The 492,972-nt window shown below is 44.8% G+C and overlaps 1 protein-coding gene across 1 annotated transcript; it reads right to left on the bottom strand.

The window, feature by feature from the left end:
• Positions 1–182,430: 182,430 nt before the first annotated feature.
• LOC144791172 (cytochrome P450 2J2-like) lies at positions 182,431–491,522 on the bottom strand. The gene is made up of 8 exons (XM_078665822.1): positions 491,406–491,522; positions 402,109–402,258; positions 345,567–345,727; positions 320,555–320,728; positions 280,178–280,319; positions 274,506–274,693; positions 221,571–221,712; positions 182,431–182,978 (listed from the first exon to the last, which is right to left on the bottom strand). The coding sequence occupies exons 1-8, from the start codon at positions 491,479–491,481 to the stop codon at positions 182,767–182,769; spliced, it is 1,245 nt and encodes a 414-aa protein (XP_078521948.1). The 5' UTR covers positions 491,482–491,522; the 3' UTR covers positions 182,431–182,766.
• Positions 491,523–492,972: the final 1,450 nt, after the last annotated feature.

Genomic DNA, 492,972 nt, shown 5'->3' with positions numbered 1-492,972 from the left:
AGGAGAATTAGAAGGGAACAGCAAATCACTCTCTTTCAATATCAAGAATGGGTCAAGAAAGAGGCTCTGTACGCCGATGACCTCATGATATTTACACACGACCCTGTAGGCTCTTATCTCATTATTATGGATATGCTAACAGACTTTGGAAAAGTGTCTGTATATTTAATTAATGAGGATAAATCTGAGATAATGGCATGGAACATCCCGTTAGACACAACATTGACAAAGCTAGAGAAGACTGAAATTAGGTCCTTAGGTATACCAATCACGAAAGATATAGATATTATGGCAAAGACTACCTGGACAAAAATCGCTACAGAAACTAGCAAACTCCTAAAACTCTGGACCCTTCTTCCTCTCTCGATTATAGGTAGAACTAACTTGATAAAAATTAATCTGCTTCCAAAATTCACTTTTCTGTTTAACATGCTCCCCCTATATTTTGAGTCCAAATGGATGAGGAATGTACAGGGCAAAATAAGTAGCTTTATCTGGAATAATAAAGCTATTAGAATGTCCTGGAAAAAATTGTGGAAAAAGAAATTCGATGGAGGACTGAATTTGCCAGACCTTCAGATATATTGTTGGGCCTTCAACCTAAAACATTTTAAAGCATTATTATCAGACACCTATCATCCAAGGAGGTCCTGCTACGGAGCTCTAACTGGGGGCTTGGCAGACCAGAGCTCTGGTTTTCTTTTCGAGTTTGGCAATCCCAAATATTTTAAAAAGGTGCGCCTCGGGGTCTTGATCACAGCATGCAGACTATGGTCACAGGTCAGAAGACTTCTTGGAGTTCCCTATTATTGTCAGCTGGCCCCAATCTGGAATTCCCCGGGAACCCCAGCATGCCTTCTAGACTCATTGTCATCACCTCCTATACAAGCTGGGAAAGAGAAATGGGGGCAACTCTTGGGGGAAAAGAACATTATCTCTTGGGACTACCTTGCTCGGGAAACAAACAACACGCTATCAAGGTTCAAATATGTACAACTAACAAGTTTGGCCCGTGATCAACCACACGCAGGACAGGCCATGGATTGGGTCAAAAAAATCTGTGATACCAACACACAAAAGGAAGAGATCTCAACCTGGTATTGGATGCTGATACAGGCAGAAGACGGCCCCAACACTCTACCAGAGGAAATATGGAAAAGACTACTCCCTACTGCCGATATAACATCTCTGTGGCAAGTATCAATGGCTACTTTATGGTTCTTTGTCAGGTACACTCCATTAAGAAAGAACCATCTGTTTACCTCCTACAGGGTATGCTGGTCTCCTCTGAAATTGTCTAAAATAGGAGAAGGGAATACGCTTTGTCCAAAGTGCAACAATGACAAGGCTGATGATATTCACATGTTTTGGAAATGTCCGGGAGTTCTACTCTTTTGGCAAGAAATGGGTAAGATACTGTCCGCGCTATTGAAAAGAAGAATTGAGGTAAGCCTACAACTTATTGTTTGTAGGGCTCTAGAAGATAATGACCCTGTGGGGAGAGCCAGGAAATTCCAAGAGCAACTGTTACTTACTCTAATAATTATAGCACGCAGGGAAATCTGTATTAAGTGGGTGTCAAAACTGCCTCCGACCTGTGCTGAATGGTTAGCACCCGCAGAATGCATAAGTAACTTTGATCGGCTTAGTGGCTCATCAAATAGAATAAAAACCTGGGAGCCGTTAGTTACATATAAAAGGGGACTAGCACACATATAGTCATGGCAAGATTGGGGTCCTAGGATTAAGACACTCGCCTTCAGAGAGATCTTAGGTGGGTGACCCTTATATCTCTCGCAATGGAGCAGAAGGTACATCAGGAGCAAATCTGTCCTACAGGATGCGGGCATGGGGCGTTGGTACCACTTAACACCTGATCACATATCTTGCAAGATATCGCATATGAGGAAAACATAAAAAACAACTTTCAGGAGATTTTACATAGGGCATGATTTAGATCTTGGCGGACAAGTTACTCGTCACAACGGTGATGGATATCCCATCCGCCGAAATATGAATTCCATGGGACCTGACTGGCTGTGACCTTTTATTTACTTACTATAATATAATTGCAAAATATTTATAAATAACATTTAGGCCATACTTTTAAAAAAAAGAGTTTGAACACTAATTTTTCTGGTGCTCAGATCTTTCCCAACTCTGGTTTGTATTGAAAGCAGTACTGAATGAATAGGACAGTGCTTTATCCACAGATTAGCTCAAAAGATTTGCCTTTGTAAATAGTGGAATTGGAGTTTGTGTTACATGCTCCAAAGGAAAGGCCATCAAGCCCCTGTATCAGTTGGGCTACATTTGATGTTAAAGCTCGCTTCATTATCTTTTGCTGGACAGTGTTAGTTGCATCTTAAGCCAAATTAATGTTTGGGATGCCTCATTTCGGTTCGGGCCACAGCTTGATTTGTTTTTTATAAAGATCACTTGCATAAAAATGTCAGTCTGCAACTAATATCAATAAATTACATTTGGAGATGTTATCCTATTTTTCATGATTGCTCACCAGAATTCAACTGCTTGCTCATTTTCAGGTGTCTCTAGGCAGCAATTTGTAGCTTATTGCTTGATTTATGTATTGACCTCAGTTGTTAGTTGTTTTTCTTGCAGAACACTGTCTTTTGAACTAATTTGTCCTCGTCAATGTTTGACACAGGTCAGCGCGAGACATCAAATCAATTCAAGCCAGGCTATTTCCTAGACAAGGAAGACAAATTGATGACAAATGAGGCCTTCTTACCCTTCTCTGCTGGTAAGGCTTGTTTGTTTCTGTCATTATGACATATTTGTATAAATATTAGAAGTAGGGAATGCACACCTATTTGTGCTGTAATCACATGTTCGTCCAATGATTCTAATGATCCGTGCTCCTTGGAAAAGCACCTTGCCCAGGTGGCACTTGATAACGCTATCCTATTATGACATATTAGCCATTACTACCCCGAGAGTAACAGCCTTTAAAACAAGGTTTTTACGACGTTGTGCCTTTAACATTCACTTTTTACCACGCATGTTTTTACCATGTATATGCCTTTACAAAGCATGCGTTTACCATGCACTTATGGTAAGTTAGAGGGTGTAGGGTTCTCCCAGAACAAATACATTGTTTTTACATATATAAGCAATGTGTGGTAATGGCATGCGCTGTAAAAGCATATGTTTTCTAAACAAATGGTGTTAAAAAATGCGTTGTAAAGTAATTCAAAGTATTTCCCTGCCTTCATACTACCCTACCCAGATGCATTCCTAATGGGTCCTACTTACTGGATCAATACCATCCCTCTATCTATCCATCCCTTTTTGGTTGTCCCAGCCAGTCTACCAAAGTGAGAGAATAATGACCAGAAGTGGGTTCTGAGCTTTCTGTTTCCAGAGACTCACCTCTTTGAGGGGGGGTCAATAAAACCAAAATGTATGTGAGGTTAATAGCCTTGAAATGTGGATGGGGCATCTATGTTATGCTGGGGTCACATCTGATTTTCATATTGTTGCTTCCCTACTACAATGACACAGACAAAATAAAAGAGAGTGGAATTGAATTTTATGGAAATGTCACAATGACTAGGAGGTATCTACTCTAGTATTTCCATCCATTGCATTTAAGTTTTCTCATTGGAATGGCAATGTACCACCTCAAAATATACAAAGAGATGATTGACCATTTTCTCTCCATGGACAGAACAATTTTTTCAATGGTAATTATGCATCCCAGAGGTACGAATTTATCTATTATAGATTAGGCTTTTTCATTAATTTGGAAGTGACATTCAACTTTAAATATCTTTCATAGCTAACAGTGTCAATATTTTTAAAACTCCTAAATATCTATAGTAGGATATTAAAATATTTTAAATAAAGCTTTAAAATAAAATGTGCCACGCAAACAAGTGATGGATGGAATTCTGAATAAATCATACATTGCTCACCATGCAATTCCAGCTTAGAACCAGCCATATGCAAATTAGTCTTGACCCTGTGCCTCTTGGGAACAGTCCAGACCGAACTGCCAAGCCAGGTCCTCCCTGGACCATAAACTAGCAACCTGGGACCGGTTTCTGGGTATTACCCTTCATCAGGCAGGCTAGTTTGAATCCAGTGGCACACTGAGCAAGGGACCACGTCTGGGCACACCCATACCCATTTTTATGATGTTGTGCCTTTACCACTCACTTTTTACCACGCATGTTTTTGCCATGTATATGCCTTACAGAGCATGCGTTTACCATTCATTTAAGGTAAGTTGGAGGGTGTGGGGTTCTCCCAGAACAAATACATTGTTTTTATATATATAAACAATGTGGTAATGGTATGCATTGTAAAAGCATACGGGTTCTAAAAAAATGTGTTGTACAGGCATGCAACGTATTTCCCTGCCTTGTTCCTTCATACTACCCTACCAGGATGCATTCCTAATGGTTACTAGTTACTCGACCAATAACATCCATTGATCTATGTATCCCTTTTTGGTTGTCCTAGCCAGTCACCCCAAGTGAGAGGATAATGACCAGAAGTGGGTTCTGAGCTTTCTGTGTCCAGAGACTCACCTCCTTGAGGGGGGTCAATAAATCCAAAATGTTTGAGGTTGATGGTCTGGAAATGTGGATGGGGCATCTATTTTATGCTCAGGTCATGTCTGATTTTCATATTGTTGCTTCCCTTCTTCATTTACATAGACAAAATAAAAGATAGTTGAATGGAATTTTATGGAAATTATGTCACAATGATTAGGAGGTATGTACTCTAGTATTTCCATCCATCACATTTGAGTTATCTGTTGGAATGGCAATATCCCTCCTCAAAATATACAAAGTCCCTGTTGACCATTTTATTTCCTTGGATAGAACAATTTATTCAAAGGAAAGTGTGCGTCCCAGGAGAATGATTTTAGCTAATATAGGTTAGGCCTTTTCATTAATTTGGAAGTGACATTCAACTTTAAGTATCTTTCATAGCAAACAGTGTCAATATTTTAAAAACTCCTAATTATCTATTGTAAGATTTCAAAATATTTTAAATACAGCTTTTAATAAAATGTGGGCATGCTTGACAAAATGTAGCAACAGATATTTAAATCTCTATAAAACAGAGGCCTACCTATTGATGGAGCAAGGAATCGTGAAAAAGAGACTTGCTTGGAAGCAATCTTCTCATGTAACCACTAACCCCATACTAAACTTGTATTGTGGAAATAACATGCATTACACAAACACTTATGAATTAGAACGAAGCTTGCCTATGTGTATTATTAACCAGTAACTCGAGGATGATTCTAAAATGGCCGCTAACCAAAAATCTTTAGTGCGCATGCGTCTACTGCATCTACGTAGTATGACGTATCTTTCACTTGGTGGGAACTTTCTGCACTTGCGCAGTGGCTAACAACATGGCAGCTTGAAACTCACATGCTTGACACCTGCTTGCTGAAAAACGAATCCCAGCTGTTTTACTAATGCTAATGTGGCTAGAATAATAATATGTAAATGGGATTAGAGTAGAGATAGGTGGTATACAGTGAAACCATTTATTTTTTATGTTAACATTTGGCTTTTTGACTCTTTCAATAGTGCTTATTATGGGCCTCGAGATACGAACCAGAGTCTATTCCCTCTCGTTCTACCGCACATGCGTAGTTCAAGTGAGCTAGAAGACGCAATGTCAACTTGAACATCGGCCAAGGCTGCAAATGGATACTTTCATGAGAACCGGAATGACAGTCCACTGAAATGCATGGGAACCTGCAGATTTTTTACAAAATATGACAATTACAAGAATACGGTTAGGAATAAAGATTTATGCATGAAAATTAAGGGGTGGGATTTAAAACAGAGAACTGAAAGAAAATAATTGGAAATAAGCATGGTGTGAGGATCACCTCCCCTTGCCTGTCCAATCAGAGTTAGTAATTTCATAAGTTACAAGCATACAGAAAGGTATAATTGAGGTAGTTCTTAGTTGGAGATGCTGAAGCATGAGACCCGGATGCTGCCGGAGTGACGAGCGATGCTGAAGAAGAATCAAATTATTGAGCCAATTAACTTAAGCAAATTCATTTAGAAGAAAATCGTGGAAGAATCTCGAGGAGGAAGAGAGTGTCAGAGAGGGGTGCTACGCAAGAGTTGGCGATAGAGAGGTCGTCTGTCCTGTCCTCATTCCTGTCCTGAAGTCTTTGTTCGCCGGACCTTTCCTGGGGGACCCTTACCAATTCCTAGGCCTGGGAGTTGGTTTTCACACCATTGTGGGTAAATATAAATATATCTGTGTATGCGCTTATGTGCTTTTCACTCTAGCCTCTCCCTTTCATGCAGGGTCATTGCGAAGTATAAATGAATGCATTTTGATTGTTTATTTGAATCTTCCGTCCTGTGAGAGACGGAGTTTGTTCTGTACTGTGTAAATGGTTCACATGAATTTAATCTGAGATAAAATTTAAAATACATCCAGACTCTGTGATCATTCCCAATGTATAAGTATATTGACATTTTATGTCATTTCACCATCAACTAGTTCAACTAATGGTCCATTGACCAGAGGAAAGAACTTTTAGATCAGTGAAAGATTAGTTAGGGACTAGAAATAACTAATCTAGAGTATTACAAAAACATGACCCCAGCTTTTATTGCCAGTGTGTTGTGAATGAATTTATGGTCCCAAGTGAGTATGTGGTATTAGATTACCTGTTGCTGGTAACCCGTGGGATCACTATTTACAAGATTTTTGTGTGTATAGTTTAGATTATGGGGATTATTTACTAAATTAAAGTGAATAATCTTTAATGTTCTACATAATATAAGCTATTTAGGGTTTTAGCAATGTTACAACTGCCTCAAACCTAAGCTACAAATACTTTGTTTTTAATTTATAAATGTTTCCATTACTTACTTTTGAATTCATAGATAACCTTATTGAAACGTTTAGCTTATTTAGATCATTGTTAAATAGGATATACACAATTTATAATTGTTGACCGGTTCCAAATGCCCTTTTTAACTTTGAAAAATGTAATGCTGTTTATTACACCAATTCCTATTTTTTTTATTGCAATATTTATTGTCTAGTATTAAAAACCTTGCAAGTATTTTCTTCGAGGTTTGGGAATTTGACGTATGTGGTAACACTGCTCTTTATTGTAGCGGCAAGATCAGTAGTTTTTGTTACCCTCTATCGTACAATTTTGGTAAACCATCTAATGATGATTGGGGAGGATAGTGCTGGAATTGTGTTCACGTTTTTAGCATCTCCTAAGACCCCAGTCTCAGGAGATGGCGACCGTGTAGGACGGTCGGGAAGCAGCTCGAGTGAGGAGATGCGGTCTGGAAATCTGTAGGATCCAGAAGAACCCGAACCACGCACCCGCAGTGCCGATGTGTAAATACTTGACTTGATACACGAGGATATGCATCCCCACACAGATAATGCGCGTTTAAAAAGATCCAGCCACCCGATTTGAGCGCAAGAAAGACAAGGGGGAAGGAAAAAAAAAAACGCGATCAACACTGAAGAAGATACCGCCGCATGAAACTTACTTGCGGTTGGCCGCTTCAGCGGCTTCTGTTGGAGCTGTTACGGGCTGGGAGGAGGCGGAGAGCCCTATTGGTTGTCGGTTTGCGTGCAGAGGCTGCGGTGTCTGCGGAGTCGGCGTCCAGCAGGCAAGCTCGGCGGGGTTCGCTGGCTGAGGCAGCGGCAGCGGAGGTTGCGGAGTCAGCATCCAGTAGACTTGCACGGCGGAGTCTGCAGGTGAGGCAGCGGAGGCAGTGCAGGAGGAGGGGACAGATCGAGGCTCTGGAGATTCGATTGAGCCAGCGACTGTACTCCCCCTGTAGTGATGGGAAAAACGCCCTGAGAGCTCTGGAGGCTTTGGAGGCTCTGGCGGACTGCAGCCCCGAGGGGTCAATTCGGGAGTGTAACAGCACGAGGGGTGAGGCGCAGTTTGGGCTCCTAGAAAGGAGGAGAGAAATTATGGCCCCCAAAAATACCGCAGGAGCCAAGGCAGCTGCTGCTAGAAGAAAGGCTGCAGCAGAACTAGCAGGCTTAACTACAGAGAAAGAGTCGGAGGGTAAAAAGACCAGGAGACAAGATACCCCAAATAAAAAAATGGCACTACAGGGTAATGGTAAACTCAATCTAGATTCTCAGGGTACCACCCCGATATCGAATATTTTCCAAAAACTGGCTAAAATGAAAGGCTCTGATGATACTGCTGATTGTATCGCCACCAGTAACGAGGTTGACCAGGCTACGACTAGACCTAAGGATGGGGGGGGGTTCCCTATGATGCAGAGGTTGTACCTGCAAATGAAACAGATATAGACTTGCCTGTGCTCCAGGATCAAAACGAAGACACACTGGGGTCTAAGAAAGTGGATCTAGGTACAGGAGAAGCGGAGGGCATTGTGCCCGAACTCAATCTGCTAGAAAGAACATCAGAGGAGGAAACCGGGGGCGATGGAAGCGACAAAAAAGAGGTCCCCAGCGAAGCGTTCTTTTCGGTGTCAGAGGGTGGGGAATGGTCGGAGGAAGGGGATGACAGTTTGGATCAAGAAATTAGTGGGTCTGATGCAGACACTGACAGCGACCTGGAACAGGATGATCATAACCCCCCAACAACCGCGGTGAAAGTTGTGACAGGCCCAAAAATCCAACATAAAAAAGAGCAACTGACTTCTAAGTTTGCTAATACGGTTCAAGATAGTTCAGGGGGGGAGACGGCACAGATGTCTCTCCTAGAGGTTATCCATCAGGAGATAATCTCCCACAGGGAAGAAGTACGTCAGGAAAGCCGTAAATCTCAGGCAGCAGCTAGAAAAATCCAAGGGGCAGTCAGGAAATTAACAAAAGTCTGCATGAATCTAGGTGAACGTGTTAATAATCTGGAGGAACGAGTGGTCTCAGTAGAAGCTGAGACGGCAGCAGCTTCTAGCAGCATGGACTTACAAGGAACTCAAATTACTGATATACAGTGGAAATTGGAGGCGCTGGAGAATAGATCAAGACAGAATAACCTGCGCATCTTGGGAATCCCCGAAGGTTCAGAGGATTCAGACACAAAAGCATTCGTGGTGAAGTTATTTGAACAGGCCTTTACAGATCTGAAAGATTGGAATTGGTCAAGGGAGGTTCAGAGGGCACATCGTATACCTTTTAAGATTCACAAAAATGCAAAAGAGGGGGATAAACCAAGGGCCATTCTGATCTTCTTGGGCAATTTCAACTTGAGGCAAGCAATCTCAGAGAGAGCAAGACCTGATAAAAAAAAGACTGTGGACGGTTACTCCTTTTTTGTGCGCCCTGATTTCTGTCATGTCACGGTGGAGAGACGCTGGAGACTACGTCAGATGATTAAACCGTTTCAAGATAAGGGCATGCAGGCATATTTGATTAATCCGGCTCAATTGAAGATAGTCAAAGATGGTCGAACATTATATTTTTCTTCTGAGATAAAGGCCAAAGAATTTCTGCAGCTGTAGGACATGTAGCAATGAGTAGTAATGTATAGTAGGGTATAACAGTATTTAGAATATTTCTATTTTTGCCTGGTAGAGTAAATTTTGTTTTGCATGAGGGCAGTATTTTGTGAAAACAGGGATCTTTATTTGGATTAATAACCATCATGACAGGTACACGAAGTGGTGGTGATGGGTGGTGTGGGGTGTAGTAGACATGGTGGTGGGTGATAGGGTACGGGTATTCAAGGATGGGTCATATGTTCTAAAATCTCCTTAACTCGGGCAGCGAACCATCACGTGCACAGACCTTCAGTCTGAGCGCCTCTAAGGAAGGGGGGGGAGCCCTGGCAGGGGAGGGGAGCAGCAGGGCAGGGAGGGGGAGGGTGGGAAAGAATGGGGGGAAAAAAAAGAAAATTTTTGAGATGGAAAGGAGTAAGACTAGCACTATGAGCAGAATGATATACATGGATAATAGTCATCATAGGGAGAAGAAATACAGCAATAATGTCAGACATTAGGATTTGTACCATAAATGCAGGGGGGTTAAATGATTGGAAAAAAAGACAAAGGATATCACACTGGGTAAGATCTAATAATATAGACATACTCTGTATTCAAGAAACCCATATACCCTGGGATAAAAGGAAGCTGCTGGATATCTATGGGTATACGCTGATAGGGTGTTCATCACAAACATCGATGATAAGAGGTGTGGCTATTTTAGCTAAATGCAATCTGGGGGGAGCGAAACGTAGCAAAACGGATGGGTCTGGTAGATGGGCCATAGTGGAACTGCAGATGGGGGTTACGCTGTGTGTAATTTATGGCCCAAATGAAGATGAGCCAATGGTTTTTGATAAGCTGGAGGAAGAACTGGCTAATTGGGCAACCCCGATGATAGTATGTGGGGATATGAACATCACAGCTGACTGGAAACAGGGAAGCAGATACACAGGGCGTAAACGGAAGGTAAAGAGGGCTCTCGACTCTCTAATAGAGTCACATGGCCTGGGGGATGTTTGGGGACTTAATATGCCCGGGGATCCAGGGTATACATATTTCTCACATCCCGCACAGAAATATTCTAAATTAGATTACTTTTTTGTGACAAAAGGAGAAATCTGTAAGGTTAAAATTACTAAAACCCCAAGAATTATTTCGGATCACAATCCTCTGATACTAACATATAAAATTCCTAGTACTCAAAGGAAATTCTCAAAGTGGACGTTTGAAAGGAAACTCCTAAATGACGAAAGGTTTGTCAAACACATTAAACAATGGGCGAAAGAATTTTTTGAAATGAATAGATATAGTGCATCTAGAAATGGTGTATGGGAATCCTTTAAAGCTTCATTAAGAGGGGAGACAATCAGTTGTGCTGTGGAAAAGTAAATTTTGCCATGTTCTGTGTCCCTACGCCTCATCCATCATATGTTATGTGTGCATGACCAATATGCATATGTTATTCCCCATGTCCGATTAATGACGCAATTACAGTTGTGTCCACCTCTAGTATGCCAGTTTCCAGTCCTCGTGAATACTACGAATATCAGGCCTATGTAAAGTTACGTTGCCACGTTTCTCAGTGTGCACGTTATTCCATTATAAAGTCCCCGTTTCCAGGCCTCAAAAGGGCCCGGACATCAGATTCAGCTCCTGTCTCCTAAAAGCCTCGCTGAGGAGCGATACAGCCCCCACCTGTATCCTCGACCCTTCACTTACTTCCTGCCTCGCAGTGCCCGGTGCAGCCTGGCTCTGCCTCTGAGTCTGCCAAAAGTATGTTATAGTTCCAGCTATCAGTTCAGTCCTCCTTCTCTGCATTCCTAAGCTACTGAACTGCATCAATAGTTTCCGTCATTGTCTAGCCTATTCGGCTCCACGTTAGAGAAATACTGTATTAATGGTCATTTAATATTCTTCATCACGCACTACATGTAGAATAATGCATGGTCCAGTCTTAGAATCAAGTTAGCTTTTCCCCTCATGACTTCCAGTTTATATCAACATGTTCCCTAAACATCAGATACCAGATAGGGTTTAGGTACATGTCGCTCCGACCCTCCAGACTTTAGTCACTGCTCCTAACACAGAGTTCATAGCCCCCAGCTTCTCCTAGTAACACGTCATTGCCAGTTTTCGCGCACCATTAGGTTAGAGGTCCCGGCTCCTTAGGTACCCCCCTCCTATGTTTCCGCCCATTCATGACATATTCTGTTACGTTTGCACCACATGTCTATGTATACTCCCAGTTACACCTCTTTTTACTGTTATCTTTCGCGACTGCTATGCGTCACGCCTTCTGCTCCACCCACTGTTACGCCTACTGCAATGTAATGCTATGTGTTTGCGCTATGTATATAAGTCCATGTATTGTTATTAAAAGTTAGCGCGCTCATCCCAGATCAAGCCCCGGCAGCTGCTGGGCCCCAGTTGTCCTGCTGGGCCCTGTCACCTCTGTTCCTATGCAGGTTGTCCTGATCCTGTCCTTATGCTGTAATAAACCTGCAGAAACTCCTACTACCTCGAATCTTGACTCTTATTTATTGAGCTATCTGTTATGATTTATGCCTAGTCAAAAAATAGGGTATTATTTATTTATTTACCACATAATGGCGCCCGAATAGGGACTTGCCCTTTCCCCACGCGTCGGTGAAGCCACGCCGACCCCCTGACCCTCTGCAGTCGTGACGGAACTCTTCTGCGCAGTGGCAGATATTTCTGCTCAAGTATCCCTCAGGCCCACGGAGGAGACGGAGGAGGCGGTCCAGCATCCGAACGAGACGGTGGAGGAACGCGGCGAGTCCCGACCAGAGCCCAAGCCAAGAGTTCAAGGTCCGAGGTATCCGGAGGCCCACCCGTAACTGAAGTCCGAAGTTCGTCGTCCGTCCAGTCCAGTCCGAGGCCTTCCGTTCTTGCTGCCCGGTGAGTACCGTTACTGGGGTGGTATCTAGACAGGGTCACTTTAATTGACTCTGGTCTGTGGGTTGGTGGTACACAGTCCCACAAACGAAGTGTCCACTTCGGTGGATGCGGGTCCTGACGTGTCTCTTTATGAGACCGGTAAATGTCGTACTGTTACAGCAGTGCATCCAGTAATTCTAGTCTGTTCCGTTCTCGAGAAAATCTGTTCTGTTTCTGTTCCCAGTATTTTCAGGTAATATTCTGTTCGAACTGTTATTTATAATGTTTTTCATGTATTTTAATGTCGTGGTATGAATGAGAAATAAGTATTGTGTTCATTGTGTATTGTATTGTGTCTAGATTACAGTTCAGTCATGCCTATATTTTCCAAGTTACGTCAGTTAAAAACTAGAAAGGGTTTATTAGAAGAAGCAGTTCCTGTCCCGCCCAGGGACAGTCCAGGTCATTTTATGTATCAGAAGCATGGCATAAGCGCCATATTATATCTAGATTTATGGGTAGAGTATACCAAACAGTTAGAAGAAAAGTATAGATGGCCCGTATCGGGTACATGGGATGCCGAATGTATCATGCGAGTAGAAGAAGCATTATGGAAAAAGAAAGCCAGACAGTCACAGAAAGATGCCATCGAGTTATGGCGTAAAGAAGCGCATAGAAGAACGGAAAAGGAAGTCAGAAAGTCAGAGTTAAGTAGAGAATCCCAAGAACGAGCCCAAGAAAGAGAATTAATCGAGATAGGTGAACAAGTCAAAGCCGAACAGTCAGACAGACAGAGGCATGCCCTCATTAAGGGTATGTATCCTCTTCTTGCCGAAGGTTTGCCAAAAGCGACCCCAGAGGCATCTAGTAATTTCCCGCCACCATTAGTTCCGACCAAGCTACGTCACAAACCGACCGCAGCTGATATTTTTATTTCGTCCTATCTGGACGACACAGTCCCCGAATATGCAAATCCTGTTCGCGCTCCGCCAGTCCCTGTAAATCAGGTAATTCATGCTCCTCCAGACACCGGGGTGCCCTTAACAGCCCCCCCGGGTCAGCCCGCCATACAAGTCCAGCCCACGTTACAATTACCGACCCTGCCAGCACGAAAGGCATCAGTCGACGATTCTAGTCTAGGGGCCGCAGGAGGAGGTCTTCCTCAAACCCCGCCGCCACACAAGCGTTTAACATTACTCGAATTACATGCTCAAGCGTTACAGCGCACGCCTAAACATCAGTCTGTTACAGAAATCAGGCAAACCCTTACCGAATGTGTCTATGATCCAGTTCCAGGCGAATATAATATGGTTTTATATTCCTTACGTGTAAGGAGAGTGACCGAGTATCTAGTCACCTTACCGAATATGAAAGAAGATCTAGACAGAATATATCGTTTCATCCGTACAGGGGATGATCCAGAAAGTATTGGCGAGATTATGTCTCAAAGGAAAGCCGAGATCCAGCTCATGATATTAAAGTTCCTGATCAATTGTCTAATAAGAGAACAAGACTACCCGTCTAAAGATTCCGCCGAAATGAGAATCCTGACAAGGTGGAGTGATAATATAGCCGAGGGTAAGCACAAGACCGTCGGTGCTATGGAGAGTATGTACAAGAAAATCCGTAAAGAGATAATAAAGATACACGAACAGCGTAAAGCAGCACAAGTAAGCGAGAAAGAAAGTACCTCTGAACCTGAAGAGGAAGACGAGAATTCCGCCAGAATAGCGTATGTAGGAAAATCTAGATTTCCAGATCGCCATTTACGTCTAGAACACAAGTCTATTTTTCATCATCCAGCACCAGAACAAGGTTCTCTAGAACAAGTATTTCAAGCTACCGATCACATTCTGAAATCACGAATCGGTTATAGTGAGTTAAGTACCATGCATGAACAAGAACTAGCCCGATCAGCAGTCCGATGGACTACTGATTCTACCACTTTTCCAGACGAAATAGTGGCACAAATGTTTCTGAAATTGCCCCCAGCCGAGCAGCGACTGGTGGGTATGTATATGATCCAGCACCTCATTACATTGTATGAGGGTCAACATTCTGATCCAGGTCCGTTACACGATGTCCTGAACGAGTTACTCCAGTATAGATGGAGAGGTCTAGGTACCGATTTAATTAGTGTCATTTTAGAACAGCGCCACAAATATAGAACGTTTCTGAACCCGCATTTTGTTCATGTCTCACCCCCAGAAAGTAAATCATTCTACATAGACAGACAAAATCCGTTACGAGAGGTCCACCCAGTCCAAGGGGCGGGTGGCGAAATGCAACGAGTGTTTGTATACACTCCGATTTCAAAGATGGAACTTCTCGAGATGAAGAAATTAATTCCCTGTCATGACAAAGATCCAGCAGGGTTCCATAGAGAATTAAAAGACATGCTCCGTATGGAAGAATACACTTACCCAGATATCATTAAAATGTTAAAGGTCCTGTTACCCGCAGGGGTGTATGAAAAGTTAAAGGAAAAGGAATGGGAGGTGGGAGAGAAAAAGATCGATTGGGCAGCTCTAGAAGCTGAAGACAAGGCACGAGTACCAGGTACCGGTCTTGGAGATAAATGTAAAGATTTACCAGAATTATTGATTCAAGTCTTACCCAGATTATTGACAACGAGAAAAGAAGACTGGGATGCAATCTCAGCCTGTAAACAGAAACAAGATGAAGATATTAGTGATTTTTATTCTAGATTTGAAAAATGTTTTAGTATTAACAGTGGTCTCAAGACAAGTAGTGAGTCATACCCTCATCTTTTTGTTACCAAATTAGTCGAGAATTCAAGTCCACAAATTAAGAATCGAGTTTTGAAAGTCGAAAGCACCTGGCAAGCGAATACTCCGTCCCAGATGCTCCAGATGCTCCAGTACCACCAGAATAGAATCAGGGAAGAGCAAGAACACGAGAGAAAACGTATGAAAGACACGAAAATGAAAGTGCTAGTTGCACAATCTGTTCCTCAAGACAGTCAGAAGAGGGGTCCAAATCAAGCCAGTCATTCTGCAGCTCCCGTTAAAGGGAATTGCAATTATTGTAAACAGCCAGGTCATTTTATAAACGAGTGTGCAGTCCTGAAACACAACATAGCTACTGGTAAGACTAAAGAAAGACCACGTCCGTCTAGACAAGAACAAGTTTCACAGATTCCTCAGTCACAGAATGCACAACAGACAGTTACAGCACCACAGCCTATAGCTGCAACACAGCATGTTACATCGCAGATGTACCAGTATGCACAGTCTGAGTATCCAGAGTATCAGCCATATTCATGAAACAGCCTAGAGAGGGAGGTAGGCTTGCCTCTCATCGAGATACCTGTAGATCAAGAAGGTCCCTATGTTCACAGTCAAGTATTAGGGAAAGACAGAAAGTTTCTGATCGATACAGGGGCAAGTAGGACCACAATTAGTCATGCCGAAGTTCCAGGGGCTCCGCTCTCAGGCTCAAGAAATGTTTCCCTTGGATTTTCAGGAAAGCCAATAGTTAACGAGATATCTAAGCCAGTTACTCTAGAAGTAGGCCCATTGTCCCGCACTACTGATCTGTTACTTACTAAGTCATGTCCAGAAAATCTGTTAGGCATTAAGACACTGAAAGAGTTAGGTGCAGTTATTTGCTGTTCCCCAGAGGGAATACGTCTGTTCCTACGTGACTTTAAGGGTCACTATGTATTACGAGATTTTGATTCCAGATTGTCTAATGTTCCGCAGCATTTATGGGCGCAAGGTCCAACTGATGTAGGTTATATGCAAATCACACCCTATCGTGTGACTCTCAAGCCAGGTGTAGTGTTACCCCGAATCAGACAGTACAGATTGCCACCTGAGGCTGTAGCAGCCTTATCCAAAATTATTGACGAGCTCATGGCTCAAGGAGTAGTTGTAGAAACTGACTCCAATGTATGTAATTCTCCGATCATTCCAGTCATGAAACGTACTGATCCAAATGCACCTCCAGTATATCGATTAGTGATTGATTTACGAGAACTTAATAAATGTATTATTCCTCAGTACCCAGTTGTCCCAGATATCTCTTCCCTGTTAACTGCTATTGATTCCGAAGCCATGTTTTTCACTGTCATAGACCTTAAGAATGCATTTTTTAGTGTTCCTATTCATCCAGACAGCCAGTTTCTTTTCGGATTTTGTTTAAATGGAAGGAGCTATATGTTCACACGCGCTCCTCAAGGTTTCACAGAAAGCCCTAGTATTTACAGTCAAGCACTTAAGAGACAACTAGACAACATTCACATGCCAACTGACACTGCCCTGCTCCAGTATGTCGACGATCTACTGATCACAGCCCGTTCTGAACGTGACTGCGAGCGAGCATCCCTGACAGTTCTGTATTTCCTAGCCGAGATGGGGCACAAGGTGTCCCCTTCGAAGCTTCAATTCTGTGTCCAGCAAGTGGTATACTTAGGACACTTACTGTCCAAGAGGGGTAGGCAGTTGACACCCGACCGTATCCAGTTAATAGCGAGTCTTCCCCAGCCCAGAACCCAGAAGGAGGTACGTGCCTTTATCGGCCTTACTTCTTATTGTAGACAATGGATTCCACAGTATGCATTTCTAGCCAAGCCACTGATACAGTTAACGACACAGGAGGCAGCCGTATCGACTGTCCTCCCTTGGACATCTGAACATACACTTAGTTTCAACGAGTTAAAGAAAGCCCTATGCCAAGCTCCAGTTCTAGCTACACCGAACTACAGTAAGCCTTTTACACTTTTCGTTACTGAACGTGAAGGTACAGCATTATCTGTTCTCACACAAGATCAAGCAGGACAATACAAGCCCTGTGCTTATTTTTCGAGCACATTAGATCCAGTCGCCCAGGCGTTGCCTGCGTGCCTCAAGTCAGTTGCAGCCACAGCACTAGCTATCAGACAAAGTGATTCCATAGTTTTAGGACATTCCCTGACAGTACAAGTTCCACATTCCGTGGAAGTTCTTTTAAACCGAACACAGACTCAGCATTTGACAATTGCACGTTTAACAGGTTATGAATTGACACTGTTCCAGCCACACATAGAAATTAGACGCTGCAACGTTTTAAATCCTGCTACACTGTTACCATCAGTTAGTTCAAATTCTGACCCACATGACTGTGTGGAAGTAGTTAACATTACGACAAAGCCAAGACAAGACCTGACAGATATTCCATTACCAGATCCTGACCTGACACTTTATGTGGATGGTTCATGTATGAGAACTAGTACAGGAGAACTAGTCGCCGCGTATGCCGTGACTACTGACACCGAAGTTATTGAAACACACCGTATTGATACCCTGTCCGCTCAAGCAGCAGAGCTAGTCGCTCTGACACAAGCCTGTATACATGCCAAGAACCTGAAAGTTAATGTTTACACAGATTCACGTTACGCATTCGGAGTTGTACACGACTTCGGAGTGCTCTGGCAGGAGAGAGGTTTCATGACTTCTCATGGAACCAAGATTCAGCATGGTCTCCTTATTCAAGCTCTGTTAGATGCCATACATTTACCGACATCCGTTGCTATCATGAAATGCAAAGCACATACGAAAGTCACTGACATTATTTCCCAGGGTAATGATCTAGCCGATCGCACAGCCAAGCTTACAGCACAGACTCCAGACATTCCAGTTAACATGACACATACTCCAGATCCGACTACATGCATGACAGTTAAGGACCCTACACAAGATGTCATAGATATCCAGTTACATGCTACTTCCGAAGAAATCAAGAAATGGTCTGAACAAGGAGGGGTCCAGACAGATCAAGGATGGTTAACGAAGGGTAGAGCCACATGGTTTCTCCCCGACTCTATGGTTCAAGTCATTATCAATACCGCACATAGTCCAGCACATTTAGGAGAAAAAGCTATGTTAGACAGTATCCAGAACATTTGGTTCAATAAGCATTTACGAGCTGCAGCCAAGCAGAAAGTCCGTACCTGTATGATATGTTGTCAGTTTAATCCAGGTAAAAGTGTCCCGGTGGAACAAGGTGGTTTCCAGCCCCCTGACCACCCTTTTGAGGTCCTCCAGATGGATTATATTCAGATGGAGCGATGTCGAGGTTTCAAGTATGTCCTTGTAGTTGTATGCGCTTTGTCCAGATGGACAGAAGCATATCCAGTTCCAGATTACACAGCCGCGACCACTGCCAAGCAGTTGGTTCGTGAGTTTTTCCCTAGATACGGACTCCCTAGAGTCGTATATTCTGATAACGGTCAGCCATTCTCCTCAGAGTTAATGAAGCACGTTTCCCTGTTGTTAGGGTACCAGTGGAAGTTCCATTGTGTACGCCATCCTGAAGCAGCCGGTCTAGTCGAGAGACATAATCAGACCCTGAAAATCCGCATTGCAAAAGTCTGTAAAGAAAAAGGTGTGGACTGGCTAGTAGCTCTGCCAGTTGCTTTGTTTTATATGCGCATGGTTGCACATTCCAGATCAGGTCTGTCCCCGTATGAGGTCGTATTCGGCCGCCCCCCTAACATGTGGGGTACTCCTAGACCCCGAAGTATTACCGATGTTTCATGTAATATGCTGACAGATTACCTAGCTTCCTTGATGTCTGCCCTCAACTCATGTCGTTCACAGGTTGCCGCCGCATTTCCAGACAATACCGAGGTGGCACCGCATGAAATCGTTCCAGGTTCCCTTGTAATGGTCCGAAATTTTGACAGATCAAGTCCGCTGGAGCCTCGTTGGAAAGAGCCACGTCAGGTCCTCCTCACCACCCGTACTGCCGTCAAGTTGGAAGGCAGAAAAGGATGGGTCCACCTTTCTCATGTAAAACTTTTCAATGGATTGAAACCGGTTTCTAAAACCATTTCCAAGGATTCCCAGGATTTTAAAGACTGCCAAGACATTGTTTTAAAGGACTGTCCCGCAAAAGACATTGTTACAACCCCTTCCCTGTTAGAGAAAACTCCGCAGCAGGAGTATAAGTTAAAGCTCAGGTCTAGTAAAATAAGTCAGTCAGTTTGATTGTATAAGTCCTCCCCTAGGTGAAACGGTTAGATTGTTTCTGACATGTATAAAATAGACCCCCATAGTGAGAGAGTTAGTCGAAGTTCAATTCAATGTATCGTTTTTCTGAGTTTCGTATTATTCATCAGCATTTTGATTTCCTGCACCAGCTATGCGTTCTATCTGTATTCTCCAGTTCCTCATGTAAATATGTCTGCTAATGCTACAGTAGAGCACACGTTTAGTGATCTGCCTCCTCACGAATATTCATACCGCCTCGCTATGCGCAACAATTCTTTCATCCGTATGTTACATTATTCACACCAGACCAGCAATGCCACTAATTGTTGGGTGTGTGGTCGACTCCCCCCTTTCCAGACACCGAAGGGAGTTCTGCCACTCTTTCCTTATCCATTCTCACACAATGGTTCGTGTGGAGCATGGTCCACGTTAACGTCATCCGCAACAGATATGTCTTTTCTTAACAGTACATGTTTTCCAGACAAGCAAGGTTTCCCCCACAGAACAGGTTTAGATCTAGAAAATGAAGTATATAATTTAGGTAATTATTCGTCAAATTTCATGGTCCTGAATGTTCAGTCTGATACTACTCCAGACTTACCTGCTATTTCAGTACTACCAGTCAAAGGCGAATTATGTGTCCGTAATTATGGTTCTGTACACGTAGGACATAGTGAATGTACTACTGTTATCAAGTATAGTGACAGTGGGAAATCTATTTTTAAAGCCTCACGTCATTCCTATTTTATTTGTGGTCAAACTGCATATGTCCGTCTGCCCCTCGATTGGGAGGGAACCTGTTACATTGCCTTCCTACTGCCACCTGTTTTCCTAGCCCCATCTGATTATCACAGAAACACACATCTAGTACACATTAGACATAGAAGGGAGTCCCCAATTGTCGATTATACTGAAACTACTCTAGAACAGTATACAGATTTCAATAAAGGTTTCTTCTTCTTTGTAGGACCTGTCCAGAATAGTAAACTGATCCGTAGGTTAACAAGAACCCTTGAAGCTGTAGTAAATGAGACTGCCTCTGCTCTAGGTAACTTAACCGAAGAACAATCTGCTATGAGATTTGTCGTTTTGCAAAATCGTCTCGTCCTTGACGTCATACTGGCCGATAGGGGCGGGGCCTGTAGAGTCATCGGATCTAGTTGCTGCATTTTCATTCCAAATAACGCGCCGTCTGTTTATTCAGCTATAACCAGACTTCATAAAATTGCCCATCTGTTACATCAAGATCCAGGCACCTGGACATGGTCCGGTTGGTTCTGGAATATAATTTCCGCATGGGGATGGAAAGTCCTGTCCTTTCTAAGTATAGCAGTAGCGATCATATTTAGCTGCTGCCTCTGTATACAATGTGGCCCTGCGATTTGCAGCATGTGTGCTACCTCTTGTATTCCTAGTCCTAAGCCCCGTTCTAAATCCCGTTCCAAGATAATTCGAGACGAGCAAATGGTACTGTATGAAATGATAGACGGTATCATGAATATTGATGTTTCCTGATGGAAACGTAGTGACAAGGAGGGAATGTGGAAAAGTAAATTTTGCCATGTTCTGTGTCCCTACGCCTCATCCATCATATGTTATGTGTGCATGACCAATATGCATATGTTATTCCCCATGTCCGATTAATGACGCAATTACAGTTGTGTCCACCTCTAGTATGCCAGTTTCCAGTCCTCGTGAATACTACGAATATCAGGCCTATGTAAAGTTACGTTGCCACGTTTCTCAGTGTGCACGTTATTCCATTATAAAGTCCCCGTTTCCAGGCCTCAAAAGGGCCCGGACATCAGATTCAGCTCCTGTCTCCTAAAAGCCTCGCTGAGGAGCGATACAGCCCCCACCTGTATCCTCGACCCTTCACTTACTTCCTGCCTCGCAGTGCCCGGTGCAGCCTGGCTCTGCCTCTGAGTCTGCCAAAAGTATGTTATAGTTCCAGCTATCAGTTCAGTCCTCCTTCTCTGCATTCCTAAGCTACTGAACTGCATCAATAGTTTCCGTCATTGTCTAGCCTATTCGGCTCCACGTTAGAGAAATACTGTATTAATGGTCATTTAATATTCTTCATCACGCACTACATGTAGAATAATGCATGGTCCAGTCTTAGAATCAAGTTAGCTTTTCCCCTCATGACTTCCAGTTTATATCAACATGTTCCCTAAACATCAGATACCAGATAGGGTTTAGGTACATGTCGCTCCGACCCTCCAGACTTTAGTCACTGCTCCTAACACAGAGTTCATAGCCCCCAGCTTCTCCTAGTAACACGTCATTGCCAGTTTTCGCGCACCATTAGGTTAGAGGTCCCGGCTCCTTAGGTACCCCCCTCCTATGTTTCCGCCCATTCATGACATATTCTGTTACGTTTGCACCACATGTCTATGTATACTCCCAGTTACACCTCTTTTTACTGTTATCTTTCGCGACTGCTATGCGTCACGCCTTCTGCTCCACCCACTGTTACGCCTACTGCAATGTAATGCTATGTGTTTGCGCTATGTATATAAGTCCATGTATTGTTATTAAAAGTTAGCGCGCTCATCCCAGATCAAGCCCCGGCAGCTGCTGGGCCCCAGTTGTCCTGCTGGGCCCTGTCACCTCTGTTCCTATGCAGGTTGTCCTGATCCTGTCCTTATGCTGTAATAAACCTGCAGAAACTCCTACTACCTCGAATCTTGACTCTTATTTATTGAGCTATCTGTTATGATTTATGCCTAGTCAAAAAATAGGGTATTATTTATTTATTTACCACAGTGCAGCCAAATTAAGGAAAGAGGATAGAAGTATCTTGGAGAAACGTACATCAGAGTTAGCAGAAGCTGAGAAACGCCACATAATGGAAATAGCTTCAGGTCAGGATAGTTCGGAAACGACTAGAACTATGGCTTTGATCAAGGGGGAGATCCTAAAAATAATTACGCAGAAGGAGATCGGTAATTATCAGACACACAGAGCAAGGAGATATGAGACAGGCGAGCAAGCTGGAAGAGTCCTAGCCCTCCGTATTAGGCAAGAAACAAATAAAAATAAAATTGCGAAGATCAAATATAATGGTGTTGAGCATACAGACCCTAAAGCTATAATGGGGGTATTCCAGAATTTTTATCAAAAATTATATGATCAAGAGACTGGGTTGGTACCAATTTTGCATGACTATGGGCCATCATGCCCATCGCTGGGGGAGGAGGAGAAGACGCGACTGGACTTAGACATAACATCAGAAGAGATCAAGACTGCTTTATATGAACTAGCAGCGGGTAAGGCAGTAGGTCCTGATGGGTTACCATTAGAAGTTTATAGGGCTCTGGAAGATGAAATCCTTCCTATGTTGGTAGACCTTTTTAATGGAATAATCTGCACTGGAATGATCCCCGATACATGGAAACAAACCAACATCGTTATATTTCATAAGAAGGGAAAACCGGCGGAAAATCCTGGCTCGTATCGGCCAATATCATTGATAAATTCGGATGCAAAACTTTATTCGAAAGTATGGGCCAAAAGACTAGGGAGGGTAATTGGCCAACTTGTCTCACCTTGGCAGCATGGGTTTGTCCCGGGTAGGGGGACAACGGAACACATTGCGCGAGCAATCTCGCTGTTTGACTCGAATGCTGCTACGGGAGGAGATATGGCCATGATCCTTTTAGATGCGGAAAAGGCCTTTGACCGTGTTGTATGGGATTTTATGTGGGAGGTTTTAGCTAGAAGGGGTTTTGGAGAAAAATGTAGAAATGCAATTAAAGCTATGTATAGAGATCCGGTAGCCAGAATTAACGCAATGGGTCTGCAGTCGGAAGAAGTGGTGATTAGGAGAGGAACTCGACAGGGGTGTCCCTGTTCCCCGATCCTTTTTTCTCTCTTCATCGACCCTTTTATCAGGAAAATCCTCGCCTCTGATAACATATCCCCAGTTATAACCAATGGTCATAGCACTAAATTATTGGCATATGCGGATGACCTGGCAATCACCACTAAGGATCCACAAATGGCAATGATTGAATTAACTCATCTTGCGCATGAGTTTGGATTATGTTCTGGCTATAGGCTTAATACCGAAAAAACAATAATAATTGGGACTAGAAATATCTATAAAAGAGATCCAAGATATGTGGATTCTGCAGTTTATCTTGGGGTAAGGATCAATGCTAATGTTGGGAAAATTATCGAGGAAAATTATCTGCCTCTACTTACCTCAATAGATAGAGAACTCAGAAGATTAGATGTTTTACATTTATCTTTGATTGGGAGGGTGAATGTACTGAAAATGTCAATGTTTCCGAAATTGTTGTATTTATTCCGAGCCATACCCTTACTAGTAGAAGAGGGTTTGCTTAAAAAAATGGAAGCAGTTTTTGTAAAATTCGTGTGGCAGTATGGGAAAGTCCGGAGATCATTAGCTCGACTTTCTACACCATTAGAGGAAGGAGGGCTATCTGCACCCAATTTGAGGCTGTACCATTGGGTTTGTTTACTGCTGCAAATGAATTATTTGTTGAGAAATGATGTTTTAGAAACTCCACCTGGCTTTTATAGAATTCCGTCAATTTATGAAGTATTACTAGGAGAAAGGGCTCGGGGGCTCCTAACACGAGAAATTAATGTTTCATACTTTAAAAGGAGTAAAAGTAAAGTAATGCTAAGTGTATGGGGTACTTGGAAGGCGATACTGAAATTCCTGAAAATCCCGAAGATCAATGGTATGATTGACCTTTGGAGCTCAAGACCTTTTTCTCATCTTGGAGAGAATAGAAACAGCAGCTCATGGAAGGCACTGGGTATTAGATATCTGGGGGATGTCATGTGTGGGGATGATTTACTGGAGTTTGATATATTACAACAGAAATTTGGTATTCCGGCTACCCACTGGCTCCTGTATAATCAAGTCAAGCAGACGATTAAATCACTCAGACCGAGATTAGCATTACAGGAGATAAATCCTCTTATAAAGTATGTAATAAATGGCGGCAAGAAGATCAAAGTAGGGTATAGTTATCTCTTGAAGGCGCTGGGTAATGATATTACACAGATAGAGTCTGCTTGGGCTCAAAGGATAGGGGATCCAAATGTAGACATAGATTATGTGCTCGTATTGAACAAAAAGGTATTAAGAGCAACTAATTTAAAAGCACAGCACTACAAGATGGTTTTCAATTTGTATTATACCCCTGCAAAGTTGCTTCAATGGGGGCTAAGAGATAACGATAAATGTCCAAGGTGTAATCAAGGCCCGGCGGATCTTCTGCATATTTTTTATTCTTGTCAGAATCTCACACTTATTTTAACAGAAATGGAAAAATTTTTATCGGGGCTGCTAGAGTCTCAAATATCTCTATCCCCAATTATGGTTTTACTTGGTAGGGATGAAAACCTAGCAATCGGACATGAAGCTGAAGCATTTATTTTTCTATCCGTAGCTGTTTTTAGAATCTTAATTGCAGCAGCTTGGAAAGACCCGATTGCGCCCTCTTTTCAGATGTGGCTAACCAGGCTGCTGGGGATTCATAATATAGAGGAATGCCTATATAACTTTAAGGGTAAAAGGACGAAAGAATATGGTAAAAGGATTTGGGCTCCTCTTAGAAAGTGGAGAGAACTAAGATGAATAGACAGTGAGTTGATGTAAGAATGATCCCCTTGTATTATTTGGACTGTAACATTCTTGTGTACTTTTGCTGCCCTTCTGCCGTTTGCCGAGATGTTTTACATATTAATTGTCTGATTTTATCATATGCAATATAGTTTATATCCATATGTGTAAATGTCTGATGGGATTCAGTTGGTATTTGTAAATTGTGTTTTATTCCGATCCATCTCAATAAAAAAAAAAAAAAAAAAAAAAAAAGACCCCAGTCTCAATGCCTCCATTCCAATCGGAATCATGTGATAAGTGCCATCCTTCAGGTCTCTGGGTTGTTCCCAAGATTGTATTTGCCCACACCAGACTATGCATTATGCCAAGTGAAAGTGCTAACATCTCAAAATTCATACCCACACATTTTGAGGTGGTATTGTTCAGGTCTTTCTCTAGTCCACATGCTTGGGTCCTTGTTTCATATTTAGAAGTTCCTCATCATATCACTACTTCAAAAGCCTTGTACCTATTGTGCATCATCCAGAGAGAACACAATCAGCACAACTGCTGGCATGTGTGACTGCAATCATATTTGGCCAACCCTTTGTACCTTACATGAGATTCTTTTAAAAAAATATATATATATTTGCATTTTTTCATATGGCAGCATAACATTCATGTCACAACAGGTCAACATATCCCGCCCTCCAACCCTCCACCCCCCCAGCGTTATCAGTACCAACATTATTGCAGTGATCATCCCCCTCCATTTCTCTAACATTGTCTGTGTCCAGATCTGCCAGACCTCACCAGAATGCCCTCGGCTCCCCCCGAACTGCACATGGACCTCGCTCTCGCAATCCTCCTCACAGACCCCCATCAAGGCCCCGATATTTCCTCCATTTACCACAAACTCTCCCAATTTTTTTTGGGCAGCCCCGCGCCTTGTACGTAACCCTTTCAGCAGCCATATAAAGGTCTAGGCCTCTCCTCCATTCCTCTAACTGTGGTGTCGTAGGTGCCCCCCAATACTTTGCTACATCTCTTTTCGCTACCACCAAGGCCAGGACCAAAAAGATCAGCAGTGGGCGGGCAAGATCTACGTCGTTGGTAATACCTAGTAGGACCATTTTTGAATCCGCTGGCAGGGGAGCTTCCTGTACCTCACCCAATTCTCTCAGGATCTCCCCCCAATATACCTGAATCTGTGGACATGCCCATAGTGTGTGGAAGAAGTCCCCTCCTTCTCTGCCGCATCGTAACGAGTTTGTATCTCCTATCTTTCCCATTTTATGCAAGCATTCCCTATCAAAGTAGGTTCTGTGGAGGACATTAAATAGTATGAGCCTCAACCTGGATTTAATTGCTACTTCTCGTGGATGCATGAGTACAGTGTCCCAATCTACTTCCTCCATTTCGCCCACATCATTCTCCCATTTACGTCTAAGGTCCCCTAGGTCATCTGGCATGTTATTCATAAGAGTCCTATATGTGAGAGACACCGCTCTCTCAGGTATGTTTTCTTGCAATAGGCGGCCCTCCAAAGGTGCATACTCCGGGAGCGCCTCCTCGAGTCATCCCTCGTTACTGCATGTCGGGCCAAAAAAATATAATCTAATCTAGAGTAAACCTTATGTGCACTGGAGAAGAAGGAATATGCCCTTCCCTCCGGGTGGAACCACCTTCAGATATCCGTTAGTCCTATAGTATTTATCATGTTAGAGAGTGCGGTCGGGGTCTGGTCTTTGACCCTGTCTCCTGTTCTATCAAGGGTCGGGACCATTACATCATAAAAATCCCCCCCCAGCACCTGTATAGTATCCGGTGTATGAAGTAAGACTTCCGCTACTCCTTTCAGTGTGGCTGTCTGTAGTTTCGGCGGTGCGTAGGCCGACACTATCGTGTAGTCTTTCCTCTTCCATGTGCCCCTAACCCCTACATATGTCCCCTGAGGGTCTGCCCAGGTCTGTGCTACCCGGAACGGTTGGTTCTTCCTTATTAGTATAGCCACCCCTCTCGAGCCTTTGGTGAATCCTGCGTGGGCTAGGACTTTGTATTGCCAATATTGCTAGGAAACCGCAATTGCTACCCATAAGGTGCGTTTCCTGTAGGAAAACGATATCCGGACCAACCCTTTTGATGTATGCGTTCACCAGGCCTCGTTTGATCCTACTGCCTAGCCCATTTACATTCCAAGTTAGTATCGTGAGCCCCTCTAGGTCCTGTCTCTGCTCCACGAGTCTACCCTGCATGTGAGTGTTGTACTGGCTGTTTGCTAGTGGAGTGTACTGTAGCTCGGCATATGTGACCTCTGCTCTACGGAATGTAGGATGCTCCTCCAGCCATTGCCATGCATCTTCCGGACGATTGAAAAAGTGCGTTCTGTCTTCACAAATCACCTTCAATTTCGCCGGGAAGAGCCACATATATGTCATATGCAGGTTCCTCAGTTTCGCTTTTACCGCGTCAAAGGAGCGCCGTTGTTTTTGTACCTCTTGGCTGTAGTCTGGGAATATCATAATGTTCATATTTTCTAGTCGGATCTCTCCCATCTTTCTGGCCTCACGCAGTATCAAGTCTTGGTCCGCAAAATTGAGGAAACGTGCGATGACTGGTCTTGGCCTCGCGCCCTCCAGTGGCTTTACTAACAGTGCCCTGTGCGCTCGTTCGATAACAAAGCAATTCGAGAACTGCATCTTCGGGAAGGTTTTCTTCAGCCAGGTATGCAAGTAGGTCACCATGTCTGTCCCTTCGATGCCTTCTCTAAAGCCTAGAAAGGCAGGTTGTTGCGTCTCGTCCTGTTTTCTGCCTCGTCCACCTTTCAGAGGAGTTGGCGATGGGAGGCCTGGAGTTCCGCCATGTCCTTCCAAAGGGTAGTGAGCGAGTCCTCCGCTTCGATTATCCGCGCCTCCGCCGTCGTCACCCTCTCGGTTAGGTTTCGGAAGTCCTGTCTCAATAGTGTCACTTCCGAGCCCACCTCGCCGATCTTGACCTCGAGGGCTGCCCGGGACTCTTGAATGTCGGTCCTGGATGCTTGAATTGCTCCCAGTAATAACTTGGTGTCCGAGCGCGGGCCCAAGGCGGAAGGTGCGGCCTCTGTCGGCGGCCGGGTCGTGGCGTAGTTGCCCATGGTTCCCTGCCTAGAGGTTTTAGCGGCAACGTCCTTTTTCCCCATGTCCAGCACCTCGGTGGGATCACCCGCACGGAGGTCTCACTCCCGCACCCCTCGGCGCCTCCTCTGCTGGCAGTGGGGGAGGTTCGCTCTCCTTGTACCCCTCTCTTTGAGGCGCCACTCGACTACGTCTCTCCTCGGTTTCCGTAGGTCACTGGTATCCCACCGGCCTCAACCACCATCCGTCCCTTGTCTGCTGTGATCTGCGATACTCCCCTGGCTCTTCCCCGACTTCCCGGAAGCCAATGGCCTGTGGGGTCCAAAGCGTGGGCAGCAGGTTTCTCGCAGCTATGCCGCTCCCCGGCGTGACGGTCCCTCCGTCTGTAGTGGTGAGGCCGCCCCTGGACTAAGGCAGTGCTGACCCGCCAGGTTCTTCAGGGCCCCGGGTGTCCCTCACTCTATCTCCGGGCCAATCTCTGGCCCGTACTGCAGGCCTCTATGTTGTCTCGGCCCCGTAGTGGCGGCGGGTTCACAGGGTCTGTCTCCGGGGCCCAGCACTACGTGGTTCTCCGCCCCAATTAGGCAGCGCTGGGAGGCAGGGCCCGATCGGCGATTCTGTCTCTGGTCCGGTCTGTGCTGCGGGGCCTACTGCCATTGCCAAGGGCCATGCTGTCTTCCTGGATCCATTGCCCCGGCACTCTAGCCTGTGTGCATCAAATCGGGGGGACCCCCCCCCCGTGTCCCCAGGTAGGCGAGACTTTTGTAGCTGTGATCGGGGGGGGGGATGTGAGGCCCTCCGTCCGCCGCTGCCCCACCTATCCGGCGCTGAGGGCTCCTGGTCCGTGATTCCCGATCTCCGGCCGCACTTCTTCGCGGCCCCCTTAGGCTCCTCCCACACTCAGCGATGTCTCGTAGCAGGCCCTGCTGGGCGCCGCGGGCCTCCGACAGCGCTGGCGGGTTCGGCCTTGGTGCGTCTTCTCCCCACAGCTTCCGGGGCCCGGGGTGTGCCACCAGTCCCTGGGCCGTGTGTTACTCCGCTATCGCAGAAACAGACCTACTCGGTCTGAAGCCTTCTGGGCCGCTCTATTGCCGCTAGCCTCCGTCTGCCGTGAACCTCCAGGGACACTTGTGCGTGGCTCGTCTTGATGCTCGGCCCACTGCCGTCTCTCAGGGTCCGTCCGCCATCTTGTGTCTCGTCCTCGGACTTGCGGCCGATTCAGGGTCCGATTTCCGGCGGCTCCCAGCTCTCGATTTTGACCCCGGGGCACGTCTGGACTGATGCGGTCCCTCCTATACCAAAACGGGGCTTCAGGACAGCGTGTGTTCGTCGGATTCGGAGCAGCTCATCCGGAGCTGCGGTAGAGCACGTCTTAACCTGACATGCTGTTGGCCACGCCCCCCCTTACATGAGATTCTTGGCTGCCAGGTTACCCGATTGTTATTAAAAAATATATCTATTTATGAAAACTGTACTTAGGAAATTGAATTATCATTTGGGGTTGGTAACTACCCACCTTTTGTTGTCCTACAGCCACTATAAGACCAAACCTTGTCTACCTGTAATCCAGGTGCCCAGACAATTTCAGGGACGTCCTTATTCTGGACCAAACATGTACACGACTTTTAGGTGCTGGTTTTGGAGTCCCATGATTTAAGAAAACATAATCATTTCCTCTTCTATCACACAGCATGCCCTGCCCTGCACCATCAGAGAACCTATTACATGGGGATACCATCTTCAAACATCACCCCTACTGGATCCCATTCTAATAGGCTGCCATTTCTACTTAAGCTCTGTGACCAGGGAACTACATCTCCCATGATCACAAGAGACACGGCCCAACAAGTAACGTCAAACGCGTCCATTTCAATATATGCCATCCCGTCAGCTCACTCTTCCTCTCACTGGGACACCCACACCTTGTAAGAAACTGACTATGACGGAGGTGAGTTTGGCTACGTGGCTGCTCTAGACCATGCTGATATATGAACCTTGTCTGCATGACCCACACAGCACGATAGATGGTCCATCCCACATAGCGCCAGCCTTCGTCCCTCAGTACCGCTATCTGGTTCTTACCTGTAATATATATAACTCTGTACCGCATGCCTCTTAACTAAGGCATGTACCACACGAAGAGGCCCGCATTCTTCCTCTATCGATTACAGTTTACTACTTAACACTCAGAGCATCATTTAGAACCAGGGGAATAGTTCTCCGCACGAACCTCAAGCCCCAGCACAGTTTTTGATGTATAGTCCAGAACATATTTGAGAAGTACTGTTTATTCATTTTCAATCCTGTATCCTTTTCCTTTCAATAATTTATGCCATACCCTATTTGATGTAGTTGTGAAAAGTGTTATTTTCTGTCCTTTTTTACTCTTCCTGGCTGTGTATATGGTATGGGTCACCTAGAAGGCTGACGAGAGGTGTTTTCCATCACCTAATAGGTAAGACTACACAGTTTTAAACCTTTTGAACTCGCTCCTGCTCTGCAATTTGCTTTGTTTTGATATGGAGACCCAGTTCTATGTAACTAATAGGACACATCGTTACATATTTTTTGGCTTTCTTGCTTTTTGATTATGTATTTCAGACAAACGGTATACCCAAACCCTCTTGCAAATTGGGGCCATCTCTATGAACCAACAGGCTACCGATTCCTGCTGATCAGTATACTTACTCATTTATATATTATTTTCTATGCAGAGTGACTAACCAATTGGTCCTGAACAATGCCCCTGATCCTCCAACGGGGCCCCCAAGGGCAGAAACATGTTGACCTGCTGTAGGGGTATATTTCCTGATAACCCCTAGTCCTCTTTTCTTTTTAATCTTGTTGCAGGAAACGGCAAAATAAAGGTTATTTAGCCTCCTGTACTCAGTTTTAACCTTTTTTTCCCCCTGCACTCTGCCCATTACCACAGTTACTTCCGGTCCCTTCAAAGATTGGAGAGTTGTAGCCCACGCAAGTGACCTTGCGGCCCTGGTGTGAGGAGGAAACCCGGTGATGAAGCATATCACCATCGGTTGAGTGAGGGTTCCTGTCCTAAAAGAGACCTCCTCCCTTTGACGGGCAGCACACTTTGCCCATCATCGTTACCACACCTTACTCGGGGATCCCCTTTTTTCGCCCTTCATTCTTCATTTCGAGACATACTTATAAAGAGCTTACATTTAGGCAGGGAGTAGTATGGTCTCCCATTCAGGGCCTCTCCCCTACATTCACAGTGTGTTATTGACATTAAAAAACCCTTGTCAGGTTGAACCCTCATAGTCACTAAATGAACCTGAGCTCAACCCCGGACAGCTATGGCAAAGAACAGACAGGCTTAACTTAGGGTACTATGTAAAGGATTTTTGCAGCAATAAAACAGTAATAAATCAAAATTCAGAACAACAACATTTCCAAAACTAGTAGAAGGAATTAAAGTTATAAAGAAAGAAAATCTAAGAAATGAAGAGAGGGCGGTAGGGAGAGTGGGGAAAGAAATAGAGGAAGGGATTGAGAATTATAAGGATCCGGAAAGAACAGAAGGGAGGGAGAAAGGAAGAAAGAGGGAAACAAACAAACAAAGATAGATAGAATGAAAGAAGGGGAGGGAGGTGGGGAGGGAGAAAGAAAGAAAGGAAGGGAAAAGGGAGGTAGGGAGATGAGAAGTCATGAAAGATCGGAAGAAAAAAAGAGGGAGGATGGATGATAAAGAAAGAAATGAAGAAATACAAAATTGGAAACCAGCACAAAAGAAAGGAGGGAAAGAAAGGAGGAAAGCAAAATGAAAATGTAAAGTGAGAAAAAAGGCAACAAGGAGAGAAAATGGAAATAAGAGGAGATAAAGTAGTGAGAAAATGAAATGAGGAAGAAAAAAAAGAAATGAAGGCAAAGAAACAAAGAGGAAGGAGGAGAGAAATGTTTTGAAAGAATAAGAGGAAGCATAAAGAATAAAAGAACTTAAGCTTTTGTGCAATTTACAAAACGTACTTTGTGATATTAGAAGCTCCTGAATATGGTATGTTTTTCACTGGGAAAGTTTTCAAACAGCAGTGCTCAATTTGAGCCGGTTTTTTGTGGTGCTCGGTGCCTGCACATAATTGTGAACACTGATACTTATGGCAGTCTACCACATGGTGGTGCTATCTATCTATTTTAAAGATGAACAGTTGTTTTTATAAATCTAATATAAATTACAAATTACTATAATCTGCCGCTAAACCCATTCTTATAGCATTGGGAACCTTGCATAGTCTGAATTGTCACACTGTAGAAGTTCTTTTTACATTTCCAAGTGGTTACCTGGTACATGTGGTTAGGCCAATAGACTACTCCAGAGTGTTTTCAGGATGTAGGGCAAATGTGAAGTGTACTGCATGACTATAGGAAAAGAGGAGGCACCAGCAAAACGGAATATGTTACGTTGAAAAATGCTGCTACAGCTATGCACTAGTAGGTTCAGCGATCCGCCAGCTAAGGTGTGCCATTACCTCCTGACAAAATGTAGTTGTCATACTTTGAGAAGAGAGGGAGACAGTGTAATATCTGGTTTCATGTTTTTTCATCTCCCTCTGTGTGTTGCAGAAGACTCTAGCAGAGGACACAACAGAGGACCAATAGATGGAGTGGGCGGGCTGAAAGCCCATATAAGTTTATTATTCAAATATAATTTTACTAAAATCAAACGGTCTTGACTAGCACCAGACCTAGAAAAGGTGTCACTACAGAAAGACCAATTGGCTATCAGTCAATGTCTCGGTTACCACTTCTGTGTAAGTTGTGGAAAGACCAGTTTTTATTTAGTTTACCAAGTTTATAGAGTCTAATCACTGTTTACATCCTACCCAGGTGGGTTTACACCCTGAGCACTGCACTAAACTCTTCTGTCAGCCTTGTATGACTTTTGCTATTACATCTATTCAAACATTTCAGAGGCTTTAGTTTTATTTGACCATTTGGCGCAGTTTGATCGTATCTGCCGTTAGACCCTTTTATCTAGATTTGGGGGTGAAAGATGTAGCATTGTTATTGTTTACTAACCAACTGCGGCCCATGCAGGTAAGAGCTGTGGGGCTGATGGGGGACAGGGTGGGACTGGGAACAGAAATCGACCCTGGAAAACTGCTCGGCCGGCCCCCCTGAGGCGGGGGGTAGTGCGGCTGAGCTGTTTACTAGGGCTGGTTTTGGCAATTTTGTTACAGGGAGCCAATATTCCCAGCCCCGGTAACAAAAGTAGCCCCTCATGGGCCCAAAACCGTCCCCACCATGGCAGCCCACAGAAGACAGACTATGACGAGGGAAAATTAAATAAATAATTATTTTACCTCGTCATAGTCCCCCCCCATTTCCCCCCCCAACCGGCCTCACCACCCCACCAATCTTACCTGCACGGTCCGCAGCTGTTACTAACTTCATTCGCTAGGCTATGATTGTATGGCGTTCCTGATGCAGCACGCACAGAAAGAGGCAAAAACATGGTTGAAAAAGTATTTCACCTCGTTGCCCAGGGTAGGCGGAGGATTGTGACGCATTCCCAGCTTTACAAAACGTTGCAAATCTGGGAATGTGTCGGGTTCCATGGATGTTGCATTGGAAAACCCATGGAACGCTCCTTTCACACAGAGTAATGCGTGAAAGAGGCCGATATTTACAAGGCCATGAAAAGTCACACCGGGTGACTTTACGTGGCCTTGTAAAAATGGGCAGACCCATTGCGCAGCTAGTGTGTCAAAAAAACTGATGCACTGGTGGCGCAATGGGATTGTAAATGAGGCCTGAGGACTTTATGCCTTTCAGTCCCTGTATTCTCCCTCACACTTTTCTCCAGTCCTTCGTTTGCAATGCACCACAAACTGGAACATGGGCATAACGGAGGCCCCTGCAGAGCGGGCCCCCATGGTTTCTTGTTTTGGAGGGGCCCCATCACCCACAAAGCCATGCAATAGCATGACTTGCCGAATGCGTGCAATGGCTTGGAGTAAGAAATAGTTCAACCGTGAGGAAAGCCACCCTGCCTTACTGAGCAGGTCTCTGCAGTGTGTGTGTTGGGGGGGGGTAGCTGTTCAGGTGGACCCAATTGAGCCTAAGACCAATGAATATTGGTGCGATCTGGGAGACGCCGGGATCCCTCATCACATTCTGCAGCAGGCCCCATCATTCTTTGTTACTCCACTGGGCTGGCAGTCATGCTTCCAAGACAGCAATCTTGGGTGTTCAGCTTATCTCTCCAGTGGTGCCCAGCAAAATCTGTTTTCTGGCTGCCTCCTGTCCTTAATTACTTTATCCAGGTCCCTTGCAGAATTTGCAATGCGCTTGAAGGCAGTGGATTTCACAAAGCAATACTTGAGCATCCACATTTTTCAAATTGATCATAGGTTAGCTGAAGGATACCCAAACATGCCACAATGTCAAATAACATGGATTTGCCCTTAATGCGTTTTCTCATGGCAAAACTCAAAACCACAGAACACAAAATAATGTAGTGACTTTTCTTTGGGTGGTACATTTTTATTCAGCCTTTTTAGAGCTGTTGGCCAACCAAATTTGGATCAAAGACAGAGGATTGGGACCCCTCTAATAATCTAATGATTAAATCCTAGATCAATTTCTAACACAAAATAAACGCCCCTGGGACTTCCTTAAGAATGACTTCTCTGAAGACCACATCTTTCTTCAACCTCTGGATAAAATCAAAAAGTGTTTTGTCACTGCCTCTGACCGCTTTCAGTCACCCGAACCCCCAATATTCCTTAATGACATCACATGCACTCTGGCTCACTCTAGAATGGTCATTTGAGGGAAAGCAAGAGCCCTGTTTTCTCTCCCTCTCTCTCACACACACACAGACACACTTTACGCCATTGTACAGGTTGTGCATCAGTGTCACTGTAGTACATTTACGCATTCGTCCAGGAGCATATGTACGGTTGTGCATCAGTGTCACTGTAGTACATTTACGCATTCGTCCAGGAGCATGTGTACAGTGGTGCATCAGTGTCACTGTTGTACATTTACGCATTCATCCAGGAGCATGTATACGGTGGTGCATCAGTGTCACTGTTGTACATTTACACATTCGTCCAGGAGCATGTGTACGGTTGTGCATCAGTGTCACTGTTGTACATTTACGCATTCGTCCAGGAGCATATGTACGGTTGTGCATCAGTGTCACTGTAGTACATTTACGCATTCGTCCAGGAGCATGTGTACAGTGGTGCATCAGTGTCACTGTTGTACATTTATGCATTCATCCAGGAGCATGTATACGGTGGTGCATCAGTGTCACTGTTGTACATTTACGCATTCGCCCAGGAGCATGTGTACGGTTGTGCATCAGTGTCACTGTTGTACATTTACGCCATTGTCCAGGAGCTTGTGCGGGTTGTGCATCATTGTCACTGTAGTACATTTACGCATTCGTCCAGGAGCATGTGTACGGGTGTGCATCAGTGTCACTGTTGTACATTTGCGCATTCGTCCAAGAGCATGTGTACAGTTGTGCATCAGTGTCACTGTTGTACATTTGCGCATTCGTCCAGGAGCATGTGTACGGTTGTGCATCAGTGTCACTGTTGTACATTTACGCATTCGTCCAGGAGCATGTGTACGATTTTGCGTCAGTGTCACAGTATGCTTTTTATGTGAATAAGACCTGAATTTGTTCATTTACATTGAACATCGAATACAATTACTTATTTGTCTTCACCTGAGCACTTTGATAATCAGTGATTATATACACCTTTGGTGACTTAATTGCTTTAATAATCAAGCACATTACCTTATGTATTCTCCGTGTCTGATCCTAAAATAGCAGTTGTTAGCAATAGAGATGTTGAAATTAGATAGGTGTGGTCCAAAAATAATTAATATTTTATACAATTGCTGAAGGCAAAAAGCTTAATGTATGTGCACCCATGTGAGCAAGAACAGGATATTTAATGCATTAGTCCCTGGGAACGGAAGAGAACTCCGCAGAGACAATAAAATCAACACTACCAACCCCCAGAATTCAGACGTTACCTAAGAAACCTCAGACTGTCAGGTGCACGGCAATGGCGGCACGTGGAGCTTTAATGATTCTCGTGTGGGTCATCCATCTTGTGCAGTTTCTAAAACTAATGTGGATCTCCAGACGGCTTCCTCTAGGGCCAAAGTCAATGCCGATCATTGACCACCTCTGTACCTTGAGCTTTACTTGTCACTGTAGCCTGCTCCCTCCTGGCATCAGGTAGCTAACAGGGCCCGGTACCAGACATAAACTGATAGGCCCACACACTGGTTCTCTGGAGCAGGAGAAGAGCAGAAGACCTTGTGCAGTCCCCGGCCATTTCATGTATATCCTCTGTCTGCGCCTGGCCAGAGGGTGATGTGCATCTATATCTGGGGCTCAGGTCAGCCCTGCTAGTGGCCAGGTAGCTCACTACATCCCTTCCCCACAGGGTTGGATTGGGATTGAAAATCGGCCCGTGCATAATCACTCCTCAAATCACTGCTTTGGTGTAATCTGATAAAAAAACTTGGGAGGGGTAAAAAATGCACTTTACACTGGTGAAACAAGTGAGGCCACTTCTACTCAGGCCCGCTGCCCCCGCTCAGTATGTGCACACATTAATGGGCCGGCCAGCGAGACAAAAGGAGTGATACCGCTGCATGTTGCTAAACGGAGGTAATGAGCGCCCATCTGCCTCTAGAAAGGCCACTCAGACACACACTGGGCCATGGATGTATTCGAACAATAGAGACAGCGCCCAAATGGCACCCCAGACTGCTCAAAAAAGCAACCCACAGCAGATCTTGGACACCGGCCCCTCGAGCAGTGCCCAAATGCCCGCGTTACCAATCCACTTTACGTTGAATTCACCCACCTCGATGTTACAGACAAAGTCTCTGATTCGGCTTCGGTGGAGGTCATAGATCATATTGATCCCAGGACCTGTTTGAACCTTCTTCTTGTGACTCTGTCATGCACGCATCAAATATGTCCTGTTCATTGGACACTTCACCTCTCTGTTGTTGCGGGGTCCCCGCTGTCACAGTTAGTTCTCCTGTGTGCAGAACTTCTACCTTCGACTTTTCCCTTTGCTCGAAGGTGTTGACCTTCTTGACCCACTAGATATTCTGAGTTGGCGTCGTTTTCCCTTTTCAAGCTCTCACCATTGTACCTTTCATTGCAACCACTTCCCATACTTCTGGTTCAAACGGCATTCTGAATTTTCATCTAGTCCTGCGATCCTGCAGGAGCACCTGATCTTTAAGCTCGAGTTGGTGATGGGCCGCTGTAAAGTATCCAGGACACAGAAAGTAAAGGAAAACTACTTTATTTCCAGGAAATACACCACCCACAAACAGAACAACCTTCCACTAGAAAATCGGGCAGCAACTGTCAAGGACAGGCTTGCATTCCAAAAGGGAATGTAGAATGAGCGCCGGGATGCCCCTGGGTAACTGCGCGCGTTACAAATTTTATATAATAATAATAATAATAATGCACACATGACAGCTGCCACGAGAAAAAGAATACAGAACCCCCAACACTACAGACCTTCCCCCAAAATACAAAAGAAAATATTCAAGAAATATAATCAGATATCCAAGAAGGTTTCTTAATGATATTTTCTCCAAAGCAGAAGGTACATTATGCAAAACCTCATTAGAAACAACCTTGGATGATAAGACTTCCACTGGAGGAGAATCGGACACGGAATTTCCATCAGCAATGACCAATCTCCACAAGAAGACTCTACATCATCCAAACAGTTGCTCTGTACACAAGAGGTAGAATCAAAATAAACATATTTGTTACCTTTGAGGATAGCAATGCATTTGAGATTCCAAACATTACCATCATTTAAAATGGCTGCATTTTACAAAACTTTTAGTGACCTCAAATGGACCAAGAAACTGGCAAGTACCATTCTTTTCTTGGCCTTGACAAGTGTGCCAATTTCAATGTTGGTATTAACCTTGGAACCTTTTCTATGGTCATAAGATCTTTTGTACAAATCATGAGTGTTTCTGATGGTTTCTTTAACCACCTCCACATCTAAATTAGAGACAATGCTAGGAAACAACCATGCAGGGTTAACTTTAGCCCAAAAAACCCTGCCTCTCAAAATTTCGAAAGGGGTACATCCATTCATTTCATTAAAAGTTGTGCGATAACTCCAGACAGTTTTAAAAATGTGTTACTCCTAACCCTGGGCATAGTTTGCGTAGTAGCGTTACGCATAGCTTCGCAAAGTGCATTTCGCACTGCGCACGCATCGCGTAGCTGCGTGTAGCTACGCAAACTGCATAGTGCGATAGGGAAAATGCTTTTCGCACTGATTGCACAGAGCCGGATGCTTGTACGCACTGTGCAATCATTGCAAACTGCATCTTGCACAGTGCAAGCAGTCGTTTTCTGCCGTTTGAGTAGATTTGTACTCGAGCGCCAGCTTTCTCAACGTGGACTGGTAGTTCCTCATTGCCAGCCGTCACGAGCATATGTGACCACACGCAATGAAATACCTGACCTCCCCGCGTTGAGAATCTCTCCGGGAGTTTTTTTTCAACGCTCACGATCGGCAACTTGATGTTGCTGATCACGGAGGAGGAAAAAGTCTCGCCGGGATGTTGATTTTGCTCGCTCCCGATCGCCAGGACTGCGAGCAAGCAAAAAATGCCTGCTACGCTATGTATTTTTGCACTGTGCTGCGTGCAATTCGCTTAGTGTAAAGTAGTGCAAACTATGCACGCTCTGCGAGCGTAGCGTAGTCCTATGCCCAGGGTTACTTACTCGCACTATTATCCGCAGTGCCAACAGATTGGATAGCACCTTTGAACAGCCTATTGAAGCGCTCAATCATACCATTCCTGCTGGGGTTGTACAAAGAAGTGGTACGATGCTTGATACCTAATTTTTCAAACAAAATTGAGCTTTGTGGGAAACGAACTGTACACCAATGTCAGAGATGATTCGATAGGGACGACCCTCCACAGTGAAAATGGTGTCCAAGAAGGATAAAACAGCATCGGTATCGACCTTGTTAACAATCTAGACAATGGGCCACCACGAAAATCCATCAATAGCAGAAATGATATACTTAGATTCATCACCGATGGGACCCATAATATCGACAGCAATGGTTTCCCAAGCACCATCAGGAATGCAAGAAAAACTCCTATTTCGGTGCAACGTTTTGAGAGATTTATCAGCATTGGCACAAATCACACAATTCCTGACAATGCGTTCCACAAAAGGTCTAAATCTGGCCACCAGAAACCATTCTTGACATCTTGTTTAGTCTTCACAATGCCACAATGACCTTCATTATATAACTTAACAATAGCGTCTCTAAGCTTAAAAGGAGGAACAGCTTCATCTCCTCTCCAACGAATGCCTTCTGCAGAGGAAAGTTCATTCAGCACTTTCCAAAAACACTCTAAATTAGGACTTAAAAGGCTTTTACAAGACCAAACATTATTGATAAAAGACAATACACTTTGCACAACAGAATCTTCAGAATAAGATTCCAGCCAAAATTGCTTATGAATAAAAGGAATGCCTTCCTCATGAACAAAAGAAAATGGAAATCATCCCAGGAATTGGAAATGCATTCCCTAATTTTTAATGGCATCCTGGATAAAAAATCAGCAGAAACATTGTCTTAGCCCGGAACTTAGAAAATCTTGTATATAAAATCCTGAAGTGTCATAGACATCCTAGCAATGCATGCAGAAACCTTGAGCATGCCATTCATAGTAAGAAGGTTGACTAAAGATTTGTGGTCACTTCTAATGTGACATTGGTTACCCTATATAAAAGCCCTAGAATGTTCCAAAGCCTAAACAACAGCTAAAGTTTCCCTTTCAATTCCTGAAAACTTCCCCTCGTCAGAAGTAAGGGATCTAGAAGCATAGGCAATGATGGCCTCACTGCCATCTACTTGTTTCTGGGATAAGGTAGTGGCCTCAGCAATGGCAGATTTAACATCCTTGAATTCTCTCTCACTATCAGAACACCACAAAAATTTAGATTTATTTTTCAGAAGTTGTCTGATTTGGTACACTCTGCATGACATTTTTTTTAATATACTTAGCATAGAATTCAGTGAGGCCAAGAAAAGATCAAACAACATCTCAGCTTTTCAGAGCAGGTGCAGAGAGAATTGCTTCCACTAATTCAGGTTTAGGTCTAACACCATCAGAGCACAAAACATGACCTAAGTAAGTAACAGAGGTTTTCGCAAACTCACACTTGGAAAATTTCACAGAAAGACCTCTGGAATCTAATATCTTCAAAACCTTGTTGAGTTTGGAATTGTGTTCAGTTTTGTCTTTACCCTACAAAAGGATGTCATCTTGGAAACATTGGACATTATCCAGTTGGCCAAATAAAGAATGCATAAGACGCTGAAAAACTGCAGTAGCAGACGCAAGTCCAAAAGGCATCCTCTTGTTCTGATAACAGCCTACAGGAGTGATAAAGGCAGTTAACATTTTGCAGTCATTATGTAAAACAATTTGGTAGTACGCGTCAGAAAGATCAATGGACGAAAAAGATTTGGCGTCGTTAATGGAAAAAAGCATCTCAGAAATACGAGGTAATGGAAACTGGTCAACAAGGATATTGTTATTAAGATACCTTAAGTCAATGCATATACAAATATTGCCATTGGAACATCTGGCAATAACAACAGGAGATACCCCCTCAGAAGATTCAGTTTTTTCAATAATCTCTTCAGCAACTAAGTGATTCAGTTCTTTTTCCACCTCCCTCCTAACAGTAATGGGAATGTTTCTTGCCTTGAAAATTTTAGGACATGCATTCTTTTTGAGAATAATGTTATCCTCAAAGTCTGTTAATTTATCAATTTTTTCACTAAAAACATTTGGAAACCTTTTGAGCATGTCTTTACCGGTAAGCCCACTATCCGCTAGGACCATTACTGGTTCAGGGCTGTTGGGATCTAATAAAATACCAAGTTCACCATGGTCAAACCAACCTAAAACGGAAGGCCTTTTTTTAGATACATACAATTTACCAAGACTTTCACAGTTCTTGAACCTAAAAACTAAATTTCGAAAACTTAATAAATCAATTATTTCCCCAGAATACAGTTCCGGACAAATATCACGTTCTTCAAGATCAGCAACTAATTTGGAAATAAATAAAGAATTCCACACATTTTCATTAACAATAGAATATGGAGAACCAGAATCGGCACAAATTTGAATGTCAACTCCACCAATAGTCATATCACACAGGGTTTTTTTCTTTTTAGAAAAATTGCAAACTTTCTCAATACTTTTATCCTTGATAATAAGAACACATTTCTCATTAGCAAAGGATGATGACTTGGCATTATCATCACTATAATCACAGTCTTCAACTCATTTAACTTTTTGTCTAGTTTTCCTTTTACAGACCTTTGCAAAATGGCCAATTAAACCACAAGTGAACACTTTTGTTTCGGCGCAGGGCAAAACTTATTGTTGGCAAGATGAGAATGGCTGTCACACCTGAAACATTTAAATATTTCCTTCGAACAAGACTTAGATGTATCTCTGTTTTGACAGATTGGTAGTGATCCATTTTACCATAACTCTTAAAAGAGCGAGAATTAGGATTAAAGTTACTCACAATTTCCACTTGTTTGGGAACAGAATCAGCCTCAATAACTTTAGCATTTCTATTAGACACTTCAGCTTTCCTAACTAAGGCTAAAATATGTTGCAAACTAGAGTCACCATTAACCCATAATCTGTCTTGATCAGAGGAATCATTTACGTGCATGATAATCTGGTCTCTAATAAAATCAATCAAGAGATAATGTTCTAAGGGCGGCCACATAATCATCAACACTCTCATTAGCTTCTTGTTTTCTATGAATGAACTTGTACTTGACAATACCGATACAGACTTTAGGAGAAAAGTGGCTAACAAAATCGGCAATGGCACAATCAAAAACACTAGAGTCACCATCACCATCAATAGCTGTGGACATTTGGTTAAACGCGTTTAAACCTTCAAGGCCAATACAATGTAAAAAGATGCACTTTTTTTGTTCAGGAGATATTTTCCTTGGTCGTTTAATGTCTCAATGTAGTTGAAAAAAATAGTTTCCATTCCATCCACTTCATACAGGGAACTCCACCAGCAGGCCAGAATGATTGAGGATTAAGTGCGTGATTCTGTGCACACATGTTGTAAAGATGAAAGAATAGATAATAAGGAAAAAAACACAGTACACAGAACTTGTAGTGTCCTTTTTCCTCCCTCAGATGAAAATGCGTTGAGTCAAATGTTTTGTTCACTACTTATAAAAGAAAACATGGGCAAGTAAGGTGTGAGGCTAAAATCATAAAATCAGTAGTAGCGTCTTAACGTAGGTTGCAGAGAGAGAGAAAAAAAATATATATACAGAGTTGTGCAAGCAGAATTTACCCCAATTGAAAGAGAAAACGAGGTGTCAAACCTTGAAAACAATATAAATTGCATCTGCAAACTTCCCCAGAATGAATGGGAAGCAGAATGCTTGATGAAGGTCGATCTCTGAGTGAATGCCTCAAAGACATACTGAACAAGAGAAAACAAAAACAAAATGGAGTCACGTAGCGTGACACGTCACTGCAATGCTGTAAGGCTCACTATGAGATGAAAATTGAGCAACGTCGGTCGTAAACAGGGTTACGACGTAAGACAAATAACGCCACAGGTGATGGTAACTAGGTTACTATGTTACCAAATTCGCTGTCTGATGTTCAACACAGCTACAAATGAAGAAGCAGTGCGCACGGGTGACGTCAAAGAACAATGGCGAAGGCAACAGCCATCTCTTAGAGCCAAAAAATCACAGAAATTCACAATCCAATGATGCAGAGTGCCAGGACGATGCGGAGATCACCATAGTAAACAGCATTGAAGAGGCAGGATCCAGATTCTGAAATGAAAGCAGAATGAAGGTGATCCAGTGAAAAGGTGGTCACCAGGAATGCGAGGTCCGTTAGGGTGGTGTGTCAACTCGTCGCCAACATTGTAAAGTATCCAGAACACTGTAAGTAAAGGAAAAGTACTTTATTTCCAGGAAATACACCACCCACGAACAGAAAAACCTTCCAGTAGAAAATCTGGCAGCAACTGTCAAGGACAGGCTAGCATTCCAAATGGGAATTTAGAATGCGCACATGACAGCTGCCACATGAAAAAGAATACAGAACTCCCAACACTACTGCCACTCTCCTCCGGACACTGCCTCTTGTGTTGTTTCGCATTGAGAGAGCGCAAACTGATCTAAATGTATGAGTGCATCACACTTATCTGTAGTAAGCACAAATCATGAGGAGAAATGCCATGAGTGCTAGTAGTATCTGCAATTATATTCTGAATGTATAGCTAATGTAGAGATTTAAGTAGAAGTGGAACTAATACAGAAATGTGTGGCACTATATGATTTTATTAGATGTGATTATTCCTGAATTCATGTCGTGTAGCTGCTAAAATGTAAGATGGCATGTGGTTAAACGCAGAATGTGGTAGGCCTCAGGGCCAAAGCTAGAAGGTGTTTCTTTTCACGACATAGATTGCAATAATGTTTTGGCCATTGCATTTATGGGCCATGATTTATAGATGTGTTTACTGAATAATAGAATAAGAGTATTAACATGCTTTAATTAATGAAGAAGTTGAATGCTATAATCATTATGAGAAATGTTGTAGGCCTGAAATGTTTTAACATTGATTTACACGTACATGTCTGGGCTGAGAAATGTTGCAAACCTTTTTGGAAGTCTATGAGAGTTGGGTTCTTGGCTGCAGATGTCTGTCTGCAAGAGAAAGGGAGGATCCGATTATAAATAATATGAATAGAGGTCTGTTCAGTAGACGGCCCAGACATGGAGGAGGGTTCTGGAATGTTTAAGGGGTATCAGCGGGCCGGAGAAGAGTCTGAGAAGCAAGGTCAACTCCAACGTATGAGGCCCAATACAAAGCAGCATGGAAAAAGCCAGAAGCTACACCACGTGAGAGGCGTCTCATGGGGGGCGTCTCAAATGTTGTTGACTGTTTTGTATTAGGGACAGCACCCCTGGGTGGAGTTAGAGCAGATTCCTGAGGACCCTTTAGAGAGCGGATGGGTAGGCAGAGAGGGGTCATGACTGGAGAACTATAGGTTTTCACCAAGAGACTTAGAGTGAGTGACTTCCCTTGGGGGTCATTCACTGCTGACACCTTTGTTAGGTTGGGATTTGGTTAAGTAGGGATACCATCTAGAGCAGGGTAGGGACAGCCTAACCTGTGTGTTTTCCTCCAACTTAAATGAAGGAGAGATATGCGTCAATGCTGATAGCTTTATTATTCTTAGAACTTGTGTTAGTAATTTCCGTTGCTCGTCTGAGGGCTTTCAGAGAGCACATGTATGTAGTTGGACCTGTGTATCTCGTGAATCTCATTCTGAGATGCCTGTATTTGCAGCTTATCATATCTTTACAATAAACTTTTGAAAGCTAGAAGTTGTTTGTGATCTTTTGGAGCGGGGTCCTTTATTGGGTGAACTAACTTGGGGAGAAAGGCACTTTCTTCCTCAAAGACAGGCAACAAAGGTTCAGTCGACCAGATCGGGGTTTGGATCAATAGTGATAAGGTATCGATCAAAATCTCGCCCTTCCAGTTGGTAGCTATAGAGGATGGTTGCCTTCTTGAGGACGGTGACCTAGGCCAGGTTAGCTTACCCCAAGGCCCCTAGAAATCGATGATCGGAAGAACCGCCCGCTGAAGAAGATCCGGATGACGTGAGACAGAAAAAGCAGCAGTATCGGTCGAGAGTGAGTATAAAGGGTCATGCGTGTTAGATTGCGGTGTTTTTGTATTGTATCTATGTTGTAATGTCTGGCGGAGTTGAATGTCTGTAGAGTGACTGTGGAACAGGTTGTGAGCGCGCGCAACCGGTGGAAATCTTAAGTTCAAGGAGAGCTTAAGTGGTTCGGGTGTATCGGACACCCAGAGTAATTGTCAAACAGTGTGAAGGGGGTCATGAGGTACCATTGATCACCCGAAAGACCGAGATAGGGGGAACGTAAGAGTGAGTGCGTGAGTAACGGACGCTGGTCGGAAGTTACTGTGTGTGTAAGCAACCTATCAGAGAGACGATAGACATTTCGTCAGTTGTGTTGACAATTACATATAGACTGTGGACGTACAGTCGAGGGAAGTGACCGCTTGGTCGGAAGTAGTCATTTTTCGGTGTATGAATGGGACGCATGCATGACCGGGAGACGAGTTGAGAAAGGAGGTGTGCTGCTGCGAAGCGGAGAAAAGTGACGTCAAGAAGTGTCGCGCTGTGATTGGCCGACCGGAGAAAGACCGCGCTGTGATAGGCCAGCTAGCAAAGACGTCAGAAGGTGTCGCGACGTGATTGGCCGACCGGAGAAAGACCGCGCTGCGATAGGCCAAGTTAGCAAAACCGCGACAGGATTGGTGGATTGTCATCAGGAAGTAAACAGAGTAGCGAGACTGGATATTGTGCGTATAATTATGAAGTGTTTTAAATGGCTGAGAGCGGTGTTTAAAAAAGAGAAGCGGGGATCGTATGAAGGGGAAGAAGCCCCGCCGGAGGGTACGCCAGCTCGTTACATGGCAGTAAATGTTGGGTTGCATACGATCCTTTGGATATCAGAGTGGAGTAAGATTACTGAAAGAAATGAGGAACTGACGTTCCCGAAGTACGGGACGTTCAGATTAGAGGTGTTACATCGATTAAAATCAGTCATGACCTCAATGAGACCCTTGCCTAGACCGACCCAGTTTGAAGCCCTTGATGCATGGATTAGGGCAGCGCATGAAAAGAATATGAACAGACGACAAGAAAGGGTGAAACGATCGGTAAGGGCAGTGCAGGATGCCAGGTGGGATGCGGATGCTAAAAGATGGAGAGTGCATAACATGGAAGTAAATAAACTATACCCGGTGTTAGAGGTGCCCGTAAATAAAAGCCCCCTAGAAGAAGATGATGAGAGCGAAACAGAGGACAGCCTGATAAACAGATTATTGACAGACAGGCCACCCCCGTATAATAGAGCAGGGGGAGAGGTCGAGCATAGTGAAGGAGAAAAGGGGGGCAATGCAGGAGAGCATAGACCGCTTCCCAGTTCAGAGTGGGATCCTGAGGCAAAGAAAGAGCTGTCCCAGCCTAGTCAGGTGCAACAGGTAGTCGGGAGGTTTGTGGTACAAAGAGCGCCGGAAACGGAGTGCGCCACATCCTACGGATTACCAGCTGCACTACAGGTACCTGTTACCATAGGTCCTATAGTATCGATATATGACCCAGAGAGAGCAAGAGGGGAAGAACGGGTACGAAAGGACAGAGAAAGAGCAGGGACGGCAAGGAGGAACGATACGATCAATTCCCCAAGTCAGATGCCGATACCCAGAGAGTGGAGCACCCCGATGCACACAGCAGGGGACCCAGGAGGGGATCCTGGGGGCCCTAGATGGCCAGCGGATCTGAGGGGATCTGGACGAAAATCCTTTCAAGAGCTAAATGAGTACATGAAGAAGTGGGATGAGGCAGTGGAGGCTCACAAGAGCATCATAGCTGCAGAAGCTGAAAGGGAAAGTCAGGACAGCAGAGCTCGGACTCACTGCGGGGCTGGGGAGAGCAGCCCGGAGTGGGACTGTAGAGAGAGAGATAGTAGGGGAGTCACCCATTGGGCCCGGAGTGGGAATAGAACAGATCTGGAAAACGGGGGCCCCGGGAGTGGAGGGGTGGCGTGCCCAATACTCAGTGAAGGGGAGAGGAGAGCGCAAGAGTACAGAAACAGCTTTAAGTGTCCACACTGTGTGCCCGGCACCAGAGAACAGAATGGGAGTTGTGAGAGGTCGCACCATAGTCCCTGTGATGACGGAAATGAGCGCAGCCCAGGGAATATGGGGAACCAGGAAGGATCGTATCGGATACTGAGCGATATTAGGCAAAGGGAGAGTAGCGACCAGAGGGAAAATAACAGAGAGGCGTACGGTGAAAGGAGAGAAGAAGAAGAGAGTGGGCAGAGAAAGAGTGGGGGTAACAGGCCCGTGTTCCATCACCTTCCAAGATCGGATGGCAGAGCATGGGACCTGGAGAGATGGGAGCAAGGGAGAGCACTCATTAACTCTCCCGAGCCCAAACGTAGAGCTCGGAGTTGGGATGGTAGGGAGACCAGTGAGCCCCCTTCGAAAGACATATTGCGAGCTGAGATAAAAGCTAAGAGACTCGATGTCGCCAGCTTAAGGTCAGACCTGGATGACATGATAGATGGTACCCTGCCTTTAGAAAGAATGGAAATGTATGAGCAGGATGAAATACTGTATATGGCAAAGGATATCACTCGAAAGGCGAGAGCAATCCATGAGAAGTTAGTCGAACTAGCAGGCAAATATATGGTGGACCTGTCAAGAACCAAAGCATTACAGGGTAACCACAGGCTACATTACACAGATCGAGACCTAGATGAGAGGAGAACGATTGGGCTGAAAACGCACATAAGGGAACTGATCACTGGAATAAGGACATGGAGGGCACTAGATAAGTGGGAAGAGAGGTGGTCCAAGAAAGGGACCGGCAGGAGAAGCACGCTTGGTATGACACCAGGAAGGCTGCAGGGAATAGAAGCATACCCTTTGCGTGAAGTCGCCAATGGGAACTATGTGCATGTCCCTTGGAGTAGGGGAGATTTAGCTGCTTTTACCACCTCCTTCCCCAAATTGCGGGAAAACCCAGTGGAGTGGTACAAGCAAGTCGAGAGATTTGTAAAAATCTCAAAGGTCCTATGGATAGATCTGAACACGCTGTTCGACATTGTAGTACCAGGAGATCTGTGGACAGCATGCAAGGTTAGCGCTGAGTGGCCCACAACGGAGCCGGAGAGAGATGCTAAGACTAATGGGCCGTCCGAGATTGTGATGGCAAAATTCGAGAGAGTGATGACTTGGCTGAAAGAGAAAGTGCCAATGCAAGACATAGATTGGGTCAGAATAGACCGAACCAGACAGGAACCCAAAGAGACAGTCCACGAATATTACGAGAGATTGCTGAAGGCGTTTAAACAGTATAGCGGCCTGGATGTAATGGATCCAAAAGACATAGGGCAATTCGTGTCCAAGTTCGTCCTGGGACTGAGACCGGATATTAGTTTAATGATTCAGCAACACTCGATTTGTTGGCAAAGTAAACCCCTAGACGAAATACTGAGGTATGCCAGGTACTGCTGTGATGAGATAGACTCCAAGGCTAAGAAACTAAAAGAAAAGTTGATGGTGGTACAGATGCAGGCAGCAGGGAAGGGGGGACAGCAGCAACAGCAGCAAGGAACAGGTACAGGAGGAAAGAAGCAGTACAGTCAGAACAAGGGCAATGAGGAGAGTTCCACCTTTAGACCCAGAATAGACATAGCTGCCTTGAAGAAAACGACTAGGTGCCACCAGTGTAACGAGGTGGGGCATTGGAAACGCGAGTGTCCCTACAATGTAGAGATAGGAGAGCAAGAGATAGAGGAGGAAGAGGTCCAGAGCGCGCCTACAAGAGGGGTGACGCCATACCAGGGAAAGGTGCTCAAAGGGGGGGGGGCTCCTCCCCGAGCCCAGTTCCCGCAACCTCCTCGAGTAGGGACTATGGGTAAGACCTATAGACAGATGCCCCTGTTTGTAGAAGGAGAAGAGTGCTATTATGTGGACCCATTAACCGGACAGAGAGTGGAAAGAGAAGACTGCACCCTCGGGGCAGCCTTGGAGGTGGACCAGAGGGGACCCTATGTTGAAGCAGAAGTAGCAGGGTGCCCCACGACATTTCTGGTGGACACAGGAGCCACTAGATCCACGATCAGATCAGCTGCAGTTCCAGACCTGCCCATGTCTGGAGAGACCATACAAGTGGTAGGGGTCGCAAACAGGAGAATAACCAGCCAATTGACAGAACCGGTACAGGTGAAAATAGGGAAGTACAGCGATGAGCACCAGTTTGTGGTTTGCGATTCAAGTCCTGTGTGTCTGCTAGGAAGAGACCTGTTGTGTAAATTGAATTGTACTATATACTGTACACCTCAGGGAGTGGAGGTATTGACCAATGATGATGATGCAGACTTCAAAGTTGCAAACTCAAGAATATGCGTGGAGCTGTACCCTACTTTAACAGTAGATGAGCTCCCCTGGGACTTGAGAGAGACAGTGGCACCAGAAGTATGGGATTTCACTGGGGAAGAGATAGGATTGGTCAAAGGGGTGGACCCAGTGAAAATTGTAGTGAAACCGCATGCTGAGTTCCCAAGAACACCCCAATATAAATTGACTCCAGAAACGATTGCAGGCATAAAGCCCGTGATCGAGTCCATGATTAAACAGGGAATACTGAAAGAAATCGTGGGTAGTCCATGCAACTCCCCGATTATGGGTCTGCAGAAACCAAATGGGAAATTTCGGATAGTACAGGACCTTCGAAAGATTAATAACATAGTCGTTTCGTGTTGTCCAGTGGTACCGAATCCATCAGTGATACTGTTTCAGATTCCATTCCAAGCTGAGTGGTTCACTGTGATTGATCTTTGTCAGGCTTTCTTTTCGATCCCTTTGGACGAAGAAAGCCATTTTCTTTTCGCATTTAAGCTGGAAAATCGCGTCCTAACATGGTGTCGTATCCCTCAGGGGTATACAGAGAGCCCATCGATCTTTAACCAGCTTTTGAAGAAAAATCTTGAAAGTCTAGTGCTGCCCCAGAAGTCAGTTCTGGTCCAGTACATAGACGACCTCCTTGTGGCGTCAGAAACAGAAGAAGCTTGCAGGGAGGACTCTATTGCTTTGTTAAATCACCTAGCTGCCAATGGGCACAAGGTGTCCCCGGGAAAGTTGCAGTACTGCCTGACAGAAGTGCAGTACTTAGGACACCGAATAGAGAAAGGCAAACGAAAGGTGTCACCAGACAGGATAGAGGCGATCATGAAAATGAATGCGCCTAAGACACAGAGAGAGGTCAGGATGTTCCTAGGGATGGTGGGTTATTGCCGACAGTGGATCGCGAACTTTTCACTGAAAGCAAAGCCCTTGCAAAAACTGACGCACAAGGAGGTGAGCGATCCGGTACCATGGGACAAAGACTGTTTGATGGCATTCCTACAGCTGCGAGAGGACCTGTGTCGTGCTCCGGCATTGGGAATGCCTGATTACAATAAACCATTTTTTCTTTACTGTTGTGAGAGAGAAGGTTGCGCGTTGTCTGTGTTAGTCCAAATCCATGGGAATGCCCGTAGACCAGTTGCTTATTTCTCGGCTACTTTAGACCCAGTAGCCGCAGCGTTGCCCGGATGTCTCAAATCCGTTGCTGCAACGGGTGTCAGCATTGAGAGATGTGAAAATATCGTCATGGGGCACCCGTTAGAGGTGTGCGTGCCCCATTCTGTTGAACTGTTGATGACCAGGACCAAAACACAGCATCTGACCAACAGCAGGCTCACGCGCTATGAGCAAGTTATTCTTGCTGCAGAGAATGTGACCCTCAAGAGATGCTCTGTTTTGAACCCTGCCACCTTGATGCCACTCCCAAATGATATCGAGGATGATGATGAATGTACAGACCATGACTGCCTCGATGTGACTGAACTATGCACCAAACCCAGACCCGACATCGTAGATGAGCCACTGACTGACCCAGATGAAATTTTCTTTGTCGATGGCTCATGTGTAAGAGACGAAGTTGGGCAGTTGAGAGCAGCTTATGCTGTTTGTACAATTACTGGAGTTGTGGAAGCTGGGTGCCTGGAAGGAGTACACTCCGCTCAGGTAGCCGAGATTATTGCCTTGACACGTGCTTGCTTGGCAAGCAATCAAATTCGAGTCACCATATACACCGACAGCCAATATGGTTATGGGGTGGTTCATGATTACGGGCAGTTATGGTCTCAAAGAGGGTTCATGACCTCTTCAGGCTCTCCCATTCGCAATGGAGAGTTTGTGCGCCTGTTGTTAGAGGCGTTGCAATGCCCAGCAGGTATCGCAGTTGTAAAGTGCACCGCACATACCAGAAATGAGGACTTCGTTTCGAAAGGCAATAGATATGCTGATGAAGTTGCGCGGTATTGCGCAGAACAAGGGTACTCTTTCACAGAGGTGGAAGTGGGTGGAATAAATGTAAGAACTGAATTAGCCATGATATTGGAAACTGTTGATACTTGGGATGAACTGTCAAACATGCAAGAAAATGCTCCTGATTTTGAAAAAGAAACATGGGAAAAGGCAGGATGTGTAATGGGTGAGTCCCATTTTTGGGTCTCAGCAGATGGCAGAGCAGTGTTGCCCAATGAGATGGTGAGTCCAATGGCCAGACTCATACATGGTCCCGTACACCTAGGGAGAGACGCTATGCTGAGAGTGTTTAGACAGACTTGGTACAATCCTAAGTTTAGAATAGCAGCAGAAGCAGTGTGCCAGCGTTGTGTGACCTGTCAGCAGCTGAACGTAGGGAAAAGAACACCAGTTGCACTGAGTCACATAGGAAGGTCTGGAGGTCCATTCAATCGAATGCAGATAGATTTCATTGAAATGCCGAGATGCAACCGCCTCCGCTATGTCCTGGTGGTTGTTTGTGTGTTCTCCAGATGGGTTGAGGCATACCCTACACGTAGGTGCGACACCCTCACAGTGGCCAAGTTACTGCTTAGGGAACTCATTCCGCGCTTCGGGGTGCCGGCCTCTTTGGAATCAGATAGGGGAACACATTTCAACAGCGAGCTTGTGAAGATGATTTGTGCAGCTCTAAATATCGATCAAAAGTTGCATTGTAGTTACCGACCAGAAGCCTCAGGAATTGTGGAGCAGATCAATGGCACGATCAAAGCCCGAATTGCCAAGGTGTGCTCCTCAACGACCCTGAGTTGGCCTGACGCCCTGCCATTGGTTCTCATGAGCCTTCGTAGTACCCCAGACAGAAGAACGGGGTTGTCACCCCATGAGGTGTTAATGGGGAGAGCAATGAGGCTGCCATCTGTCCCAACTACTGCACTGTTAAATATCACAGATGATATGATCCTGGACTATTGTAAGGGGCTGTCTGACGCCATTCGTTCTGTGTCCCTTCAGGTGCAGGCTGCCGAGGTTCCATCGTGCCAGGGCCCGTGCCATGACCTGTATCCTGGGGACTGGGTCCTGGTGAAAAAACATGTGAGAAGAAGCTGCTTGGATGTTCGTTGGCGTGGGCCCTTCCAGATCATCTTGATTGCGAATACGGCTGTGAAGGTGGGAGGCCTGCCCAATTGGATCCACGCGTCACATACGCGAAGGGTTCCAGCACCTCGGGAAGAAATAGCTCCTCTCTCGGATAGACGTCCAGCAGAGGACCGAGAAGCCATAGAGGGGGCTAGCCAAGCTGAAGAGGTGCCAGCGGAAGCAGGGAACGAGTCTGACCAAGCTGAGGACGGTCAGTACAACAGCGAAACAGACGACGCTACAGAAGGAGAAAGTAGCTGGGAGTACGAGTCAGACACTGACAGGTCTGACAGAGAGCGAGAACAGACAAGAAGGAGAAGGAGTAGAAGGGCACGTGGAGAAGCTAATTGGCCGCAAAGAAGGAGTTCTAGCCTGAGGTCAACTCCAGAGGTAACCCTTCCTCCGATATCAGAAGACTCAGACCCGGAAGAAGGTGCTCAGGGCGCTGAAGCACCGGACCGAAGAAGGTCAAGAAGAGTGCGTGTGCCTAACAGAAGATACTCCACACCTGAGTGGACATATCTGGCGACAAATGTCTTTGAAACAGGAGACAGGGAGGATTCGAGCGGTGGTGGTGTCCAGTTCTGAGCCCATCGTCACCGTGGAAATACGACTGTTGGTACCCGGAGTCGAACAAGAAGGGTCACTAACATTCATGCTCCCCAGACCTCCCCGCCTCAGCAAGTTAAAACACATGTTTCTTTCAGAATTGCAATTCCCCGACTTTGGTACAACGATAACAGCACATGAAGAGCACAATCTTCGTTTGGAAATACTGAACTTTGCTATCGAAGCTGCAGGTACAAACTTGATAGTAGATTGTTAAAGGACTTTGTAAATAAAGCGAGCAGAAACAAAGAAGATTACCTAGCGCCCAGGAAGCAGAGAATATTAGGGAACTTCCCTTGAGTTGATGGAGAAGGGCTAGGGTTGTCTTTATTGAACTGTTAAAGGACTTTTGCGAAAAAGGTTGTCAGCTTCCAGTTGTGTGGATTCTAAAGACAAAAGGATTAAAAAGAGACTGTAAAGGAACGAGAGGAAAAGAACTTTTTGCTAAGATAAGAGAGAGCCATATTGTCTGACGAAATGGAAGCCGGCACCCAGAACCGCAGAGCTAAATGTATAATAGGTACACTAATAGTAGGAGTGATAATATTAATAGCTTTAGTGGTAACAATTTCTTATGTAAAGGGACATGAGGAAGAGGCGAAGGTAACTGATGTGAAATCTGTAGAAACGCTTACACCCACTGTTGCTGGTGAGAAAAGGGAAAACACTCAAAAGAAAGCGTTATTAGCTGCAGAAGCCCGCAGGTTACACGTAGATGAGTCCCAAGGAGACTTTAGGTCAAATGCTTATGCTAAACTCTTATATGAATACGTGGATGCCATGGAGGTTAAGGACTGTTACGTCTGCATGCAGTTGCCGGCGTCTGTAGATGAAGGCATTAGATATCATCACCTCCCGCTGACATATGGCATTACATGTAGCTTATTGCTTAGTATATTTTATGAGAGAGATAGTTTTGAATACTATTTCTCCAATTATGATTCAGTGTTGCCAGAAGTCCCAAATTATAAGCAGATGAACAAATGGGACTACTGGAAGAGTGAAGACAGATTGGCCAAATTCTTCATTCCTTGGATTACCTTAGATACTTCACATGCCCGTAGAAATAACCTGACATGCAAGGTGTCAGAAGTCGAGAAGAAGTTCATAGGGCAGGTGGATGATCGTTACAGGAGACAAAAGATTTTGAAAAAATCAGGACAATGGAAAACAGATTGGACCGAGGAAGAGAAGGCACACAAGAGAAAGGGTAGTAGTGGTCCAATAGCTTTAGATAAGACGCAGAGAGGAAAGCTATGTCTTCACCGAGCCAAAACGTATTATGAAAATGTATACGTGGGAGAAGTCGACTGTGAACATGCTTTCAATATAGAGTACTATACTAAGGATTTCCTGAAGGGAATGCAAGTGATTCCAAATGTGTATTTTGTATGTGGAAGAAATGCTTACGTGAGACTACCTGACAACTGGTATGGATCATGTTACCTAGCAATTGTCTTCCCCAAAATATATCATGCACAAGACTTAGTGATCATCGAGGGCAAGACATCATCGAGGGGAAGGAGAGATATAGGAGATGCAGAAATGGTTGGAGATGTCTTTGGAGCTATGTTCCCTCTTTTGGGAGTAATCCTTAATGATGTTAAAATTAGACGACTGGCAACAGTCGTCGACAGGTTGTCTGCCAGCACTGCTCAGTCCTTAATGCTGGTAGAAGGAGAGATGCAATCGATAAGGGCTATGGTTCTTCAGAACCGTCTTGCGTTAGATGTCCTACTAGCAAAAGAGGGCGGAGTCTGTAAGGCTTTGAAGGTCCAGGAATGTTGTACTTACATTCCAGACAATTCAAAGCCCCTTGAGAAAGTTATTAGGAACATAACTAATATTCACAAGGAGATCGAAGACTTGAGTAGAGAAAATGTCTGGGAAAAGGTGGGCCACGGAATGAGTGAAGTTGGAGGGTGGATCTCCACCTTAGGCAAAAGCTTTGTGTGGTATATACTAAAACCTATCATCATAATATTGATCTGTGGGATTATATTGTGGGGATTGGTGAGGGTATTCAAATGGTACAGAGCAAGAAGGTCAGAAAGAGCCCAAAGAGCGCAGCTGCAGAGATTGGCTGCCATACAAGATAATCAGTACAGGAGTCTGAGGGCTCTGGAAGCGCAGAGACAAATTATGCCAGCAATAACTGCAGTTTAAATGTTAGTGATGACCCCGAGAGGTCATCAAAGGGGGGAACTGAGAGAGCGCAAACTGATCTAAATGTATGAGTGCATCACACTTATCTGTAGTAAGCACAAATCATGAGGAGAAATGCCATGAGTGCTAGTAGTATCTGCAATTATATTCTGAATGTATAGCTAATGTAGAGATTTAAGTAGAAGTGGAACTAATACAGAAATGTGTGGCACTATATGATTTTATTAGATGTGATTATTCCTGAATTCATGTCGTGTAGCTGCTAAAATGTAAGATGGCATGTGGTTAAACGCAGAATGTGGTAGGCCTCAGGGCCAAAGCTAGAAGGTGTTTCTTTTCACGACATAGATTGCAATAATGTTTTGGCCATTGCATTTATGGGCCATGATTTATAGATGTGTTTACTGAATAATAGAATAAGAGTATTAACATGCTTTAATTAATGAAGAAGTTGAATGCTATAATCATTATGAGAAATGTTGTAGGCCTGAAATGTTTTAACATTGATTTACACGTACATGTCTGGGCTGAGAAATGTTGCAAACCTTTTTGGAAGTCTATGAGAGTTGGGTTCTTGGCTGCAGATGTCTGTCTGCAAGAGAAAGGGAGGATCCGATTATAAATAATATGAATAGAGGTCTGTTCAGTAGACGGCCCAGACATGGAGGAGGGTTCTGGAATGTTTAAGGGGTATCAGCGGGCCGGAGAAGAGTCTGAGAAGCAAGGTCAACTCCAACGTATGAGGCCCAATACAAAGCAGCATGGAAAAAGCCAGAAGCTACACCACGTGAGAGGCGTCTCATGGGGGGCGTCTCAAATGTTGTTGACTGTTTTGTATTAGGGACAGCACCCCTGGGTGGAGTTAGAGCAGATTCCTGAGGACCCTTTAGAGAGCGGATGGGTAGGCAGAGAGGGGTCATGACTGGAGAACTATAGGTTTTCACCAAGAGACTTAGAGTGAGTGACTTCCCTTGGGGGTCATTCACTGCTGACACCTTTGTTAGGTTGGGATTTGGTTAAGTAGGGATACCATCTAGAGCAGGGTAGGGACAGCCTAACCTGTGTGTTTTCCTCCAACTTAAATGAAGGAGAGATATGCGTCAATGCTGATAGCTTTATTATTCTTAGAACTTGTGTTAGTAATTTCCGTTGCTCGTCTGAGGGCTTTCAGAGAGCACATGTATGTAGTTGGACCTGTGTATCTCGTGAATCTCATTCTGAGATGCCTGTATTTGCAGCTTATCATATCTTTACAATAAACTTTTGAAAGCTAGAAGTTGTTTGTGATCTTTTGGAGCGGGGTCCTTTATTGGGTGAACTAACTTGGGGAGAAAGGCACTTTCTTCCTCAAAGACAGGCAACAAAGGTTCAGTCGACCAGATCGGGGTTTGGATCAATAGTGATAAGGTATCGATCAAAATCTCGCCCTTCCAGCATCCTCCTGTATGAGGGCTCTGTGGATCATACTCAGGTGGAACCCTGTCCGGGTGTACTCAAATCACGTCATGCCTGCTAACCCCATGGCATGAGGGTCCATGGGCAGCACTGAGTGGTGCAGTGTGGCGTGCTTCAATATTCCCGCAGAAATCGCTGTAGGCTGAGTTCCGCATCTGTCCCCTCAAGTGTGGTAATTTGCACGGTATAATTTAGCATCTGCATGAATTGCTCCAACTCACTTTTCGCTTGTGCCCCCGTGGTGTAATCTGTCGATGTCGTATGAGCAACTGGCGTAGCAAGACTCGTAACTCACTCCCCTGAAATGCTGGCCCATTGTCTGTCTTGATTTCTTCTGGAATGCCAAACGAGGTAGCACTTTCTACAGTGTGGGTGCTACTTTTGTGAGTGCCGTCGATTTAATGTGCTCCACGATTGGATACTTTGAGTGGCTATCCACAAGGACCATGGTCATCCATTCATCTGGAAAACTGCCATAGTTCAAGCTACCTTTTGCCTATGGAGTGCTGCACGGCTCCTCCGTAAAGTCTTATACAGGCACCTCAGGCGGCTGGCTACTTGACTAGGCCCGGGAGATAAACTCCTCTCGACTAGCGGAGTTTGCGCGATTCGGGCACTCCGAAGATGAACATGGAGTTCCTGAATTCTGCCTTTCGGGTGTGAAACCGTATTTTTTCCATTTGGGCTCAAGATTTGTTTTGGCACTCAATCGCGAGCACCACAATACTTGTAGGCTGCTAGCGAGATTGCTCAGTTTCTGGCTGCAACCGAGCCAATGTAGTGCTTATTCTGGCCGTGAGCGCATCTCTCTAGTGGCTTTTGTGCTCCATAAGCAACTAGAGAGGCTTTTCGAGTGGATTTTCTTCTCCAACGAATTAGTTTTTTTTGTGAGAAGCCTTTAAAAAAAAAAAGAAATTCCCAACAGGAAGGAAGTGTACCAGAGACTCTAACTTCCTGTTCTTGTCCATCAGTCTCCTCCCAGTGCTTTGTCCATCTCCTGGTCACTTTTCATTTGGATTTGATGCTGGAAGGATCACTCTCCTTGCTTCATATATACCATTGGATTTAAGGACTTTGTATTTGAGATTTCAAAAGTAAGTTCAAAAACTCTTGTATAATGGCGTTGTTTGTTTGATACAGGGCATGCACCAGTATTTATTTGTACTTTTGTTCGACTTTTCAAAGTTATCATTGAGGGTGGCCTACATTTTTCCTGTAGGGGCCTAGTTATATTTTTGCATAACATTTTTCTTTTTTTGTAAAGGAACTATTTTGCACAGTTCAGTACATTTCTTCATGTTTGTTAAATTTGCAATATTTATTTTACTATGTGGCCTAGTTTGCCAAGGGGCCATAAAGTAAGCCCAGGCCAGTGCTAGTCATGGGTACATGAAACAACTGTTTTCTGTAGTACACGTTGTTTTAAAACATTATTTAGGGCTGGGATGGCATTAGATTAAATAAAAATGGTGTTTTTTTTATTTCACATTTTTTTGTGTATACAAAAAGCGTGTATGTGGGGTAATATTTGATGCCTTGTGGAAATGTGTGTTATTGTAAACGTTTTATAGCTCAGCTAATTTTCGTTTTTGGCATTGCTGAAATGATAGTGTTTTCTTAAGAGTTACCATGCCTCCTTTGTCCTTCCAGTGTGTGTGTGTTTGTCATAGACCACCATTTATTTGTCTTTGTTCTGCATGCCATGTGACCGGGGGCCATCTTGTGGAGTCTGTGTGTCCATAGGTCTGAATGTGTTCTCTTTCTTCCCCATGCCTCCTGCTTGCTGATATTGTTTGGCCATGCGCCTGGCAGTCACTTTGTGCATCCAGCCAGTGTGCCTTTGCATAGTCTTACATGTATTCTTTGTTCCCCATGCCTCCTTGCTTGCTGCTGTTGTTTACAAATAACGCTCCTCTTCCTTCAAAGAATGACGGTTGAAGTGCGCTGCACCACAGGTGCAAGCGCTCAATATACTTAACGCTGTACTGACAGCTCAAAACACTACAACGCTAACCTGAATTTCGAGGGCGGCTGCCATCTTGGAATTCTGTCGAATAAATTGGCAAAATCTAAATAACCTTTCTTGACTGGATTCATCTGGCAACAATTGGCTCCAATTAGGCAGCGATTTCCTGCATAGTGTCCTCTGTCTAACGCTGGAACTGGTGAGTGAACAGCTTAACATTGGATTGGATCGCCCAGTCCTGACACGCAAGGCCATGCAAAAGGCTTCAGTTTTCTTTAGGTATAGTTCAATTTCCTCCTAAACATCCTGGCTGCGGTGTAACACAGACACATCATCATCATCCATTTTTTTAAATGTTTGTTTAATTACCCCCTGGACCACATTGCCTGCTATAGGTGGATACTAACCTTCATGTTTTTAAAACATTATTATTCCATTTACCCATGCTGTTCAGTTAGTACCACAGGTTTCTCCTTCAGAATATATGGAGATAAAGTAAATAGGTCTATCTGCACATTGTGTGTTGTCCTGATGGTGAATGGTGGTGTGGTTTGACTTTAAAGTGGTTATTACCTAAGTAACCAACCACACCAATATTGCCTTTGTCTGTCCCAAAATTGCAACAATGCCACATTTCACTAAATGGTTTTCTTGCTTATTTGCTTTTAGTTGCACAAGAGACATCACCCGTAGTACTGCCAAACAGAAGGCCTGTCCAGTGACTTCACACATCAGTCCTCTAATCTCTCCTGCTTGTGCAGCTTAGTGCCACTGACTACTGAGAGCTTTAAGATGGCCCCAAAGAAAGCTGCTGCCAAGAAAATGGTCAGTGTGAAAAAGAAACTTTCCACCTGCGGTGTGTCTGTCAACCTTTTTCGGACAACGTCGTTTGCCTGCCGCACTGGCCTGCCAGAGAGAAAGCTGGGAGCAGCATTACCGCATCAACAGCACCACCCTTACCTACGCCCAAGCCCATATCTGTCAGTGAGACAGCCACTGCATTCATGGTGTTGCCGACGAGCAATGGCGTTGAGTTTGATTTGTTTCTTTCACAAAGTAGTGCCCAAACTTTTCAGAAAGCAGAGCAAAGTGGACAGCAGCCACAGCCAGCAATAGTACATATTCTTGATGTTGGGGCAGAATTGGAGGTCCAGCATCCTGCCGAGCTAGAACTTCCTCATTTAGAATCATTGGATCCCAGACCTCCAGGAAGGAAAAGGAAGGGTACTACTCCACCATCCTCTTCAAGCACTTCTGATGATGCTGATCGGGATGTGGCGTGGACCCGCCAGAGTCCTGTAGACACCAGAAGAGACAAGCTAAAAGAAAAGTTCCTGAAAGCCTTAGAATTATGAAAGGGGATGATGAGGATGGCAACGACGAGCTAGTCATTGTGGAAGGTAACACAGAGGAGTCTTACATTGCTATTCATCCTGCTCAGATGGGTGTGGCACAGGTAGCACTGCTAGGTCCCATATTTGCAAAGCCCCAGTGGAGACCTGCAGTAACCACTGCCTCTATAGAAGTATGTACTGCAGAGAGGCATTCGACGACACGTCCACCTACCTCACACCCACCTACCTCCAGTACTCCTTCAGGCTTTGGCAGTGGCACCGTAGATAAGTACTCCTCCCCAATTTGGGAATTTTTTACAGTTAGCACACAGGGGGAGCTCATTGTAGTATGTAACATTTGCAAAACCTATGTTAGTCGAGGGAAGCCTGGTTTACATTATGGTACTGGAGGCCAAATGGCCCATATGAGAAAACACCATACAATCCGGTGGGAGGAGCACCTTAAAATAATTGCTGAAGGTGGTTGTGGTGGTGAATGTGAGGTGAGTCGGGGAACATCAGGTACAAGTCCAATCATGGTGGGAGGTGATGATGCGGAAGAAGAGGGTAGCATCCTCATGCAATGCAGTCCTGTCCTCTGTAGTGCACCAGCAGAATCGCCCACCTCAGCAAACTCACAATGGCACAAGAGGACTCAGAGTGAGATGTAAATACCACAGCATACATTGACTGCCCCACCACGACGCACATTGAGTCTACCACCACCTACTTCTCTCAAGTCACCTATGTCAGCAGCCCCAGAAAAGAAGTAAATCCAGGCTACTTTTACCGGCATGCTTAGGCAGGGCCCCTGCGAACACAACCACCCAACTGCATGTTTGTACAACGGGTAGCTGGCAATAATGTTAGTGCTGGACCGCCTTCCTTTTTTGTGTGGAAGGAGTGGGATTCTTAGAATTTGTGACAGCCATCTGCCTGAAATAGAAGGTTCTAATTTGGACCTTTTTTGCCAAAGTTGCTGTTCCAGTGCTGCATCACCATGGGCTGCAATTGGTTATTATTATTATTATTAATATTGAATTTCTTGAGCGCACAGCTACCCGTAGGTTTCCCGGCGCTATAGGTGTGAAACAATATTAAAGATGAGAAGGGAAAGAGATCAGTGAACTTACAAATTAAAAAGCCAGGTTTTGATTCCCTTACGGAAGGTAAGGAGGCACATTTCAGAACGTAAAGAGGGGGGTAGAGAATTCCAAAGAGAGGGCGCCAGCAGAGCAAAAGAGCGACCACCCATTTTTGCTCTCTTGATGCGTGGGATCCTGAGCTTATTCTGGGTGGAGGACCTAAGTGTACGAGGTGGAAGATATTGCTGCACCAAAACAGATAGATAGGGCGGGGCTTTTCCTGTCAGGATTTTATGTATAAAACATAACGCCTTGAATTTAACCCTGCTCTCAATCCGTAGCCAATGTAGATTACGCAGGTGGGAAGAGGCTGAGGATCTGGCGGGTAGATTGCAAATCAGGCGGACCGCCATATTTTGTACTACCTGGTACTTCTTAGTGACCTCCTTACAGGCACCTAGAAGTAAGATGTTGCCGTAGTCCAGGCGTGAGATGACAAGAGCCTGGACTACAGATTTCAAGGTGTCAGCCGGCAGCATCCATGAGATTTTCCTAAGCCACCTGATGATGGTAGTACAGGTGGCAGAGACTTTCACGACATGCTGCCTGAAAGACAATTGATTGTCCAGGAGGACCCCGAGGTTACGGGCAGACGAAGTTGGAATTGGAGGCGGGCCCATCTCCGGTGGCCAATGATGTGGGCCCCAGAGCGAGGTGTCGGAGCCAAACAGGAGCAGCTCTGTTTTCTCCCCGTTTAGTTTTAATTTATGCTCCAACATCCATGCCGCAATCTGCTTTAGTCCAGTTTGGAGAGAAGAGAAAGGGAGATGTTTATTGGTGGAGAGAGAATAGATGACTTGAGTGTCATCAGCGTAAGAGTAAATAGAGAGACCTGCCTGTTCCGCCAAAAAAGCAAGGGGTCTCACATATAAATTGAAAAAGAGAGGGCTAAGAATAGATCCCTGAGGGACACCGTGCTTAGAGGGAAAGATAGAAGAGATGGAAGTAGAAGAAAAGACTTGAAACGTTTTGCAGCAAAGTGTTGTTCACACTATCCACCTGAAGACAGGCATGTGGACCAGTTGTCAGGTGACAGGTTACATGTTCATCACTGCACATCGGATCTCTTTTGCAGGGGTAAAGCAAAAAATATCTACAGGTCTTGGCCCTGAAGAAAATATTAAGAGCATTCGGTGGCATGCAACAGTGGCCATATTTGCCATTGAGAAATCACATATAGCAGTCCATATTTATCAGCAAGATGTCTGAATGGTTGTGCCCCAGAGGTCTCAGGATTGGATTTGTTGCCACGGACAATGACAGTAACATAGTCAAGGCCATGGCAGATGGTGGCTATTTCAGGGTCCTGTGTTTGGCCTATTGCATCAACCTGGTGGTGCAAGACTTTAAAAAAAAAAGCCGTAGTCAGCAACATACTGACCATTTGCAAAAGAATCTGCACTCATTTCAGCCATTCTTTTGAAGCCCGGAAGCAGTTGCAGATTAACCAGCGTGCTAATAGAGTACCAATTAAAGCCCTGATACAAGAGGTGCCAACACGTTGGAACACAACATATTACATGTTACAATATCGGTTTGAGCAGCGCAATCAGATCAATGACTATGTCATTCAAAGAGGATGGGATGCACTAGGGAAAGCTATGATCATGTATTCAGAGAAATGGGGCCTAGTCAAATGCATGACACAAATGCTCCTCTCTTTTGAGGCTTTTTTCACAGGAAGTTAGTAAGGAGGTCATTATATTCAGTTGCATCTGCTACAGGACCACCTAAAGAAGGCGTCTGAAAAGTTTGCCCTTGCAGTTTTTAATGAAAACACAGAAGCACATGCCTTGTTTGAGAGCATCCGCTTTCGATTGGCTTCTAAATGTAAGGCTGCAAGAGAACATCATCTTATCCACACAGTACATCTGTACCACACTACTTGATCCACTGTGGGGGTGATTTTCGCCAGCATTGAACCGGACCAGTCAAGGGAGCCCTTACCTGCTGGACGCCACTTCGCCACTTCGCTCCTGGGGCCCTGACGCTGTGGTCTCGCCGCTGCCGCTCTACACCATCGCGGCTGGCGGCGGCTGGAGACTACAGCTCCCAGAGGGCTTAGCGGCCACTTCCGGCCACTTCCTGCCGCTGCGCGCCCGGAGGCGCTATTAAACCAGGGCACTCCCTCGGTGGAGCGGGGGGTGATTTTCGCCAGCATTGAACCGGACCAGTCAAGGGAGCCCTTACCTGCTGGACGCCACTTCGCCACTTCGCTCCTGGGGCCCTGACGCTGTGGTCTCGCCGCTGCCGCTCTACACCATCGCGGCTGGCGGCGGCTGGAGACTACAGCTCCCTGGGGGCTTAGCGGCCACTTCCGGCCACTTCCTGCCGCTGCGCGCCCGGAGGCGCTATTAAACCAGGGCGCTCCCTCAGTGGAGCGGGGGGTGATTTTCGCCAGCATTGAACCGGACCAGTCAAGGGAGCCCTTACCTGCTGGACGCCACTTCGCCACTTCGCTCCTGGGGCCCTGATGCTGTGGTCTCGCCGCTGCCGCTCTACACCATCGCGGCTGGCGGCGGCTGGAGACTACAGCTCCCAGAGGGCTTAGCGGCCACTTCCGGCCACTTCCTGCCGCTGCGCACCCGGAGGCGCTATTAAACCAGGGCGCTCCCTCGGTGGAGCGGGGGGTGATTTTCGACAGCATTGAACCGGACCAGTCAAAGGAGCCCTTACCTGCTGGACGCCACTTTGCCACTTCGCTCCTGGGGCCTGACGCTGTGGTCTCGCCGCTGCCGCTCTACACCATCGCGGCTGGCGGCGGCTGGAGACTACAGCTCCCAGAGGGCTTAGCGGCCACTTCCGGCCACTTCCTGCCGCTGCGCGCCCGGAGGCGCTATTAAACCAGGGCGCTCCCTCGGTGGAGCGGGGGGTGATTTTCGCCAGCATTGAACCGGACCAGTCAAGGGAGCCCTTACCTGCTGGACGCCACTTCGCCACTTCGCTCCTGGGGCCCTGACGCTGTGGTCTCGCCACTGCCGCTCTACACCATCGCGGCTGGCGGCGGCTGGAGACTACAGCTCCCAGAGGGCTTAGCGGCCACTTCCGGCCACTTCCTGCCGCTGCGCGCCCGGAGGCGCTATTAAACCAGGGCACTCCCTCGGTGGAGCGGGGGGTGATTTTCGCCAGCATTGAACCGGACCAGTCAAGGGAGCCCTTACCTGCTGGACGCCACTTCGCCACTTCGCTCCTGGGGCCCTGACGCTGTGGTCTCGCCGCTGCCGCTCTACACCATCGCGGCTGGCGGCGGCTGGAGACTACAGCTCCCTGGGGGCTTAGCGGCCACTTCCGGCCACTTCCTGCCGCTGCGCACCCGGAGGCGCTATTAAACCAGGGCGCTCCCTCAGTGGAGCGGGGGGTGATTTTCGCCAGCATTGAACCGGACCAGTCAAGGGAGCCCTTACCTGCTGGACGCCACTTCGCCACTTCGCTCCTGGGGCCCTGATGCTGTGGTCTCGCCGCTGCCGCTCTACACCATCGCGGCTGGCGGCGGCTGGAGACTACAGCTCCCAGAGGGCTTAGCGGCCACTTCCGGCCACTTCCTGCCGCTGCGCACCCGGAGGCGCTATTAAACCAGGGCGCTCCCTCGGTGGAGCGGGGGGTGATTTTCGACAGCATTGAACCGGACCAGTCAAAGGAGCCCTTACCTGCTGGACGCCACTTTGCCACTTCGCTCCTGGGGCCCTGACGCTGTGGTCTCGCCGCTGCCGCTCTACACCATCGCGGCTGGCGGCGGCTGGAGACTACAGCTCCCAGAGGGCTTAGCGGCCACTTCCGGCCACTTCCTGCCGCTGCGCGCCCGGAGGCGCTATTAAACCAGGGCGCTCCCTCGGTGGAGCGGGGGGTGATTTTCGCCAGCATTGAACCGGACCAGTCAAGGGAGCCCTTACCTGCTGGACGCCACTTCTCTCCTGGGGCCCTGACGCTGTGGTCTCGCCGCTGCCGCTCTACACCATCGCGGCTGGCGGCGGCTGGAGACTACAGCTCCCAGAGGGCTTAGCGGCCACTTCCTGCCGCTGCGCGCCCGGAGGCGCTATTAAACCAGGGCGCTCCCTCGGTGGAGCGGGGGGTGATTTTCGCCATCATTGAACCGGACCAGTCAAGGGAGCCCTTACCTGCTGGACGCCACTTCGCCACTTCGCTCCTGGGGCCCTGACGCTGTGGTCTCGCCGCTGCCGCTCTACACCATCGCGGCTGGCGGCGGCTGGAGACTACAGCTCCCAGAGGGCTTAGCGGCCACTTCCGGCCACTTCCTGCCGCTGCGCGCCCGGAGGCGCTATTAAACCAGGGCGCTCCCTCCGCGTCGAGGGACGCGCGCGGGCGTCGCCGGGCTGAGCCCGGGCAGAGGGTGGGCCGTCTGTGGCCGTCCGGGGACGACCAGGGACGGGTCGGGCCACCCCCCTTGGTACCACGTGTGAGTACGCTCAAACGGTACATTCAGGATTTAACTTCTTTGTTTTTATATTTGTTGATTGTGTCCTCTGAACTACCACCCATCATGTCTATCCAATCCACCTTACCAGATAACTACTTATTGAAAGTAGTTAACAGAATCAATACAGACAGAAGGAAATCGCTAGGGAAAAGTACCATGCAAGATTCCCCTTTGGATGTGCCTTTGGATCCCAATATTGCTGTTATCAATACGTCTAATGACATTGTTGCCACCGTCATAGCAGTTGAGTCTGAGAACACTAGTATTAATACTGACTCTAATGAGGTATCCGAAAATGTGACTGTACTGGAAGATGATCAGAGTGAGACCTATGAAGGAACTCCTAAACAGTCTATCAGGGCCACAAGACTTATGAGAGCGTGTAGGAAAACAGCTCCCAAACGGGGAAATCATCATTCTGGCAGGAAAAATAAAAAGGAGATTACCGACAAAGAGAACATTAAGAACACAGGGGAACTAAAGAAAGAAAGTTGTGTTTCTATTAAGTCAGACCAAATAGACTTATTAGTGTGTAACATCGATGATAGACTTAAAATGATTGTAGAGCCCTTGATAACTAAAATTGAGGGTCTGTGTGCAGAAGTCCGGAGATTGAGGGATGTGGTGGATCAACAGTCTGTCACCTTGGATAAGGCCTTATCAATTATTAAAGATTCAACGCGCCCAATTGTAGTACCAACACAGGAAAGGGTGCAACCACGTAATACTAATAGTTCCCCTGCTACCACTAGTAAACAACCATCCAAAGAGTTACCTGCATCGACATGTCCATTAGTTCAGGACATGGGTCAACCATCTCAGCTGCAGGGAGCGGGGTTACCTAGTGTAGTGAGGGCCACTCCAAACCAGACAGTTGGATCATCTCCCTCTATAAGTAGGGGGAAAACTGCCCGGGGGCCCAGTTCCGTCAGTCATTCCAGCGGCTACTGGGGGGACCAATAGGGCACCAGTGAGGATTAGTAAGCGTCCCGTAGAACTTCCTCCCGAATGTGTACCCTATGTTGTAGTATTAACGAATGTTCCGACTATAACTCAGGCCCCATATACCCTAGAGTCGGCGGATTCCCTAAAAAACAAAGCAATCTCTTGGCTTCACCGACACTGTGGATATCCAGTTGGCTACTCTGATCAAATTATCTCTATCAGAAGAGTCAACTGGATTGGTAACACAAGAAAGACCTGTGGGGGTGACTGCGTGATTATCAATTTTAAATATCCGCAGCACGTTGCAACGGTCCTACTCAGAGCGACCTCAATCACGCAGTCTGAGACAGATGTCGTTGCAAGGCCATTGGGATATTTTTATAATCATCTCAATAGGTTGACATCTGTAAACAGTGGGGAGGGTTTACAGTTTTTTAATAACCACCAACCCACTGTAAATAGACCCGGGCTACCTACCTTTTGTTTTGGTCCCCAGGAGGGCACACCTATCACGCCGATGTATATGCAGAATTCAGTCCCTGGTGGGAATAGATTTGTAACACATGCCCCAAATTTCTCATCTATATGTGAAAGTACCCTGTCACCAGTTAATGGGATGTTTTACCAAGTCCCAATTCAAAATAGATATCAGTCGTTGAGTTGTCTGGATCAAAACGACTGACATAAGATTAACCCAGTACATGTGAGTGGTGATACTGGAGAATTATCTATACCGGCAATTGAATTGGATAATAATGCGACTGAGGATTGTATAACTACAGGGGGAGTGGAGGAGAATCTTAATAACATAGAGCTTTTTAATTCAGATGTTAACATGTCCGTATCTAATGTTGAAATGCCTATAGCTAATCATGATAGGGATAGGGTAACTGTCTATATTGCTAGCTGGAATATTGCAGGGGTGACGGCCAAGGTGGAAATGCTGGGATGGAAGGATTTCATTGATTTATTTGACATCATCTGCTTACAAGAAACTTGGTGTAAAAAATTCAAGGGCAGTGAAGGCTTTGTATCCTACGAGCTCCCTGCCTTGGCTTCACCACATGGCAGATCTAAAGGAGGCCTGCTAGTTCTGATTTCAGTTAAATTACCAGTTTTAGTGAAAAAGTATGTAAAAGTGGGGGTCCACTCACAAATCCTATGGCTATCACAAGAAGCGGGTAGAAATATACTCTTGATTAATTTATACAATAATATATTTGATGGCACTAGGCATTCAGCCATTAATGATCTAGATAAAGCCGTGTGTAATGTTGTGGAAAATTTTAATGGTGTTTTTGAATTTATTTTTGTGGGGGATTTTAATGTTCCAGTTTGCCCCTTATCTTCCCAGAAGCTATGTGGTGTCTATAATCATTCAGGGGAGGCTGAGGTTCACTTCCCTCATCATATGTATGGTGAAACCCTGAATACCTTTCTGATAGATCATGACATGGTAATCATGGAAAACGTTAAGAATGATCTTGGAGAAAGTATACCAACTTTTAAAGGGAGGGGGGCTAATACGGTCATTGATTTTATATGCATGTCTTCCAATCTAATCCCTTTGTGCTCTGAGCCCAAGGTGGTTGATGTAATGCTTAGTGACCACAATTGTTTAATTACTGAAACCAAATTTTGGAAACCTGCCACCACAACCAACATGGGAACTGTTGTTAACATCGAGCCCCACAGGATAAATGGAGTCAGGTTGAGGTGGAAAGGAGAAAAAGCCGCTGTAACATCAGATTCCATCATCAACAGTTGTTTGATGGAAATTTCGGCAATTCTCGAACAAGATGAAATTGTGGTTGCCAGTATTGCCCACTTTGACAGAATTAATTCAATTATCAATAAGAAGTTCACAAAAGAGGCAGGGCACAATAATAATCAAAATTGGGGGTGGTTTGATCATGCTTGTTCTAATGCCCGGAGTAATCTTAAAGAAGCCCTAGCAGTTAAACCAAGAGATAAGAGTCTAGTGATTCAACTTAGGCAGGATTTTAAACATGTCCTTAAATGCAGAAAGGCAGAATTACAGCAGGAAGCATGGGCCAAGTTAAGCCAAGCAGCAGAACTAAGGGACTGCACTTTGTTTTGGTCTACGGTGAATAGCCCATTCCTCAAGGACGAGAAGGTACCAGAGCTCACATCAAATGTGAGTATGGAGTCATGGATTCAACATTTCTCTAATATATTTGACTCCGGTAAAAGATTAGCTCCCGTTGAAGACGGCTGGCCTATCGTTGCCTTAAACATCACTCTAGATGAGGTCACGGTCAGCATAAGAGCCAGTAAGGGAGGGAAGGCCCAAGGACCCGATGGGGTACCCATAGATGTTTATAAGACCGCCCCGGAGATCTGGGGCCCACTGCTGGTTAAGATTTTTAATACAGCTGTTAGTTGCAAAATACCATCTACTTGGGTAGAATCAATAATTATCCCTATCTATAAGAAAGGAGACCGGGGCGATGCAAAAAATTATCGTCCAATATCCCTACTGGACTCATCGGTTAAAGTTATGAGCCGGGTCCTCTTAGTCAGATTAGAGGAATGGGCAGAGACCAATGAGATTTTAACTAACAGTCAGTTTGGGTTCAGAAAAGGACGTGGCACAATTGAACAGTGTTTGAATTTAGAACTCTTAGTCGGGAAATATACCCAGGCTAAGAAAGGGTCTCTATATCTTTGCTTTGCTGATCTAAGCAGTGCTTTCAATATGGTAGACCATGCCATATTGTGGGCTAAACTGATTGAAATGGGAGCTCCCGATGGTATAGATTATTTTTTGGCCCGCCTGTATGAAAAACTTAGTACCAGTGTCCGGTATGGACCTAATGGGGAATGCACGAGTAAATTCTGCATCAAGAGAGGAATCAGGCAGGGGTGCGTTCTAGCACCCCTACTTTTTACACTCTTTATAAATGAGGTGGATTCGGTTCTGAAGACAGTTACGGCTGACGTCCCCAGATTTAACAACTTTAACATCCCTGTGTTACTCTATGCGGACGACGCTGTGCTGCTGTCCAGAACCCCCTTGGGTCTACAACGCTTGATGGATAAGTTTGTGCATTTCATCAAAACCAGGAAGCTGGTGATCAATAGGTCTAAAACCTATGTGATGGAGTGTGGGCCAGGTCGAGCTAAATCAAAAGTTAACTCTCACTATTTTATCGAAGGCGAACAGGTTCTAAAAGTTGACAATTTCTGCTATCTAGGCATTAATTTTTCTAAAAATGGTAGCTGGGATATTGAACATAAAGCAGTAAAAACTAAGATGATTAGGAGTGCAAATGGGGTTTTTGTATTTGCCAAGAAGCTGGGGAATAGACGCATCATGGACATGCTAAAAATCTTTCAATCCAGATGCTTATCTGCTGCCCTGTATGGGGCAGGAGTTTGGGGTGTGACACCGGCCGTGTCCCTCCAGGTGGAGGAGAATAATTTTTTGAAAAGGCTCCTGTGCTTACCCAAATCTACCTCCAACATCTTGGTTCATAAGGAAACAGGGATTAATTTTTTGAATGATTTAACCATGTTAAGACCCCTATTATTGTGGCGCTCTGTTTGGCTGAACGAAGGCACCTCATTGAATAGAGCTATTATTGAGGATTGCCTCTCATTGGACCAGCACCTGATGATCCCTTGGATCAAATACAATATCGATAATTTTCAAAATGTTTTTGGATTTAATGTGATCAATGATCGGTATTGTGCCTCTGTTATCTCCAAGTCAAATCTGAAAACTATGTTTTTGAATTTTTGTGTTGAAAGGCGTGCTTTGGAAGAATTAAATCTATCCACTTGTAAGCTGTACAATAGCATGAATGAGTTTATTGGATTTCATCCATATTTGACACAGGTGACTAGAGTCTCGCACCAGTTTGTACTAACCAGATTGAGGATGGGAACTGTACATCATCTGGTTGCGTGCCCAAATGTAAAATTACGCCCTACTGGTCCCTGTGCTTGCGATAACAATACGGAACAGAGCACTATGCACTTTCTCTTGTCTTGCCAACTGTATAGCGAACTACGGAAACTCTTCCTTAAGCCCATCTTTAAAAAATTTGGAGTAAGAACAATTACTGACTCGATGAAACTGCTTTTTAATCTGCATCATCCGGACATTTGCTTTTTCACGGCAACTTTTCTACTCAAGGCCATAAGTGTTAGGAAAAGCATGTGTTTTTAATTATTTTAATTATTTATTCCATCCCGCACTGGATAATAAATGTATTATGTGTCTTATTATTTTTGTATTAACTATGAAATGTTTGTATATGAAATCGTTTGTGCTTTTATGGACATGTTTTTTATGTTCCGAATAAAGCTTTACGAAAATGAAATGATCCACTGTGCAAAAAATTGTGTCCACTTTCATTCCTTTTTCTGAAGGAGATGTTTCAAAATACAAGAGGTGGATTGTTGAGGAAACCTGAGGTCTCAAAGGACAATGGCTGGAACTTAGAGTCCCACACTGCAGTTCTGGGGTACCACCTTCAACTTCCAGAGAGGGTAGTCTTTTCTCCCAGCAGCCAACAAGTCTATCAACCAGAACAGCGGCTACAACATCGACAGAAGGACCAGATCCGACCTCAGCATTGCATTTGTATCACTCAGCAATGTTTAAGTCCAGTGCAAAGGTGATGACAAAAGCAGTTGAACAAGTCGGAGCACCAATGACTGCCCAGAGGATAATCCAGGAGTATCTGGATGATCCAAAAGAGGTCTATGTGGACCAAAACCATTGATGTATTGGTATGGGAAGATGCACCAATGGCCAGATCTCAGCAAGCTGGCAATAACCTATCTGGCTTGTTCTGTTACTACTGTGTCTGCTGAGTGTCGGTTTAGGGCAGCTGGTACAGTTGCTACATTAAGAAGGACTAGTCTTTCACCTCAAAATGTGGAGCGATTGACTATGATCAAAATGAACCAACATTTCATACCACACAATTACACTGTTCCTGAAACAGCACAAGAGGAGGAAGACTGGTCAGAATCAAGTGTGTTAGCTGACCAACTTCTGGGTGAACCACCTGAGTTTGAGAACAAACTTTACTTCCCAAACTGGGTATGCCAGTGGCACCATAGAACCTTTTAATTATTTCTATTTGAACTTCTTCCTTTGCAAAAAAAAAAGTGGCTCGTGGAACATTATGTTTGTGTAAGATTTATGGTGTCCACTATTTTTTAATCAGATATATTTCTGGATGGCAGTTGGGCCAGTGTGCAGTGAAGAAGCCTTCACAAATCCTTCATGGCATTTGAGACAATGCCTGCCTCCCATGCCTATCATTTTTTGCATCACTTAGCAGGGCTACCCCAGAAGATTGTTGTTTTACAAGAGTACCAATACCAAATTCCAATGTGTTGCCGGCATCATAGATACAATTTTGTACCTACTACCTAATCTACCCGTTCTTGGATTGGAAAAGGTAAGTACAACTTTAGCAAAAGTGAGTGAATGATTGTTAGTGATGATTGCTGATTCATGTGGTGGCAGACAGTGAGGGAGGGTGTTCAACTGTAATTTGTAAACGTGATTGAGATGATTTTCAATGTTTAGGGCCTGCTCGGTGATCCTTTTTCCTGGAGCTGATTGGCCCTTTCACACTTTGCCAAATTTACTTGCAGTGTCCACTCCTTTTTCTGGTTCTTCAGAGAGCTGACCACCACTTAGTTAACAAACAAAAATCTTTGCAAAATATTACAATTCTGTTCCTCTACTTGATCTTCGACAGCAGTGCACTATGCATCTATCTTGCTCGGGCAGGACTGGGATGTAGTTACTCAGAGTCAGGAGGAGGATTGAAGAACTCAGGGTGGGACTATCTCATCAATAACTAGAAGGTAGAAGTTATGTACTTCAACGAGAATCCATCACTCTGAGGCCTAATACTCAGCTACGTGGAATGGAGATAGGAGCTTTGATATGTGAAATGCTCATGAGTGTGTGCTGCACTAATGGCAAAAGTGAAACTCTGAGTCCTCTTGTTTTTTTGCTCTGCCTCTGAGTATTCTCGGTACACTCGTCATAAAACTTACCTTCCTTTTGTCCTTCTCCTTGACTCTACAGTGCAGTTTCCTCAGGCCTTCTCATCTCCTGCACGAATGAAAGGCGAAAGCGGAGCTCAACACTTCTACTTATCTACCAGACCGGTCCAGACAGTCACATAAGAGTGATGGACATTCCCGAGGAGAATGCAGACGCACCACCCAATTTGGCAATGCAGTATCATTTTTCTTTTAACAATCATATTTTTAGAACTAGGTAGGTTCACTCTTCCATAATTTGATTTTTTCAAACCTAGAAGACAGAACATTCAGATATCTGATAACTTTTGTCTCTGGGGTAGAAGGACTGTTTGCAATGCATTTAACTGTACTTTGTCATACAAATTCCTTCATTTCCTTTCACAACAGATTGATGACGATGATGTGCTGCTCATCGCCCATATAAATCATGTCCTTGTGTTGGGTTTGTATTTGTCCCACCTTCCCCCAAATCCACTTTTCCATCCATTCATCAAACCCCTAACCCTCTTTTCCTGGGCTGTGTGATTTATTGAGGTGTGTGACTTAGTTTACACCATAAATGAATCACACTCTTGGTGGGACAGATGTGGTGAAAGCCGCACCAACTTACGGCAGGATCTTCTATTACCTAAGCAATAGCCTACACTGGCCGCATTTACCACCCATACATAAAAGTGATCCATGTTTTATATATAGAAGAACATCAGTTGTCAGCACCATCATTCAGGCTTTGTGTTGCGTAAACACGTAACCTTGTCCACTCCAGACTTTGAGTCCACTTTTCATGACTGGAGCACTTTGTAACTTTAGTTTTAATTAAATACTAGCTCCCCATTGCTCAGAAGAAGTTATTATGGCATGCTATTTTATCACTATCAGATATTCTTTGTTGTGTCATGTAGTAATCCGGTCTCAATTCTTTGTAAAGCTATAATATAATTTATCACCCACGAACTCAGTGTTTTTATGTCCATTTATTTGCCCGCAATGAATAATACTTCTGATTAATCCTACATTGGGAGCCCACCTGGCTGGCAGTGGGACCTCACTTGTGAAGTTGTGATGCAGTCCTTGTTACTGCTTCATCTGTATTCAGGTAAGAGAACTATGGAGTGAGGTGAACTAGTTAAGTTAGTACTAAGTAAGCAAGTAATTGCTACTGCACATCAATAATTGTTTATCTCGGTTGCTGTATGCATTATAGGTCATGGCAGAATCCTTCCTTAATGGTTAAGAGAGTCTCAGAGGTTAATAAGACAACGGTATAACTAACTATTAGTAACCGGTACACACTTTTATAAACAGATTAAAAAATCAGGCTGCACAAAAGGCAGCAGTTCAAGGTAAAAGTAAAACACAAATAAACTACTTCAGGTATAATGTGTAGTAAAATAGATTTCACCTTTATTTTTTTACAAAAATACCCATCCTTTCTACCCCTTTCCCCGAACAAATTGACTCGTCCGCAACCATGTCCAAGCAAAGTCCAAGAAAAAAAACACACAGTCCCAACTCCCTTCCCACCCTCTCCACCCACAAAAACAGTTTTTAATATCCCTAAAAGAGGGCATTGCCCATTTGGGTCAGGGGCTGGTCCAGTCTCCGCTCGATTCTGCCCAGTTCTCTCTCCATTCTCCTCTCCATGTGGTCCAGCTGCTGCAACATGGGCTGCAGCAATGTTCTATCAGTGTCAGATCAGGAGGGGGTGGCAGCAGTTCTAGTCAAAGCCCTTGACAGTTGGTGCCGGTGATGTAATGGCTGAGAGGCCAGGGCTGGCTTGCTGTGCTGGTGCCTGGTCAGAGGCAACTACTTACGCCTCTTCATCCTCTAAGGTCTCCAGCCGCCAGTTTTCAGACTGGATGGTCTCCAGTCTCTGACACCACAGACGGGGCGCTATGTTCTGCCTGGTGGGTGGTGCTGGTGGACCAGCAGGAGTGGCTATCTTATCTTAGGTGCCATTTATAGAGTGCGCTGACGCCGAAGCTTCCTGGCGCTGATAGACAGAGTGGGAGAGGAGGAAGCGCAGGAGGAGGGAACCTAGCTGAGGGGGGGGAAGAGGTGGGTTTTTAATAGTTTTCTGAAGTTGAGGAGGGAGGAGGAGGATTTGATTGAAAGAGGGAGGAGATTCCAGAGCGCAGGAGCTAGGTAGGAGAAGCGGCGACCGCCGAATTTCTTAGTTTTGTTTTTTGGGGTGACTAGCAAATCACGGTGGGCTGATCGGAGGTTGCGTGTAGGGCAGTGAGGACGGATAAGAGATTTGAGGAATGCAGGGCCAGGGCAATGAAGGGCTTTAAAGGTGAGACATGCCACCTTGAAAGCAGCCCTTTGATCTATTGGGAGCCAGTGGAGGCTGTGCAGCAAAGGCTTGGCTGATTGCCATCTGGGGGTTCCATGGATCAAGCGGGCCGCTTCATTCTGGACGATTTGGAGGCGATGAAGCAGAGATTGTGGGAGACCGTGATAGATGGAGTTAGGAAAGCACCAGTGAGATGACAGTTTGAGTGAGTGACGCGGGGGGGAGAAGGTGACGGACTTTGCGGATCCTCCGGAGCTGGTACATGCAAGATGAAACTACCGCTCCAATTTGGGCTTTGAGGGAGAGTTCGGCGTCGATGATTACACCCAAACTCTTTACTGTTTTTGCTGGGATAGGGGGAGAACCAAGCTCCGGAGGCCAGAACTGCGGGCCCCAGTGGACGTGACTGAGTCCAGGGAGGAGGAGCTCAGTTTTACCGGGGTTCAACTTCAACTGGTTCTGGTTCATCCAGTGTTGGATATGAATCATGGCTGCGTGGAACGTATTGATGGCAAGTGGTGAGTTGAGTGAAAAGAGTATTTGCAAGTCGTCAGCGTAATTAAAGACGGTGATGTCCCATTTCAGAAGAGATTGAATCAGTGGCCGGAGGTATAAATTGAATAGGAGCGGGGAGAGGGAGGAGCACTGAGGGACTCCGCAGGACATGAGAGATTTTTTGGCAGTGTAAGGACCCAGGCGGACCGCCTGTGTTCTTCCAGTGAGGAAGGACCTGACCCACTCAAGAGCAGTGCCCTGGATGCCCGCCTGCTCGACACGGTGGAGAAGGATGTTGTGATCCACCGCGTCGAACGCGGCCGACAAGTCCAGGAGGACGAGGGCTTGGGGGAGCCCCGCGTCCGCATTGAGTGTGTCAAGGACTGCCAGACTGACGGCCTCTGTAGAGTGAGCGGGTCTGAAGCCGGCCTGATTAGGCTCGAGATGGCAGGAGGATTCAATAAAGCTTGACAGGCACCGGGTGACATGGGCTTCCATTAATTTTGAGAAGTATGGGAGGAGGGAAATGGGGCGATAGTTCGATGGATCCGCAGGGTCAGCGCCGGGTTTTTTGAGGAGGGGTACTAGGATAGCCTCCTTGAAAGAAGTGGGGAAGATGCCACTACTAAGAGATCTGTTGAGTAAGTGTAGAATACAATCTGGCAGGTTGAGACATATACTCCGCAGGACAGATGGTGGGCAACAGTCGTTCGGGGAGCCAGATTTCACGCGGGTGGCAAGTTCCGATAGGGAGGTAGGATCTAGAGCGGGGAAAGTAGTGACAGTTAAGGAGTTAATAACAGAGATATCCGGTGAGAGTGCCTGGGGAAGGGGGGGAATAGACTTTTTGATTATTGTAATCTTTTCCAAAAAAAAAGAGTTCAGGGTGTCGCAGACCTCCTGAGTGGGGGTCTGGCTCGGGAGGGTTCTGTCATCTGTAGTTAGCTCGTTCAAGACTTTGAACACCTCCTTAGATTTATTGGCTGCCGAGGAGATCCTGTTAGCAAAGTGTTCCATTTTAGCTAAACTGATGGCTGCTTTATAGTCTTTGCGTGCGGCCAGATAGGACTGTCTGGCTGAGTCAGAATAGTCACGTCTCCAGGTACGTTCTGACTGGCGCGTTTTTAATTTCTGAGCCTTGAGGTCGTCAGAAAACCACCTGTGGGAATTTCGATGCCTGGTGCGGGGGAATTTGACTAGGGGAGCGAACAGGTCACTGACCGATACCTTGTTCTAGCTCAACGATGTCGATGGAGGAGTGAAAAGCTGTGCGAGAGTCGGCCAGGGCAGTAAGGAAGCCCTGAGAGTCGTGTGTGCTCCATTTTCGTGAAAGACCACCGGCCATTAGGGGGGCAGAGGTCTGACCGGCGACTGTGATGGAGGTTTCCACCAGGTGATGGTCAGACCAGACACAAGGGAGTATGTCTGGTGGGGACAGGGCCAGATTATAGGTCCAAATCTGGTCCAATGTCCCTTAATGTGGGTGGATTGGGCGATATGTTGAGTATGATTCAAGTTTTTAAAAGTCTCGAAGAGCTCAGTGGCATGGGGGCCTGCATTGATGTCATTAAACCAATAGTTTAGGTCGCCGAAGATAGCGAAGCAAGAGTGCAGCGTTAGCAAGGTGGACAATTGTTCACTCATAGTAGAGGAAAAAGAAGGCATAGAATGGGGAGGCCGATATAAAAGGAGGAAAGTGAGGGGGCCGGTGTCAGTTTGCACACTGATGAGTAAGTTCTCCACCTCCGGGAAGGGAAGAGAGTAAGAGGAGATGGACTTCAGGTGTTTAGATATAATGGCTGCCACCCCACCCCCGGGCCGGTCACCAGGGCGATCGGCGTGGAGAATATAGTAATCAGGCGGGAGGGCAGCCAGGATGTCTGGGAGGGACTCTGATGTTAGCCACGTTTCCGTGAGCAGGAGCATGTCAGGATTAGTGTTAGATAGCAGGATGAAGATGTCCTCAGAGTGTTTAACTAACGAGCGGGTATTCAGATATGATACCCTAATGGACGTGGAGTTCCTGATCGGCGTGGCTGGGGGTGAGCGTCCGCGCAGATGGAGTTGGTATGGGCGCATAAGGCCGACGGAGGATATGCGGCGAATAGCCGTTGGAGATAACATGGTGGCAGTGTATTGTAGATCTCTGAGTGATTGAGATGAATACATAATGAGATGGTCAGCGTGGTGTGCCCTAGGGCCCGTCCTGGCGCGGACGGGTGCAGACGGGCCTGCCTTAGCACAAACGGCGCTCCCGCTGCGCTCGTCAGCTGCGCTTCCTGTGGATGCACATAATTTATGCCGGAAGAAGGAGGTTAGATGGGCGTGGCCTGAAAATGGGCGTGGCCTCTCGTGGCCGGTGCTGGCGTCAGGGGGAGTGTTGTGGGAGGCTACGCGGCAGCGCTAAAATCCGCTGTGCTTGCCTGTCCAATTCGAGCGAGTGCTCTCAAAGTGATCTCACAAGCTGGTAAGTTTTTTAAAATAATACAAGTTATTGGGGACAAACAATTTTTAAAATAGCGTAAATGCGAGTGAATGCTCCCAGCTTCCGCCTCAGGAGAAAGGTTTATCAAGGAAGTCGCTTGTAATCAGCTATATCGAGAAAACTAAAAGAAAAAGGACACATTGTAAACAATGCTCTGTGCAAACACTTGTTTGAAATTAAGTCATGTTTGGCACAGTAGCCGTACATTTCTGGACTCCTAGGGCCATTGGAATTTGATGTGATTATGAATAGGTGAGTCACAGTGGCAATTTTATTTTTTACTCTCACATGACTCACATAAAAAGTCCGGACTGTCTGGCAGAAAATAATTAAGACAGAATAACATCAGCTTAAAAAACAGCTATTTTATCTTTTTCCTTTTAAAAGCTTTTCTAGTAATTAAACAGACACTTTGAGTGGAAAAATAAAAATAAATTACCTCTCACTAATGAGTAGGGCATTATGCACAAGGGTGTAGAAGTTGTGCTAAATTAATGGAGGCATGCTAGCAAGTGCATTGGTTACTTTGTTAAGTTATGTTACTGAAATTTTTAAAGCGCTCTGTTACCCTGGGGTGTCCTGGCACTGTACGCTACCGACCGAAGGAACATCTGTGATTATTGGCTGAGAAGACCATTTAAGTGACTAGCCATGTTTTTAATCCCTTCCTAAAAAGAAGAAGCTCAGTTGAGTTTCTAAGAGGGAAGGGAAAGCTATTCTATGCCTTGGTGGTGCAATGGCGAAAGCTCCTACCATCCCAGCTAGCCTTAATATAGCGGGGGAGGATAACCTGTTTGGCTTGCATGGAGCGGAAGGCTCTTCCCGGAACACACCACTGTATTGAATGTTTCAGGAAGTCAGGGCCAATGCCATTAAGGGCTTTGAAAACTATGCACATGGCCTTAAACTGAATCTGAAGCTCAACAGGGAGCCAGTGAAGAGTTCTGAGTCCCGCCCTCACCGAGATGAACCTGGGTGTGCCTGTGAGCATCCTGGCTGCCGCATTCTGCACGATCTGGAGTCTGACCAATTGTCTCTTCTGGATTATGATATAGAGACTATTGCAGTAATCCAGCCGTGACAGAACGAGCGCTGTGACTGCTGTTTTCAGGCTGTCTTCCGGAAGGAGGAATTTGATTTTTCGCAGAATTCTGAGAATAAAAAAACAGGATGAGACGACCCTGCTGATTTGATGCCAAAAGTTTGGAATCAAGGATCACTCCGAGATTTTTTGCCCTTTCCACCGGGACTGGGGGCACGCCCATTGTGTTCAGCCACCAATCTGGTGTCCAGAGGTTTCCAGTGTATCCGAATAAGATGACCTCGGTTTTTCCTGCATTAAGTTAAAGGCAGTTTGATGCCGTCCAGGCTGAAATCGCCTGCATAGAGTTGTGACATTTTGCGCCAGTCTCAGCCTCTGATCCTTTTTGAATAGACAACGCGATTTGCATGTTGTCGTCAGCGTAAGAGGTTAGCTGGAATCCAAAAGATCTGTTCAAAACTGCCAACGGAGTGACATATACGTTAAATAATGTTGGACTAAGCAAAGACCCTTGTGGCACTCCGCAAGAGAGAGAGAAGGGCTTAGAGCTATCTCTGCCAAAGTCCACAATTTGTGGTCTGCTGGCCAGGAATGATATCAGGAGGTCCCAGGCCTTGCCTTGGACTCCGACCTCCGACTTTGCTACTGTCTGCAGCTGGGGCAGCTGTAGTTGACAATTATCTTTAATTCCAATGGCCCTGCTCTTCTCCAAATGCCTTTCACTTTCTACTCTGACTCCAAAGAGGCAGATGAATAATAAATAAGATACTATGTCACGTGTAATGCGGATATTATTATTATGTCTGCCGTAAGTAGATGGTAGGGAAAACAATGCCCTACACTACAGGGAAAGGAACAGGCTATATTGGTTGTATTTGGCACGGTCGTCACAGAGTATCACTTACTCTGAACTTTAAATCGCCCACCACCTCAAATTATGTCCAAAAAATTAATACGCTGAACGGTAAGTTAAAGGAAACTTGACTTACTCTACTGCAGGGTAAGGTAGAGGGATTGGGGGTAGGTAAAGTGGTAAACGCCCGGAAGTGGTAAACGCTGTTTGTTTGAAGATAGACTGGCTGTAACAGAACTCTCTTACCCGCACTTAAAAAATATATGCTATTTGCACATCACGAAAATCGGCTTTTCCGATTTTAAAGTCTTAACCTTATCTTAATGTTTTACTGTTTCGAACTGTGTATTTTATTCCTATATTGCTGCCTTATTGCTCGCCTTTGACTCTCGCCGCCATTTGCTCTGTAAACGCTGCTTGCAGGGCGGTTTGCAGATCCTCTTCCCCGTTTTGGGCGCCATCTTGGGGGTTAGCGGACTAGTGTTCAGACAAACCTGCCTATTTTTACATGGCTACACAAGCGCGCAGCACACGCGTCGATGGCGCGCCAGAGGCAAGCCCGTCTGCCCCCGTCCGCGCCTGTTTCACGGCCAGCGCTAGCCATGCTGTCGGTTCTGCTTCTACACCGACAATAATATGGTCTAGAGATGAACTCTATGCCCTGTGTCCCCCTACATGTGGGGAGATTCATAAGCTGAACCCGGATAGAACTAGGGAAGGGGAGAGGGTGGGAGAAACATGGGGGGGAGTGCAAACACTGTGATTTTAGCCTAAGTTCTATGCCAGTACAAGAAAATTTTGATATAGACCTAAAGGGTCCCCAATATATTCCAGAACTAGGGGAACGGATCAGGGCTTGTTATGTAAACTGTAGGTCGCTCCCAAGACACTCCGGAGATATCTGGCTCAGTATTCAGAATGAAGGCTGGGATATGGTGTTTCTCACGGAAACCTGGTTATGAGATAACTCCTTGCCGGATATTGCCCTTGCTGTACTGGCGGGATATAGATTAATAGCTGTTAACTGCCCCAATAATAGGCTAGGGGGTGGCCTGGCTATTTTAATTCGTGACAAGTGGGACATTTCCTATAAATAATTGGAGAACTTGGGCCCCATTGAGGCCTTAGCCTTCAACATCTCCTGTATTCATTTCTCCATAATGTCAGGCATACTTATTTATAGACCCCCCTCTACTCCGATTAGATATTTAGCGGAGATTTACGAATATATTAGCAGCTTGATACCCAGATATTCTTCGTTCACTGTCGTGGGGGATTTTAATTTGCATGCGGATGTATTAGACGACCCGTTGGTCATAAAACATATTGACACACTTAAGGGCCTCAATCTCCATCAGAAGATCTTAGCAGCCACATACATAGATGGCCATATGCTAGATCTCGTTTTTTCAAATGATCAGACCTTAAGTATTGACCTTAATCAGCAGGTAACCTGATCCGATCATTTTTTGATTGCTTTTATTATCGGCAGGGGCTCTAAGATAAAGGAGGGATTGCCCGTCACAAAAAAGGCCAGAAATTGGAGAAATATCACCCTTGCCAACTTCGGTAGAGAGTGGGAAAATTCCCCTTTTGTGCCTACCGGAGATTCCCTTCTCGATGTTAATAAATTTGAAGCATCTATAGCGGCCATCTTGGATAAGCTTGCCCCTATTGGAATAAGAACCTCGGTTAGAAAAAAACCCTCTGCCCCTTGGTTCACGGAGGAGCTCCAAAAATTGAAGAGCGTCTGCACAAAATTGGAGAGAGCCTGGCGACGGGGTTATACGCCTGTAGCCAAGATCATCTATAGAAACTCTCTCAGAATGTTTCATCTGAGAAAACCTATTAGTATGAAAGAGTATTATTCCAATCAGATCAAGGCGTCCAATAATTCAGTGAAAGAAATTTTTAGGATAGTGGAAAGTTTCACTAATCCCCAGGCATCAAAGAGCATGATTCCGCCCTCAAAAACCCTGTCTGATAGTCTTGCGACCTTCTTTTACGAATTTTTTTTAGATATTTATGCTGCTTTTCCTCCACCTGAAGATGCTGACTTCCTTTCTCCCACAGTGGGTAGTGCACAAAGATGGTCCTGTTTTAAGCCATTTGATGTACAATGCTCATTTGCTGACCTAACACAGATTAAATCTGGGTCCCCTGCAGATTCCTTGCCGGCAAGGTTCTATAGGACCCTGGCCTCAGTGCTGAATCCAGCTCTTAATTTAATCTGGAACCAGTCACTGGGGTCTGGCATCTACCCTGTTGACTGGTAAAAAGCCTTGGTGAGAACTATTCTAAAAAAAGAAAACGCAGACCCTTTGGTTTTGAAAAATTATCGACCCATCTCGCTCCTCTCGGCCCCTGCGAAAATCTTGGAAAAAGAAGTGCAGCGGCAGCTTGCTGACTTTTTTTTTAATTGAATAATCTGTTACATGACTCGCAGTCAGGTTTCAGAAAGGGTTTCAGTACTGAAACTGCACTGCTGGAAGTTGCAGAGACATTGCGGGATTCTGTGGATCAGGGACACTGTGCTATGCTTGTGTTGTTAGACCTCTACGCAGCATTTGACACAGTGTCCCACAAGATCTTTCTGCACAGGTTAGAAAGTCTAGGGGCCTCTGGCGGGGCGCTCTCAGCAAGTGACTCTCCACCCTTTTACCTCAACAACAAAATGGCTATCGTGTGGAGTCCCCCAGGGTGTGCAGTCTAAATATCGAGTCTTTTTTTTCGAATGGACATAATATCGACTCCAGAATATCGAGCTGGCATTAATATCGAGGTAAGTAATATCGAAGTATTTATTATCGATTTTCATGTATGTTAAAAAATATCGATTAAAAAAATATCGAGTAAGTAATATCGATAGTAAAAAATATCGTATTTTCTAGTATTTTAAAAATATCGAAAGTTGTGTTATCGACAGTCATGATATCGACTGTCATAATATCGACTATTAATATCGATATAAATAATATAGAATAGTTAAATGTACACTGTTTTAATTTTTTATTACTACATTTATTGTTAAAATATATGTTAAATTTGTATTTATTTATATTGAAAAGAATTTTAAAAAAATTAATAATTAAAAAAAATAATTCAAATACTATAATAATTTCTAGGAGCGGGTAGTGGGTTTTTAGGGGAATAGGGTGGGAAGTAATTTAAATATAATTAATTAAATATGTAAATGTATTAATTGGTAGTAATATTTAATTAATTGTTAATTAATTAATTTTTTTAAATAAATTAAATATAATTGGTAATTAATTTAATTTAATAGATTAATTGCTAATTATGCTAATTTAAATAATTTATGTCATGTAGCGGGTTGTGGGTTTATAGGGGAATAGGGTGGGAAGTAATTTAATTATAAATAATTAAATATGTACATTTATTAATTGGTAGTAATATTTAAATATTTGTTAATTAAATATTATATTTTAATTATATAAAATTTAATTGGTAATTAATTAAATTTAATTGAATAATTGCTAATTATGCTAATTTAAATAATTTATGTCATGTAGCGGGTTGTGGGTTTATAGGGGAATAGGGTGGGAAGTAATTTAATTATAATTAATTCAATATGTAAATTTATTAATTGGTAGTAATATTTAAATAATTGTTAATTAAATAATATATTTTAATTATATAAAATGTAATTGGTAATTAATTAAATTTAATTGAATAATTGCTAATTATGCTAATTTAAATAATTTATGTCATGTAGCGGGTTGTGGGTTTATAGGGGAATAGGGTGGGAAGTAATTTAATTATAATTAATTCAATATGTAAATTTATTAATTGGTAGTAATATTTAAATAATTGTTAATTAAATAATATATTTTAATTATATAAAATTTTATTTGTAATTAATTAAATTTAATTGAATAATTGCTAATTATGTAAATTTACATAATTTATGTCATGTAGCGGGTTGTGGGTTTATAGGGGAATAGGGTGGGAAGTAATTTAATTATAATTAATTAAATATGTAAATGTATTAATTGGTAGTAATATTTAAATACTTTTTAATTATATAATATATTTTAATTATATAAAAGTTAATTGTTAAATAATGTAATTTAATTGATTAATTGCTAATTATGTTAATTTAAATAATTTATGTCATGTAGGGGGTTGTGGGTGTATAGGGGAATAGGGTGGGAAGTAATGTAATTATAATTAATTAAATATGTAAATTTAATAATTGGTAGTAATATTTGATTAATTGTTAATTAAAAAATAAATGTTGATTATTTAACATTTAATTGGTAATTAATTTAATGTAATTTATTTATTGCTAATTATGTTACATACAATTTTTTATTTCCTGTAGCGGGTTGTGTGTTTATAGGGGAATAGAGTGGGAAGTAATTTAATAATAAATAATGAAATAATATTATTTAGTTAAGGTATACAAAGTTTAGCACGCAACTTTTACAACGCACTACCTTAACAACGAAACTTTTACAACGCTAATAGCATAACAACGCATGTATTTACAACAAATGTTTTTACTATGCAGGTACTTTTACAACGCATACCATTACAACGTAAGTATTGGTAAGTATGTAATTATATTTAAAATGTTATAGGTTAGGATTTTTGGGTAAAGGGGTATTTTTGGGTTCAGGGTCAGTTTTCAGTGTTTAGGTAAAGGGTTTTTTTTTAGGGTTCAGGGTCGGTTTTCATTTTGTGGGTAAAGGGGTATTTTTAGGGTTCAGGGTCAGTTTTCAGTTTTTGGGTAAAGGGGTATTTTTAGGGTTCAGGGTCAGTTTTCAGTTTTTGGGTAAAGGGGTATTTTTAGGGTTGAGGGTCAGTTTTCAGTTTGTGGGTAAAGGGATATTTTTAGGGTTCAGGGTCAGTTTTCAGTTTGTGGGTAAAGGGGTATTTTGAGGGGTCAGGGTCAGTTTTCAGTTTGTGGGTAAAGGGATATTTTTAGGGTTCAGGGTCAGTTTTCAGTTTGGGGGTAAAGGGGTATTTTTAGGATTCAGGGTCAGTTTTCAGTTTTTGGGTAAAGGGGTATTTTTAGGGTTCAGGGTCAGTTTTCAGTTTTTGGGTAAAGGGTTATTTTTAGGGTTCAGGGTCAGTTTTCAGTTTGTGGGTAAAGGGGTATTTTTAGGGTTCAGGGTCAGTTTTCAGTTTTGGGGTAAAGGGGTATTTTTAGGGTTCAGGGTCAGTTTTCAGTTTTTGGGTAAAGGGGTATTTTTAGGATTCAGGGTCACTTTTCAGTTTGTGGGTAAAGGGGTATTTTTAGGGTTCTGGGTCAGTTTGGGGTTTTTGGGTAGCGGGGTACAGGGTAAAAATAACGTAAATTTAAATTTACATTAAATTACTTAAATTAAAATAAATTTAATTAAATTATTTTCAATTAATTTACATTAATTAAAATATTATATAATTACCAATACTTACGTTGTAATGCTATGTGTTGTAAAGGTATTTGCGTTGTAAAAGCATTCGTTCTAAATACATACGGTGTAATGGTATTTGCGTTGTTAAAGTTTTGTTGTAAAGGTATGCGTTGTAAAAGTATGCGTTGAAACCTCATACATCTTTTATTTAATTGTATTTAATAGAAAATAATTGTAAATTAATTTATAATTATCAAAAAAATTATTGGTAATTAGTTGTAAATTAGTATTAATAGGTAAGTAATAGAAATAATTATAGTTAATTAGTCATTTTAATATATTAATTATTATGTAAAATTAAATAGTTACTCATTTGTAAATACATTTATATTGATATTTTTTTTAATTTATTTATTAATATATGAAGTATTTACTTTCCCTACTGTTGCACCCACTGGAGTGGGAATAGTAATTAGTATGGGTTCAGTGTCCAGCACCTTCCATGAGTTTACAATTGGTGAAGTGGGAATTGTAATTTGTATGGTTTTAATGTGTAGTATGGTTTTGTGAGTTTATAGTTGGTGCAGTGCAAATAAGAAGACATTTTTTATACAAATAATTATTATTGGTAGGATACTATAATAAAGTTTTAAAATTACATTGAAAAATTTTGTATTAATTATAATTATTGTTATTGTAGTAATTAAAAGATAAATACATTTTTAAAATTATTAAAATTTAAAATGCATTTTTAAATAAAATTTGTCATATGTAATTAATATTTATATAGAATAATAAAGAAGGAAACATACACAGGGTTAAATGCAATAAATGAAAAACAGTTTATTAACATATAAAAAATAAATTGTAAGGAGAGATGTATTTTTTATTTCTATTGAAAATTGTAAATAAACATTTTTTATTATCCCAAAAAATATATGAAGTGCATATATATGTTTTTAACAAATAAATTATATTAACATAATTTTATGTTTATTCACATATATTGTAATTTAAATAGTTAAAGAAACAAATTGGTAATATGTACTTTTCATTTAATAACAATTATTTTATTCACATAGACATTGAATATATTGTCATAGATAAATATGTATATTTCTTTTATAACAGTAACATTTTTGTTTCTTACAAAGTAAACATATTTTTTTTTAAATTAATATTATGAATATTGAACATATTTATAATATACATTTTTACATAGATAAACACACAAATACATTTTTATATACAAACATGGGGGTCGATTCCGATCCGGTAAAATCCCCGTCCGTACGAATCGTATCCGGAGCCGTTTCCGTACGACTCGTACGGACGCCGTACGACCGGACGATTCGGATCCCGATCGGCCGACCCGGACGCGATTCGTACGGTACACGTCGATTCGTACGGAAAAGCGCACGATCACCTACACACCGTACGGCGCGTACCCCCCATGATCGCAGGGGTACGCGCCGTACCCCTGTGATCATGCGGGGTACGTGCCGTATACCCAGCGTACATGGGGTACGTGCCGTACACCCACCGTAGATGGGGTACGGTGCGTACCCCATGTACGCTGGGTGTACGGCACGTACCCCGCATGATCACAGGGGTACGGTGCGTTCCCCTGCGATCATGGGGGGTACGTGCCGTACCCGGGGGTGGCGTTCCGTACCTGTTTCGGCGCGAACTCTGCGTTTACGACTGTTTTCGGCTCCCGTAGGAAAAGGGTCGTACGGCGCGTACCCGACACAAATCGTACTTGCTGGGTCGTAAAAACCAGCCGCGAACCATAGTGATGTCGCGTACAGCCGGTTCCGAGTGAAACTCGTTCGGAGATTTGAGTCGTACGGAGTCCTGTACGACTCGTATGGAGTTTGGCACCTGGTATGGATCGTACTTCGTCGTACGTACGGGACGTCTACGGGTACGATTCGTATGGGGAAAAAACTCTCCGTACGACGATTCGGAGCGCATTTTACCGGATCGGAATCGACCCCATAATGTTTAAACTAATATTTGCTATTTTTATAAACTAATTATTTGTAACAAGGTTATATATGCAAATTTGTTTAACATATAGATTATTTTCAAAATGTATATATAAATCATAAAATATTATTTAAAGTAACAGATAACAGTTGAATAATTATTTGAAAGTAAGGAATATTTAAGAAATAATTTTCTACAATTTAAATAATTATTTACACTTAATATAATACTCCGTGTATTTTTTTAAAGTGTTGGAATATAGAAATTAAAGAGGATTTTGCTGTATACAGGGACTTCTTTTTAACCGCGTAATGTTATTTAGGCTTATTTGGTGCTTCAACAGATCGCGGTTGGATGCTGCTTCGCGTTAGAGAGGGTAAGTTTGTTTTAATTGTATTTTAGAAGTTAATGAAGTTATTGTTAGTGTATGTGTGGTGTGTTTAGGTTTATGTAGATAGGGTTATTAAGAGAAGATTGTGTGTTCGGTGTTAGGTAGAGTGTACGATATTTTATTTTTACAGCGTTTTAGTTGTAGGTGTGTGACGTGAGCTAATATGTTTAAATGTTACTAAGATAATATGTTTTACTGTTTTTGAGGAGTTCCTTCTTTTTCGATCAGAGTTGTGTGACGAGTATTATATACTTTTATTTTTGCACACAAATATTTTGGTTTTCAAGTTTTCCAGGAGCGTTTTTTTTTCAACATTACTATTTTCGGGTTTTCTATCGTATATCTTGTCTATTACATTGGAGAGGAGTCGCTATGGATTTGCTTGTATTTTTGCATTTTTTTTGGGCTTCCATGGATTGTATGGGTTTTTGCAATGGTGTCGTATCGATTGCTTGGAATTGGATTACGTTTGAAGCTGCAACAGAAATGTAAGTATTTACAAAACATTTTATGGGTGGGGAAACTGTTTTAATTTTTGCTTTACTTACACTGTATGTAACATTTTGTAAATACATTATCTAAATGCATTTTATATCTGTTAATATTATGTATTTGATAATTTAATTGCAAATTGTTACATGTAAAAATCGAGGAATGTAGAAAAAAAATTCTTAATGTAACGTGTATATTTATGTTATGTTTTAAAGAATAGTTTTTGCAATCATTGATAGATATTCTAGTCCTTTGCTAGTTGGATAGAGGGTAACTTGACTTTGGAGTGTGTTATACATTTTTTTCGTTTCTTTGGTGAGTTTAGGTCCGATCAAAGTTACTGATTGCTCCATTCGGAGCTCCTGGTAACTCTGTTCTTTTTGTAAGGATTGTATTAATTTGTGAAGGGTAGGCGTTCCTCGGCCTGTAGTTGCATGGAAGGCATTGTGCCATCCTTCAACTGCATTGTTTGTTTTTGCTTCCTTATTTAGTGTGCTAAGGTAGACATTCCACCAAGCTATTTGGTATTTGGGTTGTCTTCTATGGCCTGATCTGTGTAGCCTTCCTACCCATGTGTCTTCCAAGTAGTCAAGCATAGGGCTTAGTGTTTCTTCGTTTCTTTTATAGTAGGGGCTGTCTATTAATAAGTTATAGTGCTCAGTTACATCTGTCAGTGGAACATAGGCTAGGGCGATGAGTTTTTTTATTTGATAAGCAAATGTGCTATCAGTGGCGTATTGGATACTCAAGGTAGATTTTTGTAGATGTCGCCAGATACATTGGTTAAAATGGTAGTAGCAACCTTGTATTGCTGTGTGTGGGTATGTTTTAAGGATGCTGTTTATCATTGCTTTCTCAAAGTCAATGATAATTTTTTGTGGAAAATAGTTGTTAGTATGTTGATTGACTTCAGTTAGTATTTCTTGATAGGTAGCTTGCTGTTTGTTTGGTAGAAGGGCATAAAGGAATGGAATATTAGCATTTTGGAAATGACCATGGATAGTGTATAATTGATAAAAAGGTTTGGGGCATACAGAAAAAGTACCGTCCATCATCCAAGTTTGGCATTGGGTAAGTTTAGTCATGTTGTTTGCTGTGGCAAACAGTATAATTCTTTTATCTTTAGATTTGTTGTCATAGAGTATAAAATTATCTTTATTGTGAGTTACAGCGAGTTCAGGGGGAATTTGCACTTCTTCAAAAGTTTTTGGTGTGGGAGGAGTAGTGCATGTTGCTCTTTTTTGTCTAGCTACAGTTCTTTTAAGGGATTCCATAGATGGTAATTGGCTAGAAGCATGTTGGGGAAGTACACTTAAATGGTGTTTCAGAATAGCAGTTGTTGGTTGATCAGTTCTAGTACTAGCTTCTTTAAGGGAATCTAGCATTTGTCTAATCTCTATTTCTGTTACATTGGGTGGGTGATTATGTTCCTTAGTATAAGTAACAGTAGTTTCCTGAGTTATAGCTCTACCATAACATTTGTTGGCATAATATTTCGTACACTTCCAAAACACTTTCAACTCTTTTTGTTTCTCTTGAGTGTAGACATATCCCATGTAACAAAGAAGCATTTTCCCTTTTTGTGAATAAATGAATTTAGCTCCTTCAGTCATGATTGTATTGTAGTGCTAGGAGGTAATTAAAAGAGAATGTCATTACATTTTTTGAAAAAATAATGTTGTATTATAATAATACAATTTAATACATTTCTGATTTACCTGTAAATCTTTTGATGATGTCAAGTAGTTCTTTTCAGATGTTGATGTTCTTCAAACTGTTATTTTCTATGTATATATTTTTGTACCTGTGGAAGTTGAGAAAATGTGTACAAATAATTTATAACTATTTATGATATTTTGGTAGAGGTTTTTAGCTAGTTTCTATTTAGTTACCTATCTATTAAATGTCGAAGTTACATTTCAATTATATACTTACTTATTTATATTTAACTTTTGATGTCCAGGTGTTGTCTAGGTTTTCTGTATTTTCTTTTTGTCTGTAGGATAAATAGTAAAAAAAAACACATATATTTTAGGTATTTGGCTTTTAAACATAGGTGTGAGGTTTGAGAGTTACATTTTCGATGGCAAATAATGTAGTAGTACTTACTTTAGATAGGTGTAGCTGTCTTTATGTTGAAGTCAATACATTTTCTCTCAGAAATCCAGCAGAGTTTCGTCTTCCTTTAGTTAGGAGATTTAGGCTGCATTTTTAGTTTGCTGTAATCTTGTTTATATAGTATTAGTCTAATTGTTTCAGAAATAGGATTGGTTGTTTAAATTGATAGTCTGTTTTTATTTGTGGATTTGAATTTTTTTACCTGTTATGCTAATTGTTTTCCTTATATGGGTGACGCCAATTAACGTTTATTTAATGTTTAAGGCCTTATTTAGTATAGGTAATGTTATCTTTATATTTTTAAAGTGGAGGAATATATATAATTTGCAGTAAGAAATGTTTAGTTGTTCGAAACATTGTTTATGTATTATAAAATGTATGTATGTATTTATTTTGTGTTATAAATGTTAGGAAAATATATAGTATGTTTTATAGTTTTATATAAACAATTTGTGATTAATTATGATTAGTATAACTAAATTTTAAGATAATAAAGTGATTTATTCAAGGATGTAGTAATTTCGATATTTTAAAAAAACGATGAATTTGCTATCTATATTTTTGTATTCGATATTTTGACTGTTTTTCATTTAAAGATGTGATAATCGATGTTTTAGAAATTGATAATGTTGTTAGTCGATATTGTTGTAGTCGTTGTTTTTTGTAGTCGATAATGTGGTTTCGATATTTTTGTGTTTTGTTGTTTAAGTATAGGCAATCGATAATTTTGTAGTCGATAATTTGTCATCGATATTTTGTCCAGTCGATATTCGGTCTGTCTAGGTTATGTCAGTGATCCGTCCCCCAGGGCTCCGCTCTGATCCCAACTCTTTTCAATGTTTATCTTACTCCGTTAGCCTCAATAGTTGAAAAGTGTGGGATGAGATTGGTCAACTATGCTGACGACACCCAACTGCTATTTTCCTTTAAGGAAATTGACGGTGGGGATTTGAGTTGTTTCAAGGAGTGTATGTCAAACATCGTGGCTTGGATGTCAGACAATTGCTTGAGGCTAAATACTGAAAAAACTGAGGTCCTCTTCTTTAACAAAAAATTTCCATTGCACTCGGCTCAGTGGTGTCCTACCGCTCTCAACCCTCCCCCTATACCTGTTAACTCAGTGCACAATTTAGGCTTCAAAATGGACATAGAAATGTCAGGAAAGGACCATGTGGCGCAGTTATCATCAAGCTGTTTCTGGAAACTTAAAACGTTACGTAGATTTCTACACTATCTTCCTATGGACTGCCGTCAAGCGGTGGTACATGCCACCATTACTTCGCGTCTGGATTATGCCAACAGTCTCTTGATTGGTGCTCCCGAGTACCTGATCGCTAGACTTCAGCTTATCCAGAATGCAGCAGCCAGAGTTATCAGAAACATCCCTGTAAGACACAGTATAACTCACCATTTGGAGAGTCTTCACTGGTTGCCGGTGAAGAAAAGAGTGTTGTTTAAATCTATGGTACTGGTACACAGAGCCCTGCATTACACTGGCCCTAAGTATCTCAGAGTCAGGATCCAGAGATACTTGCAGACCAGAACCTTGAGGTCAAATAGTCAAAACCTTCTGAAGGTTCCCAGATTCTTTAAAAGGCGCATGGGTGGCCGGGCCTTTTCGGTACGTGCTCCTGTAATGTGGAATTCTATGCCAGTGGAACTCAGAGGGATGGAAAAGGAACCTCTCTTTAGGAAAGCTTTAAAAACCTGGCTGTTTCGATTGTAGTAACTGTTCTGTTGCTCTGTCTCTTTGCTTTCTGCAGTTTACGTTTTTTCTTCCAGGAAAACGCGCTGGGACACTTCCGTTGGAGGTAGCTGTGCGCTATATAAGTATCCCAATAATAATAATAATAAAGCTTTTGCTATAGAATAGAGGGGTGTCACTGTTGATTTGTTATGTGCACAAGGTTTTGCTTATTCAGTCACCGGCCATAAAAATGTGGCACATACCGAGAATGGATTTTAGATTTTCTGGTAGGCTGAGATAGAAGAATTTTGGAAAGAATAAAAAAGTGAGGTACTAAGATGTGACTGAATGGGCGAAGGGAAACACACCTTGTGTGTTCAGTTTGCAGTGTACTGAAAACTTTGTAAATGCTGCATTAACTGAAGCAGACACACATTGCAGAGCCAACACTGCAGTCATGAATTGAACCATACTGCACTTCGGTCATGAGTTGTAGGAATGCCATGAGAATGGAATGCCATGGGCAGGGAGGGGGTGATGAATGATGATTGATTGGATACATATCTGCCTCGCTTGACGAATGTAGTGAATCAAGAGTTTTAAAATACCCCCTACTTTGAACCACAGCTTTGATAACCATAAAACAAAGTAAGCAAAGTAGGTGAGCAGCATGCCCCAATCCCAAAGAGTTCCCTTGTTTCTTTATCCAAGCAATTATTCAATCATCCTTTCGTTCTTCCTACTATATTTACCCATAGTCACCATGATTTAACCACATCAATGCGGCGGCTTTTCTCGCTGTACACGGCAATTTCAAAATTACCGCGTTACATGACGAGCTCAGCTCGTCATGAGCGCACGGCAGGTTACGCTCATGACGAGCTGAGCTCGTCATCAGCCACGAAGGGGTTAAGCTTTACTTACTCTTATGCAGTTTTGCACTAAAATGTCTGGTCCATTTTCCATCCGTTCAGTATTCACTCTTTTTTTCAATCATCCTTTCACCCATCCATCTATTTACCCATTGCCCACCCACACATCCTTTCACCCACTGATGCATAATTTCCTTTCAATTATATACCATTTTGCCTATCCTTTCTTTTAACCTTCCGTTCTTCCCCATTTCCATCAAGGCATAATTTTTAGCGTACATTATGTGAGCTTTTGCTGAGTTGCAGATAGAAGAGGGCATACGTCAACCACTGGTGTAGCTGGTAAAGCAGGGGGTTCACGATCACAAGTCACGACTTCGCCATTGTAGCTGGTGTGTACAATAGTAATTGTCAATAAGCAAGCCGCCGCTTCTCCCCCTCCAACCAAATTTGCTTCCTTTTCTGCAGCTGCAGTTGAGCCGGCGGCAGTCTGTGTAGCTAGAAAAAAACTGTATACATTTTTAAGATGCCAGATACGCCTCTTCTTTAATCAAAAAAATACAATCGCAATACATCACTACAGTCTGGTTAGCACTGCAGTATCTTCTATCAGAAATATCACTCTGGGCATTTGGTTGGTTCACAATGTTAGAAAAGCCAGGTAGTCAATCCAACCAAAAACGTTTTGTAATGGAGGGGCAGAGGTATGGCATATGATGATGATGATGATGACTCTGAGTCACTGGAGCATAATGAAGGTGTGGAATAATAGTTGTCAATGAAAGACATATGGTGTTGGTTGCCAAATGCAATGGGACCTCATACTTTCCAGGCATGATGAACTGTCGTGGGAACTGCTGGTATACTGTATAAATGAATTACACAGTACAACATTGAGGGTTGGGGGGCTGGTGCCTGACCATGGCCACTCTCTTGTTAACTGTTAGAGCATTAGCAGGAAAAAGAAAGCCTTCTTAATAAATATGCATGGTGAATTTTATTTACAATAATAGCTTACTCGGTCGTGCAGTCCTCACAACAGACAGTAGAGTACCAAATATCTGTACATAGACTTACAATACCACAAGATATATAGGGGAGAGAGGAAGATGAAAAACAAAGCCGAAGAAAACTACAGACTAGTAGAGACCGGGAAAACGTCGGCTACTAAAATGAAAAACCATGAAATAAGGGGGGAAAAAGATAATGCAGGGATACAAGGATTGGCTAGGGGAGTCGGAAATAAAGGAGACAGTATATAAAAAAATAAACAAGGCAAAATTAGTATAATTGTGGGCAGAGGTAAAAGCTAGGGAAGTGATAATAATAAATATTAGGGGCGGTACTGGGCTGAGCAGAGTCCTCATCAGTGGCGCTGGTGGTCGGTGCATCCTCTCCAGCTCTTCCCGGACCTACCAATGATCTTCCCCTCTTCTTGCCCTTGGGTGCTGATGTAAGAAATAAAGAAGGTAAAAACAATAGATTAGTGTTGCAGTTAATCTCCACAAAAGTATTATGACAGGCAAATCGCAGTAACATTGTACTTATCTAAATCAGATCACCTATAGTACTAGTATCGACTATCCTTGAGTTGGTCATACTAATCCTAAAATCCCTATTCCAATTTTCCTGAACAAAAGCTGCATTTGGAACTAATACATTGCAGTGAATGATCTTTGATTCTATTCTCATTTCTCAGCTACCCTTGATGGACCAACTCAGCCTCCTTTTTTTGCAAAGCATAGATGCATACTAGCACTACACATCACTGTGAAATTGCTTGGGACTGTAGGAGCTACATATTGAAATTCACAAAGAATGCCAACTCACTGATATCACTAATTCACTATGGTGCCAGGAGGATAGTATGCAATGGATTCTTAAATAATCAGCCAAGGCAAGCGCCAATGAGTATGAGTAGGTAGCGCTGAGCACCTGTCTTTCTCAAACTGGATCACATAATAATAATCTTCACATAATTTAAACATAACTTACCTCTGAATGTGAGCAGCATTTTATTCTGAAAAAATGTTAGCATTGTAGCACACAATCACAACAAATTATACTCACGAGCCCTGTAATCTTAATGCCTAGCAAGTCTAACGAGTCCTGGTCCCGGCCTAAGATATCACCCAGCTGTGTGTCAGCTGCTGGGTGGTGCACTGCACTTTACTAGTATGCCAAACACACCTGCACACCTTGCCCCAACGCAGCCGACACTCCCACAGGGGGTACTGACTACCGGGCCTGCTGCAGGCATAGAGGGGAGGTGGTGCTGCAGGGGAAAAGCAGTGCTGCAACCTTCACCTCACAAAAGATTGCCCGGCGCTGCCCCCCTTGGTGGCGCCATCATCCGCAAGGTGGGTGGCTGTGGCTCCTGGCTGCTCGAGGTGGGCTGGTGCCCCTGCTTCCCTGGTCCCCTGATCTGCTGGGTGGGGTAAAGAAAAGGAATAAGAAAAAGAAGGAAGGAAGAAAAAAGGAACTAAGGGGAAAAATAAACAAAAATATTAAAAGTCACGAAAAAACAATAACAATATTTAAATAAATATAAAGACACAGACACAAAAACACCTTAATATAATAGACAAAAATGAGGGGTAGATTGATTAGGAGGGCAGAGGATTTAAAAGGTTAAGACGTGATTGAAAAACAGGCCCAGCACTATATACAGAATAAGAAAACAAGATTACCGCCCCCATGCAAACCCTGTGGTGCCGTTCGCGCATGATTTTGAACGTGAGGACATACCTCGCATTGTGTATGATGTAAAACGTGCCAGGAAGCTCCACCCCCCCACAGACCTCAGTGTAGCGAAGCAGAGATTTTTAACTACTTCACGGAGTTTCATGTAGCGCTACTCCATAAACTTCGCCCAGGTCTAGACTTGACATGCTCCACATTGTCATACCAGGTCATCCACCACTGCCTCCAGTCCTGGCAAACAAACTTTCCCCCGTAGGAAAGACTTCATTTTTGCAGTCCCTTCATGTCCACCTTGGCCAACTAAATGTGGCCACTTGCCTTTTTAGGCTCTCCGGAATGGCTAGCCCGTAGCCTGAAGGATGAGGCCCTCTTGCATGGCACTGAGTTCATGTCGTACCCTCCAGACCTGCGTTAGGCGTACTTTGTCCAGACCATTCCAATTGTTTGCATCCTTATGAAATGAGTTGCATGACCCTTGTTGCAGTATCTCCAGAATTGTCTTAAGAGCCATCTCTCCAGCTGTCTCTTCCCGGATGTCCTGGAGATTCCTGGCTCCTGCACAAGCCCCGTGGCTCAACTTTTGGACTTCTCTGTGCACCCGCTTCTTGTTCCATGTCATTGTCTACTTACTGTGGGTGATGTGATAAGAAATCAGCAGGATTCTTGGATCCCTGTCTATATACTACATCCAATTGGTAGTATTGCAGCTGTATTGCCCAGCTGAGGTGGCCGATGAGGCGCAGTGCCCTTTAACAGTTGCATCAGTGACCACAAGAAATGAACACTTGCACAGATACAGATGGAAATGTCCACCGGCCCACTTTGTGGAGAGGGTCCCCCTTTCGTTTTTTTTTTTTAAGTTTAGGAAGCTTTATTAATGTATTGTACATCATACAAGATAGGGCAAAATATAACAATATTAAGAATAACAAACATGCAATAATAAACATGCCATAATATATATCAGAAAGCTATTTTCAATTTTCAGGGTTTACATAAGGAAAGAAAAGGAAGGGGGGTAAAGGGAAAAGGCGAGAAAGCAATATGCTCTATAAATGAAGATAAACTAGCAATATATTTATATTAGAATCGAAAAGTAATCAGTTAATATATTTCCATATACATATTACAATAGGAATTATATTAAGCATGAGAGAAAAAAGCGGATAAATGAAAGAAATACAAGAAGCTCATGGAGGTTGAAAGTTTTCTGACCGCTTACTGGAAATCTGAGAAATAGAAACTTTATTCAAATAAACAGTTAGGGGTAACCAAAAATATCTCTATTTATCTGTGAATTACAATAGGAGGCACAAGCCATGTCCAGTCTATGATAATGGTGTTACTCCCTGGGCACCACACACCTGTATAGACATTGACTACAAACATTAACAAGGTGTGCGTCTCCTATAAGCCAATTTTGGATCTACAGTCTATGATAATGACATAGATTGTTCCAACAAGAATTGACTGAAAGATTATTTGGCCATTTCCAATTGAGTGTAATTTCTTGAAAAGCTAAGGCTAGCATGAGGTCAAACAGCCCACGTTCATGAGATAATATCCCAAGTGTCTCTGATAAACTGTCCAAAAACAGGAGGGTATATGATAAGGGAATGTTTAGAATAAAAATATTCAGAATCTGAGGCCAAATTTGTAACCAAAAAGAAGCTACGGAAGGACATGAAAAAAAGGAGGTGATAGAGGTCAGCCGAGGGATGATCACAAGACCAGCAGGTTTTATTATTAGAGTGTGAAAAATTGGCAATGGAAGAGGGAGTACAATAAAGTCATTGATATACAAAAAACATAGATTGAGGAGTAGATGCAGATCTGGATATTTATAACGATCTGGTCCATATCTTGCTCCAAAATTCATTGCTCCATTCACAGCCAAAGTCTGCTTCCCAAGCAAATTCTATCTTAGTCTTAGATCGCTCCAGAACAGTGGAGTTGAGAAATGTATAAATGACAGATGCCTTTGGGGATATTGACAGGATTCCAAGAATAGGATCCAAGGTGTACAAAGAATCTTTAGAAGGAAGGGAATGAAGGCTTCCAGGAGAGCTTCCATAAGTAATGGAAACTTATTCAAAAAAGAGTGAAGACATTTAAAATTAGTTTGACGTTGGGGAAAAGAACGGGGGGAAATGCCATCAAATATGTTCTGAACCCAGATGATGCCTTTAGATCTCCAGGAGCTCCAGAATAAAGGTATATTATTAATAATGGGAAAACGGTTATGCCAAAGAGGAAAACGCAAGAATACGTTTCTAGACATTCTCTTTGGTTGACTGTAAGGTCTTAACAGTAAGCAAGTGTGTTTAAATAATAGGAAACATGTGCGACTAGTTCTAGCCATGAAGGCCAGAACTTCCAGGAAGCAGAAAGGGGAACACAGATGGCGCTCAATACTTACCCATAAAGGGGTGAAAGGAGAAATATTTGCTTGGAGCCAATTAGAAGCTTGTTTAAGACAAAACTGGTATATCAAACAAGGGACTGTTCCAAAAAAGAAATGAATCACAGAGAAAAGGGGACAAGGGGGACCAAAGTAAGGTGAAAAGGTTGTTATTTGCATATAGAAGCACACATTTACAACTAAAGTGCAGTAACCATAACAACCAATTGTGTACTGGAGGTGTTATAGTGAATAAACGGCGTAGTGACAAAAGTGATTATAAAACAACGTGAGACGGCGCGAAAAAATATATACAGTAGGGGTCAAAAGAAGGTATTTTCAATGCATGGGTACAATTTAATTTGTTTGTAAAGAGATCCTTTGATTGCCGCAAATGGCGTTGTGCAGTCGACAGCGTTTCAACCTATACAACTAAAGGTCATCATCAGGACAAAGGTTACAAGAATCTTGAAGTGTGCTCTGGGGTTGTTAGGCAGAGCGAGTATCCCGGAGGGGCGCTCCTGTTTAAGACAAAAGGCTTTATGATATAATCTAAAATTTGGAACATTTACCCCTCTGGTGGATTTTGGTTCCCTAAGATGAGATAGAGAAATTCTAGATTTTGTATTGTTCCACAAAAATGTGGAAAATAAGGAATCACATTTCTTTAAATAGATAGAAGGAATGTGAACTGGAATCACTGAAAGAATATATAACATAATAGGGGTGATCATCATCTTGATAGAATCAAGGCGACCCCACCAGGAAAGAAAAAGAGGAATCCAGGAAGAAAGTAGGTTGGAAATCCGATCAAAAATTTCTTTCATTTTGATTTTAATCGAGTCCGAGATAGAGTTGGTGGAAACATATCCCTATGTATTTAATTTTAGAACTGTTCCAATGAAACCCACTTGGATCAAAATTATGTTTAGAACAGGATTTGGATATGGGAAGAATCTCTGTTTTAATTTTATAACCCGATACCACCAAAAAATCAGAGATTATTTTTAATAGAGGGAGGATAGAGAGTTCTGGGTTAGATATAAAAAGTAAAATATCATCCGCGTAAGCAGAAAGTTTCAAATGTTGATCCTCGTATAACAAAACTGAAATTAAAGTGTTATTACGGATGCTAGTTAGAAAGGGTTCAAGGGAAAGAATAAAAAGGAGAGGAGATATAGGGCAACTCTGTTGAACGCCATGGTGAAGTGAGAATCGGTTTGAAACAAGACCATTAACTATGGTGGAAGCAGTAGGTGCCATATAAAGTAAAGAAACCAGGAATGAATTTAGACCCAAAACCGTGCCAACTAAATCACTTAAATAAAAAAGGTTGTTCAACTCTATCGAAAGCTTTTTCTGCATCAATAGATATTGCAGCCAGGGAATGAGATAAAGTAGATGCTTTATTTACAACACTGAAAAATAATCGAGAGTTATCAGAAATGAATCTTCCTTTCACAAAAACACATTGTTCTGGGCCAATTAGATGAGGTAGTAGTGATTCAAGAAGTAATGCCAGAAGATGAGCAAAGATTTTATAGTCCACATTTATTAAGGATATAGGGTGATAATTTTTGCAGAGTTGAGGATCTTTATCTTCTTTGTGAATGAGACAAATGGAGGCTTCTAAGAAAGTAACGCTTGCCTTACCATTAGTACAAAAGTATTGAAAAAGTTAAAGAGTTTGGGAAGTAGACAGTTTGAAAAGTGTAAGTAAAATTCTACTGAAAAACCCTCCAGGCCTCCTAGTGAGTTAAGAGAACTAGTAATTTCTTGGAGCGAAATATCCGAGTCTAGGGAATCAAAATCAAGATCAGTGAATGAAGGAGATGAGATATTGCTTAAATAAGAATCAATAAGAGAGTTCGATGCGGGGGCTTCTCGAGTATATACATTATTATAAAATGTAAATTCATCAAGGGTTTCTTGATCTTTGAAGAGATGCTTCCCATCTGCTGATTGAATAAAAGCTATCAACGCATTCTCTTTTCTGGATTTGAGATAATTAGCTAAGACTGACCAACTTTATTGTGACCTCCATAATATCAGGCACTGCTACAAAGTAAAATAGATGAAGCGTTATCGGTGGATATCTTGTTAAACTCCACTTTACCGTGAACAAGCTCCTGCAGGGTAGAATCAGAAGAGGAAGTGTAAAATTGATGCTCTAATCATTTGATGTTGGTTAATAAAGCCTTATGGTGAATGTGAGTATGTTTCTTTTTCTTGGCTACAAAATCAATATTGAAACCACGGATGGGAGCTTTAAAGGTATCCCAAACCAAAGCTGGGGATATAGCTGGACCTTCATACAAAGAGAAAAATTCTCCCGCATAGGAAGTGAAGGAAGATGAAAAAACTGGATCCTGTAAAATAAAGTTATTACATCTCCATCTAGAAGATTTGGGTTGTGAACGGAGCAAATCAAAATCAACAATCACCGGAGCATGTTCTGAAATCAAAATGGGTTCGATCGAAGAAGAAATGATATTTTGAGCTACAGCTTTGGATGGGAAAATGTAAATCCAATCGGGACAGAGAGCCATGTGGTGGGGAGGAAAAAGAAAATTCTGTTTGATCTGGGTTACATAGTCTCCAAGCATCAACTAGATGTGTCTGTGTGATTGGGCTATGAAATTGTTTATGGGTTTTATGAGGGATGAAACATACCTGGGATTTACGATCAATAAAGGGGTCCATAACCTGGTTACAATCGCCTCCAAGGATAACAAATTCATCTTTGTATAGCATGCATTTATTAGTAATAGTAAGCCAGAAAGCATAATCTGGTTGGGTCAGACCATAAATATTAAAGACATTTAAAGAAACATTATTATTAATGATTTTAAAGAAACATTATTATTAATGATTAGTTTAACTAAAATCCATCTACCAGCTTCTGAGAGATGAGATTATTGTAGTAAAACTAAGTCAGGATTATAAGAGGCTAAATGTGTAAGAATTCTCTGCCTTTTTTATAGGATTATTATAACCTTTTACATTCCAAGTAACAACTCTGAATGTAAGAATATAAGCATAGAAGTAGAAACAGTGGAATTAACCGTGGTGAAGGAATATAGGAAGAGCAATAGACCAAGCTAAAGAGTCTAGAAAAGGTATATTAAGAGAGAAAAAGGAAGAGTAGAACAGAAAAATGTAGCATATAGTACAAGATAAAAAAATACCTGCAGAGCAAAAGCAAGAAGGAGAGGAGAAAGGGAGAGGAGGATAGGAAACAAAAAACAGAAAAGGGAGAAAAGAAAAAGGGAGATATGAAAACCAAAAGAGGTGACAGTACATATCCAAAAAGGACGACTGAAAGAACATACCTGTACGGGACAAGAACGAAATAACACTGGGGTAGTGACGACACACGGGTAAATGACACTCGAAACGACGAAGTCTGAGCCACATCAAGGCCAACGAAGAGAACAATGAGGAAAAATGGACCAAACATGTTAACTATTCCGGACGAACCTGCAAATACAAAAAAGAACAACATAAGAGATATCACATATGTTAGACCTGGCATCATTGGCATGAGTCTCTCCTCCATTTTTTCTGTTTGCCTCCTCTGTTTACGATGTTTTTGCTGGTGTATTGCTTTGGGCACTGTGCCACTGCTGATCAGTGCCACAGTGCAAGTGCTCCCTATGTGAAATTGCTGTATTGATTGAATTCCATGTTTGGCTTATTTGGTTTACTGTCAGTCCCTAGTAGAGTGCACCAGGAGTTCCAGGGCTTGTAAATACAAATGCTGCTAGTGGGCCTGCAGCACGTGTTGTGCCACCCACAAGAGCGGCCTAGTAAAAATATGTCTGAAGGTCTACCATTGCTAGACCACGTGCAGTCTGGTACTGTCACGCAGACTGCGCAAGTACACCTACTTGCCAGTCCCTAAACCTTCCCTTAACTTCATGTTAGTCACCCCTATGGTAGGCCCACGGGCAGGGTGCATTGTAAGCATAAGGTAGGACAAGCCTGACAAGGTTGGCATGTCCTAATAGTGAATTACAGCCATATTAGTTTTTCACTATTGTAAGGTAACCTGCTCTCCATAAGTTAGAATGGGCTGCCAGGATTATTAATGCTATAATCCTAGCGGGCTCGGGGAGCATGGTGCAATGTCGAGTTTAGTATCCCTGAACTCAGGGTTTAATAACGCATCCGTTTGGGTGGATGGTTTTTGGCCTCTGTGTTTGAAAATAGCACTTTTAGAAAGTAGCTATTTTCTTGTCTAACTGTCTACCGGTCTCTGCTGGTTCTGGTGTGCGTGTGACAGGAGCTGGGTGGCTCCAGATGTCTGAATGAGTCAGTGTGGGATGAGTGGGGCATTTGCATTGAGAGTAGGGGAAGAGTAGCTCCTGATAGCCTGCCCTGCCTGATACAATGCTGGCTCCGCCCCCCTGCCGGGCGACTGATGACTCTGTGCCTGCCTGGGACTTTCCTGGCCCACCTCCTGCCGGGCAACTGATGGCCCTGCCCCTGCCAGTGACAATGCTGGCTCCGCTCCTGCTGGGCGGCTGAAGACTCTGCCCTGCACAGTGAATAGGCCAGGTGCTTCGGCCTGGCAACACCCACAACAAACCCAAGATGGGGGGAAATTCCCCTGCATGGACAAAGGGATCAAAGCCAAAAAGGGGTATACGAGAAGGACCCCTGAACCAAGAATTTAGATCACTTCTGACAAGGAAACCTGAACCAAGGACAAGAAGCCTGCTGATCTAAGGACTGCCTACCCCTTCTGCCAGAGTGCTGTTTGTTGGGGGAATCCTGCATTGCTTCTTTATTTTTGCCAAGGAACCAGGAGAGAGGAACTGTGTGTGTCCTCTCAATCTTTGCTAAGAAAATCTCCAAGGGCTGGAAGAGTGCCAGTCTCCTGTTGAAGTCACAGGGCTAAAGGACTTCATCTGCTTAAAGTGCTGTTTGCTGGAACTTGTGAATCCAGCACCTCTGAAAGAATCCAGCAATCTCGACGCCGACGGACGCCGCCGAATCCAGCTCGACATCGTGAGTAACGGCTCCAGTGTACCGCTTCCTCGACGCCGGCCGCCGGGCCCGATCGGCACCAGCAACAACGCCAGTGAGTAGTGAGTTCGGCTCCAGCTCCAAGTGACCTCGTGTCGGCACCGCTGCTGATCGCATCGACTTCGAGCCCTCTCGACGCCGTGAGCGCTGCTCACTCTTGCAACATCGACATCGACGACGCCGTATCCTGCTTCATCTCGTGAGCGCTGCTCTTGCCTGACTTCGGTCGACGCCGCTGCAGATCGCCCCGACTCCGAGGCCCGATCAACGCCGAAGACTCGACGCCGCTGATCATCGAGTGCTTCACTTTTCCAAGGTACTGTGTTGTTGGGGGTCTGTGCGACTCCGGGCTCGACGTAGCGCTCCTCGCGGTCGACGCCGAACCTTTGATTTAACTTTGCCTCGACGTCGTGTGACTCCCGTGTGGGTTACATTGTTGCCAAGAACTGTGTTTTAAAGAAGAAGAGTTGCTTTTGATACTAAAGACTTTGTGCTAAGAAGAAACCGTACTGGAACTATTATTTTTCCTTCCAAGAGTATTTATTAAGATTGTGGTATATTTTTGTCGTTAATTGGTCTTGTGCTAAGCCTTATATAAAAATCCTTATTTTTATAATACTACTGTGTCGTGTCCATTTGTAGTGTATTCACTTTATTACTGTATGTGGTCATAAATGCTTAACGCACTGCCTCTGAGATAAGCCTGTCTGCTTTGCCAAGCTACCAAGGGGGTGAGCAGGGGTTATCTAAGTGTGTGATCCCCTTGCCCTGACTAGAAAAGGTGTGTCCCTATTTGTCAGAAGTGTATACCTCTGCCAACTAGAGACGGCCGCTTCTAACATTGGTGGGTCAGCGGTGACGATTTGAACTTTGCATTTATGACCCATGTGCAGTGATTAGTGTGCGCTACATAGTGAAAGCAGACCATAGCGCACCCACAATCTGTTTTGGTAGGATATTCTATTTTTGTTCTCCGCTTTCCTGGAGCTTGATTTTTGAAACTGCCAGTTTTGACCATGAGTGATGCCGGAGTCACTGCCCCTGTTGTTGTGGAGGAATTTGATAGGAGTAAGATCAACGACTATCAGTTAAAGGATCTGAAATCCTTTTGCAAGCAATTTAAAGTTCCTACCACAGGCTGCAAAAACAAACCAGAATATCTCAAAGCATTGCAGGCCTGGGTAGAGGCCAGAGATCCCTCTGATGCGGTGGTGGTACCGCCAGGGGAAGGAGAAGAGGAAGTACCAGTGAATGGTCATGTGTCCTCTCCTGGCAGCAGTGTTTCCTCCAAGGGTCTTTCTCCTGAAGAAAGAGAAGAAAGGGAGAAAGAGCGAGCTTACAACATGGAAATGGCAAAACTTAAGATAAATGGGCAGTTGGAAATAGAGAATGCAAGAGGCAGGAGAGAAGCTGATATGGAGATCAAAAGGTTAGAGTTTGAAAGAGAGAAGTTAGCTTTTGAGCGTGATACCAAGTTGAGGGAGTTGGAGCTTGAAGCTAAAAAGTTAGAATTGAATCCATCTGGTGGCAGCATCCCATCTGTGCCTGCAGAAAGTAGGTTTTATTTTCCCAAAGATGTGATCAAAGATTTTCAGAAGAATGAAGATATTGGTCAATGGTTTAAAGCATATGAGTTAGCATTGTTGGCCCACCGGGTCCCTGAGAAGGATTGGGGAGCGGGGTTGTGGGGTCGCTTTGTGAATGAGGGAAGAGATACCCTGTTAGACATGCCTGTTGAGGACAGGATGTCGTATGCTCATATGAAAGATGCTTTAATGTTAAGGTATGGCCTAACCCCATAAAAGTACAGACAGGCCTTTAGAGAATGTAAGAAGTTGCCTGGTACGACGTGGGTGGAATATGTGTCATATTTTTGCAGAGCCATGGATGGTTGGGTAAAGGGCAGCAAAGTGGAAAGTTATGATGCTCTTTATGATTTGTTTGCTTGGGAGCACTTGTCTAATAACTGTTTTCCAGAGCTGCGCCAGCACCTTATTGATAGCAAGATATCTAACCCTAGAAAACTTGCTGAGGAGGCGGACCGCTGGGTCAGTACCAGGGTCCACAAGGGTCCAGTGGGAGACTCAGCCAAAGGTGGGCAGGGTCCCCAGCAGAAGAGTGGGGGGGGACAAGGGTAAACAGAGGGAGTTCCAGAAAGGGCCCCAAAGTAATCCCCAAGGGAACCAAGGGAAGGGTTCCCAGCCTCCCCCAGAGAAGAAATCAGAGGCCCCGACAGGTAGACCTGTTCGTAGGGGCCCAATGACCTGCTTCGCTTGTAAGCAGGTGGGACACCGGTTTTATGATCCCCAGTGTCCCTTGAAGAACTCTAGTGCACCACCCAGTGCACCACCACGTGCCGCCCCCCGTCAGTTGGCGAGTGTAGCCCTGGGAGGGGAGGAGATGGTTGCCCATGGTGGGGAGGGTCCCGCAGAGATGTCCCTGGTCTCTCTAGGAGACATGGAATTGGTCCCTCCACCCCCTCTGCCTAGTAACACTAAGAAATATAGGCAGTGGGTGACCATTAATGGCCATAGAGTGGAAGCTCTCAGAGACACCGGAGCGAGTGTGACAGCTGTCAAGTGTCACTTGGTGTCCAGAGAGCAGGTTGTTCCCCACGTATTCTACCCTGTGATAGCTGCTGACAACTCCCAGAGAGAGTGTGAGGTAGCTCAAGTTTCCTTTGAATGGGGGGGAGTTTCAGGTACTCTTCAAGTTGCTGTAAGGCCCGCCATGCCTGTTGATTGTCTCCTGGGCAATGATTTGGAAGACTCCCCTTGGGCTAAGGTGGAGAGGGAGACACATTTGAAAATGTTGGGTGTGCCAGAGTGGGTGTGTGCAACCACTCGATCCATGACAGCAAGTAAGGGTGTTGATGGGGTTCTGGAGCCTGAAAGTATGGCCCAGGACCCAGCTGTGAAGAGAAGAGGCAGGGGGCGCGGGAAACCGTCCCCCGTAGTTCCCGTGGTCCAGGAGGAGGCAGACCTTGAGGGGTATGCCCTGGAACCCACAGGTGAACAAGTTGCTGAACTGGGAGACCTGCCCGAGCTGACCCACTGGCAGCAGGATGGTGGTCCCTCCAGGGAGGAATTCTGTGCAGAACAGAAATTGTGCCCTTCTCTTGTGGGTATGAGGCAGCAGGCCTCAGCCCAAACCTCAGGTGATCAGTCAGGGTCACATTTTGTTTACTGGGAGAACGACCTCCTGTATAGCGAGCCTAAGGCTGCTGAGCCTGGGTCAGCCCGTGTGCTGGTGGTACCCCAGCGCTTCAGAGCCTTCCTACTGGGTTTGGCTCATGACGTTCCTTTAGCTGGACATCTGGGGCAGGACAAGACCTATGATAGGCTTGTCACCCATTTTTATTGGCCTCAGATGAGAAGGGATACAGATATCCATTGCAAGACCTGTCAAACTTGCCAGGCAAGTGAGAAAAGCGGGCGGAAGCAGAAGGCTCCCCTCCAACCTTTTCCCGTGGTCAGTACCCCCTTTGACCGGGTGGGGATTGACATTGTTGGGCACCTGGACCCCAAGACAGCCATGGGCAACAGGTTCATCCTGGTCTTGGTACCATGCCACACGGTACCCGGAAGCCATCCCTCTCAGGACAGTGATGGCCCCTGTGGTGGGACGGGCACTGATGGGTGTTTTCTCCCGCATGGGGTTCCCCAGAGAGGTGGTGTCAGACCGGGGCACCAACTTCATTTCCAACTATATGAAGTCTTTGTGGAAGGAGTGTGGGGTAACTTACAAGTTCACCACTCCTTACCACCCTCAAGGTAATGGGTTGGTTGAAAGATTCAACCGTACCCTTAAAGGCATGATTATGGGTCTTGAAGAACCAATGAGGCGTAAATGGGACGTCCTCTTGCCATGCCTGTTGTTTGCTTACCGGGAGGTGCCACAAAAGTCTCTAGGGTTCAGCCCCTTTGAGCTTTTGTATGGTCACCCGGTAAGAGGACCTTTGAGTCTGGTCAAAGAAGGCTGGGAGCAGTCTCCCAGGAAACCTCCCCAGGATGTATACAGTTACATGCTGGCCTTTAGGAACCAGACTAGGCGCTTCAGAGATCTTGCTCAGGCAAATCTGGAGGCCAGCCAGGAGGAGATGAAGCGGTGGTACGACCAGAAGGCCACTCTGGTAGAGCTTCAGCCTGGACAGAAAGTTTGGGTTATGTCCCCCGTGGAACCTTGTGCGCTCAAGGACAGGTGGACTGGACCATTTAAGGTTGTGGAGAAAAAGAGCGATGTCACCTACATGGTGGACTTGGAATCTCCCAGGAACCCCTTGCGGGTCCTGCATGTCAACCGTTTAAAGCCCCACTTAGAAAGGTCCGAAGTGGGCATGCTCCTAGCTACAGATGCTGGAATGGAGGAGGAGAGTGAGCCTCTTCCTGTCCTCCTGTCTGCAAAAGAGCAAGATGGGTCAGTGGATGGTGTTGTCCTCTCTGACACACTGACCCCTGAACAGCAGCAGGATTGTCGCCAATTGTTGGGACAATTCCCTGATCTGTTTTCCTTGATTTCTGGTGTCACTCAGTGGTGTGTCCATGATGTGGACACCGGGGACAGCACTCCTGTGAAGCACAAGGCTTACAGAGTGACTGACAAGGTCAGAGCATACATCAAGGAGGAGGTCTCCAAAATGGTTGCCTTAGGGGTGGTTGAGTCCTCTAGCAGTCCTTGGGCCAGCCCAGTGGTCTTGGTCCCAAAGGCTGCAGCGCCTGGTGCTTCACCGGAACTTCGGTTCTGTGTGGATTACCGAGGACTCAATTCAGTCACCAAGACTGACGCGCACCCCATCCCCAGAGCTGATGAGCTCATAGATCGGTTGGGGGCTGCCCGGTACCTTAGTACGTTTGATCTAACGTCTGGGTACTGGCAGATCGCCTTGACTGATGGGGCAAAAGAGAGGTCAGCATTCTCCACACCAGATGGGCACTACCAGTTCCGGGTTATGCCCTTTGGGATGAAGAATGCCCCTGCCACCTTCCAGAGGTTGGTCAACCAGGTCTTGGCTGGACTGGAGGATTTCAGTGCCGCCTACCTGGACGACATCGCAGTGTTCAGCGCCAGCTGGGAGGAACACTTGCGCCACCTCCAGGAAGTGTTGTTGGCCCTGCGCAGAGCAGGCCTCACAATCAAGTGCCAGATTGGGCAGGGTTCAGTGGTGTACTTGGGGCACCAAGTAGGGAGCGGCAAGGTGGCCCCCCTGCAACCCAAGATTGATCCCATCCTGGCATGGGCACCGCCCAAAACCCAGACTCAGGTGAGAGCCTTCTTGGGTCTCACGGGTTATTACAGGAGGTTCGTCAAGGATTATGGTAACATTGTGCACCCCTTGACTTCGCTGACTTCCAGGAAGCAGCCACGACTTGTGATCTGGACTGACGCCTGTCAGACGGCCTTTGACACCCTGAAAACTGCAATGTGCACAGCACCCATACTCCAGGCACCCGACTTTTCTAAAGAATTTGTTGTCCAGACGGACGCTTCAGACCATGGCGTGGGGGCTGTTCTAGCTCAGGTGAATGAAGAGGGCCGAGACTTACCTGTAGCCTTCATCAGTAGGAGGTTACTTCCCAGGGAACAGAGGTGGCGTGCGATAGAGAGAGAAGCATTTGCTGTGGTCTGGGCGCTGAAGAAGCTAAGACCCTACCTGTTTGGGACTCACTTCCGGGTTCAGACAGACCACAGGCCCCTCAGATGGTTGATGCAGATGAGGGGTGAGAATCCAAAGCTGTTGAGGTGGTCCATTTCCCTACAGGGGATGGACTTCACGGTGGAACACCGCCCTGGCACAGATCACGCCAATGCTGATGGTCTGTCCAGATTTTTCCGCCTTAGTGATGAGGACTCCCTAGGGTAAGGGTAGTTCTCCCCACATTTCAGCTGGAGGGGACACGTGTTAGACCTGGCATCATTGGCATGAGTCTCTCCTCCATTTTTTCTGTTTGCTTCCTCTGTTTACGATGTTTTTGCTGGTGTATTGCTTTGGGCACTGTGCCACTGCTGATCAGTGCCACAGTGCAAGTGCTCCCTATGTGAAATTGCTGTATTGATTGAATTCCATGTTTGGCTTATTTGATTTACTGTCAGTCCCTAGTAGAGTGCACCAGGAGTGCCAGGACTTGTAAATACAAATGCTGCTAGTGGGCCTGCAGCACGTGTTGTGCCACCCACAAGAGCAGCCTAGTAAAAGTATGTCTGAAGGTCTACCATTGCTAGACCACGTGCAGTCTGGTACTGTCACGCAGACTGCGCAAGTACACCTACTTGCCAGTCCCTAAACCTTCCCTTAACTTCATGTTAGTCACCCCTATGGTAGGCCCACGGGCAGGGTGCATTGTAAGCATAAGGTAGGACAAGCCTGACAAGGTTGGCATGTCCTAATAGTGAATTACAGCCATATTCGTTCTTCACTATTGTAAGGTAACCTGCTCTCCATAAGTTAGAATGGGCTGCCAGGATTATTAATGCTATAATCCTAGCGGGCTCGGGGAGCATGGTGCAATGTCGAGTTTGGTATCCCTGAACTCAGGGTTTAATAACGCATCCGTTTGGGTGGATGGTTTTTGGACTCTGTGTTTGAAAATAGCACTTTTAGAAAGTAGCTATTTTCTTGTCTAACTGTCTACCGGTCTCTGCTGGTACTGGTGTGCGTGTGACAGGAGCTGGGTGGCTCCAGAGGTCTGAATGAGTCAGTGTGGGATGAGTGGGGCATTTGCATTGAGAGTAGGGGAAGAGTAGCTCCTGATAGCCTGCCCTGCCTGATACAATGCTGGCTCCGCCCCCCTGCTGGGCGACTGATGACTTTGTGCCTGCCTGGGACTTTCCTGGCCCACATCCTGCCGGGCAACTGATGGCCCTGCCCCTGCCAGTGACAATGCTGGCTCCGCTCCTGCTGGGCGGCTGAAGACTCTGCCCTGCACAGTGAATAGGCCAGGTGCTTTGGCCTGGCAACACCCACAACAAACCCAAGATGGGGGGAAATTCCCCTGCATGGACAAAGGGATCAAAGCCAAAAAGGGGTATAAGAGAAGGACCCCTGAACCAAGAATTTAGATCACTTCTGACAAGGAAACCTGAACCAAGCACAAGAAGCCTGCTGATCTAAGGACTGCCTACCCCTTCTGCCAGAGTGCTGTTTGTTGGGGGAATCCTGCATTGCTTCTTTATTTTTGCCAAGGAACCAGGAGAGAGGAACTGTGTGTGTACTCTCAATCTTTGCTAAGAAAATCTCCAAGGGCTGGAAGAGTGCCAGTCTCCTGTTGAAGTCACAGGGCTAAAGGACTTCATCTGCTTAAAGTGCTGTTTGCTGGAACTTGTGAATCCAGCACCTCTGAAAGAATCCAGCAATCTCGACGCCGACGGACGCCGCCGAATCCAGCTCGACATCGTGAGTAACGGCTCCAGTGTCCCGCTTCCTCGACGCCGGCCGCCGGGCCCGATCGACGCCAGCAACAACGCCAGTGAGTAGTGAGTTCGGCTCCAGCTCCAAGTGACCTCGTGTCGGCACCGCTGCTGATCGCATCGACTTCGAGCCCTCTCGACGCCGTGAGCGCTGCTCACTCTTGCAACATTGACATCGACGACGCCGTATCCTGCTTCATCTCGTGAGCGCTGCTCTTGCCTGACTTCGGTCGACGCCGCTGCAGATCGCCCCGACTCCGAGGCCCGATCGACGCCGAAGATGCGACGCCGGACCTCTCGACGCCGCTGATCATCGAGTGCTTCACTTTTCCAAGGTACTGTGTTGTTGGGGGTCTGTGCGACTCCGGGCTCGACGTAGCGCTCCTCGCGGTAGACGCCGAACCTTTGGATTAACTTTGCCTCGACGTCGTGTGACTCCCGTGTGGGTTACATTGTTGCCAAGAACTGTGTTTTAAAGAAGAAGAGTTGCTTTTGATACTAAAGACTTTGTGCTAAGAAGAAACCGTACTGGAACAATTATTTTTCCTTCCAAGAGTATTTATTAAGATTGTGGTATATTTTTGTCGTTAATTGGTCTTGTGCTAAGCCTTATATAAAAATCCTTATTTTTATAATACTACTGTGTCGTGTCCATTTGTAATGTATTCATTTTATTACTGTATGTGGTCATAAATGCTTAACGCACTGCCTCTGAGATAAGCCTGTCTGCTTTGCCAAGCTACCAAGGGGGTGAGCAGGGGTTATCTAAGTGTGTGATCCCCTTGCCCTGACTAGAAAAGGTGTGTCCCTATTTGTCAGAAGTGTATACCTCTGCCAACTAGAGACGGCCGCTTCTAACAGCATACGATAAAGGATTCAAAAGGTTATCGTCTAACAAACTAAGATATAAAAAAAAATCTCACAATTGGACTACAATTCAATAACATTGAGAAACTAAATAGATAAAGGCAAATATAAAATCAATCAACCATTGGAAGGACCAGCAGTGTCCATGTTGCTTGAAGTGTGAGCATGAATTCATTTCTAAAGTTCCGCAGGATCTTCAAATGACACAGTATTATTTTGGAATATCACCTTGAAAATGCAAGGATAAAAGAGGCCATATCTGGCTCCAGGAGAGCGGAGAGGAGCTTGAAGGTTTAGAAACTCTTTTCTTCTAACAGCAGTGGCATTGGAGACATCCTGAGAGAGGAACACCCTTTGACCAAGCCAAGACACTTGACGTTTTGATGTTTAATCCTAGCTGCAGAAATGACTGACAACAAGCCAGTAAATTTCAAGAAGAGGATGATGACTCCTCTAGGTTTGAACGAAGATGTAGATAACAAAGGATGAGAACCAAGCCTGTGGGCTCTCTGAATATTGAGCGATGGTGAAAAGGGCATGTCTAACAATTTTAGCAGAAAGGAGGAAAAAAAAGAGACAGAATCGTCTCCTTCCAAAACTTTAGACAGACCATACATATGTAGATTGTTCCTCCTGTGTCTGTTTTCCAAATCTTCAGTGTGCTGTTGTAGTCTGTGTACTCTCCTTTTCCAAAGAATTAATTCTATTAATTCTCTGAGTCTTGCCTTGGACAACCAAAAGTTGCTGCTCCATTACAGATATTCTACTTTTAATTGAAGACTACTTTTGGTCTAGAAGTTGCATTTTGCTATTCGTTTTCTCTACAAACCGACGCAGTGTGCAAATCTCCTCCAGCAATGACTCCAAGGAAATAGGAGGTGATGACTTGTCCGGAGGGGGAGGATCATGTTTCAACCGTTTTGACGCTGAAGATGGTGGAGAAGTTTTATTAGCTACAGGATGTGACGAGCAGAAGATACACCAGCCATTTCTGCAGCGACAGGTGATGGTGCTACTACTGATGGATGAGATATATTTCTCGTCAAAGATTGCCCTTCAGAAACAAATACAAAGTGTAGTTTTCGTAATTTACCCATAAAATGGATCCAAACAATTGAATGGAAATGGCAGAGACAAAATACGGAATGAGCACCATGAGAATACGTCATCCATGACTGTAAATCTCTCACAAAGAAGAAATATTATATGGCACTAAGCTGAAACACAACAAAACATCAATGTCAGGATAGTCAGTATGTTGCAGTTACTAGGGCAGAGCCATATAATGTAGAGCATCCACAACCAATAAGGAAATTCCTTTTTAATGGACAGTTGAAGTCAGCTGAATAGAAGGAATTAGTTGAGTCCTGGGTTGAAACAATAATCTCCTCAGATTGTATATGCCATAGAAAGAGCCTTGAGGAAAATACATTCTGGGTAGAGGCATATAGACCCAGTTCCTGATTAAGCCATGCAATAAGGCTGCAGGGGCTCCATATTTCTGCAGGGATTAAAGAGAAGATACCAGGAATGATTTTCCCTGCATGCTGCATGTCAGGCACTTACTTGAATGGGAAGCAAAAATGGCGGCTGTTCTGAGGCGGCCATGACAATGCAAAAATTGAAGAGAAGCACAGCGCGCTTCGTTATAACGAGCAGCTCATCATGCTGCCTCCAGGTTCTACTTCAAGGACAGCTGTTTTCCAGAGACCCAAAGGTGTGAAAGATGCAGCAGCAGACCACAACTCGTCGTCGGTGTGGCGGGGCTCCCCATTCAAGCGGCCATTTTGAGTGGTGCTGAAGCCACGCCCACCAGTGTCCCCCTTTCAATCCGGGCATACCTTGCTTCCGGTGCCCTGCTCGTGAATGCCAGGGGTGCCCACCTGACAGGCTGGATGTCTTGCATGAGTACTCTCCGAGCCCCACTGGGCTTGCATCCACCACCAAGTCCATGCTTTTCTTGGTAACTGCCTTGCTCAGGAGTTCTGACTTCACTTTTTGGAATGCCTCCTCCCCTTTGGGGTCCCAGACCCATCGAGCATCTACCTTTTCTCAGCACACTCATGGGTTCTGCAATGGTCATCAGACTGATAATAAACCGTCCAAAATAACTGGTCATCCCTAAGACAATCCTCTGAGGCATTGCATGGCGCTGCGGCGTGTATGATGGAATGTGACTTCCTTGGATTGACTTGTACTCCAGCCTGTGTGTACACATAGGCGAAGTACTCAAGTTTAACCTGGAAGAAAGAACATTTCTCCCGGTAAAGAGTGATTCCATATTCATATGGACGTTTCAGGGTAGCCCTCAGGCACTGGTGATGTTCCACTGCTATTGCTGAGTATATCAAGATGTCATCACGGACATTCATTATGCCTTGCAATGCTGATAGCACTTCCCTAATTGCATTTTGAAAACCTTTGGCAGCGACAATATGCCAATTCTGAGCCGTTTATAACATCTCAAACCTAGGTGCGTAGAGAAGGTGGTGATGTACCTGCTCCCTTCATCCAGCTCGAGCTAGTGGTTTCCAGCAACAAGGTCTACGTTTAGAACCACAAAGCCCTATTGAGATACCCTATAATATCATCCACTGTGGGGATTATGTGCCTCTCCCTCTTAATAGCCTTTTTTGGAAGGGCTATATTGATGTAGAGGTGTACCTTGTTGAACTGTTTAGGCTTTTATGTGATCACCATGGGTGATACTCACGGCTTGGGCCAGAAACTTTTTTGATCACCCCCAGGCTCACAATTAGTCCAGCTCTTGTTCCATCTGTGGCTGCAGTGAGAAAGGCACTCAGCAATGACGTAGCACCACTGATTTGCCATTCTGTTGAGTAGGCAGGTGAATTTGCGGCACTAAAGACAGCCTAGTACCTTGAACAGTCCCGGGAACTGATCCAGTAGCTTATCCACTTGGCACACATGCACTTTTCGGGCAAATGGCACTAAGCCGCAGTCCTCTGCTGTTTGACACCCCAGCAGGGTATCCACTTCCTTGTCAATGACATAGAATGATGCAGTGATCTACTGGGTGTTTGATTGAACACACCTTCATTAGCCCTTTGAGCGGCAGTGGTACATCCCCACAATAGGTGCAGATATTTGTGTGTGACATTGTCATGGCTAGCTTTGGATGAAGGCATCTGTACTGTTGCACCCCCCCCCTTATATGTACTAAGCCCCAGTGTCTACAAGGGCCTTGAGAGATGAACCTGCTATTTCAACCATGCAGGGAGGTTGTGGCCTCCGGTGTCATTTGATATGTTTTGTGAATAAAATGAGGAAGACCTCCTCCTCATCCTCAAAGGGTGAGTTTTCCTGCTGGCCACCTTCCTATGTGTGCCGCTTTGCTGCTCCTTGGTGTTCTTGGTCATCCAGCAAGAAGTGACGTATGGCTTTCGTTTGGGTTTGCCACCCATTAGCTCCTAGGCTCCTATGTTATCCCCTGCACACTTTGGCAAGTGATTAGGTTTGCTGCAGCTCAAACATGTCCTCCGTTGAGCCTGGTAGTTTTTCAGGGGGTGTTCCTCTTGTTCACAGTTCCTGCATTGCACATCCAATGGTGCCAATACACTCTCTTTGGGTCTGGCTGTCTTTGCCCTTGTGGAGATGGTAGCTGCATGCTCCGCTTTCACACTGTGTACCTTGCTGAGCAGTTGCAACATGGCCATGTCTATCTCCATGGCCCTTGTGGCTGACAGGTCATGCGACCTCATCATGATGAGGATGTCTTCCAAGCTTATGCTGGGTTGGCATAAGGTCAGGCCCCTCCAGATTTAGTTTCTTCACCCTTGGATGATCTGTGCCCTGATCTGCTTGCACTGATTGTCTGCTGTGCACATGCTTGCCAGCTCACGAAGATGGGCATAGAAAGTGTCAATGGATTCTCTTTCCAAAAAGTGAGCCTGGCGGAGTTTAAGGTGTTCGAAACCAGGATCTAACTGTGGGTCAAAATGAACGCCGAGGGCCCTCACCGTTGGTTATTACTATTAATCATGTTCTCTCAGGAAAGATTTCATGCATTACTCAAGTTAGTTTGTGATAAATTAATACCAGGTAGGTGTGATCAGTAGTGGGAGCTATATGGTTTCGGGTGAATGGTTGGGGAGATATGTTGGTGGATTCTAAGGCATATTAGGCTAGGGTTTAAAGAGGAGAGGTTGTGATGTATGAAATTAGGTATTGTCTAATTGCAACATTTTCAATAATAAGGATTGTGGCAGACATGCATGGGGCTTAGAGGAGGCTATTCTTGGAAATCGAAGGTGTGCAGAGGATGGAAGGTAAGTCGAGGGTCGTTATGATGAAATGAGTAAGTCATGGTAAAGTTTCCATGCAGAATTTAGAAGTATAGAGGGAGAAGGCTTTCTGTGTTAACAAGCAATAGGAGGATGTAAACTGTAAAATAAACAAATTTACACATATATGTATCTCAGCAGATATGTTATATGTCTCAATGCAATAACAGAAAGCTAGAGAAGTACGTAAAAATAACAGTTGAGTGGTACGCAATGGGAATTACAAAAATTGTTTACATGTTTAAGCCACATCCTTAATTACATAGACCATGCCCCTTTTAGAGACCCTCCACTGTTTACATTTGATTGAAAGCCCTGCTTGTAATCCATACACTTCAGAGAAATACAACTCTAAGCCAAAATCATGTTAACTCCTAATTATAATATATAACCATGTGTTTATAGCTATATGACATTATAAAATATTCATATTTTTTTACTATCAGGAGTGAGATTCTACAACCACCCAAAGAATGGGCTTATTTACAAGAAAAGAGGACATCACAGTTACCCATCTGAACAGTGTTAGGATTGCATCAGATGAATGCCATTTAAAGCCCAGGTAAACCCACAAAGTTGTTGAGATTTTCCAAAGGATGTTCAACTGCCATCATTCTCTGGTTTTGCTTTTGAGACCTAAGTCTGAACTTGAGTGCAGCCTTTCACCTCGCTTTGGTGCTAGTAGGTGACAAGCTGTAATGCCTAACTCTCTTATATATAGTACACAAAATACTACCACCAAGCTTCATGTTACACTGGGGGAGGTCTGCTGAATGATGCTGCACACAAAACTGGTCTGCCGGCATCCCTGTGGAGCAAACTATGTAAGAAGGCCAGAAGCCAGCATTTCATGTGTTCAACAGCATCATTCCAAGACATTGTGTTTTATGCTGATGAAGATGCCGTGTTGGGAGTAAACATTGGTAGCCAACACCACCATTTGCAAAAACAATTCCCACGGTGTATTTTACAACCCAGGGTGCGGAGGTGAGGACTCTACTTCTTTACTGGTGCACACAGCTGAAATTAATGATCACAAAAAGACCTGCCCATGCTATCTCAAGTAATCTCCCACTGCTCACTTCTACCTTTCTGTAGTAGGAAAAAGGCTCATGACCTGTGTAAATCTCTGCAGGGATTAACGCAAAGGATTATCTTTCTGTTGCAACTTAATTATTGCTTATTAAAATGGATTGGTGTAAAGCATACCAGCTATTACATCTGCTTAAAACTCATTACATTTTAATTTGAAAATTAGCATAACCCTTAGATTTTCTTTTGCAATTCAATGTTTATGGAGGGTAATGTAAAGCATTATGCAAGAAACAGTGATTAGACGCAGCATTATACAAAAAGGCAAGTATTTTATTTATTTTATTTTGAAAGTTTCATAGAGCGCGAACAAGACTCAAGGGGGTATCAGAGCACTGTACAGCTTTGTCGTCAGCAATTATACAGAACATAAAGAGGGTAATACATTAGTATTGTTGTAATTTAGCGCTACGAGTAAAAAACATCTTACAATCAACAGTTGATGCAGTTAAAGGGGTTATCTAGGATTAGAACAAAAAGAAGGGAATAATATGTCACAGAACATCAGTGAGAAATATTTCAATATTTTGGTTATTAAGAGAACACACTCACATGATCAGCTCGCTAACGATGTAAGTGTGTAAGCCTATAGGTATAGTAGTAAAATATATTATTATAAATTGACATTGATATATATTTACTATGCATGAAGTAGTAGAGCAATGGCGTTCAATGTTATATGTTGATAATACCCTGCTATAGCCGAATTTATGCGCAACATTAGAGCTAGAGAACGATTATTTAGTATGGTTAAAGACGTATATCTTGGTGAAAAGTGAATGATGTGTGTGTGCCAGGCTAATAATTTGAAAGACAAATTGCTTATTAGTGATTACTAGTTACCACATTTTTTAACAAGCACATTTGTATAGGAAACAGTGAAACATAAAGAAAAGACAAATATTTTTGTTGCATCATTGCTCCAGCAAATGCAAGCCAATAACACCTTATTTCTTGTCTCGCTTGCAACAAAAGGACTACTTGATGACTCCCAAAACTTAATGGGCCAAAGGATTTATTCATGAAAATCCAAGGCATTTCGGACACTCCATACAAGTGTTGCCAAAACATGAAAAATGAACGAAACCAATGACTGAAAGGTACTGAGCCAAGGTCTATTATCTCTGTTCTTCACAATATAAATTTCCGTAGAATTGATTACATCAGCAAAGGCTGTCTGTAGCCAGACCTAAAATCTCTGGATGTAGACATGGTCTACTTTGACTTTATTACAGCATTTGATATGGTAGTACATATAGTATATGGAAAATTAATAAAGACTTGTGAACCGGCCCCTGGAGAGTGCATATCGTCGTAGGAACTGGTTGAGTTCACCTCCAAGTGTTAGTAAATAACTTTAGATGGGGAAAAGATTACAAGTGATGCACCTTAGGGGTCAGTAATATAGCCAGAATGTTGTCAAACTGATAAATGAAAGTCCATATACTTGTGCTAGAACTGGTTGAGGTTGTTTATTTGTGAAATGGTGAAGATGAAGTTTTGAATTTTGGGCAGATATGCTCCTCATAGATCAATCATAAAAAAAAGAAAGATATATATATATATATATATATATATATATATATGTATATATATATATATATATATATATATATATATATATATATATATATATATATATATATATTTTCCACAAATTGCCCAGAGAGCTCCGGGAAGCACTCAACAGCTCGCCTGCCATCCGGCCTTCACGATCAGCTTGCCCGATAACTACTGCGTTCATTATCCTTGCCTGACGCGTTTCACGGCATGCGCCGCTTCCTCAGAGGCAAATAGCAGTCAGATGACGCGCAGGATGCTTCATTCGTTTAAAATCTGTGGCATGTGTTTTCATTGGATAATTACTCCTCGTGACATTCGCTGAGTGCGTAAAGTTTACACTGCCTTGTGGGACATATAGTCCTCGAAGCCATGCATTCTATACCCTAAGTGGGTTCCATGCGCCATACTGTGTTTTTTTATAAGCTTTTACATTCCTTAGTAGGTGCAGAGGTATCAAGGCAAGACATTTTTCATTTTGGCTCACTGTGCTGATTGGCGTAGATAAAGTTCCCGGCCACAGCCTCTCAACGTGCAGAGATGGTGCATTCCCCACGGTCAGGACGCCGTGTAAGTATTTTCCACAAATTGCCCAGAGAGCTCCGGGAAGCACTCAACAGCTCGCCTGCCATCCGGCCTTCACGATCAGCTTGCGCGATAACTACTGCGTTCATTATCCTTGCCTGACGCATTTCACGGCATGCGCCGCTTCCTCAGAGGCAAATAGCAGTCAGATGACGCGCAGGATGCATCATTCGTTTAAAATCTGTGGCATCTGTTTTCATTGGATAATTACTCCTCGTGACATTCGCTGAGTGCGTAAAGTTTACACTGCCTTGTGGGACATATAGTCCTCGAAGCCATGCATTCCATACCCTAAGTGGGTTCCATGCGCCATACTGTGTTTTTTTTATAAGCTTTTACATTCCTTAGCAGGTGCAGAGGTATCAAGGCAAGACATTTTTCATTTTGGCTCACTGTGCTGATTGGCGTAGATAAAGTTCCCGGCCACAGCCTCTCAACGTGCAGAGATGGTGCATTCCCCACGGTCAGGACGCCGTGTAAGTATTTTCCACAAATTGCCCGGAGAGCTCCGGGAAGCACTCAACAGCTCGCCTGCCATCCGGCCTTCACGATCAGCTTGCCTGATAACTACTGCGTTCAGTATCCTTGCCTGACGCGTTTCACGGCATGCGCCGCTTCCTCAGAGGCAAATAGCAGTCAGATGACGCGCAGAATGCTTCATTCGTTTAAAATCTGTGGCATGTGTTTTCATTGGATAATTACTCCTCGTGACATTCGCTGAGTGCATAAAGTTTACACTGCCTTGTGGTACATATAGTCCTCGAAGCCATGCATTCTCTACCCTAAGTGGGTTCCATGCGCCATACTGTATTTTTTTATAAGCTTTTACATTCCTTAGTAGGTGCAGAGGTATCAAGGCAAGACATTTTTCATTTTGGCTCACTGTGTTGATTGGCGTAGATAAAGTTCCCGGCCACAGCCTCTATACATGCAGAGATGGAGCATTCCCCACGGTCAGGACGCCGTGTAAGTATTTTCCACAAATTGCCCAGAGAGCTCCAGGAAGCACTCAACAGCTCGCCTGCCATCCGGCCTTCACGATCAGCTTGCCCGATAACTACTGCATTCAGTATCCTTGCCTGACGCGTTTCACGGCATGCGCTGCTTCCTCAGAGGCAAATAGCAGTCAGATGACGCGCAGAATGCTTCATTCGTTTAAAATCTGTGGCATGTGTTTTCATTGGATAATTACTCCTCGTGACATTCGCTGAGTACGTAAAGTTTACACTGCCTTGTGGGACATATAGTCCTCGAAGCCATGCATTCTATACCCTAAGTGGGTTCCATGCGCCATACTGTATTTTTTTATAAGCTTTTACATTCCTTAGTAGGTGCAGAGGTATCAAGGCAAGAAATTTTTCATTTTGGCTCACTGTGCTGATTGGCGTAGATAAAGTTCCCGGCCACAGCCTCTCAACGTGCAGAGATGGTGCATTCCCCACGGTCAGGACGCCGTGTAAGTATTTTCCACAAATTGCCCAGAGAGCTCCGGGAAGCACTCAACAGCTCGCCTGCCATCCGGCCTTCACGATCAGCTTGCCCGATAACTACTGCGTTCATTATCCTTGCCTGACGCGTTTCACGGCATGCGCCGCTTCCTCAGAGGCAAATAGCAGTTAGATGACGCGCAGGATGCTTCATTCGTTTAAAATCTGTGGCATGTGTTTTCATTGGATAATTACTCCTCGTGACATTCGCTGAGTACGTAAAGTTTACACTGCCTTGTGGGACATATAGTCCTCGAAGCCATGCATTCTATACCCTAAGTGGGTTCCATGCGCCATACTGTGTTTTTTTATAAGCTTTTACATTCCTTAGTAGGTGCAGAGGTATCAAGGCAAGACATTTTTAATTTTGGCTCACTGTGCTGATTGGCGTAGATAAAGTTCCCGGCCACAGCCTCTCAACGTGCAGAGATGGTGCATTCCCCACGGTCAGCACGCCGTGTAAGTATTTTCCACAAATTGCCCGGAGAGCTCCGGGAAGCACTCAACAGCTCGCCTGCCATCCGGCCATCACGATCAGCTTGCCTGATAACTACTGCGTTCAGTATCCTTGCCTGACGCGTTTCACGGCATGCGCCGCTTCCTCAGAGGCAAATAGCAGTCAGATGACGCGCAGGATGCTTCATTCTTTTAAAATCTGTGGCATGTGTTTTCATTGGATAATTACTCCTCGTGACATTCGCTGAGTGCGTAAAGTTTACGCTGCCTTGTGGGACATATAGTCCTCGAAGCCATGCATTCTATACCCTAAGTGGTTTCCATGCGCCATACTGTGTTTTTTATAAGCTTTTAAATTCCTTAGTAGGTGCAGAGGTATCAAGGCAAGACATTTTTCATTTTGGCTCACTGTGCTGATTGGCGTAGATAAAGTTCCCGGCCACAGCCTCTCAACATGCAGAGATGGTGCATTCCCCATGGTCAGGACGCCGTGTAAGTATTTTCCACAAATTGCCCAGAGAGCTCCGGGAAGCACTCGACAGCTCGCCTGCCATCCGGCCTTCACGATCAGCTTGCCCGATAACTACTGCGTTCATTATCCTTGCCTGACGCATTTCACAGCATGCGCCGCTTCCTCAGAGGCAAATAGCAGTCAGATGCTGCACAGGATGCTTCATTCGTTTAAAATCTGTGGCATGTATTTTCATTGGATAATTACTCCTCGTGACATTCGCTGAGTGCGTAAAGTTTACACTGCCTTGTGGGACATATAGTCCTCGAAGCTATGCATTCTATACCTTAGTGGGTTCCTTGCGCTATACTGTGTTTTTTTATAAGCTTTTACATTCCTTAGTAGGTGCAGAGGTATCAAGGCAAGACATTTTTCATTTTGGCTTACTGTGCTGATTGGCGTAGATAAAGTTCCCGGCCACAGCCTCTCAACGTGCAGAGATGGTGCATTCCCCACGGTCAGGACGCCGTGTAAGTATTTTCCACAAATTGCCCAGAGAGCTCCGGGAAGCACTCAACCGCTCGCCTGCCATTCGGCCTTCACGATCAGCTTGCCCGATAACTACTGCGTTCATTATCCTTGCCTAACGCGTTTCACGGCATGCGCCGCTTCCTCAGAGGCCGGATGGTAGGCGAGCTGTCGAGTGCTTCCCGGAGCTCTCTAGGCAATTTGTGGAAAATACTTACACGGCGTCCTGATTTTTTAACGAATTTAAACGAATTAAGCATCCTGCACGTCATCTGACTGCTATTTGCCTATGAGGAAGCGGCGCATTCTGTGAAACGCGCCAGGCAAGGATAATGAACGCAGTAGTTATCGGGCAAGCTGATCGTGAAGGCCAGATGGCAGGCGAGCTGTCGAGTGCTTCCCGGAGCTCTCTGGGATATTTGTGGAAAATACTTACACGGTGTCCTGACCGTGGGGAATGCACCATCTCTGCACGTTGAGAGGCTGTGGCCGGAAACTTTATCTACGCCAATCAGGGGCGGCCAGGGAAATATTCACGGAGAACAAGCCTCTTTCACATTCAAAAAAGAGGCATCAAGTACGCTGTTTAAACGTGGGGTGGCCAGGGAAATAATCAGGAATAAGTTAACAAGCCTCGCATTTACATTACACAAGGAGGCATGATGGATGGTAATTAACTGTCTTGCAGAGAGAAGCTAAAACACGAGCTCACAGCAGTCCCTGGACACAGCGCTCACAAGACACAGTCAGAGCATTATTGCTGTGTGGACTTGCAGGTTGTGAGAGGGCACAGAACGAGCCACAATAACGCTCTTGCAAGGCCCTGCACAGGGGCCAGCCAGGGCCTCATTGAGGACGCTTTACACAACGTGAATGCATGCTAAGTGAAAAATAAACTCAAAAATACAAATTACAACAGGGCGGACATGCTTGCAGAGGGAAACAAATAGCCCTGCTCTGACCCCTCGCTGTAATTAGCCAAAAAACAACAACACATTTAAAATATGTACAACACATCACAGGTTCAACAAGGGGGCAGGCACTCAACCAAAAACATGAACATTTAAATAACACTCATTAATTTTCACATTACAGGCACACTACATTACACATTAAAACAGGGGCAGGAGAGGAAAACAAAAACAGGAGGAATTCAATAAGCCTCATTTACATTGAGAAAAGAGGCATGATGTATACTAATTGACGCAGATTACATCTACTTTATGGTTGGGGGCTGGCAGAGAAACAAAAAAAGGAAGATTTACATAACACTCCTTACACTTCTAACAAAAAATACCACTACATTACACTTTGCCACAGGGGGCGGACAAGAACACAAAAAACAGGAGGATTTAAATAAGCAGCATTCACATTACAAAAAGAGGCATGAGGTATAGTAATTGACGGCGCTTTACGCTACTTTATGCTGCTTTGCTATATGGAAAATATAACCACACTTACTTGATGCTGCCGCATTTACATTACAAAAAGAGGCATAATGTAAAGTAATTGACGGCGCTTTACGCTACTTGATGCTGCCGTATTTACATTACAAAAAGAGGCATGATGTATAGTAATTGACGGCGCTTTACGCTACTTGATGCTGCTTTGCTATATGGAAAATATAACCACACTTACTTGATGCTGCCGCATTTACATTACAAAAAGAGGCATAATGTATAGTAATTGACGGCGCTTTACGCTACTTGATGCTCTTTGCTTTGTGGAAAATATAACCACACTTACCCATGATCAAAAACATAACTAAGGACATTTAAAAGGACATTATTTCTTTACAACGCTAACACCCCCTAACAACGTTGTTCAGGCACAAAGGTTTGAGCGTTCTCTCTTTATAATAGTAGTATACATATTGCTTTTCAAAAAAACACACCTTTAACATACTCTACTCTACTCAGAACACCCACTGTACTACTTTTTTTTTTTATTTCCACACTCATATATAGCGCAAACTACACCTGAATCGGCTATCAGAGCGCTTTACATAGCACCAGTTACGTTACATGAGGACACACCTTCATTTTATTTAAGGCACAGGGAGATTACGTGATTTGCCCAGAATCAAAGATTATCACGCCTCATTCATTACACTTTCAGAACATATCCAAACCACACATAGCCTACTACAAAAAGGTGCACAACATAAACATTCTAGGACAAATACAATATTGCAGAACACAATACAAATTAGCATAAATATCATTACACTTTTTACAAATATTACAATCACTTTCTTACAATGGTGAACAGGAAGACACAAATTTCAAGGGCAACATATAAAACGCGGGCACAAAAGAAGAAGCGCATATGACTAACACAAGAACAGGATCACAACCACTTAACAAACATCGCTGATCCATACACTTCTCAGCTTTCACAGCCAATTCAGCACAACAGTGACCAGCCATCAACGTCCACTACTATACCTCATACTTCCACTTTACAAACTTCAACAAGAGAAGCTCAAACACAACTTACAGACCAACCTTTACTTATGCTTCCAATAACAGTACATAGCCTCAAATCAGCATTCAACTACAACCCACTTATTGACTACATGAACAATGCAGATGTTATAATTGGAAACATGGACAGTGTCTGTAACAAGTGCTATGCACAGAAATGGAAGGCGGAACCTAAAGGCCTTTGTTGCTTATCAGGAAAGGTCAATATTAATAACATACAAGAACCACCTCCAATCATTAAACAACTACTTGATGGCACTCACCCACTTTTTAATCATTTCTTAACAAACACCCGCCGTTACAATACTCTATTCCAAATGACATCCTTTGGTGCAAATGAAGTCAAAGAAGGCAATTTCATGCCTACTTTTAAAATACATGGACAGTTATACCACTTAATTGGCAGCATGCTTCCACAAGAAGGAAAGTCCCCACAATTTCTACAAATATATTTCCTTTCCGCAATGCAACAAGTTGATGCACGATCACACATGATCCCAAACTTAAACAGACAGCTAATTGAAGAACTACAAACCACATTGCACACTCATAACACGTACATTAGGTCACTTAAATACAACTATGAGATGCATTCAAATGATGAAGATTTTAAAATTATCATCCACGCTGATCAACGCCCTCCAAATACACATCCAGGGAGATATAATGCACCAACAACTGATGAAGTTGCAGTTCTTTTAGTTAATGAAAACAAAGGCCCACGCGACATTGTCTTACATACACGAGAAGGAATATTACGTAAAGTCCCGAATTGCATAGATCATATGACCCCTTACAATATCCCATTCTATTCCCGAGAGGTGAAGATGGTTATTGTCTAAACATACCACTAGCAAACTGCGGTAAGAACAAAAATGTTACATGCATGCAATACTATGCCTATACTCTAATGGTTAGATCCACAACTTTCAATACCTTACATTGGTTTCGAAATCTTTTCAATCAATATATTGTTGATATGATGGCAAAAATGATCACCGAAAGGCTCGACTTTATACGCCGCAATCAAACACAACTACGGGCAGAAAACTACATAAACTTAAAAGATGCACTCAATCAAGATCAGCACCTTCACGCTTCGGATTTTGGACAACACGTCATTTTACCCGCTACCTTCACTGGCTCGCCCAGGTACATGCACGAAAAGACACAAAATGCAATGACATACGTTAGGCACTATGGGAGACCTGATTTGTTCATCACCTTCACATGCAATCCAGAGTGGCCAGAAATTAAAAAAGAATTATTTCCTAAACAAAGATCATGCGATAGACATGACATCATTGCACGTGTATTCAATTTAAAAGTGAAAGCACACATGAAAATATTAACGCAAAAACATATCTTTGGATATGCCAAAGCTAACATATTTACCATTGAATGGCAAAAGAGGGGACTGCCACACGTGCACATCCTATTGTGGCTTGAACCTAAAATACAAGCAGACGAAGTAGATCTCATTATATCAGCTGAGCTGCCAGATCCTGTCAACGATGAACAACTATTTTTGATTGTTAAAAAGAACATGTTACATGGCCCATGTGGTGAACACAACGTTCTATCACCATGTATGAAAAATGGGATTTGTACCAAAAAATACCCACGCCCTCTCACTAATGAAACAGAAACTGGTGTTAATGGTTATCCCATTTACCGTAGAAGGAGCCCACAACATGGCGGACAGACAATCACAATGACTGTTAGAGGCCAAGAAATTACTGTCGATAATCAGTGGGTGGTTCCATATTCACCTGTACTATGTCGCACTTTCAATGCTCACATTAATATTGAATACTGCCAATCAGTGAAAGCTATTAAATATATTTGCAAATATATCAACAAAGCCTCAGATCAAGCAACTGCTACTATTGCAAACAAACATAATGAAATTGAAACATATCTCAATGGCAGGTATATTAGTACTTCAGAGGCTGTTTGGCGCATCCTTCAGTTTAACATTCATGAAAGACATCCGACGGTCACACATCTAGCTGTACATCTGCCAAATGGACAAAGAGTCTATTTTAATGAAAAAACAATGAACCGAGTAGCAGAAAATCCAACACCTACAACACTTACTGCCTTCTTTAAATTGTGTGCCACGGACACTTTTGAAAAAACATTGCTATACCAAGAGGTTCCACAATACTATACCTGGGGAAAACATACTTTTACACGGAGGAAACGTGGAATTGACGTATTAGGTCACCCTGGAGTAAAAAAGGACTCGGCTCTTGGGAGAATGTACACTATTCACCCAAACCAATCTGAGTGCTTCCATTTACGCATTCTTTTACAACATATTCGGGGACCTACAAGCTTTGAAAGTCTTTTAACCGTTCATGGACAATTAATGCCTACCTACCAAGCTGCATGTAAATCACTTGGACTTATTGAAGACGACCAACATTGGAAACATACTTTAAGTGATGCTGCCCTTTCAGATTGCCCAAATCAACTACGCCAATTATTTGTTACTATTCTGATATTCTGTAACCCTTCGGATCCAATGTCTTTATGGGAGGAATACAAAGAACATTTATGTGAAGATATCCTACACAGAAAACAACAAGAAACACATGATGACTCAATACAGTATACAACCTTTACAACGAAACTTTTACAACGAACTACCATTACAACGCAACTTTTACAATGCAAACTATTACAACGCATTGCTCTGGGGGGCGCTCTAGGATAGGGAATAGGTTAATTTACTATCCAATAACCTTCCCTACTATCCACGGGGACTGGAGTTGGAATAGTAAATTAAACTATTCACTATCCAACACCCCAAAGCGCTATGCGTTGTAATGGTATGCGTTGTAATGGTATGCGTTGTAAAGGTAGGCGTTGTAAAAGAATGCGTTGTAACGTCATACAGCCCTCAATACCATTCACTAATGACATCTTTAACCAAGGACTCATAGCAATAGAAGACTCCCTCTATGAACTAAATGAGAAATCTTTAAAAGATTTCAAATTGCCAGAAAGTTATAGAACGATACATAACACTAACAAACACACTCAAATACTACCTTCAAATTATAACATCCATCAATACGTAGAACAACATTTACCAAACTTAGTTCCGGATCAAAATGTTGCATACAACACCATTTTTCAAAGTGTGGAAAGTAAAGAAGGTAAATTATTCTTCTTAGACGCACCAGGAGGATTAAGGAAAACGTACTTAATAAACCTCATACTAGCTAAAATACGCTCTTCAGGACTATTGGCTCTTCTGTAGTATCTTCGGGAATAGCTGCTAGTTTGCTAACTAGTGGGAAAACTGCACATTCAACGTTTAAACTACCTTTAAATGTTTCAGTGGAGAAAGAGTCAACGTGCTCTGTACGCAAAAATGGACCCTTAGGAACACTGCTTCAAAGAGTCTCTCTTATCGTGTGGGACGAATGTACTATGACACACCGCGCACATATAGACGCCGTCAATAGAACTCTACAAGACATTCGAAATGTTAATACCATAATGGGTGGTGTTACTTTTGTGTTTGCTGGAGACTTCAGACAAACTCTTCCTGTTGTTCCAAGAGGAACACGTGCGGACAGACTAAAAGCATGCTTAAAAGCATCACAACTCTGGGACTGTGTTCAAACTCTCACATTACGCACTAACATGAGGACACATTTAGGTGGTGGAGATAGTCACTTTGCTGATCTTCTACTACAACTTGGTAATGGTGAAGTACCTACCAATAACGACAATATTAATATTCACAAATTTGGTACGCCAGTGTCTACCTTACAGGAACTCATACAACATGTATACCCGGACATAGAGCAGATTGCTACAAGAGACTACCGCTGGATTTGTGAAAGAGCTATAGTTGCACCCAGAAACTCAAGTGTCAACCATATCAATGAACACATACTACTTCAAATACCAGGAGAGACAAAAGTCTATAAATCCATTGATACAGTATTAGAAACTGAAGACACCGTGCATTATCCTCAAGAATTACTAAACTCACTTAACCCATCCGGACTTCCACCTCATGTACTACAAATGAAAGTTGGGATTCCTATCATGTTATTACGCAACTTACATCCGCCTGATCTATGCAATGGGACACGACTACAAGTTATAAGTATTTTACCCTATGTCATTAAAGCTACTATTCTCTCTGGCCCTGCCGCGGGACACTTAGCACACATTCCACGCATACCCATGATCCCAAATGATCTAACATTTTCAATTTAAACGCTTGCAATTCCCTATTAACATTGCTTTTGCTTCTACTATTAACAAATCTCAAGGACAAACATACAAAGTTATAGGCATTGACTTACGAGAAGACTGTTTCACTCATGGGAAGTTATATGTTGCTCTTTCAAGGTCTGGAAATTTGAAAAACCAAATTATTCTACGTCCACAATCAGATGAAGCCAAAAATGTTGTGTAACCAAAAATATTAAAAGCTTTATAATACTTTTTCACACATTACTTTTCTCCCCCGGACGACGTCGGGACGGGCTGCTAGTATTTATATATATATATATATATATGAATGAAGCAGAGAACTCTGGGGAGTTCCCAAGTTTAGGTGGAGAGCAGCTCCTGTATAGAGCACCCTACAACCAGCGACACTCTGAACCTGCTCATCTCAAGCTTTGGAACTACCCAGAGAGCTCTGCTTCTATAAAGGGTTTCGTTTTCACACAAACTTGCGCACAGGTACGTTCAAGAGCAATTTATAACATTACTCAAGATAAAGAAGAACAATATCAAAGGGAAAACACCAGGAAGCCTGGTCAGTACAAATGTTGAGAGGTGTAACTAAAACTAGGGCACATGTATTTAACATATATACTCATATTGAGATTAAAAAACTGGATTTAGCTAGGGCACTAACCCAAGCTGGCAGCTAGACAGTGGGTGACTTCCTTTTACTCTGGGCTCTGCCCCAAGTATAACATCTAGCCAGAGCACATGTCTGATGTATCTTGTATGTCTGGTGACTGGGAATGGCAGTGAGCACTGGGGATCTGAGAAAGGCCAGGCATTCTACCCACAAAGAAGGTACAAAATCTTGTGCAGACGAGCTCCATTCCAGGAGCTCCTCCGTAGCCCTTGCTGATGGAGATACAGTGATGGCAGAAACCAAGGTAGGTCAACTGGGGGCCAGGGGAGGCTGAAGATCAAGTTCCAACGAATAAACATATGCAGTACCAGCCCAATCAGCAGAGGTTGATGGCATAGGTGCAGCCTCAGACAAGGAGCCAGACACAAGAAACTCTGAAAGGGAATGCGAGTCGTAATAGGCATCTTGCAGCAATGGGAGCCTCTTAGGACAATACTGTTGGTGCACCCACAAAGGACACACAAACAGATCCATATCCTTAGACTACGACAATTGCATATCAAGGCATAAATCTAGTGAACACTTGAAAGAGCACCATAGATACTTAAACACAAGCTGTGCACTCTGAAATCACATGGTCTAGAAGGACAAAGAGCAGCTTCAGTTCAATTCCAGTAGCAATGACAATCCGAAGTACTGTACTATACGCTTATGACACAGAAGGATGTGTGGCAACTGCATCACCATTTGACCTTGTTGCAGAACATCGATTGCGAACCAACAAAAGTAGGACCCCAACATCAATCAAGAGGAATAATACCAGGAGAATGCCTCTGAAAACACTTGAAAATAAGTAATGCATAAAAGATGGGAGGCACAGTCTGAAATGTAGAAATGAGTCCAGACCCAATCACTGTAAAAAAGTGTGCCACTCGATTGGTGTTAGAAACATTACAAATGCGGTGTACAAGTTCACCAAAATGCTGTGACAAGTTAATGTGCAAAAGAGATTGCACTTCTGAGGAAGATTGGGCAACTTGATTATCAAAATTTTCCTGAGCAGATGTTAATGCCATGTCTTTTTGAAACAAAAGACCTTTCAGTCAGCTTAGCTTTTCAAACTTAACTATAGAACTAGGGACTGATGGAAAACAAGGTAACTACCCTAGCCGTGTATGCAGAAGGATATAGGACATTCATACAGCAAGTCATGACCTTGGAAACAGCAACCTTGATCACTTAGATTCAAGTACCTTCCATTAGAAAGTAACAGAAATACTGACCTAAACAAGACTATGGGAACTCCCTTCAAATAACACACTAAGTTAGCCATGGATGCATTACAAGCTCCATGTCATGTTATCTGTTTACAGATTGAGGAAGGACCCAATGAAATTCAACATTAATTTCTGCTAATAAAAACATATTTATCTGAAAGAAGCAGTTAGTTATAGATTCCTTTCTTTAGAATTCCCCTCAGGTGTCAGACTGGATCCTGAAAGTTTTTTGTCAGCAGTACTTCTGTGCGACGGAAGGTGGCGTAGGTCGACTCTGCGTCCATCATTGGCGTTGTGGTTGCCGGGATGACGTCGCAGAAGCTACATAGACGCCACCATTGCGCGCTGACGTCAGTTCTTCTGCACCTCTCTTGTCTTTGTCTGCACCTCTGTTGCCTCATTCTGCACCTCACTTGCTTCTTTCTGCACCCCCTTGCCTCTTTCTGCACCCCTTTTTGCTCTTTTTGTACCTCTCCGGACAGTTTCTGCACATCTCTTTCCTTTTTCTGTACTTCTTCTGCCTCTTTCTGCACCTCTGTTGCTTATTTCCACACTTCTTTTGCTTCTTTCTGCACCTCTGTTACTCCTTTCTGCACTTCTAATGCTTCTTTCTGCATCCTTCTTGTCTCTTTCTGCACCCCTCTTGCCTCTTTCTGCACCCCTCTTGCCTCTTTCTGTACCCTTCTTCCCTCTTTGTGCACCTGTCTTGCCTCTTTCTGCACCCTGGTGCCTCTTTCTGCACATCTGTTGCTTCTTTATGTACTTCTCTTGATTCTTTCTGCATCTCTGGTGCTTTTTTATGCACCCCTATCACTTCTTTCTGCACCTCTCTTGCCTCTGTCTGCACCCTGTTCCCTCTTTCTGCACCTCTTTTGCCTGTTTCTGTAACTTTTTTGCCTCTTTCTGCAGTTCTCTTGCGTCTTTCAGCACCTCCCTTGCCTCTTTCTGTCTTTCTGAACCCCCTTTACCCCTTTCTGTACCTCTCCTGCCTGTTTCTGACCTCTCTAGCCTCTTTCTGCACTTCTCCTGCCTCTTTCTGCTCCTCTGTATCTTCTTTCTGCACTTCTTTTTCCTCTCTCTGCACCGCTCTTGCCTCTCTGTGCACCTCTGTTGCTTCTTTCTGCACTTCTCTTGTTTTCTTTTTGCACTGTATTGCTTCTTTCTGCACCACCTTGCCTCATTCTGCACCCTTCTTCCCTCTTTGTGTATCTCTTTTGCCTGTTTCCCCACCTTTCATGCCTCTTTCTGCAGTTCTCATGCCTCTTACTGTACCTTTTTTCCTTCTTTCTGCACTTCTCTTGTCTCTTTCTGCACCCCTCTTGCCTCTTTCTGCTCCTCTGTTGGTTCCTTCTGCACTGCTCTTGCTTTTTTCTGCACCACTCTTGCCTCTTTCTGCACCCCTCTTCCATCTTTCTATACCTCTGTTCCCTCTGTCTGCACCCCTGTTCCCTCTTTTTGCACATTTTTTGCCTGTTTCTGCAACTCTATTGCCTCTTTATGCAGTTCTCTCACTTTTTTCTGTAGCTCTTTTGTTTCTTTCTGCAACTCTCCTGTCTTTTTCATCACTTCTCTTGCTTCGTTCTACACCTCTGTTGCTTCTTTCAGCAGTTCTGTTGCCTGTTTCTGCACCCCTCTTGCCTGTTTCTGCACCATCATTGGTTCTTTTTGCACTTCTCTTGCTTTTTTCAGTACTTCTCCTGCTTCTTTTTACACCCCTCTTGCCTCTTCCTCTACCCTTCTTTCCTCTTTCTGCAGTTCTCTTGCCTCCTTCTGCACCTCTGCTGCTTCTTTCTGCATTTCTTTTGCCTCTTTCTGTACCCCTCTTGCCTCTATCTTCAGTGGAGAAGTGTGGCTCACTGGTTAGAAGCGGCAGACCCTGAAGCAGAGGTCAGACCCGGGACCAGGGTTCAATTCCCGCCGCGGCACCGCGGTCTTGAGCCCAAATATCCACGGACTCGATAATTCTCATTTCGGTGCCTACTCGAGTCACAGGTTCACACTCTGCAGCTCTGGGCATTAGCTTGCTTAATCTCCACTGCAGCGGGATGCCTGGCTTTCACCTTGGGGATGCCCAGTACGGGTATCTGACAGGGAAAAACTAGGACGGGTTCCCAAGGCAAGCGCCGAGATGCCTACGGGTAATCGAGCGCTATATAAGAACGCTTAATAATAATAATAATAATAATCTGTACCTCTCTTGTATGCTTCTATACTTCTATTGCCTCTTTCTGCGCCTCTCTTGCCTCTTTCTGTACTTCTCCTGCTTTTTTTGGTACCTCTCTTGTTTCTTTCTGCAACTCTCTTGTCTCTTACATCACTTCTCTTGCTTCTTTCTACTTCATTTCTTTATTTCTATTTGAAAAGTTTTATAAGAGGCAAACAAGACCCTTACAGGTATCAGAGCCCGGTACAGATTTGGCAAAAGCATGAGGAACTTAAACACAACGGTTCAGAGGGTGTAGTTAAGTCAAAAAATGTAAAACAAAGGGGGGGGGGAACTAGACCCGGTCATGGGTTGGGGGGTTGACTCGACCAGAACTGTAACAGAAGTGCCCTAGAGCATGATAACAATTTAACAGACAGGCAAACAATAAATCACACCAACCGAGTACATTATGAATCAGATTTGTAGACTAAGCATGAGCATGAGAACAAGTTGATTCTGTTAAAGTTTGTTCAAGAATAGCCGTTCGTCAAGTTTCTTGAAAGATGCAGTGGAAGGATTGGATCTGATCTCCAGAGGCAGGGCGTTCCAGATTCTTGGAGCAAGACCGGTGAAAGCACGATTGTAAGATTTCTTTTTGAATTTGGGCGGTTTCAAAAGTAGGGTGGACGTACATCTAGTTCATGCTTATTTGCCAGGTAGACAGGGGTGTTGTAATTTATGGCTTTATGCATCAAGCAGGCTATCTTGAAGCGTGTCCTGGCTTCGATAGATAGCCAATTTAGTTGCAAAAGATCGGGGAGATGTGGTCTTGCTTTCTAGAGCCGATTATGAGTCTCACCGATGCGTTTAGGGTAGCTCTGAATGGGGCCAAGTTAGCTTTGGGAAGTCCAGCAAGGGTCACCAGTCCATATTCCAGATTAGAGACAACCATGGATTGAACTGCCGGCCTGATGTCTTCGGGGGGGGGGAAGGTTTGATTTTCTTAAGGGTGTTAAGTTGAAAGTTGGCTCCCCAATAGCTGCACTGATGTGCACTTACATATTTAGGTGTTTGTCCAAGGTGATGCCTAAAGATTTAGCAAAGTCTACCACATGAGGAGTGCAGTTAAGAGCAGTGAGTTGTTTAAGCCAGTCGAGGGTAGGTGCTGAGTGATTGGGGGGTAAAATCAGAAGGAATTCAGTTTTGAGAGTATTTAACAGGAGATGGTTCTGAGCTAACCATTGTTGCGTTTGTGCAAGTGGAGCATTTAGGGGTCCATTACAATGTCGGGCGGATCACCACCACCATGGTGGCGGTGGCAAGCCGCCCGACATAAATGCCCGCCCGCCACCCTTTTCCCCCCGCCACATTATAATGGCGGGGGGACCGCAACGGAGGAAAACACAGCCCACCACTTTTCCGCCCCGGTGTTAGGAAATGGGTCCAGTCCCCTTTCAGTGATCATGGACTGTCATCATATGACCTACCAGGACAGGTATATAGGTCAGTCCTACCTCTCTTTCTTCGCTTGTTATTGCTATTGTGTGGGTTCCTGGTTGCTGATTCCTAGTTCCTGTCTTTTCTGGAGTTATTTTTGAATTCCTCACGGGCTCGTGAGGACTTTCGGAACCCCTTTGGAGTTCTTGTCTTTGGTTCCTGAATTCCTTCCCCCCTCTCTGTTTTTCCCTGGTGTAGTTAGTTAGTTTCCCTTTTTTCCATCCCCCCTTCCGGTGCTTTCCAGTCCCCGTTGTTTGTTGTCTCGGGGAAATATAGGGGCTCCTGTTTTCCCCCCTCATTGTAAGCCTACTAACATTGCTTCGGAGTTGAGTGGTGTGGGAAACGCGGAACCGATCGAAACAACTGTTTTCGTTCCTCGCATTTCCTTTTGTCACCGCTCCATGTCGTTATACGCGGAAATGTCGTTTTAGGTCATTCCGCGACTTGCTTTCGATTCCGAGTGCTGGTATATGCGGCTTGTCTACCGCGGGCCTTCCTGTCCCCTTCCCAGTGCCGTATTTTAAAGCTTGAACTAAAACAAATAGGTTTTTTTTGTCCATGCCGATATTGTGACATGTTTTTTTCCCCTAATGCCCAAATGACACGAGGGACACCTATTGTTCATCAGTAAATTCCTGAATCCAAGAGACGTTATCTTGGATCAGACTTGTCTGCTGTCGAAAGTCTCCAAGAAACAAAGCCTGCATCCTCAACTGGTAAGCAAAACGTGATTGTTTTGGCAGGACATGGTCACTGGATTTTGGGGTATTTGTAAAGGTATACGAAGTGTGAAGTGTATTCCTTTTGTTTGTTCAGGTACAGAAGCGTGGAGGAGGGAGCAGTGAACTCTTCGTTCTACAGGGGTGGAAGGCTTGGTGTCTCCTCATATTCCAACCCCTTTCCGGGTCCATCGGCACGCTCATTGTTACTATCTTGTGAGTGGCATATGGGCAAGGGAAGTAGATTGGTTCATACTTCGTTCCTGCAGTGTGTGGGCTGAGTGGACGGAATCCAACACCCGGTTGCCTTGCGGCCGGGGCGGAAAAGGAATAATATGGTGGCGGTGTCTAATAGACACCGCCAGACATATTCTGATGTGAGGTGTGCAGTGCCTTTCCACGGCGGCGCTGCGGCCACGGAAAGGCATGCGGTCTTCACTCTGGGGGCCCCCTGCGGGCCCCCAGAGTGAAGTACAGGTGGGGGGGTGCACATGGGGGGTACCTGTGGTACCCCCCTTCATTGTCATTTGCAAAGCGGCAGGAACCACGCGGTGCCTGCCACTTTGCAAATGACAATGTGAAAGTGCATTTTCAGCATTGTGGCGGGCGGTGCAGGGAGTACCACCCGCCACAATGGTGAAAATACAGGATGCGCCCGCCACTGTGGCGGGCACATCCTAATGGCACCCCCGGGACCCCCACCCTTATGGCGGGCGGTCCCAATTTACGACTTTGCCCGCCCGTCTTCCTAATGGACCCCTAAGTTTTTATATGTCCTCTTGAGAGGAGATCTTCAAGTACAGCTCAGTGTTATCCACATACATGTGGTACTGAATTTTAGCAAGATTCAGAATGACAGTAAGTGGTTCCAATACAAGGTTGAAGAGTGTGTGCGATTGTGCCGATCCTTGAGGCACTCGGATCATGGCAGGGGTACTGGTTGCAAGGGAATGGTTAACTTTGAACCTTTGTGTGTGGTTATGTAGGAAAGAGGCAAATCAATTTATGACCAGGCCAGAAAGACCAATCCTGTGTTGAAGAAGAACAATCAGGTTTTCATGTTTGATGGTATCAAAAGCTGAGGACAGGTCAAGAAGGATCAGGAGACAAGGGGCATTTTGGTCAAGGGATATCAAGGCGTCATCTACAATGTGAGTTAGTGCCGTTTCAGTTCTGTTCCCTGTTCTGAAACCCAACTGATAGGGGTCAAGGAGTTGATATTTCTCTATATGGTTGCATAGCTGCGAGTGGATGCATTTTTCGAGCAATTTAGCTAGCGTCATGATGCTGGTGATAGGTCAGAAGTTGTTAGGATCCGAAAGATCCGAGTTGGGCTTCTTAGGAATGGGAGTAACTTGCTCCACCTCAAGGCAATCAGGGATCCTTCTCTGTATGAGAGATTCATGAATGATCCTGGACCAAAGTGAAAGAATGGCTGAATTGAGATCTTTAAAAAACATAGCAGGTAGAGGATCACTGAAATCGTTGGAGGGTTTAAGGGACGCCATGTTGTGTTCTACACCTCTTTTGATTCTTTTAGCCCTTCTGTTGTCTCTTTCTGCACTTCTATTGCCTGTTTCTGCACCTCTCTTGCCCCTGTCTGCGCCTCTGTTGCCTCTATCTACACCTCTTTTGCTTCTTTCTGCATTTCTCTTGCCTCTTTCTGCACTCCTCTAGCCTCTTTCTGCACCTCTGTTTGTTCTTTCTGCACTGCTCTTGCTTCTTTCTGCCCCTCTCTTGCAAATGTCTGCATCCCTCTTGCCTCTTTCTGCATCCCTCTTAACTCTTTCTGTACCTCTTTTGCCTCTGTGTGTACCCCTTTTCCCTCTGTCTGCACCTCTTTTGCCTGTTTCTGCAACATTCTTGCCTCTTTCTACACTTCTCTTGACTGCTATACATCTGTTGCTTCTATGTGCATCGTTTGCATCTTTCTGCACATTTGTTACTCTTTCTGCACCTCTCTTGTTTTTTTCTACACTTCTCTTGCTTCTTTCTGTACTCAAATGGGAAGTGTAATCTGTGAAGTTTAAAGGTCTGCGTGCTCTTGTAACTGAGGTATATGTCTACTAGTATATGTATTCCCCCATGTGTTTTGCATCTGAAGATGGTAGTTTAAAAAGTGGGTAGCTTCTCTTATAGGTGGTCAAATGGTCTCAGTTCTGCTCTGTCATTCAGTTGCACAGGCAGACACGTCTTATGTGTATAAGTATTATAGAACACCTCAAATATACTATTGAATACCCATGTTCCCTGTATTATGAGCAGAAAGAAATACATTCACTTTCTTGTAGACAAATTAACAGAGTATGCTGTTTGAAACAAGGGTATTCAAGTATTTGTATGTTTATTTTTATGTAACATGTCACTAGGTGAAAGCACAGACACATGCATGCATACCTTCACAAACTTGGCAAGACTTACAACAGTGATATTGTTAGGATTGCTGTTTTACATTTGGTAGGCCTAACATTCTGAGCAGTTGATGAATAGTGAACCTTCAAGAGAAAAGTGAGGTTTAAGACATCTTGGGAGAAGGATTAGTGATTAGGCTACAGTCAAAGTAGGCCTCTCTGCAACATCTGTTGGTTCTTTGTGCACTTCTCTTGCTTCTTTCTGCACCTTTCTTCCTCTTCCTGGACCTCTGTTGCCTCTTTCTGCATTTCTCCTGCTTCTTTCTGCACATTTCATCCTCTTTCTGTACCTCTCTTGCCTCATTCTGCACTTCTCTCGCTTCTATCTACGCCTTTCTTCCACTTTCTGCACATGTCCTACCTATGTAGGCATAGTTAGAAATTAGCATTAAAAAAACCTTAGAAATTCACTGCAAAGAACAGAGGTTTCAGGGACGTTATAGTTAGGAATTCGCATTTAAAAAACCTTAGAAATTCACTGAACAAAACACATGTTTCAGGGACTTTATAGTTAGGCTGACATTGTACTCATACAAAAACAGAGAAATTCTGCCATTATGGTTAATTGAGCTAACTATAACTCGCCCCTGCAATGCACTGCTGATGACGTCACATATTATACCACTCATGACATGGTCAGTGACATTACTGATGACATCTCAAATGACATCACTGATGACAGCATCCACTTAATATCTGATGCACCTCTTCACACCCTAATATAACCTTTGATACACCCACTCTGACTAAAATATAGACTACCATTCTTGAAACTATAGACATACCAATACCAGTTAGTACAAACCCACTCATTGATTCATAGGTGTACACACATCTACTCACTCACCCATACAGTCACTCATTCATGCAGTCAGTCATCTATACAGCCACTGATATATGTAATCATATACCCATACAATCATAGAGTAACTCACACACCTAGTCAGTCACACAATTAATCAATCACATTGCCATTTACTCACCTATACAGTTATACACACACCACCTCACTTATTCATACAAATACTAACACATACTTACTCTATCATACAACAACTGACATAAGCACACATTCATCCATACAGTCACTCTCACAATACTCACTCTCACATATGGTCACTCATATACTCTAACATTTACATATACAGCCTTTCACACATGTAGTTACTCAAACATATACCACTGAGATATCCATTCACTCACAAACACAGCCATACGCACACTCACTGACCCATACAGGCCCTGGCAATCATGAACCTATATACCCACCGAATCACCCACTCACACATCCATGCAGGGAGTCACACACCTCCCACCTACTCACACAGACACTCAGGCACTCATACAGGTACTCATACAACCAATCATTAACCAATATAGATACTCATGTAGCTACTCACCAACATATGCAGCACTTACACATCAACTGACATACTGGTACAGACATTCACACAGATTAATCATTCACCCATGCATTCACATACAGTCAGCCACATACCCACTAAATCATCCATTCAGACACTTATACACCCACTCATTCTTCAATACAACTTGTCGTATAAATATTACATTCTTAAACTTTTAAAAAACACTGTCACTGGATGATATTTTCAGTGATGTCATTTGAGATGTCATCAGTGATGCCGCTGACCATGTCATGAGTGATGTACTATGTGATGTCATCAGCAGTGCATTGCAGGGGTGTGAGTTATAGTTAGCTCAGCGAAGTATAACGGCTGAATTTCTTTAGTTTTGTACAAGTGAAATGTCAGCCTAACTATAACGTCCCTGAAACCTGTGGTTTCTTCAGTGAATTTCTAAGGTTTTTTTAAATGCTAATTCCTAACTATAACGTCCCTGAAACCTCTGTTTTTTCAGTGAAAAAAATATCTATCTATCTATCTATCTATCTATATATATATATATATATTCACTGAGATGTCATCAGTGATGTTATCAGTGATGTCACTGACCATGTCATGAATGATGTAATATGTGACATCATCAGCAGTGGATTGCGGGTGCGCGATATATAGTTAGTGCAACTAACTATATATGGAATTTCAATGGTTTTGTGTGAGTAAAATAAGGTTTTCTAAATGCTAATTCCTAACTATATATGGTCTATAACCTATGGTTTTTTCAGTGAATTTCATTGGTTTTTTAACAGCTAATATCTGTAGCTGTAAAATGTATTCTTCTTTAAATCCCAAAATATATTTTATATGTTTATTAATACATTTTTTTTTAAATATTTTTTTTTCTTCGTTCCCGCTTCGCGAATCGGGAAACTTCCCGTTAGCTGACCTTGATGCCGCGAAATAGACCGCGAGCCGGTAAACGTTTCTTTACCGCAACTGCCGCGTTAGAAAACAACATCGTGACGCCTCCCGTCCACATGACGTTTCGCGTTGTCGCGTGATACGTCATATGACGTGCTACGTTAGCGAACTGGTACGCGAAGCGAGGCGCAAAGCGCAGGTTTCTGGAAGCAAACCGGGAGGCCCTGCAAAGCGCGTAACGTAAACACAGCAGGTCATGTGACTTGGTAATAACACTTTTCATTGGTTCATTTCACTTTTGGTTTCCTAATGATGTAAGACTAGGTCATATAATCTAAAATGAACACTTTTCATTGGTTGAGAACTATTGTTTTTCCCAAATGATGAAAATCCCTCCTTCTTTCCTCACTCTGACTTTCATCATTGTGAGATAAAGACCCTTTGTTACCAGTGAGCAATGGCTTCTTTAGTAGCTTCAGCTGGTGCTTCCCCACCACCTCCACCACATCCAAGGAAGAGTGGACCACCTGCTCAAGTTATAATTCAGCAAGAAGAGGAAGAAGAGGAACAGGACGAAGAGCACAAAGAGAGGCACTTTTTGCCTGAGGAGCCCAGGACGTCTCACCAGAAAGAAAACTTCATTTGGCAATTTTTTAAAATTCCCAAAGGTCAGAAAAAAGTAAATGCAAGATACGTAACTTGCCTTATATGTCAAGATAGACTGTCCAGAGGGACCGACAAAAAATACAGTTTCGGAAACTACACAATGCATCGCCATATGACTAGGTGGCATCCTAACAACTACAGTGCTGCACAGTTTCGTAACGACCTAGATAATCTCCCTATTATGGCCAGAAGATCTGTTGTACCGGAAGTAACGGGACCAGAGGGCAGGGAGATGGTGCCAAATATACAAACGAGATTTCGTGAAGTAAAACAAGTCTGCGTACATTGCAGTGGATTCATTTGCTACGGAGAAAGTAGCATCACTCTGATCAACAGAGCTATTGACAATCATGCTCATGTTTGTCCGAAACGCCCCAAACAATAAATTCTTTTTTTTTTTTGTTGCTCCTGTTGAGCCCTTTACAATGAATCGTTTTCGTTGCCCCCTCCAAAAAAAACCAAAAAAATATAAAACTGTTCAGAAAAATTCAAAAAAAGTCAAAAAATGTTCAGAAAAATAATTAAAAAAAATATAAAACAACAAAAACAATTAAAAAAAGTTCTTTTCAGAACTACCTCCCCGGTATTAAAAAATTGGTACAATATTTGGAACTGTGCCAACCTCTATTTCTCTTAGTTCGCTTCCCAGTTCGCTCGCCGGTACGCGAACCGGAAGCGAACCAAAAAAACAGTCAGTATAAGGGAAGGAAACAGACAGTTATGTTAAAAGAAAGACAGCTATAGGGGAGTAAACTAGAGATACTATTACCCGTAATCCACTGCTGATGATGTCACATATTACATCATTCATGACATGCTCAGTATGTATGGAAAGGGGCAGATTTATATTAACTAGCACATCCCCAGAGATGCACCAGTTAACGTGCACCGCTGCTCTACCACCCACAGTCTGCCGCATTTACAATCAGATAGGACAAAGCTGCATCAAAACCCTGCGCCTGCTTGAAGCAGGCATAGATCTTGACGCAGGTAGGGTGAAAGCTAAAGCAACAACTAAGTGTCGTGTGCAGAAGTTGCAAAAAAGGAAAAATGGCGTTTAAACCAATAATGAGCCCATGCTAACTTAACACAGTGTAAAGATATCCAGGATCTACATCAGTTTGGGGTTCACGAACCTGGCAGGTAAAAGGCACTGAGGCTTTGCACCGTGCATATCTCATCCCAAATCATATGTTGTTTGTGAATGCAACAATTTCCCAGACCAAATGCTTTGGATTGGCTACTTCTAAAAAATTAAACACCCCTACTATCCCGGAGTTAGAGGAATATGATGGTTGGAGTAATTTTACTCGGTTGTCCATTAAAGATTTACAGGCCCTACTCCATAATTCTTCCTTTAACATTTCCAGTATAAATCCAAAAGGTTGGCTGCTTTGGCAACGTGCCTTATCCACGGTTTAATAACGCTGCCTTTTGCTTTATATAAGTTTTCAAATTGTATGAAATATATACCAATAGGTCGTTATGCACCTTTAGGTAGTGGTTTTCTTCATGAGGTCTGGTCGCTTCCATACACATACAGATGTTTCAAAGATGATCAAGAAGTTTATCTGAATGGAGAGGAATGCACTGAGACGCCAGATCATTCACTAATGTGTAGGCACATACAGTTACACGGTTCATGCAACAAACACCGACCAAATATGGCTTGCGTGTTGCAAGGCACGCCAGTTCCTGCTATCATCCCCACGTTCAAGTTGTTGGAAAATGGTAGTTATTTGATGCTCAATAATGAAGATTGTTCTGGGTTAATTAAAAGTATTCCTTTTATCGTAACAGTAAGTGAACGGGTTATTTGCTGCATAAATGTTCTATTTCCTCCCACACATGAACATAGGGAGTTTTCAATCTGGCCACAAATACCAACCTTGGGAACAGATTTCAACGGCATGGCAAGAATAAGAGCTCTTTTGTCTCAGAGAGAGGTGGCCTTGAGTTCGGCCCGTGAAACTTTCGTGCTTCACATAGCGAACACCCGTACAGAGGTGCAGACCCTTTTAAATACAGATTTGCCTTTCCATTTCAGCAAGATGGTTCGGACTATCTTTAACGCGTCCTCCACAAAGGGCCTGGCGCACTTTTTTAAAGTTGTTACCAGTGGTCTTGTGACTTCATTTGAGAAAATCTTTGGAGTCATCCCTGCTTTCTTTCATTCTATTTTTTCCACTGTGCTTGGTGGATTCCCATTTTTACTTGCATTACCAGCGGACGCTCTTGTGCTTTTTTACATTTTTAAATATGGATGTCCCTCCTGTGCAAGCTCCCGCCCTGCAGCTGCTGACGCTGTTCCGCAATCGCATGCTTGAATATTATGGCACAATGCCGTTGGCGATATTAAGCACGGCATATGGATTATCTTTTCGATTCTCCTACTTCACCTGTGTCCAGCCTGTATTTCACTGCCTGACCTGTGATTTCGATTGGGCCATTGATTTGTGTCTCTGCGGACCGGTTTCTCCTGACGTCGACTTTAATCAGCTGATGACTCCTATCATTACTCACGAGTTGGTTTGTCCTGGCGAAAGGATTATGGCTGTGGCATTGATGCATGGACTAATTGGTCCCTGGAATTTACTGGCGGCAACACAGTCTTTCTTGGAACAGAGCTTTCTTGAAAACCCACCGAGCTGTCCTCTGATGGTGATAGAGGATCCGGTGCTGGGAGAGCACGTATGTTCTTTTCCGCTTTTAAATTGGATGGCTGAACTCTTTTCGGATGAAGACGGTGACTTCCTATTGGAGGCTGTTGCAGCTTATTTTGCATACACAGTTATGTCATAGACCTTTTTCATGTTTGATATGCTGAGTACTAGCATTTCATTGACAATTCATTGACTTATTTGTCAAGTTTTTATTATTTAGCTTGCCTATTGGCTTAAGCCTCGATAAAGTAGTTGGCTGTTTTATTTTTCTTTAGCATTAAATTTTCCTAGTTTTTAATGTTTTACCTTGCGGACCGTCCACATATAAAGTTGCAATCTGCTCTCATGAGATGCCACTTCTATTATCTTATTCAGTTCGTTTCCGGATCATGGGGAAGTGTCATCTAGATCCTGGATATCTTTACACCGTGTTAAGTTAGCATGGGCTCATTACCGGTTTAAACGCCATTTTTCCTTTTTTGCAACTTCTGCACACGACACTTAGTTGTTGCTTTAGCTTTCAACCTAGTAGTTCATCGTGGTTTACATGAGAATAATATGTTATTGCTCTACTATCTGCTTTGCTTGTTAAACTATATCTGTACAGCGACTGCTGAAGTTTCAAGAACAACACGATACAGAATTGGTATGAGGTCTGATCTCCACGACTTCATACTCATAACATAAGTGCAGCTTCTGCCAATTCTGGGCATGAGGCGGGTTTTATATTGCTTTGCCGAACACACATACACAACACTTGATGCGGTTCACATGAAGAGAGAGCTGGTGTATGCTGATGTGATTCCTTCAAATCTAAGACACTAAAGTATGGGCACGCCCTAAACCAACACAAAGAGACCTTCTTAGCAAATAATATAATATGTGTATTAGGGAGGGTCAGATATAAGCAGCCGCGGGCCGTGGAGGGAGTTACGGTGAGGCAGGGAGGCGGGGAGGGGGAGGGGCAGGGTGGAGCCCTCCCCGCCTCCCTGCCCCACCGTAACTCCCTCCACGGCCCGCGGCTGCTTATAAGTGTTGCTAACTCTTATTCATTTACAGCATGTTAACATACTGTCACCATTCGCTTTTTATGTACTAGTAACTATGCTGGTAATTTTGCTACTGATAATATGTGTACTTCTATTATCTAAGATACTACGCCTGAGAAGACGGCATTAGTAAATAAACATTTCAAATACACATGTGTTCTTCTTAACTCCATGTTCTGGTTTCTAAGAAATATATAACGACCGACTGTTCATGAGTTCCACGTATCCTGAGGTACTATAAGTTCATATTCTGGATTGTCTAAACATTGAGAGTTTGTTATATCCAATGTGACACTGTACCTAGCTTGCTAAGGGGTTTTTGATTACTAAGGTGAGTTTTGGGGCACCCTAATTCGCCGAGGTTCCAATCCTCTGTCCACAGTTCTGTGTGAGAACAGAAACCCTGCGACAGGGACACCCCTGAGCCTTGCTGGAGCTTCATCACACTTGCGATACAACTCCAGCAATGCGCCACCTTTACGGCACAGATACGTCACGCATCTGTGCTGTTTTTGCCCCATGATGCGCCGCATTGTAAATGCAGCACACCATAGGTGACGGAACAGCGGCACAGAATGACTAACACATCCCTGGTGATGCGCCAGTCATCATAAATCTATCCCTATGCTTCTTATCTTGTTAGAGATGAACCGCCATATGTATCATCAAAGTTTTTTGCATTTCCTAAATAGCGAACTTTAAGGAATAAATAGCGATTCTTTACCATTCCTAGTTTGCGATGAGCTATTTGCTAATTACAAATTACCCATTCATTTCCATGCAGCAGGAGGCCCATAGGAATGAAGGTGCAATTTGCGATTAGCAATTACCTCATCGCAAATTACGAATTTTTCCGAGGGTGCAGGGGTGTCTCAAGAACACCCTGCTGCACCCCTGAAAAAGAAATTTGGGGGCATATGGCGCACATAAATTTTGAAAACATTCCTTTACCTCAAAAACGATTTTCAACTCATAATTTGAAAACACTGCACATGGGGAAATGACTTAAAATGTCCTTAAGACACATAAAAGCGTTTTTTGATTGCCTTTGCAGCATGTTTCAGTCACCTTTAACATGCCTATGTAACGCAAACATTCAAAATCTAAATTTGCCATGCACAGGTGGGAGCATATTTACAAGCAATTTGCTCCACAGACAAACTTCTTACATTGAAATGGGAAAAATAACATCAGAGACTCTCAATTACCTTATAAAGAAGCAGACACCATTATGTCCTTGTCATCAATATTAAAACCATTGCTTTTTCTCAAAAACGATTTACAAGTCATAATTTGAAAACACTCCACAGCTCCTATGCACATAAAAACCCTGTCAGTACTAATACTTCACATTTTCTCCAATTACAATTTCTCAAAGAAACAAAATCTATTTGTAAAACACTTGAGACAAAGCAACATTTGAAAAACACAACTTTCTTCATAATTTTCTCCTTAAAGCACACTATTTTCTATCTAAATTAAAGAAATCTTTTCTCACCTTAGCAAATACTTTGAGTTTCAAAACAGTCTCAGAAACACACCAATTTGTCTTCAGCAGAGCAAAAGGTATGCACTCCAGAGTCTGCAGCTATCAAAAGCACAGAAATGCTGTAATTCTTCACACATATCTCTCATGTCACCCAATCAAAACTCTTCCCTCACTTTTTTTCAAATGAAAACCCTTCCCCCCTCTGCCATTTCATGCCTTTTCTGCATGGCAACCATGTCTTGGAAGACCTCTGGTGTTTGCAAGTTCACACAACAATGTTGCAATTGAACTCTGAACTCTCAGTGCACCTCATATCCAGTGCATTCTTTCATTTAATGATTTTTTCTTCACCACTCAAAATACATCTTTCAAACAACTCATCCATGCACCCTAACTTTCTGTTTTCAGCAATCAAAATCCACCAATCACTGTTACTGCTTCATTAACACAGAAACTCCACAGTTTTTTTCATTTTAAACTCTTATTTTTTCAACTGCCATTTCATTGCCACACTTCATCTGACTGCAGGAGAACCTTCTCTCACCATGTTTTCTGTCTGGATTGTTGGACATAGTTACATCTATTGGGCTCAGAGGTATGCTGAGAACAGGAATTTACCTAACCTCAATTTACAAGATGTGGAAATTAAGTGGTTTGGCCACAGAGGATTAAAATGTCACCAATTGATACCATTGGTGAAAACCTTTATGCATTTGCCAAAACCTGACCTGTTAATTGTGCACTGTGGAGGTAATGATTTGGGCACTTTGACTGGGGTAGGTCTGGAAATGCTTTTAAAGGACACCTTTGAGCAATTGATGGCACTTTTTCCTCAGACTGCCTTGGTATATTCAAATATATGCCAAAGACAGAAATGGAGGTGGTCAAACCAATTTTGTCCACAAATTGAGAAGTCGAGGAAGCATGTAAACAAATCTGTTTCAGCTTACATGAGAGACCATGGAATGGGCTCCCTGTACAACAATAACTTGCGTTACTACATGCAAGATATCTACAGAGGAGATGGAGTTCACTTCTCAGATGAGGGCAACAGAGTTTTCATTTTGAATTTAAGACTGTGCATTGGTACCTACTTATAAGTACCTAAATGTACCATAAACCCAAAAGCTCTTCTCAGAGCTACCCTACATCTGATCACTCACAATTATTATTTTACTCTAACTTTTTTCACTAATTTTCAAGAAAGTACGCTCCCCAGAACGCTTCCCGGTTCGCGAACCGGGCGCACTCCACGCAAAAAAACTAAAAAAACGATATATTTTTTTTTTGCCCTGCGAGACCCTTTTAAAGCCTCCACATCAAACCTAGGGGGTCAGGGACGACCTACTATGCCCCCTTATGGTCATTTGCCCCTTCGCTTTGGCCTCCTCTTGTCTCTCGATCCTACCGAGAGACAAGATGGCGGCCGCTACGGACTGTTTGGAATGTTTACAGACGCCGAAGAACCAATCAGCTTCGCAAAGCTCCGAAGCGGAGCGCTGTTACAGATATATATCTTTTTTTGAACGTTAATTTCTCAAAATCCACTGGAGCACATATATTGAGACCTAGCAAAGGCACATCGGGCTACCAGTCCCTACAATTTTGCCAAGTTTCGTGCAAATCCATTCAGCCGTTCGATTATTATTATTATTTTTTTTTTTTGCCCCGCGGGGCCCTTTTAAAACCTCCACTTCAAACCTAGGGGGTCAGCGAGAATCTACTATGCCCCCTTATGGTCATTTGCCCCTTCGCTTTGGCCTCCTCTTGTCTCTCGATCCTACCGAGAGACAAGATGGCGGCCGCTACGGACTGTTTGGAATGTTTACAGACGCCGGAGAACCAATCAGCTTCGCTTCACAAAGCTCCGTTGCGCGAAAAGTACGCGAACTGGAGCGCTGCCCGGTCCGCTGTTACAGATATATATCTTTTTTTGAATGTTAATTTCTCAAAATCCACTGAAGCACATATATTGAGACCTACAAAAGGCACATCGGGCTACCAGTCCCTACAATTTTGCCAAGTTTCGTGCAAATCCATTCAGCCCTTCGGGCTAAAAGTGAGGCCAACCGCCCTATGGAAAACTCAATGTTAAAAACACGTTTTGGGACCCCCCTTTTTTCTCGGCCCCCCCTTGACAAACCCCCCCCAAATTTTCAAGGGCTGCTCAGAAACAAAATGTGCCATTTTCCTGAAAATTTCAGCCAATTCCATCCACAAACGCCAAAGTTATTAGACATAGAATTTTCAAAAATCCCATAGAGAAAAAATCCTAACTATATATACCTACTGGCGACCGCCAGTAGGTAATATATATATAGAGAGAGAGAGAGAGAGAGAGAGAGAGAAAGAGAGATTTTGAAGGTACATAGATCCAAATATGAGAAGAGTGAATTGATTTTATTGCTTTACCGCTCAACATTTTGGCATTCAAGTATCTCTTATACGTAACTGCACATTGATGTAACTTGACAATATATATATATTGAAGGTACATAGATGCAATAAATATATATTCAGGCTCCACATTTTGATAACCACAAAGCCTTCAACGGTAACTAGTCACAATATCGGAAAAAAAATATTGACTGGACAGAATATCGAGTTTTTGATATCGAATGGACAGAATATCAAATTGAAAAAATATAGTGGTGCAGAATATCGAAATGCAGGTAAGAAATATCGAGTTTCACAATATCGAAGTTAGTAATATACATTTTTTGTGTGTGTTTTAAGTGTTAGTATATGTGTTAAAAGTATGTATTATTTTTGTAATGTATGTTCGAATTTTGTAAAAGTAATGAGTTTTATGTGAACTCATTTTTGTGAAATTTCATTCCGTACGGGAAGTGGGTTTATAGGGGAATAGGGTGGTAAGTAATTTAATTATAATATATATATTTTAGATATATTTGTTTTAAGTGTTAGTATATGTGTTAAAAGTATGTATTATTTTTGTAATGTATGTTTGAATTTTGTAAAAGTAATGAATTTTATGTTAATTCATTTTTGTGAAATTTAATTCTGTAGCAGGTAGTGGGTTTATAGGGGAATAGGGTGGTAAGTAAAGTAATTATAAAATATATTTTTAGATTTATTGAGAATTAATTAATTATATGTAAATATATGTCAAATAAAATTTGCCTAATTTAATTCTGTAGCTAGTTGTGGGTTTATAGGGGATTAGGGTGGGAAGTAATAATTGAAATACATTAACTATTGTATTACTTATTAATTTGATATTTAATAATTTATATTGTTAATCAGGTTAATGAATGTGTTCTTAATAAATTACTAATTATTTGGTAAATATTGTAATTGTGTAATAATTTTGATTAATTAGTAATTAATTAGATATTAATAAATTTTTAAATATCTTAATTATTTATGTTATTGATAGTACTTAATTAATTAATTGTTAATTAATTATGTTCATTTATTAATATGTTACAATATTGTAGGTGATGCTTATAGGGGAAAATGGTGGGAGGTACAGGTTAATATTAATTGTTAATCAATATTAATTATATTTCAGTAGTGGGTATATTAAATTATTCCCCTAGGGGGAGGATCTTGGCGGGCATCCGAGATGGCCGCGTGAGCACAGCGCTCCCCGGACCCCCGCCACTCCCGGCATGATATCCTGAACTTATCCTGACTTTTTACGAGGATTTGTGTAGAGGACACTGGGCTGATTGCCCTGGACTTTTTGGAATTCGATTTGGACCCGGGGTTCCGGAGTTACGTCTGTTCGAACTTTCGGGCTCCACTCTCGAGGTACGCCCGGGACTGGGTGAGGCTCAGTGGCCGTCTTGAAGTTGAACAACAACGGCAGGGGGATTCGACCTGTGGGTCCCCCTCTTAAGTTTCGGTTTCGTTTCTGCCTCAGACTGAGACATCTGGCAGAGGAGCCTGGCCTGGGCTGCAGTCGGGGCACGGAACGGCTGTTGGGCCTTTGGCTAGCTTATTCTCCTATCTGTTGGCCCTTCTACTAGTGGTGCCCTAGCTGCGGTTCTTTGGTCCCGAGGCCCTACTTTCCTGTGGCCATTCCATCCAGCCTGGTTAATCACCTGGTGACGCAGTTCTGATATGGCGGGCAGAGGGGACCGAGAGACTCGGAAGACCAAGACGCCCCTGCGTGGGGGCCCGGTCCAGTCTAACGTGATGGACCGCTACACCCATTCCAAGGGGTCCCCCGGAGCCGCCCTGCCCGGAGCCAGTCATGCTGATCTCACTGTGGACGCGTCAATGGAGCCTTCTTTGCAGGACATCATGGGCGCCATTTCTGCTATGAAGGAGACGATAGGCCAACAATATGAAGCTTTGGCCCACAAAATCGACACCGTGGCCATTGATGTAAACTTGATTCGTGCTGACCTGTCGAAAACTAATGAGAAGGTGAAGTCACTGGATCTTAAGTCGTCCAGTCTCACGGAGGACGTTTCGGAGATACAGACGGAGGTCGGCAACCTTCGCAGGGTGAACGACCTCATGACCCGGCGCTTGGAGGACTTTGAGAACAGGGCACGTCGCTGTAATGTACGCGTGGTCGGAGTTCCGGAGAATCGAGAACCTCACTCTGTTGATCTCCTTGTTGAGGACTTGATCCAGAACCACCTCTCTCCGTCTGGTCTGACGAAGTTTTTCGCTGTGGAACGTGCCCATCGTGTTCCGGGGGGCAAGGGTAAACCAGGTGCCCCGCCGAGGCCTATTGTTGCGAAACTCTTCCATTATAGGGATCGGGACGCTATCCTGCAAGCATCGCGTGTGAAGGGCCCGGTGGCCTTTGAGAACGCCACGGTGAACTTCTATCCGGACTTTTCTCAACAGGTCCAGAGACAGCGTATGGGCTTCCATGATGTCAAGAAACGTCTCCGAGACATGGGGCTTCGCTACGCCATGCTTTTTCCGACCAGGCTGCGCGTTGAGTACAATGACCGAACCTTCTTCTTTGATCGGCCTGATTCTGTAAATGACTGGATGGACTCTCTGCCTGATCGATCTCCTGAGACTGAGTCCGCCGCCCACCCGGGTGGTGCTGGGGGTGGTGTGGAGAGCTGAACAATCCGCCTACGCCTGGGCCCTCGAATAGAGTAAACTCTTCAGGGATTTAATGCCTCAGTGCCTCTGCTGTTTGTGTATTCTCCTCATTATCTGTCTTACTCGGGGTGGCGGGTGGGTCGGAGCCTTTCCTCCTCCGGGGTTCTTTTTGTAGAATGGGGGTTCTTGGGCGACAGGCACACTGCATGTTGGGGTGGCTATTTAGCATTTTGCAGGGGTGCAGGGTGGGGGGTGTTTTCTTGATTGTTGGGGGGTGGGTGGTTGGGATGTTCGATGTTTTTGTGTTATGTTTTCAAGGCGAATCAATCTGGCTTCTGCTCCTTTTTATGTCATGCTCATTCCGGGGGGGGTTTCGGGGTTGCTGTGTGGGATGGGGGTAGCGGGTTGAGGCTTGTTTCGTGGAATGTTAATGGTCTGGGAGATCGCATTAAGCGGAGTGTGGTGTTAAAATGTCTACGCCGTTTATCTCCCGATATTGTTTTCTTGCAGGAAACTCATTTGGTGGGCAATACTTGTCGTGCGATGAATAGGTGGGGGTATCGCCTTGCTGCACATTCGGGGTTTACCACGGGTTCCAGGGGGGTGGGTATCCTTGTTCGGGCTTCCCTCCCCCTAGCTATTGATGATGTGATCCTTGATGATCGGGGGCGTTATGCTGTCCTCGTGGGTCGCTATGAAGGTCGTACCCTCTCCTTGTTTACTGTTTATGCGCCCCCCGGCCTACAGACTTCTACCTTTGCCGATTTGGGCCGTGTGTTGTTGGACCTTCCTGATAGTACTCTTTTTCTTGCAGGCGATTTTAATTCTGTGATCTCCGGTCTACAAGATCGCTACCCCCCTAGGGATACTCCTTTAGCCCAACAGTGGTTAGGTGGGTTTTTGGACACGTTTGGTTTGGTGGATTGCTGGAGGCTCCTGCATCCTACCCAGCTTCAATACACTTTCCATTCGGGGGCCCACGGGAGTCTGTCTAGACTGGATTATTTCCTGATGCCCGCGGCGCAGATGCCGGCGGTGCGTGAGATCAGACACCTCCCCCGGGGCATCTCCGATCATTCTCCGCTCTGGCTTTGTTTTGAGTTAGGGGTGGAGGCGGTGGGCCGAGTGGCTCCAATTAACCCCTGGTATATTGCCTCCCCTGAGACCCGAAACCTTTTGACTAAGTCTTTAGATGCTTACTTTTTGGACAACGAGAGGTCGGTTTCCTCGGCGGTATCCCTGTGGGAGGCCTTTAAAACAGTGATTCGTGGGCAGGCCCTTTCTCTAATTGCTGAAACCAAGAAGGCTAGGAATCGGGAGGTGGTGGACCTTGAGATAGAGATTGCTGAGAGGGAGGCCGACTTAGAGTCTGAGATCACCTCTGATAAACTCCACGCCCTGGGTCTGAAACAATTTGCTTATAAGTCCTTGGTCACAGATGCGGCTAGACTGATGTTCCGGGAGCAGCAGGGTCGTCTGTATGATGTGGGGGACAAAGCGGGTAAATTGTTGGCATGGTTGGATAAGAAAGAGAGAGCGAATCGTGTGGTGCCTGTGATTCAGTCATCGAATGGTGTCGGAGTGACAGACCCGGTTGGAATAGTTGAATGTTTTGCTGAGTATTTTCGTGTGGTGTATACCCCTGTGTCTGGACGAGATGTGGCTGACTCTCGCCTTTTGTTGCGCGATATAGCTTTGCCCAGTGTTTCCGATCTGGACCGTGCCTCGTTGGAGTCCCCTTTTACTACGGATGAAATAGCGACTGCCATTCGTTCGCTCCGTTCGGGCAAGGCCTTGGGCCCGAATGGGTTGCCAATTGAGCTGTACAAGCTACGCCCTGACAAGGTAGCGCCCTATCTTCGTGCCATGTTTTTGGAGTCCCGGGAACGGGGTATTCTCCCGTATGACCAGCGTCTTGCTACGATAGTCGTAATTCCCAAGGACGGGAAACCGCGGGACCTTTGTTCGTCTTATAGGCCCATTTCCCTGTTAAATGTTGAGCCTAAGGTCCTGGCTAAGCTCCTGGCAACCCGCCTGCTGATGGTCATTAGCGACTTGGTTCATCCGGATCAGTCCGGATTTATCCCGCATCGCAACACGGCTCTTAACCTACGTCGTCTTCACGGCGCTGTTGCGAGGGCGGGGCTTCTGACGGAGCCGGCCATTTTGGCCTCGTTAGACGCCTCGATGGCTTTTGACACGGTTGAGTGGCCCTATCTTTGGGCAGCTCTCGAAAAATTTGGTTTCGGACCTGAATTTATTGGATGGGTGAAGTTGTTGTATGTGGAACCCTTAGCGCAAGTGGTGGTGAACGGTAGAGTTTCTGTCCCCTTTAGCCTTGGTAGAGGGACCCGTCAGGGTTGCCCCCTGTCTCCATTGCTTTTCGCGCTGGCCTTGGAACCGTTAGCTGCGTGGCTTCGATGGGAACCCTCCCTCAAAGGGATCCGTTGGTCACCGGACTTTGAAGACCGCGTCTCTCTTTACGCGGACGACATTCTTCTTTATCTGACATCCCCGCGTAAATCTTTGAACGTCTTATTTGATGTTCTTACTTCGTTCGGTGCCATCTCGGGCCTTGTTATTAATTGGGCTAAGTCCTGTGTGTATGTTCTCTCGGGTGTTTTGCCCTCTTTGCCGGCCAGATTCCCTATCCAGGTGGTCCAGTCTGGCTTCAAGTATTTAGGGATTTTTATTACCCGGGATTCCTCCCTCCGGTTTGAGCGTAATCTCCTTACCCCGCTTCTTAGATTGCGACTGGATGTGGCCCGTTGGCGTAAGCTGCCCCTGTCTCCTCTGGGTAGGGCTGCTCTTTTTAAAATGATGTCTTTGCCGCGGTTCCTCTACGCCCTTCAGAACTCTTTCGACGATGTTCCTGCTACTTATTTCAGAGAAATCGAGAGTCTGCAAAGACAATTGATTTGGGATGGGCGTCCACGTATAGCCCTTGCGAAACTTACTATCCCTTGCTACGACGGGGGCATGGCACTCCCCGATATCAAGAGGTACTACTGGGCAGCCCAGCTATCGGCCATTAACCATGCGATGTACTCGCCGGGTCGCGATCCGGCGTTTGAGATGGATAAGCTCCAGTTGCCGGGAGGGGACTTTAATAGAGTGCTATACTCCAGATCGGCCGGGCGCCATCTTGTGGGCCCGACCAGGGCAGCGGTCAACGTGTGGCGCGCAGCGAATGTGAGTTTGGGATGGGAGAATCGGCTGACGCTGGCGACTCCGCTTTATGCTTCTGAACGTTTGGGATGTCTCTGGTCTTCTAAGGGCTTTGACCGCTGGGATGTGATTGGGATTTGTAAAGTGGGTGACGTTTGTGTGGATGGTCGCGTGAAATCATTCCAGGCCCTTAAGGCAGAATACGACTTGAGTGATAGAAAGTTTTTCCGGTATCTGCAAGTCCGACATGCCTTGGCCTCGGTTCTGACTCCTGATGTGGCCCTGCCCGAGTCTTCCCCCCTTGAAGATCGTATACTAGATGGACACTTGCCCGACAGCACCATCTCTCTCATCTACAAGAAGCTGATTCATAATCGCGCTGATTTGTTGGTCCGACTCCGAGAGATGTGGGTAGGTGATGGATTGGAACTAGATGATGAGGACTGGCAGTCGGCACTCTCCTCCCCGAAAGAAGTCGCCATTCCCGCCCGTCTTCGTTTGGTGCAACTTAAGATCCTCCACCGGGTGTATGTGACTGGTCCGCGTCTGGTCGTGATGGGTTTTTCCCCGGATGGCTTGTGTAAGCGTGGCTGTGGTATGAGCGCTACCTTTATGCACATACTTTGGGAGTAATCCTGTGGTGGCGGCTTATTGGGTGGATGTGCTTGCGTTAATGACTGTAGTGACTGGTGTTGACCTGCGGCCTGAGGCCCGTCGATGTCTGCTGAATGTGTGGGAACCCTCCGATTACTCTGTGGCCCAGACTAGATGGGCGACCCTGGGTTACATGGTCGTGAAGCGTGACATTGCGCAACTCTGGGGCGCTTCCCGACCTCCTGATGTTTCAGTGTGGGAGGACAACATGGACTGGTTCATGTTCCGTGAGAAGACAGTCTATGTGGCTAGGGGCAGGCCGGGGGCGTGGACGAAAATTTGGGGTCAATGGAATGCATACCGTGGAGAAATTTGTACCCCTCCCTTGGTTGCCACCTCTGATGTTACCCTGTCTCCTTAGGCTGACGTTCCCGAAATTTTTCGCTCTGTTCTAGGATTTTCCTGTCCTCCCCCCCCCTCACGGCCTTCCCGACTCTCATTGATGTATTTTTTCTCCTGTTTCGTGATCTCCCCCTCTGCTATTTGGGCTGACTTGATTATTGCACTCGCCTTATGTTTGTGTTGGTTATTTTCATGTTTTATATAGAAAATTGTTGTATCCTGTTCTATGTCTGGAGCAATTTCGTTCTACGATTTGGCCTGACCTAGGAAATGATTGTTTATTTCATGTGTCGTACTATGCGACTTAGCGGCCAGCCCGTGTGGTTGTGGGCCCATCTATGTAATTTTATGTGATTGCTCAATAAAAGTTTTTAACCAAAAAATAAATAAATAAATAAATAAATAAATTATTCCCCTACGCTATCCAACACTTTCCTTACTGTTGCACTCACTAGAGTAGGAATAGTAATTTTTACGCTTCCGCTATCTATTGCTTTCCCTACTGTTGCACTCACTGGAGTGGGAATAGTAATTTTTACTCTCCCGCTATCCAACGCTTTCCCTGCTGTTGCACTCACTTGAGTGGGAATAGTAATTTTTACCCTCTCGATATCCAACGCTTTCCCTACTGTTGCACTCCCTGGAGTGGGAATATTAATTTTTACCCTCCTGCTATCCAATGCTTTCCCTACTGTTGCACTCCCTGGAGTGGGAATAGTAATTTTTACCCTCCCACTATGCAACGCTTGCCCTACTGTTGCACTCACTGGAGTGGGAATTGTAATTTTTACCCTCCCGCTATCCAACGATTTCCCTACTGTTGATATCACTGGAGTGGGAATAGTAATTTTTACCCTCCTGCTATCCAACGCTTTCCCTACTGTTGCACTCACTGAAGTGGGAATAGTAATTTTTACTGTCCCGTTATCCAACACTTTCTCTACTATTGCACTCACTGGAGTGGGAATAGTAAATGTTACCCTCCCGCTTTCCAACACTTTCCCTAATGTTCCACTCGCTGGAGTGGGAATAGTAATTTTTATTTACCTGCTATCCAACATTTCCCTACTGTACCACTTGTTGTAGTGGAAATAGAAGTTTTATTTTTCACGCTATGAAATTTTTTTAGTATTGTTATATTTAATGTAGTGTAAAATATTTATTTTTATAGTCAATTTTAATGTTTTAACTTATTATATATAATTTATTTTTATATTTATATTATAGGTTTATTTATATATATATGTATATTTCCAAAAACACGTAGCTCCTTCCGGAGTGCAGGGACCCAAGAAGGGTGGCGTACATGACGCAGAGCGTACCTACCGGCAGTACTATCCCTAATGCTAAGTCCAATAAAGTACGCTCTCAGGATAAAAAGCAGGACACCAATCTTGTTAGTCCAAGTTTATTCCACAACGTGTTTCGACTGTAAACAGCCTAGATTACGTGAAAAGTGCACATTGATTGTGGTAACTGATAAAGCTTTGAACAAGTACAAAAAGTAGAAATCAAAAGAGGATATGTCCATAGGCAAGCACACGGCGGCCATGATGTAGTGGTTCAATTCATGCTACATTGCATACAATAAATGGTTTGAGAAAGCACTGACCTATGTACAAGGTGCGGTAAAATCCCAAATTGTACACAAGGAAAGTATATTAATGTAGTAACATAATCCAAAAATAGTAATAAGCGCTCAAAATATTAAGCTTGTTTGTACTCAATAACGTACATGTACACAGACCGAAGCCCAACCCCACAGTCTCTCATCCCGTAGAAAAAACCTCTACCACGTCAATATTCAAGGGTGGGCCTGAACCGCTCAACAGTTGTCATCTTATATCCTACATAGTTAACATGTGCAGCCTGCTCACTATGTTATGATCCACAGTAAGAACAAAAACTTGCCAATAGCGCGAGCCGCCGGAATATTTCCCAGGGCAAGTGCCCCAGCATATAGCCGTAGCACTTATGTGGTATTACTAAAGGAAGTAAAGGGTCTAGTTCAATGCCAGCCCTAACGGTGTTGTGCTGCGTAACAGAAGGCAAGTGCCCTAGCATATCGCCGTAGCAAGCCCTCCTGGTGGTAAAGATAATAAACTACGTAGTATCAGGCAAGTGCCCTAGCATGCAACCGCAGCAGTAAACATAAACTTGTGCATTTGACAGTTACCAACTACGGAGTGAGGAGTGAAGTGACAGGGGAGCAACCGGTGAAAAGGGTAGGTTGCCCGTGTGGGTATGTACAAGTGAGTGGGCCCCTTCCTTTTCGCCTGCAAAAGAAACAAAAGAGAAAGAAATAGGTTAAAATCATGTAACCAAATGCTATAGACACAAACATTGTCACAGTCAATTATGAGAAACATTAAAAATGTTGTTCCGATGCAACCCGGACAAGGAGGAAATGGAAAATGGCAAGAAGCCCCTTGCCACAGAAAGCCAATTATAAGCATAATGCAATTCTACATCTCAGCAGACCAGACTAAAGTGAGCACTCAGGAACTCTCTCTTAAATGTATAGATAATTTCTCATCCATATTCAGACCTCCTGAATTCTTAAATTGAAAATCAATGATGTATCTCGATTTGTGTTGCCTGAGTGCAAGCACTCTGTCTCCTCCTCTAGGATTTTTAGGAATTTGCTCGAGAATCTGGTGGCTTAAATCTGCTGTGTTGGAGAAGTGTTTGTCATAAAAATGACATGCCACCGGATATTTGCGGTCATTATTAGTGATAGCCCTGAGGTGCTCGAGGGCCCTTTTCTTTGCTGTGCATGTGGTACTACCAATGTACCATAGCTTGCAGCTACACTCGATGGCATAAATGAGAAAGCTAGTGCTACAGGTAATAAATTGTGTAATCTTTTTGGTGTCACCACCATATTCAAGTACTCCCCTGAATTTGCTGTGTCTACACGCCTTGCAATGGCCACAAGGGGAAGAACCCTATAAGGCTATGGTTGGCGGTAGTGGGGTAGTTGGTAACATCATTCTTAACCACCAGATCACGGATATTTCAATCCCGTCGGTATGTTAAGTTGGGTCTCTCAGTTATGGTTCCACCTATAACCCTATCACTTTTCAAGATATCCCAGTGTTTGGCAAAGATACGTTTGATTTTCTGTGAATCTGAGTTGTAAGTGAGAATCATGCGTGTACTTTCAATCTCTCATTCATCTTCTACCTCTGGTTTATCATGCAGGGTAAGCGTTCTCTCCACACCTGCCACCCTGTCCTTGGCTTTGTTTAAAACCCAATTGGGATAGCCCCTAGTTCTGAACTTACTGATAATGGTCGTACTCTCCTCAGTATAGGCTGCAGCGTTGTTGCAATTCCTTTTAGCCCTCAGCAGCTCTCTGTGTGGTATACTCCATTTGAGTGCCTCTGGATGACTGCTGAGGGCATGCAGGACACTGTTGCCTGCCGTGGCCTTCCGAAACAGAGAAGTAAATACTTTCCCTTCTTTTATCTCAAGGCAAACATCGAGATATTCTGCTTTAGTGGCATCAATGTTACCAGCGAGGAAGATGTTATACTTGTTAGTGTTCAGTTTTTTGATGAATTCTTCAACCTCACCCTTAGAGACCATCCAGATGATGAATAAATCATCAATGTAACGTAGCCACATGATAACTTTCTGGAGGTCCTCGTTAAGGGTGAGGCTGGCAAAGATTTCTTCCTCCCTGTAGCCCATATTTAGATTGGCACAACTGGGAGCAAAACAAGATCCCATCGCCGTGCCAGTGGTCTGCCTGTAGAGGGCGCCGTTAAAAGCAAAAATGTTACTAATGTTATTATTTCATTAATTTTACATTACTTTTAAGAGATTTAAAAAATTCAATATTTTAGCAAACTATATTATTTACAACGATATTTAGGATTCAATATTTTTGTACTTACCTGTTTGTAGATAGGAATTTGATATTCTGGTAGTCGATATTTTGTCAGCGATATTCTGGCACCTCGATATTTTGATCCTCGATATTCTGTCAGTGATCCCCCTTCAACAAGTAATCTTATTTTTTTCATTTGTTGGACACTTTACATAGTAGTTTATACATTATCGAACCACTGGAATTAAAAAAAAAAACGTTTGGATCATCCCTCATTAAAATTATTTTATATTCTTTCAAAATCACTATGAGCAAAGGCTTCCTGACTGATGTCATAACACTATAATATGAATAATGCTCAAAAGGGACTAATCCTTCCAAGAAGACATCCCAGACAGTGATTAACATGATCTATCCCAGAATGAAAAACAGCATAGGGGAGATAGGTAGTAGTATTTGAGCTAACATATAGAAAATGTTATAGAAAATATGTCTATCCTTGATGTTTATCTGCCGTTTTTCTTGCAGACAACCAATGGACTCGATTGATAAATATTTCCTCTTCATTCTTAAAAATTTCTATAGTGTTGCCAAACCACTCACTCCAGCCCAGGCGGTATAAGATAGTTTTAGTGACAGCAACCTATAGATTTTATCTTGAGCTTAAACTTCTTGAAAAAGTCCTAGTCAGTTTAACCACCCATAAAAAGGCTGAATTTCTAACTTGTATTTAAACTAACTGTTTCAAGCTAACTGCCTAAGACAATTTCCTCTGTTGACCTGCCGACACAACCTCTGGGCGATAGCTGCTTTTTCCTTTTGACACCGGACCCCCCCGCCTGCCTCCCGCCGTCCCGCTGGTTTTAAAATCTAACCGGCGCGACCGCCGAGCGGAGGCCGGGCCGGGGACTACAACTACCGGCAACCTCTGCGGCCCCTGCATCACCCGACAGCGCCAGGAGGCGCATAAAAATGGTGTAAGCCCCTGACAAGTGGGGTAACTCTGTTGACCTGCCGACACAACCTCTGGGCGATAGCTGCTTTTTCCTTTTGACACCGGACCCCCCCTGCCTGCCTCCCGTGTCCCGCTGGTTTTAACATCTAACCGGCGCGACCGCCGAGCGGAGGCCGGGCCGGGGACTAAAACTACCGGCAACCTCTGCGGCCCCTGCATCACCCGACAGCGCCAGGAGGCGCATAAAAATGGTGTAAGCCACTGACGAGTGTGGTAACTCTGTTGACCTGGCGACACAACCTCTGGGCGATAGATGCTTTTTCCTTTTGACACCGGACCCCCCGCCTGCCTCCCACCGTCCCGCTGGTTTTAACATCTAACCGGCGCGACCGCCGAGCGGAGGCCGGGCCGGGGACTACAACTACCGGCAACCTCTGCAGCCCCTGCATCACCCGACAGCGCCAGGAGGCGCATACAAATGGTGTAAGCCCCGGCAAAGGGCGGGCCCTCTGTAGCCCTCAGGAGCCGAAGGAGGCCGGGCTGGACCTACTGACTGAAATCCTACCCAAGAACATTCGCACTGTAAGGTATTAAGCTTCTTTTATTTTCTTGTGTGCGAGTACCGGCCTGCTAGCCTGCGAGACTCTTTGGTTGTGCTCCTGTCATCTCGGGGTCATCCCTTAATCTAGGCCTGATCTAGACAATAGCTGCTACGCATCATGACCTCGATTAGCATTAAGGATCTAAGTAGCGCAAATAAAGGAACTTTGGACAATTATGTATTCAGGATTTCCTCTGACAGCGAAAGGGAGAGCACACTTGCAGAACGACGAGCTGAGCGATGTCGCTCAGTCGAACTGATTAAAAACAAACGCTTCTCCCCTGGTCGCTCACAGATAGACAGTCCACCACACATTAGCTGCCCTGTTGATAACGAGGACCCTGATATAACCAACAACAGCATTCCAATCCTCTTACAAGATGTAACTTCTACCCCTGACATAGTCAATGTATCGCATAGACTAGTCTCACCTCCTTTCTGTAAATCACCACCGGAAATAGAAGTTATACCCGATACGCCCTTACCTGTAGCAAAGGCCACACGAAAAAAGCCAAAAAATTCAAACAAACCCAGAGCACAAGGCTCACCGCCAAGGAAAATAAGGAAAAAAGGGAATGAATCACAGAGAAAAAAGATCAGCCACACTGACTTTGGCAAATCCGCTAAAGCCCCCATACCAAACATTACGATGACCCCTGTAGTAGGAACTCCACCACAGCGTCTGACACTTGAAACTACCTGTAAAGACCTAATAGGAATAATGGAACATCTAATCAGAGCCTCAACACTGTCACTAATAGAGAGACTGAAAAGAATAGAAGATCGGCTCAGAACGTTAGAGGAGACATTAGCTACAAACACAGGGTTAATTAATCAAAATGTCAGGCCCATACCAGTAATTTCGCCTATGGCATTACCCTTAAATTCCACTGCCCAAAAAGATTAAAAAACCACTGAGGAAAAAAAAAAACACAACCCTCAAGGCCAGTCACTGATAAACCACTGCATCAGGCCGTACAACACGCAGACAGAGAGACCCTCAGGAGAGAGAAAGTGCTTAATTCAGGAAATCCACAAAGTAAGCCCGCTAGAAAAACCTCAGACAGGATTACAAAGCTTAGGGGGCGTCAAGTGGAATTGCCACCAGAAGCGGTTCCTCTGGTGGTGGTCCTTACAGGAGTCCCAATATTAGAAGATGGTAAGAGGGAAAACCACTCCCAGTTAAAAAACAAGACCACTTATTGGCTCAGGCAGAACCGTCCTCTTCCTCCAAACTTAAACGGCGAGATATTACACGTTCGCCATCTCTCATGGCTTGGTAGCAGAACAAAGGGCAAAATGGGAGACATAATTGTCATTAATTTCAGGGATCATAGAACAGTCAGTCACATTCTAAACTGGTTTCCAGAAAAGGGCAACAACTCCATCATACCCTAGATCTTTAGTGGTTCCCCGATCCAATTTTAGAGCCAACAATTCTAGAGCCGGCAATCACTTCCAGGCCAACCACCTAATACCCCTCCAAAACTGTTATGAGAGTCTTCCTCGCTACTCCATGTTCGAAGGGATGGAAGGAATTGACTGACTGTGTAGTTGGCCTATAAGGGATACTCCAGCTAATCCACCCTGTTGTAACATCAAATGTTCGGGAAAAAATGCTAGGATAGCTAATGATGAGGCAACCTTGTTACCCAGGGAAGGAAGTCTTGGGATAGCACCGATAGCAGATAAGCCCCCTACTAAAGATAAAGGAGAAAAAGCCTTAGATGCAATCATTAACAAGGTAAACCCAAACACAAGAATTATTAGGATGATTTCTTGGAACATAGCAGGGCTTTTAAAAAATATGTCTAAGCCAGTATGGAATGAATTTATAGAGGGATTTGACATCTGTATGTTCCAAGAAACATGGAGTACATCTCCCCAATATAAATGTAGATATACAACTTACTTTATCCCAGCTATTAGTACAGGGCGGGGTCGGCCTTCTGGGGGCCTACATATTTGGATTAAAATAGCGCTCAACTTGGCTATCACCCCTCACCCATCGCTATCACATGATATATTGTATATTTCTGCCAAGGGCTATAAATCTTTTGAGCTGTTTAATGTGTATGCCCGTGGGACTCCGGGAGGCCAAACGTCATCCACCATCGCTCTGCTTGAGGGGGCGTTGGCAGGTATCCACCCACTATCTAGTATTGTCATCGGGGGAGATTTTAATTGTACTTACGAACCTTTGGCCACAGATGACATCATGTGTATGAATGAGGATGACTGTATAAAGTCTATCCCGCCGCTGACCCTAGCACCAATAAAAAAGTGGACCCCGAGAGTGATCCAACTAAATGCCCTAACAGTAGAATATACTCACATGCTCTGAACGGGAGAACATTATCTGACCCAAATGGGGCAATGACTTTAACAAACTCAGTTGTCCCTCCCGTATTGATTATATTTTGCTTGATAATAGTTCCTGGAGTAGATTAGTTGATATGGAAGTTGTACAGGCACAGGACAGCGACCATAATCCACTATGTATGGAAATATAATGGGGGATGGAGAGGGATTTAGCAGAGATACCATTAATGATAACAATAGAACTAATCCCGTCTGATGGTAACCGTAAGCTTAAGTGGAACAAAATATTGGGTCAAGAAGATAGTCTGCTTTCTATTAGTGGATTGGTGGAATCACAAACCAGGGAATTGGTCTCTGAAATTATGGCCCCCTATAATGACAATAATAATTTTAGCCTTGAAGATTCTTATAATACCTTAGTGAGGGAAATTGGATCCTTCTTTGTAGTTAAAGGCAGCGGAGACTTAACAAGAAAACACCTCCCACAACCCACCACCCCCTGGTATACGGCACAATGTAGGGAGAAGAGAAGGGAAATAGGAATTGCGATTAAGGGGAAAGATAGTGCAGCTGTACGGCTGGCTAGAAGGGAATATAATACCTGCATACAAAAGGCCAAGAGAGATTGGGAGGAGGAATACTGGCAGGAAATAAAGGTGGCAGCAAGCTCAAAAAATAAAATACTATTCTGGAACATGATAAATAAGTTAGATAGAAAAGGAGCGGATCCTCTTGCCAATCATATAACTGAACTACAATGGCATACACACTTTTCTAATCTGTATTATTGTGAGGAAGAAGTGGCTCTATCTTGGTGGGGACAAATTTATCCCAGCAACAATGGGACTATATCCACTGAGCCCTTCGCAGCCCAAGAAGTAGCTGTAGCTATAAGGAATATAACGCCTGCAAAAGCGGCTGGCCAGGATGGGATGCCAGGTGATTTGTATTTACATGAACCCAAGCTGTGGTCTAACTTTATTGCCCCATTGAGAAACTTAATCCTTGGTGGTCACCCTGTCCCCGACTCCTGGAAGGGAGCAGAAGTAGTTACAATTTACAAGAAAGGTGATAGGGAGGACCCAGCCAACTACAGGCCGATTAGTTTAATCGATGCTATGCAGAAAGTAGTTGGCTGGGTGATTGTGAATAGAATAGACAGATAGATAGAGGAGGGGAATATACACTCCCACTTTCAGGCAGGATTTCGCAAAAATGTGGGGACAATGGATCAGGTCTTCAGATTCTGGGCAATCTATTGGAAAACAGTCACCGTTATGAAGGGAAAACTCTACCTGGCCTTTGTAGACCTTAAAAGTGCGTTTGACCTAGTTCCCCGCGAAAAACTCTGGAGGGTCTTACTGGACATGGGGTTCCCATGCTATCTTCTGCAATTGATAGTTAAGCTTCACGAGGACAGTTATGCTAGGATTAGGTGGGGGAGCCAGGGGCAGCTAAGAGGGAGGGTGTCCGTGAATACGGGTGTACGGCAGGGCTTTGTGATGGCCCGACACTGTTCTCTCTCTTTGTTAATGGGGTTGTAGACCATTTGAGGGAGGACAGTGCCGATGCCCCGGTCCTGGCCGGGAGAAAACACCTACCCTCCTCTTCGCGGACAATACCCTACTGTTGGCTAAAACTCCAACGGGCCTGCAAAAATTATTGGATAAATTCAGCCTGTTTTGCTATGAACGTGGACTCACCATCAACACGACTAAAACAAAGTTGATGGTGTTACCCCCCCCTAAAAAGGGAAGGAAACCCCAGATTACCCTTAATGGATCTCCACTCGAGGTGGTGGAGGAATTTGACTATCTGGGAATCAGGATTAATAGTAAAATGAGGTGGGATTCCCATATAGCCAAGATGTTGCTAAACCTTAAGAGAGTCTCGGGTGCCATCCTGAGGAGCCAGCGATTATCAGTTAGTAGACCTATCGCCCCGGCTCTTGCTGTGTATGAGGGAAGGGCACTGCCCTCTGCGACATATGGGGCAGAATTATGGGGTGGAGAAAATGTCCAGGTCTTGGCCAGAGCAGAGAATACATTTATAAGGGAATTAGTTGCCTTACCGGCCTCAACCCCGCTGACACCACTGTATCTGGATATGGGCAAACGCTCTATCTCAGATGTAGTTCATTTGCACCCGTTACTGTTCTGGGTGCGTCTAAGGAGGACCCCAGAGATAGCAAACTATGCCCTGGTGTTGGACGAACTGATTACATTGAACACGGGTGGTAAAATACATTGGGTAAACAAACTGAAACAGATGGTTTTGAAGTTGGGTTTGATTGAATCCTGGATTTCCCAGTCCCCACCCCCAAAACAAGTAATAAAGAAAATCTTTTGGGAGTGGGTGGAGGCAGAAGAACAGAGGAACCCAAGCTGGGGTACTATAACCATGCAGTTCATAGAACACAAACCAATTAGGAAGCTGGAACCTTTTTTAGATCTCATCAGAACACCTAGAGACAGAGTGATCTTTCTAAAGATGAGGTATGGAATTTTACCACCTAACTATTTCACTAAAGGTTGGAAAGGCTCAAGGGCCCCTAACGGTGCATGCCCTTGTTGTCCCTGCAAAACAGAATCCCTTCCACACTTCCTGTTTGGTTGTAAAGCTTATAAGAGGGCAAGACATAGATGGCTGAGACCAGTTTGTAGGGAGCTGGGGGTTAGAGATTTCCGGGTTGCCCTCCGCATTATTATAACTAACACGTCTCCCCTCTTTATTGTTTGTGGTGTGGCAAAATACTTATCAAGTGCTTGGCTCATTCGCATGAGGATATGTAATGCTATTAATCCTTAGACCCTCTAGATACGGTTATTAGCTAACAATATTTTTAATATTGATATATTTAGTATTGTCATGTAATCTGGTTATGTTTTATGTTTTTAAATGTATATAGTATTTTTAGCAATTTTTAACATGAAATGTAAATTGTTAGCTTTAATGTTTTATGAACGAATGTACTTTTATGATATGACAATATCGAATAAAGTATCAATCAATCAATCAATCAATCAATTTCCTTTTAGCACCTACTTCTAACATCAGTGTATGTGTTGGGACGAGAATGTCCTCTCCATGGTGCTTCCCTGCCCTCAGTGCACATCTACAAGTGCCTGATAGTGTGTTTTATTTTTATTTTGGTTCTGTCATCACACTAATCTAGTGTGTCTGCAAAAGCCTAGACCTGTCTTGTGACATGAGTCAGGTACTGGACCTTTACTATGACCTAGATGAGCACACCGAGCGTACCCTCATTTAAATGAAAGTAGAGTACTACACATGTTATGGGTTTGGCATATATGGTGCCGGTGGCAGTGTTCTGGGTTTTGTGAATCCAGAGTTGGGGCCATTTTTATTTGCGTCTCTCTGCTACAGCTCCACTGGTCACTTGTGTAATGTTCTAAGCACAGGCCAGATTCTAGTGATAACATCCTGAATGCATTTTGTGCGGGTTTGTGTCTGTAGCATGTGTGCTGCATGCAATGTGAGTATGAGAGTAATGGACGACTGTGGGTTCCATTTTGGACCCACCTGCTGTTTTGCATAAGATGGAGATGCAGTTGTTCTCTTAGACATTAGAAGTGTATTGCTGACATTCTTGAAGCTGGAAGGAAGAGTAGACCTAGACACTTTGGTTGGGACAGAGGAACTTAGACTTCTTTAGGAAGTTAATCAGGCCATTTGCCAAGAGGGACTGCTGACTAGCCTTCCTCTAGCACTGCCATTTGGCAGAAGGTGGGGGTAAAGGATGGGACAGTGTTCTCTGCTGGTAAGGGAAAGGGGACCCCTTTAGGTAAGGACACCTTTTAGTCTCCCTAGTCATCACTGTTAAGTGTGGTTATTGATAGCCTAGAGGAGAACACTCACACCTCTCTTACAGGTACTTCAAGCTGGAGAATACCCTGTCGTGTGAAACATCACTGAAATGAAAGGCAGTATATGGCAAGCAGCCTAGGAAAGACACTTGAAAGAAGAACAACCCCAAAGTGGTTCTGAAAATGCAGATATTGAATCCACATCTCCTGTTTGCTTTCACTGTATAAATGTGGGAGGCACTGATCCACACGTTATTCTAGTTCCAAGTTCTCGTTTACCAAGGAACGGAGTGCGCTGCAGAGTACTGACAGGGTATCCAATTTTAGAGGAAAAGGAGCATGTAAAAGTCCATCCTTGATTTCTCTTTCCAAAATTCAAAGAATAATATTGTTCATTACTTAATTATCATCAGTCCATTAAAAAAAGTATGCACTTGGAAGTCTTTGTTTTTAATTCAATCAATGCTTTTCATCAAAAGCAGTCAACACAGCCCAGCCAACACATTTTGTCCCTAAGGACATCATCAGGGCTCAATATCATGATTCAGGCAGAAGACTCAGTGAATTCCTCTGTAGTGTCTATCAAGGTGCAACACAATTCACATAAATGTTTCATATCCTGATCTCATTGATCTGGTTCTGTCAGTCCCAACAACGTGTTCATGGAGACCTCCTGACTGCTGTTCATCCACTGTATTGATTGACTTTTGATAAAAAGCATTGATTACATTAAACAAATGTTCTTTTTGAGGCTTACAGTCACCCAGTAAAGCCCTAGCAAGGGACCCAGCCTGTTCACTGGAGAGCCTGAGGTACTCCCTGTCTCTGCTGCCAAGGTCAGCATGCCGTACAGTCCTCCGCCTCCACTGCAGCCCCACCTGCAATGCAAAATCCTTTTAGTGTGTCCTTTAGGACCACAGTCAAAAGGTGGGAGGCAGAATCTCCTGATTTTATCCAGGTTGGCAAGAGATTACATCAGACAAGCGGGTTTTGCAAATCATCAGAAAAGGTTATGCACTGCCTATCCTTTCTTCCCCGCCACACTTTCGACCGTCCACCCAACATCAAATGGAGGACCATCTCTCTATTTTGTGGCAGGAAGTGCAAGCTCTTTCTGCCAAAGGGGCTGTTGAAAGGCTGGCAGGGCCAGAAGTGGGGTATAGTTGGTATTCCTGCTATTTTCTGGTCCCTAAGAAGGATGGAGTCCTCCTTCGAATTCTAGACCTGACCTCCTCAATGTCTTCTTCCGGAAGGAGAAATTCAAGATGTTCACCCTAGCCTAAGTCTTGTTGGCCCTCAACCCTTGAGCTGGATGGAAGATTTGGACCTCAGGGACACATATTTCCATGAGCCCGCCCTGACTGCCCATGGGCGCTATGTGGTACTGCAGCAAACAAGGCGGGGTGGGGTCCCGAACCCTTTGCCAGGAGGCCTTGCACTTCTGAACATTGCTGGACCGGGGCATCTTCCTGGTGGTGAACCACCTGGTGGGCTCCCTGAACACCAGGGTGGACAAACTCAGCCTACAGACTCATGGATCACGAGTGTCTGCATCACCTAGAGGTGATGCAAGGTGTCTTCTGTGAATGGGGAGAACAATGGCTCAATCTGTTTACCACTGCCGGGAACGGGCAATGTCAGTACTTTGGTCCATTTGAGTTTCCAAGGCGTCTCTTGGGCAGAGACCCATTTTGCCTAAAGTGAAACTTGGGACTCCAATACGCCTTTCCACTGATACCACTCCTGCTCAGAGTTCTCAAGAAAATCGGGACCGACCAGGCCCAAGTCATCCTAGTGGCTCGGATTTAGCACAGAATGTGCGGTATGTAGAGTTCCTGGGCTTGTGAATCTCCTCTCTGATCAGACTGGCCCTCTGGAAAGATCTACTGTTGCAGCAGAAGCCAGGTCTGGTTCTCCATCCTGAGCTGCACACCCCCCACCTTCATGTATTGAGATTGAGCTTCGGCAACTGAATGCCATTGACCTTCCCCCAAATTTTGTTTTTGTTATTCTGGGAGCAAGATGTCCATCGCCTGTCTTTGGGACAAATTTGTGGTTTGGTTCGATCAGTTGACCCACTTCAGACCATATTGTCTGATGTCCTGATCTTTGTTCTTTCTCGCACCCAACAAGCCTTTTGTTTGGGCACTGTCAAATGTTGCCTTTAAGGCCTGCTGGCTTTTCCTCGGGTATCTGATCAGCCCTCCCTATTTCATTCATCAGTTGTGATGCAGTTTTTGGAAGGACTACAACATCTATTCCACTCTTTGTGATGCCGCCGTTGGATCTGAATTTGTTGTTGACATTTCTGATGTTTGCTCTGGTCAAGCCTCTGCACAGTTGTTCCTTGCAGCTCCTCACTCTAAAAACTGTGTTCCTTGTTTCTATCACCTTGGGACAGAGGGTAAGTGAACTTCAGGTGCGATGTGTCCATTTGCCATACACCACCTTCTTATCAGACAAGCTGATTTGTGTATCAGGGCCTCCTTTCTTCCAAAGTAGTTACGCTGTTCTACATTGGCCAAAGCACCCACCAACTGGTGTTGTATTTTTGCTTCACACCTCCAAGGCTGTTGCGATGCTTCATCACTTAGATCTCAAAAGAGCACCAGGCTTTTACATAGATAGTACCAAAGAACACTAGCTGGACGATCAGCTCTTTGTGGGAATCGCCAGAGCATAGAAGGGCAAGGCTGTGCAAAAGCATACCATCTTGCACTGGATTATGCTCTGCATTAAGATCTGCTGTGCACTGTCAAAGAAGCCGCCCTGAGAGGTACTGCAAGCCCATTCCACCAGGGTCAAGCCTGCTACCACTGCCTTGGCACACAGAGTCCATGTCCTAGACATCTGTCTTGCAGCTACGTGGGCATCCCTCCATATGTTCATGTAGCACTATTGTCTGGACAGGCAAGTCTGCTGAGAGGGACACTTTGCTTGCCCGGTTCCGCAAGACTTTTTGATTTGAGTCCTTCCACACACCTGCCTCCAATAGGTGCTCCTTTGATATTCATTCAAAAGGTAATGAACTGCCAGCTAGAAGTCTATATCAGAAGAACAAATGACTTACCTTTGGTAATGCTCTCTCAGCTAGTGACTCTGTCTAGTTACAAATCCCTCACTGACCCTCCCATCCTCCCTGTTCTGTGATTGGACTTCATCCATTTCTAATAAGATACCAAGTATAGGAATCTGCACATTGGTCTACCAATTTTCTTTTGGGGCCCCATGTCTAACGCTGCAAACTTGTCACGAAAGCAATTGAGGTCAGCATTCATGAGTCGTGCCTATATAGGCTTTCCAAACCACTTCCAAAGCAAACCGGCATCAGTGCAGAGCCGCATGGAGCCACCTTCTGGTGCGCAGAGGTACCGCTGAAAAGTTTCAAAATTCACTCTGATTCCTGGGGAGTATTCAAGGATTCTGCGGCTAGATAGAGTTGCTATCAGAAAGTATGTTACCAAAGGTCGAGCTCTGGGATCTGCTCGACACCTCCGCCCCAGACATGGCCTTCCTGGCCGAGACCTGGTGGAACGACTCCTCAGTACCGGACATCGCCATAACCATCCCGGACGGCTACAAGATCTCCCGCAGAGACCACACCAAAGGACTTGGAGGAGGATTGCCATTATCCAAAAGTCCACCCTCCAGGTCCACACCCTCGCAGATGACTCCCTCAACTCTGCCAAACACCTTCACTTCCGGATCCACACCGACCCCAACACCACCCTCAGAGGAACACTCGTCTACAGACCCCCCGGAGCCCGGGCCTCTTTCAGCGACTCCATCACTGAACTCGCCAGCACCCACACACTTGCCTCCACGGTCTACATCCTCCTCGGGGACCTGAACTTTCACCTCGAGAACAACAACGACACCAACTCCGCCACCATGTTCGCCAACCTCGGCCTCCGACAATTTGCCACCGAACCCACCCACCCCGCCGGCCACACCCTCGACCCCGTCTTCTCCACAAGCAGACACATCCCCTTCAACCACACCACCGAACTCCGCTGGACCGACAACCGCTGCGTCCACTTCACCTTCAAGAAACCAACCACCCAACACCGCACCCAACAGATGCCTCGCCGCTGCTAGAGCAAAGTCACCGAAGACCAGCTGACCTCCACCCTTGCCAGAACACATCCACTGACCCAGACGCCACCGCCCCTAACGTCAGACAGTGGATCGATGACTGCGCCAACACCCTCGCCCCGCTCAAGAAACCCTCCATCTACCACTCCAGCAAGAAAGCCACCTGATTCACCAAAGAACTCCAGACCTCCAAATGTACTTGCCAGAAGCTGGAGAAGAAATGACTCCACTACCACACACCAGACAGCCACGTAGCCCAGAGGGACGCCATCCACAGACATCACCACCTCAGCAGAACAGCCAAGAGATCTTCCTTCAAAACCCGCCTGGACAACAACGCACACGACAGCAGAGAGCTTTTCAACATAGTGAAGGAACTCTCCAACCCCAGAGCCAACACCAACGACATCCCGCCCTCGCAAGATCTGTGTGACTCACTGGCCACCTTCTTCCAAAGCAAGATCACTGAAATCCACGACAGCTTCAACACCCCGTCCACCCCAGCCACAACAGACCCCACCCCGAACGCCACCTGCACCAACCAGCTGACCTCCTGGTCCTACGTCAATGACGACGAGACACGCAAGGTCATGAACTCCATCCACTCAGGATCTCCGTCAGACCCCTGCCCACACCACGGAAGGTCATCAACATCTCCTTCGACACAGCAACATTCCTGGAAAGCTCAAAGCTCGAAGCACGCCAAAATCAGTCAATAAGTCTTTATTTCGACAATAAGTCATAAAAGACAACACAGTAAAACAATAAAAACTCAACATTTCATACTTGTTAGATCCTAATATTCATAGTGACAAGGGAAAGTTCGTTATTTAATCTATCCAATCAATGCTATATACAGGGTGTTCCAAACACAACCATTAAAAAAAAATATATTGTGATCTTAAAATGTTATAAACCATTTTAAAATTTGTTACATAATTAGCAACTCATGCTTCCTACTATAAGGGCCAGGTTAAAACAATGCAGTCTACATTAGTTTCAGTTTATCTCTGCGTATTGACCACATCCATTTTAGAAACTTTGCTAGTGCAATTACCATGCTATCAGTACAATCAGTTTTTAAAATCCTTAGTGCCACAGTGCCACTATGGATGCCTTTCTGTATACAAATTGGTCTTATCCATTTGTGGCGCGGGGCTTTATATGCTGGGCATATAAACAATACATGAGCTATAGGTTCGGATTGGGCTGCACAGAAAGGACACAGATGGTGATCTTTGTTAGTTGACCACTTGCTTGTAAATGTATTGATAGGAAGGGTTCCTACCCTGTATTGATGGAAAAGTTTCCTATCATTGGGGATGGTAATAAGGTCCCAATATCGCTCGTATGCAGGGATATGTTTTTGTTCCATAAAGGCCCTGGTAAGCGATGCGTCAGTGTGCTTCTGAAATTCCCTTTGGGTTATGTTAGCCCAATACAGCTCTTTTAGGGTCGTTCGCGAGGGAAAAATATTTTCTAATGGGTTTTCCCATAGTTCCACCATTCCTAGGGCTTTATATTGCAACTTGACCTGTTTAAACCATGATGTTTTACCCCCTGTGTCCATTTTTCTAGTTTCTAGGAGCGCTGAAGCATAATGAGAAAGTTCAGGCGTAGCCCATAGCCTCCTCCAGTATGCAACTGATCTAAAGCTAGCTATGTCCTGAATTTTCTGACAACCCAAGTCCGTGTACAGCGGTGTCAATGGTGTTGATTTTGGAAGTCTAGTTATACACCGCAAGAATTTATTTTGTGCATTTGTCAGGGCTGATACATCAGAAACTCCCCACAATTCGGCCCCATATAACATTGATGCCCTAACTTTCGTGTCATATATTTTTAAGGCTGGGGCTATTGGTTGAGTAACTGATGATCTTAATTCTCTCAAAAGGACACCTGCTAGCTGTGCATGTTTTGTAGTTAAATAGGTCATGTGTGGCTTCCATTCCAATCTAGACCCCAGTGTAATGCCCAGCTAACTAAAACAATCAGTTTGTTCTAAAAGCTCACCATTCATAAAGACTGTGCCCCTCACTTTCTTGTGTCTGTGCATTACCATGAATTTGGTTTTTGAAACATTGATGATTAAACCATGGTCTTTGCAGAAAGCCTCAAAACAGCCAATTGCTTTTTGAAGCCCTTCTTGCGTTTTAGAAATTAGAAGGGTGTTGTCTGCGAACATTAACAGGGGTATTGGGATGCCATTTTGTTTAGGTGCATCTGTGTGAACCTCCCTGTAATATTCAATAACCCTGTTTATGTATAAAGTAAACAGAGTTGGTGCCAGGACGCACCCTTGTCTAACTCCCCTTTCTGTTTCGAATTTATCAGTAACCTGGACCTGGTTACCCCACCTGACCTGTGCATAATTATTTTCATGAAATTTAATCAAGAAGGTGAGGAGTTCGTGTGGCATACCTTGCTCATGAAGCACTCGCCACAGACTGGTACGCGGGGCAAGATCAAAAGCCAATTTCAAATCGACAAAGGCTGCCCATTTCCAATATATAGTAGAAAATCTGAAAACTTGATCCACAGTGCTCGTAAAAGGGCGAAAGCCTGCCTGTAGTGTGGACATAACCCCAGAATCATCTATCCAGTTCTGAATCCTATGTAATACAAGCCTAGCCACCACCTTCTGAATGCATGCAATTAGGCTGATTGGCCTATAATTCGCTGGATCAGCACGATCCCCTTTTTTAAAAATTGGGATAATTTCGGCTCCCCTCCAGACGTCTGGTATCGGGGAGCCCCTGGAGATAGAGTTCGCCAACAGCTCTAAGTACGGCACCCATACCTCTCTACAATGAAGAAAAAGGTCTGCCGGAATCATATCCGGACCCGGGGCTCTTCCTCTCGGGATTGTATTTAAGGCTTGTTCGATATCACTCCGACTAAACACTAGCGGAGTGGTGGCTGTATAGTTTGTAATAGGATCCAGACTTTCCTCACTTGCCCAGACGGGGTTTGCAAACTGTGATTTGAAATGTGATACCCAGCGTTCGGGTGCAACGGGAATTTTCTGGCTGGGACCTATAAGATCCCTTGCCCCATTTCACTAAATTCCAGAATCCTGTCATATTTCTAGACTTGCTTGCCTCATATAGCTCTTCCCAGTATTTATTATCCCAGGTTTTTTTTGCTTCCTGCTGGGTCATTTTATAGTGACGCCTAGCATCACATATTGAGAGCCTATCCTTTGATCTCACGGCCAGTGCTAGAGATTTATATGCGGTTCTGCAGCTTTTGCCATACCAGGATTCCTGTTTCCTTCTGCTTTTTCGGGGAGGATCGTTTCTTCGCTTTATAAAAAATTTACTAAGATTTAAAAAAAGGGTTGAATCAATTGGAACCACCCTGGTCATAATGTCATCATTGGATGTGCAACACAGTAACTCACTGGTTGCACTTGACACCATTGCTTCCATTTCTGTAATGCATTGGTAATTTGCCATGCATTCCGCCCATTTTAACCTTCTTGTGTCATTTGCAATAACGATGTCATTGGATGTATCTGCATCAACTACTCCCAATTTTGAGAAGAGCTGAATCTCTAAACTAAGAGGATTATGGTCACTCTCAATTCTTTTTATGATATTCATATCCCGGATAGCTGACCAAAATTCCTAGAATATAGTCAATCCTACTTGAGCGTGTACCATTATTAAAGGTTGGACTTCCGTCCTTATCCCCTTTGGTTCTACCATTCACTGCTCTAAGTCCGTACTCGAGACTAAAAGTCTTGAGCTGGAGAGCTGCTTGGGTCCACTTCTTTATAGGTGGTATATTTAGAGGGGGAATTTGCCAGCTATCATCCTCTGCCTCTGTAAGATCGATGTCAAATTGATCCAGAGGCTCAAAAGAGCAATTGAAATCACCACCTATCAATACATTTGCCTTTCCCCTGTGTAATTTTACACACAGTCCCAGTTGTTTAACTGTCTCGGAAGATTTTCCACCCGGATTACCCCTCGCGTATACATTGAATACTATTAGGTCTCCGAACTCAGGGGAGTGAAGCTTTACAATTAGGATGTCCTTGGAATAGGAATCTAAATGCGCAGTAGTGTACCTGGCATCCTGCTTTACCCAGGTTGGTCAGGCGCCCCATTGGCCTTCCCCTCTGCGTATGGGTTGCGGGTATTGAAAAATTTAAATAACCCAGCCGATACTGGGATTCCATTGCCCAAGTTTCCTGAATGATGATTATAGTGTAATTATCAATAAAGTTTAACCAATCATGGGAAACTATCTTGTTCCTAAGACCAGCTACATTCCAGGACACTAAAAGCTGACCTGCCATGTCATTTCTCAATTCTCTGTGGTCCTGGTCAAACTGTGCTTGTGCATCCCGCTGAGAAACTGTAGTTCGGAATATATTACTTAATTTAGTAGACCTATTGCTCTGTGAACTATCATTTGATCTTGTGACAGCTTCTGCTGTTCTGCCTAATGCCCTCCTTTTATATTTGTAGGACATTAACCCAGGTGTTGTACTGTCTTTCACTGATGCCCCACTACTAACTACTTGAGGGTGTATTCTAATCTTATCTTGCAATTCCGCAGAAGTTCCTACCGATGCCATCGCTTTTTGGAGAGTGTGTACATTAGAGGGTGTAACAAGTACTGATTCCCCATCAGTATACCCCTTACCTTGTAATGGGGGTGAACAGATTGGTATTCCCAGAGTGTAGTTAGCTACATTTCTCCCCCCAAAGGCTGGTAACATAGGGTGCAAAATAATTTCTTCTGGAACCCCATAGGCTACACCTTCTGGGCTAATGGTATGGGATTGACCACCCATTCCCCACCTGGACAGTAAACATCCATACCATTAAACACATCGAACCTGTTAACTGTCTCCAGGGGTGTGAAGGGCCTCAAATGGTCCATGCTTCTGTTAAAATTTGTGTTGACTCTAGGAGGTACAGTATTCCACCCGTAGGGATCAGCAACAGGTATTTGGTATTGTGCGTGTGACAAATGCCCTGTGTTATATGGGGTTGGAAAATATGAATAGGTATGCGATTGCCCACTTGTATATTTTGGGGGGGACACTAGGGATCTGGGATAGAAGTAGGTCAAAGCACGGGGGATAATGCTGTTATTACCATTCCCTACGGGCCAATTTAATATATAATTGACCACACGCGAATCTCTAAATTTGACTACGACTACATCTCCCTCAATGTCCTTACTTCTACCACCCAGCCATGGAAGTCGGCGAACATGTACTATTTCGCTGTTGATGTTACTTGTGATTGGTCTGTATACACTAAACCAATGCATAATTTTATTCTTCAGCTGGGCGAACCCTTCCCTCTTGTTGTCTGCCAGAACAGGAACCCCTGTTAAGACAACCACAAAGGGCACAGCTTCCGGGGGAAGTTCTACTAATGGACCCCTATTCGTTGGAACCCCTGTGTGTCTGTTGCCTCTCCACTCCTCCCGTAGTTTCCCCACAGGTACCTTTTCCTGAACCCTCGTGATGTTAATAGCAGGAATTACAGGTGTTTTTTTTGCCTGCTTTGGGGGAGATAACTTTTGTTGGATGGAACTTGCTATTTTGGGGGGTTTTGATGTAATTGTATTGGGTTGGTATGAGACTTTAGGGGCAATGGGCATAGCTGATATAGCCGGGATTGAAGGCGGCACTGCCTCACTCACCGGGACCTCAGATAAACCATCCTTCCTCCTAATACCCAACTCCATGTCCTCAAGACGTTTCTCCACCTTTTTTAACCTTTCTATGATAGGTAGAATGAAAGATCTAATTAAGTGTTCCATGCTGTCCAATGAGACACTAGTTTGTGTTGGTTTCAATATGGATTCGGCAAGGCCATCAACAGGTGCACTGATGCTGGTGTCCATTCCAATATGCGGGGATGTTGGGTGGACTGTCAAGTTTAACAAAATATCTTCTGCAACTGCTGGAGCCTGTTCGGCCGTGAAGACAGGCTTGAGAGACTTGCCAAAGTCTGAGTGACTTATCTTGTATTTTTGCATTACCCCCCCTTGCGTCTTCTTTTACTAGGTGGTGGACCTTGGGTCTTAGGCGGGATTGGCCTTTTACTCTTTCTACGTATGGATTTGCCAGAAGTGAAATTCTTGATAACCGGGTCCAAAGTTTTGCTGATGGGAATGGGAAAGGGAATTGGACTAAAAATCTGTTCAGTAGAGACACACGGTGTAGGAGTGCAGTCTCGTAACAAAAGTGGGACACTCTCTGACAAGGTGAGATCTTCATTACCACTGAGATATCCGCCGCTTGGAAAAAGGGCATCCAACGTAGGATCTATTGCTGTTCTATTTTTCAAACTTTCTACCGAGCGACTACGCTCCGCCCTTCGCTCTGCTAACGTGGTCTCCTTTTGCAGGTCAATGAAAACCTTTGTGAAATAATTGTCTAGAGTACCTTTTGACGCCAAGCCCCCGGCTTATCTACAATGGCTTTATCGGGGCTCAGACCTGAAACAGACATTCCTACGAAGGAGTACAGTTACTAGGAAGCAATCAATAAATGGTGGAAAGATACAAGAAAATGGGATAGGCCCTGCCCGGCCTCACTCGGCCTCTGAGGGCCACAGAGGGCCCGCCCTTTGCCCGGGCTTAGCCCGGCGCTCCCGTGCGCTCCCGCGACGCGGGGGTGACGTTGGTTTTATGGCGCCTCCTGGCGCGTAATCCCCCTTTGCAGGGCCGCGAGGGAGCTTGGGAGATGTAGTTCCCAGCTCCCCTCGGTCCTCCAGACACAGCGGCCGCGCACGAGTGAAGGGGCTGCGGCGGCGTGGAGGGACCGGTGGCGGTGTCGGTGGCCTCTGGCAGCGTTGTGGGCAGTAAGCAGTGAGTCTCCCACCTCCTCAATGGCAATAAGGTCAGCAGCAAAGATTTTTCAAATCCCCCGCTCCACCGGGGGTGACGTTGGTTTTATGGCGCCTCCTGGCGCGTAATCCCCCTTTGCAGGGCCGCGAGGGAGCTTGGGAGATGTAGTTCCCAGCTCCCCTCGGTCCACCAGACACAGCGGCCGCGCACGAGTGAAGGGGCTGCGGCGGCGTGGAGGGACCGGTGGCGGTGTCGGTAGCCTCTGGCAGCATTGTGGGCAGTAAGCAGTGAGTCTCCCACCTCCTCAATGGCAATAAGGTCAGCAGCAAAAAAAATTCAAATCCCCCGCTCCACCGGGTGTGACGTTGGTTTTATGGTGCCTCCTGGCGCGTAATCCCCCTTTGCAGGGCCGCGAGGGAGCTTGGGAGATGTAGTTCCCAGCTCCCCTCGGTCCTCCAGACACAGCGGCCGCGCATGAGTGAAGGGGCTGCGGCGGCGTGGAGGGACCGGTGGCGGTGTCGGTGGCCTCTGGCAGCGTTGTGGGCAGTAAGCAGTGAGTCTCCCACCTCCTCAATGGCAATAAGGTCAGCAGCAAAGATTTTTCAAATCCCCCACTCCACCAGGGGTGACGTTGGTTTTATGGCGCCTCCTGGCGTGTAATCCCCCTTTGCAGGGCCGCGAGGGAGCTTTGGAGATGTAGTTCCCAGCTCCCCTCGGTCCTCCAGACACAGCGGCCGCGCACGAGTGAAGGGGCTGCGGAGGCGTGGAGGGACCGGTGGCGGTGTGGTGGCCTCTGGCAGCGTTGTGGGCAGTAAGCAGTGAGTCTCCCACCTCCTCAATGGCAATAAGGTCAGCAGCAAAGATTTTTCAAATCCCAGCGAACTCAGAAATCCTATGCCAAGATCTAGACTCCACTAAGATATAGTCTAAAAGAGAAGCTTGGCCAATTCTATTGAATGTTGACTTTCCCGGCCTGTCAGAAGTTGTTCGACCATTACATGCTCTCAATGAGTGGTTTAGAAAAATGACATTTAATTGAAGTACCAGGGGGGACCAGGACTTAACCGGTTGGATTTGTGGGTCCGGAATAGCCCACTGAAGGACCTCCTCATTGGTGATCAAATCATGAATGCCAGAAAGGGGCTCGAATTGGCAATTAAAATCGCCCCCAACTATTAGCCTCGTGCTGGGCGGCACGGTGGAAATGAAGGAGTTTAGGTAATCAAGGGTTCTTGATTCCTGGCTCAAACCTACAGGGCGAGAGTAAACGTTAATGATGGCAAACTTCAACTTAGAAGGGAAAGTAAGTGTTACACATTGAATGTCATTGGAGGAGGTGATAAATAACTAGCTGAGCGACCCAAATAGATAGTCCCCCAAATGGTCTGCCCCTCTCTCTGATGACAGATGGAATATTACATGTCACAAATCCCACCCTTGCACTCTCATCTCTTGCCCATGTTTCCTGGAACAAGCAAATGTCAAACTGATCCACGAAAAGTCCCCATTCAGGGCAAGAGAGTTTACCCTTGATGTCAGCCACATTCCAGGAGAGGATCTTCAACTCCCTGCCTGTGCTTGAGAGTCTTCCTGGGAGATCGGTATAGGGAATAACTAGGCTTGGTGGGATTACCCCCTGTGCGATGCTATTAAAAGGGGCAGAAGGACTGGTGGATGTGAACCCCGGTAGAGAACATGGGCCCTCCTGGTCCTTACTCCCCTGCAAGGTAGCTATAACACAAACCCCCGTTTCTGGACCTATCTCCGGTAAGGAGGACTGTTTTGTACTCGTCCTCTCGGGGGCACCGGGATGTTTTTTGAATAGCACAGACCCCCAATCTCTGATGGTCAATCCACATCTTCCAAAGCCCCATAACGTTTATTTACGGGCAAATTAAAAAGCAGAGCTCTAATGGGAGGGTAAGTGTAGCCCAGATTCTGATTTTCAATTAAATGCATTTCATGCCCCAAGGTTACATTTGCCCTACCGGAGTTAGAACAGTGGGAGTAGAAATAATCAATTGAAAGAGCTCTCACCTCTGTACGGGACTCTGCAGGGCTGGCTTTACAATTTAGTAGCATGTGTCCAATTTGGGTGGATCTCCTGCCCTTGGCTCACTAACTTTTCTTGCCTTCTTGTTCGTTACCCTCCCAACTATTTGCTTGCGTTTCCCAGTCTTGCGAGCGCCTACGCCCTTATCTCCCTTGCTAGTCGGGGCATTTGCTTGGAGAGAGAGGGGCGGGGAAGCATTTCCAGTGGGTGGGAGTGCTACAGGAGGAATGTTAGAAATAGGCAGGTCTACTGTTGGAGGAAAAAGTTCAGGAGTGATTGAAACCGCCTTTCGGTACGTTCAATTTCCGTAGTAACAGCACCTATGGCCCTTTGTAGCATTTTATCAATTGAGGTTGGGAGGGGCGGGGATGAAGGGTTGGCTTGGGCCTGGGGCTTTTTGATAGTACAAGTACGTTTCCCCATATTATAATGTAAAAAGGCGCTCCTTGCTAATACCACCCCTTGTACAACTGTGTCAGACAAACGGGGAATACGCAGACACACAAGACTTAAAGCAGTATGCTCGGGGGGATACAAAAAGAGTTCATTATACCCATAAGTGGAAGAGACCGTTAAGCTTTTCCTCTCAAAATCCGCATGAGTCTTAACAGTCAACAGGGAACATGCAGCAATTATAGTTTGTAATGAATCGGGGGGACACCAAAGGCACCCAGTCTAATTGCCACGTGAGGTAATTCCAAATAATGATCAATGGCTTCCTCCAAAGGCCAGATTTTCAGGGTCGACTTTTGTGAAGATGGAATCAAGGGGGGTGGCCCTGCCCTGCCTCTTCCTGTCAATGACGTGCAAGGACAGGCCCGCCCTTGGCCCGGACTTTGCCCGGGCGCGGCCCGCACGCGTCCCACACCGCGGGAAAGGTTGCAGCGCTTTTAAGAGCGTGATGGCTCCTTCTCCACAGCTGTGGTAGATGAAGTTGCTGAGCACCCGAGGACTTGGAATCCCACCAGGGTCTGCGCGGCTCAGTGCAGGATGAAGGTCGATGTTTTGGGGCAGTGCTGCTGGCAGTGTACTACACCCTGGGACGAGGTTCCCACCAGGGTGTTTCAGATACCAGAAACTGACCCCCACAGAAGGCAAAGAACTCGACCATTACCACCTTTACCTCTACTAATGCCTTAACCCTAAACTTACACCTGTACCTACCTCTGTACACCCATAAACCCTAAATTCCTCCTTACTCCCCTCTACTTATCCCCAACACTTAACGCTAAAATCACCCTTACTCCCATTCTCTCTAGCCACCCCTTAACGCTAAAATCACCATTACCTTCATTTACATCTGCCCAGCCCTTAACACTAAAATCACTGTTTCCCATATTACATCTACTCAACCCTTAACCCTAAAATCACCCATACCTCCATTTACCTCTTCCCAACCCTAAAATCACCCCACCTCTAACCACCCATAATCCTAAAACACCCATACCCCATTCTTAACCTCTACCCACCCAGGAACCCAAAAATGACCCCAAGCCCCTTTACATCTACCTGCACCTTTACCCCTTTTGTCTTTAAAATAACATCAAACCATTGGTTGTGTTTTTAGATACTTACAAGCAAAGTAAATTCCACATGTGATTTTTAGTGTGGTGACACCTTGGCAGAGCCAGCAGGCCTGCCTAATTGATTATAGCACCCCTTTTGGTGTTTTATTGTATCTGGTATAGGTGGTGGAATTCATAATTATGTATTCTGTGCTTGCTGGGGTTGTGACCTAGACCAAATATTTCATCTATCTGATTTGTAATTAATGCATAGTATTTAGTAGTGTGTGTAATAAAGAGCTTTGCCTTTTTTATAACAAAGTTGTCGATACCCAGCCCTCACTGCCTCCCCCGAGTAGGCCATGGACTGCCAGCTTCACTACCCTCAGAGAGTCAAGTTCTGCAGTGGGGTACTTGGTTCTCAGTAAAGGAAAATTTGTATCGCTTGCAACGCATGCCATAACTTGCACTACCCACCATGCTCAAAATACCAATTAGGCAAAGGTACAGTACCAAACAAAAGAGTGATCAAAAGAACACCAACAAGTGTTTTTTTAACTGAATTTCATTGTTTTTGTATGATTCGCCCGCTGCAGTGGGGCTAGCATTCAGGCTCTGTTCTTAAAGCACTGTGGCCATCCAAAGCATGCTGCTCAACTCCTATTGTTGTGCACTGCTAGGAATGGCTCCAGGGAAAGGCCCTGCGTCAAGCCCAACCCCCACAGCACACAACCTGCAATGTACCCAATCTGCTTGATGCACAGCCTTTGGCCAGGCCCTTTGTCCAACTGCCTTAAAGGTGTGCTGCAGGGTAAGTTGAAGAGCTTCTCTGGCCTTGTACTGGCTAAGTTTGCAAGCTGCCAAACTTCATGGAGCTTAATTGAATGGCATCCAAGTTGTCAGTGGGGAAACTCTAATTTATCTTTGCCTCACCCTCCTGATGGATCTGCTCAATACTTGACATAACCAACAATAAGCTAAACCCACTAAACTTGTGCCACATTTTGTTTGTACAGATTCTTCAAATAATGTCAGATTTACAATCAGATGAACACTTCTTTAAAAATCCCTCCCCATTAATGGTCCTGATTGAAATCGAGGAAACCCAAAGTAGGCTAAACATGTTATGTTTCTGTCAAATTTTGTATAGATCCATCAGATGGTGTCAAGGTTAGCAGTAAATAAAATAATGCTTTCATCACCTCTATAAATCCTCAGCCCCATTGGATCTGCACACAACCGGAAACGCTTGCAGTTGGTGTAACTCTCTAACTGCCTGCCATAATGGGTGCAGAATAATAACAGTCTTAATGTTATAGGCAATTGAAATTTGTATTGCTACAACTCCCCTTAACGTTGCCCCTTGATGGATTGGCACAAAACCTAACATTGCACTCAAAATCCACAGCTCTTGCTGTGGATTCAGAGACAAATATGAATGTAACTTGTCTGTTTATTTCTTTTTTCATTTTCAGGAAATGCGAAGAATAATGGATTAATTTCAGATTTATGAATATAATAGGTCGTTTCTTTTCGACATGATCTTGGTCGGGGAGATGGGGGGAGGGGTGGGTGGTGATGCATTTATTATGTAAAAAATTGTAAATAAAAAGATTTTAAAAAAATCCACAGCTTTCAGCTTCTGCCAAATTCTATGCAGATTCATCACAGCGTGTCAATGTTATTAGCAAATTTAAAAAACTCGGGTCCCTATGATGGATCTGCATGAGCTTAAAAATACTAATAAAATGTTAAACACAGTAAATCCCTGCTACCTTTTGTGCAGATCCATCAAACAGTGCCAACGGTATTAGCAAATCAAAAATATTCACCGTTTTAGCTTAGCTTCTCTTTGGAAACCTAATGTACCTGCTCTGGGTATCACTTGATAAATTCTTGCCATACTGCACACAGATTGATCAAACAGCGCTAAAGTTGCAAGCAAATGAACGTTTTATTGATCCACCCCCTTATCTATGTCCACAACCATATGGATTAATAATAAATGTACATACCGATTGAAAACGAATCCCTTCTAGCACCTGCCAAGGCTTGTGAGATTTATCACACAGTACCAAGATATTAGGAAATGAAAATTCTCCCGTCCCCTCTAACTGCCCCACCTTAGTGTATATGCAGACATTTGAAATTACTACTAATAATTTGAATATCCTTAGTATCTACCAAATTTTAGGCATATTCTTCAAAGTTGTCAAGGTTATAAGCAAACTCTTGCAAATGCGAGACCAATTGAATTGCAAATATTTAGTAAAAGTACCCCATATGGTGCATTTACTTGAATGTCGGCCATACCCCTTTCTTTAGACGAGCTGCGTCTAAAGTATGGTGCACAGCTGCTATTAAAGTGAAATTGCCGCATGGGGTACTTTTACAAAAAAAGCATTTGTCAACATGACAACGAGATGCTTTTTTTGTAAAAGCGCCCCATGCAGCGCTTTCACTTTAATGGCGGCTTTAGACTTGCCTCGTCTAAAGAAAGGGGCGTGGCCGACATTAACATGAAAGCACCGCATAGGGCACTTTCCAAAAATTGCATTTGCAATGTGTTAAGTCTTGCTTTTGCGAAAGTTTAAGCTATTGGCATTGTCATTTACAGTGCCAATAGCTCAAACTCTTGTAAATGTGAGACCTATTGCATTGGACATGCTTGTTGTTCTGAGGCAATCAAGTTAGATGGAAGTGACCCTCAGCTAAGGCTCTTCTGCAGGGTGATGACTTGGAGCCCATCTTGGTAGAGCGCAGATTTGATAAGGCAGTGGTTGCAACGTGCTTCCCATGATGAAGCCGAGGTTAACTGTCTTCACCCCCTCCGGCAGGTGGAACGTAAAGTGTCGTAGAAGATTGGAGAATAAGATGAAGAGCTCAGTCCTCGCCAGCTGTTCCCCCAGGCAGACGCGATGCCCTGCAAAAAGAATGTGATCGGTTGAGATATCTGAGTCCATCCCAAATGACAAGTGAGTGACTTTTATTTTGTTATATCATGCTCCGCTCATGCTTTTTTATTTTCAGTTTCATTACCTCAAGATACAAAAATCTCCATGTAATTAAATTGAAATAACAAAGATGTTAAAAGTGAGAAGAAGGAGAAAGGAGCAAAAATAAAACATAGTTTATTTATTTGTTAAGCTTATAAGGCGCGCAGCTACCCAAAAAGGGTTTCCCGGCGCCAAGACGGAGCAAAACAGCAGAGCAGAACCTATCACAGAACCTATCATAGATGTTACTGATCAAATAGCACATAGTTGTTTTCTTTCCGTATGAAGGTGGGAAGTGTATTCCAGATAGATGAACCTTAATAGGAGAAAGATCTCCCACCCACTCTAGAGAGTTTAAACCTCAGCACACAGAAAATTGCCGGGGTTTGAGATCATAGATGACGAGTGGGTACATAAGGATGCACTAGTGCTTGAAGGTATTTAGGAGCAGTACCAGCTTTTATCCTGAACATATAGCTCAGGGCTTTTAATTTAATACGATTCTCCACCTTGAGCCAGTGTAGGTCACGTAGATGGCCAGAAATGCTAGATGTTTTAGAAACCTTGCAGAGCAGCCTGGCCGCAGAGTTTTGTATCAGCTGCAATCTGCGTACCACGGCCTTGTTTGACCCAAGATAGAGGATGTTACCGTAGTCAAATCGTCATGTTATAAGAGCATTGACTGCGGTCTTTTGGGTAGAAACAGGTAGCATCCAAAGAATTTTCCTTAGCCATTTCAGAATGGTGAAACATAGGGCTGCTAGTTTGCCAGTTTATTGGTTCATAGATAAAGTACTGTCCACAATCACACCAAGGTTACGAACATGACTGGTCGGAACTGGGAGATTTCCCATTTGAGTAGGCCAATGGGAGGATTTCCAAAGGTCTTTATGTTGTCCTAAGACAAGAACCTCCGTCTTGTCTCCGTTAAGTTTTAACTGGTTTACAGTCATCCAGTCAAAAATATCGGTAAGACCCAGTTTAAGGTTGGAAGGAGCAGATAAACTGGAATCAGAAAGGGAGAAGATGATTTGAGAATCATCTGCATAGGTCATGAGGGTAAGATCCACTTTGTCAGCTATATCTGCTAAAGGTTTAACATATAGATTAAAAAGCAGAGGGCTAAGAATTGAGCCCTGTGGTACATGTGGTGAAATAAAGCTTTTTGAACAGGCGGATGCTGACATAATTTGAAAAGTGCGATTTTCCAGAAAAGAACAAATCCATTCAAGTGCTGCACCACATACACCAGTGTTTTTCAAGGTGTTAATCAGCCTTTTGTGCGATATGGTATCAAAGGCCGCACTAAGGTCTAATAGGATAAGGGCAACTGTTTGGCCATCATCCAGGAGCTTACGGATCTTTTCAGTAACTCCTAAAAGTGCTGTTTCGGTGGAGTAGCCGGCTCTAAAGCCGGATTGGGAAGAGTGGAGGCAATTATTAGTTTCTGTAAAATGTGTTAGAAACTTTTTGAGAACACTGGTAAGAGAGAGATGGGTCTGTAGTTGGACAGTACCTCGGGATCGGCCATTGTGTTTTTTTAATAAAGGGTTAACCATTGCATGCTTCCAAAGAGTGAGTACAGTAGATTGTAGGAAGGAAGTATTGAGGGCATCGAGGATTACCTCCAGATGGGAAAATTCCAGTTGTTTTAAGATATTGATTGGAACTGATTTAATACTATTGAGAATGACCATAAAGTCATCCATTTTAATAGGAGGCCAAGAATCTAAAGTGCCGATAGGGGCAGGGAAGTTTTCAGTTGGTTCTTGGCTATTGATGACAGGATATGAGCTATTCATTTTCAGAATTAACTTGTCAATTTTCCCTATAAAAAAATTGAGCGAGATTGTCGCACTGTTGCTCATTTAGAGGTCGAGGAGTTGCAAGTGTTTGGGAGCCTGCTAATTCCTTGACCATATTAAACAAGGTTTTTGATCGGTTGGTCGCTTCTGTGATGGTTTTGGAGACATACAAGGCTTGTTTTTATACAAGAAGTGTGATAGATATTTCTTGCTTTAGTATATACTAGCAGCCCGTCCTGACGGTGTCCGGGGAACAAAAGTAAGTTGTGTCTTCCTCTTCCCCATTTTTACAAAGTGCGTGCAAATGATGAGAAATGTGCAATGATAGTGCAGGTAAGTAGATTTTTGTACTGCAGTGGTGTAGTTGTGTTTGAATGTTAATGTTGTGCACCTTTTTTGAATAGGCGATGTTTGATTTGGATATGGTATGAAAGTTGAATGAAAGAGTATAATGTGGCTAATGTAGTACTGTGCCTGTTAGCAGTAGAGTTCAGTATGCTTTATGTGTCTGCGTTCAAAAAGTTAAATTACCTGCAGAAGGCAGAATTCTGAATGTTTATCATACATTTATTGGGTAATGCAAATAGAACTGTGTGAATGACAATGCCCGCTTAATTACTATACTGCACTTGTCAGTGTGAAAGTGAAAGTAGAGATATTGGAATAGGCATGTGCTTTTTGATGAGAGTCCCTTGGCGAAAGTGCTATGTATTTAACAGTGTGAAAGTGTGCTTCAATTCCTGCTGTTATTATTATTAGTGTTGCCCCCTAGGGATGTTTAAAAAATTTGGGGCCAGATGTAGGTAATTCTATTTTACCGATTCATAAATACCGAATTTTACCGATTCGGTATTTATGAATCGGTAAAATAGAAGTACTGAGATGTAGGTAAATTTCTTTTTAAATTTACCGAATCTGTAAGAATCGGTATTTACCAAATCGGTAAATACCGATTCGGTAATGCCCATTGATTCCTATGGGCCTTGAAGCCCATAGGAATCAATGGGCAATATCAAATCGCTATTTACCGATTCGGTAAATACCGAATCCTGCAAGGGTGCAGGGGGTGCCACTTTGACACCCTCTAGCACCCTAAATACAGGTATGTGTGCCATGTGGCATACAGACATGCCCTAAGGGCATGTCTGTCTGTCACATGGCATAGGTGTCCATGCACACATGTGCATGCACACCTGGATTCGGTATTTTACAACCCAATTGGATTGGGTGGTAAAATACCAAATCTGTAAGGCCTGTGGCACTCTCAGGAGTGCCAACTACATTTGGAAATACCGAATCGGTAAAAATACCGATTCGGTATTTTACAGAATCGGTAAATTTACCGATTCTGTAAAATATATGCCCCTACATCTGAAAACCCAAATACCGGCATTTTGGCTCCTACATCTGGCCCTTGAAGCCTAATTAATGTTTGTGAAGCCGTTTACATTACGATGGTAAAGTGCATGTATTGTGGCAACATATCTTTGCGCTTGCCAAAAGGACCATAAATTACCATACAGAAGCTGTTCTTGTTAAAGGGAAAGTTGATTTTTTGAAATAGCGATGTCTCTTTTGATGTTAGCCCCCTTGTGATAAAGTTTGTTTTGGGGCAAAGTGTGAAACTGTTTGTGTTCGTGCTGAAATAGCACTGGCAGAAGGCTTTTGTCTTGATTGCTGAAATAATGTGCACACTTAGTAAAGCAATAATTGTGCTTTTAGAAGCAAGTTTTAAGTTTGTGGCGACAGAACTATGAGATTAGGTAAAGCGGCGTCAAATAGCATACATCACGTTCGTTTTGCCAAGTTAAATGTGACTTATAGAAATCTTCATGAAAGTGTGTCCGCTTTGGCGCTGCAATTCTAGTGAGCCCACCGATAACGCCTTTGTCCCTACGACAGAAATAATGGCCAGTTGTTCGTGCAGCAATGACACTGAGCACTGCTAGAAGGCTTTTCTCCTGGATCTCGAAACAATGGCCGCAGTTAGTTAAGCAATGATTTGGCTTTTAGAAGCAATTTTTGCGCTTGTGGTGACAGAACGGTGCGAATCGGGGAAGCGCCGTCAATTAGCATACATCATGTGTGTTGCGCGAAGTGAAATGAGCCTTATAGAAAGTGGCATTCTTTTTTGTCCATGGCAGCCCCCTGATCGAACGTGTGATGTATTTAAAAGTGTGAAAGTCCTTCCGCTTTGGCGCACCAATTATAGTGACCCCTCCGAGAATGCCTTAGTCTGTAGGACTGAAATAATGTCCAGAGTGTGTAAAGCAATCCTTGTGATACGTGTTATTTAAATTGCTTGAGATAGTAGTGTCCTAATTCCATGTCTCGTTTCCTGTGTGTAGCCCTGTTTTAGTAACGTGCGTGTTGGACCAATCCGTGAACGTTTAGCATATTTCTCGTGGCAAGTAGTGTGACTTTTACTTAATGTAGCGTGATTGGTTTGTTGTGCAAAGCGCCCCTCTGCTGTGCTCTGAGCCGACTGACAATGAAGGCATAGTGAAGTGGGCTGTGACGTATGTTATTGAAAGCTGCGCCCCTTTATTGGCGCAACTTAGTTGCTGTGAATGTGTTTCTCATTGACTTTCAAATAATGATGCAACTATAGTATTGTGAGTTGACTTTCAAATAATGATGTTTGTGGCGAGTGAATATTTTTTGAAATGTACGATGTATTGTTGTGAATTCAGCGCCCTATATCCGCGCCCCTTTCTTGCTTGAAGGCTGGCCGACCCCTGTGATAAGGCGTATTTTCAGCGGAATGTGTTAGCGATCGTCTGGCTGAAGTGAGTACCCAGTTAGAGCCCATGTCACAGAGTGAATTTGTAATGTTTTTTGCGATGCCCCTATGTCAATCTTTCCGCCGACATGTTTACTCACACATTGCCACGCTCCTCAGTAACAGGCGAACAACGCTGTTTATATCACCACCGTCACTATCGCTTACTTGTATAAAGCTTTGAATGTTGCTGTTAGTTTCTGTCTACCTGAACTTGCTGTGTTTTCTGTGTGCCTGAAGCTCGCAGCCCCAAGTGAAGTTGGATGCATTTCAGCCCATGCCCCTCTGCCAATGTTGCCGCCCACAGGTTTACATTGACACGCCCATGCTACTCCCTAACAGCAGAAGAATGCCCACATGGAACTACTTTACCCCTAATGTTGTTTACCCTTTGCAATGTATATGGTGGCCAAATATATAGCCTATGTCCATCTCCTGGAACTCCCCTTTCCAACGCTGTATTGGGTGTTGTGATTGGTGGTGTACTTCTGGAGTTTACCCGCCTCAAAGGTTCCCAGTTCTCTCTTTATAATAGTAGTATAGATAAAAGTGCCTTTACAACTCCACAGAAACACATGCTAACAGCGTATAGTACTGCACCATGTCATTGCTCAATGCCTTTTCATGTATTACTTGTGCTACTGCTAGTATATATTTTTAACAAAAAAAAAAAACATTAACATTCGCAGGGCCAATTGCTCAAACATTCACTAATGCGAGACCTATTGCATTGCAAATGCTTGTTTAACAAGGAGCAATTTACAGGCTAATATTTCTAAGTTCAAGCTTACAGTGAAATCATAGAGGCCCTGTGTCTGCCTCACTCCTGTCATTTGACCAGAGCATGTCTCTGCATCATTTTGTTTACCTCATTTCTTTGTTATCTGCTAATCTGCTTTTTGTTGACATTTTCTGATTTTTACCCACTCCCGCACCTTTGCTTCCTGCCGTTGTTTTATCCTATTCAATTCAACTAACAGACTCTCATGTCCATCGCTCAAAATGAACTTTTATTTCCCTATACTAACCCACCACAAATCCTCTTTGGGATCCGGAGTAGTGTGCTTCTCGCCGAAAAGCGCTTCAACGTCTCATCAGGGCTAGTAAGCGCTATATAAATACAATTGCAATGCAATTCAGTGCATTCTAGTACACACCTTTTTCATTCTCTATCATCCCCTGTAGTTTCAGCCACAGCTTGAAAATCTTCAGGGTGAGGCACACAGTGAGGGCCGTATTGGGACCTAGGTCGGGGGCCACAAAAAAGCGGCCGATATTTGTGGATCATGACCTATTGTGAAACATATCTTGATTAGTGCCAGGGGGCTAAGTTTTGGAGACATTTATGGTAAATTAAGTCTTTTAAAGCTTGTAAGGCCTGTCGCCATCAGATAATGTCTTCCAGGGCAACATTTTAAAAATGGAAGCATTCAGGCAGAAAGCACCACCTGTTTGTACAGAAGAACAGCAAACCCCTTCACACCTACGAATTCTTGTAGAGCAGGTTTGTGCCTTCCCTACTTTCCAAAGAAAAATGAAACTTTACCAAGCTGAGATTCTTTGGAATGAGTTTCAAGTGTTGACTTTTCAGTTTTACATATTATTCTTTTTTTGCACTGGTTCAGTTGTGGGTCCTTCCCTAGAGACAAAGTAGGGTTTCCTGTAAAACACCTTATTATCAACCTGTGTAGGTGTGCTAAATAAAGCTGGTAAATAAGCCATTTATCCTGTTCCTGACCTCCTTCACTACATTCCGGGTGCTTTCCTTCACTGGCCCCACTTATTCTTGCTTCAGTGGTTTGACCTTCCACTGACCTCGCTCCAGTGGTGTGGCCTTCCACTGACTCTTGCTCCAGTGATGTGACCTTTGCTCCAGTGGTGTGGCCTTCTACTAACCTTTGATCCAGTGGTGCGACCTTCCACTGACTCTTGCTTCAGTGGTTTGACCTTTGCTCCAGTTGTATGGCCTTCCACTAACCGTTGCTCCAGTGGTGTGACCTTCCAATGACTATTGCTCCAGTGATGTGACCTTTGCTCCAGTGGTGTGGCCTTCCACTGACTCTTGCTCCAGTGGTGCGACCTTCCACTGACTCTTGCTTCAGTGGTGTGACCTTTGCTCCAATGGTATGGCCTTCCACTGACTCTTGCTCCAGTGGTGTGACCTTCCACTGACTCCTGCTCCAGTAGTGTGACCTTTGCTCCAGTGGTGTTACCTTCCACTGACTCTTGCTCTAGTGATGTAACCTTCCACCGACTCTTGCTCCAGTGGTGTGACCTTCCACTGACTCTTGCTCCAGTGATGTGACCTTCCACTGACTCTTGCTCCAGTGGTGTGGCCTTCCACTGACTCTTGCTCCAGTGGTGGGGCCTTCCACTGACTCTTGCTCCAGTGGTGTGGCCTTCCACTAACTCTTGCTCTAGTGGTGTGACCTTCCACTGACTCTTGTTCCAGTGGTGTGATCTTCCATTGACTCTTGCTCCAGTGGTGGGGCCTTCCACTGACTCTTGCTTCAGTAGTGTGACTTTCCAAAGACTCTTGCTTCAGTAGTGTGACCTTCCGCTGACTGTTGATCTAGTGGTGTGACCTTTGCTCCAGTAGTGTGGCCTTCCACTGACTCTTGCCCTAGTGGTTTGACCTTCAACGGACTCTTTCTTCAGTGGTGTGACCTTTGCTCCAGTGGTATGGCCTTCCACTAACCCTTGCTCCAGTGGTGTCACCTTCCAATGACTCTTGCTCCAGCGACGTGACCTTTGCTCCTGTGGTATGGCCTTCCACTAACTCTTGTTCCAGTGGTGTGAACTTCCACTGACTCTTGCTCCAGTGGTGTGACCTTTGCTCCAGTGGTGTGACCTTCCACTAACTCTTGCCCTAGTTGTCTGACCTTCAACCGACTCTTTCTCCAGTGGTGTGACCTTCCACTGACAGTTGCTCCAGTGGTGTGGCCTTCCACTGACACTTGCTCCAGTGGTATGACCTTCCACTGACACTTGCTCCAGTGGTGTGGCCTTTCATTGACTCTTGCTCCAGTGGTGTGACTTTCCACTGACTCTTGCTTCAGTGTTGTGACTTCCCACTGACTCTTGCTCTAGTGGTGTGACCTTTTACTGACTCTTGCTCCAGTGGTGTAACCTTCCACTGACTCTTGCTCCAGTGGTGTGGCCTTCCTCTGACTTTTGCTCTAGTGGTGTGACCTTCTACTGACTCTTGTTCCAGTGAAGTGACATTCCACTGACTCTTGCTCCAGTGGTGGGGCCTTCCACTGACTCTTTCTCCAGTAGTGTGGCCTTCCACTGACTCTTGCTCCAGTGGTGTGAACTTCCACTGACTCTTGCTCCAGTGGTGTGACCTTTGCTCCAGTGGTGTGACCTTCCACTGACTCTTGCCCTAGTGGTCTGACCTTCAACCGACTTTTGTTCCAGTGAAGTGACCTTCCACTGACTCTTGCTCCAGTGGTGGGGCCTTCCACTGACTCTTTCTCACGTAGTGTGGCCTTCCACTGACTCTTGCTCTAGTGGTGTGACCTTCCACTGACTCTTGCTCTAGTGGTGTGACCTTGCACTGACTCTTGCTCCAGTTGTGTGACCTTCCACTGACTGTTGCTCTAGTGGCGTGACCTTTGCTCCAGTGGTGTGGCCTTCTACTGACTCTTTCTGCAGTGGTGTGACCTTTGCTCCAGTGGTATGGCCTTCCATTAACCCTTGCTCCAGTGGTGTAACCTTCCAATGACTCTTGCTCCAGCGATGTGACCTTTGCTCCAGTGGTGTGGCCTTCCACTGACTCTTGCTCCAGTGGTGCGACCTTCCACTGACTCTTGCTTCAGTGGTGTGACCTTTGCTCCAGTGGTATGGCCTTCCACTAACCCTTGCTCCAGTGGTGTGACCTTCCAATGACTCTTGCTCCTGTAATGTGACATTTGCTCCAGTGGTGTGGCCTTCCACTGACTCTTGCTCCAGTGGTGTGAACTTCCTCTGACTCCTGCTCCAGTAGTGTGACCTTTGCTCCAGTGGTGTTACCTTCCACTGACTCTTGCTCTAGTGATGTAACCTTCCACTGACTCTTGCTCCAGTGGTGTGACCTTCCACTGACTCTTGCTCCAGTGGTGTGACCTTCCACTGACTCTTGCTCTAGTGGTGTGGCCTTGCATTTACTCTTGCTCCAGTGGTGGGGCCTTCCACTGACTCTTGCTCCAGTGGTGTGGCCTTCCACTGACTCTTGCTCTAGTGGTATGACCTTCCACTGACTCTTGCTCCAGTGGTGTGATCTTCCATTGACTCTTGCTCCAGTGGTGGGGCCTTCCACTGACTCTTGCTTCAGTGGTGTGACTTTCCAAAGACTCTTGCTTCAGTAGTGTGACCTTCCGCTGACTGTTGATCTAGTGGTGTGACCTTTGCTCCAGTAGTGTGGCCTTCCACTGACTCTTGCCCTAGTGGTTTGACCTTCCAATGACTCTTGCTCCAGCGATGTGACCTTTGCTCCTGTGGTGTGGCCTTCCACTAACTTTTGTTCCAGTGGTGTGAACTTCCACTGACTCTTGCTCCAGTGGTGTGACCTTTGCTCCAGTGGTGTGACCTTCCACTGACTCTTGCCCTAGTGGTCCGACCTTCAACCGACTCTTGCTCCAGTGGTGTGACCTTCCACTGACTCTTGCTCCAGTGGTGTGGCCTTCCACTGACTCTTGCTCCAGTGGTGTGACCTTCCACTGACTCTTGCTCTAGTGGTGTGTCCTTCCACTGACTCTTGCTCCAGTGGTATGACCTTCCACTGACTCTTGCTCCAGTGGTGTGGCCTTTCATTGACTCTTGCTCCAGTGGTGTGACTTTCCATGGACTCTTGCTTCAGTGGTGTGACCTTCCACTGACTCTTGCTCTAGTGATGTGACCTTCCACTGACTCTTGCTCCAGTGGTGTGACCTTCCACTGACTCTTGCTCCAGTGGTGTGGACTTCCTCTGACTTTTGCTCTAGTGGTGTGACCGTCTACTGACTCTTGTTCCAGTGAAGTGACCTTCCACTGACTCTTGCTCCAGTGGTGGGGCCTTCCACTGACTCTTTTCCAGTAGTGTGGCCTTCCACTGACGCTTGCTCTAGTGGTGTGACCTTCCACTGACTCTTGCTCTAGTGGTGTGACCTTGCACTGACTCTTGCTCCAGTTGTGTGACCTTCCACTGACTGTTGCTCTAGTGGCATGACCTTTGCTCCAGTGGTGTGGCCTTCCACTGACTCTCGCTCCAGTGGTGTGACCTTCCACTGACTCTTTCTGCAGTGGTGTGACCTTTGCTCCAGTGGTATGGCCTTCCATTAACCCTTGCTCCAGTGGTGTGACCTTTGCTCCAATGGTGTGCCTTCCACTGACTCTTGTCCCAGTGGTGTGACCTTCCACTGACTCTTGCTCCAGTAGTGTGACTTTCCACTGACTCTTGCTCCAGTTGTGTGACCTTCCACTGACTCTTGCTCCAGTAGTGTGACTTTCCACTGACTCTTGCTCCAGTTGTGTGACCTTCCACTGACTCTTGCTTCAGTGGTGTGACCTTTGCTCCAGTGGTATGGCCTTCCACTAACCCTTGCTCCAGTGGAGTGACCTTCCAATGACTCTTGCTCCTGTAATGTGACATTTGCTCCAGTGGTGTGGCCTTCCACTGACTCTTGCTCCAGTGGTGTGAACTTTCTCTGACTCCTGCTCCAGTAGTGTGACCTTTGCTCCAGTGGTGTTACCTTTCACTGACTCTTGCTCTAGTGATGTAACCTTCCACTGACTCTTGCTCCAGTGGTGTGACCTTCCACTGACTCTTGCTCCAGTGGTGTGACCTTCCACTGACTCTTGCTCTAGTGGTGTGGCCTTCCATTTACTCTTGCTCCAGTGGTGGGGCCTTCCACTGACTCTTGCTCCAGTGGTGTGGCCTTCCACTGACTCTTGCTCTAGTGGTATGACCTTCCACTGACTCTTGCTCCAGTGGTGTGATCTTCCATTGACTCTTGCTCCAGTGGTGGGGCCTTCCACTGACTCTTGCTTCAGTGGTGTGACTTTCCAAAGACTCTTGCTTCAGTAGTGTGACCTTCCGCTGACTGTTGATCTAGTGGTGTGACCTTTGCTCCAGTAGTGTGGCCTTCCACTGACTCTTGCCCTAGTGGTTTGACCTTCCAATGACTCTTGCTCCAGCGATGTGACCTTTGCTCCTGTGGTGTGGCCTTCCACTAACTTTTGTTCCAGTGGTGTGAACTTCTACTGACTCTTGCTCCAGTGGTGTGACCTTTGCTCCAGTGGTGTGACCTTCCACTGACTCTTGCCCTAGTGGTCTGACCTTCAACCGACTCTTGCTCCAGTGGTGTGACCTTCCACTGACTCTTGCTCCAGTGGTGTGGCCTTCCACTGACTCTTGCTCCAGTGGTGTGACCTTCCACTGACTCTTGCTCTAGTGGTGTGTCCTTCCACTGACTCTTGCTCCAGTGGTATGACCTTCCACTGACTCTTGCTCCAGTGGTGTGGCCTTTCATTGACTCTTGCTCCAGTGGTGTGACTTTCCACGGACTCTTGCTTCAGTGGTGTGACCTTCCACTGACTCTTGCTCTAGTGGTGTGACCTTCCACGGACACTTGCTCCAGTGGTGTGACCTTCCACTGACTCTTGCTCCAGTGGTGTGGACTTCCTCTGACTTTTGCTCTAGTGGTGTGACCGTCTACTGACTCTTGTTCCAGTGAAGTGACCTTCCACTGACTCTTGCTCCAGTGGTGGGGCCTTCCACTGACTCTTTTCCAGTAGTGTGGCCTTCCACTGACGCTTGCTCTAGTGGTGTGACCTTCCACTGACTCTTGCTCTAGTGGTGTGACCTTGCACTGACTCTTGCTCCAGTTGTGTGACCTTCCACTGACTGTTACTCTAGTGGCATGACCTTTGCTCCAGTGGTGTGGCCTTCCACTGACTCTCGCTCCAGTGGTGTGACCTTCCACTGACTCTTTCTGCAGTGGTGTGACCTTTGCTCCAGTGGTATGGCCTTCCATTAACCCTTGCTCCAGTGGTGTGACCTTTGCTCCATTGGTGTGCCTTCCACTGACTCTTGTCCCAGTGGTGTGACCTTCCACTGACTCTTGCTCCAGTAGTGTGACTTTCCACTGACTCTTGCTCCAGTTGTGTGACCTTCCACTGACTCTTGCTCTAGTGGCGTGACCTTTGCTCCAGTGGTGTGGCCTTCCACTCACCCTTGCTCCAGTGGTGTGACCTTCCACTGACTCTTTCGGCAGTGGTGTGTCCTTTGCTCCAGTGGTATGGCCTTCCATTAACCCTTGCTCCAGTTGTGTAACCTTCCAACGACTCTTGCTCCAGCGATGTGACCTTTGCTCCTGTGGTGTGGCCTTCCACTAACTTTTGTTCCAGTGGTGTGAACTTCCACTGACTCTTGCTCCAGTGGTGTGACCTTTGCTCCAGTGGTGTGACCTTCCACTGACTCTTGCCCTAGTGGTCTGACCTTCAACCGACTCTTGCTCCAGTGGTGTGACCTTCCACTGACTCTTGCTCCAGTGGTGTGGCCTTCCACTGACTCTTGCTCCAGTGGTGTGACCTTCCACTGACTCTTGCTCTAGTGGTGTGTCCTTCCACTGACTCTTGCTCCAGTGGTATGACCTTCCACTGACTCTTGCTCCAGTGGTGTGGCCTTTCATTGACTCTTGCTCCAGTGGTGTGACTTTCCACGGACTCTTGCTTCAGTGGTGTGACCTTCCACTGACTCTTGCTCTAGTGGTGTGACCTTCCACTGACTCTTGCTCCAGTGGTGTGACCTTCCACTGACTCTTGCTCCAGTGGTGTGGACTTCCTCTGACTTTTGCTCTAGTGGTGTGACCGTCTTCTGACTCTTGTTCCAGTGAAGTGACCTTCCACTGACTCTTGCTCCAGTTGTGGGGCCTTCCACTGACTCTTTTCCAGTAGTGTGGCCTTCCACTGACGCTTGCTCTAGTGGTGTGACCTTCCACTGACTCTTGCTCTAGTGGTGTGACCTTGCACTGACTCTTGCTCCAGTTGTGTGACCCTCCACTGACTGTTGCTCTAGTGGCGTGACCTTTGCTCCAGTGGTGTGGCCTTCCACTGACTCTCGCTCCAGTGGTGTGACCTTCCACTGACTCTTTCTGCAGTGGTGTGACCTTTGCTCCAGTGGTATGGCCTTCCATTAACCCTTGCTCCAGTGGTGTGACCTTTGCTCCAATGGTGTGCCTTCCACTGACTCTTGTCCCAGTGGTGTGACCTTCCACTGACTCTTGCTCCAGTAAGGTGACTTTCCACTGACTCTTGCTCCAGTTGTGTGACCTTCCACTGACTCTTGCTCTAGTGGCGTGACCTTTGCTCCAGTGGTGTGGCCTTCCACTCACTCTTGCTCCAGTGGTGTGACCTTCCACTGACTCTTTCGGCAGTGGTGTGACCTTTGCTCCAGTGGTATGGCCTTCCATTAACCCTTGCTCCAGTTGTGTAACCTTCCAATGACTCTTGCTCCAGTGATGTGACCTTTGCTCTAGTGGTGTGGCCTTCCACTGACTCTTGTTCCAGTGGTGTGAACTTCCTCTGACTCCTGCTCCAGTAGTGTGACCTTTGCTCTAGTGATGTGACCTTCCACTGACTCTTGCTCCAGTGGTGTAACCTTCCACTGACTCTTGCTCCAGTGGTGTGGCCTTCCTCTGACTTTTGCTCTAGTGGTGTGACCTTCTACTGACTCTTGTTCCAGTGAAGTGACATTCCACTGACTCTTGCTCCAGTGGTGGGGCCTTCCACTGACTCTTTCTCCAGTAGTGTGGACTTCCACTAACTCTTGCTCCAGTGGTGTGAACTTCCACTGACTCTTGCTCCAGTGGTGTGACCTTTGCTCCAGTGGTGTGACCTTCCACTGACTCTTGCTCCAGTGGTGCGACCTTCCACTGACTCTTGCTTCAGTGGTGTGACCTTTGCTCCAGTGGTATGGCCTTCCACTAACCCTTGCTTCAGTGGTGTAACCTTCCAATGACTCTTGCTCCAGCGATGTGACCTTTGCTCCAGTGGTGTGGCCTTCCACTGACTCTAGCTCCAGTGGTGCGACCTTCCACTGACTCTTGCTTCAGTGGTGTGACCTTTGCTCCAGTGGTATGGCCTTCCACTAACCCTTGCTCCAGTGGTGTGACCTTCCAATGACTCTTGCTCCTGTAATGTGACATTTGCTCCAGTGGTGTGGCCTTCCACTGACTCTTGCTCCAGTGGTGTGAACTTCCTCTGACTCCTGCTCCAGTAGTGTGACCTTTGCTCCAGTGGTGTTACCTTCCACTGACTCTTGCTCTAGTGATGTAACCTTCCACTGACTCTTGCTCCAGTGGTGTGACCTTCCACTGACTCTTGCTCCAGTGGTGTGACCTTCCACTGACTCTTGCTCTAGTGGTGTGGCCTTCCATTTACTCTTGCTCCAGTGGTGGGGCCTTCCAATGACTCTTGCTCCAGTGGTGTGGCCTTCCACTGACTCTTGCTCTAGTGGTATGACCTTCCACTGACTCTTGCTCCAGTGGTGTGATCTTCCATTGACTCTTGCTCCAGTGGTGGGGCCTTCCACTGACTCTTGCTTCAGTGGTGTGACTTTCCAAAGACTCTTGCTTCAGTAGTGTGACCTTCCGCTGACTGTTGATCTAGTGGTGTGACCTTGCACTGACTCTTGCTCCAGTTGTGTGACCTTCCACTGACTGTTGCTCTAGTGGCATGACCTTTGCTCCAGTGGTGTGGCCTTCCACTGACTCTCGCTCCAGTGGTGTGACCTTCCACTGACTCTTTCTGCAGTGGTGTGACCTTTTCTCCAGTGGTATGGCCTTCCATTAACCCTTGCTCCAGTGGTGTGACCTTTGCTCCAATGGTGTGCCTTCCACTGACTCTTGTCCCAGTGGTGTGACCTTCCACTGACTCTTGCTCCAGTAGTGTGACTTTCCACTGACTCTTGCTCCAGTTGTGTGACCTTCCACTGACTCTTGCTCTAGTGGCGTGACCTTTGCTCCAGTGGTGTGGCCTTCCACTCACTCTTGCTCCAGTGGTGTGACCTTCCACTGACTCTTTCGGCAGTGGTGTGACCTTTGCTCCAGTGGTATGGCCTTCCATTAACCCTTGCTCCAGTTGTGTAACCTTCCAATGACTCTTGCTCCAGCGATGTGACCTTTGCTCCTGTGGTGTGGCCTTCCACTAACTTTTGTTCCAGTGGTGTGAACTTCCACTGACTCTTGCTCCAGTGGTGTGACCTTTGCTCCAGTGGTGTGACCTTCCACTGACTCTTGCCCTAGTGGTCTGACCTTCAACCGACTCTTGCTCCAGTGGTATGACCTTCCACTGACTCTTGCTCCAGTGGTGTGGCCTTTCATTGACTCTTGCTCCAGTGGTGTGACTTTCCACGGACTCTTGCTTCAGTGGTGTGACCTTCCACTGACTCTTGCTCTAGTGGTGTGACCTTCCACGGACACTTGCTCCAGTGGTGTGACCTTCCACTGACTCTTGCTCCAGTGGTGTGGACTTCCTCTGACTTTTGCTCTAGTGGTGTGACCGTCTACTGACTCTTGTTCCAGTGAAGTGACCTTCCACTGACTCTTGCTCCAGTGGTGGGGCCTTCCACTGACTCTTTTCCAGTAGTGTGGCCTTCCACTGACGCTTGCTCTAGTGGTGTGACCTTCCACTGACTCTTGCTCTAGTGGTGTGACCTTGCACTGACTCTTGCTCCAGTTGTGTGACCTTCCACTGACTGTTGCTCTAGTGGCATGACCTTTGCTCCAGTGGTGTGGCCTTCCACTGACTCTCGCTCCAGTGGTGTGACCTTCCACTGACTCTTTCTGCAGTGGTGTGACCTTTGCTCCAGTGGTATGGCCTTCCATTAACCCTTGCTCCAGTGGTGTGACCTTTGCTCCATTGGTGTGCCTTCCACTGACTCTTGTCCCAGTGGTGTGACCTTCCTCTGACTCTTGCTCCAGTAGTGTGACTTTCCACTGACTCTTGCTCCAGTTGTGTGACCTTCCACTGACTCTTGCTCTAGTGGCGTGACCTTTGCTCCAGTGGTGTGGCCTTCCACTCACTCTTGCTCCAGTGGTGTGACCTTCCACTGACTCTTTCGGCAGTGGTGTGTCCTTTGCTCCAGTGGTATGGCCTTCCATTAACCCTTGCTCCAGTTGTGTAACCTTCCAACGACTCTTGCTCCAGCGATGTGACCTTTGCTCCTGTGGTGTGGCCTTCCACTAACTTTTGTTCCAGTGGTGTGAACTTCCACTGACTCTTGCTCCAGTGGTGTGACCTTTGCTCCAGTGGTGTGACCTTCCACTGACTCTTGCCCTAGTGGTCTGACCTTCAACCGACTCTTGCTCCAGTGGTGTGACCTTCCACTGACTCTTGCTCCAGTGGTGTGGCCTTCCACTGACTCTTGCTCCAGTGGTGTGACCTTCCACTGACTCTTGCTCTAGTGGTGTGTCCTTCCACTGACTCTTGCTCCAGTGGTATGACCTTCCACTGACTCTTGCTCCAGTGGTGTGGCCTTTCATTGACTCTTGCTCCAGTGGTGTGACTTTCCACGGACTCTTGCTTCAGTGGTGTGACCTTCCACTGACTCTTGCTCTAGTGGTGTGACCTTCCACTGACTCTTGCTCCAGTGGTGTGACCTTCCAAAGACTCTTGCTCCAGTGGTGTGGACTTCCTCTGACTTTTGCTCTAGTGGTGTGACCGTCTACTGACTCTTGTTCCAGTGAAGTGACCTTCCACTGACTCTTGCTCCAGTGGTGGGGCCTTCCACTGACTCTTTTCCAGTAGTGTGGCCTTCCACTGACGCTTGCTCTAGTGGTGTGACCTTCCACTGACTCTTGCTCTAGTGGTGTGACCTTGCACTGACTCTTGCTCCAGTTGTGTGACCCTCCACTGACTGTTGCTCTAGTGGCGTGACCTTTGCTCCAGTGGTGTGGCCTTCCACTGACTCTCGCTCCAGTGGTGTGACCTTCCACTGACTCTTTCTGCAGTGGTGTGACCTTTGCTCCAGTGGTATGGCCTTCCATTAACCCTTGCTCCAGTGGTGTGACCTTTGCTCCAATGGTGTGCCTTCCACTGACTCTTGTCCCAGTGGTGTGACCTTCCACTGACTCTTGCTCCAGTAGTGTGACTTTCCACTGACTCTTGCTCCAGTTGTGTGACCTTCCACTGACTCTTGCTCTAGTGGCGTGACCTTTGCTTCAGTGGTGTGGCCTTCCACTCACTCTTGCTCCAGTGGTGTGACCTTCCACTGACTCTTTCGGCAGTGGTGTGACCTTTGCTCCAGTGGTATGGCCTTCCATTAACCCTTGCTCCAGTTGTGTAACCTTCCAATGACTCTTGCTCCAGTGATGTGACCTTTGCTCTAGTGGTGTGGCCTTCCACTGACTCTTGTTCCAGTGGTGTGAACTTCCTCTGACTCCTGCTCCAGTAGTGTGACCTTTGCTCTAGTGGTGTGACCTTCCACTGACTCTTGCTCCAGTGGTGTAACCTTCCACTGACTCTTGCTCCAGTGGTGTGGCCTTCCTCTGACTTTTGCTCTAGTGGTGTGACCTTCTACTGACTCTTGTTCCAGTGAAGTGACATTCCACTGACTCTTGCTCCAGTGGTGGGGCCTTCCACTGACTCTTTCTCCAGTAGTGTGGACTTCCACTAACTCTTGCTCCAGTGGTGTGAACTTCCACTGACTCTTGCTCCAGTGGTGTGACCTTTGCTCCAGTGGTGTGACCTTCCACTGACTCTTGCTCCAGTGGTGCGACCTTCCACTGACTCTTGCTTCAGTGGTGTGACCTTTGCTCCAGTGGTATGGCCTTCCACTAACCCTTGCTTCAGTGGTGTAACCTTCCAATGACTCTTGCTCCAGCGATGTGACCTTTGCTCCAGTGGTGTGGCCTTCCACTGACTCTAGCTCCAGTGGTGCGACCTTCCACTGACTCTTGCTTCAGTGGTGTGACCTTTGCTCCTGTGGTATGGCCTTCCACTAACCCTTGCTCCAGTGGTGTGACCTTCCAATGACTCTTGCTCCTGTAATGTGACATTTGCTCCAGTGGTGTGGCCTTCCACTGACTCTTGCTCCAGTGGTGTGAACTTCCTCTGACTCCTGCTCCAGTAGTGTGACCTTTGCTCCAGTGGTGTTACCTTCCACTGACTCTTGCTCTAGTGATGTAACCTTCCACTGACTCTTGCTCCAGTGGTGTGACCTTCCACTGACTCTTGCTCCAGTGGTGTGACCTTCCACTGACTCTTGCTCTAGTGGTGTGGCCTTCCATTTACTCTTGCTCCAGTGGTGGGGCCTTCCACTGACTCTTGCTCCAGTGGTGTGGCCTTCCACTGACTCTTGCTCTAGTGGTATGACCTTCCACTGACTCTTGCTCCAGTGGTGTGATCTTCCATTGACTCTTGCTCCAGTGGTGGGGCCTTCCACTGACTCTTGCTTCAGTGGTGTGACTTTCCAAAGACTCTTGCTTCAGTAGTGTGACCTTCCGCTGACAGTTGATCTAGTGGTGTGACCTTGCACTGACTCTTGCTCCAGTTGTGTGACCTTCCACTGACTGTTGCTCTAGTGGCATGACCTTTGCTCCAGTGGTGTGGCCTTCCACTGACTCTCGCTCCAGTGGTGTGACCTTCCACTGACTCTTTCTGCAGTGGTGTGACCTTTTCTCCAGTGGTATGGCCTTCCATTAACCCTTGCTCCAGTGGTGTGACCTTTGCTCCAATGGTGTGCCTTCCACTGACTCTTGTCCCAGTGGTGTGACCTTCCACAGACTCTTGCTCCAGTAGTGTGACTTTCCACTGACTCTTGCTCCAGTTGTGTGACCTTCCACTGACTCTTGCTCTAGTGGCGTGACCTTTGCTCCAGTGGTGTGGCCTTCCACTCACTCTTGCTCCAGTGGTGTGACCTTCCACTGACTCTTTCGGCAGTGGTGTGACCTTTGCTCCAGTGGTATGGCCTTCCATTAACCCTTGCTCCAGTTGTGTAACCTTCCAATGACTCTTGCTCCAGCGATGTGACCTTTGCTCCTGTGGTGTGGCCTTCCACTAACTTTTGTTCCAGTGGTGTGAACTTCCACTGACTCTTGCTCCAGTGGTGTGACCTTTGCTCCAGTGGTGTGACCTTCCACTGACTCTTGCCCTAGTGGTCTGACCTTCAACCGACTCTTGCTCCAGTGGTGTGACCTTCCACTGACTCTTGCTCCAGTGGTGTGGCCTTCCACTGACTCTTGCTCCAGTGGTGTGACCTTCCACTGACTCTTGCTCCAGTGGTGTGGACTTCCTCTGACTTTTGCTCTAGTGGTGTGACCGTCTACTGACTCTTGTTCCAGTGAAGTGACCTTCCACTGACTCTTGCTCCAGTGGTGGGGCCTTCCACTGACTCTTTTCCAGTAGTGTGGCCTTCCACTGATGCTTGCTCTAGTGGTGTGACCTTCCACTGACTCTTGCTCCAGTTGTGTGACCTTCCACTGACTGTTGCTCTAGTGGCATGACCTTTGCTCCAGTGGTGTGGCCTTCCACTGACTCTCGCTCCAGTGGTGTGACCTTCCACTGACTCTTTCTGCAGTGGTGTGACCTTTGCTCCAGTGGTATGGCCTTCCACTAACCCTTGCTCCAGTGGTGTCACCTTCCAATGACTCTTGCTCCAGCGATGTGACGTTTGCTCCTGTGGTGTGGCCTTCCACTAACTCTTGTTCCAGTGGTGTGAACTTCCACTGACTCTTGCTCCAGTGGTGGGACATTTGCTCCAGTGGTGTGACCTTCCACTAACTCTTGCCCTAGTTGTCTGACCTTCAACCGACTCTTTCTCCAGTGGTGTGACCTTCCACTGACAGTTGCTCCAGTGGTGTGGCCTTCCACTGACTCTTGCTCCAGTGGTGTGACCTTCCACTGACTCTTGCTCTAGTGGTGTGTCCTTCCACTGACTCTTGCTCCAGTGGTATGACCTTCCACTGACACTTGCTCCAGTGGTGTGGCCTTTCATTGACTCTTGCTCCAGTGGTGTGACTTTCCACTGACTCTTGCTTCAGTGTTGTGACTTCCCACTGACTCTTGCTCTAGTGGTGTGACCTTCCACTGACTCTTGCTCCAGTGGTGTAACCTTCCACTGACTCTTGCTCCAGTGGTGTGGCCTTCCTCTGACTTTTGCTCTAGTGGTGTGACCTTCTACTGACTCTTGTTCCAGTGAAGTGACATTCCACTGACTCTTGCTCCAGTGGTGGGGCCTTCCACTGACTCTTTCTCCAGTAGTGTGGCCTTCCACTGACTCTTGCTCCAGTGGTGTGAACTTCCACTGACTCTTGCTCCAGTGGTGTGACCTTTGCTCCAGTGGTGTGACCTTCCACTGACTCTTGCCCTAGTGGTCTGACCTTCAACCGACTTTTGTTCCAGTGAAGTGACCTTCCACTGACTCTTGCTCCAGTGGTGGGGCCTTCCACTGACTCTTTCTCACATAGTGTGGCCTTCCACTGACTCTTGCTCTAGTGGTGTGACCTTCCACTGACTCTTGCTCTAGTGGTGTGACCTTGCACTGACTCTTGCTCCAGTTGTGTGACCTTCCACTGACTGTTGCTCTAGTGGCGTGACCTTTGCTCCAGTGGTGTGGCCTTCTACTGACTCTTTCTGCAGTGGTGTGACCTTTGCTCCAGTGGTATGGCCTTCCAATAACCCTTGCTCCAGTGGTGTAACCTTCCAATGACTCTTGCTCCAGCGATGTGACCTTTGCTCCAGTGGTGTGGCCTTCCACTGACTCTTGCTCCAGTGGTGCGACCTTCCACTGACTCTTGCTCCATTGGTGTGACCTTTGCTCCAGTGGTATGGCCTTCCACTAACCCTTGCTCCAGTGGTGTGACCTTCCAATGACTCTTGCTCCTGTAATGTGACATTTGCTCCAGTGGTGTGGCCTTCCACTGACTCTTGCTCCAGTGGTGTGAACTTCCTTTGACTCCTGCTCCAGTAGTGTGACCTTTGCTCCAGTGGTGTTACCTTCCACTGACTCTTTCTCTAGTGATGTAACCTTCCACTGACTCTTGCTCCAGTGGTGTGACCTTCCACTGACTCTTGCTCCAGTGGTGTGACCTTCCACTGACTCTTGCTCTAGTGGTGTGGCCTTGCATTTACTCTTGCTCCAGTGGTGGGGCCTTCCACTGACTCTTGCTCCAGTGGTGTGGCCTTCCACTGACTCTTGCTCTAGTGGTATGACCTTCCACTGACTCTTGCTCCAGTGGTGTGATCTTCCATTGACTCTTGCTCCAGTGGTGGGGCCTTCCACTGACTCTTGCTTCAGTGGTGTGACTTTCCAAAGACTCTTGCTTCAGTAGTGTGACCTTCCGCTGACTGTTGATCTAGTGGTGTGACCTTTGCTCCAGTAGTGTGGCCTTCCACTGACTCTTGCCCTAGTGGTTTGACCTTCCAATGACTCTTGCTCCAGCGATGTGACCTTTGCTCCTGTGGTGTGGCCTTCCACTAACTTTTGTTCCAGTGGTGTGAACTTCCACTGACTCTTGCTCCAGTGGTGTGACCTTTGCTCCAGTGGTGTGACCTTCCACTGACTCTTGCCCTAGTGGTCCGACCTTCAACCGACTCTTGCTCCAGTGGTGTGACCTTCCACTGACTCTTGCTCCAGTGGTGTGGCCTTCCACTGACTCTTGCTCCAGTGGTGTGACCTTCCACTGACTCTTGCTCTAGTGGTGTGTCCTTCCACTGACTCTTGCTCCAGTGGTATGACCTTCCACTGACTCTTGCTCCAGTGGTGTGGCCTTTCATTGACTCTTGCTCCAGTGGTGTGACTTTCCACGGACTCTTGCTTCAGTGGTGTGACCTTCCACTGACTCTTGCTCTAGTGATGTGACCTTCCACTGACTCTTGCTCCAGTGGTGTGACCTTCCACTGACTCTTGCTCCAGTGGTGTGGACTTCCTCTGACTTTTGCTCTAGTGGTGTGACCGTCTACTGACTCTTGTTCCAGTGAAGTGACCTTCCACTGACTCTTGCTCCAGTGGTGGGGCCTTCCACTGACTCTTTTCCAGTAGTGTGGCCTTCCACTGACGCTTGCTCTAGTGGTGTGACCTTCCACTGACTCTTGCTCTAGTGGTGTGACCTTGCACTGACTCTTGCTCCAGTTGTGTGACTTTCCACTGACTGTTGCTCTAGTGGCATGACCTTTGCTCCAGCGGTGTGGCCTTCCACTGACTCTCGCTCCAGTGGTGTGACCTTCCACTGACTCTTTCTGCAGTGGTGTAACCTTTGCTCCAGTGGTATGGCCTTCCATTAACCCTTGCTCCAGTGGTGTGACCTTTGCTCCAATGGTGTGCCTTCCACTGACTCTTGTCCCAGTTGTGTGACCTTCCACTGACTCTTGCTCCAGTAGTGTGACTTTCCACTGACTCTTGCTCCAGTTGTGTGACCTTCCACTGACTCTTGCTCCAGTAGTGTGACTTTCCACTGACTCTTGCTCCAGTTGTGTGACCTTCCACTGACTCTTGCTTCAGTGGTGTGACCTTTGCTCCAGTGGTATGGCCTTCCATTAACCCTTGCTCCAGTGGTGTAAACTTCCAATGACTCTTGCTCCAGCGATGTGACCTTTGCTCCAGTGGTGTGGCCTTCCACTGACTCTTGCTCCAGTGGTGCGACCTTCCACTGACTCTTGCTTCAGTGGTGTGACCTTTGCTCCAGTGGTATGGCCTTCCACTAACCCTTGCTCCAGTGGTGTGACCTTCCAATGACTCTTGCTCCTGTAATGTGACATTTGCTCCAGTGGTGTGGCCTTCCACTGACTCTTGCTCCAGTGGTGTGAACTTCCTCTGACTCCTGCTCCAGTAGTGTGACCTTTGCTCCAGTGGTGTTACCTTCCACTGACTCTTGCTCTAGTGATGTAACCTTCCACTGACTCTTGCTCCAGTGGTGTGACCTTCCACTGACTCTTGCTCCAGTGGTGTGACCTTCCACTGACTCTTGCTCTAGTGGTGTGGCCTTCTATTTACTCTTGCTCCAGTGGTGGGGCCTTCCACTGACTCTTGCTCCAGTGGTGTGGCCTTCCACTGACTCTTGCTCTAGTGGTATGACCTTCCACTGACTCTTGCTCCAGTGGTGTGATCTTCCATTGACTCTTGCTCCAGTGGTGGGGCCTTCCACTGACTCTTGCTTCAGTGGTGTGACTTTCCAAAGACTCTTGCTTCAGTAGTGTGACCTTCCGCTGACTGTTGATCTAGTGGTGTGACCTTTGCTCCAGTAGTGTGGCCTTCCACTGACTCTTGCCCTAGTGGTTTGACCTTCCAATGACTCTTGCTCCAGCGATGTGACCTTTGCTCCTGTGGTGTGGCCTTCCACTAACTTTTGTTCCAGTGGTGTGAACTTCCACTGACTCTTGCTCCAGTGGTTTGACCTTTGCTCCAGTGGTGTGACCTTCCACTGACTCTTGCCCTAGTGGTCTGACCTTCAACCAACTCTTGCTCCAGTGGTGTGACCTTCCACTGACTCTTGCTCCAGTGGTGTGGCCTTCCACTGACTCTTGCTCCAGTGGTGTGACCTTCCACTGACTCTTGCTCTAGTGGTGTGTCCTTCCACTGACTCTTGCTCCTTTGGTATGACCTTCCACTGACTCTTGCTCCAGTGGTGTGGCCTTTCATTGACTCTTGCTCCAGTGGTGTGACTTTCCACGGACTCTTGCTTCAGTGGTATGACCTTCCACTGACTCTTGCTCTAGTGGTGTGACCTTCCACGGACTCTTGCTCCAGTGGTGTGACCTTCCACTGACTCTTGCTCCAGTGGTGTGGACTTCCACTGACTCTTGCTCTAGTGGTGTGACCTTCCACGGACTCTTGCTCCAGTGAAGTGACCTTCCACTGACTCTTGCTCCAGTGGTGGGGCCTTCCACTGACTCTTTTCCAGTAGTGTGGCCTTCCACTGACGCTTGCTCTAGTGGTGTGACCTTCCACTGACTCTTGCTCTAGTGGTGTGACCTTGCACTGACTCTTGCTCCAGTTGTGTGACCTTCCACTGACTGTTGCTCTAGTGGCATGACCTTTGCTCCAGTGGTGTGGCCTTCCACTGACTCTCGCTCCAGTGGTGTGACCTTCCACTGACTCTTTCTGCAGTGGTGTGACCTTTGCTCCAGTGGTATGGCCTTCCATTAACCCTTGCTCCAGTGGTGTGACCTTTGCTCCAATGGTGTGCCTTCCACTGACTCTTGTCCCAGTGGTGTGGCCTTCCACTGACTCTTGCTCCAGTAGTGTGACTTTCCACTGACTCTTGCTCCAGTTGTGTGACCTTCCACTGACTCTTGCTCCAGTTGTGTGACCTTCCACTGACTCTTGCTCTAGTGGCGTGACCTTTGCTCCAGTGGTGTGGCCTTCCACTCACTCTTGCTCCAGTGGTGTGACCTTCCACTGACTCTTTCGGCAGTGGTGTGACCTTTGCTCCAGTGGTATGGCCTTCCATTAACCCTTGCTCCAGTTGTGTAACCTTCCAATGACTCTTGCTCCAGCGATGTGACCTTTGCTCCTGTGGTGTGGCCTTCCACTAACTTTTGTTCCAGTGGTGTGAACATCCACTGACTCTTGCTCCAGTGGTGTGACCTTTGCTCCAGTGGTGTGACCTTTCACTGACTCTTGCCCTAGTGGTCTGACCTTCAACCGACTCTTGCTCCAGTGGTGTGACCTTCCACTGACTCTTGCTCCAGTGGTGTGCCCTTCCACTGACTCTGGCTCCAGTGGTGTGACCTTCCACTGACTCTTGCTCCAGTGGTGTGGACTTCCTCTGACTTTTGCTCTAGTGGTGTGACCGTCTACTGACTCTTGTTCCAGTGAAGTGACCTTCCACTGACTCTTGCTCCAGTGGTGGGGCCTTCCACTGACGCTTGCTCTAGTGGTGTGACCTTCCACTGACTCTTGCTCTAGTGGTGTGACCTTGCACTGACTCTTGCTCCAGTTGTGTGACCCTCCACTGACTGTTGCTCTAGTGGTGTGACCTTTGCTCCAGTGGTGTGGCCTTCCACTGACTCTCGCTCCAGTGGTGTGACCTTCCACTGACTCTTTCTGCAGTGGTGTGACCTTTGCTCCATTGGTATGGCCTTCCATTAACCCTTGCTCCAGTGGTGTGACCTTTGCTCCAATGGTGTGCCTTCCACTGACTCTTGTCCCAGTGGTGTGACCTTCCACTGACTCTTGCTCCAGTAGTGTGACTTTCCACTGACTCTTGCTCCAGTTGTGTGACCTTCCACTGACTCTTGCTCTAGTGGCGTGACCTTTGCTCCAGTGGTGTGGCCTTCCACTCACTCTTGCTCCAGTGGTGTGACCTTCCACTGACTCTTTCGGCAGTGGTGTGACCTTTGCTCCAGTGGTATGGCCTTCCATTAACCCTTGCTCCAGTTGTGTAACCTTCCAATGACTCTTGCTCCAGTGATGTGACCTTTGCTCTAGTGGTGTGGCCTTCCACTGACTCTTGTTCCAGTGGTGTGAACTTCCTCTGACTCCTGCTCCAGTAGTGTGACCTTTGCTCTAGTGGTGTGACCTTCCACTGACTCTTGCTCCAGTGGTGTAACCTTCCACTGACTCTTGCTCCAGTGGTGTGGCCTTCCTCTGACTTTTGCTCTAGTGGTGTGACCTTCTACTGACTCTTGTTCCAGTGAAGTGACATTCCACTGACTCTTGCTCCAGTGGTGGGGCCTTCCACTGACTCTTTCTCCAGTAGTGTGGCCTTCCACTGACTCTTGCTCCAGTGGTGTGAACTTCAACTGACTCTTGCTCCAGTGGTGTGACCTTTGCTCCAGTGGTGTGACCTTCCACTGACTCTTGCTCCAGTGGTGCGACCTTCCACTGACTCTTGCTTCAGTGGTGTGACCTTTGCTCCAGTGGTATGGCCTTCCACTAACCCTTGCTCCAGTGGTGTAACCTTCCAATGACTCTTGCTCCAGTGATGTGACCTTTGCTCCAGTGGTGTGGCCTTCCACTGACTCTTGCTCCAGTGGTGCGACCTTCCACTGACTCTTGCTTCAGTGGTGTGACCTTTGCTCTAGTGGTATGGCCTTCCACTAACCCTTGCTCCAGTGGTGTGACCTTCCAATGACTCTTGCTCCTGTAATGTGACATTTGCTCCAGTGGTGTGGCCTTCCACTGACTCTTGCTCCAGTGGTGTGAACTTTCTCTGACTCCTGCTCCAGTAGTGTGACCTTTGCTCCAGTGGTGTTACCTTCCACGGACTCTTGCTCTAGTGATGTAACCTTCCACTGACTCTTGCTCCAGTGGTGTGACCTTCCACTGACTCTTGCTCCAGTAGTGTGACTTTCCACTGACTCTTGCTCCAGTTGTGTGACCTTCTACTGACTCTTGCTCCAGTTGTGTGACCTTCCACTGACTCTTGCTCTAGTGGCGTGACCTTTGCTCCAGTGGTGTGGCCTTCCACTCACTCTTGCTCCAGTGGTGTGACCTTCCACTGACTCTTTCGGCAGTGGTGTGACCTTTGCTCCGGTGGTATGGCCTTCCATTAACCCTTGCTCCAGTTGTGTAACCTTCCAATGACTCTTGCTCCAGCGATGTGACCTTTGCTCCTGTGGTGTGGCCTTCCACTAACTTTTGTTCCAGTGGTGTGAACTTCCACTGACTCTTGCTCCAGTGGTGTGACCTTTGCTCCAGTGGTGTGACCTTTCACTGACTCTTGCCCTAGTGGTCTGACCTTCAACCGACTCTTGCTCCAGTGGTGTGACCTTCCACTGACTCTTGCTCCAGTGGTGTGGCCTTCCACTGACTCTTGCTCCAGTGGTGTGACCTTCCACTGACTCTTGCTCCAGTGGTGTGGACTTCCTCTGACTTTTGCTCTAGTGGTGTGACCGTCTACTGACTCTTGTTCCAGTGAAGTGACCTTCCACTGACTCTTGCTCCAGTGGTGGGGCCTTCCACTGACTCTTTTCCAGTAGTGTGGCCTTCCACTGATGCTTGCTCTAGTGGTGTGACCTTCCACTGACTCTTGCTCTAGTGGTGTGACCTTGCACTGACTCTTGCTCCAGTTGTGTGACCTTCCACTGACTGTTGCTCTAGTGGCATGACCTTTGCTCCAGTGGTGTGGCCTTCCACTGACTCTCGCTCCAGTGGTGTGACCTTCCACTGACTCTTTCTGCAGTGGTGTGACCTTTGCTCCAATGGTATGGCCTTCCATTAACCCTTGCTCCAGTGGTGTGACCTTTGCTCCAATGGTGTGCCTTCCACTGACTCTTGTCCCAGTGGTGTGACCTTCCACTGACTCTTGCTCCAGTAGTGTGACTTTCCACTGACTCTTGCTCCAGTTGTGTGACCTTCCACTGACTCTTGCTCTAGTGGCGTGACCTTTGCTCCAGTGGTGTGGCCTTCCACTCACTCTTGCTCCAGTGGTGTGACCTTCCACTGACTCTTTCGGCAGTGGTGTGTCCTTTGCTCCAGTGGTATGGCCTTCCATTAACCCTTGCTCCAGTTGTGTAACCTTCCAATGACTCTTGCTCCAGCGATGTGACCTTTGCTCCTGTGGTGTGGCCTTCCACTAACTTTTGTTCCAGTGGTGTGAACTTCCACTGACTCTTGCTCCAGTGGTGTGACCTTTGCTCCAGTGGTGTGACCTTCCACTGACTCTTGCCCTAGTGGTCTGACCTTCAACCGACTCTTGCTCCAGTGGTGTGACCTTCCACTGACTCTTGCTCCAGTGGTGTGGCCTTCCACTGACTCTTGCTCCAGTGGTGTGACCTTCCACTGACTCTTGCTCTAGTGGTGTGTCCTTCCACTGACTCTTGCTCCAGTGGTATTACCTTCCACTGACTCTTTCTCCAGTGGTGTGGCCTTTCATTGACTCTTGCTCCAGTGGTGTGACTTTCCACGGACTCTTGCTTCAGTGGTGTGACCTTCCACTGACTCTTGCTCTAGTGGTGTGACCTTCCACTGACTCTTGCTCCAGTGGTGTGACCTTCCACTGACTCTTGCTCCAGTGGTGTGGACTTCCTCTGACTTTTGCTCTAGTGGTGTGACCGTCTACTGACTCTTGTTCCAGTGAAGTGACCTTCCACTGACTCTTGCTCCAGTGGTGGGGCCTTCCACTGACTCTTTTCCAGTAGTGTGGCCTTTCACTGACGCTTGCTCTAGTGGTGTGACCTTCCACTGACTCTTGCTCTAGTGGTGTGACCTTGCACTGACTCTTGCTCCAGTTGTGTGACCCTCCACTGACTGTTGCTCTAGTGGCGTGACCTTTGCTCCAGTGGTGTGGCCTTCCACTGACTCTCGCTCCAGTGGTGTGACCTTCCACTGACTCTTTCTGCAGTGGTGTGACCTTTGCTCCATTGGTATGGCCTTCCATTAACCCTTGCTCCAGTGGTGTGACCTTTGCTCCAATGGTGTGCCTTCCACTGACTCTTGTCCCAGTGGTGTGACCTTCCACTGACTCTTGCTCCAGTAGTGTGACTTTCCACTGACTCTTGCTCCAGTTGTGTGACCTTCCACTGACTCTTGCTCTAGTGGCGTGACCTTTGCTCCAGTGGTGTGGCCTTCCACTCACTCTTGCTCCAGTGGTGTGACCTTCCACTGACTCTTTCGGCAGTGGTGTGACCTTTGCTCCAGTGGTATGGCCTTCCATTAACCCTTGCTCCAGTTGTGTAACCTTCCAATGACTCTTGCTCCAGTGATGTGACCTTTGCTCTAGTGGTGTGGCCTTCCACTGACTCTTGTTCCAGTGGTGTGAACTTCCTCTGACTCCTGCTCCAGTAGTGTGACCTTTGCTCTAGTGGTGTGACCTTCCACTGACTCTTGCTCCAGTGGTGTAGCCTTCCACTGACTCTTGCTCCAGTGGTGTGGCCTTCCTCTGACTTTTGCTCTAGTGGTGTGACCTTCTACTGACTCTTGTTCCAGTGAACTGACATTCCACTGACTCTTGCTCCAGTGGTGGGGCCTTCCACTGACTCTTTCTCCAGTAGTGTGGCCTTCCACTGACTCTTGCTCCAGTGGTGTGAACTTCCACTGACTCTTGCTCCAGTGGTGTGACCTTTGCTCCAGTGGTGTGACCTTCCACTGACTCTTGCTCCAGTGGTGCGACCTTCCACTGACTCTTGCTTCAGTGGTGTGACCTTTGCTCCAGTGGTATGGCCTTCCACTAACCCTTGCTCCAGTGGTGTAACCTTCCAATGACTCTTGCTCCAGTGATGTGACCTTTGCTCCAGTGGTGTGGCCTTCCACTGACTCTTGCTCCAGTGGTGCGACCTTCCACTGACTCTTGCTTCAGTGGTGTAGATGTAGATGTAGATGTAGAGTCCATTTATAACGCGCTAGCAATCGCTCCAAGGAGCATCTCGGCGCCAATATGAGGACAACCAGATGAAAAAGTTGCCTTACTGCTAAGGAGACCATAGCCGGGATCACACTAGCGCTCTGGCCATTGGGTCTGGAAGATTGTAAATCCAGGTTTTCAATTGCTTGCGGAACTCAGACTCCTTGTCCAGTGCTCTTAATAGAGGGGGTAGGGCATTCCATGCTTTGGCCCCCAACACCGCTAGGGATTTGCCCCCGCGGGTTTTGAGTCTGAATCTAGGGATGGTCAAAAGATTGGCATTGGAGGATCTTAGTGCGCGATTTGGACAGTATTTTACAAATTTATTTCTTAGGTAAGTGGGGCCTGAATTATGCACAGCGCGAAAAGTGATAGTTAAAACTTTGTGGAGGACCCTTTTAGTTATAGGCAGCCAGTGTAGTGCATTGAGGGCTTTGGTTGCTGAGGATCTTCTTGGCCATTTCAGAACCAGCCTTGCAGCTGCATGCTGCACCATCTGGAGTTTATGAGTAACCATCTTATTGGTGCCAGCATACAGGCTATTGCAATAGTCAATGCGGGAGGTGACTAATGCAATCGTAACAGTTTTCCTTGCTTCGAGGGGCAGCAAGTCGAAGAACTTTCTAAGCATTTTTATTACCCCGAAACAAGTGCCTGCCACTTTTGACGCTTGATGTTTGAAGGATAGATCGGCGTCAAACTGTACCCCAAGGTTGCGAGCCGAGGGGGTAGTGTGGGGTGGAATTTCTGCCTTCTCAGGCCACCACAGTCTGGGGATGAAATCATTATTTGAGCCTATGGGCATGATCTCGGTCTTTCCTGTGTTACATTTCAGGTGGTTTTTCCGCATCCACTCAAAGGTGGCCGTTAAGCAGCACTTAAGCTTTTCCTCCCAGGCCTGGTTGTCTTTGTCCATGACCAGGATTAGTTGGGTATCGTCCGCATATGCTATTACATCTATGCCGTAGGACGATATCAGCTGAATCAGGGGTGCGGTGTAAACATTAAACAATGTCGGACTCAGACTGGAGCCCTGAGGTACTCCCGTTGACAGTGGCTTCTCGCTGGAACGGAATTCCCCCAGAGTCACCACTTGTCTCCTGTCACTAAGAAAGTTTTTTATCCACTCTAAGGCAATACCTTTAATGCCAGATGTTATTAGTCGGTCTATTAAGATGGCATGTGAGACCGTGTCGAAGGCCGCCGACAGATCTAATAATATCAGGACGGCCTTCTTGCCTTGGTCTAGAGCTGAGCGGATAGTTTCCGTAGTGAACAGGAGAGCCGATTCGGTGGAATGCTGAGTTCTGAAGCCAGCCTGATTGGGGTGCCATACTTCATTATTTTCCAAGAAAAGTGTCAGCTGTTTGTTAACTGTGGACTCAGTGATTTTACACAGAGCTGGAAGTAATGAGATCGGACGTAGATTGGATAGTGTGGAGGGGTCAGGAAGTTGTTTTTTTTGTAAAGGTTTTACAGCTGCCAATTTCCACTCGGGGGGGACATAGGCGGTGGACAGAGAGTTGTTAACGATAACATTTATGTCCGGGTTGACAATATCCGCAATAAGATGTAGGAGTGCTATAGGACATGGATCAAATGGTGATCCTGATTTGGTTGCCAGGATGGCCTTTTTTGTCTCTTCCAGGCTGATTGTGCGGAAAGCTGTAAGCTGGGTGACTTCTAGCCTAGTAGTTTCGTCCTCACATATTTGATCAAAGCTGGGAGCCTCAAAGTCTTTCGTCAGACCCTTAACCTTTTCCTCAAAAAAGTCTGCGATGGAGTTGCAAAGCATTTGAGAGGGGGGGATGTCCTGTGTTAGACATTTGGGTTTACTAAAATCTTTTACAATATTAAAAATCGCCTTCTGTTTACAGTTGGCTGTTGCTATGGCTGACGTGAAATGCTTTGTTTTTGCCTGTTTGATTAAGGCATGATACGCTTTCTTGGTCTTTTTGTATTTGCTGCGTTCTGTGCTGAGGTAGTTCTTACGCCATCTACGTTCAGCCCGTCTTAGTTCCCCCTGTTTATTTTTGAGCTCTAGGTCAAACCAAGGGGCAGATCTCTTCTTATTCCCGGGTTTGAGCTTACGTCTTCCCTGTCCGGTCATATTTTTTAGTTCTGTCATCCATTCCCTAAAGGTATTTAGGTTTGGGGGTCCGGGTAACTTAGTTCTACACTCTCTGGCTATTGGTATTAATTCTGGATGCTTCATGGTGGCCTTCCAATCCTCGTGTCTGGCCTGGTTGCTTTTGCAAGTATTCTTTTTGTTGGCATTAGTCTCTGGTGTAATCGAAAAAGGCATTAATACATGATCAGTCCATATTTGGGGTTTCAGCTGGTCTATTGTTAAGGTGTCTAAGTTGGTAGCAATACAGTGTGACCTTTGCTCCAGTGGTATGGCCTTCCACTAACCCTTGCTCCAGTGGTGTGACCTTCCAATGACTCTTGCTCCTGTAATGTGACATTTGCTCCAGTGGTGTGGCCTTCCACTGACTCTTGCTCCAGTGGTGTGAACTTCCTCTGACTCCTGCTCCAGTAGTGTGACCTTTGCTCCAGTGGTGTTACCTTCCACTGACTCTTGCTCTAGTGATGTAACCTTCCACTGACTCTTGCTCCAGTGGTGTGACCTTCCACTGACTCTTGCTCCAGTGGTGTGACCTTCCACTGACTCTTGCTCTAGTGGTGTGGCCTTCCATTTACTCTTGCTCCAGTGGTGGGGCCTTCCACTGACTCTTGCTCCAGTGGTGTGGCCTTCCACTGACTCTTGCTCTAGTGGTATGACCTTCCACTGACTCTTGCTCCAGTGGTGTGATCTTCCATTGACTCTTGCTCCAGTGGTGGGGCCTTCCACTGACTCTTGCTTCAGTGGTGTGACTTTCCAAAGACTCTTGCTTCAGTAGTGTGACCTTCCGCTGACTGTTGATCTAGTGGTGTGACCTTTGCTCCAGTAGTGTGGCCTTCCACTGACTCTTGCCCTAGTGGTTTGACCTTCCAATGACTCTTGCTCCAGCGATGTGACCTTTGCTCCTGTGGTGTGGCCTTCCACTAACTTTTGTTCCAGTGGTGTGAACTTCCACTGACTCTTGCTCCAGTGGTGTGACCTTTGCTCCAGTGGTGTGACCTCCCACTGACTCTTGCCCTAGTGGTCTGACCTTCAACCGACTCTTGCTCCAGTGGTGTGACCTTCCACTGACTCTTGCTCCACTGGTGTGGCCTTCCACTGACTCTTGCTCCAGTGGTGTGACCTTCCACTGACTCTTGCTCTAGTGGTGTGTCCTTCCACTGACTCTTGCTCCAGTGGTATGACCTTCCACTGACTCTTGCTCCAGTGGTGTGGCCTTTCATTGACTCTTGCTCCAGTGGTGTGACTTTCCACGGACTCTTGCTCCAGTGGTGGGGCCTTCCACTGACTCTTTTCCAGTAGTGTGGCCTTCCACTGACGCTTGCTCTAGTGGTGTGACCTTCCACTGACTCTTGCTCTAGTTGTGTGACCTTGCACTGACTCTTGCTCCAGTTGTGTGACCTTCCACTGACTGTTGCTCTAGTGGCATGACCTTTGCTCCAGAGGTGTGGCCTTCCACTGACTCTCGCTCCAGTGGTGTGACCTTCCACTGACTCTTTCTGCAGTGGTGTGACCTTTGCTCCAGTGGTATGGCCTTCCATTAACCCTTGCTCCAGTGGTGTGACCTTTGCTCCAATGGTGTGCCTTCCACTGACTCTTGTCCCAGTGGTGTGACCTTCCACTGACTCTTGCTCCAGTAGTGTGACTTTCCACTGACTCTTGCTCCAGTTGTGTGACCTTCCACTGACTCTTGCTCTAGTGGCGTGACCTTTGCTCCAGTGGTGTGGCCTTCCACTCACTCTTGCTCCAGTGGTGTGACCTTCCACTGACTCTTTCGGGAGTGGTGTGACCTTTGCTCCAGTGGTATGGCCTTCCATTAACCCTTGCTCCAGTTGTGTAACCTTCCAATGACTCTTGCTCCAGCGATGTGACCTTTGCTCCTGTGGTGTGGCCTTCCACTAACTTTTGTTCCAGTGGTGTGAACTTCCACTGACTCTTGCTCCAGTGGTGTGACCTTTGCTCCAGTGGTGTGACCTTCCACTGACTCTTGCCCTAGTGGTCTGACCTTCAACCGACCCTTGCTCCAGTGGTGTGACCTTCCACTGACTCTTGCTCCAGTGGTGTGGCCTTCCACTGACTCTTGCTCCAGTGGTGTGACCTTCCACTGACTCTTGCTCCAGTGGTGTGGACTTCCTCTGACTTTTGCTCTAGTGGTGTGACCGTCTACTGACTCTTGTTCCAGTGAAGTGACCTTCCACTGACTCTTGCTCCAGTGGTGGGGCCTTCCACTGACTCTTTTCCAGTAGTGTGGCCTTCCACTGATGCTTGCTCTAGTGGTGTGACCTTCCACTGACTCTTGCTCTAGTGGTGTGACCTTGCACTGACTCTTGCTCCAGTTGTGTGACCTTCCACTGACTGTTGCTCTAGTGGCATGACCTTTGCTCCAGTGGTGTGGCCTTCCACTGACTGTTGCTCTAGTGGCATGACCTTTGCTCCAGTGGTGTGGCCTTCCACTGACTCTCGCTCCAGTGGTGTGACCTTCCACTGACTCTTTCTGCAGTGGTGTGACCTTTGCTCCAGTGGTATGGCCTTCCATTAACCCTTGCTCCAGTTGTGTAACCTTCCAATGACTCTTGCTCCAGCGATGTGACCTTTGCTCCTGTGGTGTGGCCTTCCACTAACTTTTGTTCCAGTGGTGTGAACTTCCACTGACTCTTGCTCCAGTGGTGTGACCTTTGCTCCAGTGGTGTGACCTTCCACTGACTCTTGCCCTAGTGGTCTGACCTTCAACCGACTCTTGCTCCAGTGGTGTGACCTTCCACTGACTCTTGCTCCAGTGGTGTGGCCTTCCACTGACTCTTGCTCCAGTGGTGTTACCTTCCACTGACTCTTGCTCTAGTGGTGTGTCCTTCCACTGACTCTTGCTCCAGTGGTATGACCTTCCACTGACTCTTGCTCCAGTGGTGTGGCCTTTCATTGACTCTTGCTCCAGTGGTGTGACTTTCCACGGACTCTTGCTTCAGTGGTGTGACCTTCCACTGACTCTTGCTCTAGTGGTGTGACCTTCCACTGACTCTTGCTCCAGTGGTGTGACCTTCTACTGACTCTTGCTCCAGTGGTGTGGACTTCCTCTGACTTTTGCTCTAGTGGTGTGACCGTCTACTGACTCTTGTTCCAGTGAAGTGACCTTCCACTGACTCTTGCTCCAGTGGTGGGGCCTTCCACTGACTCTTTTCCAGTAGTGTTGCCTTCCACCCGCGCTTGCTCTAGTGGTGTGACCTTCCACTGACTCTTGCTCTAGTGGTGTGACCTTGCACTGACTCTTGCTCCAGTTGTGTGACCTTCCACTGACTGTTGCTCTAGTGGCGTGACCTTTGCTCCAGTGGTGTGGCCTTCCACTGACTCTCGCTCCAGTGGTGTGACCTTCCACTGACTCTTTCTGCAGTGGTGTGACCTTTGCTCCAGTGGTATGGCCTTCCATTAACCCTTGCTCCAGTGGTGTGACCTTTGCTCCAATGGTGTGCCTTCCACTGACTCTTGTCCCAGTGGTGTGACCTTCCACTGACTCTTGCTCCAGTAGTGTGACTTTCCACTGACTCTTGCTCCAGTTGTGTGACCTTCCACTGACTCTTGCTCTAGTGGCGTGACCTTTGCTCCAGTGGTGTGGCCTTCCACTCACTCTTGCTCCAGTGGTGTGACCTTCCACTGACTCTTTCGGCAGTGGTGTGACCTTTGCTCCAGTGGTATAGCCTTCCATTAACCCTTGCTCCAGTTGTGTAACCTTCCAATGACTCTTGCTCCAGTAATGTGACCTTTGCTCTAGTGATGTGGCTTTCCACTGACTCTTGTTCCAGTGGTGTGAACTTCCTCTGACTCCTGCTACAGTAGTGTGACATTTGCTCTAGTGGTGTGACCTTCCACTGACTCTTGCTCCAGTGGTGTAACCTTCCACTGACTCTTGCTCCAGTGGTGTGGCCTTCCTCTGACTTTTGCTCTAGTGGTGTGACCTTCTACTGACTCTTGTTCCAGTGAAGTGACATTCCACTGACTCTTGCTCCAGTGGTGGGGCCTTCCACTGACTCTTTCTCCAGTAGTGTGGCCTTCCACTGACTCTTGCTCCAGTGGTGTGAACTTCCACTGACTCTTGCTCCAGTGGTGTGACCTTTGCTCCAGTGGTGTGACCTTCCTCTGACTCTTGCCCTAGTGGTCTGACCTTCAACCGACTTTTGTTCCAGTGAAGTGACCTTCCACTGACTCTTGCTCCAGTGGTGGGGCCTTCCACTGACTCTTTCTCCAGTAGTGTGGCCTTCCACTGACTCTTGCTGTAGTGGTGTGACCTTCCACTGACTCTTGCTCTAGTGGTGTGACCTTGCACTGACTCTTGCTCCAGTTGTGTGACCTTCCACTGACTGTTGCTCTAGTGGCGTGACCTTTGCTCCAGTGGTGTGGCCTTCTACTGACTCTTTCTGCAGTGGTGTGACCTTTGCTCCAGTGGTATGGCCTTCCATTAACCCTTGCTCCAGTGGTGTAACCTTCCAATGACTCTTGCTCCAGCGATGTGACCTTTGCTCCAGTGGTGTGGCCTTCCACTGACTCTTGCTCCAGTGGTGCGACCTTCCACTGACTCTTGCTTCAGTGGTGTGACCTTTGCTCCAGTGGTATGGCCTTCCACTAACCCTTGCTCCAGTGGTGTGACCTTCCAATGACTCTTGCTCCTGTAATGTGACATTTGCTCCAGTGGTGTGGCCTTCCACTGACTCTTGCTCCAGTGGTGTGAACTTCCTCTGACTCCTGCTCCAGTAGTGTGACCTTTACTCCAGTGGTGTTACCTTCCACTGACTCTTGCTCTAGTGATGTAACCTTCCACTGACTCTTGCTCCAGTGGTGTGACCTTCCACTGACTCTTGCTCCAGTGGTGTGACCTTCCACCAACTCTTGCTCTAGTGGTGTGGCCTTCCATTTACTCTTGCTCCAGTGGTGGGGCCTTCCACTGACTCTTGCTCCAGTGGTGTGGCCTTCCACTGACTCTTGCTCTAGTGGTATGACCTTCCACTGACTCTTGCTCCAGTGGTGTGATCTTCCATTGACTATTGCTCCAGTGGTGGGGCCTTCCACTGACTCTTGCTTCAGTGGTGTGACTTTCCAAAGACTCTTGCTTCAGTAGTGTGACCTTCCGCTGACTGTTGATCTAGTGGTATGACCTTTGCTCCAGTAGTGTGGCCTTCCACTGACTCTTGCCCTAGTGGTTTGACCTTCCAATGACTCTTGCTCTAGTGGTGTGACCTTGCACTGACTCTTGCTCCAGTTGTGTGACCTTCCACTGACTGTTGCTCTAGTGGTGTGACCTTTGCTCCAGTAGTGTGGCCTTCCACTGACTCTTGCCCTAGTGGTTTGACCTTCCAATGACTCTTGCTCCAGCGATGTGACCTTTGCTCCTGTGGTGTGGCCTTCCACTAACTTTTGTTCCAGTGGTGTGAACTTCCACTGACTCTTGCTCCAGTGGTGTGACCTTTGCTCCAGTGGTGTGACCTTCCACTGACTCTTGCCCTAGTGGTCTGACCTTCAACCGACTCTTGCTCCAGTGGTGTGACCTTCCACTGACTCTTGCTCCAGTGGTGTGGCCTTCCACTGACTCTTGCTCCAGTGGTGTGACCTTCCACTGACCCTTGCTCTAGTGGTGTGTCCTTCCACTGACTCTTGCTCCAGTGGTATGACCTTCCACTGACTCTTGCTCCAGTGGTGTGGCCTTTCATTGACTCTTGCTCCAGTGGTGTGACTTTCCACGGACTCTTGCTTCAGTGGTGTGACCTTCCACTGACTCTTGCTCTAGTGGTGTGACCTTCCACTGACTCTTGCTCCAGTGGTGTGACCTTCCACTGACTCTTGCTCCAGTGGTGTGGACTTCCTCTGACTTTTGCTCTAGTGGTGTGACCGTCTACTGACTCTTGTTCCAGTGAAGTGACCTTCCACTGACTCTTGCTCCAGTGGTGGGGCCTTCCCCTGACTCTTTTCCAGTAGTGTGGCCTTCCACTGACGCTTGCTCTAGTGGTGTGACCTTCCACTGACTCTTGCTCTAGTGGTGTGACCTTGCACTGACACTTGCTCCAGTTGTGTGACCTTCCACTGACTGTTGCTCTAGTGGCGTGACCTTTGCTCCAGTGGTGTGGCCTTCCACTGACTCTCGCTCCAGTGGTGTGACCTTCCACTGACTCTTTCTGCAGTGGTGTGACCTTTGCTCCAGTGGTATGGCCTTCCATTAACCCTTGCTACAGTGGTGTGACCTTTGCTCCAATGGTGTGCCTTCCACTGACTCTTGTCCCAGTGGTGTGACCTTCCACTGACTCTTGCTCCATTAGTGTGACTTTCCACTGACTCTTGCTCCAGTTGTGTGACCTTCCACTGACTCTTGCTCTAGTGGCGTGACCTTTGCTCCAGTGGTGTGGCCTTCCACTCACTCTTGCTCCAGTGGTGTGACCTTCCACTGACTCTTTCGGCAGTGGTGTGACCTTTGCTCCAGTGGTATGGCCTTCCATTAACCCTTGCTCCAGTTGTGTAACCTTCCAATGACTCTTGCTCCAGTGATGTGACCTTTGCTCTAGTGGTGTGGCCTTCCACTGACTCTTGTTCCAGTGGTGTGACCTTCCACTGACTTTTGCTCCAGTGGTGTGACTTTTCACTGACTCTTGCTTCAGTGGTGTGGCCTTCCACTGACTGTTGCTCTAGTGGCGTGACCTTTTCTCCAGTGGTGTGTTTTCCATTGACTCTTGCTCCAGTTGTGTGACCTTCCACTGACTCTTTCTGCTGTGGTGTGACCTTTGCTCCAGTGGTATGGCCTTTCATTAACCCTTGCTCCAGTGGTGTAACCTTCCAATGATTCTTGCTCCAGTGATGTGACCTTTGCTCCAGTGGTGTGGCCTTCCACTGACTCTTGTTCCAGTGATGTGACCTTCCACTGACTCTTGCTCCAGTGGTGTGAACTTTGCTCCAGTGGTGCGACCTTCCACTGACTCTTGCTCCAGTGGTGTGACCTTCTACTGACTCTTGCTCCAGTGGTATGGCCTTCCACTGACTCTTGCTCTAGTGGTGTGACCTTGCACTGACTCTTGCTCCAGTTGTGTGACCTTCCACTGACTCTTGCTCCAGTGGTGTGGCCTTCCACTGACTATTGCTCCAGTGGTGTGACATTCCACTGACTCTTGCTTCAGTGATGTGACCTTCCACTGACTCTTGCTCCAGTGGTGTGACCTTTGCTCCAGTGATGTGGCCTTTCACTAACCCTGCTCCAGTGGTGTGACCTTCCACATACTTATAAACTAAGCATCTTTACCTAGAGGAGATAACGATAGTTCTTAGGGCCTAGCTAAATGTCAACATTCCTTAAGACAACCCTGCACTATTGGCAGATGAGTCTTTATTGATACAAATCAGTAGTACTCATAGTATCAACCTCAGAAGGATGAAAGGCTTGAACCTGGGACCATGGGAGTCAAACACCGAATCTCAGCAGCTTGCACTTTAGCTCATAGAGCCATGAGATGCAGGATGGTGCTACTGGCTGTACTGTGATACGTTCATCCTATTTTAAAGAGAACGCTGATGTTTGTCAAGTAAAATTTCATTACCTGCAGAGAAGGGTATGAATGTGTCCTTCTTCACAAAATGTCCTTCTTTGTCTAGAAAGCGACTTGGGTTAAACTCTTCAGGAACCTCCCAAATAGTGCTGTCATGAAGGGCAGAGAAGAGGTTGGAGATAGCAATGGTGCCCTTAAAGAGAAAACAACAGTTTGTTTATTCAAATGAGTTGAAAGGGGTTGGATGAGCTGGGCGAACTGATGCAAAACTTAACCAGTTAGTGAATGGGCAAACAGCTTGGCAAATGGAAATAGGCGAGGATGGACATGCAGACGAGTGCAGTCAAAGGTACGGGAGAACAAACATACAGGCACGCTGTTCAGAAAGCAAATGCTTGGAGTGCAGGATACTGGACAGATGAATGGACACACAGAGGGGCAGCAGTCACAGGTTACATAGACAAGTCAGCAGACAGAGCAATGGAATGAGAGAGACAGAGGAAATGCTAATAATCAATAAGTAGGTGTTAGGAGTGTGGAAATCGAAAATAATTGGCGTTGGCATGAGCTGAAGCCATCTTGGTTGTGGCATCCATTTTGTTGGCTTCGTAATTATCCCATCCTCTGCTGCTCATCTTTTTCCCTGCCTGTACTGTCTATTTTAGTTGACTTCCTGACTCAGCTAAAAGTAATATGCATGTTAAAGAGTTTGTAGCTGCCAGAACACCTGGTTTCAGACTGAACTGTCAATCTCTTAGTGCTGTCATAAGCACTCCTGCTCCCCCTCTCATTTTGCTGACTAAGTGATTTCCCATCTGCCCATGTTTATTGGTAACTATTCCTGTGAATGCTTATACCTTCTATTTGTAACTACATGCTTACCAGTGCAGAAAACTCTGTATATTAACACCATGGTCTGTGTCAAGCCACCACCTCCTGGAACTCATGAGTAAATAAACTTGTTATTTTGAATTCCAGCTTCATTGTCAATCTCTATTTCGTTAGTCTAAGGACCCGTGGACAGAGAAGGATGAACCCTGCACCGGTGTGCCCCTTAAAAAAGCACATTTCCACAGTTTTGCACCTGACGTGGGTCCTCATCGGAGACGCGGCCGCTAAAAGGAGTGATTTTGACAGAAGAATGGAATTCTACTGATGAGACGTCCTGCTTGAGGAGATCCTTGTCTTTGCAGCCGAAGTGATTATTCCGGTTTTCTTGATCTGACCCTCCAGGTGGTGGCAGGTCCCGCCTGAGGTATCCTTTGGCGCAAGTATTTGCAGTGACCATTGGGTCAGCCAAGAGGTTGGCAATTGGAGGTTAGAGAGGCTTGTTTGGTAAGGTCGCTGAAACAGCACTCTTGATTTGCTTGGCCAAGATTCTGGTTTTAATGTATTTTTTGCAAAAAAATAAAGGTAGATAATGTGGAGATTTTTCTCTACTTTTGAATATATTTGATAGGTAATATTTTACACAAAATTGGTAGCATGTCTGTTCCCAGCACACTCTGTAGGCTGTGTTGCTGTCTTGGAGGTAACACAATGGATTTAGAAAGAAGTCAGCCGGCTCCCTCAGAGGGGACACCTAATAGGCATCTGTACAATAAATACAGTATTTCTTCCAGAATGTATAGTTCACTGTGGAACAAATATATGAAAAAGGATCCTGATTTACGATGGCCTGTGAATGGGTCATTTGACTTTAAAAAGATTCAGGGGCAGATTTATGATGACTGGCGCATCCCCAGGGAGGCGCCAGTCATCCTGCACCGCTGCTCCGCCACCCATGGTGCGCCGCATTTACAATGCGGCGCAGCATGGGGCAAAAACGGCACAGATGCGTGACGCAAAGGTGGCGCATTGCTGGAGCTGCGTCGCAAGCGCGACGCAGCTCCAGCAAGGCTCGGGGGTGGACCATCTCCACAATGCTGCGTCAAGACCTACGCCTGCTTCAAGCAGGCGCAGGGTTTTGGCGCAGCATTGTCCTGAATGTGACTGAGTGAAATCTTATAGATTTCACTCAGCCACTTTTAGGAGGCGTTCCTGCGCAGGAACGCCCCCCCTGCGCAGAAACGCCTCCTATGGCGCAGGGCTTTACAACGTGACGCATCTCCTAGATGCGTCACGTTGTAAATAGGGCGCATTGTTTGTGCCGCCGTTGCGTCAAATAAAGTGACGCACCGGCGGCACAAGGCCGTCATAAATCTGCCCCTCAATGTTTAGAGCAGTGTTTGTTTAAATGTAAGAGTCGACAAGATATGTATAATTGTGTATGAATGTTGGAGAAAGAAGTGCAAGAGAGAGTGAAGAAAGAAGAAGCTATAGCAGAAAAAGGGCAGCGTAAAACGATATATCAAAAAGCATTGGAATTGAAAAATAAGGGAATGAAGGAAATAAAAGAAAAGAGGAAAGGGAGCGTTGTTAGAGGTAACTGGCCAGTGCCCTATAAGGCGCCCTATTTATCCCATACTTAATAAACCTCAAGATTATTCCATCTTGTTAGGTAGGCCTCCACCCCCATATAAGTTCCCTAGTGCCCCTGAGAATGAGGTTTCTGACAAGGAGCATTTGTCTTCAGATGAAAAAGATAAAGATAAGCAAGGTGGGCGGCTAACTCGCTCTACTTTGACCAAGGAAGAGAAAGATAAATTATGGGACATTGCCAGAGAGGAAGCGCGTCAGACTACTACAGCGACAGTCCTCACAGTTACAGTTCAGACTTGGGAAAATGTTAAACAGTTATATTTTTTTAGAAAAATTCTCTTGGGAGGTAATATATGGTTGGCGGCATAATTCTAATGAAACAGAGCCAGATGATATAAGTATTGATTATAAACAGTTAGTAGATGGGACTTTCCTTTTTTCAAACTTACCTGGTTAGGCGAGTGGTCAAATTAAGATATGAAACATTGCGGTTTCGAAAAAAGAAAGAGTTAGCTAGAAAAAAACACATTGGAGAAAAAGTTCCATCTCAGACAAAGGAAGTAGATGCTTCAGTAGATGTGAACAAACCTAGTAGTAGTGAAGCTGTTATGAAACCAATGCCTAAAGCACCACCTCTGGAACGAATGAGGATAAAACCTAAGATGATGCATAGGGATATTTTATTTATAATTGGGTCTATACCCCTTGGAGTAGAGCAGATGTTATGGCTCTTAAAGCTGCTTTGCCTGATCCGCCGAAAAATCTGGTAGCTTTTTATGAAGAAGTGGAAGGAGCTATTAGCTCCTGCACTATGACCCTGCCAGATATTGATACATTTTTGGAACTTATTTTGCCCCCTGATATGTGGAGAACAATTCGGAAGGTAGACAATATTGCAGCTTATGGTGATACTTGGGTGCATTTAGAGGAAATAGATGTGGCTAGAGAGCCTACTCGGAAACCGAAACAGATTATATTAGATCGTCCCAGAGCTATTGTAACTAAGTTGAACACTCTTATACCCCCTAAGAAAATAGATTGGGCAACGTTAGCGTCTTGTAAACAGAAAGCAGATGAGTAATTTCTGATTTCTTTACACGATTTGAAGAGACATTCCATGACTTTAGTGGGCAGTCATTGACAGATGACACGGGTAAGCATCTGTTATCCAGTATTAGGGTATCTTTCATAGATTCATATGCCTGAATCATTCCCCGTCGTCGAGATAGGAGTCCCCGGTACATTAGTAAACTAATGTCCTATTAAACATAGAAAGTAATAGGCCTAAGGCCTCACATTAGTAACATATCCAGGTCCTTTTGTGATAAGGACCAAACTCTAGAGAACAACCAATCAGCTGTCACTACCCTCTGGAACCTTCCTGGAAGGAGCTATAGTCTCTCAGATTTTCTACCGCAGGTCATGCTAAGGGAGTCTCCACTGAGCTCTGCTCAGGTTTTCCTTATTTCTCCTTGTATTCAACTATTTCTTGGGTTCAAGGTATTTCTCTTCAAGATTGTTATTGTCTGGGTGAAGTACTCCACTGTCTTCATGTCGGACACACCTAAAAAAGGCCTTTTTAGGCCCTGTGGCACCTGCAGAAAAAAGAGGTTACACGTCGATGACCCCCATAAGGACTGCCTTTACTGTCTTTATTCAAACCACTCACCTAAAGACTGCAAGGTATGTCATACCTTTTCTACAAAGACTTTAAAAGACTGTTAGGGAAGGCTTTTGACTTGGCTGCAGAGGCTTAAGGACAAAGATGACCCCTTGTCCTCTGAGGAGAGTTAAAGCTCATCAAGATCCACCTCTAAAACTCCTAAAAAAAGGCCCAGATATGTCTCTCCAGGTCCTTCTTTGCAGAAACCTCTAAAGAAGACACACAAAAAGTCTTTAGAGGCTTCAAAAATCAAGGATTTGCCTGCCAGGGAGTCTCCTTCCCTTCAAAGCTCACAGAAACCAGCTTCAGACCCTCCTACTCCTCCGCCGAGCAAGAAACAACTTTTAAAAAGCCTTCCTCAGCCCTGTCGACGACTATCTTGTCGACAGTGGCTTCGACGACGACAACATCGCCTCACACAGCATCCGGAGTAACTTCGTCAACGAAGACCCTCTCCACAATTTCAGTCTCATCGGCATATTTTTTGTCGATGACAACGTCTTCGTCGACGGCACAAACACCTTTGTCATTGACTATAAAGATCAGGAAGTCTTCCTCGTCGTCGAAGATATCATCGACGGCTCGCCCGACGATGAGTGTTTAGTCGATGATGATACGCATGTCAACGAAGAGTGTACCTTCGACGACCCTTCCATCGACGCCGGCTTCGTCGTTGATGACTTCGTCGACGAGGGATTCATCATCGGCGGCATGACGAATATGCTGAGGACGACCTTGACGACTATGCCAAAGTCAAAGGAAAACACATATTTTCAACAGAAAATCAGCAAACAAAGGCTGACGCCTTCTCTGACATTACCCAGTAGGGTGCAGCCTTTGCTCCCCTCTCAACCTTTGGACGAAGATGATGATTCTGATAAGGACAGGATGTTTCAGGCTGCAAGAAGTCCTTCTGAACTCAATGTTAAATACCAGGAGGACTCAGAGTATGAGGATCAAGATCTTGATGATCAACCATACTATCGAAACCAAAGTCATCACCAACAACCACAAATGGTTTGTCTTCCTTCAGCCCTGATCCCTGACCTACAATTTATGATTTCAGACTACAAAAAGAGGTTCCCTACCTCTGCTCTGTGTCCGGCTCCAGTTCTCTCTCCACCTCAGATGGTGCAAGTTCCACCTCCCCTACCATTGAAGTGCCTGTGACGCCTCCCCCTCTATGGATGACGAGGATGAGCCACAAGAAGAAGGGGAAATTCAGGATACTCAATCACATCATGATGAATGGGACGACTATGTTATCCATCTTACAGCGTCACCGTCTCCTCCTCAGGTAGACTCACCTCCAGAAGATATCGGAGGATTCCATAATGTCCTGGAATGAGCAGCACACCACTTTCACCTTCCAATGCCTTCTCACCAACAGGACTGTTTCCTTCACGACTTCAAGGAACCCTTCAAAAATCTGTTAGATCTATGCCTATATTAGATTTTATCTGGGACCAAGGCATCAAAATAATGCAAAGCCCTTCTACAGTTCCTCCAGTCTTGCCAAGATTGGATAAAAAATATAGAGCTCCAGACAACGCTCCGCCTGCCTTATAGGCCATCAAGGCCTGATTCAGTCATTACTCAGGCGGCTCAACGCAGATCAAAAAACCCATCTGATCCACTATCGTCACACTCGGATAAAGAGGGCAGGTGGTTGGACGATATTGGAAAGTGTTTTTCCTCCATGTCGGCGTTAACTGTAAGAGCGTCTAACTAATTAATGTTACTGGGACGCTACAACAGGCTGATGTGGTCAGACATTGCGCTTTACCTAGAGACCCTCTCACAAGACACTAAAGAGGAAGCAAAGAAGGTGTTGCTGGAGGGCGAAAGATTGGCTTCTGAAATTATTGACTGCGTGATGGACATCACATCCACTTGGTTCCGCCAAGTGGCTGGGGCAGCAATTCTAAGGTGCCAAGGACGGCTTAAAGCAACAACATTACGTCCTGAGATCAAAACCAAAATCCTTGACATGCCCTGTGATGGACAATATATTTTTGGAATACATATTGATGAAGACCTACAAGGGATCAAAAAAAGATACAATACAGCCAGAACATTATGTTCCATGTACACTGTAACGTAAAGCACTATGACCCAAAAGCAAAACAAAGAATAGTGCTAAAGGTAGAAAAACCTACGACTCTTTCCCATGAGTAGGGAAAACAAAAACAAATGGGTCGTCACCCATATGACCAACCATAAAGGTACGTACAAAAGTACTGTGCACAACTGTAACAGGGAGTGAAACCCACAACCAACCCCGTGTAGGAGTTCACCTAGGTACAAACTTATGGGAACTAACCCATGTCCCAACCCCCGCGTGTAAATTACATACTCCAGAGTAGGAGTAACACATAGTCCCATAAGACTAATAAACCTGGATCTAGAATGGGAACTGACTAAAGATCCAACATGGGAGGTAACCCACGTACCAAACCCCTTGTAGAGGTTAGACACACCTAGGAGAGAGTATCTGACAATATAGATTAAAGAGGTAAATAAACCTACAACCAACCCTCATGTAAGGGAATAGTGAAAACCACCCATAGAAAACTAAGTAAACCCATCCTTAGACAAACTTTAACCTGTGGTATCACGACATCAAATGTACTGTAAAAGAAGATTGCAGTGACTTTCCTAGAAGATAAAAACTCAATAGTTTAAGACGCAACTAGAAACTAGTACGACAACTTGTTGATTGTGAAGCCCCAAAAAGCAAAATCAGCTAAATAAATAACGTAAGGACAATAGAGTAAAAGTTCAAAATGAACCAATAAGCTGTGACATAGAAGAACCATATGTATAACATGGCCTTCTGTATAACATGCATGACTGGTAGCAAATATGAGCACTAAAACATGAAAACACACAAAATATGACTCTTGTGTAAGATTATCCATGGCTCTTCTTGCAGCATGTGACATAACAGGACACATCCAAAGCTGGATTCTGGAAAAATCAAGAGACCAGCCGACAGTCAAAAGAAATGGAACTACCTTTACTTTACGAGAGTGTAGGCTCACATGCTCACCGTCTCGAACACTCTTTCGCTGCAATATACTTTCCACATAAATAGGTTGCCGTATCCGGACAAACGCAGAAAACGTAGTTTGCCACAGTAAGACTGCACACGAACTTGTAACAACAGCTGCAGACAAACTCAAGATGGAGGCACGTTGTCAACGCTGCTGCCGAGTGGCTCTCGGTGCGTCCTAGCACCAAACGTCCACAAGAGCCCGACAGCGAAAATGAGAGAGGCATACACGTCATTCAGAAGAAGCTCGAACACAGGGAACATCGCTGGAGAACTGCACGCGGCACTGTGACTGAACAAGGTAAGCGCGCGTGCGTGGCTTGACCCGTGACAGGACTCGATTTGAAAATGAAGACTGCAGTTGAACTGCTCAATGACAAGCGCCACAGCTGGGAACAATAATGTGTTTCCTTTAAACTGTGACACAAACAAAGCACCACAAAAAGAAATCTAATGAAATTTAAAAAATCAGTTACGACCTTGCCTCAACACTTCGCTCCTCGTGGAGTAGTCTCTCTGCACAGTGTCGAATAGACTCAATCATCCTCCACAAAAATCATAGGGCATACACAATCCGCCTCTGTGACTTCGGAAAAAAACCACAGACAATGAGGTCACACTTAAACAATAGACGTTAGGCAGAGCTACCCGCATGAGATACTTATTTTCCAAAAGCGTAGGCACTCAAAGCAGACAGAGGTGTCTGCTAAACATAGAGACAGCAGGTCTTTGAAAATAAATATCACTGTCACAATGGTTTTGAAGTCTCTTTAGATCGCTGCAACTGTCATTAAACACCATAAAAGCAAACCTTCACTGTGCGGCCGTTACACAAAGTATAATCTTGCTTCTTCAAGACTATAAGTCCCAAATTGTGCCATAGACTTGAAGACACTGTAGACACTGTAGAACGCTGTGGCACCTGTTTGTAGAGACGCTACCGATCCAACTCACAGCCATTTTAGTACATTACCAAGTGGCTGGAACTCCAGATAAGGTTGTAGTAGAACTACTCAACCAACTCACTGTTGACCGCTGAGGCTGGAACACCCAAAATCGTTTGTAATAGTATTGCTCCTCCAACTCACAGTTACTGTTGTATTCCCAGGCTGAAGTGTCAGTTGGTGGTGACACTGCTCGTTGGGGCTGTCCAAAGGAAGGACACTGGTGGGGCTGGCACTGGCTTGCCTAGAAGTACCTTCTTTTTTTTCTTGAAATTGCTTGAAGGATCTTTTGGTTACTCTCTTAGATCTTTAGTTTCTTAGTTACATAGTTGGTTAGCTGTACCAAGAGTCACTGGGGTTCAAGACCATCCTCGTCCCCAAAATTATGTTGTGTCCTAGATGGAAAGACACCAGGAGCCAGGTTGTATATTCAAGACTAGTTTTTTCAGTCTTCAGATCAAGTTACAACAGTGATGACTCCAGCCAGTCTAGTGTGGTACCAGCCCCACCAGGAACAGCCTCCCTAGCTGCTCAGCCCATCTCTAACTGCCACATTCATCCCGCTCAGTCACCCAGGTATTCCACGCATCACAGGCACACCAACATTCTAAGACCAAGTCACACTCTGGCTGAGCAGCTAGAGGCAGCAGGGCTAGAGTACATATTAAACTAATATGTAGAATACAACACCCTCCAATATAAAAGCACCTCTTTTTGTGGCTCATGGGGTAGAGAGCAATCCTCCTACAGAGGAGGATACCAGCAGTATAGGTATCATTCCTATTCCTCCTCTAACCAGCAATACAGACCACAGTTTCAACAGAGGCAACAGACGCAAACTTCCTACAACATGTCTTCCTTTCGTGGAAAGGATGGACGACAAGAGGACTCCACCCAACGCCAATGACTTCTCTCAGCCGCCGGAAAAATATCCCACTACCTTCAAAATTGGACTCAAATCACAACAGATCGTTGGGTTCTCCAACTAGTACAGTTTGGACATTCTCTGGAATTTGTGCAAACTCCTCCACTGACGCCTCCTCAACCTATGGCTCACAAACATTTACCAATATGTACACCATATGTCTTCACATCCCAATCGGTCATTATTTCTGTCAATGCCAACGTCATCCCTGGCTTTGTATTTTGTTATGGGGAGCACCTTCTCAGGTCTCATCTAGTATGCTATTGAAGTCAGCCCTTCAAATGAGTGGGACGTCAATGTACAGGAGCAAAAGATCCATTAAATCATAAATAGAATGTCTTGGTGTCTGTGTCATTCCGCGTAGGATTTCAGGAAAGATATCACCCTAGCATCCAGCAGACCATAAAAGGAACACATATCGGCCCTCCACATATGCATGAACAGAACAGTGCTGACCCTGGGGCCAACCAAACCAGAGCTCCCCTTGCAAAGGAGGAATATGTTAGGAATTCATTTGACCCCTCCATTTTCTATTCAGCTTACAAGCTTCCTCCGCAGTAAGGTATGTCTCTTGCAGCATGGCCATACATACACCATGTCTGTGAAGGAAAGTCTGCACCCTGTAACATTGTGTATGCATTGAGGCCACTGACATTCCAAGTTGCTCCGTGTAGCGTATTTTTGCTTTCATTAGCCATTGCCTGATGATATCCTGTATGCTGTCCATCTCACCTCGCCAATATTAATAGTCGGGGGGGAGTCCAGTTGACCCACATTTAGAATCAATTTACTCCTTAGCTCCCTCAGCTGGGTTCCATTTTGTATGCATGTGTCCCCCTCCCTTTCCCACTTAAAGAAACTGTGAACTGAAGAATTGGTGCTTGCCCATAATATACACAAACATTGGCATACTACAGCAAGTGTATTGTAACTACAATGCAGCCCAACAGCGACCGCCTAACTAACAGACACTCAAGTAGTAGGCAGTCATGTGACAGCAATCACCTGTCTAATGCAGCGGCAAGGCTACACCCACATCCTTACCGACTAGTCCCAGGTCTAGTAAAACCTCTTACTATATGGGTCCACAAGCTTACCACTGTGTGCAGCTCCCACTGGCCCCCCGCTCCTCAGCAGTACATGTTCTCACTTATACACCATTATCGTTTGCCACAGGTCCTCCCAAACAACTGTGTGTAAATAGGAGGCTGCACACAGGGGTGTGTGACACACATGGCTCCTCCCTGTCGAAACTGAGGCGGGGCCTTATAGCTTCCCCTTTGTGAGTATGTGGAAAATTATTTTTTAGATCACTGCCTGCCCTTAAAAAAAAATGAAACAAACAAGTTTCATTTTTCTTTTTTAAATGCATCCTGTTTTCCTTTAAGGAAAACGGGCTGCATTAAAAAAAAAAAACTGCTTCATTGAAAAAGCAGTCACAGACATGCTGGTCTGCTGACCCCAGCAGGCCACCATCCCTGTGAATGCTAGCTATTCCTAAATGGGTCGCATATTGCACCTGCCTCATTAATATTAATGAGGCATGCAATTTGCGACCCCATAAGGAATCTCAAACAGTGTCTGAGACACTGTTGTGCATTCGAATTAGCGAGTCGCAAATTGCGTGTCCAAATGCGACGCAATTTGCGACTTGCTAATTGGCGGGTCGTACATCTGGCCCTAAGTTTCTTATTTCGAACTCCTGTTTTTTTGATTTTGAGTCTTTTGCTTTGTTAGGTAACTGGCTTGCTGTTTTCTTTAGAGACTCTTCATTTGAAGATCAAATTTTCATCAGACATCCACTTTGTGCTTTCAGTTTAGCATCACCTGTCAAGCTATCTAGTGCGAGAGACATATTCCCTTTTCACTAGTCCAGGGTGTTAACTTCTTCCCATCAGCCTCAGTGTATTGAGAGAGAACACTAAATATTTACCTAGGCTATCCAATCTGTGGGTAGGAGTAGCTAACTGGGAATCATCCAGCAGACCGCACTTTCACGTTCATTGAACAGGTTAAAATTGAATTCTTGCGTTATTAAACAGGCACTGGCAAAGTCAATAGACAGGGTACTGGCCGCCAGTCTTTCATTTTTGGAAATTCTTATTTTATTCTGACATAATCTGGCATGCCCTCATCAACCTTAACCAAGCATTTGCAATGCAATTGGTCTCGCCTTTGGGACCCTATATGTATTTAGCTATGCAGCACATTAGCCTGGGTGCTGAAACATCTACTGTTCTTTAACATGGTGAAAAGTAAGCACCAAGCTACATTACACACCAGGTATAGGAACACATGGAGTGAAATATTGCCTTTCAGCAGGAAATGGTATAGTAAAAACCTCTGTTTTTTTATATAAAAATCTGGGCCTTCGGTGGTCATATCACTGAAAATGCAAGATTTGAAAAAAATATAATTGTCTACGGGTGCTCGTGGAAGACAATTTCTATGGACTGGAATCTATAAAAATGCAAATGTGATTCTGGTGTTTTACTGACGTTTACTGGTTGTTTTCTATCAAAAAAGTTAAATGGATGCAGTTGCCAGAAATTTTTTAAAAAGAAAGTCCCTCTGCACAAAGCAATTCTGGTATTTTACTGACCTCTACTGGTCATTTTTTATTAAGACAGTTACATGGAGGGAGTTGAATAGAAAACAAGTCCCTAAGTGGAAACAGACAAGTCCAAGGGAAGATCCCCAGAGCCCACAAAGTACATACACATATAAGTATATACTAATATACAAGTACATACTAAAGTATATACAAGAGGTCTCGAATGCTCGTACTAAAAAGTGAGTATAGGCAAAAATATTTTGGTCTCCAAAAATCACATTGCCATAGTCCCTGGCATCAAAGAGAACTACTTTGTGTGTGGATGTGCTCCTTGTGAAAAGGTAGCATGCCATAACTTACTACGAAGTCAGCCAGGACCTGAAGTTGACTGACCTATTGCCCTATGCTGCATGCTGGATGAAAAATGTGAACGACATAACCACAGACCAATGGACACAACCACAGATTAATGGCTGGGCTGAAAACCTATGTCACTAACTACATTACACACATAAGTTTAGTAAAATGAAAATTGGTCTGGTATAGGCTGCCAGCCTCTTGCCTTTGCTAATTCTCTTTTCTAATGTGTTTGTAACTCTTTATCCCAAATGGCTAAAAAGGATTGAAAAGTTAGATAAATAGAGAAACTTGCAAAGCCAGATAGAGAGGGTTGTATAGATAACCAGTTTTGGAAGGATAGATAGGTAGCTAGCTAGCTAGCTAGATAGATAGATAGATAGATAGATAGATAGATAGATAGATAGATAGATAGACAGAACAGACAAGTAGACAGATAGTCAATTGTAGAGGTAGAGAGACATGTAGAAAGACTGGTAAAGAGACAGATAGGCTGATAGATAAACAGGTAGATAGACAGACATAGAGGAACACATACAGAAAGACGGGTAGATAGGTAGACAGACTCCTAGACAGACAGGTAGGTAGATGGACAGGCAGCCAGCTAAATAGATAGACCAACAGCTAGATACATAAACAAAGTTAGAAAGACAGGTAGATAGGCAGAAAGACAGACACAGTTGGATAGACAGGCAGACAGACAGGTAGTTAGGTAGAGAGACAAGCAGGTAGTTAGGTAGACATACAGATAGATAGTTAGATAGATAGATAGATAGATAGATAGATAGATAGATAGATAGATAGATAGATAGATAGATAGATAGATAGATAGATCAGGAATTTTGAATCAAAGGCACATCTTCAATTAGTAATATAATAGTTAAATGTCTATATGTTCTTGGCAATCAAGAGCACTGACAGCAGAAGAGAAAGCCATTCAGCAGGACAAAATTGGTTTACAAGTATAATTGCAGTGTTCAATTGAAATGCATACCATCATGACCTACAAGAGTGCAGTTATAAATGCACTCCATTGTGTGCGCATTGATAATAGTATATATTTATAAAGAACAGTTTCAAAAGGACATCCTCTGGTATGTTGTGAAATAGTAGCAGTCAGGCAAAAAAAGGCCAATCCAAAGGAATTTACAACAGCATTTACAAGAGACAGGAACTGATAAAGATGGAATGTGCCCTGTGCTCACATCTAGTAGAAAGTGTTCTGCTTCTACATCAGAACACACAGGCAGCCAAAGTGAAAATAAACAAAACACTGGCACTGAATGAAACTATTTTATGGGCGGAAGTGCCCCTTGTGAAAGAGCAAAATGAAGCACCTCAAAATGACGGTAGCCAGTGGCTGAAGTAGGCTGACCCATTTGAAGTCGATTTTTTATGTATAAAATGTAATTAACTATTACCGGTGTCTTCTTTGCCTAGGCCTTGACCACGACGACAAGGCCTGCTCCGACTGTCGAGCCCTGATGTCTAAGGCTAGGCGGGAGCGGTCCCGCAAGCGGCTCGAGCTCCGGCAGTCGGCCCCGGGCCGCTTGAGGTCCCAGTCCGCGAGGAAGTCGAGGGACCGGTCGCGGGGTCGGAGCCATCATGACTCCAGGAGTCATCCAAGGTCTTCGGGCTCGAGGTCCTGAGGTAAGCTCAAGAAGTCGAAGAGACATCATCGCTCTTCCGGCCGGGGGTTCGGGCGACACCGCCCACGTGGCTCCGCCGGAGCCGTGGACGTCGCGGCCTGCTTCATATCCGACGGTCCCTGAGCAGCACGTGACGCCGGAGGAGATCGAGGCCTTCCTCACGGCCATGAGGTCGCTCACTCCTCAGTCGGGCTCCGCGGCGCCTTCGGGCTCTGCGGCACTGACTGGGAGTCTCAGCGGGTCGGGTGCTTCGGCCCCGACACCGTCGGGTGCTTCGGTCCCGACGCCGCCGGTGACTTCGGTCCTGGCGCCACAGGCTCCCGCAGGGTCCGGTTCTGGATCCGGGTCGCCGCTGGTCGACTTCACGACCTCGCCGGCGTCGGCCCCCAGGGTGTCGCCCCCGCCATCCCCGATCCCTCCCTCGATTCGGGTCAGGCGCCGGACCGGCGCCGCTCGGCGCCGTTTCCGACGCCGCTGGCAGATTTCTATTTCTATGACCCGGCTCCATCCTTTGGTTCTGAGTCTCAGGAGATGGCTGGTGAGGGAGATTGGGAGGGGTCTGAAGACCCTCTGGCATGGGAGTGCCAGTCTTATCAGGACTGGACAGGTGAGCTAGGGATGCCAGTGGTCTCGACACCTCGCCAGACACTGGTTTTGTCTCCCCTCCTACCGTGGCTACGGAGGAAGGGGCTGCTTATAGTGTGGTGTTGACGCGGGCAGCGAAGGCCTTGGGCCTGAAGCTCCCCGTCGCGGCCATGAGGACTAACCTCCTCACTGAGGTCCTTAAACCGCAGGCAAGCTCGGCCGAGCCTCTGCTGCCATTTAATGACGCCTTGTCTGATGTTCTTCTGGGCACTTGGTCCAGGCCCGCTACAGGTCAGCCTGTAGATAGGAACGTGGCCAGACGCCACCGTCCGGCCCCGGGCGACCCTGCTTTCCTGTCCTCCCACCCCACCCCGAGAGCCTGGTCATCCAGGCCTCTAACTCCCAGACCGCATTCCCGACGGCTCCCCCAATCGGGAATCCAAGAGGTATGAGCAGTACAGGAATAAAGTATTCTCCTCCCTAAGTTTGGGATTGCGGTCAGTCAACACCACATGCCTCTTGGGCCGCTACACCCACTCTCTGTGGCACACGGTCACGGACGTGCTGCCACAATGTCCGGAGGAGGTCCGGACTAAACTCACCCAAGCCCTTGCGGCGGGTCGAGATGCGGCACGGTACTGGATCCGGTGTGGGCTGGATACCACGGACTCACTGGGCAGAGCGATGGCAACGACGGTGGCGATTCGTCGCCACGCCTGGTTGAGGTCCGCCAACTTCTCGGCTGATGTCCAAAACACTCTTATGGACATGCCGTTTGATGGCCGTCGCCTCTTTGGCGACAAGGCAGACCATGCGCTTGAGCGCTTTAAGGACTCGAGGGCTATGGCCAAGTTCTTGGGCCTCTCAACCCGCGCCAGCCATCGGCTGCCTTTCACTCCTTTCGTGGCCGAGGAAGGGGCGCCCCCACACATGCAGCCAGCCACAGACCGCAGACTACCGTCCAGCACGGTGGCGTACGTGGAAACCGCCGTGGCGGCGGTCTGGGACAACGGCGCAGCCAGTCCACACCTGCCCCTGCAGCATCCGCCTCTAAACCTTCCTAGTCCGAGCTTTCAGGCCCATGTGACGCCAGTGGGGGGGCAGGGTTTGCCATCACCACTTCCACTGGCGCACTGTTACATCAGACAGGTGGGTGCTGCAAATCGTCTGAAGGGGCTACTCCCTCCCCTTCGAGGCGACCCCTCCAGCCATGCCACCGCAGTACTACCGCGTGTCAAGGGATCACTTGGCACTTCTCCGAGAGGAAGTTACGGCCCTCTTGGCAAAGGTGGCCATCGAGCGCGTTCCTGGGCCAGAAGTAGGGTGTGGTTGTTACTCCCACTACTTTCTGGTACCCAAGAAGGGCAAAGGGGGCCTACGCCCTATCTTTGACCTGCGGAACGTCAACGGCTTCCTCCGGCAGGAGAAGTTCAAGATGCGTTCCTGGGCCAGAAGTAGGGTGTGGTTGTTACTCCCACTACTTTCTGGTACCCAAGAAGGGCAAAGGGGGCCTACGCCCTATCTTTGACCTGCGGAACGTCAACGGCTTCCTCCGGCAGGAGAAGTTCAAGATGCTGACACTAGCTCAGATCCTAGCTGCCCTGGACCCAGGAGACTGGATGGTAGGGTTGGACTTGCAGGATGCTTATTTTCATATCCCCATCCTGCCAGTCCACCGGCGTTACCTGCGGTACACGGTAGGCCACGAGCACTTTCAGTTTACCGTGCTCCCCTTCGGCCTTACCAGCGCCCCACGGGTGTTCACGAAAGTGATGGCGGTGGTTGCAGCTCATCTGCGCAGGTTAGGGGTTTCAGTCTTTCCCTACCTCGACGACTGGCTGTTGAAGGCGGGCTCACCCCAGACAGTTGTCAGCCACCTCCAGACTACGGCCGCCCTCCTGCACCTACTGGGGTTCTCCATCAATGTGCCAAAGTCACACCTGTGTCCCTCTCAGAAGTTCCTCTTCATCGGAGCGGTTCTAGCAGTTTCGGGTTTATCCTCCCGAGCAGCGGGTTCGGGATATTCAGGCTCTGATTCTGATCTTTCAGCCGTTATCCCGAGTCTCGGTCAGGTTGACGCTGCGACTTCTGGGGCTGATGGCCTTCTGCATCCTTCTGGTGCATCACACCGAAGTTTCAGTGGGCCCAGCATCAGGGCAACTTGTCCGACCATGTCTTGATCTCGGAGGGTACTGGAAGACAGTTGCAGTGGTGGCTCACGGACCGCGATTGTGTCAACAGCAGATCCCTCTCCCTACCCCAACCGGAGCACGGTGTTTGACGGACGCGTCCCTCCAGGGCTGGGGGGGCCACATAGGAGAGGCCGAGATCAGAGGCCTCTGGTCTCCGGCGGAGTCCCGGCTCCATATCAACCTTGTGGAGCTGCGGGCGATCCGAATTGCACTGAAGGCATTCCTCCCCTCTGTAAGGGGGAGTGTATTGCAGGTGTTCACTGACAACACCACCGCCATGTGGTACTGCAACAAACAGGGCGGGTGGGGTCGTGGACCCTATGCCAGGAGGCTCTGCGCCTCTGGCAGTGGCTGGAACATCAGGGCGTGACCCTTGTGGTTTAACACCTGGCAGGTTCCCTGAACGCCAGGGCGGACAAACTCAGTCGTCGGTGCATAATGGATCACGAATGGCGTCTGAACTTGGACGTGGGGCAAGGCCTCTTTCAGCAGTGGGGAGAGCCTTGGTTAGATCTATTCGCCACCGAAGAGAACGCGCAATGTCATCAGTTCTGCGTGTTGGAATTTCCAAGGCGGCACTCGCTCGGAGACTCTTTTCGTCGCGAGTGGAGCTGCGGTCTGTTGTACGCCTTTCCGCCTATACCACTTCTGCCCAGAGTGCTGAAGAAGATCAGGCGCTACCGGGCCCAAGTTATCCTTGTGGCTCCGGACTGGGCACGAAGATACTGGTATCCCGAGCTACTTAGTATGTCTGTCGATCCCCCGATTCGTCTGCCTCTTCAGGAGGACCTTCTGTCGCAGCAGCAGGGGACGGTCCTCCACCCAAACGTGTCCAGTCTCCACCTCCATGCTTGGAGATTGAGCGGCGACAGTTGAGGCCATTTGACTTGCCTCCTGAAGTTTGTACTGTGATTCTGGCAGCCAGGCGTCCCTCCACAAAGTCGGTATACACCTGCAGGTAGAACAAATTTGTGGCATGGTACACAGCAAAGGCTGTGGATCCTCTCTCTGCACCCCTTTCTGAGGTTCTCCTCTTCCTTCTCTCTCTTGCCCAGCTGGGCTCTGCAATGGGCACTATCAAGGGTTACCTTTCTGTCCTTTCCGCCTTCTTAATGCTACCTGATTAGCCTTCTTTATTCAAGTCCCCGATTGTAAATAGGTTCTTGAAGGGCATCACTCATATGTTCCCCCCTGTTCCTTTCGTGATGCCCCAGTGGGACTTGAACCTGGTTCTAACTTTTCTGATGTGTGCTCCCTTTGAGCCACTTCATAACTGTCCTCTCCGTCTTCTTACGCTTAAGACTACTTTTCTGGTTGCCATCACCTCTGCCAGGAGAGTGAGTGAGCTACAGGCTCTTTCCTCTAAACCTCCCTTCCTTTCTGTCCATCCGGACAAAGTTGTGTTGCGTACGCGACCCTCTTTCCTGCCCAAAGTAGTCACAGCCTTCCAATCAATCAATCAATCAGGTCATTTATAGAGCGCACTACTCACCCGTAGGGTCTCAAGGCGCTGGGGGGGGGGGGGGGGGGCCGCTACTGCTCGAACAGCCAGGTCTTGAGCTTCTTCCTGAAGGAGAGGTGGTCCTGGGTCAGGCGCAGGTTGGTCGGGAGTGAGTTCCAGGTCTTGGCGGCCAGGTAGGAGAAGGATCTTCCTCCTGTTGTCGCTCTTCGGATGCGGGGGACGGCGGCGAGGGCGTGGTTGGTTGATCTGAGGAGGCGCTTGGGAGTGTAGAAGTTGATCCGGTTGTTGAGGTAGCTCGGGCCTTGGTCGTGTAGGGCTTTGTGCGCGTGGGTGAGGAGACGGAAGGTGATTCTCTTGTTGACCGGGAGCCAGTGCAGATCTCTCAGGTGTCCGGAGATGTGGCTGCGTCGGGGGATGTCGAGGATGAGTCTGGCCGAGGCGTTCTGGATCCGCTGGAGTCTCTTCTGGAGCTTGGCGGTGGTTCCGGCGTAGAGGGCGTTGCCGTAGTCCAGACGGCTGGTGACGAGGGCCTGGGTGACCGTCTGCCGCGTCTCGGTGGGGATCCATCGGAAGATCTTGCGTAGCATGCGCAGGATGTTGAAGCAAGATGAGGAGACGGCGTTTACTTGTCTGGTCATGGAGAGGGAGGAGTCCAGGATGAAGCCCAGGTTGCGTGCGTGGTCCGTCGGTTTGGGTGCGGTGCCCAGGGCGGGGGGCCACCAGGAGTCGTCCCAGGCGGAGGGCGAGGAGCCCAGGATGAGGACCTCCGTCTTGTCCGAGTTCAGTTTCAGGCGGCTGGTCGTCATCCATTCGGCTACATCTCTCATCCCTTCGTGCAGGTTGGCTCTGGCGGCGGCGGGGTCGTTGGTCAGGGAGAGGATCAGCTGGGTGTCGTCGGCGTAGGAGATTATGTTGAGGTTGTGTTGGCGTGCGATGGCCGCGAGGGGGCTCATGTAGACGTTGAAGAGGGTGGGGCTCAGTGAGGATCCTTGAGGGACGCCGCAGATGACTTTGGTGGCCTCTGACTTGTACGGTGGTAGGCGGACTCTCTGTGTTCTTCCGTCGAGAAAGGAGGTGATCCATTCCAGAGCCTTGTCCTGGATTCCGATGTTGCCGAGGCGCTGTACTAGGGTGCGGTGGCAGACAGTGTCGAAAGCCGCGGAGAGGTCCAGGAGGATGAGGGCCGCTGTTTCTCCGTTGTCCATCAGAGTTCGAAGGTCATCGGTGGCAGCGATGAGGGCGGTCTCGGTGCTGTGGTTCGCTCGGAAGCCCGACTGTGAGGGGTCGAGGGATCCATTCGTCTCGAGGAAGGCGGCCAGCTGTTTGTTGACGGTCTTCTCGATGACTTTGGCCGGGAACGGGAGGAGCGAGATGGGACGGTAGTTCTTGAGGTCGGTGGGGTCTGCCGTGGGTTTCTTGAGAAGAGCGCTGAGTTCGGCGTGTTTCCAGTTCTCAGGGAAGGTGGCGGTGTCGAAGGAGGTGTTGATGATGTCCCGCAGGTGGGGTGCGATGACAGCGTCGGCCTTGTTGAAGACGTGGTGAGGGCAGGGGTCAGTCGGAGATCCGGAGTGGATGGAGTTCATGGTGCGGATGGTGTCTTCGGTGCTGATCGGGGTCCAGGTGCGGAGGGTCGTGGTGGGTGGCGTTGTTGCGGTTGTGGCTTGCGTAGGTTGGTTGTTGAAGCTGTTGTGAATGTCCGTGATCTTGTTGTGGAAGTAGGCCGCGAGGGAGTTGCAGAGGTTTTGCGACGGGGTGATGTCATTGTTTCCGGCGTTGGGGTTGGAGAGCTCTTTCACGATGTTGAAGAGCTCCTTGCAATTGTGTGCGTTGTTGTCCAGTCGCTCCTTGTATGTATTTTTCTTGGTGGCGCGGATCAGTTGGTGGTGTTTCCGGGTGGCGAGCTTGAGGGTGGTCATGTTGTCCGTGGTTGGTTCCCTTCTCCAGACTTTCTCGAGGACTCGACAGTTCTTCTTGGAGCTCTTGAGTTCGTCGGTGAACCATGGTGTTTTTCTGCTGCAGGGTCTGCTGGGTGGTGTTCTCAGAGGGGCGAGTTTGTCCGCGCATTTGTTGATCCACTTCGTGAGGTTGTCGGCGGCCTGGCTGGGGTTCGCTGAGCTGGCGGGAGGGCGCTGGCTCAGGGAGGCGGTGAGTTGGTCGGCTGTGATCTTGTTCCAGCTTCTTCGGGCAACCCGTTGCTGGTGGTGGTGGATCGTCGTTTTTCGGAAGGTGAAGTGGACGCAGCTGTGGTCCGTCCAGTGGAGTCCTGTTGCGTGGCTGAAGGTGACGTCTTTGCTGGATGAGAAGACGGCGTCGAGTGTGTGTCCGGCGAGGTGGGTGGGGGTGGACACCAGCTGCTTGAGTCCGAGGTTGGCGAGGTTGTCGAGCAGGCTGATGGTGTTGCGGTCGCTGTTGTTCTCCAGGTGGAAGTTGAGGTCCCCCAGGAGGATGTAGTCGGCGGAGGGGAGGGCATGCGGGCTGACGAAGTCGGCGATGTCCTCGCTGAATCATGTGCGTGGTCCCGGGGGTCGGTAGATCAGGGTGCCTCTGAGGGTGGTGTTCGGGTTGGTGTGGATCTGGAAGTGCAGGTGTTCAGCGGTGGTTAGGGTGTCGTCGGTGTTGGTCGTGATGCGGATGGTGTCTCTGTGGATGATGGCGATGCCTCCTCCGGTCTTGTTGGCGGTGCGGTCCCTCCGGGTGATCTTGTAGCCCTCCGGGATGGCGATGGCGATGTCTGGGGCTGAGGAGGCGTTCATCCAGGTCTCGGTGAGGAAGGCTACGTCAGGGGCGGTGGTGTCGAGGAGGTTCCAGAGTTCTACGGCGTGTCTGTGGACGGAGCGGGTGTTGAGCAGGATGCACTTGAGGTGGTTGCTGCTGGTGTTCGGCTTGGCGGGTGCAGGGAAGGTCCGGATGCAGGTGAACTTGCAGGCATGGCAGCTGAAGGGTCCGTGGGTGTGCTTCGGGGCGGCTTGATGACATCCTGGGATGCGGCCGGTGTTGAGTGCGATGAGATCGGCGGCGTTGTAGGTTCGTCGGGTCGGCTTCCGTCGGTGGGGGACAGGGGTCCTGGCGCTGGTCGCGGTCCGGTCGCGGACGGGCGCAGACGGGCTTACCTTTGGCGCGCCTTCGGCGCACAATCGGCGCGCCCGCTGCGCGTTTGCACGGTCGCCATTTAAGGCGAAGTGCGCGGGTGGGCGGGGCAGCTGGGAGGCGGGAGCGGGGAGGGAACAGAAGGAAAGAAGGGGCGGGGTCGGCGGTGGTGGCGGGAAGCGGGGGCGGCGAGGGAGGCGGGAAACAGGACGGGGGACGGCCAGAAACTTAAGGACAAGCACAAATTACCGTCAAAACAACGCTGAACACGGGCACAGACTAAAACAGCAGAGACAAGCACAAATTACAGTCAAAACAACGCTGAACGCGGGCAAAGACTAAAACAGCAGAGACAAGCACAAATTACAGTCAAAACAACGCTGAACACGGGCACAGACTAAAACAGCAGCGACAAGCACAAATTACAGTCAAAACAACGCTGATCACGGGCAAAGACTAAAAACAGCAGAGACAAGCACAAATTACAGTCAAAACAACGCTGAACACGGGCAAAGACTAATAAAGCAGAAACAAGCACAAGTGAATGGAAAACAGCCGGCAGCGAGGCAGGGCACAGCAGAGGGGCACACGCAGCAGCTGGTGGCCGTGCGGCGCGGGGGTGTCCCACAAGTGGGTCACACTTACCTGTGTCGCACGGTCGCCATTTAAGGCCAAGTGCGCGGGTGGGCGGGGCAGCTGGGAGGCGGGAGCGGGGAGGGAACAGAAGGAAAGAAGGGGCGGGGTCGGCGGTGGTGGCGGGAAGCGGGGGCGGCGAGGGAGGCGGGAAACAGGACGGGGGACGGCCAGAAACTTAAGGACAAGCACAAATTACCGTCAAAACAACGCTGAACACGGGCACAGACTAAAACAGCAGAGACAAGCACAAATTACAGTCAAAACAACGCTGAACGCGGGCAAAGACTAAAACAGCAGAGACAAGCACAAATTACAGTCAAAACAACGCTGAACACGGGCACAGACTAAAACAGCAGCGACAAGCACAAATTACAGTCAAAACAACGCTGATCACGGGCAATGACTAAAAACAGCAGAGACAAGCACAAATTACAGTCAAAACAACGCTGAACACGGGCAAAGACTAATAAAGCAGAAACAAGCACAAGTGAATGGAAAACAGCCGGCAGCGAGGCAGGGCACAGCAGAGGGGCACACGCAGCAGCTGGTGGCCGTGCGGCGCGGGGGTGTTCCACATCGGCCAGTCCATCAACTTGCCCACCTTCTTTCCGCCTCCGCATCCCTCGAAAGAGGAAGAGAGGCTCCACCGTCTGGACCCAAAACGCGCTCTCTCCTTCTATCTGAATCGCAGTCGCCAGTTCCGGGTGGATGACCAACTCTTTGTTGGTTACGTGGGCGCTAAGAAAGGTCGGGTGGTGCATAAGCAGAACATTTCTCGGTGGGTCGTCTTGTGCATCAAGGTATGCTACTTCTTGGCTAAGAAGAAGCTTCCTTTTGGGCTGAGGGCCCATTCCACTCGGGCCACAGCAGCTACTACTGCCCTGGGCCGGGGAGTCCCCTTGCAGGACATCTGTCAGGCAGCTACGTGGGCCTCGCTGCACACGTTCGCAAGACACTACTGCCTGGACAACCAGTCCGGAGGGATGGCTTCTTTGGCCGTTCCGTCCTCCAGGACTTTCTGGTGTGAATATTGGTTCGCAGACCCACCACCGGGGTTGGTATTGCTGGGGTATCTATTCTAAGGTAAGGAATCTAATACTAACATGTTTCTTTCAGATGCACAAGTTGCTTACCTTCGGTAACGATATATCTGTAAAAAACAGTAGTTAGTATTAGATTCCTTACCGACCGACGCATCCTCCCCGTTCTGCGAACCGATATCTAGGGTTAAGGTCATCCCCTTTCAGGGCCCTAGTTTCATGGCACCAGTGTTGTTTTTATCATGGCTCTGCGTTTCTGGCGCGGAAAAGCTGTGTATAAGAACTGATGTCAGCGCGCGAGGGCGGCGTCTAAGTACTCCGGCGACGTCATCCCGGCGCCCACGACGCCGACGATGGACGCGGAGCCGCAGACCACGCCTACCGACGCGCAAGGGTACTGCTACGCAAAAGTTTCCGGATCCAGTCTGACGCCTGGGAAAATTCTAAGTTAAGGAACCTAATACTAACTACTGTTTCTTACAGATGTATCGTTACCGAAGGTAAGTAACTTGTGCTTTTGGTCTTTTCTAAATTAACCGTGAGGCTTTTCTTTTTACAGTATTCGTAAAAGGTATCCATTTTTTTTTGTAGGCCTAACTCTGTCATGTCTGTTATCACTAAATCATCTGCGTATAGCAGACATGATATATGGGCTCCCCCCATCTTAGGGCTTTGACCTCCTGCTTTGCTCAGTGTAATTGGCAGCTCAGATAAATACAGAGAAAATAATAAAGGGGCTAAAACACAGTCCTGCCTCAGGCTACTCATTATCTGAATTTTCTTAGTTAATGTTCCAAGATTGCCCAAGATTACCCTAGCCCAATTCTTTGAATGCATTTCCTGAATTAATGAAAGAACTGCCTTTTTGATTCTGAGCTTTACCAGCATACTCCACAGTGTACTACGGTCTACCAAATCAAATGTGGCTCGGAAATAAACAAAACAGCAAAACAAGCTGCTGCGCACTTCTATTGCCTTTTTTGCCAATGCATATAAACTAAGGCAGTGATCAACAGTCGAGTGCCCCTCTTTGAACCCCCCTTGTTCTATTAGTATCAGATTATGCTGTTTTGCCCAGGACTTCACGACCCCTAACAATATTGTAGAAAAGACCTTCTCCCCCACATCAGTAAGTTTATGAGGCGATAATTCTGGGGCAACATAGCATCCTCCTTTTTATAAATTGGCCTAACAATTGCCCCCTTCCGACTTTCTGCGAAAATCCCAGTAACAAGAATGTGTTGCAAGGTTGCTTTTAAGAAGCTTGCCCACCAATCAGTGCTATTTTTTTTAAATAATTGCAGGTAGATTGTCTGGTCCTGCGGCTTTAGTTAGCTTTAAAGATTGAATCGTTTTTTTTTATATTTTGAAGAGAAGTGCGGCTTTAATTGTTCTAACTCCTCGGGTCTTAATTCCAGGGTCTTCTTCAAATCTTTGCCCTTATATAAATTACTCAAATGAGTATTCCAATCATCTTCAGGCACCGCATTTCCCCTTGTACATTTCCCTCTTTTACCAATTACCAGAAGGACCTTATATTATTTGTGTTTATCACTTCCAAGATTATTTGCCAATTTTTGGACTTATATTCTAATTTCCATTCTCTCGTTTTATTTTTGTATCCAGTTTCGCCACTCGGAGGCTCTCCATTGTTCCCTTATCTGGTATTTTCCTTTAATGTCTTTCTCATTTCCGTACCCTTAGTTTCAAATTCCTGCACTCATTGTTAAACTAACCATTTATACTTTCTTTTGTCTTATGGGTGAGCCCTAATTTTACATTTATTTTTAGGCAATTTACCACCAACTCAATCTTCTGCTCATACCATGGTAAAAAAAATTATTTTCGAGGTAAATTACCAACAACTGTATTGACCAATTGGAGGCTTTCCTCGGTTTTACGGGTGGTTATACGTCTAGGCTATTCAATCTGTATGGGGATCACCCTTTCTCTTTACCGGTTCCTGTTCCATCTTACTTAACACTTCTAAAGGCCAACCGTCGCTGCTTTCACTCTGCAATACTTCAAATTGTTCAACATCCTTAAAGTGCCATGCATTTATAAAAGCACTAGCAGCCCGTCCTGACGTCGTCCGGGGGAGAAAAGTAATGTGTGAAAAAGTATTATAAAGCTTTTAATATTTCTCGGTACACAACATTTTTGGCTTCATGTGATTGTGGACGTAGAATAAATTGGTTTTTCAGATTTCCAGACCTTGAAAGAGCAACATATAACTGCCCATGAGTGAAACAGTCTTCTCATAAGTCAATGCCTATAACTTTGTATGTTTGTCCTTGAGATTGGTTAATAGTAGAAGCAAAAGCAATGTTAATAGGGAATTGCAAGCGTTTAAATTGAAATGGTAGATCATTTGGGATCATGGGTATGCGTGGAATGTGTGCTAAGTGTCCCGCGGCAGGGCCAGAGAGAATAGTAGCTTTAATGACATAGGGTAAAAGACTTATAACTTGTAGTCGTGTCCCATTGCATAGATCAGGCGGATGTAGATTGCGTAATAACATGATGGGAATCCCAACTTTCATTTGTAGTACATGAGGTGGAAGTCCGGATGGGTTAAGTGAGTTTTGGAATTCTTGAGGATAATGCACGGCGTCTTCAGTTTCTAATACTGTATCAATGGATTTATAGACTTTTGTCTCTCCTGGTATTTGAAGTAGTATGTGTTCATTCATATGGTTGACACTTGAGTTTCTGGGTGCAACTATAGCTCTTTCACAAATCCAGCGGAAGTCTCTTGTAGCAATCTGCTCTATGTCCGGGTATCCATGTTGTATGAGTTCCTGTAAGGTAGACACTGGCGTACCAAATTTGTGAATATTAATATTGTCGTTATTGGTAGGTACTTTGCCATTACCAAGTTGTAGTAGAAGATCAGCAAAGTGACTATCTCCACCACCTAAATGTGTCCTCATGTTAGTGTGCAATGTGAGAGTTTGAACACAGTCCCAGAGTTGTGATGCTTTTAAGCATGCTTTTAGTATGTCCGCACGTGTTCCTCTTGGAACAACAGGAAGAGTTTGTCTGAAGTCTCCAGCAAACACAAAAGTAACACCACCCATTATGGTATTAACATTTCTATATGTGCGCGGTGTGTCATAGTACATTCGTCCCACACGATAAGAGAGACTCTTTGAAGCAGTGTTCCTAAGGGTCCATTTTTGCGTACAGAGCACGTTGACTCTTTCTCCACTGAAACATTTAAAGGTAGTTTAAACGTTGAATGTGCAGTTTTCCCACCAGTTAGCAAAGTAGCAGCTATTCCCGAAGATGCTACAGCAAGAGCCAATAGTCCTGTAGAGCGTATTTTAGCTAGTATGAGGTTTATTAAGTACGTTTTCCCTGTTCCTCCCGGTGCGTCTAAGAAGAATAATTTACCTTCTTTACTTTCCACACTTTGAACAATGGTGTTGTATGCAACATTTTGATCCGGAACTAAGTTTGGTAAATGTTGTTCTACGTATTGATGGATGTTATAATTTGAAGGTAGTATTTGAGTGTGTTTGTTAGTGTTATGTATCGTTCTATAACTTTCTGGCAATTTGAAATCTTTTAAAGATTTCTCATTTAGTTCATAGAGGGAGTCTTCTATTGCTATGAGTCCTTGGTTAAAGATGTCATTAGTGAATGGTATTGAGTCATCATGTGTTTCTTGTTGTTTTCTGTGTAGGATATCTTCACATAAATGTTCTTTGTATTCCTCCCATTAAGACATTGGATCCGAAGGGTTACAGAATATCAGAATAGTAACAAATAATTGGCGTAGTTGATTTGGGCAATCTGAAAGGGCAGCATCACTTAAAGTATGTTTCCAATGTTGGTCGTCTTCAATGAGTCCAAGTGATTTACATGCAGCTTGGTAGGTAGGCATTAATTGTCCATGAACGGTTAAAAGACTTTCAAAGCTTGTAGGTCCCCGAACATGTTGTAAAAGAATGCGTAAATGGAAGCACTCAGATTGGTTTGGGTGAATAGTGTACATTCTCCCAAGAGCCGAGTCCTTTTTTACTCCAGGGTGACCTAATATGTCAATTCCACGTTTCCTCCGTGTAAAAGTATGTTTTCCCCAGGTATAGTATTGTGGAACCTCTTGGTATAGCAATGGTTTTGCAAAAGTGTCCGTGGCACACAATTTAAAGAAGGCAGTAAGTGTTGTAGGTGTTGGATTTTCTGCTACTCGGTTCATTGTTTTTTCATTAAAATAGACTCTTTGTCCATTTGGCAGATGTACAGCTTGATGTGTGACCGTCGGATGTCTTTCATGAATGTTAAACTGAAGGATGCGCCAAACAGCCTCTGAAGTACTAATATACCTGCCATTGAGATATGTTTCAATTTCATTATGTTTGTTTGCAATAGTAGCAGTTGCTTGATCTGAGCCTTTGTTGATATATTTGCAAATATATTTGATAGCTTTCACTGATTGACAGTATTCAATATTAATGTGAGCATTGAAATTACGACATAGTACAGGTGAATATGGAACCACCCACTGATTATCGACAGTAATTTCTTGGCCTCTAACGGTCATTGTGATTGTCTGTCCGCCATGTTGTGGGCTCCTTCTACGGTAAATGGGATAACCATTAACACCAGTTTCTGTTTCATTAGTGAGAGGGCGTGGGTATTTTTTGGTACAAATCCCATTTTTCATACATGGTGATAGAACGTTGTGTTCACCACATGGGCCATGCAACATGTTCTTTTTAACAATCAAAAATAGTTGCTCATCGTTGACAGGATCTGGCAGCTCAGCGGATATAATGAGATCTACTTCGTCTGCTTGTGTTTTAGGTTCAAGCCACAATAGGATGTGCACGTGTGGCAGTCCCCTCTTTTGCCATTCAATGGTAAATATGTTAGCTTTGGCATATCCAAAGATATGTTTTTGCGTTAATATTTCATGAGTGCTTTCACTTTTAAATTGAATACACGTGCAATGATGTCATGTCTATCGCATGATCTTTGTTTAGGAAATAATTATTTTTTAATTTCTGGCCGCTCTGGATTGCATGTTAAGGTGATGAACAAATCAGGTCTCCCATAGTGCCTAAAGTATGTCATTGCATCTTGTGTCTTTTCGTGCATGTACCTGGGCGAGCCAGTGGGTAAAATGACGTACTGTCCAATATCCAAAGCGTGAAGGTGCTGATCTTAATTGAGTGCATCTTTTAAATGTATGTAGTTTTCTGCCCGTAGTTGTGCTTGATTGCGGCGTATGAAGTCGAGCCTTTCGGTGATCATTTTTGCCATCATATCAACAATATATTGATTACAAAGATTTCGAAACCAATGTAAGGTATTGAAAGTTGTGGATCTAACCATTAGAGTATAGGCATAGTATTGCATGCATGTAACATTTTTGTTCTTACCGCAGTGTGCTAGTGGTATGTTTAGACAATAACCATCTTCACCTCTCGGGAATAGAATGGGATATTGTAAGGGGTCATATGATCTATGCAATTCGGACACTTTACGTAATATTCCTTCTCGTGTATGTAAGACAATGTCGCGTGGGCCTTTGTTTTCATTAACTAAAAGAACTGCAACTTCATCAGTTGTTGGTGCATTATATCTCCCTGGATGTGTATTTGGAGGGCGTTGATCAGCGTGGATGATAATTTTAAAATCTTCATCATGTGAATGCATCTCATAGTTGTATTTAAGTGACCTAATGTACGTGTTATGAGTGTGCAATGTGGTTTGTAGTTCTTCAATTAGCTGTCTGTTTAAGTTTGGGATCATGTGTGATCGTGCATCAACTTGTTGCATTGCGGAAAGGAAATATATTTGTAGAAATTGTGGGGACTTTCCTTCTTGTGGAAGCATGCTGTCAATTAAATGGTATAACTGTCCATGTATTTTAAAAGCAGGCATGAAATTGCCTTCTTTGACTTCTTTTGCACCAAAGGATGTCATTTGGAATAGAGTATTGTTACAGCGTGTGTTTGTTTAGAAATGATTTGAAAGTGGGAGAGTGCCATCAAGTAGTTGTTTAATGATTGGAGGTGGTTCTTGTATGTTATTAATATTGACCTTTCTTGATAAGCAACAAAGGCCTTTAGGTTCCGCCTTCCATTTCTGTGCGTAGCACTTGTTACCGACACTGTCCATGTTTCCAATTATAACATCTGCATTGTTCATGTAGTCAATAAGTGGGTTGTAGTTGAATGCTGATTTGAGGCTATGTACTGTTATTGGAAGCATAAGTAAAGGTTGGTCTGTAAGTTGTGTTTGAGCTTCTCTTGTTGAAGTTTGTAAAGTGGAAGTATGAGGTATAGTAGTGGACGTTGATAGCTGGTCACTGTTGTGCTGAATTGGCTGTGAAAGATGAGAAGTGTATGGATCAGCGATGTTTGTTAAGTGGTTGTGATCCTGTTCTTGGATTAGTCGTATGCGCTTATTCCTTTGTGCCCGTGTTTTATATGTTGCCCTTGAAAGTTGTGTCTTCCTCTTCACCATTGTAAGAAAGTGATTGTAATATTTGTAAAAAGTGTAATGATATTTATGTTAATTTGTATTGTGTTTTGCAATATTGTATTTGTCCTAGAATGTTTATGTTGTGCACCTTTTTGTAGTAGGCTATGTGTGGTTTGGATATGTTCTGAAAGTGTAATGAATGAGGCGTGACAATCTGTGATTCTGGGCAAATCACGTAATCTCCCCGTGCCTTAAAAAAAATGAAGGTGTGTCCTCATGTAACGTAACTGGTGCTATGTAAAGCGCTCTGATAGCGATTCAGGTGTAGTTTGCGCTATATAAGAGTGTGGAAATAAAAAACAAGCATTTACAATGCAACGGTTTCGCCTTTGTAAAAGTTAGAGCTATTGGCATTGTAAATGACAAATTTTTTATTTATGTGTTGGTTTTGAAAACAGATAAATAAATGGCATTGCCTTTACAATGCCAATAGCTTAATCTCTCGCAAATAGTAAAAATGATTAATAACTAACCTTCTTATCAAAGGACCAAAAACCCTGCCTTAAGTTGCAGTCATTAAAGAGCTTGCTGACAATTAGGAGCTCCCTGAGTGATGGTGTGTGTTTTGTAGGTGTGTGTGTGTGTGTGTGCACATGTGTATTGCTGACATGCAATGCTCACATTCAATTAGGAGCTCCCTGAGTGAAGGTGTGTGTTTGTAGGTGTGTGTGCACGTGAGTATGCACATGTGCACGGGTGTGTGTGCATGATCATTGTGTGAATGAACGTTCACGAGTGTGTATGAATGAGCGCATGTGAGTGTGTGTGCATATGCATGAAAATGTATGTGCCACTCTAGTTCGTTGGTCTGCAAGGAGTTTTCATCATGCCCTCTGAGGCAATCATGGACCAGAAACAATGTTTACTGCATGTGTGAGTGAAAGCAAGTGAATGTCAGAATGCATATGTCTGTATCTGTGGCAATGTGTTGAAAGTGGTGCGTGCATGTGTGAGGGTAAGTGTGTGAAAGAGAGAGATAGTGTGCAAAAGGCCTTGAAGGGCTGGTGTCAATATGCAACAAATGTCAGCAACTCATTCTCCTGCTCATCTATGCAATCATAATCCAAAATGTACGTGTGTGTTCGTGCATGTGCACTCATGTAAGAGTGTGTCTGTGCGCATTTGTGGAAGAATGCACAAGTGTATTAGAGTTTGAATGTGTGAATAATGCGTACACCACTGTAGCTAGGTGGTCTGGCATATTCGGCCTCCCATTAACATACTCACTGAAGCAAACATAAACTAAACCAAATCTTGTGTGTGAGCTGTAGGGTCTGTTTCCTTTGCGAAAATAAGAGGTGTGAACCAAATTACCACGTGGGAGTCAACCACGAGCTCCCAAAGTGTCATTGCCTGCAGAGGAATGAAATCAAATCGTGATGCCTATTACCCCTGTCCCTAATCTTAAGGTTCCCAGGTCCACTCCATGAGCAATCCATTGTGTCCTTGTTATCGCGTTTCCTTAACCCCATTGAGATGGACCGAGCAAACCCAATTACACAGATAATGCCTGCGGTAATGTCAGCTCTGGGGTGGTGTCGAGGGGACTGCAGGGCCAGAAACAAGGCCAGCTCTGCTGCCCCTGGGCCGAGGCATACCTCATCCCTGCTCCCGCGTCACTTTCTCTGCCACATACACGCACACACAAACAGGGCCACAGAAGCAAGGCGCTCAAACAGCACAACACCAGCATGAGCACCCAACATTCACGCAAACACGCACACTCAAAGTACACGCACTCAAAAGGACGTGCGAGCCCAAAACACAATTACAGGAATACTTCACCGAAGCACACACATACAGCAATCAAACCATGCACGCCTATAACAATACAAACTCCTGTCAAGGATGGAGTCAATGATGTGGAACAGACACACTGGCACAAACACAAGCACACCCACACATAAACAGAGGAGCACACACACAAGCAGACACAGGGACACACACAAGCGCACACGGATACACATACAAGCACATACACAAACACAGAGGAGCACACACACAAGCAGACACAGGGACACACAAGCACACACGGATACACATACACAAACACAGAGGAGCACACACACAAGCAGACACAGGGACACACAAGCACACACGGATACACATACAAGCACATACACAAACACAGAGGAGCACACACACAAGCAGACACAGGGACACACAAGCACACACGGATACACATACAAGCACATACACAAACACAGAGGAGCACACACACAAGCAGACACAGGGACACAAAAGCACACACGGATACACATACAAGCACATACACAAACACAGGCATACACAAGCGTACGTACAGACTCATACACACAGGCGCACACACACACAGGCAAAGTGGCAGTCTGCAGAGGTAAAGAGCATCAGGGCAGTGAGACGGGTGGGGTGAAGTCGGGTTGTTGGAATTCAACAGACAACGGGATAGGCAATATTTAAATTTTAAAAACACTTAACTTGAGCTCCCCGTATCACCATTAAATTGAAAGGTAAAAAACTTGGTTTCTTGTCCCACGCAGGAAAATTAGTTTCTAAACTGTGCGAGTTGTTTTACAAACACCTTAAGTCTCAGACCGTGCGTACTCAAAGCTTTTCCCGGGTGCTGACAGGTTTGCTTTTGCTGCTATTCAAGGAATAGAATGCAGTTTAAAAAAGCAATTTTAGCTGCGTTATTTCCCTGAAAGCTTTCTTCACAGACTGTGATTCAACTTGCCACATACAGCCAACTTTTAGTTGCTTTCAATAGACATCTTATCTACCATATAACGAGATTGTGGTGAGCGTAGAGCCAACCATCTGTGCACCGTTGGTTGTCGGCTGCCATGTTAAAACATGAAGCTCATTTGGCTCTTTGTTGAAAAACAATATAATAACAGCAGCAGTGAGAAGAGTAGATTAGGGGCAGTTTGTTGCTGGTGATCTAATACCGAGATGGCACAGATGGTCTATCAGTCTGTGGGCAAGCACCCTATGTTCTGAGAAGAGTGAGCTGGTAAACAGTGTGCTGAATATGTTCATTACGACTTTATTTATATAGCGCACTTCCACCACAAAAAGGGTCCTTGCCTCTAGCTGACGAGCTAATGGTTAAGAGCAAGCGTGTTAATGTCGATAGGTGTGTGCGCTGCTGGTGATAGGTGTGTGCGCTGCTGGTGATAGGTGTGTGCGCTGCGCTGCTGGTGATAGGTGTGTGCGCTGCTGGAGATAGGTGTGTGCGCTGCTGGTGATAGGTGTGTGCGCTGCTGGTGATAGGAGTGTGCGCTGCTGGTGATAGGAGTGTGCGCTGCTGCGGATATCTGGCAAAGCAGTTTGTGCACCAGTGATCGGCAGTGAACCTGCTCGTGATCCCTGGTCTATGTGCTGATGCACGTTCATGGCACGTGCTGGCAGATGGATGACTGGGTATACTGTCGTAAGAATATAAATACCGGTGGGAAGCATGGAAGGCCTCAATGTGCCGCCCCTGTTTTGGCACTGTAACCTGAAATGCCGTGGCGCAGACAGTTTGAGAGACTCTGGACAGAGACACCGAAACGGCTGCAACACTCTCCTTTCTCTCACACTGAGGCCTCCTAAGCTAGCGTGGCCCCAATTCGTTCTGTGTGAGTCAATAGGACATGGTCGGGTACTCACAGCGTGCAGCGATCTCTGTGCTCGTTAGCCACAGTCTCGATGCCGCCAGCTCGGGCCACTGCAAGATAGCAGCTCTGGAAGCCCACGTCGATGCCCACCACGGACATGGTGCACGCAGTTCAAGTGCCGCTCTGTCTGTACTCGCGGGTGGCACTGAGCGCAGAACCCGGGCTGCCTCACAGAGAATGGAGGCTATCTCAGGCTCCGCCGGGTACATGAGATTTCCATCACGTGTGTGTTGTTTTTTTTTTTAGGGAGAAAAGGTGTAAAACGCAGCAGAATCGAGTCTGTTTCTGCTCTTTTCTGATTCCTTCTCCCTGGTTCCACCTCCAGCTGCGGGTGACAGCAGAGCCCCGCACCTGTCACCACCCGCAGCCAGGTGCCTGTGAGCGGCCGGACGCCCGGGTTCAGCGCCCACCTGCTCGCGCTTCCCCCTCCAGGCGCTGCTGCCCGGGGCGTATTGAGTGACAGCTCGGGGTCGGTTTCCCTGCTCTTCTTTTATCGGAGAGTTACATTCAAGAGCTCGCCCTTACACCCCTTCGCACACACTTCTCAGAGAGAAAAGTGTTGTGGTGACAAGTTCCTTTCAGGAGTTTTGGCCGCACGTTCAACAATATGCGTTCAAAAGCGGCGCTTTCTCCTAAAATGCCAGATTCCCCGCACCTGGATTTATCTTTGCGAACAGGCAGAGGTGCTCGCAAACAGCGTGCACCAACCTTCTCGAGTATTCGTCTCTAAGTAATAAGGAAAGACCGGTAGCCGAGAGCAAAATCTCGTCCCTCTCACAGTGTGTGGGCGGAGGGAAGGAGCGCGAGCCGCTCGCGAGATCTTTGACGTCACAATCTACATCCGCCTGAAGCTAGGATCCTCCAACGGTATATGCCTTCACATCGTTGACAGCGCAAAATCGGTGTCAGGTCGCTTTGGTATCCATACTGGAGTCATGCAAAATCTGCAGGTCGCTGTGCCTTCTGATCCGCACGCCCACCCATGTGAAGGACAGGCAAGGATAACTAACAAGTCAGGTCCCGGGCCGGCAGCCAATCACAGCGCGGCCCGGGAATGACATCACGGGGGTGTCCCGGGCCGGCAGCCAATCGCAGCGCGGCCCGGGACAAAGGGGCGGGGCTTAAAAAAAGCACCAGAAACGCCCCCGAATCGCGTTTTCGTGAGAAAGCGCGATTGACAGCCTCTGCCTCCCAATGGCTAGCCTCCATTTATGGAGCTAGCCAATTGGAAACAGAGGCTGTCCTAACCTCACTACTAAAAACAACAGATTTCGACTGGGAGTGGCTTCGCCACTCGCCATAAGTCGAAACCTAAAAAGTAGTACAGTGGGTGTTCTGAGTAGAGTAGAGTATGTTAAAGGTGTGTGTTTTTGAAAAGCAATATGTATACTACTATTATAAAGAGAGAACGCTCAAACTTTTGTGCCTGAACAACGTTGTTAGGGGGTGTTAGCGTTGTAAAGAAATAATGTCCTTTTAAATTTGATCATGGGTAAGTGTGGTTATATTTTCCACAAAGCAAAGCAGCATCAAGTAGCGTAAAGCGCTGTCAATTACTATACATTATGCCTCTTTTTGTAATGTAAATGTGGCAGCATCAAGTAAGTGTGGTTATATTTTCCATATAGCAAAGCAGCATCAAGTAGCGTAAAGCGCCATCAATTACTGTACATTATGCCTCTTTTTGTAATGTAAATGGGGCAGCATCAAGTAAGTGTGGTTATATTTTCCATATAGCAAAGCAGCATCAAGTAGCGCAAAGCACCATCAATTACTATACCTCATGCCTCTTTTTGTAATGAAAATGCTGCCTATTTAAATCCTCCTGTTTTTTGTGTTCTTGTCCACCCCCTGTGGCAACGTGTAATGTAGTGTTATTTTTTGTTAGAAGTGTAAGGAGTGTTTTGTAAATCTTCCTTTTTTTGTTTCTCTGCCAGCCCCCAACCATAAAGTAGCTGAAATCTGCATCAATTAGTATACATCATGCCTCTTTTCTCAATGTAAATAAGGGTTATTGAATTCCTCCTGTTTTTGTTTTCCTGTCTTTCCCCTGTCTTAATGTGTAATGTAGTGTGCCTGTAATGTGAAGTTTAATCAGTGTTATTTAAATGTTCAAGTTTTTGGTTGAGTGCCTGCCCCCTTGTTGAACCTGTGATGTGTTGTACATATTGTAAATGTGTTGTTGTTTTTTGGCTAATTGCAGCAAAGGGACAGAGCATGGCTATTTGTTTCCCTCTGCAAGCATGTCCGCCCTGTTGTAATTTGTATTTTTGAGTTTATTTTTCAATTAGCATGCATTCACGTTGTGTAAAGTGTCCTCAATGAGGCCCTGGCTGCCCCCTTTCCAGGGCCTTGCAACAGCGTTATTGTGGCTCGTACTGTGCCCTCTCACAACCTGTAAGTCCACACAGCATTAATGCTCTGACTGTGTATTGTGAGCGCTGTGCCCAGGGTCTGCTGTGAACTCGTGTTTTTGCTTTTCCCTGCAAGAACGTCAGACAGTTAATTACCGTCCATCATGCCTCCTTGTGTAATGTTATTGAGGCTTGTTAAATTGTCCCTGATTATTTCCCTGGCCGCCCCGCGTTTATAGAGCATACATGATGCCTCATTGTAAAATGGGAAAGAGACTTGTTCTCCCTGATTATTTCTCTGGCCGCCCCCTGTGTATCCCCTTTGAATAACAGTGCCCGACTCTGGAATAGTTTTTTGAAGAGCGTACATACAATTTTTTCCGTGGCCTGTGACAATATGTGTTGCTCAGTTGTTTCCCCGTGTTAGTGGCTCTGACAGCAAGAATGCTCCTAGGAATCACGTGCGAGTTGCACCAATGCTGAAGGTTTTTATTCATTTTCTTTACAATTAATGTGCTACTTGTGTGATTGCTTGCGTGATTGGTTATTTGTGTAATGTGTGTGGCGCCATTGGTTGTTTGCTGCAAGGTGTGGTGCTTGCGTGATTGGTTATTAGTGTAATGTGTGTGGGGCGATTGGTTGTTTGCTGGAAGGTGCAGTGGCGCGATTGGCTGGTTGTGCAAGGTTGTGTTGTGGGTGTCACGGCCAAGAGTGTTGCGCGATTGGATGCTTGTGTGGCTTGCCCAACCTTGATTGGCTTTTCATCCTGAAGCCACGCCCTTTGCCTCGGAACCTTGCTGAGGCCGCGCCCCTTTGTTTTTGTTGCCTCCAAACCCTGTGGAGTCAGTGAGTACTAAGCCTATTGCACATGCCGATTTTGCGATTTTGCACATATTTTAAAAATGATCATTCCGAATTTTCGACTTTGCACATATTTTAAAAAGATCATTTCGAAATTGCTATTTTAAAAACGATGTTTATGTCCTGAAGTGGACGTGCATTAAACAGTGTTTTTGCTGAAGTTGCTATGTTGTGTGTGTGCTTGTGTGTGTTTGCAGAATCTGTTGGTTGCTGTGTTTGTAATGTTGCTCCTTTGCCCCCACAACATGCACTGAGACTCTGTAGATGTGTGACTTCTTTATTTGCATCAGTCACCAAGTAATCCGAGCATTAGGGCGCCGAGCGTCTGCACACAATCGCTCCGGTCGCCAACTCCCGTTCTCGCTCTTCGCGCCTTCCACAAACTCCGCCCTGCGCATGCGCAAGCCTCGCGCTCTCGTCTATAGCGTGACGCGTCATCGCGTTCACGCTCATAGACTAGAGCGCACACTACATATCTCCCCTTTTCAACAATAAACAAAACAACCTTTTTCCAACTCTCACTGTGAGTCCATTGCCCCCAATAGTCTCTGGAGGGTGCTCATGCCTGGCATGCCCATGGCTAGTGTCCACTCATTTCAAAGTCTCTATATCGAGAGGGCACAGTGACTGCCCTGCCACTACGGGTGTGTCTTACCGGCATGTTCTCTTCCACTTCTCTTTCTCCTCCTGATCTCGCTCCGTCTCTCTGATCTCCACTCTGTGTTACACCGGCCGGTGCACCATCTCTGGCTGCAAACCCTGTGCTGGGGTTTTCCGTCTCACTGTCCTCTCCTGTTCCCCCGGGCCGGACTTCATCGCTTTCCTCTGGTCGAAGCCTGGTTTCACGGGAGTCCACTTGTGTCTCTATCTCCTCCAGCTTGGGCCACACAACTATCTTGTTTACTCTGGCCATGCGGTCTTGGGACCACACCCTGCCGTCGCTGAGGAGGGCTGCCCTGCCTCGCACCTCCTTGACTTGTAAAGGCTGGCTATACTTGCTTTCACCTTTCTTTTGTAGGGTAGGGAGTTTGACCCTGACCCACTCTCCTTCTTCCAGCTCTGTCCCTTTCACATTGCGACGTTTGTCATAGTTTGCGGCATATATCTTCTGGGCCTTTTCCAAGTTGTGCTGAACCACCGCGGGGGACCACTTGCTAGTGATGGTCTTCTCCCTCCACACTACATTGTCCCGGGTGAACGGATGCCGTCCTCTCAGCACTTGAAATGGACTGTACCCCACAGCCGTGGGGGTGATCCTGTAGGCCCACAGCATGCTCATCACTTCGGTCTCCCAGTCCTTTCCCTGCGTGATGGCCGCCTGTATGGAGCCCATTAGCACGCGGTTGAACCGCTCCACTTGACCATTGCATGCTGGATGATATACTGCCGTGTGTTTAGACTCAATCCCATTCCTCCTCATAAACCTAATCCATTTGTCCGAGACAAACTGCGGGCCATTGTCACTGAGGATATTTTTGGGAATACCTTCTCTTAAGAACACCGCCGTCAGAAATTTCAGAATCGTGTCCGTATCCATGGATTCTTGAATGTCCACTTCAGGCCATTTGGAATACTTGTCTATTACCACACATAAATACTTGTTCACACCTTTGCTGTCCAGGACAGGCCCTAGTATGTCGATGGCCACGTTCTCCCAGGGGCCTTGTGGCGTGTCAAACTTCCCTAAGGCTGGTCGGAGTGGTCTCAGCACTTTGTCCGCTCCTTGGCACTGGCCGCACTCCCTTACTTGCCTTTCTATGTGGACATCCATGCCTGGCCACCAATACATTTGCTTGACACGTGCCTTGGTCTTCACAATACCCAGGTGTCCCTCGTGAAGTAGAGTTAATAATCGGGGTATTAGTGAATCTGGTGGCACGACCCTCTCACCTCTGTAAATGAACACTCCCGAGCCACTCAGGGACAGCTCCTCTCTCATTTCATAGAACCTCCGTACTCCATCGGCGAGCCTCCGTTTGTCAGGCCAGCCCGATGTTAGATGTCTCTTAATCTCTACCTTTTCCACGTCCTGATCATAGGCTGCCGCCCATTCTTGGATACTTATGGACTTTTCATGGTCCTCCATGCTGGCCACCATCTCTTCCTTATCCAGGGCATCCGCCGGCGCCATTTCCATCGCCGCAGCTCTGCTGAGATAATCCGCGACCCTGTTCTGTGTTCCTGGTAGGTACTCCACATCATAGGTGTAATCGAGCAGCTTCAGAGTCATTTTAGCTATTCTCGGGGTCGCTGTCTCGTGACCCGAGGACGTCAAGACTTTGATCAAGGGTTTATGATCGGTTTGAAGCTTGAATCTCGTGCCCCAAACGAACTGCCGGAACTTGCCCAAGGCCCAGGTGACTGCCAGCATCTCTTTTTCAATGACGCTGTACCTTTGCTCCGTCGGGGACAACGCACGTGAAGCAAAGCTGATCGTTTCAGTAGCTCCATCATCCCTCACTTGTGCCAAAACCGCCCCTAAACCCTTATCACTGGCATCTGTAGTCACCACAGTCTTGCCCGTGGGGACGTACCCTTGCAGTGGAACAGCATGGCTGATGCAGTCTTTTATCGTGTCGAATTCCAATTGCGCTTCTGAGTCCCACTCAAACTTAGTCTTGTCTCTGATGAGTTGCCTCATTCTGTATGTCCTGGTGGCGAAGTGCCTCACAAACTTGCTATAATACTCGGCCATTCCAAGGAATGACCGCACTTCCTCCTTGGTGCTGGGAGCCTTGGCGTCCTTTATGGCCTTCACATTTTGTTCCTTGGGTGAAATTCCAAGCGTGCCAATCTCATGACCCAAGTACGTCACCGTGTGGGTCCCAATCTTGCATTTGCTCCATTCCGCTGTTAGCCCCCTGTTTTGCAGTACTCCCAAAACTCTATGCAGTTTGCTGTCGTGATCTCCTTTGGAAGAGCCCATCACCAGGATGTCATCCTGAAAGTACTGTACCCCCGAAATGTCCTTGAACAGCCGATGCATCAGCTTCTGGAATACAGCCGCTGCGGATGCCAGGCCAAAGGGCATTCTCCGAAACTGGTAGCACCCAAATGGTGTAATGAAGGCGGTGTACTTCCTACTCGACGGATGCAGCTCAATCTGATAGTATGCAGACGTGAGATCTATGGTGGAGAAGTGAGTTACACCTTTCGTCTTGGCGAGCATCTCCTCAATTCTGGGCAGGGGGAATCTCTCCACAATGAGATTTTTGTTGAGCTCGCGGAGGTCAACGCAGAGGCGAACCTGTCCATTAGGTTTCTTGACCACCACCAAGGGGGATAGCCACTCCGCACTGTCCACCGGCTCTATGATGCCTTGCTCCTCCAGCCTCAGAAGTTCTTGTTGTACCGCTCCGCTAGTGGATATGGGTATGTTCCTGACTTTGTGCACCACTGGCACTGCACCCTCCTTGAGGACCATTCTGTGGACGAACTTGTCCAGTTTCCCGACTGAGCCATCAAAAACTTTGGGGTATGCTGATTTCCAGTCTTCATCTCTCGTGAGGGGCCACTCGTCCGTCAAGAGAATCTGCTCTTTTCCACCTGGGTTGAGTATGATTCCCAGATCTCCTGCGTCTCTCCACCCCAGCACTGAAGGACCTCTCTCTGCCACATACAGGGTGCACGTGGCTGACCTCCCTCTGAATTCAAATGCGAAGTCTCGGCACCCCACTAGCGGAATGGCATTCTCGGTATACGAGATAGGTTTGATGTCTGGCGGCCATAGGTCTGGCCCCACTACTGGGACGAAGTCTTCTTCCCATATGGATCTTTGCACAATAGTCCAAGGAGATCCTGAATCGACGGCCACATGTACCTTCACTCCCCCAATCAGCATGTCCGTGCGAGGCTTATCTCTTCGCTTCCCCGCCACTTCTAGCACCTGGTCCTCGATGCATAGCACCAAATCTCCGTCTTCCAGGTCGTCCTCCTCACTGACGTCCGCTATGGCCGCCTCGACGCACTTGACGGTGGACTCCTTTCCCTTCTTGCGGCATACCTTTTCAAAATGGCCGACCAGGCCACAAAACGAGCATCTGGCGCGGAACGCGGGACAGCGTTTATCCTGTGCCGAATGTGCCGCGCTGCCGCATCTGTAACATGCAAACTTGTTGTCTGTGCCGGGGCGGGCCGACTGTGTCCCTGTCCATCTCGAATCCTTCCTCTGGTCTCCATACATCCCTCTGGGTTTGCTGGACTGGGGCGCCTCGTCTATCTTGTTAATCATCTGTCTCGGTGCGCCCTCTCGTTTGGCTGCATCAGCGCCGCGTTTTGACATCTCAGCCTTTTTGACCATTGCAACAACTTCTTTAAGTGACGTCTCGCTCTGCGCCCAAAGTTTGTCCTGGACAGCCCTGCAGGTGGTGTGCATGACAATCTGGTCTTTGATATACTCCTCTTGAAGAGCACCGTACTGGCACGTGATGGCCAGGCGCCGGAGTGCTGCCACATAGTCATCAATCGATTCACCAGCCTCCTGCTTCCTCTGTTGGAAATTATACCTGTCTATGGAGACACAAACTGCTGGACGGTAATGGCTGTCCAAGTCATCTAGTGCATTTTTAAAGACATCTGTTTCAGTCGCTCCCCTCTCCTTGGGCACCAGGTTCTTGAACACTCTCACCCCTTCCGGGCCCAGGTTGTGGAGTAACAGTCTCTTCTTCCTTTCCGGGGTAAATGCCCCCTCATTTTCATCTTCAAGCGCCTCAATGTAGTTTTGAAAGTATTCCTTCCAATCTTCCCATTTTAACTGTGGTTCTCCCTGTCTAGGCAGGAATGGGATAGGGGCCATCAGGGCCGACGCTTGATTCGCCATCCTGGCCTCGCCTCTGGGGTCTACCACCTGGGCACTGTGTTGAATGGGTACACCGGATGCTCCTGCACTCCCTGCCGTGTCACCTTGCCCTCTGGGACTACCTGGGGTGTTGTCCCTTATAGCCTGCGTGGGGTTGTCAGTTTGTGCCCCTTCCTCTGTCTTGGGGGTGATGCCTTTGGCTGCCAGGGTGCTAGCTGTGCTCTCCGTTCCCTAGCCCGGCACTGACCTGGTTGTTGGAGCTGTGTTGTACTTATATTCGCTCTGTTTCGCTACTGCCACGCCCTCTGCTCGTCCTTGATGCTATTAGTCCTTCTGGTTGGTGTGGGGCTATTGTAAAGTGCCTGCTCCTGACCACTGTGCTTACTGGTGTTCGTGGTCCCAGCCTCGTCGCCAATGTAAATGTTGCTCCTTTGCCCCCACAACATGCACTGAGACTCTGTAGATGTGTGACTTCTTTATTTGCATCAGTCACCAAGTAATCCGAGCATTAGGGCGCCGAGCGTCTGCACACAATCGCTCCGGTCGCCAACTCCCGTTCTCGCTCTTCGCGCCTTCCACAAACTCCGCCCTGCGCATGCGCAAGCCTCGCGCTCTCGTCTATAGCGTGACGCGTCATTGCGTTCACGCTCATAGACTAGAGCGCACACTACAGTGTTGTGTGTGTGCTTGTCTGTGGTTGCAGAATCTGTTGTTGTGTGTGTGCTTGAGTGCTTGAAACCGAGTGAATGGGACATGCCCTTCTGCCAATGTTACCGCCCACATTTTGAACAACGCCCACAAGGAACTACTTTTTCTGGAATGTTGTTTGCCCTTCGTAATGTATATGTTGTACAAATGTATAGCCTATGTCCATCTCCTGGACCTCCCCTTTCCAACGCTGTATTGGGCGTTGTGATTGATGGTGTACTTCTGGAGTTTACCCGCCTCAAAGGTAACCAGTTCTCGCTTTATAATAGTAGTATAGATAATCAATTGGGCAAATCTGATTCCCTAAATCAAAGGTCTTCTTTGCTGGACAGTCAGAAGTCGCCCGCCCATTGGCACAGAATAATCCTATGGATCCAAGGAACTTTACTACTTATTTCTTGTGCGGCGCTACCTACTCCAACAAAATTTGATTGAGGAATCTGTGAAATGGCTTAAAGCTCCTTAAACTCTAGAGGGCTGAGAGTAGTAGCAGCAACCTGAATTTCCCTTCCGGTGGCGCTGTTGAGCCCTGCTGACCAGTCGAGCACCAGTCAAGCACTAGCGGTAGCGGCCAGCGTATGCTGCAAGCTGCAAGCTGCGAGTGCTGAGGAGCAAAAGACCCGGTGAGGAGCCGGAGAGAAGCCGGAGAGGTGCGGCGTTAGGTGCCTGATCCCGAGCCGGAGCTCGAATCGGAGCTCGAATCGGAGCAGGGGCAGGGTCGGAGCCGAGCCAGCCTTGATCCTCGAGCTTGAGCCAAGTCGGAGACCGGAGACCTGGAGACCCCGTAGCTCGCTCACAGGCAGCACTTACACTCCACTAAGGAGCAGCAGCAGCTTCCAGAGGCATCCAGCACAACTAAAGCGTCTAAGCGGCTAGAGCGGTGAGGAGCGGCCGGGGGGGGCTGAGTGGGCTGTGTGGCCGAGGTGGTGTGCGGCAGAGGCAGCAGCGGCTGTGTGTGGCTGAAGTGGAGTACGGAACAGTCAGAGCGTGTAACAACATAGCAACAACAGAGCTCGCCCGTGTCCGCGGTTACAGCCACAGATAAGACCAGACCCGCCCAGCTCACCACCGCCCCTTTTTTCTTTTCGTTTAACAACCTCCTCTACTGCCACCCTCAATATCTCCCCTGTGCACAGGATTAAGCACATGATTGTAGATTTTATGACGCAGCAGGCCAGGTAGTGAGAGTGATTGCAGCCGCTGTTTCCTGTTTGGCGCTGTTGCTCTTGCTGGTTGTGAAGCCTCCCGTGCAGCACCTTAATATCCCTGCAGCCTGGTGGGGGAGGAACCTGGAACCAGCGTCAAGCGGCTAGCGACAATTGGCTGAGCTGGCAGCTGAAGCCGGTAGCTGAAGCAGCCGTCATAGTGAGGCCAGGGATCTCATGCTCTTTCTTGCCCTTCCTTACCCTCCTTTGCCCTCCTGCTGCGCTCTGCACCAGAATATAGCGCCATCCGTATAGGTGGTCAAGAGGGGGTCGAGGGTGAGAGCATAGTGTTGGTGGAGGCGGATCCAACAAGAAACAAGTAATGAACAACGGACTACAAACTAAGTAACTCGAGGATAACGCGGCTAAACCTCGGGCTAACAACGGAGCAGTGGCCGTCGCTCCTGCTACCGCCGCCCCTTATGAGATCTGTGGCAGTGGAGCGGAGCGTGGAGAAGAGAGCACGCATCCCCCAGACTGCAAAAGCGCTGAAGAGTGATCGACTGAACTCTATTTTTTAGCCCAGTTACCTCACCTTTGAACAACACCAACCAACTTCTTAAGTTTGGGAGCGCGGCCCCAAGCGAGTTAGTGGGATCAAAGCAATTAGGGATGCGTTCTGGGAAGATAAGATCATCAGGCGCCCAGACCAAAAAGACACGCAAAACACAAGCATTCAAGGCGCAAAATATTAAAGCACAGACAAAGGGACTAAACCAAAATCAAACTCTTATCTCACCAATTGCACGGATGTTTGAAAAGTAAAAAAAAATACCACAAAAATTTGAATTCCTGACCGACCCTACTGGGGTATTAATGTCAATGGATTCAGACACATCCAAACATCAATTGCAAACCCCAATTGAACCGACAAGACCCCCTGTGGAAACAGGTATTGATATAAAAGATATAGAAGATATAGAAGCTTCAGTGAATGGAAATACTTTAATCAAAGAAATGGAACCTAAGAGTGGAGAAAGTGAGACATGGAACTTAGGCAAAGAGCTAATATATCATACTACAATGCATGAATCACTGCTAAATGATATAGAGACTCCAGGTATGGCTAAAAGAGAGATTGAAGAGTCAATACTAACTACTTCTATGTGTCAACAACCCATAGATTTGGAAAAGCCAATCCCATTAGAAATTAATGTGAATATTACAACTAAGATGAAATTTCATGAAACAAACAATAAGGTCACCGACAACACAATGGCTCTCGCAGTAGATTCTTCACAATCAAACAAGCTTGAATGGGAGCATAGAAATTCTGTAGGGGAAACGTTATTACAACCACCAGCGGAGGCCGAAGTTGGTAAAACCAAAAAACGGAAAATGTATGAATCAGGAAGCAACGATTTGGATATAGCAAAAAACCACGCGGAAGAATCTACACCGACAAAAAGTCTTGAAAGCAATAATTTATCTCACAGGGAAAGTGAGCAAAACCGTGTAACATTGAAAGATCAGGATGTGTCTTGTCCAATCAAAGATTCTAACCCCTCAAGTGGGATAAAGGATAAAAGAGATTTGGGAACCACTTGGGACATATTCTATCAAACTTCTACACTAATACTAGAAGCACTGACATATCAGTCAAGCAAAATGGATACACAAATTGATATACTCGGAGTAATGGCTAATGCAGTTTCTGGAATAGACAGAAAGTTGTCGGCGTTAAACTGCTTAATAATTAAAGCCCAAGAACATGCAGCAACAATTTACTCGGATTGTCCCTGTGAACCAATCATAAACAAACTTTCAACCATACCCGAGGTAGTAAATACCATATTGGAAGATGTAAAAGATCTAATTCTTATTAAAAACACAGGCAAAATAGTCGGCGTTGGTCAAACCACACAGCCCGCTGAAGATCATAACAATATTCAAACAACAAAAAAAACTAAATCTAAAGAGGTAAATATACCAAAACTTCAAGGAAAAACGGTAGGGCAGAACGTGGATACCGAAACACCACCTGCAGGCACGCAAAAGCTCATTGGACACACAATTACAGAAAAAGATAAAATCAATTGCCAAGGATACAAACTCTCAAAGAGACAAAGGAAAAAAATCCGTAAGGCCAGAAATAAGCTAAGAAATCAAAACACTGTAAATGTATACCCTCCATCAGAAGAATCCCAGGATTCTGATCCGGAAGACTTAATCGAAGAAGTACCACCTCTGATAAATACTGAGAGGGAGGAGATCCAGCATGATACCGTGGGCAAGAGCGTAAAAGGTGGAAAATATTACGATATCTTCAAGAAACAGACCGATAATCAGACTGAAAACAAGCTAAATACCGCCACTGAAATCAAACCGAATGATAATGTGGCCAAAATAATCGGTGGAAATTTACCCCCTGGGAAGAAAATCCAAATACAAAGTAATCGGAACGGATCTCAGGAACCAATGTTAAGTAATACTCATAATGGAAATGGATGTATAGCCTGGAATCATCCATGCAATATTCATAGTGACTCTAATGATACTCAAAAGGTGCCACCTGAAGTTGAGCCTAACACCTCATTAAATGGAAGAAAAACCGCTCAGGCCTAGGGATACGGAGAACAGTTTGTCATGAAAAAACCAACTTCTTGAATGATCCATCCAAAGGGAAGATTACCGACCTGGTATGGGAAATCAACCAGAAGACACTGCAACCGGTACAGAAATAACAAGCAAAAAGAGGTATACTGGAGATTACCACAGTAACCAAGAGGATTTAACAATTACAAAGACTGCAGAAGACAAACAAATTATCATTAAAACTATGCAAAATAAAAGTGAAAACAAGTTGGAATCAATGAATAAAAAGAAACTGGTACAAATAATATTTACACCAGTTTACAACTCAAGAGGTTCTAGAGATATTCTGAATAGAGGGAATATCTTACAACTATTCAAATCGATTCCTGAGTTGGAAAAAATAACATCAAAAGACATTGAATCAGTGGGATTTGCACATGACACGGATGGCTCTCGCCCACACACAGTCCTAACGGTCAATACCCCTCGTTTAGCGGAACACATTATAAAACAGCAAGAAATTTTCGATGGTTGGGGGATCAAAATTGCTCACCCACCGGCCAAACCTTACCCGAGCCCGTTTAAAAAGGATCTCCCAAAAAATGCCCATAAGGAAGAAAGAGACATTCCAGTATACTCAATATTAAGAAACCCACAGGGTAGATAACACCAGAGTATAAAGGAGAACCCGGAAGAAATAAAACTGTCAGAACCTCGGCAATTAAATGAGAGTTGGATACGGAATGCTCTGCATGATCTCTGACCGGATAATAATCCTAACAAACTGAAGGAACGGAGAGACCATGGCCAGCCGCTAACCATATGTTCATGGAACATTAATGGACTGGGGAAAAAAATCCAAAACGCAGAAATAGATTCCCTGTCAAAAATCTACCAAATCATATGTCTGCAAGAGACATGAAACACGGAAGCCTTCTTCTTTCAAGGCTATAAAGGATTCTATGTACCAGCTATCAAATATACCAAGTTTGGACGCCCAAGTGGGGGCCTGGCAATATTTATTGGGAGGGACCTCAAAATCGATCATGAACAGCTGGACACTAACAACGCAAATATACAAGCTGTTAGGATAACAATGGGACATGACAACTTAAAAAACAGAACTAACTTACTGATACTTAATATTTATATTCCACCAAATCAGACATCACGCAAGAAGATAAGTTTTGAACTGGTAACATTCCTGCTGGAACAACTTATGATTGATCCGACTATCAGTATTTTAGCCATAGGAGATTTTAATATTAACTTGTTGATTAAGTTGACACAGAACGATTTGGTTCATTCTCAAAACTATGAATGGTCCATTCCGGAACAATCATCGGATCAGAGTCCAACTCCCAAGGGAAATGTAATAGGAAAAAACATACTGATGGATTTGGAGGCAATGGGATTACGTGTCCTAAATGGAAGGTTCCCAATGGATCAACCGCCCGGCTGGTCATTTCACAACCACGAATCTAAATCAAGAATTGACTTTACATTAATGTCATTAGACATGTATGACAAAATTGGTTCCTATCTACTTAATAAGTGAATCGACAGTGACCATAGCCAGCAAATAGTGGAATTGTGGTTTGATATCTCTAGACATCAAAGTTATTTAACCACACGAGGACAGATCATGTCAATTAATCATAAGAAACTGATCTGGAATCCGGATAAAAAATATGTTGTGGAAAAAAAGGCCCAAAAATTGGCATTTGATTGTTTTGAGAAGCAAACAAAGCAGACAGTAATATTATGTTGGGAACAATTTACTGAAAAGGCAGTAGAGTTGGATAACACAAATATGACTAGTAAGAAATCGAAACTCAGGGGAAAAAAAATAAAAAATGATAACAAAATCAATCTACCCCACACTATTAAAAAAGTGAGGCGGACTCGTAACAAGCTGAGGAAACAACTTACCAGGATGCCGGATAATGAAGACGTCGTTATACAACTCAGAGATACCAATAGTAATTTGAGGAAATTAATATGGTCTGAAAAAAATAAAATCCAACAAGAGCTATGGACAAAAAATTTCCACACCAGTAATCAAACAAATTCTAGAGAATTTTGGAAAATGATTAACGAAATAAACAGACCAAACAAGCATGTAATAGCCTCGCCAATAACAGAAGAGGACTAGGTAAGGTTCCTTAAAAAAACTCTTTTCACCAAAATAGAAGAATGCACCAACGGTAGGGGCTACAAAGAGCCCACTATTAGACCAACTGAGACGGATCTGGTGATAAAATTTACAATCGCGGAGGTAGCTAACATAATTAAGAGACAAAAAAATGGAGCTCCGGGTCCAAACGGTATTCCGTTTGCCCTATATAAAGAGGACCCCCTATTATGGGCTACTTATCTGACAAAGGTTTTCAACGAAATTATCTATACAGGGAAAATAGCACAATCCTGGAGAGGATCACTTATATCGCCTGTGTTCAAAAAGGGTAATTGGCAATTACCGGAGAACTACCGTTTGATCACACCCTGCAAGATACGGACGCCAAGCTTTTCGCATGTCTCTTATTATCAATTCTTTCAGACTGGGTTAAGGAAAAATCAATATTACCCCCTAACCAAACCGGCTTCATTAAGGGCTTAGGCACCACAACCAACCTGTTAATTTTATCAGTTCTAATGGATAAGACTCTTCTTAATAAACAGTCACTTTATTTTTGTTTTGTCGATTTCAGATCGGCCTTTGATTTAGTAAATAGGCCCCTCCTATGGAAAAAACTGGAGGGCTACGGAATCCCAGGCTCACTACTGACTCTCATTAAGTTACTATACTCTGACAATTGGGTGAAGGTTAGGATAGGGGATGGCGGGGCCATGACCCAAAAAATTCCGGTGACTCGTGGCCTTAAGCAGGGATGCGTGCTCGCACTTTTACTTTTCAATCTATTTGTGGCCAACCTTACCAACGCATTAAATGAGGCAAACTCACATCCACCTAGGATAGCCGGAAAACAAATGTCTAACTTGCTATATGCAGACGATATGGTTTTGCTGAGCCACACAAAAGTGAGACTGCAGAGATTGATCGATTGTACACTTAAATATGCAAAGAATAACCAAATGACAATAAATGAGACAAAAACAAAAATAATGGTTGTGACAGGAAAAAAAAGACAAAAGATGAAATGGTTGCTGGGACAAACACATCTAGAGCAAGTGGAGAGTTATCGATATCTCGGTGTCCTTTTCAATGAGACCGGAAGCTTTGTACCACAAAGGGAAGATATTGCAAGGAAGGCTAATAGCTTGATTGCAGCATTTAGAACCCTACAAAAGAATCTATCTGCATTGTCACACGGGCCACTGTTAAAAATTATAACTGCCAAACTACTACCATCCTTAACTTACGGTGGTGAAGTGCTAAATGGGAAGGATGCTGTGCTTATCAACAATGCTGTAGCAAAAACTTATAAAAAATGATTTACCCTACCATGTAATGCCTCACAAGCACAAATAAGGATGGAATTTGGTATGAACAATCAACTATATGCCCGCCAAGGCCAAATATTGAAAGTTTGGAATAGAGTAAAAAATGATCAGGACAATCAATTGTCTATAGCTTAGTGGAGAGAGGTTAAAGATAACCAGAAACTGCAAGCGTGGAAATATCTAAACAACGCAAAAGAAGAATTTGGAATATCAGCAATCTGGGAAAACACTATAACGCAGGATAGCTTTAAAAAAACAATCAATAAGCTGGTAACTCACCTATCGCTGCTTAAAGACAAAGCTTTGTTAGCAAAATGCAAGCATTCATGGCCAATCATTAATGGCTACAAAAAAAACAAGTCCAAGCCTACCTCCATACGGCATGGTCAGCCCAAAGTAAGCAAACATTTATAGGAGCACGCTTTGGTGTATGGCCAGGTTTGTGTCATCTCCCACCCTGGAAACCAAACGAGGGCAATATGCTATGCAGACTTTGCAAGGGGGGAAAAGAAGACATTGTGCACTTGGTATGTTTGTGCCCTGTTATAGCCCCAGAAAGGAGACTAATCCTCAGGAGGTTGCTCAATGCCCGAAACATAAGAACCTGTAGACAAGCAGTAATGGCCTGTCTAAATCCGAATGACCTACCAATGAATGTTGCTTTTGTAAAAATTTTAAATGTGATTGCTAAAGGTCATAAGGACAATGTCATTTAGTTTTACAATTTTTATTTCTTTATTTTAATTATTTTTAAGGTCATTTACTATTTGTATGACGTATAAATGTGTATTGATGCTTATACTTTCTCTAAGGTCATATTTTTGTAAGATTTTAATTAATCAAACAAATAAAAAAATAAACTAAACTAAACTAATCCTTAAACAGTTTATCACTAAGGGACAGATCTAGTTGATGGTTAAAGTCTCCTAAGATCATTATCAAATATGCTGCTTTTGTTGTACAAATAGATTCCAAATCTTTCTCTAACAAGCAGAGTTGTACTTAATAATCTACTATTACTCCTGGCTGAATATAAACGTTGATCACAAAAATGTGGCTGTTGTGAACTCACTGTTTGTCGTGATTATACCTTATTTCCAGTCCTGTGTACGTGTGGCATTTCTATTGATTTAATATTCTTGCCTGCCACTTCACAGGTTTATCAAGAGATAAACCAGAAATTACTTTTTCAAACCATTTAGAAACAGCAAGCATTTCAAACAAATATTTTTATGATACTAGAATAATATTGTGAGAAATCTGGCAGTACTGGAAAGATATGCTGTGTTGTGTTCTAATTAATATAGCTGACAAACTGCACATGTTTTCAGTACACTTTTTCTGTAATGTATTTATGTGTTTTTAACTGTGCCACAAGCTCATTACGTGCTCCAGACTTTCTCTGGAAGGTAGCTGATGATTATCAAACCGTTCTCATTTAATTATTTTAGGTTTTGAGACACATTGAGCAGTTTTATTAATTCATTAAGTACTCTTCCATGGCACACTATAAGTTGAAAAGAGCGCCTTTAGGCTTCGTCTAGGCACTGCACATGGTAAAACCTGGTTAATACCGTGTATTAAACCCAATGCTAAATTATAGTAGGCATATTGACACCACAAAGAAAAAGATAAATTCATCGTACATTTACTTTCACATTTCAAAAAGAAGTTGCAAAATTAATCAAGTGACATGCATGATGTCATTCCCGCCAATAATCAGTGTAGGTTTACTTTCATTGCATCACCGACAGGTGCAGTTAGTGAAGGCATTATTTGAATAGCATTATCTATATTCATCACCTAAATTCCTTTCGGTTGCAGACTTGTCCTATCTAGGCATAATTTGCATTTGTAGTGTTTATTAAATAGCACAAAAGCCCAACCTTGAGTGTGTGTGTGAAGTAACAGTAGATGTTGTAGCACCCAGGATAATGTGCTGCATGGCTACACAGTTACAAGCTCCCAAAGGCGAGACCTATTGACTATGCCAATGTTTGTTATCTTTGAGGGAGATGTTTTCCTAGGGCTTCACTTAGTATGTGTGGTTATCTTTCTGCCTCTGTTAGCTATTCCCTAATGCATAAAATGAGATGGAAATTAATTGGTTTCAGTTATATCTGATGTGTTGGATTTTCTGCATTCTATTACATTGTCATTTGCCCCTTCTGTTTCCAAAGGCCTTAAATTAATGCTGGATTCCTTCCCGTCACAGTTCTCTTTTTGTATTGAGACGTTAGACACTTTCTTTGCCGATGAGTTCAAGTTGAGAGGCACCTGTGACTGGTTTGTGATCTCACTATAGCTGGGATCAGCTGATTTAGCTGTATTTGATACTGCTGTTTTCCCTGTGGGATTGTGATATTATTTGTGGCAACTTTGATATGTTCTGTGTGACTCTTTATTTAAGATGGGGTATGTTTAGTTCGTCTGCTGGGGCACTTAAATTGTTACCTGTTCCCGCATCAGATTGGTGAAATATTTGCAGATTATTTCGAAGTACCTACATAATGAGACGTCACTAATATCTTGTTTATCAAAGTCAGTATGTAATGTTGTACCCTGGGCAGCTGTTTCTTTTACTTCTTATCTCCTGCATGTGGTTCATTATCAGGGACAATATCTGGTTGTGTACAACATCCTCATTATTGTAGCTTATCCTTTGTGCTGATTGTAATTTTCTACATTTTGTTGTGGTTGTCTTCTTCCCGGGCTGAGCATATTCTTAGCTCTATTCTCATTTTCATGTATCGCTTTAAGTCTAGAACGAATTTGCTCACTATCTTTGAGAGGGTTATTAATTTGTCAATGAGTGTGGGACAAGAGCAGTTGGCTATTCTGTCTCTCACCTCTCCTTTTGCCCTCCTTTTTAGTTCGAACCTGGCAGCACACTTGCGCTGTCTTTGAGACATGCAGTATTTACTCTGTGGGCTTTGAACACGCCCAGCGCTTTTCATTCTTGTTTCGTCTGTTTTTCAAAATTCCTTTGCTGTTGTTGGTGAATAGTTTACATTTGTCCCACCTTTTGGCAGTATTGTTCCTGGCTTCGAAATTCCTTTGCTGTCGTTGGTGAATAGTTTACATTTGTGGCAAAATGCAGTTTACTTTTCTGGGGAAAACATCTGAAGGGGCATGAGTGCTCCCTGACACTTCTGCAGGCCTCTGCTTCCAGCCTCCTGCTACCAGCGTCAGCTGCTTCAACTCTTCATCACATCAGTCCTTGCTTAGAGCAGCTGACAATCCTGTAAAACGAAATGTATACTTGCAGCCGCATCAGGTCTGCCCAAAGAAAACTGCAAAATACTGGAACCAGCAGAAGGGACACATAAGCCTCCCTTGTTGGCTACTTTCTACAATGCAAGCCAGACTGACTACATAATAAATGTACTGACATCTCACTTTTTTACCGGAGTCTTGTATAGCACAAACTTGGCCAGAAAGTATCAGAGCACATTACATGAGCACCAGTTGTATTACAGATGGACACATTAATTTTTGTTTTGTTGTTGTTAGGCACAGATAGATTGAGTAATTTGCCCAGAATCACAGGATGTTGAGCTTCCCTTTTTTCCTACTCTTGGAAAGACAAGGGCATAAGGGAAGTAATTTGGTTATGCAGCTGAACCAGTGTACTCCACTGGCCCCAGAATATCAATAGGAAATGCCTTCCAGTGCTGTTGGGGCATGCATCACCTTTTTGGGAATGTCCCTAAGTATAGGAATCCCCTGATGGACCTGATCATCACATGGATGGAAATTTGATGTGGGATGAATCCATTTCTCCTCACTCACAAATCTTTAGTTACTGATGTCTAAGAGGTACATCAGAACTTTTTGACATTTCAGTTCTTTGCTGCAGCAAAAATAGAATAAGCTTACTTTGGACTCACTTTGCTGCTATTGTCATGAGAATGGATCAAATATTTTTGCTCTGTATTCTTAAACTGGAATGATTCAGAGTTGGATAATAGTGGAAAACCCTCCAATATCTGAGGAAGTGGTAGATTCAGGTAAGAATCCACCTGCGGAATTTCCTCCATGCAGTAAAATCCACTGGTGGAGCCTCCTTTAATGCATTTGCCTGAAATCAGAATCAAGCCTTCGATTTAGCAGAACTGGTGTGTCCCTTTCACATTGTGTAAGCAATATTTTGCCATCTGGATTTAGCACTTCTTTAATAAATGTGAATATTTTCCATTACTCCAGCCCCCCCCATGTTTTGAGTGATTAATCTGTCACCAAACTGGGATGTAATAAAATATGCGGTGCAAAACCAAAGACACAGAAGCGAAGGCATAACTGGCTCAAGGATAGCTCGTCTTCCTGACACCTCAAGGACAAATGTTGTTACCTTTTTAAGATGGAAGCCCTGAATAGTGGTGTCCTTCACACAAAGATGTGGTATGCCAAGAGGAGCAATACTGCTGTAGCGCTGTATCTCATGGATCACGGCATTGGTGTATGGCAGCTTCTTCCGGTGTTCATATTGGATGATTTTGTTGGGTTCAAATACATCATCAAGCTCTCTCTGAATTTTCTCTGGGGAGAGATATACAATAGTTACTAGTGGGAGATGCACTATGGACTACCCATTTTCCCCTCTTCTCTTCCATCATGTTGAAAGGATTCAGACTTGTGGCATTCACAAGCTCTGTAACTCCTGAATAGGAGCATATTCGTGTTTCTCTGAGAATTTGACAAATTATAATATTGATAATCTAGACTTTTTGACAGTACTATCTGCAAGTTGGAAGCAGCTGAGGAAACCCAGAGGCCTGAATCATTGTCGCAACCACATAAATCCACATCAACACCAAATGCATCTAATTTCTTTTTCTTAATATATGTTTATTTTATTATAAGAATTCAAACATGATGTAGCATATATCATTTAGCATATTAAGTAATGGAGGATATTACATATGTATGCATAAAGCATGCAATGCCTTATCTAACCCTAACTACCATCAATGCATCTGATTTTCTGATACAAAAGTGAGAGCAGCAGTGAGATATTTGGAATCAATAAATAAGGTATTTTGTGGACCTTGGAGGATAGCCTTGATAAGGATGGACAATCGTCACTGTGACCTAGTGGGCATTTCATGGATGACTGTCCACATCAGAGATTTATGATGGCAGAGACAAGAGTAGCTCTACTACTGTGAACACAATGCTTCACCGAACTCAAATTAGAGGAGAGAAACCATGAGTTTGGTGAGGCTGGATCACAGCTGGTTTGCAGTTGTGGTACCATTCTGCCAAACTCTAAATGAGGCCCTAGGTGTGTTAAGAATGCAGATGCATATTGTGGGATCAGGTAGTGCTCTCAGCCCAACAGGACCGCTTAAGACTGCCACTTTACTATGGTCACTGATCAAATTATAGCATGGAATCTGCTGTCAAAAAGAGGGTAGAATTTAGGTAATCTATGGACAACCACCTCGAACATATGGATTGCATGGCTTGTCCATTGATACAAAAGCTGGGAGGCTTATGGAAGTGAAATGGCAATGACTGTAGGCTTGGAACTAGATCTTGCCTATAAGCAGGTGGCAAGAGCTGCTCAAATTGTGCCCTTGTTATGGGTCTCTGTAGCTTCTAAGCCATTTGTCAGAAATCTTGCTGGCAATGTAGTTTGGTGTAATGTGCTTTGGTTCTGATCTATTTTTATCAAGCCACAACGGTGTATATTAAATTATTAACCCATGTAATGTGGTTTTTCTTTTGAAAAATTGCTATTAAAGCACAAGTTTGTGCTCAACTTTGTACTTGCCACTTGTTTAACAAGTGCAGTTTTGTTTCCTAGATGTGATTTACTAAAGCCTACAGCACTTTGGAATTTGAATTCCGAAGTTTTAGGGGCATATTTCAATGTGGCGGGTTGGACCGCCGACCGCTATTGCGGTAGTCAGGAGATCATCCGAAAAGCAGTCGGCAGTCCGACCGCCGGATTAGGATGCGACCGCCATGCTTGCAGTCATAAAGTGCACTTTAAGACTGCAGCTTGTGCTGTGGTCCAGGAATAGGGCCAACGCGCAAGTTGCACTGTTAAAGGGCAGGAAAAGGGCTGCAGCACAAGCTGCAAAGTTCAAGAGGTCTTCCTGCATATCCATGCACCTTGTGCCAGGCATTATGCAATGACTGGCACACAGTGCATGGATGTGTGTGGGGGCACCCAGGGCCCACGGAGGACAGGGGGCCCTGTTGTCCATTTCCGTCAGGCTTTTAATGGCGGATGGACTGCCATGAAAAGGCTCTCTGAAAGAGACATCGTAATCCTGATGGCAGTGCCTGCCTCAGCACTGCCGTTACTGGAGATTGTGATTCCCACCACCGCCCCATGGGGATCAGTAGATCCTATCGGAGGTGGTGTTCTTCCCTCCATCTGACAAGGGTCCGACTGCCTGCATCTTTATGCGGCAGTCGAACCGAATGGCTGTCTGATGGTGGGACCGTCACTACGGCCTGTTGAGGACAGTCTCACCAACAGCAAAATCAGGCCCTTAGTTTAACAAGCATTGTGGCAAATGTAGAGAAAAGGGTGTGCAACCAATCTAAACTATGTATTAATGCCGTTGTTAAACGGCAGTCATATGTTTATGGACACCTGGCGATGTGTATACGCAAACACCAATATGACTGAACTGTGTATATGTCCTCAAAAAGGTATTGATTTGGGAATGATTTTGTCCATGTTCTGTGCATCCCATATTTATCAAAAGGTACTACACTCAGCATTTGAATGAAACAGCCTTACACAATTGGAAATTGGTTACTAAACCACACTTTCTTCTTTAATGGGGGAATTTGTGTAAAACAAACATTGCGTCAAAGGGCAGCAAGATGCTGTACCTAGCAAACACATAGAAAGCAAACATTGGAGGCTAGAGGGATGGGTAGGCGAGGCAGGCACGTCTCGTGCAGTTAAGAGCGGTGGGCCAGGGGGTGGGGTAGGAGGGATTTGACATACGACGACGAGTGAAATTTAAATTTAAAAAAAGAAAACCATGTCCCTCGTCATCGTATGTCGAATTCCCATCCACCCCACCGCTCTTACCTGCACAGGCTTCACCTGAGGTGAAGGTGAGATAAGGAAAATGTGCAGGCTAGTATTGGAAAGTTACCAGGAGACATATTGAGACTTTTCCTTCTTTACAACTCTTAAGGAAAGGGCTGTGGTGCAAAGGGAGAACATTCATGAGTAATCACAAACACACACACACACACAGGCGCAAAAAGACACACACATACACGCAAAAATAGACCTGTCGGATTATGCATTTTTTTGAGATTCTTGGAAATCCAGCCTGGCAATGGATGTGCCCTTAGTATTGTGGTTGCCACTGGGCACACTGTATTTAAAAGCTAGTGAGGACAATGGAGCAGTGCACTCCCAAGTCGGTATCACGTCAATAAGGAAGCCTGATCAGTGTCTTCGTTGCATCAATCTTTATTATAACAATCCATGTGGTTAAAAACAAAACATCAGCCAATCCGTTTCGGTCAAACAATTGAGTCCAAAATATCTTGTGGACCAAATATTGTGCCAAGAATATCGAGGACAACAATATTATGAAGGTAAGTTTCTATAGGTAAGCAAAGTTTTACCATACCATATTTCAAATATATGTACCTTGACAATATATCGTCACAGTCCGTAGATGTGGAGTTAAGAACAGTGAATCCATACTCACCTGCATGCACTTACCTTCTCAAAATTTTCATCTTTCATATTTCTGACACAATATTCTCTTCACACAATATCTTTGTCCTCGATATTCTGTCATTGATCCACCTTCATCACAACCAACAAAATTAAGTTAAATGTTGCCTTGACCCCGTTAGATGTATATCTGTGCCATCGGCACAGGCGAGAGAGCAAACACGGAAGTCCAGACTTCCTCTTGAACCACCCAAGTTTCAAACCGCTCAATGTAGTACTTTCCAGCAAGACACCCAAGAAACTAGTAACAATATTGTACTGAAAGAGGCAGAGTCAGGCAAAACACTAGAGCCAAACCAGAAACAAATGGGACAAAGACCTAGACATCCTGTTTACAAATGAAATATGGGAAGTTACTACCAAGTAGTAGGCTCAAAGTTATTCACTGTAGACACCTCCACAGAACATACCACACACCTCCATCCATAAATGGTGCCTTACACAAGATTCAAGATGTAATCAATCAATCATAAGATTTGTAAAGCGCACCACTCACCTGTGAGGGTCTCAAGGCGCTGGGGTGGGAAATGCTGCTATTGCTCTAAAAGCCATGTCTTGAGGAGTTTGCTGAAGGTCAGCAGGTCTTGGATCTGCCGTGGGTGGATGGGGAGGGTGTTCCAGGTCTTGGTGGCGAGGTGGGAGAACGATCTTCTGCCGGAGGTCGCTCTTCGGAAGTGGGGGACTGTGGTGAGGGCGAGGTCGGCAGAGCGGAGCTGGCACGTGGGGGTGTAGAAGCTGAGTCGTCCGTTGAGGTACGATGGTCCGGTGTTGTGAAGTGCCTTGTGTGCCTGGGAGAGGAGCTTGAAGGTTATCCTCTTTTTGACCAGGAGCCAGTGCAGGTCTCTCAGGTGGGGTGTGTTGTGGCTGCGGCGAGGGATGTCGAGGATCAGGCATGCAGAGGTGTTGTGGATGCGTTGGAGCCGTCTCAGGAGTTTGGCCGAGGCTACTGCGTAGAGGGCGTTTCTGTAGTCCAACCTGCTGCTGACGAGGGTCTGGGTGACCGCTCTTCTAGTTTCAGTGGGGATCCACTTGTAGATCCTGCGGAGCAAGTGGAGGGTGTTGAAGCAGGAGGAGGAGACGGCGTTGACCTGTTTAGTCATGGAGAGGGTGGAGTCGAGGATGACCCTAGGTTGCGTGCGTGGTCGGTGGGTGTTGGGGCAGTTCCCAGTGTGGTCGGCCAGCAGGAGTCGTCCCAGGCCAAAGGGGTGGATCTGAGGATGAGGACCTCTGTCTTGTCCGAGTTCAGTTTCAGTCGGCTGTTCCTCATCCATTCAGCGACGGCCTTCATTCCTTCATGAAGGTTGGTTTTGGCGGTGTGGGGGTCCTTAGTGAGGGAGAGGATCAGCTGGGTGTCTTCAGCGTAGGAGATGATGTTGAGGTCGTGCCGACAGGCGACGTGGGCGAGCGGTGCCATGTAGATGTGAAACAGATTTGGGCTGAGGGATGAGCCCTGGGGTACGCCGCAGATGATCTCAGTGGTGTCAGAGCTGAAGGGGGGAAGGCGGACGGTCTGTGTTCTGCCACAGAGGAAGGAGGTGGTCCAGTCCGGGGCCTTCTGTTGGATCCCGGCGTTGTGGAGGTGTGTTCGTAGTGTGTGTTGTAGCAAATGCCGAGCAACAGATGCATTTGTGCATCTAGCAGGTGACTATCCCTGAGTGCAGATCAACAGATATCTGGTCACCAAGTCTACAGTACCCATTGCAGTCTGAGGAGGAACTAGCCCATAAGGAGTAATGAGCGATATATGTGTCAGTCATGTGTTCAACCAGAATGTAACACTGTGTACAGGGGTATGATGTGGGGGTCTTTCAGGAAACATCATCTGTTATGCAAATATTTGCTTGTGTTTGTTAATGTAAAAAATAAAAGCATAAATAAAAAATGAATAAATCACCCTGATAGAGTATTCCTTAAAAGGGGCCATTCAGTGAAGTGAAAAGCAGCAATTTACTCTACCCAGTCCAGCATCTCTATCACCAATAATATGTATTCTAGAATGTCGCCTTGCTTGGCAGCACCTGTTGAGTTTTGAAATGTCCTGTGACGTGCTATTTCAAATGCTATAAAGGTTTTATGTTATTGATTTTTCTTGTCAACATGGTTTTAACTACAGTATTTTGTAGGTCAAATATCAATATTCTATTTTTTTATCATGCTGCTACATAATGGGTGGAAGCATCAATAGCTGTTCTCACGTCCACCTGGAATCTGCAATCACAATACTTTTCCTACATGTGATAGAATTTAAAGATTATGCACATTGGTAGACTTGAATTTTCCTTTATTCACCAACTCACCTTGTATATCGGGATATTTTACCACATAAAGCAGGGCCCACAGGAGTGTTGCAGTAATTGTGTCTGAGCCTCCAAAGACTAAGTCCAACACAACTTGAACCAGGTTGGCCTCATCAAATGCAGCTTTTGGATCATTTTTAGTCTGCAGAGGAAAGAGTTTCACTCAATAAGTTGCTAGTACAAATCACATAAAGCACCAGCATTGTCAAACAGCTGTCTTCCTGATTTTGCACCTATTATCCACAATCAGGGCTTCACACTTCATAACACACCGACATCAGACTGGCACACTTACTGTTCTGTTCTTCAGTTTCGACAACTCTACTCTAGCCAAGCAGTACCAGAGGGATCTGCACTGCTGTCAACAGAGATACTCCGTGAGAAAGCAATCTATGTAAGATGCTGCAGCAGTGCATAGATTGAGTGTGCTAGCTGCAACAGTGCATAGAGTTGGTGTGCTAGCTGCAGTAGTGCATGGAGTTCGTGCGCTAGCTGCAGTAGTGCATGGAGTTCGTGCACTAGCTGCAGCAGTGCACAGAGTTGGTGCGCTAGCTGCAGCAGTGCATAGAGTTAGTGCCCTATCTGCTGTAGTGCATGGAGTTAGTGCGCTGGCTGCAGCAGTCCATAGAGTTGGTGTGCTAGCTGTAGCAGTGGACGTAGTTAGTGCACTAGCTGCAGCAGTGCATGGTGTTAGTGCGTTAGCTGCAGCAGTGCACAGAGTTAGTGCGCTAGCCGCAGCAGTTCATAAAGGTATGTGCGTCTCTGCCTAAGATCACACTGATGGGTGAACCAAGCTTCACTCACAGTGTGATCTTAGGCACATGATCAGAATGTTACATATAATGTACTATGTCTGTCTCTGCAAACAGTATGTGTGTCTCTGCCTAAGATCACACTGATGGGTGAATTAAGCTTCATTCACAGTGTGTTCTTAGGCACATGATCAGAATGTTACATATAACGAACCATGTCTGTCTCTACAAACAGTATGTGTGTCCCTGCCTAAGATCACACTGATGGGTGAATCAAGCTTCACTCACAGTGTGATCTTAGGCACATGATCAGAATGTTACATATAATGTACCATGTCTGTCTCTGCAAACAGTATGTGTGTCTCTGCCTAAGATCACACTGATGGGTGAATCAAGCTTCACTCACAGTGTGTTCTTAGGCACATGATCAGAATGTTTCATATAATGAACCATGTATGTGTCTACAAACAGTATGTGTGTCTCTGCCTAAGATCACACTGATGGGTGAATCAAGCTTCACTCACAGTGTGATCTTAGGCACATGATCAGAATGTTACATATAATGTACCATGTCTGTCTCTGCAAACAGTATGTGTGTCCCTGCCTAAGTTCACACTGATGGGTGAATCAAGCTTCACTCACAGTGTGATCTTAGGCACATGATCAGAATATTACATATAATGAGCCATGTCTGTCTCTGTCAACAGTATGTGTGTCTCTGCCTAGGATCACACTGATGGGTGAATCAAGCTTCACTCACAGTGTGATCTTAGGCACATTATCAGAATGTTACATATAATGAACCATGTCTGTCTCTGCAAACAGTATGTGTGTCTCTGCCTAAGATCACACTGATGGGTGAATCAAGCCAGGGCCGGCTCTAGGCTCACGTAGGCCCTAAGCAGGGAGTGTAGGTAGGGGGCCCGAGCCCGCCAAATCCCTGCCAGGGGCCGCCACACAAATATGTATCTAAGGATATATATTGGCGTGGCGGCCCCTGGGGTTTGGCGGCCCTGTGCAGGTGCACAGCTTGCACATGCCTTAGGCCGGCCCTGATCAAGCTTCACTCACAGTGTGATCTTAGGCACATGATCAGAATGTTACATATAATGTACCATGTCTGTCTCTGCAAACAGTATGTGTGTCTCTGCCTAAGATCACACTGATGGGTGAATCAAGCTTCACTCACAGTGTGATCTTAGGCACATGATCAGAATGTTACATATAATATACCATGTCTGTCTCTGCCAACAGTATGTGTGTCTCTGCCTACGATCACACTGATGGGTGAATCAAGCTTTAATCACAGTGTGATCTTAGGCACATGATCAGAATGTTATATATAATGTACCATGTCTGTCTCTGTCAACAGTATGTGTGTCCCTGCCTAAGATCACACTGATGGGTGAACCAAGCTTCACTCACAGTGTGATCTTAGGCACATGATCAGAATGTTACATATAATGTACCATGTCTGTCTCTGCAAACAGTATGTGCGTCTCTGCCTAAGATCACACTGATGGGTGAACCAAGCTTCACTCACAGTGTGATCTTAGGCACATGATCAGAATGTTACATATAATGAACCATGTCTGTCTCTGCAAACAGTATGCGTGTCTCTGCCTAAGATCACACTGATGGGTGAATCAAGCTTGACTCACAGTGTGATCTTAGGCACATGATCAGAATGTTACATATAATGTACCATGTCTGTCTCTGCAAACAGTATGTGTGTCTCTGCCTAAGATCACACTGATGGGTGAACCAAGCTTCACTCACAGTGTGATCTTAGGCATATGATCAGAATGTTACATATAATGTACCATGTCTGTCTCTGCAAACAGTATGTGTGTCTCTGCTTAAGATCACACTGATGGGTGAATCAAGCTTCACTCACAGTGTGATCTTAGGCACATGATCAGAATGTTAGATATAATGTACCATGTATGTCTCTGCAAACAGTATGTGTGTCTCTGCTCATATTATTTCACTGTCTCTACAGACAAAAAAAGGCTACCTATATATTAGCAAGACATAACATTAATTTCTCATTACATCTAACATCCTGGTCATGTGCCTAAGATCACACTTTGAGTGAAGCTTTATTAACTCATTAGTGTGATCTTAGGCACATGACCAGGATGTTACATGTAATCTACCATATCTGCCTCTGCAAACAGTATGTGTGTCTCTGCTCATATCATTTCACTAATCAACTAAGCATATTATTCAGCCAGATCCATCTAAACTCAACATATATAACACACCCTGGATCTTGATTGCACAGTTTTGAGTCTGTTTCAGAAGAAAGAGACATAACAGACATGCTGCCTAAGATTTCCTACTAGTACATGTACTAAGCAAATTATTCATCCAGATCCATTTAAATTCAAGCTTGACTCACAGAGTGATGTTAGGCACATGACACACATGTAATGACAGATATACAAAGAGAGAAATGACACACATAAAAAGAGAGATTATGCACATGCATAGTGACATGAGATACAGACACAGAGTACCTTTTAAGGTAAAAGACACACACTGTTCGAAGGCACAGGTGATATTATTTAAAAATGTGAAAATGTAATTCCTTATTTCACACAGAAACTCAGTGTGATCTTTGACAAACATTTTTTAAAGCCAGACATTTTACCAGAAAACTTTTTACATAGTAAATCATTTTTGACACAAAGCAAAGCACATGTAATGTAAATCAGCTTTTTGTTCTATACTAGTGTTTATAACGTTTACTTATTGTAATTGCTATGTAATATGTTTGTAGTGGTCTATAATATGTTATTTTTTCTTTACCACAGAATATAATCATCTCTACAAAGGAATAATAATATGCCGTCTAAACAAAGACGTGAAAAGAATATAAAAAGGATTTAATGTCTAAGGAAAGAAAAATACAAGACTCATCTAAAACAAAATCTTCAGTGAAAAAAAATAATGCTCCTGGTAAGCAAAGTAAAAAAAAAATTCAGGAACTTATTATAATGTCAAACAAAAATGTGACTTCAAAGAAAAGTAAGACACCTTTAATTACAAAAAAGAAAGTGTGTCTCTCCAAAAATGTTAGATCTCTAGAAGGAGATGATATTGTCTATGACAATAGACGGAGAAATCAATTTATTGAAATTCGTAGACGAATGTTTTATAACATAATTATATCTAATTTATTAAAAAATGTAAAAAGGTATAAAAAAAAACGCTTTTTACAAGAAAAAAAAACATAGTTAAGATTGTGGATGAAGCATTTAAAGTGAAAAATAAATTGTTTAGTTTAGTAATGAATAGAATTCATACACTAGATAAAGTAATCAATGTGTTCAAATCAAAATGTAAGTGGAAGAGAGTAATTAATCGGACTAATTTTTGTGATGTTTTTTCTGGAGAATGGAAGCATAGTTCAAGTTGTGAGCCATTTTTTAATGAAGAAAGTTACTTTCAGGATAATGATTTGGTGCATGCAGTTGACACCAGTGGTCGAGCATATGAGGTGAAGGACGGTTGTCCGGTTGAAAAAGAAAAGATTGTGCCTAGAAATACAGAGGAGGTGTTAGCTGATGAAGTTTTAGGGAGATGTCCTAAGGCTGCAGTGTATACTTGGAATTGTAGTAGTATTTTTAGTGTGCGACAGGATTCAATTGATTTGTTTCGCAGTTTCTTACGGACATATAATAAGAAAAGTCTAAAACAAAAAATTTAAATGTTGCAAGAGTTAGATCCTTGTAGAGTGTGAGAAAAACAGGTTTGCAAGGGCATTCACTGGCTTGTCTTTCAAGAAAAGTATGTCAGAGTGTTTTTCATCATTTTAGGATGTTAGCAGTGCATCATAATAAAGTGAGGAAATTAGTGAGAAGGTTGTATTATGCAAAAAGTCCAGCACTTAAACTAAAACAGTTAAACAGTGCTATTTTGCATGTAACTGAATTAGATGTGAAAAACATTTGTGAAGAAATTGAGTTTTGTTACTTTGGTGAAAAAGAGGTCAGTGCAGAAATTGATACAGTAATAGAAAGTAATGTAGAAGAGAATGTAGAGATTTCAAGTACAGAAAAATTTGAACATGAAATTACAAAGTTTAAGGTCAATTCAAGTGAAAGGCCTAATTTTACTTGTGTGTGTTGTCGACGAACTCATTGAAAGCATCACACTAGATAAGTTGATTTATACGTAAAAAGCGAAAAGTTAAATAATAATGAGTGGAAGGATTTTGCAACTTATTTGTTGGTAGAAAATTGTTTTGATTTGGGTTCTGATCAACGTATTTGTAAATATTGTTATAATAAATTAAATGAAAATAGAATGCCTGGTAGAGCTGTCCATAATAATCTGGAGTTGGTAGACATTCCTACTGAATTGAAGGATTTAAATACCTATGTGTCCATTCTGATTCAATGTGTGCATCCTTTTCAGGCTATTGTTCGCATGGAGCCTAAGACAGGGAAATTGCCTCCTTCAGATTTACAGAGAGGATTAAAGGGAAGAGTTGTTTATTTGCCTCTAGATTTTAAGAAAAATATTGATACAATTGGTGTCGAAAAAGTAGAAGAGGAACCTCTGGTTATTCTAGTTAATGGTGTTCCGACAAAGAGTAAGAAAATCTGTCAAGAATTAGTGGATGTTAGGATAGTCAAGAAGGCAACGTTGTATCTGATAAAAAATAATCAGTACTATAAAAATGTGTATGTGGAAGAAGAGGAAACAACTGTAGAAGACGACACTGAGTTCTCAGCTGGGACATTTATGAACATTATAGTGTTCATCCATTGCATTCCAAAGAAGTAATGGGGAATGCTATTAACTTGTTTCAAATGAAAGAAGCAAAAGGAAGTCCCATTAGTGTATGGGAAGAAAGTTTGGAAGCTCGTTGTTTTCCACAGTAATTCCCAACAGGTGAAGGTGGACGATATGATGACCGACCTGTTCAAATTCCTGCATCTGAATACCGGACTTCAAGATTATATACAAAAGATCCAAGGTTTCGTCAATGCATTCCATCTTTGTTCCATCTACTGTTTGAGAGTGACTTGTCTGGACTTTCTTATGCAGTAAACCATATACTGAAAAGTGGAGCACATCTACAAAATGTTTCGGCAAGGGACTTTATGTATAAAGTGAAACTGCAAGACAGTGTTTTGGAATCTCAGCTAATTAATCTCATGGCATGTCAGCGTGGTACTAACGAGTATTGGTACCGTCGTCATGGGGAATTGAAATGTATGCTAAGAAACTTAGGAACTCCTACATGGTTCATCACTCTTAGCTGTGCTGAGTATGCTTGGGAAGACTTACTTGAATTTCTACAAGAGGCAAATAAAAACATTGAAAATATTGAATACAAGACACCTGGAGAACTGTGCTCTTTGGATCCAGTTAATGTATGCAAGTATTTCAATCATAGGTTTGAAGCTATGATGTCTTTTATTACAAACAGAAAAAATCCTCTTGGAGAGGTGTTGGATTTCTTTTAGAGAAAGGAGTATCAAGCAAGAGGTGCTCCTCACATACATATGCTGCTATGGATTAAAGATACACCAAAATTTGGAACAGATTCAGATGAGAAAGTGATGAATTTCATTGAGCAGTATTCTACATGTGCTGTTCCCAAAGGTACAGAAGAAAACAATTTAAGACATCAAGTTTTACGCTTTCAAACCCATCGTTGTGGGAAATACTGTCGTCGAAAATACAAATCCAAGGACAAGTTCTACACGAAATGTCGTTTTGCATTTCCACGTCCAGTAACATCGAAAGGAAGAGTCAACAATTTTATGTCTTCTCTGCGACATACTGTGACAAGAAAATCACCCAAAAATACATACAACCTAAGAAGAAATGAGGAATCCAAATTCATAAATGACTACAACGCAGTCAATTTGTCCATGTGGAATGCTAATATGGATATTCAATATGTGGCTGACAACTCTATTGCTGTGGCTCGATATGTGACGTCTTATATCACAAAATCAGAAAAGACGGAACTGAAGGAAATGTGGGAGGAAATTTCACATGAAAAGAGTCTAAGCAAGAAATTATACAGTTACAGTTTGAAGATGTTGTCGCATCGAGAAATTGAGGCATATGAATGTTCTGATCGGTTATCATCAGCAAGTCTATATGCCAAATCTAGAACCATCATTTGGGTGAGTCTAGGTCTTGCTGCAACACGAAACCGAGTTTTGAAATATGTACAAGAAATAGAGTATTTGGCGGAGAAAGAACCAGACAGTACAGATATTTTGAAGACAAACATGTTGGATACATACTATCCAAATAGAAGTACTCACCTTGAGAACAGTTGTCTCTATGAAGTTCTGCAAACCTATATTTTTAAAAAGAACGTCACAGAAGACATCAATAAAGGTGTATATGCTGTAATTGGTTGTGAAGGCTGTCTAGTGAAACACAGAAAAGGCCATTTGATTAATCATCGAAAATTGAGTTGTGATTCTCCAGACAAAAGGGAATTTTATTACTTAGCTCTTTTGCAACTCTTTAAGCCTTGGCGTACAGAAGAGGAACTACTTGGAGATGTTCTTACTTATGAACATTTGTTCAATGCAACCAAGGATACAATAGAATGTCCTGTTTTTTCAAATTATCTGCAAATGTTGAACGAGGAAATACAGCAAGAAGCTACAATTGCAGCAGAGATTGCTAGAGACAGTTCTCAAGATAGCCAGAGTTCTGCTTGATTGAGTCAGGATCCACTAGGAGGACCAATTATACAAAATGAAGCTGCTACTGCCATGGATGAAGTTGAAAGAGCCATGGCACAAGCTCAGGAGGATGGAGTTCACTTAGAAGATTTGGAAAAAGAACTAAACGTTGAGCAGAGACAAATATATGACGAAGTCACAGAACACATTGAGCATGGTTTATCTCATGAGAAAAAAGAGTGCTCATGTACATCATTTGTACCTGTCCTACTATATGTGAGTGGAGAAGCAGGAACTGGGAAAAATTTCCTGATTAAAGCGATTGCAACATATTTGCAGAAAACAACGGAGTCATCGCTCTCTTGTGTTGTTACTGCTCCAACTGGGTTGGCAGCACACAACATTAAAGGGATTACTTTACATCGCTTATTGATGCTGCCAGTGGAGCATGATAACAAATTACAATACCACAAGCTATCTGGAGAAGCTTGTTGGGAAGTTTCAAGAGTCCTAAAGAAAATGAAACTTCTTATCATTGATGAAGTAAGCATGGTATCAAACGTAATGCTTGCTTTTGTGCATTTAAGAATGCAAGAAATTCTTAAAACAGACTATGATGTGTTATTTGGAGGCAAACACATCATTCTTTTTGGAGATATACTGCAACTAACCCCAGTGAAAGGACAGCCAGTGTTTAAAATGCTTACACATGAAGATACCAAGAAGTGCTTAGGAAGCATTGGAAATGTTAACATATGGTTACATTTCAAATAGGCAGAACTGCTTCAAAATATGCGACAGGCAAAGGATGAAGATTATAAAAATATTCTACAAGATGTAAGAATTGGAAAACTAACTGAGCATGGCAAAAAAGCTTTACATGGACGATTAATTTAAAATTTGTTTCCAAATGAAAATATTCTCCCAGAGAATATTTTTAAGAAAATTCCTGAAAACAAATCTGTCATATGCTTGATGCCAACTCTGCAAGAATGTTCAATCTTCAACAACAAAATGTTAAAGTTGGAAAACTGGAAGCTATTGATAAAATTGAACATGAAGGAGCAACTATTATTTTGTCAGAAAAGTTGAAATCAAAATTGGATTCTTTAGAGAAGATAATATCTAAAACTGCTGGTATGGAAAAGACTCTGTATGCATCTTTAAATTGTCGTATCATTTTACGACGTAATTTACATGTGGAAAGAGGTTTAGTAAATGGAGCAATGGGTCATGTTGTGGATTTTGTGAATTACCGAAATAGAGATGGAATTGAATTTATAAAAATTAAATTTGATGGTATTGAAGAAGTACAACAAATCAGTCGTTCCTCCCGATTTTTGCTTGTGAAAGATTTCTATGTCCGCAGAAAACAGTTTCCTGTTTCTTTGGCATATGCAGTGACTATTCATAAATCTCAAGGTTTAAGTGTAGATAGTGCTTTGGTGAATATTGGAAATTCTGTGTTCAAGGAGGGTATGGCATATGTTGCTTTATCTCGAGTCAGAACTTTATCAGGATTGTACTTGATTGATTTTGATGAGACAAAGATTAATGCAGACCTAAATTGTGTAAAAGAATATAATAGGTTAAGAAGAGAGTATGCTCCAAATTTACCTCAATATCCTCTATTTGAAAAGCGTGGAGGAGGCCGAAAAAGAAGAAATGAGAAAAATTGTAGTGAAGTTGTAGCAAAAAGAAAAGAGCTAGATGAAACAGTAATTGTAAGCAGAAACAAAAGTGATTCAGTGAAAGATGTTGTTGGATTTCAGTTTGAAAATAGTTCTGGTGTCAACTGCTATGCTAATGTAGTGGTTAATGTTTTTTTTTTCTCCAAACTGTACAAGAACAGATTGCTGAAAATCGTGATCAAACATTTTGTTGTTTATTTAATTCTGTGTTACAGAAATGTAGCAGTAATAGAACAAAATACAAAGTGTTTCTGAAATTTGAAATGTTTTAGACATATGTTCTGGTCTAAATCAATTTTCACAGAATATTCAGCAAGATTGTCTGGAATTTCTAATGTATATGCTTGTTGTTTTGCAAGATGAAGGTGTAGATGTAGAATTTTTTTTTTGGCCTTTCTTATAAATGGCAGCATGACTGCGACAATTGCTCCTTTTCAAGTAGTACTACAATAGACACTGAAAGATTTATATATTTGACTTTACCAGACTGCAAATCAGTGTCATTTACTAATCTAGTTAGACAAGCAAATCAAAGCATGGTCTGTACTCAATGTAAATCAGCAATGTTATCAACTTTATTTTTACAAAGATATGGACAGTATGTTATTTTAATGTTCCAACGATGTAGACCTGATGGAACTAAATTGACAACATTAATTAAAAATGTTGTGGCTTCTCAATCATCAATTTCAGGAAGAACCTTTACAATTGAGGCAATTATTTACCATGATGGTCTTTCAACAACATCAGGACATTACACAGCTTATTTAAAATTTCAAAAAGGATGGAAACACTGTAATGATACTCAATTGACTTTTAAACAACATTTGCCTTCTGACTTACTAAATTCTTACCTAGTGTTCGTACAACCGAAATTTTAGGGAAGGTAATTACCCTATGAAGAATGCAGCAGTTAATATAACTTAGTTTGCTGTTCAAAATTACTTTCTGAATGAGAGTGATGAAGATAATAAAAAACATGTAGTTCTCATAGAGATAGTATATGTATATCATATAGTGTATGCTGTGAGTATTATACAAAATATTTATAAAAGATAAGCTAGAGGTGGAAATAAAACTCTTGTTTCATAATGTAAAAGATGTTGGAGCTTTTCTTTCAGAAAGTCGGGTAAATGAGAAATTAAGAATACTCTGGACTAATTTCCAAAGAAAAGGACTTTCCATATACTATTTGGCCTCGTGGAAAAGTGGATGGATCAAAAGTGAGCTTAGATATGTTTTTTCAAAATTTTACATTATTTAGGAAAAGATTTTATGGGTTTTTTAAACACAATCATTTTGATTGTGTTTTTTTTTGCCCGCTGTTATATGATGAGTACTATTGAAGTCACTGTTTTAAGTGAAATTTAATATATTATGAGAACAGCAAAAATAAACCATATAACATGTTGTTGAAATTATTTTGTATTTTCTATTATTAAATATATATTATTTCCCCATTCTCTTATGCTCACTTACCTATTTCCACCCTCTATCACTCCTCTTAACTCACCCTCACTGGCCTTTTTTCACTCTCCCTCACCTCCCTTCCCTTATTCCACTTTCCTCACTTATTCTCATTAACCACTCCTTCACGGCCCTTTCCCTCTCTCCCATCCACTACTTTCCAGCTGTCAGTCACTCTACTTCACTCCCCTTCCCCTTGTTTCCTTTCTTTGTTCCCTCAATAATTCCCCTTCTCTCACTCACCTTATTACACTTCACTCACTCCTTCTCTCACTTCCTCTGTCCTCTCACATCCTCACTCCCTTTCCCTCACTCCCTGTCTCTTAGCTTCAGTCTCTCGATCCTCTCACTCTCTCACTCCTCTTCCGTCATGCTTACTCCCTAAAACTCACCCACACTCCGTTACTTACCTTTCTTTGCTCTCTTACTCAGTTTCTTTCTGCCACTCTTTCCTTCACTACCTCTATGTTCTCAGTGCTTCACTTCCTTTGTCTCAAGCTCATTTGCTTTTATCCTCTTTTTATTTTCCCTTTTTCATCAACCTCACTCTCCTTCACTCAATCTCCCTCACCCTTGTTCCCTTACTTCAGTTCCTTCAGTTATCCTCATTCATCATCTTTAACTACCCTTCTTCTTTCTTTCGTCACGCACTCACCTTTTCCCAGTCCTTTTTTTCACTTTTCTTCCCTTTCTGCCCTTCCTTTGCTCCCTCAGTCATTCTCCTTCCTTTACTCACCTTACTGCCGTTTAGTCACGCTTTCTCTGACTCACCTCTGTTCTCTCATATTCTCAATTGTCTTCCCTCACTCCTTCTCTGTTACCTTCACTCCCATTGTCTCCTCACTGTCTTACAACCCTACATTCACCCTCACTCACCTTCCATGCCTCATTGTCATTAATCCACCGTTATTCACTCCTGCTTCTCTGTCACTCACTCCCCTTTCTTTACTCCCCTTTCTACCTTTAGTTTTCCTAATGCATATTCCTTTAGGATCTTACTCACCTTCAGTTTATTTGTCTCTCCTGCTCTTGTTCACTGTCACTGAATGTATCCATGTCATTATCCTTTTAGTAATTTGCTCTCTCTCTATTTCTTTTTAACTCTCTCTGACCTTCACCATTCCTTTGTTTTTCTTTCTGAGTCCTTCACTTCTACTTTATCTCTTACTAACCTTTAATGACTTTTAGGGCCAGATGTAGGTAGACCAATACTGGTCGGAAACGGCCGAAAATACCGATTTTCAGCCGTTTCCGACCGGTATTGGGCTATGGAGATGTAGGGGCTCAAAAAACATACAGATTCTGTAATTTTACAGAATCTGTAATTTTACCGAATCGGTAAAATTACCGAATCTGTATTTTCAGATGTAGGTAGCACTTTGAACAGTGTTTCAGGCCTTTCAGGATTCGGTATTTACCATGTAATACAATTGCATGGTAAATACCGAATCCCTGTGTACATGCACATCTGTGCATGTACACCTGTTCCATGTGGCACACAGACATGCCCTAAGGGCATGTCTGTGTGCCACATGGCGCACAAGCCAGTTACAGGGGTGCAACAGGGTGTCAAAGTGACACCCTGTCCCCCTTTGCAATTCGGTATTATTACCGATTCGGTAAATACCGAATCGGTATTTGCTATTGAATCCTATGGGCTTCAAGGCCCATAGGATTCAATAGCAAATACCGATTCGGTATTTACCGAATCGGTAAATACCGAATCTTACCGATTCAGTAAAAAATACCGAATTATTACCTACATCTTATTTACCGATTCATAAATACCGAATCGGTAAAATTCGGTATTTATGAATCGGTAAATGAGATTTACCTACATCTGGGCCTTAATCTCCTACTTTGTCTCTTGTATTGTAAAATATATATTATAAATATTCTAACTTATTTTTTTTTGTCTTTCACAGATATACATTTTAATGAAAATATGTAATTAAGTTTACATTACTTATAAGGTAAGTTTGATGTTCAAAATTTACTTTCCCTATACTCTTTTCCTTAACCTCACTACTCTTCTCTGATACTCCCACACCTCTGTTCCCTTATTGCGCTTGCCTCACTTATTAAGAATCCCCACGTTTACTCCCCTTTTCCTCACTCCTCTCTCACACTCACCTTCTTTCAGACCATCTCCTTTACTTTCTTTCCTCTCTCTTCTCTTACTTCATTCCTTTACTCTTTTCCCTTCCCTTACTCTCCTTACTCCACTTCACTAACTCCTTCTCTTACTCCCTCTGTTCTCTTAGTTCTACACTCCCCTTCCGTCATTCTCTGTCTGTTAGCCTCATTCTCTCCATTCCCTTGGTCTCTCACACCTCTTCTGTCACACTCACTCCCTATAACTCAGCTACAATCCAACACTCACCTTCTTTCAAGCCTTCTCCTTTACTTTCCTTCCTGTCTCTTCCCTTCTTTCGCTCCTTCACACTTTTCCCTTCCCTTACTCTCTTTACTCCACTTCGCTAACTCCTTCTCTTACTCCCTCTGTCCTGTTAGTTCGACACTTTCCTTCCCTCATTCTCTCTCTGTTAGCCTCATTCTCTCCGTCCCTTTAGTCTGTCACTCCTCTTCTATCACGCTCACTCTGTTTAACTCAGCCATACTCCCACACTCACCTTTTTTCAAACCTTCTCCTTTACTTTCCTTCCTGTCTCTTTCCTTCTTTTGCTCTTTCACTCTTTTCTCTTCCCTTCCTCTCCTTACTCCACTTCACTAACTCCTTCTCTTACTTCCTCTGTCCTCTTACTTCTACACCCCCCTTCCCTCATTCTTTCTCTGTTAGCCTCATTCTCTCCGACCACTTAGTCTGTCACTCCTCTTCTATCACGCTCACTCCCTATAACTCAGCCACACTCCCTCACTTATGTTTCTTTCCTCCCTCACTCAGTCCTCTACTCTCACTTTTTCCTTCACTTTCTCTGTCTCTTCACTCCCTTACTCCCCTCACTTGCCTTTATCCAGTCTGTATCACTACTCGTTCCTCAACATCACTGCTCTTTTCTTACCCTTCCACACCCCGTTCCTTTACTACATTTTCTTCACTTATCCTTATTCCCCTTGTTCACTCCCCTTCTCACTCACCTCCCACACTCACCTTCTTTCAGTCCCCCTACTTCACTTCCCTTCCCCTCTCGTCCCTTTCTTTGCTTTCTCACTCATTTTCCTTTCCTTTCTCACTGCACTCCACTTCAGTTACTCCTTTTGAATTTGTTAAGAATACAGCTCTTTTTTGAGAATTGGAGGTAGTTCTAAAAAGAACAGTTTTTTTCTTCTTTTTTAGGTTTTTTTCTGAACAAAAACAAAAACAGGGAATGCAAAACTGCTCAACAGGAGCAAAAAAAGGGCAAAAATTAGTGCTGGGGAGGGCAGCGGTGTTCTTGCCTCCTGCGTGTAATGAGCTTGATGCTCTGCTCACGATAGCAAAGCATTTCATCGCATTGCTTGCACTTTATAGTAATGTCACTAAAACAGGCTGAATGTTTGGAATCATCTCCAATTCCGCTGCACGTCCTCTCCCTGATGTTGTGGCTCCTCCAGTAGATGTAGAGGCACCATCCCTTGGGGGATTGCGTGCCAGGTCTTGGACACTCTCCCGGGCATAGTTCTGTGAGAGCCTCCGTTGGACGTGGCGAATCATTGTGGAGTTGCCAAAACTGTACTTCCTTCTTGGGTCTCCTCGGGAAAGCACAGTTTTGCAGATTTTACATTCCACTTTAGGAGCATTCACCTTTTTTAATCCTGCAGGTATTGAAAAAAACTTCCAAATAAAATGCTCTTTGACCTTGGGCTGAGGAGGCTCTTCCTGAATGAAGTCATCTGACTCCTCACTGCTGCTGGGTGCTCTGGCAGCCATTCTTTACACAAAATGGTACAACAGAAAAGAACAGGTCTTGCTGTCTCCAAAGTGAAAGAAGAAGTGAAGGAAATGGGTGGGGTTTTCATTAGTTGTAAAAAAAACTGTTAACAACCAATGAAAAGAGTTATTTTAGGGTCACATGACTTGACGCACTTACGCTGTGCGCACCAGGAGTGCTTCCGGGGGCACTTATGCGGCGCGAACGTAGGCGCTTCCGGGGGCGCTTACGCGGCGCGCCTGAATGACGTTTTGCTAGCTTTTTTTCACCCTGAGCGCTCCAAGACAAAATGATAAAAAAAAACATGAAAAACAGTTTGTAAAAAAAAAATTGTAAAAAAAAATAATAGTTATAAAAAACAGCTAATAAAAAAAACTGTTTAAAAATCGTAGGTGACAAACTCGATATATAAAGCAATTAGCTTTTAAAAAAACTATTAAATTCACTGAAAAAACCATAGGTTTCACAATCGTTATAGTTAGTAATTCGCATTTAAAAAACCTTTGAAATTCACTAAAAAAAACATAGGTTTCACAATCGTTATAGTTAAGAATTAGCATTAAAAAAACCTTTGAAATTCATTGAAAAAACCATAGGTTTCACACCAGTTATAGTTAGCTGGACATTTTACTCATACAAAACCATTGAAATTCCCACGTTATAGTTAGTTGGACTCACTATAACTTGCGCGCCCGCAATCCACTGCTGATGATGTCACATATTACATCATTCATGACATGGTCAGTGACATCACTGATGACATCACTGATGACATCTCAACGTAATCAAAAGCAGGAAAGTGTTAGATTTGGAAAGGTAAGTGTTGGACTTTGGTATATATAACATTTAGATTTGTAATAATTTTTTTTTAAAAATTAAATACCTACCAACATTTTAAAAAGTAAACATATTTTAAATAAACATAATGCATTAGAGATCAATAATAATAAATCAAGTAGAAAAACATAAACATTTCACTCCCTTCTAGCCACAAAAGAACCGAACAAAGAAAAATAATTAATAAAAATTAATAATTGAACATTACTAATAGTAAACCTATTATACAAAAACAAATATGAATATATAACTATTTTGTATAGTATATGATTAAATAATCGAATCAAGAAATTAACAATAATTAAAGTACAGGAAATAATTGGAATAACAATTAATCTAATAAATAATGTAAATAATTATCAATGTATAACTTAATATATTTTAATTTATAACTAAAATTAATAATAAACATTCTTAAAAAAAACAATAATTTATAATTAAAATAACTTCCTGTGCTCATTCCGTTCAACTCCCTACTAAATTTAAAATTAAAACTATGCATTAAAAATTGCAAACTACACTAAAATATTTTTTAGACAAATACTACCATAGTACTAATACCTAATAATAATGTAATGCCCAATATAAATTAGATTATTTACAAAATAATATTTAATGCCAATTATATTGAAGAAAAAGATATATGCAAGAGTTTTTAAAAAAATGGTCTTGCTGTCTACATTCTGGCCAAATATATTCTTAAGTTGTCAATATTTTTGACACAATATTCTTTTATCACAATATTTTCTCTTTGATATTCTTGCTTAATACCACATAAGATATTAGGGAAAATGACAAGGAAACAATGCAGAGCACATTTAAAATGAACAACAGTGGTTTTCAAACACTTTCAAAATGTATAAACACAATCTTAATCATTATTTAGTTCGCTCTCACCCTTTAAAAAGAAAATGTGAATCTTTTGCAACAACGACATGGCCAGGTTTAGGCAGTAACACAACTGAATTATGCAGAACAAATTCTGAAAATTAATAAAGCGCCATGGAAGTGCATAAACAAATCAGCTGTGTTTCCTCCTGTAATTTTACCTAAAAATAAAATTGATTTCCAAGAAGGATGCATTGTATAATTCTTTGTTATTACAATAGATAGAAAGCACTCTGTTTCCTTTAACAGAAGATCCACATCTTATGTGGCTCATGCATGAAATAATCTCCTTGACAATCACTGCTTTCCATGTTGATAATTATTTATAACACACATCCTTGGTTTAGTGTAACAAAATACACAATGCTTTTCTTCCACGTATCTGGAAATTTCCTTCCAAGTTCAGCTGTTGAAAAAAATTTAATTTAGCAATTTTTAGCTCTTCTGAATGTACCAAACAACTAGGATATTCACTCCTTTGTTATTCTTTCACTTTGCTTTGCGCTTGTAACACTTTGAAGTCTGGCCTTGTTTTTAAACTCGTAGCAGGACCTGTATCATTTATTCCTTCTTATCATACATGCCTAAGAAATTGTTCCTATCTGATTATAACAAACTAATCTTGCAGTGGGTTGAGCGTGGATTGCGTATATATATATTAACTGTTCAGACAACAGTGAAATGTTGTGGTAGAAATTGTTTCAAAGTATTCCTTTGCCAAAAGTCGGCATGATAAATGATGTACTTTGATAAATTAAACAAGTTTGTTCAAGTTCTGAGAAAGTGGTGCTTTTAACCTCTGCAATAGAAACATTTGCCCTTCAAACAGCCCGAACTGTATCTGAAATTCAACAGCTTCTGCGGACTAAGTTCATGACATGGGAGGTCATTACGATGGTGGGCCCGCCTTTATGGCAGCGGTCCCACGCGTAGAATTACAGTGTGACCACCTCAGTGGCGGTCGGATCTTCCATCTTTACCATTGCAGCGGGAGATGCTGGCTGAAGAACCCGCAGCAATGTTAAAAATGTATGTAGTGCTTCTCCCCCACTTTGTGGCAGGTACCACGCGGTCCCTGCCACTTAGTGCAGGAAAATGTAGAGGGGTACCATGAGTACCCCTCAGTGCCAAACTCACAATAGGGAAACCAAATGGTCTAACTAATTATTCTCAAAAATATGTGTGGGGTCAGGGGATGGACAATTCATCTTGTAAAGACGAGAAACCTCACTCCCCCCGAGGGTGACATGCTTCATCATTGGGTACCCTCTTGCACACTGTGCCCGCAAGGTGTACAGTGTGGGCTACAACTCTCTCGCAGGAGAGGAGCGTGAGTGAGGTGTTTTAAGTCATCCAGTGTTGTGGGGAGTGAGGTGGTTAGGGCTAAAAAGGGTATGGATGTTCCCCTTTAAGTTTTGATCAACATGTTTCTGCTTATTGACCATCAGGTTCGTAGCATTCATCAGGACCTATTCAATGTCTCTCTGCACAAAATGTGAAAAATTATAAATTTCAAAAAAAGGCATATTTCAATAAATGGCATTATTCGGTGGTACCAACCACAGTCTGGTCCACCATCAAATTGGTACCTTGTGTGTACCTTGTCCTTTACGAAGTATAGTGACACCAGGTCTCTCTAGAGATCGTAACTTTGTCCCGTGTCAAAATCCCCAGAGCACCACCACCTCCCCTAATACATAGGGGCCCGCAACGGGCCCCCGAAACCACTCATCTGCTATGGAAAGGCTAGCTACATCCAGTATTGTAATTTGGCAGATGGTGCTTGATAGGCACCGCCACCATTTTCAAGATGCTGACCGCTCGGCCAGACAATCGGTACGAATGCCGGTGGCGGAAGCATGGCAGGTGGTCTTTGCAACTGCGGCGGACCTAAAACGGTTCCCCCGCCATCATAATTTGGTGGGGGAAAATTGCTGTCCGATGGTGGAGGGTCCGCCACTGCACGGCAGGTGGTGGCGGACCCTCTGCCATTATAATCACCCCCATAGTTTGTTGATTTATTGCTCACCATCTTCCATGCATCAAACACAACAGGCACAGTCATTATTTTTAAAGTAATTTTCCCTGGCCGATTAGCTGGATTTAAGACACGGATACATATGTGGATGAGAATGAATTCTATACGACTGCACAACAATATTGCGAAGCAATGGCATTCTACTTTGCAGGGGACATGTTGAACATGTTAAGCGAGAACTGGACATTGTTATTTCACATATTTCAAACTACTAAAGTGAGACCTGCTTTCTGGTGCATGATCTGTTTTGAAACAATTCATCTGCACATTCTGATGTAACAACTATCAATAACGTCCTTACAAATTTAGGAAATATTTTGACCAATCATAGTGTATCAAGAGTATTGCATCACAATGCTGACACCCATCATTAACCAAGCTCTACATGACAAACACAAATGCTATCACCTGGTAGACCATGGTAAATACTAGAGCACCAACAGTGTCTTCATTTTCAGATTCAGTTGCCGTTGTTTTGCAGAATGCTTCAGCATCGTCTTCAAAATCGCCAATGACACCATTTTTACCCGTGGTTCAGCATCTCCTTTTTTCAAGAGACTTATAGCTACATCACTATCATCTAGATCTGGAAAAAATTCATGAATTTGCATCGAAGTCTGAAAATGTTTGGTCACTTCCATTTAATTACAGATGAACCATCACTAGTCTCATCCAAGTATTGTTCTCTTTCCAGGGCTGCACGTTTGGAAATATCCATATGCTCTGATAACAAATTGAACTTAAATGAAACAGTCAGAAGCTGCTATCTTTTTGCTTATATAAATAATTTAAACAATTTTACACTATTTTCCTTTTTTTATTCTTTGGATTTGTTTTGTATCCAGTCACAATAATTGAAAAAGAAATAAGATAAAATAGCGTAGTTTTTTCATGTATTAGCACCTTGGCTGCTTGAGATATTCCCCTGCTGTGCTGGACCATAATAGAAATGGGTGTGGTCATGACTAGCTCAGCTTGTCATGAGCACACGAGCACTGTGCCTCATGACGACCCGAAGGGGTTAAGTGTAATATTGAACGTTGAGAAAGCTTCAGCAAAACGAGTCTGTCAGGGGGGTCTGCACTAATAAAGTACCAGTTACTTTAACCAATCTTCCCCCTTGTGTGCTTTTCATTTGGTTTCAAGAGGAAATTTGACGAGAACTGTGGATGCCATATATATATATATATATATATATATATATATATATATATATATATATATATATTCACTGAAAAAACCATAGGTTATAGACCATATATAGTTAGGAATTAGCATTTACAAAACCTTATTTTACTCACACAAAACCATTGAAATTCCATATATAGTTAGTTGCACTAACTATATATCGCGCACCCGCAATCCACTGCTGATGATGTCACATATTACATCATTCATGACATGGTCAGTGACATCACTGATGACATCTCAAATTACATCACTGATGACATCACTGATGACATCACTGATGACAACATCCAGTGACTGTATGTTTCTGTAAAGTTAAAATGTGTCTTACATATTGAAGAATGAGTGGAAGTATAAGTGTCTGGACAAAGGATTTAGTAGGTGCATGACTGAATGTATGAGTGAGTGATTAAATGTGTCTCACTGAGTGCATGGGTTAGTGACTAAACTGTCTTAATTTGTGCATCATTATGTCTGTTGTTCTGTAAACTGCTGCATGTGTTGATCAGTAGCTATATGATTAACTATATGGGTTACTGATTGATTGTCCAAGTATTTGTATGGGAGACTGAGTGTGTGTGTGGCTGGCTGGGAGGTGTGTGACTCTGTGCAGATCAATGTGTACTTGTATCAATGATTGTATAAGAAGGTAAGTATGTGTTAGTATATGTTTGAAAATGTAAGGTGCTCTATGTTTAACTGTATAGACAAGAAAATGGAAGTGTCATTGATTCTTTACAGGACTGACTAGGTGTGTGAGTAACTCCATGGATGAGTGGCAGACTGTGAGTGTCTGTATAGGTGTATGAGTGCATATGATAGTGTTGTAAAGATGAGTGATTGTATGTATGAATGATTGTATGGGTGAATGAGTGAATGTGTGTGTAGACATAGGAATCAGTGAGTGCGTATGTAGTAATTAGTATTGGTGTGTCAATGGTTTCAAAAATTATACTCTGTATTTAACACTGGGTGAAACAGAGGTTATATTAAAATGTGAGGAGATGCATTGTATTGTCACATGAATGATATCATCAGTGATGTGGTCATTGATGTCAAATGAGATGTCATCAGTGATGTCATCAGTGATGTCATTTGAGATGTCATCAGTGATGTCATCAGTGATGTCACTGACCATGTCATGAATGATGTAATATGTGACATCATCAGCAGTGGATTGCGGGTGCGCGATATATAGTTAGTGCAACTAACTATATATGGAATTTCAATGGTTTTGTGTGAGTAAAATAAGGTTTTGTAAATGCTAATTCCTAACTATATATGGTCTATAACCTATGGTTTTTTCAGTGAATTTTCAAGGTTTTGTAAATGCTAATTCCTAACTATATATGGTCTATAACCTATGGTTTTTTCAGTGAATTTCATTGTTTTTTTAACAGCTAATATCTGTAGCTGTAAAATGTATTCTTCTTTAAATCCAAAAATATATTTTATATGTTTATGAATAATTTTTTTTTAAAATATTTTTTTTTCTTCGTTCCCGCTTCGCGAATCGGGAAGCTTCCCGTTAGCTGACCTTGATGCCGCGAAATAGACCGCGAGCCGGTAAACGTTTCTTTACCGCAACTGCCGCGTTAGAAAACAACATCGTGACGCCTCCCGTCCGCATGACGTTTCACGTTGTCGCGTGATACGTCATATGACGTGCTACGTTAGCGAACTGGTACGCGAAGCGAGTCGCAAAGCGCAGGTTTCTGGAAGCAAACCGGGAGGCCCTGCAAAGCGCTTAACGTAAACACAGCAGGTCATGTGACTTGGTAATAACACTTTTCATTGGTTCATTTCACTTTTGGTTTCCTAATGATGTAAGACTAGGTCATATAATCTAAAATGAACACTTTTCATTGGTTGAGAACTCTTGTTTTTCCCAAATGATGAAAATCCCTCCTTCTTTCCTCACTCTGACTTTCATCATTGTGAGAGAAAGACCCTTTGTTACCAGTGAGCAATGGCTTCTTTAGTAGCTTCAGCTGGTGCTTCCCCACCACCTCCACCACATCCAAGGAAGAGTGGACCACCTGCTCAAGTTATAATTCAACAAGAAGAGGAAGAAGAGGAACAGGACGACGAGCACGAAGAGAGGCAGTTTTTGCCTGAGGAGCCCAGGACGTCTCACCGGAAAGAAAACTTCATTTGGCAATTTTTTTAAATTCCCAAAGGTCAGAAAAAAGTAAATGCAAGATACGTAACTTGCCTTATATGTCAAGATAGACTGTCCAGAGGGACCGAGAAAAAATACAGTTTCGGAAACTACACAATGCATCGCCATATGACTAGGTGGCATCCTAACAACTACAGTGCTGCACAGTTTCGGAACGACCTAGATAATCTCCCTATTATGGCCAGAAGATCTGTTGTACCGGAAGTAACGGGACCAGAGGGCAGGGAGATGGTGCCAAATATACAAATGAGATTTGGTGAAGTAAAACACGTCTGCGTACATTGCGATGGATTCATTTGCTACGGAGAAAGAAGCATCACTCTGATCAACAGAGCTATTGACTATCATATGCAAGTTTGTACGAAACGCCCAAAATAATAAATACTTTTTTTTTGTTTTGTTGCTCCTGTTGAGCCCTTTACAATGAATCGTTTTCATTGCCCCCTCCAAGAAAAACCCAAAAAAATATAAAACTGTTCAGAAAAATTCAAAAAAAGTAAACAAATGTTCAGAAAAATAATAAAAAAAATATAAAACAACAAAAACAATAAAAAAAAAGTTCTTTTCAGAACTACCTCCCCGTTATTAAAAAATTGATACAATATTTGGAACTGTGCCAACCTCTATTTCTCGTAGTTCGCTTCCCAGTTCGCTCGCCGGTACGCGAACCGGAAGTGAACCAAAAATTTTTTTTTAAAAAAAGAACAGTAAGTATAAGGGAAGGAAACAGACACTTATGTTAAAAGAAAGACAGCTATAAGGGAGTAAACTAGAGATACTATTACCCGTAATCCACTGCTGATGATGTCACATATTACATCATTCATGACATGCTCAGTGACATCATCAGCAGAGGATTGCGGGTTTTTTGGCAACGTGCCTTATCCACGGTTTAATAACGCTGCCTTTTGCTTTATATAAGTTTTCAAATTGTATGAAATATATACCAATAGGTCGTTATGAACCTTTAGGTAGTGCTTTTCTTCATGAGGTCTGGTCGCTTCCATACACATACAGATGTTTCAAAGATGATCAAGAAGTTTATCTGAATGGAGAGGAATGCACTGAGACGCCACATCATTCACTAATGTGTAGGCACATACAGTTACACGGTTCATGCAACAAACACCGACCAAATATGGCTTGCGTGTTGCAAGGCACGCCAGTTCCTGCTATCATCCCCACGTTCAAGTTGTTGGAAAATGGTAGTTATTTGATGCTCAATAATGAAGATTGTTCTGGGTTAATTAAAAGTATTCCTTTTATCGTAACAGTAAGTGAACGGGTTATTTGCTGCAGAAATGTTCTATTTCCTCCCACACATGAACATAGGGAGTTTTCAATCTCGCCACAAATACCAACCTTGGGAGCAGATTTCAACGGCATGTCAAGAATAAGAGCTCTTTTGTCTCAGAGAGAGGTGGCCTTGAGTTCGGCCCGTGAAACTTTCGTGCTTCACATAGCGAACACCCGTACAGAGGTGCAGACCCTTTTCAATACAGATTTGCCTTTCCATTTCAGCAAGATGGTTCGGACTATCTTTAACGCGTCCTCCACAAAGGCCCTGGCGCACTTTTTTAAAGTTGTTACCAGTGGTCTCGTGACTTCATTTGAGAAAATCTTTAGAGTCATCCCTGCTTTCTTTCATTCTATTTTTTCCACTCTGCTTCGTGGATTCCCATTTTTACTTGCATTACCAGCGGACGCTCTTGTGCTTTTTTACATTTTTAAATATGGATGTCCCTCCTGTGCAAGCTCCCGCCCTGCAGCTGCTGACACTGTTCCGCAATCGCATGCTAGAATATTATGGCACAATGCCGTTGGCGATATTAAGCACGGCATATGGATTATCCTTTCGATTCTCCTACTTCACCTGTGTCCAGCCTGTATTTCACTGCCTGACCTGTGATTTCGATTGGGCCATTGATTTGTGTCTCTGCGGACCGGTTTCTCCTGACGTCGACTTTAATCAGCTGATGACTCCTATCATTACTCACGAGTTGGTTTGTCCTGGCGAAAGGATTATGGCTGTGGCATTGATGCATGGACTAATTGGTCCCTGGAATTTACTGGCGGCAACACAGTCTTTCTTGGAACAGAGCTTTCTTGAAAACCCACCGAGCTGTCCTCTGATGGTGATAGAGGATCCGGTGCTGGGAGAGCACGTATGTTCTTTTCCGCTTTTAAATTGGATGGCTGAACTCTTTTCGGATGAAGACGGTGACTTCCTATTGGAGGCTGTTGCAGCTTATTTTGCATACACAGTTATGTCATAGACCTTTCTCATGTTTGATATGCTGAGTACTAGCATTTCATTGACAATTCATTGACTTATTTGTCAAGTTTTTATTATTTAGCTTGCCTATTGGCTTAAGACTCGATAAAGTACTTGGCTGTTTTATTTTTCTTTAGCATTACATTTTCCTAGTTTTTAATGCTTTACCTTGCGGACCGTCCACATATAACCTTGCAATCTGCTCTCATGAGATGGCACTTCTATTATCTTATTCAGTTCGTTTCCGGATCATGGGGAGGTGTCATCTAGGTCCTGGATATCTTTACACCGTGTTAAGTTAGCATGGGCTCATTACCGGTTTAAACGCCATTTTTCCTTTTTTGCAACTTCTGCACACGACACTTAGTTGTTGCTTTAGCTTTCAACCTAGTAGTTCATCGTGGTTTACATGAGAATAATATGTTATTGCTCTACTATCTGCTTTGCTTGTTAAACTATATCTGTACAGCGAGTGCTGAAGTTTCAAGAACAACACGATACAGAATTGTTATGAGGTCTGATCTCCACGACTTCATACTCATAACATAAGTGCAACTTCTGCCAATTCTGGGCATGAGGCGGGTTTTACATTGCTTTGCCGAACACACATACACAACAGTTGATGCGGTTCACATGAAGAGAGAGCTGGTGTATGCTGATGTGATTCCTTCAAATCTAAGACACTAAAGTATGGGCACGCCCTAAACCAACACAAACAGACCTTCTTAGCAAATAATATAATATGTGTATTAGGGAGGGTGAGATATAAGCAGCCGCGGCCGTGGAGGGAGTTACGGTGGGGCAGGGAGGCGGGGAGGGGGAGGGGCAGGGTGGAGCCCTCTCCACCCTGCCCCTCCCCCTCCCCGCCTCCCTGCCCCACCGTAACTCCCTCCACGGCCCGTGGCTGCTTATAAGTGTTGCTAACTCTTATTCATTTACAGCATGTTAACATACTGTCACCATTCGCTTTTTATGTACTAGTAACTATGCTGGTAATTTTGCTACTGATAATATGTGTACTTGTATTATCTAAGATACTACGCCTGAGAAGACGGCATTAGTAAATAAACATTTCAAATACACATGTGTTCTTCTTAACTCCATGTTCTGGTTTCTAAGAAATATATAACGACCGACTGTTCATGAGTTCCACGTATCCTGAGGTACTATAAGTTCATATTCTGGATTGTCTAAACATTGAGAGTTTGTTATATCCAATGTGACACTGTACCTAGCTTGCTAAGGGGTTTTTGATTACTAAGGTGAGTTTTGGGACACCCTAATTCGCCGAGGTTCCAATCCTCTGTCCACAGTTCTGTGTGAGAACAGAAACCCTGCGACCGGGGCACCCCCGACCCTTGCTGGAGCTTCATCACACTTGCGATACAACTCCAGCAATGCGCCACCTTTACGGCACAGATACATCACGCATCTGTGCTGTTTTTGCCCCATGATGCGCCGCATTGTAAATGCAAACACAACAATGATGGACAGAATGTGGATCAATGTCACACATTCACCCCAGTCCAAAGATCTGGGCCCAAATCCATCGTTTTTCCACTCCACACCACCCTGGGTTAGACAATGGCGATATGCAAATCAGCGCTGACCCTGTGCCCCATGGGAACAGTCCAGTCCGAACTACAAAAGCCATGTCCTTCCCAGAACAGAAACAAGCATCCGAGGACCGGCCCGGTTTCGAGGTAACACCTCTCTTCAGCCCGGCTAGCTTGATTCCAGTGGTGTGGAGTGCCTGGGACTCACGTCTGAGCATCCCCAGTACACTTAGAGCGGTAACTGCAAACACAACAATGATGGACAGAATGTGGATCAATGTCACACATTCACCCCAGTCCAAAGATCTGGGCCCAAATCCATCGTTTTTCCACTCCACACCACCCTGGGTTAGACAATGGCGATATGCAAATCAGCGCTGACCCTGTGCCCCATGGGAACAGTCCAGTCCGAACTACAAAAGCCATGTCCTTCCCAGAACGGAAACAAGCATCCGAGGACCGGCCCGGTTTCGAGGTAACACCTCTCTTCAGCCCGGCTAGCTTGATTCCAGTGGTGTGGAGTGCCTGGGACTCACGTCTGAGCATCCCCAGTACACTTAGAGCGGTAACTGCAAACACAACAATGATGGACAGAATGTGGATCAATGTCACACATTCACCCCAGTCCAAAGATCTGGGCCCAAATCCATCGTTTTTCCACTCCACACCACACCACCCTGGGTTAGACAATGGCGATATGCAAATCAGCGCTGACCCTGTGCCCCATGGGAACAGTCCAGTCCGAACTACAAAAGCCATGTCCTTCCCAGAACGGAAACAAGCATCCGAGGACCGGCCCGGTTTCGAGGTAACACCTCTCTTCAGCCCGGCTAGCTTGATTCCAGTGGTGTGGAGTGCCTGGGACTCACGTCTGAGCATCCCCAGTACACTTAGAGCGGTAACTGCAAACACAACAATGATGGACAGAATGTGGATCAATGTCACACATTCACCCCAGTCCAAAGATCTGGGCCCAAATCCATCGTTTTTCCACTCCACACCACCCTGGGTTAGACAATGGCGATATGCAAATCAGCGCTGACCCTGTGCCCCATGGGAACAGTCCAGTCCGAACTACAAAAGCCATGTCCTTCCCAGAACGGAAACAAGCATCCGAGGACCGGCCCGGTTTCGAGGTAACACCTCTCTTCAGCCCGGCTAGCTTGATTCCAGTGGTGTGGAGTGCCTGGGACTCACGTCTGAGCATCCCCAGTACACTTAGAGCGGTAACTGCAAACACAACAATGATGGACAGAATGTGGATCAATGTCACACATTCACCCCAGTCCAAAGATCTGGGCCCAAATCCATCGTTTTTCCACTCCACACCACCCTGGGTTAGACAATGGCGATATGCAAATCAGCGCTGACACTGTGCCCCATGGGAACAGTCCAGTCCGAACTACAAAAGCCATGTCCTTCCCAGAACGGAAACAAGCATCCGAGGACCGGCCCGGTTTCGAGGTAACACCTCTCTTCAGCCCGGCTAGCTTGATTCCAGTGGTGTGGAGTGCCTGGGACTCACGTCTGAGCATCCCCAGTACACTTAGAGCGGTAACTGCAAACACAACAATGATGGACAGAATGTGGATCAATGTCACACATTCACCCCAGTCCAAAGATCTGGGCCCAAATCCATCGTTTTTCCACTCCACACCACCCTGGGTTAGACAATGGCGATATGCAAATCAGCGCTGACACTGTGCCCCATGGGAACAGTCCAGTCCGAACTACAAAAGCCATGTCCTTCCCAGAACGGAAACAAGCATCCGAGGACCGGCCCGGTTTCGAGGTAACACCTCTCTTCAGCCCGGCTAGCTTGATTCCAGTGGTGTGGAGTGCCTGGGACTCACGTCTGAGCATCCCCAGTACACTTAGAGCGGTAACTGCAAACACAACAATGATGGACAGAATGTGGATCAATGTCACACATTCACCCCAGTCCAAAGATCTGGGCCCAAATCCATCGTTTTTCCACTCCACACCACCCTGGGTTAGACAATGGCGATATGCAAATCAGCGCTGACCCTGTGCCCCATGGGAACAGTCCAGTCCGAACTACAAAAGCCATGTCCTTCCCAGAACGGAAACAAGCATCCGAGGACCGGCCCGGTTTCGAGGTAACACCTCTCTTCATCCCGGCTAGCTTGATTCCAGTGGTGTGGAGTGCCTGGGACTCACGTCTGAGCATCCCCAGTACACTTAGAGCGGTAACTGCAAACACAACAATGATGGACAGAATGTGGATCAATGTCACACATTCACCCCAGTCCAAAGATCTGGGCCCAAATCCATCGTTTTTCCACTCCACACCACCCTGGGTTAGACAATGGCGATATGCAAATCAGCGCTGACCCTGTGCCCCATGGGAACAGTCCAGTCCGAACTACAAAAGCCATGTCCTTCCCAGAACGGAAACAAGCATCCGAGGACCGGCCCGGTTTCGAGGTAACACCTCTCTTCAGCCCGGCTAGCTTGATTCCAGTGGTGTGGAGTGCCTGGGACTCACGTCTGAGCATCCCCAGTACACTTAGAGCGGTAACTGCAAACACAACAATGATGGACAGAATGTGGATCAATGTCACACATTCACCCCAGTCCAAAGATCTGGGCCCAAATCCATCGTTTTTCCACTCCACACCACCCTGGGTTAGACAATGGCGATATGCAAATCAGCACTGACCCTGTGCCCCATGGGAACAGTCCAGTCCGAACTACAAAAGCCATGTCCTTCCCAGAACGGAAACAAGCATCCGAGGACCGGCCCGGTTTCGAGGCAACATCTCTCTTCAGCCCGGCTAGCTTGATTCCAGTGGTGTGGAGTGCCTGGGACTCACGTCTGAGCATCCCCAGTACACTTAGAGCGGTAACTGCAAACACAACAATGATGGACAGAATGTGGATCAATGTCACACATTCACCCCAGTCCAAAGATCTGGGCCCAAATCCATCGTTTTTCCACTCCACACCACCCTGGGTTAGACAATGGCGATATGCAAATCAGCGCTGACCCTGTGCCCCATGGGAACAGTCCAGTCCGAACTACAAAAGCCATGTCCTTCCCAGAACGGAAACAAGCATCCGAGGACCGGCCCGGTTTCGAGGTAACACCTCTCTTCAGCCCGGCTAGCTTGATTCCAGTGGTGTGGAGTGCCTGGGACTCACGTCTGAGCATCCCCAGTACACTTAGAGCGGTAACTGCAAACACAACAATGATGGACAGAATGTGGATCAATGTCACACATTCACCCCAGTCCAAAGATCTGGGCCCAAATCCATCGTTTTTCCACTCCACACCACCCTGGGTTAGACAATGGCGATATGCAAATCAGCGCTGACCCTGTGCCCCATGGGAACAGTCCAGTCCGAACTACAAAAGCCATGTCCTTCCCAGAACGGAAACAAGCATCCGAGGACCGGCCCGGTTTCGAGGTAACACCTCTCTTCAGCCCGGCTAGCTTGATTCCAGTGGTGTGGAGTGCCTGGGACTCACGTCTGAGCATCCCCAGTACACTTAGAGCGGTAACTGCAAACACAACAATGATGGACAGAATGTGGATCAATGTCACACATTCACCCCAGTCCAAAGATCTGGGCCCAAATCCATCGTTTTTCCACTCCACACCACCCTGGGTTAGACAATGGCGATATGCAAATCAGCGCTGACCCTGTGCCCCATGGGAACAGTCCAGTCCGAACTACAAAAGCCATGTCCTTCCCAGAACGGAAACAAGCATCCGAGGACCGGCCCGGTTTTGAGGTAACACCTCTCTTCAGCCCGGCTAGCTTGATTCCAGTGGTGTGGAGTGCCTGGGACTCACGTCTGAGCATCCCCAGTACACTTAGAGCGGTAACTGCAAACACAACAATGATGGACAGAATGTGGATCAATGTCACACATTCACCCCAGTCCAAAGATCTGGGCCCAAATCCATCGTTTTTCCACTCCACACCACCCTGGGTTAGACAATGGCAATATGCAAATCAGCGCTGACCCTGTGCCCCATGGGAACAGTCCAGTCCGAACTACAAAAGCCATGTCCTTCCCAGAACGGAAACAAGCATCCGAGGACCGGCCCGGTTTCGAGGTAACACCTCTCTTCAGCCCGGCTAGCTTGATTCCAGTGGTGTGGAGTGCCTGGGACTCACATCTGAGCATCCCCAGTACACTTAGAGCGGTAACTGCAAACACAACAATGATGGACAGAATGTGGATCAATGTCACACATTCACCCCAGTCCAAAGATCTGGGCCCAAATCCATCGTTTTTCCACTCCACACCACCCTGGGTTAGACAATGGCGATATGCAAATCAGCGCTGACCCTGTGCCCCATGGGAACAGTCCAGTCCGAACTACAAAAGCCATGTCCTTCCCAGAACGGAAACAAGCATCCGAGGACCGGCCCGGTTTCGAGGTAACACCTCTCTTCAGCCCGGCTAGCTTGATTCCAGTGGTGTGGAGTGCCTGGGACTCACGTCTGAGCATCCCCAGTACACTTAGAGCGGTAACTGCAAACACAACAATGATGGACAGAATGTGGATCAATGTCACACATTCACCCCAGTCCAAAGATCTGGGCCCAAATCCATCGTTTTTCCACTCCACACCACCCTGGGTTAGACAATGGCGATATGCAAATCAGCGCTGACCCTCTGCCCCATGGGAACAGTCCAGTCCGAACTACAAAAGCCATGTCCTTCCCAGAACGGAAACAAGCATCCGAGGACCGGCCCGTTTTCGAGGTAACACCTCTCTTCCGCCCGGCTAGCTTGATTCCAGTGGTGTGGAGTGCCTGGGACTCACGTCTGAGCATCCCCAGTACACTTAGAGCGGTAACTGCAAACACAAAAATGATAGACAGAATGTGGATCAATGTCACACATTCACCCCAGTCCAAAGATCTGGGCCCAAATCCATCGTTTTTCCACTCCACACCACCCTGGGTTAGACAATGGCGATATGCAAATCAGCGCTGACCCTGTGCCCCATGGAGTCAAGCTAGCCGGGCTGAAGAGAGGTGTTACCTCGAAACCGGTCCGGTCCTCGGATGCTTGATTCCGTTCTGGGAAGGACATGGCTTTTGTAGTTCGGACTGGACTGTTCCCATGGGGCAACAGGGTCAGAGCTGATTTGCATATCGCCATTGTCTAACCCAGGGTGGTGTGGAGTGCAAAAAAACGATGGATTTGGGCCCAGATCTTTTGACTGGGGGAGTGTGTGACATTGATCCACATTCAGTCCATCACTTGTTGTTTTTGCAATTGCCGCCCTAAGTGCGCTGGGGATGCCCAGACGTGGGTCCCAGGCACTCCACACCACTTGGAGTCAAGCTAGCCGGGCTGAAGAGAGGTGTTACCTCGAAACCGGTCCGGTCCTCGGATGCTTGATTCCGTTCTGGGAAGGACATGGCTTTTGTAGTTCGGACTGGACTGTTCCCATGGGGCAACAGGGTCAGAGCTGATTTGCATATCGCCATTGTCTAACCCAGGGTGGTGTGGAGTGCAAAAAAATGATGGATTTGGGCCCAGATCTTTTGACTGGGGGAGTGTGTGACATTGATCCACATTCAGTCCATCACTTGTTGTTTTTGCAATTGCCGCCCTAAGTGCGCTGGGGATGCCCAGACGTGGGTCCCAGGCACTCCACACCACTTGGAGTCAAGCTAGCCGGGCTGAAGAGAGGTGTTACCTCGAAACCGGTCCGGTCCTCGGATGCTTGATTCCGTTCTGGGAAGGACATGGCTTTTGTAGTTCGGACTGGACTGTTCCCATGGGGCAACAGGGTCAGAGCTGATTTGCATATCGCCATTGTCTAACCCAGGGTGGTGTGGAGTGCAAAAAAATGATGGATTTGGGCCCAGATCTTTTGACTGGGGGAGTGTGTGACATTGATCCACATTCAGTCCATCACTTGTTGTTTTTGCAATTGCCGCCCTAAGTGCGCTGGGGATGCCCAGACGTGGGTCCCCGGCACTCCACACCACTTGGAGTCAAGCTAGCCGGGCTGAAGAGAGGTGTTACCTCGAAACCGGTCCGGTCCTCGGATGCTTGATTCCGTTCTGGGAAGGACATGGCTTTTGTAGTTCGGACTGGACTGTTCCCATGGGGCAACAGGGTCAGAGCTGATTTGCATATCGCCACTGTCTAACCCAGGGTGGTGTGGAGTGCAAAAAAACGATGGATTTGGGCCCAGATCTTTTGACTGGGGGAGTGTGTGACATTGATCCACATTCAGTCCATCACTTGTTGTTTTTGCAATTGCCGCCCTAAGTGCGCTGGGGATGCCCAGACGTGGGTCCCAGGCACTCCACACCACTTGGAGTCAAGCTAGCCGGGCTGAAGAGAGGTGTTACCTCGAAACCGGTCCGGTCCTCGGATGCTTGATTCCGTTCTGGGAAGGACATGGCTTTTGTAGTTCGGACTGGACTGTTCCCATGGGGCAACAGGGTCAGAGCTGATTTGCATATCGCCATTGTCTAACCCAGGGTGGTGTGGAGTGCAAAAAAACGATGGATTTGGGCCCAGATCTTTTGACTGGGGGAGTGTGTGACATTGATCCACATTCAGTCCATCACTTGTTGTTTTTGCAATTGCCGCCCTAAGTGCGCTGGGGATGCCCAGACGTGGGTCCCAGGCACTCCACACCACTTGGAGTCAAGCTAGCCGGGCTGAAGAGAGGTGTTACCTCGAAACCGGTCCGGTCCTCGGATGCTTGATTCCGTTCTGGGAAGGACATGGCTTTTGTAGTTCGGACTGGACTGTTCCCATGGGGCAACAGGGTCAAAGCTGATTTGCATATCGCCATTGTCTAACCCAGGGTGGTGTGGAGTGCAAAAAAACGATGGATTTGGGCCCAGATCTTTTGACTGGGGGAGTGTGTGACATTGATCCACATTCAGTCCATCACTTGTTGTTTTTGCAATTGCCGCCCTAAGTGCGCTGGGGATGCCCAGACGTGGGTCCCAGGCACTCCACACCACTTGGAGTCAAGCTAGCCGGGCTGAAGAGAGGTGTTACCTCGAAACCGGTCCGGTCCTCGGATGCTTGATTCCGTTCTGGGAAGGACATGGCTTTTGTAGTTCGGACTGGACTGTTCCCATGGGGCAACAGGGTCAGAGCTGATTTGCATATCGCCATTGTCTAACCCAGGGTGGTGTGGAGTGCAAAAAAACGATGGATTTGGGCCCAGATCTTTTGACTGGGGGAGTGTGTGACATTGATCCACATTCAGTCCATCACTTGTTGTTTTTGCATTGTAAATGCAGCACACCATAGGTGACGGAACAGCGGCACAGAATGACTAACACATCCCTGGTGATGCGCCAGTCATCATAAATCTATCCCTATGCTTCTTATCTTGTTAGAGATGAACCTCCATATGTATCATCAAAGTTTTTTGCATTTCCTAAATAGCGAACTTTAAGGAATAAATAGCGATTCTTTACCATTCCTAGTTTGCGATGAGCTATTTGCTAATTACAAATTACCCATTCATTTCCTTAATTTCCATAGGGCGGTTGGACTCACTTTTAGCTCGAACGGCTGAATGGATTTCCACGAAACTTGGCAAAATTGTAGGGACTGGTAGCCCGATGTGCCTTTGCTATGTCTCAAGATATATGCTCCAGTGGTTTTTACGAAAATTAACTTTGAAAAATATATATTGGGCTACATTGGCCTATATATATGTTGGAGCCCAAATGTAGCCCAATGTAGCCCAATGAAGCCCAATGAAGCCCAATGTAGCCCAATGTAGCCCAAAGATGGCCGCCAGAGACAAAAAAAACAAATGTAGCCCAAATATCAGCCAGATGTAGCCCAACTATAGCCCAGTGACAGAATGACCAATCAGCTTCCCAAACCTCCGTTACGCGAAGCGGAGCGCTGTTACAGATATATATCTTTTTTTGAACGTTAATTTCTCAAAATCCACTGGAGCATATATATTGAGACCAAGCAAAGGCACATCGGGCTACCTGTCCCTAATATTTTGCCAAGTTTCGTGCAAATCCATTCAGCCGTTCGATTATTATTATTATTTTTTTTTTTTGCCCCGCGGGGCCCTTTTAAAACCTCCACATCAAACGTAGGGGGTCAGCGAGGATCTACTATGCCCCCTTATGGTCATTTGCCCCTTCGCTTTGGCCTCCTCTTGTCTCTCGATCCTACCGAGAGACAAGATGGCGGCCGCTATGGACTGTTTGGAATGTTTACAGACGCCGGAGAACCAATCAGCTTCGCTTCACAAAGCTCCGTTGCACGAAAAGTACGCGTACTGGAGCGCTGCCCGGTCCGCTGTTACAGATATATATCTTTTTTTAAACGTTAATTTCTCAAAATCCACTGGAGCACATATATTGAGACCTACAAAAGGCACATCGGGCTACCAGTCCCTACAATTTTGCCAAGTTTCGTGCAAATCCATTCAGCCGTTCGGGCTAAAAGTGAGGCCAACCGCCCTATGGAAAACTCAATGTTAAAAACACGTTTTGGGACCCCCCTTTTTTCTCGGCCCCCCCTTGACGAACCCCCCCCAAATTTTCAAGGGCTGCTCAGAAACAAAATGTGCCATTTTCCTGAAAATTTCAGCCAATTCCGTCCCCAAACGCCAAAGTTATTAGACATAGAATTTTCAAAAATCCCATAGAGAAAAAAATCCTAACTATATATACCTACTGGCGACCGCCAGTAGGTAATATATATATATATATATTACCTACTGGCGATAGCCAGTAGGTATATATAGTTAGGATTGTTTTCCATAGGGAAATCGCAACATTCTATTGGAAATAACTTTGGCACCGGTTGAGGAATCTTCCTGAAATTTTCCTTAACTTTGCCTCGCGGCGCTCTGCTCCTTCCCTGAAAGTTTGGGGGGAATTCGTCAAGCGGGGGCCGAGATAAAAGGGGGGTCCCAAAACGTGTTTTCCCCATGTTAATTTCCATAGGGCGGTTGGACTCACTTTTAACGGCTGAATGGTTTTCCACCAAACTTGGCAAAATTGTAGGGACTGGTAGCCCGATGTGCCTTTGCTATGTCTCAAGATATGTGCTCCAGTGGTTTTTACGAAAATTAACTTTGAAAAAATATATATTGGGCTACATTGGGCTATATATATGTTAGAGCCCAAATGTAGCCCAATGTAGCCCAATGTAGCCCAAAGATTGCCACCAGAGACAAAAAAACAAATGTAGCCCAAATATCAGCCAGATGTAGCCCAACTATAGCCCAATGACAGAATGTCCCAGAGGGTTCTAAAGAACAACTAGAGCGCTAACAGTCTTACTTATGACAACAGTATGGCGCACCTGAAGTCATCTTGATTGGAATAAAGTGTTAACACTTAAAACATTTAATTTGCAAAGGAACAAAATGAGGGGGTTCATTTTGCCATAGAAATTATGATTAGTGCTGAAGAAAGAAAAATTAGGGCACATTTTGAGTGACTTCTCAAATCCTCTTATATTTCATTAAAAAAATTCTGATATGCAGTCTCCCAAGATGGCCACCAGAGACAAAATGAGGGGTTTCATTTTGCCATAGAAATTTTATATATATATATATATATATATATATATTCACTGAAAAAACCATAGGCTACACACCAGTTATAGTTAGGAATTAGCATTTAAAAAAACCTTTGAAATTCACTGAAAAAACCATAGGTTTCACACCAGTTATAGTTAGCTGGAAATTTTACTCGCATAAAACCATTGAAATTCCCACGTTATAGTTAGTTGGACTCACTATAACTTGCACGTCTGCAATGCACTGCTGATGTCGTCACATATTACATCACTCATGCATATATTTAAATATTTAAACATTACTCGCTAATATATGTATTCACTAAGATACACTTAATAAGCCAGTTAACCAATCAATTTTTTTTTAAAAAAACACTGAAAAAACCATAGGTTTCAGGCCTTATATAGTTAGGAATTAGCATTTAAAAAACCTTTGAAATTCACTGAAAAAACCATAGGTTTCAGACCTTATATAGTTAGGAATCAGCATTTAAAAAACCTTTGAAATTCACTGAAAAAACCATAGGTTTCAGGCCTTATATAGTTAGGAATTAGCATTTAAAAAAACCTTTGAAATTCACTGAAAAAACCATAGGTTTCAGGAGTTATATAGTTAGGAATTAGTTTTTAAAAAACCTTTGAAATTCACTCAAAAAACTATAAGTTTTAGTGGTGTTATAGTTAGCTGGAAATTTTACTCTTACAAAACCAATTAAATTGCTCCTATATAGTTAGTTGTACTAACTATATTTCGCGCACCCGCAATCCACTGCTGATGATGTCACATATTAGATCATTCATGACATGGTCAGTGACATCACTGATGACATCTCAAATGACATCACTGATGACATCACTGATGACATCATCCACGTGACAATCACATACACCTTTTCATACACTATTACAATTTTTCATCACTCTTTGTAAAATACAGAGTATCATATTTAAATCCATTGTCACAGCAATACAAGTATCTAAAAATCCACTCAGTGATTCATAGATGTATACACACATCTAATCACTTACCTATGGATTCACTCATACATGCTGTCAATGAACAATAGAACACTATCAAAAATACTTATACATCTATATCGACATTAAACAACAGCACGCATCCTATTCACATATGAAGTCATCCTACTCACTTATGCAAACAATGGATCATACTTACATATTTACTTAGCAAAACACTTATACAAACACCACTTCTTCTATTCATTTATATAGTAAGTCATACTTAGTGAATTATAAAATCATTATTACAAGTATACAGTTATCCATACAGTCACTCACACAATCATTGTGTCTTATGTATACTTATTTATATACAACAACTGACACATACACTGCCTTTTATTTTTCTAGTTTGTTGGACCAGTACCTTTGAGAAATATATTTGCTCATCACCAGACCCATAAAGAGATTCCCTCACCCAAACTGTTAGAACATGTAGTTTTAACTTCATATATCTACTGAATCAACTATTCACACATCTTTGGACAGTCACACACCCCCCACCGAACCACACACACTTTCACACTCCCATACAAACACTCAGTTAACTAATCAATAACTAATATAGACTTTCACATAGCTAGTAACCAACTGTAGAATCAGTTTACACAACAACTGACAAAGTGATACAGATATTCACACAGTTTTGTCACTATCCACTATATTTAGTGAGACATTATAAATTGGTCAAGTAAACAGTCAATTACACTGCTACTAAATCCTCCCTCCAAATATTTATTTATATATATCCACTCATTCTTCAATGTAAATTGCTATATATATATAATGCATATTTAAATAACGAAGCAAACCACATTCACTGAATGATGTCATCAGTGATGTCATCAGTGATGTCATTTGAGATGTCATCAGTGATGTCACTGACCATGTCATGAATGATCTAATATGTGACATCATCAGCAGTGGATTGCGGGTGCGCGAAAAAAGTTTTTTTTAAATGCTAATTCCTAACTATATAAGGCCTGAAACCTATGGTTTTTTCAGTGAATATATATATATATATATATATATATATATATATATATATATATACTACTATTATAAAGAGAGAACTGTGTCCTTTGAGCCAGGTAAACTCGAAAAGTACACCACCAACCACAACACCCAATACAGCGTTGGAAAGGGGAGGTCCAGGAGATGGACATAGGCTATAGAAAACCACACCATATACATTAGGGGGCGGGGCGGACGTTAGAGGAAAAGTAGTCCGTATGGGTGTATGGATACAGTGATTGCACGCGGCGTTCGGCGTCGTCACAACGCTTGCGAGAGGCGCAATGGCGTGTGGGCGTGACGTCACGTCAACGCGACCTTCGCTGTCTGGACTGGAGCGCAGGAAGGAGCAAGGGAACAAAACACGACATGCGGGGAGGAGCGGTGGCGCGGGACCGACACACAACATTGGAGTGCCCAGCGCGGGGAGGAGCAGCGATGCTGGTGGGAGCGCAGGAAGGAGCAAGGGACACACACCCGACATGCGGGGAGGAGCAGCGGCGCGGGAGCTGGTAAGTACGCTCTGGAGGAGCGGCGATGCTGGTGGGAGCGCAGGAAGGAGCAAGGGACACTCACCCGACATGCGGGAGGAGCGGCGGCGCGGGAGCTGGTAAGTATGCTCTGCTGCTCCCGCTGATGACCGCTCTGCTGCACGTCTCCTGCAGCGGTGCTGACCCCAGCCCCCTTCTGCCCCGGACAACGTCGGGGCGGGCTGCTAGTATATATATATATACATATATGTATATATAAGAAAAGTTCCTGCAAGCAAATGAAGAAAGAGAGGCCACAGCAGTGACACATCCGGTATGGCGAATGCATTTCGGCATCTGTATCGCCTTCATCAGCGACGGGGGTAAGAAACAGGATGTCCATATGGGGTTAAATGCCCAGACGAAAAGCACAGGGTCATGGTTGCACAGTGGTGTAAGGCAGGAATCAGTTATAAGGAACACAGACCCACCTGAGACATTAATTATAAGTAGCAGATACAGAACCATGCTAAACAGCATTTAGCAATAATTAGCATGGACCTACATGAGGCACAATCAACAATAATAGCCACAAGGGAATGCAACTCCCCAATCAGGAGAGAGCCATCTGAGATGGCATTGAGCTGTAAAATAACAGGAATCACTTAATTACCCAAACCTAATTCCCTTCCGGCTGAGGGTGGGGTATTTTATTGAATTGCTTGGGGAGGTTCTGCCAACAGGGAACGGGTTAGTGAAATCACGTATAATTGAGGAAGTAGTAGGTTTGGGTTAATTAAGTGATAGAAGCAGTTAATCATGGGGTTGGTAGTCATCAGGGGTAGGTAGTTTGGTTGTTGCAATTGGTTGATCTTGAGGGTGGAGCAACACCATACGAGTCAAAAGAAGGGAAGGTTAGGAGCGAATAGAACACTGTTTTACAGTAGGAGAAGACTGTGTTGGGAAGAAGTTCACACTGAAAGAGGCCATGAAGCTACAAGAGTACGTTTATGTTGTTTTTTAAACACAGGCATTGTGTAATTTGGAGGAGGTGTGAGCACTAGTTGAGTGGGAATGTCTTGGGGATTTAAAACGTAAACAGGAAGGTAAAACATTACAGGGTGATGGAGTTTGGGAGGCTTGTTCAGGTACATTTTCGTAGCGTGCTGTTACGCTTTTAGTTGCAAAACATGGTATTAGTGGTGTGCACAATGTTACAAGTATTATATTTGCAAGCATAGGGGTCTGAATATTTAATCTAATGACAATGTTTTTTTACTTGTAGTGAACCCCTGAAGAAGGGCTATTAACAGACCGAAATGCATTGGGTATTATAAGGATGATGACTGAGGATGATTTATATTTTCTTGCGTGCTCCAGAAAAAAGGCCTGAATTGGCATATCTGCTGCATGAGAAACGATGGAACACATAAGTGTCACACATGTGATATGAGAAAGGAAACAAGCAAAGGAATTTTTGGATTACATGGAATAAATGTATATTTGTGATAATTATGGAGAATGCTGTGCATCTGGAAAAGAAGTAAAGCCTCGCTTCAGTCCTGATAATTTCATTAGTGTGTGGTGCTGGGGTAGATCACGCTTTCCAGGCTGCAAACAAACAGTTCAAACCATTGAAACGAGTACCTTGAAGTTAAACACATGGAAAAACTGGTGTACCCTACATTGTTTTTCTTTGTAATCATTGAGCTGTAAAAGCCATAGATTTACTTTACACAGCAGTCAGTAATAATGCACAGAGAGCCAATTAGGACACCAAACAGTAGTGGTATTATGTGGCCTGGACATAGGGACAGTAGCCACCCACACTAATAAAAGTGATAAAATGGACATTTGATTTGCAGTCCACTGACACAACGAACAGCTAATGCACTGGGCAGAAATCACATTTTAAACAGCTGAAGATTAAAAAAATTAAGATTCATCATGACATAACACAATATTCCAACATCAACAAAACATGGCACACTGATAAAGAACAGGATCATACATACTGAACATGGCAGTCCCAGGCAGGACAAATATCACTGAAGACTAGCTGGTCAAAAACTAGACTACTGCATACTCTGTAAATCTCAGTGTTCCATTTTGGGACCAGGTCAGGATTTATGTGTGGTCTGTGTTAGTGTATTTAGGGAAATACATCCTCAATGTCAGGATCCTCGCCACATTTGCAGAATAGTCACAAGGGATACAAATCTATGTATTAATTCAGCAAAATGCCACACATAAAAACACAAATTATTCTAACTATGGGGTCGATTAGGATCGCGGACGGACTTGAGTCCGTCCGCGACCCCTGTGTAGGAGGGAACGTCCGCATGGGCTGCGGCGTTCCCTCCTGTGCAATTAGGATGTGACCGCCACCCTGGCAGTCACATCCTCTAGCCCTCCCAAAGAGCAGGTGTATTGGCCAATGTGTGCTTTTGTTGACTACTTAGCAGTGAAAGCCCCAATCGGCTTGTTTCGAAGCCTGAATTTAGTATAAAGAACATCATCTTTCAGGTTTAATCAAATCAAGGTAAGGTTTTTCAACTCAAGGTAAGGACCCACATGGGTTACATTACATTGAATGTAGGTAAACGTAAAGGAACTCAATACTCCTTCCCCGGTAAATTGAGCGTACGTCTGCCCCTTTTAGTGAATTCCTCTCTGCACCATTTGCTCCAAAATTTTCTCCTACTTTATATTCACTAAGGAAATATTCTATTTCTTTGTTTGTTTTGGGGGGGAGTTGGCAACTGTAACTTCTTGTTGGTATTCTTTTAAAAAAACTTTGAAAACTCCTGGGAAATATGAAGCAATTGCATACTTCATCCAAAATATAATTAGTAAGAATGTCCCTAGAAGGTCACAATCTAAATATCCTACATGTAGGACCACTTAGACAACACCCATCTACTCACCTTTTCAATCTGGTCGATGTAGAGGTCAATAAAATCTTGTTGTTCAGCCTTTGGGCTCTCCTGGTGATCCCTTATCTCCTTCTTCACGTAATTACGGCCATACTCCAAGAGTTCAAAGAACTTCTGGTGAGGGCCTGGGAGGAGGCGTATCAGCTGTGGGAACATCTCGTGTAGCTGAAGAAAAATACAATAACTACTATACTAGAAATAACAAACGCATTTAATGCAGTACTGAACAAGTATGCAAATACCCAACAGTCTCTATTGGAAATCACATTGTTTGCTTTCCAAAATGAATCAAACACATTCAAAAGACACAAATTGTGATTTTATGTTCTCTCTGTTTATGCACGTGTATCCCTTCTTTACAGTCTCCATCAATGCTTCACTGTTCAAAGGGTTCACTGAGAAATGCTCTGTGGTCATGATTATGAATCTATATTTTCGATGTTCTAAAACCATGGCAGATTTTGAGCATATGCACAAACCCTTAATCCATGTAAGAAAAGAAGTGGTAAATTTAGGACATACATATGTGGATGAACTACATTTAACATAGGTGTGGTTCAGAAATTTTTATAGTAGTGCATTCACTTTGCAAAATGTGGCATTGGAAAATATGTTTCTACATGATCTGATATATTTCTGATATATTTTAACACTAACCTTGTTTTAAGCAAAAGGTTATGTGTGCAAAATTACACAATGCAGTGGAGAAATATAAGTTTAAAGTATTGTTTTCCAAAGTTCATTAGAGTTGCAGACAACAAATTCATTACTCTATGTGATTAGGTTGCATTGTCTAAGCCCTAAATACAGTCTGCCAGACACCATGCAAGCTCTGTTTTTAGCACTCAAGTCAGAGTTTGAGAAGCAAAGCTGAGAAGGAAGGGTATGATGGGGACAGGAGTAATGGAGCTGACATATCAGAGTTCATATGCAATGTATAGAAAGGGGTTCAGTGTCCTAGAGGTGTCCAATGGGATCTTTTTTGTTTTGAGCCAAAGGTCCAGAAGTGGGAAGCCTCCAACCCATTGGAAGGAAACTGAAAGTAAAATGGGCCGACAAAGGTGGTGCATAGATTAAATGGACAAGCCTCAATTCCCACCAATTAATCCACATTGGTAGTGCGATTAGGCCTAATGTTCCTCTTGAAGATGGCACTAGTGCTTATGTTCACTTGTAACAAGACCATACCAGCACTTTGTACACATGTAATTATTTGGTATTTTGCACAATATAATGTTCCACCTTCTAACACACAGTATGCACCCTTATCTAGTCATGGATAGCATCTTGACCATCCCCATTCCCTACATTAAGTGCAGAATGCATGGGGACCTCAGCACATCACGACTAACATTATATTATTTTTTAAGAGCTTGAACTATATTCGGCCATTTGTATCTTTTTACTTATCTACTGTTTCCTTTCTGTGTACTCTTTGACCATAAGGCTTTTACTATTTGTGGTTCACCAATACCCACAGGATCCTTGACTTGATCAACCATGCTCCATCATTCTGTATGTGCAATTTCATTTTTTTGGGTTGTTTTTAATGTTGATGATCTTGATTAATTTGCATTCATTAACATTGCTGCCCCAGGGTTATTTACTTTATTTCTTACATCTTCGCCTTGTTACCTGGTCTCATTCGAGCAAACTATGGTGTAATCTATTATAATATTAAAACAATTCTGATTATTGCATTTTCTTTTCGGTGCAGTCCATCTGTATATAGATGCTTGATACAATGTGCCTCCTTTCTCTGTATATTGACTTTTAAACTGTATGTACATTTGGTGATTGTGTTTTGATGTTTAAGTGTATGCACTACCTCCAGCCTTGAGAAAGTCCCAAGCCTGCATTCTACAGAGGGCGAAACACATGTTGACTGCACTTTCATTGTGTTGTACTTTGGTATACCTAACCCACTTGGATCAATAAACTGGACTTTGTCCTGCTAAAGACTTGTGCTCTGTTTACATTTGCAATCCATTAGATAAGCAAATTGTCCATTATCTCTATACCTGAGCTTGTGGCAGTTTCTTCTTCAGTACAAGAATAATGTGTGTCTTCACTCAGTTCCGGTTAAAAATTACCATGTATTTATTCCCACTAGGCTTAGAAACCATGAAAAATGACAAGCAGGAGGATCACGTTCAAATGCAAGACCTTTTTCATCTAAATGACAGCCTAAGCGGAAACTTTTTTTTCAATTGAAAAAGAAAAAGGATGGACACAAGAGGTATTGTGTAGGAAGGTAGGATCATTTTAGCATGGTTACCTCCACTTTTTGCTTGGTGTCAGTATGACTGGGATACTGCTGCTAATCAATATATAGTACTAAGGTACCCAGGGCATAGGTACACCAGGGGTCTCCTATTGACTACCGTATGTGTTTTGCCACCAATGAGAGTCCACTTAAACTTTGACTACAGGCCTGTCATTTCAGCCTGTGTGAGTTGGTGCTTGCACCTCTCACAACATATATAAGTTTCCTTATATTTGAGGTCACTGCACTTAAAACCCATTCGACAACCCTCTGGCAGGCTCTTCAGTCCTGAGAGCAGGGTGCTTGGTTATATGGGTGAGGGTGCCCCTGCATGAGCAGGAAACACCTTCAAACCCCGGAGTCATTGCTCCAGGCTTTGTAAGTGTGGTCAGCCATTTTAATACATATAGTGCACATCAGTCATTACAAGAGTCCCTTGCTCACTTTGCCACTGGAGTCAAGCAAGCCCGGCTGAAGACGGCTGGAATGCCAGAAACCGGTCCTGTGAAGCTTGATTCCGGTCCAGGGAAGACGTGGCTTGGCAGTTCGGGCTGGACTGTTCCCATGAGGCACAGGGTCAGACTGATTTGCATATGGCCATGTCTGAACTGGGGTGGCGGAGTGAGCTTAAGAACGGTGATGGATTAAACCCAGATCAGTTGACTGGGTTGAGTGTTTGTATTGTCAACGCTCCGTCCATCATCACCTTTGGTTTTTCTTTGTTCGCCCTAAATTGGCAGGGTATGCTCAGACGTGAGTCCCTTGCTCACTTTGCCACTGGAGTCAAGCAAGCCCGGCTGAAGACAGTTGTAATGCCAGAAACCGGTCCTGGGAAGCTTGATTCCGGTCCAGGGAAGACATGGCTTGGTAGTTCGGGCTGGACCGTTCCCATGAGGCACAGGGTCAGACTGATTTGCATATGGCCATGTCTGAACTGGGGTGGCGTAGTGAGCTAAAGAACGGTGATGGATTAAACCCAGATCAGTTGACTGGGGGTGAGTGTTTGTATTGTCAACGCTCCGTCCATTATCACCTTTGGTTTTTCTTTTAACTGTATAGTGGCTGAACTGAACCTGATCATGTTTGGAATCAATCCTGTTGGAATCATACCCCAACAGAGATTCGAGTGTTGGGGGGGCTCTCTTGGGTACCTCTCTGTACTCCTGGTAACAGCTTTTCATGTTCTTCCAGCAAGCTAGTGCTGCTGCGGACCACAGATGCAATTCTTCCCTCCTGCTGCTGAGCCAAGCTCGAGCAGGGGAAGGTGGAACAATTGGTTTCCTGTCACAGCGAGGTGTGACCACCTCCCAGAGAGGACTTAGTGTATTGGGCTTGTGTGGGGGTGCTTGCTAGCGCCACTAGACTGCTTTGAATGGCACAATTGGGCTCTCCTTGCATACTCCAGTTTGAGCCAGTCCAGAGAGCCCGAGTTTCCCGCTCTGGCACTAAACTTGACAAAGGACATGGGAGTATCTTCCCTTCTGTCCAGTCCCTCCTCTGGGAGGGACCCCTGAGTTGCTCCAACCATTTCCTTAGGGTACTTAAGGGCTTACCTGTGGGTGGTCTCTTAGATTTGTCGTGGGACAAGACTCAAGCCTGAAACTATGTCACTCTTCGACCGTTTGGACACTTGGACTTCATTGGACTTCAACTGGAATTGAGACTGCATCAAGCAAGACTACTGCTGCTCCTGGTCTCACTGTTCTCCAAGTCTTCTTTGTTGTCTGTGCCTGTGCTTCTTCCAGGGTCTTCAACAGATCTGTGGACATCTAGGATACCTGAAGAAATCTCCCTTCGAGTGAAAAAGTCACTCCCCTGCATCTTCAGGCATCGCAAAAAAGCTGACTGGTCGACTGCTCCAAACTACAGACTACCTGAGGCTCAACAACACAGGTGGTGGTTCTGGAACTCTTTTGAGGCCCGATGTGTCCTCTCTGCAACTTTGAGACCAGTAACCCTCGTTGGAACCGCAAGGACCTAACCCCTTTGTACCGCATCCACTTGCCATTGCCAAGGCTTGTTAGCTCTGACCTCCAGCAAACCTTGAGCTACAAGAAGCTCCAACCTCCAGCATCTCTTCCCTCCAAGATCACCAACCTCATTGCATCCTCTGCACCATGGGCCTTCATCTTTTGGAGCTGCTCACGGTCCTCTTGTGACTACTGTGCCTTCGGCCTGTGGGTCCCCCTGAGGGTCTTATGGTGCTTCAGTGGGCTCCCATGCTTGCTCAAAGCCTGCTCTGACTCCACTGCTGTTGGTGAGTCCTTTTGACCTTGCTGGTCCCAACATTGCTTCTTCTTCGTTTTCCACGCCAGTTGCAGCTACCAAGGCTTGTTGGTGCTCCCATCAGACACCGACCACCTGGTCACTGATATCCAACGTGAAACAGCTCATTCACAGCTCCTGGTCTTCCCCAGCTGCGGTGACAAGGTCACCATTGACTCTTCAGAACCTCCCGACATCGGTGGGCATTGTGCCTTCGTGCCCCCTGGTCATTTCCGAGTGGCATAGACTCTGTTCCCTCTGCTTGCCGGTTCTTCACTTCCAGAATCCACCCTTGGATTCCACTGGACTTTTTCACTGTCTTCTCCAGAAGCATTTTCTTCCTAGTCTTCCATTATTGTCTTCGGAGGTTTCCGACGTCTCCTCACCCCTATTCACCTGGCTTCCCTGGTGTATTTAATCAGGTACCCGGGGCATCCAGGGGTGGGGTGACTCCAACCTTCCGCCCTCCAAAGGAATTCTTCAGATTCCTCTGGAAAGGGTCCTTCTTCTGCAAAACTGCAACCGTGACTTCTTCATTGACTCCATTGTTCACGCAGCATCTTCCCACTCTGCACACAGCTTTAGTGGAGTTCCTGGGTACGTACCTTGGGTGGTTCCTTGTATCCTTGCCTCCTCTGGGTCTTCTGGTCCAAATCCCATTCTGCTTTGCAGTTCTCAACTTTATTAGTATATGGGTTGCCCCCCCCTCCCCGGACACCACTGTATTTTTGCTACTTACCTTTTTAGATTTGAAGTATTCTTATCTAATGTGTTGATATCTCTAGTTAGGAGATGTACCAATGAGTTAGTGAGTGTTGTGTAATAAATAGAAGTATTTTTATATAAACACTGTTGTTCTTGTTCATTTAACTCTCACTATGTCGTATGTCACAATATGGATTGGATACTAGCAAACTAAATCAGGCAACATCTGAAACTCCACCTGCTCAACCCATTCTCCCTATAAAGAGAACAATATGCAGGACTTTGAATATAATAGGGTGAGCCTTGACCATACAGACCTCAAAGTTAAAAGCCCACACTGTGGTTATGCAGGCAACTGCATCTAATATTGCTGTCATCTGTACAAGAATGGAATGATGGAGGAGGTAGTGGTAGAATAATTGAAAAACATCCAACCATGCAACTGTTCAGCAATCCTAACTGAGCTAGGAGAAGTCCTGGGGGATGATACAATCCATATTAATTGATTATAAGAGGAATATTGCAGCCAGAGGGGACACGTCAGGTAAATCACTCACTATCTTAGATTGGTAAATTTTAATGGAAAATCACTCTCAATCCAGAATTTATTCTAAATTGAGACCCAGGTCAACTGGGGGTAATATGTGAGAAGGATGGTCACATTGCCAATGCGGAGACAATCACTCGAGCTATTGCAACAAACAGAGCAGACCCCAACAATGAAAGGTACATTGAATAAACACAGCCATATAAAAGATTTAAAAAAAATAATAGGGAACATCAACATATGGGTGCTCTCCCCAAAGAACCAAACAGGGCCATTTATCTCAGCCTGTAGCTGTGCAAGAGGGAAGTACTTAGAAGAATGCTTGAATGTTGACCCAGGAAATAAACTCTTTTCTTTCTGAACATGAACCCTGTGATTATTTTGTGACAAGTCATGTATAAAGTGTACTGGCATCCTGAGAATTTAAACTGCCCTAAGAGATGCACGATCATAGTACCAGTTGCTCTACCTTCAAATCCAGACTATCTTGTTGACCCTACTAATCATACTAATCCCCCTACATTGGAGACCATTCAAGGCCAGGGTAAGGTGCAGGTAGAGGAAGAAAGCACCTGTGGGACTGTCAAAGTCAGATCTGACTGTATTGTTACATCAGATTTCACATCTGGGATCCACCCTGCACCATTGTCAGTCCTCAAAAACGGATATTATGACTTCCTCTACGATATTACCTTCAAACGCAGTGGTAGAACCTCACCATACTAACATGAAACCAATAAAAAACACTCTAACGTGGACTACCTGTTGAAGGCACTTTGTAAGGTTAGCAAAACCTAAGTTGCCTATGAACCCCAGAAAATGAATAATTGTCAGTTACATGAGCGAGTGGAAATCTCCAATAATATAATGACAAAAGATATGCATTCTGACATTTCTCAAGATGTGTGCTTTAGGGCAGTGCTACCAAGCAACCGCACTGGGCACTTACCTGCGGGGGCGGGGGTGGGTGGAATTGACCTCGGGAGTGCGCTGTGTTTAGCAATGACCTACTATTTAAAAGCACCTGCTGCAGTGTTCCTTGTGCGTCCAGCTTTCAGATTGCAAAAATAGTCACAAAAACTCCTGTGATTAATGTTTCTGCTAGAGAGAGAGAGATCTGGGTTTTGTCTAGTAGCAGTTTTGACTCACAGAGGGTAAATATGCCAGTTCCAAAGAATTGATCTGCATTTTATGTGCATAGCTGAGTGGATTAGTAAAGCCAACCTTTACTAGTGCTTCAAAAAAATTAAATGTATTCGAGAGAGGGTCTATGGAGAGATGAATGGCATTTTTGCTGGTTGAGGGAATCTAATAAAGAGGTAATGGGGGTCGCCATAAAAGATTGCTGCACCAGGCGCCACTAGCACTAAAACCGGACCTAGTGTCCAGGGAAGAAGTACTAAAAATGTAAATGCTGGGAAAATAAATTAAGATGTACCAGTTCCTGGAAGTGGAGCCTAATACCATATGTTCTATTCCAAGGTATTGATCTAGGGGCTGCCGTAGCATTGTGACTGGAGGGAATGTTTTAAAGATAGCCAATTCCTAGTAACTATCCCTAAACCGGGCAAACCGCCTGATGAATGTTCCTCTTACCGCCCCATATCCTTGCTAAATGCCAAAGTTACGATTTTGGCTAAACTACTAGCGACTAGACTCCTGCCCCATTTGTCGTCGATTATTCACCCGGATCAATCCGGGTTCATGCCGCACAGGAACACGGCGTTGAACCTGCGGAGGCTGCACGGCGTGCTGGCCAGAGCGGATTCTATCGGAGAAGCAGCGGTGATTTTGACACTTGACGCTAAGATGGCGTTTGACCTCGTAGAATGGGCGTACCTTTTTGAGGCACTGAAGCGCTTGGGTTTCGGGCCCCGCTTTATTGCATGGGTCAAGCTGCTGTACACTGACCCTGCGGTAGCTAATGGACATATCTCGCGCACGTTCCCGCTGGGGAGGGGCACACGACAGGGTTGTCCCTTGTCACCCCTGTTGTTCGCGATCTCCTTGGAACCCCTGGCAACCCTCATACGGACCTCGCCTCTCCTTAAGGGCATATCATGGTGTGGGGGAGGGGAGGACCGACTGTCGTTGTACGCAGACGATATGTTGATTTATCTAACCAACCCCGAACGCGGAGTGCCAGCTTTGTTGCACATTTGTGACTCACACGGCAGAGTTTCCGGCTATATGCTGAATTGGGCCAAGTCGGAAATATATGTTTTGCAGGGGCAGGCTCCGAGCCTTGGCGAGGAGTGCCCTCTGGTGATAGCAGGCTCATCGTTTAAGTACCTGGGCATTCACGTCACTAGGGACCCAACGGAATTCATGAATAAAAATCTGAAGTCCCACCTGGATAGATTTAAACGAGATGTGCAGTTTTGGTCGGGTCTTCCGTTGACGCTCCTGGGCAGAGCCGCACTTTATAAAATGATGGCGTTGCCACGGTTTTTATATGTCCTCGAAAATACACCCTATCCCGTGGCCCCTAGTTTTTTCCAGAAAGTGGCAGCGCTGGTTTCTACCCTTCTTTGGGGGAACCTCCCTGCGCGCATTGCGCAATCCAAGTTGCACAGAGGCTGGTACGACGGTGGTATCGCCCTACCTAACTTAAGACTGTACTACTGGGCAGCACACCTCAAGCCCATCAACCAGTGGATTCACGCGCCTCAAACTGAGCCAGCGTTCCGGGTGGACAGGGAGCAACTGGGCGCAACAAGCCTGCTGGGACCACTGTACGATCACCGCAAAGTCCGTGCCCTACTGGGGCCCACTAGACTGACAGTACAGGTGTGGCATACTGCAACGGCGGCGCTGGGTTGGAGGGGGAAGATTACCGGAATGACCCCGCTGTGGGATTCTCGTATGTTGGGCAATATGAGAAACAGCAAGGGTTTCACACACTGGGACACTATAGGGATCTCCACAGTGGGTGATCTCTGGGAGAGGAACGAGGTGATACCCTTTCCCAGGCTGAAGGAACTCTATGACCTTGGTGACTGGGAACTTTATAGGTACATCCAGATACGACATGCATTGCTCGCAGCCCTTCCCCCCGGCACGACACTGCCTGAGTCCTCGCCATTAGAAGACCGCCTCCTTACTGAGTTTATGATGGAAAAGGCGACGTCACTCACATACCGCAAATTGCTCAATAACTTCCCTGACCCCACACTCCTGTTGAAGGCGAAATGGGAGGGTGACACTGGCGACATGGACGAGCATGAGTGGAATGAGGCGCTTGGATCCCCTAGGGAAGTGGGCATCTCGGCCCGAATGCGGCTCGTGCAACTCAAAATACTGCACAGGGTTTATTACACTAGGACCATGCTACACCGCATCCACAGAATACCTCATCCCTACTGTCTTCGTGGGTGCGGGGAGGAAGGAACATTTTTTCATACCATATGGGAATGCCCCAAGATTCGTGAATACTGGAAACAGATACTTCGTACACTCTCACAAACATTGGACCAGTCGTTGTTACCAGACCCAAGAAGGTGCTTGTTAAATGTATGGGAATCCACTGACCTTTCCAGATACGAACGGCTCTGGGTCACGGTCGGATTAATGGTGGCAAAACGAGACATCGCACAACGCTGGGGGGCGGTGGACGTGTCGACCAAGTCACAGTGGTGTCTAAATATGGACAGTGTGATGATAACAGAAAGGGCAGTTTATTCCAACCGGGCCTGCCCAGCGAAGTGGAACAAAATATGGACAAAGTGGAATGTGTACAGGGGGGACATTTGTGACCCTTTGCAGGAAGATGATTTAGAGGGCTCCGACGAGGATGAGGTATTTATTTATTTTATTTATTTATTTATTTATTTTTTGCATTTATAGTGCGCACAGATACCCACAAAGGGTTTCCCGGCGCCAGGACTAAGAGACCAAACAACACAGAAAGCAACGGAAAACCAAAAGACCATAATTACTTGTTGAAAAGCCAGGTTTTGACGCCTTTCTTAAAGCTGGCAAAATTCTCCTCTTTTCGCAAAACTAGAGGAAGGGAGTTCCAGAGAACTGGACCCAGATGGGAAAATGATTTCCCTCCCACTCTGGCCAGTTTAAATCTGGGGACCACAAAGTTTGCTCCATTTGAAGAGCGAAGATCTCGTACCGGGGAGTAGGGCCTGACTAGGTTTTGCAAATATTTTGGACCGGTTCCTGCCCTGATCTTGAACATATAGGTCAAGGCTTTGAACCGAATCCGGTTCTCAACCCTGAGCCAGTGTAGGTCTTTAAGGTGCTTGGATATCCTTGCTGTCCTAGGGATTTTACACAGCAGCCTGGCTGCGGAATTCTGGACTAACTGAAGCCGCCTGGTCACGGCTAAGTTGGAACCCAGGTATAGGATGTTACCGTAGTCAAGCCTAGATGTAATAAGTGCATTGACTACGGTCTTCTGGGTATCAACAGGCAGCATCCAGATAATCTTCCGCAGCCATTTAAGGATGGTGAAACAGGTGCCAGCCACTTTGTTAACCTGCTGTTTCATTGATAGTGAATCATCAATGCACACTCCAAGGTTTCTGACTTGGGTCGCCGGAATAGGAAAAGTGCCCAAAGAAGGCGGCCAGTGAGTATCCTGCCACAGGTCTCTGTTTTTACCAAGGAGAAGAATCTCTGTCTTCTCCCCGTTGAGCTTCAGCTGGTTAGTTGACATCCAGCTGAAGACTTCGTGAAGACCTAATTTCAGCGCAGAGGGGGATGAAGGCTCTGAGTTGGTAAGAGAAAAAATAATCTGCGAATCATCCGCATAGGTCATAAGTTCTAGACCTACTCGCTCTGCTAGATCAGCGAGGGGGCGAAGATACAAGTTAAAAAATAATGGACTCAAAATTGAGCCCTGAGGCACGCCATGGGGCGAGACAAAAATGTTTGACTGAGCCTGAGAGGACGAGATCTGAAACGTCCGGTTGCACAAGTAGGACTCGATCCAATCCAGCGCTGTACCTCCGACACCATCCTCACTCAGCCTGACAAGCAGTCTGTTATGTGAGATGGTGTCGAAGGCTGCGCTTAAATCGAGCAGGACAAGCGCAACCGTTTGCCCCTCATCCAAGAGCTCCCTGATCCTCTCGGTGACTCCCAGGAGGGCGGACTCGGTAGAATGGCCAGCCCTGAAACCCGACTGGGAGAAATGGAGTAAGTTGTTATTCTCCGTGAATGTAGTTAGTACACCGTGGATGTGCTTCTCCAAAATTTTAGAAAAAGCAGGCAACAGGGAGATGGGGCGATAATTGGCCAGCACCTCAGGATCTGCAGATGGTTTTTTCAACAGAGGGCTGACCATGGCATGCTTCCAGGATGCTGGGACTTTTGCCAGGTGGATAGAAGCATTTAGAGTATCCAAAATGATCCTCAAGGCAGAGTCATCAAGTTGGCTCAGGATGCTAATAGGGAGAGGGTCACTAGGGGAACCTGACTTAATAGAAGTAGCCAAGGATTTCAGAGTGTCTAGGGAGATGAGTGGCCAGGAGTCGAGCCGGTATCCTGTTGATCTAACTAAGGGCGGAATTTCTCTGCCATCACTCACCGGGAGATTGATGTTAGCAATGATCGTCTCAATCTTTCCCACAAAGTAGGTGGCAAGATCTTGACATTTTTGGGCGGTGAGGGGACTTGCGACAGCCATAGAGTTTGCTCCAGCGAGATCCTTGACTGTGTTGAAAAGAGTTCGTGCTTTGTTAGTAGCAGTGTTAATAGTCTCTGCTACATAACAGGCTTTGGCTCTCGTGCAGGCCGAGTGATAAAGATTTCTAGCCTTACGGTATACTTCTTTTTTTAAGGGGTCGTAGTGTTTGCGCCATTTCCGTTCGAGCGCTTTGCACTTAGTCTTTTCAATTTTGAGTTCTTCAGTGTACCAGGGAGCCGGTGGACGGTGAACATTCCCTCTACACCTGGAAATAGGTAAGCAAGTATCAACTGCTCTCTCCAACCAAGTGTGGGTTTCTAGTGCATTTTTATCCATATCACAGCCCAAAACAGGGGGGGATATCTTTAATGCATTCTGTAAATCAGCCAAGTCCAGCCTTTTCCAATTCCTCATACGGATCGGGGGCTGTATAGAGCGTGACTGCTTGCGCTCTCTAAGGGTAATACTGAAGCGCGTTAAAAAATGGTCAGACCAACAGATAGGATCAGTATTTAACCATTTTAACTCCTGAATGTTGGATATGATGGGATCCAACAAGTGTCCAGCTTTATGAGTAGGGCCCTCATTTTGCAGTGTCATGTTCAGGGTAGAAAAATCCTCCAGGAGGTTCATTGCTATACTGTTTGATGTATCCTCCAAATGGAGATTTAAATCACCCAATATAGTCAAGTTTTGGGCATTAAGGAAATAGGGCGAGATGATATTAACCAGATTCGCAGCCCAAACACTGCTGTTTCCAGGAGGGCGGTAAATCAAAAAACCAGAAAACATGAAGTTAGGGTTCAGTGCGATTTAAAAAAATGCTGCTTCGCAGCCAGGGATATCAACCGCATTCAGATCACAGTTAAACTTCCTATTAAAAATCACAGCAATACCCCCTCCAATCTGTCTTTCTCTGTCTACTCTAGCGATAGCGTAGTTGGGGGGCAGTGCGGCAGCTACATCGGGACCTGCACTATCATGCAGCCAGGTCTCCGTTAAAAACAACGCACACGGTTTTTCTTCATCTAGAAGATGGTAAATATCTGCTTTGTGTTGAGGCAGAGATCTACAGTTTACAGTATAAAAAATAAAATCACAGGGAGTTTGCCTAAGCGAATGGGTAGGTAACTTGTGAATTTCTGTAGCCTCTGGATAAGGCTGAACATTAGAAAGGGCAAAGGTACAGTAGGGACATGCTTGTGTGCTGACAGTGTTTTAACCTAAATAGAAGGAATTAGGTTGTGTATTTCTCTGAGGCATACTGCAACAATCTCGCATACCTGCAAACACCAAAGCCACGATAGTTTAAAATCCTACCTAAGCCTGCACGCGCGGCAGCCAATCCCGGTGTGTGGAGGGCGGGGCTGAGGCAGGACATACTGGAAAGCGAGCGGTTAGCGCTCTAGACTCTGACACTTCCTGGGCTATTTAGCCCCTCGTCGGCCCTAGCGCGCAGCGTTGGCGCGCAGCGTGGCGCCTACTCCTGCGCCTAAGACGAGCCGAAGACCAGCCCGTCTGCGCCCGTCCGCGACAGGACGGGGCTAAGGGGCTGGAGATTATGGCGCGACCATCACATGTCCTAGAAACATCCTCTACCACACGAAGATCATATACTTCGCAGGTATTGCTTGCGATTCGTGGTGATATGTCCCATGCCTGTACTTTTTGTATTGATACTTCGGCTGAAGGTCCTTTTTCCTGTTACAGATGCCATAGACAGTTTGATCTTGATATGAACTGGAACAGGCATTCACAGGTAGCTGAGGTCATACCAGCAAGAAAACTAGATTTTGTTCCTATTAATATACAGGCAGATAACTCCATTAGGTGGAGTAAAAATCTACTCTGTAATACTCGATCTTTAGTGAAGCATTCTACACAGATATGGGATCTTGTACTGACTGAGGAGCCAGACCTCTGTTTTTTAACAGAAACCTGGCTTAAGCCCCATTTGGTTCCAGCAATCACACTTAGTGTCCCATTAGGATATAAGATTGCCAGGGTTGACCGCTTAAAGAAAACTGGAGGGGGGGTGGCAATTGTTTATAAAGAGGAATTGAATTTAACTATACTGGAGGAAGTTAGTAATCCTCAAATGGAACTACTCATTTTTAAACTTAGTCCTAATCCCAGAGATCAAAGGAAGGGTGCATTGTTGTATAGACCACCAGGTCCGATTGGGACTTTTCCAGTTGTGCTAATAGAGGCTTTAGCACCATTTGTACAAGATAATCAGGATTTCCTCTTGGTAGGGGATTTTAATGTCCATAGTGAGCTAGAGGACTGTAAGGAGGCAAGAACTCTCCTAATGGACCTAGACTCCCTAGGGCTGAAAAAGATCAATGACGGCCCCACTCATGAGGCAGGCCATACGTTGGACCTGGTAATGTCCAACTCACCTTTAATCAAATGTATGCCTCCTGAACAAGTAGACTGGACAGATCATTTTATTTTAAAGTTCCACACTGCTACTAACAATAAACCTCAAAAGCGGAGTACTCTGGCCACTAAAAGGAGGCCCTGGCATAAACTAACGGTGGAAGCCTTTAGAGATCAGTACAAAGCTCCCCTGTATGGACTCACTACAGGAGATATAACAACAGAGTTGTACAGGTTTGACGAGGCAGTTAAGGATGCAATAAATAATACTATCCCCCAGAAAATCTACAAACCCCGCCCAGCTAAAAAACAAGAAATCTGGTTTTCTGAAGATCTAAGATCTTTGAAACAAAAGACAAGAAAACTGGAAAAATTATGGAGACGGTCTAGAAAGCAGGAGGATAAAACATTCTATAAATCCTCTTCTAAATTGTACCATAAAGCCATCAGGACTGCGCGGAAAAACCATATTGCTGCACAACTTATAGAGGCAGGGAAAGATTCTAGAGTTTTGTATAACATCTTACAAACCTTTACCAGACCAGCAGCCTGTGAGACTGTTGAGGTAGCCACCCAAGAGCTGTGCAATGAGATTTCTACCTTCTTTATGGAGAAGATAGAGGCTATCTATGAGAAGATAATGGCCTCAAAGACGGCTGTGGGAACAAATAATAACAACATATCCCAGTCGAGTGTACTATCAGGACCACCTACTCAATGCCTCTCTAGCTTTCCTCCTATCTTTTTGGAGGAGGTAGTCTCATTGGTTGCACAGATCAAGAGTGGAAGTCCCTATGATAGCATTCCTGCCCGCATCCTGCCTAAGCTGGTAGAAGTTCTTGGACCAGAAATCCAGAACTTGATTAATCTTTCCCTCTGTACAGGGCAGGTTCCTATGGACTGGAAGAGGGCGCTAGTAAGGCCACTGAGGAAGAATACTACCATCCCCTGGACGGAGTTGGCGAATTTAAGGCCCATCTCTCTTCTCCCCTTTTTGGGGAAGATTATAGAGAAATATGTAAATCGCCACCTATCTAGCTACATTGAGCTAGTAGGCGGTCTGGATCCTTCTCAGTCGGGATTTAGACCAAGACACAGCACCGAGACCACCTTGCTGTCAGTCGCAGACTATCTACGCATGTTCCAGGATAAAGGTCATTCTGTTATCCTGGTTCTGCTGGATCTGTCTGCGGCGTTTGACACCGTGTCATACGACATCATGACAGCCAGGCTAGTTAACATCGGCCTGGAAGGCAAGGCGTTGTCATGGCTGAGGAGCTTCCTGACAGGTCGTACCCAAAGGGTCACCCTGGGCGATTATCGGTCAGAGGAGTTGGAGATCTCTAAGGGGGTGCCACAGGGCTCTTGTTTGAGCCCTACTCTTTTTAATATCTATGTGGCCCCCCTAGCTAACATCATGAGATCGTATGGATTTATTCCAGTGTCATATGCAGATGACACCCAACTCCTCTTTCCTTTTAAAACCCTTACGGTGGAGGTCAGGAACTCCTTTGCCCAGGGGATGAAGGCGGTGGCAAACTGGATGGCATCTAACCTCCTGCAGTGTAATGTTGCAAAAACGGAGGTGATGCTGTTCGGTGAGGCCAAACTTCTGTGGACCCCAGACTGGTGGCCTCAAGATCTTGGCCCGGCTCCAGAACCCAAGCAGGTAGTGAAAAACCTTGGCGTCCGACTTGATCAGGAGCTTTCATTAAAACATCATAGCAATCAAGTGGTGGGCTCCTGCTTTCATATCATCGGGATGCTACAAAAGGTTTTCCCTTTACTACCAGACTCTACTAGGAGAACCTTGGTGCAGGCCCTAGTATTGAGTCGCTTGGACTACTGCAATGGGCTGTTGTTGTCAACAAATGAAGCGGTAATCTCTAGACTCCAGGTAGTCCAAAATACTGCTGCCCGTCTGGTCCTGAACAAGCCCTCTCGCACCCCCTCTAAACCCCTTCTGGAGAAGCTGCATTGGTTACCCATCAAACAGAGGGTGAAGTTTAAGATCTGCTGTACAATGCATAAGTGTCTACAGGGAAATGGTCCAGCATATCTGATTAATAAATTCTCCTGGTACACACCGACACGCTCTTTGAGATCCAGTGAGCAGGCATTGTTACAGATTCCAAAATTTAGCAAAGTGAGACAAGGGGGAAGATCTCTTACGGTTGCTGGTCCAACTTTGTGGAACAGCCTCCCACTGTTTTTGAGACAGTGCAAGGACCACCTTCCTTTTAGGAAGCAATTAAAGACATTCCTTTTTCAAAATTGACTTATGTTTATGGTTAGGGTCCGCTAGTTGCTTTTTTGGCTGCCAAAGGCGCGGAGATACTCCTTCGGGAAGTGATCCTAGCGCGGTACAAACACGCAAATAAATAAATAAAGCTGAGTGTGCAAGGCGGGGAGAGGGGAAGCCAGGGTTGTGGTGCATGTTCTCCTATTAGGCTTACTGGGGGGCGGGTGACGGGTGTAGGGTAGGATAGAGGGGGGGCAATTGCACAAAAGGGTGGGGGACTAGTATCGACCTCTCGCGGGAGGAACATGTAACTCGGATTGTGTTGATTCATGCAAGATCGTAATGCTGATTCCTAACGGTTAAAGTTAATTGTTGTTGTTTTACAAAAAAGGAACAAAAATGTACAATCAAAAACCTCATCCAGCGTCGACACAGATATTTGAAAAGCACTTTTCTTTTGCAGCGACTTTACTTAGATCTATATTGAGACTGTTGATTTCACTAACTCTCTGGGATGCTGCATTCTGAACCAAAAACTGTGTTAGCGGCCGGCCCGCAGGGTTGTAGGCAATCCGCTGTGTAATATACAAGTGCAATAAAGGTTTTTCTTTAAAAAAAAAAAAAAAAAAGGTAGCCAATTCCCTACTTGGACTGGATTTTGTATCGTTTTGTGATTTGCTATCTGTGCCCTTCCTTGATTCCCGCTGAAGCGAAGTTAGAAAGCCAACCAAGATGCTGTAGGTATACCAGAATTGGCAGAACATCCCAAACATGGCAGATTAGGCAATTGGGGAATAATAATCCATGCAGGAGGAGATGCCTTCTGTCTAAGGATCCTAGAAGACCAGTGCTTAATTTGCAGTGGTTTCCTGTGCTCAGCACTGGCACTTAATATCAACACCGGTGCTTGTAACAGTCTTATCAAAACTAAACAATTAATCTGGGGGTCTCTTAAGCTGGGCCCTCACTGACTGAAAACCTCTAAACATGTATGCCAGCATGGAGTACTACAGCAAGAAAAGAAGAGTAAGAAGACCGAAAGAGCAGTCGGATTCCCATCACACACCAAAGTGATCAATATCATCATCTGGGTATCCTTCCTACCATCCACTATGCCTCTTTATCATAGAGGGATTTTTTGTGGATAATAAAATGCATGGGTCATGTAGGAGGAGCAATAAAGTGAGATAGAGCAAGCTCTTAGCGCGCCTAGATGTGCAAAAGAATAGTGTGTGGGAATGGTGAGTGCAGTGAAATGTGAAAGTGCAATCTAAAAAAGGAAATATAAGAGAGAAAGACTTTTATTGGGATATCTCTTATAGTCCTTATTAAAAACAGTGCAAGAAGCAGTTTTAAAAAATAACTGCTTATCAAAGAGGCTGACATGTTTCAGCCTTCCGGACTGGTAGTCCCTGGCTTTCTTCAGGACCTGTCTACAATTATTATTGCTACTGCATTAAAAAGGAAGTGACTTAACAGTGAATATGCAATATGAAAAGAAAACTGGAAAGGAGGTTAGAATCAATACAACCTTATATGCCAATAACGAATCCTCAATATTGACGGGATCCAGACGATACCTGTGAAAAAGATGGCATATTCCCCAAATGTTTTCCTTCAGCTAGTATGCTTCAGGACCTTCATTGACTTCCAATTGAGAGTAGTGTTCAATTTAAGGTACTCTGTTATGTTCATAATTGTCTTTTCAACTCAGGCCCCCGCAATCTATTCTCTGATTTCACCATATACACCCAACTGCTCCATATCTTTGTAAATATGGAGCATTTCTGTTCTCTCTCTTTCACATCACAAATCACAGGAATTCTTTTTGCTGCCATGCGTTGCTTGAAAGATTAGTAAACATGTCCCCAGCTATCCAGCCATACTACACTTCCTCAGTTGAATCCAGCCCCGATCCTAGCACAATACTCATCCGTAATATTGTTGATTCAATGTGAACAAAGAAGACAAAGACATGGTTACATTAATAAAAAGCCACAATATATATGGCTTCCAAGAAACCTGGGCACTGGAAGAAGTCATGCTGGATGGATGCACCGCCATAGCACTCTAGCAACCACACAGAGAAAGGAAAGGCCCATAAGTACACAAATGAATAACAGTATGCAACATCTAAGACTAAACATTGACATCTGTCCATTCGACATGTTCAATGTATATATTCCACAAGTGAACAGAAAACTCCAGAATGCCTTTGTTAGTATTGAGTGTATTAAGGCAAGACAGGAACTCACAAGGCACAGGATTAAAAACAGAAGTAGAAATAGAACCAACGTAATATTGGAGTGTGGTGACTTCAACACCAAAACTCACCATGTGATGTGAGATCTATTCAACAAGGAGTCTGTAGGGTGCATCTCCTCTTTCCCAATAAAAGATATTAGGATATTGAAGCTAGACCAAAAACTGAGTAGACCACTGGCAGCTACTGCTCCATGAATAATTCAATGGAGTCTAATTGACTTTGTCACTAAGGGCCAGATGTAGGTAATCCCCGATTACCGATTCTTAAATACCGAATCATACCGATTCGGTATTTAAGAACTGGCAATCGGGATGGAGGTATATTTACCGAATCAATTACCAAATCGGTAAGATTCGGTAATTACCGAATCAGTATTTACCTATTCGGTAATTGCCATTGATTCCTATGGGCCTTGAGGCCCATAGGAATCAATCTCAATTACCGAATCGGTAAATACCGATTCGGTAAAATTACCAAATTCACAAGGGGGACAGGGTGTCACTTTTATACCCTGTTGTACCCCTGATTCTGGCTTGTGTGCAATGTGACACACATACATGCCCTTAGGGCATGTATGTGTGCCACATGGCACAGGTGTACATGCACAGATGTGCATTTACACAGGAATTCGTTATTTACCATGCGATAGTATGTCATGGTAAATAACGAATTCTTAAGGGCCTGTGGCACTATTTTAAGTGCCACCTACATCTGGAATAACCGATTCGGTAAATATACCGAGTTGGTTATTTTACCGAATCTGTAAATTTACCGGTAAAATTCGGGCCCCCTACATCTCAAAAACCAATTACCGGTCGGTAACGGCCGAAATCGGCCGTTACTGACCGAGTATGAGGCCTATAGGCTCTATTAATCTTACATTCATCCACACTATGAATGATGGCGCATTCACCTCACCAGCCCAGCCTTGGGTGAACTTTGCATAGTGGTTTGATGTGGCATGCTGACAACACAAGCAAACCTTAGTGAACCCCTTGAAGACCAGGCCCTTAACCTGGGGGGCAAAGAGCTCTCCATAGCCTAAGACAAGCCTACAAATGTCTAGTTTAACAACAAGGGCAACTTCAAAATATAGCCTTAGGAGTTGCTCTAAACATCAGTTAAACACACAAAAAAGAAATTCTGGAAATTGGTCAAATGGGGTGGTGCTGGCTCTCTAAACAGGCTTAAGCCAGAAGTTAGTTTGGCCGATTGGATCAAACATTTCTCTAGTATGTATCAGAAAGCTTCTATTTTGGACTCCACTGTGGAGGATGCTTCTCCAAGACCATGACACATATAACCATCCCCTGTATTAGTTATGGATCCGATTCCAGCAACTGAGGTCATTTTTGAAACCACATCTGAGTTTGCAGACGTAGAAGTCTACAAAGCTATGTACAGCCAAAAACCACTAAAAGCACCAGGCCTTGACAGGATCCCTTTGGATGTTGCTCTACGTTAACACATTGCTCTGAGCCGCTGACTTGAAGACACCATACAATGCCATTTGTGAGCGTGGAGAAGTCACATCTTCCTGCAGAACAGCAATCATAGTTCCGAAAGGTCCGAAAGGTCTAAGTTATGTTCCCCCAATAGGCGCTCTTTTTCTTTTGCTGGATGTAGCTGGGAAAATCAATGGCAAATTGTTTCTTAACCACATCCAATACTGGGCAGAGGAGAGCAAAATGTTATCCCATCCATCTTCAAGCATTGTTTAGGAAAGGAATGAGGATCAAGGCTGTATTTCATATGCTCTAAATATGTAGTACTAAAATAATAACCATATTGTATATAGTCTTCATAATTCTAAAGACAGTCTCGACTAGGTTGACAGAATGCTTTTTGGATTGAACTCAAGGATCAAGGGCTACCAGAAAATCTCCTCTCAGCTCTACAACAGCTTTATTGAAAAGGTGAGGTACAGACCAAGAGGAATATGCATTCATGAATTTCAGACTGAGACTGGAGTCAGACAGGGCTGTGTACTTGCCCCTATTATATTTAACCTATTCGTAAACAAACACCTTTTGAATCAGCTCCTGAATCAGGACATTCCAGTGCTGGCAAAGATAAAATATTCCTCTTATTATTTGTTGGCACAAACTGAGCTGGCCCCATCTACAGAAAAGGTCTGAAAAATACTGTAGCTCCCAAAATCTCATTATTAACACCCAAAAACTAAATATATGATATTGAATTAAGAAAAATGACAGAAGTCAACATTCCAAATCTATAGAACCGGTCTAGACCACATCATTTGTTTTGATTGCTTAGGTCTACACTTTAATGATAAATTATTCTTGACAGAGCAGGCTGGTAAAAGTGGCCCTGTCTCTCTACTACCTACACTATCTAAAGTTATAGAGAAACACGTCAATAGGCAATTGTCAGATTTCATCAATAAGAATGATCTCCTACACCCCTCCCAATCGGGTTTTAGAATAGGGCACTCCACAGAGTCTACCCTACTTTGCGTGACAGAAATCATCCGCCAAGAACTTGATGGAGGAGGCACGGCAGCACTCATCCTTTTGGATTTGAGTGCCGCCTTCGACACCATTTGCCATGATATCCTAATCAAACGAATAGAAGAGATTGGAATAAAAGGGAAGGCATTGAAATGGCTGGAACAATTTCTCCAGCAACGCACTTATCAAGTCTTCTCCAAAAATAATCGATCTGAGATACACTCATCTCCCTATGGTGTACCTCAGGGCTCCATACTAAGCCCCCTTCTATTCAATATATATGTCACTCCTCTAGCAGAAATTGCGGAAAAAATGGGACTCACCATTTATTCCTACGCTGACGACACGCAACTGGTGTTCTCCCTTTCCACCCCAAACGAAAACACTGTCTCGCCCCTTCGTGCTGGATTACTTAAAATGGCCGACTGGCTCCAGACGAACAAATTAAAAATGAACGGAGACAAAACCGAATTATTAATTTTCGGTAATCAAAAGCATCTCTGGAACCCAACACACTGGCCTGATGAGATGGGCGCCACTCCAATTGCAGTCCAACATGCAAGGAATTTAGGGATAATTATTGATGACAACATGACTATGCAGTTACACATTGCCAAAACGGCCTCCACATGCCTTCAGATCCTCAAATGGCTCAGGAAAATCCTATGGCAATTACCAGAGGGAGCACAAAGGACTGTCATCCAGGCACTAATAATGTCGCGTCTAGACTATGGTAACGTCCTATTTCTTGGAACAACGAATAGAACACTAAACCAATTACAAGTGGTACAAAATTCCGCCGCAAGAATACTCCTGAATCTCCCAGCGAGAACAAGGATGACAGAACATCTCAAAAACTTACACTGGCTGCGGATCTCCAGCAGAGTAAAGTTTAAAGCTCTGTGCTATATGCACAGAATAAATGCAGGAATAGCTCCTAAGTACCTATGTAATATAGTTAGCAATTACATCCCCTCAGGAAATCTACGCTCAGCAGGGCAAGCTAAATTTTCTGTACCCAGGATAAAAAGAGCTCGACTAGGTGGCCGCTCCTTCTCATACCTAGCACCAGTACTATGGAATTCACTCCCTATCCATCTCAGACTGGAACCTTGTTATCTTCGATTCCGCAAAGGAGTGAAAGACTGGTTATTTGATCTATAACGGCCACAAGACGTCTTCTAAAATGCTGATCCAGGGCGCCGGGAAACCCTCAGGGTAGCTGCTGCGCCATAGAAATGCAATAAATAAATAAAATAAATAAAAAATGAAGGTGCTGTCCTATGTTATTCTAGTACATGTGGCAGAATAATGAAAGAGCCTGCCCTTTTCAAATTAAACCACTGGCTGCTGGCACATATGGCACAGAGCAGTGGTGGCTCAGGAAGGCATCAGGACTGCAAAGCATTGATAATTAACTGCTACTGCAATTGTTGTTAGGTACAACAATGGAGGTACCAAGGGCTATGTTGGGCCTACACAGTGCTATGGCCTTGATTTCTAAAACATCTATCTTATACTTGGCTTGGCTGTGGACAAAACCAGAGTTGAAAATGTATTTAAATGAATCCCTTGATGCTTGGACTAACAAAGACCGCAGAAAATTGCTACAACTCTAGAAATAGGATGTGCTGCATACTGCGTTAACCCTGGGCAATGAACAGATTGAGATTTGTACTAGTTAAAAGGTGTTATTGGGAATAGATCCTGGTTAAACAATGCATAGGAGGAGGCAGTCTATTTTAGTTTCTAAGCATTAAGGCTCTGACCTAATATGAAAAGTATATGAAGCTTATATTCCCTGATGCAAAAAGGAGTTTGCACATCAAAGTTAGACTACGAGTACTCCCAATCTTGGACTACACAACAATGTAGACTAACAACAAGAACTGCGTACATCTTTGTAACTGTAGCATAAGGTACCAAGAACTCTGCTGCATTTTATGCTTTTACGTGTTGACTCCTTGATGGTGAGGAGGCAGCTTCTTTGTCCACACCTAAAGAAACATAACATAAGACATTGCAAGGAGGCTATGTTACTACGTTACCCAAAAGACTCAGATGACTTTTTTATGCCCGTAGCCTCTTATATTTTCATGGCCTGGAAGCTTACATGATTCGGTTTTCTTTTAGACCTTAAGCATTACTTTCTTATAATTCTGTTTGTAGTATACACTACTAGCTGGTTAATCAACCAAAAGAGATTCCGTTTTTTATAGCTGGATTAAAGAAATGTGACTATCTATACATAGTTCTAATGTAAATATTTTAGGATATGCTTTATTTGTAAAGTTTGTTTTTAACAGAAACAACTAAACTTTGACATATGAAATAAACAAATGTCATTCATTACAGTCAACCCCCCAAAAAGCTGTTATTAGGTTGAGATGGAAATATTTATGTGAGGCACTATGAAAATATAATTTTTGAGTATGATATGAGGAGTAAATATTCAAATAAAATACAACATAACAAATAGTGGCTTGCCATATAACACAACAAGACTGCCTAGTCTCACCCAGACTATTTGCATTTTAAATTGAGCTACTAGATTATTTATTTGACTATATTTAAATATTCTAAACAGGACAAGAGGTCCACAACTGGAACTATGCAGATGATCTAGCCATTGTTACATCACTTTCAAGGTCTGCAGTGATTTTTATTAAATATTATGGCAAATTCAGAAACATCTCAAAACATACATTCAAACAGAATAAAATAGATTTCTTAGCAATTTACTTTAAATGTCATCCAGGATACCAAAAGGAATCCATAAGGTATTTTGAAATAAACAATTTCAATAATCTATCAAAAATCTATTAGCCTAATCTCTGGTTTTAAAAGACATTTTGAAACAGCGTAATCCAGATGAAAAAATCTATCTAAAATATATAGAATCAACTATATAAAATTACATATTTCTTAAAACTATCGTATATCTTCCAACATGCACCAACTTTACACCCGAGCACTTGTTTCAAAGAATTGCAACAATGTTTCTCAAAATTTAAGTGGATAAATACACAAGTAAGACTTACTGGAAAACTGTAATCCTATTAATCAAGAAAGGAGGATTATAGTGACAGAAACACCTCAAACCACTGGCTCAAATCTCAATGTTTGGAAATCTCATATGTTGAAAATAAGTAAATAGGTTTGAGTATAGAAAGTCAGAGTTTCACCTAGAAAACGTTAACCGACTAACACTCCTGCTGATTTTGTGTCACATTTGGAAGTATTTTTTTCATAAGTGCAATATGCCTCAAATAATATGCAGAACACTGATCCTGACTAATCTAAGGTTCTCACATATATTCAAAATATCATCAATATCTGTACAGAAGTTGATGAATATCAATAGCATTGAAAGCCCTATCAATGCAGCTGACACCTTAAAATCAGTTTGACAATGCCAGAATGTTACTTTCAGTACTTCCAGATCTTTCATTTATTTAAACCATTGAATAAGTAAGACTGGTTGATAGAACGTAGTGCAAAATAATTAATAAAAAAGGAAAAGCAACATTTTATTGAACATGAATGGACAGAGAAGCGGACATAGCTCCCCAGGCAACAGAGAATATCAAATAATAGCAATATTACTGGGGAGGAATGGTATCATGTGTTTGAAATGGCAGTAGAGAGGTCATAGAATGTTTAATGTCAGCATTTATTTAGAACCAGGCAAAAAAGTAATTTTAGTGAAAATAAATATTGTTGTATATGTCAAAAAGATGCACTTGGTCATATTCATATGTACTCATAATGTCTGCCTTTACAACACTTTTAGTAAGAATTTCTTAGAGGTAATCCAGCAGAAAAGGCTGCAGATTGATGCAAAGGGGATTATTAATATTAGGTGTTTGGATGAGAGTGCTACTCTAACAATAAAGACTCAAAATGTGTGTATGTTGCTTTGCTATTGCCCACAATAGCCGGATAGTGCAGTTTGAAGTATGGTTGGAAGAATTTATCAACTATACAGCCGAGGAGAATAATAATGCAAATCGGTAGGTTACAGGAAATCATTACAAACATTGCCACCAGGATATTCTTACTAATTACTATTAACTAATATTTCTTTTTGACCAGCAAAGCAGATATGTACGACTGCCTACTCACATCTTAAATTATCCGGCAATGTATTTGTTGCCTTAAAGTATATGATAAGTATACAATAAATCAGAGCAATAAAATGAAAGAACAGTATCTTACCTGGCCCCAGAAGGAACTCAGAAAAGGTATCACTGCTTTTGTGGCTTCCATGAGGCGGTGCAGAACATCATCCTCCAAGGAAAAACGATGCCCAAACATCACAGCAGAGATGACATTGGTTACACAGCTCCTGATTAGGTGATCAGGATTCAGAGGTCGCCCTGAGAATACAGACAGCAAAAGTCATGTTGGAAAATAAGGGTCTGACTTAGAGTTGGAATGTAAAGGGAAACACACTAATATCTGAAGGAACTGGTAAATTCACAAAGAAATTGTGGACTCTTTTAACTTTAAATGTTATCCATATTCCATGTCTTGTATAGTTTTATTTTCTAATATACAATCAGGCCCCTAGCACTTCACCCCACTTTTCTTTGTTTTTCTTTAGAAAATTTCCTAGAAAGTACAGTGATGGTCAAATTGAATACAGTTGGGAATGGTGAAGGTGTCTGACTGCTTGGGTGGCGTTTATTTTAATATAATAAACTGAATTTCCACAACTTATAGCAGTTTCCACCTACTCTTTGGAGAACACAACATTAGCGATGAGGATGACCAAAACTGTTCAGGTGACAGCGCTGGACGTCATCACCCTTGATTTTTATTCCTGACAGCGTTGAGAGGATCCTTTGCAGCTTTATGACATAATCTGTATCTTTGAGGTCATTGTGTTTATCGCAGGTAATTTGACGTACTGCACTCATACTTCTGCGCACTCTTCTAGAGTGTGTGCTTCAAAATGCATCTCTCAGTCGCTCTCTGTTTGTCCTTGCTGATGCCCTCTCCTTTTTTAGGCAAACCAAGCCGTGAAATGCACTGTCTGAATGAGACTTCATGAACACTGAGGGGTCGATTCCGATTCGGGAAAAAACGATTCGAATAGCCGTTCGGAGCGTTTTTCCTGTACGAATCGTACCCTGCAACATCACCCATACATACGACGAAGTACGATTCGTACTAGGGGCCGTACTCCATACGAGTCGTACAGAGACCGTACGAATCAAATCCCTGTCCGAATCTCCCTCGGAACCCGCTGTACGCGACATCTGTATGGTCCGCGGCTGGTTTTTACGACCCAGCAAGTACGATACGTGTCAGGTACGCACCGTACGACCCTTTTTCTACGGGACCTGAAAACAGCCGTAAAAGCAGAGTTTGCGCAGAAACAGGTACGGAACGGCCCCCCCGGGTACGGTGCGTACCCCCCATGATCGCCAGGCTACGGTGCATGCCCCTGCGATCATGGGATGTACGCACCATACCCCATGTATGATGGGTGTACGCACCGTACCCCATGTACGATGGGTGTACGCACCGTACACCCATCGTACATGGGGTACGGTGCATACACCCATCGTACATGGGGTATGGTGCGTACACCCATCGTAAATGGGGTACGGTGCGTACACCCCTTGATCGCATGGGTACGCACTGTACCCCTGCGATCATGGGGTGTACGGACAGTACGGTGTTTATGTGTTTGTGTGCTTTTCCGTACGACTCGCCCTTACCTGACGTGGACCGTACGAATTGCGTCCTCATACCCCGGTCCGGATCGTACTCATCGGGTAGTACGGCATGTGTATGAGTCGTACGGTTCACGGTTTCAGCCTTGCAATACGTACGGATCGCGATGATTCTGTCTGATTCTCGGAATACGGATCGTACTAGGCGACTCGGACGGACAGGTACGATTCGTACGGAGAGGGCTCCGGATACAAATTGTACGGACGTTTTTTTCCCCGAATCGGAATCGACCCCTGAGTGTTAGTGTCAAACTACCCAGAGTCAGATGTACAAAAGGTATTGCACTGACAAGAATATTATAAATGTGCTAACTCTGCTATCTACGATAGTGTTTCCCAAACTGTGGAAATGTGGAGAGTGAGTAAGTGAATGTGACTACAGCGACAGTGGGTTCCATTTTGTATTGTAGATACATAGCAAATGTACTTTGTTAGATCCGCCACCCTTGGGTGATAATCCCTCAAACCTTTTGCCTTCACTCCTCCCATTTTGTAGAAGTGGTTTTTGTTTTCTTTAGAATTCTGTGCACTTTATCCTTGCTAACCAGTGCTAAAGTGCTTGTGATCTTACCCTAAAACATGGTACAATTGGCTTACGCCTGATTGATGTATTTAATTTACTTGTAAGTTCTTAGTAAAGTGGTACTACGAGTATGTAGGGTCTATAAATTAAATGCTAGTAGTGGAGCTGCAGCACTTATTGTGCCACCCACTACACTGCCTTTTTGAAACATGTCTCGGCCTGCCATTGTAGCCCATGTGCAGTTTGAAACTACCATTTTGACCTGGCAAAACCTTTTGCCAGGTCTAAACTTCCTTTAACTACATATACGTCAACCCTAGGGTAGGCTGAAAATAGATCATAGGGCAAGGTGCATTGTATTTTTAAAGTTTGAACAAGTACTCTTAAGTTTTACCTGTGCTAGTAGTGAATATCTTATAATTCGTTTTTCACTACTGCAAGGCCTGCTAGGAATAACATTTGCTTGTGAGTAGGTGAAATGTCCTATTTGGTCTCTAAAGATTTGTTATTTTAAATCCTCGTTAATGGGTAAGTCGAATTTTAAGTCACAATTCTGAAAAAGACACTTTTAGGAAGTTGACATTTTCTTATCATAACAATTCGGGGCCAGCAGCCGGTGTCTTGGGTCACATGATGAGGTGTAGTTGTCAGTTGGCCTTTGCCTTTTTGTATTCCTCCTAGACAGTATCACAAAAGGAAGTCTGGGTGTTGATAGGATGGGCCATCCTTACCTGATGGGAGGAGGGTGGAGCTATCACCCCTCACACTTGCACGTCAAAGGAGCTGCCTCAGTACAGACACAAATAACTTCATACAAGCCTTTTCTGACTCCAGACATCCTGGGACCAGGTTGAAGATAGAAAGGAAATTCTATATCCAGGTGTGGGGTGAAATGTAGAAGTTTGTACAACTTCAAAGCAGGCATCAGGTATAAATATTGAAGCCTCAGACCAACTCTTCAGATCACTTTTGGATCTGTGGAAGACTCAGAAGTAGAACTGCTCTGCAGCCCTGCTGCTGGAAGGATTGCCCTGCTCCTCGGCTGCAAGAAGGGCTTCCCTGCTGTCTGAGGTATGAAGGCTAGACCTGCTCCTTTACATGAGAACCATCAGAGTGCAGTGGTCGCTCCTCCGCTAAGGCGGAGGAGCATCGCCCCACTGCTCTTTGAGCAGTGAAAAAAGGAAAATTAAAATGAAAACACAATGTTATTATCATTTTATTTTTCAATGCGGCCTCAGAGTCAGGTGAGGGTAGGCGGGCCTGTCAGAGCAGGAGGAGGAGCAAATGTGTGCACCATAAGTGCGTATGTCAGTATGGTCAGCTGTCTTGGGCCGGCCAAACAGAGATGCAAACGTAGCATTTCTCCACCAGGCTGTGTTCCATAGCCAGGTGAAGAACTGTCCCAGACTCCCAGGCAAACAGGCAGCTCAGACCAATTACGACACTTTTGACAGCAGTGGTGTGATTGGCTTTGGGGAGTCTGGGAGCCTGTGTGCTTCTATTCCGTGCTGCCGGGAAGAGAACAGGACGTAGGAGAGGTGGCTGCCATCCACAGTTAAGTATCTCACCACCCCGTCATGCAGCATCCGCCACTGCCAGAGTAACTCTAGGGTCTTTCCTCATGTTGTGAGCTACAGGGACAGAGCACACTCCAGAGACCTGTCCTGCATCTAGCCAGCTGCCCAGACTCACCTGGACCTGTCTGTGCCCTGCTGCTGGAGTGAGTCCTGATCCCCAAGAGTTTGCCCGAGGTTCTGCACCCTTGGCTGGTATCAGAGTGTAATCTTCCTGGCCCATCTGGTGATTCCCTCAGAACCGACACAGCGTGAACCAACTCGACACAGGGTGATGCAGGGCTTTGCATTGCAGCACCTTGCAACTCCTGATCAGAGGCCTGATCAGAACTGAGGCAGCATGGTGCATCTCGGCCTTTGTCTTGATAGGAAGCAGTGACGGATGTATAGGTACCCGCACTTAGACAAAGGACCTATGTAAGGTAGAGGCAGAATTTGTTCTGCTGAGAGAGACTAGACCAGACGGAAGTTGGTCCATATAGAGCCTACATAAGTATGTTTTTTGTTTATCACTAAGTATAGACCCCGGGGAGACATCTGCACTCATCCTTTTGGATTTGAGCACTGCGTTCGATACCGTGTCCCATCCCATCCTCTTGAACTCTCTCCGGTCCCTGGGAGTAGATGGTCCTGCGCTAGCCTGGATTGCCTCCTTTTTAAGCGAGCGCACTTTCCAGGTCTTTTCAATGAAAGCTGTATCTGTCACCTGTTCATCGGCGTATGGCGTTCCCCAGGGGTCTATACTCAGCCCCCTTCTATTTAACATCTATGTTAGACCCCTGGCTACCATCGCAGAGGACGCTGGGCTGACAATATTTTCATACGCCGATGATACCCAGATTGTTTTCTCCCTTTCCAGCAGTGAGTGCAACAGTATATCGGTCTTGAAGGTCGGACTGTCGCGTGTCGCTGAGTGGATGCAGAGGCACTTCCTTAAGTTAAACGGTGACAAGACCGAGATCGTTATCTTGGGGAAGAACAAAGATCTCTGGGGCCTCAGCACTGGCCTAGTGACATGGGACCCTTTCCCCAACCGGTCTCTGTGGTTCGCAACCTCAGATTTCTTATAGATGACAAGCTCTCTATGAGGCAGCAGGCCACTAATGTGGCCTCCGTTTGTTTTGCCACCTTGAGATGGCTTCAGAAAATCCTATGAATGCTGCCTCGTGCCACCCAGAGAACCGTAGTCCAGGCGCTGGTAATTTCCCGCCTGGACTATGGAAATGTCCTCTATCTTGGTGCCGACACTTTAACCATCAACAAACTTCAGGTGGTGCAAAATTCGTCGGCTCGCCTTCTTTGTAATTTACCGAGGAGATCTTCGGCCTCGCAGGCTCTTCGTCACCTACATTGGCTTAGGGTCCCGAGCCGCATCAAATTCAAAGCCCTGTGCTATCTTTTTTAAATTAAGCAGGGCTCGGCCCCAAAATATTTACAGAGTCTTGTCCAAACCTACAAACCCAGTCCCACATTGAGATCTTCTGCAAATGGCGATTTTGTTGTTCCAAGATTTAAACTTGTAAAGATGGGGGGGTCGGTCCTTCTCCCATCTATGCCCCAAATCCTGGAACGCACTACCTATAGCCTTGAAATCAGAGACTGATCTATTTTGCTTTCGGAAAAAACTTAAGACCCTGCTCTTCTAGTGGATCTGCCCTTGCACTAGCTGGCTCATTGCATTGTGTTGTGTTTTCTTTTTCTTCTTTTGTCTATCCCTGGCGCCGGGAAACCCACTGCGGGTAGCTGTTGCGCATTATAAGTTTAAGTAAATAAATAAAAATATAGCAGAGTGACATGGCAGTGGTCCTGATGAATGCCGTAAATTTTATACCTGGCAGAAACATGTTGACCTAGTCAGATAGGGCACATCTATATCCCTATCGTTACACAGTTTTTTATTTTCATCCATTAGGGATACTGATTAATTTTTTTTTCCCTAGATGAGATGATTTTAACTCACTCTATGTTATAATTTTTGCACTCTGCCCCTCACTCTCATATCACATTGGAGAAGACAACACCTCACGCTCCTCTCCTGAGGGAGAGTTGTAGCCCACACAGTGAACCTTGCGGTCACTGTGTGTAAGAGGAAAACCAATGATAAAGCATGTCACCCGCGTGGTGAGTGAGGGTTCTCATCTTTAAAAAGCAAATGCCTTATTTTTTTCAATATACATAACTCTGCACACACAAAGTTTTTTTACCATTTGGTTACCTTGTGTGAGATTATATAACAGCATCTAGATGCAGGACATTGCGTTGCAGCACCTTACAGCTCCTGATCAGTGGCTTCATCAGAACCGACGGAGCGCGATGCATCACGTTTTGGACCTTGCATTGCAACAAATCCCAGCTTTTGAGTGGCAGGCCCAGGACCTCGTATCTCAGTCCAAGTACAACCCAGTATACTTTCCAGTGGCTGAATTCACCCTTTCCTGTCATGGGTTCTATCGCAGTTGGCTTGAACTTGTGACATTGTGCTGCTCCAGTGCAACCTGATAACTCCAGTTTCCGTGTTATGCTTTTTTGTGCTATTTGTACTAAACTGTGAAATTGCATATTTACAGTCCTAATAATTGGATTTTTGTCCTTCTGATATAATTGTATTTATTAAAGATTACTCTATTTTCCTGGATTTGTGTGGGATTTCCCTTGTGATATGTTTTCACTGTCTGAGTACTTTACACATTGCCTATAAGTTTAGTCTGACTGTTTTTGTGCCAAGCACCAGAGGCTCAAACACAGGTTAATTTGCTGGATTTTGTGGTTCACCCTTACAAGGATTGTGGATATTGCTTGAGAAGGGCTCACCCCCTCCTCATGAAACAAACCAATTTCTCACATACATTGTGGGTTTCCCCCAAGAACCTTCCAGTGATCTCTTTCAGTAGGCCTGACAACAGAGAGATTCTGAAATTAGAAAAGGAGCCAGAGGGTGCCTTTGAAGCTAGGGGGTCCACCATGTCCCTTCCTGGCCCACTGTAGATTGAGATTGGCTAAAATAATTCACAGATTACCATTAGTTTAAGTGGGGCCACCTCCCCTGTGCTCTTCTCAAGGATTGATCCTCATTGGGGCTCGCAGCTCCCTTTGCCTTACCGCTCACATTTGTCACAAAGACCATAGCTGGGATCTGTCTGCGTGAATTTACAAAAATTGATCTGGCCACAAATGGAGATAGCACCTTGACTTGGAGGCTCCATGCAGGGACTAGCCCTAGATGGCGGTAGCAGCATCTCATAACAAGTGGGGACCCCCTCAATAGGTCCCCCTACCTTTATTAGAGGTGGGGACTCTTACAATCAACATCGCTGTGGGGGGGCCGGCCCGGGACTCATGGAGCCTGAGCAGAGGAGTGGAGCCTCGGCCTGCAATCACCAAAGAGCCCGACCAGGCCACAGGCCACTGAGCTCTAGCACCCGATTTGCCGATCACCGCTGGTGGCAACCGGCTACTCTTTCGAAGCGGTAGGGGCCTGAGGTACGGCTGCGCTCTCCGCTGCTCCTACCACAGCCAATGCACAAGATGATGTGCTATCTGCTGCTACCAGATGCCGCTCGAGAGTAAACACCTCGCCACCCCCCCTGTACAGGTGACATCTATCTCCCCTAATTAGGCTGTGGGGGCCAACTTCGCAATGCTACGCCCACCCCAACGTACTGGCCGTGCCCACCCCAGGGGCTGTGACCCATGCTTTCAACCAGGGCCTGTTGGACCAAGCTACCCCGCCCACATCTCTGGCACTCCAGGCCTCCAATTGCCTTAAAAATGGAGCGGTGGAACCCTCAATGGTTCTGCATCCCAATCATTCTCCCCACGAACACTGTTCACGGAGCACGGCAATTGGACCCCGCAAAACCACCACCTGGTAATTACTGACACCCACCAGCGTGCCACCTGCCAGTGCTGAGACTCACCTTGGGACAGCACATGGTGTCCTTTACCCATTCAAACAGAATCCTTCTGAGCCCAGCAGTCGACACATGCCCCAGTTGCCTGGCTGAGCCATGTCGCAGCCGGTAGATCGCTCCCGGTTGCCGCATGATGGGGCTTGAGGAGAGTGCCTTCTTTGGTTGCAGCACACAAGATGGGCCTTTTCTGGATGTTGGCATAGTGCCCCCGGCTCCCCTGCTTCTCTGCTATCTGCCTGGCTCAGTGGGATCGATCCATTGCTCCTCTGCGCGGCACTGAGTACACCGGATGGAGGATCAACGAGAGCGGCCATATGCAGCTGGGTCAACCCCCCCCCTTTTTCATCAGGAGCCCTCACTGGTGCTGTCCGAGAACACAGCACTTTCCTCATCCTGTGAGTAGAGATGCCCCCATCCCCTGCATAGCCGGGGGTGCGGCTCTCTGCCACAGGACCCCTACTGCCTACTTGAACAGCCAGAGCACGGTCTCCACTGCAAACTAATAAAATGAATTTCGTTGCTCGCGCTGCATCGCCAAATGTGATGCAGCACGCGCAACAACATTGGTTTTATTTATTTATTTTGGTACTTACCTGAAATTGTCCGTATCCTACATTTTACAACCCCCCCCACCCTGCCCCTCCTGATGTCAGCGCCCGGTGGGACGCCCTACACGGGCCGTGCCTGGTAGGAGGTAGTACAAGGAATACAGAAACCAAGGGTCTTTTATACCCAGCTTGTTGCTGAGTATGCATGGAGACTCAAAATAGAAGGTACAGGCATACACAGGTATAGCTATCGACTAACATGGGCAGACAGATATCACTTGGTCAGCAAAGTGGGAGGGGAGACAGAACTGCTTACATCAGTTGGAATGTCCTGACAGTTACATGCTAAAACAGGTGCATTCTAGCAGCTACAGGCCTTTCTGAGCTCACAAATTGCTCTGGCTTAGAATAGAAGGAGTTAACTAAAGCTGATGACTCAAGCAGAATAGAAAGGTAGGCAACAGTGAAGATGGCAGAATCACATGGCTCAACAAAATGGATGCCACAACTAAAATGGCTTCAGCTTATGCTAATGGCAATTTGTGCGATCTCACAATGACAACCGCGGCTTCTGAGAGGGACTGCACCTTGAGAACTGATGATAGAAGACAGCATATGGATGAGTACCAACTTGTCTTTCGCAGTGTACTTCATTCTTCCAGATGTTACAGTTTTTATGCTTTTTTGTTACTGTCCTCTCTCTGTTCCTTCTGTACATCTGTTTGCTTTGTATAAATAACATGTATTCTACTACGAGGTACTCAGTTTACAACCCCTTCCATCTGAGCACATGGCCTGCACCCACACACCAGCCTCCCACCTGAGGCCGTTCTGAAGAGGCCTCCCCCCCACTTTACTATTCTCATGCCTCTTTCCCTGCAGTTTATACCACATGTGTCTCCTCTCTTGGGCTACCTGCATACAAATGTGCCTGAGCACCCCCCCAATGCGCATGCCTACCAAGGCATTGGCACCCCCAACTTTGCACACCTCCATGGTGGAGACGACCTCCTGCTCCGAACCACACTTCACTGGGGCCCCAATATCATGCCTTCCCTCAGCTATCCCTGCACATCCACACATCTGTATGTGCACATCTGAGCGTTCTTCAACCTACCTGGACTCCGGAAGGGGCCCTCCCTGCGTGCCATTCCCTCAATCCTAGACATGCAGCACAAAGTCCAGAGCCTTGGGTGCTGTGCTCTTTGCTGCTCCTTTTTTTCACGTAGCTTACCCATTAACCCTTCCCTTAGAAGCCCCCTTCCTGTCCCTAACCCCCTGCGCATCCTACCCCCACAAGTCCCCTTTTCACACCCGGTCAGTCTCCCTCGAAGGTACCACCACAGCGTGTCCGGTCTCCCCTACTTATCCATCCACCTTACCTTACCTTCCCTATCTGAGCCCTCCCTGTCCCTACCTCCTGTCCTTTTCTTCTCCCCTTGTCCCACCCCGATCCTTTACCCTCCCCCCGGTGACCCCCTACAGCCTCCTTCTCTTGACTGATGCACCTTCACCCTACCACCCCATTTCTACCCCCTCTTTTGACCCACTGTTGCACGTGGCTCCCCAACACCTGTGCCAACCACACTTCTGGGCATGCATCCTTCCTCCCACTGTCTGCTGCTAGCCCCCCACCATGCCCCATCCTATATTATTGTTCCCACCCCAAAAAGACCTCAAGACATCATTCCTATCCTCTGCACCCCCTATGTGTCCGTTGTTGTCCATCACATTAAAAAGACTAAGGTGCAACATACCTGCAGGCCAAAAGAGCGTATGTGGCCCTCCTACAGAAGACACATCTAGATGACCAAAAAGCGGACAAATTGCACTGTGACTGGGTGGGCAGGGTAAAACACAGCAGTATTTCCCCCTCCCCAACAGGCCTCAAACTTCCAGAAGCGAGCACGCAGAGTAGCGATTCTTATCCGCAAATTCCTACCAGTCATGGTGGTGAATACCTGGTCTGAACCAGACGGCAGGTATGCGTTCGCATAGCTAATGGTGGGGGATAGGTCCCTCTGCATGGGCTCGGTATATGCACCAACGGGGTCTAAACTTGGCTTCCTACTACAGATAAATCACCCGTTAGTGGAGATCAATCCTTCTAGATGCATCATTGGCGTGGACTGGAACCTTGCCTGTGAAGCGGTGTTCGATAGGACAGGCCCTATACACAAAGGAAATGATGCAGACAGAGCCCTGCTGGGAGACATCACATCTGACCATGGTCTTGTGGACCACTGGCACTTTTGTCACCCAATGGATAAGGAATACACCTTCCTGTCCTTGGTGCATGGCACACAATCTAAACTAGACTTTTTCTTCATCTTGCACCCATTAGTGGCACTTTTTAGTGAATCCCGTATCCTAGATGCAGCCTTGTCCGACCACTCCCTGGTCCTACTGTCACTGTATGTGGGCCTGTCGTCCCCAGGTTGCATACCATGGACGCCTGAACATCCAAAGTTATCGCTCCCTCCAAGGCAAGGCTCAATTTCAAGCCCATGTCTCTACCTATATGTCAGATAATAAGCATTCTGTGGACTACCACAGGGTGTTGTGGGTGGCCTTGAAGGCAACCCTCCAGAGCAGGATGATGAGGGATGCCGCCGAGGCCAACAAGGAAGCCTCCTTTCGTAGCGGGGAGCTGTAGACGCAGATCACCAATCTCTATCACCTCTAATCCTTCCACCCCACTAGACAAAACTGCTGCTGCCTAGAACAGCCATGCATGGCCCTCAATAGTCTCTATACTTCTAAGGCTTAGTTTGATCAAATTTATTTTTCTGGACATTTTCAATAATTGAAAACCCTTCCATTTACAAATTCCCCATCGCACCGCTGCCATTGAGTATGAGAATAAAATGATATGGCCCTGAGGAAGGTGGACACAAATCAGTTAAATCCACCGAAACGTACGTTGGCTTGATGTATTCCTGGCTGGCGGCAACACCATGGATAGCTGAAAAGGATTCCTACCGTGTGTACCACTAGCACGTTAATTTAGGCTGGGAAGTTGATGTGGTTTTGAATGTGTGTATGTGTGCTTGCTTCTGGTGAGGATGAGATGGAATGAGAGGTGTGGTATGATGTGTTAAGTTCATTCTTCCTTTTGATGGGGATATGAAAAGTCATCACCATTTTGTTGGAAGCTGATTTGCATGCATTGTACCTCGCAACATAGAAGTATCGCTTCCATGTTTGTTTTGTCTTAATAATATATGTAAAGGCTTTTGACCGCATTGAGTTGAGAAACCTTTTAGCTACCATGAAACGGTTTGGCTTGGGAAATCAGTTTATTTCTAAGATACGGCTACTGTATGGCTGCCCAACAGCCCAGGGAGTGGAGGGTTTGTCTCTGAACATTTCCAAATTAAAAGGGGCACGTGCCAGGGCTGCCCACTATCTCCCCTCCTATTACTATTGGTAATGGAGCCTCTGGCCTCCATTATCAATTACTCCCCGAACATAACCGCCATCCCCATTGTGGATGGCCTCTCTAAGATATATCTTTATGCCGACAACATTCTGCTCACCATACGGACCTTAACGGCTCCTTCCCAGCGCTGCTGGAGATCATTGATAACTTTGTGTCCTTGTCCGGCTACAAAGTGAGCTGGTACACTGTCGTCCTGCATCACGATAGAGGCGATCCACGGTTTCTCGTTTTGTTGCAAATCTTCCCAGCTGAAATATCTGTGTATTCTGGTTTATAGGGGCCTGACGACATGGTTGCAGACAATCTGACCCCTCTTATCTCGTAGATGAAATAGGCCTTTGGAAAATGGGCCCTACTGGGTTTTTCCATCTGGGGTAGGGTGCATGTGGTTTGCATGGTCACACTACTGTGCTTTACCTACACACTCAGCATGCTCCCCATCACTAAGCCACTATGCTTCGTCTTATCAATTCCTGATAAGAGCCTTCATGAGGGATCCATCCAGCCGTGACTAGCCTCAGCCAAACTGATGCAGCACCATTCCTGCGGTGGCCTGGGCTTCCAATGGGTAGAAAACTACTCTCAACTCGCCTACTTATTGACAGGCATCCCAGATCTCCCGCAATGGGTTCATACTGAACGCTCACTTATCTCTCGTGGCGACGGACTCGGCCCACCCCCAACCCTCACATCCTCACACAGTGCTGCAGGCCATGTTGGAAATTTCAACAGTAAAAACATTGTGGTCAAGAATATCGATTTGAAGGCAAGAAATATTGATTTAAAAACATATAAAAGTTAATAATATTGTTTGCGAAAATATATTTGTTTAAAAATATTGATTAGCTGTATGTATTTTAGTATATATTTTAGATGTATGTGATGTATTTTTTTGCATAACTATTGTTTGTTTATTAATATATGTGTTAAAATGTAGTAGTTATCAATTTTATTTTAATACAATTTTGCATTTTTAGTTCCATGGCGGATTGTGCTTTTATAGGGTAATAGGGTGGGAAGTAATTTAAATATAATAAATGGATTATATATTTTTTATTTATTCATATTTATTTAATGGAGATTTTATAGTGTTACTTGTGGGAAGTAATGTATTTGTAATGAATTAATAATGAGTTGTTAATTAATAATATTTCATTAATTGAAAATTAAATATGGTAATTTTGTAATTAATTTTAGGTGTGGGTTGTGGGGTTCATAGGGGTAAAAGGTGGGAAGTTAATTCATTTGTATGTGTTTTAATTGGCTTTTTAATTTTTTATATTTATTTAATTGATAATTAATTATGTTACTTATGGAAGTACATTTTATTTTTAATTTAGAAATGGGTTGTAAATTGTGTGGTGTTATGGGGTCGATTTAAATAAAATAAATGTATGTAAAAATATTTTTGTTTATCAATAATTTCTTTTTTCTTTTTTTCTTTTTTTCTTTTATTTATACCTTCACAGCAGCAAGAATACAGAGAATACAGAGTTTTACCCTCAAAAAATACATTAGTAGCAGAATAGATTCCTTAAATAGATAAACCAATCGATGGATCAGCCTTCAAAGTAATCCAGAAAGGCACCCCAAATACTTAAACCAATCTTGCGTCTCTTTGCTCCTTTAACTGCAAACAGACCCTATTCTAGTTTACAGAAATTATACATTTTCGCACGCCATTATTCAAACACCGGGAGAACTATCTGAAGCCATTCAGCGGCTATACATAAACGTACTACAGTCATGGAGAAAAAAATAAGTTGTCTATGAACATAGAATGGATTTCCCATATTACTTTCCGGCCCCATCCCAATTAGCATCATGGCTGGTGTGATAGTCAGACGTACATTCTTAACCAAAGACAAAAACGTTTCTATATCAGTTATGAATCTAAACAATTTATCACATTTAAAAAAAAATGTACACTGTCCGCGCTGTCCTCCCCACAACGAAAACACTTGCCATCAAACTTAGGCCCCCACTTTGCCATGCGTGCAGGGGTATAATATGAATCAAAAATAGACTTAAAAAACTGGGCCTTCAGATTAGCCAACATTAATGCTTCCCTGGAAGCTCCAATAAGCTTGTCAACCCTAATATCTGCCTCTCCCAGCTCCCTTGACCATTTTATATTGTATTTATTCAAATCATCCAGTCTATCGGCTAATAATAACTGATATATTTCTTAAATTCTAGATTGTCGTCTAACCATTTCTATGAGAGGATGGGATTTCATATTGCAGTTGATCCGATACAAAAAATCCCTAATCTGTAAATATTTAAAGAATTGTGTTCTAGGGATACTATACTGTGAGACCAAATCCTCAAAAGATTTACACACCCCATCAGTAGAGTAAAAATCACCTAAGATTCTGACCCCTTTTTTCATCCAAACTAAGGCAATGTTATCCTGAACAATAGCAGATAAAATCTTCCCTGCTTGCAGAGGTGTGTAGTACTAAATTGTCCTCATTGTTATTGGCATCCGCATTCGTTTCCACACTTTATAGGCACTAATCAGGACCTTAAATCGCGTCCGTTTAAAATAAATCCCATCCTCTTCCCTAAATAAACATGTTTAGCAATGGATCCCATAAGCATTTCAAAGATAGTAGGTGAGTTGGCCCTACTAATGGCACCTTCCCCAGTGAGTACCAAACGCATTTTCAACAAAAAACATGTATAAAAATACAAAGCAAAATCCGGAACCGCTAAACCCCCTCTCTATCGAGAGGTAGCGTCATAAAGCGCATTGCCCATCTAGGCCAACCAGGGTTCCAAATAAATTTCCCACAAATTGATTGAAGGCTTTGTAGTTTTCTATTTGTAACTTCCAGAGGTAACGAGCAAAATAAGTAAAGAATTTTGGGTAAAATCTTAATTTTAACGATGTTACATCGCCCTATTATAGTAAAATTTAGCTGCCCCATCTATCCAAAGAATCTTTAATATTACTAATCAATAAAGTCCAATTTACTTTCATTAGCTCAGACATAGAAGATCGCATTGGTATACCCAGATATGTCACTTCCTTAATTACTCGCTGAAATAATTTCTAATTAAAAATATTTATTATAATATTTGTAGGTCTTTGTGATGTGTATTCAACATTATAATACGTTTTTTCTTTTACATTTATATTATTTAATATATTTGTATTTTAATTTTTAACATATTAATATATTCCAACACTTTCCCTACTGTTGTACCGACTGGAGTCGGAATAGTCATTTTTACCCCTCCGCTATCCAACACTTTCCGTTCTGTTGCACTCATTGGAGTGAGAATAGTAATTTTTACACCCCCGCTATCCAACTCCTTCCCTACTGTTGCACTGACTGGAGTGGAAGTAGTAAGTTTTTCCCCTCCGCTATCCAACACTTTCCCTACAGTTGCACTCATTGGAGTGGGAATAGTAATTTTTACCCCTCCACTATCCAACACTTTCCTTACTGGTACACTCACTGGAGTGGGTAGTGTAATTTTTACATCTCCGCTATCCAACCCTTTCCCTACTGTTGCACTGACTGGCCTGGGGATAGAAATTATTACCCCTTTGCCATCAAATGCTTTTCCACTATTGCATTGACTGGAGTGGGAATAGTGATTTTTACCCCTCTGCTATCCAACACGTTCCCTTCTGTTGCATTGACTGGAGTGGAAAATTTAAGTTTATATATTTTTAAATAGTTTAATGTTTTAATTAATAATGGAATGTTTTTAACCTTAATTTTATGTTATTGGTATATGTATATATACATATATTTATTTGTCACATTTTTATATATTTTTAAAATTATAAAATACATTTTAATTAATGATGTATAATTGTTTTACAGTAAACATATATAATAATTACTATATATGTGTGTTTAACTTTTTTAAGTTACGTTCATTTGTTAATTTCATTAAAATTTATATTAAACCTTTTTTTATTAATTTGATTATTTAATACATTTCATATGTATTATATATATATATAAACAATATTTTTTACATCTTTATTTATGTCATTGATATTTTTTCTCGATATTTTTGTACTTAGCTTTATAAATATAGGTTGTCGATATGTTTTACATCTATAGGTATGACTCGATATTGTGCTATTGGTATGTTTTGGGTGTCTTTGTATTGTCAGTGAACGCTCCACCCTCCCACTTACCAGGATTCCTGACCTTCGCAACTTCTTTCTCAGCCTCCCCACTGACAACCCCTCCCCTCCCCCCTCTTGTCTCCATCTGGCCCCCTGTCTCACCTGCCCTATCTCTCCCCTCCTTGTACCTTTACCCCCAACCTCTTCCCTCCCCTTTTTCCCCCATTCTCCTCCCCCGCCAGGCATGCAGGCTCCTTTACCCCATTCCCCCCTGATGGAGACCCCAAATCCCAGGATATACTGCCAGTTTTTCTCTCTATCCCACTCCCCTCTCCTCTCCTCACCTCCCCAGCCGCGACATAGGTAGCGACCTGCAATCTACCCCACCGCGCTATACAGCCATTGATCCTTTGCATCCCCACCAAGGCCTCTCCCCTCTGCCCACACCTGCACCGCACCCCATGCTGGGCAGTCTACCCCTTTCCCCCCTTCCCCACCCCTGAAATTATATTTCAATAGGGTCTTTGCACCAACAGTGCAGGCTGAGAGTGAATAACCAACCCACGCGGTCAACAATGGAGCCCCGGCACACCATAACGGAGCAAAGGGACTGATGGAGAAAGGATTCGCATGTAAAGCGACTTGCTCGTATTCAAGAACCTCGAATAACAGTATTAATAAGTGACCAACATGTTTGTCCTCCTAAAACTTACATTTTCCCCTACATTCCGGGTGTCCGAGTGAAGCTTGCTTATGTGTTTACTAATACTAATACGCTTGCACCTAAAATGGCTGCTGCTACGCGGGAATTTAGACTGCGCATGCGTCGGTCATATCCATGTGACGTGACGTATTCGTTGTCTTGGTGGGAAATAGTTCGCATCTGCGCACTAAAGCTAAAATGGCTGATTTGTGTTCTCACATGCAAGAAGCTTGCACTGCTGCTTTTGCTAAGCTGTTCGTTTTGCTTAATCCTAATGCTATAGTTTATTATGAAGTAATGGGTATAGAGTAGAGATTCATGGTATACAGTGTATTCATTTATTCTGTGTTCTAAAACTGTTTCTTTTCCATTTTATGTTGCACTTCGAAACATGGCCAATTATCCCCTGCTGCACTCCATCTTGCTTGAAACTGCGTCTGCGCGAGATCCGCGAGTCTCCACAGCAGTGACCTTTGGAATCCAGCCAAGGAACTGACTGACTGAGAAGATGCTCCTGAGAAACTGCCCTAATGAACTCTAAAGAAATACAATGTATTTCTCAATAGACTGTTCATTGTTATATGTAATGTAAATTGATACTTGTATAGCACACTACTCACCCGCAAGGGTCTCAAGGCGCTTGTACGAATACCGCTGTGGAATCCATCCTGGCTTTCCCTTTGAGGTGTCCACTCCTGGGCAGCCCCAAGGTGGAGGCCAGGCATCCTTAGCGTTGTGGGGGCCGTTGTGGAGATTAAGCAAGCTATTTCCCAGAGTTGCAGAGTGGGACTCCATGATTGGAATAGGCACCGAAGCGAGAATTATCAGGTCCGTGGACTTTTTGAGCCCAAGACCCTGGTCCCGGGCTAGACCTCTGCATCAGGGTCTGCCGCTCTAACCATTGAGCCACACTTCTCCACAAAAAATTAAGTGAAGACATCATGAGAACCTGAATTCAATGGGTGGGAACATTAATTTGAATAGGAGACGGCTAAATTCTCAAATATTAGGTGGTGTGATGACCTGTCCTCCTCCTTAGTCCAATCAAAATTGGGGATTCTTACACTTGCAACATTGGGGGGTGGTACACTGACCTGGAAAATCGTATAACTAGCCTAGGTTTAGCTAGAGAAATTGTCCGACTTGTCCGAATAGCTGACCTGTAACTGACCCAACGCACTCAATAGCTGATCGAGAACAGAGGTGCTGCGAAGCACTCTGTCAGAAGACTCGCTGACCCAATCGGGGTTCTGTGACCTGAAGTGCTGGCGAAGCACTTTGCTGGGGAAATCGATAACCCAATCGGGGTTTTGACTGATAGCTGCAGAGGGGGAGTAGCACAGGCGTTGCAACTGAACTGCGGGTGCTGGTCTCAATTTCGGTGGTCCCGTTCTGATCCATATCTGGCTTTCCTGTCCTGATTCTGACCTGCACTTGCTGGCCTACTGGTGTTTGCAACTTTTGGGGTTTCTGTCCTTAACTGACCCGTGGCCAGGGTTGGTCTTCACACCGTTCTAGGTAAATATAAATCTGTGTGGGAAACAAATAGTACAATTGCGACCTTTTTCTTACCCTCCCTGAATCTTGCTAAAAGTCATAATTGCATATGTTCCTTTTCTTTCCCCCTCCTCCTTTGGGATAATTATTAATAATCGTGATCCTTGCTATTTTAGCATGACCCATTTTTCTCCTATCCTTTAGAAGCTATACTACTATTATAAAGAGAGAACTGGGAACCTTTGAGGCGGGTAAACTCCAGAAGTACACCACTAATCACGACACCCAATGTAGCGTTGTAAAGGGGAGTTCCAGGAGATGGACATAGGCTAAACATCTGGCCACCATATACATTACGAAGTGCAAACATCATTATGGGTAAAGTAGTTCCTTGTGGGCGTTGTTCTGCTGTTAGGGAGTAGCATGGGCGTGTCAAAGTAAACATGTGGGCAGCACCAACTTCACTCTGTTACATGGGCTGTGACTTCAGGCAGACAGCGACTTCAGGCACACAGAAAAGATTGCAAAAGCACTCGGCGCTACATTCACAGCTTTCTCCAACTAAGCGCCGGTGCTGACATAAACAGCGTTGTTTTGCTGTTACTGAGTAGCGTGGGCATGTGTAACAAACAATGTGGGTGGAAACATTGTCAGAGGGGCATGGTCAAAAATACAACAAATGGCATGAAACTTACACGGGCAGTGACTTCAGGCAGAAGATCGCTAAAACACTCGCCTATACATTCATGCCTTTTTACAAGTAAGCGTTATCACAGCGGCCATGAATGCCATAAACAAAGGGGTGCAGCGAAGGGCACTGCATTTTTGACAGGGGCGGCAACAAGTAAGAGAGGCGTGGCACCATTGCTCACACACTCACGCTGTCATAAGGGGCGGGCACAAGTAAAAGAGGCGCGGCCTTATGAACAAAAAAAACGATCGCCAAGAACATTTTTTACACTATACTCTCAACACTCACAATACTTTATTTGAATCATCAATTCAAAAATAGGGTAAAAAGTTGCGCAGATAAAGGGCTGCCGCTTTCTATAACGTACGTCACAGACCACGTCACTACGCGTTCGTTGTCAGTGGGGTCAGGGTTAAAAAGGGGCACGGCTTGCAAAACCAACCAATCACGCTACATTTCATGCCAGAAACCGGTCCTCGGAAGCTTGTTTCCAGTCCAGGGAAGGCATGGCTTGGCAGTTCGGGCTGGACTGTTCCCATGAGGCACAGGGTCAGACTGATTTGCATATAGCCATGTCTGAACTGGGGTGGCAGAGTGGGCTAAAGAACGGTGATGGATCAAACCCAGATCTTTTGATTGGGTGTGAGTGTTTGATTGGTTCAGATGCTCCGTCCATCACCACCCCCTTTTGTACCGCTTTGGCCGCCATAAGTGTGGCAGGGTATGCTCAGACGTGAGTCCCTTGCTCACTTTGCCACTGGATTCATGCAAGCCGGGCTGAAGACGGCTGGAATGCCAGAAACCGGTCCTCGGAAGCTTGTTTCCGGTCCAGGGAAGGCATGGCTTGGCAGTTTGGGCTGGACTGTTCCCATGTGGCATAGGGTCAGACTGATTTGCATATAGCCATGTCTGAACTGGGGTGGCAGAGTGGGTTAAAGAACGGTGATGGATCAAACCCAGATCTTTTGACTGGGTGTGAGTGTTTGATTGGTTCAGATGCTCCGTCCATCACCACCCCCTTTTCTACCACATTTCACAAATTTAGCACAGTACTTGCGCTGAAAACTATGCAAACCCTTTGTCAAACAACCACGTTCCAAATAGGGGGCTAGCCGAGGGAAACGCGACACAGGCTTCTAACGCTACAAAGACACTCGCATTCTCATTCACCCCATTTCGCCAACAACACAATAATTACTGAGTGCGGCCATTATTTCGGCATTACGGAGAAAGGCTTTCTCGCAGTGCCACTCTCTACAATTGCTGCGCGATATAAAACAGACTTTCACCCTTTGGAGTACATCAAACCTTCTCACAGGGGGCTGCCATAAAAAAACACATGCTGATTTCACTAACGCAAATTTTACTTTGCCACAGAGAATGCTGTATGCTAATTCACGGCGCTTTCACTGCGCTTTCATCAATCGCACTGTTCTCTCGCCACAATCCACTAACTTTCATCTCCACTATTGCCCATTTTAAATACCATTCATTAGGATCTGCAACTTTTAGTTCTCCCTGGGGGCCAACACTAAAAATAATACCTGCGCTAACTCAAACAGAGTTTTACACTTTGGACTACATCGCAAATGGGGGCTCACTTCATAAAAGCAATGCCAATTTCACTAAGGCTACTTTAACTTTCACACTCAGAGGTGCTGTATACTAATTAAGCAAGCTTTGTCAATCGCACACTTCTCTTGCCTTTATCCACTAACCTATTGCCACATTTAAGTACCATTACCTCTACTGTGCAAATCACACTTCTACATGGTGGCGAACCATCAAAAGGAATAATTAAGGGCCACTACTTTTAAAAAACGTAAGACTTTTGGAAAGGAGACTCTTTCACAATACTGTACTGCTAACAGCCACAGTACTACGTTTGCCACATTCAACACTTTCATTAAACTTTGATACCTTATCCAAAACATACATCGCCTATTCTGAAACGCGGCACAACATAAACATTAAAGGACATAAACACCACTGCAATAAAAAAATCAAGTTAGCTGCACTATCATTACACATTTTTAATCTTTCACAATAACTTAGTAACAACGGTGAAGAGAAAGACAAAACTTTCAACGACAACATATAAAACACGGGCACAAAGGAATAAGCGCATACGACAAACACAGCTACATAATCACGAAAGTTTAACAAACATCTCTGCTCTATCAACCTCCGATGTTTCACAGCCTGTTCATGACACCAGTGCCCAGCCCACAACATCCACTACTATACACAATAACAACATTGTAACACGCATACCTCACATTTACCATCATCCAGCGGTCCAAAACAATGACGACATACCTCATACTTCGACTTTACAAATAACACCAATACCATCTCAAACACAAGTTACACAACTCCCTTTACTACAACAACCACACACTGTACACGGTCTCAGATCTGCATTCAACTACAACCCAATTATTGACTACATCAACAATGCACATGTACAAATTGGCAACATGGACACTGTCAGTGGTAAGTGCTACGCACTAAAATGGAAGGCCGAACCTAAAGGCCTTTGCTGCTCCTCAGGAAAAATCATTATCAAGAACATACAAGAGCCACCTCTACTCATTAAACAACTACTTGATGGCACTCACCCACTTTCTAATAATTTCTTAACAAACACACGCCGTTATAATACTCTATTCCAAATGACATCCTTTGGTGCTAATGAAGTCAAGGAAGGAAATTTCATGCCTACTTTTAAAATACATGGACAGTTATACCACTTAATTGGCAGCCTGCTACCAGAAGAAGGAAAGTCCCCATAGATCTACAAATATATTTCCTTTCTCAAATGCAGCAAGTAGACGCACGCTCACACATGATCCTAAACTTAAACAGAAACCTTATTGAACAACTACAACACACATTGCACACTCATAACACCTACATTCAGTCACTTAAGTACAACTATGAGCTGAATTCACATGATGAAGATTTAAAAATTATCATCCACGCTGATCTACGCCCTCCAAATACACATCCGGGAAGATATAATGCACCAACAACTGATGAGCTTGCTGTTCTTTTAGTAAATGAAAACAAGGTCCCACGCGACATTGTCTTACATACCCGAGACGGACTATTACGTAAAGTCTCAGAATTGCATAGATCATATGTTCCCTTACAATACCCCATTCTATTCCCTAGAGGGGAAGAGGGTTATTGTCTCAACATGCCACAAGCTAACAGCGCTACTAACAAATCTGTTACGTGCATGCAGTACTATGCCTATACTCTAATGTTTAGATCCACAACTTTCAATACCTTACATTGGTTCAGAAATCTATTCAATCAATATATTGTGGATATGATGGCAAAAATGATCACCGAAAGGCTCGACTTCATACGTCGCAATCAAACACAACTACGCGCAGGAAACTACATCAATTTAAAAGATGCACTGAATCAAGATCAGCACGTTCAAGCTTCAGATATTGGACAACACGTAATTTTACCTGCTACCTTCACTGGCTCACCAAGGTACATGTACGAAAAGACACAGGATGCAATGCCATACGCTAGGCAGTATGGGAGACCTGATTTGTTCATCACTTTCACATGCAATCCAGAGAGGCCAGAAATTAAAAGTAAATTGTTTCCAAAACAAAGATCGTGCGATAGACATGACATCGTTGCACGTGTATTCAATTTAAAGGTTAAAGCACTAATGAAAATACTAACACTAAAACATATATTTGGATATGCTAAAGCTTACATTTTTACCATTGAATGGCAAAAGAGAGGACTGCCACACGTCCACATCCTATTGTGGCTTGAACCTAAAATACAAGCAGACGAGGTCGATCTCATTATATCCGCTGAGCTGCCAGATCCTGTCAACGATGAACAACTATTTATGATTGTGAAGAAAAACATGTTGCATGGCCCATGTGGTGAACACAACATTCTTTCACCATGTATGAAAAATGAGATTTGTACTAAGAAATACCCACGCCCTCTCAATAATGAACTGGAAACTGGTTTTAATGGTTATCCCATTTACCGTCGAAGGAGCCCAGAACATGGCGGACATACACTCACAATGACTGTTAGAGGACAGGAAGTTACTGTCGATAATCAGTGGGTGGTTCCATATTCTCCTGTACTGTGTCGCAGTTTTAATGCTCACATTAATATTGAATACTGCCAATCAGTTAAAGCTATCAAATATATTTGCAAATATATAAACAAAGGTTCAGATCAAGCAACTGCTACTATTGAAAACAAACATAATGAAATTGAAACATACCTAAATGGCAGGTATATTAGTACTTCTGAGGCTGTTTGACGCATTCTAGAGATTCACATTCATGAAAGACATCCCACGGTCACACATCTAGCTGTACATCTGCCAAATGGACAAAGAGTACATTTCCATGAAAAAAACATGAGACACGTGGCACAAAATCCTGCACCCACAACACTTACTGCCTTCTTCAAATTGTGTGCCACCGACAATTTTGCAAAAACTTTGCTATACCAAGAAGTTCCACAATACTACACCTGGGGGAAAAATACATTTACACCGAGGAAACGTGGCATTAACGTATTAGGCCACCCGGGTGTCAAGAAGGACTCAGCTCTTGGGAGAATGTACACTATTCACCCAAACCAATCGGAGTGCTTCCATTTACGCATTCTTTTACAGCATGTTCGTGGACCTACAGGCTTTGACAGTCTTTTAACCGTTTATGGACAATTAATGCCTACCTTCCAGGCTGCATGTAAAAAACTTGGACTCATTGAAGATGACCAACATTGGAAACATACATTAGCTGATGCTGCCCTTTCAGATTGCCAATCTAAACTACGTCAATTGTTTGTTACTATTCTGTTGTTTTGTAACCCTTCTGATCCTATGCCTTTATGGGAGAAATACAAAGAACATTTATGTGAAGATATACTACACAGTAAACGACAACAAACACGTGATCACTCAATACCATTCACTAATGACATCTTTAAACAAGGACTCATAGCAATAGAAGACTCGCTGTATGTACCACGTGATAAAAGGTTTACCAGATTTCAAACTGCCGCAAACTAATAGGACTATACATACACCATACAACGACACTGAAATACTACATTCAACTAACAACGTACATGAATACGTTGAACAACATTTGCCAAACTTGGTTCCTGATCAGACAGTCGCATACAACACCATTGTTCTTACAGCTAGATTCATCAAAGACCCGTTTTGTGAGTCTTTAATAGCGATTCAGAAGGAATCGCTATTAAGGACTTGCAAAACGGGATTCATGTAGGAATTGCAAAAAATATTGCGATTCCTACATCTTCCTTATTTGCGATTAGCAATTTGCTAATCGCAAATAAGGATTCGATATCAAGGGTGCCAGGGGTGTCCAAAGGACACTCTGTAGCACCCCTGAAAAGCAAATGTATCCAGATGTTGCACACACACATGTCCAAAGGACATGTGTGTGTGTAACATACCACTCAGAAAAATGCACTAAAGTGCATTTTTCTGAGTTTTCGCTATTTACCAAGAAGTAGCACCCCTGAAAAGCAAATGTATCCAGATGTTGCGCACACACATGTCCAAAGGACATGTGTGTGTGTAACATACCACTCAGAAAAATGCACTAAAGTGCATTTTTCCGAGTTTTCGCTATTTACCACGAAGTTTGACTTCGTGGTAAATAGTGGCCAGAAATTGCGTTTTCGCAAATTGAAAATGGTTGATGAATTGCATTTAAGGAATCTCAAATAGAGATTCCTTAAATGCAATTCCTCGCAAATATGCGATTTCACAATTAGCGATTTTTGCATTTGGGATGATGAATCCCAAATGCAAAAATTGCACTCGTAAAGGACCAGATTCTCAGAATCTGGCCCGTTGCGAGCCTAATTTTCTTTGATGAATCTAGGTGTCAGTGTTGAAAGTAAACAAGGGAAAATATTCTTCTTAGACGCTCCTGGAGGAACAGGGAAAACGTACTTAATAAACCTCATACTAGCTAAAATATGCTCTTTAGGGCTATTGGCTCTTGCCGTTGCATCTTCCGAAATAGCTGCTACTTTGCTAACTGGTGGAAAAACTGCACATTCAACTTTTAAACTACCTTTAAATGTTTCTCTTGAAAAAGAATCCACGTGCTCTGTACGCAAAAAACGGACCATTAGGAACTCTGCTTCAAAGGGTGTCTCTTATCATGTGGGACGAATGTACTATGACACACTGCGCACATATAGCCGCCATCAACAGAACTCTCCAAGACATTAGAAATTCAAATTGCATAATGGGTGGGTCACTTTTGTCTTTGCTGGTGACTTCAGGCAAACTCTTCCTGTTGTTCCAAGAGGAACGCGTGCTGATATACTAAAAGCATGCTTAAAAGCATCACAGCTCTGGGACTGTGTACAAACTCTCACATTACGCACTAACATGAGGACACATTTAGGAGATGGAGATAGTCACTTTGCTGATCTTCTACACAAACTTGGTAATGGTGAGGTACCTAACAGTAATGGTAATATTAATATTGACAACTTAGGTACGCCGGTCTCTACCTTACAAGAACTCATACAACATGTATACCCGGACATTGAGCATATTCTTACAAAAGACTTCCGATGGATTTGTGAAAGAGCTATAGTTGCATCCAGAAACTCAAGTGTCAACCATATCAATGAACACATACTACAACAAATACCAGGGGACACAAAAGTGTATAAATCCATTGATACAGTATTAGAAACTCAAGACGCCGTGCATTATCCTCAAGAATTCCTAAACTCACTTAACCCATCCAGACTTCCGCCTCATTTACTACAAATTAAAGTTGGAATTCCCATCATGTTATTACGGAACCTACATCCGCCTGATCTATGCAATGGTACACGACTACAAGTTAAAAGTCTTTTAACGTATCTCATTAAAGCAACTATTCTCTCTGGCCCTGCGGCAGGGCACTTAGCTCACATTCCACGCATACCCATGATCCCAAATGAGCTACCATTTCAATTTAAACGCTTGCAGTTCCCTATTAACATTGCTTTTGCTTCTACTATTAACAAATCTCAAGGGCAACCATACAAAGTTATAGGCATTGACTTAAGAGAAGACTGCTTCACTCATGGCCAGTTATATGTTGCTCTCTCAAGGTCCGGGAATGTGCAAAATCAATTTATTCTACGTCCACATTCTAATGAAACCAAAAACTTTGTGTACCGTGAAATATTGCAATAAATGTTATTTCACACTTACTAACATTTTACACATTTCTTTTATTCCCCGGACAATGTCGGGACGGGCTGCTAGTTGAAGATAAAGGACAGTTCATGAAAATATAGATGTTCCTTTTCTTTACCCTCCCTTAGAAAACCTAAAGTGGTTATTCTGAACTCTTAGTGTGTTCCATTTTCTTACCTTCCCTATAGCTACATGGTTAAATCAGTCGTTATTATAAATTGTGTTCCCTTTCCTTACCCAACTACGTGAAAGCGATTAAACTGTGGTTTATAGCATGTCCCTTATTTTTCCCATCCTTTAGAAGATATCATTTCAAGTTCTTGTCAGTATGTTCCTTGTTCTTACCTTCCCTTTAGAATTCTAAATGGTTGGCATAATATATTTTTTGCATAGTTATACACTTATCATGATTCTGGTCATTGATAGCTTGCTTGCTGTAAACCTTTGGCTTATGACTTATGATGAAGATTAGATAAAGGTTTTCAAAACTTCTCGAGTCTGTGGTTATTATATGAGTGCATATTATTCTATTGCTACCATACCCATTATGCTAAACTCCCTGATCCCATAGGTCCACGGATACCAGTGACCAGGAGTGTAAGTCAAGGGTATAGGACCTAGGAAGTACAATATCTGATAGTCAGTGCCCAGGTTACCTGATCTGAGAAATTGTGATTCATTTGTATATGGGCCTAGGTGAGTATTTGGTAAAATTATAGACGGGTGACCTGCGCGCTCTATCAGGACGAAAGGCCGGATACCTGTTCTATATTTCTGCATCACGCTAATCCCCTTGTATCCTGGCTACTCCTCTTCCTGCCCCTCCTTCCCCCCTCCCCAAGAGTCTTACTTATATTGTTCTAATCATTATTGCTGTTTCATACTATTTTTCAATTGCATTTGACTTCCTGTTGTATACCTTTCAATAATAACAACATTTCAACACAAAAAAAAATGCTTAACTGCCAGTCACAAAGCAGAACTGTTAAATTAAACTTGGACTGTCAGCAACTTGGTTATAAAGATGAGGCAGGAACTTCCAGTCAGCGTGCCATTATTTTTGTTCAGAAGCCTGGGGTTCCTCTCCTGTGGTGATCGGAGATTACCTGTAGCTCCATGGTTGGCTTACTGACCGCTAACTCACTTTACCAGGTTTGGGGCAAAGAACCTGAGGAAATTCACTGAAGTTGCCAAGAGAGGCTGCCTGAATCCTACATGGAGGAAGAGAGAGCTGACTGACTGCTCAGGAGGGACTATATAGGTGTCCTTGCATAAACAAATCCATACTCAGATGGAAAAGAGACAGATGATGGAATTGCAACCCCACAAGATAGGGTGTGACCAACAGTGAGAGACTGAGAGAGAGGTTCTGAAGCTCAGATGTGTCCCTCGTGAATTCCCCACTAGCACCAAGAAGTACAAAAGTGGTGTGACAACTTTGATTGTCACCATGTCACCATGGTCGGACTTTAATTAAAGGAATCTCAATGCTGTGACCCAGGTTTGGCACCTGCTTGTTAAAGAAAGCACCACTCAGTAGATGTGAGAACTGGTGTTTATTAGGAGCCCATGTACAGTGATGTAGGGCAGAGAGTAAACTAGTACAAGCTGACAAGGAACTTAGAATATTAAGTATAAACAAGATTACTTGCAGAACATGGAACATACTGTGCTGTATGGAACATTGACACAGATGTTCTATGCTTCATTAGAGAGTATTCGTAAAGAGGGGAAAAGAAAGTGAGATGATGTTAAGACCTAACAGATGAATACAGATACAAGAAAGTACAACACAAGGTACCGCACATCTCCTCCCTTACATGAAAAAGATGGAAATAAAAATGAACGTGAAAAAAGTATTTGCTTAAACTTTCAAGGCAAGAATGTGTCACTCCCATTACAGAATTAGCAAACGTCCCAAGAATCAGAAGGTGAAAGGTGATATGTTCCTGCAGATCATGATTCTCATAACATATTTAACACTTACTAAATTCTTGCAACAGGGCTCATCCTCTGCCAGAAATAGCTCCCAACTGCCACCACAGTCTTGCTGCTTTTTCACGCAATCACCATCATTCTAGTACATCATTCAAGCTTAGCATTCCGGAAGCTAGCTCAGACACACAGGGAATGGGAACCCATACTACAAATCACAACTCTCAAAGTCAGGATCCACCATTCTTGAATTTACATATTGCTCATCAAAGTCTGCATTTCGAGTGCCCCCTTTAAATTTTGTACTCCACTATGAGCCATTGTTTAAAAGAACTAAAGTCTTCCCAACCCTCACAATTTTGAACACTTTGGAGCCATTAGATTTTGTTTTTTACATAACATTAGTAATGAACACTTTTACACATTTCTCAGGTGTGCTCTTTGGGAATTATGTTTTTTATGACTTAGGTTTGTCCTGTAATTACGAACATTTTCTCTCACTTTCTTGTAGATACCTCCCAAAGGAATAGCACATAGAGGTCCAGTAAGCCTTTCAGGATTAAAAGTAGCAAGGGCCTGCTACCTTTAATGAGTTGTGTAGTGCAATTATATGTCTAAATCACACATATAACTTGAAAATACAAGAGGCGTTTGGCAAAACAGGAACAAGTTGGTTTATTTAAATGTAGGGGCCGGGAGAGCATCAAGAGTCCTCGATCTCTCTGCAGCCTTCAACACCGTATTCCACCGCATGTGATTGAAAGACTCCACCATTTCGGCATCTTGGGGGACATGCACAGATGGATCACCTCCTTCCTCACCAGAAGAACCCAGAGGATCCACCTCCTACCTTTTACCTATGAACCCAAGGAAATCACCTGCAATGCCCCCCAGGGCTCATCCCTCAGATGCACGCTCTTCAATGCATGTATGACCCTGCTGGCCAACATCGTCAGATCGCACGGTCTCAACATAATATCCTATGCAGATGACACACAACTCATCCACTCAATCACTGACGACCCACCATCATCGAACCAACTTCCACAGATCCATGAAAAAAGTTGCCGACTGGATGAAGAACAACTGCCTGCGGCTGATCCCAGTCAAGACAGAAGTACTGATCTTTGGCAACAGCAGCAACACATGGAACGACTCCATCAGACCTAGGACCTATAACCCACTCTCTCCAACCACGCCCAAATCCTCAGAATCATCATTGACAACAAGCTCACCATGAAATCACAGATCAATGCTGTCTCCTCTGCTTGCAGCCTCACTCTGCGCATGCTACGAAAGATCTTCAAGTTGCTACTCCTGCACACGAGATGCACCATGACACAGGCCCTCATCACCAGCTGACTGGGTTACAGCAACACCCTCTACATAGGAATCGCCGCACACCTCCTACAGAAACTTCAGACCATACAGAACGCTGCAGACAGACTCATCCTCAGCCTTTCCCGACGAATCCACATCACACCCCACCTCAGGCAATTCCACTAGCTGCCCATACAGAGAGATGCCAATTCAAGCTACTGACCCATGCACACAAGCCTCTACACAACCAAGGGCCCACATACATTAACCACCACCTGAACTTCCACCAACCATTGAGAAAACTACGCTCCGCTTCCCTTTCCCTTACCCTTACTCTCCATATCTGCCGAAGCAGAAGTGGAGGAAGCTCCTTCTCCCACATTGCAGCAAAGACCTGGCACAGCCTTCCCACGCACCTCTGGACCATCACCTTGCTTGCGGAATTCCGAATGGCACTCAATAGCTGGCTGTTTGAATAAGCCTCTGGGACCTGCAAGTGCCTGGATACCCGATCAGGTGATTAGCATGCTTTATAAATCCTGATTGATTGATTGAAGATTCCTGTGCCTTCTTTGAAGATTCCAGTGCCTTCTTTTTAGGGGTATATTCTGTAGCTTTTCTGTGTTTGAAACATTTTAGTGGGGTACTGGAAGGAGGGCAGTATTTTCAGATCACCATAGGGTTATTTTGTAAGTATTTTGGTCACCTACCCCCTTCGCTATGGCAGGGCACAGTACTTAACTTTGCAGGCTGCTTCCTTTAAATGTGTGTGTGTGCCATTTTATCGGTGTGGGGGTATCCTTATGACCTGCACATGCGTAGTGCAATGAGAAGGGGAGTAAATGTTTAGGGATTTTTAGAGGCTTCGTGGGTCCTGGTGAAGTTTCCATTGTCATGTGAATGTCCCTCTGATCTCTGCGCGTAGCTTGTAAAGAGGTTCTCCTAAAATGAATTTGGGTTACTCATTTTTTCTGGAATGTTCAGTTTTTTGGGGCAACAAATGCAAAAAGAACAATTGATGGACAGAATGCAAAACAATGTCATACATTAACCCCACTACAGAGGTCTGGGCCTAAATCCATTGTTTGTTTGCTCACCATGCCATTCCAGTTTGGACCCAGCCATATGCAAATCAGTCTAGACCCTGTGCCTAATGGAAACAGGCCAGCCCGAACTGCCAGGCCAGGTCCTCCCTGGACTGGAAACAAGCATCCTTGGACCAGTTTCGGGTTTTCAGCCCTCATCAGCCAGGATAGCTTGACTCCAGTGGCATGGAGAGCATGGGACCCACGTCTAGGCATACCCTGTCATGATTCCACCCCCCCTCATCTGAACATACATGCACACACATGCAAATGTAGACTTCCCATTCTTGAAACCCACCCCTGTCCCGTGCAGCCAGCACGCCAATATGTAAATATGTGATTGTGCAAGAACTTAGAAACTGATTATACTTTTATTCAGGTCTTTCTTTCATGTATTTAACTGTAATGTTCTTTGTCTTTACCAAGGGTTGTTGGATTCATGGCACGAGTTTTTGTTGTGAGCCTAATACTCGTACTGAAGCGTTATTGCCAGGGTATGTTAGATATCTTTGCAGGAAGGGTTTTGAACTCGCCTCGCAGGAGAAACAGAGAGCTGAGAGTGGAGATGCCGTTTTCAGCGCGCACGCTGAAAAACGGCACGCATGGTTTGGCGCGCGATGCGTCAACCTTCCTTGGGTGTGGCTGGGTGTGGTTCCCCTATAAAAGGCCACACCCAGCGCAAACTGACGCTTTGCCTTCAGTCTCCGTGCATCACCGAAGGATGTTCCTTGGCTCCCTCCACGACGGCCTGCATTCCGGATAGGACAGCATTCAGCTTGAAGGTCTGCTGTCTTTTTGAAGGTCTCCTTTCACCGCGCACAGCACCTGGAAGAAAGAAGACAACATTTAAAGCTAAGTTACCGTTTTTTCTTTCTGTTTGGATTATTGGCGCCCCACGCAAGCAAGCATCCAGAAAAAGCTAGAAACTTACCTGGAAAGACTTAGAACTTCCAAATCTATAGAAATCCCGAGGATAAGAACAATTACCAGGACTTTGGAAAAGAAATAGAGACTTTGAGAATTATCAAAGAGAGAATGTTGATGTTATTTTACACTTAAGTTTGCTTTGCCATTTTCTTGTCTTTTGTTTTAATTTGATTCTTATTAGTGAAGTGAAGGTGAAGAACAGCATGGTGTTAAGTCAGAGTAAGTTAAATAGAGTTTGAAGGGACGTATGAAGAATGCAAACATTATAGTAAAGCAGTAACTCATCATTCCCTTTTGAATATTCTCCTTACAGAGAACTAACGCAGAACAAGCCATCTTCTACACAACTCGACATCTTGCCCAACCCTCCCTTCACGACGACAACACGGACGCGACGCCAAATCTTAACCAGTCGCAGGTAGGACTCGTTAAAGCCCAAAGTCACTCATAGAAACCAGTTAGGACAAGATAGATAGAGTAATAATCAGTAATTACAAAAGTTCTCCTTATTGCTTCGCAGGTCGACAATCAAGGAAGCAGGTAGCGTCCACGATCCGGCCTACCTCCCTGATTTCTATTTAACTACCTTTGAGTGAATTTACAGTCACTAGGTATTGCCTAGAATTTGGGGAAGTTGGTCCATAACGTCTCTGCGAAATCTTCTACAGGCATCCTACAGGTAAGGCTGCTTGTAACCCTGTCATACCCGTCCCACTCGGGGTGACAAATGCAAAAAGAAAAATTGATGGACAGAATGCAGAACAATGTCATACATTCACCCCAGTACAGAGATTTGGGCCTAAATCCATTGTTTTTTCGCTCACCATGCCATTCCAGTTTGGATCCAGCCATATGCAAATCAGTCTTGACCCTGTGCCCAATGGGAACAGTTCAGCTGAACTGCCAGGCCAGGTATTCCCTGGACTGGAAACAAGCATCCTAGGACCGGTTTCGGGCTTTCAGCCCTCATCAGCCAGGATAGCTTGACTCCAGTGGCATGGAGAGCATGGGACCCACGTCTAGGCATACTCGTCCTACTCAGGGTGACAATTGCAAAAAGAACAATTGATGGACAGAATGCAGAACAATGTCATACATTCACACCAGTACAGAGATCTGGGCCTAAATCCATAGTTTTTCTGCTCACCATGCCATTCCAGTTTGGACCCAGCCATATGCAAATCAGTCTTGACCCTGTGCCCAATGGGAACAGTCCAGCCCAAACTACCAGGTCAGGTCCTCCCTGGGGCCACTTTTGTGTTTTTTGTACGGGATCCATTGGCCAATTACCTGTGCCTTTGGGCTGGTTCTAACATAGTGTACTTGAGGTAGTCCGGAGTTGATTGTGGCCCCTCTATGGCTTTGCAGGGGAGTAACTGGGATTGTGCCTGCTTTAGACGAGAGTTGGGTGTGTGGTTAGGACATGTTGTGATCGGCCCGATGCAGATAAAGCTAAAGGATTTTCTCTATGGACTGGGTGTCATGTGGTTGCTTTCTTCTTAGTTTTGAGGACATCTTTTGTCCTAGGTATGTGGGAAACCTGGCTCCCAACACTGAAGCATTTGCCTCATTTTGGAAGTGAAGAGGGCCTCCATTTAGTGGAAACCCTGGGGCTGGTGAGACATAGTTTGTCCAAGGGTGGATTTGTATGAATGAACCTGGGTGCTGTTTTTTATGCACCACTCGGGCCTCCCTACCCCCTTGTCAGACTGTCTTCCCCCAGGGACCGTTGCCATCCACCCCCACCCCGGTGAATCAACAACAGAGGGATGCAGAGACCCTTGACAGGCACTTGGATGGTGAGTGAGACCCCTGATAGGCACTTGGATGGTGAGCTCTAGTACAGATTCCCGATCGATAAAGTGTACTGCAGCCCTAAAAGTTGTTTGCGAATGCAGGTAAGGAAATGTATCTGGAAGTTGTATGAAGGGCTTACATCATGTTCGGGGGTGGTTTTGGACTTACTGCGTGTTTGCATTCTGTGATTCTGCAAGGGCATTGCCTCCCCAGACAGTCACCCCTCCCTGCTGATGTTGTGGCTCAGGTCTTTGCTGGGGTAAGCTCCCTGTTTGTTGTGGCTGTCGCCATATGCTGGGCCATCCACCCTGCCCCTGCTGAGGCGGGGGCTTTTACCTGATTTCCCTGAGGCTCATTGTACAATGCATTTGCGTTGCTCTGGGCTTGATTTTGAGGATGGGTATTCTGTGGTGATTGTCCTGGGATTATTCTTTCCTGCTTGTAATGTGTTTTGTAGGGTGTATTGATCAGCCATGTGGCCCATTCTGTGACAATAGTAGCACTCTGAGGCCTGGCTGTAGCCAGTTTCCCTGACCTCTGCCTCTAGGACTGGGTGGATACCCTCTGGGGTTTGGAGGCGGAACTCTTCTCAAGACTGGTGCAATTTGTACGTTCGTGGCCCCTCAAGGGCTGTCTTTTTACATTTTGTTGGACCATATTATTGTTATTTGTTTGGGCTTGCTTTTCCCTGTCCTTCTCCTGTCTTTTTCGGTAATAGTGTATATGTATATTCGGTGTAATGTAATTTGTGGGCCAGTATTTCTCACTAAGGTTTAGTGCCTAGCCCTACTGCGTCATCTGGTCCACTCTGTCCCTCAGTGGGCGGATCTGTTTTGTGGATGTTGTAGAAGAATGCAACCTGGGGACATATGTCAGTCTGGGCTGTCCTGTCTCTTGTCCCTATTGTTCCCTCATTCTATTTAGGAAATAAGTCACCGTCTCCCCAGGCTTCATGCTGTCTGTCATAAATCCTTCTGCATGTGGGCGGTCAGTGAATATCTGCCTCAGAGCCATCCATATCTGATGGGTAAATGAATTGAATGAGGCCCGTTATGCTCCTTGTGGATTAGCGTGACTGTGGGGATGCGGGCTTAGGAAAACACTGTGTTGGTCTGCTTCCTGATGTGGCTGCTGAGCAGACTTTTAACGACACCTATGGTTAAGTTAATTCCTGTGGTGGTTTTCTCAAAGCATGAGACCCACTTTGCACATAGATGGTACCTGACATAACATTCTTTAGCAGTGGACATATTTTGGCATGGAGCAGCTCTGTCTGTTTCTCCCTCACTTAGCGCTCACATCTTGACGGCCATGTCTTCTGGTTCAAAGGATCCATCCTCTGATGAAGGTTTATCATACTGGTCCTCCCTTTCGGTTCAGCAGGCTAGCCGGTGGCAAAATGGTTATGCAAAGGCCTCGCCTTCTTCTCTGGACACAGGACCATATGTAGGTTTTGCGATTCTCAAATTGCGATTTTTAGAGAATTGCTATTTGAGAATCGCAAAATGCTATGTATGTAGGATTTACAAATAATTTAGCAAATCCTACATATTCCTTAATTGCAAATCGCAAATTGCAATTCGCAATTAAGGAATACCTCCCCATTCATTTCTATGGGCCTAGAGGCCCATAGGAATGAATTTATTTTTATTTTTATTTCTTCTATAGCGCTGGAATCAATCCCGTAAGGGAAGAAATTCTCAATTTGCGATTCTCTATTAGAGAATCGCAAATTGAGAATGCAATTTCAAGGATGCCAGGGTGTCAAAAAGGACACCCAGTTGCACCCCTGAAATGTGCATGTGTGCACATGTGGCACACATACATGCCCTAAGGGCATGTATGTGCGCCACATGGCACTTGGATATCCCGTCCGCGAAATATAAATCCCATTATATTCTATGGGATTTATATTTTGGCGGACGGGATATCCATCACCGTTGTGACGGAGTAACCCGTCCACCAAGATCTAAATCAGCCCTTAAGTGCCACAGCAGTCAAACCACTACAATCCTTTTTCTGTAATCCATAAGCTTGAAGCAGATGCACAGGGTTCTTATGCAGAACAAGCACTGATCAGAGAGGGAAGTGCCACAATACTGGATGGTATTGTATTGGACATAGCTACAGCATTAGAGGTACTAGTAATTCTTAGACAACAGATTGCTGATCTTGAGGAAAAGATTAGGAGAGAGAATGCTGCTGAAACACAAATGCAGCCCTTGATGTTCTACAAAAAGCAATTGATTACTTTCCCTCAGTTAATGTAGGTAAACATAAATATATCTGACCAGTGATTTTTCCTTGTTGGCAGCACAGAGATTTCTGTTTACAGTGGTGGGGCATATAAAATGTTATCCTTTTCTGATTCTTCATTGTTTTTTTAATGATTAAGATAAATTGGTGCCAAGTGCACCTAGTCTGACTTCTATCTCCTCGAGCCCACAACTTTTAGATTACAACACTCAGATAGGAAGAGAGAGACCAAGAGACAGAGGAGGAGGGTGTGGATGGCAAAGAGGTCAGTATCAGCCAGGGGAGAGATAGACATGCAACCAATACTTCCATTGGTAGGAATATCCTCCAAATAGATACAATATCTCCTCTTTTTAACATTTCTTCACATATACTCAACTAAGACAAGCACATGATCCTGAGTAAAGAATTAGGGTTTGTAATTTCAGAGAGACCTTAAGTGAGTTATTTCAACTTTGATCAGAGTATGACATTTCTTTAAAAAAACACAAGAAAATACGGACAAAATCGAGAATGGTATGTCTCGCTCCTCAACATCCTACATTTCATCAAACCTCTTGCCTGCTGAAATTCCGGCTTTTGAAAATGTATTCCTTAATCAAGTAAATGAACTTGAGAAACACAAGACTTACGTTCTATACACAATCTCTTGAGCAGGAGGCATAGCCCTAATGATATTAAGCCATGATATGGACGGTTTCGACCCAATACAATTATTGCACAGGAGGGGGAGGAACATGGCGGCCGCTGACTGAACGGTCGCGGGTGATCCCCCTCTGGGTTCTAATGGCGGCTTGACTTTAGGGGCGGATAAACCAAGATACCCTCACTAAGCCTCTCCCTGATGATGGTGGGGACTGAGCCTAACTTTTTTTTGCGGATTTAGTGCCGGTATCCCCGTCTCCGCCAGCGTCCACGTTTCCATCGGCGGTTGCAGTTCCAGCGTCCCTGCCGGGGTCGGGGGTGAGAAGGAGAGGAGCCTGTTGCCAGACTTCCAGTTCGGGTCGAGGTGCGTTCATTGGAGGAACACGACCGGAGGGCTGGATAGTGCTCGAGCAGCTGTGAGAGAGCTGGAGGCGGTAGCTGAGCGTCCAACAAGCAGGAGGTGGGGAAGAGCCGCGGCGGTGCTGAGGCGGTCTGGAGGACCGCCGTGTTGCTGTAAAGACGGTGCTTTGAGGCTGGATAGTGCGGTACAGGGGGAAAGAGCTGGATTGGGGGTTGGGATTGATCGGTGGGGATTGCTGGCAAAGAGGTTTTCGACAAGTGTTTTTGTACGAGTGAGGCATTGGTGAGAGTAGCTTCTTTGGAGGCAGTGGTGGCATTCTTTGCTTTTACTGATTTGCAACCGCATTCCCTTAGAGACAAAAAAGGCATACTTAAGAACAATCTTGCTGCAGCAGAGAGGTATATACTAGGCAAGGTGCTGACTGACTGTATGGAGAGTGGAGTCTCTGCGCAAGAGGCTTTTTTTGCCCTCCAACCCACCAGATACTCATTAAGGGCTAGAGCAGCACATATTGTCTCAAATAAACTGATCACTCATTCAATTATTCCCCAACGAATCCCCCCGTTGCAGAAGTAAATATTGTGACCAGGAAGGGTAAACAGATTAAACAGGAGGGACGTTCAGGAACACCAGCAACCCAAGTTTCTCTTAAAGCACAAAAGAGTAAGGCAAAGGGAAAGGAGAAGACTCTACCTGAATCCAGTGGTATGGATAGTAGTGCGGCTGGTAAGGAAGATACGGCAGAATCCACACTAAAAACGACTCTTAAATCTAATCAGGTTCTGGAAGTACATCCAGATATAACCCTTATCAACAGATTCTCTATTTTTGATCAGCAGGAGGAAGATATTCAGGGGTTAGGATTAAAATCTAGAGACACTCCCGATTCACTAGAAACATCAGTGAAGGGGAGAAATGAAGAAGTGGCAAAAGAAGGCCCTGTCTGTTCCCTGTGACTAAGGATATTCAAGCTCCAACCTCCCACTCACTGGCAGATATTCTATTGGCCCTGAAAGAAGAGATGGCCAACAGATTTACAGTCTCCGAGGCAAACCAAGCTGATTTGGCCAATAGATTCTTGGTTTCCGAAGCAAATCAAGCGGCTATTCGGTCCACCTGCGAGTTATTGGCCCAGAAACTAGAAGTAGTCTCTGCAAGGACGGACGCAATTGAGGAAGAGATTCCTAAGATCAAAACAGCAATGGAGGCCACGGCGTCGCAGTTGGGGAAACTGTCCATCCAAAATAAGGAGCTTAAAGACGATCTGGAGTGGTTGGAAAATCATGCCAGGAAAAATAACATGAAGGTTATGAATATACCCGAAGCAATGGAAGGGGATGACATTAAGGGTTTTTTGATCTCGCTCTTGAAACGCACATGGCTAAAAGACCACCCGGGAATTGACTTAAGTTATGAAATACAGAGAGTCCATAGAGACCCGTTTAAAAGGAATCCTGGTCGGTCAAAACCGCGGAAAATTCTGGTTAACTTCCTGTCCTATTCAGTAAAATACCTAATCTTGTCTGCCGCCCTAAAGGAAGGTGCTATCTCTTCCCAATTTGCAGAACAGTCTCCCCTTTCATTCTTTATCAGATCAGACATTTTCCATATAACAGCAGAAAGACAGTGGGAATTGGGGAAGAGATTACCAGAGCTGAATGGGTTGGGGGCAAGGGCTCAATTGAGATTTCCAGCGACACTGCGTGTTATGTGGAACAACCACATGCACATGATTCGCTCTCCTCAAGAAGCCGACACCCTAATAGCAAAAATTCACCTTGAAAAGCAGGGAGGCGTGTGAGGGGGTGAAACAGAAGTCTAAAATAAGCCCTCAAGCTAAACCGCAGGTATAAGGTTATATTAAAAAGAAGTTTCTTTTTTTAAAAGCCCAGGGAGGGGTAGAGCCCGAATAGGCATCTAGGGGTAGATGTATCAAGCCTTTTGCGATTCGCAAAGGCCGGAAATCTGCGAATTTCGGCCTTTGCGAATCGCAAAAGGCTTTATTGCATTTTTTGGAATGTATTAAAAAATCGCAAAATAAGGAATTGCAATTTTTCTTAAGCATTTAAGGAATTGGAAATTTTGCGATTCCTTAAGTGCGATGTATGTGGGTTTTTGAAATTGCGAATTTGGGTTAAGAAATGGCAAATTACCACCAACTTGTAGTTGGTGGTAATTTGCGATTTCAATTAAAAAAGCCCTATTTAGCATTTGTGAAGATGGCATGTGACGCAGATACATGCCCATAGGGCATGTATGTGCGCCATATGCACACACATGTAAATTTCAAACTTTTATGGCAACAGAACGCCGAAATAAAGAAATATTGAATTGAAATTGAAATTTCAGGGGTGCAGCAGGGTGTCTTTGAGACACCACTGCACCCTTGAAATTATTCTCAATTTGCGAATTCGCAAACTGCGTTTCGCAAATTAAGAAATATTTCGCAATCATTCCTATGGGCCTCCTGGCCCATAGGAATGCATGGGAAATTATTCCTTATTTGCTAATTCGCAAAGTCCGAATTCGCAAATAAGGAAGACTAAGAAATCGCTAAAAAATACTGATTTTTTACATACATTCCATTTTGAGAATTCAAAATAGCAATTCCTTAAAAATCGCTATTTAAAAATCGCAAAATGGAATTTTGATACATCTACCCCCTAGTCTTTTTGGTAGGTAGGGTTCCTCAAGGGGAGAGGGTGTTAGGGGCACACGGGGGGGTAGGGTGGAAAGGATGGATGGGGGAGCACAGGGTGGCAGGAAAAAAAAGAAAAAAATCTCTCATCTCACTGGTTATTTAAACTATGTTGTAAAGGCCGTTTGTTAAGTAGGGAATGCAAGATGAAAAAACAAAATGAAGGGGGGCCGTGATATCCAATTTATTTGTTGGAATACAAATGGCCCTAGACGACAAAGATTAATTTTTAAATATGTAGAGATGCTACCAGTACAAGTTTGTTTACTCCAAGAAACGCACCTAAGCCAAACAGGGTCAGAGAACATCTTTTCTAAACGTCCCTGGTTACAATGTTTTTGCCACTCTCAACAAATGGTGCATTGCCGAGGGGTGGCAATATTGGTCAAGAAAGGTCTGAGTTGTAAGATAAAATCAGTCTCAACAGACGAATCAGGTAGATGGATTATCGCTCAGTTGGACTTTGAAGGGGAAAAATTGACGTGTAGTTCATTTTATGGTCCTAATGTGGATTACCCCTCTTTTCTGGTTAAACTTCAGTATAACCTTATTTTAGCGTCACCTCCAATGATAGTTGGAGGTGACTTCAAAATCCGCCCTGATCCAGTTAAAGATAGGTCCAATCGCAGCCGCGCTATTGGAACTCCCAGATCTAGAAGGGTTTTGAAAAATCTCCTTCTCAACATTAACATGGTGGATGTTTGGAGAGCAAAGATGGGGGTTTTACTTTTCATAGTAAAAAATACCACCATTTAGAAAGAATAGACTATGTCTTAATCAATAAAGAAGCCCTAGATAAGATTCAAAATATCTCTATAGCACCTAGTCATCTCTTGAACCATGCCCCTTTGCTCTTTGCATTTTTCCCGAGTAGTACGTGTTTACAACCAAGGTGGACTTTGAATAGAGTCTACCTGATGGACAGAGATATTATTCAGACAATAAAAGCAGCCTCTACTGAATTTTTTATTTTTAACATGGTTTCTATTTAAATAGATCAAGTTTGGGACGCATATAAAGCCACTTTGAGAGAGGTGCTGGGTACCCAAATAAGAATTAAAAATAAGAAAAATGCCCAAGAATTACAGTCCCTTGAGTCAAAAATATCGGCCATCGAAAGGGAAAGAAACCGTGTAATTCAAGAGAATCCCAGGGGCTTGGTGCAACTAGAGGAGGATCTTGAGAAGGCTAGACAAAATCTAAGTATTTATCTAGATGGAAAATGTAAGGCCCAGTGGCAAACACGGAATAAGGAGAACTTCGAATATGGGGAGAGAGCTGGAGCATTGCTGACTTGGAAAGCAAGAGTAGACCGAGCAAGAAATTATATAAATGAACTTATCATAGACAATCTGGGAACAAAATCAAGCAATTCTGAAGATATACAGGATTGTCTTCGGTTTCTATTCTCAACTCTGTATAGTGAGGAAATAACACCTTCCCCAGAAGCAATTAGCTCATGGCTTAGAGATAAGTCCATGCCGGTTTTAACTAAAACAGCTAAAGTCTCACTGGAAGCATCTATCTCAGTGGAGGAGATAAAGGCTCAAATCAAGAGGGCAAAAAATAAAAAAAGCAGCTGGCCCTGCCTCCCTTCCTAATGAGATTTATACATTTTTGGATGATGAGCTTTTGCCTATTCTCCAAATCATCTTTAACTCAGTTGATTCCACTTCCGGGGTGGTTCCAAGATCTTGGAAAGAGGCTACAATAGTTTTAATATTGAAGCCAGGGAAAAACCAGCTGTTGGCTGATTCCTACCGACCAATCCCCCTGCTGAATGCCAATTATAAAATCTTTATGGGCATCTTAGCAGGGAGGTTGGCAAAACTGGTACCAAGCCTAATAAATCCAAATCAGAAAGGTTTTATGGTGGGACGGTTTATTCAGGAGCAAACCCAAGTCTTGATCGGAAACATCGACTTGGCTGAGAGGAGGAATGACACTTTAGCAGTAGTGGCCCTGGATGCCCGCTAAGGCATTTGACCGAGTGTGCTGGAGATATCTCTGGGGGGTTTTAGAGACTGTGGGAATGGGTCCGATATTTGTGCAAACCCTAAAAAACATGTTATTCTGGGGCATCAGTGAAAATTCTGTTAAATGACTCCCTGATCCTGAGTTTTGAAATAAAGAGGGGAACAAGGCAGGGATGCCCTTTGTCCCCTCTTTTATTCAATATTTACATTGAACCCCTGGCTCAGATGATCAGGTTGGATAATAACATCAGACCATTTAAATCACAAGATTATCTGTGTAAAATAGCTCTCTACGTAGATGATGTTATTATATATACAAGCAACCCCAATATTGCCATTCCTCGGATTGAGTTATTGTTACAGGAGTTTGGTTCACTGTCAGGTTATCTTGCCAACTCAGCCAAAAAAGAGATCATGTGTTGGAACACTGTATACAGGGGAGGCCCAGAAAGTGGGGAGTTTAGGTACTTGGGGATTAAAATTGTAAAAGTTCTGAAGAAAATCCCCACGCTAAATTTGGCTAAGGTTGAAAAAGATATAGAGTACCTCTTTGCAAGATGGAAAAATCTCCCGTTGTCTATTTATGGTAGGGTCAATCTGGTAAAGATGACGGTCCTCCCAAACTGACTTATTTGTTTAATACCATCCCCCTCACTTTTCCACAGAAAGCTATAAATAAAATCCAGGGTAAGATTGGAAGTTTTATATGGGGTCAAAAGAGTGCAAGACTGTCATGGAAGAAGCTGAGAAGGAAGCTTCTAAAGGGCGGCTTGGCTCTACCAGATATTAACTGGTTCCTAATGGCATTTCAGTTTAAAGGTATTAGGATGTTACTTACAACACCAGCTGAAACTAAGTGGGGCAGCCTTTTGAGGGAAATGGCTTTGGCAGAGGGGGACAATGAGCAAGGTTGGTTCTTGTTTAAATTCAGGGCGCCCAGATTTTTTAAACGAGTATGTTTAAAGGTTTTGAAAACCGCCTTGTCACCATGGTATAAATTGAGGCGAATGTGGGGTTTGGGGTATTTTTCTAATAAAGCCCCAATATGGTACTCTCCAGGGACCCCGGAGTGCTTGAATGACAGCTTAGCGATTCCATTAAAGGAGGTGGGACTGCGGACATGGTCAGAATTGGTGGATTCAGAGGGTCTACTTCCCTGGGAATATTTATTGGCCAAGATTGGTCCCACATTTTCAAGATTCAAATACATCCAATTGAGATCATGGTATGAGGCAGAAGAGGGTGAGATCAAAGGGAATTGGGATCTTGAACAGCTTTATTTTAGATCCGCATCCATGGAAAAAAAAAAAATTCTTATTGGTATCCAAGGCTGCTGGAGGCAGAAGATAGAGAGATCCCGTCTTAATCAGCTGGGTGGAACTCCCTCCCCCAAGCTTGCCCTGTAGAAGAAAGATTTAAATCTTCTCTTAAACTATTATACAAATATATAAAGCCAGCGAGATTAAAAAGGAATCATTTTTTTGTGTTAAATAGGCTTTATTTTACCCCGGCCAGAATTGCGAAGTTTGTACCAATTCCGAGTCTAAAATGCCCCAGATGTAAAACTGATAAAGCTGATGATCTCCACATGTTTTTTGAGTGTTCGAAACTAACTGTATATTGGAAGAATGTGAGGGAAATATTGATTACTATTTTCGGCATAGATCTGGAAATGGATATTAACTTGGTTATTTTTGGTATGAACGACTCTATAGCTGAGGTGCTCTCTCAGATAGACAAAGGCCTATTATTGTATCTGATAATCTAAGCCAGGAGAGAAATCTGTTTAAGGTGGAAAGATTCGATCCCCCCAATAGGGAAAATTTGGTAAAAGCTATTCTGAACATCGCCCTTATGGAGCAGGGAGATAGGTCAGGAACACAGGCTAACATCTGGTCTTCCCTTTTGGGCTGGGGTCGGCGCCTACATCTGATAAATTTCTAGTCTAAAGGTGGTGGTTTCCCGGTCCAATGATTTCACCTGACCTCAACCACGTGAGGAAGCCCTGGGGCGTGGATCTATGCAGTGAGTCGAAGGGCGCCCAGATCTATTATAGACGGCTTGCTAAACCTGCTCAGATCCAAGGTGAGATGAGGACAAAAAAAATAAAAATAATAATAAAAAAGCCATGATATGGACATTACATTACATAACACCTGCTGACTAACCGATAGCTATAATAATCCAAAACTATGTGAATATGAAAAAGAGATCATTAGACAACTAAGTAATGCTGCTCACTACAAAACCCCATTTTACAATCCAGTATATAAGTTACAGGATGAACTCTGTTAGATCACTGACAGATTTATATGCATGTTACGGGAAACAGCATTTACAACGCTGTCATTACATCATGCTACTTTTACAGCGCAGTCGTTACAACGACTGCGTTGTTAGTATGCGATGCATTTACATCGCAATTCATTACATCGACTTGCACTAGGGGGTGTTGAGGTATTGGAAATGAATTCCAACACCTTCCCTACTGTGGCACAAACTGGAGTAGGAATCATAATTAATACTATTCCTAAATCCAGTGCGCCCCCTAGTGCAAGCCATTGTAATGGCTTGCGATGTAAATGCATTGCGTACTAACAACGCGGTCATTGTAACGACTGCGCTGTAACGACTGCATTGTAAAAGCACGCGATGTAATACATTGCGATGTAATGAGCCATATTCGCAGGCTACATTAGTGCAAATGTACTGAATAGATATGAATAGATCACACACTATAACACCGAATAGACCTGAATAGACCACACCCTCTAAGCCCGGGCATTTAAACTCTTCCCAAAGAACCTTCAAGAACCATCTGGTACGTCCATTATTTCAGGCTGTGGTTCTGTTTTTGAAACTCAATTTGAATTTGTAGATTGCTCCATCAAACTGTAGGTCCCTAAAATTGACCCTTACGTGAAAGATGCTACGGATGGATTTTTTAAACTGTGTTCCTCCTCTTGTGAGGTTAGTTGCAAGAGGTCTAGAAGGGCTCTGGGATTAAATAGCAGCAGCCCCATTTCTTATCTCTAAGTCACAAGAAGTGGTATCAAGGCAGTCTTTTGTTCTGCCATCTGTTCCTGCCTCATCCCTAAATTAGACTCGCTAAGTGATTGTTGAAAGTTCACCTGCCTTCCTGGACCCAGAGGCTAGTCTATTTTCTTCTGGCAGGCATGTCTGTTAATTCTAGCTAAAACTGTGATTTGCCCTCTAGAGGTGTGATGAGTGGAGGAACTAGTTTTAAGACAGTTCTGGCTGAGGTAGAACAATGTACATTTTTATAAAGATACCTTCCACTAAAGTTACTGCAAATCTGATTTCACAATTAGACCATGGTTTGAAACTAAGGGGACTACAACCTTGAATCATTTGCTAGCATTGTCATAGTCAGAGAAATTATAATTTGAAGCATACCTAGGCTTGTTCTTGGGGAATGCATCCTACATCTACACAGTGGAAAAAGTATTTAGGTCTTCAGTTATAGAAAGGTCAGCTATTTCAAATAGGTAGTGTGCCATTTTAAGAAACTGTTCTATGCACACTTCCCTACCCCCTCCACGTGAGCTTACAATGCATACTTTAGGAGTGAAGCATATGTACCTTCTTGGTACCTCTGCAGTGCTTTCAAAATGCAGCCCAACCAAAGCACAGTGGCAGTCCCGGCAGCCATATGTTTACGTCATGTATGTTGATGGTATAAATATTGACTGCGACCCACATACAACATTTGACTTCCATGCCACTGGTGCAGTTTCTTAGCATATACATGGCAATAAATGTAAATAGACCAATTAGCTGAAACCAATTTTACCAATGTCATTTTGGAGCCTGAGCACTCACACTCCACTGTCACACTGAATAGCAGTGTCACAACAGGATCCAGAAAAGGTGAAGTATCAGGGGTTGCCATGCAGACAAGGGGAGATGTCCTCCGCTTCGCTGCAGGAATCAAATCAGCACAAGTGACTAATTGTATGGAATGCACCAAAAGCAGTTTGTCAGACCTGTCATCCTTAGGGTGTTCTTCCCCCAAACGTTTAGATTTTCACCTCCATGCTTGGTTGATTCCTGTTGCTGGCCTTAGGACTCTGAGGCATGTTACCACTGCTGTCCAGTGCTAAAGTGCATGTACTTCTTCCCTAATCATGTGTGTAATTCGTGAGTACATGATTGGCATATTTAATTTACCTGTAAGTCCCTTGTAAAGTGGTATTCCATATACCTAAGGCCTGTAAGTTAAATGCTCCTACTGGGCCTTCCGCACTTATTGTGCCTCCCACATAAGTAAGTCTTCAACCCTGTCTCAGCCCAGCCATTGCAGGGCCTGTGTGTGCAGTTTACAGCCACATTGACTTGGCATTTAGAACTATTTGCCAAGCCTTAAACTCCAATTTTACTACATATAAACAGCTCCTAAAGTAGGCCCTAGGTAGCCCTAAGGGCAAGGTGCTATGTATGTGAAACTTAGGTACTTTATGTTTCGCATGTCCTGGTAGTGACAATCAGCTAAACTAGTTTTTCACTACTGTGAGGCCTACTCCTCTCATGAGTTAGTTTTGGGAATGCTACTTCATGTTTTATATCTTTGGAATGGTAATGATAAATTCTCCTTACTGGTGAAGTTGGATTTTACATTGCTGTTTTAGAAATGCCACTTTTATAAACTTGGACATTTTTTCTGCACTTACTGCTCTGTGTGCCTTGCAGGTTGTCTCCAATACACGTCTGGGTTGGGTGTCAGCTACACATTGTGCATTCCCTCTAGCCAGCCACAAACACAGGAAGGATAGGTGTGTTTCAGTACCCATCTACATATATCTCCATTCTGATGGCCCTGCCTGGGCAGTATGGAAGAGAGGGCTAACACTTTACTGAATAGTTTCCTTTCCACCACACAAAGAGACGATTTACCTCCATAGATAGCCTGACAGACAGGGCTGCATTAAACGGAGAACCTGTGCACTTTTAGAAGCTGCTTTGAAGTCACCCCGACATCAAAGGCACTTTTGTGTAAAAGTACAGGGTCTTTGACCCCTAAAATCAGCCACTACTGCACTTGTAACTAAAGCTCTGCCAGAAAAACTGCTGTGCTGCTTAAAGGACCCAACTGGACTGTTGATCTGGAAAGCCTGCTTTTCTGCTTGGTATCCTGCGATTTCTGACTTTGCTGATGAGTGCTGGACTCTGCCTTATCTCCAAGTGTGCTCCAAAGACTTGATGGCTTTCCTCCTGTTGTTTGAGACTCATCGATATCAAAGTCTCTAGTCTTGCTCCTTTGCCTGGTTCCTGGAAGTGGCCCAGGTACTTGCAACATGGACTTTGATGCATCCCCTGCCTGTGTGTAGCAGAAGTGGCTTTTCAACCCGGTTGCAGGAGTAAACTTGGTGCATCGCATCAGAAACTGCCTTTTGCCTCCCTAGATTGACCCATTCTGACAGTGTATCACTGCCACTGCAGCCTGAAGAGATTGACACATACCCTGAACTGCATGAAAAAACTCTCTGCATCGCTCAATGGCTCTCGACTCCAGCAACCATTCACAGAATGAACGCATCGCCATCAGCGCATAGAGAAAATCCAGGCATCCTCGACTTGCGGGACCTAAATCGATTAATCTCACTACACATCTCGCTATTGCAACCAGGAAAGGTACTTTGTTCTCCAGGGCTGCATGGGCCTTTTAGTCAGCCTACGCTATTTTGTGGTTGGCCCAAACTTTGATTTTTCTCTGTGGCCTCATGTAACCCCAAAAAAGCTATTTGCTTCCAGGTGCGATTTTTCGACTTACTCTTTTGAAATTCAATATCTTCTATACATCTTATTTTTGTAATTGTGGTCTGTTTTGTTCACAGTATAGCAATTTATTATTCTAAACTTGTGGGGAGTCTTTCTTTTGTGCTGAATTCAGTGTGTTACTGTGTGTGTGTTGCTCAAGTACTTGACATATTGCCTCTTTAGATAAGCCTGACTGCTCTATGCCAAGCTACCAGAGGATGATCACAGGCTATCAGTAGTGTGTACTTACTTAGCCTACTCTGACTAGAGTGGTGGTTCCTGCCTGCCTGGCCAGAGCGCATACCTCAGCCAACCAGGAATCTCAGTTCTAACAAAGGTGTAGACATTTTTTTTCTAAATCAAATACACATGTGCCTTTGTCCTTGACCTAAGTTCGACACCCAAGTGCATATAGCCTAATTATATAGGAAATATTCTGGCAAATCTGTCCTTGGTTCATGGGGATAGATTCACACTTACTCTTTCAATTTTCCACTATATGTCCTTCCTTTGTGATTCACCACACTTCCCAGGAATAAGCAGTGATTAAAAACACAAGCCTCTCTCTGTCAATCCTCATCCTGCATTTTCTCAGCATGCAATACAAAACATGTAACATTAAGGTAGAAACTCATAGTAGCCAGGGGTAACTATAAATGTGCATTTAAGATGTCGAAAGTGCACATTAAATCGTTGTGAATATCCACAAAGTTGGAATACTGTGGCTTGGCACTGATACCCTATAAATGTTTGTCATTTTTTTCAAAGGGCACTGAACCTCCTATTCCCTGACAACACACATTTTCCTAATCCTTTTTTAAAGGTACTATAGAGGAATACTCAAAAATCCTGAATTGGTGTAAAAAATCTTGAGAATCATAAGCTATGTTGCATTTTAAAAGAGCTGGTGCATCCATCTTTAGTTTACAAAAAAACTAGTGCGCATGATTGTAATAGTCTCTAAATTAAACCTAAATGATCCAGAAAATTATTCCTTATTTGCTAATTCGCAAAGTCCGAATTCGCAAATAAGGAAGACTAAGAAATCGCTAAAAAATACCGATTTTTTACATACATTCCATTTTGAGAATTCAAAATAGCAATTCCTTAAAAATCGCTATTTAAAAATCGCAAAATGGAATTTTGATACATCTACCCCCTAGTCTTTTTGGTAGGTAGGGTTCCTCAAGGGGAGAGGGTGTTAGGGGCACACGGGGGGGTAGGGTGGAAAGGATGGATGGGGGAGCACAGGGTGGCAGGAAAAAAAAGAAAAAAATCTCTCATCTCACTGGTTATTTAAACTATGTTGTAAAGGCCGTTTGTTAAGTAGGGAATGCAAGATGAAAAAACAAAATGAAGGGGGGCCGTGATATCCAATTTATTTGTTGGAATACAAATGGCCCTAGACGACAAAGATTAATTTTTAAATATGTAGAGATGCTACCAGTACAAGTTTGTTTACTCCAAGAAACGCACCTAAGCCAAACAGGGTCAGAGAACATCTTTTCTAAACGTCCCTGGTTACAATGTTTTTGCCACTCTCAACAAATGGTGCATTGCCGAGGGGTGGCAATATTGGTCAAGAAAGGTCTGAGTTGTAAGATAAAATCAGTCTCAACAGACGAATCAGGTAGATGGATTATCGCTCAGTTGGACTTTGAAGGGGAAAAATTGACGTGTAGTTCATTTTATGGTCCTAATGTGGATGACCCCTCTTTTCTGGTTAAACTTCAGTATAACCTTATTTTAGCGTCACCTCCAATGATAGTTGGAGGTGACTTCAAAATCCGCCCTGATCCAGTTAAAGATAGGTCCAATCGCAGCCGCGCTATTGGAACTCCCTGATCTAGAAGGGTTTTGAAAAATCTCCTTCTCAACATTAACATGGTGGATGTTTGGAGAGCAAAGATGGGGGTTTTACTTTTCATAGTAAAAAATACCACCATTTAGAAAGAATAGACTATGTCTTAATCAATAAAGAAGCCCTAGATAAGATTCAAAATATCTCTATAGCACCTAGTCATCTCTTGAACCATGCCCCTTTGCTCTTTGCATTTTTCACGAGTAGTACGTGTTTACAACCAAGGTGGACTTTGAATAGAGTCTACCTGATGGACAGAGATATTATTCAGACAATAAAAGCAGCCTCTACTGAATTTTTTATTTTTAACATGGTTTCTATTTAAATAGATCAAGTTTGGGACGCATATAAAGCCACTTTGAGAGAGGTGCTGGGTACCCAAATAAGAATTAAAAATAAGAAAAATGCCCAAGAATTACAGTCCCTTGAGTCAAAAATATCGGCCATCGAAAGGGAAAGAAACCGTGTAATTCAAGAGAATCCCAGGGGCTTGGTGCAACTAGAGGAGGATCTTGAGAAGGCTAGACAAAATCTAAGTATTTATCTAGATGGAAAATGTAAGGCCCAGTGGCAAACACGGAATAAGGAGAACTTCGAATATGGGGAGAGAGCTGGAGCATTGCTGACTTGGAAAGCAAGAGTAGACCGAGCAAGAAATTATATAAATGAACTTATCATAGACAATCTGGGAACAAAATCAAGCAATTCTGAAGATATACAGGATTGTCTTCGGTTTCTATTCTCAACTCTGTATAGTGAGGAAATAACACCTTCCCCAGAAGCAATTAGCTCATGGCTTAGAGATAAGTCCATGCCGGTTTTAACTAAAACAGCTAAAGTCTCACTGGAAGCATCTATCTCAGTGGAGGAGATAAAGGCTCAAATCAAGAGGGCAAAAAATAAAAAAGCAGCTGGCCCTGCCTCCCTTCCTAATGAGATTTATAAATTTTTGGATGATGAGCTTTTGCCTATTCTCCAAATCATCTTTAACTCAGTTGATTCCACTTCCGGGGTGGTTCCAAGATCTTGGAAAGAGGCTACAATAGTTTTAATATTGAAGCCAGGGAAAAACCAGCTGTTGGCTGATTCCTACCGACCAATCCCCCTGCCGAATGCCAATTATAAAATCTTTATGGGCATCTTAGCAGGGAGGTTGGCAAAACTGGTACCAAGCCTAATAAATCCAAATCAGAAAGGTTTTATGGTGGGACGGTTTATTCAGGAGCAAACCCAAGTCTTGATCGGAAACATCGACTTGGCTGAGAGGAGGAATGACACTTTAGCAGTAGTGGCCCTGGATGCCCGCTAAGGCATTTGACCGAGTGTGCTGGAGATATCTCTGGGGGGTTTTAGAGACTGTGGGAATGGGTCCGATATTTGTGCAAACCCTAAAAAAATGTTATTCTGGGGCATCAGTGAAAATTCTGTTAAATGGCTACCTGATCCTGTGTTTTGAAATAAAGAGGGGAACAAGGCAGGGATGCCCTTTGTCCCCTCTTTTATTCAATATTTACATTGAACCCCTGGCTCAGATGATCAGGTTGGATAATAACATCAGACCATTTAAATCACAAGATTATCTGTGTAAAATAGCTCTCTACGTAGATGATGTTATTATATATACAAGCAACCCCAATATTGCCATTCCTCGGATTGAGTTATTGTTACAGGAGTTTGGTTCACTGTCAGGTTATCTTGCCAACTCAGCCAAAACAGAGATCATGTGTTGGAACACTGTATACAGGGGAGGCCCAGAAAGTGGGGAGTTTAGGTACTTGGGGATTAAAATTGTAAAAGTTCTGAAGAAAATCCCCACGCTAAATTTGGCTAAGGTTGAAAAAGATATAGAGTACCTCTTTGCAAGATGGAAAAATCTCCCGTTGTCTATTTATGATAGGGTCAATCTGGTAAAGATGACGGTCCTCCCAAACTGACGTATTTGTTTAATACCATCCCCCTCACTTTTCCACAGAAAGCTATAAATAAAATCCAGGGTAAGATTGGAAGTTTTATATGGGGTCAAAAGAGTGCAAGACTGTCATGGAAGAAGCTGAGAAGGAAGCTTCTAAAGGGCGGCTTGGCTCTACCAGATATTAACTGGTTCCTAATGGCATTTCAGTTTAAAGGTATTAGGATGTTACTTACAACACCAGCTGAAACTAAGTGGGGCAGCCTTTTGAGGGAAATGGCTTTGGCAGAGGGGGACAATGAGCAAGGTTGGTTCTTGTTTAAATTCAGGGCGCCCAGATTTTTTAAACGAGTATGTTTAAAGGTTTTGAAAACCGCCTTGTCACCATGGTATAAATTGAGGCGAATCTGGGGTTTGGGGTATTTTTCTAATAAAGCCCCAATATGGTACTCTCCAGGGACCCCGGAGTGCTTGAATGACAGCTTAGCGATTCCATTAAAGGAGGTGGGACTGCGGACATGGTCAGAATTGGTGGATTCAGAGGGTCTACTTCCCTGGGAATATTTATTGGCCAAGATTGGTCCCACATTTTCAAGATTCAAATACATCCAATTGAGATCATGGTATGAGGCAGAAGAGGGTGAGATCAAAGGGAATTGGGATCTTGAACAGCTTTTTTTAGATCCGCATCCATGGAAAAAAAAATAATTCTTATTGGTATCCAAGGCTGCTGGAGGCAGAAGATAGAGAGATCCCGTCTTAATCAGCTGGGTGGAACTCCCTCCCCCAAGCTTGCCCTGTAGAAGAAAGATTTAAATCTTCTCTTAAACTATTATACAAATATATAAAGCCAGCGAGATTAAAAAGGAATCATTTTTTTGTGTTAAATAGGCTTTATTTTACCCCGGCCAGAATTGCGAAGTTTGTACCAATTCCGAGTCTAAAATGCCCCAGATGTAAAACTGATAAAGCTGATGATCTCCACATGTTTTTTGAGTGTTCGAAACTAACTGTATATTGGAAGAATGTGAGGGAAATATTGATTACTATTTTCGGCATAGATCTGGAAATGGATATTAACTTGGTTATTTTTGGTATGAACGACTCTATAGCTGAGGTGCTCTCTCAGATAGACAAAGGCCTATTATTGTATCTGATAATCTAAGCCAGGAGAGAAATCTGTTTAAGGTGGAAAGATTCGATCCCCCCAATAGGGAAAATTTGGTAAAAGCTATTCTGAACATCGCCCTTATGGAGCAGGGAGATAGGTCAGGAACACAGGCTAACATCTGGTCTTCCCTTTTGGGCTGGGGTCGGCGCCTACATCTGATAAATTTCTAGTCTAAAGGTGGTGGTTTCCCGGTCCAATGATTTCACCTGACCTCAACCACGTGAGGAAGCCCTGGGGCGTGGATCTATGCAGTGAGTCGAAGGGCGCCCAGATCTATTATAGACGGCTTGCTAAACCTGCTCAGATCCAAGGTGAGATGAGGACAAAAAAAATAAAAATAATAATAAAAAAGCCATGATATGGACATTACATAACACCTGCTGACTAACCGATAGCTATAATAATCCAAAACTATGTGAATATGAAAAAGAGATCATTAGACAACTAAGTAATGCTGCTCATTACAAAACCCCATTTTACAATCCAGTATATAAGTTACAGGATGAACTCTGTTAGATCACTGACAGATTTATATGCATGTTACGGGAAACAGCATTTACAACGCTGTCATTACATCATGCTACTATTACAGCGCAGTCGTTACAACGACTGCGTTGTTAGTATGCGATGCATTTACATCGCAATTCATTACATCGACTTGCACTAGGGGGTGTTGAGGTATTGGAAATGAATTCCAACACCTTCCCTACTGTGGCACAAACTGGAGTAGGAATCGTAATTAATACTATTCCTAAATCCAGTGCGCCCCCTAGTGCAAGCCATTGTAATGGCTTGCGATGTAAATGCATTGCGTACTAACAACGCGGTCATTGTAACGACTGCGCTGTAACGACTGCATTGTAAAAGCACGCGATGTAATACATTGCGATGTAATGAGCCATATTCGCAGGCTACATTAGTGCAAATGTACTGAATAGATATGAATAGATCACACACTATAACACCGAATAGACCTGAATAGACCACACCCTCTAAGCCCGGGCATTTAAACTCTTCCCAAAGAACCTTCAAGAACCATCTGGTACGTCCATTATTTCAGGCTGTGGTTCTGTTTTTGAAACTCAATTTGAATTTGTAGATTGCTTCATCAAACTGTAGGTCCCTAAAATTGACCCTTACGTGAAAGATGCTACGGATGGATTTTTTAAACTGTGTTCCTCCTCTTGTGAGGTTAGTTGCAAGAGGTCTAGAAGGGCTCTGGGATTAAATAGCAGCAGCCCCATTTCTTATCTCTAAGTCACAAGAAGTGGTATCAAGGCAGTCTTTTGTTCTGCCATCTGTTCCTGCCTCATCCCTAAATTAGACTCGCTAAGTGATTGTTGAAAGTTCACCTGCCTTCCTGGACCCAGAGGCTAGTCTATTTTCTTCTGGCAGGCATGTCTGTTAATTCTAGCTAAAACTGTGATTTGCCCTCTAGAGGTGTGATGAGTGGAGGAACTAGTTTTAAGACAGTTCTGGCTGAGGTAGAACAATGTACATTTTTATAAAGATACCTTCCACTAAAGTTACTGCAAATCTGATTTCACAATTAGACCATGGTTTGAAACTAAGGGGACTACAACCTTGAATCATTTGCTAGCATTGTCATAGTCAGAGAAATTATAATTTGAAGCATACCTAGGCTTGAACTTGGGGAAGGCATCCTACTTCTACACAGTGGAAAAAGTATTTAGGTCTTCAGTTATAGAAAGGTCAGCTATTTCAAATAGGTAGTGTGCCATTTTAAGAAACTGTTCTATGCACACTTCCCTACCCCCTCCACGTGAGCTTACAATGCATACTTTAGGAGTGAAGCATATGTACCTTCTTGGTACCTCTGCAGTGCTTTCAAAATGCAGCCCAACCAAAGCACAGTGGCAGTCCCGGCAGCCATATGTTTACGTCATGTATGTTGATGGTATAAATATTGACTGCGACCCACATACAACATTTGACTTCCATGCCACTGGTGCAGTTTCTTAGCATATACATGGCAATAAATGTAAATAGACCAATTAGCTGAAACCAATTTTACCAATGTCATTTTGGAGCCTGAGCACTCACACTCCACTGTCACACTGAATAGCAGTGTCACAACAGGATCCAGAAAAGGTGAAGTATCAGGGGTTGCCATGCAGACAAGGGGAGATGTCCTCCGCTTCGCTGCAGGAATCAAATCAGCACGTGACTAATTGTATGGAATGCACCAAAAGCAGTTTGTCAGACCTGTCATCCTTAGGGTGTTCTTCCCCCAAACTTTTAGATTTTCACCTCCATGCTTGGTTGATTCCTGTTGCTGGCCTTAGGACTCTGAGGCATGTTACCACTGCTGTCCAGTGCTAAAGTGCATGTACTTCTTCCCTAATCATGTGTGTAATTCGTGAGTACATGATTGGCATATTTAATTTACCTGTAAGTCCCTTGTAAAGTGGTATTCCATATACCTAAGGCCTGTAAGTTAAATGCTCCTACTGGGCCTTCCGCACTTATTGTGCCTCCCACATAAGTAAGTCTTCAACCCTGTCTCAGCCCAGCCATTGCAGGGCCTGTGTGTGCAGTTTACAGCCACATTGACTTGGCATTTAGAACTATTTGCCAAGCCTTAAACTCCAATTTTACTACATATAAACAGCTCCTAAAGTAGGCCCTAGGTAGCCCTAAGGGCAAGGTGCTATGTATGTGAAACTTAGGTACTTTATGTTTCGCATGTCCTGGTAGTGACAATCAGCTAAACTAGTTTTTCACTACTGTGAGGCCTACTCCTCTCATGAGTTAGTTTTGGGAATGCTACTTCATGTTTTATATCTTTGGAATGGTAATGATAAATTCTCCTTACTGGTGAAGTTGGATTTTACATTGCTGTTTTAGAAATGCCACTTTTATAAACTTGGACATTTTTTCTGCACTTACTGCTCTGTGTGCCTTGCAGGTTGTCTCCAATACACGTCTGGGTTGGGTGTCAGCTACACATTGTGCATTCCCTCTAGCCAGCCACAAACACAGGAAGGATAGGTGTGTTTCAGTACCCATCTACATATATCTCCATTCTGATGGCCCTGCCTGGGCAGTATGGAAGAGAGGGCTAACACTTTACTGAATAGTTTCCTTTCCACCACACAAAGAGACGATTTACCTCCATAGATAGCCTGACAGACAGGGCTGCATTAAACGGAGAACCTGTGCACTTTTAGAAGCTGCTTTGAAGTCACCCCGACATCAAAGGTACTTTTGTGTAAAAGTACAGGGTCTTTGACCCCTAAAATCAGCCACTACTGCACTTGTAACTAAAGCTCTGCCAGAAAAACTGCTGTGCTGCTTAAAGGACCCAACTGGACTGTTGATCTGGAAAGCCTGCTTTTCTGCTTGGTATCCTGCGATTTCTGACTTTGCTGATGAGTGCTGGACTCTGCCTTATCTCCAAGTGTGCTCCAAAGACTTGATGGCTTTCCTCCTGTTGTTTGAGACTCATCGATATCAAAGTCTCTAGTCTTGCTCCTTTGCCTGGTTCCTGGAAGTGGCCCAGGTACTTGCAACATGGACTTTGATGCATCCCCTGCCTGTGTGTAGCAGAAGTGGCTTTTCAACCCGGTTGCAGGAGTAAACTTGGTGCATCGCATCAGAAACTGCCTTTTGCCTCCCTAGATTGACCCATTCCGACAGTGTATCACTGCCACTGCAGCCTGAAGAGATTGACACATACCCTGAACTGCATGAAAAAACTCTCTGCATCGCTCAATGGCTCTCGACTCCAGCAACCATTCACAGAATGAACGCATCGCCATCAGCGCATAGAGAAAATCCAGGCATCCTCGACTTGCGGGACCTAAATCGATTAATCTCACTACACATCTCGCTATTGCAACCAGGAAAGGTACTTTGTTCTCCAGGGCTGCATGGGCCTTTTAGTCAGCCTACGCTATTTTGTGGTTGGCCCAAACTTTGATTTTTCTCTGTGGCCTCATGTAACCCCAAAAAAGCTATTTGCTTCCAGGTGCGATTTTTCGACTTACTCTTTTGAAATTCAATATCTTCTATACATCTTATTTTTGTAATTGTGGTCTGTTTTGTTCACAGTATAGCAATTTATTATTCTAAACTTGTGGGGAGTCTTTCTTTTGTGCTGAATTCAGTGTGTTACTGTGTGTGTGTTGCTCAAGTACTTGACATATTGCCTCTTTAGATAAGCCTGACTGCTCTATGCCAAGCTACCAGAGGATGATCACAGGCTATCAGTAGTGTGTACTTACTTAGCCTACTCTGACTAGAGTGGTGGTTCCTGCCTGCCTGGCCAGAGCGCATACCTCAGCCAACCAGGAATCTCAGTTCTAACAAAGGTGTAGACATTTTTTTTCTAAATCAAATACACATGTGCCTTTGTCCTTGACCTAAGTTCGACACCCAAGTGCATATAGCCTAATTATATAGGAAATATTCTGGCAAATCTGTCCTTGGTTCATGGGGATAGATTCACACTTACTCTTTCAATGTTCAACTATATGTCCTTCCTTTGTGATTCACCACACTTCCCAGGAATAAGCAGTGATTAAAAACACAAGCCTCTCTCTGTCAATCCTCATCCTGCATTTTCTCAGCATGCAATACAAAACATGTAACATTAAGGTAGAAACTCATAGTAGCCAGGGGTAACTATAAATGTGCATTTAAGATGTCGAAAGTGCACATTAAATCGTTGTGAATATCCACAAAGTTGGAATACTGTGGCTTGGCACTGATACCCTATAAATGTTTGTCATTTTTTTTCAAAGGGCACTGAACCTCCTATTCCCTGACAACACACATTTTCCTAATCCTTTTTTAAAGGTACTATAGAGGAATACTCAAAAATCCTGAATTGGTGTAAAAAATCTTGAGAATCATAAGCTATGTTGCATTTTAAAAGAGCTGGTGCATCCATCTTTAGTTTACAAAAAAACTAGTGCGCATGATTGTAATAGTCTCTAAATTAAACCTAAATGATCCAGAAAATGGCCAGGTACAATTAGGAATTCAGAACATTTTAGACATTTATTAAATGAATATATCCAATTGATCCATATACAAACCTTCTTGAGAGGTGAGGAACTCTACCATGTGTTGCACCTCATCTTGGATTCGGTTCCCCATGCTCTTCTGCCTATTGCCCAGGCTGCGCAGAATGATTGTACTTGCACGTCTCTGCTGCCTCCAAGTGTGACCAGTGGCAGAGACAACACCTGTAGATACTTGAAATTATTAATGGGGACATTTCTGCATGGCTGTCAATTGTAATGTCAAGGGTCAATGGATTTATTAGGAAGAGGACCAGACAAGCACAATGCAATGAATGAATGGCTGATCTGTAATACAGTTCATGCTTGAGCATGTTATTCACTCTACCAGCCTTCGGAATTACAACGGCCTTCATCCACCCACTTGCTGGCTCTTCCCCACATCCATTGAATCTGCTTAGGTGGGAAATGTTTCTCCTACTTAGCAGCCATATGTTGGAATTATTTTTTGGGGGGGGGGAATCAAAAATGTGGATGATACCTTTAATTCAAATATGCAAACGTTGCACTATGTAAACTTGTTAATGTAATGTGACATTCTTTGATTATCCCTTTTTTGGTAAAAAGAAACTGAATCTTCAGAACTGAATCTACATCAATTTCTGCTTTGAGCTTTCCCGCCTTCGTCAACGACTGGAACAGGACTGCACTATTCAGCCACCCAGTATTGTCAAACCTCAACTCAAATCCAGCTTGCACAGTAGACGACTCATCGACAACCACCTTTTCCCCAGAAAAATGTCCCAGTACGAAGGTAACTCTTTGACGAGGACCTACCTGGGCTTAGTACCTGACCCTTGCTCGATGAATCCCGGTCTAGCATGGCCAGTTATACGCAGTTGGCACTTTGTGCTCTTTGGCATGAAAATTGAATTCAAACTTTAAAAATCCATGTTGGTTACACTTACTGGATTTTTTCCATTTTGGTGTGATTTTGCCCATTATAATTCTGTGTTTTTATCATTTGGAGTGTAACGTATGTTATGTTATGTCATGTCATGATATGTTATGTTTTGTTTTGTTATGTCATATTATGCTATGTTGTGATTTCGACTTTTGAACTGTTTTGGTACTTCTAAATGCTTCACACATTTTCTTTTTCAGTTAAGTCTGTCTGCTCTGGTTTAAGTAAGAACACAGTATCCTTCCCACTGTCCAGCCACTCCCCTGGGAGGGAACCCTAAATTGTCCCAACATTTTCGTTAGAATACTTAAGGGCTTACCTGTAGGTGGGTCCCTAGATTTGTTGAGGGGTTTGATTTAGCTCCATCTCCACTTCAACTTTGACCGTCTGGTCATCCTGGTCGAGTTGTTCTGACTGTGCCAGACAGATTGCATCATCCTCTGCTTTGGGACTGAGACTGCAATTGAGAAGACTCTGTCTGCTCCTGATCTCGTCATCTTGCAACCTGTGGCACCATCAGTGTTCGTGCTTCATACAGGTTCCGTCCTTGGCCTGTGGACATCTATAGACATCCAGAGGAATCTCCCTTGGAGTGAAGGAGTCACTCCCCTGCATTCACAGTCACCGTAACAAGATCGACCAGTCTACCAAACCCAGGCTTCCCCGGATTCCAAAATGCTCAGCAACACAGGCGGTGGTACTGCATTTCCTTGAGGCCTGAGTTGTCCTCTCATCGAGTTGAGGCCAGAATCCCTTGAACCGAACTCCTGTGCACTGTGTCTTTGTATTGCTTCATCACGCAGTAACTGCATTGGTTACCTTGACCGACTTGTATCAACAGAGTCGGATGAACCAAAAAGGTTCTGTTGATGAGTCTGTCCCTGCTATAACTGACCAGTGCCAATAAGTTTGTTGGACAGATGGACTCAGTCGTTTTCAGCATCTTGGTGGCTTGGGCTGAGCTACAGAGTTGGTGTACCCGTACTTGAAGCCTCTTAATTAACTGACCTGCTGCACTGAACTTGAGTGACCTTCATCTCCCGTGCCTCCTGGACGTCCAGGTGTGTAATAGACTCGGACCCATCTGCTTTCTGGTACTGTTCCAAAAGAACCGATGTTTGGCTTCCAACAGATTCTTTCATCCATCTTCAACAGTGGCCTTGTCCTGCATTCCTCGATTGTGCTCCACAGTGGTTGTAGGTAATCCTGATTTGTCTGGTATCCACGGGTGGGGTAGCTCTCCAACCTTCTGTCTTCCATGGGGTGTCCTCAGGGTCCACTAGGAAGGGACCTTCTTCTTTAACATTGCAACTGCGACTTAACCAGTTACTTGAGTCGGCGATCGTGTTCCCACTCTGCACACTGCCTACTTTGGGTCCCTGGTTACTTACCTCGTGTGGTTCCTTGGGTCCCCGGCACTTCTACGTCTTCTGGGTATAGTCTTGACTTGAGTCGTGGTTCGCATATCACTATTTTGGAATATGGTTTGGTCTCCCCCTGGAGACCACTGTGTAATTGTGCTTCTTACCTGTTTTATTGCAAAGTATTGTGTGCATTGTGTATATCTCTCGGAAGGAGATATCTGTATGTGTTAGTGATTGTCTTACGATAACTACATATTTTTTATAAATACACTGTGTGGTTCTTTTCCACTTAATCTATATCAATAAGATTATGTATTGGTAAAACACGCTGCTTTACACTCCTGGACTAAGCCTCCACAGCTAAAACTTAGAGAGCTTTCTAAGGGTGTCTAAGACCACTAGAATAACCAAAAGGGTTGTCTGGATTAATGCAGGGTGCCCACTTACATAAGTGTGCACCATCTACCAAGCCAGCTTCTCACAGGATACATGGGATATATGTGCTCAGTTCAAATAATAATCCAGTTTCTCACATTTTTTTAAGCTGTTCGTATGGATTCTATTGTCGTAGACCTCGTAGTATAAATGTATTAAAGTTGAAACACCAGTTACACAGCCCAGAAATGGGTCCTCTCCAGGGGCCAGATGTAGGAGCCCTAATACCGGTCGGAAACGGCCGATTTCGTCCGTTTCCGACCGGTATTAGGGTTTTCAGATGTAGGAGTATGCTTTACAGAATCGGTATTTTACCGAATCTGTATTTACAGATTCGGTAAAATTACCGAATCGGTAAATACAGACTCGGTAAAAATACCGATTCTGTAAAAGCACATGTAGGTAGCACATCTTTGAGTGCCGCAGGCCTTTCAGATTCGGTATTTTACCACCCAATCCAATTGGGTGTTAAAATACCGAATCCAGGTGTGCATGCACATGTGTGCATGCACACCTAGCCATGTGACAGACAGACATGCCCTTAGGGCATGTCTGTGTGCCACATGGTGCACATGCCTATTTTTGGGGTGCCAGAGGGTGTCAAAGTGACACCCCCTGCACCCTTGCAAAATTCGGTATTTACTGATTCTGTAATTACAGAATCGGTATTGCCCATTGATTCCTATGGGCTTCAAGGCCCATAGGAATCAATGGGCAATACCGATTCGGTATTTACAGATTCGGTAAATACCGAATCTTAAAGATTCGGTATTTACAGAATCTGTAATACCTACATCTCCCCCCTTCATATTTACCACTTCTTAAATACTGAATCGGTAAAATTCGGTATTTAAGAAGTGGTAAATAAGAATTACCTACATCGGGCCCCAGGTCTCCTCACTTCAGCACCTGTCTCCTCCAAGTCCTGTCTAGTGGAACATGGAACACAGAGCATGTGCTTGGAATGGAAGAGACTTACAAAGGTAAACACAAAATGAAACAATATAAAGCTTACAGCATACATAACAAAATATATAATAAAATATATACACAATAAATACTAGAATGCTAACAAAAAGATACAACATGAATTTGTGTGAACGCTAGGGGGAGCAAGTTCCAGATAGCCTGAATAGAAAACGAGCATGCCCTCATTTTTTTTTGTAAAGTATTTTTTATTGTTTTTCAAAACACGCAAACCCCCTTTTACATGACACAATTTCAAAAGGGGGCACATTTCTTGTTACATGGCATGAATAGTCACTGTCCGCCTTCGGGCTAGTATTCGTATCCTATTCAGCTCTACATTAAGCTATCAATCCTCCTCTCCTTCTGTCAATATCATCATCAGTGTAGACATGCAATATCACCCCACAGCACATTGGTCTCCAAGCATGGTGCCCCCCACATATTCTTGCCCCTCCCTCCCCCTTCCCCCTAACCCTTCCTCCGGTGTGCTCCATGTAATTTAAGGAAGGATAACCAATCCTCAACATTGTGCTAGGGTGTGCCGGTCTCCAATTACATTTGGGCTGTCCTCACACACGCGCTGTCTCCACTCCTACTCCTTTACCCCCGTAGTTTGCCCCAGCCTATCTATACTCTGGGCGCCCCAACATTTTCCTGAGGAGCCTCCAGGGAGTCAGTATCTGAGTCCGGCTCTGGGAGCTTCAGCAAAGTCACCAATGCCTGTGTAGTTTCCATCGCATTTTTGTTGTTTGCTCTCTTGACCTGCACCTGACCATACTCTCAATAGCCGCCCAGTTCTCGAATTCCACCTCCCATCGCGCCACGCTAGGCCCCTGCTGGGATTTCCATTGCCTTGTTAGTTCTCGTTTGGCCAACAATAGCCCCAAATCAATAAATTTGCTTGTGATCTTAGTTCGTGCTGTATGCAGAAACCAGTGCAGTATGCATGCTGTCAACAACAGGGAGGGACATTGGGGGGGACAATATTTATAGGGGTCCAGTGTGCGTGTCCCATCAATCTATAAAACAAAAAGATGCACACAGTTCCCCTGGAGTGGGGTAATATCGTAGTACGGTATGCTGTCTTCCTCTCTGCATGAGGTGCAAAGGCGTTAATGTACCTAAGTGAAACAGGGAAAGGTATCCCTTGTCGGAACTAGGGATGCCTCACACAACAGGCTGGTTTAACGGCTGTTGTCATGTCACCAGCTAGTCGTATCGTGTCATCATCGGCTTCCTGCTCCAACGTCAAGCCGGCGCTGCAATGCCTGACGGGTAGCACGAAGTGCTACACTTTTGTGGAGATCTTTTGTTCCTTGCCGGTGAATGAGTGGGTGTGAGGGCCCTAGTGTGTGAAGTAGTGAGCGTGAGTGAAGTGAGTTAAAAAAGGTTGGTGTGGTCTACTCCCTTGTCTTTATTCGTGTAGTTCACCACCTTATTAAAACGAGAGGGGCAATGGGACTACAGTAGCTAAGAAAAGTTAGTCCTGTTCAACCCTCATTTGTGAACAGGTCAACATGTTTCATGCCCTATTGGCAATTCTTCAGGACCAACAAAGTGCTCATAAACTTAGTGATGTGCCCCGCATAAGGCTGAGGCATATGAAGGATACAACCTGGTCGGTTGCCGAATCCAGCCAAAGGGGGGGTTTCTGCGTCATAAGGATACCCCTCACTGGTGGTCGTTAATGCCCCAAGGCTGCTCCCGTGGGGTCTGCGTGTTTTGGCAGTTATCTCATAGGAGCGGGCGGGTGACCTCTTCACCTAATCCCACGTTCCAGCTGCTTTACGCGATACATCGCGCTGGAACGTGGGATTAGGTGAAGAGGTCACCCGCCCGCTCCTATGAGATAACTGCCAAAACACGCAGACCCCACGGGAGCAGCCTTGGGGCATTAACGACCGCCAGTGAGGGGTATCCTTATGACGCAGAAACCCCCCCTTTGGCTGGATTCGGCAACCGACCAGGTTGTATCCTTCATATGCCTCAGCCTTATGCGGGGCACATCACTAAGTTTATGAGCACTTTGTTGGTCCTGAAGAATTGCCAATAGAGCATGAAACATTTTGACCTGTTCACAAATGAGGGTTGAACGGGACTAACTTTTCTTAGCTACTGTAGTCCCATTGCCCCTCTCGTTTTAATAAGGTGGTGAACTACACGAATAAAGACAAGGGAGTAGACCACACCAACCTTTTTTAACTCACTTCACTCACGCTCACTACTTCACACACTAGGGCCCTCACACCCACTCATTCACCGGCAAGGAACAAAAGATCTCCACAAAAGTGTAGCACTTCGTGCTACCCGTCAGGCATTGCAGCGCCGGCTTGACGTTGGAGCAGGAAGCCGATGATGACACGATACGACTAGCTGGTGACATGACAACAGCCGTTAAACCAGCCTGTTGTGTGAGGCATCCCTAGTTCCGACAAGGGATACCTTTCCCTGTTTCACTTAGGTACATTAACGCCTTTGCACCTCATGCAGAGAGGAAGACAGCATACCGTACTACGATATTACCCCACTCCAGGGGAACTGTGTGCATCTTTTTGTTTTATACATCTTTTTGTTTTACAGTATGCATGCTCCCATGTCGGGCTCTATCTGCCTATCCGTTGCTCCACACAGAACCCTGACCACCTCTTCCCAATATGTTCCCAGCTGCGGGCAACTCCACATCATGTGTTGGAAGTCTGCTGCATTCGTGTGACACCTGGGGCAGCATGCCGAGTCCACATGGAAATATTTAGTTATCGCTCTGGGGTTAGATATACCCTGTGAAGAATGTAAAAATGGATGAGATGGAATCTGTTATTCCACATGCCTTTCCATGCCCTTTCAACTTTTTTTTCCCCCGGTCGTTTCAGGCATATCCTTACCCAGGTCCACCTTTCACGCAACCGATTCAATGGCTGCAATCCCTCTTCCACCATTCGCCTACACAGGCATGTGACTGCCTTTACCGTCCCCGCTGCCATTACAACATATTGACATGTCAAGGATGTCTGTGGTCCCGATAGTCCTTCCCCCCAGTATTTCTGAATCGCAGATAACAGAGTGGCATGTAGCAAAAAATCACCCCTAGGCAAACCGTATCTTTCTTGTAGTGCCTGAAAAGGCAAGAGGGCCCCCTCCCCATACAGGTCCCCGATTATTTGCAACCCCAGATCTTCCCACTCTGCTAGTGCTGACCAGTCCCCTCCATGCGGGAGGGCCGTGCACATGCCTAGGGGTATCTCCGGTGCGTATGGACGAATGACGCCACCCCTACGCTTGTATCGATTCCAGCATGCTCTAAGTGTTTTCTCCTCATTTGTCAATGTTTCAACTTGTAATCACTGTCCAAGGACAACAAACAACATAACATGCCGTGGTAACCATCGGTCCTCTGGACCATCCGGTCCCCTAAACTCCCGGGCCACCACCTGCGTAAGCCACTGTAACTGGGCTGCTAAATAATACACTTCGAAGTCTGGGACTGCCCATCCTCCCTCTGCTCTAGGCCTCTTCATCGTGGACAGAGCCACCCGCCGCCTTCTGCCGCTCCCCCATAGAAATCCCCCTATCATGGACCTAAGTGTCTTAAACAGCCACCCTGGAATCCAAATTGGCAGTGTCCTGAAGTAATATAAAAGTCGAGGCAGTGCCACCATTTTCAGTAGTGTTACTCTGCCTGCTACCGAAAGTGGCAAAGTGCTCCAGAATGCCATGCTCCCTTTAACCCCTCGCACTGCTCTGTTCACATTGCCCTCCAATATATCCACCTGCTCATGGTAGATGTTAGTTCCCAGATATGGCAGGCAACAGTGCTCCCATCTTATTCCCTCCAGTCTAGCAGGAGTTTCCATGGCCCGACACACCGGGAAAAGGCAAGTCTTCTCCCAATTCACAAGTAACCCCAATACTTCCCCAAACATCCGCAACAGCTCTGTCGCTCCCGTGAATATCTCTCCAGGGGCAGCCAAAAACATCAGCAGGTCATCTGCGTAAATCGCTATAAAGTGCACTTCTACGCGCACTTCCAACCCAGCATAATGCCTCCCTGACCTAGCTCGCATCGCCAGTGGCTCGATCGCCAGTGCAAACAGGAGCGGAAACAGCGAGCAGCCCTGGCGCTTTCCTCGTCCCACATGTTAGGGCGATGACACTGTTCCTCCTGTTCTTACCCAGGCCGTCGCTGAGTTATATATTATTTAGGTCCACCTCACGAACGCTTCCCCTAACCCCAGCTTGCGCATTACCTGGAAAAGGTACGGCCATTCCAGACTATCGAATGCCTTCTCTATGTCCACTGATAGAATCAAGGCAGTCGATGTTGGATCCTGGCATCCCTCCAAAATTCGCAATAATCGTCTCACATTAACAGACGTGTTACGCTTCGGTATAAAACCCGATTGATCCCGATGCACTAACTGCGCCATGTATGGCAGCAGTCGGGATGCCAGGATCCTACTCAGGATTTTGTAATCGGTTGTCAGCATTGATAGAGGGCGATATGCCTTCATATTTGTAGCTTCCCTTCCAGGCTTCAGGAGAGGGATGATAATAGTCTCCCTGGTCGTCTCAGGCAGCCTCCCTAATTTATGCGCCTCCTTATAAACCACTTGCAAACGCGGAGCCAAGCAGTCCGCGTACTTGGAGTAGAATTCTATGGGAAGGCCATCCACCCCAGGCATCTTGTTACGGGCCATATGTTTAATCGCGCTCCTAATCTCTCCTACCATGATCTCATTACCTAGCTGGTCTCCCTGCTGCTTACTCAATCTCAACAAGGCCACCTCTTCGAGATACTCCCCAATGCCATCAGCATCCTTAGTCAATTGGCTACTATAGAGCTCAGTGTAATATTCTAGAAACAAGCTGTTAATCCCTATTTGCGAGTTCACCATCTCCCCTGTGGGAGCAATCAGGCCCAGTATTGGTACTCCCCGAGGTATCGGGTTAGCCAACCATGCCAACAGGGCGCTCGATTTGTCCCCCTCTGCATGCAATATACAAAGGATATTCCCTTGAAAAATATACAATAAAACAATTTGAAACTCCAAGCAAGTAGTTCAATACATAAAATCAACAACAATTATAAAAAAAAATGTTTGTATTACAATTTATTAGATTACACAATTTATTTAAAATACCAAGTGGACAATAGCACCACTTACACAAATAAAACCAGTTAAAAAAGTAAGACAAATGATCAAAATACATAGGGTTCAAGATTGACCTGCAAAATTGAAACAAATTACAGAGACAGACAACAGTGAGACATTCAATTGTGCAATACTGAGTGTATATTCAAACTCAATCTGACCCCCATATGTTATGCACAGTCTATTAATGTGTCAACACAGGTGTCCGAGTTGAAGAATTATACTTTGAAATGCGTCGACGCGTTTCGGTGGTACATATGATTTTAGGCCAGCTTTGTCAAGACACTACGTTCTGTCTGTCGAGTTTCTGGGGTCAGTTAGATCACCCTTAAAACTATCCGTTGGATATAATCATGTGGGGGTCTATTACAGCGTAGTGATTTGCTTCATTTTTCGTTTTCTCTCCTGAATTTGAACAGTCTATAGTTTGTTGGGTGTCCTGAAACGATAGGCGTACTGTATCTTCAAACACTATTTCCTTGTCTGATGACGGGTTTTCTCTTAAAAGCTTTTTGTGGGACCAGGGGGCGCTTTCGTCATGTCCTCCCGGTAGAAACAATCATTTCACTCTTTTACCGTGGAGAACTGCCTGCTTCTCTGGTCCTGTTCTATCAGGCATCCATATTCTATCATTCTTATAGTCAAAGGAGCGTAGTCTCTCCACCTGTACCGCCACTGCCTCTCTAGCTTCCTTTACCTCTTGCTGGGGCTTCCCAAGTCGGTCCCTCTCCACCTCTGTCATTCTGGTTTCCGCTTTCTCCAAATCCACCAATAACGTTTTCCTCACTCCCACCGCCTTGCTAATGCAGATACCCCTGGTCACTACCTTAAACGCGTCTCACTCAATTGCCAGCAGACATCGCCATCCCCTTAATCTTCTCAAAGTATTGGTCAATACCCCTCCCAAGCTCCTCACTAAAGACCGGATCTTCCAGCGCCTCCGGGCGGAGTCACCAGGTCGGTATGAGTGACCTCTCCCGGCTCCATCATATTCGCACTAGTAGCGGGTTGTGGTCTGATATCGTTCTCGCGAAATATTCGCTGCCTATCACCTTGGAGTGGACATCAGGGGTACATAATATTGTGTCTAAGCGCAAATGCAAGTCATGAAGGCCAGAATAATAGGAATTAAATCTCTCCCGTGAATGTTGGGCACACTACGTTTCAACCAGCCCCCAAATTAGTTTGCCATGCTCTCCTCACCTTGGAGATCCTATGCACTGGGGCACCAGAAAGCAGGGGGTGGGATCTGTCTCTTTCCATATCTGCTATGGAGTTGAAATCTCCCCATTTTTGTTGCATCATTTAAGTATGAGGCCAAGCTCCCTGATAATCTCTCAAAAAAGGAGGGCTGGTCAACATTAGGAGCATACACACTGCACAGAGCTATATCCACTCCATTTAGCAGCCCCAGCACCGCCACACACCTTCCCTCTGGGTCATTCAATTGCTGCGTTGACTGAAAAGGAAACCCCGCTCTAACCCACACCAAGGCGCCCCTGGAAAAGGCGGAGTAAGTTGTATAAAAAAGTTGCCCTCTCCATCTCTTCTACAATGCTGCTCCCTCAGCCCGATTAATAGGCGTTTCTTGAAGGAGTGCCACCTGCACCCCCCTTCGTACCAGGTAAGCATGCACCTTGTGTCGCCTTTGCATTGTGTGGAGCCCCCTTACATTCCAGGTAATACATTTTAAATCAAGTAGTGTCCCTATTTGTCAAACCGCCTCTCCCCTGCGCACATCCCCGTCTAAGAGCACACCGGTGTCCCTAACTCCCCTCAACCCCCACCCATGCCCTCCCCAACTCCCTCCCCCCAGAATAGGCACTACAACATTAGAACCCATCCAAACTACTGCACAACTGCTCCCTCACCTCCCTTAGGGAGCTACACCACACAAACTTACGGGAGCTAAGCCCTGGGCTTCAGGGAGTCGGACACCTAATAGTCTTTCAACCCACGCTCAACCCCGTAATGTTATACCAGCCCCCTCCGGGGCCTCACCTCAGCGAGACTTCTTACACTCGCTTTCCACAGCCCCTGCAAAGTCCCAGGCCTCAGTAAACAAGTCCCAGCCATCCTGGTCCCAGTCCATCCCCTTCCTAGTCTCCCTCCCCTTCACTTAGTGCATTCCCCATGTCCGGCCAGAGTCTACATCACCCATCCACGGCCTCATCCGCCGTCCCGGCAGTCACATGAGGCAGGTACGAACTTCCAGCATCCGACTGTTCATCGTCCTCTTCCAAGAACCCCCCCTTCTGACTCTGTTCGCGCCGGAGATGTACCCCCTTCCACTTGAGAGATAATCGTGACGGCCTGCAATGCGGCCGCTCGCTCCTTCTCTGTCTTTGTCTTCGTCGGTTTCTGGGCCGCTGGTTGACGTTGCCGATTGCGCCTCAGTCTGCGCGGTCGTGGCCCCTCTGCTCCTGCTCTCATGCCACTCCCTGCTTCTCCAATACCCCCTTTATACATCTCCAGCCAGTCCCAAGCCTCTTCTTGGCTGTCATGAAAGGACATCTTGCCATCCATAGTGATCCTCAAGCATGCCGGGAACATCAGAGAGTATTGAATACCCTCATCCCGAAGTGCCCTCTTGACTGCCACAAACGATACTCTGCGGCGCTGGACCTCGAGCGTGTAATACGGGAACAATGCCACCCTACTGTTGTCCACTGTGTACGGGCCCGCCGTCTTGGCCGTGTTCAGCAGGACATCCCTATCCTTGTAGTGAAGCAGCCTGGCCACCACCGGCCTTGGCGGTCTCCCAGGGGCCAATGGCCTGGCTGCAGCTCTGTGTGTCCTCTCCAGAGTGAAGAAAGATGACAGTCCTTCTCGCACGGAGGTCCCTTTTAGCCGCTCCTCCAAATAGTCCACCATGCTGGTCCCTTCCACCCCTTCAGGTAGTCCCGCCTCCCGGATATTGTTATGTTATGTTATGTTAATTAATTTATAGAGCGTGTCTGTTACCTGAGGGTGTCCTGGCGCTATCTTCTATCCTGGGGAGAGAAAAATGAGTAGCACGGTCAGGAGATGGTTCTAGAACAGCCAGGTTTTAAGCATTTTTCTGAATGGAAGCAAATCCGTGCAACTCCTCAGATAAAAGGGGATCTGGTTCCACAGTTTTGCTGCGCCCACCACAAAGCTTTTACCGCCCCAGCAAGCATTTTTCACTGGTGGTACTCTCACTAATTTTTGAGCTGATGATCGCAAAGGTCTAGTTGGTAAATACCATTGAAGTTGGTCCTGTAGGTAGCGTGGTCCCTGGTTCTGAAGTGACTTAAAGACAAGGCACATGGATTTGAAGTGTACTCGTTGTCTCACAGGCAACCAGTGAAGTTTGCGGATTTTACTAGAAATAGGAGAGAATTTAGGTATGCCTGAAATTATCCTAGCAGCTGTGTTCTGCAGCATCTGTAGCCTATGCAACAGCCTCTCTTGGATGTTTAAATAGAGGCTGTTGCAAAAGTCAAGTCTTGACATGACCAGTGCCGTAACCACCGTCTGTCGACTCTCCTTAGGCGGGAAAGGGAGGATTTTCTTAGTAGTTCTGATAGTGAACATCGTAGATGACACCACAGCATTAACCTGTTTTCTCATGTCCAATCTGTCATCCAAATACACTCCCAAGTTTTTCACTTGTGTGGAGGGTACAGGCAGGGGTCCGAAAGAGTCCGGCCAACATTCTGGGGTCCACATGTTAATATCATTACCAAATAGAATGACCTCAGTCTTGTCTGAGTTTAATTTAAGGCAATTACTGGCCATCCATAATCCAACTGCTTCCATGCAATCGTGTAACTTGTGGCTAACCGCCCCTTCTAGTCCAGGAAGGAGGGATACCACTATCGTCCGCATAGGAAGTAAAGTTGAATCCAAAAGATCTTATCAATGGAGCCGGACGATACGTACACGTTAAATAGGGTTGGACTTAATGAGGATCCCTGAGGGACCCCAAAGGGCAGTTGAAAAGGGGCCGAGCAAAACTCTCCAAGGGCTACTATCTGCCTACGATCAGAGAGGAAAGACTTTAAGACCTTACAGGCAGCATTCTTTACTCTGCAGGCTGACAAACGGTCCATCAAAAGATCATGATGGACCGTGTCAAACGCTGTGGAGAGATCCAGCATAATCATTACTGCTTTGCCCTCCTGATCCAGAGTTTTCCTAATCTCATCAGTAGATTTTAAGAGGGCGGTTTCTGTACTGTGACCCTCCCGGAAGCCATATTGCCTACAGTCAAGCACCTCAGCATCATGCAGGTAGCTGCTCAGATGTCTATTAGTCCATTTCTCCAACATTTTGGCTGGGAAAGGTAGGCGAGAAATAGGTCTAAAGTTGCGAACATCTGTTGAATCCAGATTTGTTTTTTTAGCAACGGGATCAAGGAGGCCGTCTTCCAATACGCTGGAAAACTACCCACCCCCAGTACCATATTAAAAAGGGGAGTCGGAGCCGTAGTAAAAATTTGAGGGATCAATTTGGCTATTTTAATAGGGCATGAGTCATAGGGAGAGCCTGATTTCAAATTTTGCAGAAGTGTAGCAGTATCAGTATTGGCTAGCGGAGGGAATTCAGTCAACGCATACTGCGTTTGTGAGGCCATGTTAATATCCATGCCTGGTTCATAAGAGAGACCATTATTGGCATTATTAAATGTTGAAAAAATGTCCTCAACTTTATCTAAAAAGTACTTGGCAATTGTGTCACAGAGTTCCTGGCTCTCTGTCACTTGTGACGTATGAGGGTTGGCCAATTTACAGACAATCTTAAAAAGTTCTTTTGCTGAGATTTTCGCTAGTTCAATTTGACTCGCAAAGTACTCTTGCTTAGTTGTAAGCAACAGTTGCTTATATGCCCGTATACTTTCTTTATGTTTTGTTTTGTCCTCTGCCTTATAGCCCATCCTCCATTCCCGCTCAGAGTGCTTACAAATGCATTTCTGAGCTTTTAGATTAGGGGTATACCAAGGGGCAGAAGGATAGGTCATTTTAGGGTAGAAGCATTTTTTTGGGGCGAGCTTATCACAAGCTTCATTAATCCAATCATTAAATCTGGTGATAGCCGTGTCAACCTCACCAACCAGAGAGGGCAAGGTGGATTCCAGGAGGTCTGACAAATCTTTGGCTTCAATCTTGTTCCAAGCGCGTATGTTGCTGGGCTTTGTTGTCGCTTTCACATGGTTCTGATTATCTATACAGGTTATCTCAAATAGAATGGCAGAGTGGTCTGACCACAGAACTGGGTAAACCTCAATCAAGGATAACTGTGGGTAAATTGAAAAGATCCCATCCAGCGTATGTCCTGCTGTGTGGGTGGCCCCTTTGACTATTTGTAGGAGGTCGAATCCATTCATGAGGTCCAATAACTCCTGTGTGTCTGAGTCTACAGGGTCTTCCAGATGGAAATTAAAGTCGCCCATTATGGAGAAGGATCTGTCACTTATGCCTTCCTCCATCAGGTTGCCCACTAAGTCAATGAAGGGTTTCCGCAGCCCTGGTGGCCTATATAGCAGAATTCCTCTAAAATTCTCCTTGTGTGGGAGGAAGAGGGAGAAGCTAAGGGCTTCACGTCCCCCATCGGTAATTGTTTTAATTATGGCTTTGATGGAGTCATGGTAAATCACTGCCAGCCCTCCTCCTTTCTTGCCCTGCCTGTTGACCGTATGACATAGGAAACCAGATGGTGATGCCTCTACTATGTCTGCTCCAGAGGCTTCGTCCATCCACGCTTCAGTGATAAATGCCACTTTTGGCCCTAGATCTTCTATCAGGACCGCACATTCTGTGCTATGCTTAACCAGTGACCGAGCGTTAAGGAGGATTGCTTTTATGCCCTGTGTAGTGTTGTTCCTCCAGGCACCTGTTGCCTTTGGTAATCTATCTCTTAATTTACTAAACACAGGTGTTGGAAGGTTAATGTTGCAATATGGACAGAACGCCGGGTTATTTATCGAATCTTCATATAAGGGAAGGCAAGGACTTTCTAGACTCCTACCTACGTTATTTAGTCGTAACAATCCACTTCTTGAATAAGTGTATATTGGTCGATTACCTGGTAAAGATCTGGCAGGGGTCATGGCTCTCAGCGTGGTCCAGGCGCGGACGGGCGCAGACGGGCTTGCCTTTGGCGCGTCTTTGGCGCGCCATCGGCTCGCCCGCTGTGCGCTTTAGTCATAATTCTTTTAAGGTGCTTCCGTTCGAGCAACTAGAGCGCTGCCGCCCGAGCCTCCACAAGATGGCGGCCCCGCTATGCCTAACACAAATATACCGTGACCGTGACCGGCAGTGCCCCGAAATCCGCCGTCACCGGTCAATCCGCCTCCCTTCAAGTAAGCCCTCAGTTAAAATAAACTGTCTCTAAAATCTGTGTAATTTTAAATAAAAGTAGCAGCAGGAATGTTGAAAGTGCAGAGTGCAGCGTAACATTAAAAAAACTCCCGGCTGAGCCTCAGGAGTAAGCAGAGGCCGCGCGCTGGCTCCCAGCTTCTTTTGAGGTGCTTCCGTTCGAGCAACTAGAGCGCTGCCGCCCGAGCATCCCCAAGATGGCGGTCCCGCTATTCCTAACACAAATATACCATGACCGTGACCGGCAGTGACCCAAAATCCACCATCACCGGTCAATCCGCCTCCCTTCAAGTAAGCCCTCAGTTAAAATAAACTGTCTCTAAAATCTGTGTAATTTTAAATAAAAGTAGCAGCAGAAATGTTGAAAGTGCAGAGTGCATCGTAACATTAAAAAAACTCCCGGCTGAGCCTCAGGAGTAAGTTCCGTCGATTCCTCCCTTCGGCGTCCTCTGTTTGCCGCTCCAGGGTCTGCAGCCTATTTTGAAAATCAGTCATTAGTGCTGTCATCGACTTCTGTGCTGGTTCCAGGACTTCTATGGTCGTCTCCGTGCTTTACCCTGTCAGCCAATTTGGCATGGTCCGCTCGGAGCAGTGCCAAGCCATGCGTCACATGCGCATTGTCCAGCTGCAAGGCCTCCCTAGTGTCCGTTATGACTTTTAGTATTTGATCAACCTGTCGCTGGAGCATCCCCTCTGAGCGTTGTTGTAGGCCCTCATGCGCTTCCCCAGTAGTCGTGTCCTCTGCCTGCTCCACAGGCGCTCCCGCCTGCTTCCCTCTGGGCTTCCCCATGTTCTTACGGGGCTCATGAATCGCGCGGCCTCCCAGTGGTCTTCTGTGAGTTTCAGCCTCTCGGCGGCTTCCCACTGTGCTGCCACACCTCAGGTGGTCAAGTCGCCCTCACTTCTCCACTCTGCACCCTCTTCCAGAGTCACCCACCTCGGCAGGGTCGTCCTCCAAGCTCAGCCAGGCCCCGCCACTCCATAGTCTCAATCTTCCTATCGAGCTTCTCTCCAGCCGGGCAGCGAAGGCTCACCTCCAACAATGGGACCCACTCCAGGCCAGCCGACGCCATCTACTGCATCTCTTTTTGCCGGTGAGTATCACAGTCCCCCCGCCTCATGGGCCAGATACAGCGGGCCTCAGCTCCATACCAATGCTTGCTCTTGCCGAGTCTGCGACGTAGTTATTTATCTGTGCCCGCCGCCTGAGTGTTCTACCTACTGCTTGCACCAGCCTGTGGTTACTCACAATGTCCTGTCCTGTTTATCTCTTGCCAAAGTCTCCCATCAGTGGCTCCACACATGCCTTCTCCTAGCCGCTTGTGTGCTCTTCTCCCTGCCAGGCCGTGCCCACTGGCCAAATGACTTCATTTTTTGCAACCCTCCATGCTCAGTTGTGCCAGCCGACAGATCCCCAAATAGGAGGAGGGAACGCTTCAATATGCACCTTCGGCTCCTCACGATTACCAGCTCCCTTAGGCCACCGGCATCTCCGCTATGGGCGTGCTGTCCTCAGACTCTTCTCCTCCCCCTCAAATGGCCTTTAGTGCAGGTAGTCAGTCCATCTCACCATTCCCTCAGTGATGCAGGTACCCTTCAGCCATCCTTCTTCTATGATCGCCGCACAGCCCCTGCGCTCTCCAACCGTTGTCTTCCACTGCCTTTACGCATGTATGCGGCTCCAGGGCTCCTTATCTCGTGCAATCTCCCCGGGCTCAGCCACCTGTTTTCGCAGCAGCCGCCCTCTGTATCTGGCAGGTGCCTGTCTGCTTCGTTACTCTGTAAGCAGGCCGCCCCCTTAATCAGCCCTGGCTGCCAGTTATCCCGCATGCCTCCACTCGCCGGCCCGAGTTGTCCTTCCAGCGCCCGCTGTTACCTCACCTCCAAGGCGGCCGCAGTCCAGCCTGGCCGGCAGGGCATCCGCTGCACCTTCAGCACTGTGCTCCAACCCCCTGCACATCCGGGCCGCACCCCACTCCTCTGGCACTTTCTCCCGTACCTCCTCGCTGCCGCCGATTCTGCCCACAGATAGAAGGGAGGGGGGGCGCCCGCAGCTACTCGCAATCTGCACAGGGTCGCTCTACAGCACTGCTCTTCCCCACAAACCTCTATCAGTTGTCCTAGTCTTTACAGCGGCGATATTGTCCCCCAGTCCCACTCGCGGCTTCCATCCAACGCTGTGGCGAGAACTCTGCCGGCCGCTCCCGACGCCATCTTGCGTCTCCGCTGCCTCCGGAGTTGTCAGTTCGTCAGGTTCTTGGTGGCACGGTAGCCCCTGATTTCCCCAGCAACTCTTGCCCTGAATTTTTGTGTAGGGGTAATCTGCTTCGCCTATGTTCCCCGATAGTCCTCACAGGCTGAGCTGCACTCGCAGCCTACTTGATCACGGAGCCCCAACCGCCATCTTGGGCCCGCTATGCAGTTCAAGTTTCTTTCAGTGGAACCTCCGTTAGCGCCGCCTCCAAACTTGCTGTCCTGGCTGTTGGTGCCTCCTGGCCCCCTTTTCTGTTGTTCCTGGGGCTTGGGGGCTTCAAACAGTGTCCCTAATCAGGATAAGAGACGGTGTTGGCGCAGAGCTCTTTGCTCACGTGTCCGCTCCCATCCGCCTCGTAGACACGCCCCCCGAACATACACTCATGTGCTGAAATGAACGGTAGGTATTTTATACAGGGCTTCTGTGATAGTGCAAAGGGCCACTCTTTAGTGTACAAGTAGCCTGGTTTCAGATGATTTAGGCATTTATAGATTAAACAGGCCATTGTGAAGCAAATACAGTCCTCCATAGGAAGCCAACGCAATAACTCAAGTGTGCAGGAAACATGAGGGCATATGTTATTACTTGAATGAGTATGGCGCAAAGCGTTTATGTGGTGTGCTTGTGATCTAAAGTATGGTAACTCACAGCTATGTTTTGCATTGTGTTGCACAAATCAAGCTCCACCACAAAACATTACTAAATAAACCATGTGGACCCTATTCTGGAATTGAGGAAACCAGACAGATTGTCATTGCTCCCCACAAGTACTCTCCCGATAGGGAGATGATGACACAGATTTCATACAAGTGGGTGATTAGCAGGTGTCCTCTTTCTGCATCCTGGGGCATATGTACTGTGACACGTGTTACCTCTGAATTGGAAGTAGAGGGAGGTCTATTGTTTCTCCTAATCCCAAAACAGCAGATAAGGCTAAAGATAACACACAGGATCAATCAATGGCAGTTGCAGAGGAACTAAGGGTATGGGAGGCACTACAGCACCCCCCTCAGATCATATATGATCGGATTTGCTCAGGAACTTGTATGGATGCACTTACTTACACAGCATGACACTGAAATATCCCATGATGATGCTGGTCTCCTCATCCGCTCTACATTCGATTCAGCATAGCCTTGATGCCCCCAGAAGTGATAACCTTGAACCTTGGTCTTGAGAGATTTCTATGCCTTTAATCAGAAAAGTACATTCACCCGTGTAATATTCATTTTGCAGAAATGAATGCGTAATAAACATAATAACAATAGTGTTATTAAACCTTCCGATAAAGAGGGAAGGACAGTGGCACAAGATAAGACCAAGTCACCATGAGATTTACTGCCAACTCAGGCACACAGACCACTATGCATGTCTTGACCTCAAACCATTAGCGGAGATTCAAGAGTCGCCCAAATTGTTGAGTAAACAACCTAAACTAAGTGGAGCGATATTGAATTTCTTAACAAGAACACCAGCCCTCTACACCCTTCCTAAAGTACACACAAATGCTTCCAAACCTCAAAGGAACACCAATAGTCCCAGGCTGTTGCTCTATCTTTGAGCCATTGGCTAGATACATTGGCTAGTTTATTAAAGATATGTGGCCAATACGCGAACATATGTGAAGGACAAGACACATTTTATCAGCTGGCATTGGGGGTGACTTCTCCAGTAGTAGGACACAGTGGACACAGTCCTTTTCCTAACTCACCCAAGGATCAGCAAGTGCTGTCCGATTTCATAGCAGCCTGTTCCAGGGTCAGCCTGGTAGTCCTTCTTCAGTCCTCTTTTCTATTCATGTGAGATCTGAGTTGTGGGTGCCCCTTTTATGCCCAAATAGCGCTCTTAGGGGAAGAGGCTTTTCCAGGTACTTGAACTGGAAGGGATCCATAAGAGAACGGGGACCCCTGGAATCTGGAGGAAACTAAAAGCAGCCAGGGCACAACTAGCCAGCCTTGATTTAGACAGAGCGGAATATGCTGCCCTAAGTCTGAAGCACACTTTTTATATCCGGGGGGACAAATGCGGCCGCCTACTGGCCTGTAAGCTGTGCGTGCAATGACAGGCAGTGACGGTCCCACTCATTCTAACTGATGAGGGTGTTGAGAGCACGCGGGTGAGTATGTAGCAGATGTCTTTCGGAATTTTTATGCAAAGTTGTACACCACACATTCCTTGCCCACCTACAACCCATCTAACTATTGCCAGGGCATAACACACTCCAAGTTTACGGCTGACCAGGAAGCGGCCCTAGGCAGCCTCATAAGAATAGAGGAAGTTATTTCGGCCATAGCTCGACTTAAACTCCTTAAATCCCCCCGCCCAGATGGCTTCATCACCCTTTTTTACAAAACTTTCTGCTCGCTTGTAGCCCCAATATTGATGTGACTTTTCAATGCCATTGACAGCACTAAGGGGTTTCTGTCCACCATCCTCCTGGTGTCAGTGGCAGTCATGCCTAAGCCAGGCAAAGACACTAGATTCTGCACCTTTTACAGGCCAATATCTCTCTTGAATATTGACTTCAATATCCTCACAGGGATTCTTGCGTCTAGATTTGGGCCTGTGATGCCGGGATTGATCGACCCGGATCAAGGTAGATTAATCGCAACAATCCAGCGCAGCAATAATACAAGACGGCTACTTTATCCCTTGGACAAATCCCACAGTCAATCGGAGGAGTGTGTCTTCCTGTCAATAGACGCAGAGAAGGTGTTTGACAGGGTCCATTGGCCCTTCCTGGAGACCATTTTAGAGAAGTTTGGCTTTGGGCGTCACTTCCGCCAATGGGCCTTTAGCAGCTACAGTAGCCCTTTGGCTACAGTCAGATTCAATGGCTTTACTTCTGCCCCTTTAACATAGCCAGGGGAACGCGATAGGGCTGCCCGCTCTCCCCTTTATTGTTCGCTCTTTATATGGAGCCCTTGGCCCAACAGTTCCGGGAGAACCAGAGTATACAGAGGATCAGGTTTGGGGGAGAGCGGCACACCATTAGACTCTACGCGGATGATGTTGTCGCCACATTAGAGTCTCCTCACACCTCCGTCCTGGCGTTTCTGTCCAAAATAGACGTATTCGCAGCAGTCTCCGGAGTTAAGGTCAATGTGGCCAAATCCCAAGCATTAGGCTTCTCCCCGAAGCGACCACCATTACTGTTCTGACCCAAACATGCCCTATTCCATGGGATCAAATGGTTATGCCCTACCTGGGAATCTCACTGGCTTTGTCCATTGCTGAGATGACATCTCTGAACTATTCTCGATTACTGCAACAGATGAACCAGGAGCTCAAACGTTGGCGGCCGTTCAACCTCTCGTGGTTTGGTAGGGTAGCAGCCCTCAAGATGAGCATACTCCCTAAAGTCCTCTATCTCTTTCAAAACCTCCTGGCAGAATCCCCATGGGCATTATAAAGCAGCTACAATCCGAATTCAACGCCTTTGTATGGGCGTACAAGTGGCTGCGAATTAACAGGACCCTGGGTTTTTGACCACACAAGGAAGGGGTGTTGGGGATCCCTGATCTAGATCGCTACTACAAAGCGACACAGTAGCGGACTCTCTTAGAATGGGCTCAGCCAGAATCTGAAAATAGCTGTCTCTTCATGGAATGTGCGCTAGCAAAAAAGGCACTATGGAAGGTTCCATTTCTTCGCAAGGCCTCCAGGCCCCCTGGGCTATATGGCTCCCCTGTAGCTTGCGCCACACTGAAAGCTTGGGATGCTACAGCCCTCCGCAGTGGTCCGACAACCTTCCCCTCGCCTCTCACTTCTATTACGGAGAATCCAGATTTCTCCCTGGGCCTTGACTGGAAGGCATTTCGCCAGTGGGGCACAGCTGGACGTAGGTCTGTGTGGCACTTTTTTTATCTCGATGTAATGTAATGCTACCACTACTTGCAAATAAGGCACTGGGCTCTGCAACCGGAGCAGAGAGGTTCCTCACTTGGCACAAGCGATGGCTGCTTTCAAAACAATCTTCAAAGTGACTAATCACAGAACTCTAACACATCCTGCGTCCCCCAGAACCGGCGGTTAAGTCAGCGGGCCAAAGATGGTGGGAGGATGAGCTAGGCCGGACCCTGACTCCTAAATATTGGACTGATGTTTATTACAGAGCCTGACACTCAGCGCGTAACACATCTAGCATTGAAACAGCTGCTAAAATCATGACCTATTGGTATCTTACGCCCTCTCGACTCCATAAGAGCAACCCTGACCGTTTTCCTACTTGTTGGAGAGGGAGCAATTCTGAAGGCACACTCTTGCACCTGTTGTGGGAGTGCCCTAACCTCACCGCTTACTGGTCGCAGGTGCTGGACGAGATTGATAGTCATTTCGACAACACACTATTGCGCTTCTCTGAATATGTGATCTTGGGAGTGTCCAACAGGCATACCTTTCCGGTCAAGTTCCGCGAAGGCAAGCAATTTGGTATGGCACTAGGGGCGGCACTACAGAATATATTGAACACTGGGGCACAGATAGAACACCGACGGTGCAGGGATGGTTACACCGCCTTTGCTACATCCTTGGCATGGAGCGCATTTCCTTCCTGTTGCAGGGTGGTGGGTCTTCTTTTGCTGGTATGTGGCGACCCTTTGTATTTCAGCTATCTCTGCTATGCACTGAGTTCCGAGAGCTGTCTTGCCCGAGATACTTAAGGCTCCTCCGCCTGCCTGCGTTGAGTCACAGTGTAGACTAATGCTACTATTCAACCCAACAGGGGGTTAGGCCTGCTTTCCGCTTTTCTGTCCAAGCATGTTCAATGGGGAGGAGACAGGAGGGGGGAGGAGAGGGTGGGAGAAGGGAGGGGGGTAGAGGAATTCCTTTTGTTTTTCTTTTGATGCTATATGCAGCGATATGACATCTGCCGGCCTATGATGAAGGCCTCATTATCTATTGCATCTGTGGGTTGATAATTCAATCAAAAAGATTTCAAACTAAAAAGAGGCTTTTCTGTATAATCCCTCTTTTGTCTCTCAAGCATTGCTGCAGTATCAACATATCAGACCATATAGCGCGAGCTTGCAAGGTTCCATCTAATGATATTTCCATTACTTCAATGTAGGTTACACCACCGGTTATAGTTATCCTAAATGTGGGGACTGTGTGGCTTGTATCCTCTAAAAGCAAAGTATTACTTTAACAAAAGTTTAAGCATGATCTTATTTGTTCTAATTGTAACTCCAATTTTGTCTGTATTTACTTTATTTATTAGCCATGGGGTTTTAACACAGCTCTAAAACACATTTAAACTTGTTTTCTGTTTATATTTTCTCATTGAAGTATGTACAGATAAGGGCTAAATCAGAGACACCTCCTCCATTAGAGCAGAGGAGCGTCACCCGTCTTAGATGCCCCCAAAGCCCCAGAGAAGTAAAATAAAATGGTAACTTATTTCCATTTTATTTTTCATCATCCCGTCCTGAACCGAGGGTCAGGATGGGGCGGGGTCTTCTGTGTAGCAGCAGTGGTGGGCTGCCTGTGGACTATTCAAAGTGCGCATGTGTCTTTAACCGGCCATCACGTGATGGACAGCCAGACATGCGCACTTTAAACCTGTCAATACAGCTGTCTTTGACAGTGAGGTTGAGAGCAAGTGCAGGCTTCAGTGCTATGGGGATCGCCGGGAGAGGCAATCCCTCAAGTCAGGGTACAGGTGTCTTGCTGGTTAACAGCTTGTGAGCAGTGCCTGGAATGGTGAAGTGGTAACAATTAGGGCCGGCTCTAATCAGTAAGGCTGAGCCAAATACTGTATAACATGAAGGAGATGCCAATACTGATCATTAATTTCAGAAAATGAATCGCAAATGTAAAGACCACAGTTCAATGCATCTGAGTGCTACTCAATAGCAATTTATTTTGCAAAAGATTTTTTGTTTGAACACACTTTTAAATTAATATTTGGGTTCAAAAGACAACAAAATACACAAAAAAATAATCAAGGGAAGGACACTAGTGTAGGATAAAAGACCTAATTCAAATCATCATTCATAATTTTCAAACATCTCACAGTCATATCTGTCACATTCAAACAATCATACAATGCACTCAACAACCACTGGTAAAAGATTTGTATAAACCAGTGGGATGAGTACTGGGTCCGCTGTGTTACTAATAGCTTTTCCTATTATTTACAACAATACACTTTGGTACACAGGGTTTTGAAGTTCAAATTTAGATCAATACAGTTGATTGATTGATTGATAAAAATTTATATTGCGCAGAAAACAATAACCCGAAGGTATCAAGGCGCCTAACAATAATATCGAAAGTCACAGTTAGGGTGTAAAGAGAAATCTGGGTGCACAAATTCTATTGACACCAAGACATGAACAGCAGACCGAAAGGCCTACGCGTTTCGAATCCTTCGAGTTAGCAGGATTCTCATCAGGGCCAGTAAGCTCTGTAGGAAAAAAGGAGAAACAAGTGTCTAGTTTGTAATATCAAAAACAGGGTCAAGAATCAAATCAAGTACTACAACACCAAGGTATCCAGTCAGCTTACCAGATAGTCCTTTAGGCAAAGTCGTTTTAGTTCAAAGAGCAGATTTAATCACCTACGCAAGTGAAAGGAAGGAAGGTAGAAATCAAAATAATGTGTGGAGCTTTTTGGCATGGGGGCAGTAATAATGCAGGGGACATGACAGTGTCTTACCTAAACAAGCGGCAGAGATGGAGTTGGTGGTGTCAGATTAAAAGATTTTTCATGTGCACGGACCTGTAAAGGCAAAGCATGGATGCTATGAACACACAGCCTTATAGTAGGGGCAGTGCACACGTAGGGATATGGTTGGGGAACGGCGGCACTCTCTTACCGGAATGGATCCAGTCGTGGAGAGATTGCGGTTTGCAATATGGTCCAAAACTGCTGAAGACTTGTTCCTAAACGGGAGAAGGAGGGCGAGGTGAGTTAGGGTCCTGTTTTCCGATTTTAAACTAGAAAAGTATCGGAGCATGGTTGGAACCATGGGCATGGCTAGAAATACATCCGAAAGATTTCGGGGCTTTAATAACACCCGGATAGCTTACCGAAGTCGGGAGAGCGGCCAGCGGGGAGAGTCAATCTTCCATAATGGCGCTGCGCATGCACTTGTATGCGCGCTGATGAGAATTGTAGTCTTCCATGCACTCTGGGCCGGAGGCAACGCGCATGCGTGAACAGGGACGCGAGTCAGATGGGAATTGGAGTTCCCAAAAGTAATGGAAATGTTTGAAAAAGTGGGCCAAGACAGGAGGGGTCGAACTGTTAAGGACTTAAGTTTGTAGGTGATTCAAAGTTAATCACACAAGGTAGCAAGTTTTTTTTCAATTCCATCGGGTGAATCAACCTGGTGTGGCCATCGTGATGTAAAATGGTCACGGCACGGGTCCGCCACGAACGGGAGGCTGGGTTTTATTTGGGGTACGAGGGGGGAATGGGAATAGATTCAATCAACGGGAGCAGTAAAATCTGCAAATAGCATCAAAAGAAAGAATCAGAAAATTGTGCGTAGGTGCAAATGGGTAAGTGTAAGAAGCATCTACAGTTTGTAGATCTCAGAGAGTTCATTGAGACCTGTTACAGCCGTATCAAACTTGACAATCAGATGGGCCTCTCTTTTAGATAATTTTAGATCCAGATCACCTCCACGGGGATCCCTTTCTACTTTTGAGATGACTGTCCATCTAAGGTTCCCAATTTGATGTTTTAATCTTGTCCAGTGGTTAACTAAAGGTGCTGTTTCCACTTTGTTTTTAATTCTGGATTTGTGTTGGGAGATTCTTTGTTGTACTTCCTGATTGGTCTTACCAATATACAAAAGCCCACATGGACAAAGTACTCTATAGACAATGTTTTTGGATTTACAGTTACTGAAAGTATCATGTTTCCATGAAATTCCTTTGTGTTGGAAAAGCGAGCCCTCCATGGTGGATTCGCAGCTTACACAGGTACCACATTTATGGTGACCAACAATCGGATTTAAACCCATCATTTGTCTCAGGGTGGGTTGGGCCTCCCGCGGAACTGAAGCTCTCACTACATAATTGGCGATGTTGCTTTCTTTCTTAAATGCAAACAGTGGAGGTTGGTGTAAGCTTTCATCCAGATTTTTTATGAGGTGCCAGTTTTGTCCGATAACTTTTTTTAATTTGTTGGCATTGGGACAGTAAGTAGTAACGCAAACTTGGCGTTTCATTTAGGGTCTGCTTCTGCGTTCCAGAAGACATTCTCTAGGGGTCCACCTTGCTCGTTTTTTAGCATTTCGAACCAATTTTAGGGTATCCGCGCTCACATAATTTCATCTGCAATTTTTAAGCATGCATGTTGTAGTCGTCATTGAATGAACAATTCCGGCGAATACGTAAAAATTGGCCGTATGGCAAATTTTCCTTCAAGCTACGAGGGTGGTTGCTTGAGAACAATAATGCTTTGTGTTCTGTCCGTTTCTTTGGTAAAAATCTGGTTGCCAATTTACCTACAGCAGGGAACACCTCAACATCTAAAAAAGATATTTTGGTGGCCGAGTGTGAGATACTGAATTGAATATCAGCTGTCCTCGCATTCAGCCATTTATGGAAGAGTACCAAGTTTTCTTCTCCCCCTGTCCAAATTAAAAACACGTCGTCGATGAAACGTAGCCACGTTCCAATGTGTTCTTTGAATGGATTGTTGTTATGAATGAAGGTATCCTCATATAAGGACATAAACAAAACAGCCAATTCCGGGGCAAAAGGACAGCCCATCGCTACCCCTTTGATTTGGAAGAAAAACTCCCTTCCAAAACAAAAATGATTCTTTTTGAGTGCAAATGTAGCCAAATCTATTAGAAACTGGATGGGCACCTGGACTGGTCTAACTCATAAATCCAGAAAGTGGGAGAGCACTGCCACTGCTTCATCCTGAGGAATTTGAGTACTGGGGGAAGTCACATCCATTGTGACTAATAAATCATTCCCTCTATTAAATGTGATGTTATCAAGTTTGTTAATAAAATCAGTGGTATCTTGTAAATATGAGACCACAAGTTTAATAAATTCTTTTAAGAAGCAATCGACACATTTGGCGATTGGTTCGAGTAGGGAGTCGCACCCTGCCACTATAGGTCTTCCAGGTGGCGTGGTTTGATTTTTATGAATCTTGGGCAAGATATAGAACAAAGGTGTTTTCAGGTGTTCATTTTGGAGAAATTCATATTCTTTTGGGCCCAGGAAGCCTTGATCGAATCCTTCCTTCAAAATAGAAAATAGTTGGTTTTGCAGTTCCACTGTGGGATCTTTATTGATTTTGTGGTAGCACGCAGGGTCATTGAGCTGTCTCATCACCTCGGCGGTATATGCGTTAGTATCCCACACAACAATGGACCCGCCTTTATCGGCCTCCTTTATAGTAATTGTAGGATCATTCTTGAGAGTTGTTAAAGCATTTGTCTGTTCCTTAGAGTTGTTATACTTGACAAACTTTTTTTGTTTTTCCATATCTGAAATAGCAGATAAAACGGTCTTTTCTAACAAAATAATTTTTTTAGGTATTTTGTTGCCTGCTGGACAAAAGGTCGATTTATTTCTTAATCCAGTAACTTCAGATGGTAATGGGGATATATTTTCAGAAAAAAACATAGTTAATCTTAGTTTGCGGCAGAATTCAATGAATTCTGTTTTCATCTTTACGAAATCCGTTTTTTTGGATGGAACAAAAGACAATCCCTTCGTGAGCACACTTTCTTCTGCAGTTGTTAAAATTCTTTGAGACAAATTAAAGATTGGGGAAACCGCTAGTTCTTGTAGTGTTGGCGGCGAGTTGTCATTTCCCACGGCTGTGTGTATCTTGTCTTTGCTCTTTGTCTGGGTTTGCCCCTTCCTAAAAAAGGAGTCGATGACCCCTGCTGTTGTTGTGGCTGATTCCATTTACGGTTTCTATTAGATCTACTAGTGCTATTATCACTTTCACCTCCAGATGAAGATGATGTGTCCGAAAAGGTTATAAATTGATTACGTGATCTACCTTGGTTATCGGATAGATAACGTCTTGAATCCGGTTTCGTATAAAAGTCCGCTTGTAAAAAAGGATAAACGTTTTCCAATGAAAAGTTTTTTTTGTCTTTTTCAAACTGGTTGGTTTTTTGGGTAATGGTGTAATCCTTGAATTCTTGGATCTCTGTCCACTTTCTCCAATAACGCTTTTGAATCTGTTATTGTTGGTTTCCGTTTATTTCTGATTCCAATTTTGCGATTTCCTCTAGTTCTTGTAATGAAATCCTGGCTGCGGTCTCAATGTAAGGACCATAAGATCCCTACTACATTTAGTTTCAATACAACTAAATCCTTTTTTGAAGATGGGATCCTCGGTAAAAATTACCGGAATGTTCTTGATTTGGAGTCCTCCTGGGATAGTTCGAAATATTATGGCAGAGAAGGACACCTTTGCCTATAGTGAGGATCATATCAAGAATCTTTTGAGCGATCCACAAGTATTCACTTCAGTGACCCTCAGTGTATCAGCTACTTCACAGAACGAGTCAGATATGACCTTTTGTCCACCAGGCAACAAAACACCTAAAGAAATTATTTTGTAGGAAAAGACCGTTTTATCTGCTATTTCAGATATGGAAAAACAAAATAAGTTTGTCAAGTATAACATCTCTAAGGAACAGACAAATGCTTTAACAACTCTCAAGAATGATCCTACAATTACTATAAAGGAGGCGGATAAAGGCGGGTCCATTGATGTGTGGGATACTAACGCATATACCGCCGAGGTGATGAGACAGCTCAATGACCCTGCGTGCTACCGCAAAATCAATAAAGATCCCACAGTGGATCTGCAAAACCAACTATTTTCTATTTTGAAGGAAGGATTCGATCAAGGCTTCCTGGGCCCAAAAGAATATGAATTTCTACAAAATAAACACCTGAAAACACCTTTGTTCTATATCTTGCCCAAGATTCATAAAAAGCAAACCACGCCACCTGGAAGACCTATAGTGGCAGGGTGCGACTCCCTACTCGAACCAATCGCCAAATATGTCAATTGCTTCTTGAAAGAATTTATGAACCTTGTGGTCTCATATTTACAAGATACCACTGATTTTATTAACAAACTTGATAACATCACATTTAATAGAGGGAATGATTTATTAGTCACAATGGATGTGACTTCCCTCTATACTCAAATTCCTCAGGATGACATAGTGGCAGTGCTCTCCCACTTTCTGGATTTACGAGTTAGACCAGTCCAGGTGCCCACCCAATTTCTAATAGATTTGGCTACATTTGCGCTCAAAAAGAATTATTTTTGTTTTGAAAGGGAGTTTTTCTTCCAAATCAAAGGGGTAGCGATGGGCTGTCTTTTTGCCCCGGAATTGGCTGTTTTGTTTATGTCCTTATATGAGGATACCTTCATTCATAACAACAATCCATTCAAAGAACACATTGGAACGTGGCTACGTTTCATCGACGACGTGTTTTTTATTTGGACAGGGGGAGAAGAAAACTTGGTACTCTTCCATAAATGGCTGAATGCGAGGACAGCTGATATTCAATTCAGTATCTCACACTCGGCCACCAAAATATCTTTTTTAGATGTTGAGGTGTTCCCTGCTGAAGGTAAATTGGCAACCAGACTTTTTACGAAAGAAACGGACAGAAACAAAGCATTATTGTTCTCAAGCAACCACCCTCGTAGCTTGAAGGAAAATTTGCTATACGCCCAATTTTTACGTATTCGCCGGAATTGTTCACTCAATGACGACTACAACATGCATGCTGAAAAATTGCAGATGAAATTATGTGAGCGCGGATACCCTAAAAAATTGGTTGGAAATGCTAAAAAACGAGCAAGGTGGACCCCTAGAGAATGTCTTCTGAAATGCAGAAGCAGACCCAAAATGAAACGCCAAGTTTGCGTTACTACTTACTGTCCCAATGCCAACAAATTAAAAAAGTTATCGGACAAAACTGGCACCTCATAAAAAATCTGGATGAAAGCTTACACCAACCTCCACTGTTTGCATTTAAGAAAGAAAGCAACATCGCCAATTATGTAGTGAGAGCTTCAGTTCCGAGGGAGGCCCAACCCACCCTGAGACAAATGATGGGTTTAAATCCGATTGTTGGTCACCATAAATGTGGTACCTGTGTAAGCTGCGAATCCACCATGGAAGGCTCGCTTTTCCAACACAAAGGAATTTCATGGAAACATGATTCTTTCAGTAACTGTAAATCCAAAAACATTGTCTATGGAGTACTTTGTCCATGTGGGCTTTTGTATATTGGTAAGACCAGACAAATAACAAAAGGTAGAGGAGGGTCTAAGGGGAAAAAAGTTTAAAGACTACCTCGCATCCTGTCCCCCAAACTAACTAGCAACAAAACACAGGGGATGCTAAGGGTCTGGACCGGACTACAAACTAACTTGGCACTCAAAATGTAGAGTGAGAGAAGTAGTCATCTATCAGGAGAGAGGAACAAACAACAATTAAATCAAATAAAGGTGTGAAAGTGTACCCATCAGCCCGCCCATTGACGGAATCTCTTCATCTGGGTTTGAATTAGAAACTGGTATCTACTAGTTACCTCGTCTGGCATATGCAGAGGAAATCTAGTGTAAGATCCACCAGTGTGAGAGATAGCCAACAGGATGTATTGGTGGGCTGAAGGTAAAGAAAATGCAGTGCACAAGAAAAGGGTGAAAGTGTGAATGTGATATTAAAAATGCCTGTTATGGTGCCAAAAGTAAAATTTTATTAAGGGGGGTCAACATAACGGCAAGATTAAAAACAAAGTGATGATAGTATCTGGAACAAATATTACTATCAGTTGTAGAAAAAATTGGTCAACATGTTTCAGCCTGTAAAGGCTTGCTTCAGGACCTATATATTAAATGCTACTGCAACAGTGAAAAAGATGATATAGACCTACCAGTCAATAGTGTGGTGGTCTCATATCATTGTGATAAGAACTCTCCTGTAAACATAAACACACATGGAAACAAATATAAGCATTTAAAACCCTTATACATGTGTGAATCACCATTCAACTGATATCGATTGGAACAACTCACCCATCAATTGTATGGGGGAAACTTCACCTCGCCTGGCACTCGCTCAGATTAAAAGGACCCCGCTCTAGAGAGAGAGAGGTGGAGGGAAAGGGATATCATAATCATCTCTTTTAGAACTCCCTCACTCATACACTCAATGGAGTGGTACATCTTGGATCAACAATGAAAAAATTAAAAAAAAAAAATGGAGATTGCAGTTCTACAACATTCTAGACTATTGTCATGTCATTATTACGACAAGATATCTCAGAGTTTATAATATACCGAGATCTTCTGTATGGTAATATAGTTAATATACCTGAGTCTTACACAACTGAACATATCTTCAAAAAGTCGTGCACAAAGGAAAAACATCGCCTGTTAGCACCCATGGATGCCAATAGCCTATGTGACCCAGGTCAGCACAAAAATTTTTTTTTTTAGAATGCTAATGCCAAAACAATATCGAAGTCTTCCGCATGTTGAAGTGTTTATTTATAAATGCGGAAGTAGCGGGACGCCGTCGATGGAATATGCCGGCGGACGGCCAGATAGTATACCGGCCAGCAAAACAGTTAGGCTGGTGAACACGGACACGGAAGAGAGTGCTAAAAATATATCCCGCGAACAGCGTCACTAACCTGTCCGTCATTGTCCCAGTCTTCCATGTGAGTCGAGGGGAAGGTGGTTAATGTGACAGCTAGGTCTGATTTAAATTCTGCGTGTGCGGACCAGAAGGGGAACATGATATGTCTATGGTGATTGGTTCGTAATTGAAAGTTCAAAACGGAACCGGAAATGTACTTTCAAGACCGGAAATGTACTTTGGACCAATCCCTTGAGAGATCATGAGATCAGTAATAGTAACAACATTACGATGAACCGGAAATGCACTTTAACAACGGGAAATGTCTAAGAAACGCCTCTTTATAAGGTCGCAAGTTTGGCATGCGGACCAGGCAGGGAACCATCTAGGTCGAAAAGGATAGCATATGTGAAACTGTCCCTGGAAAAATCGTAGTATTGGAAAATCAGATTATGCAAATAGAAAGTAGCATTTGCTACATTGTGTTAAATCGAGAAACAGTTAAGCTCAATAGCGTTAAAGAGCAAGTTTGTCGGGCGAAGCCTTGAAAAGATGCTCAACATAACACCCCTCCTATGATTGAAACAGCATCTTTTACAAGCATAAAGAAGAGTGAATCAGGACTGGTTTCACTGCACTACTTTTTTGCTGATTGCAGTAAAGAACAGGATCAAATTGACACTGATACCAACACAGGTCTCAAAAAGAAGTCTACTTTCACCCCTTTTCTTCAACAAGTGCCACCCAAAGTGGGAGCATTTGAGAAAGCGGTTATTCATGAGATCAACTCCATAGACTTGTCGAAAAATGACCATTTCCAAAAACTGTCTAAGGCTGAAAGATTAGCAATTGACACACTATCCAAAGATAAAAATATAACCATCAAACCCGCCGATAAGGGTGGGGCAATAGTCATTCTCGACACCACCACGTATCGTGCAGAATGTTTGAGACAGTTAGAGGATACTAACTCCTATACTCTGCTCACCATAGATCCTACAATGAGGTTGATGACCGAGATCAAAACTTTAGTGGAAGAGGCAAGTGCTGAGAGTTGGATAACACCCCAAGTAGCCAAATATCTAGTCACTCTACATCCAGTTACCCCTTACTTCTATGCCTTGCCCAAAATCCACAAAGTTGCTAGACCACCCCAGGACGACTCATTATTTCAGGCATTGGGTCGCTCCTTGAACCTCTCTCATCTTTTGTGGATTTCTTCTTGAGACCCTTGGTGCAGAGTATGCCCACCTATCTACAAGATACAAAAGACATCCTCCGCCTGTTACCAGAGGTGCAAATTATTTAACATCGAAACTGACATACTTGTCAGTTTCGATGTAGAATCCCTCTACACCTGCATCCCGCAAGAGGAAACCTTACAGACTGTGAGGAGTTTGCTGGATACAGCTATACATGAAAGCATAACACCCATAAACTTCATTATGGAATTGGCAAGGCTTGCCATGACCGTAATTTTTCTCCAATTAGAAGACTCGTTATATTTACAAATATCAGGTACTTCGATGGGGAGCACTTTTGCCCAGAGTTTGGCAAATCTGTTCGTCCACCTTTTTGAGACACATCATGTACTCGACCACAACAATCCGTATTACCATCAAACGTTGTTGTGGAAGAGGTACATCGATGATGTCCTTGTGGTGTGGCATGGAGACATCGCCTCTGTACTTTCTTTTCGAGATTGGTTAAATACACAAAACCAATATCTCAGATTTACAGTAGAGTACAGTAGGACAGAACTCCCTTTCTTGGATCTTCTCATTGCCCCAAAGAACGGCGATTTAACAATCAATTTGTACCGTAAGCCAATGTCCAGGAACTCTCTGCTTTGGTTCGATAGTCACCATCCTCGTTCCCTCAGAGAGAACTTGCCCTTTGGACAATTTCTGAGGGTTCGAAGAAACTGTTCTGAAAATTCGGATTTCCAGATGCAATCTCTGGATTTATCCTCAAAATTGAAACAACGTCTATATCCAGGTGCCCTAGTGAAGAAATCTTGTAAACGGGCTTTCAATAACCATCGAGAGGCGTTATTGACACCACCTGTTATCAAACGACCGTTGGAGAATCTAACTTTCGTCACTACCTTCAGTACAGTGTCGACCATGGTACAGAAAATCATCCGCAGGAATTGGCGGATATTGAACACTGTTGGAGACAACATTCCTCTTCTACTCTTCTCATTCAGAAGAAGCACAAATTTGAGAGATGAGTTAGTGCACACCAGACCTCGGTCCACACCATCAGAATCTATTCCAACACTTTGGAATCTTCCACCGGTCCAAGGCCACTATCCATGTGGCAACTGTTCGGTATGCCTGCACACTAAAAAAACACTCACAGTTGATATCGGCACGGCACGTCCATGGGTGCTAAAACGCCATACCAACTGCAATAGCGAGAGGGGGATCTACTTGATCACTTGTCCATGTTATCTTCGCTATGTAGGCATGACGATGCGGAAAGTAAAATTAAGAATTCAAGAACATCAAAGTACAATTAGGCGCAACAAACAGGCCACCCGCCTCACAAATCATTTCTTGACAATGAAACATTCTGTTGAAGAAATGACGTGGCTAGTCCTTGAACAGCCATTTATTCCCCCACATGTTAGCGACATGTCCCATTTTCTGTTCATTAAAGAACAGAAATGGATTTTCAAATTAAAATGCGACACTGTGGGACTAAATGATGAAATTGCATGGACTCAGCTCTGATGACACCGATAACAGATATGATCAAGCTATTTTCCTCATCCTCAGTACTATCAGGCACCCATCTTCATCCTGAGGACTACTTAGGATTCAGCCAATACATCATATCAATACATACACATATCTGTGCTTTCCATTCATAGTCGGTTATGTTATAGATAAATTACTTAACACTCCTAACTAACGACGGATGTGCATTGCCCAATATTAAGACCTTTTTTTCAACTCTGAGACTGCCTTTTTCAACACTGGGACTGCCTGATTTAGACCTTGGTACATTATGCACATAGCCATCGGTGCAACTTTCTGAGTGCCCCTGCCGTCGGGACTTTCTTTGACCATCCAGAATGAATACACACCTTTACTGTGCACACCTACAAGTCTTTAGCCACTCCAATTTCGAGTTTGAGATCGGTTTTCCAATAATGTATTATTAACCAACAGTAGAGAGAGTTTAAACAATGTACATCTCTCCGGGTATAAACCAGGCCTGATTCACTCTTCTTTATGCTTGTAAAAGATGCTGTTTCAATCATAGGAGGGGTGTTATGTTGAGCATCTTTTCAAGGCTTTGCCCGACAAACTTGCTCTTTAACGCTATTGAGCTTAACTGTTTCTCGATTTAACACAATGTAGCAAATGCTACTTTCTATTTGCATAATCTGATCTTCCAATACTACGATTTTTCCAGAGACAGTTTCACATACGCTATCCTTTTCGACCTAGATGGTTCCCTGCCTGGTCCGCATGCCAAACTTGCGACCTTATTAAGGGGCGTTTCTTAGACATTTCCCGTTGTTAAAGTGGTTTTCCGGTTCATCGTAATGTTGTTACTATTACTGATCTCATGATCTCTCAAGGGATTGGTCCAAAGTACATTTCCGGTCATGAAAGTACATTTCCGGTTCCGTTTTGAACTTTCAATTACGAACCAATCACCATAGACATATCATGTTCCCCTTCTGGTCCGCACACGCAGAATTTAAATCGGACCTAGCTGTCACATCAACCACCTTCCCCTCGACTCACATGGAAGACTGGGACAACGACGGACAGGTTAGTGACGCTGTTCGCGGGATATATTTTTAGCACTCTCTTCCGTGTCCGTGTTCACCAGCCTAACTGTTTTGCTGGCCGGTATACTATCTGGCCGCCCGCCGGCATTTTCCATCGACGGGGTCCCGCTACTTCCGCATTTATAGATAAACACTTCAACAGGCGGAAGACTTCGATATTGTTTTGGCATTACCATTCTAAAAAAAAAAATTTTTGTGCTGACCTGGGTCACATAGGCTACTGGCATCCATAGGTGCTAACAGGCGATGTTTTTCCTTTGTGCACGACTTTTTGAAGATATGTTCAGTTGTGTAAGACTCAGGTATATTACCTATATTACCATACATGAGATCTCGGTATATTATCAACTCTGAGATATCTTGTCGTAATAATGACATGACAATAGTCTAGAATGTTGTAGAACTGCAATCTCCATTTTTTTATTTTTTTATTTTTTTATTTTTTCATTGTTGATCCAAGAAGTACCACTCCATTGAGTGTATGAGTGAGGGAGTTCTAAAAGAGATGATTATGATATCCCTTTCCCTCCACCTCTCTCTCTCTAGAGCGGGGTCCCTTTAATCTGAGCGAGTGCCAGGCGAGGTGAAGTTTCCCCCATACAATTGATGGGTGAGTTGTTCCAATCTATATCAGTTGAATGGTGATTCACACATGTATAAGGGTTTTAAATGCTTATATTTGTTTCCATGTGTGTTTATGTTTACAGGAGAGTTCTTATCACAATGATATGAGACCACCACACTATTGACTGGTAGGTCTATATTATCTTTTTCACTGTTGCAGTAGCATTTAATATATAGGTCCTGAAGAAAGCCTTTACATGCTGAAACATGTTGACCAATTTTTTCTACAACTGATAGTAATATTTGTTTCAGATACTATCATCACTTTGTTTTTAATCTTGCCGTTATGTTGACCCCTCTTAATAAAATTGTACTTTTGGCACCATAACAGGCATTTTTAATATCACATTCACACTTTCACCCTTTTCTTGTGCACTGCATTTTCTTTACCTTCAGCCCACCAACACATCCTGTTGGCTATCTCTCACACTGGTGGATCTTACACTGGATTTCCTCTGCATGTGCCAGAAGAGGTAACTAGTAGATACCAGTTTCTAATTCAAACCCAGATGAAGAGATTCCGTCAATGGGCGGGCTGATGGGTACACTTTCACACCTTTATTTGATTTCATTGTTGTTTGTTCCTCTCTCCTGATAGATGACTACTTCTCTCACACTACATTTTGAGTGCCAAGTTAGTTTGTAGTCCGGTCCAGACCCTTAGCATCCCCTGTGTTTTGTTATTGGTAAGACCAATCAGGAAGTACGACAAAGAATCTCCCAACACAAATCAAGAATTAAAAACAAAGTGGAAACAGCACCTTTAGTTAACCACTGGACAAGATTAAAACATCAAATTGGGGACCTTAGATGGACAGTCATCTCAAAAGTAGAAAGGGATCCCCGTGGAGGTGATCTGGATCTAAAATTATCTAAAAGAGAGGCCCATCTGATTGTTAAGTTTGATACGGATGTATCAGGTCTCAATGAACTCTCTGAGATCTACAAACTGTAGACGCTTCTTACACTGACCCATTGGCACCTACGCACAATTTTCTGATTCTTTCTTTTGATTCTATTTGCAGATTTTACTTCTCCCGTTGATTGAATCTATTCCCATTCCCCCCTCGTACCCCAAATAAAACCCAGCCTCCCGTTCGTGGCGGACCCGTGCCATGACCATTTTACATCACGATGGCCACACCAGGTTGATTCACCCAATGGAATTGAAAAAAAACTTGCTACCTTGTGTGATTAACTTTGAATCACCTACAAACTTAAGTCCTTAACAGTTCGACCCCTCCGGTCTTGGCCCACTTTTTCAAACATTTCCATTACTTTTGGGAACTCCAATTCCCATCTGACTCGCGTCCCTGTTCACGCATGCGCGTTGCCTCCGGCCCAGAGTGCATGGAAGACTACAATTCCCATCACCGCGCATGCAAGTGCATGCGCATCGCCATTATGGAAGATTGACTCTCCCCGCTGGACGTTCTCCCGACTTCGGTAAGCTATCCGGGTGTTATTGAAGCCCCGAAATCTTTCGGATGTATTTCTCGCCATGCCCATGGTTCCAACCATGCTCCGATACTTTTCTAGTTTAAAATCGGAAAACAGGACCCTAACTCACCTCGCCCTGTGTGTCCCGTTTAGGAACAAGTCTTCAGCAGTTTTCGACCATATTGCAAACCGCAATCTCTCCACGACTGGATTCATTCTGGTAAGAGAGTGCCGCCGTTCCCCAACCATATCCCTACCTGTGCACTGCCCCTACTATAAGGCTGTGTGTTCATAGCATCCATGCTTTGCCTTTACAGGTCCGTGCACATGAAAAATCTTTTAATCTGACACCACGAACTCCATCTCTGCCGCTTGTTTAGGTAAGACACTGTCATGTCCCCTGCATTATTACTGCCCCCATGCCAAAAAGCTCCACACATTATTTTGATTTCTACCTTCCTTCCTTTCACTTGCGTAGGTGATTAATTCTGCTCTGTGAACTAAAACGACTTTGCCTAAAGGACTATCTGGTAAGCTGACTGGATACCTTGGTGTTGTAGTACTTGATTTGATTCTTGACCCTGTTTTTGATATTAGAAACTAGACACGTGTTTCTCTTTTTTTCCTACAGAGCTTACTGGCCCTGATGAGAATCCTGCTTACTCGAAGGATTTGAAACGCGTAGGCCTTTCGGTCTGCTGTTCATGTCTTGGTGTCAATAGAATTTGTGCACCCAGATTTCTCTTTACACCCTAACTGTATTGATCTAAATTTGAACTTCAAAACCCTGTGTACCAAAGTGTATTGTTGTAAATAATAGGAAAAGCTATTAGTAACACAGCGGACCCAGTACTCATCCCACTGGTTTATACAAATCTTTTACCAGTGGTAGTTGAGTGCATTGTATGATTGTTTGAATGTGACAGGTATGACTGTGAGATGTTTGAAAATTATGAATGATGATTTGAATGAGGTCTTTTATCCTACACTAGTGTCCTTTCCTTGATTTTTTTGTGTGTATTTTGTTGTCTTTTGAACCACAATATTACTTTAAAAGTGTGTTCAAACAAAAAATCTTTTGCAAAATAAATTGCTATTGAGTAGCACTCAGATGCATTGAACTGTGGTCTTTACATTTGCGATTCATTTTCTGAAATTAATGATCAGTATTGGCATCTCCTTCTTGTTATACATGGAATGGTGAAGGGCGTCTGCTGGTGCCCGCACTGCAATCGATGGAAGAAGACGTCCGGAACAAAGAACATATTAGTAGGTTTTACATTTTAGATTTTTCAATTTTATCTGCACCCCCCAATTGATGCCAGCCGCCACTGTGCTAAATATACCAGCTTTGTGTGATTTTGCTTATTTCTGTAATGGCCGGGACATTAAAATATTGATGGATCTAGTGGAAAACCCGACAGGTTACACCATACTCCTGATCAATGTAGTTTATTTACTATACAGGATTTTCCAATCAGTCGTTTTCATTGCTAACTCTATAACTCTGGGAAATCTGGCTCCTCTGTAGATTTTGGGGTATTTTGTCTCCCATTCATTGTGGACTCCATAAATCAGCTTATTTCTCCTCCGTCTGCACAGACTATCAACTCTGACTCCAGGGGCTCTACCAGCAAAATCAAAACCATTCTTTAACCACTTTACAGAAGTAAAAAAGCATTTCCTACCTCTATGGTGCACACTTATGTAAGTGGGCACCTGCGTCAATCCAGACAACCCTTATGGTGATTTTGGTGGTCTTAGACAACCATAAAAAGCTCTCTAAGTAGTAGCTGTGGAGAACAGCCTTCAGGCTTAGTCCAGGAGTGTAAAGCAGCTTGTTGTACCAGTACATAATCTTTTTTTTTATAACCAATTTTATTGAGTTTTGATTGCAACAAAGAAAATAGCACCATTCAGGTCTACATCTTAAACTGCAAAACCAAGGCAAAATCACATCCCATTGGCATAAAAGGATGGACACACATAAGGCCAATAACGGCATATCTTCTTCCAATCTAGAAATCATATCAATCCAAATTAGTCTTCTATAATTCTGACCCATTTGCCCCACATTCGGCGAAATTTCATAGGACATCCCCTGGCCACATAGAGAGGCCGTTCCTGCATGGCACACTAGTCCACCCCTCTGCGCCAGCGCGCCAATGTAGGTGCGGTAGTGTTCAACCATTGAGCTCCAATGTCCCTCTAGGCTACTACTAGTGCTTCATTAAGTAAGAGTTTCTCAGCCCTATTGCCATCCAGCCCCTCGGTGATGCCCAGGAGAACATGTGTAGGATCAAGAGAAACCTCCCAGCCCAAGACCTCCATGAGTTCTCCAGGTACGGACACCCAATACCTCTGTATCACAGGGCAAAGCCATACCATATGATAGAAGACCACAATTATTTTAGGGGCAATCAGGGTGTTTCTCCGGTCAGCGTCTTCAAGAGCCCGGAGCCAACCCCCCCACTTGTTCTGGAGTTGAAAGAGGAAGTTGGGGTATTGTTGGTGAGTGGACAATAAATGTGGGAGATCCCTCCCCTTCCCAGATCGCCGGTCATGACCTGAGCTTCGGCTGGACTATACTCAGGCAAGGAAGTGTCATCTGTAATGTAGGAGCGGAGGGCATGGCGCAGCTGCAAATATCAGAAAAATTGAGAGGAGTGGAGGGAGTGTCTAGCCTGCAAATCCTGAAAGGAGCGTAGATGGGTACCGCTCCAGACATCGCCCAGCAGGGAGATCCCAATGAGATCCCAGGGCCGGAACCCCGAAAGGAAAGTGACCTCCTGGAGCCTGGTGCCGTACCATAAGGGGGTGTACTGGGTCAGCTTGCCCGACCAGCGGGTACGACGTAGTGAGACTCGCCAGGCCAGGATCACTCCGCGCGTGACCTCAGGGAGAGCCTGGGGAACAATGTACCCATAAAGCATCCCCTGAATAGTGGAGAAGCCTAGGGTGTGCAGTTCCAGATGGTACGCCGGGTCGGACCAGCCGCCGTTAAACCAATCGTGTACCGTAAGGAGCCGAGTCGCTAAATAATAGAGATAGAGGCTCGTCATCCCAAGACCACCATCAAAAGGCGGGATTCGGCATTGGACCATCGTCCCCCCATAAAAACGTAGTTACCAAAACGTCCATCTCAAGGAACCAGTACTTAGCAAAGGAAAGATGTGTATTTTGAAGCATGTAAAGAAAGCAAGGTAAAATCATTTTAAAAAGGGCTATCCTGCCTAGAGGGATTAGGGACAGGTTACGCCATTTAAGGAGGTCAGCACGGACCCTCTTAACCAGTGGGGTGACGTTGAGTGACCATGCAAGGCCGGGGAGAAGGGCCACCCAGATCCCCAAGTACTTGAAGGACTGCTGTTGAAGGGGATCGTCGACTGCCAATCAAAGCATTCACAGGACAAATGAAGGGGAACCAATACGGACTTGGCCGGGTTTAGTCGAAGGCTAGAGGTGAGCTAAAAGAGGTCCAATGCTCGGAGGCATCTGGCCCCGATTGGGCCGGGTCTGGCAGAAACAGCAGTACATCGTCTGCCTAGAGTGCGATCTTATCCTCTTTAAAGCCGGGCCATCTCCATCCAGTGAGGGAGTGGTCAAATTGAATAAGGCAGGCAAGGGGCTCCATTGCCAAAGCAAACAGGATCATCGAGAGGGGGCACCCCTGCTGCGTACCCCTTCGATTAGGGAAGGGACGAGATAGAGCTCCAGTGACAAGAACCTGCACCTGGGGCTGACAATATAGCATCTTCACCAGGTTGCGGAAAGGGATTCCGAAGCCCATCTGCTCCAACACTGCCTCCAAATAACCCCAGTCAACCAAATCAAAAGCCTTCTCAAAATCTACAAGAAGGAGTGACAAATAAGAGGACAGCAAGTGCAGGTTCGCAAGATGAAGGCATCTAAGTCAGTGTCTAGTCCCTTGGAGAAGCATGAAGCCGCATTGGTCTGGATGAACCAGATTAGCTAGGTGCGGTCTTATGCGGTTGGCCCGGACAGAGGCAAAGATCTTAAGCTCAGTATTAATAAGTAACCCTGGGCAAAGCACTACCCTACGCTTGCGTAGTTTGCGAGGTTTCCGCTACTTCGCACTACGCGAACTGCATGTAGCACAGTACAAACACGCGTAGCGCAGTGCAGCGGTCATTTTATGTTTGCTCGCGGTCCTCAACATCAAGTTGGCGACTGCGAGCACACAAAATGACATCCCGGCGAGACTTTTTCCTCGTTCGCGATCAGCAACATCAAGTTGTCGATCGTGAGCGTGGAAAATAAACCTCCCGGCGAGATTCTCAACACGAGGAGGTCAGGTTTCTCATTGCGAGTGGTCGCGTATGCTCGCGACCGCTCGCAATGAGAAACTACTAGTGCGCGTAGAGAAAGCTGCCGCTTGATTAAAAATCTACTCGAGCAGGAAAACTACAGCTCACAATGTGCAAGATGCCGTTTTCGATGATTGCACAGTGCCGGATGCTTGTCCGTACTGTGCAATCATTAAAAAGGCATCTTGCACAGTGCGAACAGGGTACCACGCAGTTCGCGTGGTGCTACGCATGGCTCGCGTAGTGCGAAGTGCACTTTGCGTAGCTACGCGTAGCGCTACTTCGCGAACTATGCCCAGGGATATTAATAAGCAAGATGGTACGATAGACCGAGCAGCAGCTCGAGGGTGGCCGAGACTTAGGGATCACTACCATGGTAGCTAGCTCCGTCTCCGGGCGGAAAGAGCCACACTCCACCACTTCACGGTACATCGCCTTTAGAGGTGAGACCAAGGTGTCTCGGTAAGACACATAACATTCTCGGGGGAGCTTGTCCGGTCCCGCGTCTTACCGGCCACCATTCCTGATATGGCATCTGACACCTCCTCGGGGTGATCGGGAGGTCCAGTGCCTCTACCTCAGATTCACTAAGGTGCAGAAGGGGGAACCATTCCCACCGGCCGAGTTTGGGGAGCGAAAGACTAGGCATTCGTGCCGAATAGCATAGTAAGTGGCAAAGCATTGGGCCACCGCTATCGGAGTGCAATGAATCTCGCCGCTTGTATCACCTACCTCCGGTATTATATGGTCCGACAAGCCCCTGGGGAGGATAGAAATCGTTTGAATCGCCCGGCAATCCTGAGCCAGCAGGAAAACGTAATATGTGCACGCATGTGTGTGGGGAGAGGCGAGGTATGGGCGTATTGTCACACTGTCGGGTACCTAAGTCTCCAGGCATCCCAGAGACCCAGGCTGGCAGCCCATGTCAAGAGGAGGCCAGATTGGGCAGTCCTGGAGGCGGTGTCAAGGCCGGGGTCCATAGCTGCGTTGAAATCACCCTCAATAACGGTCATTCCTAGGGGCAGGGCAGTGACCTCTGAGGTGAGTCTCTGGAGTGTGGAGACCAACAGGGTGGGAGGGGAATAGAGAGCTAGCAAATTAAGAGGGCGATCTCCGAGGGTCCCCTCCAGAATAATAAAACAGCCCTGAGGGCCGTGTGTCACTTTACTAGCCACCAGAGGAAGAGTGCGATATATCAGAATAGCCACCCCTCTTGACCCCTACTAAATCCAGAGAGCCAGACTGCGCCATAGCCATACCTCGCCAAAAAGGGACAATGATTGCCCAGCAAATGGGTCTCTTGAAGCAGGAGTATGCCTGAGGCTTGACGTTGGGCATATTGCAGGACAACTGTGCGCTTGACCTTGTCTAGCAGGCCAATAACATTCCAGGACATTATATGGAGCGACGATGCCCTGCTAGAATCACCGGACAGGGGGAAGCCATGTAAGGGGCCGGATATCTGGCAAGCATAGCAGAGGTCGTGGAAGTGGGACTACATCTAGAGCTAGTGGGTATGGTGTTGTAGCGGTGAGTGACGTGTTCACCTAGATGTATGGGTACGATACTGGTGCAAAAAACTAAAGAAATGAAAAACAGAACAAACAGGAGCCGCAACCCCAACCCCCCTACCCCCACCCTACACTTCAGGAATGGAAGCATCTGTCGCCCAAAGAATAAACAGTGAAGCGAAAGAACCAAAACTAAAACGCTTGGAAACAGGGAAAGTCGTGGAGGACCCCTCCTCATGGCAGGATGTTCATATCTATAGCCATCGGTGACAAGTTAGTCGTTAGGCAGAGTGCTAGCAGTGGGTGAATCCAGCCAACATCTGAAGAGACGAAATAAAAGTTAACAGTTCAGCAAAAAGCTCAAATCGGCCCTGGGAGGAGCGTCGGACTGCGGGAGAGATCAGTGTCCGGGAGCTCCAGCAAAGTTGGGCGAGGTAAAGCAGTTCCGGGGTTGGAGCGGCCCCAGGAGCCGGAGTGCCACCTAGCAGGGGAGGTCTCTCCAGGTGGCTCAGGCGTGAGTCTCCGTGAAGGGCCCATCGGAGAGTCCGAGCATGCGCTTCTTTGCCACTGCACCTACCAGAGTGCCTGCTTCGGGGTAGGAGAACTGGAATGTCCTGCCGGGCGCCCCTATTGCCGCTGGATAGGGCTGGGTTCTAGCCATTCAGTCTCAATGGACGTTCATCTGTTGCCCATGTCCATGCCTCCTCAGGCGTGTCGAAGAAAAGAGATTTGTCTTGGGAAACCAGTCACAAACAAGCTGGGAAGAGGAGCCTATACTGGATATTAAGCGAGTGGGGAGAGAGAGCCCTCAGGCATCCGGGAGCATAACCAACGCTCCATGAAGTCCGCCGCCCGACTCTGCTCCACACCTTCGGAAAATCCAATCAGGTGAAGGTTATTGCGATGGGACTGGTTTTCAGCATCCTCGGCCTGCCGATGTAGCTCCTGCATGTAGGACTGGAGTTGAGTCACCTGGAGCTTGAGTTGATGGACCTCGTCCTCTACGGTAGATATGCGGGAATCCGCTTCTTTAATCCGGGCTGTAGCATTGCGGAGGTCCTGCCAGATCCAGGTCATGTCTACTCGGACTTCCGCAATCTTACACTCGAACGAGTATTGCGAAGTATGGATCTCATGGAGAATGGTAGAGAGGTCCATTGCGACAGGAGTTTCTTTGTCCGTGTGACCACCAGTGGCCCCGGAGTCCGTGGTGGTGAATCGATCCATCTTGGTTTGGGTGGCGGGAGTCTTGGGTACCCTGTCTCTGCCCATGTCTACTGCCGAGCAGGGAGAGAATGCAGCGTGGGCTCTGGGCAGTCAGGCAGCTCGGGAAGGGATGTTGGCTATGGAGGAGAGAACGGGGCAAGGCATGTCCGGACCACACCGCTCAATGACTACCACCAAAGTCTTCAGCAGGAGACCCACGCGGGTCAGCGGGGAGAGCCCCAGGCGCACTGATCCACAGGGGGCCAAGGTTGGTGTTCGGCCAGGACCGCCGGGTCCGCCGGAGCGGAGTGACCAAAGTCAACTACTCAGTGGCACGACGAGGGATCAAGTCAGAGTCTCGGGAGGGACTGGGTCAAAGCCAGGGCCACGGAGACAACACCACTCGATGTAGTGGCCAAGATCTACCAGGTGAGGCCGCAGCTGATCACCACCGCCCAACACCTGGCTGTCCACGAGGGACACCCCACACAGATAGGGCCACCACTGCCCGAACCGGCAGTCGAAACACCACTCGCACTCCTCCTGAACACCAGGGGAGGAGGGGGGCCCGCACCGCAGAACGGGTGCTGCACAGTAGAGGTGAAGCGAGGCGGCCCATGCAGATATTTAGAGTGTCCAAGGGAACCAGCAGGTGACTGCAGTAGCCTTGGGCAGTGGGGGCGCCCCAAGCCACGACAGAGAGCGGAGCTTCAGGCCCTGGCTGCAACTCCCCAGAGACAGTCCCGCAGATAGGAGGAGAGGTAGAGGAAGCGTGGTGCAGAGAGTCTCTCCCCACGCACCCCTGCTGCAAGAGTCTCACAGGCGACCCAACTCTGTACAGGTCTGTTGATTGAGGGCTGCAGGTCCGCAGAGGCCGGAAAGCAGGAGGCCGGCCGCGGTCCCGCCCACCGGGCCACAGCGTCTGGGTGTCCTGTGGGCCCAGCAGAAGGTGTTGCTACTCCAGTCCAGCCGCCAAAGCCAGGCCCGACTCCACACTGTGGGGCCACCGGCGGGAAGCCGCTGGATGCACAGAGGTGTGCAGGATGCCCAAATGGTTCTTATGGTACACTTTGGCCCGAGGGGAGGCAGGAGCATGAGGGCCGCGGGCGCGGCAGCAATCCAGTCAGGGACGGAGTGTTGTGTCCGGGCTGCGCGGCCTAGACAATGGGAGCTGCAGTCATCCCAGGCCCCAGAGTAGGCCCCCAGCTGGTGTTCAGGCGACCCCGGGTGATAGCAGGGGTGGCTCCAGCCCACGAGTGTAAGCCGGGCGGGGCCCTCACACAGGCCGGTCCAGTGGCTGTCAGGAACCAGGCACAGGTCCGGGCCAGTCAGAAGAGGGAGGGGAAGCCCAAGCTCTGGGATCCCACTGCTCGATCAAGCAGCCGATTATTCAATAACTACACGATCCAGCTGCCGGTCACCACCTCAAACTCCACAGGCCAGGTCAGCAACGTCACGAAGTGCGGCCAAGCAGGGGGGCGGACGGCCAGACCTCAGGGCACGGTGCACGATGTTTACGCTCTCAGGATCCTCAATGTCTTGGTAGCAGCCAGCTTGCTGGGTGTGGTGTTGGGCTCTCTGGCAATAGGCAGTGCAAGGCTGCTCCCAGGATCCTCAATGACTTTCAGGGTGTAGTGTTGGGCTCTCTGACAACAGGCAGTGTGAGGCCGTAGCTCTGGGAGCGGCTAGGGCATCAGGCCCCCGGGGATAGGCACCGCCATCTTCAGTGCAGACACGCTGAAGGCCTGAGCGAAATTCTCTTTACGTGCTCAAATTAAAGAGGCACCTGCTGCACCGTTGTGCAACGCTGGCAAAGGTAGGTGTGGCGGCAACACAGTGGAGGGTTCTGCAGGTGCCGATGGCTGCAGATTATGGCGCGGATGACGGAGGGGTCCAGAGCACTCCTAGAATGCGAACGCCATCTTGACGCACCAAGCCACGCCCAGTACATAATCCTATTGATATAGATTAAGCGAAAAAGAACCACACAGTGTATTTATAAAAAATATGTATTTATCGTAAGACTCTCACTAACACATACTGATATCTCCTTCCGAGAGATATACACAATGCACACAATACTTTGCAATAAAACAGGTAAGAAGCACAATTACACAGGGGTCGCCAGTGGGAGACCAAACCATATACCAAAATAGTGATATGCGAACCACAGCTCAAGTCAAGACTATACCCAGAAGAGGTAGAAGTGCCCAGGACTCAAGGAACAACCCAAGGTAAGTAACCAGGGACCTAACGTAGGCAGTGTGCAGAGTGGGGACGTGATTGCCGACTCAAGTAACTGGGTAAGTCGCGGTTGCAATGTTAAGGAAGAAGGTCCCTTCCCAGTGGACCCTGAAGACACCCCATGGAAGACAGAAAGTTGGAGAGCTACCCCACCCGTGGATACCATCGGAATCAGGATACCTACAAACACTGTTGATCACAATTGAGGAATTCAGGACGAGGCTGCTGTTGAATAAGGATGAAAGAATCTGTTGGAAGCCGAACGCGGGTTCGTTTAGAACAGTACCTTAAAGCAGTCGGTTCCATGTCTATGCCACACCTGGACGTCCAGGAGGCACAAGAGATGAAGGCCACTCCAGTTCAGTGCAGCAGGTCAGATGCTTAAGAGGCTTCAAGTACGGGTACACCGACTCGGTAGCTCAGCCCAAGCCACCATGATGCTGAAGATGACGGAGTCTGTCTGTCCACCAAACCGCATAGGCACAGGCCAGTTATAGCAGGGACAGACTCGTCAACAAAACCTTTTCAATGCGTCCAACTCTGTTGATACAAGTCATTCAAGGTAACCAATGTGGTTACCGCGTGATGAAGCAATACAATGACAGTGCACAGGGGTTTGATTGCAGGGCGTTCTTCAAGGGATCCTGGCCTCAACTCGATCAGAGGACATCTCAGGCAGTGAGGAAATGCAGAAACACCACCTGTGTTGCTGAGCATTTTGGAATCCAGGGAAGCCCAGTTTCGGCAGACCGGTCGATCTTGTTACAGTGGCTGCGAATGCACGGTAGTGACTCCTTCACTCCAAGGGAGACTCCTTTGGATGTCTATAGATGTCCACAGGCCAAGGACGGAACCTGTATGGAGCACAGACACTGATGGTGCCATGGGTTGCAGGCCAACGAGATCAGGAGCAGACAGAGTCTTCACAATTGCAATCTCAGTCCCAAAGCAAAGGATGATTCAATCAGTCAGGCACAGTCAGCAAAGCTCGACCAGGATGTCCGGACGGTCAAAGTTGAAGTGGAGATGGAGCTAAATCAAATGCCTCGATGAATCTAGGGACCCACCTACAGGTAAGCCCTTAAGTATCCTAAGGAAAGGGTTGGGATGATTTAGCGTTCCCTCCCAGGGGAGGGGCTGGACAGTGGGGAGGATACTGTGTCCTTTGCCACTTTTGGACCAGAACGAGAGCCAATGGCTCCCATACGTGGTTTGAACTGGACTATGCAAGGAGGGCACCAAATGTACCCCTCAAGTCAGTTGAGTGGTGCTTGCATGGGCCCCTACCCCACCCCAAAACACTAAACCCTGCCTGGGATGTGGTCACCCTATATTGCTATTGTTCTGCCTTCCCTTGCCCAAGCTTTCCTCAGCAGCAGGCGGGCAGAATCGTGTCCCTGGTCGGCAGCAGCCATGTTGTGGTGTCAGGTCTAGAAGACTGGTACTGGGAGCACTAACGGCCTTCAGGAGGGGCTTTACAGTGCATGGAATCATACCTCCCACACCCTTTACGGTATGAGGGTATGATTCCAACATGTTTGATACCAAACATAACAGTGTTCGTTACAGCCAGTTCAGAGATGGTCATCACGTAATGACGCATTGCCACTCTATGTATCATAGTGGCTGTTGCACTTACAACCCCGGAGAATGGACTCTTAAGGTTGTAGGGATGTCCCCCTCATACAGGGGCACCCTCACACTTAGAACCGAGCACCCTGTTTTCAGGATTGAAAAGGCCTGCTTTAGGGGTGACTTATAGGTTTTAGGTGCAGTGACCTTGGATATAGGGAAACCTATATCTGCGGTAAGTGGTGCTAACACCAGCTTACACAGGCTGCAATGGATGGCCCGTAGTTACAGTTTGAGTGGTCACCCCTGGGTGGCATAACACATGCTTCAGCCCATGGGGGACACCTGGTATACCTATGCCCTTGGGACCTCAGTATCATATACTAGGGACTTATGAGGGTTCACCAGTATCCAATCTGGGAAGTACCTAAGTACATACCATAACCAATTTAGGGGAGAAAGCACAAAGACTGGGGTCCGGGTTAGCATAATCCCAGTCAGACTAGTCAGAAGCCATAAAAATACCAGGCAAAAAGTGTGGGTAACCATGCAGAAAGATTCTACATATCCTCAGAACCAGGGCACAAGTCCTAAAAAAAGAAGTGGGGGGACTCTCCAAGGTAGGCGTGGTCACAGGAAGTGACATCACGACAGGAAGTGACATCACGACAGGAAGTGACATCACAACAGAAAGTGACATCACAACAGGAAGTGACATCACATGTAAGGCAGATCTATCATTTGCATAAAATGCAAGATTTAACAATTGAAGCTGCTTGGTACTTAAGCCTGTGACTTAAGGTCCCTGCATGGAGGAATTAGCAGCCCAAATGTGGATGAAGTTTGGCGAAGGTGACATGAACACATTTTCAAAACGCTACAGGAAAGTTTGACTGCAAGATTTAGTATACATTACAGGTTCCCAGAGAGGCTGCTTCCCACACTCGACAATGACTATTACACACAGTAGGGCTCCATATTCACGTTATTCTATTGATGAGTGTTATATGTTATCTCCCCACCTATTGTAAACTAGCGACTCTGTATTAAATAGTTTTGTCCCAGCTGCCTCTCTCTAGCTGTGGCTAGATTTATTTATTTTATTTATAAAGTTTTATATAGCGCGAACTTGATCCCGAAGGATATCAGAACGCTTTACAATTTGCAGCAAAGGTAACAAATCAGAACATTAGTCTAACATTGGGAATCTTGGCTGAAGACAATGGAGCTGCCGGGGCATTAGCTTGGGTCAATGCCTAAATTTTAGATATATTAACTGGCCATTGTATTTATTTTAGCAGATTTATTTATTTCTATTTATTTTAGGAAATGTATTTAGTTTTGGTATATTTTAGTTTGACTTATTTGCCTTAATTTACTTCAGTGCAACAAAATATAAACATTGCTTTACTTTGTATTAATACTGTTTATTTTTGTGATAGTTCCTAAAAAAAGGGCCGATTATGACTCATGCATTGTAATGGTTGTTTCCCCCTTTACAGAGACTACTTACTATAAAATCGGGGTGGGCCTAGCTCATGATGTCATTTTGTGGGGACCCCTTGAAGAAAGTGGGCAGAACCTTTGCAAAACTTTGTGCCCCCCTATCCAGTAGTGCAATTATCCAAACACTGACAGGATTGAGCCTAAATTAAAAATATACTGACATACGTAATGCCAAGTCAGACGTCATCATGGAGTCATGTTTAAATGAACAATCCAGCACCATCCTACACCTCCCCATTCCACAAAATTATACAATTCAGACCAACAACACAAACTAGAAGGGGGCGTTGCTGTCATCATTAAACATTCCATGTGGAAACAGCGACACACGGAAGAACACACAAGGGTACACCATCATACTACTTACATTTTGTAGCCTGGTGTCAATTGTTCAATGCAGGGCGTAATTTGTGCCAGTGCTTAGCGCCGGCACTTAATTGGCAGGGCCGGGTCTAGTGGGACTCTGATTCTACACGCACGAGGCGCACAGTGCATGTAAAATGTTTTCATTTAACTTACAGCACACTTGCTAGTACTAATACTTAATTAACTCCTCAAGTCTCGTGCAGCCGCATCGCATTGTGTTTAGTTTTTCACATCTCAGTTTACCCTTAATTGTTCACGATCACTTGAATAATGAAATATTCTGAGTGGGAGAGCTCTTTGGCAGCACTCTGCCAGGTTTCTCTCTCGTCACTCTCATGCTGCTGTGTTAAAGAGCCTTGGTTCTACCGCACAAAGAATTAGGGTGACCAACTGGCTTTGGTGCAAATTCAGGACGGTGAGTGTAAAAATTCAGGACAAAGGGTCAAAATTCAGGACACAAATTCAGGACAGGAGGTCAAAATTCAGGACAAAACTTTAGGACAATAGGTACGTTTTACAGACACATCAGAGGTTGTGCAATAGTATATAAGTAAGCCCAGCCATTTCCAAAAGTATTCAACCATTTGCAAACCTATCCATCATGTATCCTTCCATCTATCATTTCACTCATCCATCCCTTCATCCATCCCCTCATCCATCCTTTCACTCATCCTCCATTATCCATCCACCCTTTCACCCTATCCATCTGTACACTTATCCATCCACTCTTCATCCCATCCATCCATTCACTCATCCATTCAGCCATTTACCCTTTCACCAATCCAGCCATCCTTTCACTTACTAATCCTTCCACCCATCCACTCTTTTAGTCATCCATCCATCCTCCCTTTCTCTCTCCATCGACCCTTTCACTTAGCCTTCCTTCCATCCATCCATCCACCCACCCACCCATCCATCTACTCATCCACTCATGAATCCATCCATTGCCCCTATCACTCATCCATCTATCATTTCACTCCTTCACACATCTATTCATCCTTTTGTCCATCTACTCTCCCTTTCACTCACTCATCCATACTTACACCCACCCTTTCACTCATATGTCCATTCATTCACCCTTGCACTTATCAATCCATCCATCCATCATTTCACACATCCACCTACCCCCCATCATCCACCCACCATCCACACACCCACTCATCCATCCTTTCACCCACCCACCATCCAATCCACTGATCCATCCTTTCACCCATCCACCATCCACCCACCCACTCATCCATCCATCCTTTCACCCACCCACTCATCATCCATCCATCCATCCTTTCACCCACCCACTCATCATCCATCCATCCATCCTTTCACCCACCCACGTATCCATCCATCCATCCCTTCACCCACTCTCCATCCATCCATCCTTTCACCCACCCATTCATCCATCCCTTCACCCACTCTCCATCCATCCATCCTTTCACACACCCATCATCCATCCATCCATCCATCCGTCCTTCCCCTCATCATCCATCCATCCATCCCCTCATCATCCATCCATCCTTCCCCTCATCATCCGTCCATCCTTTTCCCTCATCATCCATCCATCCTTTTCCCTCATCATCCATCCTTCCCCTCATCATCCATCCATCCTTTTCCCTCATCATCTATCCATCCATCCATCTGTCCTTCCCCCTCATCATCCATCCATCCTTCCCCTCATCATCCATCCATCCTTTTCCCTCATCACCCATCCATCCTTTCCCCTCATCATCCATCCATCCATCCATCCTTCCCCTCATCATCCATCCATCCTTCCCCTCATCATCCATCCATCCTTTCACCCACCCCCTCATCATCCATCCATTCCCTCATCATCAATCCATCCATCCCCTCATCATCCATCCATCCACCCTTCCCCTCATCATCCATCCTTTCACCCACCCCATCATCCATCCATCCATCCTTCCCCTCATCATCCATCCATATATCCATCCTTCCCCTCATCATCCATCCATCCATCCATCCATCCATCCATCCATCCATCCTTCCCCTCATCATCCATCCTTTCCCATCATCCATCCTTTCCCGTCATCCATCCATCCTTCCCCTCATCCATCCTTCCTTTCATCCATCCTTCCCCTCACCCATCCATCCATCCTTCCCCTCATCATCCATCCTTTCCCGTCATCCATCCATCCATCCCCTCATCCATCCTTCCTGTCATCCATCCATCCTTTCCCCTCACCCATCCTTCCATCCCATCCATTTATCCTGCCCTTCATCCATCCATCCTTCCCCTTACCCATCCATCCATCCCATCCATTTATCCTGCCCCTCATACATCCATCCTTCCCCTCCATCCATCCATCCATCTCCTCATCCATCATCCTTCCCCTCACCCATCCATCCATCCCATCCATTTATCCTGCCCCTCATCCATCCATCCTTCATCCTTCCCTTCATCCATCCTTCCTTTCATCCATCCTTCCCCTCACCCATCCACCCATCCCATCCATCTATCCTGCCCTTCATCCATCCATCCTTCCCCTCCATCATCCATCCTTCCCCTCATCCATTTATCCTTCCCCTCATCCATTTATCCTTCCCCTCCATCCCTCATCCTTCCCCTCATCCATCTTTCCCCTCATCAATCATCCAGCTACCCTTCCACCCATACATCCAGCTATTTACATTTTCTCTCCATCCTTCCCCTCACTCATCAATCCATCTATCCTCTCTCATTATCCATTTATTCAATCTTTCATTCATCCATTCACCCTTTCACTAATTCATCCAGCCATTCACACATCCCTTCACTTACTCACTCGCCCACCTTTCCATATTAATTTTGAGCTGAGCCCTTTTGAGAAGAGGCCCATCAAGAACTTCACCCTCGCTGCAGGGGCCGTTCCAGGACTGGGACAGAAGCCACCCAGGGCGGAGACAGGATCCACCACGGGGGGGACAAGAGCCATCACAGGTGGGGGTGGACTGGAGCCACAACATGCGGGACAGGAGCCATCACAGGCGGGGGTGGACTGGAGCCACCACATGGGGGACAGGAGCCATCACAGGCGGGGGTGGACTGGAGCCACCACATGGGGGACAGGAGCCATCACAGGCGGGGGTGGACTGGAGCCACCACATGGGGGACAGGAGCCATCACAGGCGGGGGTGGACTGGAGCCACAACATGCGGGACAGGAGCCATCACAGGCGGGGGTGGACTGGAGCCACAACATGGGGGACAGGAGCCATCACAGGCGGGGGTGGACTGGAGCCACCACATGGGGGACAGGAGCCATCACAGGCGGGGGTGGACTGGAGCCACAACATGGGGGGACAGGAGCAGGAGTCATCACAGGAGAGGGAAGGTGATCCACCAGGGTGGGCATGCAGTATTCTAGTATCATCTTGGGCTTCTCGCTCCCTCCTGCACAAGACAACGAGAAGACAGGCTCTATGTCCAAAATGCCACCCCCCACTGTGATATACAGTACTTACAGAAGATACTCTAAGAGAACTGACTGAACTGATTGTCCTCCATACTTTGTTCATCAGTGTGGGTGCGATTGTGCCATTTCTTTATTGTATTACATTATGCATGTTTGAAGAACCGAGGTTTGCTTACAAATTAGGGACAGTAATTAAGCTCGGTGAAGAGAAGCAGGTGCTGCCTCGGTGTAATCAGGGGTGTAATCTGGCCGAGTCTAGGATGTTTGGGGCCCTGGGTAGAAATGGAATGTGTGAGCCCCCCTCTAAATAGCAGATACAAGACGCATTCAGGGCTGTTTGCATGCGAATGGATGCCCTGCTCCTGAACCTGCAGCACCTCCCTCTGTCACCTTCACGCACCTCTTAACAGCTCATCAAGGGCTGGAGGTGTGAGGGTTGCCATCCCGCTGTGCCTCTACAGTGCTGCTGCTGCTGGGGGTCGGAGCTTTCATACAGCCTCGGAGTCAAGAAGGGAGGTGGGGGCAAGCTGTGCCCGGTTCAAATTACGGAAATGCTTTATTTACTTTGTGCGCGCCGCGCTCCCGTTTTTTTAATGGTGGACGCGGTTTTGATTTAGCAGGGTGGACGGCGTCCACCCTGAAAAACCCTCGGAAATAAGTGGGGGGATGCCGTCCACCCGCGTGGTACCCCGACTCGTGCCCTGCTCAGAACCCCTGCTCAGCTTGTCTAATTGGGAGGCTAGCACATCTTATAATTAGAGTTTTTTTAACTAATTTCCTTCTATGTTCTGTCGACAATAATTTACCAGTTATTCCTCACTAAGGGGCATATGTCTGAGGGGATTGTTCCCCGTATCATCACTTTTGTCGACATTCTGGTGGCACAGTGCCCTGAGCCATAATTACAAAGAGGAGCTAAGCCACTTAGCATGGCATAATGCGGCATTGTAAACATTGTATGTTTTCACGTAGGTATCTGCCCATGGTTTCTGATTGGTGTATTGGCTCAAACCTTAGGTTGGATTACTACTACTCTCCAAGTAAGTATCATCCACCTCAGGAAACGGTGGGGAGATTTATTACCAATAACCTTAATTGCTGAAATTGAGTTCATAATATCTGAAACCTTAGAATATAAAATAATTATCCATAGATATCCATAGAAAATATAGACAAAGTTTAGGCTTCAAGGAAAGGGACAAGAAGAAAGGAGTAAAGACACACATCTTGCCTATTGAACAGGAATATCAACCCTCTGTCTATATCAGTTGCCTCAGGATTATCCTTTGTCTCTGTCTTGGCTAATTCAACCATTAATGTAGACCTAAATGAAGTACACCTTGCTCACGCAACTGAACGCATAAATTATTCACGTAAAAGCTTGACTTAATAACCTTTATAAGCAAGACCAACAGTTCAGGTCCCTAAGTGGTTGCAATCACCCGCATTGTGATTATGGTCATATAACCTCACCCTAGATTTATTGTATTATGAAGGTACCAGGAAACTACCCTGGTCACTACTCCCACAGCTCCTTGTAACAAATAGCAAATGTAGGTTGAGCTAAATAAAGCATGATAACCCTAAAATCACATTCCTCAGAGAAAGATCTATTCCAACTCTACTGGCTTTGAGGCATCCATGTAGCTGAGTGACTTTTATAGGGAACAATTTACAAATATGGACTTCTATACAGCACAAACATTGGATATAAGTACTTGCAAGGGGACTTCTGGACAAAGAGATATAATGATTTGTTCTGCATCATAGATTGTGTTCTTGTGTGGATGGTGGCACTAGAACAATGTGACCTAGTACCACAGATGGACATTTAACCACTGCACCACATCTTCTCTCGAAGTGGTATACATTGGAGTGCCAAGTGGTCAGTGATTCCATTGATGGCCAGTTACGTACCTGAGTTAGGCTCATGTAGCAACGCTGCACACTTTTCTTACATTGTCCTCTTTTCTGCACAGTAACATAATTGCAGCTACCTTTTGCACATATTTGTTTGCGTAACAATGTTGGATTTGTTTCTCTGAAAATGCTTTGCTTATACATCTGGCTTCGTAAAACATCATCATGATGCCTAGAACACTGAGTACAAGACCTTTACGCACGATGCACAAAGGTCATGATGGGGCGCCAGGGCTATCTGCATATCCACAACAAAGCTAATCTAGGTATACATCGCAAGGATGCTTTTTATTATAAATAAAGAAGCATATCCAGGAGTTAGCAGAAGAAGCACTTCAGTTGACACCGAGGGTCCCTGCATGCTGAGGCTTTACCAAGCAGCTGTCTGACATCTCCGTGAGGGGTGTCCTGTTCATGACCAGGATGGGGTCCTACTTTCTATCTCGCCCGCTGGAGGATTCTTGGCTACACACCTACATATATGCTGCAGGTAGGGACTGCATAGTAGGAGTACTCCTGATTACAACCCTGTATTATATCTGCTACATACTCTTTTGGTGCTTGTAATCACTTTCATCTGCTTCTGTCTACTGATTATCATAGAAGATGCAATCTATACAAGAATAATGTTGGTTCAATCACTATATTGAAAACGTCCCTTTGTGTATTCTCTGTATATTTCTCTGAGAACAAGACTGCACAAGTGACTTAGTGAGAAGGTTCTAGATCTGTTACCACTATCCCTGAGGGATCAGGGTTGTCATGTTCAGTGGTTGCCAGGAACCACTTGCTCCCTATTTCGGTTAGGCAGGATAATGGTGGCACTGTGAGCTAGCTGGTATCTAGGCCAACATATCATGTTGAGGTGCACGGAGTCAGTCTAAGCACGTCACCCAAAGTTTATGCTGTCCACAAAACGTGCAGATCCAACAGATTAGTAGGGGCTACACGACAGGGCTTTCCCAAGAATGAGATTTGATTCTGTTATTTATTTCCAAAACCCATGGTCCAGTTTCATAGGGCTGTGAATTTTTTAGGGTGTTAGTAGAGAAGGCAGAGACACGTTGCTTGGAAAAAAACTGCTTTAATATTGAGCAAAAGAAAGGAAATCCCCACCCAAGACTAGAACAAGTGCAGGAGAACACTAACTAAAGCAAAATTATATGAACCTTATGTCAAGTAAACAACGGGAGAGCGGTGATGTGAGCTCCAACCATAATCCTCCTCTATAAGAAGACCAGATAACAGGACATTAGCAACTCTTACTACAGTCAACACAGTCTCCCCAGGAGAACAGGGTAAATTGGGAGAGAGAGAGAGAGAGAGAGCTAGAGAGGCTGTGATTATATTGCTGGAGTCATAGGCCTTATGCTGCTGTATGCCAGCATGTCACTTTCTATTATCATTGATATGAAAGCCAGCTGTCTGGCATGTGAATAAACAAAAATAGTGCAAGAGATTGCAAACAGAATATCTGAAATATTGCCTGACCCCCCCCCCCTCTCTGTTTGGCAAATGGTTACCTGATAATGCAGTGGTCAAGGCAGTAAATGACCCTAATGTGTACTGGAAAGACCATCCTAAGCTAGGGAGCACCAGGACACCGAAGATGTAAGCAATCGACCTGCAGGAAGCCTACTTCAACATTCTTGTCATCAAGAAACACCTGAAGTTCCTGCATTTCAAAGGAGCATCTGCACACTACCAATACAAAGTCCGGCTCTTTGAGCTCAGGTCAGCACCTCGCACATTCTCCAAGTGCATGGCAGTGGTAATTGCTTACCTGCAGAGGAGGAAAACCTTTGTCTACCCATACTTAGATGACTGGCTAATCAAAAGTTCCTCTCCCCGCCTCACTCAGGAACATAGTCAGGTCTGTATACAAGTGCTGCAGCAGTTGGGCCTACAAATCAATAAAAAAAAATCCATTCTTATTCCAACGCAGACAATCCATTACCTGGAAGCAATCTTGGATACCGAAAACTAAGAGTGTATCATTTGGAGGATAGATTATCCACCCCGTCCGGCTTTCGAGCTAGGTACTCGACAGAATCAGCTCTGCTCTTTGCCACTGAATCCATCAGGCAACTTGTAGATGCAGGTCAAACGGCGGCCATGATCCTGCTGGATCTAAGTGCCGCCTTTGACACTGTAGCTCATCCCACACTGGTTCAATGTCTGAAGAGGGTGGGGTGTCTGGTAGTGCCCTGAATTGGCTAAAATCTTTCCTGTCGGGTTGGTGCTTCCAGGTGAGACATGAAGAACACTACTCCAGGGTCATCAAACTGAACCAGGGAGTGCCGCAGGGCTCGACCCTGAGCCCAACCCTGTTTAATATCTATGTAGCTCCCATGGCAGAGATTGCAGAGGGGTTTGGGATCAGGGTCGTATCCTATGGCGATGACACGCAGCTGGTGGTCTCCCTGACCCTGGCACCGGACTCGGCTGCCTCTAGCTTCAGGGCATGCATGCAAAAATTGGCTGCATGGATGGCTAAGAACTGCCTGAAGCTGAATGGGGATAAGACGGAGGTGCTGGTGGTGAGCAACCAATAGCTGAATATGTTGACTTCTTCTTGAGACCTTTCGTGAGTAATACTAGATCATACACACAGGACAGTAGAGATGTAATAATAAAATTGGAGGATGCAAGGTTTAACCCTGCTAATAAAATTCTAGCTACTATGGACATTGAAAGTCTGCACACGAGCATTCCGATCAAAGAAGCTCTTACAGTTATCCAAGATGTATTAGAACTAAGACCTAGCCCTCATCAAGTTCCTACTTGGTTCATCACTGAGTGTGCTAAAATTGCATTAGAGGAGAATTATTTTCTATTCTACAATGACTTCTATGTCCAACTTCAGGGCGTGGCCATGGGCGCGATTTTCGCGCCTAGTGTAGCTAATTTGTTTGTCGCAGCCTTTGAAGAAAGGGTAATTTACAACAATAATCCCTTCAGCCCCAATATAGCTCACTACCTGCGATATATCGATGATATATGCATAGTATGGGAGGGCTCTCAAACTGAACTAGAACGGTTTCAAACTTGGTTGAATGTCTGTGATCCATGCTTACAGTTCACACTGGAACACAATGCCAATTCCATCAATTTCCTTGATTTACAGATCTCACACCAAGAGGGGGTACTAATTACGAGTTTATATACCAAACCAACAGCTCCTAATACTTTATTAAGGTATAATAGTCACCATCCCCGCAATTTGCGTGACAACCTCCCTTTTGGTCAGTTCCTTCTTATCCGTCGGAACTGTACCAAAAGGGAGGACTATTTCAGAGAGGCCAAAATTCTCCAATCAAAACTAGTGATGAGGTCATACCCTTACAGACTTGTCAAACACGCCATGAAAATGCCCTGGTATTACGATCGAGATGGCCTTTTAAACAAAAACAAATGTGATGTAACCAACACAGATGTAGCACATCCTATTACTTGTGTCTTGACCTTTGGCACCGAATCCCAACAGATCAAAAGGATCATAAAACATAATTGGCACCTGATCAAAAAGGTGGAACCACAATTGGCCTTGCCTCGCTTCGCTTTTAAGCGAGGGAAAAACTTGCGTGACCATCTAGTAAAGGCATATAAAGAACCTACTCCCAACACTATTACTAATTTGTGGGGTCTAGCACCAATTGTAGGTCACTATCCCTGTGGGAATTGTGCAGCGTGCCCCACCACAGAAATGACGAAAAGCTGTTATTTGAATGGAAAAATGATAATCTTTAAACATCATTCAAACTGTCTTACTAAGAACGTTATCTATTGTATAAGATGCCCATGTTCCTTGTTGTATATAGGAAAAACTACCCAAGAAATTAGAAAACGTATCTTACAGCACCAGTCAAGAATTTGTTGCAATGTAATGTCCGCCCCGCTAGTTGAACATTATACTAAATATGCACATTTACCCTCAGACATGTCATGGTTTGTCCTAGAGGTTGTGAAGGGTTCAAGGAGAAGACATTGCGTGGACAGGTTGCTCACACAGAAGGAGAATAATTGGATATGGTCTGGTAATACCGTTAAACAGGGACTCAACTCTTTGATTGAATGGCATGCATTAGCGGTGTTGGGGTAATTTCTGAATGGGGATAAGACGGAGGTGCTGGTGGTGAGTCGGGCCCCGACTGTGTGGTCATCGGCATGGTGGCCCCAGGACTTGGGGGTGACACCTACGCCCTGTGTGAAGGCAAAGAACCTGGGAGTTTGGTTGGATCCCAGCCTTTCTTTCGGCTATCAAACTAGGCGGGTGGCAGGCGCCTGCTTTGGGATCCTGAAGGTCCTGCGTAATACCTTGGACCTATTACCTGTGGCGGCAAGGAAGATTCTGGTTCATGCGCTGGTGACGTTGTGGTAACATTCTTTATCTAGGCGTACCAGCCAAATGCTTGCTCCGTCTGCAGGGAGTGCAGAATGCAGCAGCCCGCCTTATCTTGAGGCGTTCGAGAAGGTCATCGGCCAGGGCGGCTCGGGCTGCGCTACATTGGCTCCCGATAAATGAAAGAGTCACTTTCAAGGCACTCTGAGTCTGCCACCGGATCCTGCAGGGAAAGGCCCCTTTGTATCTGTCTGAACTCCTGACCCCCTATGTTCCCACACGTCAGCTCAGGTCAGGTGGGGTAGGCTTGGTGTGTGTACCTGCTATCAAAAAGGCCAGGATGGGAGGTCGGTCTTTCAAACTACTGGCGGCCAAGCAATGGAATGCTCTCCCGATGGAGCTCCGGATGGAGGCCCAGGAGAGATGTTTCAGTAAAAAATTAAAAACGCTTCTCTTTCCCCAAGTATAGTAGGATGAGGGCTGTGGGCTTCAGAATTCTGGCTGACTTTACCGCAGCGCGGGGACACACTGGCATTAGTGTAACCATTGCGCTTTATAAATGGACCTATTATTATTTATTATTTATTATCCTCAATCAACAACAAATGTTTGACTCTCCTCCACATTCCCTATCCTTCAGCCAGGCAAGTAGCCTCTCTGCTGGGCTCCATGGCATAGTTCAGCTATATTTTTCCCAATGCTAGATAACACAGGCGCCCTGTCCAGCAGACACAGGAAGACCACTGGTCGCAGTTCTCAGACCTCTGCAAAGACATAGTGACCCTCTCACAACTGGCCAAGGAATTGCTCCGAAGGTGGATGAAGAGACCTCAATTCACAATGGTAGTGCCCTTTCACCAGGGCCTTCTTGCACAATAAATTATTACAGATGCTTCTCTCCATTGTTGGGGAGCACACATGGGCTTGTTACAGGTTCAAGGCCTGTGGTCAGACACAGAGAAGTTGTACCACATCAACATGTTGGAGATGAGGGCAGTCCATCTCACACGCAAGTCCTTTTACCCATCTATTCAGGGACACTCCCTTCTGGCACAGACTGAGACAATATGACCACGATGCACTATTAAAACAATCAAGGAGGAGCCTGGCCATGGTCCCTGTCTCTGGAGGCTAAAGCCTTATAGACGTGGCTGAGTGCCAAGGTCTGACCATCTCCGCAATCTATCTACCAGGTGCACTAAACATGCAAGCGGACTCTCTCAGTCGCAATGTTTGTGAAGATCACAACTGCATACTAAACAATGAATTCACTCAAGACAATCTCCAACATTGGCTAATGCCAAAAATGGGCCAGTTTACGGATGAAGCAAATGCAAAATGCATCATCTTCACATCCAGGCTTCCCCAACCAGAAATCATAAGGTAATGCTCTTTTGATCAGCTGGTCAGAGACCTTATTCTTCACTTTTTCTTCCATACCTCTCATTCCCATTCCAGAGTGGCCTCAACAGTGGTGGTTTCTGGACCTCCTTTACCTGTGCAAAAGGCCACATAGGAAGTTGCAATGCAGGCATGACAGTGGCGGCCACCACAAACAAAGGGTGTTGGGGGGAAGGAATGCCTGAGGAGGAGATTGTAGGGGGGCACATCGGGGAGTGTTACTAATAATATATATTAAAAAAATTACTTGCGTGAAGCCGCCAGCCACCTCCCGCGTCGCAGTTCCTGTCCTCTTCCCGGTCCGAGCAGTCCCTGGGACAGAGTCCCATCCAAAGACCCGTGCTGCTCTCTTGCTATGAGAGCAGCACGGGATTGGCCTGAGCTGACTGAAAAGACGCTCCACTCAGGATAGGGAGTCTATGGGAGTTTGTCCAACCGGCTCTTCAATCTAGCTGGGCTGGAGAAACCTAAGTGGGCATTGGTGTTTTGGCCAGCCTGAGACGGCCGGTCAAACACATAGGTGCTCTTAGGGAGTGCACATAGCACTCCTCTTCCCATGCTCCGCCCTGCCCCCTCCTGTATAAGCTGGCTCAGAGCCAGCAACTGAAAAATAAAACAATGCTAGAACATTGTTTTATTTTTAATTTGCTGGTTTTGAGCCAGGCAGTGGGGTAACGCTGCTACGCCATTGCGGAGGAACCGCCGCTGAGGCCGGATCTCCTCTACAATCAAGGAGGCAAAGATTTCCACCCCAACCTTCCCTCTCTGAACTTGATGGCATGTCCCCAGAATTCATGCAATATGGACACTTAGGCCTTACCCAAGACTGTATGGACATCTTGAAAGAGCCTAGAAGGCTTTCTACCAGAAAATCGTCGCTTTCAAATTGCACGCAGGTTTCCCACTCAGGTTTCTTTTTTCCAAATTCCTGTAGTCAAAGCCTTCCTAGAGGGTTTAGAAAAGGTTTACCCACCTGTAAGGTCACCTGCTTCCTCATGGGACCTTGATGTGGTTCTCTCCAAATTAATGGGCCCCCCTTTTGAACCCATACACAAAGCATCTTTGCAACACGTTACCTGGAAGACAGCTTTCCTAGTGGCAAACCTCCTATTCCAGGCTCTTTGTGCAAAATAATAATTTTTCATACAAACAGGGTGGTTTCGAGAGCACATCCTAGTTTTTTGCCTAAGGTCATTTCTGATTTTCATATCAATCAGACCATTACTCTCCCAATGTTTTTTCCTAACCCTTCCACAACCCCAGAAAGTGTTTTCACACCTTATATTTTTAAAAGGATGGTTAAGCTTTACCTTGACAAAACTAAGGAGATCGGACATCTCGATCACTTGTTTATTAATAAGGCTCCCTGTTTTCCGTTTTTACGGATTTTTACAGATAAATACAGACCGAAAATAATGTGTTTTCTCTCTGCATTGATTTTTAAAAAGTTGATAAATACAGAGAATTGTGCTGCTTTTAAGTGACTGTCCGTGCTTTCTTTCATGAATTATAGCCCAAAGCTGAGCCGATGGACAGCATGGGAAATTTAAAAATAGGATGACATTTCTTTAAATAACGGCATGTGTCAATATATATTTGTGGTATGATGCTATTATTTACCAGTGGATTTATTGTTATGTAATATTTGGTAGCTTAAATAGCTAAAACAAGACAGACATAAAAGTATGAGTGCGTGTCTATCAGTTAAATAAATATGGAAATGTACAGTTTTGCACCTTCATTTACATGCAAAACACAAAATAAATATTGATAAATGCAGTTAAATAGCCCAAAAATAAATATGGATAAACACAGACAGAAATGTAAAAAAAAAAAAATACCATAAATCAGTAGCCCTATGTATTAACTATAGCCCAATGCATACTGGCTTGGCTTCCTCCAAGCAATCTATTGCTAGGTGAATAGTCTATTGCACCAAAAGCCTCCCTTGTCCATCTAGAGCACACTCTACAAGGGGTAAGGCAGCCACTGGTGCTCTGCTCAGAAATGTACTCATCGCATAGATTTGCAAGGCTGCAACATGGGGATCAGTGCATGCCTTTGCTTGCCATTATTGCAAAAACTCAAGTAGATGCCAAAGTAGGGCAGGATTAACTTAGAAATCTGTTTGGTTGATTGTAGTATTAGCTACTAGAAACTGTCTTACATTCATCCACAGAGCTACGTATTCTAATCAATGCTTATGAGTATTGCTGAGTATCTCCTGGAAGAGAAGGATAAGTTACTTACCTGTAATCCTTGTTCTCCTTCAGGGGAATACTCATCAAAGTCATGAGGAACCCTCCCTCCTCCCCGGACGAATACATTTTGCAGCAGCTTGGTAATGGTTTGTGCTCTCAATGTTTTTTTCATGTCACCGTGAAAAAGTCCTGACCTAACTGTCACCTGTGGAGCATCATGGGATGCAGGAGGTCCTATAGGTCCTAAAGGCAAGGTGCTAGTTTTTCACTCTTGTGTGTTTTCAATGTAGCCTATGGGCTGATAATGCCTTTTATTTTAAATATAAAAATTCTATGTAATTTGGGCATCGTTAGCCTCTATTTATGTAGAGTGCATGTTGATTGTTGATGTATGTATGTGTATATATATATATATATATATACATATATATATATATATATATATATATATATATATATATATATATATATATATATATATATATATATATATATATATTCTTCCAAAGTGACCCACTGCCGGTGGGACCGGGTCCAGGTCCAATTCAATTATAAAACAGAGGATGCGGCACACCAAATGGTCGTTTTGCTTATTTTATTGATAAGCTCTCCCCCACCAACGCGTTTCAGCCACCAAGGCTTTGTTCACGGTCAGTAAGTCCTTCCTTCATTTCTACTTATATACCCACATCTACCCTTAAGTGGTATTGTGGGATATGTAGTTTAACAGAATTTTACGAAATTTTACACACAGACAGAAAGACAGTAGCGCTTCTGTGAATGAGTTGGTGCAGTATTAAATGAAAACAATTATTTCAAACGTATTCAGGGTTAGTACCCAGTGTCATACTTATGAATTGCAAATTTGTAGTCCTGTAATGGTTAGTACCCATTTTAAAGTCATAGTGTAATGAGTTTGAATAAGGTGTTTTAGGAGAACTCAGTTATTCCAGATGAACATAAAGTTCCTCATCGTTGTTGATACCCCCCCGGCTGTTTTGTCCGGAATTTTATGAGGAGTCGCGATTCAGCTTGACGTAGCTTGCGGACACGATCACCTCCTCGATTACCTTCTGGTACCATTTTAATCCCGCAGAAGCACATCGCTCTCCAATCTCCCTTTTGACATGTGAGAATGTGTTTAGCTGTTGCATATGCCATGTTGGCATTCTTTACTGCACGTATATGTTCCAGGATATGCTTTTTTAACATGCATGTCGTGCTTCCAATATATTTCATTCCACACTTACATTCTATCATGTACATGATGAACTTTGATGTACAAGTTATATTTTCTTCAATTACCATGGTTTTCCTATTTGGTTCTTGAATGTTGGCCATGTTTTTGCCTATTTTGCAGGCTTTACACGATTTGCATGCTTTAAATCCTTTACGTTGGTTCGTGAGCCAATCTGTTTTCTGTTTGATTTGAAAATGGCTCTTTACCAGCATATCCTTTAAGGAAGTGTTCTTTCTGTAGGTTACAGTTGGTTTATCGCCTACTGATTCTCCAATGTCAGGATCCCCTGAGATTAGATGCCAGTATTTCCTCATCTTGTTAACAATGCTCCCACTCTCCTTGCTGTATGTTGTTATAAATCGTGGATTTCTCTCCACAATGTCCTTTGGCTTTTCCATTAGGATTTCCGCTCTGGTTTTTAGATCTACTCTTTTCTTGCATTTATCGAGTATGCGGTCATTGTATCCTCGTACTCTGAACCTTCTTTTGCACTCTTGAATTTTGTCTTCCGCATCTGTTGCTTTGAAACAGTTCCTCTTCATTCGAATAAATTCCCCGTAGGGGATGCTATTCACTAGTTGCCTGGGGTGGAAGCACGTCCCATGTAGGACACTGTTCGTCGCAGTTTTCTTTCTGAACAGTGTGGACTCAATTTTGCCGTTGTCTATATAGATCTTAGTGTCCAAGAAATCAATCTCTTTCTTGTTGGTGGTGCATGTAAACTGTAAACCCACCTCATTTCGGTTTAATTTGACAAAGTATCTCTGAAACTCTTTATCCGTTCCATTCCAGATGAGGAATAGGTCGTTGATATAACGTACCCATAGTATGACTTTTTCCATCTCCAGTTGGTTTTCGGTGTCCCAAGCAATGGTTCGTTCCCACCACCCCATGGTGATGTTGGCATAATTAGGGGACAATTAAATTCCCATGGCTGTCCCACACCGCTGTTTAAAAAGTTCTGTGTTAAATAGGAAGACATTGGGCCCGATTCACAGAATTAACTTAAGACAAAATCCTAAACTTACTACTTTTGGTATTCGCAGAAGTTAGGATTTTGTCTTAAGTTTGTCTTAAGACAGACTTAAGACACACTTAAGACAAAATCCTAACTTAAGTCTGTCTTAAGTCTGTCTTAAGTTTGTCTTAAGACAAACTTAAGACAAAATCCTAACTTCTGTGAATACCAAAAGTAGTGAGTTTAGGATTTTGTCTTAAGTTAGTTCTGTGAATCAGGCCCATTGTTCGTGAGACAGATGTTAATCATGTTGAGAAGCATTTTTGTGTGATTCAGTTGTGTTATACTCCGTTGTTTCAGGAAGTATTGGCATGCTGTCATCCCGATGTCGTGTCTGCTGGATGTGTAAAGTGATACTACATCGATGGTTACTAGGAGAAAACCCGGGTTCCATGTTATCCCTGTGAGTATTCTTAAGAAATCTCCTGTGTCTTTCAAGTATGAGCTCAGACTACGAGCAATCGGGGCCAGAAATGTGTCCACATATTTGGATAGATTTTCATATAGGGAGCTGCAAGAGGAGACTATTGGTCTCCCAGGCGGATCGATCATAGTCTTGTGAATTTTCGGGAGAAAATAGATACAAGGTGTGACTGGAAAGTCTATTGTCAAGAATTTACGTTCCTCATCATTGATTAGTTGTTCTTCATACCACCCTTGTATTTTTTCTTTTATTCTTTTAGTTCCTTAGTCATTTTTTCCATTGGATTGATTTTCAATCTACAGTAATTGTTCGTGTCATTGAGTTGCCTTAGAGCTTCTCTGACATAATCACTCGTGTCCATTATTACGCTATTCCCCCCCTTGTTGGTGGGCTTTATCGTTATCTCCTCATTTTCCAGCAATTTATTGACTGCAGCCCTTTCTTTAGTTGTTAGGGGAGTACCAAGGAACCACTTTATTAAGAGCAAATGCATTTCGGCCTGACGGCCTTCCTCAGTGCCAAGCAGTATTCAGGAGGTTTCTCAGTCCCAATTATTTATTTAAGAGTCCCAGTCGTTGTTATTGGACAACGGCAGCTCCGCCCCCAACACAGATGTGTCTGCTCACTGCTCGTAGCTCACAGATTTGAAGTGAACTACTGGTCCCAGAATGCTGTTGGCTTTCAGGTAAGTGATGCAGGGGGGTGTTGTAACACAAAAATGATCTAACTGCGTGCTGGACTGTCACTGGTGCTGTAAAAGCCAATGTCCTGCTGCGATGTTTGTCCTTGTCCCCGGACAAATACATTTTGCAGCAGCTTAGTTATGGTTTATCCTCTCAATGTTTTTTTCTCGTCATCGTGAAAAAGTCCTGACCTAACTTTCACCTGTGGAGCATCATGGGATGCAGGAGGTCCTATAGGTCCTAAAGGCAAGGTGCTAGTTTTTCACTCTTGTGTGTTTTCAACGAAGCCTATGGGCTGACAATGCCTTTTATTTCCTTGCATTTTTCCTTTAAATAAAGGCTATATGTTTACATGTTCTCTATATTAGAAGTGTTACGTGTATATAGTTTATTTTAAATATAAAAATTCTATGTAATATATATATATTCACTCCAATGGTCCTGTAGCAGAGGGAGCACAATACAGCCGGTGCTCACGTTGAGACCAGGGCAGTGTCCCGCTGTTAATCCACACAAAGGAAAGATCGTGGCACACCTCTTGGTTGATTTAAAGATGGTTTATTTCAGATCGTGATAAACTCCTACGTGTTTAGAACCGTAGTTCCTATTCACGAAATGCGTAGGAGGTTATCACGATCTGAAATAGACCATCTTTAAATCATCCAAGAGGTGTGCCACAATCTTTCCTTTGTGTGGATGTATATATATATATATCCAAAAATAAAGGTTACACTTGTTCTTTAATGAGAAACAGCAGAGCAGGAACAGTACCGCTGCTTGAAGTTCATGACAGCCTTCGCCAAACGCGTTTCAGGTCTCCCCTTCGTCAGTGGCTTGTGGCGTTCTGATGTTCCAGGCAACACGTGCTACTACCTTATCATTGGTGAGCCACCCCAAGTGGGCGTTGCCGTCAGCACGGCATGCTGGTTCACGTAGTTGCATCAAATAATACTCCAGTGAGTTGTTGCCAATGAACAGTCTAAAGTATTGGATCCCAAGTGGGTGAAAGCGCAGTCATTGTTTCAAGCGCTGCTGAATTGTGTTCCTCATAGGCTCGTGCCTCCCGTTGTAACGATGATTTCATACCCGAAATCTTCACGGGTCCGTTTGAACAGAGGGGCCTCTTCCGCGGCTGGGTTTGCCGCTCACAGCCAAAAATAAAGGTTACCCCCGAAGGAAGAGCCTCCAGACACTTTGTGAGAGCACTTGTTCTTTAATGAGAAACAGCAGAGCAGGAACAGTACCGCTGCTTAAAGTTCATGACAGCCTTCGCCAAACACGTTTCAGGTCTCCCCTTCGTCAGTGGCTTGTGGCGTTCTGATGTTCCAGGCAACACGTGCTACTACCTTATCATTGGTGAGCCACCCCAAGTGGGCGTTGCCGTCAGCACGGCATGCTGGTTCACGTAGTTGCATCAAATAATACTCCAGTGAGTTGTTGCCAATGAACAGTCTAAAGTATTGGATCCCAAGTGGGTGAAAGCGCAGTCATTGTTTCAAGCGCTGCTGAATTGTGTTCCTCATAGGCTCGTGCCTCCCGTTGTAACGATGATTTCATACCCGAAATCTTCATGGGTCCGTTTGAACAGAGGGACCTCTTCCGCGGCTGGGTTTGCCGCTCACATCCAAAAATAAAGGATACCCTTGAAGGAAGAGCCTCCAGACACTTTGTGAGAGCACTTGTTCTTTAATGAGAAACAGCAGAGCAGGAACAGTACCGCTGCTTAAAGTTCATGACAGCCTTCGCCAAACGCGTTTCAGGTCTCCCCTTCGTCAGTGGCTTGTGGCGTTCTGATGTTCCAGGCAACACATGCTACTACCTTATCATTGGTGAGCCACCCCAAGTGGGCGTTGCCGTCAGCACGGCATGCTGGTTCACGTAGTTGCATCAAATAATACTCCAGTGAGTTGTTGCCAATGAACAGTCTAAAGTATTGGATCCCAAGTGGGTGAAAGCGCAGTCATTGTTTCAAGCGCTGCTGAATTGTGTTCCTCATAGGCTCGTGCCTCCCGTTGTAACGATGATTTCATACCCGAAATCTTCACGGGTCCGTTTGAACAGAGGGGCCTCTTCCGCGGCTGGGTTTGCCGCTCACAGCCAAAAATAAAGGTTACCCTCGAAGGAAGAGCCTCCAGACACTTTGTGAAAGCACTTGTTCTTTAATGAGAAACAGCAGAGCAGGAACAGTACCGCTGCTTAAAGTTCATGACAGCCTTCGCCAAACGCGTTTCAGGTCTCCCCTTCGTCAGTGGCTTGTGGCGTTCTGATGTTCCAGGCAACACGTGCTACTACCTTATCATTGGTGAGCCACCCCAAGTGGGCGTTGCCGTCAGCACGGCATGCTGGTTTACGTAGTTGCATCAAATAATACTCCAGTGAGTTGTTGACAATGAACAGTCTAAAGTATTGGATCCCAAGTGGGTGAAAGCGCAGTCATTGTTTCAAGCACTGCTGAATTGTGTTCCTCATAGGCTCGTGCCTCCCGTTGTAACGATGATTTCATACCCGAAATCTTCACGGGTCCGTTTGAACAGAGGGGCCTCTTCCGCGGCTGGGTTTGCCGCTCACATCCAAAAATAAAGGTTACCCTCGAAGGAAGAGCCTCCAGACACTTTGTGAGAGCACTTGTTCTTTAATGAGAAACAGCAGAGCAGGAACAGTACCGCTGCTTAAAGTTCATGACAGCCTTCGCCAAACGCGTTTCAGGTCTCCCCTTCGTCAGTGGCTTGTGGCGTTCTGATGTTCCAGGCAACACGTGCTACTACCTTATCATTGGTGAGCCACCCCAAGTGGGCGTTGCCGTCAGCACGGCATGCTGGTTCACGTAGTTGCATCAAATAATACTCCAGTGAGTTGTTGCCAATGAACAGTCTAAAGTATTGGATCCCAAGTGGGTGAAAGCGCAGTCATTGTTTCAAGCGCTGCTGAATTGTGTTCCTCATAGGCTCGTGTCTCCCGTTGTAACGATGATTTCATACCCGAAATCTTCACGGGTCCGTTTGAACAGAGGGGCCTCTTCCGCGGCTGGGTTTGCCGCTCAATCCAAAAATAAAGGTTACCCTCGAAGGAAGAGCCTCCAGACACTTTGTGAGAGCACTTGTTCCTTAATGAGAAACAGCAGAGCAGGAACAGTACCGCTGCTTAAAGTTCATGACAGCCTTCGCCAAACGCGTTTCAGGTCTCACCTTCGTCAGTGGCTTGTGGCGTTCTGATGTTCCAGGCAACACGTGCTACTACCTTATCATTGGTGAGCCACTCCAAGTGGGCGTTGCCGTCAGCACGGCATGCTGGTTCACGTAGTTGCATCAAATAATACTCCAGTGAGCAGCGCTTGAAACAATGACTGCGCTTTCACCCACTTGGGATCCAATACTTTAGACTGTTCATTTGCAACAACTCACTGGAGTATTATTTGATGCAACTACGTGAACCAGCATGCCGTGCTGACGGCAACGCCCACTTGGGGTGGCTCACCAATGATAAGGTAGTAGCACGTGTTGCCTGGAATATCAGAATGCCACAAGCCACTGACGAAGGGGAGACCTGAAACGCGTTTGGCGAAGGCTGTCATGAACTTTAAGCAGCGGTACTGTTCCTGCTCTGCTGTTTCTCATTAAAGAAAAAGTGCTCTCACAAAGTGTCTGGAGGCTCTTCCTTCGAGGGTAACCTTTATTTTTGGATGTGAGCGGCAAACCCAGCCGCGGAAGAGGCCCCTCTGTTCAAACGGACCCGTGAAGATTTCGGGTATGAAATCATCGTTACAACGGGAGGCACGAGCCTATGAGGAACACAATTCAGCAGCGCTTGAAACAATGACTGCGCTTTCAACCACTTGGGATCCAATACTTTAGACTGTTCATTGGCAACAACTCACTGGATTATTTTTTGATGCAACTACGTGAACCAGCATGCCGTGCTGACGGCAACGCCCACTTGGCGTGGCTCACCAATGATAAGGTAGTAGCACGTGTTGCCTGGAACATCAGAACGCCACAAGCCACTGACGAAGGGGAGACCTGAAACGCGTTTGGCGAAGGCTGTCATGAACTTTAAGCAGCGGTACTGTTCCTGCTCTGCTGCTTCTCATTAAAGAACAAGTGCTCTCACAAAGTGTCTGGAGGCTCTTCCTTTGAGGGTAACCTTTATTTTTGGATATATATATATATATATATATATATATATATATATATATATATATATATTACCTACTAGCGATAGCCAGTAGGTATATATTGTTAGGTTTGTTTTCCATAGGGAAATCGCAACATTCTATTGGGAATAACTTTGGCGCCGGTTGAGGAATCTTCCTGAATTTTTCCTTAACTTTGCCTCGCGGCCATAGGTTTCAGGCCTTATATAGTTAGGAATTAGCATGTAAAAAAACCTTTGAAATTCACTGAAAAAACCATAGGTTCCAGGAGTTATATAGTTAGGAATTTGTTTTTAAAAAACCTTTGAAATTCACTGAAAAAACCATAGGTTTCAGGAGTTATATAGTTAGGAATTTGTTTTTAAAAAACCTTTGAAATTCACTCAAAAAACTATAAGTTTTAGTGGTGTTATAGTTAGTTGGACATTTTACTCATACAAAACCATTGAAATTGCTCCTATATAGTTAGTTGTACTAACTATATTTCGCGCACCCGCAATCCACTGCTGATGATGTCACATATTAGATCATTCATGACATGGTCAGTGACATCACTGATGACATCTCAAATGACATCACAGATGACATCACTGATGACATCATCCACGTGACAATCACATACACCTTTTCATACACTATTACAATTTTTCATCACTCTTTGTAAAATACAGAGTATCATATTTAAATCCATTGTCACAGCAATACAAGTATCTAAAAATCCACTCAGTGATTCATAGATGTATACACACATCTAATCACTTACCTATGGATTCACTCATACATTCTGTCAATGAACAATAGAACACTATCAACAATACTTATACATCTATATCGACATTAAACAACAGCACGCATCCTATTCACATATGAAGTCATCCTACTCACTTATGCAAACAATGGATCATACTTACATATTTACTTAGCAAAACACTTATACAAACACCACTTCTTCTATTCATTTAGATAGTAAGTCATACTTAGTGAATTATAAAATCATTATTACAAGTATACAGTTATCCATACAGTCACTCACACAATCATTGTGTCTTATGTATACTTATTTATATACAACAACTGACACATACACTGCCTTTTATTTTTCTAGTTTGTTGGACCTGTACCTTTGAGAAATATATTTGCTCATCACCACACCCATAAAGAGATTCCCTCACCCAAACTGATAGAACATGTAGTTTTAACTTCATATATCTACTGAATCAACTATTCACACATCTTTGGACAGTCACACACCACCCACTGAACCACACACACTTTCACACTCCCATACAAATACTCAGTTAACTAATCAATAACTAATATAGACTTTCACATAGCTAGTAACCAACTGTAGAATCAGTTTACACAACAACCGACAAAGTGATACAGATATTCGCACAGTTTAGTCACTATCCACTATATTTAGTGAGACATTATAAATTGGTCAAGTAAACAGTCAATTACACTGCTACTAAATCCTCCATCCAAATATTTATTTATATATATCCACTCATTCTTCAATGTAAATTGCTATATATATAATGCATATTTAAATAACGAAGCAAACCACATTCACTTGATGTTGTCATCAGTGATGTCATCAGTGATGTCATTTGAGATGTCATCAGTGATGTCACTGACCATGTCATGAATGATCTAATATGTGACATCATCAGCAGTGGATTGCGGGTGCGCGAAATATAGTTAGTACAACTAACTATATAGGAGCAATTTCAATGGTTTTGTATGAGTAAAATGTCCAACTAACTATAACACCACTAAAACGTATAGTTTTTTGAGTGAATTTCAAAGGTTTTTTAAAAACGAATTCCTAACTATATAACTCCTGAAACATATGGTTTTTTCAGTGAATTTCAAAGGTTTTTTTAAATGCTAATTCCTAACTATATAAGGCCTGAAACCTATGGTTTTTTTCAGTGAATATATATATAGATATATATATATATCTATATATATATATATATATATCATAGTGATGTCATTTGAGATGTCATCAGTGATGTCACTTACCATGCCATGAATGATGTAATATGTGACGTCATGAGCAGTGCATTGCGGGGGCACGAGTTATAGTTAGCTGAACTAACTATAACGGTGGAATTTCTATGGTTTTGGAAGAGTGAAATGTCCAGCTAACTATAACGCCCCTGAAACCTATGGTTTTTTTCAGTGAATTTCTAAGGTTTTTTAAATGCTAATTTCTCACTATAACGGGCCTGAAACCTATGTTTTTGTCAGTGAATTTCAAAGGTTTTCCTAAAACCCATGTTTTTTTCTGTGAATTTCAAAGGTTTTATAAATGCTAATTTCCAACTACAGTGTCCCTGAAATCTATATTGTTCTAAAGTAAATTTTAAAAAGACGTGCATACTTTTTGTAGTGAAAAACTAACAGTAACAGTATTTATTTTTATTTTAAAGGTTTTCTATAGCTCTGGCTAGACCCAGAGGTATCAGAGCACTTTACAGGGATGTGAGGAGATACAGTATACAAGAACACATAATAATAATAAACAGTGCACAAAAAGTCCATATAGTCAAAAAAGCATGCAAAAAATGGTATTTACAATTGAGATCCAGATTAGTTAACTTGTGAAGTTCAAACTAAGTTTAGGGTAGGTGGGAGAAGGTGAGAGAGAAGGGGTGGGAGGGAGACAGAGAGAATAGGGAAATAGGGGGTTAGAGAATAAGTGGGAGGTTGTGTGTGTGGTAAGAGGTCATATGTGGATACAGAGAACAGGGAGGGTGGTTGGGTGGGGAAAGAGTAGCGAGTGGATGGGGGGCATAGAAGGAGAGGGTAGGGTGATAGATTTGGAGGAGAAATAGAGGGGACCCTGACAGGGGTGCGGAAAATTATGGATCCTAGTATTTGTGGAGGAGGTATGTTTTGAGTTTTTTTTTTAAATTGGAGTAGGAGGGGTTGCAGCGTAGGTCTTTAGGCAGAGAATTCCAGATGGTGCGAGCGTTTCCAGAGAAGGACCAAACTTGTGTGCGTTTCTTCTTTAACAGTGGGGATAAGAATGAGGGTGTTGGTGTACCTCGTCAGTCGGGCGCAGCCTGCTTTGTGCAGTTTGTCAGAGAGGTAGAGTGGAGCATTTTGGTGAAGGGCTTTGTGTGTGATACAAGCAATCTTATAGGAGGGTCTGCCTTTGATGGGGAGCCATTTGAGGGTTCTCAAGGCGGGGGAGATGTGATCGAAGCGTTTTTTGCCAGAGATGAGTCTAGCAGCTAGGTTGAGCACTGATTTGAGTAGAGTAAGGTGAATATTTGGAGTCCTGGCAAGGATAGCATTGCCATAGTCAATTCTTGACAAGACCGGTGATTGGTCAACAGGATGAAGGGTTTAATTTTCTTTAGATGACGGAGAGTGAAGAGAGCTCCTTTTGATGATGATTTGTATATGTGGGTTGAGAGCAAGGTTATTATCAATGGTGTTGCCAAGAGATTTAACTGAGTTAGAAGTGGTGAGAGAGTGGGTTGTTTTTAGGCGAGAAGAAAATGATTTCTTTTTTTTTAGGGTTAGGTTTGAGATGGTTGTGGTGGAACCAGGATTGGATCTTGGTCAGAGTGTCATTAAGGTGGAGGATGTCAGAGTCTGATTTGATCTTATAGTAGAGTTGAGTGTCGTCAGCATAGAGGTGGTAATTGATTCCTGCACGTTTGAGGATTAGGGTGAGAAGTTCCATGAAGAGGTTATAGAGAGCAGGAGAGAGAATGGAGCCTTGAGGGACACTGAGAGAGATCGGAGTAGGGTCGGAGAGGCAATTCTCAATTTTGATTTGTTGGCTTCTGTGTTGGAGAAAAGAGGAGAACCAGTTGAGGACAAGGCCGTTGAGTTCAAAGCGGATTTTGAGGGTGTTTAGTAAGGCAGTGTGGTTGACAGTACCAAAGGCAGCGGACAGGCCCAGGAGAATGAGAAGGCATGACTCACCTTTGTCAAGAGAGTGATGTATGTCATCAACTATGTTGAGCATGGCAGATTCTGTGCTGCAACCTTTTCTGAATCCAGATTGCATTGAGTCAAAGGGGTCAAAAGTGTTGATGTGATTATCTAATTGTAACAGGGCACATTTTTCAAGGGCTTTGGAGAGAAGAGGGAGGTTGGAGATGGGGCGGAGGTTGTTTGGGTTGTTGAAATCTGCCTTGGGATTTTTGGGGATGTGTATGATTTGCCCCAGTTTCAGGGAAGCAAGTACAAACCCCGAGGCCAGGGAGGAGTTAATAATGGTGGTCTAAAAAGGGGCAATGATATGTTTGAGTTCTTGCACAATGTTAGGGGCATAGGGTCTTTGGTGTGGGAGAATGGTTTCAGCTTAGCGATGATGTTATAGACTTCATGTTCAGTCACAGGGATAAAGTTCTGCCAGGAGGCGTTGTTTTTAATTTACTGGGGGAGAGAAAGGTTGGGTTCCGGAGGGAGGGGAGCGGACGGGAGATGGGCAGGAACAGGGGGGTGATTAGGATGGGGCGGGGAAACTGGGGTGAAGTTGGGAGAAGGAGGAGTGTGAGGAGGGAGAGGGTTTAAGATGAAGGATTGGTAAATTTTGGTGATTTTGTCAGAGAAGAACTTAGCAATAGTTTCACATTTCTCCTTAGTGGCAGTTAGCCTTTGGGGGCGGAGGATGTTTGGTTTTTGACAATGCTGAAAAGTTCTCTATGTCTATTTTTGGCCCTATCAAGCTGTGTTCGGACGAAGGAGGATTTTTCATTCAGGATGTGTTTCTTGTAATTGGACCTAGAGGAACGGAGGAGGGCTAGATGAGAGGGGGATGGGTGTTGCCTCCGTGTTCTTTCAGATTATCTAAGAGAGCGCCTTTCGTTGTTGAGATCAGAGTTGAACCAGAATTTGGAGGGAATATTTCCTTGGGTTTTAAGTTTGTTAGGGGCCAATTGGTCTAGGACCTCGGTAGCTGAATTATTATAATGTTCGTTTAGGGCGTTAGCCTTTTGGGAGGGGGGGCTAGCAGAGTTGAATTTTGATTTTCAGTTCTAGATCACCGGGGGGATAAGGTGAACATTTCTGGTCAGTTTCTTGAGTTTGGAGCTTTTGTCATGAGTGGGGGGGTCATGATGTTGATCAAGAAGAGGATGAGGTGATGGTAAGACCAGTCGATAGGGATGATGTTGGTAAGGGAGGCCAAATCGTCCTTAGTTATGATGGCATCGAGAGTGGCCCCTTTGGCGTGGGTTGGAGAATGACAGATTTGTTTGAGGTCATTGATCTCTAGGAGATTTGAGAGGAGGAAGACTGTTGGGTCTTTGCTGTCATTCCAGTGGAGGTTGAAGTCACCAAGGAAGAGGTTTTTTGAGTTGGGGAGTGAAGATTGGGAGAGGAGGTCAGAAAGTTCCTCAGCGAAGGGAAGGGATTCGCCTGGAGGATGGTAGATGTTAGGTAGGTGAATAGTGGGGGCGCCCTGGATTTTAGGTTCAGCTCCGAGGTATTCAAAAGTAATGGGGTCTGTGTTTTTAACAAGCGAGATTTGGAGTTTATTTTTGTAGATGATGGCTAGGCACCTCCAACTTTATCGTGTCTATCTTTCCTGAGTTTGGAGTAACCTGGGGGGGCAGAGTAGGTCGAGGATAGGAGTAGAGTGTTCTTTGAGCCAGATTTCCATAAGGAAGGCAATGTCATGTCTTCGCTGAGGATGGTTTGAGCAATTTCAGTCGCATGCCAAACAGCTGAGAAGCAATTGATTAGCATGCATGTAAGGGAAATCAGGTTGGTTGTGTGGGGGGCAGGTTCGGATAGTGGTAAGTTGAGTAGGGGGTTTAGGGGGGATGGGGATGAAGGGATTCTACTTGTCCCCAAGATCACTGGGATGGTAGCTTGGCGGGTGCGGGGTTCAGCAGCATAGTTAGGGATGTAAGAGTTACAGAGGTCAAGTAGGTCTGAGGGGAACAGTTGCAGCAGGAAACAGATCTCCATTGTTGAGATTTGGAGGTGTTAGGGGAGTCACCACTTAGGTGGATCGAGAGGTTAAGACGGACTTCAGAGGAGAGGTAGTTAAAATCTTTCCAGAGTTGATCAAGTTCGTACGGCAGGTTAAGATCTTTCCAGAGTAGGGAGAGTTCAAATGATAGGGCAAGGAGAGAGCTTTCAATGTTAGATAGATTCTGAGCTAACGGGGTGGTAGGGGCTGGAGGAGAAAGGGGATTTGGGGGAGGAGAAGGATCAGGTTTGCCAGGGGGGAGCGGTCTGTGGATTGTGGGAGTTGGGAGGCCGGGGGGGTGGAGGGGTGTTTTCGGAATGGTGGGTATGGAGAGGACCTGTGCTTTGAAATGGTACGGGGTCGAGAGGGGGGGCAGGGGAATAATAACCTGTATAGGGGGGCAGATGGGGGGAGTTGAAGTTGATATAGGCATTTGGGTGGTAGGAACTACAAGGGCAGAGTACTGGGAGGGGGTAGTGCGGAAGGGGGTGTCTAGTGGAGTCGCCATTTGGGAGATGAAGGGTTTGGTGGGTTGTGCAAGATGGTGAGGTGAGCGAGGATACTGTGGTGTGAGGGGTTGAGGGCAGGGAAGGGGAGGGTGTGAGGGGGTCAATCAGTTGAGGTGGTAAAGAGTTATGGAGAGGGATGGATAGTAGTGTATGTGAGACATCATCGTGCAAGGTGGAAGCGTCTGTGGGCTGAGGGGTTGAGGGTAGGGTAAGGGAGGGTGAAAGGGATTCCGACTAATGAGGGGGGAAGAGTTAGGCAGTAGTATGGATAAAAAGTAGGAGAAGGGGCTGAAGTTTTGTTCGAAAATGGTGAGGTGATTTTCAGAAGCTTGGATGAGGATGCTACCGGATTCGTAGATGAATATGTCTATTTCGCCGGGGAACGCAAGAGAAGGGGAGGTAACTAACTGTAACAGTAGTCTGATATAAGTTATAATTTAAGAATGTTTAAAACTTAATTAGCACTAATTAAAATCTAAGTGTAGAAAAACTGTGACGCACCAGCTATGATACCTTACTTCGAACAACACTATTGGCAGTACCTTGCTTAATGTTCCGGACACCTCCGAGCGCCGGGAAACCTCTCTGGAGGTAGCTGTATGCCTTACAAATCCTGGCACTTTTACCATAATGATCACAAATATTAGCACATATTTTATTTTTCTTCTATTCTGAATGAATTTTTTTTTAATGCCTTCTATTTAGAATTACGGCAATTAATGCATGTCTTTAGTCACGAGAAACGAAATGACATGATTTGCTGGGTAACAGTTTTTAAGCTCTCCAACGTTATACATATACATGTGAAGATCGAAATCAAACCTTTACGGCTTAATATTTTCTAACTGTTCCCAATACGTCCATAAGTTAAACTGTGAAAACATGAGCACGTCTCAACTGTAAAATGTGACATCTAAATGGGCGGAGCCCCATGTTCCTTCCATAGACTACTAAATAAGCAAAAAGTATATAAACCACATCTGTTCATTGATTAGTTTTGTTTGTGCGAGTTATTTACGCGTGTCCCTTCTGTGATGCAGGTTCTGTTATCTAGCGGCGGATTCTTCTTTTGCGACAGCTTTCAACATATTCACAGCTGGAAAATATTCTCCTACTCCTTATAGAATATATGTGTATAGTAGTGTATATTGTAGTATTATCCAACATATTCTTAAAGGAGTACCTGATCTATCAGCGAAGCAGTAAGCGACCTCTAAGCACTACCACAGAATTTTCCCGCGTTCTACAGAATAGAAATGTAAAAAATTAGTTTTTTTTGTAGTGACCGTTATTCTTCTTCTCCTGTGGAATACTATAAACTCACACTGTATATTCTAATACTGTGTGTTTATAGTACTTCAAAGGGGTTGGACATCTATCTGTGCGACAAATGTACAATACATACTACAGTTATTTCCGTAGATAACTCAGTACCTCACAGTTTGTTACACAGCTATTGTTTCTTAAAATAGTAGTTGCTAAAAAAAATTGCATACATAGTGCTTCATGTAATGTTTTGATGAAGCGTACATTTCTATGTAATATCACGTCATTTGTGTTTAACAGTTTTTTACTGGTGATTGTTGTTGAGACCTGAGATTATGTAGTACATGAGTGCTTCTTGTAGCACTTCTTTTCTACTCTATCTAAAAGTAACTGATGCCCTTTTATACTAACAAGAATATGGGGCAACACTTTTACAAACTATAGCCGACAAAAAAAGGGAGGGTGTCACCAGGATTTAGGGATATTTTATAAATTGCGTTTTTATTTGTCACCCCTCTGATATATACAGCTTCACTTTCCTAAGAAAGTATATTTTTGCAGCACAACCACACCTCCCCGTCAGAAAAGTAAATTACATTATAAGTAACTAGTGCTTCTGCGAAGTATCCCACCCGCAGACTTAATAAATAGAAGTCCACAACACACTCTGTTATTTTTCCACCTTGCTTTGTAAGGCCCACACAAATTATATAAATGGCCCTTACAATATACAAAACTCAATTTTTACCTTCACAGTCCATATCCACCACCTTGTGAGCACTGTACAGAGTTAATAGTGTTCCTAACCTCCCCTACTTTTTTTCCCTGTACTCCTGTGAACTACGTCACAAAATGGCTGATTAAAGTGAACCGTTCCCAACCAATAAGGATCAATCTTGTACTCTGAACACTTTAGCCAATAAAATGTCCATGGTGTTCCGCAGATGGTGAGGGAATAGCTCCCAACACTTCTACTTTTAATGCTTTACAGCCAATGAACAGTAAACTTGGGAAGCTACTGCTTGGAACACTTTACCCAATCAGATGTCCTTGATACTCCGCGGAGGGGGAGGGAATGGCTGGCAACACTTCTACTTTCAATCGTTCGCAGCCAATGAACAATGAGCTCGTTGTTGGAACACCTCAGCCAATTAAATGTTAATGGTCTTCCGCGCACAGGGATAGAACACGCCCTCCCACATAATATTAAATTTCGTCCAAGAAAGTGACACTGTCCATGATAAAAATGAACACTGCATTATAAGTAAACATTATTGCGCATTATATTAAAGGAAAGCTGCAATACCGCGCATTATTATTTTCCCAATATGATTTACACAGCATACTGAACATTGCTGCAATACCGCAGATTCACACTAGCTGTGTGCACCCTTACACAGCCTACTGAACATTGCTGCAATACCGCACATTCATACTACCTGCGTGTGCACCCTAGACACAGCTTACTGCAATACAGCGCATTGTTTTCCCGATGGGATTTCCAGAGCCTACGCAACCTTGCCGCAATACAGCGCACCGTTGTTCTGTGGACTTAATTTCCACGGTCTACGCAACATTCAAACTAACTACCTCTCCAACATTCAAACTCCTGGCCTCTACACCGTACAGACTGCTTAAACTAAGACCACACTGTTCCTACTATACCCTCTTATACAATTATTCTTTTTTTTCTGCCCTTCGCCTTTCAACTCAGTCACAAAATGGCTGCCAACACTTCCTAGTTTCATCAGTTCACAGCCAATGAGCCGCACGCTCGTGCTCGTAACGCCTCAGCCAATCAGCTGTCAGAATTCTCAAATATCGATATCTGTAAAATGTCATATTTCTCAAATACTACTGAACAGATTTACACCATTTAAACAAAAGCGTGCTTTCTGGACCAAGACCTTTCTCCCTGCCAAATTTGGCGTAATTCCGTTCAGCAGTTTGACCTGTAGCCTTGTCTAAAGTTTCCAATGGAAATTGCATTGAGAAAACACATTTTGAGCCCCCCCCTTTTTTCTGAGCCCCCCCTAGACCAATCAACCCCAAACATTCAAGATAGCAACAGATCAAAAAAGAGAAACTTTTTGGAAAATTTCCTAAAGATTCGTCAAACGACACCAAAGTTATAAGTACATGGAAGGCTCCAGGAGGGGTACCGCACATCCCCCTCCCAACATGAGTGAAGCCCCCGGGCTGCGGTGGCCCCAACGGGCCCGCACAAGCCCCCCCTATTATTTTTTTAAGAAATACCCCCACAACTTTGCCCACCCAGATGCCTCATTAAAAAAAACGTGAGAACCCGCGACCCCAGTGCCAATTGGCTGAATTTCTTTCTTCAAAAAATTATCTTTTTGGCCCTGGGAATACTTCCACGACCCCCTGAGCAGACCTAGAGGGTCAGGGTGTTTCTATCCTGCCCCTTCTTTTGTTTTATATCTTTGTTTCTCTGTTTTCTGGTGACTCGCTTCTACAGAGTCACAAGATGGCTGCCAACACTTCCTGGTTTGGAGTGTTAGCAGCCAATCACAGTGAAGCTCGTGCTCGGAACTTAGGCACCGCCCAGATATCAAAACTTTTATTTTTCGAATTTCTCAGAAACCACTGAACGGATTTACACCATTTAAAAAAAAGGTCGCTTTATGATCCGAGCACTACTTTACTGCCAAATGTGGCGTAATTCTGTTCAGTAGTTTCAGCTGTAGCCTTGCCCAAAGTTTCCTATGGGAAATTGATTTTTTGACTCTTATTTTTCAAATTTCTCAAAAACTACTGACCGGATTTACATCGTTAAAAAAAAAATCGCTTTCTGAACCAAGCTCTACCTTTTTGCAAAATTTGGGGTAATTACGTTCAGCAGTTCGGGCTGTAGCTCGTCGCATCATTTTCTATGGAAATTAACATGGAGAAAACGTGTTTTGGGAACCCCCCTTTTTTCTCAGCCCCCACTTGGCAAATCACCCCCAAACTTTCAGGATAGGAGCTGACCTGGATAGAATTTTTGGGAGGGAATTTCAGGAAGATTCGTCAAACAACGGCAAAGTTATTAGCAAATCAAAAAAAACAGTAGGTTTTTTATATATATATATATATTTTTTTTCAAATCCAATATTTGCTTATAAGCCAACCGCACACTCGGAAGTTGATTTTGCTGCAAAGTATTTTATTCTTAGGTAACGCTACGCGTTTCGACACTAACTTGTGTCTTGATCACACGATAAGCATTCAATAGGGTTCCACTACCAACCTTGATTTCTGTGGTAGTCGTGCCGTAGTATCAAATCTACACAGAAAGGAAACCGCAGGCAATAGCATCTTGCATGCCCTCAGTGCTCATCCAGACCCATTAAAATGGAGTATACCATTTGGAGAGTTACTAAGGGCAAGAAGGAATTGCAGTAGATATGAAGGTTTTCTTCTAGAGCAAGAGAAAATGCTAGGAAGATTTAAGGAACGGGGCTATCCAGAATGGGTCCTGAAAAAAGCAGTTAAAAAAGTGGCAGGTATTTAGAGATCAGAAACACTCACACCCAAACCCCACAAGGACACAGACAATGTAACGACTAGAGTTACCACAACCTTTCACCTGGGATCTGATAAGATTTGGAAGATCCTAGTTGACAACTGGTAGATCTTGAAATCTGACAACATCATAGGCCCTAAATTAAGTGAAAGACCTCAGTTTACATATAGAAGAGGCAAGAACCTTAGAGACATCTTAGTTAAGGGTGACATCTCAGATACAAGGAAACATCATATACAAGGCCTTAAAGGTCTTTATCCTTGTGGGCCCTGCAGGGCATGTAAATCCAGCTATATGGTGAAGGAAGTAGATATTCCAGGGAATCCCCAATGCAGAACAATTAAACAATTCCTAACATGCAACACCAACTATATGATTTATGTTCTTGAATGACCGTGTAAACATAGGTACGTGGGGAGTACCATATGTATGGTAAAGAAACGCATACAGGAACATCTAAGGGCCTTAACGAATGTTGATGTACATTACCCCATTGCACGTCATTTCCAAGAATCACATCCATCAAACACCTCCCTTCTTAGATTCTTTGCAGTGGAGCAAGTGAATATAGGGAGGAGAGGCGGCAACTGAGAACTAGCACTTAGGAAAAGAGAATCTAGGTGGATTATGGAACTCAAAACTAGATTCCCGGGAGGCCATAACTTAGATGAGGAATTAGCAACTCATTTACATGAAGATTAAAAGAACTATTGTTTAAATTGATTTGTGGTCTGTAAATAGAGAAAGAAGGAAAGAAGTGTAAAGAAGTATCCGCAGGACCTATATAATGATTTCTTCTCTCCTATAGATTGTTTGCTTCTGAAGTACTGTAATCATGTAATATGTGGCTCAACATTTTAATGCACTGTTGTTTTTAACTGTTTGTTTATATGTTTCTTACAGGAGGAAAGGAAGGGACACTTCACTTTTTTGAGCACTTCACTGGTTCCCTACCCTTTTCTTCATAAAGACGGAAGACACAACCTCACTTCTACTAAGATAAGAAACTTCACTTTTTTGCACTATTTTTTTATCAGATGCCGGTAATTGTATGGATAATATGGACAATAGTTGCAAGGACTTTAAGGAGGCATACCTTGATTGGTGTAGTAGAAGTTAGTACAAACCTGGACATTGACATCTATGTTTCAAAAATTAAAAAATATAATACCATTTTTTTTATGATGCATGGAAACAAGAGCTATAAGTGGAGCACATTCTTCTCTTCCATGAGTTAGACTGATACTCATTGGTCACTTGACTTATATGACTCAAAGATGTTGAGAATGGGGTACCACAACTCACCAGTAGAAGTGTAAGGGCTAACTTAAATCACTTTTTATTCATTGACTATTTTTCAGTCCATCTCATAGTGTCTGCCCTTACTAGGGACATTATGTACAGAAGGATTAGCTCCAGGCGATTTAGTAGAAATTATAAATCGGAACTAGACCGAGTGAATTTATACCCCGGGTTGCCTTACATTAATGGTGGTATTATGGTATGAATTGTAATACTGAATCAATCTGCAATATGTAAGACACGCTATTATTACTTTCAAGAATTGTTTAGTAGAATGATTACTGTACTAACATACAGACAGATATCATTGTTTACCGTGGGTCCGAAGTTTCACCACTTGGTAATAACGGGGGTACTACGGTATGAACTTGAATACTATTCGAAAGTTGCAAAATGAGAGATATGTTACAATTTTCACTTTCATGAAATACCAAGTGAAATGTTTACTGCATTAACTAACAATATGTTATATGTGTTGGTTTTGTGTTCAATATTTTACCACTGAGTAATGGCTGCCATTTTCATTTGCATTGTCACGTGACATACAAACTGTGTTACCTCGTCAATGTCTATTATTTAAACATGCTGGCACCGATTGAATGGTTATCGTGTGATCAAGACACAAGTTAGTGTCGAAACGCGTAGCGTTACCTAAGAATAAAATACTTTACATCAAAACCAACTTCCGAGTGCGCGCTTGCTTATAAGCAATTATTGGATTCGAATTGAAAATTTGATCGGCATTGGGGTTCGCCATCTAACGCGCCACCTGACGTGGGAGCTGATCCCAGAAGGACCCTTCTTGGCATGAAAAAAAAAAAATATATATATATATATAGATGGCGTCTTAAGCGCACGCAATAAAAAAATATCTTGCATCGAGCTTCCTGGTACGTGTCTGTGATTGCTGGGACAAGAGCGACGAACAGGGTGCTTCAGTTGTTTCACGGATTCAATTATATATATATATATATATATATATATATATACACACACACATAGTATTTGAGTATTTGATAGGTGCCCTGTGGTCCCCGGCCGTGGGCAAGACTATTCAATACTAATGACTTTGATGAGTGTTATCCTGGAAGAGAACTAGGATTAAAGGTAAGTAACTTATCCGTACTCAGCTGCAGGCTTAATAGTACATAATCTCTGCTGTTTAGCCGACCATCCTGTAAATATGAGAGAAAATTCACTAGTTACCCCCCAGCTGGCTTAATTGCGTCCACCATTGCATTAATCATCTCCATATCTCTACCTCCGGACAAGCTTTGGAGCACCTTGGCCCCCAGCTACGCAGGGCATAGTCAGCTGACATTTTTAAAAGTAAGTTAAAAACTTGGCTGTTTGATTGTTAGCCTCATTCTTTGATGATGTTGTATGATATCAGTCTTCTCTTTGAGTGCCAGGACACCTCAGCTGAAGCAGCCACATGCTTGACAAATGCATTTGATTGATTGAGGTAAAGGTTTAATAACGGGGGTACTACGGTATGAACTTGAATACTATTCGAAAGTTGCAAAATGAGAGATATGTTATAATTTTTACTTTCATGAAATACCAAGTGAAATGTTTACTGCATTAACTAACAATATGTTATATTTATTGGTTTTGTGTTCATTATTTTACCACTGGGTAATGGCTGCCATTTTCATTTGCATTGTCACATGACATATAAACTGTGTTACCTCGTCAATGTCTATTATTTAAACATGCTGGCACCGATTGAATGGTTATCGAGTGATCAAGATACAAGTTAGTGTCGAAACGCGTAGCATTAGCTAAGAATAAAATACTTTGCAGCAAAATCAACTTCCGAGTGCGCGTTTGCTTATAAGCAATTATTAGATTTGAATTGAAAATTTGATCGGCATTGGGGTTCGCCGTCTAACGCGCCACCTGACGTGGGAGCTGATCCCTGAAGGACCCTTCCTGGCATGAATATATATATATATATGCTGCAAGTGCGCTTCCTGACAGGTTACAGTGCTCTCCTCGCTCCACTGGGAGAATATTGGTTTCAAATTGCAAGGTTGAAGAAGCAGCCCCACTGTGGGTTAAAGGACAGTGTACTACAAAGCCCAGGATGCAGTGCGCCTGAGACACGCCCATAGAGGCAGGTGAGAGCTATTTGAGTAGACACTACCAGAAACTATTTGATTGACCTTCACGAACATTGCCTCTGAGGAAAGGGTCATCCCTGAAACGCGTCAGACTTTTATGTTCGAAGGAGACTCTGAAATCTGCTGGGGATCGAGCAGTGAAATGGATTCAAATAAACGTGCTTATTGAAAAACTTCGTGTGGCAGTGCTTCGCAAAAGGCTACCTGTTCTGATTGAATAATTTTCGGCTGTTGCCCAGTCGAGAAGCAAGTCCCACCTTGAATGAGGGTCCATGCAGGCTTCTGGTAGGAGCTTGCAGTTATGGAACGAAGGCAGGCGCAGCGCCAACACAGGTGGTGCTGCCTTGGACTTGTTTTCGCTGCTGCAAGTGCGCTTCCTGACAGGTTCCAGTGCTCTCCTTGCTCCACTGGGAGAATATTGGTTTCAAATTGCAAGGTTGAAGAAGCAGCCCCACTGTGGGTTAAAGGACAGTGTACTACAAAGCCCAGGATGCAGTGCGCCTGAGACACGCCCATAGAGGCAGGTGAGAGCTATTTGAGTAGACACTACCAGAAACTGTTTGATTGACCTTCACAAACATTGCCTCTGAGGAAAGGGTCATCCCTGAAATGCGTCAGGCTTTTATGTACGAAGGAGACTCTGAAAATTGCTGGGGATCGAGCAGTGAAATGGATTCAAATAAACGTGCTTATTGAAAAACTTCGTGTGGCAGTGCTTCGCAAAAGGCTACCTGTTCTGATTGAATATATATATATATATATATATATATATATATATATATATATATATATATATATATATATATATATATATATATATATATACACACATACATAGTATTTGAGTATTTGATAGGTGCCCTGTGGTCCCCGTGCGTGGGCAAGACTATTCAATACTAATGCCTTTGATGAGTGTTCCCCTGGAAGAGAATTAGGATTAAAGGTAAGTAACTTATCCGTACTCAGCTGCAGGTCTAATAGTACATAATCTCTGCTGTTTAGCCGACCATCCTGTAAATATGAGAGAAAATTCACTAGTTACCCCCCAGCCGGCTTAATTGCGTTTACCATTGCATTAATCATCTCCATATCTCTACATTCCGGACAAGCTTTGGAACACCTTGGCCCTCAGCTACGCAGGGCACAGTCAGCTGATATTTTTAAAAGTAAGTTAAAAACTTGGCTGTTTGATTGTTAGAATCATTCCTTGATGATGTTGTATGATATCAGTCTTCTCTTTGAGTTCCAGGACACCACAGCTAAAGCAGCCACATGCTTGACAAATGCATTTGATTAATTGAGGTAAAGGTTTTGCTCTGAATTCTGCATTGAGGAAACAATAGATGTAAGCCGTCCCATTTTGCAAGGATAGATGTTGATAGATGAAACAATAATTCAGGCACGAGCAACATACGCCTGGCAGACAGGCCTTTCTGGGTTGGGGCCAGATGGCAAAGGCAGAGTCTATGGACTTCACTAAATAGGACTTAAATTAGGTTACAGTGAATGGTTACCAGTCCACACGTTGCTCATCGTAAGCCCATCATTGTCTATTATGGTGGGAAAAAGTTTAGCCATTGCCCTGAACAGCCTCTCATCATGTCCTTTTCTTAAAATATATATTTTTTGACTTTGTAAAGTGTGAAGCTTTGACATGTGAAATAATGGTGTGTGACTGTACTTCTTTGGATACCCATAATCTGTGTAACCTGGAGAGTAGTGAGGACTTTGACAGAGCTATTATTAAACACATCTATTGAAATATTTAGATAAAGATAAGAAATGCAGTGGGGGAGATGAACCAAAAAGAGGATGGAGATACGGTATTTCTTTTTCAGGTAGAACATTCACTGTTAGCCTCGCTTTTGAGGTGGGCTTTAAAGCCCCTCATGAATTGAGGTATTTTGGGTCTTGAATTTTGCTGCCTCTCGAAGAACAATTGGTAGTAGCACAATCTGAAGTTTCAGAAGGAAGTTTGAGGGCTGGGTATATAATTTTTTCATCTGGATGTTTGAGGTTGTGAAGAGCTGCTAAAGCTAAAAAGGTGGCATGCCATGCATAATTCTAGATCCAAATATCGGTAATTTATGTATGTCTCTGTCGTTACCAGAAGGCAACTAAGACTGTTGATTGTGGGAAGACCTAACTGAGAGTCTATCTTGTAAGGTTGACTTGTGTCATTGCATAAAAGTTAGTAGGGGAGAAGTAGTATGGAAAAAGTTTCACCAGTGAGCTACGGAAATAATTAAGCCTACTCATGACATAAGCATTTAACAAGGTTTTGTTCATCAGAAAGGAGATTAAATGGAGAATTTTTTCCTCAAAATAGAAACCTGGCTCTAATGTCAATTGGAATGATCAATGACCCAAGCCACTTGGTTGGATCATAGTGAAGTTCCTGTCAAAGGGGGGATACTAGCATGCTGTCAGATGGAAAGATGGGAATGGAGGAGGCGGAAAGTACTCTTACCCCCAGATGCATCAAGCATCCATTTTGCGATTCCTAATTAGCGAAAAATAAGGATTCGCTAATAAGGAATTGCAAAATGCCATGCATCAAGAACTCGCTTTAAAAATAGTGATTTCTTAAAATTCCTTAATTGCGACTCGCAAATTGCGAATCGCAATTAAGGAATACCTCCCCATACATTCCTATGGGCCTAGAGGCCCATAGGAATGAATGGGAAGACATTCTCAATGTGCGATTAGCAATTAGTGAATTGCAAATTGAGAATGCAATTCCAAGGGTGCAGGGGTGTCCAAAGGACACCCTGTTGCACCCCTGAAATCTGCATATAGGTACATCTTGCACACACACATGCCCTATGTAAAATGGAACTTTGATAAATGCACTTTAGTGCATTTTTCAATGTTTTTGCAAATTACCATGAAGTTCAACTTCATGGTTATTTGCTACTCCTATTTGCGAAATTGCAATTTTTTTTAGTTTGATGCATTGCATTTAAGGAATCTCAATTTGGGATTCCTTAAATGCAATCGCAATTTAAGGAATCTCAATTTAGAGATTCCTTAATTGCGATTTTTGCATTTGGGATGATGCATCCCAAATGCAAAAAGTACCGGTCGCAAACGGGCAGTTTCTGAGAATCTGCCCGTTTGCGACCTGTTTTTTGCTTGATGCATCTGGGCCTTAGAGACTCAAGCTTTTGGGAGCAGAGAACTGTGCATGGCAGAAAGTTGTGAGGTAGTCATATTTGTTTGTTTAGAGGAGTATTGTGAGAAAAGTGAAAGAAATAAATCCCTTCTAATCATCCCTAGAGTCATTGTAGAAGAAGCCTAAAATGACATGATATTATAGTGGGTCGTGCACCATTGCTTGAAGTTGGTTCTGCTAAACTCAGCACCTTTGAAATCACCAGACTTTGACTTGTGATTCTCAAGATGTCACTTTTCAAACGTTGTTGCATCTCATTCTAAAACCAGTTAGATCTGTATTCTCTTGTGATTATAAGTGCAGCTGTTGCTCCTTCAACTGTGAGTGCCCACCACTGCAAAATCTTGATCATGACCAACAGGACGTCATGAAGCTCAATTTTTAGGTATGTTCAGATGAAGAGGGCTAAACAAAGTCATGCTGATACGGTGATGTCAGTGCAGTAAGAAAAGAGCGCTGAATGAAACCAAGGAAAGTGCAAATGCAGTGAAGAAGGAAGGAAAATACAGTCTGGATTTGTTCAAGGGAGCATGAGTGAGGTTAGAGTGGGTGAAATACAGGAGGTTGCCAAGAAGAACAGTGAGAATCTGTTCAGCAAGCCGAATAATGGCACAATGGTCATGAGGCTTAAATTGTAGTTGCCCACAATCTCGGAGTAGACAGTTTAGTGCTAGCAAGGATAGGAGTGCTTTTATCAACAGTGGCCAATTGTGAAAGTATGTGTTTAGCTCTTGTTTCACTCTGTCTTCTCACTGGAGCACAATGCCTACATACTGTTACTTATTTATTTTAGGAAGTTAATGGTGTGTTGACTTTTAGAAAAAAAATACATTTAACACAGCCACACTGCCATTTTACTGCATGTGGCATTGGCAAACACTCACAAAATTGAAATATCTGACTAATCACAGTATAAGAGCAAAGATAGGTCTTGGGATTAGCGAAGAATCAAGGATATAGCAACATGTGTTGACATAAAAGGGATGGATGGGGTGGAGATCCTCCACACAATATAAATTTGCTTTCAGTGTACTCAGGAATGTACCTTTTCCATTTCCAAATATCTGAAAGAAAGGTATCTGAGGTCGTCCGGATGTTGCCTCGGACTTGGATACCAGCATGTGTCTCACAGCTTCATATCCATTGGTTATAACCAAAGGGGTATGACCCACCCACAAGGTGAATGTATTTCCGTAGATCTTTGCAAGCTGTGGATACAAAACACACAAATTGAGTCCCAAAGGATGGGAAACATAAATGACCACAACACATCATAAAAAACTGTTTAACATTGCCCTCAAACACTATCCTAACCACATCTCCATTCATCTGCTGTCTTTATTTAGCAGTCACCTCTACCAACCGTCCTAAGTTCAATGTCCTTTGTGAGACTCTGAACTGTGCTTGCAACAAAGCCCAAATGTAGGTTTCCTAATAATGTTTTCTCCTTCTTTTTAAGCCATTTTGCAGTCACTCAGCTGGTTCCCCTGTAGTCACCTCAAACTCACATCCTCTCACCAAAGTTGGTATGCGCTGGTAATCTACTTTTAAATTTTGGCCAAAGTCTGACTGTCTGCCATGAGAGTTGGTAGAAAGCAAGCAGAGATCAGAGGACAAGGGAACTCTAGATCCGGGCCAGTAAATATGGGGACTTTGACTTGACCTCCTGCTTGCCCAGCTATAAATTTATCAAATCAGGGTGTTATAAATCAGACTGGAACAATCAAATCCTTGAACAGTTCATTTAATGACAGCGACACAGCAACGAACAGCAGCTACTTTGGCAGGCAGGAACAGTGTAACTTACCTGGTGCCTAGCAGCCACTTGAGTTCTATATGGAATTCAAACCATAATGAAAGATGCAGTACAATTAAAGTGACAGGGAAAATAAAAGGAATTAAATGGAGGATGTAGCACACCTCCCTTTATTATAAAACAAAGTTAAGAGTATAATAGGAATGATACAATTAAGAAACATAGTCAGCAAATCTTCTGGGAAAACATTTTGGTCAAACAGAGGTCTTAACCCTAGAAGCAACAGTCTCTTTTTGTACAAGGTGTACATCAGGTACAGCGGTATTGTGAACAGAAGGACATTTAGCAACCCGCTTGATGTTCCACAGCTAGCCATCCTGAGTGATAACACTATTACTAAAAACCTTAACCACTTTCATTCGTTTACCAAACTTGTCAGAACATTTAGTGAGAAAACCTGGTCTTCTAATTCTTACCCAATCACCAACTGAGAAATTGGGTGTTTAAACATTCCATCTGTTATTATACCACACTTTTGGTTTCGCTTATTTACACTCAACTTTTTGAGAAACATCCCTTACCAACCCCCTTGAAAATGATTTGTTTAAGCACCTGTCCTTGAACCACCACGGACAAATCGTGGAAGCAGGATCACACCCTTTGAGGAGGCGGAAAGGACTAACTTCAGTTGTTGAGTGCGGTGTAATGCGATAAAGCCACATTTTTTCTCTTAACAGATTTCTCCAATTACAACCAGACTTGACCACATACGATACAAACCCTTTCAAAACCCTGCTGAACAGTTCTACTAGAAGTCAACCTGGCAATGCGTGCAGTTGAATTCCAACCACCACCT

Source organism: Lissotriton helveticus, chromosome 11, assembly GCF_964261635.1.
Source record: "Lissotriton helveticus chromosome 11, aLisHel1.1, whole genome shotgun sequence".
NCBI classification, from domain to species: domain Eukaryota; kingdom Metazoa; phylum Chordata; class Amphibia; order Caudata; family Salamandridae; genus Lissotriton; species Lissotriton helveticus.
Note: the sequence above shows the minus strand (reverse complement) of the source record. Positions and strands in the feature narration are given on the sequence as shown.

Coding starts and splice junctions, on each gene's coding strand:
- LOC144791172 (XM_078665822.1), bottom strand. CDS start 491,481: ATGCTGGTATCCAAGTCCGAGGCAACATCCGGACGACCTCAGATACCT. Junction 280,320..320,554: donor ACATCGACCAGATTGAAAAG/GTGAGTAGATGG, acceptor TTTCCTCTGCAG/ACTAAAAATGATCCAAAAGC. Junction 221,713..274,505: donor AGGGCTTCCATCTTAAAAAG/GTAACAACATTT, acceptor TTTCTCTTTAAG/GGCACCATTGCTATCTCCAA.